This window comes from Bos mutus, chromosome 25, assembly GCF_027580195.1.
Source record: "Bos mutus isolate GX-2022 chromosome 25, NWIPB_WYAK_1.1, whole genome shotgun sequence".
Classification (NCBI taxonomy): Eukaryota; Metazoa; Chordata; class Mammalia; order Artiodactyla; family Bovidae; genus Bos; species Bos mutus.
The window spans coordinates 26113827-26690542 of record NC_091641.1 but is presented as its reverse complement, the minus strand read 5'-3'; the positions used below and the strand labels follow the sequence as shown (position 1 = coordinate 26690542).

The 576716-nt window shown below is 45.6% G+C and overlaps 1 protein-coding gene and 1 pseudogene across 1 annotated transcript; one reads left to right on the top strand and one right to left on the bottom strand.

Annotated features, from left to right (window-relative positions):
* Window positions 1-8551: 8551 nt before the first annotated feature.
* Window positions 8552-138741, bottom strand: LOC102280895 (small ribosomal subunit protein uS10-like; annotated as a pseudogene).
* Window positions 138742-215464: 76723 nt separating this feature from the next.
* On the top strand, window positions 215465-564724 carry XYLT1 (xylosyltransferase 1). Its single transcript, XM_070363107.1, is given in 13 exon segments — window positions 215465-215966; window positions 317173-317211; window positions 406168-406678; window positions 473350-473522; window positions 474690-474892; window positions 511630-511710; window positions 528361-528577; window positions 531754-531930; window positions 536294-536519; window positions 536522-536555; window positions 543567-543762; window positions 550253-550586; window positions 558180-564724. Coding segments are annotated over 13 exon segments (2877 nt in total). The 5' UTR covers window positions 215465-215603; the 3' UTR covers window positions 558503-564724.
* Window positions 564725-576716: the final 11992 nt, after the last annotated feature.

Sequence of the window (576716 nt, the reverse complement as noted above, 5' to 3'; positions counted from 1 at the left end):
GTTGGACATGACTGAAGTGACTTAGCATGCATGCCCATAAGTGATATTAAATGATATTTGTCTTTATCTATTTGACTTAATTCACCTGGGATGATAATCTCCAGGTCTATCCATGTTGCTGCAAATGGAATTTTTTTTCATTCTTTTTTGTGGCTGGATAATATTGCGTTGTGTGTGTGTGTGTGTGTGTGTGTAGGCTTCCCAGCTGGTAAACAATCTGCTTGCCAATGAAGGAGACCTAAGAGACATTGGTTGGATCCCTAGATCAGGAAGATCCCCTGGAGTAGGAAATGACAATCCACTATAGTACTCTTGCCAGAAAAATTCCATGGACAGAGGAGCCTGGCAGGCTACAGTCCATGGGGTCACACAGAGTCAGACACGACTGAGTGACTGAGCACCCATTTTATACACACACACACACACACACACACACACCCCACATCTTCTATATTCATTCATCTGCCAATGGATATTGAGGTTATCTTCATGTCTTGGTTATTATGAATAAATCTGTTATGAACATTGGAGCGCATTTATTTTTTCAAATTAGAGTTTTCTCCAAATGTGTGCTCAAGAATTTCAGCCCATTCTGCTCAGACCTCCTTGGGAGGGGAGATCTGCTGAAGGTTGAGTTCAGTCACATGGTCAATGACTTAATCAATTGCACCTAACTAATAAAACTGGACAAAAACTCTGACCAAGAAGACAGAGGTTCCCTGGTTGGTGACCTGTGGCTGCACAGGTAGGATGGTACATCCCCAGACTTCACAGATTCAGAACCTGCTGTTCTTGGGGTCTTCCCAAACTTTGTTATCTTATGAATCTCTTCATCTGGCCATACATTTTTATCCTTTATATTAAAATAATAATCACAAATGTGTACTCCCTGAGTTCTTTGAGTCCTTCTATTAATAGGTAATCATCACACCTGAAGGGGGATCATTATTGTTGCTGTTCCATTGCTAAGTCATGCCCAACTCTTTGTGACTTCGTGGACTGTAGCACACAGGCTTCCCTGCCCTTCACAGGGGATCATAGGGACCACCAAATTTATAGCCACGTTGGTCAGGGAGACATGTGGGTGGCTCTTGGGACTTGTGGCCGGCATCAGCAGTTTGAGCAAATTCCAAGCAGTTAGTATCAGACTTGAGCTGAATCATTGGGTACCCAGTTGCTGTCAGAGAATTGGTGTTGGAGTGTAGCCCTTGACTGGTTGGGTGGCCTTGGGCCTAGTTTTCCTCATCTAAGTGAAGAGATTAGTGGAGTTTATGACTTTGAGCAGCAAAATGTCTTTTTCTCTAGATAATATCTTATCCTGAAGCCCACATGCTAGCAAGGTAATGCTCAAAATCCTTCAAGCTAGGCTTCAATGGTACATGAATGGAGAAATTCCAAATGTATAAGCTAGATTTAGAAAAAGCAGAGGAACCAGAGATCAAATTGCTAACATCCATTGGATCATAGAAAAACCAAGAGAATTCCAGAAGAACATCTACTTCTGCTTCATTGACTAAACTAAAGCCTTTGACTATGTGGATCATGACAAACTGTGGAAAATTCTTAAAGAGATGGGAATACCAGACTACCTTACCTGCCTCTTGAGAGATTTGTATGCAGGTCAAGAAGCAACAGTTAGAACTAGGCATAGAACAATGGAGTGGTTCAAAACTGGAAAAGGAGTATGTAAAGACTGGATATTGTCACCCCGTTTCAGTTCAGTTAAGTCAGTCAATTGTGTCCAACTCTTTGCAACCCCATGGACTGCCACACACCAGGCTTCCCTATCCATCACCAACTACAGGAGCCTGCTCAAATTTATGTCCATTGAGTTGGTGATGCCATCCAGCCATCTCATCCTCTGTTGTCCCCTTCTCTTTCTGCCTTCAACCTTTCCCAGCATCAGAGTCTTTTCCAGTGAGTCAGTTCTTCACATCAGGTGGCCAAAGTATAGGACCTTCAAATACTGCATCAGCCCTTCCAATGAATATTCAGGACTGATTTCCTTTATGATTGACTGCTTTGATTTCCTTGTTGTCCAAGGGACTCTCAAGAGTCTTCTCCAACACCACAGTTCAAAAGCATCAATTCGTCAGTGCTCAGCCTGCTTTATGGTCCAACTCTCACATCCATACATGACTACTGAGAAAACCATAGCTTTGACTAGATGGACCTTTGTCAGCAAAGTAATGTCTCTGCTTTCTAATATGCTGTCTATGTTGGTCATAGCTTTTCTTCCAAGAAACAAACATCTTTTAATTTCATGGCTGCAGTCACCATTTACAGTGATTTTGGAGCCCAATAAAATAAAGTCTGTCACTGTTTCCCCATCTATTTGCCATGAAGTGATGGGACCAGATGCCATTATCTTTGTTTTTTGAATATTGAGTTTTAAGCCAACTTTTTCACTTTCATAAAGAGGTTCCTCAGTTCCTGTTCAGTTTCTGCCATAAGGGTGGTGTTATCTGCATATCTGAGGTTATTGATATTTCTCCTGGCAATCTTGATTCCAGCTTGTGCTTCATCCAGTCTGGCATTTCACATGATGTACTCTGCATATAAGTTAAAGAAGCAGGGTGACAATATACAGCATTGACGTACTCCTTTCCCAATTTGGAACCAGTCCATTGTTCCATATCTGGTTCTAAGTGTTGCTTCTTGACCTGCATAAAGATTTCTCAGGAGGGGGCTAAGGTGGTCTGGTATTCCCATCTCTTTCAGATTTTTCCACAGTTTGTTGTGATCCACATAGTCAAAGGCTTTGGCATAGTCTATAAAGCAGATGTTTTTTCTGGAACTCTCTTGCTTTTTATATGATCCAACAGATATTGGCGATTTGATCTCTGGTTCCTCTGCCTTTTCTAAATCCAGCTTAAACATCTGGAAGTTCACGATTCACATACTGTTGAAGCCTGGCTTGAAGAATTTTGAGCATTACTTTGCTAGTGTGTGAGATGAGTGCAATTGTGCAGTAGTTTGAACATTCTTTGGCATTGCCTTTCTTTGGGATTGGAATGAAAACTGACCTTTTCCAGTCCTGTGGCTACTGCTGAGTTTTCCAAATTTGCTGGCATATTGAGTGCAGCACTTTCATAGCATCATCTTTTAGGATTTGAAATGGCTCAGCAGGAATGCCATCACCTCCACTAGCTTTGTTTGTAGTGATGTTTCCTAATGCGCACTTAACTTTGGACTCCAGAATGTCTGGCTTTAGGTGAATGATCACACCATTGTGGTTATCTGGGTTATTAAGATCTTTTTTGTATAGTTCTTCCATGTATTCTTGCAACCTTTTCTTAATATCTTCCGCCTTTTTAGGTCCATACCATTTCTATCCTTTATTGTGCCCATTGTTGCATGGAATGTTCCCTTGGTATTTCTGATTTTCTTGACAAGATCTCCAGTCTTTCCCACTGTATTGTTTTCCTCTGTTTCTTTGCATTGATCACTGAGGAAGGCTTTCTTATCTCTCCTTGCTCTTCTTTGGAACTCTGCATTCAAATGGGTATTTCTTTCCTTTTGTCCTTTGCCTTTAGCTTCTCTTATTTTCTCAGCTGTCTGTAAGGCTTCCTCAGACAACCATTTTGCCTTTTTGCATTTGTTTTTCTTGGAGATGGTCTTCATCACTGCCTCCTCTACAGTGTCATGAACCTCTGTCCATAGTTCTTCAGACACTCTATCAGATCTAATTCAGATGAAGCATAAGCTGGAATCGAGATTGCAAGGGAGAAATATCAATAACTTCAGATATGCAGATGACACCACCCTTATGGCAAAAAGGGAACAGGAACTTAAGGGCCTCTTGTTGAAGGTTAAAGAGATGAGTGAAAAAGCTGGCTTAAAACTCAACATTCAAAAAGCAAAGATCATGACATCTGGTCCCATCACTTCATGGCAAATAGATGGGGAAACAATGGAAACAGTGACAGATTTTGTTTTCTTGGGCTCCAATATCACTGCGGACGGTGATTGCTGCCATGTAATTAAAAGACAGTTGCTCTTGGAGGGAAAGCTATGACAAACCTAGACAGTGTATTAAAAAGCAGTGACATTATTTGTCAACAAAGGTCCATATAGTTAAAACTATGGTTTTTCCAATAGTCATGTATGGATGTGAGAGTTGAACCATAAAGTAGGCTGAGTGCCAAAGAGTTGATGCTTTTGAACTGTGGTGTTGGAGAAGGCTCTTGAGAGTTCCTTGTACAGCAAAGAGATCAAAGCAGTCCATCGTAAAGGAAATCAGTCCTGAATATTCATTAGAAGGACTGGTGCTGAAGCTGAAACTCCAGTACTTTGGCCACCTGATGTGAAGAGCTGACTCATTGGGAAAGACCCTGATGCTGGGAAAGATTGAAGGCAGGAGGAAAAGGGGACGACAGAGGATAAGATAGTTAGATGGCATCACCGACTCAATGGACATGAGTTTGCCCAAACTCCAGGAGATGACAGAGGATAGAGAAGCCTGACATGCTACAGTCTGTGGGGTCATAAGGAGTTGGACACGACTGAGTGACTTAGAAACAAAGCCCAATATGTATACACCCAATCCTCAAACAAAGCAGGCCATAGAGGTGCTGACCCCCACACAGTCAAAAATCCACATACAGCTTTCTAGTCCACATACACCCATGGTTCCATGTCCACTGATTCAACCGAACACAGATCACATACTGTTTTAGAATTTATTTCCTGCAGGAAAAAAAACCCACATTTAAGTGCACCTGCGTGCCTTAAGCCTATGTTGCTCAAGGGTCAGCTGTATGTATAATAAATTAAAGCAAATTCCAGGCCCCAAGTGTCTTCCAAAGCTTCCTGCTCCTTATTCCTGAGATGCCTATGTGAAAACCTGGGGTCCTGGTGAGTAATTGGAGAGTCAGTGGCCTAGGTAATCTGAGATCCCCTTTGCTCTCAGGAAATCCTATTATATACTCTCCAAGTCTAATAAGCAGGAATGTGATTTCCCCGAGGCCTTGGATGCCGCTTCAGGGGACCCCTTCCTCTCTTAAGAGGCCCCCAGGGGAACTGATGACAGACGATGCCCGCCTCTCAACTGAGTTGGAAATGAGCCCTCACTCCTGCTCAAGTCCTCTGCCGGGGACCAAGGTCAAATCTATGTGGTCGCAGATCCCAACTCTTTATTATCAGAAATAAAGTAAATTCTACACTTCTCTCCTCCCCCATGCAAGGCAGCAGCAGGCTCTGGCCCTATCTCTGGTAATATCAGGTTTATAAGAACAGTTTCTCACTTTTATTCATTTGAGAATTGAATTAGCTTTCACATTTGCCTCCACAGCTTCAAAGAACATCTCCCAGCCATCATTTACCACACTATTAAATCGAGGAGCATCTTGTCGGCACATCTGATAATTTGATTCTGAGTGATGTTTGTGTTGTTGCAAAGGATTTTAGCCAGCAACAATAACGTTACGGATGTGTGGCTGGGCCTTTTAACTACTAACTCAAAAGAGATTTCGACAACTGGCTATAGCACTGGTAATGAAGAGACTAGATTAGTTTGAAAGTTATTATGTTTCAATAGGAGGAACTGGATTCAATTTAAAGATACTCCCAGGTCTGGCCACTGTAACATCTTCAGTTCCTTACACGAAACTAGGTAAAAAATCTGCTGTTGGAGCAGCGGGCGATCTTCAAGGCCCAGCATGCTAAGTAGGTTCGGGATTGTCACTGTCAAGTTCCCTGTTTAGTTCTTCCTTGTAGGTAAGACCTGCCAAGAGTTATAGGCTCAGTAGTAAGAGCAGAGGGTTTCAACCCAAAACTTCAGTGGTACTTGGGCAAATAACATATTTATCAGATTTCTCTTTAGTCTAATCAGGAAAATAATAATAATAATGCTGTCGATGGGATTCATTTAGATCAGAATTTCTCACCCTTGGCACTATTGACTTGGGGATGGACTCATTGTTGCGGGGGTTTGTCTGGCATATTACGGGATGTTTAGCAGGATCCCTGGCCTCTCCCACTACATACAAGCATTAAACCCCTCCAGAGTGACAATCAAAATTGTGTCCAGACCTTGCCCATCGTGCCTGGAAGCAAAGTCACTCTGAATAAGACCCACTGGTTTGATAATGTCAAGGCTCTTAGATGGTGCCAGACTCATAGCAGGGCTCAGTAACTGTTATTAAGATTTCTTTTTAAAAAGTATCTGAGCAGCCTGGACCCTTCTCATTAATAGTGGATTGAATGTGTGCTCATGGGTCTCTGCTATACCCGCTAGACCAGGATTGTCTGTGGATCCAGGTTAGGAGAACATCTAAGGAGATGTGAATTCTGGTGGCTTTTGTGTGACCCGACAGCCTAAATTTCCTAATCTGCACACTCACAATAGTCAGTGTAATCACACATCTTGCTCACAGCAGGATAAGATACTTTTGTGGACAAGTGAGGCTGACCAGCAGAGTATGTCTCATATCTCCCCATCCTTTTTTTAAATAAACATTTGCATGCATACTAAGTCACTTCAGTTGTGTCCGATTGTGTGCAACCCATGCATTACAGCCTTCTGGCTCCTCCATCCATGGGATTCTCCAGGCAAGAATACTAGGGTGTGTTGCCATGCCCTCCTCCAGGAGATCTTCCCCACCCAGGGATCAAACCCACATCTCTTAAGTCTCCTGCAGTGACAGGTGGGTTCTTTAAAACTAGTGCCAGCTGGGAAGCCCAATAAACATTTATTCAGTGTCTATTATATGCCAAGTTACGTCCTGGGCATTTGGGATACAATGGATAAGTGTTCGTCTTGGTCTTCTAGAAGTTACAGTGTGGCAGAAAATACACACAGAGAGAAAAAATGACTATGGCAGAGAATGATAGAAATAAAGAAGCAAAGAAAAAGATAGAAAGAAGAAAAGGAAGGAAGGAAGGAAAGGCCAGAGTAGAACTTGACCACCCAACACAACCTGGAATATCAGAAAGACTCCTTTGTGAGACTCAGAGTTTTGAAAATTTAGGACCTAGTTTTTCCTCTCCCAAAACTGGCTGTAAGGATCTATTTCATATTCAATCTTTTTACTTTTCAGACTAGAAAATTTGAGGACAAAGAGATAGTAACTCTTGTTCAAAGAAACCCAGTGAGTCGTCCCTGAGTTCAGAGTTTCTTTATGCTATAGGTCGTGTGTGTGTGTGTGTGTGTGTGTGTGTGTGTGTGTGTGTAGGTTAAGTCTCTTCAGTCATGTCCAACTCTTTGCGACCCTATGGACCGTAGCCTGCCAAGTTCCTCTGTCCATGGGATTCTCCAGGCAAGAATATTGGAGTGGTTTGCCATGCCTTCGTCCAGGCGATCTTCCCAACCCAAGAATCAAACCCATGTCTTTTGTCTCCTGCATTGGCAGGTGAGTTCTTTACCACTAGCGCCACCTGGGAAGCCTTTAGGCCTCCTATAGGAGGCAAATAAATCCAATAAACTGAATGTGGCTGACAAAATGCTCTATTCACCAGAGGAAAATACAGTGATTTCTCAGTTTCTAGTACTGCATCCTGGCCTCTGTGTGTGTTTATGTGTGTGTGTGTCTGTCTGTGTATATGTATGTGCGTCTATGTGACTATTGAGACATTGGCAATATCTGTTGTGATATTTGCCCATTGCTGGCTGTTTCAAAGAGAACAGACTGCTCGACAAGGGTAGTCATGGACTTGAAATGGTCTAGAAGCTGCCGTTCACTGGCAAGTGGGGTAAGAGTTTCTCTAGCAGAGACAGAAAAGTGTGAGGGGAATGTAGCCACAGTAGGAGCAGGAATCTTTCCTTTATTCTAAACCAAGAAAATGCTCATGACCTGACAGGTAGTGCTCTAACAAGTGTTTAGTGTTTGAATGAATTAATGCATAAGGGAAGAGAAGTAAATAAGTGAGTAAAACTTGAAGCAAGTGAGTTCTTCCTGTGTTTACTTCCAGAAGAGAAGGGTAAATTCCATCTTTGGTTTTGTCTGGCCAGCCTGCCTCTTTTTCTCCAAATTGTCCCTCCACCTACAACATCCATTTGTTTTCCTTTAGAGGGACCGTGTTCTCACATGACCCTGCATCTCCTGTCACTGGTAGCTGGTCCAGGAGCAGACATCTGATCCAGAATGGGCCCATCAGAGCATACTTCTCTGCACCGGAAGAACTGAGTGACCAAAGAAGGTGTCCCTGACCCCTGCTAAGCCAGTGAGTCCATTCATGAGGCCATTTAGACTAGCACTGAGGAAATGAGTTCAGTATCTCTAGAATGACTGACATCATAAGTAGAAAAATCAGGAGTTAGCAGGAGCCATTTTTTTAAACAACTGATTATCAATTTATTGGGGGCTTCTCTGGTGGCTCAGATGGTAAAAGAATCTGCCTGCAACATGGGAGACCTGGGTTTCATCCCTGGGTTGGGAAGATCCTTGGAGAAGGCAATGGCCACCCATTCCAGTATTCCTGCCTGGAGAATTCCATGGACAGAGGAGCGAGAGTGGCAGGCTACAGTGCACAGCATCAGGAAGAGCCAGACATAAGTGAGCGACTAACACTTTCACTTCTCACTTTCACTTTATCAGTTTATTAAAAAGGTTTAAGCATCTGCAATGGTGACTTCAACCTTGACTCCTGACTCAGTGATGATAGAAGTGATCTGTTTGACAATCTCAGAATGTGCAAGTCAATGTTGCTTGCGCATCCTTGCCTGGAAATAATTCCAAGTCTTAGAACAACCTTTTCCAAGTCCTCCTTGTATCCTTGTAGTTGTTCTCAGAGTCTCAGTAGGCATCTGAACCCATGCTTGCAGTTTGAGGTTCTTTTCCTTCACACCTCTGGTCAGCTCAGCACTAACCTTCTCCAAAGACTTCATGTTGCGGCTGAGGGTGATTCTAATCTGGTGAATCACCACCACTGGCTCCACGGAGTAGTGTGTGTGTGTGTGTGTGTGTGTTCAGTTGCTCAGTCATGTCCGACTCTTTATACCCCATGGGTTGTAGCCTGCCAGGCTCCTCTGTCCATGGAATTTTCCAGGCAAGAATACTGGAGTGGCTTGCCAATTCCTCCTCCAGGGTTCCTCCCAACCCAAGGATTGAACCTGTGTCTCCTTCATTGGCAGGCGGATTCCTTACCACTGCACCAACTTACAGTATCTTTAAAAGCCACAGGTAAGGTGAGGCTTCCTGACCAACTTGTTCCTGGGGAGAGTGAACAGTGGTGGGTCAGGAACAGAAGCAGGTGGCCTGGGGCTCCGCTGCAGCAGTGACCTGCATTTTCCTCAAAAAGCAGGAGCTGTGTTTTTTGCTGCGTAGCTACAAACCATGTACAATGAGAGAAAAGAAAAAAGGAAAAAACAAGCAGACAGATGCTATAGGAAATGGAAGAAGAATCTCAGTATGTCTGAATCTTGGTTTTATGGTTCCTGAGGTCTCCCTGCATTCCTGCCTTTTCCTGGGCTTGATTCATCCGTTCTTCACGAGATCCCTCCAGGTCCTTATAATTCCATTTTTCCTTAAACTATTTTGAGTTGTGTGTCTGTCAGTTGCAGTCAACAGAGTCCTGGCTGAACACACAGGCCAGGCATCAAGATAAGTTCATTCCCTTTGCCTGATTTGTCACTTCTGTGGATGGTATCAGGCAGGCGTACACCTCCACACTGTAAATCATCAACACAAGGCCCTTGGTCTGTAATAAAGCAGCATTCTCCTTCAAATGCATTCAATACACCTTCATAAGAGTAATAGCTCAGAAGTCGCTTTGTAACAAAGATGCCGATATTACAGAAACTCAAGATGGAGAATTTACTGGAGAGAGAAGAGCAGTCTATTGACCTGCTACAAATGTTCTGGCTCTGTCATTATTCAAATATTTCTATTGCCTGGACTCCTGAATTTTTTTCTCTGTCTTCTGAACATGAGGGAGTCTTTCTCCTAAGCCTTTCCTACCTGTATGACTTTGAATTAATGCTCCTCTGTGGAAAAGGCAGGCCATGGTGTAACAGTGTGTGGCAGCAAATAGCCCAAGCTGCCAATGAAACCACATAATCTGGAAGCCTCCATTCAGAGAGGAAGGAAAATCACCCTTTATCCACTGCTGACCACTTTTCTAGGCACTGTCCACTTGTTATTATCTGTCATAACATAGCAAATGTGATGCTCACAGACACACAGCAAGGACTGATACCGTATTTTAGAGGAAGCTGAGGCTCAGATTAGTTAAGGAAGTGGTCCAACTGATCAGCTATGGGGCAGGGCTTGAAATTTGGATTTTTCTGGTTTTTCTGTCTTTATAGCCCGTGTTCCCTCTTTGTTGAGATCTTTGAGGGACACAGAGAGACTGCCCAGGAGAAATTCCTGACTGCCCAGAGTGGAAGGAAGTCATGGCTCATTCAAACCAGGCTCTCCTTACTGAAACATGAGCGCCTGCAGTCTATAGGACCTACTGCACCCCAGGACACTTCCCTCTTTTTAACATGGAAACTCCATGTTGGAAACCTACCATTTTTGTACAATAACAGAAGAAAATGCTCAACTACCTTTTGTCCCGAAATTCTTGTTCCTGGCTTATTCTCCCCTCTGCTGCTAATATGGACATTCTCCTTTCCACTCAGCTGGGTCCAAAGCCTCGGAAATAGTTTGCTGACTGCTTTCTTTACCAAATTTCTATTTTGTACCCCGGAGCAAAAATGAGATCTGAGAAACTGTAAATCTGCCTGGTGTCCCTACGTTGCTTCTTGCGCTGTTGGTGGGAATGTAAATTGATACAGTCACTGTGGAGAATAGTATGGAGATTCCTTTAAAAAAGTAAACGTATGAGCTGGGGTGTCCACTTGGCCATTTTCCAGAAGGAGCTCTGGTCTGAAGAGCTGGGTGCAAGGCCTCTGCTTGAGCAAGTGAAACCAGACTAAGCATTAAAGGAAAAAAAAAAAAAGAGAGAGAGATCACGCCCTGAGCCTTTGGAGTGGGAGTACTGACACCAAGACCCTAGACTACCAGAAAACTATCCCTAGGGAGTATCAAATAGTGAGAACTCACACAAAGGAAACCACTTGAACACAAGACCCAGCATCGCCCAACCACCAGTAGCACCCTGTGCAGGATGCCTCATCTAAACAACAAACAAAACAAAAATATAAACCCAGTCACCAGCAGACAGGATTACCACCTCACTCAGCCTTGCCCTTCAGAGGAAAAACAAATATACAAAACACTCAGCACAAATCTCACCTTATACAAAGTTTACACAAACCACTGGACCAAGCTTAGGAGGCCAGAAACCAAAAGGAAGAAAGAATTCAACCTTGAAGCCTTTGGAAAGGAGACCTCAAACACAATAAGTTTAAAAAAATAATGAAAAGGCAGCGAAATATTACACAAATGAAGGAACAAATTAGAAACACAGAAGTCCAAATAAGTGAAGAGGAAGCAGGCAAACTACCTGGAAAAGAATTCAGAATGATGATAGTAAAGATGATCAGAAACCTTGAAAACAAAATAGAGAAAATGCAAGAATCAATTAACCAAGGCTTAGAAGAATTATAGGAACAACACAATTACTGAAATTAAAAATACTATGGAAGGAATCGGGCTTCCCTCATAGCTCAGTTGTTAAAGAATCCGCCTGCAATGCAGGAAACCCCAGTTTAATTCCTGGGTCAGGAAGATCCTCTGAGAAGGGATAGGCTACCCACTCCAGGATTCTTGGGCTTCCCTTGTGACTCAGCTGGTAAAGAATCCACCTGCAATGTGGGAGACCTGGGTTTGATCCCTGGGTTGGGAAGATCCCCTGTAGAAGGGAAAGGCTACCCACACCAGTATTCTGGCCTGGAGAATCCCATGGACTGTATAGTCCATGGGGTTGCAAAGAGTCGGACACAACTGAGTAACTTTCACTTTCTGGAAGGAATCAATAGCAGAATATCTGAAGCAGAAAAACGAATCAATGAGCTGGAAGATAAAATGGTGGAAATAAATTCTGAAGAGCAGAATAAAGTAAAAAGAATGAAAAGAACTGAGAATAGCCTCAAAAACCTCTGAAACAATACCAAACGCACCAACATTCAAATTATAGGGGTCCCAGAAGAAGAGAAAAAGAAAGGGTATAAGAAAAATTATAAATGCTGGAGGGAGTGTGGAGAAAAGGGAACCCTCTTACACTGTTGGTGGGAATGCAAACTAGTACAGCCACTATGGAGAACAGTGTGGAGATTCCTTAAAAAACTGGAAATAGAACTGCCTTATGACACAGCAATCCCACTGCTGGGCATACACACCAAGGAAACCAGAATTGAAAGAGACACGTGTACCCCAATGTTCATCACAGCACTGTTTATAATAGCCAGGGCATGGAAGCAACCTAGATGTCCATCAGCAGATGAATGGATAAGAAAGCTGTGGTACACATATACAATGGAGTATTACTCAGCCATTAAAAAGAATATGTTTGAACCAGTTCTAAGGAGGTGGATGAAACTGGAGCCTATTATACAGAGTGAAATAAGCCAGAAAGAAAAACACCAATACAGTATACTAATGCATATAGATGGAATTTAGAAAAATGGTAACAATAACCCTGTATACGAGACAGCAAAAGAGACACTGATATACAGAACAGTCTTTTGGACTCTGTGGGAGAGGGAGAGGGTGGGATGATTTGGGAGAATGGCATTAAGACATGTATAATATCATATATGAAACAAGTAGCCAGTCCGGGTTCGATACACGATTCTGGATGCTTGGAGCTGGTGCACTGGGATGACCCAGAGGGACGGTACAGGGAGAGAGGTGGGAGGAGGGTTCAGGATGGGGAAGACGTGTATACCTGTGGCAGATTCATGTTGATATATGGCAAAACCAATACAATATTGTAAAGTTAAAAATAAAATTAAATTTAAAAAAAAGAAAAATTTTAAACAGATTATAGTTGAAAATTCCCCCAACATGGAAAAGGAAATATTAAATCAAGTCCAAGAGGTGCAAAGAGTCCCATACAAGATAAACCCAACAAGAAACATGCCAAGACACATACAAATCAAACTAACAAAGACTAAATACAAAGAAAGAGTATTAAAAGCAGCAAGGGAAAAGCAACAAGTAACAAACAAGGGAAACTCTATACATTTAACAGTTGATCTTTCAGCAGAAACTCTGCAGGCCAGAAGAGAATGGCAGGATATATTCAAAGTACAGCGAGGAAAAAATCTACAACCAAAATTACTATACCTGGCAGGGATCTCATTCAAAATTGATGGAGAAATAAAAAACTTTTAAGACAAGCAAAAGCTAAGAGAATTCAGCACCACCAAACCAACTTTACAGCAAATATTAAATGGACATATATAGTCAAGAAACACAAGAGAAGGAAAAAGATCTACAAAATCAACCCCAAACAATTAAGAAAATGGCAATAGGAACATATATATCAGTAATTACTTTAAATGTAAATGGATTAAATGCTCCAACCAAAAGACACAGACTGGCTGAATGGATACAAAAACAAGACCCATATATATGCTGTCTACAAGAAACCCACTTCAGACCTAAAGGCACATATAGACTGAAAGTGAGAGGATGGAAAAATATATTCCATGCAAATGGGAAGCAAAAGAAAGCTGGAGTAGCAATCCTCATATCAGACAAAATAAACCTTAAAATAAAGAATATTACAAGAGATAAAGAAGGACACTATGCAATGTTCAAGGGATCAGTCCAAGAGGAAGACATAACAATTGTAAATATTGTTGGATGCATAGGCGCCCAACATAGGAGCACCTCAATACATAAGACAAACACTAACAGACATAAAAAGAGAAATTGGCAGCAACACAATAATAGCAGAAGACTTTGAAACCCCACTCACACCAATGGGCAGATCATCAAACCAGAACATTAATAAGGAAACACATTAAATACATTAAAATGTATCTTAAATGATACATTAGATGAGATGGATCTCATTGATATCTTCGGGACATTCCATCCAATTGCAGAAGAATACACCTTCTCAAGTGCACATGGAACATTCTCCAGGATAAACACCATCTTGGATCACAAATCAAACCTCAGTAAATTTAAGAAAGTTGAAATCATATCAAGCATCTTCTCTGACCACAATGTTATGAGACTAGATATCAATTACAAGAAAAAACTGTAAGAAACACAAACACACGGAGATTAAACAATACGTTTCTAAATAACCAACAGGTTACTGAAGAAATCAAAAGGGAACTCAAAAAATTTCTAGAAACAAATAACAATGAAAACACGACAACTCAAAAACCTATGGGATGCAGCAAAATCAGTTCTAAGGGGGGAGTTTATAGTAATACAATCCTACCTCGAGAAACAAGGAAAACATCAAATAGAGAACCTAACTTCACACCTAAAACAACTGGAAAAAGGGGAACAAATAAAACCCAAAATTAATAGAAGGAAAGAAATCATAAAGATCCAAGCAGAAATAAATGAAAAAGAAATGAATGAAACAATAGTAAAGATTAACAAAACTAAAAGCTGGTTCTTTGAGAAGATAAACAAATTTGACAAAACTTTCGACAGACTCATCAAGAAAAAAAGAGAGAAAAATCAAATAAACAAAATTAGAAATGAAAAAGGAGAGGTTACAACAGACAATGCAGAAATACAAAGGATCATAAGAGACTATTATGAACAACTATATGGATAAAATGGATAACCTGGAAGAAATAGACAGATTCTTAGAAAAGTTAAATCTTCCAAGACTGAACCAGGAAGAAATAGAAATTATGAACAATCCAATTACAAGTAATGAAATTGAAGCTGTGATCAAAAATCTCTCAGAAAACAAAAGCCCAGGACCAGATGTCTTCACAGGACACTTCTATCAAACATTTAGAGAAGAGCTAATGCCTGTCCTTCTAAAACTGTTTCAAAAATTTGCAGAGGAAGGAACACTTCCAAACTCATTCCATGAGGTCACCACCACCCTAATACCAAAACCAGACAAAGACAACACAAAAAAAGAAAACTACAGGCCAATATCACTGATGAACATAGATGCAAAAATCCTCAACAAAATTTTAGCAAACAGAATTCAACAACACATCAAAAAGCTGATCAAGTTGGGTTTATTCCAGGGATGCAAGGATTCTTCAGTATACCCAAATCAATCAATGTGATACATCATATTAACAAATTAAAAGATAAAAACCAAATGATAATCTCAATACTTTTGCCACCTGATGTGAAGAACTGACTCATTTGAAAAGACCCTGATGCTGGGAAAGATTGAAGGTGGGAGGAGAAGGGGACAACAGAGGATGAGATGGTTGGATGGCATCACCGACTTAATGGACATGAGTTTGAGTAAGCTTCGGGAGTTGGTGATGGACAGGGAAGCCTGGTGTGCTGCAGTCGATGGGGTCACAAAGAGTCAGATGTGACTGAGCAACTGAACTGATAATCTCAATAGATGCAGAAAAATACTTTGACAAAATTCATCACCCATTTGTGATTAAAACTCTTCAAAAAATGAGCATAGAAGGAACCTACCTCAACATAGTAAAGGCCATATATAATAAGCCTACAGCAAACATTAATCTCAATGGTGAAAAACCAAAAGCGTTGCCCTAAGATCAGGAACAAGACAAGAATGACCACTTTCCCCACTATTATTCAACATAATTCTGGAAGTCCTAGCTTCAGCAATCAGAGAAGAAAAAGAAATAAAAAGAATCCAGATCAGAAAAGAAGTAAAGTTCTCACTGTTTGCAGATGACATGAAACTGTACATAGAAAACCCTAAAGATAGTATTGGAAAATTACTAGAGCTAATCAGTGAATTTAGCAAAGTTGCAGGATACAAAACCAATTCATAGAAATCACTTGCATTTCTGTATACTAACAATGAAAAATCAGAAAGAGAAATTAAGGAATCAATCCTATTCACCATTGCAACAAAAAGAATTAAATGTCTAGGAATAAACTTACCTAAGAAGACAAAGGAACTGTACACAGAAAATTATAAGACACTAATGAAAGAAATCAAAGACAACATAAACAGATGGAGAGATATTCCATGTTCCTGGGTAGGAAGAATCAATATTGTGAAAATGACTATACTACCAAATGCAATCTACAGATTCAATACAATCCCTAGCAAATTACCAATGACATTTTTCACAGAACTAGAACAAAAAATTTAACAATTTATATGGAAACACAAAAGACCCTGAAAAGCCAAAGCAATCTTGAGAAAGAAGAATGGAGCTGGAAGAATCAACCTTCCTGACTTCAGATTATACTACAAAGCTACAGTCATCAAGACAGTATGGTACTGGCACAAAAACTGAAATATAAATCAATGGAACAAGATAGAAAGCCCAGAAAGAAACCCATGCACCTATGGGCACCTTATATTTGACAAAGGAGGCAAGAATATACAATGGGGCAAAAACAGCCTCTTCAATAAATGGTGCTGGGAAAACTGGACAGGTACATGTAAAAGAATTAAATTTGAACATTTCCTAACACTATACACAAAGATATACTAAAAATGGATTAAAGACCTAAATGTAAGACCAGAAACTATACAACTCTTAGAGGAAAACATAGGAAGAACACTCAATGACATAAATCAAAGTGAAATCCTCTATGACCCACCTCCTAGAGTAATGGAAATAAAAACAAAAGGAAACAAGTGGGACCTGATTAAACTTAAAAGCTTTTGCACAGCAAAGGAAACGGTAAGCATGGTGAAAAGACAACACTCAGAATCGGAGAAAATAATAGCAAATGAAACAAATGACAAAGGGTTAATTTCCAAAATATACAAGCAGCTCATACAACTCAGTACCAGGAAAACAAACAACCCAATCAAAAAGTGAGAAAAAGACCTAAACAGACATTTCTCCAAAGAAGACATACAGATGGCTAACAAACACATGAAAAGATGCTCAACATCACTCATTTTTCAGTTCAGTTCAGTTCAGTCGCTCAATCATGTCCGATTCTTTACGACCCCATGAATCGCAGCACGCCAGGCCTCCCTGTCCATCACCAACTCCTGGAGTTCACCCAGACTCACGTCCATTGAGTCAGTGATGCCATCCAGCCATCTCATCCTCTGTCGTCCCCTTCTCCTCCTGCCCCCAATCCCTCCCAGCATCAGAGTCTTTTCCAATGAGTCAACTCTTCACATGAGGTGGCCAAAGTACCAGAGTTTCAGCTTTAGCATCATTCCTTCCAAAGAAATCCCAGGGCTGATCTCCTTCAGAATGGACTGGTTGGATCTCCTTGCAGTCCAAGGGACTCCCAAGAGTCTTCTCCAACATCACAGTTCAAAAGCATCAATTCTTCAGCACTCAGCTTTCTTTATAGTCCAACTCTCATATCCATACATGACTACTGGAAAAATCATATCTTTGACTAGACAGAACTTTGTTGGCAAAGTGATGTCTCTGCTTTTTAATATGCTCTGAATGGTTGTCATAGCTTTTCTTCCAAGGAGCAAGTGTCTTTTAATTTCATGGCTGCAGTCACCATCTGCAGTGATTTTGGAGACCCCCCAAAATAAAGTCTGTCATTGTTTCCACTGTTTCCCCACCTGTTTGCCATGACGTGATGGGACCAGATGCCATGATCTTAGTTTTATGAATGTTGAGTTTTAAGCCAAACTTTTCACTCTCTTCTTTCACTTTCATCAAGAGTTTCTTCAGTTCTTCTTCACTTTCTGCCATAAGGGTGGTGTCATCTGCATATCTGAGGTTATTGATATTTCTCCTGGCAATCTGTGAGTAGCATGAGCTACAAACCACCCCATAGAACAACTTACCATTCTTAGTTCCAGTGCAATATTTATGTTCTGTGAATTATTTAAAGAAATATATAGAGATGGAGACAAAAGTGGAGGGTAGAAGGATGTGAGTTCAGTGCTTCTTATGAAAACATCAAACTCAAAACTAACTGCTGAATAACCATTGTCAAAAAATTCTGGAACCTACCAAAAAGATAACCTACATCAAAAGATAAAGAAAAAGCTACAGTGAGACTGTAGAGGGGGCAATCATGACAAAATAAAATTCTATACCTGCTGGGTGTGCAAACTAGAAAATAATTATACCCCAGAAGTTCTCCCACAGGAGTAGATGTTCTAAGTCTCATGTCAGGCTAACTAGCCTGGGTGTCTGGCAATGCGAAGAGGAGCCCTCAGAGAATCTGGCTTTAAAAGCCAGTGAGGTTTGATCACAAGAATTCCACAGGTCTTGTGTTCACTAAGACCCAGGGTAAAAAGCAGTGACCTCATGAGAGACTGGACAAGACTGTCTGATAGTATTGGGGGGTCACCTGCTGAGACAGGGGGAAGTAGTGGTGCACTGCAGGGTCAAAGACATTGTTGGTAGCAGTTCTGAGGAGTATGCATTGGTGTGAGCCCTGCTGGAGATTGTCATTTTCTTACCAAGATGTGGCCCCAACAACAGTCTGTAGGCACCAGTGCTGGGATGCCTCAGACCAAACAACCAATAGGAAGCAAAATAATCTCATCAGATAAGATTAGATCAGTCACTCAGTCGTGTCTGACTCTTTGCGACCCCATGAATCACAGCACGTCAGGCCTCCCTGTCCATCACCAACTCCCAGAGTTCACTCAGACTCACGTCCATCGAGTCAGTGATGCCATCCAGCCATCTCATCCTCTGTCGTCCCCTTCTCCTCCTGCCCCCTATCCCTCCCAGCATCAGAGTCTTTTCCAATGAGTCAACTCTTCATATGAGGTGGCCAAAGTACTGGAGTTTCAGCTTTAGCATCATTCTTTCCAAGGAAATCCCAGGGCTGATCTCCTTCAGAATGGACTGGTTGGATCTCCCTGCAGTCCAAGGGACCCTCAAGAGTCTTCTCCAACATACAGGGTGCTTAAATTCTTCTGAGACCATAACCCTCTGGACATGCCCCTTATCATGGCCTTGTGCTCCAGAGGGACAAGACCAAGCTCCAGCTAGCAGTGGGCAAGCCCTTCCCAGCAGGAAGCCTACACAAGCCTGTTAGACTCATAAATCGGTGGTAGACAGCCGAAGCAAGAAAAACAATAACCATGCAGCCTGCAGAATGGAAACCACCATCACAGAAAATTAGACAAAATGAAATTACAGAGGAATATGTCCCAGGTGAAAGAACAAAATAAAGTCCCAGAAGAACAGCTAAGTGAAGTGAAGATAGACTTCTCATTAAAGAATTCAGAGTAATGATAGTAAAGATGATCTAAGATCTTGGAAAAACAGTGAATAAAAACTACAATGAGCTGTCACCTCACACTGGTCAGAATGGCCATCATGAAAAAGTCTACAAACAATAAATGCTGGAGAGGGTGTGGAGAAAAGGGAATACTCTTGCAGTGTTGGTGGGAATGTAAATTGATACAGCCACTATGGAAGATGGTATGGAGATTCCCTAAATAACTAGGAATAAAACCACATTTGACCCAGCAACCCCACTGCTAGGCCTATACCCTGAGAAAACTAAACTTGAAAAAGACACATGTGTCCCATTGTTCATTGCAGCACTATTTACGATAGCTAGAACATGGAAGCAGTCTAGATATCCATTAACAGATGAATGGATAAAGAAGTTGTGGTACATATACACAATGGACTATTATTCAGCCGTAAAAAGGAATGCCTTTGAGTCAGTTCTAATGAGGTGGATGGACCTAGAACCTATTATACAGAGTGAAGTAAGTTAGAAAGAGAAAGATATATATCATATTCTAATACATATATACAGAGTCTATAAAAACGGTACTGAAGAATTTACTTACAGGGCAGCGGTAGAGAAACAGACATAGAGAATAGACTTACGGACATGGGGAGAGGGGAGGAGAGGGTGAGATGTATGGGGAGAGTAACATGGGAACTTACATCACCATATGTAAAATAGATAGCCAATGGGAATTTGCCGTATGGCTAAGAAACTCAAATAGGGGCTCTATATCAACCTGGGGGGTGGGATGGGGAGGGAGATGGAGGGAGTTTCAAAAGGGAGGGAGGGTATATATATATACACACACCTATGGTTGATTCATGTTGAGGTTTGACAGAAAACAGCAAAATTCTGTAAAGCAATTACCTTTCAATTAAAAAAAATAAACGTTTTTTTAAAAAAGTAAACATAGAACTACCACAGTCCATATGGTCACGAAGAGTTGAACATGACTTAGCAACTGAACAGTGACAACAAAAGAGCTACCATATGACCCAGCATTCCCACTACTGGGAATATACCCTGAGAAAACCATAATTCAAAAGTACAAATACACCCCAATGTTCATTGCAGCATTATTTACAATAGCCAGGACATGGAAACAATCTAAATGCTCAAGGACAAATAAATGGATAAAGAGGTTGTGGTACATATACACAATGGAATATTACCCAGTCTCTAAAAGGAATGGAATGAGGTCATTTGTAGATACATGGATGAACTTAGAGTCTGTCATACAGAGTGAAGTAAGCCAGAAAAACAAATATATATTAATGCAAAAATGTGGAATCTAGAAAAATGATACAGATGAACCTATTTCAAAGGCAGGAATAGAAATGCAGACAGAGAATGGATCTGTGGACACAGCTGGGGAATGGGAGAGTGGGACGAATTGGGAGATTTGGATTGACAGATACACACTAGCATGTGTGAAATAGATAGCTGATTGGAACCTGCTATAAAGCACAGGAAGCTTGGTGTTCTGTGAAGACCTTGAGGGGTGGGATGGAGGGAGTGGAAGGGAGGTCCAAGAGAAAGGGCATAGATGTATGGTTGATTGATTCTTTTGAACTGTAGTGCTGGAGAAGACTCTTAAGAGTCCATTGGACAGCAAGGAGATCAGACCAGTAGTCCTGAAGGAAATCAACCCTGAATATTCATTGGAAGGACTGATGCTGAAGCTGAAACTCCAATAATTCGGCCACTTGATTTGAAGAGCTGACTCATTGGAAAAGACTCTAACACTGGGAAAGATTGAAGGCAAAAGGAGAAAGGAGTGACAGAGGAAGAGATGGTTGGATGGCATGACTGACTCAGTGGACATAAGTTTGAGCAAACTCTGGGAGACATAGAAGGACAGGGAAGCCTGGAATGCTGCAGTCTATGGGGATGTAAAGAATTGGACTCGACTGAGTGACTGAACAACAATTGGTTGATTCACGTCATTGTACAGCAGATAGTAACACAACATTGTAAAGCAATTATATTCCAATAAAAAATAAAATAAATAAAAATTTAAGAAACACTTACCTCTATGGCTTATCCTGACCCTAAGAATAAAGTCTAAAATCCTGAGCCATGGTTTACAAAGCCCTCCAGGATCATCCACATCTTCTCTTGCCTCACCTGACACTACTAAGCTTTGCTCTTGCCCACCCCAACCCAGTTATATTTTCGTAATTCCCTTCCTTCTTACTCTCACTCATCCACCCCAATCCCCTTCACCCCAGAGATCTGAGCATCAAGGGCTTTCCTGCTGAGAAGTGTATTCTGATCCTTTAGACCAGATTAGGCACCTTCTCTGTGGTCAAGGGGCATCCTCTGCTTCCCTTTTTAACGTTACATTAGGACTGGTTTTCCATGTCCATCCTCCTCACTAGACTGCAGAATGATGGGCACATGGCTGTCATATTCTCAAATACAGCCCGATACTTGGCACCTATAATCATCTAATTCTTCTTCCTGTGGAGAACATCACCTTCCTTGGTGTTCTTTATTTCCTTTCCATTTATTATTATCCCAAATGTTTTAATACAACACAGTTGGTTCCTGGGTCTCCTCACTCCAGTTCCTCTTGTGTTGCATGGCCCATTCAACTTCTTAACACATTGCTTTGAACTTAAAGCGTCCTTGTTCTGAAATGTCTGTTGGCTTCCTATCACCTACACACCAAAACAACAAAATAATATTTGTAGCTCTTCACATACGGTCAAAATTAGATTTCCAGCCTCAATAAGCCCAATTTCTCTTGTGACCCCAATCTAACAAGAGTTTCTTTCCCTTTCCTTTCTTTTCTCTATTTCCTTTGCTTCTTCGCCTTGTATTCTTTTCATCTCTCCCCTTCTTCCCCTTCCCGTCTATTGCTTCCTCTCTTTTTTCATCCCTCCCTTCCATTCAGTAAGCAAAGATTTCAGCAATGGTCACCTGCTTCTGTGATTATCAACCCCAACTTCACAAGACATTCAGTTGGGAAGTTTTCTGTTTTTTTATGGATGCCCGGATCTCAATCCCTTCACCTCATCCCCTCAGAGATTCCTACTTACTTAGTACGGGTGTCAGATCATGCATCATATTAATAATTTTTAGAGCTCTCTAAGTGAAATGCTGGTATTGAAAACCAAATAGATACATTTACCAGGCATTGGATTGGTTCTTTCCTCATGGAGTCTATAGGACTAGACTGTACAGTGGCGGTTTTCAATGGGGGACTATTTTGGTCCTCACCCACCCAGGAGACCTGCAGTGATGTCTGGATATATTTTTGGTTGTTCCAACTAAAGTGGGAAGGGTGTGCTCCTGTCACCTAGGTTGTTTTTCAGTTGCCCAGTCATGTCTGACTTTTGCAACCCCATGGACTACAGCACGCCAGGCCTCCCTGTCCCTCACCATCTCCCAAAGTTTGCCCAAGTTCATGTCAATTGGGTTGGTGATGCCATCCAGCCATCTCATCCCCTGACACCCTCTTATCCTTTTACTTTCAATCTTTTCCAGCATCGGGGACTTTTCCAATGAGTTGGCTATTTGCATCAGATGACAAAAATACTGGAGTTTCAGCTTCAGCATCGGTCCTTCCAATGAGTATTCAAGGTTGAGGGATGCTGGCAGAAGCAGGGATGCTGCTGAAGATCCTGCAACACTCATGGCAGCCTCTTCCCCTGCACATAGCAAGGAATTATCTGGTCCAAAATGTCAATAGAACCAAGACTGAGAAACTTGCTGTAGAGTGCAGAGGCATTGAAAAAATAATCACTCAAATGAAGTTTTATTTACTAATTGAAATAAGGCCAATAATGATAAATACTCAGTGACATTGAGTGTGCATCACAGGGCAATCTGAATGGCTTGGCTCAAGTGGTCTTCCTTAGCTAGAAATCTGAAGGTAGGGTGTAAATTAATCACCACACAAAGAGTGGGGATGAAAGCATTTCCCCAACATGGTGGCCTCCCCAGCACATCTAAAGTTTTGGAGAATTCATATAACTCAGAGAACATGGTGGACTGGAGTGCAAGAGAGGAGGCAGGAGAAGAATTTTAGCCTAGAGCAATGGGAGACTTATTGGAAGGCAAGTAGGGTATGTCATCAACAGATGAAAAAGATCATTCTAGCAGACAAGTGGTGAAAGGCTTAGAATGGAGCAAAAGTGGTTGCCCCAGGAATCTGGTGAGACATTAGGCTAAGCGGGAGGTGGGAGAACTGAAGAGAAATAGATGTAAGAGATTTTTAGGAGATAAACTTGACCATCTCTCTTTACACCTTGTACTTGTCAGCCTCTAGGTGTTTGATGACACCATTGTCTTTAACGAGAAATACACCGTCTATTTGAAACCTTATGGTCTTCACTTAAACCCCAAGCCAAATAAATACCGTAAGGAACTTCCTGCTTATCTCAGGCGATATCACTGCCTTTGAAATTCTGGGGTTCTCTGTGCCTCTGGAATCAACTTTTACTTGTGATGTACAATTTGCATACACTGGGTTTTAACTTCCTTATAAAAAAAGATAAGGTCCTTGACAGCTGAAATCTGTCTTAATAATTTTTATTTCCCACAAATTTTTCTAGATATTTAGTCAAGGGCTGTTTGATGACAAGAAACAGAAACTTATTGGACTAACTTAAAATGGGTTTTTGGTTTTTTTTTTTTTTTTTTTTTGTAGGGAGACTAGGATATGGCAGAGGTTCCCTCTTTTTGCTGCCCAGAACCCATGTTCTGGAACAGCACCCTAATATCATTTTGAGTGGCATTCCTTTGCATTCTTTCCCTTAGTCCTCATGGTTTGTGTGGGTCTGATTCCACCTCATGGTGAGTTCTAAGGATGGGTTGATGAGTTAACATATAACTCAGTGTCAGTGTCTTGGTTTCCTGGTGGTTTTATGACCAAAACCATCCAATGGGCATCAGCTTCCCAGTTTTTCTAAACCTCCTGGGATGTGAGCAGTTCCTCCATTACCATTTCTCAGCCAGAACATCTGGGAGCTTTTGGTGAGCCCACCAGAGAATGAAGCCTACCTCAAGGAAAGCAGAGCTGAAAGCTGGGTAAGGAGGACCCTGATGACATCGACCTGGTAACCACAGCCCTCGTGCCTGGTCTTTGCAGCTCCGTAAGCTAATAGCCTCCTTGGATGCGTGAGTGAGTTTGAGTTGTGTTTCTGGCACTTGCAAGCAAAGCACCCCTGACTAGAATGGCAGGGCATCATTCAGGACTAAGAGCAGGAATTTCAGCCGTGTCTCCCAGGGGCCTGGAACTGGGACCAGGTACCTGTCTTTCCTGGATGGGGACCCAAGTTTCTCACCCTGCGTCTTTCTGCAGGCTTGTCTGCTTCATTCTTCTCCTTCTCTCTCTGGTAGCAGCTGTGTCTTTCTGAGGCAGGTTTCAGAATTGTGTGGCTCTTCATTCAAGTGAATGACAGCAACGATGCAGAGCTCCTGAGCCACATGCTTTTTTTTTTTTTTTAAATGAAATATAGTTGATTTACACTATTATATTAGTTTCAGGTGTACAGCAGAGTGATTCAATATTTTATAGATTACACTCAATTTAAAATTATTACAAAATAATAGTTGTATTTCCCTGTGCTGCACAATAGATTGTTATTGTTTATCTACTTTATACATAGTAGTTGGTATCTCTTAATCCCCTACTTTATCTTCCCCTTTCACTCCCCTACACTGGTACCACCAGTTTGTTTCCTGTATCTGTGAGTCTGTTTCTGTTTTGTTATGTACATTTGTTTGTTTTATTACTTAGACTGAGCTGCATTCTCAATCCCCAAGCGATGCTGCCATTATCCAAATTTAGACTTAGATTTACGTCTACACTTGGCCCAATCTGTAATCAAGGGGCAGGATGCAAGGGTCATTTTCCACTAGGCAGGCTGTATGGAAGCTCACAAAGAGATGGAGTTGGAGAGGTACAGCACACCGAGTGGTCAGCATTAAGTTTATATGAGTGACTCCAATTCACCATTAATAAGTACAGGTGGGAAGGAAATCACACAGAGTTGCACCAACTTCAACTCCAAACCTGACAGGTTGGAATATCAGGTGACCTTTCTAGCAAGAAAGAGGGCTGTATTCTGACATTTTTTGTGGCCCAAATGTTGAGTCCATGGCAAAATCCAATGATATCTTCCTTTTGTCTTATCTTGGGAAGGACCCAAAGTTCCTTCCCCATCTGTCCATTGAGATGTGTATAACAAGCAAAGCAGACAAGCAGGATTCCTAAAAACGGTGCTTTGACTGAGGTCTACACCCTGGTGTATCACTCATCTGTCCCCAGTGGAGATATGTGGGCTCCTGCTCAGCAGGGGTTCAGCAAACCTTGTCCTGTCTCAGCTTAACAACACTTCGCACAGTCTAATAGTCTCATCTGTTCCCTCGAGGGAAAAATAATTATGGCACTGTGACAGAAGCCCTTATAGCAGATTTTCCCAAGAGTCCCCCATAATAGTCCTCTAGAGCTGAGTGGGACCCCACTAGAGTCTGGGAAGGTTAAAGGCACAAAGCTCCAAGATGCTGCCCCCAATTCCAATTAGCAGCTCTGCTTTTATTTTGTCCATATAATCAAAGCTATGGTTTTCTCAGTAGTCATGTATGGTTGTGAGAGTTGGACCATAAAGAAGGGTGAGTACCGAAGAATTAATGTTTTCAAATTGTGGTGCTGGAGAAGACTCTTGAGAGTCCCTTGGACAGCAAGGAGATCAAACCAGTCAATCCTAAAGGAAATCAGTCCTGAATATTCATTGGAAGGACTGATGTTGAAGCTGAAGCTCCCATACTTTGGCCACCTGATGCCAACAGCTGACTCATTGGAAAAGATCCTGATGCTGGGAAAGATTGAGGGCAAGAGGAGGAGATGACAGAGGATGAGATTGTTGGATGGCATTGCTGACTCAATGGACATGAACCTGAGCAAATTCCTGGAGATAGGGAAGGACAGGGAAGCCTGACATGCTGCAGTTTGTGGGGGTCACAAAGAGTCAGATATGACTTATTGACTGGACAGCAACAACTTTTGTTTTGTAGATTGGGTTTTTGTTTTTTAATCTATAGAGACACAAAACAGATTAATGGATCCAGGGACTGGGAGTGGGGGATGGGCATGAGGTTTCCTTTGGGAGCGATGAAAATATTTTAAGCCCTATAGGAGTGACAGCTACACAACACTGTGAATGCACCAACTGCTGCTGGATGGACCCTGTGTGTGTTGTGCTTAGTCACCCATTCGTATTCGACTCTTTGCAACCCCATAGACTGTAGCCCACCATGCTCCTCTGTCCATGGGATTCTCCAGGCAAGAATACTGGAGTGGGTTGTCATGCCCTCCTCCAGGGGATCTTCCCAATGGTTAACAGTTAAGTTTATGTCATGCCAATTTTACCTCAATAAAAAGAGCTGGAAAACTGCTAGTTTAAATAATCTTGTTTAGAAGTCATTTGTTAGCCTGTGTGAATCTCTTTACCTCCCTCAGTCTCAGTTTCCTCATCTGAAAAAGGGGTTAATAATTGTGCCTATATCTTGGGTTGGATGTAAGATTGAAATGAGACAGTGATTTTGAAGGCCTTCATTAAACGTAAGCATCTCTCCCCTCTATACTTTTTGTCCTGATATTTCATGATTCCACTTGATCTGTAGATCACAGGGAATGTTGTTTGGATTTTAACAGGGACGAGATATGACACCAGTGTTTTGTCCTCCCTTTGCACTGAGCTGGAGAATTTTGCTTGCCCTCTTTCTGCCTGCTCCCAGAGTGTCTCTGGAGGTCCTGCCTGCAGAGGCCACATTTTTCTCTCCCAACTTGCTTCAGAGACTGTCAAAGAATGTTGATGGAGGGATGCAGAAGCAGGGATGAATTGCCAGGCTCTAAAGTCGATACCTGTTCAGAGCCTACCCTGAAAGTGAATGATTACGGGCAGGGAGAGTTTGCCGAAGTGGGCTGATGAATTGGGGCACATACAGTCTCAATAAAGATTGCGATGCTGTTAGGAGACCAGATTAGATTTTTCTGGGCTACAATAGGCTGCAATCATCTTGTTATGTCAGCTTGTTTATTGTTTTGGATCCTGACTTATTTTCGGAGTGCAAGGTATCTACAAAAGAACTCTGCTGTAAATACTCAAATAATTTGGGTAGCAGACATTTAATCCCACCAGTGTTCCCCATTAATTAGTAGAATGGGTTGCCCGCCCTAGGGGGACGGTGACCCTGTATTGTTCAGGAATGCTTTCTCATGATATAAATTTCACACCTAGTAAATTGCTAATGAATATGTCATTTTGCTGCTGAGTTTATCTGACATACTATTCCTCTTGCCATTGCTATTAGAGATAGAATTACTGTCAAATCGACTACAAAAAAACAGAATTGATTTTTGATTAGAGTTCCTAGAACTAAAGGTTAAAGATGGTTTAAAGAAATGGAGCTGTGACTTTCTCCTTACGTACCCCCAAGATTGCTTCCTTAGTTTGTTGAGAAGCCAGAGCCCTCACCTGCAGAGAGGATGCTCTATAGTTAACCCTTCATACTTTCACTGGAAACAGGAGCGTGAACAAATTCCTCTCCATCCCTGGCTCCAACCCTTTTGCAAGTCAGTGGTGTCAGAGTGTCTAAGGAGAACAGATTGCTTTAGTTTGTGTAACAAGGGTTGCTGAAATTGCAATCTTACCTTCGCAGACGATTCAGGGAAGGCTCCGATAACTTCATGCAGGCGTTTCATATACAAGCAATTATAGGGAGATAGATTAGAGTGTCCAGAAGAATCATAACTTCCCTTTGCCTGATTTATAAGCCATATCCTGATTTTTTACAACACCATTTATAATATCAACACCATCTAGACAGCTGTCTATGGGAGTTGGTTCCTCCAAAGCATATGCTGGTGCCTGGCTCACACAGGAGATGAGATCCTAGAGGCAAACTCCCTGGGAAACCCGATCTCATGGAGAAATCCTGAGCTCAGGTTCTGAGGTCGAGGCCAGATGTGAGCCTGAGCTCTGCCACTCATGAGCTGTGTGATGGTGGGCAAGTGGCTTAACCTCTGTGAGATTTGGTTTCCTCTTCTATAAATACAGGAAACAATAAATCTTACACAGTAGGATTGTTGTTTGCAATAAGTAAGCTGAATCTTATAAATGGATTAGCATAGTAACTGGCACAGAGTTGTTGTTCATTTCCTCAGTCATGTCCAACTCTTTGCGACTACATGAACTGCAGCACACCAGGCTCCCCTGCCTTTCACCATCTCCTGGAGCTCGCTCAAACTCATATCCATTGAGTCGATGATTCCATCCAACCATCTCATCCTCTGTTGCACCCTTCTCCTCCTGCCTTCAATCTTTCCCAGAGTCAGGGTCTTTTCCAATGAGTCAGCTCTTCAGATCAGATGACCAAAGTATGGGCGCTTCAGCTTCAGCATCAATCCTCCCAGTGAAGATTCAGGGTTGATTTCCTTTAGGATTGACTGGTTTGATCTCCTTGCAATCCAAGGGACTCTCAAGAGTCTTCTCTAGCACCAAAGTTCAAAAACATCAATAGTTAGACACATAGTTAGCATTCAATAAATATTAGCTACCATGAAGAGGGGGGAATACAGTGTTGGAAGTAAGACTTAAAACTGTGGGGAGCTCTGCTTGTAATTCATTCTCCCAAATAGCTGTTAGTTTGTATGATGTCACTGGACACCCTCTACTCGCACTAACTTCAGATAGTCTCAATTATTTTTGCTGTTGTAGGAAAAACCTCTTTACATGGCCTAGCCTCTCTTATTTTTCATGTTTTCCAGTTCTTTCCCTATGGCCAGGCTGAGTGCCCACTTGGCACATTATCACCAGTCTGCCTTTTTTCACCGTGATGCTCCATCCACGGGAAGCCTGGTCCCCAGGGACCCCCTTCCCTTAGTCCTCAGTCTGTGAAGCTGAGAATGAGTAATTGAAGAAGACAAAGGATCTCCACTGCCCCGAGCATTGCGATCGGAAGCCTGGATGCCCTGGAGCAGCAGAAATCCGGTTAGAGGCTCCACCTGCCCTTTGGCTAGCTTCCCATAGGAAGCCAAGACTCGCCTCTGCCTGATAAGTTCTTTATGCTTTAAACAAAAGACATTATTGGAAGGAAGGACACGAGTGTCTCAAAGTGGTATTTTGGTACTAAAGGATGTCTTAAAATAGCATGCTTACGCTTTCCACTGGGGCAGGAAGGACCTGAGGAGAGAGAACATTAAGTCTGGAAAAGCCAAAATGATTGCCAGGCATTATGGTCCCCTGATGGGTAAGAGGGCTCTCTGTGAGAAGTGGCAGTGTGCTTGGATGATGGGCTGCTGGGAGAGGAGAGGGCCCCGTGATTAAGTGGAGGCCAGACACGCCCTCTCAAAGGACAGTGCCAGGGAGACCCAGCAAGCTGGAGCCCACATAGGCAGTAGGAAGAAGAGAAAGGTGATGAGTCTGTGTCATTCCTTCCAAGCCTGATCGGAGACCCTGCAGACACTAAACAGGGAGGCTGTAAGTGACCAGATGACTGCTACCCTCTGGTACCCAAGCCTCCACTTCTGCATCCCCTATCTCTGTTTTCAGATGCATTCATTGAGTGCCCCCCACCCCTCCACCAAAGAACCCATAACTCACAAGTCTCAATGGCCAACACAATAAATCCCCTACATATGAACACTCAAGCTGTGAACTCTTAAAGATACAAACATGCCAGTCCCTGTGTGCCAGCTATTGTACCACACTAGTGTACTTCTGAAGGTATTGTAAGATTAAAACTGTTTTCTTTGTTTTTTGTGTTTGTTTTTAATGTATTATTTGTGTGCAAAGTATTAAAAACCTATTGTAGTACAGCACTATAAAGCTGATCGTGTTAGTTGGGCACCTGGGCTAACTTTATTGGACTTACTAAAAATTGGACTCACAGACATGCTGTTGGAGTGGGCCTTGTTCACATGTAAGGGGCTTACTGTACAGAAATAACACAGATTCCCTAGGGGACAGAGAGGGTGTTACACGGTACACCTATTGTAGACAACTTCAAAACCCATGATATATATGTCTACTCCCCAAATTCTGTCTCTGATGGAATCTTTCTCTCTCCTACATCAGGGATCAATAAGCTTCTTCTTCAATGACCATCCATAGTAAATAGGCTTTGCAAGCAAAGAGGTAAAATCGAAGCTATGTCATGGGTACTTATATAATCATTGAAATGTAACCATTAAAAAAATGCAAAACTCATTCATAGCTCCAGGTCATGAAAATAGAGCTGGATTTGGCCTGCGGACTAGTCTGCTGACCTCTGTCCTACATAATTCTCAAATTTCAGGCTCACTGATTTGCCTTAATAGTTCGGTAGCACTTCAGAGAAGGAAATGGCAACCCACTCCAGTGTTCTTGCCTGGAGAATCCCAGGGACGGGGGAGCCTGGTGGGCTGCCGTCTATAGGGTCGCACAGAGTCGGACAGGACTGAAGCGACTTAGCAGCGGCAGCAGCACTTCAGAGCCTCTCCCAGTTCATATCCTGAAGCCAAACCAAGTTTACAGAAACAAATCCAGTTTACAGACGCCACGACAGTTAATGGACTCTAAAGAGTTAACACGGAGCAGGAGCTGGCAACTCATTCAGTATTCTCGCCTGGGAAACCCCATGAAGAGAGATAGCTGGCTACAGGCCATGGGGGTCGCAAAAGAGTCAGACATGACTCAGCAACTAAACAAAGACTTAATAGGAACAAACTTGTTTGAAAATGATCAGGTTACGGGTAGATTGTTTTATTTTTTTTTCCCCTGTCATATGAGAAAAAATTGGGGACATTGGTGAAAAGGGACCAGAATCTCAGGATTTCTGCCCATGAGTCAGTGAAATTAGGTCGTGTTTCAAAGCGAGGGTAATGCCTCTTGGTCTGCTCGGAGGGGAACTGGCCCAGTGATTTGTGGAGAAGGAGCCTGCAATTGCTATATCCGTGTTTATGTCCAGCACAAACACAGGGTACATACATCCACTGGGCAAGATAAGACTCCTTAATACCAGACTTATTTTTCTTCAGAAGCCATCAAAGACAAATCACCCAGCTACCAAAGGACACAGATTTCTCCAGATGCAGCAGTCAAAAAAACTCAGCTGTCATCTATTCACTCACTTGTTCAACAAATATTTATTAAACACCTACCCTCTTCAGAGAAAAAAAAAAAAATGAAGCCAGTGACCATGTCAAGTCAAGGCAGGGGAGAGAATTACAGAAATGGATAAGTTGCAGCCCATTTAGTCCAGAAAAGTTGCAAAAGTACTGGGAGAAAGATCTGCCCAGACTAAAATGGGAGGGTACGGGGATATGTAGGCAGGGGTTTGGGGGGACACCTTCCCAGACCGGGAAGGACAGAAAAGGGTTTCAAAAAAGGGACAGTTGGTCCAGGGAATCCAGAAGGCAGAGATAGTGAGAGGTATCCAGGCCAAGCATATAAGAGCAAAAAAGAAACCAATGCATAAGAGAACTGAAAGTGTGGAAGGGGTAGAAGACAGAGGAGTGTCTGTGGGGGTGTGTGTGTGTGTGTGTGTGTGTGTGTGTGTTTATGTTCAGATGGGAACGATACTGCAACAGAGCGGCAGACGATGAGGCTGACTTGTTAGGAGAAAGAAAATGAAAGGCCCTCCCGGCTTTATTTAGTGTTTATCTTTTATGCTTAAAGCAAGGAGATGCCTTTGGGAGACAAACAGAAGAGTGTCCAGATTTGCGTTACCACAGATGAAAAATGCACAAGACCTGTGGCCCCAGTTGCCATCAGAAGGAAGGTCAGTGCCTAAGCATGCCTTTCAAGATCCTTTACAACCTGACTTCTCTCTGCCTTTCCAATTTATCTTCTTTGCCTTCTTTCCATCCCCCTCTGCTAGGCACCCCAAATACTAGACCATCTGGACCATCTCCTCCTTCCCTCAACATGTCATTGGTTTTGTATTAGTTAATTTTTGCCACATAGCAAATAGTCTAAAGCTTAGCAAAGCTTAAAACACAAACATATATTACCCCAGTGAATTTCCAAAGGTCGGGAATCCCGGGCTGACTTAGTTGGGTGAGTCTGGCCCAGGGTCTTTCAAGAGAGTGTTGTCAAGATGTCAGCTGAGGATTCAGTTACCTGAAGGCTTGACTGGGGCTGAAGGACCTAATTCCAAGATGGTTCACTCCAAAGCAATTAACTAGGTCCTCAACTCCTCACTAGCTGTAGGCTGCAGGTCCTATTCCTCACTGGCCATAGGGCTGCCTGTGTGTTCTCCTGACATAGCAGGCAACCTCCCCTAGAGCACGCACTTTCAGAGAAGAAAGAGGATCCTGAAGTGCCTTCTGTAACTAACCTCATATGTCCCTATGATGTCCACCATATTTCCGTTTCTGAGAAGCAAGTCACTAAGTTCTCCCCATTCTCAGGAGGGTAGGAATTAGGCTCCAACTCTTTAAAGGAAGAGCATGAAAGATCTGGGGAACATGTTAACATCTTAAGGCTTCACCTACTTTCATGTTGGTGTCCTTTTCTTTAAGTCCCCAGTTGGGAGACTTTTGCCAGGGGACATGTGTCAGTGTCTGGAAACGTTTTTGGTTGTCACAAGCGGAGGGGAGTGCGCTACTGGCAGGATGCTGTTAAACATACTACAGTGTAGAGGGCAGCCCCTCTCCACCACAAAGAATTCTCTAGCCCAAAGTATCAGTAGTACTGAGGCTAAGAAACCCTGGAATAAGCTGTTAGCAGCTGCGTGTCTGGGCTAATTAGTTGCTCATTCTAAGCCTTGATTTCCTCAGTGGTAAAATGGGGACACAGTGTAATCCACCTGGTGGAAAAATGAGATGATGCATCTTAAGCAGGGGTCCCCAGATTTCAGGCTGCGGACCAGCACCTGCTGTAAGGTCAGTGGTGACATTAGATTAGAAATAAAGTGCATGACAAATGTAATGCACATGAATTATCCCATAGCCATACCCCCAAGCCCCAGATCGTGGAAAAATTATGTTCCACAAAATCGGTCCCTGGCACCATAAGGTTGGGGACTGCTGCTCTAAAACACTTATGTAGTCAGTCAAAGGAGCACCTTCTCTGTGCTAGGACCCCAGGATAGTTCCAGGGAACTTGGAGATAAACTCGCCAGGCCTGGTCCCTGAGCCTAGCATTTTGTCTTTGAAGCCATAATCAATATGAGTCTGCGTTTTAGTATAATTTATCATGCAGAGGTCAATTTTTCCATTTTTTGTGAGAAAATCTTGGAGAAAGGAGTGGTCCTCTTTTCAGGTCCAGCCCACTCAGGTGCCTAGCAACATGCTTTGCACAGAAAAGATACTCAATCAATGCTTGTTGAATTGAATTCCACCTGCTTGCTTCATGAAACGACTACTCTTTGTTATGATTTTAAGGTGCTAAAGATTTTAAAATGTACAATCTATTTAATAACATCTTTCGATTTTGTTAGAAAGATTTGGGGAAAAAACCTCTATTAACTGTTTTTTTCCATTGTAAGATACATCCTGATTTGAAAAATGCTAAAATTTGAAAAAACAGGCATTGCAAAATTGAAGAAATACGGTAATATTTGTATGTTGTTGTTTAGTTGCTGAGTCGTGGCAGATTCCTTGCGACCCCATGGACCCTAGCCCGCCAGGCTCCTCTGTCCATGGGATTTCCCAGGCAAGAACACTGGAGTGGGTTGCCATTTCTTTCTCCAGAGGAATCTTCCCGACCCAGGGATGGAACCACGTCTCCTGCTTTGGCAGGCGGGTTCTTTAAGTACTGACCCACCAGGGACTAATCTACTAATTTTGAGTGAAAGGAGACTCTGTGCTCCTCTATTATTCTTCCTATGGACATGGTTTTAATGTCAGTGTACTAGTTTTCTACTGCTGCTGTGACAATACCCCCAGCTATAGACTTAGCAGGGCTTCCCTCGTAGCTCAGTTAGTAAAGAATCTGCTTGCAATGCGGAAGACCTGGTTTGATCCTTGAGTTGGGAAGATCCCCTGGAGAAGGAAAAGGCAACCCACTTCAATGTCTTCCATGGACAGAGGAGCCTGGCAGGCTACGGTCCATGGGGTTGTAAGAGTCTTACAAGTCTTACAAGACTTAGTGACTAAACCACCACCACCGCTACTACCACAGGCTTAACACAAATTTATGATCTTACAGTTCTGTAGGCTAAGAGCCCAGAAAACGTCATCAGGCTAAAAGGAAGGTATCTACAGGGCTGCCTTCCATTCTTTCAGGGAGATTCAATTTTCCTGGTCTTTTCCAGCTTATAGAGGCTGCCAGCATTCCATGGCTATGGTCCTCTTCCTCCTACTTCAAAGCCAGCAATGGAAGGTCAAGTTCTTTGCACAACACATTCACTCTGCCCTTCTTCATAATCACATCTCTCTCTGGCTCTGCTCCTTTGCCTGCCTTCTACTTTTAAGGACACTTGTGATTATATTGGGGCCATTTGGAGAATTCAGGATAATCTGTTGGTCATAAGGCCAGCTGATAAGCAACTTAATTCCTCTACAACCCTGATACCCTTTTGCCATGTTTCCTCACATAAATTTCATGCTTCCCTGGCAGCTCAGCTGGTAAAGAATCCACTTGCAATGCAGGAGACCCTAGTTCAATTCCTAGGTTGGGAAGATCCACTGGAGAAGGGATAGGCTACCCACTCCAGTATTCTTGGGCTTCCCTGTGGCTCAGCTGGTAAAAAATCTGCCTGCAATGTGAGAGACCTGGGTTCGACCCCTGGGTTGGGAAGATCCCCTGGAGAAAGGAAAGGCTACCCACTCCAGTATTCTGGCCTGGAGAATTCTTTGGGGTTGCAAAGAGTCAGACACGACTGAGTGACTTTCACTTCCACTTCCTCACATAATTACAGGTTCTAGCAATTAAAACTAGGGCATCTTTGGGAGGACTGTTACTCTGCCAACCAGAGTCAGTGATACCAAAGAAACCACAAAATCCTTCTAGACTTGTAAAGGTAACCCAAACCACATCTCATCATATAGGAAAGCTTGAACATGAGTTACATTTTCCAATTTGTTTGGAAAGATTCCAGCCACTGCTTTCAAATGCCAGGATCCAGAGAAATATTGCATTTCCATGCTCCTTGCCACTGGATGAAATGAGACTCAATCCTTTTCTACATAAACAAATGGAACCTATAAACCTCAATTTGGCTACTCCACTGTTCCAGCATAACATGGTTCAGTGTCATGAAATGTGACTCTTCAAAAATCTATTATGTGACAAGCCGGGTGGTTTATGATACAAATGTTGTATTTTGCACACTTCATTTGCAGTTAAATTATTGAACATCTGACAACACTGGCCATGTTCTGTTTCTTAGTGCAAATCCATTAGAAGGTATTTTTTTGGTTGTTGCTGTTAAATTAGGGCTTTAACATTTCCAGACATGAAGAGTGAATTTATTTTACAATGATTAAAAATCATTTTGTAATTAGATTTGAATGAACAGGGAGTTAGTGGGGAAGTTGAGCCTAGCATTCAGCTTCTAAAGGAACAATTCTGATGCTCATGCTTTGATGATACTTACTGTTGTATCACTTGGCTATTTTATAAAAGAGGAAATTAAGGCCAAAGAGAAAATGACCAGTAAGGGTTGAGACAAGGGAAGTAAGTCTCCAGGAAGATTTCCATTTTCGTGTTTTGAGATAGGTCAATCTTTGTTTTTTTTAAATCATGGACTACTTTATCTGCTCTATGATTAGATCATTTATTGCCTACATCATAACATCAAAGTCTATTACTGCTAAGGTGGTTAAAGAGAATAAGAAAAATATTACTGGTGCACTAGAGAAGAGTGAGGAATGTGGAAAATTGGAAAGTATATGTCCTGATAAATAAGTAGCTGCTACTCAGCTCTCACTGATTATTTCCAGAAGGGTATGGGAGATCAATCCTTCCAAATTTTCTAACTTTTTACAAGAAAATAAAATTCTGGATTATTGTGTAAAATCTGATTTCAAATATAGACCATTAATAAAAAAACATTTTAAAAAACTATTCAGGGTGAATAAAACATGTGTACAGTTCCCATAGAGCCCAGAGATCATTCGTTCTAGAATTCTGGATTCTACTGTGCCAGCTAGCCTATATGCAGGAACTGCTTCAAGGCTCAAACCCTGAAGTGAGCCATGTAAGGGCAGTATAATGAGATATTAAACAGCCTAATAATGGAATTGCTTGTTTCAGCCTAACCTAGCTCATGGTAATGACCTTGGGCAAATCACTTATTACCTCTGTCTCCATTTTGGTTTCTTGTTCATGTAAAATGGAAATAATATCCATCTCATAAGGTTCTTGTGAAGATTTAGGGTTAATGTCTGCTTAATGTCAGTAGTGACTGGATTGTAGGAAGTGCTTGTGTTCTGCTGCTCTTGTTACTGATAAGGACTCTGAGCAACTTATTTATGCTCAAGGTCACATAATAAGTATGACTCTGTGCATTGCCTCTTATGTGTTGCTACTGATGTAAATGTCAACAACTATCTCATAATTTGTTTAAAAGTGGGAAAAAATTAAGTCCATAATTTGGATGCTAAGATTCCCAAAGCCTGTTTCATTAACACTTGATAAATATACCACGTGAATACAAATAAATGCTCTGAGCCTCTGACTCAAGCTGAATGCCTTGTCCTCTTGTTGCTAGAGTTTGGACTGAAAACAGAATCATATCAATTATAATCCTTCAGTGATACTCTATGACCTTAAGATAAATCTCGATTATTTAGCATGGTTTCAGGGACCCTCCGGAGAAGGCAATGGCACCCCACTCCAGTACTCTTGCCTGGAAAATCCCATGGACAGAGGAGCCTGGTAGGCTGCAGTCCATGGGGTTACACAGAGTCGGACACGACTGAGTGACTTCCCTTTCATTTTTCACTTTCATGCATTGGAGAAGGAAATGGCAACCCACTCCAGTGTTCTTGCCTGGAGAATCCCAGGGACAGGGGAGCCTACTGGGCTGCCGTCTATGGGGTCGCACAGAGTCGGACACGACTGAAGCGACTTAGCAGCAGCAGCAAGGACCCTCAATAGTCTGATCTCTCCTTACAGTGTTTGTTCCAGCCTGACTGAACTCTTTTGTGTCCAGAATGCATCACATTCTCTTCCACCTCTGGAAACTGTACTTGTATTATTCTTGTTATTCTCTCTGCCTGCAACACTTTATTCCCATCCTTTTTTTCCCCCCTTTTATTGACTGATTGTTTGTTTATTGGATCCCAGGAGCACAGAGCTGAATTAATCATATTCTCTAGCCCATGGCACATTATCATACTTGGTCAATGGATGGCCCCTGTCTTATTGTATTATTCATTTATTTCTTCCCTTGCACACCTAGTCCCCAATATCATTTGCCTCTCTCATCTGTTTGATAGATATTGGTAAATATTCTAAAATATGCAGAGTTATTTTGATTGTGAATGTGTTTTTAATTAGCATAAATAGCATTGTGTTATAACCCATATCCTGAGGCTTTCTTCACTCAACACTGTTTTAAGATCTATCTGTATTGCTTTCTATATATTTAGCTTGAGAATTCCTTATGTTGTATGCTTTTTTTGTAACATGCATTTATCACATTTTATTTACCCAAACTCCTAATGATGGACACCTGGGTTCCCTCCAATTTCTTAATAGTACAAACAAACCTGATGCTATAAACTCATCCCTTTATGAATCTATGTGAGAACTCTCCCAGGGTGTACATATAGGAGAGAACCAGACAGCTTTGCTGAATGGTTTTGCCAGTTTACATCCCCACCAGGAAGGAAGGAGGGTTCCCAGCTCCATGCCCCTTGGCATTTGCCTCCTGTCTTACTGTGCTGCTGTTCTGATGGATAGGTGGCAGCTCACGGCTTCACTTTGCATTTCTTTGGATAGGAAAGTATCTGAGCTCTGCTTCCAATCACAGAGCTATTCAGGTTTCTCATTGTCTGAAGCCTCTGTTCATGGGCTTTATTTCTTTGTTTGCATCTTTCCATTGGGTTCCCTTTTGATTCTGATGTTGTCAGTGCCTCTCCAGGCCTCATGCTCACCTCCCTCTTCCTGGGGCTACCTGACTCCCGCTTTCCAGGATTCTCCAGGCTCAGCCTGGACATCCCTTCCTCCACGAGGCAGTGCCCAAGCTCCCTGGAATCCATGTTATCCATCTCGTGTTCACTCCTCCAGCCCCCTCTACTCTCCTGCTTCATGCCTATCACTCTATCCTAATTGCCTGTTTGAGTCCCAGTTACCCTACCGTGATGCTGGCTCCCTGAGGCTATAGGTCACGTCTTATTCCTTGAAGCATCTTCAGCTCCTATTTCAAGGGCTTAAGATGAAGAACCAGGACAAATATCTGTTGAATCAGTGAGAAACAAACTCGTTTGTGAAATACTTTCTGTACATCAAACCTTCGTCTATGAGTGTGGTAGGCAACGATCCATTAAACTATCCCAAAGTGAAGTGAAGCAAAAGAGTTAGTCACTCTGTCATGTCCGACTCTTTGTGACCCCATAGACTGTAGCGCGCCAGGCTCCTCTGTCCATGAAATTCTCCAGGCAAGAATACTGGAGTTGGTAGCCATTGCCTTCTCCAGGGGATCTTCCCAACCGAGAGATTGAACTCTGATCTCCCGCATTGTAGGCATATTCTTTACTGTTTGAACCACCAGGGAAGCCAATAACCCTGAAATGGAGGCTTTGTTATCCCCGTTTTACAGATGAGGAAACAGGTGATGTGTGGTAAGTATAGTAGGGAAGATGGATAACCACAGTATTTGCTATTTTCTACACTTATTGTGTATATACAATCCCATCACTCAAGCTGCCAAATTAGGGTTTCAAAAGTTCTTGCCCAAAGCCTAATTATTATTTGCCTTCAAATATTTCTTTTTTGCTCATGGTGGCTATGAGAATCTGATGGAGTCTGCCCCTGCCTCTTCTCTCCAACCTCATCTCTACCATCACCACCAATTTTTTCTCTCCAAGTTCTAGGAACACCCAACCTTCCTGGCAGTCCCTCAGATGCTGTTCATTCTCTTCAGAGAAGCACTTCTCAGCCTTCAGTGCAAATATAAATCACCTGGGGATCTTGTTAAAAACTTCAGATTCTTATTTACTGCCTCCAGAAAAGGGCTTGCGATTTTGCATTTCTAACCAATTCCCAGGTGATGCTGCTGGTCTGAAGACCACATTTGGAGTTGCCAGAATTTACAACACTGTTTACTCAGCTCTCCCTTCATCTCCTGACTATTCATGCTTCAGAGCTCAGCTTAAATATCACCGCCTCAAGGAATCCATCCCTAACCAGACTAGACCAGGAAACATCCCCATTGCTCTCTGTCCTTATATTTTGAAGCTCTTCACACCATCATATTCATGAGCCACCAGGTGAAACATTTAATGTCTGTGTCTCTAACTCACATGCAAGCTCCATAAAAGAGGGAGCATCAGTCTGATGCCCCATAATAGTCCTTTCACCTGACCTGGACTCCCCCATAGGAAGAATTAGTATCTGCTAAGGTAAAAAAGGACTGAATGGACGTGAATGTCCTAACATTTGATTGAGAGACCCCACAACAGTTGGTTTTTAACCTCTTAGGGACTACAGATCACCTTGAGAATTGGAGGAAATATAGCCCCAGGAAAAATCTCTCCTAAGAAATTGGAGCATACAAATGAACTTTTGCCTAACATTGTACTGCATTTCAGGAGGTGAAGAATTACTGTCCTATGTAAATATAATCATGGTACATCTCTTCCAAGGAGCACCAGGTGCCCACGGGATCTTTCCTCCTCTCCTCTCACTTCAATCTCACACTTGAGGGCATGGTGGGAACTCCTGGGATCCTTGCGGTATCTTCATTCCAAAGTCACTCCGCCACACAAGCAGTGGCAAAGGGCAGGTAAATATGGCCAGAAGAAGGCAGGTGTGTGTGTGTGTGCTGCTGGGGGAAGACCAGGCTTTGCCAAATGAACAAATGAATCAGCTAGATTCATTAACAATAATGAATAAACAAATGAGTTAACTGAGACACATCATGAGCTAGAAATTGCTTCACCCAGAAGTGGACTAATTTTTAATGCAGTTCAGTTCAGTCGTTCAGTCTTGTCCATCTCCTTGGGACCCCACGGACTGCAGCACGCCAGGCTTCCCTGTCCATCGCCAACCCCTGGAGCTTGCTCAAATTCATGTCCTTCGACTTGGTGATGCCATTCAGCCATCTCATCCTCAGTCCTCCCCTTCTCCTCCTGCCTTCAAACTTTTCCAGCATCAGGGTCTTTTCCAATGAGTCAGTTCTTTGCATCAGGTGGCCAAAGTATTGGAGCTTCAGCTTCAGCATCAGTCCTTCCAATGAATATTCAGGACTGATTTCCTTTAGGACTGACTGGCTTGATCTTGTTTCAGTCCAAGGGACTCAAGAATCTTCTCCAACACCACAGTTCAAAAGCATCGATTCTTTGGCGCTCAGTTTACTTTATAGCCCAAGTCTCACATTCATACATGACTACTGGAAAAACCATTGCTTTGACTGGACAGATTTAATCCAGGGACTGAAGCAAATGAACCTGATCCTAAAACATCTCAGAGACCTACCTGTCTCACCATCATTTCTGTGACTCTCTGTTTCCTGGAGATGAAAACACCTTTCTAGAGGACGAGTGACAGGCTTCAGTGACAGAGGCAACTGCTTTCACATCCTGCCTACCAGGGTGTATTGCTTTGGGGACCTGTTGGCAAAAGAGTTACCTTCCTTCTACCTCAGTTTCAACATCTGTGAAATGGGTGCCCTCAGAGTATCCTCAAAAGTCCTGACACATAGTTTCCAGGATTGAAACGCTGTCACCAGTGCTTTTAAACAGAAGCTTCCCCCTCTTTCCCACTGCTCCCCACCCCCGTACAAAAAGACAGCTTACAGGGGCTTGCTTTGCCCTCTCAGACTGATGATCTAATCTTTCTGCTCACTTCTTCCAGGCTTCTGGGGATAAAGCACATTAAAATCTCTTATTGGCACTGCTGTTTACTTGGAGCCAGGGACATTTCATCCTTTTCCAACTTGTACAAACCTGGGCTTGGCTTCCATCCACAGCCAGACCTAGAAATTATAATGCATTACCAGGTAGGTATTCATTTCCTGGTATTATTCTGAAAGACTTCTGGGGCTCAAGAGATTTTGAGCAGTGAATCTCAGGAAGACACCCTGTAGGTTGCAGTAAAAGCGTGTGAAGGTAATAGTTAGGATGTTTTTTTTAAGTTCTTTAATATTCTTTCAGAGGTTCAATTATTTACTGTGCTAGCTTCTGGTGGAGAGTAATTTGAATATCACTGTCAGGAGGAACTGAGGGTGGAGAGGGGAGCAGTTTGCAAATCACACAAGTCAGCCTGGGCTTTGGTGAAGATCACCAAGATGCAGAAATGAGGCTTGCACCATATCCCATGTTACAGTTTATTGATTTATTTTTAAATTACATTATTAAACACATCTCTGTCTTTAGGGGCGATATTCAGAATACACAACTATGATAGACAAGGGCTCAAAGCCTGAGACTGGAACAAGGATCTGGCAGACAAAGCAGTAACCCTTTCCCTGCTGGATCATGGGGAAGGCTGCAGGGAAAGAAAGGGCCCTGGATGGTCAGGATAGCAAGGACGTTCTTTCCTGACTGGTACAAAAATCAGTATTTTCTCAACTGCTATAGCCCAAAGGTTGCCTAACTGCTGAATATCAACTGTCTTAGTTGTAACATTTCAATAGTGAGACTATAGTGATAAAGTGATTCATCTTCCCCTTTAAATCTCATTTGTCCTAAATCTGGTACATTGCCCCTCATTCAAACACTAGGAACATCTATATCTATGGGTAGGTTTTTTTTTTTTCTTTTTAACTGCATCACAAAAAGTGGAGTTATGCGTCATGAATAATAACACCTAACAATTGTTAAAGCTTACTAGGTACCAGACACAGTTCTAAGCAATTTACATAATAAGTCTTCTAATCTCCCCAGTAGTTTTCCCAGCTGACAGAGGGAACCTAGGCACAGTGACGCTAATTACTTTACAAGCTAATAAATGACAAAGTGAAAGCGTTAGTTGCTCAGCCGTGTCCAACTCTTTGGTGACCTCATGGACTGAGCCCACCAGGCTCCTCTGTCCCTGGGATTCTCCAGGCAAAAATGCTGGAGTGGGTTGCCACTCCCTTCTCCAGGGAATCTTCCCAACCCAGGGATTGAACCCAGTCTCCTGCATTGCAGGCAGATTCTTTACCATCTGAGCCATCAATGCTGAAGGAGAGAAGCAAATCCAGGTGGGCTGGCTCCGAACCTCCATCTTCAGTATCAGGAACTAAGCTAAATAAATCGTTTCCTCTTTGCTTTTTGTTATAGTCTGACTCATTCTTCTAAATGACTACTATCATATTGTTTTGTAGGGTTTACTATATTTTATTAAGTCTTCTTCCTTTTGATAGGCATTCAGAATGATTCTCAGCCTCTCTCTGTCTCATTCTCTCATCTGCTTCTGTGTCCTTCTACAAATGAACCTTTGTACAACTTTTATTTCTGGAATAGGTACTTCCAGAAAAGAATTGCTGGCCCTAATGGTAAAAATATATTGAATTCTAATAAATATTGCTAGAATTATATTGCAAAAGACCTATGCAGTTTAAATCAGTTGTACATGTGCTATGCTTAGTCGCTCAGTTGTATCCGACTCTTGTGACCACGTGGACTGTAGCCCACCAGGTTCCTGTCCAGGGAGATTCTCCATGTAAGAATACTGGAGTGGGTTGCTGTGCCCTCCTTCAGGGGACCTTCCCAACCCAGGGATTGAACCTAGTCTCTCACAAGGCAGGTGGATTCTTTACCATCTGAGCCACCAGAGAAGCCCCCCGCTGCACATCAGTTCAGTTCAGTCACTCAGTTGTGTCCGACTCTTTGCGACCTGATGGACCGCAGCATGCCAGGTTTCCCTGTCCATCACCAACTCCTGGAGCTTACTCAAGCTCATGCCCATTGAGTCGGTGATATCATCCAACCATCTCATCCTCTGTCATTCCCCTTCTCCTCCCACCTTCAGTCTTTCCCAGCATCAGAGTCTTTTCCAATGAGTTGTACGTGGAGTTGTGTAATTGCATTCCTCCACACCCTTACCAGCTGGTGGCACAGTTGGTAAAGAATCCGCCTGCAATGCAGGAGACCTGGGTTCAATCCCTGGGTTGGGATGATCCCCTGGAGGAAGTGATGGCAACCCACTTCAGTATTCTTGCCTAGAGAATCCCCATGCACAGAGAAGCCTGGTGGGCTGCCGTCCATGGGGTTGCAAAAAGTCGGACATGACTGAGTGGCTAAACACGCACACACACCCTTACCAACACTGGCACATGACAATCTATCAATTATACCACAAATAGGAGAAGGGTGATGCCACATGGTTGTCTTAATTTACCTTTTTCTGATTATCAGTGGGATTGAGCCAATGTTCGTAGGTTTAATGGCCTCCTGCTCACAATTTGCTTGTTCCTGCTCATGTGTTTTGCCCAGTTTTAAACTGGGTTGTTTATTTCCTTTCTTATTGGGTTATAGAAGCCCTTTAGCTGTTAGGAATATTCACCTTTTGTCAGTCACATGTATTGCAAACGTGCAATTTGTCTCTAATATTGCCTTTTGTTTTCATGTGGTCTTTGGTTGAACAGGTTTAAAAAAATTGTAATCTGTTTTTCTATCATCTATTTTTCAGCTTCTGGACTTTCTGTCTAGCTTAAGAAGGTCTCTCCCATCACAAGTTTATACATATGGTCTCTTATTTTCTTTCTGATTTCTTTTATATATTTACATATTCAATTATTCAGAATTGATTTCTATATCTGATTTGATGTGTGAAGCAGTGTTTTCATCCAGATGGAGAACCAAATATACAGTTCCGTTGATTAAATTAACCATAACTTCCCCATCAATCGAAATGCCACAGCCGGCTCTGAGGACAGAATCACAGGCCTGGGTGGAAGCTTGGAGAAGCAGAGTCAACTATGACTCTTAATTCCTCACTCCTCTGATGGACCACATGCGCTAGACCTGGCTGGCTTCTCTTTGGAAAAACGCCTGCTACAACCATCTGCTCCTCTTTAAAAAGCAGGCAGTGTCTAGAGTGAGAACTAAGTGAAAGAGGGCCATGGAGTCTAAACCAAAGGACTGTCTCTCCCCACAACCCCCAGGTACACAGGATCTGGTCCAAGTCAGAAGGACTTGGCCCTCAAACCCATCACTGTTGAGAGCATCTGAAGGACTGCACCCCAAAGACCTATAAGCCTTGGAGTTGCCCAGCCTTGAATCTGAAGGAGGAGCCAGGAGACGGCAACAGAGACATGAACAGTTTATTGAACAAGTATTACATGTCTTACACATCTAAATCTTACATGTCAAAATCACAGTTCCTGGAGAGACACCTCACCATGCATGGCAGACAGCATAAGGACATGGCAGCAATCTTCACTACTGGGGAGAGAAGGAGGTTACCATTTATGGGGGAATCGATGTCTCATTGGTTCAATAGTTATTAGGAAAACCAATGTCTGGGACAGGGGACAAGCACATAGGCATTTACTGAATGTTGTTCAGTCACTAAGTCGTGTTCTACTCTTTGTGACCCCTTGGTCTGCAGCACATCAGACTTCCCTGTCCATCACCAACTCCCAGAGCTTGCTCAAATTTATGTCCATTAAGTCAGGGATGCCATCCAACCATCTCATCCTCTGTCAGGTCTCAACATACAGCAACCTACGAAGAAGTTAAAAGGCTAGAAGTGCTCAGCATTTGCCAACAAAACTGGAAAGCTAGTTTGGCCACCTTTTTCTTTCCTTATCCTTTTTGTTCTTTTCCCTCCTTAACCCCCACCTTCCCCCTCCTTTTTCCTTTTCTCTTTCCTGTCCACTTCCTTCTTTTCTTTCCTCCCTTTCTCTCTCTCTTCCTCTCTCTCCATCTCTCCCCTTTTGTGGGAAGATGCGATCCGGACAATCCCACTGAGGGCTCATCAACAAGACAGAACCAAGCAGCCTGCCCTGTGTCTGATCAACAGTTGATGTGGCTGCAAATACTCTCACTTCTCATTTAAATGTGTATTGATCTCCCAAATGGAAAACAGGCAACCAAAATAAATTATATCAGTATACATAGAGTTGATCAGGAAGGAGGCAGTGCACGAGAGGAACCCGGTTGCTAGAACCACCGATTGTGCTGATATGGAGACGCTGCAGGAATGAAATATAGATGCTTTGGAGAGAAGAAAATAAACAAAAGCTAGTCCCCGGAATAACTGAGAAGTGAACCAGAGTCTCCCAGAACAGACTTGCTCTGTGACTGGCAGTTCTAGAAGTGAAAGTACATGGATCATTAAGGACCACCGCCTCCTTGAGAAGAGGCTGCAGAAATCCTCTGTGGGGAAAGAAAGATCCACTTAAAAATAGGTATATGGGTTTCTTCAAATCAAGCCATTTTGAGCCAAACAACCCATGCCTCTAGGAAGAAAAAAACCAGCAGGAAGCCTGATAATATTGTTCTTTTCAGTTTGTGGCTTATAGAAAGTACCTGTAGCTTTTGTCTAATTTTTCCTGATTTGGACTTAGAGAATCATCTCAAGAGAAGTAGACCTGCAGCACAGGTTTAGCCAATCAGCTTTCATCCTCCCCACCCCCAGTGATTGGTTCAGAGATGGAGCCAATATCGTTAATATCGATGTTTTGTTTTGCTACAACTGTTTTGATTTGTTGGCTTGTTTAAATGTTTAGTTGCTGACATCTAAACAATGGATATATTTTATGTAAAATCGTGGATTGTTGGCTTCCACGTCCAGCCCATGTCATTCACTCACCCAATTCCTTCTTGACTTTGAGTTTCTAATTTAGCACTTATCTCATTTCACATCAAACGTCAAGAATAATAGAGACCTCAGACAATACCTGTTCTCAATTTTCTCCTTACAGATGGGCAACTTGGTGATAAGAAGGGAAGAAAGTTGTTTAAGGTCACACCACGAGTTGAGACATAAATGGGAAAAGGACCACGAACATTTTTATATTAGCTCTCAGGAGCAGACCATAGTTCCTACATTTCCTGCCAGGGAAGGTCTACTTGCCCAAGGAGGCCTCCGAAGGTAATATTCTATGGTGCAATCATTTAGGTGTTAATAGTGAGATTTCAGATCCAAAAGATGGTGGATATTTTTAGGCAGTGGGACTGGGAACTGAGTGTTCTCTCTCAAATAGCTTTTCACAGATGGGTGCCAACTCCTTTTATGACCAGAGTTGAAGGTTGGTTGTATAAGACTGTTCTTTTCCTGACCATTAAAAAAGATATGACAATATCCCTTAGTCTTTCTGAAGTGGGTGTAACTTATAAGCTTACAGATGAGAAAAAATATGTCTTTATTCATTTGTTCTTTTAATTGTTTGTCTATCCATCCTACATTTACTGAGCATGACATACACCATATATGATGCTAACTTTCAGAGACACAAAGATTGGCCCATGGAGTACTCAACTGAGCTATAAATTGTAAGGCAGACACAGAGAAACAATGGCTTCACTAAGGAGGCTCCCTGTTACTAACTTTCCATGACAAGGAAGAGTTTTGAGGAAGAGTCAAGGATCAACATCTGCGATCTATGCTTAGAGCCCCAATCCACTATGGTTGCCCCTCACCCCACCACAATCTTAAAAATAAATTAATAAGAAGTAGTTTCCCACATTTAAAAAATTGGAAGATTTCAAATAAAAATTCAGATTCCCAACTTCTCTTGAAAAACCGTGAATCTGAAAACACTGGGTCCACACCCCAGTGTGCTGCAGTTAGGTGTGGCAGAGTGGTAGCTGTGCCTTTTAGAAAGGGCAGGCATTCTCCAATTTGTTGCATGCCCCACCACTCCCTATCACCTTATGCATGGCCCCCATCATAACGTTATGTAATTTGCCTATCCTCTCTAGGGATTTGAATCGGTAGTCTTTGATCAAGCATCTCAAAGCATACATGATGGGCACAGGGCAGAGGTGGAGAAGAATGTGTAGGCAGAAACTTAGAGGTGGGAAACATGGAGTCCCTTCAAGGCACTGCATATCATTTCATGGCAGTGGCAGGCAGATGATGAAGTGAGACAGAGAGGAGGCAGACAAGAAGCTGGAGAACAGGTGAGGGCTGAATTACTCATGGAGGGCCCTGTGGGTCATGCAAAGGATTTTGTCCTGAATCCTGAAATCACTGGGGAAACTCTGGATTCTCAGCAGGGGATTGTGATGATGATACCTGTGTTTTTGAAAGACCACCGTGCAACCATGAAGAGAATAAAACTGGCAGAGTCATGAAGAGGCTGGGAGACCATTTGAGCAGCATTAGCACAGACCCAGATAGAGATGAGGGATCCAGTAATCTTTTTATTTTTTTTAATTAATTTATTTTTTATTGATGAATAATTGCTTTACAGAATTTTGCTGTTTTCTGTCAAACCTCAGCATGAATCAGCCATAGGTGTACATGCATCCCCTCCCTTTTGAAACTCTCTCCCATCCTCCTCCCCATCCCACCCCTCTAGGTTGATTCAGAGCCCCTGTTTGAGTTTCCTGAGACATACAGAGAGTTCCCATTGGCTATCTACTTTACATATGGTAATGCGAGTTTCCATGTTACTCTTCCCATACATCTCACCTCTCCTCCCCTCTCCCCATGCCCATAAGTCTATTCTCTATGTCTGTTTCTCCATTGTTGCCCTGTAAATAAATTCTTCAGTACCATTTTATCAGTAATCTTTAATCCATGCCTGGCATAGGCACTTGGCTAATAATTTTCAGTGATTGAGATGCATGATGAAGTCTCAGGGGTCACTTGCCCCTTTTATCAACCAAGGGTCACCATGACCACTCTCTAGGCTTCCTGTAGCCTAAGTTAAGCACACGGTCACAGGCAGGACAAATGAGTACTTTCTTGTCTGGAAAATGCTTTTTGGCAAAGTACACAGGAATTTAGACTTTCTTAGTAGTAATTACACTATCATGTCCCAGGGACCCCCAGGGTGTGCTCATAGAATCAATGGACCTACCAGTCTCATTTACTCCTTAGGGTCCTAGGGTCTCCTTCCACAAATGAGCATTCCCAGTGCACCAAATGGGACCCTGGAGGGCTGGAAGAGCGATTGCTTCTCACAGAGGTGAGCTGGAGGTGAACGTCAGCCCCTGGAGGATGCCTGTGGCCCATTGATGGGGAAATACTGCAGCGACCGAGGCAGAAGTTGCTCCAAACGCGAAGAACATTATTCCAAGCAGATGAGGGAACCCAGCAATTATTTCCACTCAAAAGTTGGTAATGAATAGGCACGTTATTTATTCATTCATTAAACGTAGGCAAACAAGCAACCAAAGAGGAAGCCGTCTGGCCATTCTTTTAATGAATCTGCCCCATTTCTGAGTGAAATGTGGGCTGTGTGGATGAAATGCTGAACTCCGGAAATATATTACCCACTCAGGAAGCCATCCCTCCAGCCTTAATTAAAGAAAATCAACAACTCCCACTTGCAATGGATGATGATGGAAATCAAACCGAGGAACTGAAATACAGGCTTGCCAGGCTGGCGGGGCTGGGCTTGGCTGGGCTCCCAGAAGCCTGGGAACCTCGTGAGTTGGTCTGAAAGATCGTGCCTTGGGTGTCCAGGCAGGCCAGAGCATCAGAGGGGCCAAGATGTTGTGGGAACTGACGTCATTACACGACACCTGGTCCTTTTGGCTGAAGCTGTTGCCGACTCATTCATTCCCTCAGTTTTTCATTCATCCACTCAGGAGACATTTATTGAGTACCTACTATGTGCCAGGTCTGCACCGCAGATATAAAATGATAAGCAAAACTAAACATCGTCTCAGTATTACTACAGTTATATTTTAGTGGAAAAGATGTTTATTAAGTAGATAATAATGTTATAAATTATGATCAGAACTCAGACGGAAAAACACAAAATACTCTGCAAACACATAAAAAGGATCTCTGAACAAGCCTGGGGAATCAAGGTAAATATCGGGGGCGGGGGTGGGGCAGTGGGCCTGGGATGGGATCCTAAGGAGGTCAGAGGAGGTCATATTGTTTCCTCTGAACAATCCAGGTAGGGCCAGCATGTGCCAATATTCAGAAATGCCCCTTGGGTATGATTTTGCCTCACTCTTATATACAAGTAATGGACTCTGTTTAAATGACTGAGAAATAATTGTGGCCTGGATACTGTCGTGAGAGCAGGAGGATTGGTTCAAGTGTCTTGGTTTAGATGCATAGACTAGTGAGAGCTGTGTTTTCACCCTATTAGCCTCTTAAAAGGAGGACTGAGCTTGCTTTCATGCAACAGTATGCATCTCCAGATCTCTCATCCTGGCAGCACTTCCTGGCAGGTGAGCTGTCCCCACCTTGGCTGAATCCAGAGCCCTAGAGACCTCTCAGTTCTCAGGAAGAGCCCCCATGCCCTTTTTCCACAAGGCTACCTATAGCTTGAACTCCAGAGACTAATCGTGTATGAGCTTCCCTGGTGGCTCAGCTGGTAAAGAATCCGCCTGCAATGCGGGAGACCTGGGTTCGATCCCTGGGTTGGGAAGATTCCCTGGAGAAGGGAAAGGCTACCCACTCTAGCATTCTGGCCTGGAGAATTCCATGGACTGTATAGTCTATGGGGTCGCAAAGATTGGGACACGACTGAGCGGCTTTCACTTCCTGCTTTTTATAAGTTCTGTAACCTTGACTGATTCACTTAACCTCACTGTGCCCCTGTTTTCTTATCTAAAAATTGGGCATAATGATAATGCCTACCCTAGAGTAGAGGGCTACTTGGAGGAGGGACTAGATGGGAGGCATGCGGCAGCGCCCGTCCTGTAGGAGGAGCAGCAAGAAGACCTATATGATTATCACTCAGAGGATCTTCCTCACTTCCATTTCAGGCAAAGGGATAAGAAGAAGCTTGCTGTTTAACATCAGGGTAGGTGGATGGATGTGTGTATGTGTGTTTCATGCTGCTATGCACAACTGAGAGGTAAATGTTCCCAAGACAAAGGTGTGAAAGGTGTGTGACTCGAGCAATTGTCTTTGGCCACATCTAGAGGGACTGCAAAGTCAGCATGGCTGGAGCTGACAGATCTTGAAGTATCAGGATTCTTCTGATGGTTTCTGGACATCAGCTTGGGACTGTCTGCCTTAAGACTGTGCTCCTGAAAGATGATAATACTCCTCAACTCTCCATCTCTTCAACACCCTCACCCACTTTTCAGGCTTAGCTAGTCATGGTGTGCTGAAATCGGAAGTGAGTATATTACCTCCATTTTATACCCAAGCTGCTCTTTCTGCTCTGAGAGCCCTTTTTCTCTTCTCTCCTCCTTTATCAACAGCCATCAGGGAAACCATTTACCTTCCAAGACTTAGCTTATGTGTCATGCCCCTCAAAATGTCTCCTAGACTCATCTTCCATCCCCACCCTCATAAAGTCAGTGATTTCCTTCTTCATTCCTAGGTGAAATATATATATATAAATAGCTGTCTTGGCATCTGTAACACTGTATTGTCTCATTAAATGTATGTCTATCTCCCCATGCAGACTCTAGAAAATCCCCTACAAGGTGGAGCCCTTTAGTGACTCTTGTATGCCCAGGATCTAGAACAATGCTAGGCATGCAGTTGATATTTCAAAAAATATTGGTGAATTAATAAACAAATGAAAGAACATGTGAAAGCCTAGCTTATTGCCTCTTGAATATAAAAGAATTCAATTAAGCCACTATGATTGTTTGGGAAAGAATGCTTATTCTCTTTTCAAAAGCTCTTTCGTGGAATGCTACTCAGCAATTAAAAGGAATGATTCTGACACATGTAATACTTTGGATGGCCCTCAAGAGAATTATGCTAAGTATAAAAACTGGTAGTCCAGTGGTTAAGGGGCTTCCTTCGTGGCTCAAAAGGTTAAGAGTCTGGCTGCAATGCAGGGGACTCGGGTTCAATTCCTGGGTTGGGAAGATCCCCTGGAGAAGGGAATGGCTACCGACTCCAATATTCTTGCCTGGAAAATTCCATGGACAGAGGAGCCTGGTGGCTACAGTCCATGGGGTCACTGAACAATAACAACCACCTGTGGTTAAGAATCCACCTTCTAATGCAGGGGACATGGGTTCAATCCCTGGTTGGGGAACTAAGAGCCCATGTGCTACGGGGCAACTAAGCCTACGTGTCGCAACCACTGAGCCCACACACTCTGGAGTCAGTGCACCGCAAATAGAGAAGAAACCTATGCGCTGCAACAAAAGATTCCAAATGCTGAAACTAAACCCCAATGCAGTCAAAAATAAATAAGTAAATACTTTTTTTAAATCTCAAAATGTTAGATACTGTATAACTCTATGTATATTGTTGTTCATTCTCTAAATCATGTCTGACTCTTTGTAACCCCATGGACTGCAGTACACCAGGCTCCTCTGTCCTTAACTGTGTCCCAGAGTTTGCTCAAACTCATGCCCCTTGAATTGATGCTGCCATCCAACCATCTCATCCTCTGTCATCCCCTTCTCCTCCTGCCTTCAATCTTTCCCAGCATCAGAGTCAGCTATTCGCATCAGGTGGCCAAAGTATTGGAGCTTCAGCTTCAGCATCAGTCCTTTCAATGAATATTCAGGGCTGACTTCCTTTAGGATTGACTGGTTTGCTCTCCTAGTCCAAGGGACTCTCTAGAGTCTTCTCCAACACCACAATTTGAAAGCATCAGTACTTCAGTGTTCAGCCTTCTTTGTGGTCAAACTCTCACATCCATACATGACTACTGGAAAAACCATAGCTTTGGCCATGTGGACCTTTGTGGGCAAAGTGATGTCTCTCATTTTTAATATACTATCTAGTCATAGCTCTCCTTCCAAGGAGCAAGTGTCTTTTAATTTCATGGTATATATAACATTCTTGAAATAGCAAATAAAGAGATGGAGACCAAATTAATGGTTGCAGAGGAGAGAGTGTGAGAAAGGGAGGGAGGCAGAGAGTGTGAGAAAGGGAGGGAGGCAGCAGTGGATATAAAAGGCAGCAGGAGAGACCCTTGTGATAGACTATTCTGTGTTCTGACTATGGTGATGCTCACTGAATCTACGCATATGGTAAAATTACATAAAACTAGACAACACACACACAGATAAGTACATGTAAAACTGATGGCATCTGACAAATGTATTGATGTAAAATTGTACCAGCATCAGTTTTCTGGCTGTGATATTGTGCTATTGTCACACAAATGTCACCACTGGGGGGAAATGAGTAAAGAATATGTGGGATCTCTGTATTCTTTCTTGCAACTGCAAGTGAATCTTCAATTTTCTCAAAATAAAAGAAACACACACACACACACACATGCATGCAATGAGATCCCACTACACACTTGCCAAAATGACTAAAATTAAAAAGACAGACAACATTAAGTGTTGACAAGGATACGGAGCAACTGGAATCACACTCTTGCTGGGTGTATGGATTGATATAAACACTCTGAAAATTTTTTGGTAGTTTCTACCTAGGCTGAAATATATGTAACCAGCATTTCCCTTCCTGGGGATATAATCCAAAAGAAAAACATACATATTAGATGATTTGAAGCAGTACATTTCATAATAGCTCCAAACTGGAAACTGCCTAGTGGATTGAGAGTGGAACAGATAGGTGAGTTGTGGTATATCCCCATGTCTCAGTGTGGGCTACGTTAACAAACCACCATAATCTGGGTGTCTTAATCAACAAGAATTTACCTCTCACAATTCTAGAGGCTGAGAAGTCCAAGATCAAGATGCAGATAGCTTTGGTGTCTGGTGAGGGCCTTCTTCCTGGTTTGCAGGCAGCCGTCTTCTCTTATATTTTCATATGGTCTTTCCTTGTTCAGGCTTGAGGCCTTTATATAAGACATTAGTCTCATCCTGAAGGCTCCACTCTCATTACCTCATCCAACCCTGATTACTTCCCAAAAGCCCCACCTTCAATTACCATAAAACTGGGGATTAGGGCTTCAACATATACAGTGGGGGCATAAACCACATATTGATTCCATAGCATCCATATAGGACATGCCATCACAGAATAAGCAAGTAGTAACTGCATACATCCATAGGAATGAATCTTAGAATCATAATGTTGAATGAAGGAAATCATAAAAGAAAACATACTCTATGATCCATTTATATAAAGTTCACAATAAGCAAAATGTATCTATGCTATTAGATGTCAAGATGGTGGTCATATCTGGAGAAAAACAATTAGAGAGGGACATAAAGGAGACTTCTGGGGTCACAGAACTCTTCTGTGTCTTGATTTGGGCTCTGGTTATGCAGGTGAATCAAAGTTTGTAGAAATTCATCTAACTGTACATTTAGGATGCATGCCTGTTTGAGTATGTACAATAGTATACTTCAATAAAACATTTTTAAAGAAAGTTTATTCATTTTGTTCTATAGTCAACATCTACTAGGAGCCAACTTTATTCTGGATGTGCTACTAAGCTCTGCATGCGTTTGTGCTCAGTCGTGTCTGAGTTTTACAACCCTATGGATTGTAGCCCGCCAGGCTCCTCTGTCCATGGAATTTCCAGGCAAGAATGCTGGAGTGGGTTGCCATTTCCTCCTACATACTAAGCTCTGGGGAGACCCATATAGCTGAAGGAACCCCTGGTCTTGGGGCTCCAAGTCTATGGAGAAGCTGCTGATTTTCTTCTTTCTCCTTCTTTTGCAAAGAGTTCTAAGTAACCCAATAAGATCAGGAGAAACTTTTCTGTTGGTGGTAGCTGTGATTTTAATTAGTTATCGAACTAAAAGGACTTGCATAAGAGAGATTTTCTTGTCTTTACAGCAGAGCAGAGAAATCTTTTTTATAAAGTACTTATTGAGTTCTAAATTGTGAGCCCCAGCATCCCTCAGATAATTCCTTTTAAGACATCCTCAAACTAATTTTCAATCTAAGGAAAAAAAAAAAAAACCCAAATGTAATTGCTATAAAAGAAAAGAAATCCCCTTATTAGGAAATCTATAAATGCCTTAAGAATTCAAAAATAAAAATTCTCAAGTGAAGGAATTGTTGCTTAGCTTTGCCTGGAAATATCTCAGCTGATAAGAAATTCTACATCTGTGTTTGTAGCCCTCGAGCTTTGGTGAAACAGACCACCCTCTGCCCCCTAAGACAGATTATTTCCCACCATTTAAATGAAGGGCAGTTCATGGTTTTCACTGTGATTTGGTGAAAACAGTACTTCTTGTCATTCTATTCATCATAATCTTGTAATTTGCAGAACACAGGGGGCATTAAAGCATGGATAGGATCATCTCCTGATGCCAAAGATGGAAAAGAGAATTAATGAGATCAATAAAGCTACTCTCGCAGGAAAAATAGAAACACAGATGGGAAATGGTACCGGAGTTGGCAAGCCTGGGAGAGAGCTGGGGAATCTGCTTATGGCCCTGTCTTAAAGCCAGAACTGTTACAAGGAACACGTGAGCTGGACCATCTCACTGCCACACCTCCAGCAGAGCCCCACCTTGGTAATACTCAGGGTTCTGGCCAGGATGAGAAATCAGTCAACATGGTCAGCGGGTATTGATGGAACACTGCCATATGCATGGCACCAGGTTATGCAAAGAATTATGAAATATTGCCCATGTATCAAGAAGCTTATGTTCTACTATGAAAGAAAGTCAAATGTCCTCATCTCTTCCACTATATGTGTGTGTGTGTGTGTGTGTGTGTGTGTGTGTGTTATATGTTAGTCACTCAGTCGTGTCCAACTCTTTGCAACCCAATGGATTGTAACTCACCAGACTTCTCTGTCCATGGAAATTTCCAGGCAAGAATACTGGAATGGGTTGCCATTCCCTTCTCCAGGAGATCTCCCTGACCCAGGGATTGAACTCCAGTCTCCAGTATTGCAGGTGAATTCTTTACCAAATGAGCCACCAGAAGTAAGCATGATATATGGAGAGAGACATTTGATCAATATTTATAATAAAAATTGTGTCAAAGTTTATCCAAGCTTCTCAAAGAATTGAACACAGAGGGTAGAGAGACAGAAGCTCCGATCAAGGCAATAAACATACAGCCTAATACATCCTTCAGGGCCTCAAAGCAACCCTTAGAAAGATAGATGTAATTACACCCTATGTACAGATGGAAAAACAGTGGCTTCAGAGAGAATATGAACTTTTCCCAAGGTCCCAAAGTGAAGCCAAATCTGATTGTGATGAGTTCAAAGCCCATGCCTTCTCATCCCAACTTTGTTTCCTATAGAGAGAGGCAAGTAGCACCTGGATGGGCATTTTAAGGCTGAGTCATCATGGGTTTATATTAATATTTATAAGAAAAAGTACACATGGTTAGTATAACAAAGCCTTGGTTTCAGATATTTTTGCTTCATGTGTGCGTGCTAAGTAGCTTCAGTCATGGTCGACTCTGTTGTGACCCTATGGGCTGTAGCATCCAGGCTCCTCTAGTTCATAGGATTCTCCAGGCAAGAATACTGGAGTGGGTTGCCATGCCCTCCTCCAGGGGATCTTCCTGACCCAGGGATCAAACCTACATCTCTTAGGTCTCCTCCATTGGCAAGTGGGTTCTTTACAACTAGCGCCAGCTAGGAAGCCCATTTTTACTTTAGATTAGCCTAAAATATTTAAATATTTTAAATACTGCCTCAGATGAGGCTACAGTATTTTAATACTCTAAAATATAATGCAATTTCTTAGAGCCATATTAATAAATCACCCTGTGGGTGATAAGTATTTGTAGCAAAAAGCATGAACAATTAAAGTTTTCATTACAGAAAGCAACTGTCTCTATCACGGGGAGACTTAAGAGTGTTTTATGGAGTCCTAGGTGAGGACTGAGGAATTCAGAGGTTACTAGGACACATAATCGGAGAAGGCAATGGCACCCCACTCCAGTACTCTTGCCTGGAAAATCCCATGGATGGAGGAGCCTGGTAGGCTGCAGTCCATGGGGTCGCTGAGGGTCAGACACGACTGAGCAACTTCACTTTCACTTTTCACTTTCATGCCTTGGAGGAGGAAATGGCAACCCACTCCAGTGTTCTTGCCTGGAGAATCCCAGGGACAGAGGAGCCTGGTGGGCTGCCGTCTCTGGGGTCGCACAGAGTCAGACAGGACTGAAGCGACTTAGCAGCAGCAGCAGCAGGACTCATAATTCCTGCCTGGGACAAAGGGAGTTAGTCTACAAGGAGTGGAGTCAGAGTGAGAAAGTCCAGAGTGGAGGGGACACCGCATCCAGAGGTCTAGGCTAATATAAACAAACTGAATGTCAATCACTATCAATTAGCATCAATATGAAAAACATAAGCTCATGCTTTTCTTTACCAAGTTGAAGAGACAAGGAAATACACATAATTTCTGAGAACTTGAAGTAAGGGACATCAGGAACCCAATCTCCTGGGACAGCCTGGTGACTTCTGTTCACCTTGGTGATCCTGGCAGCTGGTTTAAAGGGTAAAGTTTGGACAGATGATCAGACAGCAGCAGGCTAGGGAGGGCCTAAGGCACATTCTAATTTTCTCCTAGTTTGTCATTGGCTCTTAGGAATTATCACATCCAAGACAAAACATCCTCATCACCACCTCTGACTTCCATCTTCTCTTCACACTAATTTTCTTTTTGATATTTTAGTTTATTGCATTTCATTGGTCCCTCTTTCCCTTTAAGGCACTGTAATTAACGGGCAGTCTAATTTCCTTTTCGACAATGTTCTTAATTGCCGTAATTCTCACCTACATCTTTTAGGCATCCCTGTTGGCGGTGATTCATTTGCATTTGCATTCTCCAACTCTTCAATTATAAATACACTGTCGATACAGGCAGACAGTTTTCCTTCCATCCGATACAATGCTTCGTGGTGTGTGCGGGCTCTGGGGCTTCTGTCTACCTTTTAACATCTCATTTATAATTGAAAATCCTCTAAGTCTTGGAGTACGTTGGAATTTTTATGAACTTCTGTGAAGAGGTTGGATTGAGTTTCTTTTTGTTTTTGTTTGCTTTGGAAAGTCAGTCCTCTGTTTTAATTACTTTCTTGTTGCTGGATTTAAATTTGCTTCAGTTTTCTGTTCTTTTCCTTTTTAAACCAGTTTTTACAGAATATGGGCTAGGCACTTACTAGATTAGTTACCCTAAATGACTGAGAGAGAGAGAGGGAAAGAGGAATTGAGATTCTTATCTTTACCCAGGAAGTTCACACGGGTTTATCAGTATCAGCATAATTTTGACATTTTGAGAATGTCATATACATGGTGCCCTTATACTTTTTTTAATTGAAGTGTATTTGATTCACAGTTTTGTGTTAATTTCTGCAGTATAGCAAAGTGATTCAGTTGTACATGTATATATGTATATACATTCCTTTTTATATACATACACATATATACATTCATTTTTTAATATTCTTTTCCATTATAGTTGATCATAGGATATTGAATATATTTCCCTGTGCTCTACAGTAGGACCTTGTCATTTACCCCCAAACTCCCAGTTGCTTCCCTCCCCCATCCCCTCCCCCTTGGCAATCACAAGTCTGTTTTCTAGGTCCGTGAGTTTGTTTCTGTCTCATAAATAGGTTTATTTGTGTCACATTTTAGATTCCGATATGAGTGATATCACGTAGTATTTGTCTTTCTCTGTCTGACTTAGTTCACTTAGTATGATAATCTCTAGATCCACCCATTTGTTGCAAATGGTGGCTTGTACTTTGATGCTAGTTTTTGGTTATGCCTGTTTCCCAGTTATGTCTACTTATTTTTAAAGTACCCTTACACTTATCTTGACTCTGTAATATGTTATATTACTATGCAATCCATTATAATTACATTAATTAATACATTATATTTTCCTTTATTTTACTCTCCATTACATACAATGACACCCCTCTCCCTTTTAAGTGAAGTGAGCTCGCTCAGTCGTGTCTGACTCTTTGCGACCCCGTGGACTGTAGCTCACCAGGCTCCTCTGTCCATGGGATTCTCCAGGCAAGAATACTGGAGTGGGTTGCCATGAAGTAATGCACAAAAGAGTTGCAGGAAGCAAGACCCATAAAAAGGCTGAAATGCAAAAAGGCAACCATTTAGGTTTCTAATCCTTGTGGTCCGCCAGCCCTGCCTTCTAAGCTCATAAGCAAGGAGGAAGGAAAAAGGTTTGATCTCCATGAGAGTAAACTCAATGGTGTCAACGATAAACTGTATGACCTTGGGCAATGGATTTTGCTTCCCTGAACCTCAGTTATTCTACTTTTATTTATTTACTTATTTTTAATTTTATTTAACTTCACAATATTGTATTGGTTTTGCCATGTATCAAAATGAATCCGCCACAGGTATACATGTGTTCCCCATCCTAAACCCTCCTCCCTCCTCCCTCCCCATACCATCCCTCTGGGTCGTCCCAGTGCACCAGCCCCAAGCATCCAGTATCGTGCATTGAACCTGGACTGGCAACTCATTTCATATATGATATTATACATATTTCAATGCCATTCTCCCAAATCATCCCACCCTCTGCCTCTCCCACAGAGTCCAAAAGACTGTTCTATACATCAGTGTCTCTTTTGCTGTCTTGTACACAGGGTTATTGTTACCATCTTTCTAAATTCCATATATATGTGTTAGTATACTGTATTGGTGTTTTTCTTTCTGGCTTACTTCACTCTGTATAATAGGCTCCAGTTTCATCCACCTCATTAGAACTGATTCAAATGTATTCTTTTTAATGGCTGAGTAATACTCCATTGTGTATATTCTACTTTTAAAATGGGGATGATAGTACCTACTCTCAGGGGGTGATGGTGAGGATTAAATGAGTAGGAATGTGCAGTGTGCTTAGAACTATACCAGGCACACCTACACTGTTTCTGAATTTGCTGCTCTCATCAGTTTCATCCCCCTCATCATTTCAACAGTCAAGCACCGCAAAAAAGGAGTGAGAGCGTCCACCATATCTTTGATCCCAGTGCAAAACCAGTCCCTCAAAGATACTGGTATGCGGTGTAGGGAGTCAGCAAGCACCGGTGGTGCACACAGGGGTCCGGGAGAGAGTCCTGCAGCACCCCACTGTCTCCAACACCCACACTTTGGCTTAGGTGCTTATGCAAAATCTGAAGCCCTCTCCTTTCTGCTTCCTGTGCTGATTCTGCCCAAATCTGCCTCACGTTTCCAACAGGACCATGTGCTTCATCCCAGAAAGGTCCCACAGAACCACTCCCCCAGGCCTCACTTCCTGGGTGACTGCCCTATTGTGGCAATCCGCGGGTGGCATCTGGTGTCTGTGGCCACTCTGATGCCCACCAAGTCTGTCACTCGATAACCTAAGGTAATTTGTTTCCTTTCCATTGTGAACCACCCCATTCTGAGTCTGTGATCAAATCTACTGGAAACATTGAGAATTTACTTTATATTATATCTGATACTCACCTGTTACTGTTAAAAGGATAGTTTTAAGCTTTCTACTGCTATTGGAATTTTGTAACTTTTATCTTGAAACAATTTTCAATTCATAAGAAGCAGTAATATAGTAAAAAAGAGTTGCTGCGTACCCTTCACCAAGCTTCCCTGATGGTAACATCTCACATAAGCAGACTACACCATCCAAATCCGGAAAGTGACTCTGGTATAATACTGCCAACTAGACTGCAGGTATTATTTGATGTGGATTTTGTTCGACCGAGCAACTTCACTTTCACTTTTCACTTTCATGCATTGGAGGAGGAAATGGCAACCCACTCCAGTGTTCTTGCCTGGAGAATCCCAGGGACGGTGGGGCCTGGTGGGCTGCCGTCTATGGAGTCGCACAGAGTCGGACACGACTGAAGCGACTTAGCAGCAGCAGCAGCAGCGTCTTTATATGTTTTCATCCGTGTGTGTGTGTGTGTGTGTGTGTGTGTAGACCTATGAAATTTCATCAAGTGAATAAGTCCACATGACCACCACAAGCAGGGTACAGAACTGTTTCACTGGCACAAAGAAATTCCCTCACTACCCTTTCCAGCCACACCCTGAACCTTAATCACCTGTGACCATTGATTTGCTTTTCATCATAATAATTTTGACATTTTGAGAATGATACACAAACAGTGCCCTTATTTTTTTTTATTATTCTAGCTTGTGGTTATGCCTCCTTTCTACTGTTTTCAAAGTATCTAGAAATGTACTTTTATATTTTATTTTATTCCCCATCACCACCACCCCCCAGGTACAACATCATTCCCCAGCTTGAGTATTGTATAGAATAGTTGGTGGGGACTTCCCTGGTGATCCTGTGGTTAAGAATTTACCCACCAATGCAGGGGACATGGGGTCAATCCCTGGTCCAGAAAGATTCCACATGCCATGGGGCAACAAAGCCCATGCATCATAGCTACCGAAGCCCTAGTGCCCCAGAGCCAGTGCTCTGCAAAAAGAGAAGACACTGCAGTAAGAAACCTGAGCACTGCAACTAGAGAGTAGGTCCTGCTCGATGCAACTAGAGAAAGCTTGTGCACAGCAACGAAGACCAAGGAGCCAAAAATAAATATTTTTTTAACCAACCTCAAAAAAGAAAAAAAATACTTAGGATAAACAAAAAAATAGGCTAAAAACCAAACTGATAACCATTAAGCTTTCTAAACAGGATCTAGTCACGAGATTACCAACAGTAGCAGTGATAACAGCTCACATTTACCGAGCCCACACCTTGTGCCAGGCACTGCTATAGATACTTGATGAACATCATCTCACTTAATTTTTACAACCCCCATCATGGGGGAGATGTTGTTATCATCTTAATGGTGCTACAGGTATTTCATGTTTGAGGGAACTGAGGCCCAAGGAAGTTGTCTAAATTGCTCAAAGGTAATGCCACAAAGTCATGGAGCCAGGCTGGAACCCCAGGCAGGATTCACCCCGTCCCCTGAGTCCCACCACAAACAAGAATTCACTTGATTTCTTTCATTCCGTAGCCAGGACCCACCCACACTTTGTGAAAAAGCATAAACTCCTTAGGAGTGAGAGAGTCTCAGAACTGGAGGGGCATCTGAGACCACGTGATTTAGTTCCTTAATTTTACGCAGAGGAAATGGAAGTCTGATCACCTCTGGGGCTGGGACAAATGATAGAGAGGCACAGCCAGGATTAGAATCTTGGGCTACTTGTGTCTTTCATTTGTTAACAAATATTCCCTTTTTTCAGCTTTATTGAGGTGTAAGTGGCAAATGCAAATTGCATATAATTAAGGTGTACAATGTGATGATTTGATAAAGGTATATAATATGACATGGTTACTGCTACTGCTGCTGCTAAGTCACTTCAGTCGTGTCCGACTCTGTGCAACCCCATAGACGGCAGCTCACCAGGCTCCCCCGTCCCTGGGATTCTCCAGGCAAGAACACTGGAGTGGGTTGCCATTTCCTTCTCCAGTGCATGAAAGTGAAAAGTGAAAGTGAAGTCGCTCAGTTGTGTCCGACCCTCAGCAACCCCATGGACTGCAGCCTTCCAGGCTCCTCCGTCCATGGGATTTTCCAGGCAACAGTACTGGAGTGGGGTGCCATTGCCTTCTCCAGACATGGTTACGATGAAGCTAATTTATATATACACCACCTCACACTACTCAGCCTAGCATTCTTGCCTGGAGAATTCCATGGACAGAGGAATCTGGTGGGCTATACAGTCCATGGGGTCAAAAAGTTGGACATGACTGAGTGACTGATCATGTGACTTCACATAGTTACCCTTTTCTTGGTGAGAAAATTAAAATATAAAGTATATACAATGCAGTATTGTTAACTATAGTAACCATGCACTGCATTAGATTTCCAGAACTCGTTCATGCTGCATAACTCAGACTGCATAGATTTGAATACCTTCTTAGGGACTTTCAGAGTTTGGGTGAAAGTCAAGATGAGAAGGTAATGGCACCCCACTCCAGTACTCTTGCCTGGAAAATCCCATGGACAGAGGAGCCTGGTAGGCTGCAGTCCATGTTAAGGGTCAGACACGACTGAGCAACTTCACTTTCACTTTTCACTTTCATGCATTGGAGAAGGAAGTGGCAACCCACTCCAGTGTTCTTGCCTGGAGAATCCCAGGGACAGGGGAGCCTGGTGGGCTGCCGTCTATGGGGTCGCACAGAGTTGGACATGACTGAAGCGACTTAGCAGCAGCAGCAGCAGCAAGATGTGGAACCAGTTACCTTCTTTGGTTTTTACTTCACTTGTCTTGCTGCTGCTACTGCTCCTGCTTACTTGCTCAGTCATGTCGGACTCTGTGCGACTCTATGGACGGTAGCCCTCCAGGCTTCTCTGCCCGTGGCACTCTCCAGACAAGAATACTGGAGTGGGTTGCCATGCCCTCCTCCAGGGGATCTTCCCAATCCAGGCAACCAGGGTCTCCTGCATTGCAGACAGATTCTTGAAAACTGATCCACCAGGTAAGCCCCACTTGTCTTGCTATCCTCTCCCAAATACAGCATTTTTTGTGATCAGTATAACCTTGTCATCTTATGATTAGTCGCTGCTGCTGCTGCTGCTGCTAAGTTGCTTCAGTTGTATCCGACTCTGTGTGACCCCATAGACGGCAGCCCACCAGGCTCCCCCATCCCTGGGATTCTCCAGGCAAGAATATTGGAGTGGGTTGCCATTTCCTCCTCCAATGCATGAAAGTGAAAAGTCAAAGTGAAATCGCTCAGTTGTATCTGACTCTCAGCGACCCAAAAGTCAATTCATTTGTTCAATTCATATTAGCCAGGGTTCTCCAGAGAAATAGAACCAACAGCATGGTGATATATATACAGGAATTTGTTATAAGAAATTAGTTCATGCAGTTTCAGAGGCTGAGAAGTCTTAAGACTGGCAGTCAGCAAGCTGGAGATCACAAACACACACACACACACATACACACTTCTACTCTGTTACAGCCATTGTGATCTGGGGGCTTAGTTGTTACAGCAGCTAATATGACCTTAATCAATACACGGCACTGGGTCTGATTCATTTGAATCCAATTCACCCCAACAAGTCACTGAGCACTCATACACAGGGCAGTGGAGTCCCAGCCCCTAGAGCTCAGGTCTGATTCCAGGGGTCTGGTTCCCTGCTTCTGACCTCTCCCAGTGTTCCGTGCTTTGTCTACCACAACACTTCCCGTGTTTCATCATCAGCATCTGTTTACCAGTGCATCTTGTGAAAGGCGAGTTGCTTGAGCGTTAGGTAACTTGTCTTCATTGTGTTTCTAGCACTGTGGTACCAGAGACACAGTGCAGGTTGGTAAACATTTAATGCTCCACCTGCTGTTATCACATTTTGCCCCTTTAGCCCCAGTTAGTAGAGAAGGGCCATTCCAGGTCCTTTTTGGGTCTTACTGGCTTTTTTCAGAACCATATAGAGGTCTTTTGCCTCACAAGCGAGGCAACTTCATTGAATCCAAAGGGAGATTTTATGCCTCACTCCATGGCATCCCCCTCAATGAGAAAATAAAATATTTGACCATTTTCTCCATTGTCTTCCAACTTTGTTTTGAATTGGGCTGCATTTTGCGGTGTTTCTCCTGCTCAGAAATGATGAATACCCTTTAAACCAACACAGTGTTGTTTGCAAATGAACTTAAAGAGGAACAAAATTGCACAGGGCCAAAGTGGGCTTCAGCAGCAGCTTGGAAAAACGTATTTTTCAAGGTACCAACCAAAAGGAATTTATCCAATTTAATTTTCAGGTAGGTCTATAAAATTAATAAGTATTCTGACTGAAAAGCATAATTAAACCAACAGTGAATGTAAATGAGGAAGGGAAGTATCTTGCTATGACTGGAATGTCGTTTTGCAACCGAATGGCCCATACCAAGAAAACAAATTATTAATGCAGTCTTATTTCTGGAGAATATTCGGGGAAACAAGAAAGCTCTCGCTGTTCTGCATAATCATCTTCTTGGGGATGTATGAGCAAAGAACAGCAGGCTCAGCTGGAACAAGAGGTCGTTTCCACAGCACTGAAGCCAAGGGGGAGCTGCCATTTTTCATTTCCAGGTGAAGACAGTTTATATAAAACTGAAGCCCACCTCCCACCTTATGGCAGACATTGCTCAACGCTAGGCCTCCTAGTAACAGAATCTTGATTTTGTTGAAAGGAGGCATTCTGTAAGCTCCAGGGCATGAATCATGACTGGTCTAAGCCATTCAGGTACCCCTTTTTGCCTTTGCTGGGTGCCTGATTTCTCAGCTCACCTTGCAACTAGGAGTGATCATTAGGACACTGTCCTAGACACTGTTCTGGAGACATCAGCAGATATCTGCTGGGAAACTGGAAAATAGTCCCTCCTTAATAAAAAGAGAAAGAATGATCCTTTCTCAATACCCTGGCTCACCCATCTTCACCTCTTGTTCTTCTCTTGGAAGGCAGCCATAGTGCTTGGAGCTGTGGCAGCCATTTTGCAACAAACAGGAGCATAAAAAAACCATTAATCTAGAGACTGGAGTCCTTACTGGAAGAGATCTGGATCTTTAGGCATAATTGAGTTGCTGAAACAAACCAGGAGTGTCTGCCTCCAGCCTTCTTGTTAGTGAGATAAGGGATGTTTACATTGTTTAGGCAACTGTTGATTAGAATTCTATTACTTATAGCCAAACAGAATCCTAACTCTTTCAAATTCAATCCCCCTGTAATGTTCCCAGAAGCTATCTCTTCCTCACCAAACTCTGTTCCTTGCCACTTCAGACCTGCTTATCTTTCTCATCTGAGCTTTTGCTCCAGCCACTTAACCAGCCTCCCTGCCTCCATTCTCACCCAGACTATCTCCCACTCAGCAGCCTCTGTGATATAATGTTCCTTCCCAGTTTGTGCATCTGACAAATGCTTATTCATCCTTTAGGAGCATTTAGGGTCAAAAATCAATCGCCATGTCCTTTGAGAATCCATCTCAGTTTTCCTAGGAAAATTCACAGTTCCCTTTTCCTGTTCCACAGGTGGTACTATTTCCATATACATTTCAGAGTCTTCCTTCCTCCTTCTCTCCTTCCTCCTTCTCTCCTTCCTCCTTCTCTCCTTCCTTCCTCCTCTCCTTACTTCGTCAAATAGTCTATGTACCAGAAAGCACATCCAGTCTTGTCTCTTCCACTATGGTACCTGTATCTCAGTAGAGACCTGTTTGTCCAGGTAGCCTGTGGTCAGAGACTACTTCTTATTCCTTTTGTGAACTTAGCATCTAGCGCAGCCTTTGGCACCTCCTAAGAACTCCATAAATATTCATGGAAAAAACTCAGCCTTCGAGGCACAGGAGATAAAGTAGTGAACAAGACAGAATGGCCCCTTCTACGCTTCTGGTTTACCAACTCCAGCTCAAGAGACTCAGTAAACAAATGATTGCAGACATTTAGGCTCGGAAAGTGTGGGGGATGCTACAAAGGGAATTAGCAGATGCTGTGAGGAGTGTAACACAGGATCTAATTTAGACGGTGGAAGGAGAGGTCAGACTAGGGCTCCCTGAGGAAGACACTCATGTATATTAAAACCCTCAAGGCCACACAAGGGGAAGAAATTGAGTTTTTCCAAAGAGCTGTAAAGAGTCATTGGGGCTGCAACACAGTGAGGAAGGGGAGGAGGGATGGGAGAGGTTGCAGGGAGGTGACTAGGGGCCAGACCACAGGAGGCTTGGAAGACTGTGGGAAGGCTTTTTCTTTTTAATATAAAAAGTGAATTTTTTCATGTTAAAAATGTCCAATTGTGTCACACGTGGTGTATGTTTTAAATAAATTTAGTCCAATAATCCTGACATACAGAAAACTTTGATCATCAAATTATCAACTCAATAATACCTTTCCAGAATTTTTTAATAATGTGCACATGCTGCTGCTGCTGCTAAGTCGCTTCAGTCGTGTCCGACTCTGTGCGACCCCAGAGACAGCAGCCCACCAGGCTCCCCCGTCCCTGGGATTCTCCAGGCAAGAACACTGGAGTGGGTTGCCATTTCCTTCTCCAATGCATGGAAGTGAAAGTGAAAGGGAAGTCGCTCAGTCATGTCGGACTCTAAGCGACCCCATGGACTGCAGCCTACCAGGCTCCTCCATCCATGGGATTTTCCAGGCAAGAGTACTGGAGTGGGGTGCCATTGCCTTCTCCGATGTGCACACAGCTTATCTTATTATTGGAATGAATTAGCGTCTATTTCCCAGATGAACTAGAGCACACAAAACCTTGGTCGTTCATCTTAAATTTAAGTTTTAAAATAACGGGCTGTGGTGACATGTGCCTTGATTTTTTTAAAGTATTTTTATGGTAGACTTCCCTGGTGGTCCATGGGACCATGGTTAAGAATCCACCTTCCAATGCAGAGGACACAGGTTCAATCCCTTGTCCAGGAACCAAGATCCCGTATGCTGTGGGGCAGCTAAGCCCGTGTGCTACAACTACTGAGCCAGAGCGCCTAGAGCCATAAGAGAAGCTACTGCAACGAGAAGCCTGTGCACCACAACGAAAAGTAGACCCCGTTCACCGCATCTAGAGAAAGCCTGAGCGCAGCAGTGAAAACCCAGCATAGACATGAATAAATAAAGTATTTGATGGTGGGAAGACCACTTAAAGTGAGATCTGGCCTCTTAACACAACTGAATTGTACAACAGAGGATGATCAATCATAGGTGCCACATTGCACGGCAGGTCTCCAGAGCCGATCCATGTGACTTCACGGAAACCTCGAGCCGCTGATTAGCAACTTCCTGTTTCCTTCCCCACATACCTTGGAACCATCATGCCATTCCTTGAGTCTATGAATTTGCCTATTTTCGATGCCTCGTATAAATGGTCTTTCTGTGCGTCTTTCTGGGATGGGCTTATATTTTGCTTAGCACCATATCCTCAGGGGTCATTCATGTGATTGCAGAATTGCACAGTGTCCTGACTTACGGCTGAACAGTATAGTGATGTTTGCCTCTACCACATTTTCTTCGTTCATCTGTTGAGGGACATCTTGGTTGTTTCCACCTGCAAAGGATTTTTGATGTTTCTCTCAAGTGCAATGGGGAGTGACTGGATAGTTTCAGGAAGATGGAGTGACAGTGATCTAATTTACATTTAAGAGAGTCACTCTGCTGGCTCTGAGGAGAAGTTATTGGAAGGAAACAAGAGTGAAAGTTGAAGGTCAAGTTAGGAGTCTATTTCAGGGAAAGATGACAGCTTGAGTTGGGGAGACCGCAGTGGGCTAGGCAGATAGGAGGGAGGTTTGGGAGTCAAATTGACAGGACTTGGTGACAGGTTGGATGGGGAGCTTGGGGAGCAGGTGAGACAGTTTCAGACATGCAGTGCTGTCTCTACCTTCACCCTCCTGCTTGGCTGCCTCCTGACTTCTCTTGGGACACGGAGCCAGGGTCATCCGTCTCTGAGTGGCTGCCAGGCTCCTCCTTGCAAACAAACCTGTTTTGTGGGAACAAGGTCAAAGGGACACCTTTCCTTCTAGAAAAATCAATGAAACTCATAAACCAGAAGAAAAAATATTAAACCTGCCTGCCTTTCTTTCCACACATCTGTCTGTACAGAAAGATGCATGTGGCATTTCCTAGTAATTAAATCATACGGTTGAGAGGAAATGCAAGGGATCATTCAATTCTCCAAAGTCTGTTTCCCAGGGAAGATGCTTCTCCTCTGCCTCCCACCCCCACCCCCAGGAGCCAGGTTTGTGCAGAGCACCCCCAGCCTCCCTCTGCAAGCCCTGCTCCTCGTGGCTGTGGTTCCTCTGACCCAGCCTCAGTCAGGACTTCCTGGTGTGACCTCTCAGAGCCCCGTACACCTTCTAGCACTTATCACTCTGTATTTAAATAATTAATCGTGTAGGCAGTTGCGCAATGCCCCATTAGGGTGGGAGACATGGCTGGTGTGCTCAGGCTGCTTTCAGAGTTCAGACTTATCTAGCAGCGCTGAATTAACTCACTCCTGGGGCTCACCCAGACCCCTGACACCCCCTGAATCATCTCATGTCCTTGTGAAGGGCACTCTGAACCCCAGCCAGCACCCTCACGCACCAACTCAGAGGAAATTCTCCCATCTCAAGTCTCTGCTCTGATGCTTACAAGCTTGCTTAGCTGAGCTCTCCACTTCTCTGTTTCTTTTTTCTGCAGTGAGAACTGTACCACTCACCACAACGTAGAGGTTAAGACCCTGGAGTCAGTGTGGTTCAGGCTCAAATCCCAGCTCTGCCACTTCTCTGCTGTGTGACCTTGGGCAGGTCACTTAACCTCTCCGAATCTGCTCCTGCTTTTCTAAATTGAGCCTCAAGAATATCCATGACATAGGAATGCTGTGAAAATTAGATGAGGCTTTTTTTGGTTTAGATTGCCTCAAATTTGGCATTTATTTGACGCCCAATAACTGTTAACTGTTATCATGATTATGGCTTGTTTATCATCTCACATAACTGTTGCAAAAAAAGCACTTTAGTATGTGAAATAGATGCTTAAATGGCATCATTACCAACACCAGGGACAACAATGGCTGGCCCTTGTTGAGTGCTTACTAGATGCCAGACATATTCTCAGTGGTTTACTTACATAAACTCAGAAACCTTGAGCGGTGTTGATAATATCCCCATTTTAATATAGGGAAATTGGAACAACTCAACAAACATTAGATAATGGTACCATCAACAAACAGTCAACCAGCACCTGCTATCTGGCACATACTACAGTCAGCACTGAGAATACAAACATTCCCTTCTAAAAACTCACAGACCAGCAGAAGAGGTAAATAAACATGTAACTAACTTAAAGTGCTCTGCTCACAGTATGAATAAAATTGTATGCAAATACTGAGTTAATAAGCAATTTTTCTGAGACGCAGGAGAGAGGATTAAACTGAAAGTATAGAAGAGAACTGTGTAAATATGAATGCATGCACAAAAAAAGGAAAATCGTATCATTAGCAGTTGGCAATAGCTCCTCAGCTATCTGACCAGGTAAGAAAGAACATGCCTCAGGTCAAACGGTAAAGAATCTGCCTGCAATGCAGGAGAGCCAGTTTTGATCCCTGAGTCGGAAAGATCCCCTGGAGAAGGGAATGGCAACCGGCTCCAGCATCCTTGCCTGGAGAATCCCACGGACAGAGGAGCCTGGTGGGCTACGGTCCATGGGATCACAAAGAGTCGGATATGACTGAGCAGCATTAACATTTAATGGACTTGATGGTGATGGGTGCTAACAGAGGAAAATAGAGCAGGATAAGGTGGGAAAGATGAGTCTTGGGAGGGAGAGTGGAATTATTACATATATAGTATGTTGTATTCACAACAAAGCACCTCAGCCTGGGGATCCTAAACCACAGACATTTATTTCCCACAGTTCTAGAGGCCAGAAGTCCAAAATCAAGGTGTCGGCAAGGTTGCATTCTCCTGAGGCCTCTATCATTGGCTTGCAGATGGTGACCCTTTGCTGCCCCGTCACATGCCTCCTGGGGTCTCTTTTCGTGCCCTAATCTTTTCTTATAAGGACACCTGTCAGACTGGATTAGGCCCCACCCTAACAGCCTCATTCTAACTGCATTACCCATTTAAAGACTTCATCTCTAAACACAGTCACATGCTAAGGGAATGAGGGTTAGAATGTCAATCTACGGATCTGAAAGGAGGGGAATGGACGCCATGCAGTCTGTAACAGGTTATGGAAGGCTTCATTCATATGCTTACACATGATGGGAACTTGAGGGACTAGCGAGGAGTCACATGGACATTGGGAAGAGTCTTCCAGCAGAGTAACAGCAGGGTCGGCTTTGGGTAGGAAGTGACTGGGTGACTCTGAAGAACAACAGGAGACAAGAGCAACTTAAGCTGACTGATGCCATCAGAGAGACCACCAGGGAGGATGAGCCTTATAGTCTGTGCTTAAAACATGCATTTTATTCTTGGTGCAAGGGAAGGGATTTTGGAGAGTTTTGAACAAAGGGGTGATACAGATTGCATTGCTCTTGCTTTTAGATGATTACTCTGGTTGCCATGCTGAGAGTAGAATTCAGGGAGGCAAAGGAAGAGAAAGAGAACTGGTTATGAAGCTGTTGCCAGAATCTGGGCAAGGAATAAGGGTGCCTGAGTCCAGGTGTCAGTCCCGTAGTAGGTGGCAGGTAGCCAGGTAGAATAGGAAGGTTTTGAAAGTAGAGCTGAGAGGCCTTGCTGATTGGTTGGATGTGGGTCAAAGAAAAGGAGGAGACAAGGAGACCCACGTGTTTTGCTTGGACTGCCAGAAGGATGGAGCCCTGTTTTCTGAGATGGGAGAGGCTACAGTTGGACAGGTGGGAAGCAGGTAGATTGGAACCCATTGGACCATTTGGTGTGAGCTGCCAACAAGGCACCTGCAGAGCTACTGAAGGAGTTTCGGCAGAGACATCCAGATTTGGAAGCAGAAACTTGAGAACCATCAATGTATATACACTTTGGCCACCTGATGCAAAGAGCTGACTCATTGGAAAAGACCCTGACGCTTGGAAAGACTGAACGCAATAGGAGGAGATGACAGAGGATGAGATGGTTGGATGGCATCACCGACTCAATGGACCTGAGTGTGAGTGAATTCCATGAGATAATGAAGGATAGGGAAGCCTGGCATGCTGCAGTCCATGGAGATGCAAAGAGTTGGACATGACTTAGGACTTAGCAACTGAACAGCAACAATGTATAAACAAATACTCTGCAACCCTTGAGACTAGAAGATACCTTGGACCGAATGAAGACAGACAAAGAAGAAAAAGCTCTAAGGAATTGCTCCCTGGACCACTGCAATGCTAAAAGCAGAGGCTTCTAGCCAGGAAGGCCATGAACTCAGAAGGGGAAAATAAAATGCATCTTCATTTTCACCAACTCCTAACTGAAATTTGATATGTCCCTCAATTATGAATGAGGGAATAAAACACAGCAGCATGAAGTATTAGTGACCACATCACCAATAGGAATCACAGCTAATTATGTTACTAGTGTTACCAATATTTCAAAATATCATTTACACATCACTATTTAAAAATTAGGAAGTCTTTAGACTTGCCACTGAATCTTTTCCTTTAATGTGTTAATAAAGAAGCCCATATATTACCATTTCACACATTTGTTTCATTAAATATTTTGATAACTATTTTTAAATGAAATTAGTTTGTTTGCAAAGGCAATGCCTTTTATGGATTTTTTTTTTAATCATTATTCTGCAAAGATATCCACAAGCTTCGTCTGCCTGCCAAAGAGGTCCAAGCCGCCAAAAAACAAAAAAAAAGGCTCAGTTTTCTGGTTTAAGGGCTGAAGAATCAACAAAGAAAACTGAAGAGGAGCCAGGCCCAGACTGATTCTGCAAACCTGGTCCTTCTCCCTGCCTCCACCCTCCCTCCCTGATGACCACATCCTATTTATCTGGCCCTTGTGTTCAGTGAAACTTGGATTCTAAAATGAGCAAGCCAGAGCCTCTTCTCCCAATGACCCTGTTTTCCAGAAAGGGCACAAGTACCCAAACAGACATTATACTCATCAGACACTCTTGCAACTTACAAATGATACTCAGGTGCTCTGTGCAAGCTCCCGAGACTATACTTTATAGCTTTCAAATGCAGGATTTTACTGCCGGGGAGCAGAGAATTGACACTGTCATTGTATTCTTTTGTGGCTTACTTTCTTCTAGAAGTATTCAGCTCAAAGAGGAGATCTCTTTGGAGATGGTAGTCTTTCTGTGCTGATTTCATCACAGGAGTAAGTCGCTTAAAGAACACTTCTTGCCTCACCGGCCGCTCAGGGTAAAAAGCTCCTTTCCTCCGGTGACTCCTCTGTTTTCTCCTCACTCACTTATGTCCCTCCCCGGCCCAGGCTGGAGTTAGGGATGGGGGAGGGGACCAACAGCAAGAGCTATTTTCATTGTTCTTTTGCAGATTTTCTATCCAGAACCTCATGGGTGCCATTTACTCCGCTCCACCTCTGAAAATAGAAGCACCAGAATGTTCAGATCCACATTTTGGGCCCTGTAGCTTGAGGCCTTCTGTCTCACTGAAGCCATTTTTGGAGCTAACAAATGGCTGAGTAGATTTTCCTGGCTCACGCCCACTGTCTCGAAGCAGCAATCATGCGGGGAGGGACATCTCAGAGCATCAGCTGCACCACAAGAGGAAACCCAGAGCGTCAGAGAGCAACATCGTGGCAGTACGGCTAGGTGTGTGCTCAGTCGCTTCAGCTGTGTCTGACTCTGTGTGCGACTGTAGGCCACCAGGCTCCTCTGTCCATGATTCTCCAAGCAGGAATATTGGAGTGGGTTGCCATGCCCTCCTTCAGGGGATCTTCCTGACCCAAAAATGGAATCCATGTCTGTTCTGTCTCCTGCGTTGGCAGGCAGGTTCTTTATCAGTAGCACCACTTGGGAAGCCCTGTACTGCTGGGAGATGTCTTCATATCCCATTTCCATGGCTTGCAAAAGAAATATAGAAAAGAGTTTACTGCAATAAATAAATCAATATATATATGTCTATTAAGAATCTAGGGGACATACTGGGCCAGCTTCGATTTCTTCCATTGTTAAAATGGGGGAGATGGTCTCAACTGCACGAAAGAATGTATGTGTGGGGAGTGGGATGTATGAATTTGCCTTAGTTGGGAGAAGACTGTCTCATCTCAGAGAAGATATCTTGGTAAATATTTTAGATTTAAAGGGCAAGGGCAGAAGGCATGAGACTACAGAATCTCCAGTGATGGAAGACTTGGCTCAACTGTTTGGTTTAGAAATAGACAAGAAATAGAAAAGAATAGACATACTCTTTAATAAACAATGGGAACTTTCTTTTAACAACATACAATGGAGTGGGAAAGGCCTTTCTAACCATCTATCTATTCAACAAGCATCTTTAAGTGGCAGGCACTGCTCTAGGTGCAATGATCCGTGTTTCTATCTTCAGATGACTTTCCATGAATATAAATGAAGAAATAAGGTGTAAAAATAAGGCAGCAAGAGGGGCTTCCCTTGTGGCCCAGTGGTAAAAAATCTGCCTGCCAGTGCAGGAGATATAGGTTCAATCCCTGATCTGGGAAGAGTCCACATGCCACGGGGCAACTAAGCTCATGTGCCACAACTACTGAGTCTGTGCTCTCAGAGCCCTGGAGCCCCAAACTATTGAGCCCATGAGCCGCAGCTACTGAAGCCCACACACTTTAGAGACTGTGCTCTGCAGCAAGAGAAGCCACCACAATGAGAAGCCTGAGCACTGGAGCAAAGAGTAGCCCCCACTCGCTGCAACTAGAGAAAAGCCCAATTGCAGCAATAAAGAGCCAATGCAATGACAACAACAACAAAAAGCTGGTGGTATTAGTAAAACTGAGCCATTCTTTTCTCTGCTTCCCTAGAATAAGACAGGGTATTTTGATCATCTGTGGATGCGCAGTCAGTCATAATGCCTGGGGACAGTTTGTCACACCTGCTTGTGAGGTTTCTACCAGCATCTGATGGGTAGAGGCCAGGGGCACCATTAAATGTGTACAACAGCCCCCACAGCAGAGAACTATCTGGCTGAGACGTCAATAGTGTGGAATCTGAGAAGCCCTCCTGTGGAGGGAGTTGGCAATGTGTACTCCCGTGTCCACTCTTACTCACGCATGCATCCTTTAAACCAATATTTGTTGAAACCACACTACGTGTCCAACACTCTGCTGCATGACAGAAAGGAGCAGTGACCAAGAGATGAGCCTTACTCTTATGGAGAGTAGTTGTAAGCTGAGGAGAAAAAGTAACTCCACAAATACTGACTTAAGAGTTATGGTGCAGGACACCAAAGTACATGGTCCAGTGTGGGAGCCGGGAAGACTGCCCTGTGGATGTGGCATCTGAGCTGATGCTGGGAGGATCTGGTGGTGTTTAACCTATGACCTCAGTATTCTAATCATTGTGTGTTGGGCCACTGGGTTCAGCAGTTCCTTGGCATGATTATTTGTGAAATCAGAGACAGATGGAACAGCATGGCAGATAGGAACATGGATTCTGAAGCCAAACTGCCTTGGTTTGTAACCATCTTGGGTGACTTCTCTGCCTCAGTTTTCTCATCTGTAAAATGGGGATGAAAATAGCACCTACCTTGTTGGTTCCTGGCGAAGATCAAATGAGTGAAAAAAAAAAAAAATCACTGAATAATGGGAAACAGTCATACAGTAAACTCTACATAAGTACTGGTGATTATTAGCGTAAATACTGTTATTTGGAAGGATCAGGTCTTCTCCACTGAAATCTGTCCCACTTCTCTGGGAAATGGTAAGAAACCACGTGCCTCAAATGGGCTAACCACTCAAGTACTCACCTGCTCACATTTTCTATGTAATCTCATCATTTTGAAGTGAATTTGACCATCTCACTTTAATAGCAACAGCACCTGAGGCTGGGGATAGGACCTACATTCTTCTTAGAAAACTGGACAGTTAGTGTTTGACCTGCAGGGGACAGAATATCAAAGATGCAAAATCCACTTGCTCTCCACTGGTAGTATTTTTGACTCACTTTCATAATCTTGATTCTTTCAATCCCAAAGAATCCCAAATTCTTTGGATAAACACATCCAAATTTTCCCTTCTATGAAGCTTCTACTCCATAAAAAGGAGTGACATGTTATTTTTATAGCAGGTACTAAAATACTCTTTAGGGGATCCTATCTTTTTTGGAAAAACATTTTGATAAGCTTTAACTGTAGAAGGACAGTTTAAAATAAGAGAGATAGATGACCAGGCTTGTACCCCAGACATTTTGAGTTGGGAAAAGTGAGAGAGAGGAAATGGGAAAAGTCACAGAAGAAATCCTGAAAAGAGTCCAGGAATGGTCAATTAAAAAAAAAAAAAAAAAAAATCAGAAATAGGCCTAACTGAAAGATTTTTTAGATCACATGTGCCTGAGAGTCAATTTTCAAGTTGTGTGCTGGGTAGAAATCATCCATCACCTTAAACTTTCTTTTTAGATGGCTACACACCATATTAAAAAGCAGAGACATTACTTTGCCAACAAAGGTCCATACAGTCAAAGCTATGGTTTTCCCAGTGGTCATGTATAGATGTGAGAGTTAGACCGTAAAGAATGCTGAGTGCCAAAGAATTGATGCTTTTGATCTATGGTGTTGGAGAAGACTCTTGAGAGTCCCTTGGACTGCAAGGAGATCCAACCAGTCCATCCTAAAGGAGATCAGTCCTGAATATTCATTGGAAGGACTGGTGTTAAAGCTGAGACTCCAATACTTTGGTCACCTGATGAGAAGAGCTGACTCATTGGAAAAGACCCTGATGCTGGGAAAGATTGAGGGCAGGAGGAGAAGGGGACAATGAGATAAAATGGTTGGATGGGATCACCGACTCAATGGACATGGGTTTGGGTGGACTCCGGGAGTTGGTGATGGACAGTGAGGCCTGGTGTGCTGTGGTTCATGGGGTCACAAAGAGTTGGACATGACTGAGCAACTGAACTGAACTGAACTGAACATACCATATAGACATTTTTTGTGAATTCTGGGTGCATAAAATTAAGGAAAAGTTTCTGGTGTCCATATCTGCAGAGTCATCCTCAGAGTGAGACTGTGGTGAGATTAACAGGTAACTAGAGGTAGCTTCCCTAGTGGCTCAGATGGTAAGGAATCTGCCTGCAGTGGGGAGACCCAGGTTTGATTCCTGGGTCGGGAAGATCCCTTGGAATAGGGAATGGCTATCCTATTCTCCTCCAGTATTCTTGCCTGGAGAATCCCATGGACAGAGGAGCCTGGTGGGCCACAGTCCATGAGGTCACAAAGAGTCGGACACAACTGAGCAATTAACACTGTCACTCACTTTCAAAGATAACCTTAAGAATATATGACCCTGGAATCTGCAGAAATCTTGGAGCAGAGATTAAATTTTCCAGCTGAGTGTGGGATGGGATTGGAGATGGGGATGGGGGTTTGTCTCAGTAGTAAGAAAACAGGGCAGGATGTTCTCAGATGAATTGTGAGTCACATGCTCCTTTCTTTTGTAATGTTTAACACTGCAATACATGGATCACAGGAGGAAATAGATTATGGACCATTCTTAGGATTCTTTGGGACAGTCAGACATAGAAGACAATAGAAGAAGATGTTAGGTGCTCAAAACAAAGTAAGTGAACGCATAAAAATCTCAACCTAAAAACTTAGAGCCTAACTAGGTTAAAAAAAAATCTTGCTAACTGAAACAAAGAAATCAATAAAAAGGCAAGAATGCACTGGTTGTACTGATTTAAGACTCACAAGGTATTATTTATTTATTTTTAGCTTTATTTTTTGAATATTTATATATTTATATGGCTGTTCATTGAGAAGGCAATGGTACCCCACTCCAGTACTCTTGCCTGGAAAATCCCATGGATGGAGGAGCCTGGTGGACTGCTGTCTCTGGGGTCACCCACTCCAGTGTTCTTGCCTTGAGAACCCCTGGGACGGGGGAGCCTGGTGGGCTGCTGTCTGGGGTCACATGACACGCCTGAAGCAACTTAGCAGCATGGTTGTTCTGGGTCTTAGTTGCAGCATGCAGGATCTTTGGTTGCAGTACATGGGACCTAGTTCCCTGACCAGGGATCGAACCTGGGCCCCTTGCATTGGGAGCTCAGAGTCTTAGTCTCTGGGCTGCCAGGAAAGTTCCTAAAAAGATATATTTAGATTTTTATAAGAACTTAGTCTTATCTGAGGGTGTCTTGTTTTGCCTGGGCTCATCATCCTGTAGTTGACATCTTTCTGAGATGAGAAGAGATAGAAACAAGAAAAAGCTGCAGGTATCCCTTGTTTCCTTGAGCATCATTTTACCATGCTTCCCAGATGGTTTGTTTATTTGTTTTGTAAATTGAAGGTTTGTGGCAATCCTGCGTTGAGCAAGTCTATTGGCACCATTTGCTCAGCATTTGCTCACTTCACATCTCTGTGTCACAGGTTGGTAATTCTCAAAGTAGTTCAAGCTTTTTTTGTTATTATTATCTTTGTTATAGTGACCTGTGATCTGTGATGTTATTATGACTCACTGAAGGCTCAGGTAATGGTTAGCACTTTTTAGCAATAAAACATTTTTTAATTAAGGCATGTACGTGGGATTTTTTGGGAGAAGGAAATGGCAACCCACTCCAGTGTTCTTGCCTGGAGAATCCCAGGGATGAGGGAGCCTGGTGGGCTGCCGTCTATGGGTCACAGAGTCGGACATGACTGAAGAGACTTCGCAGCAGCAGCAACAGCATAGGACTTTTTTTAGACTTAATGCTTTCCCACACTTAATAGACTATAGTACAGCAGGAACATACTTTTGTATGTGCTGGGAAACCAAAAAATTCATGTGACTCAATTTATTGCAATATTCACTTTATTACATTTTTCTGGAACCACATCCACCATATCTCCGAGGTATGCCTGGATCCCAATTTAAAAATGAGGTGCTTTCAAGTGTTCAACATGATTCAATTCAACCAGAAAATTCTGGAATCAGCAAAACTGTATAGAAAGAGCGTGGATGATTCATTCTGGCAGTGCTGCGTTGGACTTCTGGTATTGGGTGGCCGCAGGCAAGCTGCTAACCTCTGGCTCCTGAGGACTCGGTGTCTCCCAAAATGGTGCCCACCTTACAGGCTACTGGGAACATCAAATGATACCAGCGGGGGGGTGGGGCATGTATGCATCTCCAGGTGATTCTCATTATTCGCAGGAGTCAGGTGCCATAAAGTTGTAAGAAAACCGATTCAGTGAACACTGAACCGTTGCTATTAGGGGAAATACAGATTAGGGTCCTGTGAGACTCTGGTCATGGCATTTTCATCAAACCATCAATGTATCACTTTGTTTTCAGTGTGTGTGTGTTTAAAACACTTGAATATTAATGGTGATCCAATAATGTTGCTCTCAGGGCTCGGCAGCACTGTGACCCCAGCATGTCATCCAGCCATTCTCTCTGTAAGGCACATCCACGCCCTCTTGCTCACCAGATAGCACCCCAGCTCGACACGTGGGGATCACTGTAAACAGTAAAATCCCCAATAAAAAGTGCAAAACTGCAAGCAGCAGTGGTGCTAAACAGGCTTCAAAAAGAGCACTTGTTTACAGCATAAGAATTGAAACAACAAAACCTGGCTGTTGGAATCAGCTGGAATATGCACATGGAGTGACTGGAATTCTTTGCAACTCTGTGCATGGTTGTGAAGGATCACCAAAGTATTGCACGTTTTGGTTTGGGGATGATGGGTACACTGTCTTGGACAAGATCAAACCAGTCAATCTTGAAGGAAATCAACCCTGAATATTCACTGGAAGGACTAATGTTGTGAAGCTCCAATCCTTTGGCCACCTGATGCTAAGAGACAGCTCATTGGAAAAGACCCTGATGCTGGGAAAGATTGAGGGCAAGAGGAGAAGAGGGCAACAGAGGATGAGGCGGTTGAATGGCATCACTGACTCAATGGATGTGTGTTTGAGCAAACTCCAAGAGATGGTGAAGGACAGGGAAGCCTGATGTGCTGCAGTTCATGTGGCTGCGAAGAGTCAAACATGACTTAGCCAGTGAACAACAAGTAAGTTGTAGCAAGTAGGCAAATTTGCAGATACACAATATGGAAATAATGAGATTGTGTTGAAATAGGTAGATCTGCGTGTGTGTACTCAGAACTGAATACATGCTTAGTTTCCCTCTTTCTCTTTTCTCAATAGTGTGCTAGATATGGCTGGGAAACCAAGGAAATTTGAGACAAGCATGTACAATCCCAGGTTGTCAACAGCGGAATAAAAAACAACAAACAAACACAAACAGCAGCTGAAAATTAATTAAGATGAGAATTATAAGCAGCCCCTCACAGCCTGAGGGGTGCCACAGGAAGTGGGTGATTAACGGCCACCTGCCTGATTCAGGCAGTAAGGACTACAGCTGGAATGCAGGCAGGTCTTAGCATAAGCCTTGCCTCCCTCCTCCGAGGAACGTGGTCCCAGACAAACAGAACGTCAGCAGTTCTTCTTACGGCTTCTAGAGTGGAATTTGTCTCAGTGGTCATAGGCAGAGCTCTCTCACCAGCTATGTGACCTTAGGCACGTGGCTTAATTTCTCTGAACCCTGGGAGCTATGTGTGTGAAAGTCGCTCAGTCGTGTTTGACTCTTTGCGACCTCGTGGTCTATACAGTCCATGGAATTCTCTAGGCCGGAATACTGGAGTGGGTAGCCTTTCCCTTCTCCAAGGAATCTTCCCAACCCAGGGATCAAACCCAGGTCTCCTTCATTGCAGGCAGATTCTTTACCAGCAGAGCCACCAGGGAAGCCCTGGGAGCTATAACTTATATGTTAAATTCCACTCTCCATCCAAAGGAATGCCCCATGATCTTTTGGAAAAGCACTGATGGATCAGGAGGGGAATCTTGTTTCCTGAGCATTGAAATCATCAGAGAAAGGATTTGGAAGAGATCTTGTGAATGGCTGTATCAGCAGTGGACACATGCGTGCTCTCTGTGACCAGCCCCTAACACATAGGTACTGTTCAGATCAGATCAGATCAGTCACTCAGTCATGTCCGACTCTTTGCGACCCCATAAATCGCAGCACGCCAGGCCTCCCTGTCCATCACCATCTCCCAGAGTTCACTGAGACTCACATCCATCGAGTCAGCGATGCCATCCAGCCATCTCATGCTCTGTCGTCCCCTTCTCCTCCTGCCCCCAATCCCTCCCAGCATCAGAGTATTTTCCAATGAGTCAACTCTTCGTATGAGGTGGCCAAAGTACTGGAGTTTCAGCTTTAGCATCATTCCTTCCAAAGAAATCCCAGGGCTGATCTCCTTCACAATGGACTGGTTGGATACTGAATATTGGTGTCCCCTCAAAATTCATAAGGTGACACCTAACCCCCAAGGTGATGGCATCAGGAGGTGAGGCTTTTGGGAGGTGATTGTGTTATGAGCATGGAGCCCCCATGAATAAGATTAGTGTCCTTATAATAAGGACCCCAGGGCTTTCCAGGGGGTGCTATGGTAAAGAATCCACCTGACAATACAGGAAATGTAAGAGATGTGGGTTCGATGATGCCCTGGAGTAACAAATGGCACCCCACTCCAGTATTCTTGTTTGGGAAATTCCATGGACAGAGGAGCCTGGTGGGCTACAGTCCGTGGGGCCGCAGAGTTGGACACGACTGAGCGACTGAGCACACTGAACATACGATAACGACCCCAGGGAGCTTCCTCCCTGTTACAGCAGCCTGGACAGACAGACAGGCACTTGGCTTCCTTCTCTGTGAAGCAGAGGTAATATTAAGGTCGACCGCAGGTCCTTTGTGGAGCTGTTGTCAGTCATTACATGGCAAGCACCGGAAACAAGGCTCTGGAGGATCTCAGCAAACACCAGTCACTAGCAATAGTCATAACCACAGTGGCAGTAAAAGCAATGTGAGAGTGTTGTTCCCTTCCTTCCCAAGCCTCAGCTCATGCCCCAGGTCTGGAAACAGCCACCTGTAGATGGCTAAACTCCAGAAAAAAGGTTCTAATTCCTGAGCCCCTTCTATGAGCCAGGAGCCAGGCAAGCTCTTTGCAAGCATGATCTCATAACATTTGCTCTTTTCATAACAAGGCTTTCTCAACTGCAGCCCTACTGACATCAGTGCCAAATATTTCTTTGCTGGGGACCTGTCCTGTGCACTAGGAAGCTGAGCAATATCTCTGGCCTCCAATCATTAGGTCCCAGGAGCATCCCATCCTCCCCAACTGCCATTGCAATCATAGATGTCTCCAGACCCTGCCACGTGTCCCCTAGGGGGCAAAGTCTCCCCGTATTGAGAATCTCTCTGCTTTACATCATTTTTGTTGTTGTTCAGTCACTCAGTCGTGTCTGACTCTTTGCGACCCCGTAGACTGCAGCATGCCAGGCTTCCCCATCCTTCACTATCTCCCTGAGCTTGCTCAAACTCATGTCCATCAAGTCGGTGATGCCATCCAACCATCTCATCCTCTGTCACCCCCTTCTCCTCCTGCCCTCAATCTTTCCCAGCATCAGGGTCTTTTCTGATGAGTCAGTTCTTCAAATTATCTTTACAAAGCTGTAATTCTCATGGCTACTTTTCAGATGAATAAATGACATTTAGAGAGTCAAGCAACCACCCCACCTGCTAGGAAGTGAATTTATGACCAGAACCTCTTTTGCATGCCCAGGGTGAGAATTTATGAGTTACTGATTTCCGTGCCTTTCTACTGAGCCTTTGATACTGTTGATTGTCACAGAACTCTGGGGCTGGCAACTTGTTTCTGAGAGATGGTGCCCTGTTTCACGAACCCTTCCAGGAGGCCAGATAGCCCTGCAGAGGGGCACGGCACCCCAAGGTCCTCCTGTCTCCCACCTCCTCTCTGGCCACAGTTTGCCCACCAAGATTTTTCAATGTCATTTAAGTCTGTTCTTACCCAGCCTGCAGTTCCTCCAGCTGCCGGAGCATCTGTGACTGGAGGCTTGACTTTCCTGTGTTTGAGGATTTCATCTAAAGGATTCAGACAGACAACAGACAACTGCCTTCTTTCCTCCTGTGTCTGGTTGACAGAATCTGTCCATTTCCTCCATAATGGATAGGACAGTGCTTTGAGACTCTGGACCAAGGACCGCCAGTTTTATCTAACCCAAAGGCCTTTGTTATAATAAGTAATATTAATGGACTCCTTACTGTCCCCAAATGAAACTCACACGTAATAGAGTCTATCCCTACTCATAACTATTAAAAATGTCATGTACATAAAAACAATCTATTAGACTCTGTATTTCGATGTGTAACTACTCAGACATGATTACAATTAGAAAGCTTAGGGAAATAATGAAATGTGTAAACCTGCACGGGCTTCCCACATGGCGTTAGTGGTAAAGAACCCACCTGCCAATGCATGAGACATCAGAGACACGGGCTCAGTCCCTGGGTCAGGAAGACTCCCTGGAGAAGGAGATGACAACCCACTCCAGTACTCTTGCCTGGAGAATCCCATGGACAGAGGAGCCTGGGGGGCTACAGTCCATAGGGTCGCAGAGTCAGACACTACTGAAACAACTCAGCATGCACAGACACACATAAGCCTGCATACACCAGCACCATGACTGTGACAACTGCAAACACAAGCGTCAGGGGGCTTGTATCTGGTGATTCAAATTCACGAGCAGTGTGGCCAGTGGTAACATGACTTTCTGAGATGGTGAATAACTCTTACTATGGTTCTGAACGTATAGAGTACACAGATGCCTTGATTTTCACAGTATCTTTAGAGTGTTTAACTTTCTGGAAAATTTGATACATATTAAAAGTGCAAAAGATACCATGTTTAAATTTAAAAGAACTCTCTTAGCAATAGACTTAGTAATAAATGGCTTTTTTGCCTTTACAAATTGCTGAACGTTGAGCAGGATGGCAGGATGGTCCCAGGCATCACTGGCGGTCTCGTTTCCTGGACTCTCCCTACCAAATATGACTAGGGCCCTTCCTTCACCATCAGGATAACAAAAAATGCTCCCCAAGTCCTCCAAATGTCCCCCAAGGGCCAAGGGGCAGTGCTACTCCTAGGAGCACCACTGGTCTTACCTGCAGGTAGCATTCTCCCAGCTTTCCATCAGCCTCAGTTCACCTCTTCTTTTCTGGTTCAGACCCCCAGGCCCAGTACTCATTTCCTGTAAGCAGGTCTCAATATCCACTTCCCAAGCACTGCCCTTACCTTCATCTCTGTCTTCATTTCTGGCCACTGGTGAGTTTCCTCTTGGGCTGTTAAGTTTGAGTGGGTATCCTCGTGTTTTCATGATGTGTTGTCCAGCCTAACTATGCATCTGTGGCAAGAATTTGCTGTCAGCCTCAGCTTCACCCGATAATTCACTGGAAATCACGTATGATTCCATTTTCTCCCTGTCTCACGACAGCTCCTGTCTTCATGGTGACGTTGTTCAAGTATGGCCATTGCAAGTCCACCCCACACATCTGCTGGTCATTGATCCCAACCACCCCAGACTGGGGTTTCTCAAGTCCAGCATTTATAGTCATCACACCCCTGTTAGGACAACACCTGTTCCAAGTTTTTCATGACCCGGGGCCTTGGTTCCTAACTCATCCCTGCAGTGTCAGGGCATCTGGTTCTAGAAAGGTCTCAGTCATGGCCTCATACTCGCCTGGAACCAACCTGCCGCCTGTGACAACCTGGTCTCAGCCCCTCCCCAGCCCAGCTTCTCCCCCTTCTGCAGTGAGTCTCCCAACTGCCCACCCCCAGGGCATCCCTCGGGATTTGTGGTGACATCAGGCAGGACCACACGAGTTAGGATTTCCCTGGTGGTCCAGTGGTTAAGAATCTGCCTTCCAAATACAGGGGACATGGGGGTTCAATCCTTGATCAGAGAACTAAGATCACATACACCATGGAACAACTAAGCCCACGTTACAACTACTGAGCCTGCGAGCCACAACTAGAGAGTCTGTGCACCACAGCAAAATAAATAAAATACTTTTAAAAAAACAACACATGAGTCAGCAGAGATACCCTATAACCTTGACCCTCAGGTACTCAGGGGTCAGAGTGTCAATTTCTTTCTCCCCAGAAGGGGTCTCAGCCCCCTGGGCAGCTGTGCCCTACCCCCTGTAACAACCCTCTGTATTAGTTTTCTGTTGCTTCTGTAACAGGTGGCCACACTCTGAGTGGCCTCAAACAAATGAATTCTCTATTGTTCTGGAGGTCAGACCTCTGAATTGAGTCCTGTAGGCTAAAGACGAGATGTCAACAGAGTTCATTTCTTCTGTTGGCGCCAAGGAAGAGTCTGTTTCCTTGCTGTTTTCAGCTTCTAGAAGCTTCCTCAATCCTTGGCTCATGGCCCTGCATCATATGGTCTTTTCTCCCTCTGCTTCCAACATCATCCCACCTGTTCCTCCTCTGACCTCCTTGCCTCCCTTCCATATGATTACATTTAGGGCCCACCTAGATAATCCAGGGTCACGCCGTCCCCAGCAAGATCCTTACCAGGGCTAAAGAGCTCCTCCTGCTAAATAAAGGAACATTCCCTGGATCCAGGAATTAGGACTTGGGTATCTTTGGGTGGGTGAAGGGGTATCTCAGTCAGCCCACCACACTCTCCACCACTTTATAAAAGAGAGTGGGAGTGCTGAGGTCATCAAACTAAAGAAGAAAAATGTTTACAAGCTGTTGCACACATCTAGGGTTTCCACAATGACTCAGCAGGTAAAGAATTCACCTGCAATGCAGGAGACACAGGAGATGTGGGTTCAATCTCTGGCTTGCGAAGATCCCCTGGAGGAGGAAATGGCAACCCACTCCAGTCTTCTTGCAGCCCTCTCCACCACTAGACAGAAAAGGAGCTAACAAGGTTTGCGTGGAAGTTTCTTGTCTTGTATCAGTAATCATTACAAGAATGGGTCTCACCTTACCATGAATCTTGCTGATAAGAAGTACAGAATTCTAACAACAAATAGAACACACTTTCTGTGCCAAGTCTATACGTGCTTCATCTCCTTTGAATTACCCTTGAAGGCCTACTAGTGGTACCTTTCCTATTTTCTGGACAAGGTAACCGAGGCACAGCTAAGTAGCTTGTCCAAGTTTTCCAAGTTAGTGAGAGGCAAATCCACGATTGGGAGCCACACACATTTGGACTCAAGAGCCTGCTTCTAACAAGCCTGCTGATCATTCTGCTGCCCAATTCTACCACCACATTGCTGTGTGACCTCAAGTCAGCCCCCTTCCCTCTCTGGGTGTTGATTAAAGCAGAAGTAATAAGCTAGGTCAGGATTTTTCAACCCTCGCTCTACTGACATTCCGGTGGCGGGGGCTGTCCAGAGCACCGTAGGATGTAGAGCAGCATTCCTGGCCTCCGCCCACTAGATGGCAGGAGCATCCCTCCTCTCACCCCCATCTCCATTGTGATAACCATAGATGTGGAGGACAGACTCTCCCCTGGTTAAGAAACACTGAGCAGTCACCCATCAGGACTTGCCAAACTTAAAATATTCTGAGATAATTTCTTTCATTCTTTCTTTAGCTTCAATTTAGGAATCGTTTTATATTCAGGAAGCTCTCTCAGCAGGCAAGAGTTCAAATGCAATGTGCAAGCTAACCAGTCTTATAAATTAGTACAAACATATGTCAGTGGTAATTAATTAAATACCTCCATCGAATCACTAATAGCACTGACTGAGGACAATATTACCATTCAGAGTATACTGTTACCCATTTCTCAGTTTCATATCACATGAGGTATAAGAGTAAACAGTTTGTTTAGAGGTTTAAACAAAAGCTGTTGCTTTTCATGTTGAAGGAAAGAGGAATCTACCCAAATAGAATCAGAGTCTGCTCACCCTCCAATCCTGCCACTTTCTGCAAGATCTTCTCAAGAAGTCAATTTACATACAGCAGAAAAAAAAAAAAAAAAAGACTGGCCCTCAGAGTCAGCTTATCTTTTTCCTTCTCCCTGTGGTCTCAGGATTGTGAGCATGCCTCTTAGCTTCAAGTTTTTCCACAACATTGTTATAGAAGCTCTCCAGCCCTACTTCTACCTGGCACATATATACTGTGTTCATATCATTTGACTTCATCTCCCATTTAAATCAGTTTGGGGTTCTTTGGGTACTGACTGAAGCAACGAAAAATACAGACAAATGTCCAATTTTGTATTCCAACTCTCCCACTAGTTGTGTGAGTCTGGGAAAGTGGTTTAATGTCTCAGCCTCTGTTTTATCATCTTTAAAATGGGAGTGGTACCACTTATCTCATGGGTTTCCATAAAGATTAAACTAAACTATTAAGCATCTAGATAGTGCCTGGCACATACTGGTGGCTCCCTTTTGCCAAAGTGATGAGTCAGTAAGCAGAGAAGTGGCTTTGGGCTTCTCGCTTAGCTTCTTGCTCTCACAATTGAAGAAAAGAGCTCATGTACAAGTCTCTCAGTCGTGTCTGACTCTTTGCGACCCCATGGACTGTAGCCTACCAGGCTCCTCTGTCCATGGGATTTTCCAGGTGATAGTACTGGAGTGGATTGCCATTTCCTTCTCCAGGAGATCTTCCTGACCCAGAGATCGAACCTGGGTCTCCCGCGTTGCAGACAGATGCTTTACCGTCTGAGCCACCAGGGAAGTCCTTATATTAAGAGAAGGAAAGAGGTAGAATAGTCAGTCTGTGAATAATGAACATCTGACTATGTATAATCACTTTGAGAAACACAGATCCTCTGAGTCCATGCTGGCTTTAAGCAGGATCAAGTGTCCAGCTCAGTCTGGGAAGCTTCACCACATACAATTCACATGCACATGTGGTCAGCCGGAAAAATCAGATCCACTGGGCTACCAAACTCCTGAATCAGAGGAAAGAACAGAAGCAATATTCCAAAGGAGTAAGTTTAAGTTTAGCATGAGAAACTAATCTGTGTGTGTGTGTGCTAAGTCGATTCAGTTGGATCCAACTCTTTGCAACCCTATGGATTGTAGCCCGGCAGGCTCCTCTGTCCATGGGATTCTCCAGGCAAGAATACTGGAGTGGATTGTCATGCCCTCCTCCAGGGGATCTTCCTTCTCCAGGCCTCTCTTAAAATAGCTATCAGCTCTTTGGCTAATGACCCCTTTCACCTCCTGTATCAGTAAGCTTTTACTAGGTTATGCTATGTAAAAGCAACCTATAAATCTCAGTGGCTTACAGCTTAACTTTATTTCACCATTTCTTTATATTCTTGGAGTCACAGATCTTCTTCAGCTCTATTCCATGTATATTCTCATTTCAGGATACAGGTTGAAGGAACAGCATCTGTCAAACAAAGCTTCATGACAATCATGGGGCAAAGGGAAAGAGAAAGAGATCTGACTGAAACACACAATTTTAAAACTGTTCTTTGAACATGCTTTGCATTACATCTACTCATATGCCATTGGGCAGAGCAAGTCATGTGGATAAATCTAACATCAATGGGTCAGACAACACAAAGAACTAGTAAATATGTAAGGATACATCTCCGAATTATGTGTGGGGTAGAGGTGGCTTATGCTCCAAGCATTTCCAAGCCTTCTCTGATTTCAAACAAATTTTCAATTTTGAGACGACAAACCAAGTGAAAGGCTTCTTATACACACAATGAGAAGGGGCACTCTCAAAGTTCCTCCTGAAGGTTCTTAAGGTCTATGGACTCCAACTAGGCTCTTTCTAACAGATTTCCAACAGATCCTGCAAATCTCTAAATTTATTTTGCTAGAGCAGGGAGGTATTCGTTTATGGGGACAATAACCCATGACAACATCTTTTTCAGGTATCTTTGTGGCTTTTAGGCGTTTCCAGCAGAGGACTATTACAATTTCTTTCTAGACTTGCTACGGCTATGAAAAGAATCTGCCTGTAATGCAGGAGACCCAGGTTCAATCTCTGAGTCAGGAAGATCCCCTGGAGAAGGGAATGGCAACCCACTGCAGTTTTGTTGCCTGGAGAATTCCATGGACAGAGGAGTTTGGCGAGCTATAGTCCATGGGGTCCCAAAGAGTCAGAAACAACTGAGTGGTTAACACTTTCACTTTCTTTCATGGCTATGGCAGACTTCACATTAGTAAAAGATGAAAGGACATATAGTGAATATGTATGCACCTTGGGAGCAGCGGGCCCCAAAGGAATATAGAAATGCTGTCACCAAATAATAAAAAGGAAGGTGAACAGCCAAAACTACAAGGATTGAGGAACACCAGTTCTGCCACTGGTTCCTGAAATTTCTTCCACATCTAAGATGCTTTAAGTCTAAGTTTAAAAATTAATTTCTCTACCCAGACTTCAAACCAACTGCAAAATCATTTTCTAAGTATGATACTTTCCTTTACACCACTCACTCTCCCCACTGCCACTAGGAAAGAAGCTCCCAAGCTGTCCCTCATTAACTATTTTATTCAAACAAAGGACCCTTTTCTTCCAATTCAGTAGCTCCACCACCACGCCAAATCCCATCACTCATCTTCCTGGTTTTCTGATTTCCCTCGTTTCCCCAATGACTTTCCTTGGAAAACTTTGCTGTCCTTGCAGGTCTAAGGCAGCATTCTGAACATTCTTGCAGCAGCAGTATGAATGTTCACATTGAATGTGTTATGTTCACTAAAGGATAAAAGCTCACTCATCTTTGTGATCACCAATAACTATCTATCATATTGGCTATTTATGGAGTCCCTGATAATGTTCTAGGCTCCGGGCTCCAGAGTTTTCGCTGATGAGAATTACCTCTGAGTATAGGAGAGAATATATTGTGACTCCAGGTGAAGAGGTGAATCAGATAGGGGCTCAGAAATGTGAACTGCCTGTCCAAGGTCGCAGAAGCTAGAAACTGGCAGAGCAGGCATTCAAACTCAGTTTTGCCTGATCTCAGTGTCCATGTCTTCCTTCTACATCATGCTTGCCTCCAACTAAATACTGAATGAAACAAGCATTATGAAGGGCACGCCACACTGGGCCGGAACAATGCCCATTAAGTGGAATTCACACCTACCTTGTACTTCCTGCACACTTCGATTCACTCAACAGACTGAGGAATGGAACAGGAGACACTTATTCCTCTCCAGACAATAAATCATTGGCTTTCTATCTGTCACCAGCTCGATTTTCCAAAGATTTGTTTTCGTCACTTTAATGAATTATTGGATCACCTGAAAATTGCTCAGAATTAACCTGTGGCTGACATTAATGGATCTGCAACACAAGTGTCAAGCTCTCTCTAACCAGTCCTATCCATCCTTTTACAAAGAGACCAGCTGCCTGGCACAAGGCGGTTCATTTATTCTGATGCTGCATCTGCCCGGGTCTGCTGTGGGGAGGTGAACAGGCGCCGGAAGAGCCTGCGGAGAATAAAATGGCGTCCTCTACCCCAGGGGCCCCTGGGCGCTGACTGCTGCTTCCGCCCTGCCATGCGGGTGGAATCACCATAATCCCATTATAACTTGTCACACCATCCTCAGTTCTTTGGAGAGCCTTAGCAAGCTTCCAGCTTCTTTACTAGAATCCACTCTGTATCTTAAACATCCTTGAGTCCTCTAAGCTTTTAACTCCAGATCTATCCCAAATTCAAACAGTTCTATCTCCGATACTTCCAGCCTTCTCAAGCTACCCCTACTTCACGCCTCAAGAGCTAGCACAAAGCAACTTCTTTGTTCTCCCTGCTCCCACTCTCAATCTTCAATATCCATTCACTACAGAGTGGCCAGAGTGATCACTTTAAATCAGATCATGCCAACTTCCACTAAGCTTAGAGTTCCCCGTGTCTTCCCACTCTACTTGACAGAAAATCCCCAAGAGCCTCCAAGACCTGGCTCTGTCCTCCACACCAACTCCTTATCTAGTACCTTGCTCCAAACTCTCCTTTGGCTCCCATCACTTGGGCCTTTGTCCCTCCCACATTTCACTCTCCTTTTTTGGTCTTGTTTTGCTAACAGTCCATCCGCAGCACTATGACAGAGCTAGGCACATAGCAAGTACTTACTGTGTTGACTTGATCAATTAATCGGTTATTTTCAGAGTCATAAGAAGATGGTGGAGAACAGGGAAATTGAGGGCCGCTGATCCCTTGTGAGTGGTTTTATGACAAAGCTCCACTCATGAGAAGCCCCATAGCTTACTGAGCTCCTCTGCCCCCTCCCTTTATGCTCTGGTGTTAATTTCCAGGGTGTCGGTGGAGTCTCTAGATGAGGAAGTGGTACACTTTTCCTGCAAAGGGCTGGATGGTAAACATTTGCCCCATTCAGTCGTTGTGGCAGAGAACCCATGCTGCCTTTTCCAGGAGGCCTTCAGTCTCTGTCACAACTACTCTATGCTGCCATTGTCATGCAAAAGGTCATAAACAACATGTAAAGGAACAGGCCTTGTATTGACAGTAAAACTTTATTGACCTGGAGCTGGTCCACTGGCTATAGTTTTCTAAATCCTGTTTAAACTACAAGTTTCAGGAGTAACCTTAATACAAGGCTGGCCACCACTCATTAAGGGCCCACTGAAGAAGGTCCAGTATGGTAGAGATGAGACTCTACCCACTGCTGTGGCAATCAAGAAAGCCCTCTCCATGGTCTTCCTTTTCTGAGAGAAGTCTTTCACATCATAAATGTTTGAATCAAGCCTTTCATCTATTACATCTTCCTCCACAGACAAGGTATGCAGCCATAAGTGTGTGTTAGTCACTCAGTTGCATCTGACTCTTTGTGACCCCATGGACTATGGCCCACCAGGCTCCTCTGTCCATGGGATTCTCCAGGCAAGAATACTGGAGTGGGTTGCCAGTCCCTTCTCCAGGGGATCTTCCTAACCCAGGGATCAAACCTGGGTCTCCCGCACTGCAGGCAGATTGTTTATCATCTGAGCTACCAGGGACAAGTTACCAAATTATTTCTCATAAAATGGAACAAAACCCCTTAGGGTTTTTTTTAAAGAGCTAAGGAGACAATGTTAAGTGATTCCAGGCGAAGTGAGAATCACCCAGCAAACATGTAAACACATGTGCAGGCACATGCCCTGCAAATACAGTTTTGATTGTCAGTGCTCAGCCAACAACCTGGCTTTTGTTCTCCCAAGTGATGTTTACAGTCTAGAGGCACAGCTGAATTGCTCAGGACAACAGATGACATTCTTTGTAATGCTTTAGGGAAAGAGGCGAGAGAAAGATGAAGCAACTGGCAAGAAGAGAAGATTTTGGTAAAAAAAAAAAATAAAAACAGGTATTTGAAAGGGATTTTCATGCTGTATGTGATATCTGATATAAAATCTCTCTCTTCACTACCCGTGAGACTTTCTTATTACTGCACTGGGGAGTTGGATCCATTTGTTTTTAGGGGGCTTTAAGGCATGAGCTGAGGACAAGTGATCCCTTGCCTGGCACATTCAAGGTTCAGTAAATGCTAGTTGGGCTTCCCTGATAGCTCAGACAGTAAAGAATCTTTCTGCAATGTGGGATACCTGGATTCGATCCCTGGGTCAGGAAGGGAATGGCAACCCACAGTTAGTTCCCTTCCCCTTCTACCTTCATCATTTTGCCTTTACCAAAAAAAAAAAAAAAAAAAAAATCTTAGTAATTCAGACTCAATACCAAAAATCAGTAAGTCTCAAGTATGGATGTTTGTTAAAGGACAAGAGTAATTCAAATGAGGCTTGCCTGATAGAGATTCCCTCAAGGACGCACAAAGATGGCAATAGAGATCCCTCAAGGACACATAAGAATGGTTTGCAATTAGCATACTCATTCTTAATATATAAATGGGTTATTCTAAAGTGCTGAAGTATGCTTAAAAGCAATTTGATTCTCAGTAGTTCAGGCATTCTCTTTGCAGCCTTTCCTCCATGCTGTTTACATTTCTCAAGAATGGGGAAACCAGAGACCAACCGTTTGCCTGAATTATAACAAATTACAAATTAATAATTATCCCAGCACTCCCTGGGAGAGAGAACTCAAATTTGAGCCCTGGGAAAGAGAACTCAACCGGGTTCCAATTGATATTTTCCCGTATGTGTTTGTTTGATCTTGAATAAATCACTTATTCTGTCTGGGTTTCAGTATCTTAACATATTCAAAAACATCTTATGTGTATTGATTGGAAAATTTAATACTGTTAAGATGTCAATATACTGAAAATGATCTATACATATTCTTGACATTGTCTAACATCTGAGCTGTGATTCATCTCCTGGGTGAGGTGCTCCAAAAAGCTATTATTTTTGTCATTTGTCCTCCCCTTGTCCTGGAAATATGTGTATGCATGCGCGCGCGCGCGCACACACACACACACACACACACACATACACACAATTTACCTCTTTTCTTGCTAATGTTTTTGGTATCATATTTAAGAATTTGGTGCTAAAGCTGAGATTGTGAAGTTTTACCTTTATGTTTTCTTCCAAGGGTTTTATGGTTTTAGTTCTTATATTTAGGTCTTTGATCCTTTTTGAGCTGAACTTTGTCTGTGGTGTGAGGTTGGGATCTAACCTCATTCTTTTGCACGTGAAATTCCAGTTGTCGCAGCACCAGCTGTTGAAGAGACAATTCTTTTTCCACTGAATAGACTTGGCACCCTTGTCAAAAATCAGTTGGCCATAGATTTATTTCTGGACTTTCAATTCTATTCCATTGGTCTATATGTCTATCCTATGTCAGAAGCACACTATTTTAATTGTTATAGCTTTGTAATAAGCTTTGGAATGGGGAAGTATGAGTTCACCAACATAATTATTTTTCAAGATTGTTTTGGCTACTCAGGCTCCTTGCAAATCCATATGAATCTGAGGAACAACTTTTTCATTCCTGCAAGAAAGTGAAGTGAAGTTGGTCAGTCATGTCTGACTCTTTGTGACCCCATGGACTATAGACTACCAGGCTTCTCTGTCCATGGAATTTTCCAGGCAAGAATACTGGAGTGGGTTGCCATTTCCTTCTCCAGGAGATCTTCCTGACCCAGGGATTGAACCCGGGTCTCCCACATTGTAGGCAGACGCTTTACCATCTGAGCCACCATGGAAAGGCCATTATAAAACTTATAGGCTATTGAATCTGTACATCACTTCTATATATTGACTTCTTAACAATATTAAGTTTTCCAATCCATGAACACAGGATGTATTTTTATTTATTTAGGTCTTCTTTAATTACTTTCAGTAGTTAAAATAATTACATTTTTGTAGTTTTCAAGACATAAATATTTACCTTGGTTAATTTTTTTCCTTTGATATTTTATTCTTTTAGATGCTATTATACAAGGGATTGGGCTTCCCAGGTGGCACTAGTGGTAAAGAATCCACCTAAAATGCAGGTGATACAGGACACTCAGCTTCAACCCTTGGGTCAGGAAGATCCCCTGGAGGGGGGCATGGCAACCCACTCCAATATTCTTTCCTAGAGAATCCCATGGACAGGGCTATAGTCCATAGTGTTGCAAAGAGTCAGACACGACTGAAGCAATTTAGCAGGCATGCATGCTTTCTTAATTTTCTTTTTGGATTGTTCATTGCAGGTGTATATATTCAATTTGTGTTAATTTTGTTCCCTGCAACTTTGATAAATTTTATGTTAGCTCATCAGTAGCTTCTTTGTAGACTCTGGGAATTTTCTGTGTATGAGGTCATGTTGTCTGTGAACAGAGATAATTTTCCATCTTCTTTTCCAATTTGAATGCTTTTCATTTCTTTTTCTTATCGAATTGCTCTGATGAGAATTTCCAGTACAATGTTGATTATCAGTGGTAAAAACAGGCATCCTCGTCTCATTCCTCATCTTAGAGAAAAAGTTTTCAGTCTTTCATCATTGAATGTGTTAACTGTAAGTTTTTCAGGAATGCCCTCTATTATGTTGAGGACGTTTCCTTTATTCTATGTTTTTTGAGATTTTTTTAACCATTAAAGGGTGTTGGATTTTATCAAATGCCTTTTCTTTATCATCTGAGATGATCGCATGTTTTTCTTCATTCTATCAATTTTGTGTTATATTGATTGACTTTCTTGCGTTGAGCCACCCTTGCATTCCTGGGATAAATCCCACTTGGCCATGATATATAACCTTTTTAATATGCTGTTAGATTCTATTTGGTAGTGTTTGTTGATTTAAAATAACATTTTTAATAAAAGTCAAATCCTCAAAAACCCACTGTAGCCATATTGTAATGAACAGGAGCTCTCTGTCTCCTGCCTACATATAACTAACTTATCCTCCTAGCAATTGCACTCGATTTTTACTTTGCAGTATACATGATAGCTTAAATAACTGATCTTTTATATTCTTAAACATATATATGTTCTTGCATGTGCCTGTGCCCATGTGTGCGCGCGCGCGTGTGTGTGTGTGTGTGTGTGTGTGTGTGTGTGTGTGTGTGTGTGTGTGTTTGAGGCAGTACAGCACAATAGTCTACTCCAGGTTTTGGGAGTAAAAATCTCCCAAAGTCAGAAAGATCTGCACTCAGCTCCCAGTTCTGTCACACACCATTTGTGAGAGCCTTATCAATGTCTTAGCTTCCCTGAGCTTCAGTTTCATCACAGGAATAGTTTCATCTCTAGCTCTCAGAGCTGTTGGGAAAAAAAAAAGAACAAATGAGAGTCTGTATGCAAAATACTTAGCACAGTGCCTAGCATAAGACAGAAAGTCTCAATAAAAAGAGCAATATGCTTATCAGAATAATTTAGATTTAACAAATTACAAGTGTGTTATGTTTATGCATTTTTTTTCTCCCTGGGAGGTTAGTTTTGTTGGGAAAAGCTGCTCGGTTTACACGAACTTGAAGTGGCGGCTGTGGTTACACCTACTCAGCGAGATGTGCCAATGAAATAATTCCATCGGGCATCCAGATATGTTCACAGAGAAGACTGACTGGAAGTATGGACATCTTACTCACATGCTGAGTGCAGTGATTCTGCTTTATCAGCATGGGAAGGGGGGCAGTGCTCAGCCTCATCCAGCCTGTTATTTCCCCCCTGATCTCCATTCTGGGCCAAGGGGAGGTGCATTCCATCACTAAGGTGGTGGGTGACTTCCCAGGAAGGAAGCATGGCTGAGTGGGTATCCTAGACTAGAAGCTGTTGGAATTAAAAAAAAAAAAAAATCAGGTATTTGAGCTGCAGTCTAAAGTCATGGCCTTGATTGCAGACTAACAGAAGAGAAACTGCTAATATCACTGCCTTGTTTCTTGGCTTTTTCTCAAGAATGGTACTCTGTTTAGGGTAGACTCACCTTTCTGCAACACCCCATATGAAAGAAAAAATTGCATCCAATTCCAGAAATGATGTAGTAATTGTAAAAGCTGAAGTATACGCAAAGAATCACTATGACAAAAGTTCAGCATTGGGGTGATTGTATGCTGGCTAAGAGCAAGGTCTCAGCCAATGGAGTGCCTCCCCTGAGGTCCAGAATGTTCCACCAGTGGCCTGTTAGCTGTGTGATCTTGGACAGGGCACTTCCTCTCTCTGCACCTTAGTTCTATCCTCTGTAAAATGGTATAATAATAAAAGCTCTTGGGGGAGGAGTAGATGAGACTATGTGTTAAGCTCTGAGAGCAGTGCCCAGCATGCCGTAAGTATTCAATACATAAGAGTGATGATTCATTTAGCTAACATTTATAAGAGTTCATGACAGTAACTCCCCAAAGTGTGGTTGTGAGAAACAAATGAGATTACACAGCTCAAGTGCTTGGAACAGAGTCAGCACTCAAATCAAGGTTTACTATCAGTATATTAAGGGGAAGAAGTTTACAAAATACTGATATACAGCATGATCTCATTTTTCAAATATGCAGAGGAGGGGGAACAGGTCCAAAGCTCCTTCTTCTCCTTCCCCTGAACCACTGGGTGCTGTTCCAGAAGACCTCACATAGCTAACAACACATTCTACCCTGGAGTGTTAGGAAGAGCATGTTGCAGGTGGTTGAGAAGCTTTCAATACCCAAAGGCAAGAGTTTCCTAATGGGATCTTGGGCACCTCCACCAGCTGTGCCAGATTCTGACCCTCATTTAAGACCCAGGTCTCCTGGAACAGGGGTCTTCACCCTGCAAGTCATGGACCCCTTTGCAGTCAGAAAGCCCATGACTCCTTCTTACAATGATGTGTTTAAATGCATAAGACAGACTACATGGGATTACAAAAGAAGCCTATAACTTGACATAAGCTATGATTTTTATAGGGCTTGTCTGATAGCTCAGTTGGTAAAGAATCTGCCTGCAGTGCAGGAGACCTGGGTTCGATCCGTGGTTTGGGAAGATCCCCTGGATAAGGGAAAGGCTACCCACTCCGGTATTCTGGCCTAGAGAATTCCATGGACTGTACAGGTCACAAAGAGTCGGACATGACTGAGCAACTTTCACTTGCTTCATGATTTTTATAAGTGAAAGTCACAGATACTACTAATACCATTATCATTTTTGTTCATATTCATAACTGATTGAAATGCTAATTTTTAGTGGAAGTTAGTTAAAACTGAAATGTAAAATTTCCTCTTTCAATGCACAGATTCCTGAATTTCATTCACAGATATCGTGGGTCAGTGGGCCAGAGGTGAGAACCCTTGCTGGGACAAATATCCACTAGGCCTACCCTCTTAGGCTTCCCTGGTGTCTCAGACAGTAAAGAATCTGCCTGCAATGCAGGAGATCTGGGTTCAATCCCTGGGTCAGGAAGATCCCATGGAGAAGGAAATGACAACCCACTCCAGTATTCTTGCCTGGGAAATCCCATGGACAGAGGAGCCTGGGGGGCTACAGTCTGCGGAGTTGTAAAGAATTCACGACTGAGAGACTAACATTCAGGTAGGCTGACTGAGTCGTTAAGATTTTGTAGTTTATTTCAGGAACAGCAGACGTTCCATTATGCTCCTTGAAATCTAAGTGAATTGATTCAGAACACATAGCTTATCACCTTCTTTTAATTATGAGATTGAGAAAAACTGCAAGTGCACCTTATGTTGAGGGAAAAATCCATCTAATTGGAATTGAATGGTATCAACAGCTAATTTTTTTTTTTTTAACACAGTGATTCTACATAGAGTAAATTGGTTTGGCTGATCAATGGAAAAGAATACTCTTTTAGGGCTTAATGAGAATAATTCCTTCTTTCCTTACAAAGTTCTCACAACTAGATGGATTTTCCTCTTATCAACAAGTTTGGAAGTGATGCTGCATTGCTTTTCATTACAAAAAAACAAAACACACAACCTTTTCTGAACCTTTTCAGCACCACAGATTTTATATGCACACACGTATGTGCACATGGATACGAGTACATTTTATCCCAGAGTTACGAAACTATGATAAATAATTCTGTACCTAACAGAGAAAGCCTTTTGAGATTGTTTCCAGCAAGAAACAGCTAGAAGAGGTGAAGGACATAAGAGACTAGAGAGAGTGAGAGGGCAAAGCGATTCTTGATTCCCCTGAAACAGACATATTTCCTTTTTTATCTTCCATTATCAGATCGGTTATGGTGACTTTGCTATCAGGGAAACCATCCTTAGAACATTTACCCCAGTTTCAAGGATCAAAAAAACAAAAAGTTTTACAGAATGTCCCTCTTTTGATTTTTCCCTGCCTATGATTATCAATTGCTTTTCAAAGCAGAATCCTGAATATAGTCATTTCCTACTGTATCTGCAGCGCATACCCAGTGCAAACACTTTTCCTTCATATATGCTATTTAACAATTTAGCTAAGTAAGGGCATATCAGAATAGCCTGGTATAGGTTGTGTGCATGTGTGCTAAGTCACTTCAGTCATGTCCAACTCTTTTCAACCCTATGGACTGTGTGGCCCACCAGGCTCCTCTCTGTCCATGGGATTCTCCAGACAAGAATACTAGAGTGTGTGTACATGGCAGTGCCCTCCTCCAGGGGATCTTCCCGACCCAAGGGTTGAACCCGCATCTCTTACATCTCCTGCTTTGGCAGGTGGGTTCTTTACTATATGCATCACCTGAGAAAGCCCCCTGGTATAGGTTGGGCTGTGGTTATTTCAACGCAAAACCAAGTCAAAAGTTCCATTTGGTCAATTCTAAGAAGATAAAAAGGAATAGAACTACCTATGAGGGTGAAGATTCTTACCACTTCTTATTAAGCATCAAGCTACTTAAATCATTCAATTTTATCTTCCAGGACAGTCTAAAGAAGGAATTGAAAGCCTACTTGAACTTAAGACCAAGAAATTCCATGTGTTTATGGATGTTTGCCTCGTATATGTCTATACTATGCATGTATTTACAATGATCGTGCCTGTATGTGTCTGATCCTCATGTCTATGTGTATGTCAGTGCTGATGTGCATTATGGGTTAAATGACCAGCTGATGTTGCCTTTGCCTGGTCTCCAAGATTATGTTTTGTGGGTTGCTTAAAAATGCCAGCAAAGAGAACTCAGCCATGCTTAGTATAGTCAAGAGCCCTAGATGTTGAGAATCTGAATCCCTGAATCAATGAGATACTGTGACACTGCATTTAGATGAGCAAAGGTGGAGAAGTTGAGTTACAAGTAGGAGTTTTGGCAGCAAAAATATCATTTTAATATTCTGCTGGCAACTCTTTACAATGGAGTTGAAAGCAACCCTAGGATGGATTTTTTTTTTTAAGATAAACCTTGAGACATTTTGTCTAGTGAATGAACATTAAATAGAAAAGTATAGGAGACACGGATGTAAAAGCTGATTGGTACCAGGCTGGGGAGGGCCCTGAATACCAGGTTGAAGCAAATGGCCTTGGAGAACCTGTCGGTGACTCTGGCCAAGCAAGGCATGGCACAATGGGGGGCAGATGTGCCATAACCAGGGAGGTTCTGGCATTGCCCACGGACCAGTGTGGGTGCATTATAACAGGTACACTGGGTGGGTCTTCATGGAAATGGAACTGAGTCAACATGAGTCCCAGTCCCCCACTGACTGCCCAGCTCCAGACTCTGCGGGGCTCTCAGCTTCTAGAATTGTCTAAACGCTCCTTCCCATTTATTCTTCCATTAGTTCATTTAACCCCTGTTCATTATGGGTCTACCATGCTTCAGGCTCTCTCATCAGCACTGGGGTTGATGGAAGCAGCAAATGGAAGCAAACCAAATACTTGTCCTTGTGGGGTGTTCATTCCTACTGGGAGGAGATAGAGACAAGACATACATTAAACCAATAAGTTATATACTATATGAGGCGAAAGTAAGTGCTTGGGAGAAATCTGATAACATAGACAAGGGAGTTGGGAAGAGATGGGCAGTTGAGAAGTTTAGATCAGGGAAGATCGTGATGTTCCAGGGAAATGCGAGGATGTAAGGAGCAAGCATGTGTCTGAAGAAAGAGAACTTTCAGCAGAGGAAACAGCAAGTTCAGAGGCCCTGAATTGGGAGCTTGTCTGCCACGCTCAAGAGATTATGAAGAGATCAGCGTGTCTGGAGTGAACGTGGGGGAGGTGAGGTCAGAGAGATGAAGGAGCTCACAGTAAAGGCATTGATTCTATCTGACTTCTAGAAAAAGTGAGCTACGGGAGGTTGGGAACAAAGCTCGCATTCTTCAAACCAGCATTAGGACCAACAGGACTAAAGGAAATTGCAGTTGCTGGCATGTTTGCTTGGAGCCCTACGTGGTTGGTAACAACATTGACAAGTTGTACGGTGAGCAGGGTTCCTTGTGTAGTTTCCAGATAGTCTGAATTTAGACCCCTGAAAAAGCAGAATCCAGTTGGTTGTAATCTCTGCTCACCTTAAAGGACCTGAGGTCTGTGGTCCAATATCTGCCAACTCTCTCTCCAGATGATGGACTCGTCATCCAGTTGGATTGATCCACTAGGCACTGAGGACCCAGGGCGGGGGCAACCCAAAATACCAAAAACCTGATTTTGAGGGAAACTGTGAGGCTGTGAGGCTCAGGCTCCCCTTCATTCTGCCCTGGTTCTGCCTTCTTTTCAAACACATCTGGATTTCAAAGGAAATTGAAGCCACGTGGCACCGGTAAGTCACAGATGTTGAACCCATCAGATAGATTTTACACAATCCATTTGCTACTTTTTTTTTTTTTTTTATCCTAATATCTCCTTCCTTTTCTTCCTTTTTCCTCCTCCTTCTTATAAATATTCTTCTTACATGCATAGATAGAAAGTGTTTTGGTTGTTTTACTTTTTGGCCAACCAGAGCCCTACCTAGGCTTCCCTGGTGGCTCACCTGGTGAAGAATTTGCTTGCAATGCAGGAGAACTGGGTTCCATCTCTGGGTTGAGAAGATCCCCTGGAGAAGGGAAAGGCTACCCAGTCCAGTATTTTGCCTGGTGAATTCCATGGACAGAGGAGCCTGGCGGGATACAGTCCATGAGGTCACAAAGAGTCAGACACAACTGAGTGACTAACATACACAGATAGGACCCTACTTTCCTCTTCCTGCTGATGCCACTTGGCACAACCTCCAAACTGGCTTCTTGTCCAATCAGTCCCCTTCCTCACCAGGAGGAAGACATCTCACTCCATCTTTCACCCTTCCAGTCCCACGTCTGCCAGACCCACAACAAACTGTAGGTGAGGGTCTTTGTGGTTCTTATGGGAGAAGCTATAATTTGGCAGATTTTGTAATTTGGGGATTTTTGTCTTTATTCTGTAAATTAGCTCAAAGGGGATGTCCCTTAAAGAGAAGCAGTGCATTAATAAGGCTGCACAGTGTGGAACAAGTCACCACTTGCCTGTGTGCTCAACTGCTCCTTGAAGAGAAATGCTTCTTGCTTGGAAAGTGTATTTTGGCAGGGTGTATAGTATACTAGACATTCAAAAAGCCTGATTTAATCCAGTTTGGCATTACTTGAGAGCAATCTGGCTTGAAAAGATTTGAGAGTAGCTATGAGTTTGGCCTTGTCCACCTTAAGAGTCCTTGGGCTTGGTGACACTTTGTGAGCATGTAAAGTTATCCTCACTAAAATATCTCCTTTCTCATCACAATAACACACTGATTCTCTCTGTTCCTCAGAGGGCCAATAAGTCCATATCTCATTTTTGTTTGCAGTTAAACACTTGCACATCTTTGCTCCACTTAGGACCAACCTCAGTGGTCCTAAAACTTAGGTAGCTTACCCAATCCAAATGGAGTCAAGCATCTTCGACAAGGAGCAGAGTATTGGAACCTCATTAGGCCATCGCTGTTGTTGTTGCAGCTACAAGATATCACTGTTGGAGATCAGTTCTGCACAGCTCTGAGATGCTCCACGTTGGAATGTAAACCCCAACAGAAGCTTCAGTGGTTCTTTGAGGAAAAACAATCCCACTTCTGTAAGTTTCAGCATAACCAATGGTGTTTTATGCTCAGTTGTTTTTTTAATATAAATTTATTTATTTTAATTGGAGGCTAATTACTTTACAATATTGTTTTGGTTTTGCCATACATCAACATGAATCCACCCAAACTGCATCTCTTTAACACTCCAGAAATCAGCCACTGGCCTCAGGAACAGAGCATGATATTAGGGTGTCTCAGTTGGTGGGAGCTTACTGCACCCACCAAGGCTATACCCAAAGTATCTCTTCTTTATAAAACCACAGGCTCTATTTTTGAGCTGAGCACTATAATGATCTCAGGGCTGTAATGCAGTTAGGACTTCCCCTTTCTTTAAAGTAATCTAATTTCAGCAGTCTTGTTCTCACCTGCCCATTTGACTTGGTCAGAGCCTCCTGTCAACCTGGTCAGATCTGCTTAACTGAGAGTGGAATAGCAGAGATGAGCTACCTGCTGAATAACACGCTTCAACAACACACACACACACACACACACCACACACACCTCTAATTTGCAGGAGGACCCTCGATCCAGGTGAAAAACTACATTTCCCAGCTTCCCTTGCAGGAAGGAGCAGCCAATGAGGAGGGAGTAGAGGCCATTGGGTGAGATTTAGAGGAAGACTCTTGATCTTTTCTCCTTGCTTCCATCTGGAGGCCAAACTTGTGAGGTGAACCGCACACCCCACCAAAGTTCTCTTGGATCATGAAGTGACCTTGAGGATAGAAACCATTAATTAGATAAGGATGTTAGAGTGAAAAAATAGGAAGACTTTGGGTCCCTGATGACCAGGAACTTCTGGAAGACCTCAGACTGCCTTTAATTCATCTTTTAGCTGGACTTCTCAAACTTTAATGTACATACTAGTCATATGCTAAAATGCAGACTCTGATTTGGGAGATCCAGGGAGGCATGAGATTCTGCAATTCTGACATGATTCTAGGTTAGGGTTCCCAGATAAAACACAGAAAAGTGAAAGTAAAAATCATTCAGTTGTGTCCGACTCTTTGAGACTCCATGGACTATACAGCCCTTGGAATTCTCCTGGCCAGAATACTGGAGTGGGTAGCTGTTCCCTTCTCCAGGGAATCTTCCCAACCCAGGGATTGAACCCAGGTCTGCCACACTGCAGGCAGATTCTTTACCAGCTGAGCCACCAGAGAAGCCCAAGAATACTGGAGTGAGTAGCTGTTCCCTTCTCCAGGGGATCTTCCCGACCCAGAAATTGAACCAGGGTCTTCTGCATTGCAGGTGGATTCTTTACCAGCTGAGCTATTAGGGAAGCCCTTAAAACACAGAGCACCCCATTACATATAAATTTCATATAAACAGGTAAGTTTTTAGTATAAATATGTTCTAAATATAGATGCATGAGATATACCTATGCTCAGAAAAAATTGTATAAGTATGACCCAAATATCACACAGTGAGTTAACAGGGGAACATCCTTTTAGGTACAGCAAAAAATGCATATCAGCTCTAAGGAACTGAGACTTCACAAGGTGGGTGGATTTCTAGTGTTTTTATTTTTATTTATTTTTTTTGTATTGATAGCAAAGAAAAAAAAGCACCCACTCTAAGTCAGATTTTTAAAACATCAGTGGAAAATGTACTTGGGAATCTCCTGGACTGCAAGATGAGATGTCCAGCAGGTCAGTATGAGCAGCAGCTGGGGCATCGGCAGTTTGAGGCCAGGGGACTCTCTGCCTGTCTCCCTGACGTTGGCTTTTGTCCCATTTGTGCCTCTGTCTACTCACTATGAACCAACTTCTCCTTTTTCCCACTGGTTCCTAATCCTTCTCTATTTTCACCTTGTCCAAATTTTCACCACGATGCCAGCCCCAGCCCCGGGTCTCCTGGAGTAAAAGAGGCACCATGACTCAGGGCATGGGCTCAGATTCACAGAGTGGTACTGTCACTGTTGCTGTTAATACAATGGTAGGGATGTTGTCATATTCTCTGTGCATCAGCTTCCTTGTCTGTAAAATAGGGAGACAGGGGTACCCACCGTGTAGGACTGTTGTGAGTTTGAAATAAGGTGAAATGTGCAGAAGGCCTTAGACCAGAAACTGACACAAAGTAAGCACTAAGTAAATCCATACTGGCTGCTATCACAGCATTGCCTTGACCTCAAATTCTCATTAGTTTTAAATCTCTGGGTGGGAGGAAGAGGATCTGGCTTCCTTGGCTCCCTGGGGCTGTGAGGAGGTTAATGGTGCCTCTGGGAAGGTGAGACCTTGGTGCTGTGGGAACCCAAAAGAAGAGCATCAGCCTTGCCTTATTTGGGAACAGCATCGCAGAGAGGTGAGACTGAGCATCTTGAAGACATGCAGGGGGTTTCCAGGAGGGAGAGGGCAAGAGCATTCCAGGCAGAAGTGTAGCAGAGCAGGATGAGCACAGCCCTTAGCACACAGCTATTTCTGTGCCTCATTACTCCACACTGCATTACTTGGCAACAGGTCTTGCTCAGCCATTGCTTGGTCTCTCAGTGGGCCCCGCCCACAAGCAACCACCTGTCAATGAGCGACCATTACTTGTCATGCTCAGCTATTGGTCAGTGCTGCAGTGGGCCCCGCCCACAAGCAACCACCTGTCAATCAGCGACCCTTAGTTGTCCTGCTCAGCTATTGGTCAGCGCTGCAGTGGGCCTTGCCTACCGGCAACTGTCAGTGAGGGACCACTGGGGGAAATGATTCAGTCAAGGGTCAGTGGTGTGGTGGTCATCAGGTGGAGAGTGAGGTTAGAGGCAGATTCAGGCCTGCTCCCAAGAGGCCCTACAGCTCACCCAGCCTTGGGCCAGTGGGTGAGCTGGAGGGCCCAGGAACAGACTGGGGAATACGTCCTGCAGGGATCCAGCGCCCTCACTAAGGCCCTCCACTAGCCTTGGCCCAGGCCTTGAGGCGGTGGTGAACCTCTCCCTCACTCCTGTCTCTGTGACCTAATAACAAAGGCCATCTGCCTGGGTCACAGTCTGCGAAACTGGTCTCCCCATTTAGGTGGCCTGAGGAGACTGAGGGCCAGTAGGATTGGGCGCCTGGCTCCCTCGGGGATGACAGCTGGGCAGGAGGTGGGAACCTGGCCCTGAAGGAGCTGCCAGCTGAGATCTGCCTGCACTTAACCAGGATTGGGACCTTGGAGGGTGAAAGCTGTGCCTTGGGACTTTGTCCTTTCTTGGTCAGAACAGAGAATAACACTTGTTTTGTAGAGATTTACAGGAAAATCATTACCTGACCATGACCTGACCTCAAGAACAAAGGTTCTGACACCAAAGAAGTTAGAAACAACTAACAGGAGTGAGACAGGAGGGAGGGAGAGGTTCACTGCTGCCTCAAGGCCTGGGCCAAGGCTCGTGGGGGCTTAGTGAGGGTTCTGGAGCCCTGTAGGATGTAGTCCCCAGTCTGTTCCAGCTCACCCACTGGCCCAGGGCTGTGTGAACTGGAGAGCCTCTGGGAGAAGGCCTGAATCTGCCACTAACATCACTATCCACCTGATGACCACCACACACTGACCCTTGACTGAATCACTTCTCCAGTGGTTCCTCATTGACAGTTGCCAGTAGTTGTACCCCCTCACCTTTTGCTTTTAAAAAGGTGCTTGCTGAAAGGTTCCAGTAACTTTGGGTTTCTTAGGCCATGAGCCACCCATCTCCTTGTATGCTGCTGCTGCTGCTAAGTCGCTTCAGTCGTGTCCGACTCTGTGCGACCCCATGGACTGCAGCCTGCCAGGCTTCTCTGTCCATGGGATTCTCCAGGAAAGAACACTGGAGTGGGTTGCCATTTCCTTCTCCAATGCATGAAAGTGAAAAGTGACAGTGAAATCACTCAGTCGTGTCCAACTCTTAGCAACCCCATGGACTGCAGCCTACCAGGCTCCTCCATCCATGGGATTTTCCAGGCAAGAGTACTGGAGTGGGGTGCCACTGCTTTCTCCCATCTCCTTGTATAAATCTGTAATAAACCTTTCTCTATTCCAGACGCTATTATGTTTTAGTTTTGATGGGCTTCACTGTGCATCAGACACATAGACTTGAGATTCAGTACCAGAAGGAAGACCTTTAAACAAAAGGAACAGAAAGTGTGGCAGAAAAAAAAAACAAAAACAAAAAAAAAAAAAAAAAAAAAAAAAAACAAAACAAAACAAAAAAAAAGAAAGTGTGGCAGAGCTTGATACCCTCTTGGAGTTTCACTAGCCCAGCAGTAAAGACATGTTATGAGATGGAACAGCAAGAGGTTAAGATGAGGTCAACAGGCAAGATAAAGAAGGCCCTTCATTGGCAAACTCAGGAGTCTGAACTTCATTCGACTAGTAATTGAACTAGTGATCCCAGCCTGGAGTCCAGGAACTCCTCAAGATCCCTTATGCTTGATCAGAGGTCTGTGAGTTCACTTTGAGAATTTTTCTTAGAAAACTTCTGGTGGGATAATTAGGGAAAAGTTAATGTCACCTTTCTGAGCCTCATTTCTCTCATCTGTAATATGACAATAATAATCACCATTGTTTGTTGTTCAGTCACTGAGTCATGTCTGAATCTTTGCAACTCCATGGACTGCAGCATGCCAGGCTTCCCTATCCTTCACTATGTCCTGGAGTTTGTTCAAAATCGTGTCCACTGAGTTAGTGATGCCATCCAACCATTTCATCCTCCATCCCCTTTTCCTTTTGCCATCAGTGTTTCCCAGCATCAGGGTCTTTTCCAGTGAGTCAGCACTTCCCATCAGGTGGCCAAAGTATTGGAGCTTCAGCTTCAGCATCAGTCAGTCCAATGAGTATTCAGGGCTGATTTTCTTTAGGATTGACCAGTTTGAGCTCCTTGCTGTCCAAAGAGATTCTCAAAAGTCTTCTCTAAGACCACAGTTTGAAAGAATCAATTCTTCGGCGCTCAGCCTGCTTTATGTCCAACATCTGTACATGAATGACTCCTGGAAAAACCATACAGTCCTTTGTTGGCAAAGTGTTGTCTTGCTTTTTAATATGCTGTCTAGGTTTCTTATAGCTTTTCTTCCAAGGAGCAAGCATCTTTTAATTTCATGGCTGCAGTCACTGTCCGCAGTGATTTTGGAGCCCAAGAAAATAAAATCTGTCACTCTTTCCATTTTTTCCCCATCTATTTGCCATGAAGTGATGGAACTGGATGCCATGATCTGAGTTTTTTGAATGCTGAGTTTTGAGCCAGTTTTTTCACTCTCCTCTTTTACCTTCATCAAGAGGCTCTTTAATTTCCCCTTCACTTTATGCCATTAGAGTAGTATCATCTGCATTATCTGAGGTTGTTGATATTTCTCCTGGAAATCTTGATTCCAGCTTGTGAAACATCCAGCCCCTCATTTGACTTGATGTACTCTGCATATAAGTTAAATAAGCAGGGTGACAATATATAGCCTTGATGTACTCCTTCCCCAATTTTGAACAAGTCTGTTGTTCCATGTCCAGTTTTAATTGTTGCTTCTTGACCTACATACAGGTTTCTCAGGGGGCAGGTAGTTGGTCTGGTATTTCCATCACTTTAAGAATTTTCCACAGTGTGTTGTGATCCACACAATAAAAGGCTTTAGTGTAGTCAATGAAGCAGAAGTAGATCTTTTTCTGGAATTCCCTTTTTTTTCTGTGGTCCAACAGATGTTGGCAATTTGATCTCTACCTTTTCTGAATCCAACTTGTACATCTGGAAGTTCTCAGTTTACATACTGTTGAAGTCTAGCTTGAAGGATTTTTGAGCATTACCTTGGTTGCATGTGAAATGAACACAATTATGTGGTAGTTTGAACATTCTTTGGCATTGCCCTTCTTTGGGATTGGAATGAAAATTGATCTCTTCCAGTCCTGTGGCCACTGTTGAATTTTCCAAATTTGCTAACTTATTGAGCACAGCACATTAACAGCATCATCTTTTAGGATTTGAATTAGCTCAGCTGGAATTCCATCATCTCCAATAGCTTTGTTCATAATAATGCTTCCTAAGGCCCACTTGACTTCACACTCTAGGATGTCTGGCTCTAGGTGAGTGACCACACCATCCTGGTTGTCTGGGCCATTAACACAATAATAATAGTGCCTGCCTTACTGGGTTTTAAGGATCAAATAAGTTACTATATGGCAAGTACTAACAACAGAGCTTGGCATATAACAGTTGCTTAATAAATTCGTTATTATTATTCTTATTAGTTCAGTGAAGTTTAAAAAATGAATCTGGGCACTTTTAGGTCATTTGGGTGGCCCACTTATAGCCTGGGACAACAATGGGATTATAATACCTGTGTTTTCATTAGTATTTGTGATCCCACTGGCACCACTTAGCATATCTTTCATCATTGTGGATTAATGGAGAAAGAACAAAGGTGGATTTTATCCATCAAGTGTGTTTTTTGTAGCAGGTGAGGTTCCAATAGTGTCAGGATATGGTGTTCAAAAAAGGTGCCCCATCTTGTTCATACAGAGGAAAGTAATGGGAGGACTGACTCAGGACCAGAGCACAAAGCAGAACCTCCACGAGAAGGAATCTACATCACTGCAGCCAGCAGGGTGTCATAATCTCTCTGCCAAGGGCACTTGAGTTTTGGCGCAACAACATCATCCATCCCATTAAATTAATGTTTTTAATTTAAATGTTATGGGTTTCATAGTCTTACATTTTTAAATTTATAAATTTTGCTTTTGTTGAATAAGAGCTATTAGCATACGGACTATATGCCAAGCTTTATGTTGGTACATATTTAAATAACAATATATTAGTAAACATAATTTAGGTCAATACTAGGAGTGTGCAATTTTTGTATTATCATTATTACTCACATTTGAGAATATTGTGGACAGCCGGGAGGGCGTTGAAGAGCTGAAGTCTGTGTTTCAGAAAATTCAGGAAGTGTAAGGTTCTGTTGTCTCAACAGCACAGGTTGCTATGAGAAACTAACAACCTTGTGGAAATAACACTACGTTTTCTTGTCTGGACTCCGCATCTGGAGTAGGTAACCAGCAGTCGTGGTTTGCTTGGGAGCAGGGCCAGTTTCATGAGCCAGCGACATGTGCAGGGTCCCACACTCAGAAGGAAACCACATTTCCTTTAATGCCCTGTTGTCACAGTCCTGAAATTCTTCATTCTGAACAAGGACCCTGGACTTTCGTTTTGCATCAGGCCCTGCAAAATTACATAGTCGGTTCTTCCTGGACGGAGGGGATTCCCTGAACATGGAGCATTCAGTGCTAAAATCAAGACCATCTCAGCAAACTGGGAGGGTTGGTCACCCCAACGGGCACCTGGTGGCTTTACTCCCAGTCTCCTGGCTGCTTCAAGGGGGCATCTGGCAGGGGATCCGTTGAGCCCTCAGGTCAGGAGGATGCACACACCAGGCTCAGCATTCAGTTTCCCAGGGAGCTGCTCACTGCAGAGCTGGCGGGTGACTGGAGATGGCTTCAGAAGCAGCTGGACCTCATTTGGCACTAGGAGTGAGTCAGTTGGGGAGGAGATGGCCTGGCTCCTTGTAAATTGTTGGGACACACCAAAGGAAACAATATCTGCACGTGTCTCCTGGCAGGCTTACTTTTTCCAAAGTTAACAGAAATCCCCTGACAACCTCAAGAAGTAAAAGATGCTGCTTCATCTGTAGCAAAATCCCCAGCAGGATAAGGGCCTGACTTATCCATAGCCAGCTTCCAGATCTAGCCCAGCTTTACAGTCTGCAGCTTAATCTCAGGTAATGGGTATTCAAGGAAGAAAAGAAAAAAAACAATTACTATTTTAGCTGTCAGGCCCCCCTCATCCAACTGAAGGAAGATTCAAGGAACAGAGAACAGAAATGCTAAGGTCATGGAGAGCCACAGAAGTAGAAGCCTCAGGCCAAATACTTCTCTGCCATTGCAGCAAAATGCCTTGCCTTTCCTCAGAAGGTACTCATGGCCATTCAGTGGGGACTAGAAAGAGTCATCCCTCTCTGGAGTTTAAGCCAGTCTTTAAACAGCATCAGGCCACATGATCCACTGGACTTCTGACTACAGCACGACAGGCTTCCCTGTCCATCACCAACTCCCGGAGCTTGCTCAAACTCATGTCCATTTAGTTGGTGATGCCATCCAACCATCTCATTCTCTGTCATCTGCTTCTCCTCCTGTCTTGAATCTTTCCCAACATCAGGGTCTTTTCCAATGAGTTAGTTCTTTGCGTCAGATGGCTAAAGTATTGGAGTTTCAGCTTCAGCACCAATCCTTCCAGTGAATGTTCAGGACTGATTTCTTTTAGGATTGACTGGTTGGATTTCCTTGCATTCCAAGTGACTCTCAAGAGTCTTCTCCAACACCACAGATCAAAAGCATCAATTCTTTGGCACTCAGCATTCTTTACGATCTAACTCTCACATGACTACTGGGAAAACCATAGCTTTGACGGTATGGACCTTTGTTGGCAAAGTAATGTCTCTGCTTTTGGCACCCCACTCCAGTACTCTTGCCTGGAAAATCCCATGGACGGAGGAGCCTGGTGGGCTGCAGTCCATGGAGTCGTTGGGAGTTGGACACGACTGAGCAACTTCGCTTTTACTTTTCACTTTCATGCATTGGAGGAGGAAATGGCAACCCACTCCAGTGTTCTTGCCTGGAGAATCCCAGGGACAGGGGAGCCTGGTGGGCTGCCATCTATGGGGTCGCACAGAGTCGGACACGACTGAAGCGACTTAGCAGCAGCAGCATGTTGGTCATAGCTTTTCTTTCAAGGAGCAAGCGTCTTAATTTCATGACTGTAGTCACCATCTGCAGTGATTTTGGAGCCTGTGTCTCATGCTTTTCAAGAGCTCTTTTTCATATGTGAATTGTTATTTGGAGAGTATAATATATATACTCTTTTTATATATATATATATATATATATATATATATATATATATAAAGTCCCTTCAGTAGTGTCCGATTCTGCGACCTCATAGACTGTAGCCTGCCAGGCTCCTCTGTCCATGGGATTCTCCTGGCAAGAATACTGGAGTGGGCTGCCATTTCCTTCTCCAAGGGATCTTCCTGACCCAGGGATCAAACCTGCATTTTTTTAAATTTTATTTTATTTTTAAACTTTACAATATTGTATTAGTTTTGCCAAATATCAAAATGAATCCATATATATATATATATATATATATATATATATATATATATGGCATGCCTGTCCACTTTTCTTTGAAGGAAGTGTCCATGATCAAACATATTTGAGGACTATTGGCTCAGATGTTTTAAGCCTTGAAAGTGAAAGAAGCTGTGAGTTTCCATTCAGGCTCTTTTCTCCTTCCCACCATTCAGTGGACTATGTGCACTGGTTGTGCAGATGACGTCACACAGATACAATGAAGAAAGGCACACAACTGATGTCCCCCTGGGATCAGCAGTTTGATGCAAGAGCCAGGGAGACACACAGAAGGGTTTAATCCATGTTGTTTAGTAAAAGACGGAGAGTGGGATTTAAACAATGGGTAAGGAGTTATTGGGTGAATACAGAGCAGAAGGATACTTTAGGCAAAAGAGAGAATTTGAGCAAAAATATGGAGAGAATAGTATTTAGTTTGTGGTTTAGAGAAGGATGCTAGTGGGGAGAGTGGAGAAGAATGTTCTTTGGCTGATAGTAGTGAGGACAGAGGAGGTGGAAGAGGACGAATGGGCTGTTGCCTACAACAGTGCTTGCAGCCTGGTAGTGAAAATGAAAGTCGCTCAGTTGCATCCTACTCTTTGCAACCCCAGGGACTGTATCCCTCCAGGCCCCTCTGTCCATGGAATTCTGCAGGCATGAATACTGGAGTGGGAATATAAGGGAATATTGGAGATGCCCTTCTCCAGGGGATCTTCCTGACCTAGGAATCAAAGCTGGATCTCCTGCATTGCAGGCATATTCTTTTCTGATAAGGGTTCAATAAATATTTTTGAGTGAATAAAGAAAGAAATGAATGAAAGACAACCTTGAATGGCAGGCTAAGGACACGAAATTTAACTGTAGGCAATGAGAAGTCACAATAATAATACTAATTAACATACATTATCTTCAGTAGTTTTGAGAACAGGAGGTGAGCTGCTCAGAGCATCACTTAGGGAAAAACAGGGCACAATATACAGCGTCACAGCATAGATTCTGGGTTGGATGGGAGATATTAACGTCCAACTTCTATGGGCTTCCCCGGTGGCTTAGCAGTAAAGAATTCACCTGCAATGCAGGAGACACGGGTAGATGCAGGTGCAATCCCTGGGTCGGGAAGATCCACTGGAGGAGGAAATGGCAACCTACTTCAGTGTTCTTGCCTGGAAAATCCCATGGACAGAGAATCCTGGTGGGCTACAGTCCTTGGAGTCACAAAGAGTTGGACGTGACTGAGCACAGTATACATTATATTGTATCTACCCTGATAGAGCTTAAATTAGTTGGTGGAAACTGAGGTTGTAGAAACGTCAATGCCAGAAAAACAAGGAATCGTAGAGCCAGGAAGGAAAAAGCAGGGTAGTGTGAAATACAACATGGGGGAAGGCTTCCGTAAAGAATTCCTACTTCAGGTGAGAATCGAAGGCAGTTCACCAGGCAAAGGGAGTAAAGCAAACATTTCAGGCAGAGGGACAGTTAATGCAAATGCCCTGAGCTAAGAAGGGCTTTGGTGAACCAGAGAAACAAGATGACAACAGTAGCAAAGCTGGCGGGACAGCAGCGTTGTGAGTCAAACTGAGACGTGTGGGCCATGACCAGGCCAGACACAGGCAGGGGCCAGTTTTAAGCCAGGCCTGGAAGACTTTGTTAAGGATTTCCATTCTCAACCAAAGAGCAAAAAAGGGCCATTACAGGGTCTAAGCAAAGGAGTGATGAGCTTCTATTTATGACTTTTAACAGATTACATTCAAGGGCATGAGTCCAGATGATTTGCCCCTGGATCAAAGACCTGCTTATCTTTCTTTCCTCAGGACAGTCAGATGACGTGCTTTTGTTTGCTAGTAGTATAACTCTGGAATAAAAGTGTATTAACCATATAGATTATGGTTAGGTGATTCCAGAGTTCACTCAGCAGCTCAACAATAGCTTCTCTATGATTCTTTATTCCTTTCCTCATTGTCCTAAGTTGGCTGCCACAGCTCCAAACATCACATCCTCACCTGAAAATATGCAAAACAGAGAGAGAGGAGAATGCCTTCTGCTCACATCTCTTCCCTTCTCTTTTATGAACCAAAGGTATATTTTCCAGAAACCCCTCTGCAAATTTCCTCTAGGGAGATTTGGTCACTGGCTACACCATCATGTCAAGGGGGATGGTGAGGCAGTGATCAGGGAAGGAAGGAGGAAAAGATAAGGATTACACAATGTTGCATTTCACCTCTTTCCCTCATTGCACAAGGGGGTGATTATCTGCTTTTGGACAGCTTTGCTGTGGGGGAAATTCAGGAGGCAGATATACTTGTCTATCTGCATACTTAGCCAGCTTGTTGACCTTAAATAAGGCATTGGGGAAAATAGTATAAAATAGTGTAATAAATACTCACCCAGCTTAAGGAAAACAACTCGGCAACCATGAGACCCCCGATTACTCTCTATAAAATCATCTCTATCCCTTCAACCACAATTTTGTATTTGAAGCTTATAATCCCTTGAATTTGAGCATGCCTATTACATGTTTATATCCTGAAAAGATGGGCCTTCCTGGTGGCTCAGCTAGTAAAGAATTTGCAATGCAGGAGACCCCCATTCAATTCCTGGGTTGGGAAGATCCCCTGGAGAAGGAATAGGCTACCCACTGCAGTATCCATGGGCTTCCCTGTGGCTCAGATGTTAAAGAATCCATCTACAATGCGGGAGACCTGGGTTCGATCCCTGGGTTGGGAAGATCCCCTGGAGGAGGTCATGGCAAACCACTCCAATATTCTTGCCTGGAGAATCCCCACGGACAGAGGAGCCTGGAGGGCTACAGTCCATGGAGTCACAAAGAATTGGACACGACTGAGTGACAAAGCACAGCTCAGCACATCCTTAAAAGACACATGGTAATCTTTGATATATTGTTGAAACCTGATATGAAATGATCCTATACTAATACACTCTTTGGCAGTTATTTTCATCCACACTGCTTCCTCCTCCACATTAAAGATGGTATGAATATCTCTAGTTCATTCAGTTTAACTGACATATACTCTTTCAATGTTTAAATATTTCAGTTTTTTTTTTTCATCCTTTCTCTCACTGATAGACATTTGGGATTGATACCATTTGTTTCCACTATTACAAATGGATATTTTTGTATATGTTTTTGTATATTCCTCTGTGTACATGAGTATGTTTCTCCAGGGCATATAATGGGAGAATCACTGTATGGAAAAAGCAAAAAACTGAGAGTCAAACCTGCTAAGACTGGATCATACCAGCAGTGCCACCTTCTCACCCCGCAGGTGAGACCTCCAACTGCTCTCCCCCAGGTTCTGCATCTATGAACCACGGGATAATGATGTCGTTATGAGAATCATTATGAAAATTAAATTAAATCATGTCCATTGAATACCTAACAGAGACCAGGCACAGAGTAGGTTTGTGTCCCCCTGCTACCTCCCTCAGCTATTTCCCTCAGTACTTCTGCTGCTTCATTATTTATAAAAAGGTGATTGTATTCCTCATCTTGCTAACTACCCAGAATCAAAGGGGATATGGTAGTAGGTAAAAATCTTATGAAATTGCTGCCTTTATAAGACAAAAATGTTCTAATAGCAGCAATCTGTCACACAATTCAGCATGCTATATTGAAGTGCTTTGAAAGTGAAACCCAGCGTTCATTCATTCATCAGATACTTTTTGAGATCTGCTTCAACACCAGGCACCGGGTCATCAAAGGCTGAACAGACCCAGAAACGGACTCCCAAATACATATAAAATATGCTAAGCGTAAGGAAAGAAAATAATAGCTAGTAGTAATAATAACAATGGCAAGTAATCTTGGCACTACCCGTCCTGCCCGGGAGCTAATGTAATTCTCACAACAACCCTGTGAGATTGATATTATTATTGGGTATAATATCAATTATTATATTGATATAATAATAATATAATGTCATTATTATAGCAGGAAGCAAATGGCCTAATCCAAGGAGCAACCGAGATGAGTGCAATGAAGGGGATATTGACCAAGGTGTGGGCAGGGCTGAAGGAAACCCACCAGGGCAGGGAGACTGCCAGGGGCTGGCAACATCAGGGAGCTGTGACCTCCTTGGTGCTAAGGGAGTATTGTTGGGGGCGGGGGGTGGGCACTTTCTAGAACTTAGTGCACAGCTGCCCATCAAGAGCCTGGAGAGGGAACAGAGCCAACACCTCGCAGGCAGGGAGCTGGCTGAGTAAACTGCATGATGTCATCTCCATCTGTCTTTCACTGACTAAATCCAGCCAGAGGACAGGGCAAACCATTGACCAGCCCAAGGGAGCACAGAGGAGAGCGAAAAGGGTGGCCAGACAGAGAACCTGCAGTACCAATCGTTATCCATATTAACAAATGACGGTGAGGCACAGGGAAAGGAAAAAACATGGTTGAGATCAAGGATAATCACAAGCAACCTTTTGCTGCTATGTGTGATCTGGGAGGGCTTCTCAGAGGAGTTGACCCACCCAGTGAGCAGGGACCAGCAGAAGAAAGAATGTCCAGAGAGGATGTACACTGGTAAAGATCCTAAGTGAGGGAAGTTCCAGTTGTGCTGGGCAAATGGAAAGAAGGTCAGCTCAGAGTGACTGCAGGGTTGGAGTCAGATGAATAGAGGCACGTCACTGAGTATTACTATTATTGCAAGCGGACTGGCTCAGGAGGAACATGGCTGAAAGGCCCCTTACCACTTTCCTCTCTAATCTGGATTCACAAAGGCCTGCTATGGACACCGGGCTAGTTTCTCCTCACTGGGTCACACCGCCAGTGCGTGGTCACCTAAGAGTGGCCAACTCCTCAGTGGGAGGTTCTTGGCAGGATGCCCAGGCCAGACCAGCTGAGCTTGGCTGGAGCCTGCAGGACCCTGCCACGGGGCCGTCAATCTGCTCAGCGACGAGCGCTGCCTAATGGCACGGAACGTGTTTAAAATGCAACCCAGGTGCCGGACCCTATTCTACATGCAGTACCATTAGGGAGGCTCCATCCTCGGCTGAACAGGACTCCCGTATCCACAAGGGCACCGCTTAGAGTGAGACTGGACTGAAATTGACTTTGGAGGAGGGTGACCTCCCTGAGTGAGGAGCAGAGGGAAGAGAAGCAGGGAGCATCTCTGCTCTGGGCACTGCCAGGCAGTCACTATGGGTCTCAGTTACCACTGGTTCCTCACTCTTGCCGGTGCCTGCAATGGACAAGGCACCCTTCAGAGGGGAAAACAAAGTCTTTCAGCTGTTAGCTTGTTGGAATCCAGGTGTGGGCCTTGTCTAATTTACATATTTGTCTTAATAATTTGTATGCATGTATATATCCACCCATCCACTCATCTATGTATGTATGCATGTATCTATCTATCTATCACAGAGAACCACAGGGCTCACATTTTTTTTTTATCACATATTCCATTCAAGGAATGGTTGTAATCACTTTAATTTATTTCTTCCTCATAAAACCCGTGTGAGCTAGGTACTATAATAGTTTCCATTTCATGATGGTAATATAGAGGCACAGAGTATTGATGTAGCTTGCCTAGAGGCATTCAACAGCTAGTAAATTAGAAAGTGGAGATTTGAACCCGAGAAATATGACTTCAGAGAAAGGCTAAAGGATCTGTAAGTGACCACATGCATATCCTCCACCTTAGATTTATAATCGTTGCTACATGGAAATTTCCGCGCTCTCTCCTTCCTCTTTGTCTCTTCCTCTTTCTCTCTCTCTACATACAATACAATGCTATATGTAATTGTATCTCAATGAAGCTAGGGAATAAACAGAGTTAGATGAGAATATATTGCTCACGGAAGATGCATGCTGAGACATTTGGGTTGAAGTTTCATGCTATATAGAATTTATTTGCAAGCAGTTCAGAAAAATATACAGAAGACAAAAAGATGGCCAACAATCACAAGAAAAGATGGTCAGCCTCACTAATTCTCAAAACCACAATGAGATATCACCTCACTCTGGTCTGAATGGCCATCATTAAAAAGTCTACAAGTAGTAAATACTGGAGAGGGTGTGGAGAAAAGGGAATCCTCCTACACTGTTGGTGGGCATGAAAATTGGTGCAACAACTATCGAAAACAGTATGGAGTTTCCTTAACTAACTAAAAATAGAACTACCATATAATCCAACAATCCTACTCCCGGGCAAATGTCCAGAAAAGGTGAAAACTCTAATTAAAAAAGCTACAGGCACCCCAGTGTTCACAGCAGCACTATTTACAGTAGCCAAAGTATGGAAGCAATGTAAATATCCAATAGATGAAATGATAAAGATGTGGTGTGTATCTATATCTATATATGTATATACATATATACATACTATGGTGTATATATATAATACATATGTACATATATACATATATTTAGATATATATATACACATATGAAAAGTGGAAGTGTTAGTCACTCAGTTGTGTCTGACTCTTTGTGACCCCACAGACAGTCCCAGGCAAGGGACTGTCTCCCTTGCAGTATGATACTGTATGATACTGGTATGATACAATCCAGTATGATACTGGAGTGCTTTGCCATTTCCTACTCCAAGGGATCTTCCTGACCCAGGGATCAAACCAGCATCTCCTGGATTGGCTGGTGGATTCTTTACTGTCTGAGCCACCAGGGAAGCATATATGATAATATTATTCAGCTACAAAAAAAGAATGGCTCATGAAAAGAATGAAATAATGCCTTTTGTAGCAATATGGATGGATCTAGAGATTATCATGCCAAGTCAGACAAAAACAAATAAATGAAATCACTTACATGTGGAATCTAAAAAAAAAAAAAAAAGATACAAATGAACTTGTTTACAAAACAGAAATAAACTCACAGACATCAAAAGCTAACTAATGGTTACCAAAGGGGAAAAGGGGAGAGGGATAAATTAGGAATTAAATTTGGGGTTAACAGATACACACTACTATATGTAAAATAGATAGACACCAGGGACCTACTGTATAACACAGGGAGCTATTTTCAATATCTGATAATAACCTGTAATGGAGAAGAATCTGAGAAAGAATTTTTATGGGAATCACTTGCTGTACACCTGAAATGAGGCAACTAAACGTCAATGAAAGAAAGACAAGCATGTGTGTCAGTGTGTGTGATGAAAGCTTTTAAGATCTGCTCTCTTGGCGACTTTCAGCTATACGCCATAGCACTGTGAACGACGGTCGCCACGCTGTGCACTGCACCCCCAGAACTCGCTCATTACACAGCCGAAAGACTGTGCCTTTGACCTCATTCCCCACAACCCCACCCCAGCCTCTGGCAACCGGTTCTTCGTTTCCATGAGTTCAGTTACTTTAGATTCCACATATAAGTGAAACCATTGGGTGTTTGTCTTTTCCTGACTTATTTCACTTACCGTGATGCCCTCAAGGTCCATCCTTGCAACAAACCACGAGATTTCTGTCTTTTTTATGACTGACTACTATGCCTTTGTGGATATGTACCACTTTTTCTTTATCTATTCATCCATCTGCAGACACACATCCATATCTTGACTGTTGTGAATAATACTTCAATGAACATGGGATAGTGATTTCATTGCCTGTGGATATTTACCCAGAAGTGGAATTACTGGATCATACTGTAGTTCTTAATTTTTTTGAGGAATATCCATATTGTCTTCCATAGTGGCTTACCAATTTTTATTGTCACCAACAGTGGACAAGGATTCTCTTTTCTCTCCATCCTCAGTAGCACTTATTTCTTTTCTTTTTGATGATGACCATCCTAACTTGTGTGCAATGATATCTCACTGTGGTTTTAATTTGCAATTCCCTGATGATTAGTGATATTGAACATCTTCTCCTGTATCTTTGGCCATTTGAATATCTTTTTTTTTTTGGAAAAATGTATATTCAGGTCCTTCCTCCATTTTTAATTGCATTAATTGGATTTTTTTTCCTTTTTACTGTTGAGTTACATGAGTTTGTATTCTCAAACCTTGCCAACTACAGGTGAACACACTGTCTTGTGATTTCCTTTCAGCTAGTAATCAGTTAAATCCTCAGGGAAGTGAGGGCTTTAAGTGGTTGTGGCCAATAAAAGAGACTCAGAAAATCTGAGCAAGAGAAAGTCCTTTGCAAGAGGCAAAAAGGAAGTAAAACCCAATTTCACTGAAGGTGAACTATCTTCAGCTGACTGGTTCTACACTTTTCACCCTGATTATTGAAACTTGCAATGCATGAAGGTAAATTTCAATCCCACCTTCCCTGTCTCTGCCTAAAAAATTCAGCTCACTCTTCCAGCTCGCCATCAAGATGTCCACAAATATCAGATAATTTTCTGCCTTAGTTGATTCGTCTAGAAATTTCTCTGCCACTGCTGCAAGGCCACTCAGATATGATCCTATTTCCTTCCCTTGGCATTTTTTTACATTTTCTCTAGCCATGAGTGGAATATTTTTCAAGTCCTGTCTGCTATTTGTTTTCTTTTTTTTTCCTGCCCCAAGCCCATCTTCTTGTTCCTGATAGGTGGCAGGAAAGCTGGTCTTTCTGACAGCTGGATAGGCTTAAATAGATCACAGCCCATAATGGGACCCTACAATAAATAGCTATATTGCTCTGAGCGATGGCCTTTCTCAGAATGAGTTATAAAGCTGGCTGATGTAAGTAGCATGGCACATTTGTACACCATAACTCCTGTTCAGTATGTTGTATTCCACGGGGAGCATCCAGAGACAAAATATGATATTTTGCAAAATCCTGCATGAACTATTTGTGCAGAGTTTTAACAAAAGTTCCTTCTTGAGCCTTGCATGGAGCAGGGGTTTGAAGATGATAATGCAGTAGCAATATTTATTGAGTTCTTACTGTACGCCAGGCACTGTGCTGTTTTGCACGCCTATATCTCACTTAATCCTTGCAACGTGTCTCTGAAATATAGGTACTGCTATCATTTTAATTTCACCAATGAAAAAATTGCGGGTTGGAAAGAGGAAGTCATCTGCCCCACCCCCAGAATTTCTAATTCAGTAGAAACTGAGATAGAGAATTTGCATTTCCAACAAGTCTCCAGGTGATGCTGCTGGCCTGGGCCATACTTGGAGAAGCACTGAGAGTTTTTTTGATGTTGCTTTTCATTTTTAATGTTTTTATTGGCCTATAGTTGATTTACAATGTCGTGTTCGTTATCACTGAACTTTTGATTAGCTCTTCTCCTGCCAGTGCTTTTTCACCTTTTCACCTAGGTGGACCCGCACCACAACTCAGACCAGAAGTTGCCTTCTCCCCATTTAAGATCTGAGATCCCCAACAGGGAAGTGGCTTACTCAGGAAGGACCAGATGTGGCTGACTTCAAGTTCACCCGTCTCTACACTAAAGTGCAGCTACCTTCTGAAGTAAGAAGCTCCCATGGACCTAGATGCACGGAGGGTTTCTGAAATAAACTTTGTTGGAAGATTCTTGACATGGATTTTAAAATCTGTGGTCAGGCAGAGAATCTTGGTTAGGATTTACCCATTGCTATCCTGGGATCAGGATGCTGTGTAGAGCATGAATAAAGCAGAGACATTTATAGTGCTTCTTAATCCAACCTGGATATTTTCCCACGTGGAGCTGGGGAGGAAGGTCGCAGACACTTGCTCCTCCCCGTGTATTTGAGGGTCCCTGACTCCACTGCCCCTGCCCAGAATTGAGAACCCTATTCCTTCTCAGCGCTGTGAATGGCCCTCTGGTGGACTGAAAGAGTTAATGCAATTTCTGAAAGGTTTAAGCCGGGAAGCACAGAGCAGTAGAACTTGTCTGCATGGGGAAAGCCTCAATCCTGGCTCTGCATCGGAATCACCTGAGGCAGGTGGGAAATGCCAACAGCCAGCCCTGACACCAGAACTGCTCATGAAAGTGAGCTGGGGGAATCTAGCGTCTCAGGCATCCCGGCTTTAAAAAGCGTTCCAAGCGAATTCTAAGATCAGTCTGGCAGGGGTAAGAACTGCTGAAGTGTGAATCAGAATCCCCTAGAGAGCTTGTTAAAACATAAATTTCAGGGCTCCACACCCAGAGACTTCAATTCCCTGGGTCTGGGGAGGAGGAAAATAATTTGCATGTCTCACCCACTACCAGGAGATGCTGACACCTGTCTCTTCGCCATACCCTGTGGCGCAGTCATGCTCATCCGTGTCAGTTTCAGAGAACTGAACTCAGAACACAGAACTGAGCACCTAACCAGTTACTGGCACATTCAAGATGAGAATTCAGGTCTTCTGACTTTCGCCTGAGGCATGCTTTGCTACTTTGCCCAGAGTCTTCATTCAGCCATTCAGCAAACGTTAATTAAGGACCAAATAAGTAGTAGGTGCTATTTCTAGATTCTGGAGGTTTAGGATGAGAAAGATAGACACACTTTCTGTCTTCCCAGAGCCTGTAGTCTAGTGAAGTGGTTCCAACCACAGGTGATTTCACGCCTGCCCCCATCTGGGACACTTGGCAACGTCTGGAGACATTTCTGGTTGTCACAATGGAGATGGAGTGGGGAGGATGCTACTAGTGTCTAGTGGGAGAGGCCAGGGAGGCGGCTAAACATCCTCTCTGCATAAGAGAGCCCCTACCACAGAGGGACCAAAATTTCAACAGTGCTGAGATTGAGGAGCCCTGAGATAGTGGGTAAGACAGACGCATAAACTGGCAACTAAAACACACGAGAGGTAGAGAGTAGGCAGAGTAGGAAGACACTGCACCACTTACCTACATACACCGAATTATAGCTACCTATGAGAATGATCTGAAGGCTAGCAGAAAATATTTTCCACAATTAAAGATATGAAGAAGGAACCACAATGAGATGGGTAGGAGGGACTCAGAAATGATATAGTCAGGACCCTTACCCCCAGATCAGCAACCCACAAACAGGAGGAACATCACAGTCCTAGGTGCCCTACCCAAGGAGCAAGGGGTCCAACCCCCACATTGGGCTCCCCAGCCTGGGGGTCCTGCACCAGGAAGGGCAGCCCCCAGAATGTCTGGCTTTGAAAACCAGTGGAGCTTGTATTTAGGAGAGCTGGAGGGCTATTGGAAACAGACTCCACTCTTAAAGGGCACACGCAAAATTCTCATCTGCTCTGAGTCTCAGTGTCAAGACAGGAGCTTGAAAGGAGCCTAGGTCATACACACTTGGCCATCTTGGAGAGCCGCCTGGAGAGACAGCAGGCACTGAGACTCCCCTTGGGGAGACAGACATGGCAGGCAGCCATTTGGGGGAGTTTTTCTACTGCAATAAGGCCAGCACTGGCAAACATCATTTAAAAATACTCCCTTTAGTGAATTAGCACCAGGGACCCGGCCCTACCCACCAGTGGACCCAGTCCCAGTGCTGAGTACCCCAGGCTGTACTAACAGCCATACAGGGACCTGACCATGCCCAGCAGTGAGCCAGAGCAGGCCCACGTCTCCCAGACCACACAGCCAGCCATGCAAGAAGCCTATCTGGCCTTCCAGTGAGCCCACAGTCCCTGAACAGGGCACAACCTCATAGCTTCCCAGGTGGGGGGCCTGCTCCTCAGAAATCAGCCCCACCACAACAGAAGGACACAAGCAGCCCACATAGGCACCACTAAAGCACACAGGTCTGAAGACCAGAGATGAGTGTGCTGCGGGGCCCCATAGAATGTCTCCTATGTACGGCTACTTCTTCAAGATTGGGAAACATAACTAACCTTCCTCGCACACAAAATAAACACAGAGAATTGGGCAAAGTGGAGGGACAGAGGAATGTGCTTTAAATGAAGGAATAAGACATATGTACCCAAAAAGAACTAAACAAAGTGTAGATAAGCAATCAACAATACATTAAAAGGATCATATACCATGATCACGTGGGATTTATCCTAGGAATGCAAGGAGGTTCAATTTTGTAAATCAATCAATGTAATATACCACCTTAACAAACTGAAAAATAAAGATCATATAACCATCTCAATATGCATAGACAAATCTTTTGACAAAATTCAACATCCATTTATGATGAAAATTGTCAACAAAATGGGTATATAGGGAACATACTCTCTAATAATAAACATAATAAAGGGCATACCTAACAAGCTCACAGCTAATATCACACTCAATGGTGAAAAGCTGAAAACTTTTCCTCTAAGATCAGGGACAAGACAAGGATGTCCACTCTCACCACTTTTGGTATTGGAAGTCCTTGCCACAGCAGTTAGACAAGAAAAAGAAATAAAAGAAATCCAAGTTGGAAAGGAAGAAATGAAAATGTCACTATTTGCAGATGACATGATACTATACACAGTAAATTCTGAAGACACTACCAAAAGCTATTAGAACTAATAAATGATTTCAGTTAAGCCTCAGGATATTAAAATGATACACAGAAATCTGTTGCATAGAAATACACTAGTAACTTAGAAAGAGAAACTAAGGAAAAAATCTCACTTACAATTACATCAAAAAGAATAAAATACCTAGGAATAAATTTGACCAAGAAGGTAAAAGATTTGTACTCTGAGAATTATAAGATGTTGACAAAAGCAATGAAAATGATTAAAACAAGTGGAAAGATACAGTATACCATGCTCATGTTTTGCAAGAATTAATATTGTTAAAATGACTGTATTACCCAAGACAATCTACAGATCAAAGTACAAAAAGCATTTTTCACAGAACACAAACAAGTCATTCTAAATTTGTGTGAAAATATAAAGACCCTGAATAGTCAAAACTATTTTGAAGCAAAGCTTGAAGTACCACACTCCCAAATTTCAAACTATACTACAGAGTTATAGTCATCAAAACAGTACATTACTGGCATAAAAACAGACACACAAATCAGTGGAACAGAATACAGAGTCCAGAAAAAAAGTCACACTTACATGATCAATTAATCTATGAAAGGGGGCTCCCCAGGTACCTCAGTGATAAAGAATCCACCTGCCAATGCAGGAGATGCAAGAGATCAGGGTTCAATCCTTGGGTTGGGGAGATCCCCTGGAGTAGGAAATAGCAATCCCCTCCAGTGTTCTTGCCTGGAAAATTCCATAGACTGGGATCCTACATAGTCCATGGGGTCTCAAAGAGTATGGCACAATTAAGCACGCGAGTGCACACACACACACACACACACACACACACACAAAGAAGGCAAGGATATACAATGTGGAAGAGACTGCCTCTCCAATAAATGATACTGGGAAAACATGCAAAAGAATCAAATTGGACTACTTTCTCATACAATATGTGAAAATAAACTCAAAATGGGTTAAATACTTAAATGTTAATACCTGAAACCATAAAACTCTTAGAAGAAAACATAGGCAGTATACTTTTTAACACTGATCTTAGCAATATTTTTTTGCGTCTCAGGCAAAAAACCAAAAATAAACAAGTAGAACAGCATCAAACTACAAAACTTTTGCACAACACAAGAAACTATCAGCAAAATGAAAAAGCAGCCTCCTGAATGGGAGGAGACTTTTGCAAGAAATGTATCTGCTAAGGGGTTAATATCCAAAATTTACAAGAACTAATACAGCTCAACATAAAAAAAAATTTTTTTAAATGGGCAGAGGACTCAAATAGACGTTTCTAAAGAAGACATAAGATGACCAACAAACATATGAAAAGATGCTTGATATCACTCATAATCAGAGAATCCAAACCAAGAGCACAATGAGATACTACCTCACACCTATCAGAATGACTTTCATCAAAAAACAGCAAACAGCAAATACTGGCGAAGATGTGAAGAAGAAGGGATCCTTGTGCACTGTTGGTGGAAATGTCAATTGGTGTATCCACTGTTTTCCAAAGAAGATTCCCCCCAAAATTAAAAATGGAGCTGCCATACAGTTCAGCAACTTCATTCTGGGTATTTACTGGAAGAAAACAAAAACACTGAAAAAAGACATATGCACACCAATGTTTATTGCAGCACTGTTTACAATAGCTGCACTATGGAAGCACCTTAATTGTCCATCGACTGATGAGTGGATAAAGAAGATGTGTGTGTGTATATGTGTGTGTGTGTGTGTGTGTATATATATATATATATATATATATATATGCGATGGAATGTTACTTGGCCATAAGAAAGAAATATTGCCAACTGTGACAACATGGATGGATCCAGAGGGTATTATATTATTTTACTACATGAAATAAGTCAGACAGAGAAAGACAAATACTGGGTGATCTCAATTATGCTTGTGTGCTCAGTTGCTTCAGGCATGTCCAACTCTTTGTGACCCCATAGACTGCAGCCCTCCAGGCTCCTCTGTCCATGGGGATTCTCCAGGCAAGAATACTGGAGTGGGTTGCTATGTCCTCCTCTAGGGGTCTTCCCAACCCAGGGATCAAACCTGTATCTCTTATGTCTCTTGTATTGGCAGGCGGGTTCTTTACCACTAGCACCACCCGGGAAGCCTAATCCCACTTATACATGGAGTCTACAAACAAAACAAAATACAAAGCAACAGTCTTATAGATACAGAGAACAATGGGTGGTTTCCAGACCAGAGGAGGATCGGGGTGGGAAACAGTGAAGGTGATAAAGAGTATAAACCTCTAGATATAAAATAAGTCATCCATGGGGATGTGACATACAGCATTAGAAACATGGTCAATAATGTTGTAATAACTTGTTATGGGAACAAAGGGTTACTTTGTCATTTCATAACGTATGCAAATGTCAAACCACAATGTAATACACCTGAAACATTACACTGTGTGTCAACTACATGTTTTTTTAAATGTGAATGTTTGCCAGCTGGAATTATCTCTCTCCAGAGGAATTTATTGTATTTTCAGGTAATTAAATATGTATCTGTCCCATTTAACTTTAATTGTCACATTATATTCTATGTAACACATGGCTGTAATTTTTGAAGCATTCCCAGCTGACGGGCACACACAATGTTTTCTCTCCTGTTTCTAATACAAACTGTAATATGGTACAATCTTTAAAAACTTTCTATGGATGTGTACTCATTTTTGCCATTAGAAATACCTTAATCTATGCAATAATTATTTGTGCTAACGGTAAAGTCATTTTTGAATTTTATGTATGCCAATGGGCAGGTCATTATGCAGTGGAAATCCTCTGAAAAAAGTCTTTACGAGTTTGCTCTCCAGCCTGGGATGCTGGCTTTTGCCAAGCCCCCTAGTTCTCAGTGCCCAGTCAGGAGACTGTGGAACTGGGGATAGAGCTGATGACATAGAGTGTGTTAGACTCATCTGTTCACTGAAAGTTTTCTGGCTTTTGTTTCCTTCTCCTGCTGATGAGTTTCACATTAGCCACAAACAACATAGATAGACTTCAACATCAGATCAGATCAGATCAGTCGCTCAGTCGTGTCCGACTCTTTGCAACCCCATGAATCGCAGCACGCCAGGCCTCCCTGTCCACCACCAACTCCCGGAGTTCACTCAGACTCATGTCCATCGAGTCAGTGATTCCATCCAACCATCTCATCCTCTGTCGTCCCCTTCTCCTCCTGCCCCCAATCCCTCCCAGCATCAGAGTCTTTTCCAATGAGTCAACTCTTCTCATGAGGTGGCCAAAGGACTGGAGTTTCAGCTTCAGCATCATTCCTTCCAAAGAAATCCCAGGGCTGATCTCCTTCACAATGGACTGGTTGGATCTCCTTGCAGTCCAAGGGACTCTCAAGAGTCTTCTCCAACACCACAGTTCAAAAGCATCAATTCTTCGGCGCTCAGCCTTCTTCACAGTCCAACTCTCACATCCATACATGACCACAGGAAAAACCATAGACTTGACTAGATGAACCTTTGTTGGCAAAGTAATGTCTCTGCTTTTGAATATGCTATCTAGGTTGGTCATAACTTTCCTTCCAAGGAGTAAGCGTCTTTTAATTTCATGGCTGCAGTCACCATCTGCAGTGATTTTGAAGCCCAGAAAAATAAAGTCTGACACTGTTTCCACTGTTTCCCCATCTATTTCCCATGAAGTGGTGGGACCGGATGTCATGATCTTCGTTTTCTGAATGTTGAGCTTTAAGCCAACTTTTTCACTCTCCACTTTCACTTTCATCAAGAGGCTTTTGAGTTCCTCTTCACTTTCTGCCATAAGGGTGGTGTCATCTGCCACTCAGTAACACGGGAATCATTGATCCAGGAAACAATGTGGATGAATCTCAGGAAGAGTTACCCTGAGTGAAAAACTTCAAACCCAGAGTGTTACATATTTGGTCATTCCACTCATGTGACACTTCAGAAATGGCACGTTTATAGAAATGGAGGACAGATGACAGCTGAATGGTTGCCAAATGTTAGGTGGTGGTGATAGCTGGAGGTAAGCAATCATGGCTATAACAAGGCAACCGGAAGGATAATTGTGATGATGGAAATGTGTACCTTGAACCATATCGAGTCGGTGTTCTAGTCTGTAGGGACGACAGTTTGACACTGGGGAAACCTGGGCGAAGGACACAGGGGACCTTTGTGTATTATTTTTTGCGGCAGTGTGTGAACATAAAATTATTTTGAAATAAACATTAAATAATACACTGGGCATGACACCTGTGATGGAAAAAGTTGAGAGTCCTCTTGGATCCAGAGAAAGACACTTAACCCACAGATATGGGATTTGGAAGGATTCCAGGGAGAGGAAACATCTCAACAGAAAACAAAAAGATGAGTCCACTGAGAGAATAAGGGATTGGGGCAGAAAGAGTGATTCAGACAAAGCAAATGGCATGTGCAAAGAAAAACAAAGCATAGTAGGGGAATAATACCTCCCACTTACCTTTTCTGAGCACACAGCATCCATCAACCCTTTTGTTGGAAGCACTGTATGGTCATCATGCATTTAAAACTGGTGGGAGAGGGGTTCAGGATTGGGAACACGTGTACACCTGTGGCGGATTCATGTTGATGTATGGCAAAACCAATACAATATTTAAAGTAATTAGCCTCTAATTAAAATAAATAAAATTTTAAAAATATACAAAAAAATCACCTTATACAGTAAACACTTCTATTATCCTCTTGTTAAAGACATGGCACCTGTGGCCCAGAAAGGTCAAATGACTTGCCCAAGGTCACACAGCTGATATGTATTGGAGCTAGAATTAGAATCAGACATCCTAGTTCCAAGACTACATAACTTTGATCACTCTTCTACATGGAGATGATGATTCACTATTTGAGAGCTTGAAGGTAAAGGGGTTGGGGGTATGGATAGGTAAGGGGAAGGTGGGGCCAGGATGTAGGGGACAGGCTGACATGGTCATGTGAGACACCTGAGCGGCAAAGGCACCAACTAACAGCAGTAGGAAGTCACTGAAGGGTTTAGCTGGAAAAAGGGATGTATTTAGATATTCAGGAAGTAGCATTGGTCAGGGAAGAACCAAGATTAAGAGTGAACTGAGGCTAAGAGTTGGGCACAACTGAGCGAATTCACTTTCACTTTTCACTTTCATGCATTGGAGAAGGCAATGGCAACCCACTCCAGTACTCTTGCCTGGAGAATCCCAGGGACAGAGCAGCCTAGTGGGCTGCCGTCTATGGGGTTACACAGAGTCAGACACGACTGAAGCGACTTAGCAGCAGCAGAGGCAGAGGAAGCTTTTAAATTCATGATCCTAGAGCAAATACTGGCACCCTTTGAATTCCAGGAAAAGATGTGCATTTCCAGGTTTCTTGAGACGTTTCATCTGTGCAGTATCTCTCCCCATGAGTGTCAGTAGATCACCTGTCAGCCTGTGACAAGATCAGAACAAAGTGGGGAACAGGCTTCATTGCTACATTTCAGAAGGAGTCTTCTCCGTGGCCAGCCCCCAAGTATCATTTAGCCCGCTCGCTAACTAGAAGCTTTAAAATAACAGAATTGTTTAGTAGTAGAAAAACACAGTTATTAGCTCTGATTATAGGGGAATCTGATGGGGCCATGAGCGTGCTCTGCCTGTCTTCTCCTAACTGGCAATTTCAAGCTGCCTCTTTTCCCCCAGATTTCAGAGAAGGAGGCACCCAAACCTTGCAAACAGCTCCGCATTGTTTATTTGTTATTTTTAAACAAATCAAATGGAAATTGATCTGCCTTCTTGGGAATGCGCAGTGGCTGCCAAATGGTCTGGCTCTCCGACAGGTTTTTGTGGCGAACACCATCCGTTAGCCATGATCGCTCCAGTTGTGAATAATCAGGGAACTAATTATGGGCCTTGTGGCATCGCCCTCACCAGCAGGTAACATAATTCACTACTAAGTGGGGTGAAAATGAGCTTCCCGTGCTTTGAAGGAAGCTGTCAGTTCCCATAACATTCCAACACTTCGCTACTGCAGGTTTCCCTCAAGGAAGATCTAGCGAGCCTCAGCTTCAGGGAGAACGCTGACCATCTGCCCGTCTGTCTGCCTGCCCATCCCTTCCTTCTCAACATGTATTTACTGAGTCTCTAAGTCAGGCAAGCCAATGGAGCTTGTACCCTACAGGCTAGCCAAGTAAGTAGGTAAAGGACATCACTGTTTAATGGTGATAAAGCCTGGAAAGAAAGGCAAACACACATTCCCATAGAATAGATTCCTTAGAAGGGAGGCGACTCCCAAGAGACAGCATTTCCCAGGGACCTGATGGATGAAAAGGATGTGGTCCTGCTAAGATCAAGGAGCAGAAGATTCCAGCAAATGCAGAGGCCTGAGGAAGGAGCAAGCTCGAGGTTCAAAGGCTGGAGTAGGTTGAAAGCAGACCAGGTTGAAAGCAGAGAATGTAGGGAACCAGGCAGGTCGTGTCTGCTGTGCAGCCATCACCAGGAGCTTGGGTATATTCTGAGGGCAGTGGGACACTGCTGGGGAGTGTCAAGAAACAGAAAGGCAGGGTGAGTGTAAGAACAAAGTGGAAGATGGGGAGCAGGACAGGAATCCCGGGCGTGTTCTGGAGGTGGAGCCCAGAGGCGCTGGTGATTTTGTTTGGATGATGAGCATCCTAGGTCCTTGGACACATCACTGCACTTCCTCTCTATAAAGCATCATGCCCCTCACCCTGTGTTTCTTAAGCATCTGCTGAGCATGTGGGTTGAAATTCTCCTTTTAGTGCTCTGTTTACTGCAATATTCAAAGGCAAGAGGTTGTTGTTTTTTTTTTTTTTGAAAATCATGGTGGTTTCCAGAAAGCCTGCCGTACAAGTAGGAAAAAATATGAATTGTTTTTGGTTTTAATTTATTTCCGGGTCACAAAGACCTCACAAATTCTCATGAGAAGTGATATGGACTGCCTTCCAGAGAAGCACATATGCTTATAAGATCTTCATATGGATATTTCTCTAAAGACAATCTGTGAACACTCTGGGGATCCGTGAGCCCCTGGTAAATATTCCTGCCTATCAGTTGACAGGACACTGAGCCCCTTAATCTGGCAAATCTTTAAGTAATATCCCTATTGTCAGCAGGCCTGGCCACCAAAAGTTCTTGCCTAAAGTAACAGAATCAAGGGCAATGCCTCAAGGGTATATATTATCTCATCCAGTTGAAAATGGAGATAAACTCTCACTGTTGAAACCAAATGTGGAAAAAAAAAAGTCAAGAGCTAGAGAAGGTGTCGGGTCTGTCTTGGCGCCGCACAGGACAGACTAGTGATCACAAGTGTCACCTGAGCATCAGGCAGCCGGGGCTCAAGACCAGCTCTGGGGCTTGCTAAGCTGCGTGAGCTTGAGTGAGGCAGTATGTCTTCTAAAGTTTCATTTGTCTCTGGAAGGGGGACGACCATAGCACTTCCTGTCCAGGTTTTGGGGGAAGATTAAATAAGATCATGTTGACAATGTGAACTTCCCACGGTGGTGTCATTATAAACTGAGCAGATTTGGGCGAGTCAAGACAGCTCGGAGCATCCTGTAACACCTCCCCTACTGGGCTGGGGTTTTTGGATAATCAAATAGGAGAATGTACACAGAAACCCCCTTTATATCCCTAACAGACAATACTCTAAGGAATCATCAAGACAGGCTTCTGAAGCTCCCCTGCTCATAAAAGGAAGGGTCTATGATTTAAAGCAAATAAACAAATTTTCCTTTTAGTCTGTTGCAACTGCCTTTGAGATCATTGATGACATCCTAAGCAACTGGGGCTGGAAATTTTTCGCCTACACTCATAAAGCAGGTTGAATAGAACGATTGTTGAATTCAGCTGAGGAGCTGATGAATCACAGCTTGCTGTTGGGTATGTTCCAATATGTGGCCACATCTGGATAAGCAGGATCTACATGGGGGAGACTCGGATCCGGAGACGTCTGGTCACGTGAGGTTTCCCCTTTGATTCTTGCCTTTGTGTTTAAAAGGCTTCTGGAAGAACTTGAGTCTACTGTCCTTCGTCGTCAGTGGGAGCAGGGGACAGTGGGAGCTTTGGTGAGTTCAGACCATGCCGGCATCACTGGTGTCAGGGTGACAGCCCCTGTCACTGCAGGGGCTGGACAAGGACAGGTCACAGGTTACATATTTAGTCTAAAGCAGGAATGATCTCTGAACATTTATATGCCCATAGGGAAGTTGCTCAGTCGTGTCCGACTCTTCGTGACCCCATGGACTGCAGCCTACCAGGCTCCTCCGTCCATGGGATTTTCCAGGCAAGAGTACTGGAGTGGAGTGCCATCGCCTTCTCCGTATATGCCCATAAGGAGAAGCTAAAGGCAAAGGAGAAAAGAAAAGATAGACCCATTTGAATGCAGAGTTCCAAAGAATAGCAAAGAGAGATAAGAAAGCCTTCCTCAGGGATCAATGTAAAGAAATAGAGGAAGACAATAGAATGGGAAAGACCAGCGATCTCTTCGGAGAAGGCAATGGCAACCCACTCCAGAATCCCATGGACAGAGGAGCCTGGTAGGCCGCAGTCCATGGGGTCTCGAAGAGGACTGAGTGACTTCACTTTCACTTTTCACTTTCATGCATTGGAGGAGGAAATGGCAACCCACTCCAGTGTTCTTGCCTGGAGAATCCCAGGGATGGAGGAGCCTGGTGAGCTGCCATCTACAGGGTCGCACAGAGTCGGACACAACTGAAGCAACTTAGCAGCAGCAGAGATCTCTTCAAGAAAATTAGAGCTACCAAGGGAACATTTCATGCAAAGATGGGCTCAATAAAGGACAGAAATGGTATGGACCTAACAGAAGCAGAAGATATTAAGAAGAGGTGGCAAGAATACAAGAACTATACAAAAAAGATCTTCATGACCCAGATAATCACAATGGTGTGATCACTGACCTAGAGCCAGACATCCTGGAATGCAAAGTCATTGGGCCTTAGGAAGCATCACTACAGACAAAGCTAGTGGAGGTGATGGAATTCCAGTTGAGCTATTTCAAATCCTGAACGATGATTGACTGTACAAGTGCTGCACTCAATATGCCAGCCAATTTGGAAAACTCAGCAGTGGCCACAGGACTGGAAAGGTCAGTTTTCATTCAAATCCCAAAGAAAGGCAATGCCAAAGAATGTTCAAACTACTGCACAATTGCACTCATCCCACACGCTAGCAAGGTAATACTCAAAATTCTCCAAGCCAGGCTTCAACAGTACATGAACTATGAACTTCCGTATGTTCAAGTTGGATTTAGAAAAGCCAGAGGAACCAGAGATCAAATTGCTAACATCTGTTGAATCATTGAAAAAGCAAGAGAATACCAGAAAAACATCTATTTCTGCTTTATTGACTATGCCAAAGCCTTTGACTGTGTGGATCACAACAAACTATAGAAAATTCTTAAAGAGATGGAAATACCAGATGACTTTACCTGCCTCCTGAGAAATCTGTATGCAGGTCAGGAAGCAACAGTTAGAACTGGACATGAAACAGCAGACTGGTTCCAAATTGGGAAAGGAGTACATCAAGGCTGTATATTGTCACTCTGCTTCTTTAACTTCTATGCAGTACATCATGAGAAACACTGGGCTGGAGGAAGTACAAGCTGAAATCAAGATTGCCAGGAGAAATATCAATAACCTCAGATATGCAGATGACACCATCCTTATGGCAGAAAGTGAAGAAGAACTAAAGAGCATCTTGATGAGAATGAAAGAGGAGAGTGAAAAAGTTGGCTTAAAACTCATTATTCAGAAAACTAAGATCATGGCATCCAGTCCCATCAGTTCATGGCAAATAGATGGGGATGGAAGCAGTGGCTGACTTTATGTTTTGGGGCTCCAAAATCACTGCAGATGGTGACTGCAGCCATGAAATTAAAGGACGCTTGCTCCTTAGAAGAACAGCTATAACCAACCTAGACAGCATATTGAAAAGCAGAGACATTAGTTTGCCAACAAAGGTCCATCTGGGCAAAGCTATGGTTTTTCCAGTAGTCATGTATGGATGTGAGAGTTGGACTATAAAGACAGCTGGGAGCTGAAGAATTGATGCTTTTGAATTGTGGTGTTGGAGAAGACTCTCGAGAGTCCCTTGGACTGCAAGGAGATCCAACCAGTTCATCCTAAAGGAAATCAGTCCTGAATATTTATTGGAAGGACAGATGCTGAAGCTGAAACTCCAATACTTTGGCCACCTGATACAAAGAACTGATTCACTTGAAAAGACCCTGATGCTGGGAAAGATTGAAGACAGGAGGAAAAGTGGACGACAGAGGATGAGATGGTTGGATGGCATCACCAACTCTATGGACATGTGTTTGAACAAGCCCCAGGAGTTGGTAATGGACAGGGAAGCCTGGCATGCTGCAGTCCATGGGGTCCAAAGAGTTGGACATGACTGAGTGACTGAACTGACTAAACTGAAAATAGAATATTTTCTCAATGTAGCCACTATGGAAAACAGTATGTGTGCACGCTCAGTTGCTCAGTCACGTCCAACTCCTCGAGACCCTATGGACTGTAGCCTTCCAGGTTGCTCTGTCTGTGGGATTTTCCTGGCAAGAAAACTGGAGTGGGTTGCCATTTCCTTCTTCAGGATATCTTCCCAACTCAAGGGATCGAACCCACATCTCTAGTGTCTCCTGTGTTGACAGGTGGATTCTTTACCACTGAGCCACCTGGGAAGCCCCAAAGAATAATATGGAGCTTCCTAGAGAAAACTAAAAATAGAGCTGCCATATGATCCAGCAATCCACTCCCGAGTATATACCTGGAGAAAACCATAGTTCAAAAAGATACATTCAACCCAATGTTCATAGAAGCACTATTTATGATAGGCCAGACATGGAAACAAGCTAAATATCCATCAACAGATGAACAGATAAAAAAGATGTCTATTATATATATATACATATATATCAATGCAGTATTACTCAGCCATAAAAAAGGATGAAATAATGCCTTTCATAACAACATAGATGAACCTAGAGATTACCATACAAAGTGAAGTAAATCAAAGACAAATATCATGTATCACTTATATGTGGAATTGAAAAAAACTGATGCAAAAGAACTTATTTACAAAACAGAAACAGACTCACAGACATAGAAAATAAACTTATGGTTACCAAAACGGAAAGGTGGAGAGGGGAGATAAATTAGGAGGTTGGGAGCAACATACACACACTGCTGCTGCTGCTAAGTCGCTTCAGTTGTGTCTGACTCTGTGTGACCCCATAGACGGCAGCCCACCAGGCTCCCCCGTCCCTGGGATTCTCCAGGCAAGAACACTGGAGTAGATTTCCATTTCCTTCTCCAATAATATACACACACTACTATATATAAAATAGATAAACAACAAGGATCTTCCATATAGTACAAGGAACTACAGTCAATATCTTCTGATAATTTATAAGGGAAAAGAATCTGAAAATATATATATATATATATCTATCTTTGTACTTTGCTGTACACCTGAAACAAATACAACATTTTAAGTCAACTATACTTCAATTTTAAAAACTCATATTATGAAACTATATTGAGGGCTCCCTTGGTGGCTCAGTGGTAAAGAATCCACCTGCCAGTGCAGGAGACATGGGTTCGTTCCCTGGTCCAAGAAGATCCCATGACTCGTGGCAACTAAGCTCCTGCGCCACCTCAAGTACTGAGGCCTGTGCATCCTAGAGTCTGTTCTCCACGAGAGGCCATCGCAGTGAGAAGCCCGTCACCGCAGCAAAGAGCACACCCTTTTCTCTGCAACTAGAGAGAGCCCGAGAGCACCAATGAAGACCCAGCACAGCAAATAAATGAATTAATTAAATTATTTAAAAAAACAATATTGAGTGGCAAGAGAAGCTATTATGAATTATGTTCCCTCCCCCCGTCAAAAGCCACATTGAAGTCATAATTCCCAGGACCTCAGAACATGACTTTGTTTGGACACAGGGTTGTTGCAGACCTCATAGTCAAGACGAGGTACATTAGAGTCAGGCCACGTGAAGACGCAGACACACAAGGAGAATGTCACACGATGACAAAGGCAGAGTGATGCAGCTGCCAAGCAAGGAACACTAACAATGGGCAGCCTCCGCCAGAAGCTAGAAAAAGGCAAGGAAGAATTCCCTGTAGGTTTCAGAGGGATCATGGCCCGGCAGGCACCTTGATCTCAGACTTCTAGCCGCCAGACTGTGAGACAATATATTTCTGTTGCTTTAATCCACCCAGGTTGTGGTACTTTGTTTCGACAGCCCTAGGAAATGAACGCAGGGAGCTGTTAATGCTATATTGCTAAGTGAAAAAGCAACTGATAAATCAGAGCACAGACTATGATCTCATTTATATAAAAATCATGGTTATGTAATTTTAAACAACAGGAAAGATATACAATAAAATACTAGCAGATTTATCACTAGGGGATGGAATAGCAGGTTTAAATTTTTATTTATTCTTCTAGTCTATATTTTGAAAATTTTCAAAACAAATAGATGATTAGTATAACAGGAGGAAAAGATTATTTTTTACAACAGAGATAAATTGCCCCTGGAAATATGCTCCTCACACATACACCTTATACCAACAAACAGCATATTGAATTTGCTTCCTAAGGTCTCAGCCTCTCTTGCCCACACATGCTCAGACTATGACTGTTCGCTGAGAGAGGAGCAGAAGGAGGAGGGTTTATCCCTCTTCCTCTTATAATCAGTGGCTCCCCAGTACCATCAGAGTACAAGCCAAGCAATATCTATCATTCCCAACTCCTGACAGCATCTCCACTCTCATTTCCTATTCACAACCACACTCTAATACTGATCAGCTTAAAACACACACACACAAACACACACACACATATCACTTGTACTTATCCGGGTAGTAATATTTAGCCTCCTTTCTTAACGAATCTTGTGTGTTGTTGTACAGTCACTTAGTCATATCTGACTCTTTGTGACCCCATGGACTGAAGCACACCAGGCTTCTCTGTCCTTCACTATCTCTAGGAGTTTGCTCAAACTCATGTTCATCAAATCAGTGATGCCATCCAACCATCTCATCCTCTGTCTTCCCCTTCTCCTTTTGCCTTCAATCTTTCCCAGCATCAGAGTCTTTTTCAGTGAGTTGGCTCTTCACACCAGGTGGCCAAAGTATTGAAGTTTCAGTTCAGCATCAGTCCTTTCAATGAATACTCATGACTGAGTTCCTTTAGGATTGACTTGTTTGATCTCCTTGCTGTCCAAGGGACTCTCCAGAGTCTTCTCCAGCACCACAGTTTGAATGCATCAATTCTTCAGCACTTGGCCTTCTTTATGAGCCAATTCTCACATCCATACATGACTACTGAAAAAAACCATAGCTTGGACTATATGGGCCTTTGGTGGCAAAGTGGTGTCTGTGCTTTTTAATCTGCTGTCTAGGTTTATCATAGCTTTTCTTCCAAGGAGCAAGCATCTTTTAATTTCATGGCTGCAGTCGCCATCTGCAGTGATTTTGGAGCCCCCCAAAATAAAGCCTGTCACTGTTTCCATTGCTTCCCCATCTATTTGCAATGAAGTGATGGGACTGGACGCCATGATCTTAGTTTTTCTAACATAAAACCATGCTCTGCCATACCTTAGTGCCTTTGTTCATCCTGTTTTCTTTGCCAAGTATGACCTCTCCAGCTAAGTTCCAGTCATCCTTAGATCCTCGACTTAAATACTAGTTTATCCAGGAAGCCCTCCTTGATGCCTCTGCCTCTTTAGGTTTTCTTGGGGTTCCTACCCTGTGTCATCACATCATCTGGATATCCTGATGCCCCATCTCTAGTCGTAATCCTCGCTTCCTTCTGTTTCTCCCACTGCAGCTTCAATTTCAGGAGGACAGGAAACAGTCCCTGATCATCTCTGTGCTCAGAGTGACTGGGCCTGGTACATAGTAGTAGCTCAGTAAATTCTTGTTAAACTGCGTAGAAGCCCAGACAGCTGAAGGCAATATGACTGTTGGACTGTGTTATCTAGAGACTGCATCTCCTTGCTCCTGCTTTGCCCCCTTCATCCCACCATCCACAAACCAAACATATCATTTTCACTTAAGTTTAGGCCACCCTACATGGGTCCCCATTACTCTTAGAATAAAATTCAAATTCCTTGTCATGGAAAATAAGGCCCTACAGGATTGCCTTCTGACAATGCCAGCCTCAGCTTATATGGCAGAGGTGCTATGAAATTTGCTGAATGATGAAATAGATGGTAGGTAGGTGGATAGATGAATGGATGGATGGAGGGATGGAGGGAGTATAAACTTACAGGAAGTACAACTTGAGTATTTATTTCTCTTCAAAGAAACCCTTTGAAAACATTCCATAGCAAGGGAAAAGTAGAAAGGGCATTCGATTTTTAGTTTTACCACTTACTATCACCTCTTTTTGCATGCATTTTGCCGCTCTGGGACTCAATGGTCTTGTCTTTTCACAGGGCATTAAGTTAGATGGTTCAACAAAGTTCTCTGGAGATGCTTCTCTGGCCAGGTCCCCGGGCATCCACAGGGTTTGCCTAATGATGCCTTCCTCATCTACTCTCATCTCTTTTTTCTCTCCTCCAATCCCACACTGGTGCCTCAGACAGTAAAGAATCTGCCTTTCATGCAGGAGACCCAGGTTTGATCCCTGGGTTGGGAAGATCCCCTGGAAAAGGGAATGGCTACCCACTCCAGTATTCTTACCTGGAGAATTCCATGGACAGAGTAATCTGGCAGGCTAAAGTCCATGCAGTCACAAACAGTCGGACATGACTGAGTGACTAACACAAACCCACACTAGGGAAAATTCTGGATAACCATTAAACTTTGCTTTAGTGGACTTTGCTTTTATTGACTGAGGACTACAGTGTCTCATTTCTTCCTCCCAGCTGCCCGTCAAGGTGTCTTTCTAAAAAAAAAAAAAAAAAGTTTCATTCCCAAGAGGAATTTTCAAGCCAGCCAGCAAGATAATGGAAATTTCCCTACAAAACAACATCCCTACCAATCACTGAGCAAAGAGAATGTCTGAAGAAATTTTCCATTGCAGGATTCAAATGTCCCTACTACATTTCACTTCAAAGTCAGATCATAGCTCCCTCATACAATTTTTTTCTCACAGCTAGAATTCCACCTGAAGTTTTCAATTGCAGGTCAGAGGTCCCCAGACACTCTAGAATCCATCCACTTTCCCTCACCTCATGTTCTGCTGATGAAATCTTGGCCAGAGTCACCTCCTCCCTGAACAAAGGGGATGACCTCCAAATTGGTCTCCATGCCTCTTCCACTTCCCCTCGAAGATATTTTGCCACACAACTGGCAACTCATTCTTTTTTTACTTAACAATGCAAATCAGGGGACTTCCCAGGTGGCCAGTGGTTAAGAATCTGCCTTCTAATGCAGAGGACACACCCTGGTGGGGAAACTAAAGTCTCACATGCCAAGGGGCAATTAAGCCTTGGTACCGCAACTGGTGAAAGCTGGCATACCACAACAAGGGGCCTGTGCAGCCAAAATAAAATAAGTAAATAAATATAAATATTTTAAAATAAAAATTAGCACATGAGAATATAAATTGAGCCGCCATTGTGGAAAATAATTTGTCTGTTCCTCCAAACAGGAACTATGCTCTATGTGCATTAGACATAGAATGCCCATGCTTCTCTGCATGCTAAGTCACTTTAGTCATGTCTGGCTCTTTTCAGAGAGATGGACGGTAGCCCGCCAGGCTCCTCTGTCCATGGGATTCTCCAGGCAAGAATACTGGAGTGGGTTGGCATGCCCTCCTCCAGGGAATCTTCTTGACCCAGGGATCGAATCTGCGTTTCTGATGTCTCCTGCATTGGCAAGTGAGTTCTTTACCATTAGTGCCATCTGGGAAGCCCAGAATATGCATATGACTCAGCAATTCCATTCCTAGGTAGAGATCTTCAAGAATTGAAAACAGGTATTCAGACAAAAACTTCTGCAAAATGTTCATAGTAGCACTATTCACAAAGTTGGAAACTATCCAAATATTCATCAACTAGTGACTGCACCAACAAAATGTGGTCTATCCTATAATGAATATCATTCAGCCATGAAAAGTATAGGTCACATATTGTTGGATCCCATTTCTATGAAACATCCAGAATAGGTAAATGAATAAGAGACAGAAAGCAGATTAGCAGTGAGCAGGGCTGGGAGAGTGATTACTTAATGTCTACAGCTTTCTTTGGGGTGATGCAAATGTTTTGTAACTAGAGATGGTAGTTACACAACATAGTGAATGTACTAAATGTCACACAACTGTGCACTTTAAAAATTAGTTAATTTTATGTTAGGCAAATTTTACCTGTATTTACAAAAAGTGCAGATCAGCCTATGTCACCAAATGACAACTCTTCAGTGGCTTCCCCTGAGAATCTGAGTCAAGCACATGCTTCTTCTCTTCAGGTGAGTTTCCAGGATCTGGTTCCTACCTACCTCACACTCCCAGTTTTTGTCTTCCCCCTTGTAACCACAGCCTCCAGCCATACCGGCACCCATGGGGTCCAGCTCCTTCCTTCCCCAGGGCCTTTGCTCTTACTCTTCCGACTGCCTGTAAAGTTATTTCCTGATCTGCAAAGTTCCCCCTCCAGGCAATTGCCTTAAACATTGTCCCTTTGTGGACACCCTCTTTGATGATTTCTCCTAATAATGCCTTACATTTCATCTCTGTTGACCTCATTATCCTGCTTTATTTTTCTATTAGCTCTTCTCATCTGAAATTATTGTATTTACATGTATTTTTTAATTAAGGTGAATACACATAACACAGGGCTTCCCGGTGTCTCAGGGGTAAGAATCTGCCTGCAATGCAGGAGATTCAGGAGATTCACATTTGACCCCTGGGTCAGGAAGATACCCTGCAGGAGGGCATGGCAACCCATTCCAATATTCTTGCCTGGAGAATCCCATGGACAGAGGAACCTGGCGGGCTACAGTCCATAGGCTCAAAAAGAGTCAGACACGACTGAAGCAACTTAAGATGCGTGCACACATAACATAAAATCAGCCCTTTGAAGTGTAGCACTGGCATTCGGCATTTTCACTGTATTGTACAACCACCACCTCTGTCTACTTCCACAATATTTTCTCCACCCCAAAAGGAAACCCCGTACCCATGAAGCAGTCACTCCCATCTCCCCTCTTTAGCCCATGCCTCTGACAGTCTATTCTCTGTCTCTATGGATTTGCCTATTCTGGATATTTCATATAAATGGAATCATACAATATGTGGCCTTTTGTGTCTGCCTTCTTTCACTGAACATAGCGTTTTCAAAGTTCATCTGTGTTGTAGCAAGTATCAGAACTTCATTCCTTTTTTAAAAAAAAACACTGGAGTGTAGTTGATTTAACAATGTTGTGTTGTTTTCAGATGTACAGTAAAGTGAATCTGTTATACACGTATAGATATCCATTATTTTTTAGATTCTTTTCTCATATAGGCCATTTCAGAGTTGGAGAAGGCAATAGCACCCCACTCCAGTACTCTTGCCTGGAGAATCCCATGGACAGAGGAGCCTGGTAGGCTGCAGTCCATGGGGTCGCTAAGAGTGGACATAACTGAGCGACTTCCCTTTCACTTTTCACTTTCATGCATTGGAGAAGGAAATGGCAACCCACTCCAGTGTTCTTGCCTGGAGAATCCCAGGGACGGAGGAGATTGGTGGGCTGCCGTCTATGGGGTCACACAGAGTCGGACACGACTGAAGTGACTTAGCAGCAGCAGCAGCATTACTGAGTATTGAATAGAGTTCCCTGTGGTACACAGTAGGTCCTTATAGTTATCTATTTTAGTATTTATATGTCAGTTCCAATCTCCCTATTTATCCCTCCCCCTCCTTACCTCCTGGTAGCCGTAAGTTTGTTTTCTACATCTGTAAATAAATTTCTATTTTGTAGATAAGTTTTTTGTAACTTTCTATTAGATTCCACATATAAGTGATATCATACAATATTTCTCTTTCTCTGTCTGACTTTCTTCACTCAGTATGACAGTTTCTAGACCCATCCATGTTGCTGCAAATGGTATTATTTCATTTCTTGTATAGCCAAGTAATATTCCATTGTGTATATGTGCCACATCTGCTTTATCCATTCCTCTGTCGACGGACATATAGGAAGGAGAAAAGGGTGGTCTTCAGTTCAAAGCAGCAGTGTCCTTTGCTACATTAGTGGCCCTTCAGTTGGGCTCCAGCTTAGGCAAAATTCTCCCCCAGGACTTTCTGAAAATAGCTCACTTCACTGAAGGAAATCCAGTGTGCAGGAAAATGTTTTGGAAAAACTGCGAGCTTCCAAGGAGCAGGAAAGAAGCTTGGAAAGAATGTGGATGCATCTTGCAAAAGAGTGGGATCCACATCGACCCTCACCCAGCTCCACGGAGCCCCCACAGCGCTTGGTGTCACCATCCCCCTACCCGGGGCAGAGAGAAAGGAAAGCTTTTTCCATCACAGCCTCAAAGCCACGCAATCAAGGATGTCGCCAAGATGATACACCCCCTCAGGATCTTAATCCCCGGGTGGATGAGAGCAGACTTAACGACTCCAGGACCAGAATTAGAGCCTGAGCTATTAAGTGCTTCATGACTCTGGTGAGGGAACAGATCGCTTAGTCCGAGTCTATTAAAATATGCAATAAATTACAGCAGCTGGTAATGGCTCCAATATGGCAACTTTAGCAAAAAAGAGAGAGAAGACATTTTACAGTTGGATATTGTCCTGTCTCTTTTTCTTTCTGTGTGCCTCCCTCCTCTGCCTACACATATGTATGTACATGTGTGTACATACAGATGCACAGACACATACACACCCTCACACAAACACATACATGCTCCTTTACTGGAACCCCATGACACGTTCCTCTGCAGAGATGCCATAGAAAGAACACTATAAAGTCAGACAGAATTGTGTTAGCATCCCATCTTTTCCACTAATCAGCTGTGTGAGCCCAAACAGCTTACTTCACCTCTCTGAACCACTATTTCTTTTCTTGTAAAACAGGAAGCTCAGTAATGCTTAGGCCAATCACCATGACAAGATGACACAGGGGCTGGATCAGGTGCACCCCTGCAGTTTGTAGGGCGAGTAAGCCTCCTTTTTCATCCCAAGGAGCCTAGATGTCAGGCGAAGCAAGGGGCCCAGGGCTCAGGATGCCATTTTTCAGAGTCACGGCAGCCATGTCCAGGGAAAGTCATCTCAAAAAGAAGGCCAATTGGAGGCATTTGGTGATAATTAGAAATCACAAAGAACAATGTGTAACCCAGCAATCTTTGAAATCCATTAGCACAAACCCTTAAGGAAAAAGCAAAGAGAGCCACAGCATCATTCAGCACTAGAATGCAGACTGACACGCTTTAATCCAGCTCTTACATTTTTAATTATATTAATCTAATTTTAGACAGTAATGAGATTGTGGTGCACAGCCTTTATTTCCATTTCAGGTTGTCTCCTTTCCTTCTCAATCACCCACCCTCTCCAACAGCGCCAGGCACTGGAGCCAGCCAGCTCCCTCTTCCCCGGAACACTGGTGATAGCTTCCCAATGCCTCTGCCTGGCAGCTCAAAGCATGGTCTGCCCAGCAGCAGCAGCAGCGTCACCTGAGAGCTTGTTAGAAATGCAGACTCTCACACACACTCACACAAAAAGAAATGCAGACTCTCAGGCCCTGCCCCGAATCAGAACCTGCAGTTTCAAAAAATCTGCCAGGAGTCCATTAAAGCATGAACTACTGCATTTGAGGACCCTCTAGACAACGGGTGATCTTTCTAAACACAGCTGGACCCTGGAGCCCCAGGGCCACGGTAGGCTGCAAATCTAACCAAAGCCAACTCCTCATGCTTCCTGAGTTTCTGTAGTTGTTCTTATTTTAATCAGGCATGGAGATGTGAGTAAGCACACCATCCTTTGGCAGCACAAGACTAGTTCTTTCCCTGTTGGCAGCTGCAGCCAAAGGGGCCCTGGTAAGAATAAATCTAGTGCACCTTTACTCTATGTTGACTGTGCCCGGTCTTGTTCTCAATGCTTTGAAAGTTAGTCACTCAGTCGTGCCCAACTCTTTGCAACACCATGTACTATACAGTCCATGGAATTCTCCAGGCCAGAATACTGGACTGGGTAGCCGTTCCCTTCTCCAGGGGATCTTCCCAACCCAGGGATCGAACCCAGGCCTCCCACATTGCAGGCAGATTCTTTACCAACTGAGCCACCAGGGAAGCTCAAGAATACTGGAGTGGGTAGCCTATCCCTTCTCCAGTGGATCTTCCTGACCCAGGAATTGAACCAGGATCTCCTGCAGTGCAGGTGGATTCTCTACCAGGGGAGCTACCAGGGAATTCTCAATGCTTTATTGGTAATGAAGTATCCCTTGCAGCATCCCTGGGAAGTGGGTGCCACTATTATCCCCATTTCACAGATGAGGAAACAGAGCCTAACCAAAGTAGGTGAATTTCCCAAGGTCACAGTCAGGCTTGGAACCCAAGAGTTTGATTTCAGAGCCTGAACCTTATCAATTGTGTGCCCCTACAGGGGCCTCAACCCATGTGAGACCCTGATTCCTTCACTCAGCAGAGATTTTCCGAGCCAGGAATGTGCCAATCACTGGGGGGAGGACTGTAAGTGAAGACAGAGATTTCACCTCAGGGATCTAGGTCTAGTAGAAAGAAGGACATTAACCAGATAATTACGCACACACACACAGTATGCATATGTGTCCTTACAAATGGAGAGGGTGTTAGATAGAAGAGGCACACAGTGCTCTAAGAATAACTAGCTAGGGGAAGTGCCCAGTGTGGGTGTCAGGCTGGGCCCCCACCCAGGAGACCTTTGAGCTCAGGGATGTTTGAGCACAGGGCTCATGGAAACATTAGCTAACAATGGGACATGAACAGTCCGAAAAGAAAAGATGTGAGGGTATAGGACGCAAAGGGGATGGAAAGAGGCCCCAGCAGGAATGCCTCAGGGACCATGCTAAGAACATCATTATCCCTGGCATCCTTTTCTTCACAATTTCCTCCCAGCACAAGTTTCCCTCTCCTGCCTCACCATACCCCTGCTTCCTTGCCCCTTCTCCAAGGGTTTCCCTTCCCTTCCTTCTCCTCCTTCTTGTTCCAGCCCTGCTCCATGTCGGCACTGATTTGTGGCTATAATCATCAGGTCAGGGCTAGTTACAGATGACAGGAGTCTAATTCCAACAGGCTTAAACCTGAATGGTTTAGCTTCAGGAGCAGTTGGATCCAGGTGCTCTACAATGGCATGGGGAATTCCTTCTCTCCATATTTGGACTCAGATTTCTTGAGTTGGCCTCATCTCCAATGAGTTTGACGGCCTCCTGCAGCTCCAAACCTAGATATCCCATTGGCTTGTTACCAGCCAATATTACAAGCTAATATTTTCCTGGCTTGGCAAATATCTCTCCTAATGGTTCTGTGACCTTTCCAAGGAGAAGTCCAGCGGCCCAGCTTGGATGACACATCTGTCCCTAAACCAGTCACTCTAGCCAGGATACATTAATGCTTTAGTTTGCCAAGCCAGGGGGCCATCCCTGGAGCCCAAGGTACCTAAAGGATCATAAGAAAGAATTTGAATAGCTGATATTTCAGGCATGATGACATGTGGGGAGGGGCTAGAGGAAAAAGAACCATGGCTATCTTCTGGGTGCCTTTCAATACTTTGCTTGCGATCATCTTTGACAGTTCCTAATAGCAGGGGCAACTGAATCATTCTTTCTTATTGGAATTTGCTTCAATTATAAAATGCCATTGGTTATTTTTATCAGTAAAATATAAAAAGTAGACTTTTATCAGAAAACACAGGCTTGCTTTAGAAATGTCAGCATGGTAAGGATAGCATCTTAAAATCAACAGGATGTTATCAAGTAAGCATGAGGTTTGGGGTGAGGTGCAGAGAATTAAATAAGTAAATCCTCATCTCATTTTCCCAGAGTTACCATGTTCTGCTTCCTAACCCCTAGCAAGGTTGGTTATGATAGCTGATAAGGCTATATTCATTATCTACTGAGGATAAAATTCTGTGTCTTGGTGGAGAGAAGAAGACAGACAGACAGAAATGGGGTTGATAGAGACAGATAGAAGAAGAGAACAAGAAACCAAAAATAAATACATAAAGATTGGGCTTACAATTTACAAGACAGTTTAAGGAGATGCCCCAAGTATAAGTGTGAAATTAGTCATGATTTCCTTGTAAGTGGGTATGATTCTTGGGCCAGAGGGCAGGAAGCATTTTGATCTCAAATATTCTAAAGAATTATGGACTGTTCCTGTTTCTGGGAGGGAAGAGAAAAAGAGAAGATCAGAGCATCTTCCTCTTTCCCAAGACAGAGGTGGCCAGAGGCCTCCGTCTCCAGGAGGAAGTGCCATGGCTCAGGCACGTGGCATCTGCAGCCAGTGCACACACATCCCCCCTCTACTGTTGTTGACAAGACGTTTACAAATTCAGGGAGAGAAAAATGTGGTCGTTTATACTGCCACGCTCTCAAGCTTGACATCGGTGGAGCTACTGGAGTCCATGAATCACCGAAGGAGGTAAAAATCCAAATGGATATAAATGTTCAATAATAGTGGCAAAGTTAAATAAATTACACTTCATCCATATCATGGAATAATATGAAGCCATTGTAAAAGTGAGCTAGACCTCCACCGAGTGCCACAAAAAGGTCTCCAAGAAATACTAAATTAAAATAGAAAAGCAAATTGCAGAACAATACATATAGTATGAGTCCATCTATTTATGCTAGGGAAAAAATAGTTATGCATGTAAGTGCATAGGTAAAGGATTTGTACCAAACAATACCAGTGACTATGTCCTAGGAGGAATTGGGCATAGTAGGATTGAGATTTCCATAATTTCTTTATCTATTTAGATTTAGACAAAGAAACATTTTTCTACTATTGGGCTCTTTTTCAAGGAAAAGCAATATCTGTATATCTATATTATATCATATACATGATATCATTGTACTTACCATATGAGAAATGACAATGAAAGTTAGCAATCTGGGGAAACAGAAAAAGTTAATTTATTTGCCTCCAGCCTCATTAACATCCCCTGCCCCTCTACTACCAAAACTACCTCTGGCCACACTGGCCACTGCAGTTCTCCTTTCCAGGCTGGAATACTCTCCATACCATCACTTTCCACATTTCTGCTCTGTCTACAGGGCTGTGCTCATACAAAAGCATTTTGTTCAAAAACATGTAGAATCAAGAGATAATACTATTACCACAATGACCACGGTGCTTTTGTCAGGATAGGCATGGTTATGCTGAAGTAACAAAGCAGCCCTAAATCTCAGTGCTTCAGAATGGCAGAGCTTTACTTCTTGCTCAGGTTTCATGTCAGATCTTGTCACAGATCAGAGCTGACTCTGCTTCAAATAGTCTTCAATTCTGGGGTAAAAGTTTAGCCTCTGGCACATCCTCTAGGACGTTGCTGGTTTCCTGTTAAAGGCAGAATGAGATCAGGGTGAACCACACAATGGTTCTTAAAACTTCTTCCTCGGAAGAGAAGAGGCCCATGTCACTTCTGCTCATATTTCAATGACTCAAGTCACGTGGCCAAGGCCAATACCAAAGGGTCAGAGAAGTGTGAGCCTCCTGGGGTAGGGACATATGATGGGAGGGAGGCAGCAGATATTTTCCAACAGTAATACATCCCCTCATGCATGATTTTCAAAGACTTGAACCACGGCAAATATTCCTGGAGTGCCTACTATATGCTAACTACTGTACCACTTGAGGGGATATGAAGACAACTCATAATGTTAAAATCTAGACATTGTTACGCCTTATGACAACAGGTACTATGCTAAACATGTTGCATGAATTAACTCATTTAATTCTTAAGTCAGCTATTATTGGGGATGAGCAAGCTGGGGCTGAGAAAAATCAAGGCACTTGCTCACATGCATACAATCCCTCTCCTCCAGGAGTCTAGTCTGCAGGTATCCTAGGGTGTGTCCCAGACTTGGAATATGAAGACTGCTCAAGACTTCATGCTCTTCAAGAATTTATTTATAGACTCAATCACCCACTACATATAAGGACTGAGCTGGGTTCTTAGGATGCTTTAGAAGAGAACTATCACCAGGACATTAGTTCTTCCTATTGCTCTATTAGCTATAGGACCCAGGGAGTTACTCAGCCTCTCTCAGCCTCCAGATCCTCATCTAGAACTGAGGATGAATGTGGAGCCTACTCTTAATTCAATGGGATATACACAGCACCTCCACTATGCCAGACAAAGTTCTAGGTATCAGTTCCACAGCAATGAGTGGCTCTCCCTCCACCCTTATTGGGGGCTGAGAGTCTAGTTGGGGAGAAAGAAATTAATCAATATATAACTTAATGATAATATAATAAGTTCTATAAAAAGTAGTAAGGCAGAAAAAGGAGTTTAGTGATGAGGGTGCTATTTTTTTTTTTTTTTGAGGGTGCTATTTTAGATGGAGTGGTCAGTAAAGACCTTACTGGTGAAGTGATACTTCAGCAGAGACCCAAATAAGGCAAGTGACGTACAGTCATGTGAGGTTCTAAAAGAGCACGTTTCCAATGGAGAAAATAGCAGATACAAAGCCCGTGAGGCCAGGCTGTGTCCCCCGTGTGTGGGGAGCAGAAGAGGCCAGCATGGAATGGCTGAAGCCAATAAGCAAGGAGGAGAACTCTAGTAGAGACAGAAAAGCGGGACCACATCATGAATGATCCCATGGGCCATGGAAAGGGGTTTCAGTTTCATCAACCATGAGGGTGAAATGAGATAATCCCTGGAAAAGTGCTTAGCAGTATGCCAAGTGTGTAGTGAGCCTTCAACAAATGAATGGATATCAGCAGTTCTTCGTATCATAAGTGCCTAAAGACTTATGCAAGGCTGATATGTGCTAGGCATTTCCCTGGAAGCTTGGGAATCACCAGTGCACACGGCACACAAAGATGCTCTCATGAAGTTTGATTTGAACGTGAGAGCCAGACAACAAAACAGATAACTGTAACAAATAAACAAGTAAATGGTGAGATGTGTTGGGAAAGTGGCAGGTGCTATGTGTAGTAGGTAAGGAAGGGGGTTCAGGCACAGAGCAAGGTGGTGTCATGCTGTGGTGTTAAGTCCTGTTGAATGGGTGAGAGGTGAGGACTTCAGGGAAGAAGATTTCTTGGGGAAGAGCATTTCAGGCAGAGGGAACAGCTGGAGCAAAGCCCTGGAGGCGGGGCTGTCAGTGGTGTATTCAGGGTACATCAGTGACGCCAGAGAGGAGCAGGGGATGAGGTCACAGGGGTGATAGGAGCCAGATCATGCAGGGCCATTGTAGAAACCTGGGCTTTTGCTCTGAGTGCTGAGGGTGCCACCAGAGGGCTCTGGGCAAAAGACGGGTATGATCCAAGGTAGGTTCTAACAGGGTGGCTCCAACTGCTGGTTGAACAGGTGGTTGGTTAGAAGCAGGAAGACCATTAGGAAACTGATGCAGGAATCCAGGTGGGAGATGCTGGTGGCTGTGGCCCAGCTGGTAGTGGTAAAGGTGATGAAAAAGAATAGGATTCTGAGTATATTTTGAGGTTAGAGCTCCCTCCCCAGGCCCCTATTCCTCTACCCCCAACCTCTATTATTCCCGCCATAAACAATCAAGGAGAGGGGAGGCCACCATCAGTGTCCCATGCCTAAGCTCTAAGCTCAGGACATTGCGTGCATCTCTATTCCCTGCTTTGCTGGAAAGCTCTCCATTTATTGATGGCAGCTGCTCCCACCTCTGATTGCATGGAATCAGTTCCATTAAGCCCAGATTGGCAATGTGAGGCTGGGCGAGAGAGGAGCACAAAATAAAGATGCCAGCAGCAGAAAGAAAGACAGCCCTTATATAAGAGGAATTTCCTGTCTCAGTCCTCTCCTGGTGTTATTTCTAGAAGCCCCCACCCCTTTAACCCTATATATACCCTCTTAAAGCCTTGAGAGAGTGATCTTCCCTGGTATCTTGTTATCAAGCAGACATGCATATTGGGTCTTTCTTTTTTAAAGAAATAACATATTCTTGGTTTCCCATGTCCCTTCATCTATTCATTTTGCAAATAATTTTTTTTTAGTGCCAAGCATTCTGATAAGTGGTAAAGTTAGAGTGGGCACAATCAATACAGCCCTTGACTGCACAGAGCATATAATTGAGTAGAGAGACAGATAATGAATAAGTAATCCAACCCGTAAACAATGGAACACTGTGGTCAAGAGGAAGCAGGGCTAAGGATGCAGGCTTTGGAGATAGCTGTTTGCTGGAAGATATCAGGAAAATGACCTAGCCACTCTGTGCCTCAGTTTCCTCCCTTGTGAAAGGAGGTATAATAAGACTGCCTACTTCCCAGATTTGTTGATGGATTGAATTCACATGTACAAAGCTCTTATGAAAATATCCAGCACATAGGAAACATTGTTTCAATGTTTGCCACTATTATTATAAGCATTTAATTCAGGTTACAATTATTCTGGGCTTCCCAATGGCTGAGTGGGTAAGTAATCCACTTGCAATGGAGGACATACAGGAGATGTGGGTTTGATCCTTAAGTCAGAAAGATCCCCTGAAGGAGAAAATGGCAACCCACTCCTTTATTCTTGTCTGAAAAATCCCATGGACAGAAGAACCTGGCAGGGTGCAGTCCAAAATGTCTCAGAGTTAGATGTGACTGAGCACAAGCACAAAACAATGATTATTCCTTGAAAGGACTGTGCAGCATATGTACAAAGGTGGAGAAGATCAAAAAGTGTGTGGAGGGCAGTCTCTCCATGGAGGCCCTGAAGGACAATGAGGAGGTACCTTTGCAAAACCGTGGGGGGAGGGGCCACAGGGCAAAGTGTTTGAGTAGAGAGAAGGGTGATGGACCAAGACTCTTGTTCAGGGAAGAGGATGGTTTGGCGGGGGCATTGCGGGTGGCTGGAGAGGGTGGTACAAGGCACATGAACCTGCAGAGTCGCCCAGTCATTTCCTCCAGCAGGAGGGCAGGTGTTGGGGGATTGACTGAAGTAGCCAATAGCAAGCTTATTGCCTCAGAAGATTTTGACATGGATCCTTGTCACGTGGTCTTGCCAAAGCCCAAGTCACTGTCAATTACTGCAGGTATTTGTCCTCCTTTCCTGCTTTGTCTAATGATGGTGTCTTTGAAGACCCATATCCAACACACACCCCAGCGACCCAGTATCTACCCCACCCCTTTGTAGCCTTGTTTCTGATGTGAGATTTTGACCCCGAGCATATATGACTGGATGAGAAGGCAAAAATGGGCCAATCAGATTCTCCTCTGGGAATTTTGCATTGTAGTACCTGATCATTTTTGCTTGCCAGTTACTGAGACTAGGCCTAAGAGATGCAGCACTACTTACAATAGCTCAGACACGGAAATAACCTAGATGTCCATTGGCAGATGAATTGATAAGGAAGTTGTGGTACATATACACAATGGAATATTACTCAGCTATAAAAATGGAATCCATTTGAGTCAATTCTAGTGAGGTGGATGAAACTCAAGCCTGTTATATGGAGAAAGAAAATGAAGAAAAAGTATGGTAGCCACCTTTGGGCTATGGGCAGGAGAAGCAGAAAAGCTACTCTGCACAGAAAGAATGGGGGGAAAAAAAGCAGATTGGTTGAGAGCAGCAGAGAGGAGGGAGAATGCAGCTCCAAGAAAATAGAGAGAATAGAGGAGCCTCAGACCCTGATATGTTCAGTTCCTGGATCTTGAGTCCATATGAGCTGTAAGAGGGACCCTTGTGCTGATCAAGCTTAGACTGATTTGAGTCAGCTTCTTTGACTTACAACCCAGCACCCCCGAGCACCTCCTTGACCATTCCACAAAATGCCAATTACATTGTTGGACTTCTAGGTCTAGGGAATGGGCCCAGTAAAGTTTATTGACACTCTGAAAAATCTTCCATGAGTATCTTATTTTATATTTGCTTTCTTGTTCTAGTCCAAGATTTCTTTTTTTATTGAAATCTTATTTACAATGTCATGTTTGTTTCAGGTATACAGAAGAGTGATTCAATTATACATATAAATACATATCTATTCTTTTTTAGACCATTTTCCATTATAGGTTATCATAAGATATTGCATTTAGTTCCCCATGCTACACTGTATTTGTTGGTTATCTATTTTATATATAGTAGTGGGTATATTTTAATCCAAACTCCTAATTTATCTCTCTGCCCCCTTTCTCCTTTGCAACCATAAGCTTGTTTTCCATGTCTGTGAGTCTATTTCATGAGCCTTTTGAAGTAGAAAATTCTCTATAACTAATACATATGAATTCCAACAACAACAAAAATCCAGCTCAACATGTAAGCTCTTTGTACATGGGTTATACTAAGAGCAATAGTTTTAGGTGGTTTATCCTAGAATTTCTACATATCTAGGCATTTCATTGACTGAAATATTTGAAGGAGCATAGATCATTTGGACATTGTACAAAGAGATCTATCTGCAGAGTAGCACACATAGATTTATTTTTTAAACTTTCTTTTCTTGATTAATTAGTTGTAGAATTAATACTAATAGTTAATATTTATCAATTAATTATATGTCAGATACTGCTTTGGGGGCTTGACATGAATTAACTTATTTCATTCCCATAGCAATCTTATGATATAGGTGCTATCATCCTCATTTAAGGGGGCTTCCCAGGCAGCACTAGTGGTAAAGAATCCACCTGCCAATGCAGGAGCCACAGGAGATTGGATCCCTGGGTTGGGAAGATCCCCTGGAGGAGGAAATGGCAACTCACTTTAGTATTCTTGCCTGGGAAATTCCATGGACAGAGGAGCCTGGTGGTGTATAGTCCATGGGGTTGCAGAGAATTGGGCATGACTGAGTGACTAAGAACAAACATCCCCATTTAAGATGGGAAAACGGAGGCACAAACGATGAAGAAACTTGCCCAAGAGCATCTGTTAATAAATGGCAAAACTGGAGTTAAAGCTCAGTTGTTGAGTTCCAGAGTCTAGGCTTTCAGCAATTACACTACTTTTGTCCTGTGCTCTCCATTTTATATCCATATAGCGGGTTCTATAGATTATTCTATAGCATTATCATATTTCTGAGAGTTACTATTTTATTTCTAACATCTCTGAGGTGTTAGAAGGGATTTTTCCCCATCTTTTATGCCACCACCTCACTCCCTTCATCCCCAAATGTTTGGTAGATGTAACCACAAGGCATTATTTGCAGATGAAACAGTAGAGCCACTAGGTAAATTTTTTTTTCCCCAAGGAAATGAAAATGATAGCATTTATTTAGTACTTAGAGTATGCCAGGTTTTGCCCATTGCAATCAATATTTCATTTAATTCTTAATTTTCCTTGTGAGGAAAATCATTTCCTCACCCTCACTTTGCAGGCAGTAAAACTCAGACTTGAAAAGATAATGTGACTTGGCCAAGGTCACAGAGCTAGTATATCATGGAGCCAATATTTAGACTCCTGTCATATGACACACATGTGCACACTCCACTTACCAAGATCCGTGGCCCCAGAACTGGAAGGAAGGACAAGATAGAACCCAACACGAGCCTTGTAATTCAGACCAGTCCCCCTTGAACCCTAGAGACTCATGCCTGAATGCTAAAAAGCACAGGCTACAGCAAAAGAGATCACAACCAAAAGGCAGTCCAGGGGCTAAGATTCCACCTTCCAGTGGGGGGAGTGCAGTTTGATTCCTAGTTGAGAAGCTAAGTCACTGCAGATGGTGACTGCAGCCATGAAATTAAAAGACACTTACTCCTTGGAAGGAAAGTTATGACCAACCTAAACAGCATATTAAAAAGCAGAGACATTAGTTTGCCAACAAAGGTCCGTCTAGTCAAGGCTATCATTTTTCCAGTGATCATGTATGGATGTGAGAGTTGGACTGCGAAGAAAGCTGAGTGCCGAAGAATTGATGCTTTTGAACTGTGGTGTTGGAGAAGACTCTTGAGAGTCCCTTGGACTGCAAGGAGATCCAACCAGTCCATCCTAAAGGAGATCAGTCCTGGGTGTTCATTGGAAGGACTGATGCTGAAGCTGAAACTCCAATATTTTAGCCACCTGATCCGAAGAGCTGATTCATTGGAAAAGACCCTGATGCTGGAAAAGATCGAGGGCCAGAGGAGAAGGGGACGACAGAGGATGAGATGGTTGGATGGCATCACCGACTCAATGGACATGGATTTGGGTGGACTCTGGGAGCTGGTGATAGACAGGGAGGCCTGGCATGCATGGCCTGGCATCATGGGGTCCCAAAGAGTCGGACACGACTGAGCAACTAAACTGAACTGAACTGAGAAGCTAAGATCCAGCAAGCCTCACAGCCAAAAAGCCAAAACATAAGAAACAAAAGCAATATTGTAACAAATTTAATTAAAGACTTAAAAAAAGGGGGTTGTTTTGGTGAAATTTCTGGGGACATTGATTACACCTAAGGTTAATAGTAGGCTCAGCAGTGTTTGTTTCAACAGGGACTTTTGGGTTGAGTTGACTTTGTGCTTCCAACACCATTTCATCACCCTTGGTGCTAATGGTGTTCTCACCCCTCACCCAGAGGGGACAGTGCAGAACAGAAAGAAAAAAACAGGCTTCATAGGATGGCCAAGCAAACTGTGCTTGTGAGAATAGGCCAGACATTCTCCCAGGGGCTCCCAGAAATGGTGAGGTTGCTGGTAACAACATATTGGGAGCTTCAGGTGGAGACTGGGGTTATCGCCACTGGAAGTAGAAATAAGGTTCCAAGGTATGTGTCCAAGATGATCAATCTATTCTTGTCACATTATGGTCCATCACACACAGACTGAACACCCATCAAAACAGCACAGCTTTATCACCCCAAATTCACAGAACACCTCTCGTGTGCTGGACACTGTGGGGTCAGCACTCACGACAGAAGAGGCAGTCCATCCACAGGTAACCAATCAAGGTGAGGCTATCAGATAAGGCGGTGACAATAGGGAAAACAATCGAAGGTGTTTTCACACATTCACATGTATACTAGGAACTTCATTGACTCCAATCCTCATAAAAGCAAAAACAAACAAACAATGACAATAAAAAGCAAGGTAGATCTTAATATTCTCCAAGGATGAGAAGACTGAAGCTCAGAGAGGTGAACAATATTCTCAAAGCCTCACATCCAGTAAGCAGTGTTACCAGGATTCAGGTTTCACTTGGCTCCTGAGCCCAAGTGTGTTGACATCTGGCTAATGTTTGTCTAGTTGTTTTTCTTCCTTAAAATGGGCTCCAGACATTCATGGAAGTTTTCCCTTGGAGAGACTCCACTCTCACCCCATGAGATGACAAAGGTTGATGCTTGAAGAACACAGAAAGGCGAGGAGACACCGCTGTCTCCCCAGAAGCATTCTAAGCGTGTGTACTTGTTCCATAAGTTTCTGTAGGTGAGTTTGATCTGGCTTTTACTTTTTAACAAAGCCCATAAATAGTTGATGTGGTGAGGCTGACCACCTAGCCATCCTTTCTGTGGTAGGGTCTGCCAGCTTCGTAAGGCTGGGAGACATGTTTTAGCCTAAAATAAAATGTCTCTAACACAGAGGTGCTGAAATAAGCATTTCCTCCCTTCATGGGGAGGCAGGAGGCAATGTGAGCAAATGGGAAGGCCAGGCATTGTCCATGCTTGCAGAGACCAGAGTCTCAGGCTTGGGACTCCAAGCAAGGCTGCGTGCCAGGCTCCTCTTCCCAGCTGGAGACATGGGATAGAAATGCAGGTAGGACAATGTCAGTGTCAGGTTTCTGATTTTCAAACAAAGGAATCAGTTCAGGATGGTGTGAGCTGAAAAAAATATATTAGAAGTGAATTGTGAACTCACAGGATCTTCAGGAGGTGGTACAGTGGATTGAATCCTGGCCTGAAAAAAAATATATCCATGTTATAATCCCTGAAATCTGTGGATGTGATCTTATTTGGGAAAGTCTCTGAAGATGTAATTAAAGTAAGGATCTTGAGATAAGAAGACATAATTCTGGATTATCCAGCTGGGTCCTAAATCCAATGACTTCTTTTGCTGTTTAGTCACTGAATTGTGTCCAACTCTTTGAGGCCTCATTGACTGTAGCCCACCAGGCTCCTCTGTTCATGGGATTTCCCAGGCAAGAATACCAGAGTGGGTTGCCAGCTTCTTCTCCAAGGGATCTTCCTGACCCAGGGGTGGAATCCACGTTTTTGCAGGTGGGTTCTCTACCACTGAGCCACCTGGAAGACCCACAAATCCTTACAAAGCAGAGATTTGACATAATTGGAAGTGAAGACATAGAGCAAAGGGGAGACCACGTGACCAACGAGGCAGACTGAAGTGATAGGGCTGTAAGTCAAGGCTTGCCAACAGCCACCAGAAGCTGGAAGAAGCAAAGACCCAATTCTCCCTACAGCCTCCAGAGCAAGCAAGGCCCTCTGTACCTTGATTTTGAACTCCTGACCTCCAGAAATATGGGGGAGTAAATTTTGTTGTTTAGACCCACCAAGATTGTGGTCATTTGTTACAACAGGAAACGAATGCCCATGAAGAGAATCAAGTTTTGAGGCTCTGCTTAGGATAATCCTTAAACTCACAGTGCAGAACTGGTGCAGCAGAGGCATCACCACCCCCCACGGGGGGCTCCATGGACCTTGCAATGCCAGCCCCTGGGATGCTCTACCAAGCCATTGGCCCCTGCTGCCCCTGGAAGCAAGCTGCTGCCATTATGGGTGAACCAGCTTTCAAGGCAATGTCTGTAACAAGTGATCTGATTGGTGGAAGCAGTCATACGCTTTCACTCTAGCTGCAAGGGAGACGGGAAAGGCTGCATCTGGCTTCTGTTGTAAATGGTGGGAACTTAGAGCAGGTAAATTCCCCAAACACAGGAAGGTGCTGGGCAGTCAAAAAGAGAGAAGAGTATTCTCTAAAGGTGACTTACCGAGCAAACCCCCATCCTATTCCCTGACTCCTCCCGTTCAGTATCTCCAGGTATTAGCAGCCTCAGAACCATCTTACTGAGTGAAGTGTGCTTCAGGTGTAATAAGGCATGGGTATAATAAACTGGAAACACATCCCAGGTGCCTCAGTGCTAAAGAATCAACCTGCCAATGCAGGAGATGCAGGTTCAATCCCTGGTTAGGGATGATCCCCTGGAGAAGGAAATAGTAACCCACTCCAGTATTCTTGCCTGGGAAATCCCATGGTCAGAGGAGCCTGGTGGGCTACAGTCCTTGGGGTTGCGAAAGAGTCAGACATGACTTAGCAACTACACAGCACGAGCATAAGAAACTGTCAGGCTTGCTTCCCCAATTTCATCATTGCAGCAGCTGGGTTTTGTTTTCACTTTTGTTTTTCAGTGTTCACATACCCTTTGTTGTTGATGTTTGCTTCCTATTGAAGGCTGTGAGGTTACAGGTCACATTGCATGGTCTGGCCCCAACACTCTCCTCACTGCTCCCTTGGCTGCAAGCCACACTGACCCCTCCACTGCTTCTTCTTCTGCCTCTTTGTTTTAAAGACACCATGTAATCTTTTTTATAATATTTATTTTATTTATTTGGCTGCATTGGGTCTTAGTTGCGACACTCCAGATCTTCACCGTGGCACGCAGGCTTCTCTCAAGTTGTGGCTCACGGGCTTATTTGCCCTGCAGTATGTGGGATCTTGGTTCCCCAAACAGAGATCAAACCCACATCCCCTACATTGGAAGGTGGATTCTTAAGCACTGGGCCACCAGGGAAGTCCCTCCTACACTTCTTGACTATGCCAGGGGCCATCTGACATGTTCCTGCCTGAAATGCACTTTCCTTGAAACTGACATGATTCACCACCTCACTTGGTTCAGCTTCAGTTCTTGGCCCAAGTGTCATCTCTTTTGGAAAACCTTTCCTCACCACCCAGTTTGAAATAGCAACCCCTACCCATCATCTCCATCTTTCCACCCTGCTTTATTAGTAAAAGCACTCATCTAACCAGTGTAAATTGCATTTATTTGCTTGTTTTTTTATGGCACCTTACCCTCCATAAATTCCACGGGAAAAGAATCTTTTGTTTTGTGTACTGCTGGGTCCCCACCGCCTAGGGATAATTCCTGGCATGTAGGTGGTGCTCAGTAATATTAGTTGAAAGCAGAAATCATATTATCACTAATAGTTTAAATATTTTCTCTCCCCCAGTAGGATTTAGCCATTTTTACAAAATGATTCAATCATATTATTCAGTATTCCCCTCGGAGCCTAGCAGAGTGCTGAGCTCATAGAGGACCCCAGGGAGTATTTGCAAGAAGAATAATTGAGTAGGCAAGCACATTCACACTCTTGTTAAACCCAAACACTTGTGTATATAAGCAAGATTCTCAAGTGGAGATTTCTCCTAATGGTATTTCCCAGCTTTAAGCTGGCATCCGGTATAATTAGACCTGCCTTTCTATAGCTCTGTTCTCACATACAGACAGCCAATGTGGTTTTGTACACATAGTATCTAATTCTAGTAAGGAGCAATAAGCATCCACCCAACTTGCATGTTTTTATTCATTAACAGAAGAGTTCTCTTTTCCCTCAAATATCCCCTGGAGGAGGGCATGACAACCCACTCCATTATTCTTGCCTAGAGAATCCCATAGACAGTGGAGCCTGGTGGGCTACAGTCTGTAGGGTTGCAAAGAGTCAGACATGACTGAAGTAACTTAGCCTGCACGCACAGGGCCATTATGAAAAGAGGTTTCTTAATATTTATGTACACATTATATTGATATTATGCATATATTACATAATTATATACATTATATTTATAGTATATATTATGTTTTAAAATAATATGTAATATTATAATATTCCCAGGTGGTGCTACTGGTAAAGAACCCGCCTGCAATTGCAGAAGACAAAAGAGATGTGAAATCTTACGGGTGAGGAAGATCCCCTGGAGGAGGGCAGGGCAACCCACTACAGTATTCTTGCCTGGAGAATCCCATGGACAGAGGAGCCTGGTGGGCTATAGTATGGGGTTGCAAGAGTCAGACAAGACTTAGCAACTAAGCCACCAGCACTAAACACTGTCTTCCTTTTACAGAGAAACAAAAGAGAGAACTATTTACAAACATGTTTGGCACCATCCTGAGATGTTCTCTATAACATTTTTTAGTAATTATCACTGGTATTTACGTTCACCAATCTACAGAATGCTAATATAAAGGAAAGTTCAAGGTTGCTTAAGGAAAGTAGGATGTGCAGTTTAGTAAAGGAGGTATGAGGAATGAAATTGCATTTTGTTAAGGGAAAATGAAATAGTTCTGACTTTTGAGTGTGTGTTTCTGAATGGGAAAATAAAGTTATGGATACAGAAATGGATGAGAAACGTTTGTAGAAAGTGGGCCCATAGAGAAGAGTTTCATACATGCTACAAGTTTCCTAGGGATGTTGAAATGCCTTTGGTAACAGATTTGAAGTTTCTTTACTTCTCAAGCAATCTCTTCTGTATCTGCCTTTGAAATGTTTTATTGTTACTTTGGTTAAGTGAATATTGTTTCACAATGGCCTATGATCTGATCTGAATGTGTGTTCAAAACCCTTTGATATTTTTGACAGAACTTCCTAAAATCAAATTCTAATTGCCAAGAGAACACACTGATCATAAAAAGCATCCTCTTCCAACAACACAAGAGAAGACTCTACACATGGACATCACCAGATGGTCAATACCGAAATCAGATTGATTATATTCTGATTATATTATATTTCTCCAAAGATGGAGAAACTCTATACAGTCATCAAAAACAAGACCAGGAGCTGACTGTGGCTCAGATCATGGAATCTTTATTGCCAAATTCAGACTTAAAATGGTTGTCTGAGGAGGCCTTACAAATAGCTATGAAAAGAAGAGAGGTGAAAGGCAAAGGAGAAAAGGGAATATATGCCCATTCGAATGCAGAGTTTCAAAGAATAGCAAGGAGAGATAAGAAAGCCTTCCTCGGTGATCAATGCAAAGAAATAGAGGAAAACAATATAATGGGAAAGACTAGAGATCTTCAAGAAAATCAGAGATACCAAGGGAACATTTCATGCAAAGATGGATACAATAAAGGACAGAAATGGTATGGACCTAACAGAAACAGAAGGTATTAAGAAGAGGTGGCAAGAATACACAAAAGAACTATACGCAAAAGATCATGACCCAGATGATCACGATGGTGTGATCACTCATCTAGAGCCAGACATTCTGGAATGCGAAGTCAAGTGGGCCTTAGGAAGCATCACTACGAACAAAGCTAGTAGAAGTGATGACATTCCAGTGGAGCTATTTCAAATCCTGAAAGATGATGCTGTGAAAGTGCTGCACTCAATATGCCAGCAAATTTGGAAAACTCAGCAGTGGCCACAGGACTGGAAAAGGTCAGTTTTCATTCCAATCACAAAGACAGGCAATGCCATAGAATGTTCAAACTACTGCACAATTGCACTCATCTCACACGCTAGCAAAGTAATGCTCAAAATCTCCAAGCCAGGCTTAAACAGTACATCTACTGTGAATTTCCATATGTTCAAGCTGGATTTAGAAAAGGCAGAGGAACCAGAGATCAAATTGCCAACATCTGTTGGATTATTGAAAAAGTGAGAGAGTTCCAGTAAAAAATCTACTTCTGTTTCATTGACTATGCCTAAGCTTTTGACTGTGTGGATCACAACAAACTGTGAAAAATCTTAAAGAGATGGGAATACCAGACCACCTGACCTACCTCCTGAGAAATCTGTATGCAGGTTAGGAAGCAACAGAATTGGCTATGAAACAACAGACTGGTTCCAAGTTGGTTAAAGAGTACATCAAGGCTGTATATTGTCACCCTGTTTATTTAACTTATATGCAGAGTTCATAATGAGAAATGCTGGACTGGATGAAACACAAGCTGGAATCAAGATTGCCAGAAGAAATATCAATAACCTCACATATGCAGATGACACCACCCTTCTGGCAGAAAGCAAAGAACTAAAGAGCCTCTTGATGAAAGTGAAAGAGGAGAGTGAAAAAGTTGGCTTAAAACTCAACATTCAGAAAACTAAGACCTGGTCCCATCAGTTCATGGCAAAAAATGGGGAAACAATGGAAACAGTGAGAGACTTTATTTTTGGGGGCTCCAAAATCACTGCAAATTGTGACTGCAGCCATGAAATTAAAAGACGCTTGCTCTTGGAAGGAAAGCTATGACCAACAGAGAGAGCATATTAAAAAGCAGAGACATTACTTTGCCAACAAAAGTCCATCTAGTGAAAGCTATAATTTTTCTAGTAGTCATGTATGGATGTGAGAGTTGGACTATAAAGAAAGTTGAGTGCCGAAGAACTGCTACTTTTGAACTGTGGTGTTGGAGAAGACTCTTGAGAGTCCCTTGGACTGCAAGGAGATCCAACCAGTCCATCCTAAAAGAAATAAGTCCTGAATATTCATTGGAAGGACTGATGCTGAAGCTGAAACTCCAATACTTTGGCCACCTGATACAAAGAACTGACTCATTTGAAAAGACCCAGAAGCTGGGAAAGATTGAAGGCAGGAAGAGAAGGGGATGACAGAGGATGAGATGGTTGAATGGTATCACCAACTCGATGCACATGAGGTTGAATAAACTCCAGGAGCTGGTGATGGACAGGGAAGCCTGGTGTGCTGCAGTCCACGGAGTCACAAAGGGTCGGACATGACTGAACGACTGGACTGAACTGAACCAAACTGAATGAAGTTCTTTTGACCTTTAGCTAACTTTGGGGTACTTCAGAGGGCCTTGAGGCATTTCTCAAGAGAGAAATTAATTAGGTTCATTTGGTATGGGATGTATTGTCAAAAAGTTACAAATATCAGGTTATATTGTATGATAAGTCTTACTAATGCAGAGATTCTAGAGATTATATAGAATTCATAAAGATATGATATGATATATCCTGATAAGCTGTTATAATTCATAATTCTAGTTATCATATGAAAGTGTTACATGTCACAGCCATGACCAGGTTTATTTTTCAGTTGCAAAATAAACAGATTTTAAATGTGTCTTAATTGTTTTTGTCATTATGGACTGGACAGCTATGATTTCACTCTGATGCCTTGGCAAAAAAAATACTACCACCTTTTCAAGATTTATAGGAAAGACATACTAAGATTAAATTAAAATTAACCAGATAAACAAATTCTGTTATTAACAGTAAGCTGTTCTCAGACTGGAATTTGGTTTTCTCTCTTTGCTAAGAGAACAAAGTTTTCTTGGTATGTGGCTTTCAATAACAGACTATGTGAATTTTTGCCTTTAAGTGATTTATATTTGTTTTTTAAATCTTTTGCTACTTTGGTAAAGTAAATAGATATTATTTAACAATGATCTATGAAGATTGTGGCACACATAGATAAAGCTCATTTTTGCTTTTTCAAAAAATTAACCCCCTCATTTTGCTATCCTGATGTCCTTAGGACATGGCAACAGTCTACTCCCAAATCAAGGAATTTAAAATGGGTTAAACCATAGCTGTAAATCAAACAGTCAGGGTTATGGGAAATCCAAGACAGCTGTGTGGCTTTTCCTGGTTCCCTGACCATCCACATTTTTAAAAAATTTATTTATTTTAATTGGAGGCTAATTACTTTACAATATTGTAGTGGGTTTGAGGGGATAAAGCCTTCCCTGGCTACAGGATTGTGCATGCACGCTAAGCTGCTTCAGTTGTATCCGACTCTTTGCAACCCTACGGACTGTAGCCCACCAGGTTCCTCTGCCCATGGGATTCTCCAGGCAAGAATACTGGAGTGGGTTGCCATGCCCTCCTCCAGGCAATCTTCCTGATCCAGGGATGGAACTCACATCTCTTACATCTCCTGCATTTGCTGGCATGTTCCTTACCACTAACACCACCTGGAAAGCTCAACTGCATGGTTAATGCCCTCACACACAAAAAAATTATGTATTTCACTGAACATTAAATTCTAGTTTTGTTACTTTGAAATCTATGTTGACTAAGACTTACTTCCCAGATATTTCCTTGCTGTTATCATATATTCTGTGAGGTACAAGGAAGGGACATAAAATAACATGTGTTTATCAATGAACTATATGCTAATTGAAGCTTATGGCAAAAACAGCAAGGCAAAAGAGTGCCTTTATGCTTCTGGGTTGGGCAATTTCCAGTGACTGGTAGAAATTACAGTACCTTTGAAAAACAGCTTTGACTTGTTTTGGGGCTTTGATTGATATGAAGCAATTGACTATAGATCACCCTGTAATATTAAGACCTCAAGTACCAATCATGCAATGGTTACTAATACAAAGTTCACCCAAAACCCACAGAATCGGGCAAGCCCAGGAGTCCAGCATAATAAAATGGAAGTGGTATATTCAGGACTGAGCCAAACCTGAGCACATGGAGTCACTGCCTTCCATGAAACGATGTCTTAAATTCCTACAGAAAGCCTTGAGCAAGAGGCTGTAATTAGACCTGAGATAACTGTCTTTTTTTCTTTTAAATTAATTTATTTTAGTTGGAGGAAAATCACTTTGCAATATTGTGATGGTTTTTGTCATACATCAACATGAATCAGCCTCCAGTGTACATGTGTCTCCCCCAAGCTGAATCCTCCTCCCCTCTTCTTCCCCACTCTATCCCTCTGGGTTGTCCCAGAGCACTGGCTTTGGGTGCTCTGCTTCATGCATCGAACTTACACTGTTCATCTATTTTACATATGGTAATGCATATGTTTCAATGCTATTCCATCAAATCATCCCACAATGGAACATTACTCAGCTATAAAAAGGAATGCATTTGAGATAACTGTTATTGCTGTTGTTTAGTCACTAAGTCATGTCTGACTCTTTTGTGACCCCATGGACTGCAGCCCATCAGGCTCCTCTCTCCATGGGATTTCTCAGGCAAGAATAGTGGTGTGAGTTGACATTTCCTTCTCTAGGGGATCTTCCTGACCCAGGGGTCAACCTGGATGTCCTGCATTGCAGGCAGATTCTTACTGCCTAAACCACCAGGGAGGTCCATTTCTTTAATTGTGAATCTCATTAAATCTGTTATTTTACACTATCGAATTTGTCAACATATTAAGCATGGAAGGTTGCCACAATTAATCAAGGTACAACTGGCACATTACAAGCTGCCTTGGCAAATATGAAAAATTGGTTATATTGGCTCATTAATTCAAGATAAAGGATGCCAATATAAGTGCATGGCTATGAACACATATTCTGGATGTTTAGTGGCCATTCCCTTTGGGAAATCCAATCAGACTAATACTATAACTTCATGAAGGAGTTATAGACCCAGACTACCAAAGAGAAATCTGAGTAATAGTGCAAAGTGAAGGAAAGAATGATCTATTTGTTAATAAACATAATCAATTTGCCAAATTGCTGATTCTTCCATATGTAATTGGCAAAGTACAAAAAAGAAGAACCTCCCATCTTATTCCACTCCAGTATTCCTACCTTGAGAATTCCGTGAACAGTGTGAAAAAGCAAAAAGATATGACACCAGAAATAAGCCCCCCAGGTTGGTAGGTGTCCAATATACTACTGAGGAAGAGCAGAAAAATAGCTCCAGAAAGAATGAAGAAGCTGGACCAAAGTGGAAATGACACTCAATTGTAGATGTGTCTGGTGGTGAAAGTAAAGTCTGATGCTGTACAGAACAATATTGCTAGGAACCTGGAATGTTAGGTCCATGAATCAAGGTAAATTGAACACAGTGAAGCAGAAGATGGCAAGAGTGAACATCGCTATTTTAGGAATTAGTGAACTAAAAGGGACAGGAATAGAAAGTGAAAGTGAAAGTGAAGTCACTCAGTCGTGTCTGACTCTTTGCGACCCCATGAACTGAGGCCTACCAGGATCCTCTGTCCATGGGATTTTCCAGGCAAGAGTACTGGAGTGGGGTGCCATTTCCTTTTCCAGGGGATCTTTCCAACCCAGGGATCGAACACAGGTCTCCCACATTGTAGGCAGATGCTTTACCATCTGAGCCACCAGGGGAGTCCAAAAGGGACGGGAATGGGTAAATTTAATTCAGATGACCATTATATCTACTATTGTGGGGAGAATCCCTTAGGAAGGTGGGAGTAGCCCTCATAGTCAAAAGAAGAGTATGAAATGCAGTATTTGGGTGCAATCTCAAACATGACAGAATGATCTTGGCTCATTTCCAGGCAAACCTTTCAACAGTACAGTAATCCAAGTCTATACCCCAACAACTCACACTGAAGAAGCTGAAGTTGAACAATTCAATGAATAACTCCAAAACCTTCTAGAACACCAAAAAAAAAAAAAAATGATGTGATTTTCATCATAGTGATTGGAAAGCAAAATCAGGAAATCAAGAGATACCTGGAGTAAAAAGCAAGTTTGAACTTGGAGTACAAAATGAAGCAGGACAAAGACTAACAGAGTTTTTCAACATACTGGTCATAGAAAACATCCTCTTCCAACAACACAAGAGATGACTCTACATGTGGACATCATCAGATGGTCAACACTGAAATCAGATTGATTGTATTCCTTGCAGCTGAAGGTGGAGAAGCTGTATACAGTTCAGCAAAACAAGACCTGGAGCTGACTGTGGCTCAGGTCATGGACTCCTTACTCCAAAACTCAGGATTAAATTGAAGAGAGTAGGAAAAACCACCAGGATACTTAGGGTGCTTATGTGTACTCAGTGACTCCAGTCATGTCCAACTCTCTTTGACACTGTAGAGTGTAGCTTTACAAGCTCCTCTGTCCATGGAATTCTCCAGGCTAGAATACTGGAGTGGGTTGCCATGCTGTCCTCCAGGGGATCTTCCCAGCCCAGGGATCAAACCCACACATCCAATGGCTCCTGCATTGCAGGAAGATTCTTTACTGTTGAGCCACAGTGTAAGCTCAGGCTATACAGGTATGAACTAAATCAAGTCCTTTCACTCCAATTACTCCAATCCAAAAAAGATTAAAGAAGCACCACCAGGAAAGAATGTTCAGTGAAAGTACTCTCTTTGACACTGCAGACAGTTGTGCTTATTTCACATGCTAGCAAGATAATGCTCAAAATCCTTCAAGCTAGGTTTCAACACTATGTCAACCAAGAGCTTCCAAAATACAAGCTGGATTTAGGAAAGGCAGAGGAACCAGAGATCAAATTACCAATATCTGTTGGATCATAGAAAAAGGGAATGCCAAAAAAATAAAAAATAAATAAAATCTACTTCTGCATCATTGATTGCTCTAAAGCCTTTGACTGTGTGGATCACAACAAACTGGAAAATTCTTAAAGAAATGGGAATACCAGACCATCTTACCTGTCTTCTGAGAAACCTGTATGCGGGACAAGAAGCAACAGTTGGAACCATACATGAAACAATGGACTAGTTCAAAACTGGGAAAGGAGTATGACAAGGCTGTATATTGTCATCCTTCTGATTTAACTTCTATGAGAGTACATCATGCGAAGTGCAGGACTCAGTGAATCACAAGCTGGAATCAAGATTGCCCAGAGAAATAACAACCTCAGATACACAGATGATATCACTCTAATGGCAGAAAGCAAAGAGGAACTAAAGAGCCTCTTAATCAATGTGAAGGAGGAGAGTTAAAAAGTTGGCTTAAAACTCAACAACCAAAAAACTCAAATCATAGCATTCAGTCACAGATGGGAGAAAAATGGAAACACTCTCAGATTTTATTTTTCTGGGCTCCAAAATCACTGTGGATGGTGACTACAGCCACAAAATTAAAAGATGCTTGCTCTTTGGAAGAAAAGCTATGACAAACGTAGACAGTGTATTCAAGGGCAGAGACATTACTTTTTCTGACAAAGATCCAGTAGTCATGTATGGATGTGAGAGTTGGACCTAAAGAATGTTGAATGCCAAGAATTGATTCTGTTGAACTGTGGTGCTTGAAAAGACTCTTGTGAGACCCTCAGACTGCAAGGAAATCAACCAGTCAATCCTAAAGGAAATGAACCCTGAATATTCATTGGAAGGACTGATGCTGAAGCTCCAATACTTTGGGCACCTGATGGGAAGACCTGACTCTGAAAAAAACCCTGCTGTTGGGAAGGGCTGGGGGCAGAGGAGAAGGGGGTGACAGAGGATGAGACAGTTGGAGTGCATCAGCAATTCAGTGGACATGAGTTTGAGCAAACTCTGGGAGATAGTGAAGGACAGAGAAGCCTGGCATGCTGCAGTCCATGTGGTCACAAAGAGCTGGACACAACTTAGTGACTGAACAACAGCAACCCACCTTATTTAACAATTAGAGGCGATGAAGGGTTTGGATCCACAAATGAAATACATGCAATTGGAGCTGAAGTCTGTGTGAAGGAAACTAACCACCTTCCCATATCTGCTGATGTGACTTCTCAGAGGAAGGATAATACTGTATTACTGATAATATCCAAGAGGAAACATGGAAATATGTGCCATTAACCCCTGTTATTCTCATAAATAGATTATTTTTGAAAGCCTAACTATAAAGTGGATTGTCATTCATGCCTCAACCGCAAGGGTATGCTACAATTAAAAGAAAAATATGTGTGTCACGGATGCATGTATACCTGTGGCCAATTCATGTTGATGTATGGCAAAAACCATCACAATATTGTAAAGTAATTATCCTCCAATTAAAATGAATTAATTAATTTACAAAATTTTTTAAAGAAAAATATGAAGAAAGCTCTTGGGTAGTCTTCAGCTAGAGAAACATGGGTTGCACCTCAACTCAGGATAACTTCACCTGTCCAACAAAAGGTCTGTCCTTTCTTAACTTTGATTTTCTAGGGACAAAATTTATCAATATGCTAGATTGCACATCACTGGTAAAGATATAGCTCAAGCCTTGAACACAAGTATTATGTGCCAATTTCATGTGTTACTTTAATAGTTGTACCCACTTACTGATAGACTGACAAAGCTACTGAGGGATTGCTATGTGGACCAAGGGAAGGGCCACCCACTCCAGTATTCTGGCCTGGAAATTCCATGGACTGTGGTCCATGGGGTTGCAAAGAGTCGGACACAACTGAGTGAATTTCACTTTCACTTTCATGTGGACCAAGGTCTCATGTTTGGGAATCCTGCTGATTGGAGAATTCCACCAACTTGTGAATGGACTATCTTCCCTAAATCCTTTAATATGTTTTTTAAATAGCCCTCAATTTGTATGTATTTTAACCAGTAGATGTAGATAGTACTTTGTGTATCAATTAGGAGCTCCTTTTTCCAGCAGCCTAACACATGTTGGAATGGAACCACCTATTACTTCCCTCCTCCCCAGGTGTGCATGCATATTCGGTCACTTCAGTCATGTCCAACTCTCTGCAACTCTATGGACTACAGCCTGCAAGGTTTCTCTGTCCATGGGATTCTCCAGGCAAGAATACTGGAGTGGGTTGCCATGCCCTCCTCCAGGGGATCTTCCTGACCCAGGGATTGACCCTGTATCTCCTGTATTGCAGGCAGATTCTTTACTGCTGAGCCACTGGGGAAGCCCCCCACCACCATGAGAATTCAAGTACTGCAGACTCAAATGTTATTCCCTACTCTTTCTTTTCCCAATATTAACTTCCCCTCAGAATCCTTACCTAAGATTTTGCAAGGAACCATTTGCAAAATTTCATAGCAAACTAATGGCACCTTGATAGAACGTTCTGTTGTTACTACTATTTTTGCCAATAAGTTAATGGATGTAGGAGTTGATGTACAAAAATACACTTCTCATTCATGTGGGGACGTTCTCTTTACTAAATGCCTTACTTCTCAAAAATTGTTGGCTGCATAATTTAACCCCTTCCTTGTTTCTCTGATCACTTTATTTCTATTGGCTATCTGAAATTGTTCTTTGACTTACAGAATTAAGAGGACAGCTTGTGGTATGTTGCCTTCTTCCTATACTCTTCAGCCTCAACTCTCCTGAGCCTGACTAGCAGGGAAAGTAAAATGGAGGCTTCAGAAGCAGGAGAGCAGGCCTCTGACCTGCTTCTGACCTGCCTGGACACTGCCTGGATTCCATGCCTGCCTGCAGGGAATCTCAGCAAGTCAGGCAGCACTTTGGATAAGAAAGCCCCTGAGGGTCTGGTCAATCTCCTCCGGGGTCTAACAAAATCCTAAGACTCACAAGGTGAAACAAACAGCATTGTTAAAAGGTTAAAGTAAAGCCAGAGCTGCATTTTTCTTACAAACTGATAATGATACCAGTTTGCAGCCTGGGATTATAGACAGGAACCCCGAAACTCCAGTTTGAAGTCTCACTCATGGAGTGGATGCACTGCCAGGGACCTTTTCCCAACTGGAACTCCAGATGGTGTTTTCTTGCAACTTCCCAGAACGCTGTTTTAAGTCTGGATGTTGGTCAGCCCAATTTGGTGGTGTATGTGCTGTTACTGTTCTCTGGTGTTTCTCTTTCTCTTTTCTTTTAATGACTGTATTGAAATTAAATTAAATGATCCTCAGTTAAATATTAAACTTTTTTATTTGTGTGTAATGAGTGGTTTCTTTTGTTAACAAATCCTTCAAACCTGGAAACTAAAGTAAAACTTTTGGCAAGACCCATCCATCAATCCACAATTCCTGGGGGCCTGCTCTGCACCAGGCAGTGTGCTGGGCGCTGGGGTTGCACAGTGAGAGTGACCACCAAGGCTAACCAGGCCAGCAGACTGTTCATAGCCTTCAGCCCCTGGCTGTGCCCTGGCTGAATGCCTTTGTACAGTGCATGGAAGTACAGCTCTGACCTTTATCTTCATGGAGCTAGTCATCAAAAGGTGGGGGAAAAAATACATGAGCATACTGAATACACCATTCATACAAGAGTGACAGGAAAGGCACAGGAATGCATGAAAAAGGAAACAGCCAAATCACGGGGAGCCAGGGAAATCTCTCCAGATACAATATTTGATCTGAGATGAGAGAGAGGAACAAGAGTAAATGATGCAGTGTGCGTGTGTGTAAGAGAAATAGGGGCAAAATCCGGAACGCAAGCTAAAGGAAAAACTTATAGGAAGAGGAAGCTTGATGCTCAAGGCCCTGCAGAAGTCCAGCATAACAGGTGCCCAGCAGGCAAAGGGAGGAGCAGTGTGCAACTCAGGTGAGACCAGGTGGCCTTCAGTTTAGTCTCAGCAACATAAAAGAAAGACAAACCTAAATCCCCAAGAGAAGCTGGGCAGAGTGATAGGTATCTTTCCTAAAGAATAGGAGCCATCAGCCCCCTCTCCTGAAATTCTCCATCAGCCATCTTTCCCAGGGCCCCAAGAACTCTTATGTGAAACCAAAAATGATGTTCTGCCTCTTAATCAAGGACAGAAGAAGAAGGGTGTCTAAGTGACTCTCCTCTCTCATCTTTGCGTTAGTTACATCTGAGTATGTCTTTTTTTTTTAAGTGGGACATTTATTGCTTTTTGAGAATCAATCTAGTAATGACCCTGACAGTCTCCACGTGTGAGATCCATTTACTATCACTTCATCTTCCCAGCCTCGCCTGCAAGTATGGCAACGACAGATTATTTTTAGCCATCCTTTCTCGACATTTTTCATTAACTTGACATTGATGAGGGGTTGCCCTGATCGGTGTCCCTTGCCTAAGTTCTGGCTTTTTCGTCCTTACTGTAGAAAATGAGAAAAATATTTACACAGGACCCTGCAGGCTGTATTATGTATTTTGGATTTTTTCCTAAAAATAATAGGAAGCCAGTGGAGGATTTTGAACAGAGGAGTGTGATGTGATTTGTGATCTGAAGTAAGAATAGTTTATCTTTCTTGACTCAGCATATAAGTTTTCCCAAGGCCAGAAGAGATAACCTTTTTCAAGTTGCCAACTTTACATCTCAAAACAAGGCAGTGTCTTGGGTCTGGCCCCTTGCTCTGGGGGGCAGTTTCTCAGCCCTGTGAACACCATGGGCCAGGTGATCCTATCCTGTGGGCAGCTGTGTGTGGTAGGATGCCTGCCAGCATCCCTGGCCACACCTCACTAGATGCTGGTAGTAACCCTTCAGGTCCAACCAAAAATGCCTTCATCTTATCAAGTGTCCTCTGGGAGGAAGGACAAAATCCCCCCATTAGGAAGCTCTGCTGTATGGCTTAGCACTTACACTTTTCTCGCCTCATCATGGGGTTATCACCTAAATGCCCTCTGCCCAAGATACATGGAAGGCTCAGTTTCTGTGGATATTGACATTTAAGCCCTCCGTTTAAGCTCCTGTGGATTTTATTCTTTCATCAATGAGACTTAAGGTGCTCACTGATCCTTCAACCACCTTCTGGGAACCTTTGTCAAGTCCCGTCCCATTCACCTGATTCGTATCCTCTTAGCTTGAATGGGCTCCCCTTTCTCAGTTCTGTGGGCCTCATCCAGAATGCAGGGGTCATATACAGACTTGGACAAAGAAGGCATTGGGTAGCCATGAGATAACAAATATATTTTCCTATACTTAGTAAAACTGCAAGGCTTTTTATGATTTACTAGGGATGTCTTCAGGCTCCTACATTGTTTGAAATTTTTTTAAAATGACCTTGAACATAAATGAGTTTTCACTAACAAGTGAGAGAATTCATATTTCTAAAGCAGGAAGCCATCCTAAATACTTTCCAAAAAGAGGTCTATTGTATTCACTAGGGAAAAGGAGGTTCAGACATATACCCATGACTGCCTATATTATCCAACCATTTCAGACTCCCTAAAAACACCCCGGGCTTGAGATTCTCTATTTCCAAGCTCCCTGTGCTCACTAATTTCTCTATAGAAGAGCAGGTGGCCCGGCTGCCACGAAGGACCTAGAGTTTGGTTTATTGGAAAAGAGACGACAGAATGTCAATTTCCCTCCTAACTGCGTGTCATCATCAGGAATCAAATAAGCAATTACACAAGGCTAAATCGAATTCATTTCAAATTCAGATGGGCAGCCTGCACCCAGGATGTCCCACCAAGGGGATACAGCCTTTCTGATTACGTATATAGTAACAGCAAGGCCACAGATGGTGGGTCTTTGAGACATGCTGCCTCTCCCCTGCTCAGGGTTGCCCTGAGATTGTCACTAAAACAGTGTCCCACCTGGACTTCCCATATCCACTCTCCTGATCTGTCATGCCCTAGCTACTCCTAGCCTAGAGCTGTGAAAAGTGGCAGTGAATGGCTTTAACGATGGAGTTTTTGGCAACAAGTGAAAGTGTGGGAATATGTCCATATAGGATCAGCCCTTTCGTGGCTCCTCCCGGAGCTTCTCTAGAGCATCCTTCCAACTGGTCCTGCCAGCTACCACGTAGTCTTTGAAGATGAGAAAAAGAGAAAGAGGTTGAAAGAAAGGCTCATTTTTTAAAATGTCAGTCATAGGATGGTACAAGATTAAATGAACTAATTCACTTTAGCTCATTTAATTCTTAACTCTCTAAAATAGGTATTGCTGCAAGTTTCTCCATTTTTACAAAATCTTAGTTGACAGAGACAATCTCACTGTATACTCACGTTCTCTACTATATCTCCCTGCTTTTGTTGGTATTTGTTTTGAACCACATAACTTATTATAATACCAAAGAAGTTCTCACACTGTGGTGAAATTTCCAGGCCCCACATCAAACTCCCCAAACTGGGGATCTAGCAAATGGATTGGGAATCTCCAGGGAATCTGACTTTGAAGGACAGTGGGATTTGATTAGCGAATTTCCATGGGACTGGGGGAGATAGAGGTTCTTGGAGGACACAAACAAAATCTTGTGCACACCAGGACCCAGGGGGAAGGAACAAGGACACCACAAGAGGCTGAGCCAGACCTGCCTGTGAGCATCTGAGGGTCTCCAGTGGAGGCGAGGCTGGCAGTGGCCTGCTGGGTGAGGACAGGGGCACTGGCAGCAGCTGTCGTAGGAGGCGCATGTTGGCCCAAGTCCTCTTGGAGGTCACCAGTAGCCCTACCAAAGAGCTTGTCAACTCCAGGACTGGGTCACCTCAGGCCAAACAACTAACAAGGAGGGAGCACAGCCACACCCATTAGCAGACAATTGGATTAAACATTTACTGAGCATGGCCCCAACCACCAGAGCAAGACCATTTTCCCAACAGCCAGTCCTTCCCATCAGGAAGCTTGCACAATCCTCTTATCCTCATCCATCAGAGGACAGGCAAAAGCAGCAAGAACTATAACCCCACAGCCTCCAGAATGAAAACCATAATCACGGAAAGCTAACCAAAATGATCACATGGATCACAGCCTTGTGTAACCTGATGTGAACTGGACGTGAATCAATGTACTGGTTCAAAATTGGGGAATGAGTACGGCAAGGCTGTTTGTTGTTCCTCTGCTTATTTAACTTATATGCAGAGTACATCGTGCAAAATGCAGGGCTAGATGATTCACAAGCTGGAATCAAGATTGTCAGGAGAACTATCAACAACTTCAGATACACAGATGATATCACTCTAATGGCAGAAAGAGAAGAGGAACTAAAGAGCCTCTTGAGGAGGGTGAAAGAAGAGAGTGAAAAATCTGGCTTAAAACTCAGCATTCAAAAAATGAAGATCATGGCATCCAGTCTCATCACTTCATGGCACATAGATGAGGAAACAATGGAAACAGTGGCAGATTTTATTTTCTTGGGCTCCAAAATCACAGTGGTTGGTGACTGCAGCCACAAAATTAAAAGATGCTCACTCTTTGAAAGAAAAGCTATGATAAACCTAGACAGCATATTAAAAAGCAGTACATTATTTTTACAACAAAGGTCTGTAGAGTCAAAGCTATGGTTTTTCCAGAAGTCATGTATGGATGTGAGAGTTGAAACATAAAGAAGACTGAGCACCAAAGAGCTGATGCTTTCAAATCCTGGTGTTGGAGAAGACTCTTGAGATTCCCTTGGACTGAAAGGAGATCAAACCAGTCAATCCTAAAGGAAATCAGTCCTGAATATTCATTGGAAGGACTGAGGCTGAAGATGAAGCTCCAATATTTTGGCAACCTGATGCAAAAAGCGGACTCATTGGAAAAGATCCTGATGCTGGGAAACATTGAGGCCAGGAGGAGAAGTGGGTGACAGAGAATGTGATGGTTGGATGGCATCACCGATTCACTGGCCATTAGTTTGAGCAAACTCTGGGAGATAGTGAAGGACAGGGAAATCTGGCATGCTGCAGTCCATGGAGTTGCAAAGAGTTGGACACAAGTTAGTGACTGAAAAACAACAACTTTTTATAGCTATTGGGCTGTAAGCAGGAGTGATCCACATCACTCTGGGCCAGTGTAGTTAAGAGGCCTCCTCCTTCCTTCTCTTCTCCTATTGCAACAAACATGGATACCATGTGGTCCAAATAGTGCAGTACCAAGATTGCAGAGGGCACTGTTAATTATGCTTATACACTCATGTTTTTAAAATTAATTTATCTATTTTAATTGGAGGATAATTACTTTACAATATTGTGATGGTTTTTGCCATACATCATCAGCATGAATTGGCTATAGGTGTATGTGTGTCCCCCCATATTTGAGAGAGTTTTTAAAAGGTTGATACTTCTCCCACATCCCAGCCAAGTTCCTTCCCTCTTCTTATACACTTTTGGTAACAAAGGTCTCACCACCTTCTGAGCTCCTTGTAAGTAATTCAGCTCTGTCTCCAATAATCCTTATTCTATCCTTGGGAGCCACACAGACCAATTATCCTTGCTCATAAGCAGAACATCTTTCTCAGTATTTGGGCAGAAGCACTCTGTCCTCTGTGAGTTTTCCTTTTCCCCAGCTTAGTCTTTTAAGCCGTTCCTTCCCTAGTGGCTCAGACGGTAAAGCGTCTGTCTACAGTGTGGGAGACCCGGGTTCGATCCCTGGGTCAGGAAGATCCACTGGAGAAGGAAATGGCAATCCACTCCAGTACTCTTGCCTGGAAAATCCCAGGGACAGAGGAGCCTGGTAGGCTACAGTCCATGGGGTCGCAAAGAGTCGGACACGACTGAGCTACTTCACTTACTTATTACTTACTTTTGCTTGGTGTTGAGTTCATTCACCTCTCATAGCTCAAGCAGAAAAACAGAAGCCCACAGAAGCAAGTAATGCATCAAAGTATAAATTAGTCCTTAATGACAGAATCTGGCATTGAATTGTGTAAGTTCCAGGAGGGAAAGGATTTGAGTCTGTTTGATTCACTCACTGTTGTGTCCTAGGACAGTGCTTGGCACATTGTAGGTACTCAGTTAACATTTATTGAGCAAATGAATGAACCCAAGAGTCCCAACTCCCAGTCATTTTTCTTCTTTTTCCTTTAAACAGTGTAAAGAAATCAACAGTCAATCATAAATTCCATGCTATACTCCTATCCAGGAACCCCTAAGCACAAAACACCATAACACATTTATAATCCAAATAGAACAAGTATCAAATAAGCTTGGGTTTATAAGGCATTTAAACTTGCCAAAGAAGATAGTGTGTGTCCATGTATATATAAAGATGATGGTGAACATATGGTTGACCACTCTGCCTTCCATCCCCATAGCCTTAATTTTGTTGGGTCTTTAGTAAAACTTTTCTCATGGAGAGTGTTCCAGATGCCCTGTATTCTAATTCTCTCCACCAGTATCATGATAATCACTAAAGTCTTATTAAGACACATGTATTTTGAGGCATATTTCAATAGTTTGGATAATAGCTTCATGCATTAGAGTTAAGCACAATAACAAAATGTACCTACTTTTTGACATTAAAATTGTTATTTACATTTTTTTTTTTTTTTTTTTTTGCTGCAACATGGCATTATAATGAGGGTAAACTTTTCTTTTGAAAAGATGAATACAATTCTGGAATGAAAATGAGCACTGGTTAATAAAACCACAGATAAGTACACCTTTACCACTATGCTGTTATGTTTAGTCAATAATTTAAATATGTTTGTCTTACTCCCCAGTGGATGAGGCAACATCTTTCTGGGAAAAATATGTTTGGGGGGTATGGGTGCAGATCCAAGCTCTGACGTGAGCTATTGTGATCCACCTTTTCATTATGTGTAAAGTGAGAATAAGATAAAATGCATTTAAAAAGCAGTTTTTGAACTCCCAAGATATGTCATGAACTGAAAGTTTGTTTTCTGTAGTAAAGGGAAGAACAGTCACCAAATAGCTAGTTATCTGAATGACTAAGTGGGTAGGTGGATGGATATATATGTAGGTGGATGGTCGAATGAATGGATGGATGGATGGATGAATAAATGGATGAAAGATGGATAGATGAACAGCAAGATAGATAGGAAGGATGGCAGAGAGCCTTTATTTGCATTTTCAGGAGTATGCCCTCTTATCCAATAATAGCAACCCAGTTCTCCTTAGGGAATCATTCTTCACCAGTCTCTGCCCATATATTTTGCATGGGTCTGGCCATAATTGTGACCAAAAGACCTATTTTGACCAATGAGACCACTGAGACTGATTCAAGGATAGGCAGAGCCCAAAAAAGCTCTAATTCCAGAAATAGGGCAGGTGTTATCTAGACAGAGGCAACTCTTTTCTACTGGACTTGTATTTGGGAGGCTTGGCTCTTGCTTGGTAGGCTGTGGGTGAGCACAGAGAGAGCTTACCTAGGAGTAAAATCATAAGAGAAGAAAGCAGTGGAGTGGGAAGTAAAAAGTGGAATACTGATTAAATGACTTGAGCATCTGATTTCTGCCATGCCTGATACTAACATCTAGGCTTTTGAACTCATGTGAGATTTTATATCTTCACCTTTTATGGCATAAGTTTTTCTTTTGGTTGTTTGCAATGAAAAGAGTTGTGTTTTTTTTTTAAAGAAAGAAACAGATACCTAACCCAGGAGAGGGCCCCAGCTATGGCACACTGCGTGGTGGAGGATGGATGCCGATCGTGGAGTTCCATTCACTACCTCTTGGATGAGTAACCACAGCCTGTGGGCCATATGCCCTGCCTAAACTCTGGGATATATAGTCTAACTTCAATGTCAACAGTTTGAAAGTCAACTCCACAGGGCTACTTCTCAAATACTGATATTTAATATTTAGTATATCAGATGTCCAAATATTTGCATTTCAGTGGCCAAAGAGAAAGGCCAAACCTTTTACTGATGGCCATCCATTCAATTGAGTAAGTAAACTCACAACTCCAAGTTGTGAGAATGTCTCCCTTCATGCCAAAGAACTTAATAAAACGATTCCATCTTGAGTTTGCTTTGAATGAACCAAAAGAATGTAGATGGTAAACATGTTTATTTTCCCTGAAGCAGTTCTTGTGTATAAAGTGTTGCCCAGCATTGTTTTTGATAGATGATATCCTCTCAGGATCTTTTCAGCTTTAAAATCCTGAGGTTACATGAAAAGAGCAGTGAGAAATTTCTCTTAGCAACATCATGTAAAATCCTCCCAGCTCAGCACAGTGCCCAGCACAGAGAAGATTCTCAGTAATTATTTGGTGAATAATTGATGAATAAATTTTGTCTCCTCCAGAATTCTCATCCTCTACCTGCTCAGTTAGGAGGACCCTGATAGATAAGGCTCACAAGAGGCAGTTAGATTCCAAAGAAACAGTTCCAGAGAGTAAAAAATGTCCCTTAAAACTCCTCTTAAGTTACCCATGCTGTAAAGAAGCAGATGTCTCAGTATGTCCAACTGAGTCCATTTTTTTGTCCATCTTGAACAGACTTGGGCTGAGCAAGTGATGAAAAGGCTGAGTTCTGTTTAAGCAAACCCCGCTGACTATAAACAGCAGCCTGGCCCTCAGCACGGGAAAACACTTGTACCATGAGATGCAAAGGAATGAGAGGAGGGATCTGTAGCATCAGATTTTCCATCTTCTGCTTTCTTGGACTGTGAGAGGGCTGGAGGTTGAAGTGATGTATGTGATTTAAAAGAGGTGGGGAGTTCAGGATGGGGAACACATGTACACCCGTGGCGGATTCATGTCAATGTATGGCAAAACCAATACAATATTGTAAAGTAATTAGCCTCCAATTAAAATAAATAAATTTATATTTTAAAAAAAGAAAAAAAGATTCTCTCTCCTCTTCCCTGGTCTCCTTCTCCTCCTCCCTCCCTCCCTCCCTCTCTCCCTTCCTTTCTGTCCCCTCTGTCTCTCAACTCTTGCCCTCCCCACTACCCAACCCCATATAGTATAATTTTGGATAACGAACATACACTTCTGATGCAGCTATATTGTACAACTATACTTTCACAGACCGATCAATGAATGTCCCCAGCAAAAGGCACAAAAAGGAGGTTTCACTCTGTCCCCTGATGCCCATCCCAATACAGAACCTTTCAGGGTTGACAGAAAGTATCAGAGAAGGTGATGGCACCCCACTCCACTACTCTCGCCTGGAAAATCCCATGGACGGAGGAGCCTGGTGGGCTGCGGCCCATGGGGTCGCGGGGAGTCAGACACGACTGAGCGACTTCCCTTTCACTTTTCAGTTTCATGCATTGGAGAGGGAAATGGCAACCTACTCCAGTATTCTTGCCTGGAGAATCCCATGGAGGTGGGAAGCCTGGTGGGCTGCCGTCTATAGGGTCACACAGAGTCGGACACGACTGAAGTGACTTAGCAGCAGAAAGTATCTTTCCTCCTTCCGTATTCTGGTGATCTTGAGGAAGCAGAAATATCAGAGGAAAATGCTTCAAGCAAGCTCTATATTAGACTCTGAAAACCATCATGGTTCATTCTTTTTCCATCCAAATAAAACCCCTGTCTTTACAGTAAATGCAATGAATAGAAACAGCATCCTTGGAGACTTATATACATCTTGCAGGCTTCCCCCTACCCCCACCCCTTTCTCTCTCTTCTTCCTCATCTTCTTTTCATTTTGCAGTGCAACAAAGTTTCACAAGGAAGGGTTTTATAGGAAATCCATGTCTGGGGATTTATTCAGGCTTTTATCATAAATTATGGCAACACAGAACCAGTCTCTTGCTATACAGTTCCAAATATTTCAACAAGGTGATTACAATGAAGTCCTCGGCTCTTCAGCTGGAGTAGAGCTTGTGAGTGTGCAGCTGTTCTTCCAGATATGAGTGAGACAAATGCAGTACAAAAGCTTCCTTTGATGAGAAGGCAAGGCTGAGTTTTGGAAGAGAAGGCAGTCTTTTTCCCCAAAGAATACTATGTTGAAATAGAAGTGTCTTTTTAAAACCCAGATCAGCATCAAATCTACAGGGCATGGAAATGACAGCACACAAGACGAAAAAGCCTCGCTGGATGAGAAATGACCTTGTCCCTTGATTCATCTTTGCAGTTAATATAATGACCTTTAAAATCGGGTTGCTGAGAATTGGACAAAGTTTTTAAAAAATCAAGCATGAAAGCCCTGAAAAGATGATAAGGGATTGTTTAAATGCCTGCTAATCGGGTGCCATGCCATCTGTGACCTACAACATAAACCAAGGGAGCAACTGAGCCATTTTCCTCACTGTTTTTGGATAAAAATCGAATGTGAGAATGAAGAAGTACTTCAAAGATCAATTTCCATTCTGAGTTAAATTTCTATGGTCCATCTAACCCTAGATGCAGCCTCTATGGAGGCCGTCAGGGATGGTCGGAGGTACAGCTGATCATCTCAGATAAGCAAGGTGGTCCCCTCCACCTATTAGATGATGCCATTGATTCATCTGAGCTTTCAGCAGGAACTTGTGAATCCTTTCCATTTCAACAGGTTGAGTTTTATCTGCAGAAGCCTGGATCTTCTTTGTCCTTCATTTCTCCACATCACTGCCACCTCCTCTAGACGTCCTCCCAGGCCACTTCACTGGAAGACTCTTCCCATACCTCAGTCACCGGCTACCATTCCCCATTTTATTTTCCTCGTGTATTTAATATCTATACTTTCTCATTAACATATTTATTTGCATATTGCCTCTCCCATAGAACCTAATTCCGAGAACCCTTGTCTGTCTTATTCACCATGGTGCTGGTACTGAGAATAATGCCTGGAACCCTGTAATGCTGAAAAATTAATTCTGAATAAAGAAATGGCTATCCTTTCCAACAATTTTTCCACGTGTACTTTACTTTGTGTAAGCCAAATATATTTTTAAATGATTTATAAGATTCTTCCAGTTAATAAAGAAAGTATGATATGTATATATGTATGTATGTGTGTGTGTGTGTGTATATATATATATATATATATATATATATATATATATATGGGCTTCCCTTGTGGCTTAGCTGGTAAAGAATCCACCTGCAGTGTAGGAGACCTGGGTTTGATCCCTGGGTTGGGAAGATCCCCTGGAGAAGGGAAAGGCTACCCACTCCAGTATTCTGGCCTAGAGAATTCCATGGACTGTATAGCCCATGGGGTTTCAAAGAGTTGGACACGACTGAGTGACTTTCACTTTACTTCACTTCATATATATATATATATATATATATATGGAATGGAATGGAATGGAATACTACTGTACTACTAATACAATGGAATACTACTCAGTCATCAAAAAAAGAATGAAATAATGTCATTTGCAGCAACCCGGAAGAACCTAGAGATAATCATACTAAGTGAAGTAAGCCAGAGAGGGAAAAACAAATACCATATGATATCACTTATATGTGGAATCTAAAATATGACACAAATGAAACTATCTAAGAAATAGACTCATAGACACTGAGAACAGACTTGTGGTTGCTAGGGTGTTGAGGGGAGAGATGGATTGGAAATTTAATCTTAGCTGGTGCAAGCTAGCATAAATAGACTGGACAAACAAGGTCCTACTGTACAGCATAAGGAACTATATTCAATATTCTGTAATAAACTATCATGAAAAAGAATATATATGTATAACTGAATCACTTTGCTATGCAGCAGAAATTAACACCTTGTACATCAACTGTAGTTCAATAAAAAAAAATTTAAAAAGGAGATTCTTCCACTTCAGATCAGATCAGATCAGATCAGTCGCTCAGTTGTGTCCAACTCTTTGCAACCCCATGAATCGCAGCACACCAGGCCTCCCTGTCCATCACCAACTCCCGGAATTCACTCAGACTCAGGTCCATCGAGTCAGCGATGCCATCCAGCCATCTCATCCTCTGTCGTCCCCTTCTCCTCCTGCCCCCAATCCCTCCCAGCATCAGAGTCTTTTCCAATGAGTCAACTCTTCGCATGAGGTGGCCAAAGGACTGGAGTTTCAGCTTTAGTATCATTCTTTCCAAAGAAATCCCAGGGCTGATCTCCTTCACAATGGACTGGTTGGATCTCCTTGCAGTCCAAGGGACTCTCAAGAGTCTTCTCCAACACCACAGTTCAAAAGCATCAATTCTTCGGTGCTCAGCCTTCTTCATAGTCCAACTCTCACATCCATACATGACCACAGGAAAAACCATAACCTTGACTAGATGAATCTTTGTTGGCAAAGTAATGTCTCTGCTTTTCAATATGCTATCTAGGTTGGTCATAACTTTCCTTCCAAGGAGTAAGCGTCTTTTAATTTCATGGCTGCAGTCACCATCTGTAGTGATTTTGGAGCCCAGAAAATAAAGTCTGACACTGTTTCCACTGTTTCCCCATCTATTTCCCATGAAGTGGTGGGACTGGATGCCATGATCTTCGTTTTCTGAATGTTGAGCTTTAAGCCAACTTTTTCACTCTCCATTTTCACTTTCATCAAGAGGCTTTTTAGTTCCTCTCCACAAAAGCATCCTTCAGCCAGCTCCACAAGGGCCTGAAGGGACAATTTCCCCCTCTCTCTTTCAGGAACACAGCAGACACAGTTGGAAACATGAATCCACCTTGCAAACTGCCAAGGCAGCTGTGGCAGGTCAGACCTTCTAGAACCAGATGTTGGCCTGGAGCCTGGGCTGCTGCTGCTGCTGCTAAGTCACTTCAGTCGTGTCTAACTCTGTGCGTCCCCATAGACGGCAGCCCATCAGGCTCCACCATCCCTGGGACTCTCCAGGCAAGAACACTGGAGTGGGTTGCCATTTCCTTCTCCAATGCATGAAAGTGAAAAGTGAAAGTGAAGTCGCTCAGTCGTGTCTGACTCTTAGCGACCCCATGGACTGCAGCCTTCCCGGCCCCTCCGTCCCTGGGATTCTCCAGGCAGGAGCACTGGGGTGGGGGCCAGTGCCTTCTCCAGGAGCCTGGGCCACAAGGTGTTTATTAGGAATCAACACCTGGGAAAGAAGCAGGTTGGAGACAGGGGTGGTAAGACATGGAATCACAATGCAGGCATGTCTTAGCTATGGAGCAAGTGCTGGGTGACATCAGAATGACCCCAATGAGATCTTAGGTCCTACCCCTGCTTCACTAAATCATAGTCTGTGGGCTGACCGGAGGCCTGAATCTCGAGCTGGGGCTGACCCAGAAAGAGCTGATAGCTGGAGATCATCTTCCAGTTACAGTCCCTAGAGCTGGGCAGGGAGTCCTTCTTCCAAGGACTGCCTGGTCAGGACACCTCCCTGACACTTCAATGTTGCAAACTTCAAAGTGCAAACCAGCCTTTCCAGAAGACTGGCTACTGGGAGTCCACTGACTTCCCACTGTCTTCAGAGATGAGCCGCAAATAGTCCAATTCTTAAATTAGAAGTCACGTCCTGTAAGTGCTTGCTGACTTGGCAGCAGCAACACTGACATAATTTCACAAATAATGATGTTATCTGAGGGAAAAGTTGCATTAGATCAATTACCACTCTATTTCGGTGCCATCTCAGTAGCTCTCAGTGTTTATTTCAGTTCACCTATTTTTAAACCAAAGCTCTCAGGCTTCTGAACCACAGCCATGAACATACCTTCCTTTTCTAGTCCTTGACAGCATCTTAGCATCTTGCTCACATTGTGAACTAAAGACGATGATTTGAATATCACCCACCCCAATCTTACTTCTCAGTTGCCTTTCTTTGTGTCCTTTAATCTGGGGGGAGGGGAGGTGGTTTTTCAGCTACAAGGAGAGTCAAAAGCTTAAGGCTCAAAAAAGAATGTAGAGAATATTGATATCTTAAAAGAATGAAAGGAGATGAATTTAAACTGTGACAAGAGAAGGTTTGGATTATATTAGGAATATTTGCCTACTGGAGAAGAATGTTGAAAACGGTTGGGCTGCCAAGAGAAATTGTTAGACCTCACACCAGTGTGGCTGGTGTTTGGGACTGAATTGTGTTGCCCCCAAATTCACATGTTAATGTCCTAACCCCCTCTCCGTACCTTAGAATGAGAACTTTTTTGGAAATAACTACAGAGGTTGAAGTGCAACCATTAGAGTAGACCCTAATCCAAAATGATTGGCATCTTTCTAAAAAGGGGAAATTTGGACATAGATATAGACGAAAGACAATGTGAAGAAACATGGGGAGGAGAGGGACATTGTTCTGAGATGACTGTTTGACTGTTTCTCCCTCCCTACCTCCCCACCCCACCACCATGGGTTTCTCCATTACTCTTACATGAATACAGCAATTACAGCACTTCTAACACCTGATGTGGGTGGGATTTCCCCCACCAAGCACTTTCTGCAACACCAGCTGGATGTTCCTCAATTTCACTTCATTCTCTACCTGGAGACGGCATCAGATCCTATAGGTGAAGAGCTCAGTCTCACAAGATTGCCTCAGCCTGCTTCAGATGCCAATCACAAGTTGTAGGTCTCCAGATGAGCCACAACTTCTGCCCAACGTGGCCACAAGTCAGAAATTCCCATAACCTCCTCCTGCTTGGACTGGATGATTTGCTAAAACTCAGGGAAACATACTTATCTGTTTACTAACGGTTGTGACAAAGGAGACAGACGTACAGCCAGATGAAGAGATAAATATATAGTGAGGTCTGTGAAGGTTCCAAGCTCAGGATCTTCTGTCCCTGTGGAGCTGGGATGAATTACCCTCCTGAATGGGCTTCCCGGGTGGCGATAGTGGTAAAGAACCTGCCTGCCAATGCAGAAGACATTAGAGGCCTGGGTTCTATCCCTGGGTGTGGAAGATCCCCTAGAAGAGGAACTGGCAACCCACTCCAGCATTCTTGCCTAGAGAATCCCCATGGACAGAGGAGCCTGGGGGTCTAGAGCCTGTAGAGTCGAAAAGAGTCCAATACAACTGAAGCAACTGAGTGTGCACACACATACCATCCTGAGTATTCACTGAAAGGACTGATGCTGAAGCTCCAATACTTTGGTCACCTGATGCGAAGAGCTGACTCATTGGTAAAGACACTGATACTGGGAAAGATTGAGGGCAGGAGGAGAAGGGGGTGACAGAGGATGAGACGGTTGGATGGCATCACCAACTCAATGGACATGAGTTTGAGCAAACTCTGGGAGATAGTGAAGGACAGGGAAGCCTGGTATGCTCCAATCCACACCAGACACAACTGAAATTGCAAAGAGTCAGACACAACTGAGCAACTGAACCACAGCAACCACCCTCCTGGTACATGGATGTGTTCGCCAATCTGGGTGCTCTCTGACCCCCATACTACTGGAATTTTATGGAGGTTTTCTCATGTGGCCATGGTCCATTATTAACTCCATTTCCAGCCCCTCTTCCCTCTCTGGATAATGGAGGCATGGGGCTGAAAATTCCAAGCTTCTAAATCATGGCTTTGGTCTTTCTGGGGACAAGTTTTCCATCCAGGAACCATTCAGGTGCCCATCCAGAGTCACCTCAATAGAACAAAAGATGTTCCCAAGGCTTTTAGGAGCTCTGGGCCAGGTACCCAGAACAGACATCAATTTATATGTTTTCTATTATCTCACACCCTAAAATTCTAGGTTGAAACCCCCATCCCCAATATGATGGTTTTTAGGGGTGAAACCTTTGTTTAAGCTCCTCAGTTTCTGCAAATTTGTTAAGGCAGCCTTAGCAAACTAACCCAGATGGATGGGATCAGGTTAAGGCTAGGTGATCCTTATGAACTGTCCTAGCTCCATGCTGAAGGACTCACTGAGTCTCAGAAAGCAGGGGGATTTAGCGGAGAGTCCTGCTGTCCATGGAATATGAGAAAATCATTTCCTATTTCCCTTTACCCTTCTCTTGACTTCTTTACCTTTTCATCCACTGCCCTTGGTCTCTTTCAGGCGTGTTGGTGTAAAACATGGGACTTCCTGCATTTCAGGGCTCTTGCATATCAAATAGGCATAAAAGATAATCAGTGTGCAGATGTTGTAGAGGGGAATGCATAGGACAATACAAATAAAGTACAGGCACATAGCAAGTGATCAGCAGACGGACACCATAACCATCACTATTGGGGTGAGCAAGAGCTTCACATTATACTTTATCCGCTGTAAGTAATGATAAGAAATTGTAATTAATGGGTGAATCATTATTAATATTGGTAAATCAAAGTACTCTTCTAATCTCTCTGTCATTCCTGGGATGTGTCATAAATCACACAAGCCTCAGTTCAAAGCCTAGATCTATAATTTACAAGTGACAAGACCCAGGTAAGGGGCTTAAGGCATTTGCAGAGAAAGATACGGAAGGGGGGCCCTGAAGGCACAGAAAAGAGGCTGCGGTGGGGGAGGCGGGGTAGATAGACCCATCCTGATGAAATAAGAGTTGAACAGGGAAAAGAGAGTGGAGAACATAGTAACTGGGTGGTTTTAAAACATCTGGGTAACTCTGGGGAAGAGGCAAGAGGAATGATTATTTTGTTTCTGACACCCCTCCATGCCCTGCTCTGGCTGGTTAGTATTGAAGGCAGAGCCCTTAGTCCTGAACACCAAACTCCTTACACCTTTTATCCTAAGTTTTTATTTTATATTGGAGTTTCAATATTTTCAATATTCAATATTTTATATTGAAACTAATACAACATTGATTAACAATGTAGTATTAGTTTCAAGCAAAGTGATTCAGTTATACATATACACGTTTCTGTTCTTTTTCAAATTCTTTTCTCATTTAGATTGTTATATAATATTGAGCAGAATTCCCTGTGCTATCCTATACATCCTTGTCAGTTATCGTTTTTTTTTTTTCAATAAAATGAGACTTTTATTGACATTTGATAAACAAAAAATTTGAAAAACTCCACAGTAAAATACAGTTTTTACTGTAAAAATGCTATTTCCTGGGTTAATATTTCACAGTATACATTTCTTAACAGAAGGAAACACAAATCACACTTAAAACCTTCTGTCTAATAAGGAACATGTGGAAACAGAGCTTTTTGATGGATTAATTTTAAGATATTAAAACTATTTGATAAGACATATGTAGTGCTGATAACAAAAGGAGTCTCCTATTTAGCATTTTTCTCCCCATCTTCCCAGAAAGTATCAAAAGATCAGATTCTATGGGTAATAGAAAAATGACAAATTTCAGATGTTACTATTCAAAAGTCTGAACCTTGGCAGTTGGAACCCAGATGGGGCCCAGAGAACTTCTGCTAGGGCTGCCATAACAAAGTATGTAGACTGGATGCTTACATTACGGGCACTTATTTTCTCACAGTTCCGGAGGCTGGAAGTTCAAGGTCCAGGGTGTTGGTTTCTTCCTAGTGCCCTCTCGCCAGTTGGCAGATGGCCGTCTTCTCCCTGTGTGTTTATACGGTGTTCCCTCTGTCCGTGTCTGTGTCCAAACTTCCTCTTCTCATAAGGAAATCCACCAGATTGGATGAAGGCAACTCCATTTTAACTCAATTACCTCTTAAAGACCGTATCTCCATATCGCATCCTGAGATTTTGGGGGTTAGGATTCCCAGGAGAGAAGGCAATGGCACCCCACTCCAGTACTCTTGCCTGGAGAGTCCCATGGATGGAGGAGTCTGGTAGGCTGCAGTCCATGAGGTCGCTAGGAGTCGGACATGACTGAGCGACTTCCCTTTCACTTCTCACTTTCATGCATTGAAGAAGGAAATGGCAACCCACTCCAGTGTTCTTGCCTGGAAAATCCCAGGGACCGGGGAGCCTCGTGGGCTGCCGTCTATGGGGTCACACAGAGTCGGGCGCAACTGAAGCGACTCAGCAGCAGGATTCCCAGATGTGACATTTCAGGGAACACAGTAAAGCCCAGAGAAACACCACCACCCCACCAAACGTGTGTTTCCTCACAGTTTGAAATGCATGCCATTGATAAAGTAGCATGGTTTCAGATATGACTTGGGCTGGTGTAACACCACTGAAGCAACTCTCTTTTCAGATCTCTTCCAAACACTCTAATCAGCTAGGGAGACTGTCTCAGCTAGGTGATGACTTTAACACTTCTCCAAACCTTACAGGTCTGTTCTTTTAACAAAGACAGCTATCAAGCGAACTAACTAGAATATGAAGCCTGGCTAATTTTCCATAGATTTGTTTTTCCAGTGACTTCCTCATCAAGGCCAGGAAAAACAGCCTTTCCTTTTAAAGAACTGATATGACATTTCCTTTTCAAATAAATGTACCTTTTAAAAAAAGAATGAGTCCATCTAAAGAAACAACACTAGTGAGGAAATCAGAGTCAGAATGGTTCACAGAAATGACAGTCCATGGAGGATTTCTGCAATGACTAAGTTTAGGAGACTTTTGTCTGTATTGTAGCCACGGGAATGACAGAAACAGAAAGAATCCATAAATCAAAGGCTGAGAAGAAAAAAAATTCCTAAAGGGATGCCACAGCTAGGGATGGTGGGGCAATTCTGTAGGGTCTCAGGCTAAGATTCTGGGGTCTTAAGTCGATGCTACAAAGCTGATTGACCATTTCACACCAGAGGAGTGGGTCCCTTCACTTGGGAATCCTTTCCTTTTCAGCCTTCAGCCTCTGAATCCCACCTCTTCTCCCATTTCTCCGTCCTGGACAGGACTAAGAGTGGGTCCGCATCAACAGAGCTTTTCTGAATTTACTGAAGCCATCCCACCAGCCAGGGTCAGGATGTCACCCTGGGTGGTTCGTCAGAACCCAGACATCTAACGTTGTCCTGGGCCTGCATCAGTCCAGGAGTTCTCTTCCATGGCCATAGTGACCTGAGCCAGACCTCAGCAAAGCCAGGGACAGGATACATGGGATCTTCTACCTTCTCTGCCTTCACCCAGCTTCCTATTCTGGGTACTTCCAAATCTTTCCCCACTTCCACCCAAGTTCACATTCTCAACTAGGTAGCTAAGGTCTGCCTGCCATATCAGTCAGTGTTTGCCAGAGAAACAGAATCAACGGGATGTGTGTATATATATGGAAAGAGGTTATTGTAAGGAATTGGCTTACAAAATTATGGAGTTATGGAAACTGGTAAGCCCAAACCTAGACTGGGGTTGGCTGGCTAGAGACCCATGAGTCAATGGGACAGTACCAATGTGAAGGCAGTCTGCTGGAGAATTCCCTTTTGCTCAGGGGAGCCCCATCTTTCTGTTCTATCCAGGCCTTCAACTGATTGGATGAGGCCCATCCACATAACTGAGGCAATTGTGCCATACATTCGCCATGTCTCTGGACTATTTCTGCCAGCTCAATGATGGTCACTTAAGCCTTGGCACATGCTCTGTATCCTGCTGCTTGAAGGAACCAAATTTCTATCCAAGTTAACATCTCTGGAGAAGCATTAACACAGGAGGCAAAAAGAGTGAGGGTGTCCCACATGAAGTCAGCATGCCTGGGTCAGGGCTTGGGGTTGGCCTTGTAGAGACAAGATTTCCCAGGTGGCTTAGATGCTAAAGACTCTGCCTGCAATGTGGGAGACCCCGTTTCAATCTCTGAGTTGGGAAGATCCCCTGGAGAAGGGAATGGTTACCCACTCCAGTATTCTTGCCTGGAGAATTCCAGGGACAGAGGAGCCTGGTGGGCTACAGTCCATGGGGTCACAAAGAGTCAAACATGACTGAGCAACTAACCCTTTCACTTTCACACTTGTGGAGACAGGAGAGGATGTCCGTCTCTCTCTGTTTCCACTCTGGGCCCCAGAACAGTTCCCCTGAAGCTGCTGGTGACACTTGTTCTACTCACCTGGCATTCCCCTCTAGTGGATCCCAGGATCCAGGTGCAGGGACAGATACCGGGGAGTCACACTGGGGTCACAGGCCCAAGACATAACTTCTAGCCCTGTGTTACCAACAACAAAGTGGATACTTTAACAGCTATTTGTTCCTGTGCCTATTTCTCAATCGGTTCATAATACAAAGGTGAACAAGTGATGTTTACAAATTGCATGTGACAGGGGACAACAGCCAAACTTCTACTTTGTGGGTTAGTCAAGAATTAACAAGTAGGAGCAGCTCAGAGAAAATGACCTTCAGCAGCGAAGTCAGAGTCTGCTTTGGGTGAGATGGTGTGGACCACGTCCCACATCCTAACCCATTGAGCTTATCAGACAGTTAGTTAGCTAGTTAGTTAAGTTGCTCAGTCGTGTCCGACTCTTTGCGACCCCATGGACTGTAGCCCACTAGGCTCCTCCAATGGGATTCTCCAGGTAAGAATACCGGAGTGGGTTGCCATTTAGTTGTAGGCTAATTCTGCCCCTCTGCATCGGGAATTGCCACCAGTTTACCCAACAGACACAGGGGATGCCAGGAGGTCTGCAGAATGCATACTGCGGTTGATCAGTTAGCCAGTCGTTCTGCTCATTTTTCCCTTCATCAAGTTTAGTTTAGTTTTGTTTCTAGGTAATTAATTTCTATAAAGACAGGGAGGAAACTATGAGGGAATTGGCAGGCCAGTAGGGAAACAAGATCTCTCCATACATCACTTCTAAAGACTGAATTCTTTGGCTCCCAAGACCAGCAGAAGTCATTTGATCTATTTAACAACATAGGATTCCCTGAGTCAGTCCCATTTATTTCAATGCTGAGGTTAGTGGGCTAATGGGCATCAAGGTCTCAGCCAACAGCTGTCTGGCTGCTAGTCTTTTGTGTTGAAAAGATACCTTGAAAATACATAGACTCAAAAGCTCATAGGAGCAAATGTATCCTGGGGAAGATGGAACTCTAGGCCAAGCATAGGGTGTCTCTTAATCACCTATTGTAATCATTGTAGTGTATTGCAATCATTGGTCACTTCATCTGGAATATCTCCCTCTCCCACACCAAAAAGTTACTTGCTAAGCTCTTGCCCATTGTTTTTTTTTTTTTTTTTTTACTTCCTATCTATACCCTGAACCATTTGGAGAGAGACTTTCTCGTTTACACAGAAAGTCATGTATTGTATGATCCCACTTAGGTAAAATAGTCACAAAAGGTAAATCCATGGAGACAGAAAGTAGATTAGTGCTTGACAGGAGCTGAGAATGGGAACAGAGATTAACTGTAAATGCGCATGTGGGTTCTTCTTGGGGTGATGAAAATGCTCTAAAGATAGATTATGGTGATGGTCATGCAACTCATTAAGTTTGCTAAAAATGATTATACAATTAAAATGGATAAATATTAGTCTATAACTTATACTTCAGTAAAGTTGCTTGTAAATAAAATGAGGAAGGAAGGGGACTCAGGGAGTTGCTGATGTTTGCTCCCATTCTCTAGGCCTCTTGGTTTCCATACAGTCTCTCTGGCTTCCACCTCCAGCTAAGATCTCTTGGCCTCAAGGCTTTTTCTGGCCACCAATACTCACTCTGCCCACCTGTGTGGCAGACTGAAGTGCCAAGGAATTCATGTCCTTTGAGAGCAGCCTTCAACCAATAACTGCTAAGAATTGGTGTATAAATACCTTACCAATATAAACGTAAAAAGCTCTCTACCCTAGAGGCACATTTTGCATGGTACTTCCCAGAGTTCTCCAAGTGGACCTGAAATTCCAGTCTCCCGCAGTAATGACTTGCTCCAGGAGATACGTTTTACAGGCTTCCTTCCTTCCCCTGCCTCAATTTCCCACTCCTGTTCTGGCATTTCATACCAAATTACTTCCATTTAAATCTTAGTCTCAGAGGCTGGTTTTAGGGTAACCCACTAAAGAAGATGTGTTGGAAATTGGAAAGAAGTAAAAGTCAGTTAAATCATTTAGACTGGAGTTGATCCCTAGACTTTGGAGTCAGATTGCCTAGGTTGGAGCCTCAGCCCTGCTTTACTACTCATGTGACTTTGAGTTTCTCTGCCCTAAAATCTCATATCACCTCTGTGTCTAAACAGGATAACTATACCATCTCGGTCACAGGGATGCTGTGAGGATGCAGTGATACAGCTGGAGCTCTTAGAAGAGGGACTGGCACATAGTAAATGTTTAATAAGATGTAATTATATGTGATTTTATGAGGCAATGACTGGTCTACCAAATAATAACAGACATTGGAACCAGACCGAAAAAGAGGGTAGGGGTGGGTTTTTCTGAGGCTCAGCCATAGAGGGTACATTTGTAGCCAAGATTGTAAAGCTTTGAGCTGGTTGCTTGGATGACCTGAGTGCCACCCTCACTAAACGACACCAGCCACTCTGGGGGTGGGCAGAAAATGGGACAGACAGGGCTTTATTTTGTCTTGATGACTAAACTGGATTACCTATTCCTCCAAAGGGATCCATTTTCCTAAGAGTAATTACCAAAAATTAATAGGATTAGCTTTATGACCTTCTGAAAAGCAAAGGACACCATCATATTTTATTTCGTTCCATGTTGAGCCCACATTGTTTGTTGGGTCATGTTTTATTTGGTTCCATGTTAAGCCCAGATTGTTCATTGGATCAACGAGCAATCCTGCTGTGACTGTGTTACTTTGAAAAGTTGTTTCCTTTCTCTTAGCCTCAGTTGTCATCTGTCAAAAGGCAATAAAAATACTCAACTTAAAGGGATACCCTGAGATGTTATGACTCATTGTGTGTAAAGAGACTTGTGTATAAGGTCTAGCATGGAGCAGATAGCCAACATCTACCCTCTTGTCCTCTCTGGTAATGCTTCTCCAGTGATGTTAACTTGGAGAGAAGTTGGGCTCTTCAACCTGTAGGAAATAGGGCATGTGTCAAAGCAGAGGTGATGATCATTAAATTGGCAGAAATAATCCAGCAGGTCCAGCAAATGTGTGGTACCTCCCCCCGCCACAATTCCCCTGTCCATGATAACAGCAGACATTACTAATCAATCATTGCTCTTTTTATTTGAGTTTGGATACAGTTCCAGAATCTTTTCCAGCGGAGCACTCAAGGCCACCACTACCAACTGATCAAATTTGGCATGCAAGATGAAAGTTATTTGCCAACCTCTAGCATAAGCTTAAAAATAGTGACATTTACCACAAGGTCTGGTACTCAATAAACACTTAATAAATAGATGACTAATGGATAAATACAGTGAGATTAGTTAATACTGCCATCACCTATGTCTTCATTAGCAATCTCATTCAATGATCGAGTCCAAATTCCTCCAACGTCCTCCTCCCATAATGTGAATCTTTCCTTGCGGTTGAAGGTTTTGGAGGAAACTTGGAATGCTCATAACTATAGGTTCAAAGGAGCCTCCTATGAAAACACATATATTAGTATTATCTCATCTTGGGAGATTAAAGCTCCTTTGAGTTACAGCATTTTTATCTAGCGCTGACTGCACAAAAACTTCTGAGATGTGTAAGTTTCTGAAGCAGCGCTTATTCTGGCAACAAAGGAGAAATCCTTAATTGGTAGAACATAGCCAACTATTTTCTGACCAGGAGGCACATCTCAAAACTGCGTGTCAGGAGGATACTACTGAGCTGAAATGCTGAAGCTGATGGTGATCTCCTTAGGAAACTGGTTTTAGCCATAGGAACGACTGCCCTTTTAAAACAAAAAGACCAGCATCTGACATCAAGTCTGTAATTCCAAACATCCCATGCTATTAGTCACAGCAAGGTTGATTCTTGGTCCAATGTTTGCTTTTTTTCCTATTATAAATTTAAAGGTATTAATTATATTTATACCATTATGAAATTTAAACATATTCATTATAAATGCAAAAAAAAATTGAAAGAAGAAAACAAAATTATCCACAGATCCACTACTCAAAGATAGTCAGTATTGGACTTCCCTGGCAGAGCAGTAGATAGGAATCCACCAGCTAATGCAGGGAACGTGGGTTCGATCCCTGGTCTGGGAGGATTCCAAATGCCAGTGAGACAACTAAGCCCATGTGCCACAACTGCTGAGTCCCTGCTCTAGAGCCAATGCTCTGTAACAAAAGAAGCCATCACAGCGAAACATCTGTGTTCCACGACTAGGGAGTGGCCCCCCTCACGGAAACTAGAGAAGCACACAGCAACGAAAACCTAGCCCAGCCAAAAATAAAATAAATACATAATTTAAAAATTAACTGTGAAATCTGACTTGCATCATTAATTTTAAAAAATAGATAGTATTAAAATATGGAGTATTTCCCCATCGTCATTTTTCTATGCATATTTTAGCATGTTTGTGTATTACACGACTGAAGCGACTTAGCAGCAGCAGTATTACATGTAAAGACTTTACATTCTACTTTTTTTTTTCCAATTTAACTTAACATTTCTCCATGTTTTTGCAAACTCTCCACACATATTTTAGTTGTTGTATAAACGTTCCAATAAGTGAATATGCCCTAATTTACTTAACCTTTAGATGATATTGTCCAACATTAGGTTGTTGCTGATGTTATTCCTATTGTCAAAACGCTCTGATGACTTATTTGCATATAAGGTTTTTTCTGTATATATGAATGTATGAGTGTTTCCTTGGAACACTTAGATTCCAACTCGCTCTTTGTCCTTCTCTCTCTCTCTCTCTCAGAGGTATAGAATACATAAAATGATAAAGTATGCACATTTTAAGTGTAGAGCTCAACTACTCTTTACATATGTACCCAGGCACCACTATCCAGGTCAAAGTGTAGTATTTTTCCAGTACACCAAAAAGTACCCATGAGTCCCTTCCATAGCATGATTTTTCAATAAAAATTTGTACGTAGCACCCTACAAAGAAACATGTCTCCTTCTTTGTCTTACAAAATTAACAGTTTCTTTTCTGACCCAGAAAAGTCAGAATCACTGTCACTGTGTTCGATTATAGTGATGTCTTCCTTTCCCATCGCTCTGGAACCTCGGTGTATGCTAGGTCCCTCTCAAAGCTGCTCAGAGGTTGCTTCCACCACCCTTAAAGGAACTCAGAGGCATGCTAGTCAAACTCTACAAATGGCCTTCAGTCCTCCTTCCCTCTGTCTTTGGCATGTTGTTTAGAAAGTTTAGAATACTACTTATTTTCTCTCCAATTTAATAAACGGCTTTGGGAGAAGCCAGTGATTTTCTCTCTAGCTGTTGTGGAACTTGATAAAATTAATTTGTGAGATGATAACTCACCAGGGATAATTGTATGAATGCCAAAATAAAATATCTATGTATACAAATAAATGAGTAAAAATTAGAATGAAGAAAAATAAACAAATATATTTCTCTAATTCTTTCCTTGATCTAATTCTAAATCACCACCACCCCATTATCATCATCACCATCATGTTTATTGAATACCTACTGTGCACCAGACATTACCTAAATTATTTATATACATTTAATTCATTTAATTCTCATTTTATGGATAAGGAAAGTGAGGCCATATGCCACACAGGAAGTAAGTATCGAGATTGGCATTTGAACCCCGTGTGGTTGCCTCTGAGACTAGCACATTTAGTTACCAAGCCATACCTCTGCTGAGGTAACGCACACATGAAGTTGTAGGTGATGGTGATTCACTGAGCTACCGTCTAGATTTCTGACAACTGACCTATTTGCAATGGTATATGCCAATTCTGGGCTTCCTAGGTGGTTCAGTTGTAAAGAATCCTCCTGCCAAACAGGAGATGCGAATTCGATCCATGGGTTGAGAAGTTCCCCTGGAGAAAGAAACAGCAACCCACTCTGATATTCTTGCCTGGGAAATCCCATGGACAAAGGAGCCTGTCCAGCTACAGCCCATGGGGTCGAAAACAGTCAGACACAGTTTAGCAAGGAAACAACAACATGCCAATTCTAAAATAAGGAAGCCTGCACTTTGTATCCTTGATAAAATAGGTTCCCTATGTTCTACACATGTTGTAAACCAACGTGGAAATGAGCTTTATTGTGGCTTAATTTACATACTGTAAAATTCACCTGTTTTGGCATATTTACAGTTATGCAGTCACTACCATAATCTAATTTTAGAACACATCGATCATCCCCCAAAGAAATCATGAACACATTGTAAGTTGCTTTCCATGTCCCCCTTTCCCCAGCCTCTGCCAACCACTAAGCTGTTTCCTGTCTCAATGGATTTGCCTCTTCTGGACGTTTCATAAAGTTGAAGTCACACAGCACGTGGACTTCAATGTCTGGCTTCCTTCCCGTCCATGTGGCGGCATGCATCTGCACTTCTTCCCTTTACGTTATCCAGCAGTTGTCCAGTGTGCCATCAATATTTCACCACACTAAACATCTTTCTCATTCTTTCCCAGTTTATAAGATTCAATTTGTTCAAAACTGTATTTTTCTCTCTCAGATCAAGCTCTGCCTGACCTCCACATCTTATTCTTAAAGAGTTGCTTTCTCCTTTTCTTTCTTTCTTTCTTTCTTTGTGTCTTCCGAATTTCTGTTGTTTTAGTTTGATTTACTTATATTCAAGACCTTAATACATCTGGAATTTTCTTGTATATATCAGTGCTCAACATTACTTTTTCCCAGAGGAAAATCTGTTGGGCCAGGAACTTACTTTACAAAGGTCATATGGGAGAATGGCATTGAAATATGTATAATATCATATATGAAACGAGTCGCCAGTCCAGGTTCAATGCATGATACTGGATGCTTGGGGCTGGTGCACTGGGATGACCCAGAGGGATGGTATGGGGAGGGAGGAAGGAGGAGGGTTCAGGATGGGGAACACATGTATACCTGTGGCAGATTCATTTTGATATATGGCAAAACCAATACAATATTGTAAAGTTAAATAAAATAAAATAAAATTAAAAAAAAATCATCTTTGTCATATAAAGTGTTTTCTGTAGGAGATCTAAATGATCTACCTACATTTTTCTATTTCGAAAGCAGCAATAACATATTTATTTGCTACATTTGACTTATATTCTGACGTAAGTTGAAGCAACTCTATCCTTGCCATCTATTTATTGGCTATTTTAGGGCATCTCCTTTTCCATTTATTTAATCCAGTTTCCTATATTCCCTCTCCTCACTACTAAAACCAAATTGTTAATATTATAATTGATTCTGGAATTTTAAGTTAATTTCATTAAATTTTACATCGCACTTCCCCATTCAAAAAATATGGCATTTATTTCCATTTGCGTGGATCTTATTTTATGACATTCAATGAGATTATGAAAATAATTTTCTAAAATAGTTTTCTTCATATAATTCCTGAGCTTCTCTTCTTAACTATACACCAGGTTATTTTATAGTTGGTGCTACTGTGATTGGGATTATTTCCCATCTACATTCTCCCCATATCCATTTCAAAGTCATTATTGTTAGTACAGAAAAAAGCTATTAATGTTTAAATAATTCTATTGTTTCTAGTCACCTTGCAAATACTGATGCTAGTATGATTATTGTCTTAATTTTTACAGAGATTTAATTTTAGGCAAAAGGAGAAAGGAGGTGGCAGAGGATGAGATTGTTAGAGGGCATCACTGACTCAATGTACATGAATCTGAGCAAACACCAGGAGTTAGTGAAGGACAGGGGAGCCTGGTGTGCTGCAGTCCAGGGGTGGCAAAGAGTCAGACATGACTCAGTGACTGAACAACAACAAATTGTTACTAGTTTCCTTAATACACAAGCAAACCATCAGTAAAAATAAAGAGTTTAAAATTTTCTTTCCAATGCTTACACTGATTATTTTATTTTCTTATTTTAAATCATTTGCAAGAATTTTGTAACTATTTAAGTAATTCACCATTTGGAATATGGTTTTTTATTCATTAACTTATATTTAGGCAATTTCCTTCTATTAGTGGTTTATTTGTTGATTTATTAGGAATGGCCACCTTTTCAAATGGCTTTTCAGCTTCACCTCTAATATTGATGTAATGAAAAGATTATGCTGATACCTTCCCTGATCCAAACCAACCTTGAATTCCTGGAATAAATCCTCCTTGGCCAGTATTCCCTTGGTGCCAGTAGTTTAGTGAAAATACTTGCCTTTATTCGTAAAAAAAAGTAAACTTATTTATAGTTTTATTTTTTGGTGCTACCCATTAGAACTGGGTTTTGAAGGAATTGAAACACTTCTAATTACTTTCTGTGGACAAGGTTATCAACCCTGGCTGAACATTAGAATCATCTGGAGAGCTACTGTTATATGCTCATGCCTGGTACAGCCCAGAGGTATTGACTAGGAAACTCTGGGGATGGGATTTGAACATCAGTAGTAAGCAACAGTTAAAACCAGATCTGGAACATTGGACTGGTTCCAAATTGGGAAAGGAGTTTGTCAAGGCTGTATATTGTCACCTTGCTTATTTAACTTATATGCAGCATACATCATACAAAATGCTGGACTGGATGAAGCACAAGCTGGAATCAATATTGCAGGAAAGAAATGTCAATAACCTCAGAAATGCAGATGACACCACCCTTATGGCAGAAAGTGAAGAGGAACTAAAGAGTCTTGATGAAAGTAAAAGAGGAGAGTGTAAAAGCTGGCTTAAAACTCAACATGCAAAAAACTAAGGTCATGGCATCCAGTCCCATCACTTTCTGGCAAATAGATGGAGAAACAATGGAAACAGTGAGAGACTTTATTTTCCTGGGCTCCAGAATCACTGCAGATAATAACTGCAGCCATGAAATTAAAAGACACTTGCTCCTTTAAAGGAAAACTATGACCAACCTAGATAGCATATTAAAAGTCAGAGACATTGCTTTGCTGACAAAGGTCTGTATAGTCAGAGCTATGATTTTTTTTCAGGACTCATGTACAGATGTAAGAGTTGGACCATAAAGAAAGCTGAGTGCCTAAGAACTGATGCTTTTGAACTGTGGTGTTGGAGAAGACTCTTGAGAGTCCTTTGGACTACAAGGAGATCAAACCAGCCCATCCTAAAGGAAATCAGTCCTGAATATTCATTGGAAGTACTGATACTGAAGATGAAGCTCTGATACTTTGGCCACCTGATACAAAGAACTGACTTATTAGAAAAGACCCTGATGCTGGGAAAGATTGAAGGCAGGAGGAGAAGGGGACGACAGAAGATGAGATGATTGTATGGCATCATTGACTCGATGGACATGAGTTTGAGCAATCTTTGGGAGTTGGTGATGGACAGGGAAGCCTGGCGTGCTGCAGTCCATGGGGTCACAAAGAGTTGGACCTGACTGAGTGACTGAACTGAACCCAACTGAACTGAGTTTTAAAAAAATACTCCAGGTGATTCTGTCATTTGGTCAAGTCTCAAAATCACTGTCTGTGATTTGCAATTATTTGAATAACATTGGAGCACCAGCAACTGGGCACCAGCCCCAGGCCCTCCTAGTCCCCCCAGCTAGCTGCTCTGGGAATCTGGCCTTGCAAACCAGTGGGTCAACACCAGCCCCAGACCCTCCCAGCCCTGTAGCCATCTGCCATTGGACACAGCCCTGTTCACGAGAATTCTGGCACCAGCACCAGCTGCTGTTGACCCCAAAGGCAGCTACCCTAGGGCCCAGTGCAACACAACAGCAGGTCAGCATCCTCTGTATGAGGCAGGATCTGACTACCAACTGGGCCAGGGGCCAGCCCCACCCACCAGTGTGCCAGCAGCAGTCAGCACTCACACAACGAAAGGGAACATTTCGCCTGTATAACGGGCAACCCTAGAATATATAGCTTTTGTGTCCAGAGGGGTGTATGCTGTTGGGACTCAGGATTAATCTTACATAAGGCCACTTCTCCAAAACCTGGAAATTTAACTAACCTACCTGTGGCATGTTAAATCTCTTAAATTGTATCTGACTCTTTGCAACCCTATGGACTATCACCTGCCAGGCTCTTCTGTCCATGGCATTCTCCAGGCAAGAATACTGGAGTGGGTTGCTATGCCCTCCTCCAGGGGATCTTCCCAACCCAGGAATCAAACCGGCATCTCTTATGTTTCCTGCATTGGCAGGGGGTTCTTTACCACTGAGCTATCTGGGAAGCCCTACCTACTATGTAGACATAAATACAATAAATTAGGCAAAACTAGGAGACAGAAGAATATGTTTCAAACAAAGAAAAAAAGACAGAACCCCAGAAGAAGAACTAAGGGAAGTATAAATAAACAGACTGACAAAGAGTTCAAGGTGATGATTAAAAAGATGCTCAATGAACTTAGGAAAAGAACTGATGAACATAATACGAAGTTTAAAAGAGTTAGAAAATATAGAGAAGACACAAACAGAGCTAAGGAATACAATAACTAAAATGATTTTTTAAAAAAGACAACACTAGACAAAATCAACAATAAAGTAGATGATACAGAAGAACAGATCAGTGAATTGGAAGACAGAGTAGTGGAAATCTGAAACCCAAGCTGAATAGAAAAAAAGAAAAAATTTTATAAAAAATGAGGACAGATTGAGAGACTTCTGTGATAACATCAAGCATATTGACATTTGAATTATAGGGGACCAAAAGGAGAAGAAAAATAGAGAGGGGGGAGATTTATTTGAAGAAATAAAAGCTGAAAAATCTCCCTAACCTGGGGGAAAAAAACAAGCATTCAGGTGCAGGAAGCACAGAAAATTCCATACAAGATGAATCCAAAGAGGTCTATGCCAAGATACATTATACTTAGGAAAAATTAAAAAATGAAAGGAGAATCTCAAAGGCAGCAAGAGAAAAACAACGAGTTAGATACAAGGGAATTCCCATAAGACTATGAGTTGACTTTTTAATAGAAATCTTGCAGGGTGAAAGGGAGAGGTACAAGATATTCAAAGTGATGAAAAGGAAAAAAACCTAAAACCAAGAATACTCTACCCAGCAAGGCTATCATTCAGATTTGAAGGAGAGATAAAGAGTGTTACAGACAAGCAAAAGCTTTCAGTTCAGCACCACCAACCTGGCTTTAAAGAATTGTTAAAGGGACTTCTCTAAAAGGAAAAGAAGGGACCATGACTAGAAATATGAAAATTACAAAAGGACAAATCTCAGTCACGATGGCAAGCCTAGAGTAAAGCTAGTGGACCAACTACTTATAAAGCTAGTAGGAAGGTTAAAAGAGAAGAGTAGTAAAGTCATTTATATTTACAATAAGTAGTTAAGGGATACACGAAACAAAAAGATGTAAAGTAGAATGTCAAAAACATTAAGCACTGAGTGGGGGAACAACAAGTCAGAGTTGTTAGAAGACGCTGAAACTTAAGAGATCATCAACTTCAAACAGCATACAGTTACATATAAACCTCATGGTAACCACAAGCCAAAAATCTGAAAAATAAATCCAAAACATAACATATAGAGGCAATCACTGAACCATGAGGGAAGAGACGAAAGAAGAAAGGAACAAAATTATGCTACAAAGCATCCTGAAAACAGTGAACAAAATGGCAATAAGTTCATGCTGCTGCTGCTGCTAAGTTGCTTCAGTCATACTGACCAATAATTACATTTTTTTTAAAATTACATAACATTTATTAAGTAGAATAATGCACTCATTCAATTAGGAGATGTGTCCAGTACCAATAATCTCCTTAAATATAAATGAACTAAATGCTTCGATCAAAAGACAAAGATTGGCTGAGTGGGTTTATAAAGAGATGTGCATATATATCATATAGATATATAGATATTTATGATGTCTACAAGAGACTCACTTCAGATATAAAGGCACAAACTGAAAGTGAGGAGATAGAAAAAGATATTCCATGTAAATGGGAGAAACAAGAAAGCTGGGGTAGCAAATAATACTTACATTATGCAAAATAAACTTTAAAACAAAGACTGTAACAGAGACAATTAAAGGCATTACATAATGATACAGAAAATCCATCAAAAAGATGTAACAGTTACAAATATATATGCCTCCAACACAAGTACATCTAAATAAATATCAAAAATATTAATATCAAAAAACATAACAGGAAAAACTGACAGTAATACAATAATACTAGGACACTTTAATACCCCATTTACACTAATGCACAGATCATCCAGATAAGAAATCAATGAAAAAACACTGGCCTCAAATGACATATTATACCTGATGAATTTAGTAGCTACATACAAAACATTCCAACCCAAAACAGCAGAATACACACTCTTTTCAAGTACACATGGAACATTCTCCAGAAAAGAACATATGCTAAGCCACAAAACAAGTTTCAATAAATTTAAAAATACTGATATCATATCAAGCATCTTATTCAAGCACAACAGTTATGAGATGAAATCAACTACAAGAAAAAAACCTCCAGAAAAATATGCAAACATGTGGAGGCTAAACTATATACTGCTAAACAACAAATGGGTCACTGAAGAAATCAAACAAGAAATCAGAAAATATATGGAGGCAAATGTTAATAGAAACAGAACACTCCAAAATCTATAAAACAGCTCAGGAAACAGGAAAAATATCAAATAAACAGTATAACCTTACACCTAAAGGAACTAGAAAAAAAGAACAGATGAAACCCAAAGTTAACTGAAGGAAATGTATAATAAAGATAAGAGCAGAAATCAAAGAAACAGAGGCTAAAAGAATACAATAGAAAAAAAAAAAAAACAATGAAACTAAGAAGTGGTTCTTTGAAGATTTTTTTTTTAATGGATAAATGTTTAGCCAGATTCATCAAGTAAAAAATAGAAGACCCAATTAAATAAAATCAGAAATAAAAGAGAAAAAGTTATAACCAATGCCACAGAAATTCAAAGGATCACAAGAGATTATTGTGAACAATTATATACCAGTAAAATGGACAACCTAAAATAAATGGATGAATTCCTAGAAACATATAATCTCCCTAGACTGAATCAGGAAGAAATAGAAAATATAAACAGATCAATTACTCAGAACGGAATCAAATCAGTAATTTTTAAAAAAATCTCCCAAAAAACAAAAGCCAGGACCGGATGTCTTCACAAGTAAACTTTACCAAACAGTAAAAGAAGAGCTAGAGAAGGCAATGGCACCCCACTCCAGTACTCTTGCCTGGAAAATCCATGGGTAGAGGAGCCTGGTAGGGTGCAGTCCATGGGGTCACGAAGAGTCGGACACGACTGAGCGACTTCACTTTCACTTTTCACTTTCATGCATTGGAGAAGGAAATGGCAACCCACTCCAGTGTTCCTGCCTGGAGAATCCCAGGGACGGGGAGCCTGGTGGGCGGCTGTCTATGGGATCACATAGAGTTGGACACGACTGAAGTGACTTAGCAGCAGTAGCAGCAGCAGCAAAAGAAGAGCTAATACCTGTCTGGGTATTTACCTGAAGAAAACAAAAACACTGATTCAGAAAGAAATGTGCACACCAATGTTTATCACAGCCTTATTTAGAATATCTAAGACATGGAAGCAACAGAAGTGTCCACTGATAGACAAAGAAGGAAAATTGCACGTGTATGTGTGTGTAGACACACAGACACACATACACACACACAATGGAATAACATTCTAACATAGAAAAGAATAAATTCTTGCCAATTGCAACATCCCGAATAGGTCTAGAGGGTAAACTGCCAAGTTAAATAAATCAAACAGAAAAAGGCGAACATTGTATGACTTCACTTACATGTGGAATTTTGAAAACAAAGCAAATGAACAAGCAGAACAAAGAACAAACAGATTCACAGATACGGAGAACAAATTGTTGGCTGCTGGTGCGAGGGGCAGGGGGGATGAGCAAAACAGAGGAGGAAGATAAAGAGTCACAAACTTCCAGTTAAAAAATAAATAAGCTACATGTAAAATAATGAAATTAGAACATTCTCTAACACCATACATGAAAGTAAATTCAAAATAGATTAAAGGCCTAACTGGAAGACCAGATACTATGAAACTCCTAGAGGAAAACATAAGCAGAACAGTCTGACATAAATCACAGCAATATCTTTTTGATCTGTCTCCTAGAGTAATGGAAATATAAAATATAAGCAAAAATAAATAAATGGAACCTAATTAAACTTAAAAACTTCTACACAGCCAAGGAAACCATAAACAAAATGAAAAGACAGCCTACAAAATGGGAGAAAATACTTGCAAATGATGTAACCGACAGGGGATTAATCTCCAAAACATATAAACAGATCATACAGCTCAATATTAAAAAAATTTTTTTAATGGGTAGAAGAGCTAAATAGATATTTCTCCAAATAAGACATACAGATGGTCAAAAGACAAAGATCCACATCTGTAATTATTAGAGAAAGGCAAATCAAAACTGCAACAAGATATCACTTCACGCCAGTCAGAATGGCCTTAACCAAAAGTTTACAAATAATAAATGCTGGAAAGGGTTTGAAGAAAAAGGAACATGCCTACACTGTTGGTGGGAATGTAAATTGGTATAGCCATTATGGAGAGCAGTCTGGGGGTTCCTTTAAAAACTAAAAATAGAGGTACCCTATGTCCCTGCAATCCCAACTCCTGAGCATGCATCTGGAGAAAATCATAATTTGAAAAGATATGTGCACGCCAGTGTTTACTGCAGCACGATTTACAATAGCCAAGACATGGAAGCAACTTAAATGTCTATTGACAGATGAATGAATATATTGGTACAATGGAATACTACTCACTCTAGAGATTATCATACTAAGTAAGTCAGATACAGAAAGATGAATATCATAGGATATTATTTATATGTGGAATCTTAAAAAAATGATACAAATGAACTTATATACAAACCAGAAATAGACTCACAGACATAGAAAACAAATTTGACATTACCAAAGGGAAAAAGGGAATGGGGAGAGATAAATTAGAAGTTTGGTATTAACATACACACACTACTACATATAAAATTTAAAGATGCATAACCAACAAAGACCTGCTAAATAGCACAGGGAGCGATACTCAATATTTGGGAAAAAGGAATCTGAAAAAATAAATATATATGTATGCATAACTGAATCATTTTACTGTATACCTGAAATTAACACAACATTGTAAATCAACTATACTTCAGTTAAAAAAATAAAATAAACTGAAAACAAACATGTAAATAAATAAGTCACAGGATAGAATGTACAGCACAAAAATGTAGTCAATATGTATGGTGACTGATATTAACTGGACTTACCATGATGATCACTCTGTAATGCATAAAACGTCAAGTCACTATCTCGTACACCTGAAACTAATATAATATTATAAGTCAGTTATACTTCAACAAAAGGAAATTGGAGCAGTTTGCTTTTCATATGACATTATATAGAACTCAGCTAAGAACCTCTCTGTTCTGCAGCTCTTTTAAAATGCTAAACCTTTCATCTCTTTTAAGTAATTGATTCCTTCAAATGTTGTACCTTTTCCAGAGTCATTTTTTTTTGTTTTCAAAAACGTAGCCATTTCATATGACCACACTTTCTTCCTGAGTCAGACTTATGTGGGGGTTTAATCTGATATTTTCATTTTTCCAATTTAAATTTTTAAATTGATATATAATTGATGTATAGCATTATATTAGTTTCAGGTGTACAACATAAGATTTGATATTTGTATATTGCAAAATGATCACTATGAGGCTAGTTATCATCCATCACCATCAGCCAGTTCAATTCAGTCGCTCAGTCCTGCCTGACTCATTGCAACCCCATGGACTGCAGCACACCAGGCTTCCCTGTCAATCACTAACTCCCAGTGTTTGCTCAAACTCACGTCCAGTGTTTTGGTGATGCCATCCAACCATCTCATCCTCTGTTATCCCCTTCTCCTGCCTTCAATCTTTCCCAGCATCAAGGTCTTTTCCAATGAGGCAGTTCTTTGCATCAGGTGGCCAAAGTTTTGGAGCTTCATCGTTAGCATCTGTCCTTTCAATGAATATTCAGAACTGATTTCCTTTAGGATGGACTGGTTGGATCTCCTTGCAGTCCAAGGGACTCTCAAGAGTCTTCTCTAACACTACAGTTCTAAAGCATAGATTCTTCGGTGCTCAGCTTTCTTTAAAGTCCAACTCTCACATCCATCCATCACCATGCTGCTGCTAAGTCACTTCAGTGTGTCTGACTCTGTGCGACCCCATAGATGACAGCCCACCAGGCTCCCCCATCCCTGGGATTCTCCAGGCAAGAACACTGGAGTGGGTTGCCATTTCCTTCTCCAATGCATGAAAGTGAAAAGTGAAAGTGAAGTCACTCAGTCAAGTCTGACTCTTAGCGACCCCATGGACTGCAGCTTACCAGGCTCCTCTGTCCATGGGATCCATCACCATACATAGTCATAATCGTTTTTTCTTCTGAATGAAGATTTTTAAGATCTGAATTTTTTAACAGCTTTCAAATATATAATACAGTATTATTTTTTTACTTTTTAAAAAATTTTATTTTATTTTTAAACTTTACAATATTGTATTAGTTTTGCCAAATATTGAAATGAATCCACCACAGGTATACCTGTGTTCCCCATCCTGAACCCTCCTCCCTCCTCCTTCCCCATACCCTCCCTCTGGGTCATCCCAGTGCACCAGCCCCAAGCATCCAGTATCGTGCATCGAACCTGGACTGGCAACTCGTTTCATACATGATATTATACATGTTTCAATGCCATTCTCCCAAATCTCCCCACCCTCTCCCTCTCCCACAGAGTCCATATAAAATAAATGACCCAATCAAAAAATGGGCCAAAGAACTAAATAGACATTTCTCCAAAGAAGACATACAGATGGCTAACAAACACATGAAAAGATGCTCAACATCACTCATTTTCTCAGATTATGAGTGATTATGAGCAAATCAAAACCACTATGAGGTACCATTTCACGCCAGTCAGAATGGCTGCGATCCAAAAGTCTACAAGCAATAAATGGTGGAAAGGGTGTGGAGAAAAGGGAACTCTCTTACACTGTTGGTGGGAATGCAAACTAGTACAGCCACTATGGAGAACAGTGTGGAGATTCCTTAAAAAACTGGAAATAGAACTGCTTTATGATCCAGCAATCCCACTGCTGGGCATACACACTGAGGAAACCAGAAGGGAAAGAGACACGTGTACCCCAATGTTCATCGCAGCACTGTTTATAATAGCCAGGACATGGAAGCAACCTAGATGCCCATCAGCAGATGAATGGATAAGAAAGCTGTGGTACATATACACAATGGAGTATTACTCAGCCATTAAAAAGAATACATTTGAATCAGTTCTAATGAGGTGGATGAAACTGGAGCCTATTATACAGAGTGAAGTAAGCCAGAAAGAAAAACACCAATACAGTATACTAACGCATATATATGGAATTTAGAAAGATGGTAACAATAACCCTGTGTACGAGACAGCAAAAGAGACACTGATGTATAATACAGTATTATTAATTATAGTCACCATGCTTCACAATACATTCCCCAGACTTATCTATTTTATAACTGGAAATTTGTACCTTTTGATTCCTTTCACCCAATATGGTATTTCAAAAATGAGCTTTTGAGCTTGTTTTCTTTTCTGCTGTTTGTGCCTTCTGTTCTATTACATCAGATTCTATAATTATTAATTTGCTGTTTGGAATGTTTTATTGTATTTTGTTCTTATTCTGGCATCTTGGGGTTTATAACAAGTTCTCTTATTGTTTTATTAGTTATTCTTTACAGTAAAGGCATTGAAGTTTATTAATTTTTCTCTGACTACAGCTTTTATTGTATTTCATAGACTGTTATAAACGGTTGCTTTATTTATTGCTTTAAAAAAGATTGAATTTTGTTGTCTAAGATCGTGTTTCTCAATTTTTAAGTTCTAAGAAATGAATTTCTAATATTATTGAATTATTATCAGAGAGAATTTGGCTTGAATAAAATCTCTTTATTTCATTTGTTGAGACTTTGTATTCAGATATCATGGGTACTAGAAAACAATACTTACTTTCGTTAATATAAGCCTGTTTCTGTACATATCTATTGAGTTTTTAGGTTGCACAATGCAATTTCTCCTGTCCTTATATATTTTTATTTCTATTGTTTTCTTTAATGGAAAATAAGAGCATTGATTTCTTCAAAAACATATGTATTCATTTTATCAAGTTCTCATTATTTTTCTAATAGTTTTCAGTTTTTGAACTTGGTGTTACTTTGTGTTTGGCAGGGGTTCAAGTGCGTTTTAACAGTAACTCATTCATTGAAACTCCAGGCAACCCTCGGAGGATGCTAAGAAGGATGTGAAACAACTTTGCACAGCTTCAGAGGTAAGATAAACGGAGCAGATTCAGGGTCCAAACTGGGATGGTTTGGATACAGTCTTGTCCTCAAACAATACCCTGCATCTGACATCTGTGGCATGGTTGACTTTCCACTCCTGCAAATGGTCCCCTCATTATACTAATGCAAGTTCTCCATCTTCTTAGGGGACCCTACTCTTGTAGCTAAATCCAGTGGGTCCCAGGTAGTGCCAGGCTCAAGCCAGGACTCAGCGCCCTTGTTGAGATGTTTTTGGATTATGTCTAAAAAAGTGATTAATTCACTGATCACTATGTGCCAAGGACTTAGTACTGGCAGTAGTGAACAAAACTGATAATACCTGCCCTCATGGGGCTTATAATCTATGGGGTGAGATGGTTATAAAGCACAAACTATAATAAATGATTTTTTATGTTTTATAAAATAATAGTTATTTATTTGGTTGCGGTATGTGAACTCTTAGTTGTAGCATGTGGGATCTAGTTCCCTGACCAGGGATTGAACCTGGGCCCCTGCGTTGGGAGCCTGGAGTCTTAGCCATTGGACCACTAGGGAAGTCCCATAAATGATTTTTATACAAAAGGAAATCAGTGCTACAGTAAAGGTGATCAGGAGTGTTGACTGCAGTTTCACTAGGATAGTCAAAAAAGGCATAAATGAGCTGGCATTGGTGCACAAGCTTGAACAGGGTGAAGGAGGGAGGTGTGCAGAGATCCTGGGAAGGGTTGTAACTGGTGAAGAATATTCTATACAGAATGAATAACCAGGGCAGTGTCCTGAGAAAGGCCTGACTGGTATGTTTCAGAGACAGCAAGGAAGCCAGGGTAATGGAGAAGCATGAGCCACAGGGAGGGGAGCTGCTGCTCAAGGTGAGAAATGATGGGCTTGAGAGCAGTTTCGTTGTGTGTGTAAAGCCCAGGGGGAGAACAGGGAGCAAGAACCTTGTTTAGGAGAAAATAGGGAAGTGCGTCGGAGAAGGCAATGGCACCCCACTCCAGTACTCTTGCCTGGAAAATCCCATGGACGGAGGAGCCTGGTATGCTGCAGTCCATGGGGTCACTAAGAGTCGGGCATGACTGAGCAACTTCACTTTCACTTTTCACTTTCATGCATTGGAGAAGGAAATGGCAACCCACTCCAGTGTTCTTGCCTGGAGAATCCCAGGGACAGGGGAGCCTAGTGGGCTGCCGTCTATGGGGTCGCACAGAGTCGGACACGACTGAAGTGACTTAGCAGCAGTAGCAGCAGCAAGGAAGTGCGTACTGGAGACAGGGAGTTAGGTAACTCTTCTGAGGACTTTTGCTGCAAAGGGAAGTGAAATACGAGGAAGCAGGACCAAGAGAGGACTTTGTTTTTGATCAGAGAAGTAGCAGTAAGTTTGAATCCTGGAAACCATGCTACTGTAGAGAGTGGGGAGGCAAGAGAGGGTCGTGGTGGAGTGATGTCCAAAAACCAAGAGAAACAGTGGGGTCTCATGGGCAAATGAGAGTGGGCTTCATGCAGGAGCCTGGCTAGCATGTCCACCAAAACACAGTCGATGCAATGAACACTGCAGTATGTGTCTTTTTGAATTATGTACCCCAGTGTGCACTGCAGCACTATTTACAATAGCCAGGATGTGGAAGCAACCTAGATGTCCACTGACAGATGAATGGATAGAGAAGATGCAGTACATATATACAAAGGGATATCACTCAGCCATAAAAAGCAATGAAATTGGGTCATTTGTAGAGATGTGGAGGGACCTAGAGTCTGTCATACAGAGTGCAGTGAGTCAGAAAGAGAAAAACAAATATTGCATATTTATGCATATATGTGAAGTGTTTAAAAAAAAAAGGTACAGATGAACCTATTTGCGGAGCAGGAATAGGAATGAAGACGTAGAGAACAGCATGTGGACATGGAGGGGAGGGGAAGGTGGGATGAATTGGGAAGTTAGGATTGACATACAGGCATTGCCACGTGTGAAACAGATAGCTAGTGGGGAACTGCAGGAGCTCAGCTCAGTGCTCTGATGACCCAGATGGGGGTGATGAGGGGGGTGGAACGGAGACCCAAGAGGGAGGGTTATATGTATACATATAGTTGATTTATTTAATTGTATAACAGAAACTAACACAATATTATAAGGCAATTACACCCCAACAAAAAATACCTTAGTCGATGCACGTGCAAGGGAGTGTGGCAATGAGGCAGAGGGAGCTTGTGGGAACCCCTTTCTGCTTGCTTTCTCCTTCCTCAGTGACGTATGAAGCAGGTCCTCAGGCAGGTGAGGGAGAGAGAGGGGTGTTAGAGACTGAAGGGCATGGGAGAGTAAATGGACTAGCAATACGTGGAGGGACAGAGCAGCCTCAAGGGCCCACCTGAGGCGCATGGTTGTAGAGGGACAACCTGTCCCTTTATGACGGCCGTGGGACGTGACACCCAAGAGCTGGGCAGCTGTGTTTCTTAAACATGGAGGGCATTGCTTCGCCATGAGAGAGAACTAACCAAGCTTTCGAAGAGCAGCAGAGACAGAAGATGTTCGGACAGACTTATGTGTTCGCATCTCTGGTTCCAGCTCTTCCCGAGGCATAGCTTTATCCGTAACCTTCTTTCAGTTAGGTTGCTCAATTCCATCCCATATCTCAGTGTACCAACTGTAGAAACAGAAGCCCAGTTTGAGTGGCTTCAACCACCTCATGTCTGAAACAAGGAGCAAGGGTGGGCCATATACAGTAGATCACAAAGGCATCAGGGACCTAGGCTGCTTCTCTCCTTCTGGCTCATTACTTCTGAGTAATGACTTCTATCCTCATGGTCATAAGATGGCTGCTGGAGTTCCAGCTATCCTTTTTACATTCTAGAAAGAACAGAAATAGCAAGGGACGAGAGGGCACTCACTAACGGGTTTAGCACCAAAGGCTATCTTGGAAGCTCCACAAAAACATCTATTGCTCTTTCTTTGATCACCTCAAACTACAAGGAAAGTTGGGGACCATTGTTTTCTGCTTGGGCATATCATCATCCTAAATAAATCAGGATTTTTTTTATCAAGCAAGAAGAGACGAACAGGTATCTGGCAGGCAGCTTTCAGACTCAAGCATATCCACTTTTCCCTTGAGTCTTTTTGAAATGGATTCCTGAGGTATACAAGCAAAAGGGACTTGAGCTACACTGAGGAATAACAACAGGTACAAGGTGAATTGAGATGAGGGTGCAAAACAGAGGCTGCAAACAGGACGGAAACGAGTTTGGGGTAGAAGGCTGAAGCTACAACTTAAAGACACATGGACTAGACAGAAACACTGGCAACACACTGAACTTCTGAAGGGGTGAGGGTAAAGTTAATAAAACAAAAGAGAATTTGGACAAGAAAATGTTGAGATAAAATACACCAGTTCAGTTCAGTTCAGTCGCTCAGTCGTGTCTGACTCTTTGCGACTGCGTGGACTGCAGCACACCAGGCCTCCCTGTCCATCACCAACTCCCAGAGCTTCTTCAAACTCATGTCCCTTGAGTCGGTGATGCCATCCAACTATCTCACCCTCAATCATCCCCTTCTCCTCCAGCCTTCAATCTTTCCCAGCATCAGGGTCTTTTCAAACGAGTTGTCTTCAAATCTTATTTTTTGGTAAGATGGTATCCCTTTGACTTTTTATTAATGGACTTTTTGCTAACTCATTCTATCTTCTCATCATACCCAAGAAAACTGTCACGTTTTCACTAATCATTGTTTGAAAAAATCCAAAATGACAAAAGAACTTCCATGAATTAGGTAGCATTTTTCACTTACATGGTACAAGAGCATATATACACATTTGATAAAAACAGATCTAACCTTTATTTATTCAGTCGACAGATGATGGAGCTTTAAAGAAATTGGACTTCCTAAAAGCTGGATTTCATGAGACAGTTCTTGAATCACTCCAGTGGAACCCTGTCAGTGAGGTCCTCTTGACCAGCCTGTTTAAACTTGCCCTATCCTGGTCATTCTAGCAGACGGCCCCTTAAACTTTTTTTCACTCTTTACTCCCTGCTAATACTTGTTCACATATTTATTTGCTCATTTTGGTTGCACATATAATCAAGGATCTAGAATTTAGAATGCAGTCTCCAGGAGGGCAGGGACCTTCCATGCTTTATTCATCCCTGAACGCCCCCTTCATGAGCACCATCCTGGGTATCATAGGTTCTTGATAAATATTTGGTGATTACTACTGTTAACACTCTCCACACAGGGCTTGGCACATAGTAAGTGCTCCGTACACTTCTAACTCTCACCATCACAGTCATCAGGATCATCACCCACCATCATCACGGCTGTGTCCTCCCACAATTCTAAGCCTATAGCCCCAGCGACCAGATCGTGCACCACTAATACACACAATGATGGAGAAGGAAAAGGAAATCCACTTCAGCATTCTTGTCTGGAGAGTCCACGGACAGAGGAGCCTGGAGGGTTACAGTCTGGGGGGGTTGCAAAGAACCAGATGTAACTGAAGCAACTTAGCACGCATGCAATACACATAGGAAACACTTATTTTGAAGAGAAGTCTGCCAAGCTAGTTTGAGACTTGGACCCTTTTCAATCATCACATAAATGAGAGGCTAGTATTGAACAAAGGCTGTGAGAAGACTGGGAGTGGATAAAAGAGGTGGTACAGAACAAGGTCAGATAATCCCCTAAGCAGTGGTGGTGGTGGTGGCTGATTGTCACACATCCTTTCCTCAGCTGGTGTCTCCTCTTCTCTCAGATCACTCTCCAATCCTGACCAACCCCGCCACCCCTACCCCCACGCTACCCTGGCAAATCGGCGGGGTTTTCTCCTACACAGACCCAGTTAGGACCCCCACTTAACTTATTCTAGTTGTCTCCTGCAAATCTTATCTGCAGGCAAGTACTACACGCTGTCAGAGGAAAGTTATTTGCTACCTAGAGCTCCCTCTGCTGATACAGCTGGCAGACAGTTCTCCGGAAAAGCCGCAGGTTTCAGAAGCACAGCTGGGCGTCTGGCGGGGCATGTCACCTGCGTCAGCCTGTGGTCTGATCAGAGGCCGTTTCCTTCTCTTGGGTGGGGTTGAGGGTGATGCGTGTCTATGTCCTTATGTGTTTTGGGGAGCCCTGGGGAGGGGCTTTCAGCATCCTGGCTCTTCTGACCTCCAAGCGCCCCAGGAACTCTGGTTCTTGCACTTGCTTGTTGGAGAGAGTCAGGAATTCCTGGGGGCGGGACGACGGATGGATGTTTCATGCATAACTCTCTCACTGACATTCAGGAACAGGTGACCCATGTTTATGATTTCTGTCTGAAGCAGAAGTGAAACCTAAGGGGAGGTTTTAAATTTTTTAAGAGCAAAGTCAGAGTCAATTTGTAGAGTTTGGGTAAACAAACTCTGCAATAAACCAAAAAGAAACAGGGACATGATTAAGATTTCAAAAAATAAAAATTGTGTATTTGTCTTAATTTATTATTCAGCTGAAGTTTATTTAAATTTAGAAGAAGGCATGTCAATCCCTAGTCTCAGGTACCTCCCGTCAGAACTACTGGAGAGAAAGGGAGGGCATCTTCATTATAGACCAGCCTGCTAACATTCCTTCAATTCTGCCAGTGGTCAGTACCAATATCTTATAGGGAATGCCTATAAGATATTATGCCACTCCGCTGCCTCTGCCCTCTAGTAGCCTTTGCGTGTGTGTGTGCTTAGTCATGTCCGATTCTTTGCAACCACTTGGACTATAGGGTGCCAGGCTCCTCTGTCCATAGGGTTTCCCAGGCAACAATACTGTAGTGGGTTTCCATTTCCTTCTCCAGGGGATCTTCCTGACCCAGGGATCAAACCCGAGTCTCTTGTGTCTCCTGCAATCCAGGCAGATTCTTTACCACTGTGCCACCCAGTAACCTTAAGACATGGGTATTATCAGTCTTCTTCACCTTTTACAGATGGAAATGCTGAGGCTTGGTAACGCTAAACAACTTGTTTAAACTCATACAACTAAAAAGTTGCTGTGATGGGCTCTGTGAACTTCAGGTACCAGGCTCCACTCAGCAGCTGTCTTGCTGCTGGAGGAACATCCCAGGCTCATTCCAGCAGCATGACTGTTATTGGTGTTCCTTGTTCAACCAAAGTTGACTCTACCCTGCACTATGGAAAGTGCCAGAGACAACAGAGATGAATGAGACCAGTTCCCTAACCTTGGGGTGCTTGGCAATCCTCCACCCAAATCAAGGACTAGGTTGAGTGCCACTTCTTCCAGGCTGCTTTCCCTGACTATTCTTTTTTCCCTCTGATATCTTTAGACACTGCCCTACTGTTCCAAATGAAATGAATAATATCTTACGTTTAACGAGCACTCACTGTGTGCCAATCTCTATAGAAAAAAATCTTTATATGCGTTATCTCATTTAATCCTTATAAGAAATCTATCAGCAAAGCCCTATTTTCATCCCACCCCATCCATTTCACAGAGCTTCCCAGGTAGTGTAGTGGCAAAGAATCCACCTGCCAACGCAGGAGACTCACATTTGATCCCTGGGTTGGGAAGATCCCCTGGAGTAGGAAATGGCAACCCACTCCAGCATTCTTGCCTGGAAAATTCAAGGGACAGAGGAACCTGGTACACTACAGTCCATGTGATCACAAAGAGTTGGACAGGACTGAGTGAACACAGATGCACCCATTTTACAGATGAAAAACTGAGGCATAAAGAAGCAAAACAACCGATGCTGAATGTCTCAGTTGAAAAGCGGCAGAGCTGGCAATCTGTTTGACAGCTCCTTGAGGGTAAAGACTCCCCCCACCCTGCCCCCTGGTTTCTGTCTTGTCCCCTAGCCTCGTGCTGGGCAAACCAGGATCTCAGAACTACTGATGCACTGATTTACTCTTCCCTCACTGAAAAGTGGTGATAAAACAAGATTCAGGGATGGGATAGGGGAAGGTATCCCACAAATCAGCTAGAACTTCTTCAGAGCTCTGGCTCTCAGTTAATGCAAGCGTAGGAAGCACACTTAAAAAGAAAAATTCCTTAGGGAATCTGCCGCATTTCTATATCACACTTGCCCAGCATGATGCCTAGCACATAACAGGGTCCAGGACATCTGTGTTGAATGACTGAATGAGCTTTTAAAATTCTCAAGAAACTTGCTGCTGTTGTGAAAGTCTGCTGCTGCCAGGTGCTTAGGCATTACCTGGGCCCCACAAAGATGCTTGAGGTACTGCTGTCTTGATCTGTCTCGGGGCAGGAAGATGGTCCCTAGGATCCCGCTTTCCCATTCCTCTATCTCAGGTGATTTTTCATCCCCAAAACCTCACATAAGCTGTTTATGGTATCCATAACCTGCCGGAGCTTTTAAACCTCTTTTCGGGGCGGCATTTTATGAGTCGAGATAAACAAACAACTCTCTCTTTCTCCAGGGACCCAGGGGGCTGGATCCTTAACCTCACTCCAGCCTGTGGCTCTCAAGGGAGCTGAACAAGAGTGTGGGCCCCAAAGGACTGTGGTTAAACAGTCCTTTGGTTAAACTGTGCCACGTGGAGGAAGCAGATAACATCACTGCTGCCTAGAGGAGAAATGCAGCAGAATCACTGAAGCAAAGATGCGCTAGAGGGCAGGGATGTCAAGTGTCTCCAGGGCAGTCCCAGCTGGGTTGGGAAGGTCTCTTTAGATACTAAGCAAGAGTTCTAGGGACATGACATGATGATCTTGGGGACCATCTCATTGAATTCTTCATTTGGCTTTAAAGAAACTGAAGTCCTGGGAAAGGAGTGGCCTGTCCAAGTCAGGTAAGCATCACGGTGACTTCATAGAGTACAAGCAACCTTCCCTGTACTTATTCCCACTTTCCTGTAAGACCTTGATCCCTATAGATTCTATAGGGTGGTTGGAGGGAATCTGGCTTTGCCCCAGTGCCAGAGGAGGTGTATGGGACCTTGGCCAAGCTGATGAGCACATTCTGTCTTTCTGGCCACAGTGCTTGGTTTAGGGGTGACCTGTGACCTGAAGCTGGCTTAATCAGAAAGAATATCTGGACCTTTGAGGAGAATGCTGGAAAATCCTGACCTTCCTTCTCTTAGGCTAGAAATGAACAAAAGATACAATTAGTCTGAGCAACTGATGCCAGGCTGTGACATGAAAAGAGAAACTCAGGATGAAGCTGGCCTCATGAAAGGCAGAGAGGAGAGATGGAAAGAAAAGCAGTCCCAGGACATAGTTCTGAGTTGCTGGATCAAACCTCACCTGATGTCTTTTCTCTGGAACATTTGGTTATATGATGAAGTAAACTCTAATTTTAAAGACATAATAAATGTTTTATTACTTGTAACCAAAATAGTCCCAGGTGATAAATAGATGGCCAAAGATTTGTGTGACCATAGGAGCTTGCCTCAGTTCTATCTCACTCCTGGTTAGATGGGCTGAGCCCAAGGCGGGCAGCCTCTATGCTTGGCTACATGCCCAACCAGGCCTGGATAGTCTGAAAGCTGAGCCTTTTCTGGAGTTTAGATCTCCTTAATTGGCATTTTACACGGCCAGTTCAGGGAAATGGGTTGGCTTATTATGTGGATCCAGAAAACACCTTCTTAGTGGCCACCCCCACTGCACCCTCATGAACCCAGAGCACTTCTTGCACGTCTCCAAAGCAACACTGACCTCACTGTTAGTGACCAACATGCACATCTGGCTCTTCGAGACTCCAGGCTTGCTGAAGGGGAGGTTAAGCCTCACTTACCTTTGGATTCCTGCACTCTACCTTGATGTTCACAGACTGTTGTTGAACAAGTGAAACAATCTCTTCCCTGCCTCCTTCTCATTATTCTTTCACTTTCTTCCCTTTAAAGCTAGGATCAGGTCGAAGAACACAGTGGATAAGATGCAAAGCCTTCACCCTGAGTCCCCAGTTCACAAGCTGGGGGTTTGATCTGCTACGGTTTTTGGATAGTGCTGAGTCTTATCTGGGACACCCACTCCTACTATGCACTCACCATGTGCTCAGGGCTGCTGGGCAAGAGGACACCAGAGGGAAAGACTGGAAAGACTGAGTCAGAGATGGCTGACGATGAAACTTGAGTCCACTGGGATCTGTGAGCCTAAAGCCTCATTGACAGAGGAGGACGCTCAGGCCCAGGGAGGAGTTCCTGGCTCAAGGTCACCAGGACAGTCCAGCCTTGATGGGAAAGAACTTGACTTTGTGATGTAAGACCCACTTGTTCTCTCAGGCAGTCAGAAAGGCGAGCTTCAGGGTGGATGAGAAGGACCTGGTGGAAGGCAGGGACCAGCCTTTGGGGCTTGCAGCCTGAGGCTTGAGGAACTCCACGGAGTCTCTCTCTCCCCAGGAAAGCACTTGCTCGCCAACTGGGTTTGGAAGTCTCCTGGCTTGTTGGTCCTTAGGGATCAGAGAAGTGACTCAATGAAGCCCTCAGTACATCTTTGGCACTAGGGGACCGGGTGTGATTCAGGAGTCACGCACATTCCGGTTTAGCCTCCTCCCCTCCCCTTCAAGCTAGGGATCCAGGGATCGGCCGCGTGAACCCCTTCCCTGGCTCAGACACCCCTGACACGTTTCTCGCGTCTCCACCTGCCAAGCAGTCTCTGCCCAGAGAAGACGCCTGGACCGCAAACTCCGGGCGGGGAGCTCGCTCCACTCAGCTGTTTCGGGCTTGCTTCCCACATGGAAGGCTGGATCTCAGGACCCCCGAGCCTCCCGACCTCCCCTAAATTCTGAGCGGGCCCGCCCTCACCCCAAGCTCCCTCTTCCTTTTATGCCTCCGGCCTCGTCTCCTCGGCCGCGGGCGGGGACTGTCCCCCTTCCCCCCACCCACTCCCGCCGGGGTCCGGGGGACCCGGGGCCCCCTCTGCTCGCCAACGCCCCCTTCCTCTCCCTCCTTCTTTTCCCTCCCTCGCCCCGCCCCCAGGCCCGCCCCTCTCCGCCCCGGCCCACGTCCCCCGGGCCCCGTGCCCCCAGCCCCCCGCGCCCCCGGGCCCGGGGCAGGGGCTGCGGGGCGGGGGAGCCCCGCGGGCGAGGCCCCCGCCCTCCCCGCGCGCCCCGCCCGAGCGCGCGCACCCGCCGCCCCCCTCCGCGGCCTCCGGCTCCCCGCCTCCCCGCCTTCCCCTCCTCCTGGTGACGTCCGGGTCCCTGCCCGTCTGAAAACTCCGCGCCGCGGCGGTGGAGGCGGCGGCGGCGGCAGCGGCGGCGGCGGCGGAGGAGGAGCAGCGGCTAGCCGAGGCGGCGGCGGCGGCCCGAGCGGGAGCCCAGGCGGCGGCGGCGGCGGCCGCGGGAGCCGCGGGGAGCGCGGGGGCGGCCCGGAGCGCCCCGGGTCCCCGCGCCCCGCTCGCCCGCCGTGCTCCGAAGATGGTGGCGGCGCCGTGCGCCCGGAGGCTGGCCCGGCGCTCGCACTCGGCGCTGCTCGCGGCGCTCACCGTGCTGCTGCTGCAGACGCTGGTCGTGTGGAATTTCAGCAGCCTCGACTCCGGGGCAGGGGAGCGCCGCGGGGGCGCAGCGGCCGGCGGTGCGGAGCAGCCGCCCCCGGCCCCGGCCCCGCGCCGCGAGCGCCGGGACCTGCCCGCCGAGCCGGCTGCAGCCCGAGGAGGAGGCGGCGGCGGCGGCGGCGGAGGAGGAGGACGGGGGCCCCCGGCGCGGGCTCGGGGAGGCGGCCCCAGAGCACCCCGCGCGCAGCAGCCGGCCAGCCGAGGGGCACTGGCCGCGCGGGCGCTGGTAAGATGCCCTTTCGGCTCGCGTCCTGAAGGGAGCAATGGAGGGAGGGAAACCGGAGGGCAGACGGCCGGACCCCACGCCCCCCCACCACCCCCAGCCCTTGAACCCCACTCATCAGATCGGGACTCCCCAAGCCTGCTGGCCCCACATCTCTTTCCCCTGGAAGCAGGGGCTGGGTCCCTGCCCCATCCCGAGTCTGAGGACTGCCCCCTGGGGGTCTGGGGAAGTTATCTCCAAGGAGGCGCTTTTAGGGGTTACCGGAGCCTGGCTGGGTGCCTATCCCCGTCACTCTAGCTAGGCGCCCCGACTTGCTCTGTGCTTGTGGGTGTTGCTGCCTCACTCCGGGTCTGAGACCCTGGACCGTGCCGGGATCCGCAGCCGCTGTTCCGGCGGTGGTGCTCAGCGCATCTCTGGTTTTTGCCTAGCTGGGTGCACACCACTCAGTCCTCCGTCTGCTGCCTCGTTGTCTTTGCCTGGCTTGAGAGGGGTCTGATCCCAAGTCCTCACCCGTGCCCCGGAGTCAAGACTCTGTCTCCAGTGCCCGGTCTTACTTTGAGTCTCCTGTTTTGCATCCCTGGATGCCTGAGACTCCTGTCTCTACCTTGTCCATGTCTAACCTTGCTCTCTCCTGGTTCCCTGTCTCCAGTATCAGGGCATGGCCCCTTCTCCTAGGCGTTTGTGTCCAGCTCTCTGTCGTAGTGTGTGGCTCGTTCCTGTCACCAGCTGTGTATCAGATCACAGCACCTCAACTTAGGCTTCTGTGGGTTTACTTTGCACCTCCTTGGGTGTGAACAATCCAGGCTCTGAAACTGTTCCCTCCGCAGATCTTCTGGGGCCATCTGGGTGTCTTCTACCCTGCCCACGACCTCTCCCGGGAGGCCCTTCACACCTTATTTGGCCCGCCTTGCTTAGCCCACTGAACTCAGAGCACACAGGAGAGGTCAGAGTCCCCACCTTTGAGCCAGGGTCTCAGCACCTGTGGGCGTGTCTGTCTTCAAGCTTAGGGATGTGTCTGTATCTGCCTGATGTGTCTGTATCTTCATCCCTGCTGCTTGCCCACAGAGCTTCTCCCAACCCTTGGGGACATTAGACACCAGGGGGTAATTTCAGGCTCTTAGGCACTGAATGCATGTCTCTGTCACCTGTCACTTTGGGAGCCTTCACTGAAGGCTGCCTTCAGACACAGCGTGATGCCCTTTGATCTGCCAAACTTCTTTGGAGGCAGAGAGGCGACCCTCTTTGCCAGAGTGCAGTTCTTTGTGTCTGTGGGCTGAGCCAGCCCAAGGCGTGATGCGATGGCATTTCACGTTGCTGGCTGGTCTGTGTGGGTAGCAGGGAGAAGTCTTTTCCCCGTTCCCAGGGAGGAGGATGGAGTGAGAGTCCCGGTGGGGAACCAGAATGTTCCGAATGCCTCTTATTTGTAGCAAAGGGTACTCTCAGACACTGCCTTTGAACTCCAGGAGTGGATAGTGATGTGTTTGGGCAGAAATGCAATTAGAAGTTCTTTGTGGAGTCGGAGCCCTTCAGGGAGGTGGGGTGGGAGGAGGTTCAGGACATGCACTGCTAGCCCAGTGTGGGAACATGTAGGATGGCCATGGAAGCGTGGGGCTAACTGTATCCTTTGCATCTGGGGTCCAGATGGGCGTCAGGAGGTGCTTTTCCCCATGCACATACCACCTGTTGAAACAAGTGGAGGGAGGGAAGCAAGCCTGGTTGGCTGATTCCTTCTTGGGTCTCTGACATTTTGGAGCCTACATCCACACCTGCTCTCTGGGTGTTCAGTTCTGCATCTTCTTCTCTCATCCTCCAGCTGGGCTGCGCTGAGGTTAGCAGTTGGGAAGGTAGGAGAGAGCGTGCCTCTTTTCCTTTTCTATTCCTGTTAGAATGCCGCTTCCAGCAGCTGAGGTGCTTTGCTTTTCTGAAACTCTGCTCTTGTCTGCAAGTTCAGTGACTGTCCCCCTACACACACCTCCCAGGCTCTCAGTTTCTTCCGATATAGACACACCTGTATTTTTTGTCCCCTTTTTTCTGTCCTCCCCCCTTCTTTGTGGCTGTCTACCATGCAATTGTTCACTGCCGTCTCACCTGGATTTGTACTGGATATTTAATCTGTTTGTCCATGTCCTTGCTCTTCCCTTCCCCGATGATGTCTACCCCCGTGCCCTGTCAGATCCTGAAATCACAGCGCAGACCTGCAGGGTGGAGCCGGGGGCCCATCCTCCTGTAGCTGTGCCCACCCAGCCCCTGCCCTTCCACGGAGCTCAAGGAGACCAGAAGGGGGCAGGCTGTTCCCAAAGTCTGGCTTTGCCTGAGCTTAAATTGCAGCCTAGGAGGAGAGGACCAGACCCTTTGGGCAGGCCACTGAGGCCCTCAGAACATGCGGTCTGTTTGCAGACCCCGCACTGGCTGCTGGTGCGTGATGCTTCGGAGGGAGATTGGGGAGTGGGACTTAAAAAAAAAAAAAATCCCCGTGATTTTCCAGAGCTAGTTAGGCGCATGCTCGGGAGATGATGCTTCATCTCTGTGCTCTGAAGAGGGTGGGGTGGGCAGTTGTGGTTTTGGGTGCAGAGAGACTCAGCACTGGTGGTGGTGGTGGTGGTGGGTATGTCTCAAAGAGTGTCAGGCCGACACTGTGTTCAGGTTATTTTCTAAACTAGACTTAGCTGCTTCCTTGTGCTCACCTTTCCAGAGCTTCTGCATTTGTACTTTTTCTGTTTGGGGAGCTGCATCCCAGTGGAAGGGCCTGATTGTCGTTTTGGTGCCTTTTGAGAAGCCAAGAAGAAACACCAAGTTTCTCAAGCAGACAGAGCCAGAGAGCTTGCGGGTGGTGGCGAGACGGGCATTTCCCTGAAAGATTTGCAGGCTTTGCCTCTCAGCCTCTCCCAAAGCTCTTACAGATTAGAATTGTTGGGCGGATGGCAGCTGAGTTCCGTGGCTGTGGCACTCATTCCTTCATGGGGTCTTCAGTACGCTCTGGGTTTTACTGTCATCTCAGAATGTAGGAAACAGATGGGCTCACTTATAAAGGGAGGGAAAACGTCGAGGAGAGTGTCAGAAAGATCACACTACAGGTTCTGAATCAGTTTGCGGGAGAATGAAAGGAGCTGTGTGTTAATGTAATGAATGTTTATTTTCTTTCCCCTTGCCTCCAGTGATCCTCTGAAGTCCTCACATTATTGCTTGAATCCTTAGATAAACTATTACTCAGTAAGTTTCATTTAAGAAACCTAATTTTTTATTGTCCTGACACACACAGACACAGGCACAGGCACACACACATACACACACTTAAAGTAGAATGGTCTTTCTGTGTTGTCTGACCCCTTTGAAATGTTGATTTTTCGGCAGAAATTCCTCATACTTCACATTACTCAGATAACTCAGGACTTTTTCAGACATTGGCAGTGACTTTGAAAAATTGGTTCACTGTATCCAGATCGCCTCTGGTTCTAACAGCCTCAGAGGCGTAGCTTTTCTTTCTATCCAAATGTTTTGAGACCAGAGAGAACAGAGGGTAGTTTATTGATGGTTCGTTTTTCTCACACTCTCAATGGAGTTTTATTTTGCTTGAGCAGTGCATTACACTTTGTATACAGAAATATGCATCATTGAACAATATTTATCTTGATGCAAATGCTGCCATCTGCTTAATCATATCCTGAAAAAATGTTAAATAAAATAGATAAATAAAAGTAGAAATTATTATCTGCATATATGTATATGTAATATTTACATTCACTTTCCTTCCAGTCTTCTTACACTTTAGACGTTCTCTCTAGTTCATCAGTTCTTTTTATTTTAACCTTCCAGAAGGTTGAGTGACAGATGCTTGCTGTTTTGCAAATAGGAGGCCAAACTGTAAGTTCCTATTTGCTGGGGATTGTCCAACTTTGATCCATCCTCTTAATAGAAAAGGAAATTATTTTGATCTCGACCAGATATCTGACATCATTGTGTGTGTGTGTGTGTGTGTATTTCCCCAGAAAACAACATATCCTTAAGCAAGTGTCTGTCCTCCCACCCAGAGCTATTTATGATCAACGGGGCATTAAATCTACATGCAGAAAGAGGAAAATGCACGGTGCCATCATAACTGGACTGCCCAGGGTCAGGGCTGTCCTGGTCTCTAGCTTGGTCAACTCCGCCCTAAGACTTGTCACTTAAGATAAATCCTCATTTTTTTCATTTGCATCTCCCACTTCTATTGCTTGCAGTCCCTATCTACCAGAACCAAAGAGAATGGTTTGAGGAAACCATTTGAGGAAAATGCAAAAGTAAATACAAACTCAACCTCATAAAACCCAAGCTCAAAGGAAGGGCTGTGGGAGCAGGTGAAAAGTCACAGGAAACCTGTGCCAGGCCCTAGTACAAGGGACAGAAAGGCGTTGGTTGCTAAATCATGTCTGACTCTTTGTGACCCCATGGACTGTAGCCTGCCAGACTTCTCTGTCCTTGTGATTCTCCAGGCAAGAGTACTGGAGTGGGTTGCCATTCCCTTCTCCAGGGGATCTTCCCAACCCAGGGACTGAACCCAGGTCTCCAACATCTCAGGCAGATTCTTTACCATTTGAACCACAGGGAGGGATACTCAGGGGACAAAGGCCTCTGTTAACTACCCTTGAGTCCGCTCCTGCCAGGTTCAGATCCTGGCTCTGTTCTGGGCCGTCCCTGGGATCTTTGGCAAGTTATTCTAACTTCATTCCTCTGAAAATCAGGGCCACCTCATGGGGTTATGTGAGGATGAAATGTAGAAAGACGTGTGAGCTAGTTTGTGCCTGGCACATAATAAATGCTCAGATGTGAGCCATTATTCTTAAAAAGAAACTCTTCGTATGTTTGAAAATAAGCAAATTTTTGCAATTACTCATTTTTCCAAGCCAAGTAGGGTTTGACTGTAATCCAAGGCAGTAGAATGCGTCCAACTCCTCTGTGTGTCAGCCTTGGAGCAGGATGGAATGTGGGGGAGAGGGGAGTACTAACATTTATGGAGTGACGACTGTATGCCAGGCATCCTCTAGGTGCTTTACATGCATGATGTTGTTCATTGCTCAGACACACAAAGTAATTCAGGATGAAAGAAAGGGTTGCATACAAAATTCAGACTACGGTCTCCTGGCTAGAAATCACCAGTTTTCTGGGTACAGTCTTCAACAGTATGTGAACTGAGAACTTCCAGATGTTCAAGCTGGATTTAGAAAAGGCAGAGGAACCAGAGGTCAAATGGCCAACATCCGTTGGATCTTAGAAAAAGCAAGAGAGTTCCAGAACATCTACTTCTGCTTTATTGACTACACCAAAGCCTTTGACAGTGGATCACAACAAACTGTGGAAAATGCTTAAAGAGATGGGAATACCAGACCACCTGACCTGCCTCTCGAGAAACCTGTATGCAGGTCAAGAAGCAATAGTTAGAACCAGACATGGAACAACAGACTGGTTCCAAATTGGGAAAGGAGGACGTCAAGCCTGTATATTGTCACCCTGCTTATTTAACTTATATGCAGAGTACATCATGCAAAATGCCAGGATGGATGAAGCACTAACTGGAATCAAGATTGCCGGGAGAAATACCAGTAACCTCAGATATGCAGATGGCACCACCTTTATGGCAGAAAGTGAAGAAGAACTGAAGAGCCTCTTGATGAAAGGGAAAGAGGAGAGTAAAAAAGTTGGCTTGAAACTCAACATTCAGAAAACTAAGATCATGGCATATGATCCCATCACTTCATGACAAATAGATAGGGAAACAATGGAAACAGTGAGAGACTTTATTTTCTTGGGCTCCAAAATCACTGCAGATAGTGACTGCAGCCATGAAATTAAAAGACACTTGCTCCTTGGAAGAAAAGCTATGACCAACCTAGGCAGCATATTAAGAAGCAGAGACATTACTTTGCCAACAAAGGTCTGTCTGGTCAAAGCTATGGTTTTTCAGTAGTCACGTTTGGATGTGAGAGTTGGACTAAAAGGAAAGCTGCTACTGCTAAGTCACTTCAGTCGTGTCTGACTCTGTGTGACCCCATAGACGGCAGCCCACCAAGCTTCCCCGTCCCTGGGATTCTCCAGGCAAGAACACTGGAGTGGGTCGCCATTTCCTTCTCCAATGCAGGAAAGTGAAAAGTGAAAGTGAAGTCGCTCAGTTGTGTCCGACTCTAGCGACCCCATGGACTGCAGCCTACCAGGCTCCTCCATCCATGGGATTTTCTAGGCAAAAGTACTGGAGTGGGGTGCCATTGCCTTCTCTGAAGGAAAGCTGAGTGCCAAATAATTGATGCTTTTGAACTGTGGTGTTGGAGAAGACTCTTGAGAGGCCCTTGGACTACAAGGAGAGCCAACCAGTCAATCCTAAAGGAAATCAGTCCTGAATATTCATTGGAAGGACTGATGCTGAAGCTGAAACTTCAATACTTCGGCCACCTGATGTGAAGAACTGACTCATTAGAAGAGACCCTGATGCAGGGAAAGATTGAAAGCAGGAGGAGAAGGGGACAACAGAGGATGAGATGGTTGGATGGCATCACCAACACGCTGGACATGAGTTTGAGCAAGCTCCGGGAGTTGGTGATAAACAGGGAAGCCTGGCGTGCTGCAGTCCAGGGGGTTGCAAAGAGTCGGACACAACTGAGCTCCTGAACTGAACTGGGTACCAGTTACATGGTGGGGATAATGAGGGCTCTGCAGATGTTACCTCACTGTCTCAATGAATCCTCTCAACTCTGTGGGATAGCACTGTTACTGTCCCTACTTGATGGGGAAAATGGGGCTCAGAGTGGAAAAGCAGCTTGATTGCTAAGATTGTGCTGAGGAGCAGCAGAACTGGAATCCAGACCTAGGACTGCCCCATTCCACTCAATGTCCAGATTTCAGAGTGCCTTGTCTGTAGAGGTCTTTGAAAAACCCTATATGCAGCTGGGTCTTTGCTGAAAATCTTCATGTCACTTTCCTTGTTGCAGATTCATAAAAATATGCCAGCCCTAGAAAACGAGCAGATGTGCAGCTTTTCTTGAATCAGACCCCTGAATAATGAGATGAGGTAGAAGGGCTTCCCTGGTGGCTCAGACAGTAAAGAATCTGCCTGCAGTGCAGGAGGCTGAGGTTCGATACCTGGGTCAGGAAGATCCCCTGGAGAAGGGAATGGCAACTCACTCCAGTATTCTTGCCTGGGAAATCCCATGGCCAGAGGAGTGTGGCGACCTACAGTCCATGGGGTGGCAAAGAATGGGGCACAGCTGGGTGACTGCCACTTTTCACTTTCAGGAGGGTAATCATAATAATAGCAGTGATGCTTCTGTAGCAGTTATGGCTTACCAGGAATTGTTTTAGTCCTCCTTATGTATTTTATTTCTTCAAAGAATGTACTATTATGTTTCAACAGCCAACAATCATGATGCTTAATAGAACCAGGCCCTGTCTGAGGTGTTTCACAAATATTAGCTCATTTAAACCTCACACTACAGTGAGGAAACTGAGATGTGGGGAGCTTAAAACAGTTTTCCCAAGGGTCACAGTACCAATGGCAGAGCTGGGATTTGAACCCTGGCAGTCTGTACTCTGAATCATTCTATTCCATAGCCTCCCTCTTCTAAGCATCTTAAGAAGGTCCCCAGCCTTGGAACCGCAGACTTCGTTTAAGGAGGCACATAGGTAATTGATTCGGTCACAGTTTGCCCAGTCCCAAGGACAGGATTTTATGGTCCAGAAAAAGAAGGCATCACCCATTAGTGAAGTATGCATCCTGCACCCTAGGGAATAATTGAACCTGAACTGCTGGAAGTGGAGTTGGTGGAAGAAGGTGTTTTGAATTCAGCTCCCCCTGCCAGGGGAGGAGGGGAAGAGGGTGCTACACAGGCTTCCTTGGCCAGAGGGACAGCCTTTTGTTCGTGGTCAGCGGGCCTCCTGCCACTCAGCTCACCCATGACTTGCCCCCAGGACCCTGGATGAAGCCGGAGGTGTCACTAGGAACACGCAGTCTGACTGTCTTTCGGGCACTTCCTTCCTTCTGCCTGCAACAGAAACTGTCCGTTTGCCCGCAGATACCGATCGAGTTCTGTCCTTCTGATCCCTGAGGTTAGGGTTGCCCCTTCCCCCATCAAAAGCCAGAGCCTTAACAAAGAAGGTGGCAGGGAGAGGGCAGGTGTGTGTGTGTCTGTGTGTGTGTGTCCCATAACCCCGTCAGTGCTGTCGTGAGCAGGGAGCTGGTGTGATTAGTATCAGAGTCTGGGAGTCCAGACACCCGACCTGATGGGCAAGGAGCAGGACCCCACGGGCATCTCCAGCCTTTGGGGAAGGGGGAGATCTCCCCGTCCAGGGGCCTCTGAGGGCAGCAAAATGGATTTGTTCTGTCTCAGCCCTGGTTTGTCCCAGGCAGGTGACTGCTGGCTTATCTGAGCATCTAATCCAGGCTGATGTGTCCAGGGATGTTAATGACAAGCGTTTCTCCTCCCAGGGGATCCTTTGCTGTAATCCTTGGCCACAAGTCACGTGGTTTAAGCCCAAAGGAGTTGACCTCATGGGGCAGAAAATTGATGCAAACGTCCCCTACCCAAGGGGTACAGACATCGTAACTGTGATCCTGATGACAAGAAGGACTTCTGTTTATTGAATGTTTGCCTTGCTCTCGACGGCTGTGGAGATACTAAGAAAACATGATCTTACTGAATCCCTGTCCTGCAAGTTAAGGACTACTAGTCTCATCTCTTGGAGAAGGAAATGGCAACCCACTCCAATGTTCTTGCCTGGAGAATCCCAGGGACAGGGGAGCCTGGTGGGCTGCTGTCTATGGGGTCTCACAGAGTCGGACACAACTGAAGTGACTTAGCAGCAGCAGTCTCATCTGTTTCACTGATTACAAATAAGGAAAGCAAAGCAATGAGTTGTATGAAAGTTAAAGAGCTGAGAGGCAGCCAGACTAGGAATTTAAGGTTGGTGGTGACTCCAAAGGTTCCTGGTCTCTACCCAGTTCAGAGTCAGTAAGTCCCTTGTTCTTCACACCTGCGCTCTCTCACTTCTCTCCTATCCATGTTTGCATGCATGCATGCATCCATCGACATGCCCACCCTTCCTCCCACCCTCCACTCCAACAATACCCAGCACGGGGACTGCCTTTGTGAAATAGGGCAGTTGTGCCCCTGCCCTCCCGGAGGGCCAGTCCAGCTGGCGAGGGTTGGGACCACGGCCTGTCAACAGAGAGGTTCCTCTCTGGTCCTAGCCCAGTTCACTCTACAGTGGCTTCTTTTGGACACAGAGAAAGGTGTCCTCCATTAGATGGGAGCCAGGAATAGTGTGTTTCAGGAGCCTGAAAGCCCTCAAGTCTCCTAATACCCACCCCCAAACTGCCAGACTTGAGGCTGGCCTGCCCCATCTGTGGAGTTCAAGCTCATTTTCTTCTAGTCGAATAGGGAGCCCAGAGGTAAGGTTTGTGGGGAGTGCAGATTGCTGGAAGTTGCAGGGTCTGGGAGGCGTGTCACGCAGTGTTAGGACAGAGGATCAGTGTGTCACGCACACGTCCCTTTGCCTCTCTGGGGCAGGGTTTCCTTGTCTGTAATGCAGGGACTTTCCTACCTGGAAGGGCCTGGTGATAGGGCACCGCCTCCCGGCTCATGGTCCCTGCTCCCACCGTCCCCGATGCAGCCTCACCACGAGGGATATTTGCAAGACGGGCCCTCGTGCTTTTGGCCTGTGGGTAGGTTTTATTTAACCCTTACTGTCTTAAAATAAAAAATGCATCAAAGTGTAAGGGTTAGGATAGAAGACGATGTGGTCGTTTGGAATGCCTTAAAAAGTCAGGAGACCTGACAGCCCGGGGCCACATTCTTCCCTGTTGTTCACTGGCCAAGTCAGGAGGGGCTTCCTGGGATCCTCCAGGTTCCTGAGACACCCCCCACCCAAGATCTCTTCCTTCACCTGTGACACCTGACTCGGCCCTTAGGGCTGAGAAGTTTGCAGCCTCTGCCTGGAAGATGTCTGTGTTCACTGTGCTGAGCTAAAAATAAGCGTCTGTGGTTCTTTTCAGTGATCCCCATGTGGTTTATTCACAGCACTTCTTCATCTCGACTGCGTTTACCTTCCCCTGTGTGATGGAGGTTTCCTTCCTTCTCTCCCTGCCGTTAGTTAGTGTACTCCCAGAATATGCAAATTCTTAATGAGCTTTAGGCATCAGGATGTGGTAAAAGAAGCGTCCTCCACAGGAACAGAACCATGCATTCTACAGTTTGGTCAGCCGGCTTCCCTTTTGCTGGGGGTGTAGGTCATGCACGGTTTTGAATCACTTGCCTTCCCTTCTCTGTGCTCCTCACCACCTTGTGCCCTCCTCCCCCAACAACACGTGTTGGGATGTTGTGAGTTGTCAGAGAGCTGGCCTGGGGGCTGGACGAGGGGGTAGAAGAGTGTAATATTCTGGAGCGTCTTGGCTCAAGTGCCGACTCTATCAAGGGGCAAACCCTGACTTTCACCTCTTTGTGTCTTTTTTGGCATTTCTGCCAGATGATGCTAATAAACCCTGCCCTTCGCTAGACTGGGTTTTGAGGATGCGATTTGATAAATAGATGAGAAAGTGTATTGAGGCTCAGAAACCCTGCATGAGTGTAAGGCGGTGCTCCCGTCTTCAGCCTTGAACAGAACGTGTGAGCAGTCAGACTAGTGGGCTATCAGTTTGTAATCCCTGGCGGAGCAAGAGAGAATGAGTAAAATCCATCAGAGGTTTCCCATTCAGTCCTCCATCTGTCCATTAATTCAACAGGTAGTGCTCGAGCGCCTGCTGTGTGTACTCTGCAAAGTATGAGGGGAGAGTCAGCTGTGCCTGCTCTCATGGGGTTTATGGTCTAGAGGCAGAACACACATTTTTAAAATGTGTGTTTTTAAAACCCCAAACACACACATTTTTAAAAATATCAAATTGTTCCAAATGCAGTGACTTACAGTTTGAGTGCTGAGAGAAGATAAGAGGCCACGTGTGAAGATTTATTCACGATGCAGTGTATTCATTTTACTTAGTTTTGCTTGAGGACTTATTTTGGGTGGATATCTTTTGCTAGAATGGCTCTAGACTGACCCCAGGAATCCCAAGTGTAGTATGCACGTGGATTCTGATTTATGTATGATTGAAGGTGCTCTGTGGGCACACAGTCTCTAGTATAGTAGCTTTTAATAAAGAGTTTGTATTCATAGGTGTGCAAAATTTATTTCCTAACTTTTGCCTATATTTTTAAATGCTTTTTTAACCAAAATATAAATACACAAAAGTGCACATTATTCTAAATGTACAGCTTGATGAATTTTCATGTACTGAATACACTCAGTAACCTCCACCAGTAAAAGCAGAGATATCACTTTGCCGACAAAGGTTCATCTAGTCAAAACTGTGGTTTTTCCAGTAGTCATGTATGGATGTGAGAGCTGGACCATAAAGAAGGCTGAGCGCCAAAGAACTGATGCTTTTGAACTGTGGTGCTGGGAAAGACTCTTTCCAGTCCCTTGGACAACAGGGAGATCCAACCAGTCAGTCCTAAAGGAAATCAAACCTGAATATTCACTGGAAGGACCAAAGCTGAAGCTGAAGCTCCAATCCCTTGGCCATCTAATGCAAAGAGCCAACTCATTGGAAAAGACCCTGATGCTGGGAAAGATAGAAGGCAGGAGAAGGGTACAACAGAGGATGAGACGGTTGGATGGCAACCATCACCAACTCAATGGACATGAGTTTGAGCAGGCTCTGGGAGGTTGTGATGGACAGGGAAGCCTGGAGTGCTACAGTCCATGGGATGACACAGATTCAGACACGACTGAGCGATAGAACAGCAATAACAACAACAACCCCCACCCAGACCAAGAAACAGGGCATCTGTGACCTCCCAAATGCACTCAGCCCTTGCTTCTTGGTGAACAGTTTTTGACACTTGTCATGGCTGTATATATCTTTAAATGTATATTAGAGAAAATAGGGAACTATAGCCAGTCAAGCAAAATGATCATGTCAGGGCTCTTACTGCCTAGCATGCAGGTTAAGTGACATTTAAGTAAAAATGTTGGTTGACATGCTGAAAACACCTAAATTATTGTATCTAAACATATTGTGCTAATGCTAATCCTGACCCACAATTTAGATGTATGATTGACGGGGGCAATGGAATGACCAAGGTTTGGTAAACATTGACTTAACCAGTTTGAAGATTCCCCGCACTTCTGGTAAACAGCTGCGTTGTTTTGTTCTCAAGTCCAAGTGGAAAGGATTTAAGCTAGACGTTAGGAGGAACTGTGCTCTGGGTCTGTTTAGGGGGGCGTCCCTGTCGTGGGCCCTCTCTGATGTTCTGGTCACTGCATCACTCCTGTAGTTACGGAACATCCCAAGCCTGTCTTCTGGACTCGAGTCTGGACCCTTCCTGGCGTCTCTTGGCTTCGCGCTGGGCCTCTGCTTCATACTGACTCTTTGTACTCTGGTCCCCCGTGTGTTGGACATGAATTAGGCGTGATGAATGGGTCCCCAATCGGGCCTGTAATGAGTACATTAACTTAACCCTGAACCAAGACTCTGTCTTCAGAACCAGGATAACAGAACCGCAGCACTAGAACAGCAATTCAAAAGGGCAATGGAGACAACTAATCATTTTATAATGAGCAAGAGAAGAAGCAATAAAGAGAGAGCCCAAGGACAGCATGGTAATTTCCCAAAGTCTTAGCACTCAACCAGACTCACGTTAATAAAATAAACAAATGTTTTTGGTAATGGAGAGCTAATGTATACATTATTTAAGGGGAGTATTAAAACCAGATTAGATAGATCAAGTCATACAGTGGTTACCTCATTAAGCCTCCTTTCTTTGGGGATCTGGAAAACTTGTCTCTCTTTTTTCCTTCTTTCCTTGTGAAATGGTGCTTTATTAATTAGAAATGTAATGGGACATCTTTTTTCTTTTCTTCCAAGACTGGTGGCTGTTTTCTATTTATTTTTTAATGTAGGACCATGCTTTGCAGATGTTCTCTTTGAAATAAAAGCCTATTCATTGTCTCTCTTCCTCTCTCTCTTTTATCCCCAGCTCAGAAGGGGCAGCTGTTATGAAAGCCACAAACAGAGAGCCCTGTTTGCTTGTCATCAGGCATTACGGAGGATTCCATTCCCCCATGTAAAATACTCCCCTTACCTGCTTTTTCTCGTCGTCCTGCTGAAGAATAGTTTTCAAATTGCTATATCTGATTCCCTCTTGTTTAGAAGAAGAGGTGATGACAGAGGACAGGGTGGAGATGACCTCAGCGTGGCTCTTATGAAATAAAAGCTGGCCTGTTTGCAAATGGGCATGGATGATTATTAACTCCTCTTAGGACAAGTGGTGACTGCTGTTTGACTTTCTTTTAGAGTGAAAAAAAAAGATCATGGGGCACAAACAAATGCTTTATTAGAGCGAGCAGGTGGTAGAAACCCCAACAAAAGTGGATGCTGGAAAATACAGGTGAAGGGGGCCAGGGCCTATGCGTTGGATCTGAGTTACAGGTGGAATAACAGCCGCAGCATAGAGCTGGCTTCCTTCTTTTTGCTTTCTCTTTTTTAAAGTTAAATTACTCTCCAACATTTTAAAATCAGTGATTTCGAATAGACATCTGATTTGAAGTTGCTGTTAAATTTTTTGAAATTCTGGCCTTTCTTCCCAAAGAGGTAATTTTAGGGAGCAGGGGAGTGTGGTTACCCTGCTTTCTAGTTGGCCGTGGCTCCCACCAGTCTACTTGACTTATGTGTGTTTCTTGCAGGACGATGTTAGGATTTGTTTATTACTCTCAAAATACTACTACTACTACTATTATCTATTAAATACTATGTGCGAGGCACTGTGCTAAGCAGCATATCATGAATTATCTCATCTGATCGTTACAACAGCCTTACTATATTATCCCCATTCACAGATGAGGAAACTGAGGCACAGAGCTGCTCAGAGTCACAGATAGTAGACTTGGAATCTAAACTCAGGCAGTGTAGCTGGGAAGCCTGTGTATCAGATCACATGCTTGAGCTGCACAAAATGTTTTAATAAAGCAATTCTGGTGATGAATTCTTCACTATACCTCCGCGAAAAGGTGGCACTGTTTGCCCATTGCGTGAATGGAACCGCTGAGACCCATCAAGTTCAAACCATGATGTAAAATGCAGATCATGACTCACCGTCTCTAAAGAGGGCATTAAAATGACCGAGGACTTGAGCACTGGTGAAGCTGGCAGTCTGGCCGTGGTAGAAGGACCCCAACCAGGGTCCCCGCCGTCCTCTCACGCAGAGTAGGATGGGGTAGTGGCCTCTACCCTGCATCCTTGCAGCAGCGAGGTAGCACCTACAGGGTAACATTTTGATAAGTTGCTGATCTGTAGTAAAATAATAATTACAGCAGTAATTACAAGCATGGATTTTGGTGAGACTCAGCTGCTGACCGCGAGGAAAAATAATTAATTGTGTATTCTCTCAGAATCACATGGAAGCCAGGCCTGGCCTTTTTCCTTTGTGTGGGTCCAGTGCAGGGTCTTTTGCAGGTTGAAGGCCACATGTTTTGCCAGATGCTGTTTACATTCACAGTATGGATGGCAGATCTCTGCACGAGGAGGAGCTGGTCATCGGGCTAACATCATAGCTTCCCATAAACACAGACAAAGGTGACCTGACGGGGATCCATGGGTGCACCATCCTTTAACTCATGAAATGCACCTCACCCTGGAAGCAAATGCAGGCACAGCTAGAAGGAAAGTGATCTAAATCTGCTTTTAATAAATGTTTTTAAATACTCTAGCATTGGCCACTATCTAACCATGGTGATAGACGTGTAGCTAATTTAACTGGATGGCTGTGGTTCTCTTTAAATGTCTGTTTTTGAAGCTGGTTGAATGGTCCTGCCTTGATTTTAACAACTTGCTAAATTTCGCTTGAAACAGAACATACGTACAGAAAAGGGCAGAAATTGTGAATGTATAGCTCAATCAAGTGGCCACATTTGAGTAACAAGGACTCGGATCAGAGCCCAGAGCATTACGGCTCCCTCCTCCCCAGGGTCCTTCTTATTTCCACTTCTAATCCCTACGTCTCCAAGGGTAACCTTTGTCATGACTTCTGACACCATAAGTTATTTTTGCTTCTTTTTAGAAATAGAATCACATGGTTTGCACTCCCTTTTGCCTGGTTTGTTTTGCTGAACATTACTTGTGATTACATTTGATGAGATCACATCAGTGGTTGGCAGACTACAGCCCATAGGCCAAATGCAGCCCGTTTGTTGTCTGTTTTCATAGGCTTATGAGCTAAGAATGGATTTCACATTTTGAAATACATGGGGGAAAAAATCAAAAGAAAGGTATTTTGTGATATGAGAAAAGCACTGAAATTTAAATGTCAGTGTATATCAATAAAGCTTTATTGGAATCTGGTCGTGTCCATTTATTACATACCAACTGTGGCTGCTTTTGCCCCCTAAAATGGCAAAGTTGAATAGACTAAACAAAGGCTGGAAGATTTACTATATGGCATTTTACAAAAAAGTTTCTGACCCTCTATCTGCATTGTTTTGATGCTTCTGCTGCTAAGTCGCTTCAGTCATGTCCAACTCTGTGTGGCCCCATAGACGGCAGCCCACCAGGCTCCCCCATCCCTGGGATTCTCCAGGAAAGAACACTGGAGTGGGTTGCCATTTCCTTCTCCAATGTATGAAAGTGAAAAGTGAAAGTGAAGATACTCAGTCGTGTCCAACTCTTAGCGACCCCATGGATTGCAGCCTTCCAGGCTCCTCTGTCCATGGGATTTCCCAGAGTACTGGAGTGGGGTGCATTGCCTTCTCCGCAGCATTGTTTTATGTATTTGTAATTGTCTGTTTACATGGCTCTATAATATCTCATTGTGGAACATACCGCAATTTACATATCTGTTCTGTTTATTGGGAAGATCCCAGTTTTTGGTCATTACAAAGAGCACTGCTATGTACATTCTTGTGCAGGTTTTTAGGTAAAAAAAAAAATGTTTCATAAGCGTTTCTATTGGGTATTTATGTAGGAGAGGAATTGATTTAACTGCTCTTCGTTTTTTTTTTTTTTTTAATGGGTTGACTTGACAAGTGTATTTAAAATTGGAAGTCTTACTTTCCCTACTAGGGAGTAAGGCTCGGTGATATTTTCATGTATGGAAGCTCTGAAACCAGGCTTACTTTAAAAAAGGTAATTAGTCTTGCAAAATTGAGCATCCATAGAGCCGCAATTCATTAGTGGATTACTGTTCTTCCACCTCGGTACCTTCAAGGATATTGGGAACATGCCTGATGTTAACTGCTTTAGTTGGTTCTGGGAATGGTACCATCATTGAATTTCTTATACTGAAGCTGTATTGTCCAAAGGCTGCTTATCTTTACGCAGCAAAACAGGTCTGCCAGAATTAGGAGAGTTTTTCTGATGTCACTTTCTGCTTTGATTGACTTCTGTTTATCTCTGACTATTCTGGTTTTCTTGCTGGACAGTAGATGAATATAGCTCTGCGTCCCCAATAAGATCTCTAGCCTTCAGTAGCATATGTCATTTTGCATTGAAACAGCGAGCTGAAATGTCCCTTCAGGGACTGCAGACGTTGTATGTGGCCACAGCAGTGGAGCTCAGAGATTCTCCCTAAGGAGCTGCCTTGCTGTGCATTGTCAGTATCGTTTAGCAGCGTCAGTCCTGCGTCAGTACTTGCAATGCTGGTCCTGTTCCATTTGCTGTCCTACTTTTGTAGGCAGAGGCACTGACAGAGTTGAGAGAAGAATGTCAGGATTCCCTGGGATCCACTTGTCTTTCAGGTTTGCTTGGCTCTGGCTGACAAATGGCTTAATACTCTTTCTGCTGCAGCTGCTAAGTCACTTCAGTCGTGTCCAACTCTGCGAGACCCCATAGACGGCAGCCCACCAGGCTCCCCCGTCCCTGGGATTCTCCAGGCAAGAACACTGGAGTGGGTTGCTGTTTCCTTCTCCAATGCATGAAAGTGAAAAGTGATGGTGAAGTCGCTCAGTCGTGTCCGACTCTTAGCGACCCCATGGACTGCAGCGTACCAGGCTCCTCCGTCCATTGGATTTTTCAGGCAAGAGTACTGGAGTGGGGTGCCATTGCCTTCTCCGAATACTCTTTCTGGGGCTCCTCAAAAAGTCATATCAGCTTCCTTTTTCAGACCAGCCCACTTTACAGGGGTAAAGTCTTGCTTGTTTTAATCTTGCCTTCTGTTTGTGCCTTGTGCAATTAACAGAATTCAGGAATGTCATCAGAGAAGATGCTCAGAGGATGTTTTGGTATTTCTCTGGAAAGACAGCTCAATTCTGTGGTGAAGGAGTTAGTGGAACTGAAATGCAGTCTCAGCGAAAATGTAATGGTACAGCTGGCTCGGTTTCAGCCTCAGTTTTTTAGTCTTTAAAATGGGTTTGTAGAGCAGTGCCATTACAGGTAAAGTTCCTAGGTGTTGAATTCTCGATAGGAGAACTTTAATCTTTAGATTCGGGTAGATCTTCCCCCACCTTAATAGTTTGTTTACTTTCTTTCTTTGGATTACTTTTGAAAAGATAAACCCTTTTTGGTAAGTATTCTATGAAACTGTTTACAAAGGTATATGTGTGTTTGTGTTCTAGGAGAAGCCTTTTCTTACTAAAGATTCTTTTCTAGATGTTCTATGATGCCTTAATTAAAATGGATGCTGCTGCTGCTGCTAAGTCGCTTCAGTCATGTCTGACTCTGTGCGACCCCATGGACTGCAGCTTACCAGGCTCCTCCATCCATGGGATTTTCCAGGCAACAGTACTGGAGTGGGGTGCCATTGCCTTCTCCCAATTAAAATGGATAATTTGTCTCAAAAGAAAGGTAATCGATTTCAAAAGTAGAGATAATCAAGGCTTGACTTATAAAACAATAAGACATATTAAAAATTAGCCTTCTAAAAGGGTATCACTTAGAAAATTTAACCAAAACAACAAGACTCTTCTATATAACTCTTTAAGGAGAAATCAAACTTGGAATTTCGGATTCTAGGGTGATGGATGAAAATGAGAATACATCATATCAAAACCCATGGGATGAGGCTAAAACTGTGCCCAGAGGAAAATTAATAGCCTATTATAAAAGCACTTTATTTATTTTTAATATAAATTTATTTATTTTAATTGGAGGCTAGTTAGTTTACAGTATTAAGTATTGCATTGGATTTCGACGTTAAATGCAAGAGATGAAAATGATGGTTTCCAATTTTTATTTAAAAATCATCGTTGAGAACCTGAAAGAGTATAGGACGGGGGCTAAATAGAAATAAAAGCAGGCATTCATGAAACAGGACACAAACATGGTAGTGGTCTTGAAGATCTTCTAACTATTAAGCACGCAGTATTGATCTAGTCCCTCTTAGGGTTCGAACCTGTGAATGGCTGAGTGTTCCTTACTTACATTGTTTGCTCTGTGCTTCTGTTCTGGCTGTTGAGTAAAGGAAGTGGTGGGGAGCAGGAGAAGTCTCTGAAGTTTCATGTTATTTGGGCGGAGTGGGTTAGGGGAAGTCATCGCTTCGCCTGCCCACATCAAGGCAGAGCCAGCCTTCTGCACTGTGTTCCTGTTGACCAACTTCCTCGTGCCTTTAAGAGTAAGAAGGCTGGCAAGGCATTGTGTTGTTTTGTAGACTACACTGACACTCTTGCAGGTTCCCAGAGAGCTTTGCCCCAGGTCTGATGCCTTCCTGGTCTTGTAAAGCCAGCATTCTTCTTGTCCTGCGGTTACTGTTGAGGTTGGGTGGGGCTTGGGGAATGGAACCGGGGGAGCCAGGCAAGAGGCTTCTGTCTGGCTACTTTCTGGGAGGAATGGGAGACCAACCTTGTGGGCTGGGCTTCGGTTTTGATGTCTTCCAAGCAGCATCCATTGATGATCTATTGTGTATCATGTGCTGGACATTCTATGTGCCTTATCTCGCATATAATTATCATGTATCTAGATTTCCCCAGGGTATTCACAGACCCTTAATCCTTCATTCATTAGCCGTATTACCAGGCACATGCTGACACATGCTGGGAGCAGTGGACAAAACAGGGTCCAGCCCGCCTGGAGCTCACATCCTGGTAGCAGGAACAGTGAGTAATGGAAGGGTCATCGGGGCAGGCTTCTCTGGCAAGATGACACTTCGAGTGAAATGAATACAAGGTGGTCAGGCAAGGATTGGGGGAACATGGGGACAGAGTGACCTTCATGAGCAAGGGCATAAACAGCAGGAAGAGACAGGAGCCAGGGCCTGCAGGGGCTTCGGGGCCACTGTGCTGCACTCTCTGATGTAAGGTTCCTCCTAGCCTTGTCAGTGTATCCATCAGCCCCATTTTCCTGAAACCTCAAAATTGTTGACTGGTTTAGACATGTGATTTGGAAGTGGTCCTTCAACAGAAGAAGGCTGAGTCCCGAAGAATTGATGCTTTCAAGTTGTGGTGCTGGAGAAGACTCTTGTGAGTCCCTTGGGCTGCAAGGAGATCAGACTAGGCTATCCTTATGGAAATCGATCCTGAGTATTCACTGGAAGGACTGAGGCTGAAGCTGAAGCTCCAGTACTTTGGCCACCTGATGCGAAGAGCCAACTCATTGGAAAGGACCCTGATGCTGGGAAAGATTGAGGGCAGGAAGAGAAGGGGGCGACAGAAGATGAGATGGTTGGATGGCATCACTGACCCAGTGGACATGAGTTTGAGCAAGCTCTGGGAGAGGGTGAAGGACAAGGAAGCCTGGCATGCTGCAGTCCATGGGGTCGTGAAGAGGTGGACACAACTTAGCCATTGAATAACAACAACTCGAACAGATCGAAAGGTTTACTGTTGGTTGTCCAAAACCATGCTGTCTCTGATGGTCTTTTCAGCACTTCTCTACCTTTCTAGCCACTCTGTCTCCAAGAGGAGACGTTCCTGCCTTCTCAGGGCCCTCTCATATTCCCACCTGCCCCTCCGGAATGATGTCCCCAACTCAGCAGATTTCTCTGCCTTCATCTCATATCAAAACTCACCCACCCATCCATGGTCCTGTTCTCAAGGGGCTTGTTTGGTACTGGCATCCCACACCAACTCTCGCTTAGTAGCATTGGCCCAGAGAAGTGGCAGCTAGGGGCCTGGCAGCTGTGTCTGGCTATGGCTGTGGTGGGCGCTGTGCTGTGCTGGGGTCACTTCTATATTTCACAAAGCGGATCTGGTATCTGACTCCCCGAAGAACAGATCCTCTGTCCATGGGATTCTCCAGGCAAGAATACTAGAGTGGGTTGCCATGCCCTCCTCCGGGGGATCTTCCTGACCCAGGGATCAAACCCATGTCTCCTACATTGGCAGGCAGATTCTTTACCACTAGCACCACCTGGGAAGCAGCTCCTGTGCAGAAATGCATCTTATTCCTCCCCGCCCCTCCACCTCCCAGGTCTACCCCTCTGCTTAATGATAAACTCCAGTGTCATGAGAGACCGTATTGGGAGTCTCCATCACCAGCACAGCTGATCTCTTCCCCCGCCCCTGTGCCCGTCAGAGCCTCCCCAAGGGCTAGAACAGTGAATGGCACACAGTAGATGCTCAGTAGGTGTTTTTGTTTATTTGTTTGTTTCCTTCAGTCATTGTGTGAAAGATCAGATTCTCTAAAATAAAGAGCTAGAGGGCCCTGTTTCCAAATGACATTTTACCATCCGGAGGCTAAGTGTTGCTAGAACTTGAATCGTGTGTAGTTTCGTTGGTTTCTCGTTGGCTCCCCAACCCTACTGACAACACCCTAGGGTTTACTGTGTGGTTTTAGTACCTGGTGCGGGGGCCTGTGGATGAAGACATTCATAATGTTACTGGATTATAATAATTAAATAATAATAATAGCAGGTGCTATTTATTAAGCACTACACATGCCAAGCAGTTTACTCTTAATGCTTCCAGAGCCCTGGGATGTGAGCATTGTGGAAGTCACTGTTTTGTGGACTGAGGAAGTAGGGCAAGAGAGGGGAAGTGACTCCCCCAGGGTCGCACAGCTGATAGGAGACGGATCTGCTTTCTCACCCAGGCAGGCTGGTGTGGAGCCCACGTTCTTAACCACCGTGGCACCTAATGCTAAGTCCTCTTCGTGTGACTGAGAATTGGCTGAACCTGGTTGGACCAGGGGAGGTCCCTTCTGCCAGCCCTGGCTCCGCCCCTTCCTTCCTGCCCGCGGGCCTGGCAGACCTCTGCTGCTTCTCCCCTCTTCGGGGACCCCCGCTTTCCAGGACTACAGGCAGGGCGAGTAAGAGGCTGGTCGCTGTGGCATCTTCAGCGGGGATGGGGCGGCACACATGGTCCTCTCTCCATTTCTGTGCTCGGCTGGCCCCATGCAGAAGCAGCCGCAGAGCAGGGAGGAGAGGCGCAGACTTGGCCAGGTCTTTCCCAAGGGGGAAAGAGGGAAGGGCTCTCCAGGTTCGGAGGAACTGTTCTGTTACTGTTCATCTCTGCAGGAAGAGGAGGAGAGGGGAGGAGAATAGCAAAGCGGGGAGAAGAGGAGGAGGAGGAAGAATTGGAAGCAGGGAGGGGTTGCCTGGATAACTCGGCTCCTCCTCTCCTTCCTCTGGATCCTGTTCCCAGCTCAGCCATGAATAACTGTGTGCCCTTCAGTCGGTCACGTGTCCTCTCTGTACCTGCTTTCTCACCTAAAATTAATACAGTGATTGTAATGATGGTAATAATTGAATTCATTTTAAGATGCATATTTTTACATTGAACAAATAGCATTTCTGACATCTGGCATGGGTTTTACAATTGATGTGTGTCTTTCTTTTATGCTTCCTCACGCAGCCTGTTGCCCTGGAACAAATCAACAGTGCATCTCAGAAGCAACAGGGTCTTAGAATTAAGAGGCCATGGTGTCTGTGTGGTACCAAACAAGATGGTACCTGAGTGCTTTCACATGAGCCGTTTTATTTACTACAAACTACAGCCCTGGGCGGGGTGGCAGGGGGGAGTGTCATTACTCTCCCATTTAACAGATGTGGGAACTGAGGCTCAGAGGAAAAGTAGCTTGCAGGCAAGGTCATGCCAGTTTAAGCAGCTGATCTAGTGCTCAAGCACTGATGAGTCTGATGCCAGAACCTGCAAGTCTTTCCCAGGGGTGTCTGGTAACTTCTCTCTCCTTCTGGCTGCTCAGGGATGTGAAAACTTGCTCCTGAAGAGAGCCTCACGTTTTTAGAGGAACAGTGTTAATGGTGGTCTTAATGGCTCATACGCCCCCGCCAAACACCAAAAGTTCTTGACCGTGAGCTTGAAAGGGCGATAGCATGCCTGTGAGACCCCCACGGGCCGTGCCTTCTGTAGAACACAGGGTTTTCTGAGCCTGAAGCTTTTTAGAAAATTAACGTGGGATCTATCCCAGAGCCTGGCAGAGGGTCTGGAATTCCTGAGCCCTGTTTTCCAGTTGGATTAAACTGAGGTCAGACTTTCTGCCCCAAAGCCTGAAGTGAGTCACGCAGGCTGGGAGCAGCCCCTGGCTATCTGAGCCCCTCCCAGGCTCTGGGCAGTGAGGGGCCTTCCCCACTTGTCTGTGTGCCCAGCATCAGGGTGGGTAGTGTTTGCTGGGCTTTGGGGGTCTTTGGGGAAGGGAGAAGACAAACAGGGGGCTGCCTGGCAGCCTGGAGCAGGGCTTTTGGGCAAAGTCCAGAAATTATCTTGCTAACAGTGACAGTCTGAGTCTGTGCGAAGTGGGGTCCTGAATAACTGATTGCCGCTAACTGAATTGTGAAAACCATTTTCAGAGATTCCAATCAACAGGCTGATGAGGGGGTAGACAGGATGAGGGCTTCCTTCTCCCTCGAGCCCAGGGGACCTTCTGAGGCTCCCTCTTGTCTACCCAGCGAGCTTGGCCATGGGCCCTGGACTTGGAGGTGGTTCTGGTTGCCCCATGCCCTCTGAGGAGACCAGCTTCAGGTCGGAAAGAGGGGTGGCCGTGGCTCTGCTGGGTGGGCTCTTCTCTCTCCCCTGAGGGTGGGCTGGGCCTCCCCCCTGAGGGGGGGCCCAGGTTGTCTCAAATGCAGAGCGGCTCCCCACATCCACAGAAGGGGGACACTGCAGTGCAGGCCCCAGGACACTTTGGGACTCGTTCAGCCCACTTTGTTTGTAGAAGAGAAGCATCTCCTCGTTGTCAGGAGCTGAGGGCCTGGGCTCGGATACTGGAGCCACCCCTAACTATTGGTCTGAGTTCAGATCAGTCACGTTACTCTTCTCTGCCTCAGTGTTCCACCTGTGCAATGGGGCTGACAGGGCTCCCTACTTTAAAAGATTGTTGTGGCAGTTAAGCTGGTATTTAAACACAAGGATAGATAAATACAAGTGCACGTAGAATAAAGCTGCAGTGGTTACGTCATTTGGTCCTCTTAACGGCCCGTGAGGAAGGCAGGGTGGGAAAGGACGGGCAGAGGAGACGACACGGGGAGCAGAGGAGGCAGAAGAGATCCCGTGTGAAAGCCGTACAGCTGGTTTAAGGAGGGCAGACAGCCTCTGGGTTTGTCGGAAACGAGGTTGTGAATAACTGACTGTTAACTGAGTTGTGAAAATCCTTGGAATTTCCAGTCTGGATTCAAAGCCGAGAGGCACCAAGGACCAGCTGTGAAACCCCGCTTGGTGTTGCTGGGCCCTTCAGAACCTCACTTGATCACGTGCCAAATGGGGTGATAATATCACCTCCCCTGTGGGGTGTGGGCTTCCCTGGTAGCTCAGCTGGTAAAGAATCCGTCTGCAATGCAGAAGACCCTGGTTCGATTCCTGGGTTGGGAAGATCCCGCTGGAGAAGGGATGGGCTACCCATTCCAGTATTCTTGGGCTTCCCTTGGTGGCTCAGATGGTAAAGAATCCACCTGCAATGAGGGAGACCTGGGTTGGGAGGATCCCCTAGAGAAGGGAATGGCTACGCACTCCAATATTCTTGCCTGGAGAATTCCATGGACAGAGGAGCCTGGCAGGCTATGGTCCATGGGGTTGCAAAGAGTTGGACACAACAGGGTGACTTTCACTTTCACTTGTGGGGTGATGTGCACACAGATGGCCCGCTCATTCATCCCCCCAGTAAACACTTACTGAGTGCTTAGTACCTGCCCGGGCACATCCAAAGAGTCTGAACTATATTTCTGAACAAAGTAGTGGCCCCTGCCTCGTGGAGTTACCATTCTAGAGGAGGAAGGCAGTTCATGTTAGTCACTCAGTCGTGTCTGACTCTTTGTGACCCCCTGGACTGTAGCCTGCCAGGCTCCTCTGTCCATGGGATTCTACAGTCGAGAATACTAGAGTGGGTAGCCGTTCCCTTCTCCAGGGGATCTTCCTGACCCAGGGATCAAACCCAGGTCTCCTGCATTGCAGGCAGATTGTTTACCATCTTAGCCACCAGGGAAACCTTAGAGGGGAAGCCAGATAATAAATAATAAACATTTTTATAATTGGAGGAAAATTGCTTTACAATGTGGTATTGGTTTCTGCTGTATATCAACACAAATCAGCCATAATTATACATATATCCCCTCCCTTTTGAGCCTCCCTCCCCTCCCCATCCCACCCCTCTAGGTCATCGCAGAGCCCCAGGCTGGTCCCTGTGTTATACAGCAGCTCCTCACCAGCTATCTGTTTTGCACATGGTAGTGTATAAATATCAATGCTATTTAATAAATACAATAAGCATTTTATAGAAAGGATTGGCTAACATTGTAAAGGACCAGATAGTAAATATTTTAGGCTTCATGGGCCATAAGGTCCCTGTTAGTGTAATTGGCTCAGTCGTGTCCAACTCTTTGCAACCCCTTAGACTGTACAGCCCTCCAAGCTTCTCTGTCCATGGAATTTTCCAGGCAAGAATACTGGAGTGGGTTGCCATTTCCTTCTCCAGGGGATCTTCCTGACCTAGGGATTGAATCTGGGTCTCCTTCATTGTAGGCAGATTCTTTACCATCTGAGCCACCGGGGAAGCCCTGAGATCCCTGTTATGACTACTCAACTCAGCCTGGGAATTTGGGAGGGAATGGATACACACATATGTATGGCTGAGTCCCTTTGCTGTTCACCTGAAACTATCACAATATTGTTAATACCCCAACAGAAAATAAAAAGTTTAAATTAAGGGAAAAAAAAAAAAACAGTTAAGGCAACCCTGGACAGTATGAATGAATGAGTGTGGCTGTGTTGCAATAAAACTTTATTTACCAACTTAGGCAGTGGGCTGGATTCAACCCACAGGTTATCATTTGCCAACCCCTGTTCTAGAAAAGAGAATCAGAAGGTCATAAGTGCTCTAAGAAAGAAAAAAAAAAGGCCTACTCCAGGGTGAGTCAGATACGCAGGTGTGAGGGATAGTGTGTGTTGGATTTTGAACACATGCAGATACTCGTGTAGCCTAGTGAGGCTTCTCAGGACTGGAGGGTTCAGGGCCGGGTACAAGGCGCTCTCTCAGCAGGGAGTGGAGCAAGCTTGGTGACACAGCGTAGATGGAGCTGTGTCTCAGGGCCCATCCTTTCCCTCTGACACCCTGCTGGGCACAGAAGGGAGGCTGAGGGGACCCAGGACCGCCCACCCCACCCCCACCAGGGTGAGATTAGTGACTGGTGGTCGTTAGCATCATGAGAGATGCTCAGAAGTGGTCTCTGCTTGCCGGTCTAGCAAGCATGGTGGCCGTCGACATGTCTCACCAGGAACCTCCCTAGCCACTGTGGCCTCTGTCTGGAACAGGGAGATGTTTTTCTTGCAACTCCAGAGCCCAGAGGTGAAAGCTACTTTCTGGAGTGTGTTTGAACTTGTGCACTTAGTGCCAACCTTGGACCAGATCTTTTTTACCCTTCTACCTCCATAGACCTTTTCTTCTTTCTCCCACTTCCTTACCTCAGCCTGCCTGTGGTCCCTCTGGGTCCCTGACCCCATGTGTCTTGTCCATATATGAACTTCTTCCTTGTGTTCCATTGTTGAGGGAATCAGGGGCTCATAGCCCGCAGTCAGATGATCTAAGACCCCATAGAAAGTTTCTGACACTTCTCTTCCTTCTCTGCCTTGTGAGAGGGCTTTGCTTAACTCTACATTGTAGCTGAACCTGTGGGAAAGCTTGAATGCGGAGGAAGTTGGTGCTTTTTAGCCTTCCTGTCAGGTAGGTGATAGGGGACGAACCTGATGAAAGGAGAAAAGAGGTTCCGGGCCAGGGGGAGCCCTGGGTGGGGAAGGAACGGGGGCCTTCATTCTTTCTTCCTGTGGGTTTCAGACCGGAGCTGGTGAACACTGGGTGCTTATAGGCTGGTGCCTGATGCCATTATGGAGTTAGAGAAAAGTGCCCACGCTGGGGAGGGAACATGGCTTGGCCAGAAAGCAATGCTTGTGCAGAGAAAAGATGCCCCTTCCTGTGAGCACTGCAGTCTTGGACAGTGGAATGGGGCTAGATTTCCCCCTCACCAGGCCCTGTGTGCAGTGCCCAACCTGCACAGCTGTGCACGGCGGCTCTGTGTGGAATGCCACCGTGATTAGTAGCGGGTGGTTATTTTCCCTGGGTACCTTATTTTCTCAATTCCAAGCCTGAAGAGCTATTCCAGGCTTCGTACCTGCTGGTGCTCACCCAAGTCCACTGTTAGGCAGACCCCCATGGCCCGTGCCTAAATTTTCCACTGGGAGTTGGACTCTCAGCTTTCCCTCGAGAGGCTGACGTTGTCTAAGATGTTGCCCTAAGGCCTGCGGCCTCCCAGCAAGGTGTCTTCTGCTTGTGTCCAGACTTCCTGAGGGCCCTCCCCACTCTTTATCTTGTTAAAAATAAACACCGTTTTCTTCGCTCCCTTCAGCTGCTGAGTTGTGCCCTGGAGAACAAGAGTTTGTGTTTCTTCAAAAAGGCTCCTAAAGGAAGACAAATAAACTGTAAACAGCTGTTTCTTCTCTGGTGACAGGATTCAGACAATAGACCGTCTGAGGGTGTTAATCAGAGGCCTTTTCTGTGGCAACTTTGCATCGCGGGCCGCGAGGAGCCTCCATGCTGGGGTGGCGGTGTCTGGGACTTCCTGAATGGGCAGGGGGCCGTCATCGCATGCAGGCCCGGTGACGGCCGCCACCTCCGTGCAGCTGCGGGGCCTGCTGCTCGTCCCAAACAGATGTCCCGGCAGCTGGTGCAAGGCTCCCAACATTCCTCACTGGCAGCCTCTTGAGAGAGAGCCTTGGTTAGAAAAGTGGCCCCAGCTGACTTACTCCCCCTGGTCACCTCTTTCTTTGAAAATAGATGGCATTCACTCAAATACCAGTCATCCAACAAATATTGAGCACCTGCTGCATACCAGGTACCATGCTAGCTTCTTGGGATAAATCAGTGACCAATATTTAGTTCAAGAAGTATTTATTCAGCACCTACTATACACAGGTGTTGTACTAATTTCTTGGGACGTGTGTGAACGTTTGAAAACAGATACTCCCTCTTCGTCTATTCATTCCTTCAACCGCATGTCAACAGATATTTACTGAGTACCTACTCTGTGCCAGGTACTGTTCTACGTACTTACTATGAATTGATGAACAAGATAGGCATTGCACCTACATTCCAACTGGGGAATAGACCATCAACCTCAAATATATAAATAGGATCAGTCCAGGTGACAACGAGTGTGCTCATGAAGGGGAGAGAGGGTGGTTGTGACAGGGTGAGGCTGGCTTAGCTGGGGTGGCAAGGGGAGGCCACTTAGCAGGTGACAGTCACAAAAAGGACATACAGCTTTCCAGGCAGGAGGTTCAGCAAAGGCAGAGCCTGGACTGAGTTTGGGATTCAAAGAAGTGACCAGAGGCTCCTGGGCGCAGGCACCACTGTGAGTGAGGGTCGTGTGGGTGAGACAGGAGGGGTGTCTGCAGGGCTAAAGTATGTGGGTCTTGGAGACTAGAGCCAGGAGCTCCAGTTTTATTCAAACCGTGCGGGAACTCATTGAGTTTAAAGCAGGAAAACGATTTGCATTGAGCTTTTAAAAGAAATCCTTCTGGTCTAGACGTGATGACAAAATGCAGTGTGGTTTTCTGGATTGGATCCTGGAACAGAAAAAGAAAAGGTCATTAGTGGAAAAATCGGTGAAATCTGTATGAAGTCTGCAATTTCGTGTTGTAATGAATAGTGTTGCACCAATGTAGATTTCTTGGTTTTGATGAATGAACCATGGGCAGGGCAAGATTATTAGGGGAAGCTGGGAGAAGGGTACACAGCAACCCTGTGCAGTGTCTTTGCAATTTTCATCTCTACAAATCTAAAGTTATCTGAGAATAAAAGCATGACGTTAAAGATCCCTCTGGGTAACAGGTATTAGGGGAAACATTGAAAAAAGGTGAGGGAGGAGGCAGGGAGAACAGCTAGAGGGCTTTTGAGGTCAGCCAGATGGGGGATCATGGCAGGAAAATCACAGTGGGGATTCCGAACTAGGAGAGTCAGCCTCCTTAGTTGAGTGGTGGGTCTGAAGAGCTTTCTGTCACTGATCTAAGTCAGCCCGTGCATGCGTGTGTGTGTGCTGTCACTTCTGTTGTGTCTGACCCTTTGTGACCCCATGGACTGTAACCTACCAGGCTCCTCTATCCCTGGGGATTCTCCATGCAAAAGTAGGTTGCCATGCCCTCCTCCAGGAGATCTTCCCAATTCAGGGATCGAACATGCGTCTCTTATGTCTCCTGCATTGACAGGCGGGTTCTAACTCCAATTCAGCTAGTGCTTTTTTGAGAATGTTCTAGGTGCTGAGTGCCGTGCTGGGGATCAGAGTTAATGGAGTAAGTGGATACTCACTCCACTTCTGGTCAGTATGGCCTCTTATTTCTACCTGCCTCATTCTCTTGTTGCAAATTACCAGATCACCTTTGGTAGTGATTTGAAGTTAGTGAGAAAGAGAAAGAGATTAACAGTGATAGAGAGACAGACACTGAGAATGAGATTGTGTGTGTATGTGTGTGTAATGCCTGACACAGGCTAAGACACATGGAGTGGGGGTTAATGTTATTACTGGTATATAGCAAGCACTCAATAAATACTATAATTATATAAATATGTTACTATATGTACATAGAGTGAATATGTAAATATTATAAAACAACAGTGACAGTAGCAATTAATTAGCATTTGCTGTTTGCCAAGCACATGTTAAGCCCTTCACTTGAATTTTAATCCATGCAGCCCTATGAGGTAATGACTATTTCTGTGCTTATTTTACAAAAGGGTTTCAGATTGTTGCTCAAGGTCGCAGAGCAGAGCCAGGATTTGCATCCAGGCAGTCTGGTTCCAGTGCCCCCAGTCTCTAAGCATTGAGCTCCATGCCTGCTGTAGAATGAATGCAGAATGAATTGGTAACTTTTATTATCTTTGCTGATTAAAGAGACACATAGTTCTTTGAGGAAAATTTAGGAAACCAAGACGAATGTGTGAAGAAGAAAATCCGAATTTCCCACACCACCACTCTCGGTTTACTCCGGCAGGATGGGAATAAGTGGTTGTGTTTTCTTTTCTCCCGAGAGCGACAAAGGATGTGGAGAGTTGGGCTCAGGAGGAAATGGGGGAAGCAGGAAGAGAGCTGCAAAGACTTATGGGAGCATGCTTTGCACATCTTCCCAGCATTCCCTGGGGTTGTCCCTGCCCCGTTCCTCGGCAGGAGAATCCATCAAGCTCACTGAGACCCAGAGTCGAGGAACTTTCTGAAGCTAAAAAGATACTCCAGTCAACCCGTGGCAGCTGATAATCCTCTAGGTAGTTGAGCCTCCTCAGCTTCCCTCTTCAAGGGAAGAGGCAGAGTTTCCCATGATTCTTTGCTTCTGATTCTCCATCAGTTGTAAGCTTTGTACCATTGGTTTGATAACGTTTTGTTTTGTTTTGTTTTCTTATTGAAAAGGGGGTTGTATTAGGTTTCTCCAGAGTAACAGAACCAACAGGATGTATATGAGGAGAGAAATAGACTTATTATAAGGAATTGGCTCACACTCTGGTGGAGGCAGGGAAGTCTGCAATCTGCAGATCTAAGAGAGCTGAGAGTGTGATTTCAGTCTAAGTCCGAAGGCCTAAAAGCCCGAGAAGACCGATACAAGTTTCAGCTTGAAGGCCAGGCAGGCTGTTTCAGATTGTATCTAAAGGCAGGAAACAAAAAACCTCCTCCCAGTTTGAAGGCTGTCAGTCAGGAGGGGTTCTCCTTACTTGGAAGAGGCTCAGCCTTTCTCTTCTCTTCAGACTTTTGACTGATTTGGTGAGGCCTACCCATGTTACCCTGGAGAAGGAAAGGGCAACCCATTCTAGTATCCTTGCCTGGAGAATCCCATGGACAGAGGAGCCTGGCAGGCTACTGTCCATGGGGGTCGCAAGAGTCGGACATGACTTAGCAACTACATTACAAAACTACTACCCGTGTCAAGGAGGACAGATGTGCTTTAAACAGCCTACCAATTCAAACATGAATCCCCTCCAGAAGCACCCTCACAGACACACCCAGAATAATGTTTGACTAAAGATCTGGGCAGCTGGTGACCCTGTCAAATGGACATAAAATTAACCATCACTGGATTGGCAGTGGGGGATGGATGGAATTTTGATACTTAAGCTCTGGCAGCTCGTTTTTGGGTCATGCGCAGAGGGTTGTTGCAGAGAGCTGGATCTTTATCCTTCTGATCTGACTCTATCTTTATCCTCAGCCATTATCTGGCACTTACTGTTGCTGAGGATTTCCTTAGGGAAGACTTAATCTTATTCATTATCTATTCTTGCCATTGCTACTTAGAGTACTTGATATTAAAAATAAAGTCTTAGTGGAGGCAAATCTTTAAGGAATTAAAGCAAGGGTCAAAAACCCAAATGTCCTTAAGGCTAGGCAGTTCTGTGGGACGTATGTGGGGCGATAGGGAGTGATGAGGACAGTGGTGAACAGAAGAGCAAGTACCACCTTCCATGGATGGTGGCTTCTTGGCTGTAGTTGCCTATAACTTTGAGAGAATCAGGCCCAAGGTTATCTGCTCTTTCGAGTTTTATGAGTAACCAGAAATTTAGATTTTTCACTGTGATCTCATATATATTGACAACTAATTCAGATTTTGTCATTTATCTATTTTAGTAACATCTTGTGTGAAGCAAACAAAACATTTCATGGACTGGATTTGTCCCATAGACCTCTGTGTAACCAATTGAATTAAATTATGACTTAAATAGTCAGAGTGAGAATAAGAATAATAAATGATTTTAACAAAATAGCTACCGTTTATTTAACATCCGTTGCATGCCTGGCACTACTCCAAGTCCTTAATTACCTTGTTTCCCTCAGTCATCAGAACAGAGGTGGGTGCTGGTATTATGCTCATTTTACAGACAAGGCAAAGTGAGGTGCTCACAGACACACCGTTAGTAAGTGTTGGAATTTGATGTTTCTAGATCAGCTGCCTTTGCTTTAAATTCCTGGATGATGATGACTCCCACATCCACTGGAGATTTTCATCCTGGGTTTTCACAGACCACAGCAGAGAGCCCGGGAAGAGCTTACACAAGGAAGCTTGTATTTTATTGGGCAACTGTGCCATAGACCACACTAAGCACTTTCAAATATAGACACAACAAACCTTTGCGTTGCTGCAGTGATGTGGATTTTTTCCCCTTATTGCAGATGAGATCATAAAACTCTGTTTCTGTCTTCCCGAGGTCACATAGCTAGTGAGGGCAGAGGTGGGCCTTGGAACTCAGATCATTGCAACCCTAAGGCCCATGGTCTTGCTACTCCCCTGTATAATCAAGGTCAAAGAATTGAAAAAGAGCTGGTACAAGTCACTGACCAAGAATATAGTTGCACTGACTATAGCTAGATATGAGTATGGATATGGATCCTTGTTCAGACAGTCATTCTGATTTATTCTTTTTGCTTACCTGTGTGAGCGAGCACATCTCCATAAATTGTTAAAATGGTAAAGGTTTGACATCCATTTGTGTTTCCATGTTGAAAATGGTTCTCAGGAAAGTTTTTGTCCTTTGCCTTTTCATTGGTCCAGTGATGGTGTCTGTTCATTTCTGTCTTCACAAAATAAGTGCAGATTCATCTAAAGCCTTCTGATTGGTGCCCTAGTTTTTGCTGTAGAATCTCCAAAGGTTCTGGCACTCACCTTTGCCTTTATAGTACAAAGAAATTTATCATTTATACTTTTAGCCCCTTATGTCCCATAGCATGAAATGTGTTTCATCAGTGATATTCAAATTGATCCTATGTGGCACTGTATTAATTACCTATCGTGCACAAATTATACCTAAAGCTTAGTGGTTTTAAACAGCAGACATTTATCATCTCAGTCTCTGTGGGTCAGGGATCTGTGATATAAACAGCTTAGCTGAGTGTTTTTGTTCATAATCTCTCTTGAATCTGAATCTCATTTTCTTAATTTTTCTCAATAAACATATATTATTTATTAGAAAAGATAACTAAAGTTATTCATTCATTCTGCATTTGAACTGGTGGCTATAGCTGTGGTCTCATCTGAAGGCTCAACTGGGGAGGCGGGGAGATCTGCTTCCCAGCTCACTCACACGGCTGTCAGCAGGCGGTGGCTTCTCATAGCCTCTTGGTGGACTGGGGCCTTCGGTTCATTGCTGGTGGTTATCTGGATGTCTTTTTCAGTTCTTCATCATAGGGCAGCTCACAGCAGAGCAGGTGGATTCCCCTAGAGCCAGTGATCCAAGAAGAGAACCATAGGAAAGAGAGCTGCAGTTCTTATATAACTGAACCTTGGACATGACATATTATCGCTTCTGCCATATTCTGTTCCTGAAACATGAGGCACTAAACCTCAGCTCTCCCTCTAGGGGAGGGATTTGCAGAAGAGAGTGAATGGTCCGCCCAGAATGGCTGTGTACACCAAGTGGCATCCAGGATTAAGCCTCTCTGCTACAAGTATTGTGAAACACGATTTGGCTCTGGGGAAATGGTACTGGAATCCAGGAAGGTGAATCTCACTCTCTTTTAAAAACTAGCCAGATTTATGTTTCTTCATACTTCTGAAAGGTCCCCCGCCCCCAAGAACAATTTTCTGTAAACTGGTGCATGGAGAGAGGTATTTCAAAGGAGTGCTCTGATCCCACTTTCCCTCTGCTCTCTTTATCTAGAGAACTGCTCCATAAAAAGTAGGCTGTTGATCTTGTTGGATCTGGTGACACTTTTCCAGGGCGACACTCCAAGAGAGACATCATTCCAAGTGCTACAATGTGGACACGAGTGCATGCCAAGCAGATGTGGGTGACATTGTGCACGTTGGCTTAACATGGGACCATTTCCTGGAGTGAGCCCAATAAACATTTGGTACAGATAAAGATCACTTGTCCCCAGATGCCTTCTTGGTTGTGGTGGAGCCAAATATGAGTGGAGGCAGAGGATGCTGGGCTTGAAAAGTGCTCTTCTGTGGCCACGTGTGGGAGTTTAGTCCAGGGAAATGCCAGTAAAGTGGGAAGCAGGCAGCTTGTATCCGACACAGGCCCAGATGGCCCTGGCCTTCTTGCCTTCCTGTCTGAGATGTTGGGATTTTGGCAAGCTTTTTTTTTTTCCTTTGACATAATCTTCAGTGTTATTTGCAGCAGTATTGCAAATGTGAGTTAAAGACTGAGTCACATGACTCTCAGTCCCGTGACCTGTGTTCTGAGCCTGGCTTTAGTCAGTTTACCTTTCTGTAAAAGGGGAGCCGTGATGTTTGCCTGTTGTAGAAGGGTCTTCACGAGGATTAAATGGAATGGTGCATTTAGGTCATTTAGCATGGGTCTAGCAACCAGGAAGTACACAAGGAGGGTCAGTTATTATTATTGTTGTTATTACCATGATTGGCCACCTCATCTGGATGGCCTTCTGCACTGTTCTCTCTGGGAAGCACAAGTGTTGAAAAGTGAGTGGAATAAGTCTTTATTTCCCTGTGTGACCCAAGCAGTTATATAAAACCCTCTGCTCCTATATTATGAGCTTAACAGAAATGCTAATTTTACAAAAAGGAAAGTGCCAGTGGAGACTTAAATTGTTTTTCTGAGCTGTTATGTAATTCTTCAGCACATCTCATTTAATCATCCTATATTGAGGCCATGTCTTAGCTCTGTGGTCATTTGAATAGATTCCTTTCTGGATTCCTACCTTTAACTCCAAGAAATTCCTTAGGGTAAACTTCTGCTTTCCATTTTTATAAAATGACCTTGTTCCTGGCCCATAGCTTCAAAGCTGAGAGTGACTGCAGTTGCTTTAAATAAGATGATCAAATTTAATTTAGCAGACATTGGCTGAGCCCTACTATGTGCCACCCACCATATCTGGAGCCACAGCAAACTTCCTTGAAAAATGAGGGGGCATCATGCTTGCAAGCAGGGATTCAAGCCAGGCAGCCTTCAGTCACATCGCTCCACCTCCTCCTGTCTGTGTGACTTTAGGGAAATCACTTCACCTCTCTGAGCCTCGATTTCCTCAGCTCTAAGATGGAGACATAATAGTACCTGGGCATCTAATTTAGTTGGACATAAATGAACCAGTAGTCACGTATGGATGTGAGAGTTGGACTATAAAGAAAGCTGAGGGCCGAAAAATTGATGCTTCTGAAGTGTGGTGTTGGAGAAGACTCTAGAGAGTCCCTGAGACTGCAAGGAGATCCAATCAGTCCATCCTAAAGGAGATCAGTCCTGAGTGTTCATTGGAAGGACTGATGTTGAAGCTAAAACTCCAATACTTTGGCCACCTGATGCGAAGAGCTGACTCACTTGAAAAGACCCTGATACTGGGGAAGATTGATGACAGGAGGAGAAGGGGACGACAGAGGATGAGATGGCTGGATGGCATCACTGACTCGATGGACATGAGTCTGAGTGAACTCCGGGAGTTGATGATGGACAGGGAGGCCTGGCATGCTGTGATTCATGGGGGTCGCAAAGAGTCGGGCACGACTGAGCGACTGAACTGAACTGAACTGAAATGAAGTCATATGTTTCATGCCTCCTGTAGTACCCAAGCATTGTGCACAGCATCTGTCCCCAGCCACACTCAGGCAAGTGGGACAGGAAGAAAATAAAGCAGATGAGACTCTTTAGAAGATTAAGGGGACTTCCCTGGTGGCTGAGACTCCACGCTTCCAATGCAGGCGGCCCGGGCTCAATCCCTGGACTAGATCCCGCATGCCACAAGACCCAGTGCAGCCAAATAAGCAAATCAGAATAAATATTTAAGAAAAGAAGACTAAGCCTTGGAAAGAGGGTACTGGGTTTTCAGTGCTCACCATCCTCTTTGGCCACCTGTTGGTCTTGTTGGGAGGAGCCATGCTGTCTCAACCATGTCACTGGCCCCATATCTGCTGCTCCCTGCATGTCCCTTCCTGGACTGTCATCTCCTGTGGGCAGGCCCCACTGGATGCCAGCCCCTTGCCTGGAGCCTGGCACGTGGCAGGAGCTTTGTAAACCTTGGCTGAAGGAGTCGATGACATCACCAGACATGCTCTTTCTCGTCAGGCACCGTGTACCCCCACAAGCTCTGAGGCCAAACTTAGATGTAACCAAAGCTGCAGCTGCTATCCGCCAGTGACAGAGCCTGAAATAGCCCTGGAGCCCCTCGTCATGTGCATTTCTTCACTACTGCAGCTGCTGGGGCTTTTTTAAAAAAGCTCGCTTGTGCGCTAGGACAAAGTGGCTAGATGCTGGATTGCCTCTCAGGCAGTTTGCCAGACAGGTCCCACAGGGCTTGGTGGCAGCCCTCCGGTTTCACCTGGCTTTCTGAGGTGGACCGCTGCCGACTGCTTGTCTTTCTGCTCTTGAGTCAGCGATGTGAAAAGTTGGTGATTGGAGAGCTCTGTGTGACCTTCCAGCACAGGTCCCAGTAGGATGGAAACTTCCAGCCTGGTGACTCCCTGCCTCTCCAGTGTGGCACTCACCACGGTGGACCCCTGAGCTACTTACCCCAAGGGCATCTTTAGCCGCATTCCTGCCTGGCTGCCTGCAATGTAAATGGCCCATCCATCCCTGCTGCGAGAGAATGAGTGAGAAATGGAAAACTAAGATGAGTGTGGCGAATGCAGGGACCAGGCAGCCAGGTTATCTGTGCCCTCATTACCTTCTCACGCATCCCTCCTTTCATCTCTACAGCTACAGGCACACTTGTGGTTGGGGCTACTAATCCATTTATTTCCATGGCTAATCTCAGGGTTAAAGAGAGGAGCTGGCTTGCTAAGGCTTCCTAACCCAGATCTTTTGCTTCCCCAGTTTTTTTCCTATAGCTCACTTTTCCTAATAATTTTTCCCCCAGAAATTACAGGTAATGCACTTTTCTTGTTAGAAACTGAAGACATACAGAATAAACACTGTATTGTTAACAAACCTATGGCCAGAAGAAAGAGGGATGTGGGGTGAAGTGATTCCTGGACCGGAACCCCGTATGTAAGTCACTGGAGGGTGAGGATGCTCGGTCAGCGAGGCTGAGACGTGGCTCGTTCCGGGCTGTGCCAGAACGACTGCTCCTAAAACATCGCTTGACATTGATGATGATGGAGATAATCTGCAAAGATTGGATCCAGAGGGAGAGGAGAGTTTCTGAGCCAGAGTGGCTCATTCCGGGGCTGTCCACTTAAATAAAGCCCTGGCTTAGAAAACCCCAAACACGCTAAAGTGGATACTGTAATGGGATTTATGCAATACTCTGTTAAGGGCAAACCCAGCCCCATAAATACATGTCCGAAATTCAATCTGCTAAATGAAATGTTAAAGGCGCCAAATGGATTTCTTGAAAGGATCAGAGCTAAGATGTAGTTTGCCTGCACTTGATAAGCTTATCCAGCCTTGCCACTGGGAAAGAAAAAGAGAGAGAGAGAAAGAGAGGAAATGGAGTTACGGATTTTACTGTATTCTCCAGTATCTTAGATACTTTCTTTTTCAATGGGAAGGGAGAAAGAGATTATCAGACCTCTGGCTGTGAAACCAGTGTTCCTGATCCAAACACCTTCTGGGCTACAGAGAGAGAGCTATTAATTCACGAACTGGAGCCCCAGTTCCATTCTCCCAGCCCCAAAGCCTCCTGTACAGGACTCCTCCTGTACCTGGTTGGCTCAGCTGCCTGGGTCCGGCCCCCAGGTGACCGAGGTCATGGCTGGCTTGTGTGTCAGCTCGAGTCCCAGTGCCCATCCCCAAGTTCCGCCTTTGACTTTGGCTGCTGCCGTCCAGTATGGTTGTGAGTGATGAAGTGAGTTAGGAGAGGAAAGCTGTGTGTAGACACTAGGGATCACCCTACACGCTTCCTCTGGCTTCCTCCCTCTTATGTTTCGTGATTTTCCATCAGCTAGGACTATATCATCTCCTGCAAGTGATTTGGATTGTTCTGTTTTGTTTTTGTTTTTTCTTCTCCCCGGAGAAGGAGATAGCATGCACGTGTGCTTGCTCAATCATTTCAGTTGTGTCCGACTCTGTGACCTATAGACTGTAGCCCGCCAGGCTCCTCTGTCCATGGGGTTCTCCAGGCGAGAATACTGGAGTGGGTTGTCATTCCTTCTCCAGGGGATCATCTCAACCCACGGATTGAACCCAAGTCTCCTGCAGCTCCTGCATTGCAGGCGGATTCTTTACCGCTGAGCCACCCAGAAGCCCAGGAGATAGCATAATAGCTTGGAATTTCAAAAGATGTTTTTGGTACCATTTGAGGGCAAGCCAAAGCTATACCGCCAGGGAGACGTTTTTACTTTCTTCCAAGCATAGAAGTTGCTTCTGGCATTGGAACGTGACCCCAGAGAGTCGCTTTCAGTCGCTTTCAGTGATATCATGCATCAAAGAACATGCTGTCTTGTTAGGTGAGTGAGTTTGTGGGTGCATTTGGAGGGTTGGTGAATTGGCTCTCAGCATACCAAGTTTCCTTTTTTCTCTTCCGTTTCCAGCTGATGGTCTAGGTCTTCACCACAGCTGCCATCACTTCTGACTCCCCTTGGGCTGAGGTCTTTGTGAGCCTGGTGGGCTCGGGTTGGGTTGGAGGCTCGAAGCTGTGGGTGGAGGAGCCATCTCCAGAGGCACCATCCTGATGGGCTAGGTGACGATGCTCCAACCACAGGTGAATTCCGTGCTTGCTGGCACATCAAGGACTCTTCCATGCCTGTTTATTTCCCTCCTTTGGCAAGTCAACAGCTTTAGGGTGTTTGCCTGAGTCAAAGTTCTGGCTTCCCTAGTGGCTCAAATGGTAGAATCTGCCTGCAATGTGGGAGACCCAGGTTCAGTGCCTGGGTAGGGACGATTCCCAGGAGAAGGGAATGGCTACCCACTCCAGTATTCTTGCCTGGAAAATTCTATGGACAGAGGAACCTGGTGGGCTATAGTCCTTGAGGTCACAGAGTCGGACACGACCGAGCGACTGACACTTCAGCCTCAGCTGGAATAAACAAAGGGTCTTCTGGGTCTGTTGCAGTGTATGGGATTCCTAAGTATTTTAAGAACTAGAGAGTGACACAGGAAAGGGAGCATTTAATTTTTAAAACAACTTTATTGAGGTACAATTTATGTACCATAAAATTTACACATTTTAATGTGTACCCAGTGATTTTAATGTAATGTCTCTCCAGTGATTTTTTAGTAAATTCACCAAGCTGTGTAACCATCACCATGCATGCATGTGTGCTAAGTCACTTCAGTCATGTCTGACTCTGAGCAGCCCTATGGACTGTACTCCTCCAGGTTTCTCTGTCCATGGAATTCTCCAGGCAAGAATACTGGAGTGGGTTGCCACACGCTCCTCCAGGGGATCTTCCCGACCCAAGGATCGAACCCACATTTCTGTTGTCTCCTGCATTGCCAGGCAGGTTCTTTACCACTAGCGCCACCCGGGAAGCCCAACCATCACCATAGTCTAGTTTTAAAACATTTCCATTGTGCCAATATTAAATTCTTCAGGCCAGTCTGTAGTCACTCCCCAGGCATCTGCTCTTGTACTTTCTGCCTCTATAGATTTGCTCATTCTGGGCCTTTCACAGAAAGGGGCTAAGACCATATGTGGTCTTTTGTATCTGGCTTTTCTCACTTTGCATAATGTCATTGAGGTCTAAACTTGTGGCATGCTGCTGAGTGGTGTTCCACTGGATCATGGCCATTTTCTTTATCCATTCATCAGTTGATGGCTACTTAGGCTGCTGTGAATGGGGCTGCTGTGAACATTTCTGCCCAAGTCTGCATGTGAACATGCTTTTTCATTTCTCTTGGGTAGACTCCCAGGAGTGGAATTCTGGGTCATATGATAAATTTATATTTAACTTTTTCAGGAATTGCCAGACTGTTTTCCACAGGTTTCCCAAGCTGCATCATTCTACATTCTCACCGACAATGCATGATCAAAACCATTCATTTCTGCTCTTACTGTGAGCTGTACAGTGGAGTTGTTTACTAGAGACCATTGTAGGTGAAATACAAAAATTGCCCCCTGCGTGTGGAGAGCAGGCCCTCAGTGGGATCTCGACAACACACCAGAAGGGTCTCGACCCCAATTTCCACATACGTGTCACCAGCAGATGTCAGAGCTTCCAGCCCAGAGGGGCCCCTGTCCTTCACTCCCACTCCCCTCCCCCACTCCAGCTTTGCTGGCTCCAGCTTCCCTGTAACCCTTCTCATTCCAAAGAGGATTCACTCTTATAAAAAGTTCTGCATCGCACTGACGCTAATTTAGTGACTTTATTGAACAATGTGATTTACCATCCATGGCCGCCTTCGAATGGATTCATTTACCTGCATTGATTGGTATATGCCACTGTTAACTGTCACCAGAAAATCACAGCAGTCCTTAAAAACTGTGTAGCATTTTGCTTCTGATAATGGTAGTTAACTCCGTCCTTGATCGCCAGTGACATGGTAGTCCTCTCTTGGAGATGGACTTAAATTGCATAGCTCTATTCCTCAATGATGAGAAAATAAATTACTTTTTGATGCTGTGTTCTGCTAAGCATTTCATAAATTTGGGTTCTTTGGTAGGTGTTTCTCTTTTTTTTTGAGAGGGGGGGTGGTGTACTCCCTTTGCTACTCAAAGTGCAGTCTTGGACTACCAGCATTGGCATCCTCTGGGATCCTTTTGGAAATGCAGAGTCTCCGACCCCACCTGCAATTTCCAGAATCAGAATCTCTTTTTAACTCGATCCCCAGGTCCTGTTCATGCACTTTGAAGCTTGCAAAGTGCTGCTCTAAATCTGGAATCAGCAAAATAGGCCCTTGGAGTAAATCTGGCCAGATGCTTGTTTTCATTAAAAAAAAAATTTTTTTTTAATTAGAACATAGCCACACCCATTCGTTCTGTATTATCTGTGGCTCCTTGGGACTCAAACTGCAGAATTAAGAGCTGCCTTATGGCTGGCAGAACTGAAAATGTTTACTTTCCAGACCTGTGCAGAAACAGTTGCTGACATTTGATCTGGAGATGGTTTTATTCTTACTTGGTTTTTATTATATAACATTAATTAGTTGTAATTTACTTATTTTTAGTTACTTAATAAAATGTGTTGCTGCTGCTGCTGCTGCTAAGTCACTTCAGTCATGTCCGACTTTGTGCGACCCGAGACGACAGCCCACCAGGCTCCCGAGTCCCTGGGGTTCTCCAGGCAAGAACACTGGAGTGGGTTGCCACAGCCTTCTCCAATGCATGAAAGTGAAAAGGGAAAGGGAAGTTGCTCAGTCGTGTTCGACTCTTCCCGACCCCATGGACTGCAGCCTTCCAGGCTCCTCCACCCATGGGATTTTCCAGGCAAGAGGACTGGAGTGGGGTGCCATTGCCTTCTCCAATAAAATGTGTTAGCTTTTCTTATTTGACTTTTTGCATCTTCCATTTATTATAAGCTTTGGGTCATGACGCTTCTTTTTCTCTTTTTGATTTCTTTAAAATTGGAGGATAATTCTGTTGGTTTCTGCCATACATCAACATGAATCAGCCCCATGTATACATATACCCCCTCCCTCCCATCGCCCCCATCCCACCTCTGTGTTATGAGTGCCGTCCATCCCCAGATTCTCTTTGGAGCCTGCCTCTTAGGATAAAGTGACTGAACTTTGATGAAGTTTAGGGTTTGGGTTTCTTAGCCACAAACTGAAAAACTCAGAGGAGCTCTGATTTCTTAGATGCCACCCAACTCTATTTGAAGAGTGCTCTGGGTGAGCGTTGTTTTATGTCATTTTATTCTTTGCAAGAGAGGATATTCATTATTTGTGAAACTGGAAGGCCATATTTGTTATTATTTGTAAAGGCTTAAAATGGAGACATTCACAAGTAGAAGAAAGCAGAAAAGAATTCCTTGTCAAATCACAGGGTGGGGTGAGAGTGAGAAAATCTCATGAGAGTAACCACAGGAGGCACCCAGAGTGGGAAGCAAGCAGAATTGGCTTCCTGGGTGTGCCCGATGCCCTGGGTTCCCTGCTCAGGAGGACACACCCTGCTCGTTTCATGCTCAGTTGTCACCACCTTGGAATTCTTAATAACTTTGAAAACAGATGCCCTCACTTTTTTTTTTTTTGCATCAGGCCCTACAACGTAGGTAGCCAATACTCGAAGCCAGTGATGGGATGTGAAGACCCATCCGGTGCCCGTTCCTGGGGGAGCTGAGAACTGTGTGTGTGACATCCCATTAGCCAGCGGCTATGTTATCCTGGGCCAGTGATGGTATCACAGCCGTGTGTCACCACCCACCCTTCGTGTGTCTGGCTGACTTCCTCTGCCTTACTGTGTGCCATGAGAAGAAACAACACTTTGAATGATTTCTTAAATTAAGCGGTTAGAGAGGTGAATCTGCTCGTGCAGAGGCATCTCCAAGTGAAGTTCAGATTATCCCCAGTCAAGGTCAGTATTTGAGCCTCACAACTCGGATGTGATTGCTTTCAGGGCTTGTATGTTGCACTTTCCCCTGCGGCGTCAGTGAGGGATGCCGCTTTTCTGACAAGGGTGCTCCTTAAAGAAATTGGGCTCCCACCTGGCTTAGGTTGAGGTCTGTGGGGACATCTTAACAGTCGGAACTTGAGGCCACAGGTCACTGGTGGAAGACTCCCAAGGGAGCCACTTCCTCCTGGTCCCTGTGGGGAGGAATTGCTTCCAGTGACCCTGCAGGTAGCTGATTGAGGCTGAAATAGCAGCTTCCCAACCCAGCAGGGACCAGAGCAAGGAACATTGCTGTAATCGCTTTCCTCCTCCCCTCTGAACGATTGTTCATCAGGAGTCTTGTGGAAACAAAAAAATGAAAGGGAAGCAAGAAACAGGAGGCCTAGTTTGGTGAACCCGATGGAAAATTACTGTTCTACCAAGAGGTCCCCAAAGGGCGGTGAGTGAGCCAGGCACTAGGGATGTTGCAGAAGCTTAGACATGCTGGTGACAAGATGCTGTTAACAGTTTTTGAGAGACTAAAGGACATTTGATGATCATAATGATAACTCTAGGAGATTATGTATTAGTCATCCCAGCTTGGTCATTTATGGAGCATCTACTGTCTGTCACGGCCTGGGCCAACTCTTGCATATCTCTTAATTCTTGCCCTGTGTACAGCCCAGCTGTCTCTTACAGATGAGAATTCTGAGGCTCTCAAGGTTTGACTTGGCCCAGAGCACACAGCTGGTCACTGATAGGATCAGATTTAAGCTCTGTCTGACTCCAGAGCATGGGCCACTTTCCCTAAGGTGCCCTCTGACCTCACCACTCCTTCTGATACTACTACAGCCCTCCCTCCACAAAATCATGTCAGGAGCTGGTTGGTCATGGGTTGCACTAAATGGGGTTCTGGCACATCTAAATGTCAGCTATTTTTTCCCAAAGTGTAGCTCAGGTGAATTTAGGGTAGACAGGTGAATATTTTTCCTTAAAATACAATGTATTTATTATATTTTAAGGAAAAAGTATATTTTTACTGGTATATTAAACCTGTGATTTTTAGAGTGAACAGTTCCTTTTAAAACATGAATGTAAGTAAAGAAACAGCCTTTTAAATAAAATTAGTGTCTGTGAGATACATGTACAGCCCGCTGGTTCAGCCGTTCTAGAAGCATCTTACCTGAGCAGTTGGACAACCTTGGAGGCAGTGTCAATGGTGAGGGGTGGGAGCGTGGTCAGGCAGAGCTGGGTGCCTAGACAGGGAGACTTTGTTCTTGGTGGGAAAGACGTCTTGAGCAAGGTTGTCATCATTTTAGTCTTTTTTTATTCATGCTGATGGCCATCACCTCCTCTTCTATGGTGACAATCTCACCACTTGTTGGTCAGAAACAAGAGAACTGACTGCGCTGTCTTTTGAAATTATTCACGGATATTAACACGAGCCCTTCATGGCCTGGGAGGGTCTGCATCCCCTGTGTTTTACCTGCCATGGTCTGGTCTTGTGCCGTTCTCCACTACAGTATGCCACACCAGCTTCCTTTCTGTCTCTAGGATAAGACAAGCCTAAACCTACTGTGGAAAATTCTTCAAGAGATGGGAATACCAGACCCCCTCACCTGCCTCTTGAGAAACCTATATGCAGGTCAGGAAGCAACAGTTAGAACTGGACATGGAACAACAGACTGATTCCAAATAGGAAAAGGAGTACGTCAAGGCTGTATATTGTCACCCTGCTTATTTAACTTATATGCAGAGTACATCATGAGAAATGCTGGGCTGGAAGAAGCACAAGCTGCAATCAAGATTGCCAGGAGAAATATCAATAACTTCAGATATGCAGATGACACCACCCTTATGGCAGAAAGTGAAGAGGAACTCAAAAGCCTCTTGATGAAGGTGAAAGAGGAGAGTGAAAAAGTTGGCTTAAAGCTCAACATTCAGAAAACTAAGATCATGGCATCTAGTCCTGTCACTTCATGGTAAATAGATGGGGAAATAGTGGAAACAGTGTCAGGCTTTATTTGTTTGGGCTCCAAAATCACTGCAGATGGTGACTGCAGCCATGAAATTAAAAGACGCTTACTCCTTGGAAGGAAAGTTATGACCAACGTAGATAGCATATCAAAAGCAGAGACATTACTATGCCAACAAAAGGTCCGTCTAGTCAAGGCTATGGTTTTTCCTGTGGTCATGTATGGATGTGAGAGTTGGACTGTGAAGAAGGCTGAGCGCCGAAGAATTGATGCTTTTGAACTGTGGTGTTGGAGAAGACTCTTGAGAGTCCCTTGGACTGCAAGGAGATCCAACCAGTCCATTCTCAAGGAGATCAGTCCTGGGTGTTCTTTGGAAGGAATGATGCTAAAGCTGAAACTCCAATACTTTGGCCACCTGATGCGAAGAGTTGGCTCATTGGAAAAGACTCTGATGCTGGGAGGGGTTGGGGGCAGGAGGAGAAGGGGATGATAGAGGATGAGATGGCTGGATGGCATCACCGCCTCGATGGACATGAGTTTGGGTGAACTCCGGGAGTTGGTGATGGACAGGGAGGTCTGGCATGCTGCAATTCATGGGGTCTCAAAGAGTCCGACATGACTGAGAGACTGAACTGAACTGAACTGAACTGAAACCTACCCCAGGGCCTTTTCACTTGCTGTTCTTTCTGCCTGGAACCCTTTCCCCTAGACATTTGCATGGCGGATTCCTTCTTATCCTCCTGGTCTTAGGACTCCACTGTCCACCCACTTTAAGTCCCCCTTTTCCTGCAATCACTCTCTATGTCAGGGATCTCTTCTGTAAAAGACCAGATAGGGATGTTTTGGGCTTGTGGGCCATGTGGTCCATGGTGTACCAATTCAACTCTGCCATTGTTGTGAGAAAGAAGTCAGAAACAAGATGTAGATAAATGGATATTGCTGTGTTTCAGTCACTTTACTTATAGAAACAGTAGCAGGCTGGATTTATAAAATAATAGCCTAGAGCAGGGCTGGGGAAACCACTGGCTGTAGTTGGCCCATCCCTGCTCTTATTTTATTATTGTCATAATGTTTATCACTATCTGAAATACTCTTGTTTGTTTTTAGCATTGTCTCCTTGTATCTAGATGTGAACCCCATGCTGGCAGGAGTGTGCCCTTCCTAGTTTAGTGAGATATCCTGATGCTTAGCTCCCTACATGTGGTGTGTGCTCGATGAAGATTTGTTAGATGAATGGACAGTGTCCCTCATCAGATTTGTATTCATTCATTCCCTGAGCATACATGGCTCACTTCCTTTGCTGCTTGCCTCATGTGGAACATTCGAGGCAGAGCTCTCGGTCAATACATGCACAGGTTTGGAAGCAGCTACGGTACAACACAAAGCTCAACCAGGGAGGTTCAGAAGTAGCTCAGCACAGCAGGGCATTGACTCTGAGGAAGTCAGAGGTGGCTTCTTGGAGGGAGTGGCATCTTAGCTGAATCAGAAGGGTGTCTTTGAGCTCCCTGGGCAGATACTAGAAGGATGTCCACACTCAAGGAACAGCCTGAAGCAGGGACATGGCCGCAGGGACCAGCTATGTCATAGGAAGGAAAAGCAGCTCAGGTGAATGGAGTTAGTACAGGGCATGTGTAGCCACAGGTGCCATGAACAGCAGCCGATGAAAGTTGGGGGAGTTCTTGGGAACAGTTAACAAAGTGCCTTTCCTGAAATGTGGACTTGGATCCTGCACATTTAATGTGGGATTTCTACAAATTGAAAGGTTGTATCGCTCCATAGACATTTAAGAATTCTTAGTCCATGGACCTGATTAATGCTGATACACCTTTTCAGTTGATTTGGCCTCAGCTATCTAATGGAGAACGCGATGGCACCCCACTCCAGGACTCTTGCCTGGAAAATCCCATGGACAGAGGAGCCTGGAAGGCTGCAGTCCATCGGGTCGCTGGGAGTCGGACACGACTGAGTGACTTCACTTTCACTTTTCACTTTCATGCATTGGAGAAGGAAATGGCAACCCACTCCAGTGTTCTTGCCTGGAGAATCCCAGGGACAGGGGAGCCTGGGGGGCTGCCGTCTATGGGGTCGCACAGTGTCGGACACGACTGAAGTGACTTAGCAGCAGCAGCAACAGCTATCTAAAGGTGGCCATTGGGAGGGGAGCTACTCGACATCCTATATAATTGGTAGGTCCAAAAAAATAGGTTTTTGGCTTTTAAAATCTATAGACAGTGCTAATGAGCTGCCTTCCCTGGCTCTCACCCTGCCCTATCCACGCATCTAAGTCTCATCAGTTGTCGGCAGGGAGTTAAACACACAGAAAAAGGGCAGCATATGGTGTGAAAGAGTGGAGAATGGCAAGCCCCAAATAAAATTTTATGGAGGTGGGCCAGCCCTGCTGTTTACGAGGCGCTTAAAGGGAAATCATGACCTGCAAAGCTGAGGGCTGTTCCTGCTCGTCCCCCTGGCGGCCTGGAAAAATCCCCAAGATTCTGCCTCCAACTTTCTAAGCCTTAGCCAAGCCCTAATGAGCCTGGAGCCAAGGGCAGGGGTGGAGGCTAATGCTGTCACAGGCCTTGGGGCTGCACTGACAGGAGGACGATGGGAAAGGGAGGCAGACAGTGATACAGCACCTACTATGCGCTAGGCAGTGTCTATACCGTACCTACTGTGCATGTGTGGGGAGGGGGAGGGTGTCCATGTTCAACATTGTCTCCATGACACTTTCCCCAGCAGGTATATATATATAATCTACTCACTTTTTACTTATTGTCAAACTTACCCTATACTGTCCATAAAGTTATGGTATTAACAAGGCCTATTTAATTATAGAATGTGCTATGGCTCAGTCATGTCCTACTCTTCACTACTCCCTGGACGGTAGCCCGCCAGGCTCCTCTGTCGATGGGGATTTTCCAGGCAAGAATATTGGAGTGGGTTGCCATGCCCTCTTCCAGGGGATCTTCCCTACCCAGGGATTGAACCCAGGTTTCCCACATTGCAGGCAGATTCTTTACCATCTGAGCCACCAGGGAAGCCCAAGAATACTGGAGTGGGTAGCCTATCCCTTCTCCAGGGGATTTCCTGACCCAGGAATCGAACTGTCTGTATTGCAGGCAGATTCTTTACCAGCTGAGCTACCAGGGAAACCCTTATAGGATACATCAGTGTAAATGCAAAACTACTGAAATTTTTCAGAAAGGTTTGTTCACAAACCACATAGGATAACTTGTCTGCCACTGTTTCTAGTATTATGATAACTCTGGTGCTTCCATTTTATAGCTGAGGAAATAGAGATCCAGAGAGATTTAGCAGTGCAGCCCAAACTCACAGAGCTAGGAAGTGTCTGGATTTGAACACAGATCTTTCTGGTTCTAAAGTTCAGGTAATATGCACCATCTTCTCAGAGGGAGAAATTGGGAAAGGATGTCCATACCCCCCGTTGGACGGACAAAGCTCTCAGGACAGGCACAGAGGGTAAGACTGAGGGCTGATCAGACTTCCTGCTCTTTCTTAGGAGGCAAAGACATCTTTGGCCTCTGACATCTCTGTTCCCATGGGTTTTGGCTACAGGACATACTTAGACTAAGATTTGTTCTTGGGGCTTTGCCATCATGGCATGGTGAGTCTTTAAGCATCTCCTCAAATAACAGTGATTAGTATTGACTTCTGCACAGGAGGGTGAGGTGGGGGAGGAATGGTTCATAGGATGGCCCTCACAACTCCACTGCCCAGCCCCCAGGGTGGCGGGAGACCTTCTTTGTACCAGAGGCTCATTAGTATTCAGTCCTCATTGAGGGACCTTGCAGGGAAAAAAATCATCTTGATGGGCTCTGAACAAGTCCAACTGGCAGCTGTTCCTTGGTGGCCACAGGGAGCAGACCTGGCCACCCTTGTCCTTGAGGCCAGGCAGTGACTGCCATTTCACATGGCATCAGTGAGCAGGTACCAGCGCTGAGCGAGCAGACCCGCTGGGCAGGGAGGGCTTCAGCCACATATGGAGTTTGCAGCTTAGGGATAGAAGGAAGCAGGCCTGGATTCCACTGGCAAGCCCAGCGAGGTGGCCAGGAGGGCAGCAGGAAGAGTAACCGTAGTCAGCCACGGTCATCACATTGTTCCTTAAAACTCGTAAGTGTCCAGGGGTCAAGGTCTCCAATCTGGACATCTGGGCTTGGGGGCAGTGCTGGTCTATACGGGGCTTTTGCTGGGAGGATAAAGGCACTTTTTTGATGGAGGACTGGGGAGAGTGTCCAGCTGGGTGAGGGCCATCCTCCCTGGGCGCAGCTTGGTGAGGGGCATTGGCTGGGTTTCAGCCCCGCGTTTGCAGTCTGCACACTAGATGGCCATTCACAGTGGCCTCAAATGAACTTATTTACAAAACAGAAATAGACTCACAGACATAGAAAACAAACTTATGGTCACCAAAGGGGATAGCGGGGGATGGGGGGAGATAAATTAGGAGTCTGGGATTAATATATAGTTCCCTGTCCTACTGCATAGCACAGGGGGCTATATATTCAGTATCTTGCATGCATGCATGCTAAGGTGCTTCACTTGTGTCCGACTCTTTGCAACCCCATAGACCGTAGCTTGCCAGGCTCCTCTGTCCATGGGATTCTCCAGGCAAGAATACTGGAGTGGGTTGCCACACCCTCCTTCAGGGGATCTTCCTGACCCAGGGATTGAACCTGCATCTCTTACTTCTCCTGAATTGAGAGGTGGGTTCTTTGCCATTAGTACCACCTAGGAAGCCCACTCAATATCTTATAATAACCTATAATGGAAAAGAACCTGAAAAAGAATATATATATATATAATCTATAGTGGAATCATTTTGCTGTGTACTTGAAACTAACTCAACATTGTAAATAACTATAAAAAACACTAAATATTAAAAATACTACATGTACTAGCTCTCTAGTATATAACAAGCTCTTTGTAAACCTAGTGAATTGAAACAACCATCTTTTCTTCTTCATGGTTTTGTGGGTGAGGGATGCAGGAAGGGCTCTGTCGGGCAGTGTGTTTCTGCAGCGGGGGCTGGAGGACCCAGTTCTAGGATGACCTTTTCATTCATATGTCTGGTGTCTTGTTCCTCCTCAGCTCCCTCTCTGTCCATGTGGCATCTTGTCTGCCAGCGCCTCTGGTGTAACTTGATTTGCTCACAGTGTGATGGTCTCAGAGGAGTGAGGCTGCTTCTGTGGCCGCTGGCCTCCAGGAGGCAGGAAGTGGAGGTTGCCAGAAAGCACAGCATCACCCTGGCCAGTTCTGTTGCTCAGAGCAGTCCAAGGGCCCGCCTGGATTCTAGGGCTAGGAAAATAGACCCACCTCATGTTGGGATGCGGAGAGGGAATATGCGTGGCAAGGTCACCTTGCAGAAAAGTGTATGGGATGGGCGACATAATTGCAGCCATTTTTGGAAATAAAGTCCGCCACTCCTTAATTGGCACAGATTTCTCAGGGACTTCACAATGATTCTTCTATCTTGGACTCACCTCAGCCTCCCATAAAAAGAACAATGAGCAAAGCCCTGGCGTATTCTTTTAAGATCAAAGTATATGTCTAACTATTAATTTTGTTAACAGAGTCCAGTTTGATCTGAAAGGTGATGCTAATAAGGTGAACCAACTTGCAAAGCAAAAAGAATCCCAGCATGAGCATAGCTGTAGGAAAGAGACACCAGTGCTTGCCTCTGGTGGTTCAAGAGCCCCGCGGCAAAAGCCGCTTGCTTAGGTTTGGTGAGATCCCAAAGGTGGGGCCATCTGGCTTGGACCAACTCACCATCTGCCCTGGTGTTTAAATTCAAAGTGCATTTTATTTATTGAGTCAATTAAGAAAGATTCAGTTGTTGAGATGGAGGCAAATTCAGACAGTAAATTCATGTTTTCAGTTGAAACTTGCTTACAAGCCAAGCCCTTGGGTCATTATTGGCCATTTGCCTCCCTTTAAAGATATGATGTGACACATAATATGCACGCCCATTCAATTGAACATTTGGACCCTTAAAAAAAAAAAAAAAAAAATCTGATAATTAGGAACATTTTTGGATGTTGCTAAACTTTGCAGAGAACAATGGAAAGAGATATTGCATATTAATTATAACTGGAGAGGAGTTATCCTGTTCTCTCGAGCTGTTGCATGTGCAAGGGGCTGGGGCTGAAAGGGGTGGTTTGCAGCCACTTCTCTACCACTTATGAATTGTGACCTCAGGACTGTCATGGGCATTTGTCATGAACTTCACTCTCTCTACCTATAAAATGAAAACAGTTATACCTACTCCATCCACTCCTGGGTCTGACTAAGAATAAAATGATGCCATACTTTTTTTTTTTTTTTAACTGCTTTGTGAGTTTAGAAATCCTTTGTATATTGAGCCATTATTGCTGATAACAATTAGCATAGCAAGTTTCTGTTGCCTGAGAATGAACACAAACATGCCTTTGTGACTCATTTAAACATTAATATATCGAGCCTATAATTAAAAGGCGCTTACTCCTTGGAAGGAAAGTTATGACCAACCTAGATAGCATATTCAAAAGCAGAGATGTTACTTTGCCAACAAAGGTCCGTCTAGTCAAGGCTATGGTTTTCCCAGTGGTCATGTATGGATGTGAGAGTTGGACTGTGAAGAAGGCTGAGCGCCGAAGAATTGATGCTTTTGAACTGTGGTGTTGGAGAAGACTCTTGAGAGTCCCTTGGACTGCAAGGAGATCCAACCAGTCCATTCTGAAGGAGATCAGCCCTGGGATTTCTTTGGAAGGAATGATGCTAAAGCTGAAACTCCAGTACTTTGGCCACCTGATGCGAAGAGTTGACTCATTGGAAAAGACTCTGATGCTGGGAGGGATTGGGGGCAGGAGGAGAAGGGGACGCCAGAGGATGAGATGGCTGGATGGCATCACTGACTCGGTGGACGTGAGTCTGGGTGAACTCCGGGAGTTGGTGATGGACAGGGAGGCCTGGCGTGCTGCGATTCATGGGGTCGCAAAGAGTGAGACATGACTGAGCGACTGATCTGATAATTATTTTAAAATACACAGATTAAGAAATTAACTGTATAATTCTGACATCTAGAGTTTGGGTGCAACTCATAATTTATGCACAATGCCTTATATATACATAAGTTCAGTTATTTTGCCAGTTTTGGCTAACCTAGATCATACTTTCTGAAAGTGAAGGCTTCCGTAATGACAAAAGAGTAAGGAAGCCATTTGACAATGTTTTGCTGCTTTGAATAAACTTCACATAGTAGAGCTTTATTGTTGAATGGGCTAATAGTAATAAGTGGATTACTCTCATTCTAATAGACACAGATTCAGTTATTTGTCAAAAAATAATTTATTGAGGGCTTCTGAGGGGAAGTTCTCTTTGCTGTGAGCTGCCTTGGTATTTTCCAAATATCCCTCTCATGGAATGTTGCTCTCGTGAGCCCCCCAAATGTTAGGCATGTCTGACTCTGAGATTTCATGGGCTGTAACTCGTCTGTCCATGGGATTCTCTAGGCAAGAATACCAGAGTGGGTTGCCATTTACTTCTCCAAGGGATCTTTCTGACCCAGGGATCAAACTTACATCTCCTGCTTGGTGGGTGGATTATTTACCACTGAACCACCTGGGAAGCCCCTCGCCCCAATTTATAGACAAAGAGGTCAGTGGATGATATTTTGCTTCATATTAAATTTTTTTACATTAATTTCTTTTACTGTATCTTTTTCTTACATCTTTGGCACCTGAACCTACTTGTCCATGCTCAAATATAGTAAAAATTGTCATCTACAATGAAGTATTGAGTACTGAAATCATTTCCATCAGAGGCATTGTCTGTTTCATGGGTTCTCCAAACATGGCCTCTCCCCAATTTAAAGATGATTGGATGACACTCCGTATCAGGGATGGGCAGATCTGGCCTGCTGTCAGTTTTGTAAATAAAGTTTTATTGGAACACAGCTGCAGTCATTCATTATGTGTCATCATGGCAGCTTTTACCCTAGGGTAGAATTGAATAGTTGCCTTATGGTCTGCAAAGCTGAAAATATTTACTGTGTGGCATTTTACAGAAAAAGTGTGTCAGCTACTACGCAGTACCATGGTGAGGACTAACAACACAAGAACAAGCTGTCTTTAACCCTGAACTTCCCCTGGAATAGACAGCTGCTGAGGCTACCATTGTGTTGTGACAAGACTCGACTTCCTCCCAAGCATGTAGCAAATATAATAGGCAGGAAAAAAAAAAAAAGATGTTTTCCTTTTAAGGGAACATGTGGTTATTATGGTTAAAAAGAAAAGGAAGAAGAATTTGGAGAGCTATAAACTGATTTCGGGGGTTCCCCAGTGGCTCAGCAGTAAAGAATCTGCCTGCAATGCAGGAGACCTGGGTTCGATCCCTGGGTCAGGAAGATCCCCTGGAGGAGGGCATGGCAACCCACGCCAGTATTCTTGCCTGAAGAATCCCTGGACAGAGAAGCCTGACGGGCTACAGTCCATAAGGTTGCAAAGAGTTGGACACGACTGAAGGGAGTTATCATGCATGCTTGCAAACTGGTTCAAATCCAGCCTTCACCATTAATTAATTCACATATTAAATTCTTCATTTAATCCATAGATAATATGTTGGAGAAGGAAATGGCAAACCACTCCAGTATTCTTGCCTGGAGAATTTCACAGATAGACTGACCAGCTACAGTCCGTGGGGTCGCACAGAGAGCCGGCCAGGACTGAGCTACTAACACTTAAACAACATGCTTACTAGGCACCTAGACACAGTTGCTGCCTCGAGAATGTACGTGATCCTGGATCCTGTGGGTACCTGGCTATCTACTGCTGTGTAACAAACTGTGCCAAACTTAGTGGCTTAGACAGTGATTTTTTACTATCTCTCCAAGTTTTGTGGGTTAACTGGGCTTTGAGCAGGATGTTTCTCCTTTGGGTTTTCCAATGTGTTACAGTCCAATGTAGGGCCTCCCTGGTAGCCCAGCTGGTAAAGAATCCACCTGCAGTGCAGGAGACCCCAGTTTGATTCCTGGGTTGGGAAGATCCTATGGAAAAGGGATAAGCTACCCGCTCCAGTATTCTTGGGCTTCCCTGATGGCTCAGCTGGTAAAAAATCCGCCTGCTATGTGGGAGATTTGGGTTTGATCTCTGGGTTAGGAAGATCCTCTGAAGAAGGAAATGGCTACCCGCTCCAGTATTCTGGCCTGGAGAATCCCATGGACTGTATAGTCCATGGGGTTGCAAAGAGTCAGACACAACTGAGCAACTTTCACTTTTACAGTCAGATATGGGCTGGTGCTGCCTTTACAGGTTTGGCCAGGATGGAGCCCAGCACATCTCGTTCACTGGACTGGCTGTTGGCCGGGAGCTCAGCTGGAGCTGTCGACTGGAGCACGTGTGGCTTGGGCTTCTTCAAGCAGAGTGGCTGGGTGCCAGGAAGATGCTTCTCAAGAGTGAATGTTCCAGGAGTCCCAGCAGGAGCTGCTTAATAGCCTAAGCTCAGAGCTCCCAGAACATTACTTCCACCACATTATTGGTCAGACAAGTCACTAAGTCTAACCCAGTTTCAAAGGGAATACAATCCCACCTTTCCTTCAGGGAAACATCAGAGAGTTTGTGGCCTCTTGAATCTGACACATAGACCTGCAGTGGGGAGCCTGCACACAATGGCCCTTTTGTTAAATTGCAACATTAACAAGTTCTGATGCAGAAAACGAAGCCCTGTTGATAAGAGAGCTTTTAATAGGGTGGTTTTGTCTGGAAAAAAGCCAGAGAAGGCTTCTTGGGAGATAGATAAACTGAGATGTGAAGGTCAAGTGGAGTTAACCAGAATGAAGAAGGGAGGACAGAAAGTGACCTGTGCAAATGTCCTGGGGCAGGACTGCAAGAAGGCCATTGTAGCTAGAGCTGAGAGTGTGAGGGGATTGTGTAAGAGTTAAGTTTACTGGCTTGGTGATGACTGTCAGTTCCTTCTCTCTCTAAGCTTTGAAAATAGGGTAATATTTACCACATGAGGCTGTTGTGAGGATAAATTAAGAATGAGTCAGTAAAGCCTTGCCCACTGAAATTTTCTTTCTTCTTAGAAATGGTTGTTAGCAAATGAAAAAAGCATCCACCTGGCCCTCTTCTGCATCCCCTTCTCACTCATCAGATCCACTCTTCAGGGTAGAAGTGAGCTTGCAGCACATGGCTTTAGAGTTGCAAGCTCTCCATAAAGTCTTACCTAAACTGTGAAGTGCTCTCCTGGGACTTGTGAACAGTCCCAGGGAACTTAAATCACTGCCTGGCTATTGTTTTGAAGCGACACCAACCCCGAACTGTAGCACGGGTGGCTGTTGCACAAGGGTTACATTTCTTTGCCTGCCCTCAGTGCTGATTTGCATGACTTTTCCCCCAACCATCATCACCCCGACCCCACCTGACCAGCTGATGTTAACACATGAATTCACTTATAGCACATGGGACGGGCCCTGACGAAAAAGAATGTTCTGGTTCAAAATGTGAGGTGTGCTGAGTCTGAGAGACTCCTTCTACTCCCATCATATATGGCTTTCCTTCTGTTATTAAGTTGCCATCACTCTGGATTCCAGATAGTTCCATAAACATTTCAAACCCCATCTTATTTCAGGGCCCTCACGCCTGCCTTTCTTCTGCCTAGAACGTTCTTCACCAAAGAGGCCTTCCCCAGTCTCTAGGTTTCTTTCAACCCCACAGCAACCTCTGCTTCCCCTTCACAGCTCTGATCTCCGTCTGCATGGCTCCACTTACTGCTGCCACCAGCCTCTATGACCTTCCCCCAAACGATCCTGTAAGAGTCATAAAGACTTGGTGCCCTCAGCTCCCAGCCTGGAGCCTGGCACCGAGCTCAGCATATATTCATTGAAGTTGGGGGACAAGAAATGAGGGAGGTTGAAAGTGCAGAGAGGAGAGGAGAGCTTTTAGAATCAGAAATCCTGGTTGCATGCACCAATTCCTAGCTTGGTGCTTTGGGGACTACTTACCAACCTCCTGAGCCTCAGTTTTCTCATCTGTATAATGGGGATGATAATCATCCCCACCCGGTTGGCTTGCAGTGTGAAGATGGTTTTCAGTGTTTGTACCGTATGTGTGTTAAGTGCTGAACCAAGATCACTGGGATGATCTTTCCTCCCACAGGGCTGGCTGCTCTGATGCCCTTGGTGCCTGATTTGAAATGGTAGCAGTTAACACCCAGACGGCACCCTCTATGCCGAGCACTTTCCCTTATTAATGCGCTTTCATCCTCACCTCATTTCTGGGTGTCACAGGTCCCACTGAAGAAGGGCAGTTCAGGGTGGGAACAGCTGAGCCAGGTGAGTAGGTGGCAGGGAAGGATTCACACACACCCAGGCTGTCTGGCTCCAGAGTCTTAACCAGGACTCTGAGCAACCCATCTAGGATTTGTTTTTCACCTCCCTTTGCAGAAATGTTCTTTTTCTCATTTCTCATTGTATGTGTCAAGGCTTCCTGTGGTTGCAGTCGAGACACACTGATTAGTGTAGTGGAGTTGAGGCTGGAGGTGGGGAGGACAGGATGCTCACAAGGAGACCCACCCATGAGCCACCCCATTCTGTGCCCTGGTCTTAGTTCATTAAGGTGACTGAATGATGACCTGGAGAGGCCAGGGCCATGGAGAGAAAAAATTAATGTGACTTACGGTTTCCCTGGAAATGAGATGGAGGAAGTGGAAGACGGGAGGGAGGGGACCGTCTGGGCCAGAGCCCTTATTGGGGTTTCTGAGGGCAGGCAAGCAAGGTAAGGCAGAGTGAACAGCTTAGGGTTGGCTGGTCGGATCATTCTGAGGGGCTCTGGGCTCTAGGAGTAGCCTCTGGTTGCCTGAAACGTAGCCCTAGCAGGACTGTTGGCTCATCACGGTGGTCCTTAGGGGGTTGCCGACTAGGGATCGGTTGGCTTGTATATGGACCCAGTGCTGTCTCCCAGAGCTGGCTCACCCTGGGGTGGGGGACAGGGGTCTATTTCCCCTTGGGTCTATATGGTCCTCACATGCCAGAGCATCAAGAATCCAGAAAGCAGGAAAATACAGTTAATGTAACTGGCTCTGTAATCGGGATAGAACTAGACAAAGGAAACACAGAGCATCCTCCTTCCTTGCTAAAGTGTGGACACCAGGAGTGACTGCTGTGGAGTCCAGCCTGAGCCCCCCAAAATGCAGTGTTGATTCATCTTGTCATCAGAAATGCCGCCTCTTTTCTGAATAAAGTATCCGCTCCCGGAGGCACAGGTAGGCCAGCTGTTGCCTTGCCTCTGCAGGCTGCATGCATTGAGTATCTGAGTGTCAGGCTCAGGGCAAGGCACTGCGGTACAATGGTGAGCAGTTAGGCTCATTCCCTGACCTCCCGACACTTCCAGTCTAGTGGAAGAGACTGAGGTTAGTGAAACGGGGCAGTAGGGAGGTCAGTCCTGGAGATCATGGAAGTCTTCTTGGAGGAAGTGACATTGTAGCTGAGTTTGGAAAGGTGTTTTGAGAATGTTTGGTGGGAGCTGGAAGAATGAGAAAATGGGATGTAGTAAGCCCAAAATACACTTTTCTTCCAGCGTTGAAGGAACTGTGAACATCTGTGCTAAAACCAGGCCCAGTACCTCCTTTAGGGGTTCAAATCTGATCCTTTGTGAAGGTGGGGTTGCTTTGTGAGGTGCTTTGCCTCATGGCTTGTGCAGTAATGAGTTGCAGGGAAGAGGGGAGGTGTCGATGCATTCACCTTCTGGGCACACTCAGCCTGTATAGTTACTGGAGTAAGTGACTGAACAGATATTAAATATGGGCTGGATTGCAGATCCAGGGTAGGATTTGACAAGTTATATACCCTTCCTTGGGGTTTTCCTCGTGGCTCAGTGATAAAGAATCCACCTGCAATGCAGGACACCCAGGTTCCATCCCTGGGTCGGGAAGCTCTGCTGGAGGAGGGCATGGCAATCCACTCCAGTATTCTTGCCTGGAGAATCCCATGGACAGAGGAGCCTGGCAGGCTGCAGATCATAGGATCACAAAGAGTCGGGCAGACAGAAGTGATTTAGCACGCACATACCCTTCCTTGGGCTTCCCAGCTGGTGCTAGTGGTAAAGAACCCATCTGACGATGCAGGAGATGTAAGGGATGCATGTTTGATCCCTGGGTTGGGAAGATTCCCTGGAGGAGGGCATGGCAACCCACTCCAGTATTCTTGCCTGGAGAATCCCTTGGACAGAGGAGCCTCGTGACTACAGTCTATAGGGTCACAAAGAATCGGACACCACTGAAGTGACTTAGCACACACGCACACATGGCACGCACACATACCCCTCCTTGCTTCTCCTGGCAGTGGAAGCATCAGGAAAAGCCACATTACATCTGTAGACACAGCCCGTCCAGGTGTTTCTTGTCTGGGAACCAAATATGATTAGATCTCCTTGGAGCTCCATCACTTGGGTCAGCTTCCAAAATGGTGGACGGTACTTGACTGGGAGATCCAAAGTTTGAGACCACCCCATTTCCATGAGGGTCAGAGAGAGATTTTGATTATTTAGATTCCTGAGAACCTTTCTGCCTTGTCCCTTCCGTATTCCCCTGAGAATTGCTAATCTCCACGTGAGTCTTTTTCTCCCCCAATCCTTGGTATTCGTGAAATTGGAATTTGGTTGTCATGGCATTTAATCTGTTTACATAGGTTTTATTCTGCCCGCTAAGTACACTGTGGGTAGTGTGGTTGAGTCCAAGCAGGGTTAAGCCTGGGGTTCTGGAATCCTTGGGAAGGGGGTGTATGTGCGTGAGTGCTCACGCATGTGTGCTAGGAGCACCTCACATGGTGTGACAGTCATGCCCTCCACGTCAGGTGCTATTCACACAGTTTCTCATGTGAGTGATTCCCTTAGACTCAGGTCAAACTGTAGCCATGAGAACGCAAATCCTACCTCATCAGCATATGGACCCTCACCTCCAGGATCTGTGCACAGCATTTGGGGGGGGGATTTGGGGACACAGAGAAGCAATCTTGCATGTATTTCTCACACATGCCCTTCAAGCCAAGTTGTTGTGAGCTAAGACACTCTGGTTGCTGTGCATTAAAAATGTGATTATATTACAGTGGGGGCAACTTTTATTCCCCTTCTGGATTCCCCTCCACCAAGAAGTTGGAAGGATTTTCTAAAAATCAGGCACCAGTAGAAAGAAAGCATCCTTTTCCCAAAAGCCTCCTTGCCACCTACTGTTGAGAGCCAGGCTGAGTGTCAGAGTAGATTCCATGATTTAAACAACTGGATCAATTGTGTCCATCTAAGCCTGCAATGCGGGAGACCTGGGTTCAGTCCCTGGGTTGGGAAGATCCCCTGGAGGAGGGCATGGCAACCCACTCCAGTATTCTTGCCTGGAGAATCCCCATGGACAGAGGAGCCTTGTGGGCTACAGTCCATGGGGCCGCAAAGAGTCGGACACGACTGAGCGACTAAGCACAGCACAGCACAAACCAGAGACAGGCCTTTAGGCAACAGGGCTCTCTTCTTGGACGGTCTATGGAGTCCCTGCCTATGTTTTACAGCCAGGTAAGCAGTTGGTCACGAACCTCAGTCCATAGTTCATCAGGCACTCTATGTATCAGATCTAGTCCCTTAAATCTATTTCTCACTTCCACTGTATAATCATAAAGGATTTGATTTAGGTCATACCTGAATGGCCTAGTGGTTTTCCCTACTTTCTTCAATTTAAGTCTGAATTTGGCAAGGAATGATGCTAAAGCTGAAACTCCAGTACTTTGGCCACCTCATGTGAAGAGTTGACTCATTGGAAAAGACTCTGATGGTGGGAGGGATTGGGGGCAGGAGGAAAAGGGGACGACAGAGGATGAGATGGCTGAATGGCATCACTGACTCGATGGACGTGAGTTTGAGTGAACTCCGGGAGATGGTGATGGACAGGGAGGCCTGGCGTGCTGCAATTCGTGGGGTCACAAAGAGTCAGACACGACTGAGCGACTGAACTGAACTGAACTGAACTAAGCCGTTGGTTGTTCTCACAGGACAAAGCTGAAGCAGGATGTACTATAGTTACACTGTTTGACCCAGAGCTGTTAGAGATAGGGGGGTCTTGGAAAAGTCACCCCCTTGAGCAGTGACCATCCAACCCAGAGCCAACTAGTCAGTGTTTTCATTTGCAGTTTTTCTCAATTCACTGTCATGAGGCCTTGTGGTCAAAAGACTTCTTCAAAAATCAATAAACTTTCCTTTCATCAAGTGAAATGACAGGGATGCCTTCTAAGCAGTTTCATGGTGGCAGGGCATTTTTAACAGCCCGAGGTGATACTGCTAGCATTCCTCTGAGAGTGAGACAATATAATTCAATTTGGATATATTATAATTAATTAATTGCATTAAGTAGATAGCTCTTGGCTTTAATGGTACTCAAGAAACTAGCACTGCGAAGGGGGTTGTAATGTTATTATTTTAATTTTTATTATCAGTATCAATAATAGCAACTCCAACTAATACTTTTGCACAAATTTATGTTCAGGCACCATGTTGAGTGCTTGGCTTAAATTAGCTTGGATCTGGTGACTCAGATGTTAAAGAATCCACCTGTAATGCAGGAGACCCGGGTTTGATCCCTGGGTTGGGAAGATCCCCTGGAGAAGGGAATGGCTACCCACTCTCGTATTCTTGTCTGGAGAATTCCATGGACAGAGGGACCTGGTGGGCTACAGTCCATAGCGTTGCAAACAGCTAGACATGACTGAGCAACTAACACTTCTACTAAGCCTCACAGCTAGCCTGTGACAGACGTGCTGTTGTGATTTACATTCTGCACTGGAGGTTGAGTCATTGCCCGAAGTCCTTTAGGTCATAAGGGCTGGATTGCAAGGTTCAGACCCAGACAGATCAGTTCCAGCCCATAGGTACTTTACTGCCAAGCAGATAACCTGCCATCTTTATTCGAATATTTACATCAGTGTCTGGAATATGCAAGAAGCCTTGTGCAAGGTGATGATGGTCAGCAACAGAGAACCAAAGTGGAGTGGATCCAGTGGCCTGGGAATGTTCAGGTTTTCTCCCTACACACTTAGGGCTGTAGTGCGCATTTTGTATCAGCATTTCTGGATTTCACGTGGAAGCCGATGGAATGAGGAAGCTAGGCTAGCTCTCTGGTGTGAAGGGCAGCAATTCAGGTGTTGGCTCTGGGGCAGCCAGTGTGTTGAGGATTGGGTTCTGCACCCGTCACAGGCAGTGTAAACTTGGAAGTAACCATGACAGGGTATATGCAAGTCAGTCCCAATGTGGTTGGGTCATCATCTGCCCCGGCAGAACCTCCAAGCTTGACTCCTGTTATCCCAAAGGCCTTGCAGGTCACCTAATATCATTTAGTGCATTCCTTTTGAGTTTGTTGTTTGCAACTCAAACTTCATCTTACACACACCCTTCAGATATCAATACTGCAAAAACAGTTGCGTAACGTTAGCAAGCATTCTTAACCCCTGACAACCCATCTCATCTGCTTGCTAGAGGAGCCAGGACCATAAGTGTGATTCAGAGTGAAGGGCATGCGCATCGTTGTTCAAAGGCTGTGCACGAGGAGGGCTTTGAGGGGCTGCTGTGATATGGGGAACACAAGCTGTTGGGATTTTTTAATTCTTCAGTCCTAATATGTGTTTCAGTTTCTTCCTTGTCTTCAAACTACAGCCTCTTGCAAATCCCATTCTTATTTTCTGCTTTCCAGTAAACTTCAAAATAGAATTAAATTGCAAGTTGGAACTTGACCTGTTACTCTTTCTAGCTCTGAAGGAGGAGATCCGGGTTCACTTTGGCAGCTTCCTGCTCTTTCCATTCACTTTTAGTAGGTGGTTCGGAAGAAGGTCTTTGTAATTTTCATCTTTTTTCCCCTGGACTAAGGCTTTCTCCGGTTTTAATATGTGTTATTATGGGCAGATCCTTTGGCCCAGTTTCTAGAGCCCAATTTGGGTCCTGAGTACTGTCTAAATCTGGCATCTGAACCCAGAACAGGCTGGGGGATGTCGCTGGAGTGTATCCAGTGTCCCTCCCCCAAAACATCTGACACGTTATTCTTTCAGCAGCTAGAAACATATCAAGTAAGGCTATTATGGTCCCATCTACTGAGTTTTGAATAAGCTGGAGGAGTGTTTCTTTTTGAGGCTAGCAATTGGGTACCTGGTCAGGAAATTTCTGGGTGACCTGTTATAATCACTCAGATGTGAAACAGGGGTGAGTGGGAACTACAGCTGAGACTGACTCCGCAAGAGCAGTGCTGTGACCTTCCTGAGGCTTTGGTTCTGAAGACTTCATGAGAATTTGTGATATATTTGTGTATACCTTTTAGCCGGGCTTCCCTGGTAGCTTAGCAGGTTAAAGAGTCTGCCTGCAATGCAGGAGACTCTGGTTCGATTCCTGGGTTGGGAAGATCCCCTGGAGGAGGGCGTGGCAATCCACTCCAGTATTCTTGCCTGGAGAATCCCCATGGACTGTAGCCCGCCAGGCTCCTCTGTCCATGGGGTTGCAAAGAGTCAGACATGACTGAGCAACTAAGCACAACACACCATTTAGTAAGTGCTTACCAGGCACATGCCACTGGACCCAGTAAAACCTTTTAAAAGCAAGATCCCCTTTTTTCCTTAAAAAGAAATCTGTATGATTTTGTTTTGCAGGAGTGGTAACTGAGGCTCTGAGAGGCTAAGTAACTTGCTCAGGGTCACACAGCCTGTAATGACGGGATTAGAATGCAGATCTGCCTGATTCCCAGGGCCGTGGGAATTGACCTTCCATAGCAGGAGCCCCACAGACGGGTGGTGAGCAGACGAATGAATGGATGAATGAATGTGGCAGAGGAGTTCAAATGAAGAGGGTGACTTTGAAAGACTGTGTGAAAAAAAAAAAAAAAAGAAAGAAAGACTGTGTGACACTTGCAAGAAGAGACACTCTCTGTTCTTTTCTTTTCTTTTCCTTTTGCGTTCCCACACCCAGCCTAGTGTCTAGCATATTCTAAACACACCATATAGTTCATTAAATGAACGCTGAATTCACAAAGGAATAGAAAAGGCCATTTTTTTTTTCTTTTCCCTTGAATTAATGATTTAGCTGTTCAGCATCTTCCTCCTTATCCTAAAGGGCCTTGGGGTCCCTTTTGACCCCTACTTTCTAAGGGCTGTTGGACAAGGTTGGCATGAACACAGCTTCTCTTCCCCAGGGCCTCCTTCTCCCCATCTGCTTTCCAGATGAGCAAATGACTCATCAGCTCCCTGCAGCCTTCCCAGACCTGCTTTTTGTCTTCTCCCCTCTCTTTCCTAGTCTCCTGAGCACAACTCTTTTGGCCGCAAGTGATGGAAACCAGCTCAGTGTTGTTCAGACCCCATGGGATCTCCCAGATGGTGGTTCACAGAATCCTAAGAGAGACTTCACCGAAGCACAGAGAGGGGCAGTGGTGTGCTCCAGGTCACACAGCTATTAACTGGAGGGAAGCCTGGGGAGAGCTTGAGGATTTTGAGAATAAACTGCATGAGGGTGGAGACTGTTTTATTCACCTCTGTGTGTGCTTAGAACAGTAACACCCAGCACAGAGTACTGCTCAGTAAGTACTGTAGATGGGATGAAAGAGTGAATGAATAGATGGAGTCTTAGTCTTAGAACTGCCCTCCTTCCCATGGTATACCTTCCTAGATGGCTCAGTGGTAGAGAATCCGCCTGCCAATGCAGGAAATGGCAAGAGATTCAAGTTCAATCCCTGGGTCGGGAAGATCCCTGGAAGAGGAAATGGCAATCCACTCCTGTATTCTTGCCTGGAAAATCCCATGGACAGAGGAGCCTGGTGGGCTACAGTCCGTGGGGTTTGCAGAGTCGGACATGACTGAGTATACTTCATACCTCCCCATGGTGGGTAGGAGGCAGGGGTAACTGAGATCGGGGAGGAGATTCAGTAGGGCCCTTTCTAGCCCCTCCGCTGCCTCCTTTCATCACAGGAGGCCCTGCCGCTGGCTTCTGCTGGCTCCTGGCCCCAGGTTCTCTCTCTGCCTTGAGTCTGTCTCAGCCCCACAGGTAATGCATGGCCTGCTCCGCTTAGTCCCTGCTGGAGTGTCTCCAGGCTCCCCAGCGCCTCAGGGTGAATGAATGGGTTTTCAGTCTTTTTATCAGCCTGTCTTGGCTGTGACCACAGCAAGCTGTGGCCCCGAGGAAGATGCCAGAAGCAGGGTCTACTGCCAAAGCGCTCTCTGATGCCATCCCCGGGAATTCCGACTCCCTGGGGCTCCCAGCGGGTGAGAACAAGCGCCTGCTGTGCCGGAGCTCCCCGTCTTTGGGTGGGGCGCGCGCTGAATGGAAAGTCAGCCGCTCGGGCCGCGTGGCTTGGCCTCTGCAAGCAGGGATGCCTCATAAAGTGACTTTTCAAGGCCGTGTCCTTCCACCGGGCCTTGGCAGCCACGCCGACTCTGCAGAACTGAGCGGGCCTTGTATCTGTTGTGAAGAAGATGTGAAAATGCAGGCTGGAACAGACGCAGGGCTCAGATTCCAGGGGAAACAGGGTACCGTCGTGCCGCCGCCTGAGGCAGAGGAGACAAGCAGCACATTCATTCCTGGACAGGAGGCCCTCCCTGGGTGCTGTCCCCCTGCACCGTCACCGTGGGGACAGCAGTGTCACCATGCGAAAAGGTGACGGGGCCGCCAGGAGCCCTCGATCCTGGATTCTCATCTGAGTCACCCTCCAGAAAACTCTGTGATTATATTTAGTTTGTGCTCTGTGTGAATGGCACCCCCTGGAGGTGTGCAGAGGGGTGGCCCTGGTGTGGAGATGGGGGTGCAGATGTTCATATAGGCGCACCTAACTTTATGGCAGTCTCCCTTATTGCCCTTCGCAGGCATTGTGTAATTTTTTTTGTTATTAACTGAAGGTTTGTGGCAACCTTTTTGATGCAGGCAAGTCTGTCCGTATCACTTTCCCGACAGCGTTTGCTCACTTTTTGTCTCTGTGTCACATTTTGGTAATGCTCGCAATATTTCACATTTTTCATGATTATTACGTTTGTTAATGTGGTCTGTGGTCAGTGATCTGTGATGTTACTGCTCTGACTCACTGGAGGCTCAGGTGATGGTTACCAGTTTTAACAATAGAGTCTTTTTATTTTTTTATTTACATTTATTTATTTTTAATTGGAGAATAATCGCTATACAATATTGTGTTGGTCTCTGCCATATATCATCGCGAATCAGCCATAGGTGTGCATATGCACACTCCCTGTTGAGTCTCCCTCCCACCTCCCATCCCATTCCACCCCTCTAGGTTGTCACCAGCACCAGTTTTGAGCTCCGTAAAGTCTTTTTAAATTTAGGCACGTGCATAGCTTTTTGGACATAATGCTATTACACACTTACTAGACGAAAGTATAGGGTAAATACAACTTTTAATACACACTGGAAAGCCAAACAAATTCATGTGACTCGCTTTATTGTGATTTTGCTGTCATCGTGATGGTCTGGAGCTGAACCTGAAGTGTTGCTGAGGAAGCCCGTGTTTATGCCTGTTTCTTGTGTGTGGACACAAGTCTGGATCTTGTATGTGTGCACAGTGCTGTGTGCACGAGTGTGGCTGCCTGGATTCAAATCACGACACAGGGCCTTGACAGAGCAACTTAAAAGCCAGTGACCCTGGCTTTTCTCACCTTTACAAAGAAGGTGGTGATTGTTCTCACCTCTCAGGATGGTCGTGGAGGGTAGATGAGGCAGCCCTGCGGGAGTGATAAATTAATGTTACTTCCTGCCGTTCTTCCTGTGTCTTGACCATGTGTATATGTGTGTGTGTGTGTGGCTCATTTCACATCATCAGCTTTGATAGGAATTGTGTCAGCTTTGTCTCTTGCTTTCTGAGCTAAAGATACAGCACTTTGAGTTCTGAAGGGGAGGTGCCAGCCTCAGAGACTTTGGGTCTCACTGGACCTGCCCAGTCTGTTCTGCCTCACTGGGTGGGGGAGAGGTGTCTGTCCTTCAGTGCCCTGTGTCCCGCTCAGCTCACTCATGCTTGTCACCCTCCCTGCGAGCCCCTCTACACACACACACACACACACACACACAGGATCTTTTTGACGTCACTGCGGTTTCTAGGGGCCCTTAAATAATTCTTCATGGCTGTGGTCTGCGCTGCAGAGACAATGTCTTTGTCCTGATGCATAGGGCGGACTTGTCTTACGCAGACTCTGGCTCCTAAGGGCAGCCCTGGTGTTTCGGGCAGCCCGTCTGCCCCCAGAGCTTGAGGTCTGGGAGGGCAGCTCTCAATCAAGACCTTGTGTCTGAAATAGAGACGAGGCTGAGCTATTCTGGGCTGGGCCTCCAGGAGAGGGGCCTCTCACATCCTCTGGCTGTGAGCAGCCTTCCTGGCTGTTCGTCTGAGATGGATAGATTGGTTGGTTGGTTGGTTGTCTCCCCTCCTAGACTGTAGACTTGAAGAGCGCAGTAGGCACCAGAGCTGTGTTATTCTCCGAGGTACCTAACACAGTGAGATGTACCCAGTTAGTTGACTGAATGCTTGATATAACTCCTGTCCTTACCATCCACGTGGCCGTAGACTAAAACTGTGAGCATTAGGAGAGAGTTTGATTTCCTTGTTGCATAATGAATATGAACCCCAGAGAGGACCAGTTAATTCGATGGCAGCCACTGGGGAAATTTGTCGGCTAGGTCCTTGGTGCTTATATTTAGAATACAGTGGTTCTGGGTTTTTTTTTTCCTTCCCAGAGAAATATTTGCTTTATCTCTGACAGTGTGTATTTTATTGGAATAGAGCAGGAGGATGTCGACCTGCAACATGAAAACATAGCTTCCAAAGAGACTCTGTCAATGGCTTAAAATTAATAAAGGCTCAGCAGTGGGTGGTGGGGACAAAAGGGGGGGCAGGGAGGTGTTGATTAAAGTGCTGCCATTTTGCTGTGGGGACACGGTGCTTTTCTTTTAAAGGTAGGTTAAAAGGATGAAAATCTGAATTGGCATATCTATAAAGAAGTTATTACTTTAGCTGTGAGATAATTTGTTGAGAAAATGCCATTATTTTCCCAATCTAGGGCCCTGGGAGCGTGTGGCAGGTCAGGCTGCTGATGCTGCTCCTGCATGTAGATGCTGAGAAGTCGCGAAGCAGGAGATTGAACTTCGGGTTAAAGCCTATCTGTTCTCAAATAAATGGAGTTTTCGTTTTTCCACCCTGTAATGAAGGGAGAGAAGGGCTCGCCTGGCTGCTTTTCGTGCCAGGGCCAGAGTTGTCCATCCCCTCCCTCAACTCTGAGGGTCCTTCCAGCAGCATCGGAACCTCAGGCAACCCTGGTTCTGCCCAGAAAGACCCAAGGGAACCCAGGTCCTTGTTCTTCACAAGGAAGGGGTTCAGAAAGGGTTCTGAAACTCTCAGCTCCTGACCCTATCCTTTCCTGCCACCGTGAGGGAATCACGTCTCATGGGTTGAATTGAGTCCCTCCCCAAAATGCATGTTGAAATCCTAACCCGAGGTACCCTGGAATGTGGCCTTATTGCAAAGAGGGCCATTGCAGATGTAGTTAGTAAAGATGAGATCATTCTGGAGTAGGGTGGTCCGCTAATCCAATGTGATTGGTGCCCTAATCCAATGTGATTGGTGCCCTTATCGAAAGAGGAAATCAGGGCACGGACATGCACACCAGGCGACTCAGATGAATGTGAAGGCAGATATCGGGATGATGCTTTTATAAGCCACAGAACCCTGAACTCAGAGAGAGGCATGGAACAGATTTTCCTTATTGCAGGCAGAAGAAACCTACGCTGCTGACACTGTGACCACAGACCTCCAGCCTCCAGAACTGTGCAACAGTACATTCCCATTGTTTAAGCTGCCTGTCTGCGGCTGTCTGTGACGGTTTCCATAGAAGTGAAGATAACATCCAGGCTCTGCTGACCGATCACCCACCACCTAAAAACCACTCATAACCACTCAGATCTATGTCTCTGCCCTGTTCCCTGGGGGGAGGCCCTTAACTACTGCTTGTCTACCTAGATTTCAGCCCGGGATGCCCTTTGCCCTTTCCAGAAACAGTCCGCCTTGTATTGTTCCTGTGCAGGTCCTGGCCTCCCTGTGGGATTGTGAGCCCCAGAAGCCAACCAGTCTCTCTCTGACCTGCTTCCAGCAGGTGCCTAATCAGTGCTGGTCAGATTCGTTAGATTGTTGACTCTAACCTCTGAGACCTGTACACTTGTCCTTATTTTTCTATAGTTTTAACCTCTTGCCTCATTAATCCCTTGGTGATCATATGCTCCTGAATCTTCATGCAAACTATGTGAATTCAAGACACTCTGTTATCTTCAAGGCCTTGACTATGTGAAAGAGCACTCTAAACTTAAGTGTTAGTTGTTCAGTCGTGTCTGACTCTTTGCAACCCCATGGACTGTAGCCCACCAGGCTTCTCTGTTCATGGTATTTCCCAGGCCAGAATACTGGAGTGGGTAGCCATTCCCTTCTGCAGGGGATCTTCCTGACCCAGGGATTGAACCAGGGCTTCCGCATTGCTGGCAGATTCTTCACCATCTGATCCACCAGGGAAGCCCAGACTGTAAAGTGCCCTAGAAAAATCACAGCGGTGGCCGATTCTTTTGTTGGGATGCCTGAAGAGGGGTAGCGAGCCTGAGTCAGAGGTCCTGGCTTCTCTCCCACTTTAGCATTTCCCAGTTGGGTGTCCTTAAGGAAGGCACTTAACCTCTCTGAAGCTCCATTTTCCCATCTGTAAAGTGATAATTATTGGCTTGCTTACCTCCTGGATTAGCAGGGAACTAAAGAGTTTGTATGGAAGTCCTTTGACAGCAGTGGAGAGGAGGCCATAGACACAGATCAGTATCAAATGGGGACAGGAAGTTGGTCTGGTGGGGACCATGGAGTGCTGGAGAGGGCTGTGGGAGGGCAGGCCCAGTGTGATAGATACTCAGAATTTCACAATAGAAGCCAGAAAGCCATATTATCATGATACAGTCCAGTCTTCCAGCACCATCTCAAGTCTTTTAAAGTCATATGAAACAGGTTCTGGTCCCATGAACTGTAGAATTTAATATACATAGGAGTTGGTGGCAGGGCTTGCTTCCTTTCTTTTACCTAAACTCTGTGAAAAACAAAACTTAATACTGGCCAAGGAAAAGGTAGGCTGTCACCTCCTCCAGGAAGCCTTCCCTGATCTCATTTCTACCAATTTGAATTGGATGAGAAAGGACCAGATAATAAATATTATAAGACACTGAGGACCATTCAGTCTTCTTGGTGACTAGTCAACTCTGACTCTGCAATGTGAAAGCAGCCATACATAAATGAATGGGCATGGCTTTGTTCCAATAAAACTTTATTTATAAAAACAAGCCACTGACTGGATTTGACTCGTGGACTGTAGTAGCTTGCTGACCCTTGAGTTTGATGCTTCTTTTATACGTTGTCCTAACACTGTGAACTTAGCCCCTTACAAGCAGTCTACTATTACAATTAAGAATAAAAAATTTAATTGAGCACTTACTGTGTGCCAGGAGCTGTTCTCAGGCTGTCATTTGCAATGACTCAATTCTCACAAGTCTTTGTGGAAGGCTTGACTGCTATGTCCATTTTACAGATGAGGAGACTGAGTTTCCAAGAGGTTTAGCAAATCGCCCAGAGTCACCCAGCTCAGAAAGAGCTTTCACAGTGTATTAAAGTGAACTCTGCTTCTCTGGCTCACCCAGAAGACTGTTTCCCTTCTTCTTTGGGTCTCCTTGGTGCCTAGCACAGGGACCAGCTCCAAGGATGTCACTCACGAGGGAATGGCAGGCATTGTTTCCAGTTTTGCAGGCCGGTCCAGGAGGGGAATAAAAATGCTACTTTGCAGTCGTTTCCAGATAGACTGCAGCAGGAACCTGCCCCCAGACTTTTCCAAGCAGGCCTCTTTGCCTCCCTGGCACCAGGAATGTGGTAGCGACTGCTGGGGGTGGAAACTGGTTTGGGCTTGCATGGGCCTGATCGTGAACATCTGGTTCTCTGAACGGCCCTAAAATCAGGCAGACCAATGACAACATTGATCTCTCTGCTTCATTGCCTTCAGAACTTTCACAGCCTCTCTCAGCTGATTAGAGGGACTCGTGAGTGGAATCTCCGCTAACCTATCGGCAGATGGGCGTGACAGAGAAGACATACGAGGTCTGGGTGGGTCCCTGAAGAATTCCATGTCAATGTGGCAAATTGATTCTATTTGAAAAGCTCTTCAGATATGTCACTATATTCAAATAAGTCTTCTATGGGAATCCTCTGGGCTATGAATGCTCTCCTGGTAATTTCCCTGCTTTAGGAGTTTGGCTTTGGTTTAACTGGGGCACCTCTATTGTCCTGTATTCCTGTTAGCAGAGCTCAGAGTGTCCTAAGGAGTAATGATAATGATTACGATGATTTTTATGGAGACCTACTGGTCAGGCACCGTGCCAACTGTTCATTTGACCCTCTCAACTCCTCTCTAGGTTATGGGCTGGCCTTTTACATGTGGGTAAACTGAGGCACGGGGGTTAAATAACGTGCCCAAGGACACATGCAATTGGTAAACAGCCCAAACAGACCAGCTGCAGGGCCTGGGCTCTACCGCCTACTGTACTATTCCCTGTGCATGGCCTCGTTTACTTCCAGAAATGATGCCCTTCTCCGTGGTCAGACATGGAGGCTCAGGCCTGACACGCGCAGGCCAAGGTCCTGGCAGAAGTCGGTGAGGTGGAGCTGTCGCCTCCTGCCTCCAGAGCTGGTCTCCCCAACACCTGCCTCCCTGATGGAGCGATGGTTACTCCTGGGGTTGTCACCACCTGTGTCACGCAGCACTGTGTGGCTGTGAGCCCTTGAGGTACAGGTAGTGTGATGAGAATTTTAATTTTAGTTGATTTTAATTAATTTAAATTAAAAACCTAACTCCAGTACTTTGGCCACCTCATGTGAAGAGTTGACTCATTGGAAAAGACTCTGATGCTGGGAGGGATTGGGGGCAGGAGGAGAAGGGGACAGAGGATGAGATGGCTGGATGGCATCACTGACTCGATGGACATGAGTCTGAGTGAATTCCGGGAGTTGGTGATGGACAGGGAGGCTTGGAGTGCTGCGATTCATGGGGTCGCAAGGAGTCGGACACGACTGAGCGACTGAACTGAACTGAATACAGTTATTGGAAACCTTCTAAATGTCTGGAACAACTTGAGCCTGAGAATTTAATTTTTCCCTTTGACACTTTTATGAACCAAAAGTGAAAATTTAGCATCTCGATTGAGATATACTATAATGTGAAACACACCACGCCCTCCGAATTCACCAATTTCCTCTCCTGATGTGGTTCAGCCACGTTTTCTTCCAGTGGATGTTGAGTCATCAGACAGCTTTCTTGAGCATCAGCTATGGACACATTTTCTGGGCATGCAGAGGATGCAGCAGTGAACAAAATGAGGGATCAAAAAAGAAGAAGAAAAAAATCAAGCGATAAGTGTTGTACATGGAATTAAAGTGTGATGATATGAGGGAGAGGCTGGTCACCAGAGGGCCCTTTGAGGAGGTGACGTTTGACCTGACATCTGAATGGCCAGAGAAGCCATGTGAAAACCTGGAGGAAAAGCATTCAGGGCAGAGGGAAGAGACCTTTGGGTGTCAGAGAAAATGGAATGTTTGGGGAGCAGACAGCAGACCGTCAGCACTGGGGCACAGGCCGAGGGTGAGTGGGGTGAGACAAGCCTGAGAAACAGGCAGGACGAAGCTCCTGCAGGGCTCTGCAGGCCAGAGTGAAGGGGCTGGATTTTATTCCCAGGGAGATGGGAACGTTGGATGGATGAGTCGCTATTTTGTACGTCATTTAATTTATAATTTTACAAAGGTCCATCCAGCGGCTGGGTGGAGATGGGACCCCCGGCCGGGAACAAGTGTTGATCTGCAATGACCCGGACTTGGACTAGCATGGTGCTAGCTGAGACCAGCTGTGGACAGCTCTGGACACATTTCGGTGGTAGGTTCTGTGGACTTGCCAGTGGATTAGAGATGGGTTGGCAATGGGGGCGTGAAGGAAAGAAGAATCAAGGTGACTATTTGGCCTGAATTGCCAGGGTTGGTGGTTCACCCATCCACTGAGGGTCCTTCATGTTGCTTCCAGCCCACAGTATTGTTTTGATTTCCTTCCTGCTCTATATGCTGAGGTCTTTCTGGCAACTGATCAATGTATATATATAGCCTCAACTTTTTGGGATACATCTCTTGTGAATGGAGAAAGCTGGACTTGGCTTGGTTCAGGGCTCTGCATCCCCCCACCCCTTTCTAAGTCTGTTCCTGCTGATGGAAATGACGTTGGTACTAAGAAGAGACCTCTTAAACCTGGCGTTGATGTTCCCGGTGTTTCTCCCTCTGTGGGGAGATGCTAAAGATGCCAAAGAAGTGGGGGGTGAAGTGATTATTTAATTGTGTGCAAATGAGAAGCGGTGAGGAAGGCAGACAAAGGGCACGGCAGGAATTCTGTAAGAGCAACCTGACACAATCCCATTTCCTGACTTTAGGGTCTAAATGAATTTCTACTTGACTAAAAATACCTCAAGAGCTAGGTGGCAGCTTAAAAAGCTATTGGTAAATTTAAAACAGGTTGACATGCCACTGATTTTAGCGGAACATAAAAAGTTAGGAGAGATTGTCGGCTGCACATTTTAACTCCTGCTTCTCCATCCTGTCTTGTGTCTGATCCATTCTGATTCACTGGGGATTTGGGATGGCAGGTTGCATGTATTAACTTTTTTTTTTTTTTTCCTTTTCACTTGTTGATGGCCAGGGACTCCACCAAATGTATTTTAGGCTTAAGTTCCAACTTGCTTAAGAGATGATGAGATGCAAATGTTCTGGGGCTGAGTCCAGGCCAAGTTCAGTATAAATCAGTCACGGGTGGCTTGCTGGGTAAATGCTCTCAGGCTACATACTTATCTGCAAGATAGCTCTAGAATGTCTCCACCTCATTTTCTATCTTCTAGGTCTAGTAGCCATCCTTCTAGATTATCATTAACCAATATGCAAGAGTCGGACATGACTGAGGGACTGAACTGAACCGAACTGAACCAGTATGAAAGCAGCTAGTGCTGATGGGATTTGTTTTAAACACTTTCTGTGTGTTGTCACATTGAATCCACACAACAGTCCTCCTGAGTGTTGACAGGGTTGAATTTTACCTGAGCCCTGTGCTCCTGGAAAAGAGCAGAGTCATCTGCCTAGCTTCTTGTGTTTTGGAAAATTACTGACTGCAAGAGCCACTCTTCTCTGTTTGCTGTATACAATGCACAAATGCCCCCTTGTTCACCGATGAGAAAGTCAGGCATACCCTCTGCATTCCCATTCTTTCCCTCATAAATGATTAAACTGAAATGCTCGCCACCTCTGATCACCTAGAACAAAATGCTTGTTAACCAAACTTTGCTTAAGCTTCTGTCCTTCCACCAACCTCAGCCTGAGCCAGCAGATGGCCCCTCCTGAGAACAGGCTGGCTTCAGGGTAAAGCATTGTCTAATCTGTGGGATCCCTGTACTCTTTCATCTGACTTTCCCACACCCAGTTCTTTCTGGTCTCTTTTACTCCCGTCTGTAAAGGAAAACCCCCAACCTTTGAGATGCTTGCAGATCTTATAGTCAAAACAGCCTCCTTATGCAAGCATCCCCGTCCCCTTTTTCCAGAAGCTCTAAGCATTGCAATTAACCTTTCAAATAAAGTCTGTCCTTACCAAGTCCAGATTTGTTTTCTTTTAGACAGCATCTATTTTGAAGATCCCCATTTTGCAGAGGAGGACATTGGGGTTCAGGAAGGTGGTAAGAAGCAGAATGGGAGCTCTGGTCTCTCTGAACCCAGATTCATTGCCTCTGCCATTAATGCCTTCGTTGTCATTTAGTCTTGTGTCTGACTCTTTGCGATCCTGTGGACTATATAGCCCGCCAGGGTCATGGGATTCTCCAGGCAAGAATACTGGAGTGGGTTGCCATATTGAGTCTCTGTTTGATGGATTTTGGACTTTATCTGAACTCCATCTGGTCCTCAATGTGAAAATTATTATTATAGTTGGAAAATGAACACAGTGAGTTCATGTAGCAACTTTATTTTATAGCTCTGGGAAGAAAGAAGCTCATGCATGATCCTGACTTTATGTGTCTCCCATCCCATATATCTGTACATCTCATATACCTGTACTGATACCAGCGAAGGGAAATAGTGGGATCAGCAACAGACACAGGCACTCTGGTTGTGGAGCATGGGTGCTGGGGAGATACGTGGCCCTGGAGGACGGGTATGACGTGGTGATGTGGGTGTCCAGGCTCTCCCGGATTATTGGACATGAATGTGTGAGGTTGAGAAGGAGGATGAGGAGCAGGGCAGCAGCAGGACGGGTGGCCTCGCCTGCCAGGCTGCCAACCGCACCTTCTCGGGGCAGAGGGGAGCCACGGCAGGCCTTTAAGCAGGTGAGTGTTGTGATGAAAATGACAGTCACGATGATCGTGCTGATGATAGCCTGTTCCTCTGAGTTTTTATAGCTGCTCTCCCAAGGTGCCCTTCTCCACCAAGTGGGGCGTGCTTCACAGATGTTATCTAATTAATCACCAGCACATCCCTGCCAGGGGAGGTTGTGGGGAGCTCATGTCCCCATTTTTCAAGGGAGGAAGATGAGACATGAGCAGCCCTCAGGTAGCCTCATAAGGTGGTGCCAGCCCTGGGGGAGCCCCTGCCACAAGTTCCTCATGCTCCCTTCACCACGCCCCACAGGACTCCTGCCCACCTTGGGGGAGTCGAGGCCCCTACGAGAGACTGATCTGGCTCAGAGAGGTTCTAATGACAGAATCCCTGGCATTAAGGATGGAGGAGAGGGGTCTGGGCATTGAGTGTTTAGGGGTGCTGGAGTGTGGGTAATCGGGGGGGTCACACGTGGCTTTGGGCACACCCTGGACCCTGGCGTCTCCTTCCTCTGTTCCCACAAAAGTCTCTTATAGGGCGTTTATCATCTTTCTGTGTATCTGCTGACCTCCTTGGCTGATCTTCTGTGTCCTCCTGGAGGCAAGGATCCTACCTTTGATAATCTAACCTCAATGCTTGGTTCCTGGACTTTGTCTTGGGTATCCACTCAGCCTGTCCACTGGCTCTAGAAGAACTGTGTCCCCTCTCTTAGCCTCCGTTTCCTCGATCACACAATGAAGGTAACACCGTCTGCACTGGATCGCTTTGCTAGTTAGATGAAATAATGCATGTTATGTGGTCCACAGCACCTGGTACATTACAAGTGCTTATGACATTCAGTCAGTTATCCATGTTCTTATGGTAGGGGCTTAAAATAAACATGCTGGATCACTGCTCTGAACTGGCTCATGGATACAAGTGCATCTTCTTTAATGCAATTGATGTGCCACCAAAATATTGGGTAGGAATAGGATCCTTTGAAATGGAATAGTTTTCTGTTGTTGAAATCCATCATGATTTTAAAGAAAGCATGCACACTTTTTAATTTCTGGTTGGGCCTAACTAATCACGCTTTTGCTTCAAGTTCCTAGGCCCCCTCTACCTCTCCATCAAGTATTTAGTAATCCATAAACAAGGCTTAAGCTGCTATTTAAAGCAACTCTGCTGTTAATCCTTTTGTAAGAGCAAATCCTTTTGGAATGTGAATAACCTTCTCTCCCCCGCCCCCCAGCTCCTCCCTTTGGCTCTCATTGTGTAGAGTCAGGTTTTCCAATTTTATTTCTTTTAAGGTAGGATCATTCATGGATTGAGAGTTTGAAATTCTGAGCTGGAGGGTGGATGGAATTTTAAGAGTGGCTAACCCAGAATTCTCATTTAAAGTATGGGAGGGTGGGGGCCTGGGGAATGAGGGCTCTACCCATCTGGATATTGGCAAAGCAGAGGCTCAGCCTGTGTCTCCATAAGTATTTTTTAATTGCTACATCAGTGACATTTTTTTTCTTTCAATTTTCATTAATTATTTTAATATGGCAAATGATACTGGTTTTTTTTTCCTATAAAGATGCTAATACAAATAGTAATCAATGTGCTTACTGTGTGCCAAGCAATTTTCTAAGCACTTGCTGCGAATTAACATTACATGTTTTAGTTCATTTACTCCTAACATCTGTTTTACAGATGGGCAAGTTGAGGAAAGAGGTTCACTCCCTTTTCCAAGGTCACACAGCTAACAAAGCGATGGTCAGCTTCCGATCAAGCTCATCAATCACAGGTGCCTCTTGGTTACCCAACTATACTGCCAGAAAGTTTTATTTCTAAAATAGATGTACTTCAATAAGAAATGAGACTTGGTGGAAGAAAATATTCAGACGTACGAGAGGCTAGAGAATCGTGAAACAGTTGTGTCAGCTTTGGAAGTGTGGACTTGTTTACAGGCACCATCCATGGTGTCAGACAGGCCCTTAGCAGGTTTTCAGTAGGGACTTGTGTTTGGTGCCAAGTAGAGCAGGAGGCTCCAGAAACACAGCTGCTTGGAAACGGACCAAGTCTGTTTCCTGCCGTCATGGAGCATAAAATCTAGTGGACCAGAGACAGTGCGCAAGACAAGCAAGATAGTGCAGCTTGGAGGGGGTAGTATTACAGATTACAGTGCTGGGGGAAATCAGACAGAGGGGTGTGTGTGTGTGTGTGTGTTCAGCTTGGAAGCTTGGAGGGGGTAGTTTTGTTGTAGGAAGGAGGACCCCTTCAGGGGCCCAAAACTGGGCTCTTGTCTAACACTCGGAAATGAATTGTCCGAGGAGACACATGTGCTGACAAAGCAAGAGATTTTATTGGGAAAGGGTACCCAGGCCGAGAGCAGCAGGGTAAGGGAACCCAGGAGAACAGCTCTGCCGCGTGGCTCGCGGTCTTGGGTTTTATGGGGATGGGGATTAGTTTCCGGGTGGTCTTCAGCCAATCATTCTGACTCAGAGTCCTTCCTGGTGGTGCATGCCTTGTTCAGCCAAGATGGATGCCAGAGAGAAGGATTCTAGGAGATTGTCGGACATGTGGTGTCTCATTTTGACCTTTCCCGAACTCTTCCGGTTGGTGGAGGCTTATTAGTTCCGTGTTCCTTACCAGGACCTCCAGTCATAAACCAACTCATGCAAATGGTTACTACGGTGCCTGGCCAGGGCGGGCGGTTTCAGTCAGTGTGCTTTCCCTAATAGTATTGCAGTGTTGCGGGAAAACAGACAGAGGTGTGTGTGTGTGTGTGTGTGTGTGTGTTACGCAGACAGGGGCAGAAAGCAGGGGCCTACCTTTACCAGGATCATCTGTCTGTCACCTCTAGGAAGAGGTGACACTTCAGAGGACAGGAAAGTGACATGAACACGTTTGTCTCTTCACCTGCTTGTATCTCCTGTCCCATCATTGCCTCTCTGAACTGGGAATAAATGCAGAGAACTTTCAGGCCCGGGTCTCTTGGCCGCTCCCGTGGCCCTCAAGGACTCTGCAGTCATCTGCAACCAGGAGTCCTTCCAGGCCTGAGGTTGGAAAAGGACGCCACCACCCGACACCCCTCCATCAGGTGGAGATTGATACGCTGTGCCACGGGTGATTTATTTTTAGCTTCCTCTGTGAGAGAGGCAGTGAAGGCATGGTTAGTTTATTATTAAACAGAACCATTTATTCATCTGTGTCTTTACATATTGGTGATGTCAAAGAGAAGTCAGGTGGGTTTGGAATACAGAGTTGTACTCAGACTCAGAGCTGCTCCCTGCCTCCAGCTCTATCAGCAGCGGGAGGCCTATTTCTAGCCCAGTCTCTTCTCTTGGCAGGACTAAGTGGGATGCCTTCTGAGCAGCGCAGGTGGTAAGAACCAGGGTGGTGGTCACAAGGGGGCTGAAAGTGCCCACATGCCATCGGAGGTTAATTCTTAGCTCCAGCTGGTTGGGAATGGGGACCAAACAGGACCAGGTTTTCTCATTTTTCAAGCAAGTTCAGCCACCCAGAATTTAAATGCATGGTCTTCCTGAAATTTGGATATGGGCAGCCAACTGAAAAATTTTTTTAAAGGCTTCATAGACCAAAACCAAAATCAATCTGAGACTGAAAATATATCTGGCTACTTGGTGCCTTTTGTCTGAGGAACCCTCAAAAAGCAGCTGAGAAAGCCAGCTGGGTGTAGTATTCCAAGACTTGGTAAGAAGTAAAGAGGAAGACATTGGCAAATCACCTGTTTTCCTGGGACTGACTGTCTAGTCTAGTTCCTTCTGTCTCATCTGCTTTCATTCTGAGATGTTGGGCCCAGGGCTGGCTGGCTTTTGGGGTTCCCCTGAATGAGCTTCAATGCCTCAGCCATTTTTAAGGTGACTTGCCAGTGATCCAGGACATTTAGGGAGCCCCTTGTCTGAGCTGAGGCTCCATGCCAAGTGCTTTCCATACAGTGTCAGCTCACATTATCCCCTGCAGGTGGGTCCTCATGGCATCCCACTTATGAATCGAAAGTGTGGGGCTTCTGGAAACCAAGACCCTTTGCTTAGGATCACATGGCTAGAATGCAGCTGAGCTGGAAAACTCACCTTGGTCCGTCTCCAGGGCCTGAGATGTTGAAACACACAACTCTCTCTTTGACATAGCCACTTCTTAATTCAACTCCTACAATGTAAATCTTCCTTTTGTTAAAGCCATTCATCTAATCATTGCCATTCGGAGTCAACATTTGCTGTACAGGGACCATATATCAGGCACCCTCTTTGGCTCTGGGAGATTGCATGGATGCATGCGTACTCTGTTCTGTCCAACTCTTTGTGACTCCATGGACTGTAACCCTCCAGGCTCCTCTGTCCATGGGGTTGCCCAGGCAAGACTACTCTGGAGTAGATTGCCATTTCCCGCTCCAGGGGATCTTCCCGACCCAGGGAGCAAACCTGTGTCTCCTGCTTGGTACATGTTTAAAGGGTACCGTTTGATGAGCTTGGATGCATGTGCTCACCTGTGATGCTCTCCCTGCAACTGGATGATGAACATCGTGGTCTGAAATTTCCTTATGACTCTTTGGAATGCCCATCCCCCACCCTTAACCCATTCCAAGGTGACCACTGGTCTGCTTTCTGTCACTATAGATTAGTTTCCTTTTCTAGAGTTTTGTATAAATGGAACGATAGAATATGAACTCTTTTTTTTGTCTGCCTTCTTTTACTCAACATGGTTATTTTGAGATTCATTCATATCAATAGTTCATTTCTTTTTATTGCCAAGTAGGATTCCACTCTGTAGATGTTACTGCAATTTGCTTATTCTTTCATATTTGGAAATTTGGGTGGTTACTTAACATAGAAAGTTTACAGGAGAAAGAAAAAGTTATTTATAATTCCTCAGTACGAATAATGCCTAATGCATTTGCTTTTTAACAATTTTTGTTTTGTATCTGGATAATACTTCTGCATGCGTGCTAAGTCACTTCAGTTATATTTGACTCTTTGCAACCCCATGGACTGTAGCCTGCCAGGCCTCTCTGTCCGTGGGATTCTCCAGGCAAGAATACTGGAGTGGGTTGCCATGCCCTCCTCCAGGATAAAACCTCTACCTGATTCTAAAGTTCAAATCTGCAAAACAAGAAATATTTGGAGAAGTCCTTCTTTTTACCACTAAGTACCAATTTTTACTAGTTTTTATCTTATCCTTTAATTTTTTTCTTTCATGTATTTTTATGGGTATTATATGTATAATATAAACCTTGCCAGCTTAACCATTTTTTTTCAGCTTAACCATTTCAAGTGTACAGTTCAGTGACATTATGTTCATATGTTATGTTTATTATGTTCATCCATATATTCCCATTGTTGCAAACCGTCACCACCATCCATCTCCAGAACGTTTTTCATCTTCTGCAAACCCAACTGAAACTCCATAAGCACTAAGCAACGATTCTGCATTCCACCCTCTCCAGCCCCTGGCATCCACTTTTCCACTTTCTGTCTCTATGAATTTGACTGCACTCAAAACCTCGTAGCAGTGGAATCATACAGTATTTGTCCTTTTGTGCCTGACATTTCTCTTAGCGAAATGTCCTCAAGGCTCATCCGTGTTGCAGCATGTGTGAGAATTTCCTTCCTTCTTAAGTCTGAGTAAGAGTCCGTTTTGTATATACCACGTTTTGTTTATCCATTCATCCCTCTGTGGATACTTCGGTTGTTTCCAGATTTGGCTATTGTAAATAATGCCATTTAGACGAGGGCATGCATCTGTTTGAGTCTCTGCTTTTAATTCTTTTGGATACATACCCAGAAGTGGAATTGTTAGGCTCTATGGTAATTCTGTGTTTCATTTTTTTTTTTGAGGAACCACCATATTATCCTTTCAGCTTTAAGTGGCATATGCTTTTTAAATAAAAGGAGTTACAAACATGTGACAAAAATAAATAAATAAATGACACCCATGAGAGAAAGAGGCAAATAAAGTAGAATTCTCTCTCCCCCATTTCTTCCAGTCTCTCTTAAAAGACATCATTGCTAACAAATTATTGTGTATCCTCCTGGGGGAAATACCAACATTTTCAAGTGTGTCTTGAGAGAGAGAGAGTGTGTGTGTGTGTATGTGTAACTGAGTCATATCCCTTATTTCAAGGATGGGGAAACCGAGAGGCCTCACTTGGCTTCTCGCCAGTCCTGAGGATGACATGAGCTGCAGAGAAGGCTTGGAGATCACTGCAGCTCCTGGCACACGGATTACGTGTCCTCTGCCTCCCCTACCCCCAGCCGGTCACCCGAAGACCTGCACACCCACAGCCCTGGTGTGGCCCCCTCCAGCCCTCACCCACCGTACCCAGTCTGATTTCACTCCAGCGCTCTCCATGGGATAAGGTCTCATTTTCTTGCGGTAATAGTTTGCTCAGAAGCCCTGGGGCATCACTGCCGGGACAGACTGTGCTAACCCACAGGGGGTTTCCGTCTCTCAGCCGGCCTTTCTGATTTAAAGATGCCTGTCAGATGCTGAGATTATGGTAGAAATAAGCTGTTTGGGCTGAATTTTGGAGAAGAGGCTGCCAGATGGGAACTCTGGAGTGTTTCCTTCTATATTTAGCCTTTATGGTGAGCTGACTGAAGTGAGCACAGTTTATTTTAGGAGGTAACTCCTTGGAGCAGGCATGGTGGATTGGGCTGCTCGCCCAGGGAGTGTTTGAAAGATCGTGAAGACTGACATGGAGGATGTGGCCTCTGACAGTTCGGGGAGAGAAGAAGATGCGCTTTTAGCTGCACTCACTTCAGTGGCTGGCAACAGTCCTGAGGGGCGGTTGAGAACTGCAGCCACTTAACAGGTGAAGCAGTTGAGACTCAGTGACTTTGTCATGTGCCAACGATTGCAAAGTGGTTGTAATAGAGCTGAGATAGGACAGAGGTTTTCCAGTTCCTTGTATCATATCCTTTTGGTACAAATTAAGTTCCTTGGGGTGTTCTTTACATGGAAGAATACTGAGGAGAAAGTAGAGGGTGGAATGGGCTTTAATCTGAGGTTGACAGGAACTTGTATAAAGAGCTGGGACTTCAGAGTAAAACTCTGGTTCAGTCAGCCTCTTCCTAGCTCTGAGACACTGGAGCGATTATTTTGTTGTCTTTTAGCCTCAGTTTTCTCAGCTGTGAACTGGGAATATCTCCTTAGAGTGTCATCATGAAAGTGAGAATCCAAAGGAGTGAAGGCCCATCGTGTACCTGGCACCTAATAGATGCTTAATAAAGAGCAGTCCTTACTTTTATCGAAAGGAAAGCAAGGTTTTAGCGTTATCGTCTGAAAAAATACTTCAATTAGAAGGTGACATCTTCGATAGAATATTAATGAAGATTTTAGGTTAAATTACACAGGCATGTATTTAGAGGGTCATCTTTTGGAAAATGGCCATTACCAGTTATCTGGCAGACGGATATTTCCATCAGAATTTCCTGCAAGGGCCTGGCCTCTTTGAACAAATCTAGTAGACATAATCAAAATCACATATTGTTTACAAGGTGGTTATAATAAAATGAATTTTTAGTAAAAATAATAATAACGTCTTGGAGCAAGTGAACACCCATTTGGTATGGGGACTGCAGTGTCTCTGTCTGTCTCTTTCATACACAAACACACACACACACACACATACACTCAGACATATTGTCCCAGAATAGTGTGTCTACTAAATGCTGAGCATTCACTGAACATTTATAGAATACCAGTTGTATGCCATACCTAGAGTGGTGAAAACTCCGAACAGTTGAGTAGATGTGTTTGACCTGCCCTAATTCAACTGTGGAGAAGACGAAAAGGAGAACAAGAACAATGCAAGACGTCTGACCATCATCTTTGTTCTTCTAAGCCTCAGTATTTCTGTCTGTACAATGACCACAGCTGGAGATAACCATCTCTGGATTCTTTGTAGCTCTTTGCTTCTAGAACTTGGTCAAGGTCAGGAATTTCTTTTCCTTGATCTGTACCCCAGCAGGCTGATTCAGAACTGCAGGTTCAGCCTCCCTTTTCTAGGTGAGGCGGTTCCAGCATGAGTGTTCAAATGCTCAAAGCTTTCAGTCATCACATGGCCAAGCCAAAAGTAGAAAGTAAGTCATGCCTGGGCTTTGAGGACTTCCTGATCATTCTGGTTATCTTTCGAAAGGGAGGTATGGAGAGTGGATTGATTGCTGTAATCTTAGCTTTCATGCCACAGAAGGCATGGTTGTTCAGCTTTCTTGATTAGGATGTGTGTGTCAGTGGGATCTTAAAGGATGTGGTGAGGGAACAGTGAGCCAACTGAATGGTTTTCAAAGTCCTTCCTCAGGAGATAGAGCATGCTGGCTGTCTTGCACACTGGATTTAAGCCTTGGCCCCACTCATTACCTGCTGTGTGATGTTAGTAACTATCTTTACCTCTCTGAGCCTGTGTTTTCCTTATATTAATACCTGTGGTTATTGTGGATTGAGCAACCAATTTATCCTAGTTTGAGACTTTCACGATTTGAGTATTGAACACCCAGGTAAACTGGGATGGTGACCACATTAGTTACAAGGTTGAAATAAGCCAGAGCACAGGGCACATAGAGGATGTTAGGAAATAGAAAAGTGAAAGTTGTTCAGTCGTGTCTGACTCTTTGCGACCCCATGGACTGTAGCCCACCAGGCTCCTCTGCCCATCGAATTCTCCAGGCCAGCATACTGGAGCGGGTAGCCATTCCCTTCTCCAGAGGGTCTTTGCAACCCAGGGATCAAACCCAGGTCTCCCGCCTGGCAGGTGGATTCTTTACTGTCTGAGCCACCAGGGAAGCCCCAGGAATTAGTATGTACAGCTTGGATTTGTGTATATGTTGGGGGGATGTTTTTGCTATTCATTTCTTTTAGCCTGTAAATGCCTCTGGCATTTTCCTAAGCCACAGAACTCCAAGTTGCAAATTGACATTTGTATAACCTAGATCGATTTCTTTTGTCTTTCTTTGTTGTAGACAGAAGAAAGATATTCTGTATACTGTGACAAAGTGACACCACTTTCTTCATCATCTATAGCAATAATGAGAATTGGTTAACTTGCAAAGTTAGTAGGTCCTAGCCACCTGTGGCTTAAACTGTGGGCTGTGTTATGATCGCTAAAAATGGGAAATAGAAATGACTTGAAACTCATCTTGAATCTTCAGCGTATCGGTTCACTGAGTTGGTTTTCAGAAGCACCTGTGGATCCAATATGGAAAGCCAAGTAGATATGATCTGGAGGGTAGCACTGAAGCAGGTTTCTAACGAAGACACACGTCACTCGGCACTAACCTTGTCAGTGACTCCTGAGACCCAGACCCCTTCCTGGGAGACCCCGCCACCCAGGCGCTACACCAGGCTTCCCCCCCTTGTTGCCTGCCACCCTCCCCCCACCCCACCCATTCTAAGCTCAGACCTCCTTTCTTCGTTTCTTAAAAGTTATGGGTTCTCAGAGTTATAGAACAAACTTAGGTTGCCAGTGGGGAGGGATAGGTAGGGACTTTGGGATGGGCACATACACACTGCTATATTTAAAATGAATAGCCAACAAGGATGTATTGTACAGCAAATAGGACTCTGCTCAATGTTATGTGGCAGCCTGGATGGGAGGGGAGTTTGGGGAAGAATGGAAACATGTATATTTATGGCTGAGTCTCTTTGCTGATCATCTGAAACTATCACAACATTGTTAATCAGCTATACCCCAATATAAAATAAAAAGTTCAAAAGGCAAAAAAAAAGGATATGTGTTCTTTCCTACCGCAGAGCCTTTGTTAATGCTGTTCCCTCTGCCTAAAATGCTTATCCTTTCTCCCATCTCAGACCAGCTGCTCTTTCTCTGAAGCCCAGTTTAAGTTTCACTTCCTAAAAGAATCTTCCTGTCCCCCACCCTGGTTGAAGTTCCTCCGTTTTGTGGCCTTCCTACATCATCTTCTTTGGCAGCGCTTATCACAAACTTAACTAAACCACCGATGTGGTCATCAGTTGTTTGATAAATGATAATTGACTCAATCAATCCCTACTCTGTTTCTTTATGTATTTATCGACAAGGTGACAGTTGTTGAATTTTACAACCATAATGAGAAGCTATGGGGGCTCCCTAGGTGGCTCTAGTGGTAAAGAACCTGCCTGCCGATGCAGGAGATGTAAGAGGCATGGATTCTATCCTTGCTTTGAGAAGATCCCCTGGAGAAGGGCATGGCAACCCACTCCAGTATTCTCGCTTGGAGAATCCCATGGACAGGGGAGCCTGGTGGGCTATAGTCCATAGAGTTGCACATAGTCAGACACGACTGACATGACAGCACGCATGTACGCCTGAGAAACTATAGATCAGAGTGCCCAGGAACAAGGGGTCTGGAGCCAGAACTCCCGAATTTGGTCTAATTCTGACTCCAACACTTTGCCGCTGTGTGACTTTGGGCATGTTGCATAGCTTCTCTGAGCCCAGTCCCCTCATCTGTAAAATGGGGGCTAGTACCAGCCCCACCCTTATGGGGTAGTTGTGAGGATTGAGTGAGTTAATGCATAAAGTGGCTTAGGAGAATGCCTGGCACCTTGCATGTGTTGGCTGGTGGTTGATGCCACCGTTAGTTCTACTGCTAGTAGCAGTAACTGTCTTGAGAAATGTAACTTAGGAAAATGTTGAAAGGAGAGAATGTTAGTTGTTTGCACCACATGATGATTTTGTTTTATTGGCAAGCTGTGTCATCATAGAAGAGTTGTTTAAAGCCTCAGTCTCCTCATCTGTAAATGGGATCGGTGCAACCTACTCAGCATCACCTACTCACAGGGTTAGTGTGAGTTCAGAAAGATTCATCGGACAAGTGGGCCCACGGCAGGTGCTGGGTGACACTTAGTGGTCCAGGCACCGTGAGAAACTCATTAACGGCTCCGCAGAGGCCACAGCTGGGGATGCCTGAAATGCACTTGGGCTCCAGGAGCCGGACCGTAAATCCAGGCTCCACGCAACAGGCCTTCTCTGTGATTTAAAACAAAACAAAACAAAAAATAATGATGGATGATCCAAGGTGCTGGTTTTATATGGCAGCTAACGAGATAGCAGAGCAAGTAATTGGAGAAGGTATTGCTAACAGACACAATAAATATAGCTGCGATTACATATTAGCAGTTCTCAAATGGCTCGTAATGCGGTGAGTATGCATGAGGTCAAGAAGGTGTTAGAAAACAGATGTTTAAGTGTGTTACAGCTTTATGATAGAACTCGCGCTTTGTAAAAGAAATAGTTATTGGATGATTATTATGAACCAGACATTATCAATGTGCTTTAGACATTTTTAAAAAACTGTTTATTTTGTTTTGGGTATAGCCAATTAACAATGTTGTGATAGTTTCAGATGAACAGCAAAGGGACTCAGCCATACAGATACATGTATCCATTTTCCCCCAAACAACAGCCCCCCATCCAAGTCGCTACATAACATTGAGCAGAGTTCCTTGCGCTCTACAGTAGATCCTTGTTGGTTATCCATTTAAAATTGAGTGCTTTACAGGTGTTGATTCAACTACTCCTGACAACGGGCCTGGCAGGTAGGCATTATTAATATCCCTATTTCACATATGAGGAAACTGAGGAACCAAGAAAGTGAGTAACTTGTTCAAGGTGGAACAGAGCAATTGACGGACCCAGCATCTGGGCAGAGGTCATCTGACGTAAGAGTCTGTGTGCTCTGCTGAAGCACGTGGAAGGGTATGATGATTGGAAGTAGATAATTGAATGCAAAATACCCACTTTCTCCTTGCGTGGGACAGACCAGCTGTCCTTGGTCCTGATATCCAGGCCTTTCCATTGATGAAACTTGTCTAGTGGATTCTGGAATATTAGCGTTGGGAGAACGTTGGTGCTCAAATCAGTGGAAGCTATATAATTTCTTCTCTGTACCTTTGACACTCTGCCCGCCCTTCCTTCATGCCCTCTCCTGAAGCTGTTTTTCTTTGAATCAGTTAAAATGTGTGAGTAGTTTACCCTACCTGCTGAAAGCAGGGTCTTAATTAGCCTTAATTTTTGAAGTCGGCAGCTGTAAACTGTGTTGAAAAGATTGAAAAGATTAGTGCACTAGTAATAAGATAATTGTCCCTGAGAAATGCTGTTAGCATGTAAACACAGTTAGTGTGTGAAATCAGAACAACTGTAATATTTCCCCCATTTGGTGTTTAAAGATGCTCTTGCATGAATAATTATAACTAAATGCAAAGTGCAGAAGGGAAATTCTGCATGCTTTTATTCTTTCTCGTTCATGTCACAGTCCTGAAATAAAAGTCTGCTCAGTGGAATCTCTCCTGTTGCTGCTTCCCTGCCCCCAGCGTCCACTTGAAATTAGAACCAGGAGTGGGGTAACTCAGGGAAATCCCCCAAAATGAGGGATGCTAAGCAAACGAAATCCACAGATCCCACTGCAGCTTTTTAGCAAGGCTTTGGGTAGGAAATACCACATATGTGTGCATGTGAATGTTCTCAAATGGTTGCCTATGTGCACACACATATATGCACACACACATACACTCGTACACACACACACACACTCATATGCAAAGCTGGAAAATAGTCTCAGCTACATACAACAGAAGCCGAGGCAGTAAACCTCAGTCTGCCTTTTTAGACCTAGAAGAGCTGCAAGAGACTATACTGCACCTGCCTGGACTCTGGAAGCTACTCTCATGAACTTTTGGTCCTTGGATACATTGGCAACTTACTTTCATTTTACCACGTCAGCACGTCATGTCTTCCCAACAGACCTCATGCTACATAGCATGAATCTCAAATATGCTGTGTCGCCTATAAAGTTGGGCGTTGCCTATAAAGTTGACCCTCTCTGCTTCCTCTTCTCAGACATCAGCCAACCAGTAGGTTGAGCACATCTACTTCTGTTCAGTCTTCCATTCCCAAGGGACTTGTCTTGACTTGCAGTTGGGAAAACATCCTGCAACTGTTAAGTGAGCTGCATTCTGAGCATGGTTCTCTTAGGGTCCATCCCAACATTGCTTGAGCTTCGGTTGATTTTGGTTCAACAAGAATTTGCCCAGTGCTCTCTGTGTGGCAGGCCCAGAATTTTGGTAAATATAAGCACAAAGAAGATCATCTTGGAAAATGGGACCAGTAGCTAAAAGACAGAGAAGGCGATGGCACCCCACTCCAGTACTCTTGCCTGGAAAATCCCATGGATGGAGGAGCCTAGTAGGCTGCAGTCCACGGGGTCGCTCAGAGTTGGACAGGACTGAGGTACTTCGCTTTCACTTTTCACCTTCATGCATTGGAGAAGGAAATGGCAACCCACTCCAGTGTTCTTGCCTGGAGAATCCCAGGGACGGAGGAGCGTGGTGGGCTGCCATCTATGGGGTCACTCAGAGTCAGACACGACTGAAGTGACTTAGCAGCAGCAGCAGCAGCTAAAAGAGTTGTTCAAATAGCAGGGAAGAAGGAGAGCAGAGAACCATCCCCAAAACTTGTGGACTCTGCTCCCGACCACGTGTTCCTGGTTGTATGTTTGTATACATTTCTTGAGTCCAGTTTTGGATTTTGTAGCCAATTGAATTTTATAGCCAGGTTTGCTCTACAACAAGTCCATATCCCAGCCTTCTCTCCCATCCCAGGGCCTCTGCTGAGAGCTCTGGGACTTGATATACAAGAGGCTACAAACCCCAGTGCCCACAGTAGCTACATGGGGCCCTAGTGAGGGGGTCAGGCATGTGTCCTTAGCTGGAGTGCGGGCACATGCCCCATCTAAGAGAGACAGCCTTTTCCCAGATCAGCAGCCAGGGCCTTATGAAATTGATGGATTCCTGTTTCCAGGTCTCCTCATTTTCCAAGAAATGACAGAGCTTTGTAGTTTTGCATGAAACCTCCTGAACTGTAAGTGTTGGCCTCACATGTAGCATTTTTCTTTTGGAAACGTGGCACGGGCTGAACAAAACCCATCTGAGGCTATTACTGCCTGTAGGCCCCACTTTGCTGTTTGCTCTGTGGGCAGGAAACTCTCCAAGATGCTGTTTTCAAGGAGCCTGTAAAACAGACACTGCTGCTGGGTGGTCAGCGATGAGCCCCACCGCCTTATGGATTTGGTCAATTTGAGACGGAAGACTTGAACTTGCATCCTGCTTCTCCGGGCTCATCCTTTCTCATCCTGCCCCCTCCTGCCCCCTCTGTTTGCACAGATGTCTCAATGAAGTTCGTGGGAAAAGAACACTTACTATCCTGAATAGATCCTACAGTTATGCCAAACGTCACGCGTGTGAGTCTGGGTCCCCTGCCCCCGCCCTCCTGGGCAGGAAAGCCCAGAAATCAAAGGAGATCATTGTAGACGTGGGTCAGCCGAGCCGCCCTGGGCACCGTGGTCGTCTCCTGGGGGCTGATTATCAGCTTGCTTGAGGATCTCAGGCTCTTGCCTGACCTTGGCACAGGGTCTGGCGAGTTTGGCTTTCTGGGTGGAGAATGGGTTGTTTCAGAAACAAAGCCATTGAGACTGAGTCGAGGAGAGAACTCTATTCACTGGTGAAAGGAGCTCATTGTACAGACTCGGTGGGCCCGGCAGGACCCCCTTCCTCTGGCCTCCCCCTCCTCCCTTTTCCCCAGCTGGGGCTTTGTCCGCGAGCCCTTCACGATGCTTTCTCCCGGGCTGCGCTTTCTTCCCCCTTTTCCTGTCTCAGCAGCTTTGGGACTGCCCTGTACAGGAGGAGAGTCGGGCTCGCAGCCCCCGCACACGTTCTCGGCTCCTTGGGCCAACTCTGTCGTTGTGGGTGATGAGAGCGCTTCCTTCCGGGAGAGCTGGGAACAAACAGCCAGTTCACAGGCAGCTGCACTCGGTGGAAGTGCAGGAAGCAAGAGAACAGTGGGCGCTAACAACCTCTTCCTGTGCCACGCTCTTCACCGAAGCCTTCCCACTGGGCAACCCCCAGCCTGATGCCCAGTGCTGCCGCCTGCCCCACCCCCTGAAAGTCAGGACCATTGGGCCCCAGGTAGAGGCTTGTCATTGAGTGAACTGCAGTGCTCCGTTTCCCTGTGCTTTATTAGAGCTTTTCTTTCTTCCCTCAAGTCCCAGCATCCTGAACTTTTCTTCCTTGGGACTAGGGCTGACCGTGGAATCATGTTGATTGAACAAATCATCTGGCGGGTAGAATGGTACTGTCCCTTGTGAAGAGCAGTAAAATATGGTCATTGAGAGATGGGAGATCAGGGGGGCTTCCCTGGTGGTCCAGTGGTTAAAAATCTGCCTTACAATGCAGGAGATGCGGGTTCAACCTCTAGTCTGGGAACTAAGATCCCACATGCCATGAGGCAACTAAGCCTGTGCACCTCAACTGCTGAGCCACAACTGGAGAATCTGAATGTCTCAACAAGAGATCACGCATGACACAATGACGATTCCCCCATACAGCAATGATGTAGCCTAGTAAATAAATAGATATTTTTAAAAAGAGATGGGAGGTCACAAACTCCCCAGCCCTGCAGGTGGGGTGCGGGCTGTGGCCAAGAGGAGGATGTGTGCCCATCTTAAGTAGGTGGCAGCTACTCAGCTCCAGCTGTAGCCATGCCAGCCCACATCCCCATTTGGCCAGATCTTCTGACATTTAAGAAAAGCCAGAAATCTGGGTATGGTGAAATCACCCACTTTTTAAATGTTGGCAACTGGCTTAAAAAAAAAAAAAGTATTGTGCACTATGCATGTCAAACCATACCACCTCTGCACACTTTGGTTAACTTCTTAAGAGATATGAAGGTTAAATGAGCCTGGCCCTGCTTTTTGGGCAAGTCTTTCTGAGATTCTGTTTCCTCCTCTATAAATTAAGAATACTGTAGGAGATCCATAGTCTAGAAACAGGTGAATATACAAATAATGTCATCAAGAGCACTGCCCAGTGAGACGAGAAAAAAATAAAATCATCTATGTTTCCAGACTTTATGGCCATCTTGTAGTAACTGCCCCAGGAGGATGGAATGAGCATTTACTGAAATGCACAGAAATGAACAGAGTGTTTCATAAGGACTTAAATGAAAGCTGTCATAATGGCCATTGTCTGTTGGCTCAGTCACCTTCATCCTCAGCACCCTCATCAGCATTAAGACATGCAGGAGAAAGCCAGGGAGGCAGGAAGGAGCACTGAGTCTCCCCGGGACCCAGCCCTTTGAAACCTCAAGACCATGACTCTGACTCTCTTTGTACCAGGCCTCTGCCCACGTGTCTCCTGCAGATCCACTTGCCGACCATCTCTCTTCTAGCCTAGGAAGGAGGCTCCCCCGCTCCCAGGCACAGCCAAGAGCTGGGGATACGCCCCCTGCATCCGCTGTGAAGCTCTCCGCTCCGTTGCCGTGTGCCCGCATCCTGGGATCTAATCCCCCCGTGGCTTGAATCAGCAGTTCTGTGTGTGGCCTCTTGGAGACATTCCAGACTTGCAGCACTGCTGAATCATAGTTTCTCCAGAGCTGGGATATGCTGTCTTTTGGACAAAAGTTATCCTGGCTAGAGGCTCTGGTGAGGATCTGAAGAAGAGGAAATGAAGAAAAGGAGTGTGGGAAGGACTCACATAAACACTGATTTTGGCAAAAAAAGGATGAACCCAGGATTTTGTATCAAGAAACTTGGATTCTAGGCTGGGTTTTGCTCTAAATGGTGTGTGCCCTTAGGAAACTACTTCCCATTCTGGATTGCATATGCTGCTGTTGCTCTTTAATCACTAAGTCGTGTCCAACTCTTTGCAACCCCATGGACTGTAGCCTGCCAGGCTCCTCTGTCCATAGAATTCTCCAGGCAAGAATGCCTGGAGTTAGTTCCCATTTCCTTCTCCAGGCTATCTTCCGGACCCAGGGATCGAACCTGGGTCTCCTGCTTGGCATATGGATTCTTTACCACTGAGCCACCTGGGAAGCCCCGGGTCTCATATGCCATAACAGAAAATGATGGGTTTGATCTAGGTCAGGGCAGGAAATGCATTTCATCTCACTGGAAAATAGGAATGTACCAATAGTGTCTGTTCACAAGCCGTGCTAAGAATTTGAGGCCAAGTAATTGCCTGGTAATATCCACCTTGGACATCCCATAGGGAAGCTGCTGCTCACCTACCCCGTATCTCTTCAGTGTCTTTCTGGTATTCACAGTTTTGGATTCTTGGGCTCAAATCTTTAAACTAGATCTTTGTGGAACAGAAAACCTACCTTGCAGTCCCAGAAGCTATAGAACAGAGCGTTGTGTTTCTGGACAGTGTCTCCAGGACACATTGTTTCCACTTGGGCCATCTGCCATCTTGGTGACCACAGCAGATGGGTGTCAAATTGGTATGTGTTGCCTGGCCTGTGCCTGGGAAAAGTTAATTATTGGGCTAGGCTGGAGATGCAGCTTGTATTCTGAGCTTAGGAAGACTTGTGTCCCAGCAGAGTCCGGTGACCAGCTTCAGAAGGACTGCAAGCCGGGATGGTCTACCAGCGCATCTTGTCTGGCTGTGTTGGGTGGAGGTTGCGTTGCTCAGTTTTTTCTTGGCATGCTGCAGGCATGTCTCGTTTCTGGTCTGAAATGCCTTCAAGCTGTGAAAAACACATCCCATAAAGTGACAGTAATTGTCCTCCAAGAGGAACTAACATTTGTGGCTTGCCTACTTGCCACCAGGGCTGAGCGAGGTTCTGATACTCCATCTCTGTCAGTCTTTACAGTAACCACTGAGAGAGTTATTACTCTTGTTCTTGTTGTGATTAGTATTCTTAAAGGTTACGTAATTAGCCAAAGATCCAGAGCAACCAAATGGGACAATCTGGTATTTCCTAATACGATGTGATCCAGTTCCCTGCTCCATAAGGCTTCCTAGTGCCAACAACTCACAGAACCATGAACCGTGGTTAAGTGATTCTGATTTACAGTGTGGTCGTACCCCTGGGAAACAGCATAGTCTAGTGGTCAAAAGTGCAGCCTCAGGGCTTGGGCTGTATGTGTGTGTGTGTGTGTGTGTTAGTCGCTCAGTTGTGGTCGACTCTTTGTGACGCTGTGGCCTGTAGCTTCTGGGCTCCTCTGTCCATGTAGTTCTCCCTGCAAGAATACTGGAGTAGTTGCCTTGCCTTCCTCCAAGGGATCTTCCTGACCCAGGGATTGAACCTGGGTTTCCTGCATTGCAGGCAGATTCTTTACATCTGACTCACCAGGGAAGCCCTCAGGAGTTGGGCTGTCCTGATCCAAACCTTGTCTCTGCGATTTACTAATGAGTGCCTTTGAGCCTCGGTTATACCATCCTGTAAAATGGAGCTGTTAGTACTAATAATACGTATGAATAATCTGAGCTGTTGTGAGTTTTTAATGAGAGTTCTTACAGCCCACTTATTATAATGTCTTGCTTCACTGTGAGCCCAGTGTTGGGCTGCTTTTCTGATTATCATCAGTATTGATCAGCCACGTGACCCAGGATCACTGCATAAATAAGGGGGAGGTGACAGTTGTGCGCAGTAGCCAGGCAGCAGCCATACAGCTAGAAGCCATACTTTCTGGCAGAAAAGCGCATCCAGGGCCTCAGGCAGGTGTATTCAAAGCGTAGTTCCAAGAACTGTAGTTCTGTGCACTTTGTAAAGGATTACAAAACCTCCGGAGGCCCACGCAGCACGAAGTGTTCTGTATAACAGTTTAGATTTTTAGTGACTGTTTGTGCTCAGAGATACACACGCGGAGCTGAGAAACACTAAAGCCATTGCCGAGTTTCCATGCATCTGTGGTTTCTCCTCTCTTTCCAGGATGGGGATGGTCAACTACTGATCCAAGGGCTTCAGGCTTCATTTAGCAGTTCTTTGAGGTTCTCTTGGTCCTTCCTGAGGTCTGGACTTAAATATGTGGAGGGAATGCAGAAGAAGATCTGAAAGGTCTCTGAACTTTTTGAACTTTCAAGACCAAAAAGAGACAGACAGAGCAAGGGAATTCCACCCCGTTTTCAGGGCCCAGTCACATCTGTCACCATCTCTCTGATGCAGGGAGAGGCCCCTTGCCCTCTCCACGGGGTTTCTGCTTTCTCCCCTGAGTCCTCTTTGAAGGTGACTTTGCATTTTCCAACAAGGTGAGTCTGTGTGGTGCCGGCCTGTGCTCACGTTCCAAGAGCAGCCTTTCTCAGAGAACAAGGGCGTTCTGTGTCCATCATGTGCCTCCCTCATCGCCCGGAGCCGCCTGGCCGGCACGTGTCCCGCCTTCATCTCGGGAGCCCCTGCCGTGTAAGATAAGCGCGCCGTGGAATCCCACAGAAAGCGCTATTGTGTGAGCACCCTGATGGCTGTGACCAGGCCTAGAGAAAGAATTAAGACGGGGTCACACGCCCCGGTGCGGGGGGTGCTGAAGGGAAGGGAGTGGTGACCGGGTTTCTGGGGCAAGAGGGATACCTTCACTATTTACGTGGGGAGAAAAGAAGGGGCCAAAACCACCCTGCACCTTGCTGTGGACTGAATGTATGGTGGTGGTTTTAGTCACTAAGTCCTGTCTGACTCTTTATGACCCCATGGACTGATGCCCGCCAGGCTCCTCTGTCCATGGAATTCTCTAGGCAAGAATACTGGGGTGGGTTGCCTTGCCCTCCTCCAGGGGATCTTCCCAACCCAGGATTGAACCCAAGTCTCCTGCATTGCAGGCAGATTCTATACTACTGAGCCAGCAGGGAAACCCAGATGGAATATATGTGTCCCTCTAAAAATTCATATGTTGAAATTCTAATATCCCGTGGGATGGCGTTAAGAGGTGGGGTCTTCGGGAGGTGATTAGGTCATGAGGGAGGAGCCCCCATGAATGAGATTAGTGCCCTTATAAAAGAGACCCTGAAAAACTCCCCTGAATCTTCTGCCACGTGAGGTCACAGCAAAAAGACAGCTATCTATGAATCAGGAAGCTCTCGCCAGACACCAAGTCTGCCAGCACCTTGACCTTGGACTCATAGACTCCAGAACTGTGAGAAATAAATTTCTGCTGTTTATAACCCACTCAGTCTGTGCTATTCTCTTAGAGTACCCAGGGGAGGCCAGGACACACCCATCATGAAATTTCTTGGAGGCACAAAGCCTGAGCACCAGAGTCCCAAGCATGCATCAGACACTTGGTGGCTAGCTGGTGTCAGAGGTTGGAGTCCTAAGCAAGATTTTTGGTTTTTCACTGGCTGTCTTTCTCACCTCGGATGCCTTTAGTCTTATACTATTCGGAATATAATACAAGAGTTCTCAGGCTTCAGTCTGCCTGACTTGCCCAAGAGTGTCTAATAAAAATGCAGATTCTTTGGATCCTTGCCCAGAGAGCCTGATTCAGTAAGTTCACACTATTGGAAACACCAGGATATTGGTTAAAGGACCAGTTTCTGGCAGTGTACAGACCTGAGCACCAGACCTGGCCCCATCCCTTATCAAATCTATGTTCTCGAGCAAATTGTCTTGCTGGAGCGTTAGTTATCTGATCTGTAAAATGGGCAGTTTGAGACTTCCCTTGCCAGGGTTACAAGGAGTTCACGTGCTTGACACAAGTAAGCTTTCAAAATGAAGTAGGTAACTTTACCCACTCACTGCTGTCCACTTAGGTACAATAGTCTTCTTTGATGGCTCAGTGGGAAAGAATCTGCCTGCAAGGCAAGAGATACAGGGGACGTGGGTTCGATCTCTGGGTTGGGAAGATCCTCTGGAGGAAGAAATGGCAACCCACTTCGGTATTCTTGCCTGAAAAACCTCAGGGACAGAGGAGCCTGGCAGGCTACAGTCCATGGGGCCACAAGATTCGGATAAGACTGAGCAACTAAGCATGCATGCACCCAGTTATGTACAATAATTCTCAGTCCAGAAGAATTATGATCGAGTAGGGTTGGGTGTGGAGGGTTATGTCTTCGCCTTCACAAGCCTGGAAGAAGAAAACAAAGGGACGATTATCTTTGAGTTTCTAGCCAGAGACCAAACATTTGAAATATCTGGTTTTAGTTAATGTTCACAACAGCCTGTGATATGATATCCTGTTTTCAAGACAGGAGGTGACTGTGCATCTGAGTTGGTGTGAGACGGTCCAGGTTCACACCTGTTAAGCTGGTGTGATTGTTACCAATGCTCGTTTTCACTTACAGAGTTTGCCAGACAATACAGTCTATGCTTTGCTGTCTTGCAGTAGCTCTGTAGGAGAAATATAGACCCTCCTGTTAACATCATGTAAATGAGAAAGTAAAGCTCACAGATGCTATGAGGTTTGGCTGAGGTCACTGGTCTAAGTGGTTGTCATCTGCTGACTCACACAGTTCTTGGGAGCAAAGCCTTTAAAGAAGTGATTCAGTTAAAATGTGGCTTTTAGAAGGGATTTCTAATCTAGTCTGAGGGTTTCCCAGATGGCTCAGGGGTAGAGAATCTGCCTGCCAATGCCAGAGATGTGTGTTCGATCCCTGGGCCAGGAAGATACCCTGGAGAAGGAAATGGTAACCCACTCCAATAGTCTTGCCTGGAAAATCTCATGGACACAGGAGGCTGATGGGCTACAATTCATGGGGTCACAAAAAGAGTTGGACACGACTGAGTGACTTAAAAACAACAGTCCGGTCTGACTGGTATCTTTATGAGAAGAGGAACTTTGGGCACACAGAGACACCCAGAGGCTCCTGTATGGAGTAAAAAGACTATGTGAGTACACAGTGAGAAGGCAGCCATCTAAGCAGAGAGGCCTTCAAAGAAAAAAAACCCTGCTGGTGCATTGACCTTGGACTTCTAGCTCCCAGAATTGTGAGAAAATAAGTTTCTCTTGTGTAAGCCACTCAGCCTGTGGTACTTTGTTATGGCAGCCTGAGCAAGACTAGAACTGGGCTTGTGCATGATCTGAACCCAGGGCTGACCCCTAACCTGTATTCTTTTCCCACAAATGATCCTTCTTTACCCTGTGCCCAGCCTGCAGTACAAGTGACCACATCCAGTTAGGCCTCTGGCCTGGCATCCATGCTCAGCTTCCTCTGGGTGCTCTCACCAGGGAGTGTTTCTCCAGCAGGCAGCGGTGCTGAGTTTTTGATCCCATGAAGAGCTCGTTGCATTTCCCAAGGTGCCTGCTATTGAACAGTGATGAGATTAGATCCAGTCTCCGGATGGTGGAAGCTCCCTCCTATGGCGAATCAGAGGACTCCCTGGGCGAGTGCCATCAGCCTTCTGCAGCTTCGTCCTGGGTGTGTCTGTGCTGAGTCTTACTGGGGACCCATTGTCTATCTGCTGACTTGATGGGCCTCAGGGGGGACCTGACTCAGGAAGCCTGAGTCACATGTTTGTCACCTATTTCCCAAAGACTTTGCTTAATGCCCAAGAACAAGCACTATCTTATGATATCTCATATCATATGAGATATACATATGATGTCTTATCAAAGACAGGGAGGAGAAAGCCCCTTCCAACTTGTAATCAGGCTCCCGCCTCATTTAAACAGTTAGCTTTGGGATAGAAGGGCACACAGGATCCCTTTAAACTCAGTTCTGTCTCCCTCATGGTGCCTGCCAGGCAGAGTGCTAGCTGCTGAGTTGGAGCATAGTAAACTTGTCCAAGTGTGTGTGAACGAGGCTTACCCGGGGCTCAGCATGACCAGGAAAGCCAGAAACGTTTGATGCAAGCCTGAAATGAAAATGAACAAATTCCTCCTCTTCTCTCTGCATTCTTTATAAAAGCTTAATTGCTTGTTAAGATTAGGCCCGTGGCCCTGATGGGCTCAGAAGTATCTGAGCCTGGTTTCCCTGGTCATACAAGCAAGACTGTTGAGGAGCAAACAAGTTTGATTTCTCCAGGACCTGTAATCAGGCTCCCGCCTCATTTATACAGTTAGCTTTGGGATAGAAGGGCGCACAGGGTCCCTTTAAACTCAGTTCTGTCTCCCTCATGGTGCCCGCCAGGCAGAGTGCTGGCTGCTGAGTTGGAGCCTAGTAAACGTGTGTGAACGAGTTTGGCTAACTCTGCATGGTTCATGCTGTGGCACAGTGACTGCATTTTGTTTTTAGTTTTGACATGTGTGCTAATTTCTATCAACCGTGTCCACTACCTTTTTTAAAAATACAGATGCTCAAAAACGATGCCAGTCGTTAAGGTGGTACTTAACCTTTTACTTCCTGTATTCTTCCTTTTGATAAACATTATCTAGGTTGCAGGATTACTTTGTCTAAGGTAGGACTGTATTGTCTGATAGAGCTACTCTAAAATACCCCAGGTTTCTTGAATACAGGGCATTGGGACTGAATCCAGGCTTCAACAATATCTGTGTAAACTTGGACAAGTTGTTCAATCTCTGTGGTCATCAGTTTCCCCATCTCTATAATGGGAATAGTAGTAGTGCCTACCATAAAGGTGTTACAAGGGGTAAATGGAATGATGTGTGTATAGAGGTTAAGCCACGGCCTGAAACATGGTATGACGTTAACAAATTATTAGCTGTTACTTAACAAGTAACTTAGTAAGTTACTACTAGTATTCATGACTATTCTGAATCTTGGTCAAATAATATGCCCATGGAATAAAGTTTAGAATAAACCAAAGGAATGGGAAATGTCTTTCTCAGAGCAAGGAGGTTCTGAGTGATGACCCCCTTTAATGTTATCGTGCAGCTGAAAGTGTTGGTCGCTTAGTCGTGTCTGACTCTTTGTGACCCCTTGGGTGTAGCCTGCCAGACTCCTCTGTCCGTGGAATTCTCCAGGCAAGAATACTGGAGTGGGTAGCCACTCCCTTCTCCAGGGGATCTTCCTGACCCAGGGATCAAACCTGGGTCTCCTTCATTGCAAGTGGACTCTTTACCAGCTGAGCCACCAGGGAAGCCCCAATATGTTGTAATGGCGCCGAAACAAATTCAGAGGAACTGGTATATTTAGTGCAGAGGGCTGAAGGCTGACTCAGAGGTAGTACCAAATACTGATGGTGAATGTTTCTTTGCTTGGTGTAAGGTCCATCTCGAATGGAGCCTGGTACATAGTAGGGTCTCAGTAAATGATAGCTATTAGCTGTAGTTATTGCAGGTTCCTGGATGTATTTGCAGACTTAGGGAGAATATGTATCTTTTCGTTTCCAAGGCTGGACTGTATACAATACATTTTAGTTCTATCAAGGTCTACCTTGGAGAGTATATTCACCACAATGGCGCTGTGTAACAAGTCAACCTGAAATGGCTTGAGACAACAGGCACATATTCTGTCTGTGAGTGAGGTGGGCTCGGGTTTGGCTAATCGAGGCTGGACTTAGCTTCAAGCTGCAGATTGGATCGGGTCTGCCCCGAGTGCCTCTAATCCCCCTTGGACCAGCAGGCTACCTGGGGTGTATTCTCCTGAGCTGACCGGCAAAAGCACAAGAGGTCATGCTCAATCATGCACACACATTTCAAGCTTCCACGATGTCTTAACTGCTAATGGGCAAGCCCAAGTTCAGGGAGGAGGAAGCTTGCTCTGCAAAGAAATGCACGATCACATGACCAGAGGGTGTGGATCGAGGGAGTGGTGAAAATGAGGGCCACTGATTCCATCTACCCAGTTCCCCACTTGGCTTCCCCACTTTGTCATTGCAGTAGATGATATGAAAGGGCTTTCCTTGCTTTAGGTGGTTCCCTGGTTCTCGGTCCCCCCATTAAGATTCTAAAAGCTCTCCACTGTAGCATCCGAGCACGTTGCGAATTCCCCGTTGGTCTCCGAGAGCCTTTCCTCTGACAGACAGGAATTTACTCTACTGTAAACCAAAGAGTCCCAGTTTAGACAGACGCGATGGATTAGGCAGACAGCATCATTGACCCAGTTCCACTTCGTTAGCCTTTCCAATTAAGGAGGATGTTACTGAAAGTGAAACCTCACAGAGATACCGTCATACCTTGAATCCTCTGGTCTGAGCCTCTGTAGGCAGAGTCTTATATCTCAAATGTGCACAGAGGGAGGGGAGTGAGTTTGTTGGCCAGTGAATCTTAAGTGTTAATGACATGGCCGTTTGTGAGTTACTTTGTCTGTCTTCTTGGCTAAATAATTAACATGCTAAATAGATAGCATTTTTGCTTTTGTTTTTCCAGAAGCTTTTTAATGAATATTAATCCTCTGACCCTGCACCCAGAGGATCTCTGATCATGGAACACCAGATAGTTGGTGCAGCATTGTACCCATGGATCAGGCTCTGGGTTTTGTCAACACGGATGTCAGAGGTTTCCTGTGGCTTCCTGGGAAAGTCTTTTTCAGTGAAGTTGTTCATGGGGTTCAGGATGGCATTCTCCCCTCTCCCCCGCCTCCCCCATGGGATTCTGAGCAGTGAAGCGTAAGCCCCAAACAACAGCCAAATGTGCTGTGAAGTACAGCTTAATTAATCTGGGCATGCACCCAACACCCCATCCAATGCTTTGCAAGGACCTGGCCTTAAAAAATGAAGCTAATGTCTGAGAAGCAGCTTCTTATCTTCCAGTCAAAATCTGGATGCTGGGATCGGAATAAAGAGAGGGACAGACAGACACACAGAGGCTGACTTGAGCTGAAGCACAGACTTGCGTGCTGTCTCCCATTAAACAGTGTGAGTCTGACCCATGCTGCCCAACATGGACCATGGCCTTGCCTCCCGGACTAGAATGGGCCCTGCACAGTGTACTTGGCCTGACCCTGGGAGCCTGGGAGCACAGGGTTCACTCTCTCTGCAGACAAGTGATACAGGAGCTGGCTGGGGGTGCTCCGAAGGATGCTAAAATAATGAGCCTCACTTGAATAAAGAGTGGTTCGGCGAAGGTTCTCCCCCGCTGTAGTGGCTACCTCTTCCCCCTTGACAAGGAGCTGGTAAGGGTTTGAAGACAGAGGGTTGCAGTATTTCTTACAAGACTTCTTAGGTTGTTGTTGTTGTTGTTTTAATATTTGTTTGTGTGGCTGTGTTGGGTCTTAGTTGGGGCACGTAGGATCTTCCTTGTATCTTGTAGGCTCTTTAGCACATGGACTCTCTAGTGTTGATCTTGGTTCCCCCAGCAGGGATCGAACCCTCATCCCCCTGTGTTGCAAGGTGGATTCTTAACCGCTGGACCATCAGGGAAGTCTTTCTCCAAGTTTCTTTGTGGGCCAAGGCTGCAGTGTGGGAAGAGGGGGAAAAATGCCCCTCAGTATCTTCTTGGGGATGAGGAATGTTCAGGGCCAGGGTGGAGTGTGAAAATGAGAGTGAGATGTCCTCTTGGCATCAACCTCTGAGCTGCACCATTGAAGAGACGCTGGGAATTAGAACTGAAATTGGGAGAGAAGAGTCCCTTGTCTTGAAGGAAAGGTCAGAACAGACCAGAAAGCAAAGCATTCCTGGGGTTAGGTATCTGACCCTCATCAGAACAAGGCATCGTTATCAAGATGCCACAGGGGAGCAGTGATCAAGAAAGTGAGTGACAGTTACTTAGGATGGTGAGGGGTTTAGATGTTCCAGTCTCTCTACACTTTCTTTCTTTTTTAATTATGGAAAGAACACCTAACATGAGGTCTGTCCTCTGACCGAAATTTTCAGTGTACAGTGCCATGTTGCTAACTCTAGGCTCTATGCCATACAGCAGATCTCTGGAGCTTATTTGGCTAGTGGGACTGAAACTTCATACTCGATACATAGCATCTCCCCACTTTCCCGCTCCTTCCAGCCCCTGCCAACCACCCTTCTACTCTCTGCTTCTCTGAGAGTTTATTTTAGTTGCCTCATAAAAGTGGAACTATGAGATCTGCACCCCCATGATCCTGGAAGCCAAATTCTTAATAGCCAAAACATGGAAACAACCGGTATGTCCATTGACAGGTGAATAAAGAAAATATGCTGTATATATATGTGCTGCCTGCGTGCGCAGTCGTGTCTGACTGAGTGACCGACTCTTTGTGGTCACTCAAAGGTCACTCCCATGGACTGTGGCCTGCCAGTCTCCTCTGTCCATGGGATTTTCCAGGCAAGAATACTGGAATGGGTTGCCATTTCCCCCTCCAGGGGATCTTCCGACCCAGGGATGGATCAAACCTAAGTCTCCTGCGGCTCCTGCAATAGCAGGCAGATTCTTTACCACTGAGTCACCTGGGAAGCCCCATATATATACACACAGTGGAATATCATTCAGCCTTCAAACAAGAAGGAAATCCTGCCATTTGTAACAACACGGGTGAACCTTGAGGACATTGTGCTAAGTAAAATAAGCCCATCACAGAAAGACGAATAAGGCGTGATATCTACATTTCCTTCTTGTTCACAGCAGAGGGCAGGGGCTGGGGCGAATTTGCATGCTTTCTGGAAGCCTGTGTTGGAAAATCTGCTTAGATAAAGCTTCCAATTGAGTTTGCCCTTTGGGGCTCTAAAATCATGCCCATTCTCAGGCAGAGGCAGCTTGAGGTTACTTTCCCAGAATCATGAATCCAAGATGATTAAGTGCAGGGCCAACATAGTCGAGACAAAAATAGCCTTTATGTGCTGAGTTTCCTGTTTTCTTTGGAATCCACTCGCTGAAAACCGCTACCTCCTCTCCAGGCGTCCCTTCCTCCTGTGTACCCACCCTGCCCCCACCCCGGAGTTCACGTTTAATGACCCGAGAGAATTTACCACCGAGCATTTCCAGTCAATTGGCTTTTGTCGAAAGTGAATGAATGGGACTTTCTCTGGCCTTCTCCCTCCTGAAAGGAATCTTCCCCAGCCCATTGGAATGTGCCCCACAGACCGGGAATTAAGCTCCTTCTTGTCCCTCTGTCTTGTTCCTTCCCTCATTCTTTCCCAGATCAGACACAAAGTGGTGGCCTTGCCCCTCATCGGGACTTTATATTCTTTCAGGTTTATTTCTAATCCTCTTGTGGACCCATCTTCTCCCTCCCGTCGATGCTTTGAGCACACTTTGAGATGCTCTGCGAGGGGGCTTTGTTTGTTCTTTCTTTACACTTGCACTTCATCTTCTTGCGTGATCTCCTGCGGGTGTCCCTGCAACCTCCTAGTGAAAAGTTTTATCCTCCTTCCTCATGTGGGTGTGGGAGGAGGTGGAGAATGTCGCATGGAATGGGGGCGACAGAATGGGGACACCCTCCCCGTGTGGTTGCTTGAGCACTGCAGAAGTACAGCTTTGTTTTAAAGTGGTGCCAGGGTAGTAGGTTACATTTCCCCCCCATTCACAGGCATTTTCTCCTTTTTTCCCACAGGAGCCACAACCAAGCCCAGTGATCACCCTGGAGACCCAGGTGAGTACCTCCCCATGGTCTCTGTCACCTTCTCTGCCCTGATGCTCAGAACCACCTCTCCAGGGAGCGTTTATCAGCACCCTCTTGGCTCCAGGACTCAGAAAAATGGGACAGACACATAACGGCTGTCTTGCTGCCCTGTTGAGACACTGTGTGTGCACCCGGGTTCTGAAAGCACTGTGGGAAGAATCAGACCTGTTTTTCTGAGTTTTCCTCCACCCAGTGGTCACCAGGAGGTGAACGCAGAGAGCAGAGGCAGGGAGGGGTCATGCGGGGAGGGGTGGCTGCTCATTCACGCCTTGGGTTTGGAGAACTCTCTCCCTTGGGCAGTTAGTTGCATCCTTGTATCTGCTTGTGCATTGGGCCATTCTGAGGCCTCTGAATCACAGTGGCGTTCCTGTGTGGGGTGGGTGACCAGTGGATCTTGTAAGGAGGGCCCTTACTGTCTTCTTCTGCTTTCCTGGGCAGCTGTGAGTCCAGCAGACTCAGGTGGAGTCCTGGAGCTGTGTCTTCTGGCCTTAAGGGGCTCTGACCCACTCAGCCTCCGTCTCCCCATCTGCAATGTAGTTACCACAGGAATAGCCCTGCAGGGCTGTGATGAAGATGGCAGGGCACGGTGTCTGTAAAGTCATCAGTACACGCTAAGTGCTTGTGAGTGTTAGCTTTTTAAACCAGTGGAGTGCTTCCCTTTCTGATGGGACTTGCAGGAGGTGTATCTTTGTTTTTGTTTTTCTTTTAAACTTCTTATCTTACATTGGGGGGTAGCTGGTTATCCAAAAATGTGATAGTTTCAGGTGAATAGTGAAGGGACTCGGCCATACGGATCCATGTATCCATTCTCCCCTAGACTCCCCTCCCATCCAGGCTGCCACATAACATTGAGCAGAGTTCCATGTGCTCTACAGTAGGTCCCTGTTGGTTATCCATTTTAAATACAGCAGTGTGATATGTCCATCCCAAACTCCCTAACTGTCCCTTCCCACTGGCAACTGCAAGTTCGTTTTCTAAGTCTGTGAATCTAAGGAGGTGTATCTTTGGATTGATCATTTCCTTAGCCCTGTGGATTGGTCAGATACTAAAGAGAGAAGACAGGGTGCCTCCCAGCCAGCACCCCACAGCTAACAGTGTGAGATAGGCGAACAAACGTAGCTGAACTTCTCAAGGCTCTTCAGTGACTACTGCAGCTCCAGGGACCGCCTGCCTCCAACTCTTTACCCTCATCACGAGCATCTCTGCACTGTCTTCCCCAGGGGAGTGAGAAGCAAGCCCACCCTACTCCTCCTTCCTTCATGGAAGGCCAGAAGTTGTGAGGAAAGTAGATTCTCGGGGTTCCTTTGGGCTCTTTTGTCCTCTCCCCACATCCATTTACTTAGTTGGCTTCAGAAGTTTTAGTTGCTCGGTTGTGTCCAACTCTTTACGACCCCATGGACTGTAGCCCACCAGGCTCCTCTGTCCATGGAATTCTCCAGGAAAGAACACTGGAGTGGGTTGCCATTCCTTTCTCCAGGGGATCTTCCCAACCCAGGGATCGAACCTAGGTCTCCCTCATTGCAGGCAGATTCTTCACCATCTGAGCTGCCAGGGAAGCCCAGTCGACTTCAGGGATAGCCAGAAAACAGAGCAAGCATGAAGGAGCAGTGGTGGGATTTTAAGGGGATAAATACCCAGTTTTAGCTCCTCTTTGACCATCTTCTCGTCTGCTTTTTCCCAAACTCCTGCCAGTCAGGAGGTGATGTGGCTGTCAGCTCAGCCACATTTGCCATATGTGAATTGTGTAGTTTGTTTATCCTAAGTCACCTACAGTACATTTTCCCTGACATTAACTTGTTTTACTTTAAGAAGTAGACTTACCCTAAACTGATGATTCCCAATCAGGAGTGTCTTTGACCTTCAGAGGATGTTTGGCAATGTCTGAAGACATTTTTGGTTATCTCACCTTGGAGGGGGTTCACTACTGGCATCTAGTGGGTAGCGACCAGAGAGGCTGCTAAATATCCTACGAGGCGCAAGACACCCCCACAGGAAAAATTATCTTGCCTGAAATGTCGGTAGGGCTGAGGTTGAGAAATGCTATCTCAGGGAATAATATTGGTGAAATTACAAGTTTGAGGAGCCAGTTATGTTTTGTTTTTTTTTTTTTGCAGAACTTTTAATTTTGAATTAATAAAATTAAAAAGCTCCTTTGGGTGCCCTTTAAACTCATCACAGCATCCTCTCAGATTTATGTGCATTGCGCTTTGGGAAATGTGTCTCTCCCCGGCCTACCCCATGGATTATGAGATGCTGGCCCTTCTCTATCAGTCCTTCCCCAGAGAGAAAATTTATGACTCAGAAAACCCCTGGGCACATAGTCTGCACCCAGAATTCTGGAAGCCAATCTGGGATGCAGTAGCCTAGATGGTTCTAGATGGTTCTGGATGGTTCTGTCCTTGCCCCAGCTGCATCTTTTACTATGGAAATTGCCCCACCAGTTCTGCAAAACCTCCATGGGCAGGAACAGTCTGCGTGCCCTGGCTCTGGCTAGTATGTTGTGCGTAACAGTTCCCCCACCTACACAGTGACCTCTCCCACAGTTACATCCATGGGCCCCAGGTACCTGAGCCCTGGTTTGCCAGGTAAGCCAGCTGTGGCACGCGGCTGGCTTTCTGCACTGGTGCCATGCTGCTGGGGAAATGACTCAATTTGTCTCCAGACAACAGTCCATCAGTCTCATCTGGTGCTCGGTCTTTGGGGAGCCATAGGATACTGTTGTCTTTCCCTGAGTTCTGATCTCGGATGTTAAAGAGATGTTGGAACCCAACCAAAGTGCAAATGTGTTCTTTGTAACTGTTGGCATAAGCCCGTGCTCCACTTTGACTCTGTGCTGGGCCTCAGCCCATTGTGGGACTCACGAGGGGATCTTCTTCAGCTGCCTGCAGGCAGGGCAGATGAGAGGGGCAGAGGAGAGGTTTTCTGGCAGAATGTGGTGCCCCAAATATCTCCCATATGGCCTGAGCGAGATGGCAGATGTGGCCGAGTGTGGAAGAGCCAGCCAGGCAGAGGTGAGTGGAGGATATCCTCTAAGCCCTGGGTCAGCGCCCCCTGCCCACCCCACTTCTCCCCGCCCCAGTCCCCTTTGCTCCCAAGAAAGGCATCACCTGCTCCGTCCTGGAACCCAGGTGCCACAGGTGGGCCTGACTTCGAGATTTCATTGTGAGCTCTGTCCGTTCAGGCCACAGTGGCATGGTTTGCCCAGGGCTCAGCCTGCATTGGGACGTTGGGCCAGCTGGGGGCCCGTCCCTCCACGCATCCTCTGTCTCCCTGGTACTCACGGCCTCGGCTCCCACCCAGTGTTCCCAGGCAGCTGTACCCAATTGGGGGAGATGCTTTGATTGGCTGCCGAGGCCTCTTCTGCTCTCTGCAGTCAGCACAGCCAAACTTCGCATCTGTTGGCATCAGCAGGACTTTCTCTGCTTAACAGCCAGATTAATGAATGAGGAAGTCGAATAATCCCTTGGGTCAGTTTTCTCTCGGCAGGCTGTCCCTGGGGGTATGGAGGACTCCCTGACTTGCAGTTGTGAATGCATTTCTGGTCTCCAGATGGTGGTTACCCGGGAACCAAGTGATCTAGAGATGCAAAAAGAATGTCTGATAGGAGTGTGGATTTGGTTAGCAGCGCTGGTGTGAGGCCCACTCTTACTGACCTTTGCCATTTGCCAAGAACTGATTTCCCCCACCAAATCCTCAAATGCCATTATTCCATGGGTCTTTTCATGATATCCAGCTTCCAGATGAGGACCCTAAGGGTCAGAGAGGTTAAGTTAACTCGCCCAAAGACACGTAGGACCTAGCATTGGTGAGTATCAGACTTGGGGCCATATGACATTGGAATCTATCTTCTCAACCTCTCTCCTATTTTTCCACAAAAAAAAAAAAAAAAAAAAATTGCTTTGGCGTCGACAGAGGATGGGATGGTTGGATGCCATCGCTGACTCAATGGACATGAGTTTGAGCAAGCTTAGGGAGTTGGTAATGGACAGGGAAGTCTGGCATGCTGCAGTCCATGGGATCACAAAGAGTTGGGCACGACTGAGCGATTGAACTGAACTGAACCAGTAGAGAGACTTGCTAATGCTCAGAAAAGCTGGAGGGATAAGCTTGATGTATGCGCCCCAAGGTTGGTATAGATAGATTGTGCTTTGTACAGTTTTCTGCAGATGTACTTAGGTAAGTAGGTACAGGAATGACTGATAGATGGTAGGTGGGTAGATGTATAAATAAATAGAGATAATGCTTCCTGTGATGCCTACTTCTTTGACAGGTTGCCACTAGGCTTGTGAGTAAAAGGGTTTAAACAATGGACCCAACAGAAAATTTATTTTAAAAACAACAAAAATTAAACATCTTCCTGTGCAGCAATAGTGTTTTGGTGAATTTGAGTGCTTATTATTAACTTTTCCTAGGCGGCACAGTGGTGAAGAATCTGCCTGACAATGAAGGAGACATGGGTTTGATCCCTGGGTTGGGAAGATCCCATGGAGTAGGAAATGAATGCTCATTGATTCTCTCTTTCTCATTGATCCCCTAGATAGTTCATCATTTCTGAGCCCACTCCTGTTGGCAAGGTCTCTCATCATTTAATTTTAGTGTCTCTGCTTGCCTTCCTGTCACCCCCCCTCCCCAGCATCATCACTGTCAATTAGTTCGTGGCCTCAGCGCCAACACTGAGATCCCCTGGGAGTGGTAGTAAAGGAACTCTTCCGTAGAGTGAAGATATATCAATCTGCGTCTCTGTGAGATTGGCTCTCCTTGGAGGGGAGCAAACCTTCCTTTACTCTGAGATTCCTCTCCGGGTCTGAAGATCAAGGGCATCAGGAGGAAAGCTCCTGACTGCTCAGCCTTCAACAACCTACCTGGTCCTTGAATTTCTTTGGTCAGCCAACAGAAGGTACAAGGGCAGGGAGTTACAGTCACAGTATTTAAAGATAGTGCCAGGGTCACTGCGGATGTGAACAAAGCTCCCGAAGAAAACGAGCAGTGGGTGGAAGGAAATCCGTCCAGGAGAAATTCATCCATTTATCCAGGTGGTTAGGAGAAGGCAATGGCACCCCACTCCAGTACTCTTGCCTGGAAAATCCCATGGACGGAGGAGCCTGGTAGGCTGCAGTCCATGGGGTCGCTAAGAGTCGGACACGACTGAGCGACTTCACTTTCACTTTTCACTTTCATGCATTGGAGAAGGAGATGGCAACCCACTCCAGTGTTCTTGCCTGGAGAATCCCAGGGAGTGGGGAGCCTGGTGGGCTGCCGTCTATGGGACTGCAGAGTCGGACACGACTGAAGCGACTTAGCAGCAGCAGCAGCAGCATCCAGGTGGTTACCCAGCAAATAGTTCGGGGTCCAAGAGGAGGCTCGGCCTTGATGCTAAAGACACAGCAGTGAACAGGACAGAAGGAGCCTTGCCCACGGACCCCCATGCTGCCTGGGGGAGTTAGTGAGTTTAGGAACAAGTAAATATGCCCATACTTTCAAGGAGTATTGAGTAAACAAAAACACCACCAGTGTGTCTGTAAGCGGGAGTGACCAGATACCGAAAGGGGGAAGGTGCTCACGGAAGTCACTTTCTAGAGGTGAGTTTCAAGCTCAGGAGGTGACCGCTGAGCTGAGAGCTTACAGTGGTCAGAGTTAACCAGGCAAAGAGGTGGCCCTAATCCTGTTTGGAGACTTTTTCACATTACATCTGAAATGAAGTGGAAGTTGCTCAGTCGTGCTCAACTCTTTGTGACCCCCATGGACTATACAGTCCATGCAATTCTCCACGCCACAATACTGGAGTGGGTAGCCTTTCCTTTCTCCAGGGGATCTTCCCAACCCAGGGATCGAACCCAGGTCTCCCACATTGCAGGCGGATTCTTTCCCATCACATCTGGGTTCCTGTAAAAATGGTGCCAGTTTTCCTTAGAATCAAGTGTTAGCTCCTTGGAGCTCTTTCAATGCCTTTGTGGCATTAGAACGTCAGGATGAATAAGGAATTACCTTTCTCAGGCAAGGGTGAAGGGCAAGAGCTGAGGTGGGACCCAGGGAGAGGGGCTTAAATTGGGGGCTGTCAGGTCAGACTAATGTCTGGAACAAGCATTTTGACAGGGAACTCCTGATCCGAGCAGTGCTGATCATGGGACTTCCATGAAAAATCAGCTAATCGTCATCATCAGCTAATCAGCTGGCTTGAGTTCAGCTGAATTGAAGTCTGAGTCTAAACTAGTGGTTCACAACTTAGGGGCAGTTTCACTACCTTCACGCCTGGGGACATTTGTTGACGTCTGGAGACATGCTTGATTGTTATAACTTGGGGACTGGGGAGAGTTACTGGCATCTTGTGGGTAGAGGCCAGGGATGGTGGTAAACACCCCACCATGTATGTAGTCGAGAATGTCAGTAGTGCCAAGCGTGAGAAGGGCTGGTGTAACCTCAGTTGCTATGTGGACAGCTTAGTTTACAAAGACAGCCCCGGCCACGTAATTGTGACCATGTAGAGGGCATAATTTGTTCCTTCCTTGGTGTTGTCTTTGTTTGTGTTTAAACATCACCCTCTCTGGTTAATATCAGACCTCCGCCTCCAGCTCTTGGCCATGACACATCCACGCCACAAAGCCTCTAGGTCTGAGTTGCCAGAGAGTGACTGCACGCATGGTAATGACTCACGGTGCTTATGAGCGTGTGCACCATGAGTGGAAAAGGGAAAACACCTCTCAGAGATGGTTTCCTGAGAGATCCGAGGGCCCAGCAGTGCAGAAAATATACAGCATTTTTTTTTTTTTTTTGAGTTAAAATGCCTAGCTATTTGGCTGGATTTGGAGAGGGTTGGGCCAAGGCTTTTGGACCAATGGAGCAAGACTTGTGAAAAACTCAGCTTTAAGGCCCAGTTCCTCTTTCAGAGGCAGACCACAGCCTCCTCTGTGCAAACTTCTTTCTCCCAAAGCTGTTCCCCGATTCCCAGGATTAAAGCAATTGCTGTCTTCTCGCCTGGCTTCCAGCTCTGGGCTTCGATTAACCTTTCCCTCCGTGGAGAGTGGTTTGGGGAGTAATCAGGAGCCTCTGAATGGCTCTTACCTGAATCTCCAGCCCATTAATTCTTATGGTACCCGGCATCTGTTGAGAAGACAGTGAGAGCAAATTGCTTTGCAGCCCATCTGCTTTCCTCCTGCCAGCCTCCTTGGGGGAGCAGGACCTCTCTGGAGCAGACAGGGCTGGTTTTGGGACCAGACAAATCCTTCCACCACAGTCTTTTCCTCTGGTTCTGATTTGCCGGGTCTTTAATTAGCCTTGGTGGGAGGGGTGGGACAGGGAGGTGACCAGTTGGGCCCCTGCCCAGGCTGGGACTTGGCTCACCAGGCAGGGAGGCTGGACTGGGCAGGAGAAACATTCTCAGAGAGGGTTTGCGGTCCTATGGCCATGGTGCTGCCCTAGACTGCATGACTCAGGGCACATGAATTGATGCAACATTCCACAAATAGCCAGCAAGTTCCCCAAAGGGTAGCTACATGCACAGTTTTGAAAAATAGATTGTGTTGAGGTCATTATTCTTCCGTTCTTGGTGGGAGATGACTTCTTCCAAGACATTGAAAGTTTGAATTTTAGCCCTTGACTGAGAACACTTCAAACTGTAGCTCTTGTCAATAATGACCAGTGTATTGACACAGCAACTGTATGTTCACTCTGAGCTGAGAACGACCCATATAATTGTGTATTTAGTACTTTTAGCCAGCATTCTCTAAGCACTGTGAACATGGCTGGGCAGTTTTCTAAGTAAGCTCTTTACGTGGATTCACAGCTGTCTCCTGGGGAGATACTACTGTCATCCCCATTTTACAGACGAGAAACTGAGGCATAACCAGTCAGGCTGCTTGTCCAATAGCTAACGCGTGGAGCAGCCGGGATTTGGACCTGGCAGTCTGACTTTCATTTATCCGGAAATAGGTGGCGCTTGTGGTAAAGAACCCACCTGCAGTGCAGGAGACATAAGAGATGAGGGTTCAATCCCTGGATCGGGAAGATCCCCTGGAAGGGGGCATGGCAACCCTCTCCAGTATTTTTTGCCTGGAGAATCCCAGGGACGGGGGAGCCTGGTGGGCTGCCGTCTATGGGGTCGCACAGAGTCGGACACGACTGAAGTGACTTAGAAGCAGCAGCAGCAAAGGTGATTTAAGGCATATGAGAGGGAAGGTGTGTCTAAGTTATATGCAAACACTGTGCCATTTTATTTAAGGGACTTGAGACGCTATGGATTTTGGTCTCTGTGGGGAGGCCTGGGACCAGTTCCCCCAGAGATACTGAGGGAAGATTGTATACACAGAATACATATAAGTGTGTGTGCATGTTAAGTCAGTTCAGTCGTGTCTGACTCTTTGCGACCATAGCCCACCAGGCTCCTCTGTCCGTGGGTTACATTATAGTAATAATATGTTATTATATTAGATGTCATATGTTATGTATTAAAAAATATAATTCTGTTTCTGTATTTAATTTATATCTATCTAATTCATGTACCTATCTAATCATTATCTCACATGTATCTATATCTAATGTATATGTGCATTATATTGCATACATTATAATGTGCATGTGTGTAGTGTGTACAATATAACATACATATGTTCCATATAGATTAGATAGCTATAGATAGATGGATAGATGAGATAGCTATCTCCCTCCCTGTATCAGGCAGGGAGATACAGATTAGATATAGAATACATGTATTAACAAATATGGTATAGCTGTGGGCTTCCTTTGGTAGCTCAGCTGGTAAAGAATCTGCCTCCAATGCAGAAGACCCCGGTTCAATTCCTGGGTCAGGAAGATCCCCTGGAGAATGGATAGGCTACCCACTGCAGCATTCTCGGACTTACCTAGTGGCTCAGATGGTAAAGAATCCACCTGCAATGTGGGAGATCTGAGTTCAGTCCCTGAGTTGGGAAGATCCCCTGGAGGAGGGCATGGTAACCTACTCCATTATTCTTGCCTCGAGAATCCCCATGGACAGAGGAGCCTGGCGGGCTATAGTCCATGGGGCAGCAAAGAGTTGGACGTGACTGAGTGACTGAGTACACAGCACAGTCTGTAAGTAAACAGGCCTCATTAATACCTCAACTTTACGGACAGTATAGGGTAAGGTTGACAGTAAGTAAAAGTAAAAGACATGACCGAGCGACTAAGCACAGCACGGCATGGAATAGCTATAAATGTAGATAGAGACCTAGAATAGACATAGCTATAACTACAGATAGAGTTATAGGAGGGGCTTCCCTGGTGGCTCAGATGGTAACGAATCTGTCTGCAATGCAGGAGACCTGGATTCTAGGTATAGTTATAGATATAGTTGTAAGTAGAGATGGAGAAAGAGGTAGTGATCTCTCGCTTGGCAGTCCCCAGCAGTCAGGTTTGGAAATATCTGGCTATACAGAGTGAATTCCAGGTGTGCAGCTGAGGCTCCGTGCAGTGGGAGGTCCCCCTGCAGAGAATGAGCAGAGTGGTCACACCGTGAGGAGGAGACACATTTCCTGTCCAGCAGATACATCATCTCAAAGAGCCCCCTACTTCCAGCTCAGAGGGGAAGCCCACAGTGCGCCCAGCTGAGCAGCAAGGAGCACCGCCAGATTTGCTTTGAATTACACACTGGAGGTTTGATGAGGAGGGACTGCTGCCGATTGGCACACAGAGCACACATGTGCACGCTCAGTCACTTCAGTCATGTCCCACCCTTTGCAACCCCATGGACTGTAGCCCTCCCGGCTCCTCTGTCCATGGGATTCTCCAGGCCAGAATACTGGAGTGGGTTGCCATGCCCTCCTCCAGGGGATCTTCCAGACCCAAGGATCAAACCCGTATCTCCTGTGGCTCCTGCACTAGCAGGCAGGTTTTTTTTACCACCAGCATCACCTGGGAAGCCTCATGAGTTTTGAGGCTTAGTCTGTCTTCTCCATGGAGTCTTTGGGTAAGGCAATGTGATCCCGGGAGCTTGAAAAGAAAAGGTTCCAGGGCTAGAATGTTCAGGCTGGGTTTGAAGATTCTAGTTATCGGGGTAATTTGGCCAAGAAAATTGCTTTCGCATAAAACAGCAGCATGACGTGGGTCCCGGTGGAGGATGGACATTCAACTCCCAGGGCCCAGACTTGGAGGATTTAGGAATGCAGAGCATCTGAATGCTGTTTCTGCAACATCGCTCGCATGTTTTCTCCATGCTAGGACATTGCTAAGTGCTCTTTATGTGTCACCTTATGTAATCGTGACCTGGGGAAGGGACGTGTTCCTCTCCCTTGCAAGTGAAGACACTGAGACACTGACAGGTTAAGTCCTTGGTCCAAGACCACTGCCTCCTAAGTGGCAGAGGAAGGACCAGGGCCAGGCCTCCGTTTCCTGCAGCATTGGCTGTGCCCCCTGCCCCTCGGGGCTCACCAGGGTCCATCTTTGTGTGTTACACGTGGGAAAACCTGGAGTGGCCTCTCAGCTTTTGCGGTCACCCAGCATGTTAGTGGTAGACTTGCATTCAGGTGACACTTTGCTGTTGCCAGTCAGGTAAGCCACGCACGGCTCCTGGCCACGGGAAGTTCACACTCATCTCGGACAGTCAACAGCCCCACGCCTCCCTCACGCACCCTCTTGCTGACCCCACCACGGGCACTAGGTCTCAACACCCTGAAATGTGTTGGGCGTCTCCCGTCCCCAGCCCCATTAGGTCCATTCCCCATCCATCCACGCTTTTCTGGGTCCCAGAGGTTGACCTTGATGGGTTTCATCAGTGTGGACTTCTCGCTGCTTTGGCCAAGGGGAGGCACTGGCAGGAGACAGGAGGGGAGGGGGGCCATGGATGGGGTCATTTCCTACGGGTTGGCTGAGTCGCCTGAGTGGGGCTCAGCTCCCGTAGGGCTGACCTGTCCCGTAGCTACAGCGGCTCGCCCCAGAACCTGATGGCACGGACTCCCGGAAGTGACAGCTTCCCCCTGTGGCCAGCACCGCTCTGTCAATTTCTCTTATAGAAAATATCCCTTCGTAAAGTGTCCTCAGCTGTCCCCCAGGAGAGTGGCATCTCCTCGGGGCCTGGACATTGAGCCGGCCTCTCGCCCCTTCCGAACATAGCACTCCCAGCTGGGCTTCCCGGGGTGAATCACTATCCTTTATGGTCCTGCTGTGTGGTAGAGGAGGGGGTCCTCAAACCAGAGGAAGGCCCAAGGATGGGTGGGAGGGAACAGTGACTCTCTTGTGGGTGTCTGAGCATTTTTCTGGGCAGAAGATCAGAGCTGTTAATTCTATTTGGGACAGCCTCCACCCCCTCCCCACCCCCAACCAAACTGAGGAGCAAACAGTCTCAGCATCGCTGTGCTAAATAAAGCATGAGAGGAGCCCACGTGTGTGGGAAAGATGCCCCAGGCAGGGACCAGGCTGCTCTGAATCTTGTCACTCAGGGTGTGTCTTGTCACTCACACCCTTGTGCCCATCTTGGCTCCAAGGCAGTGAAGGGCGCCTTCACCTGGAAGGGACTAAGATCTAGGCTGACAAGGAGAGAAAGGCAGGGCTTCGGCTCCTCCCTGTTAGCCCAGAGCAGACAGGCAGAGAGAGATGTCAGGGTATTTCTGCTAGCAAGGCCTTTGCAAACTCTCCTTTTCTCATTCTGTCACACCTCTAGGAAATATAACCGTCTTAGCATTTGAATCTGATTTCTCAGAAGTGCCACCCTGTCTCCTCTGCCTCTGAGCACCCCTGGGAGGTCTAGCACGTGGCCAGTACTCCAGCCCCAGTGGTCCTGGCTGGGGGGCTGGGAGGTCTTCTCTCAGCAGGATGGAGAGGTGGGGCCCCGGCTCCAACCTCCTTGCTGGGTTCCAGTGCCTTTCTGAAAAGGAACGTCTTGTTAATAACCCCTTCTAATTTTCTTCTGGGAACTGCAGCTCTTATTTTTCCATAGAAAGGGAAGGGACTGAATGGAAAAACTCAAGTTAGCCGTGGTACAGCCGCCAGATGGGTGGGGCTGAGGACTGTGGGGCAGCTTTATTGTCCTGAGAAGGAAAAGCCCAGCCAGCTCAATGCTTAGAAGAAAGAAACTCCGGCTACACAAGGGGCTCAAGAGACTTCTTTGCCAGTGGCTCGCCTGCCCCAATTATAGCTGGTACAGATGTAGAGGGGCCAGAGCTAACTTTCTCAGGACATCCTAGACCCAGAGTCATACACAGGCTTCCTGGGGGCATCTCCAGCTGACACACAGGGTTTTTATTTGTTTGTTTGGTGTGGAGAGGAGGTTTGGAGGATTTGTGGTAAATTGGAAGGTAAAACCACATTGAGCCTTGAGACATCAGCTAGTGGCAAGGACCAGCTGCCCCCGTTGGATGGGGCCCAGGGTCACCCTCGTGATCTGTTCCACTCACTCTCCTCGCTGGCAGGCCCCTGGAGCACTGTGTGTGTGGTACCCTCTGTGCAGACAGGATTCTGCATCCCACTGGGGTTCAGGTGCAGAGTAGTTCAGGGCAGCCCAGCCATGCCACACAGCCCCTTGATGGGGCAGGAAAGGGCCTTGTAGACTTTGCAGCAGACTGCCTGGCTCACTGCTGACCTGCCGTGAGACCTTCCATATGCCAGCTGATGTTGTACCTCAATTTCTTTAGAAAATATGACGGTACCAGCAGTAGCTATATCCCAGGCAGTTGGGATGGTCACATGGGCTGATATGCATGAAGCAGAAGGTGAAAGAGGAGAATGAAAAAGCTGGCTTAAAATTCAACATTCAAAAAAATAAAGATCATGGTATCCAGTCCCATCACTTCATGGCAAGTAGAGGGGGAAAAAGTGGAACCAGTGTCAGATTTCATTTTCTCGGGCTTCAAATGCAGACAGTGACTGCAGCCATGAAATTAACAGAAGCTTGCTCCTTGGAAGAAAAGCTATGACAAACCTAGACAGTGTATTGAAAAGCAAAGACATCACTTTGCCAACAAAAGTCCATATAATCAAAGCTATGGTTTTTCCAGTAGTCACGTGTGGATGTGAGAGTTGGACCATACAGAAAGGTGAGCGCCAAAGAATTGATGCTTTCAAACTGTGGTGATGAAGAAGACTCTTAAGAGTACCTTGAACAGCAGCAAGGAAATCAACCCAGTCAATCCTAAAGGAAATCCACCCTGAATATTCATTGGAAGGAGTGATGTTGAAGCTGAAGCTCCAATACTTTGACCACCTGATGCCAAGAGCCGATTGACTGGAAAGGAAACCATGATTCTGAGAAGGATTGAAGGCAAGAGGAGAAGGGGTTGACAGAGGGTGAGATGGCTGGATGGCATCACTGACTCAATGGACATGAATTTGAGCAAGCTTGGGGAGAGAGTGAAGGACAGGGAAGCCTGGTGTGCTGAAGTGTATGGGGTCTCGAAGAGTTGGACATGACTTAGCAACTAATCAACTACAATGAGAACCATGCCTGGCAGGGAGTACACATTTAGGATCCCTCTTACAGTCCTGGCTTCAAATCCCGGCCTCTTCTCTTACTGAATGCATCACCTTCGAGAAGGTTTTCAACTTCCTGAGTCTCAGTTTCCCTACTGGTTAAAGCAGCCATGACACCTACCTCCCTGGGCTCTTTAGAGGATGGGGTGAGTGTGCCCTGTTATCACTTATAAACACTGACCCCACCCCGCTTTCTCTCCTGTGTAAGGAGCAGGCACCTAGAGTGAAGGCTCTTCAGCCTCCTTACATTGTCTTCCCAGCCTGTGCCCTGGCCAGGATGAGGACACTGGTATTCTCTCCTTGCCAGGATTTTTTTTTTCTTCCTTCTTTATTTGGATGGCTGGTTCCCTCTTTGCAGAGAGGGGACTAACATTCATTAAAATACTAGGATGTTTCTGATCGCTGAGCCAGGTACTTGTGTCCTATGAATGGGGTGGGACGTTTGCCTACGCACAGGGCAGGAGAAGGCTGTGTTGTCACAGTGTAAGAAAAGCCCGGGTCTGCCTGGACTCCGAGCGGTCCACTGAACAACACAGGCAGGCACAGTTCTTCTAATGAAAGAGCATCTTCTTGAGGTGAGGTGAGGTGAGAGGTTCCCTCTAGCCCGGGCAGTGGAGCTGCCCCTGGTCAAGAGCCCCACAGCTTCCTTAGCCAGCTGGCTGTCGACCATCTCAGTAACCCCCAGACAGAGGATGGGAAGAGTCTGATCAACTCTTTTGCCTCCGACCTGCCCATCACTTAAGGGTCCCCCTTCCCCAGGGCTGCCTCACTGTTCCCCCTGCTCATACACCAAGCTTGCTCAGCCGAGGCAGTCCTGGACTTTTGGACTGGATGGCTCTTCATCGTGGGCACTGTCCTGGGCAGCAGAGCTGGGACCTACCCACTAGGTGCTGGTGGCACCCCCTCCTCAGTTGCTGCAACCCACAATATCTCCAGACATGGCCAAATGTCCCCTAGGGGCCAAGTGGACCCCAGCTGAGAACCACTGGCCTGAGTATGGTTTTTGCAGTGACTATGTCATAAAACAGTGCTGGGAAGGGTTAGGTGAAATCCACGGGGTTGGACACCCCCGTATAAATGTCATTGGATTTTAAGTCTTTGCTCTAAAGTGACTTTGTAGGGGTGGAGCGAGAGGGTAGAGTTTAAACAAATCAGCACATGCCCAGCCTTTCGGGGCTGGTGAGATGAGATACAAAGGAAAACGCAAATGTTCCAGCCAAAGATAAAAGGGCCCTGGTGTGCTCCTGGGGTCTGGAGACCCTAACCCAGCTCTGAACCCCAATCTAGTCGCTTTTAGGCCGAGTGCCTGGAGAGGTGAGGGCTGAGTTCCAGGCGGGGCTCCTGAAACCTGCAGGCGTCAGGGTTGGCAGATTTGCTGTGGTTTCGTTCTCGCAGGAGGGTGTGGGCTTGCCTGACACCCGGAAATAGTCTGTGGCTTTGGGATTGACTCTGTAACGTGTTCAAACTGGTTGGTTTTAGTCCCTGGTTACTAGGCTCTCACTGTGCTGTATTCATACCAGCAGGTCTTTACACCCTGGACTCTGTGAAAGGGTCCTATGTGCGGAGCATCAACTCAGAACAACCAGACCACTGTGTGCCGTGCCAGAGGTTACTTGTTTATGTGTCAGTTTGTCCTTGAGCGTTTCTCCACCCTGTTCTCTGTGGCTAGAAATGGGTTTGCTTTTAATCTTTATTCATTTATTTATTTTTAAATTTTCCTTTTGGGACTTGAGATCTTTTTCTGGTTTTGCTTTTTTAATTGTTGCTATGCTCAGTAATGGACTTCCCAGGTGATGCTAGTGGTAAAGAACCTGCCTGCCAATGCAGGAGACATGAGATGTGGGTTCAATCCCTCAGTTGGGAAGATCCCTAGAGGAGCGCACGGCAACCCACTCTAGTATTCTTGCCTGGAGGATCCCGTGGACAGAGGAGCCTGGTGGGTTATAGTCCATAGCGTTGCAAGGAGTCAGACATGACTGAAGGGACTTGGCACACACGATCAATAATATATTATATTCTCCTTTCATATTATATTTTCAATTAGTTCATTCATAGAATATTTATTAAGTGCCTGCTTTGTGCCAGACACTGCTTTAGGGGCTGGAGAGACAAGCAAACAAGACAGAAGTCTGTGCTCTCACATGCTCTCATTCTAGATGGATGGTGTGTGTTTTGATGTTACGTCAGATGGTTACAGTTGCTAAGGAGGAAATGCGTAGAGGAGGGATGGACCAGGCCAAATCAGTTGAGACTTTGACTTTGGTGGAACTGGGGTGGGCAGCATGGAAACGAGGCAGTGTTTGAACAGAGACCTGAAGAGCACAGTGGGTGAGGAACAGAGAGCAGCCAGTGCAAAGGCCCTGGGGAGGGTGGTGCTTGGCATTGCTGTTGCACCGCAGAAGCCAGCGTGGCTAAAGCAAGAATGAGCAAGGGAAAGAGGGGAGGAGGTGGGGCCAGGTCTTTAAAATCGTGTTGAACTTAGAAAGGACTTTGCTTATGCTCCACCCTGGGGAGCCCCAGGAGGAATTTGAGCAGAGGAGTGACATGGCCTGACTTTTAAAAATGGGGTTGGTTACGCCCTGCTGAAAATGCGTGGTCGTCAGCCAAGAGCAGGCCCAGGGAGACTGGCGAGGGAGGAGGCTGTTAAATATCCAGAGCCGTGCAGTGGTCGTGTGGACCAGCTCCCAGTGGAGGCCATGAGAAGTGGTTTCATTCTGGACACTGGACCTTCTGTGCGTTCAACACATATAAAGCAGTACAATCACACACTAATGAATAAATACAATCAAACAATACAAAAGAGTGTGAAGTGAAAAGTGAATCCTTATACCCCCTTTTTTCTGGTCTTCAGAGGTAACTGCTATTATTTTCTTATTTCTCCTTCCAGGTATTTCCTTTGCATATTAATGTGGGTGTGGTGAGGGGGTTGCATAGGCAGGAATTTTTATTTCCTTGAAACAGAATCTAAAGAAAGATATTTTATAATAACTGTCTGTTTTTCTCTCTATATGTTAGATGTCAGTTTATAACAGCATCCATCACTCTTCATTGTTTTTAGCTGCCTTCTATTTTCTGCAGTTATCCCCAGCACCCAGCATGGTGTCTGGTATGTAGAAACTGTTCAGTAAATATTAGTTGAACGAATGAAACATCCCATCATCTATTTAACTGATTTCTTGTTGGTGGACATTTAGATTGTTTCTCTCTCTCTCTCTTTTTCCTGTCTTCATGTTGACGTTCTCGTACACACACCTCTCCACAATTAAGTGTGTACATCTGTAGGGTGAATGCCTATATCTGGGGTGGCTGGTTCAAAGGGTATGTACCCTTTAGGTTTTGGCAGGCCTAGTGGAACTGTCTTTTGCAGAGGTTCCTTCAAAACACCTATCAAAGCGATTTCCTGTTTCTTCCCTCAAAAGCACTGGTGATTATCAATCTGTATAATCTGTGTCAAAACAAAGAGTAAAAACAGTACTTACTGTTTTGATTTGCATTTTAGATATGAGTGGGTTGGAGCATTTTTAAAAAGTCGTATCTGTTGGTGAATCCGTTAGCTCCATTTTCCTGGGTACCGGATGGCAGAGCTCTCATCCTTGGCCTCCTTGAGATGCACTGGGTGATACCCGAGACTTGCCAGGCACTTACTGTGCCAGCACGGTGCTCAGTGCTACATGTGTGCTAACTCACGTGCTGATGCGCCATCCATGAACGCTGTGAAGAGGTATGGTCAGAGTCCTCACTTTTAGATAATGAAACTGAGGCTCAGGGACGAGTTAAGTAAGTCTTCAGAGGTCACCCAGAGAAGGCAATGGCACCCCACTCCAGTACTCCTGCCTGGAAAATCCTGTGGATGGAGGAGCCTGGTGGGCTGCAGTCCATGGGGTCGCTGAGGGTCAGACATGACTGAGCGACTTCACTTTCACTTTTCACTTCCATGCATTGGAGAAGGAAATGGCAACCCACTCCAGTGTTCTTGCCTGGAGAATCCCAGGGACAGGGAGCCTGGTGGGCTGCGGTCTGTGGGGTCACACAGAGTCGGACACGACTGAAGTGACTTAGCAGCAGTAGCAGCAGAGGTCACCTGTCATGTGAAGTGTACGTGGGGAGCTTGCAGACTTTGTTTTATTGCACTTTGCAGATATAGTTAAGCCCTCTACATACGAGCAAGTTCCATTCTGAGAGCGCATTCCTAAGTCCAATTTGTTTGTAAGTCCAACAAAGTTAGCCTAGGTACCCAATTAACACAATTGGCTATATAATACTGTACTGCAATAGGTTTATAATACTTTTCATACAAAAAATACATAAAAAACAAACACAAAAAATGAAGAAGACATTTTTAGTCTTACACTAGTGTCTTGAAAAGTACAGTGGTACAGTATGACACCTGGCATTCATGGCCTGGCACACACATTCATATCTCTGCAAGCTCACAACTGGAAGGTTTATATGTGGGGACTTACTGTACTATTTTTTTTTTTTTGCAAGTTGAAGTCTTGGGGCAACCATGCTTTGAGCAAATCTGTTGGCATCGTTTTCCCAATAACATTGGCTCACTTTTTGTCTGTGTCATATTTTGGTAATTCTTAACCATATTTCAAAATTTTCATTTGTTATGGTAATCTTCAACCAGTGATCTTTGATATTACTATTGTAATTGTTTGGGTATATTTTAGCAATAAAATTTTTAAATTAAGATATGTACCTCGTTTTCTTTTTTTTTTTTTTCTCGTACCTCGTTTTCTTAGACGTGTTTTTGCACACTTAAGAGGCAACAGGATGGTGCAAACAAGTTTTACATGCGCTTGGAAAACAAAAAAATCATGTGACATGTTTTATTGTAATAGTTGCTTTACTGTATGGTCTAGAATCAAGCCCACAACATCTCCGAGGGGTGTCTGCATTGGAACTTGGCAGAATTCTTACCTACTGTGCCAGACAGGTTCTTGGATTTGGTAATGGCCATGATCCCTCAACTCCCACCTCCTTTAAGACTTGACCTGATATTTGGAAAACAAGCCAGAGCATGTCCGGGCTTTAGGGAGTAAATGGACCAGACCTGGCATGTGGCTACACGTAGACCTGGGGCCCAGCCTGTGGTGTGAGAGCTGGAGACACAGCTCTGAGCCAGGCGCACTTTGCCCAAGGCCACACCAGAGTCCGGGTCACCTTTCCCCCACTGAACACATCTCCTCCTGGAACTGGATCTGGGGGCTGACTGCAGAAGTGTCTGTAGTTAGAACCGTGGCTCAGATCAGATAGATGGAAAGATGGAGAGAAGATGACGGACTGATGGAAAGAAGGAAGGATGGAAGGAGGGGAAGGAGGAGAAAGGGAAGAGGGAAGGATAGATTAATAGAAATAAAATCTTGGTTCATATTAAAAAATTCCTACTGTACCCTGGGGGTTCCCTAGTGGTTCAGAGGCTTCCCTGGTGGTTCATTGCATCTCCAATGTAGGAGACACAAGTTCAGACCCTGGGTCGGTAAGATCCCCTGGAGAAGGAAATGGCAACCCACTCCAGTATTCTTGCCTGGGAAATCCCATGGACAGAGGAGCCTGATGGGCTACAGTCCATGGGGTCACAAAAGAGTCAGACACGACTTAGCCCCTAAACAGTAACAACTACAACAACAGCTGTACACCGACCACTGCTTCCTGAACCAGGGATTGGAAGATTACAGACCCAGTGCGCTGCGCCCAGGGAGCTCACATCCACAGCACGGCATTTAAACCTTTCGTGTCATGGACTTCTTTGGCATCTGCCAAACATATGTCCTCCTTCTCTGAATCTTCTTAAATGCAAAAAAAAGAGACTGCATAGGATTACAAAGGAAAGCAGTTATATTGAAACACAACTATCAAAATATATATAAAAATAACAAATACATGGAGTTATAACACATTTGCATCTTTATTAACACATTAAGTAACTAGATTTGGCGGCAGGTCTAATAACTACCGTAATTATGAAGTAGTGACAAGTGTGAATAATATTTTGAGACATCTGCTACTAAAGCAGTGTGATGTGAAAAACTGTAATTTCTGTTGGAGTCAGTCTCAGGTCTTGCTAATACCTCTGCTGTCTGATGCCTACATTCATAACTGAAGGGCATGCTAAATTTCAGTTAGAGTTAGTGACAGTAAATAAAAATGTATACATTCAAGACCCCCAGAATTCTCTCCACAGAACCCCATGTCCATGGACAAGGACCCCTGGGCTAGATGAAGAGGTGAGTCATCAGGAGATGGTATATATTCATTTTACAAGTGCAGTGGTGGTCAGGGTCACGTGTATTATTTAAATAAGTTGTCTTGCTGTCTCTTTCTCTCTGTCCTTTTGTGTTTTCCCCAATCATTTATAATTGAAATTGTTGTGGGATAAATGAACTTTTGATATTTCTCCCTCTTGGAGTGCAGTCAGTTCAGTTCAGTGACTCAATCGTGTTCGACTCTTTGCGACCCCATGGACTGCAGCACGCCAGGCTTCCCTGTCCATCACCAACTCCCAGAGTTTATTCAAACTCATGTCCTTTGAGTTGGTGATGCCATCCAGCCATCTCATCCTCTGACGTCCCCTTCTCCTGCTGCCTTCAGCCTTTCCCAGCATCAGGGTCTTTTCCAGTGAGTCAGTTCTTCACCCAGGTGGCCAAAGTGTTGGAGTGCTGTCGGGTCTGTGATAATCTGGGAGCACCCAGTACAACCCAGAGCACTCCTGGAAGGCTCCCTGGAGGAGCTGTTGCCCACACCATTGCCCTAAGGTAAGTGAGGGTGGCCAGGAGAGTCAGGGATCAGGGGCATACAGGCCATTCCCAACATAGAGAACAGAGATGAAGTGATGGCTTCTATCAGGAAATCACAAGACATATGATATTAATGGTGATCAGCAAGAGAAGCAGAGAATGGCGAGAGATGGGCCTGGTGAGGTGGGCGCAGGCCCAAATGATAATTCAGGGAGCATGCGATTTATCAGGTGGGCAACCGGGAGCTATCAAAAGTGTTTGAGCAAGAGAGTAACATGTTCTAAGGCCCGCGTGAGAAGATCATTCTGGCTGCCGCTTGGGGAATAGATTGGAAAGGGGGGCCTGGAGGCAGGGGGGGCCAGAAAAGGGGCATTCAGTCCAGAAGAGCTATGAGGAATGCATGAAGTGGGCAGGGAAAGAGTGGAGGGGTCAGATTTCAGGGTCATTAATATGTAGAATAGACGGGGCAGGATTTTGGCAAGTAGAGGGAGTGTAGGGAAGGGCGCAGAAAATAATTCAGGTAAGAATGTGTGAATAAAGGACCAGTTGGAGGGGAGAAGAAATCTACGGACACGAGTTTGTGCAAAATTGTGTGAGGTCGTCAAGGAGCAAATGGAATGGAAAAGATCTTAAGGAGCCTCCTATCCCCGTTTGTCCAGAAGGCCAGCCCTTGGCAGGGGGCCTTCCCAGGACTTAGAAATATGGAAACTTGGGTGGAATTGGAGTGTTGCAAGTTTAACGCAGGCCACTGTCTCCCAGGAATGAAGCGGGGCAAAGGGTAGGAAGAACTAAACCACGTTTTAAAAGAAAAACCTGTACTTTGCAGGGATTTATATGCCTTTCTGGGGCTGAATAATAAATTTTTTTATAGCTACAGCTGGCATTATATATGACCTTATAAAATGCCATGATAACATCTAACGAATATTGTATTGCAGAAGATATGACTTTCTTTTCCAAGGGCTTTTTAGAGCACCGTCTCTGGCTTGGGCAGGCAGAAAAACCACAATGCACTTCATCTGAGAGGGCAGCGAGCATCTTGCCTGGACTGCTTGCCACTGTCAAGGTTTCCAGGCCCCGAGGAGACAGCCACTGGCGGGGGGGCTGATCTGACGCACGTGCAGAGGCCCCATGTTTGGGGGATGTCAGCTCAACTGGATCAAAGGTCAGACTGGCTCTTCCCCGGGGCATTCAGTCTGGCTAGACTTGCTCTGACCAATTTAGAAGTTGACCTTTCGCGAGGTATGAGTGTCTTTTTGATGGTCTGGAGTGGCCCTGGGAGAATTCACACACACACACAGACACTCACACAGACAGACATAAACAGACACACACAGACACATACACAGACACACACAGAGACGCACACAGACATACACACACACACACACACACACAGACATACACACACAGACATATACACACACACAGACATACATACAGACATACACACACACAGACATACACACAGACACACACACAGACAGACATAAACAGACACACACAGACACACACACAGACACACACACAGATAGACATAAATAGACACACACCAGACATACACAGACACACACAGAGACACACACAGAGAGACACACACAGACAGACACACAGAGAGACACACACAGACAGACACATACACAGACACACACAGAGATGCACACAGACACACACAGAGACGCACTGAGACACACACACAGACACACACAGACAGACATATACAGACACACAGAGAGACACACAGACACACACAGACAAACATACACACAGACACACAGAGAGACACACAGACACACACAGACAAACATACACACAGACACACAGAGAGACACACACAGACACACAGACACACACAGACACAGACACACACAGAGAGACACACAGACACACACACACACAGACATAAACAGACACACACCAGACATACACAGACACACACAGAGACCCACACAGACAGACACATACACAGACACACACAGAGACACACACAGACAGACATACACACAGACACACACAGACAGACACATACACAGACACACACAGAGACACACACAGACACAGACAGACATACACACAGACACACACCGAGACACACACAGACACACACAGAGACAGACATAAACAGACACACACACACAGACACACACACACACACTGGTGGGGAATGGGGTTCCAGTGTCAGCATCATCTCATTGACCTTTGACTGCCCTCCTCTTTCTCTGTTCCCATCCCCCTCACCCTGGCCTTGGGCATCTGCATTCAGAAATCGCCATCCTCCAGAAGACAGGATTTTTCCCTGCCAGAGAGGTGCGATCAGACAGCAGTTTCTAGAAGCGCAGAGGGGCAGCAGAGGGGCCTTGGGTTAATTGTTTTCTGGTTAACTGGGGGTTGTAAGAACACTTGTTTCAACCCTTACTTTTGAGGTATTCCCAGAGTGTGTCAGTCCGTATTCCCAGGGCGGTAAGTCTGTTACGGGTAACTGAACGTGTTTGTAGTGATTGAATCACGCAGGTGTCAGTTTCTTCTCTGCATTGCATGCCCCCACGCTCCATGCGCATCCACCTCTGCACCTTTCTCTAGGCTGTGTGGGTGGCTGGGGTGGCTTTCCTCCCTCTCCTCCTACACAAAGCCTTCCCAGCCAGCCAGGCAATGCCAGGTTTCAACTTCTGATAGCAGCCTTTTCCAAAGTGTCGTGTAAACAGGCGGAGCACAAGATCATTCCCAGCAGTGCATGAACAAACTTTAAAGAAATTAATTGCTGTCTGTTGATATTTCTAGTTACATTCTATTTATGGCAAAAATTATAGCGTTTTTTCTTTGGTTTGTGGGTAACATTTCCTTTGTAAATTAGTTCATTAAAGAAGAAGATAGATGAGCTGGTTTAAAGAGCACTGGTAAATAAAGAAAACAAAAGATGCTACATGGATCAGTCAAAATCCAAAATGTTAGCAGATGAATGATTAAAATTTGGGAGGAGGCGACTGTTTCTTGCTGTCCTCTTCCTCCTGGGATTCCCAGTGGAGACAGTGGGTAATTCTTTCATTTTTCTGATCTCGGTTTTGTCATCATGGTACCTGTTTTGTATGTTGGCCAGCCCTCATTTCAGGCAGCCAGCAGCCAGTTTTTATTGGACCCATGATTAAGTGATTTTTTTCTCATGTGTGATTTGTCACTGCCCTGCTAGACTGCAGGCTCCTTTGGGGAAAGTTTTGTAAGCACCATCAAACTCTGCACATTCCTGGGTGGTCAGTAGGATAAAGGCCTCTTTAGAGAAGCATTTACTTTTTTTGGCTCTGAAGTGTGAAGTTCGTTTAAAGTGAAAGACGGGGCAAATACTCTCGTAGTCCGAGTCTGAGAAAGAGGCAGATGGTTCAGTGGAGGCCAGATGGTTCAGTCAGCAGCGTCTCCCAAAGCCACCATTCTGCTGGGAAGGGCCCTGGCTGTAGAGAAAGTCCTTGGCAGCCCCTCCTACAGGTCCTAGGAGACCCGTGTGTGCATGCTCAGTCGCTTCATTCGTGTCCAACTCTTTGCGGCCCCATGACTGTAGCCCACCAGGCTCCTCAGTCCATGGGATTCTCCAGGCAAGAATACTGGAGTGGGTTGCCATGCCCTCCTCCAGGGGATCTTCCCAACCCCAGGATTGAACATGCATCTCTTATGTCTCCTGCATTGACGGCCGGGTTCTTTACCACTAGCGCCTCCTGGGAAGTCCCCTAGTAGACCCACTAGAGCTCAAATACTACTTGTCTTATTATGACACACCATTGGGAGGAGATACTTAAAGGCGATTGTTGACTGATGCTCAATTAGTTGTAAACATCCTGAACCAGCATTATCAGCTGTCACTTCAGACGTCAACTCCAGAGTTGCCCTGTCCAGGATGCTGGCCACCAGTGTGGGGGCTGCCAAGCACTTGCCATAAGCCTGGTTCAAGGTGAGCTGTGCTCTAGCTGAACCAGTATCAGGGTATCACATCCATACTTTTTCATCTTGATTGCACAGTGAAATGATAATATTTTGGATATAATAAGTAAAATAGATGGTTCAAATCAATCTCTCCCATTTCTTTTTCTTTTTAAAACCTGTGGACAATTTCAAGTTACATTTGTGGTACACACAATGATGAAGGGAATTGGGCTGGATCTGAGCCGAACCTTAGAAAACAATTTTTATTTTTCTAAATTAAAAAAGATTTTTTTTTTTTTTGACCACGCAGCTTGTGGGATCTTAGTTCCCTGATCAGGGATCAAACCCAGAGCCCCAGAAGTGAGAATGCCAAGTCCTAAACATGGGACTTCCAGGAAATTCCCCACTTTTTAAATTGTGATGTTCCTAAGCTCAGGGTCTCCTGAGAGGAGGCAAAAAGATTTCAGCTAATTGATGGTTCTGGTTAGTTGAGTTCACTCAATCAGGGCTTTGCCTCTAATTGCGTTTACTGTCGTGTCTCCCGGGTATAGGGCACACCACTCGTTATCAATTGCTCCCGAGTTCTCCTGGCTCCTGCCTGGGCTCCACGTGGAAAGGTGCGGGTTGCAAAAGTCAGGGTCCTGCCCGCAGACACGCAGTAGGGTGACGGTGGAATGTTGAAAGAAGAGGGACTTCTGGGCTCTGCCGCTGCTCAGTCTGAGGATGAATCAAGTTCCAGTTATCTGAATGCCAGAGCCCCCGGCCCCCTCTCTGCTGACATCTGCCAGGAGGCACTTGGCAAGGTGACCTCTTGAGGGAGCTGAGCAACAATATATTTTATCAGTGTCCTAACAGGCCTCCCTTTTCAGGAAGCTGTTTGGTGTGTCCAGCAGAGATTCCTTTCCAGGGTCCTGGGGATGGCTGAACACACGACCCCCAGTTCCGACAGGTGAGATGGGCAGCAGTTTATTAATCCCAGATACTCACAGCCCCAGAGAGGAGAATGCCGCATGTCGTGAAGGGCCACACTGGAACTTGAACTCAAGGACAGAGTGACCATCCAGGGCCCGTGGGAGGCAGACTTTGTACTTGGTGCCCCAAGAGGGTGAGGTGACCTCTGGTTCCCACATGAGGATGTGATTGTCTTGTTTTGAGTAACTGTGAGAACTCACAGGGAACTGAAGCAAAGGTGAGCAGGAACTATGCCTGGTTCCTGTAATAAGGAGGGTTGTTTGGCTCAGGGACCTTATCCTGGGGAGCAGAGAGGGCAGGGGAATTACAGTCAGGCCATTCCAGGCCCTCCTGGTTTTCCCCAGATGTCATGGCAACACATAATATTAATTGTAGCCCTTGTGCCACAGCATGGTGGAGGGGGGGTGGAAAATGGATGGTGGAATTCTCATATCTGGGTTTGAATCTTGGCTGTGTTACTTGTTAGCATTTCAGCTCATGGTCTTCCGTGTGCCCATTTGTAGAATGGGGACGTTAGCATTTTCCGTGGGTGTGCATCTGCTCGTCTAGACAGCTACTATTCATCTATCAGTACATATATACACGCACACACACACTTCTACATAACAGAAGGGTGGTTTTCTCTTTACCACCACCTTTAAACACCAACAGCATAACCGTAGCCAAATCAAAAAACATCGTTTAATGAAAAGCAGATGTGTCCGTTGAGCAAACCGAGCTCTTCCATCCAAAGGCTGCGTCTGGCCCTCCATGTACTGTTTCCACTGACTTACTGAGGCTTTGGTTTTGTCATGGCCAGAGGCAGACATTGGCTCATTCTGATTCCAGGCCAAGGAGCCAAGCTGTTCGTTTATGTAATGCTAAGAGGACAGAGCCTCCACCCTAGTGGAGACAAGGAAGTCCAAGTTCCATGGGCTTTCCTTGGCGTAGTGAAGGCAGCTGCCTGGGAGCCAGGCGCCCCGCGGCACGACCACCCTGTGCGATGCAGCCCCTCCAGAGGTGAGCCATCGTCTTCCTGGCTTAGAGGCAGCCTTAGCTCCACAGGCACCCAGGGGACTGGCTGAGACCTGGTTGAGCAGAAACACTCCCTGCATGCAGAACAGTGAGGTGTCTGTTGGCTTCTTCCCTCCAGATACACACACTGTCTTTTTTCAAAGACAGAACCTCATCCCAGCAGTTCAAGGGACCACCCTCGCGAGCCTCCTTAGCTGTTCCTGCTCCAGCTGACTTGCGTGTAGGGGATTTTCCTGCTCCTTGTTCATCCCTCACCTTCTCGTCGGTCACCGCCTGGGATCCTGGAGTCACATCTGGGCTGAGCAGCTCAGGGGACTGCGCTGGTCTGGTTCTTTGAGCAGTGTGGGTGGTGGTCTTTTGGGGACCTGCACACGGCCAGCAAAATTTCATAATCACATGCCTGGGCCAGCCCATTCCTCAGCTCCTTCCAGGGGATGAATGGATATGGATGGACCTTGGGTAGCCTAACCCAGCCATCAGCTGTTTACAATTGTCTGTTTACATTCATGAGTGTTTGTTCATAAGCGAGCAAACAGACAGTTCTTCAACAAGCCTGTGCTTTGTGTCAGATATAGTTCTTGTCCTAGTGGAGTTCACAGCCATGTGTGCGTTTGCTTTCCTAGGTGTGTAAGTGTGTATAGACCTGTCACCAATAAAGCAATGATCATTGATAGCGTGTTCCTTGAATGTCAGGAACTGGGGCTGAGAATACTGTTTTCATTTAATCCTCACAACCTCATTCAACAGAGGTTAAATGTTTACTATGTGTGAGGCATTACACTAAGCTTAGCATTTCAAGGTAGAACCTTCTACAACCTACCCTATTATTAGCCCTGTTTCACAAATAAAGAGACCCAAGCTGAATAGTCAAGTGCCTTACCTGGTAAAGAATCCACCTGCAATGTAGGAGACCCCAGTTCAATTCCTGGGTCAGGAAGATCCCCTAGAGAAGGGATAGGCTACCCACTCCAGTATTCTTGGGCTTCCCTGATGGCTCAGATGGTAAAAATCTGCCTGGAATGCGGGAGACCTGGATTCACTCCCTGGATTGGAAAGATCCTCTGGAGAAGGGATAGGCTACCCACTCCAGTATTCTTCCCTGGAGAATTCCAGGGACAGAGGACCCTGGGAGGCTACAGTCCATGGGGTTGCAAAGAGTTGGACACAACTGAGCAACTTTCACTTTCACTTCACTTTCACACAACCCCAGGTGTTATACATCCAGTAAGTGGGCAAGCTGGATCTCATATGTCATGCTCCTAACCATCACGTTTCTTCTCTATCCATGGATAGATTTCTCAGTGGGTGTGTCTACAGATTCATGTGTTTCCATGTTTGTATGACCAGCAGATCCAAAGCCAGGGGTTACTGGGTTTGACAGTATACTTTATCCCTCTGGCTAAAGTATGCTTTATCCTTCTGGCCATGAGCCCTGTTTCCTTATCAAGGAATCAGTGGATGGTGTCTCTCTATCAGCCTTGCAGAATATGAGCAGGAGGAGGGTGAGATAATGTTCAAGAAACGCCATTTGTCTGAAAATAATGGTATGGATAAAGAACTAAGAAAAGTATCTCACGGAAAGAATGGCTATTAGGTGAAGAAAATTAATTTTTATCAGTTCTGTGCCAGTTTTCCATCTGATGCTCAGCAGAGAGGGTATTATTATCCCCCATATTATGAGAGTGGAATATGCAGTCTGGGGTAATGAAATGATGGAGACAGAATTCAAGTCCAGGTCTGGCCTTGTCTGTAGCCCGTGTTCTTTGCTCTAGACCAGTGGTTGGTAAACTATGGCTCATGGGCTCAATACGGCCAGCTGTCTATTTCAGTCAGTGGAGTTTTATTAGGAACACAGCCACGCCCGTTCCATAGATACTGTCCATGGCTGCTTTGAGCTACAATGGCAGAGCTGAGCCATTGTGACAGAGACCATATGGCCTGCAGAGCTGGAAGTCTTTGCTCTGTGAGCTTTTACTGAAAAAGTTTGCAAACTCCTGTTCTAGACTCTAATATAAGACCCGTGGTACAGATGATTTTTTTTTTAAACTAGGTTAAAAGAAATGCTAAGCAATGTGAAAATGCATATATACTGTATATGCTGCACATGTTCAGAAAAAACTCCAGCAGTCTGAAGCCTTCGGGACATAAAGACAGTCCTGATTTTCTCAAGAGTTACGTTTTACCAAAAGGAATATTTCTGAATTATATCTCCCAATCTCCTACTTTCTGAGGCGGAGGATGCTGGACCTGGGTTAAACTTCTTTGAAGAAATCTCAGCATCATTTCGAGCACTAGGTTTCAGATTCTCCTGAAAGCACTAATGACTCCGAATGGCATGGAGAAGGATGTAGCTCTTCACTCAATGGTTCCAGAGTCCTTTTTAAAAAAATCTTTCTGTCTGCTTTTCAGTCATTTTTCCTGCTCTTACATTTCTTGTCCACCGGTATTTCTCACTGCTTTCAATGTGGCTGATTGTAACCCTAGACCGGCTGTGCTTCTCAGCTCCAGAAATCACCACACTCATTAGAAATGTACAAAGAGTGAATTGGTTGCATTTGAGAACCAGGCACCTGTGTATCCGTCCTGTCCTTGGCTGCTCTGTGTGGCTGAGCTCCGTGGAAGCAAGGCCATGCCATATGTGTTGGTTTCCTCCTGGCATCCAAAGGCAGGAAGTGGTCTGAGTTGCCTCTCTATGATGGCCCTGGTGTCCCTGGGTTCAGATTGACAGTAGCCAAGGAAACAGCAAGCCCCGGAAACAGATGTGAGTGTGTCTGGCGCCACACACTTCACAAAATACCAAATCTTATCAGCTTTGAGCTTCAATGACCAGGGCTGACCGAGAGTTACTTTCATCTTCATCACAGATGTTAGCAGGAATAAGGCTCAATGTGGTGGAATTTAAGACTTGGGAAAACTCAGAGTTGCCTTTGAAATCCAAGCACAATTTCATAGTTAGAGATGTGTCTTTAAAATAGAAACTGTAATCAAGTATGAAAAGGCAATTGTTCATTTTTAATCACCCAACCCCAAGTGTGGTTACTTATTTTTGTTGACAGATGTGAGTAATGCTTATTGAAAATAAGAATTGTAATTCGTTCTTATTGGAATGGACATGCTTGGTCTGCCAAACACTTATTAATAAATCTGCTTTTGTTTTGGTGGCTGGTTGTTGGTAAACAGAAACAGCTAGAGATGAGGGCAGGGTTAGACGGGGCGCGTGTCCTGTGTTCAGTGGGACCACGCACTTGGTTGAATGCTCTGTTGTCACTACCTTGAAATTCTTAGGAAGTTTTTAACGAGAGGCCCTGAATTTTTCTTTTACACTTGGTCCCACAATCTATGTCGTGGGTTCTGGCCATTGTGAGTAGGATCATGGAATATCACAGCTGAAGGAACTTCAAGATCAGACTTTTAAAATCCCTCATTTTATTAATTTTTAAATTAATTTTTATTGAAGTATAGTTGATTTACAGTGTTTTGTTCCTTTTATACAGCAAGTGATTCCGTTATACATATATATATTATATAGTATATATGTATACTATTCTTTTCCATTCTGATTTATCACAGGCCATTGAGTATAGTTCCCCATGCTACACAGTAGGACCTTGTTTATCCATCCTGTATATACTAGGTCACATCTACTAACCCCAGACTCTCAGTCCATCCCTCCCTTACCCCGCTCCCCCTTGTCAATCACAAGTCTGTTTTCTATCTGAGTCTGTTTCTGTTTCCTGGATAGGTTCATTTATGTTGTATTTTAGATTCCACGTCTAAGTGATACCATATAAAACCCCTCATCTTAAAAAAGGGAGAAACTGAGGGCAAAGCAAAAATGGAAGTGACTTGCCCAAAGAAACAGGACAAAGGATGGCAGCTTCAGACCCGTGGGACCCCCGATCTTCAGGTCCCTCGTGATTACAGCCTCTTCCTCCTACACAGAGACGGTGCTTCCTGCCCGGTTCATGATCATGATTTTGAATGGAATGATGAACGAATTTAACAATAATCTAGCAGTTAATACTGATGAATTTAAATTTACCATTTATCCCCCTTTTCCCAACACACATGCACAAAGAGTAAGTAACCTGCTTTGTCGGTAACATTTGAAAGTGGTATTTACTATAACAGAATTCTTATTGATGTTATAAAAATTAGGACAAAACTAAAAAATGTTAGCAATTTCCCTGAATTAAAAATTTGAATGTCATTTTCTTTCCATTTTACAAAAGTCATACATGTGAAATTGCTGTTTTTGTAGATCAAAAAATGTTGAATATTGACAATTTGATGTTCAACCAAATTGCAAAAGCATTTCCTTAAACCATAGAGTATTCTTTGTAAATGTCATATTTATTGGCTGTATAAAATTCCATCATGTGTCTGCATACAGTTATATAACTTTATTGAATAGAACTTTATTGAATGTATAATAATTAGCATACTTATTATAGCATCATATGTAAATAATTATATACAAATAACTGCATGTCTTCTTATGATAAAGCACCTTGCTCCTTTGCTTTCATAGATGGAATAGTCTTTTAAAAATCACTTTGATTTCTTTTTTATGCTAAAAAGTGGTATTTTATTTAAAAACTTTGAGAAAGGTGGAAATAAAATGAGAAGTAAAATCATCATCCTGAAATATAATCTTCGGGGCACTTCTTTCTGGTCTTGGTTTCCTACATTTATACGCATTTGAAAGCCTGCATTTTTTTGTCACCGAACAACATGTGGTGCACATTACATGGGATATTATGAATCTGATTAAGTGCATTCCCAGTGACTGTGGGAAAGGAACTCCTCAAAGTGAGGTCCATGGATCGGGGCCAGTCACAAAGCATTTGTTTGTCACCATCTGCACTGAGACAGCTTCAGAAATTGAGAGCAAGCTTTTAGAAACTTTTATAGTAATTGGGCATTGCTCGGCACCCAAGCATGGACAAGCATCTCAAGTTTTTTCTTTTTTTTCTTTTGATACTTCAATTTTTTGTTTCATTTTACAAATCTATCAGTCTGAGAGAGAGAGGAGGAAAAAGACCTTTCATCCCAGCGGGATGGAAAGGCATTGCTACAGATCCCAGCTAATGCCTGGGCTCCCATGCCGGGAGGGTGGGCGCCCCTCTCTGATGTACCCACATGTGCGCTGCGGGGCTTTTAAAATTCCTGGGGCAGCTCTCTTGCTGTCTGTTTAGTCTTTTTCTGTCTTCTTTTGCTACTTGCAATGAGCATCTTTCACTTTCTCTGTTCCTGCCTTTTCCTCTTCTTTTCCCTTTTTCTTCTCATTTCTTCTCCCTCTTATCTCCTGGTAACAGGCAGGAGAAAGCTGGCAAGCCCCAGATATAGGATGAGTTGGGAAGTGTGTCTGAACTGGGGTCTCAGAGTGGCTCCATCTAAATTAAACATGCTTTCGCATCCAGATGTTGTTAAATGTTTTCCTGCAGCCGGAGAATAAGGCTTTTCCTTACTTGAAACAGTACTGGTTCCGTTTTAGGTCCGAAGTTGGCCGCCTTTGAATAACTTCGATATGTTCTGCAGTTAAACATTTTTCCACGTTAGCCACACTTTGTCACCTTCTCTCTCTCTCTGCCTTCCTTGATGGAGAGTTGAGAGCTAACTTGGCATTTTAGGGGACACGGGCAGTACCTGATCTTTGGATCTGGGATCCAAAGCCCAGAGAATACAGCTGCATCATATGGTTGGTGGTGTCTTGTTGCCAGCAAGCAGGAGCGAGTGGCATCATGCTTTGGAGTGTGGGTCCTCAGAGTCCATCAGCCTGATGTCCCGTGTGCGGCATGCACAAGTCCAATGCTGGCGATAAAGAAAACCGCAATGACGAAGTAACTGGCTTTAGTTAAATAATTTGCTGTTTACGGCTTCTCTGTTTATGAATCAGTTAAAAACCCTTTTAAGTGAAATTGGATAGACTACAAAGTGTTGGTTTCATGTGTTTTATTTGCAGTTTAATCAGCGTGATCCAGCTGCTGGAGTGGGGAGAGTTGAGCCGGGGTTTTAATTATCCCTGCTTTGCCCGAGTTAGGAATTCCCGATGGTGCCGTCTGCGTGAAGATGCCAAAAACTGCATTGTTCTTTAATTAGCTGTTGTAATTGTTTTAGTCTAATCTCCGTGATTAGCAGCAGCATTAAATACAGCAGGAAGAAAAGGCCTGTCCTCTATGCACTGCCCCAGTAAACAGAGCCTTTCTCCCTTCTGGAGAGGGATATCAGAGAGAATCAATTAGAACTCAACCAGCGTTGATTGGAAAATGACAAAGAGCAGCCACCATGAAGAAGAAATGGCTCTGGGACGTGGGTTTATGGTCCCCACTGCCAACTGGCCTGGTGTGTTCTGCTGCCCTGCCCTGTCCTGGAGGCATTTGGACAGGCCCCACTGGATGGCTCTGTTCCTCTCTGGGGCTGGGGAAATGGACTGGTCAGTCACCAGCTCTTGTTTTGGCTTCTGGTCCTTTGCTTCATGCATTCAACCACAAGCTTTTCTTAAGCATCTCTTTTGTGCCAGGCATCATACCAGGCGTCCGGGCTTTAGCTTGGATCAAGGCAGGCACAGTCCCTGTCTGCACAAAGTCTGTCGTTTAGAGAAGGAAACTGACATTAACGGAACACTTGCATGAGTTCATTGTAAACCGTGAAATGCTGTGAAGGAGACTGGGTTTAACAGAGGTAACTCGCCTGATCTGAAGGTCAGGGTGGGTGTCCCAGAGAAGTGAAGTATATAAGCTGAGAGCCAGTGGGGAAAAAAGTTGGCTGGACAGAGAAGCCAGACGAAGGGAGTTTTAGCCAGAGGGAACCGCTTGTGCAAATATCCTATGGCAGGGAGAAGTTCAATCCTTCCTTTTCATCATTTTCTTAGAGGCAGTAGAGTGTGATGGGCATGATCCGATTTCTGGATAGTCTCCCTGGGTGCAAATTCCCCCTCTGCTATTCATGAGCTGTGTGAAATTCTTCAAGTGGCTTTGCCCTACTCTGCCTCAGTGTTTTCAGGCTGCAAAATGGGGATGATGATGATAACCATAGTGGTATCTAGTTCACAGAGTTGTTGTGAAGATGAAGTTCCTACATGGTAAGCATTCAGAACATTGCCTGGCATATGGCGAGAGTCAGGAAATGTGAGCTGGGACAGCCTTGACTTTGGGATCAGAAAAAGGAGCTAAAATCTAGATCTGGTATGTGCAAACTTTGTGACCTTAGCTTGGTTACCTACCCTTGCTGTCCCTGCTTTCTTATGGGTGAAGTGGGGACATTGCCTGGTGCTTAAGTAAGATACATCAGGGAGTTAGTCTTCTTGTAGTCCTTTGAAGATACTCAGAGACTAGCAGCTATTGTCATTATTCATGAGAATCTGCTTGGCACATGGCTAGAGGTTGATATTCAGTAATGACAAATTCCCCTGATTTTTTCTTCTTTCTTCTCATTTTCTGTTGTCCTCCCCACACCCACAGAAAAGATGTCTCTATGGCAAGTTTTCCAACCTCGGTGCTATTGCTATCTGAGGCTGGATAAGTCTTTTCTGTAGTCCTGTGACTGTAAGGGGTTGAGCATCCCTGTGCCTACCCACGAGAGGCCAGTAGTATTCTCTCTCCCACGTGGTGATATCCAGAGTGTCTCCAGACATTGCCAAATACCCATGTGGGACAAAATTGCCCCCTGTTGAGGACCACTGTTCTAGGGAGAAATAGGCCAGCTGTTTCATTAGGAATGATCATAGGATAGTAGGATGAAAACGTAAAAATCTACTGGCAAGGGGAGAATACAGCAGAGAGCTTTGAGGCCCTTTGAGCCTGAGGAATTTACAGTGGGTCTCGATTTCAGTGCTGCCCTGGAATTACCTAGGGAGGATAAAACAGATGCCTGTGTTCCCTACTATAGCGGCTGATGTTCAGGTGACCCTTGAACAACTAGAGGCTTAGATGTGCCTCCCTGCTTACAATTGAAAATCTGCATACAATTTAGAGTCGACCCTAGGTATCTGTGCTGCCTGGTATCCACAATTCCTGGTACGCAAGGGTCCTTATCCTCAGATTCAACCATCTTTGGAGTGTAGTACGACAGCATTTACTATTGAAAAAAATCTACATTTATGTGGACCCTTGAAATTCAAACCCATGTTACTTGAGAGTCAACTCTAATTGAGCTGAATGTCGCCTAGGCGTGAGGATAACGTTGAGCTTCCCAAGTGATTCTGATGGGCTGCCTGGGTTGAGAACCACTGTCTGGTTGCAGAGCAGACATACTGTGAAAGGGAAGATACCTGGGTGGACCTTGGGTTTCTGTGCCACAGAAGAGTAGTGACAGGAGTATTATTACTGCTGCTGCTGCTACTACTGGACGCTGCTTATTCACATGGTTGTTCAGTCATTCAGTCATGTCTTATGAACTTATGGACTGCAGCATGCCAGACTTCCCTTTCACCATCTCCCGGAGTTTGGCTCAAACTCATGTCCACTGAGTCCATGATGCCATCGAACCGTCTCATCTGGTATATTTATTCACATACCAGACCTAATTCTCAGCGCATTACATATGTTAACTCATTTAATGCTGAAAACAAGTCTGTAAGGTAGGTACTGTTATCAGTGAAAAAAAGTGAAAATGTTAGTTGCTCAGTTGTGTCTGACTCTTTGTGACTCATGGACTAGAGCCCACCAGGCTCCTCTGTTGGTGGGATTCTCCAGGCAAGAATACTGGAGTCGGTTGTCATTCCCTTCTCCACGGGATCTTCCTGACCCACGGCTTGAACCCAGGTCTTCTGCATTGTAGGCAGATTCTTTACCAGCTGAGCCACCAGGGAAGCCCCCCTGTTTTAATGGTAAGGACTCTAAGGCAGAGCTTACAATGTGCTAAGTCACGTTAGTTGTGTCCGACTCTTTGCAGCCCCATGGTTTGCCTGCCTGGTTCCTCTGTCCATGGGGTTCTCTAGGCAAGAATACTACAGTGGGTTGCCATTTCCTTCTCCAGAGGATCTTTCCTACTCAGGAATCGAACCCATGTCTCTTACATCTCCTGCATTGGCAGGCAGATTCTTTACCGCTAACACCACCTGGGAAGTGCCAGATCTTATAAAGGGGCCACTTTAGCCAAGACAGAGCCAGAAGGAAGGCTGTTCCAGGCAGAGGGAAGAGCAGACACAGACTCGCAAAGACTCAGACTGAAGATATGAAGAAGTCCAATGGGGAGAGGGTGTGATGAGTGGGCTTGGCAGGGGGTTAGGACATGAGGTTAAAGAGGTGGGCAGCAGCCAGTGACACAGCCGTTATCCCACCCGATGACTGAGGAAAGGGCGTGGAGCTGCATCCTTTCACCAAGGTCACAGAGCTGCTGTCAGAGCTGATTCCAAACCCAGGCTATGCGACCTGGACACGACATGGCCCAGAACGGCTCTTGTTTCCTGCTCTGCCCCTCGGTCACCCTGTGTGTTCTGAGATGGGGTTTGGGAAAAGCAATGGAGACAGCACTCTTCCTGTTGTTCTTCTAGGATCTAAGAGGCAGAGAGGAACTCCGACAGGTTCCCAGTTGACTTGAATACGGCAGGCATTTAACACATCTTTTGTGACCACTTATTAGCTGCTTGTGAAGTGCCAGGCTCTGTAATAGATATTTTCCATGTATTTCTGGACACGGCATTGAAAGTAGGCCCTTTACGATAGATGGACAGCCATTGTTCCCATTTTATTTATGTGAAAACCAAGGCCTAGAAAGTGGAGGCAGCTCTTAGCCCAGCCTACTTGTCAGAAGCCGCGCTTTCCTCCCCTGTGCTTTTCTGACTCGTCTCTGCATTGTCTGTGACACCTGGGAGTTCGTTATATACATTGGCAGCATCAGTTGTTGAATTCAAGGGCCAGGTTCTGAGCTACAGTTGCTGTTGGGAATCTGCATCATTGATGCCTAATGCTGGATTTTGCTGGGGCTCCAACTTGATTCTAGCATGCAGGAAACAGACTTCTAGCTAGTGAGAGAAGCAGGCCGGGACACCTGACCCTGTACCTTAGAGATGTCCTGTGCTGAGGCAGTGTGGATTAGCGGTTAAGAACCCAGGCTTTGGACTGATGTCAGAGGCAAACCCTGGTTCCAGTTTCCCTCTCATTTCTTCTTCGAGTATTTATGCAGGACCTACTGTGTGCCGGTACCACTCCAGACATTGAGTGTGCTAGGAGTCCAGGGTCCCTGATTTCATGGAGCTCCGTAAGCAGAAACAGACTATGAACACCTAAGCAAATGCATAAATAAGAAGCTTCAAGGACGTGGAAAGCTGCTATAGAAAAATTAAACAGGGTGATGAGATGGATTCATGGTTTGTGTGGGGGTAGGTGGTATTGGAGCCCAACTTTGAATGATGAGAGTCAGTCAGACAGATATTCAGGGCTGCAGGGGAGTACTCCAGGCACAAGAGTGGGGTGTGTAAATTCCTGAGGCAGGAATGAGCCTGGCTTGGTGCTTGAAACATAGTAATGAGTGAGGGGAGGAGGAAGGAGCTGATGGAGGTGGGCAGTCACCAGATCGTCTCACAGGCCATGAGAAGGAGCTTGGGTTTTTATTATTTTATTTATTTAGTTTAAAAGATCCTAAGTGACCATGCATCATATCATAGTTTATTGTTTTTTTTTTTCCCCACTTCTTAATTTTTGACAGTATGTGGGATCTCATTTCTCCAACCAGAGATCAAACCTGCATCACCCTGCATCAAAAGTGTGAAGTGTTAACTACTGGGCTGCCAGGAAAGTCCCTGAATTTCATTTCAATTACAAAAGAACACGTGAGGGTCATGGGATACTGCATGTAAATATCTGTACAGTGCCTGGCACGGTGTGCTAGTCCCTTAAATGTTAGCTGTTGGTGTTATGTATTTATGGTTACTTTGTATTTGGACATTCATTCCCCAGACCTCTGGTGTATCTGCCATGAATCGCAAAGGTTGCCTTTTTTCTCCGCTCGTAAATGACCTGAGGAGAAGTTACAGCTCAAGGAACCATGAAGAGATGGCACGAGGCAAACCGCTAAAAATGGATTCACATCGCAATTCATCGCTGCCGATGACAAGAGGCCCCTTAAATCTGGCTGCAGCTTAAAATACCAGCTTCAGATACTAGGTTCTGTGAAAAATTAGCTTTAATCCCAAATCCGTCCACTCTCCAAATCAGCCAAATAGAGGTAAAAGAGGGCCTCAGGAGAAGGGGCCCCCTGACTCGGAAATCTGCATGGAGTTGGGAAGGAAGCAAGGCAACTGTGCTGCCTCCCCCAACCCTCAACTGTCATTCAAAACTCAGTAAATGCTGCTGCTGCTGCTGCTGAGTCGCTTCAGTCATGTCCGACTCTGTGCGACCCCATAGACGGCAGCCCACCAGGCCCCACCGTCCCTGGGATTCTCCAGGCAAGAACACTGGAGTGGGTTGCCATTTCCTCCTCCAATGCATGAAAGTGAAAAGTGAAAGTGAAGTCGCTCAGTCGTGTCCGACTCTTAGCGACCCCATGGACTGCAGCCTACCAGGCTCCTCCATCCATGGGATTTTCCAGGCAAGAGTACTGGACTGGGGTGCCATTGCCTTCTCCGAAACTCAGTAAATACTGGCTGCCAAAAATCTCCAGTCCCCTAGGCCCAGATGATGTGTGTAAATATCTCTTCTCCATGTCATATCCAAAGACGGAGTCAATACGCTTAATTTCCTGTGGATTCCACTGTTGGTTGCTACAACCTAGAAAATTGATAAGATAAAGGCTGTGTACTGAAGGGAGGACAGTTTGTGTTGTGAGTCGTGGAAGATGGCAGCAGTAAGGCCAGCCAGCCAGGTGGGATCCTGCTTAATCTCGCTTTGCTCTCGCTCTCTGCTGGGGCCTGACTCACGTCCGGCTGCAGCTTCCTAACCCTCTTCTCTGAGTTTTGCAGGTTGTCATCACATTCTTGTTGGCCCCATATCAAAGCCCAGAGACCTTGATTTAATTCAGTGGTAAGAATCTTGCAGAGTAATCTGCTGTATTTAAAATGAATAACATCATGCATAAGTTTGGTTGAGTCCCTTCGCTCTTCATCTGAAACTACCACAACATTGTTAATCAGCCATACCCCAATATAAAATGTTTTTGATGTTAAAAAAAATTAAAATGAATAGCCAGCAAGGACTGTATGGTACGTGGAACTCTCCTCAACGTTATGTGGAAGCCTGGATGGGAGCTTCGAGGAGAAGGGATCCATGTCTATGTATGGCTGAGTCCCTCTTCACCGTTCACCTGAAGCTATCACAATATTTTTAATCAGATATGCCCCAATACAAACTAAAAAGTTTAAAATTAAAAGAAAAATCTTGCAGAGAAAGATCCAGGCTAGATATTCTGATTTGAGTTTAGAGCAATTGGATATAAAAGTCAAGGGCACTGGCCTCAGAGGCAGACCAGGGATCCACCCAACAGGTTGGTGACCTTGTGAGCTTCCATCTCCTAACCTAGGAATCGTTCTGTGTCTGCCTCAGAGGGTTCAGAATTTATTAAGCGCCTGTTATGTGTCAGATCCTGGGCTGTGGTGCTGGAGGAGATGCAGTGGAAGGCATGTCTCGGTCTTCATGAGATGACCAAGATGGTGGAGAGATGGGCCAGAATCAACCCACTAAAACGTGCACCAACACTGCAACAATGACCCGCTGTGACTGGGTACTGGGAAGGAGAGAACGCTTAAAGGATGAGGGGTGCAGATGCCCAGAGTGACAAACACACAGGGCACACAGAGCGAGAAATGGATGGAGACCAATGTAGCTGAAGGGAGAAGATGGAAGGAAAGAGGCCTGGGCTGGGACTGAATGGAGGGATGAGTTCAGAGTGTGCCAAGCCTGGTAGGTAGTACTCTGGTGTTATTCTAAGGCTGTGCACCATCTCTGGCCTGGCACTTTGCTTTAGCCTCCACATCTGCTTGCTTCTTCTCCCTCCCCTTCTCTGACTCCCACCCCTCAGCAGATATTCTCAGCTCAGCTTCGGAGAGCTGTTCTTTTAAATCACGAGTTGGATGAGGTCATGTCTCTGCACTCAGCCTTCCACTGGCTTTCATGCCACTTGAAGTGTGAGCCAAAAGCCCTTCCTTGGCAAAGCTCCCACTGACCTCTGGACTTGATTGCCCACTGGCTCCTCCCTCCCTCACCCCTTTCAAGCACATCGCCCCAGGACTGAGTTTTTCTTGTTTCTTTGAGCTTCTGGGTATCGGATTGTGAGTCATGTAACTGAAGGCATCCCTTTTTGCTTAGGCCACCAGGAAACTCAGAGCCTTGTCTAATATCAGTTGTGATCATTCTGTAAGCTTTGGTTGATAAAATTTCCCCTCCCTCACAGTAGGTATTGATCCTCTAGCTCTAGTTCAGTGGTTTTCTGGCTTTTCTGTCTTTCGTGGCAGGCTTACCATTTATGGGTGGGGGGGTGGTATAAACTGCAGTTTGGTTTCACATGCTGCTCTAAACTAATTGTGTGTCTGTCTCCTCTCCCCTAAAGTAAGAGCAGACACATTAATGCCATTCGTGGAGAAACAATTCATAGTGGTGGGGGTTGGGGGTGGTGTTGAGAGAGGAACCTCTGGTGCTCTGAGGGAAACCTGCAATACATATTCTGGGATATAGAATCTAGTAGTTTCTAGGGGGCTTTAAAAGTGACTTTGACTCAGCCAGTGTGCAACTGGGGTGGGCTGACTGCACACTCCCTCCTCTGTAGCGCCCAAGGTGCTGGTGTGTGAGCGATGGATGGGAGGCTCAGTCAGAGCCCCATCAGGCTCCTTGCCAGGGAGTGGGGAGCTGGTGGACACTCGGGGACCATGGTTCATTACCTCGGGGCCTGTCACTACAGAGCGTTCTGTCTCCTGATCCAAGGATTACAGAGAGCTCCTGAAATGACTCCTGGACAAAGTCTGCTTAGAAGTCAAAACTAGCAAGTAGTAAATCAAGCAGTTTGCTCTGGCCTGTAGAACATTTTTAGACAATTGGGTTTTCATCTTCTCTGGGCTGGACAAGCCCTGTCCAGTGCTCCTAGATCAACGACTGTGACTCAGTGACTCGCCCTGCTGGGCCAGCGTTTGGAATCTCTGGACAGAATAGAAGAGACCCCCCCCCCTTAACCCCTCAATCTCACCCTTTCCCATACAGAGCTCTGTGGGTTAGCCATCTGGGGTAGATCCTTCCAGTCTAATTTTCACTTTCCAGTTGGGGAAACTGAGGCTTGGAGAGGTTAAGAGACGAGCTTACTGATGGATCTCTGACAATAGTTGCTCCACATGGAGGCAGAATTGTTCCCAATACCATAGCGGATTTTTTAAAACATTTTTCCCCCTATGGTTTGAGTTGTTTTTCCCTTAATGAAAGGAAACCTTTTTTACCTAACTATACCAGCAGCATTACAGCAATATGAACAAAGTGCCACATTGAAGAAGGAAAGAATTTACCCACAGCCCCACCTCTCTGGCTAGAAATCAAGCAACGTCTGTGGGTCTGGGTAGTCCCTGTCTGCACACACAGATCATCCTTACAGAGTTATAAGCACAAGGAACGTTCCCTTCCAAGAAGCCCCACATGCCATAAAAGTAGCGGCAAAGAGGAGCCTTGTCTGGTGGGTGGCTGCCCACGAGGAGGCGTCTGGAGGCCCTGCTGGAGAGGGAGGCCTTGTTCCGTGCTGTAAGGCCTCACTGTGTGCCCCCCTCTCCCCGCCCCTGCCCACCCCCACCCTAGTCCCAATAGCCAGAGGCCAAGATTTTGGCCAAGCAGACCAGGCTCCTGCTTCCTGCCCTCACAAGCAGGCCTCTGTGGGGTTGCCAGGCGCCAGGGAAGGGGCTGAGATGTGGAACAGCAGATTTCTGTCTGGTCCTGATGCTGGCAGACAGCCCAGGGCAGCCTTGTGAACATCACCAGACCAGGTACCGGGGGCAGACCTGGCAGACAGGAACACCTTTGAGCCAGAGTGAGACCGCTTCAGACCCACCGGGGCAGGGCATCTGTGGCCATGGCCCTCTCCTCCAGCTTCTCTGCTCGACTTCGGCCACTGGGCCCTTTCCCAAAAAACCTGGTCCCTTAGGACAGGCCTGGAGTTTCCATGTGGCACCCAGCAGTCCTTCTCAGATATGAATACCCCTGGGAACATCCCTGATCCGTGAGAACTTGCGTAAATACCAGAACTTGCCAGAGAAGCAATAAGGAGCATCAACTTTAGACTTCAGGAATTTATTTCTGCATCCTGCCTTCCTTGTGCAAGTTTTAGTCTCTCTGTACCTCTGTTTCCTCATCTGCAAAATGAGATCTTATAGGGTTGTGGTGAGGAATCAATACTAAACAACACACACACACACACACACACACACACACAAATGAGTGCAAGGAAAATCTGAAACCTAACTAAGGCCTGTGGTCTGATTAGCAGTACTGGGCTGATGTTCATTGTCGGACTCTGACACAGCACTGCATTTACATATGATGTCACTATGCGGGATGCTGGGCCAAGGATCATGGCCCTCCCTGGAATATCTTGGTGAGTTTCTGTGAGTTTGTAACTTGTTTTAATTTTTCTTTATTTTTGGCTGGGCTGGGTCTTTGTTGCTGTGCAGGCTTTCCTCTAGTTGTGGCAAGCAGAGGCTACTCTCTAGTTGCTGGGCACGAGCTTCTCAGTGTGGCGGCTTCTTTTACGGAACGTGGACTCTGGGGCACATGGGCTTCAGTCATTGTGGCTCTCGGGGTCTAGATCACAGGAGTAGCTGTGGCTCTCGGGGTCTGGATCACAGGCCCAGCAGCTGTGGCTCTCGGGGTCTAGATCACAGGCTCAGTAGTTGTGTCCCACAGCTTAGTTGCTCCATGGCATGTGGGATCTTCCCAAATCAGGAATCAAACCTGTGTCTCCTGCATTGACTGGCAGATTCTTTACCACTGAGTCACCAGGGAAGGCTTACATAAATCTTTGTTTCTTTAAAAATAAATAATTATTTACTTTTAAAAGTTGAAAAAGAAAGAAAAATGTGTTAAGGCATGTAAGGCCTCAGGACAAGGCTTGGGGCGTGGCTAGAACCCCGTGAGTGTTGGGTGAGCTGATGGTGACACGGTGATCACTGAGTATGCTTCAGTCCATCCTCCACGGGGCTGGACCACGACAGATTCTGCAGACCGAGGGGAAGCAGAGTTTCTGTGGCCTCCAGGTCCCCTCTGCTTCTCTCCCGTCCCCTTGCCTCCCCCATCTCCCCCCACCCAGCTGATGAAGGACATTCCCTGAGCACACCTTGCTTTTTCATGCTACTGAGTCTTGCCCCTGCGGCGCCCTCTGTCTGGATTACCCCTCAAACCCTTCTTGTCAGGTGAGCTTCAGCTCACACTTGTCTTCCTGGGATCCCCCCTGACCTCTTCCTGGACCCCTACAAGGCTGCAAAGCTGTTGTTCTCAAAACATGGTCCTGCGTGGACAGGCAGCATCAGTACCACGTGGGTACCTGAGACAAATGCAGGTTTTCCTGCCACGCCCCTGGCCTCCTGCATCAGAAAGTGGGGGTGCGGGAGGGAGAGCCACAGTCTAACAGCCCCCACCCGCTGTGGCTCTGAGGAGCCCACTCTGTTGTTGGTTAGTCGCTCTGTCGTGTCTGACTCTTTGTGACCCCATAGACTGTAGCCCACTGGGCTCCTCTGTCCATGGGATTTCCCAGGAGCCCAGGCCTTCTCAGACTTTAACACCAATCCCCACCCCACCCCATCCCCCCAGGCTCTTGTTCAGGTGCAGATTTTGATTCAGCAGGTCCAGGGTGGGGCCTGGGAGTCTGCATTTCCAGCCAGCCCCCAGGTGATGCAGATGCTGCTGGGTTCCTGGAGGTCACAGTCCACATCGCCTTTCCATTGCCCAGGCAGTAGGGACCTGACAATTTGTTGTTGTTGATGAGACAGTGGGTGGATTTGCAGGGGCTGGTTATCCTGGACTGAGGGGTGGTTCTTCTCATGGAGGGCTGGGGGCCAGGAGCCAGGATCCATCTTCATGTGACCACGGCTGGAAGAGGGGCAGCTTGTAAGGTGGGGAGGGAAGGGTCAGCTATAGTCTGTGCAGGCAGGCAGATACCATGCTCTGCCTGGCCCCATTTCTACCCTAACGGTGTCTGGGAGTGGAGCCGTGGGATGTGACCCCTGGAAGGGACACTTTGCCCACACTTGGAGCAAGCCTGTCTCTTCCTCCCCCGTTTAAACATTTATTTATTCTGTAAACGTGCACTGAAACTGTGTAGAGCAAAGTCACATTAGTGGGCAAAACAGATTCCCTCTCTGCCTCAGACAGTGTCACTGTCTGTTTTGGAGACAGATGTCAATCCTTGAGCGAGGCACTGATAAGTGTGGTGAAGTGAGGCTGAGCGTCCTGAGGGTTTCCACTATGAAGCCTGACCAGGGAGGGGTGGCAGAGTGTCCCTGGGAAAGTGACATTTAAGCTGAAGCAAGGACGTGGAGACTGGAAGCAGCACGTGCAAAGGTCCTGGGCTCAGTAGGAATTCATTGCCACTCATAATGACTAGAGAGAAAGCCAAGAAGCAGGAGAGAGTGGAGAGGGGCCGAGGAGGAGGGCAGGGGCTGTGTCTTACAAGGCTCTGCAGGCTGCAGTCAGAATTCTGTCTTTATCTTCAGAAAAATAGGGAGAATTGGAATGATTTTAAGTGAAGGAGTAGCATCTGATTTGTCTTTTCAAAGGATCTCTTTGGCTGCCAGTGGGAGAAGGGATGGATGGGCAGGTAAAGTTTGTGACGAGGCTCAGTCAGACATCTGCAGTTCTCCTCCGGTTGCAAGTAATGGAGGAGCTGGAGAGAAGTGGATGGAGCCAAGGGAGATCTAGAGCGGGGTGGGGGATTGGAATTGGGACGAGAGGAAGACGAAGTATCCAGTAATTCAGTTCAGTTGCAGCTCATCTAATCCTATCATCATAGAGGTGATAAGTTCCTGCCACCAGCCTCCAACCCAGCTGCCTTTGAGCTCACATCACATTTCTCCCTGCTACTCCTTTTTCCCTGGGGTCCCTCCACCCATATATATACCTGTGAACCTATGCATTTTGCTTTCTCTCTCCGTAACCTCCCTAAGCATCCTCTAAGGGTTATGTTCAGATGCTAAAGAGAAGCATGGGTTTTGCCAACTCTAAGCCCAAACCACAAACCCACAGCTTAACTCCATACCTCTTCATCTTCTCGACTGCAGTGGCTCATCCACAAAATAGGGAGATTAAACCATTTGGAATGAGAAGGATCCCTTTGGAAGGAGAGGGACAAGAGGCAGGTTGAGTGGGAGGGTATTTACTGCGGTCTCCACATGAAATCTTCAGGGCTGGAAAAATAGTTTCTCAGAAAAGCTGCCGTCTTCACAAGGCAGAGCACAAATGATGCACTGTCCAATGGTTTCAGAGAAACAGCTGGTGTCTTCCCTGGACAACCTCTCTCCACTCATTCATCATGAGTGAGAGCCGGGCTGCAGCAGCGAAGGCAGGCGGGGGTGGCTCAGTCCCATGCCCTCGAGCCTCAGCCCTTGCCAGCAGGTAGTTGTTGAGTGAGGGCCCGCTGTGTGTCAGGCACTTCTCAACCGGGGGTCATGGTGCCCCCAGAGGATGCTTGGCAGAGTCCAGAGACAGTTTTGGCTGTCATAGCTGGGATGCAGAGTGAGAGATGCTCCTGACATCTGGTGGGTGGAGGCCAGGGATGCTGTTCAACATCCTACAGTACGTAGACAGCTCCCCAACCACAGAAAGTCATCTGCCCCCAAACGCCAGTAATACTGAGGCTGAGAAACCCTGGTGTAGACCCCTTGTGCTTCCCTGAGCCTCCCTGAGCCTCCACTGGGAAAATACCTTTAGAGCTCTCCTTCATGCTGGGCTCTGAGTGGACCTTTGCTTTTCCATGAACCTTCATTTCTTGTTGTCCTTCATGTTTGCATCCCTCTGTCCCCATCCACCCAGATTCACTGGCACCAGCCGTGGCAGGAGGCACCGTGCTGACCACGTTTCCTGTTTTACCTGTAATCCTCACGGCTGTTAGAGGAAATAGGCATTATTTTCCCTGCAGAAAATAATGAATTCCATTTACTGAGCCTCTCCTGTGTTCCAGGCACTGGGAGGGATGCTGATTTCTACAACTCACAGCACCTCAGGCTTGAATTAGGTTCTATAATTCCATTTATCACAAAGTTGGTGCTTGGATGAGAGAAGGCTCTCCTTCAAATCCACGTGCCTGGGAAGTGGGAAGGAAGCTAGGGATTGAGGGCGTCTTTGGGTTGGTTTGCGGGAACAAGGGCAGGTGTCTTAAGACTAAACCAGCCTGTGAGGAAGCGGATGGAGCTTCATTCTTCTCTGCACCCCAGCCACCTTAGAGGAGCCGGGGGGAGCAGTGGTGGGTATCGTGGAGCCCTCCCCCACCTCGTAGGCGGTGGGTGGGGAGCAGGTCAAGGGCAGGAGCTCTGTAGGGAGAAGGGCCTGCCCCTTCTGGGCTGTGCCCCACTTTTCATAGTCCAGGGATGGCACATAGCAGCTTTTGAGGCATGTTTTGTCAACTCTGACACACTGCTGACATACTGATCTGGGTCTTTGTTGTGTGGGGCAAGAGGGCTGTGTGCATTTTAGGATGTTTAGCAACATGGCCTCTTCCTGCTAGAAGGCAGCACCACCCGACCCTTCCTCCCTGAGTTGCGGAAATCAAAAATGTCTCCTGGTATTTCCAATGTCCCCTGGGAGGCAAAATTGCCCTGCTCCCCCAAGTCAAAGACCACTCCCCTAAAATAAGCAGCCCCAGTTTTGTAGGAAACAAGAGCACGGCCCAGAGGGAGAAGTTGATGACTCAAAGGATGATAGTGAGTAGCAGCGTCTAAGACTGAATTCTGGCCTCCTGGTCTCCCAGCCAACGGAGCGCCCAGGACGTAGGCAGCCATTTTGGGAGGTTGGAGTCGTGGACATGTCTGGAGGAATGGGCCACCCTTCTCAACCCCCGACACCCCTTCGCCCTGTTACAGAGCCTTTGTGCTCTCCCAGTCCTCACGGCCCGCTGTGGACTCTTAAGTGATGCCAACAGACTGGCTGATGGACGTGCTGAGGCTCCATTACACCGACCCTGCGTTAGATATCACCCAGTGGGGCAGTGCATCTGCCGTGTCTAACGCCCAATGGCAAGCCTTCCCTGTCATCCCTTGTGAGCCTCTTTATTTTAGAGACTTCCAGGCATCAACCCCTCTGCAGACCCGGCAGACGAAGGCTGAGCATGATCTGCCCATCACTGCTCACTCTTCAGAGGCCATCCTCACCCCTGCTGGGCACTCCCTCCAGGAGCAACTGCCCAATTGAATCCCACTTATAGACTCAACCTCCTAGGGTGCAGGAAGGCCCCTGGGCATGGAAGCCATCCAAGCCCCGATCAATCCCTTCTTTTATTCAGGGCAGAATTACAAATGGGCCACAGTCATTGGAAAGATTTTCCACCTCACTGTGCAGAGCAACCCTTTTGAAAGATGTATTGATGGATCCCGTTGTACCAGGATGTTGCTGGTCTCAGAAAGGCAGGAAATAAGTATCTTCTGGCTCTCATTCTGCCACAGAAACCCTCTTTCAGGTCAAATTTTCCTCTGTGCCCAAGCACATTTGATTTAAATCATTTTGCTGCAAAATATAAATAAAATAGGGATGACTGCTGTAATGAAAAAGAGAAACACCCCAGTGATGTAGTTTTGACATCCAAAAAATAGGACGTTAAAACTACAGGCTCATATAACTAACGGATTCCCAGGCCCCAGGCACTGGCCCACTTATTTCAGGCAGCACAAGTGAGTAACTATCCGGACATGTAGCACCAAAGAGATCAGACTCTCAGCTTCAAGACTCAGCTGTGACTCACTTCATCCGTGTGACCTCGGTCAATCCCTGCCTCTCTGGGCCTTAGACTCTTCCTCTGTATAATGAGGAGGCTGGAGTACATGCCTCTAATATCCTTTGGCTTCATGAAAGTAAGAACATTTATGAGTTGGAAACTCAGGGGCTAAGAGGATACATTTTAAAGACTGGGGACTGATGTTCCATTTCCCCAAAGGATCATTGTCCTTGTGAATGGTTTGGAGATATTGTTGTAGACTAAACGCCTGTAACCCCTGCCTCCTTGCAAATTCATATGTTGAAGCCCTAATATGCAATGGGATGGTATTTGGAAATGGAGTATTGGGGAGGTGATTATGGTTCAGCGAAGTCGTGAGAGTGGATTCCTTGTGTTGGGATTACTGTCCTTATAAGTAAAGGAAGCTCTCTGTCCACGGTGTGAGGACATAGCAAGAAGGCAGCCGTCTGCAAGCCAGGAAGTGGCTCTCACCAGCACTGCCATGCTGGCACCCTGATCTCAGACTCACCCACCTCCACAACTGGGAAATAAGTGTCTGTTGTTGAAGACACCCAGTCTGTGGTTTTTTCTTGCAGCAGCACAAATGGACCAAGGCAGAGGGATACCTGCAAGTTGTGAGCTTTCAAAGGTGTATACAAAAGGGACTTTTAAAAAATTCTGTTCATAGCCAGTGTTTCAGAAGTGCCTGTACTGCATAAAGTGAAACACACACGTCTGGAGGCATTGTATTCTACTTGGAGTTTAGTTTTAAAAGTCAGTAAAAATCCTGTGTGGTCTGGATGTTTGTTCTCTCGAGTGTTCTCTCTCCTCCGTCATTCTTCCTCTCCACTTCTCACGTTTTCCCCCCATTCTTTCACTCTTTTCCCCTCCTCAATGACCTCCATTTGAATTCTCTTCATTCACATGCACCTATGATCTACCCCCACCTGTCTGAGCTTGGGCTGTTCCAACAGAGACTGAGTGGCTTATGAACAGCAGACATTTTATCTCTCACGGTTGTGAAGTCTGAAAGTCCGAGTTCAGGAGGCAACACAGTTTCTTTATCTTTGGCCTCAGACTTTGCATTGTGTTCTCACATGCCAGGAAGAAGGCAGGAGCTCCCATGGGGTCCCTTGTATAAAAGGCACTAATGCTATTCATGGGGGCCCCACCCTCATGACCTAATCACCTCCCAAAGCCCTCCCATTGTGGGGATTAGGATTGTAACATGAATTTGGGTGGGAAACAAATGTTCAGCCCCTAAAACCACCACATGTTTTCTCCTAACAGGAGGATGCACTTGGTAAGTTCTCTGGAGAGACACCTACATGGAAGGGAGAGGGAAGAGCTTTCATTTGCCCTTTGGCTCTCAAAACCCCTCTGGACTGACTTTATAATTGTCCCCTGTCTCAGGTGTACTTCCATCTTTGTGTGTCGGGGAAGGGGCTTAACACAGCAATTTTCCCTGGCCAGAGAGGGCACCCCCTCCCCACCCTCCACCACCACAGCTAGCCTTATCCAAGGCCCGAGGAGTGACGGGTGAGCATAGCCAGGTTCGAAGCAATGAGTAAGCACCCCTACCTGGCTCCCCATGGCTGCCTGAGTATCTGTAGGAAGAGGGTTGGCACACAGGACTGACTGTTTCTCACATGTGTGGTTTCCAGATCTGGCTATTTTCATCTGGAAATAAAAGTTCTCAGGAAGCCAGAGCCTATCATGTTAGTTATGAATGCTTTAGTAGAGCAACACTTCACCTGTTCAGCAAAAAAGGCATTCTGTTTTATAAATAAATGTCCCAGGAAACAAAAGCTGACCCCTGTAAGATACAGACACACACACACACATACACACATATACACATTCTCATCTGCCGTCATCAAGAATCCAGAAGGACGTTGTTTTCGGGAATCAGAGAAAGTGAATAGATTAGCGACCACAGATTTATACTCACATTGGACATGTGAGCTTGAACCCCAGTCTGAGAAATGAGTTGCACCCCTGTCCCAGATGGTCCTGATGCCAGGAAATGGATGAGCTTCGGAGTCAGTCATGTACGATGGGGGAGCACACAGGGTGACTGGGTGTACCTGCCGATGACACTGAAAAGTGTGACTGAAAGTGCATGTGGGCTTGGGATCAAGACCTCGTAGCCACCCAGACGCCGTGACCCTGCCTTTTCTGGATTTGTGGCTCTGTTCTGGGTGAGTTTGCCAGGAATCCCTGCGGAAGAAGGTCAGAGCCACGACCTCATGACCCTGTCCTCTCCTCTCCTCTGCAAAGTTAGGGGACATGTACACACTTCGGTTTACTTTTCTCTGAGTGCTCTGTGAACACTCGGTGGAAACAGACACTTCCTCACTCAGTTTTACTGGCCAGGTGCAGAGAAGGAACTGGGACTTGCTTAACTGGTCCTACAACTTCAATGACAACCCATCCAGTTCCCAGGACTTTTGGGAGAGAAAAAAAAAAACCTTAACCTGCGGATTTACTAGGTTTTGGCAGATGATGCATTTGGACGTAGGTTTACAGCAGGTTTAGGGCCAAGAGCACATGTCAGCTAGTTTCAAAGGAGCTGAGAGCAGGAGTCAGCTGAAATGAAACGTGTTACGGTCACTGAGCGCTTTCCCCTTCCCGGTCCAAATCCGGGGTCCATTATTTCACACCACACCTGTGCTACCCACACGGGGCTTCTGTAACCCATCCGCGGAGAACAAGCCCTTAGTAACGGCTTTAGTGAGGGGAGAGGGGAAAAAGACATACAGCTAAGGATGTGCATCTCTGCCTCTGAGCCTACATCTGCCATTTCCTCTGCCTGGAGCCCTGCGCGCCAAGTTCCGGGAGGCTCACTCCCTCCCCTGGTTCAGATGACCTCCTGGGGGAACCCATCCCCACAGCACCACTTGTAAACTACAGGCTTCCACTGTTCTCTGTCCCTCCTCTCTGCTTTGTTCTTCTGTGTGGCTGTTATTAGCAACTGACCTACTGTGTGCTGGCGCTGTCTGCCTCCCCCATTCCCATGTAAACTCCATGCAAACCTGACAGTATGTCTTTTGGACTGTATGTATAGGCATACCCCGCAATGCAGGAGACCTGGGTTCGATCCCAGGATTGGGGACATCCCCTGGAGGAGGGCATGGCTACCCACTTCAGTATTCTTGCCTGGAGAATCCCATGAACAGAGGAGCCTGATGCGTACAGTCCACAGGGTTGCAAAGAGTCGGACAAAACTGAGCAACTAAGCACAATACATATTTGTACACATTCTTATTGTTCGGTTGCTAAGCCGAGTCCAACTCTTTGTGACCCCATGGACTGCGGCATGCCAGGCTTCCCTGTCTTTCACTATCTCCCAGAGTTTGTTCAAACTCATGTCCATTGAATCAGTGATGCCATCCAACCATCTCATTCTCTGTCACCCGCATCCCCTCCTGCCCTCAATCTTTCCAAGCATCAGGGTCTTTTCCAATGAGTCGGCTTTTTGCATTCAGGTGGCCAAAGCATTTTTACACATATATTTATATATATGTATAGTTCACATAGATGGTTTGTTCTTATATCCTGAATGTCTGCTACATCACTGATCCTCAACAAATATGAATTAACAAATCATATGTACACAGTGACTTTAAGATAAACCTCAATTTCAGAAATGTTAAAATAATGAGAAAAAAATACGTTCATCTTAAAATCAAGAACAGAGTGAAATATCCTGGAAAAATGCCTCTATTACGTAGATCAACTAGTCATACTGATTCCTGGAATCAGAATGAAGAGGCTGAACGTATTTTAAAGACGTGTTGGAGTGAAATTGTTCCTCTTCTTACTCCCAGCCTTGGTAGTTATCAGTAATAAGGAGAATAAACAAGTATGGTGGGTGCCTGTGTTCTAGGCTTATTTCTGAGAGCTTCTATGCATTCTCCCATTGAATCCCTGCAATGGCATGCTTATTGTGCCAATTTAATAGAAGAGAATACTGGGGTCTCAAGAGGGCATCAGAATTTCATTTTCATTGGTTTAAGCATTTTTAAGTACTCACAAATAAAATGTGGGCTGGGCAGACTTTCTGTAAGGAGCCAGATAGTCAATATTTGGGGCTTTGTGGGCCAGATGGCCTCGGCCACAACTCCTCAGTGCTGCTGTGTCGCTCTCCAGCAGTTGTGGACGACATGTAAATGAACAGGTGCGCCTGGGTTCCAATGAAACTTCACACAAAGCAGCTGGCAGGCCAGACTGGGCCCAGCAGGTAGAGTTGCTGATTTCTGAATGAAGTATAATCTTCATGAGGGCAAAGGACCCCGTCATTTTTTAGTTCATCATTGTATCTTGTGCAGGGGACACAGTGCTTTGCGATGGTAGGTCTTGAATGAATGAATGAAGAAACCAGGGTGCTGTGGGCTATCAGTCTATTGAGACCCTGTGGCTAATGCTCCCTTTTCCTCTCCATACATACACTTCCCTACTCTTCCTTGACCTTCTCTGCACCCTGCCTCTCCTCCTGACCACTCCAAGGCCAAGGGCCAGCCCCCCGTCTTCCCAGCCTCCCTCAGAAGGCTCCAGGGAGTTGGGCGACATGGTCCCACGAGTTCTTCTGCCAGCGGTGGCTTTTTCTGGAGCCTCTTGGAGTTCTATGTGTGCTGACTGATCTCTTCACACCCCTGCCTGTTCTAGGGAGGGTGTAGCAGTTGATAAAACAAGGGAAGATTGTGTGGATTAAAATGAGGCCAAAGGAAGGAAATACGAAGCTGGGGCCTTAACTTGGAGTCAGAACTGATGGTGAAACTCAGGCCATGAAGACCTCGTTTGTAGGGGAACCGGAGATTTGGCTCCAGGCTTTCTAGCAGCTGGCAGGAAAAGCAAACGTACTCCCTTCTACCACTCTTGTCCAAACAACTGGTGCAGATCATGGCTCATGGCAGGAGGAGCTGTTCTCAGTGCTCAGGTCAGTAGGAAATGTCTGCTGGGACTCACAAGAGGCCAGTGTGTGGGCAAAGGAACAGCAGCTCTAAGCCTTCCTCATGGTGGACATGCTGGGAGTTCCTGGCCATCTGCTACCCCGATCCCTGGACTGGACTCACCATCTTGCACTGATGCTCGATGGAGGGAACACATCTGGGTGTCCAGGCATGGGTGGACCAGGCAACCCCAGACTGAGATTTCAGGGCAGCTTCATGAACACCTGAACCCCGTGGTCTCTGAGCCCCACTAGGGCACTGAGTGGGAGCTCTGAGTCAGGGAGACCAGGTAAACACCCCTGGCTCTGCTCTTGACCTTTGGCCTACTCCCGTCACTTCTTTGGACCTCACACTTGTCATCTGAGAAATGGGCATTGATATTAGTATTCAGCATCTGGATGAAAAGACAGCCCGGTATGGCCTCTGCAGCTCACACTTCGTTCAAGCCTCACAGCAACGTTGCAAGGTAAATGTCATTCCCATTTGCCTCATGCTGCTGAGTACTTTAGATCAGGGCTCCTCAACCTTTTTTTTCATTAGCACCCTCCCAGGAAGAAAAATTTAATTTAATTTAAATTCTCCCTAGTGAGAGCAATTAAATAATAAGGGATAAGATTGATCAGGTAGGGCTGAGCCTTGGAGGACCACACACTGTTGTCATAGCTAAGATTTTTTTCACCACCTCATCCTCTGAGTTAGCGTTTGCCCATTGGCAGGGTGGGGGGAATAATATCACCCCTTGAGCATGCGTGTTTTAGATATATTGCTACTTATCAATAGTCCAGGTGATGAAGGAAGAAACTGAGGCCCAGAGAGGTACAGTAACCTGCCCCAAGTCCCACAGCTGGAGAGAGAGAACTGGAATTCAATCTTAGAGAGTTAGTCAGGCTCGAGCCACGGCTAGAGTGCCTTGAGCCAAGCACCAAGTAACTGCAGCTCTGTTCTGTGTCTTGCTTTTTTCACTGATCTGTGTACCTTGTCACTCTCCTGTTTCAGTTCCTATAGAGTCACCTCATTCTTTCTATTGCCACATGGTGTTCCAGTTGCATCAGCATAGCCCAAGTTACTTATCCAGGCCACAGCTGATGAGGGCTGGGGTTATTTCCAGCCTCTTGCAATTACAAACTCGGCTGTAACAATCCTCCCCGCATGTGTGACATTTTACTTAAGTGCAAGCAACCCTGAAGGTTAAATTCCTAGACATGGAATCACTACACACTTGCGCAAAGATAGCATTTTGGTTGGGAGTGTGGAAACAGCTCCACTGAAATTCTTACCGAGCCATCCAAGGTCAATTGGACCACTTTCTTAGCTTCTAAGCTACTGTTTTGACCCCCACATCCTGCCTGACCTGGTTATTGATTTAGACGTGGGCTCCCCACCCCTTCTATGCATTTGGTCACCGGATTGTCCTTGTGTCATCTGGTATTTCCCTACGAGGCTTTGCACAGTTATTTTTGAACTTCACCTCTCATCTCATTAAAAGAAAGCCTGGGCAGCCAGCTTTCATTCCTGCTGCCTAGGTACGTGCTTTGAAGAAGGCTTGGAAAGAGGCGACACATGGCTTCTCCCGGGTCTTGGTGCCTCACGGGTTGTGGGGAGAGCAACATCCTTGCCGTGCTGCTGGTCCTTTTGAAGCTTTCTCTAAGAGCTGCATCTCTGTCTGCAGACTTCCCTTTTCATAAGGGATAGGGCTGTGCTTTGGCAGTCAGGGAGATCCAGCAAGAATGGTCCTGCTTCCATGTCTGCAGGGGGAAAATTACAGCCACTTCCCCTAGACCTTAGTGGTAGAGTTGCCGTGGCTGAGTCAAGACTAAATCGAACTTAGATACCATGATCTCAAGTTAGAAAACCATGGGAAGGGGGCTGGAAGCTCGTGGAAGTTGCCTTCAGCCTCTCTCTGCAGCGGTGTGGCCTGTGGTTAAAGTCTGCTGCACTGTTAAAATCACCTGAGTAATTAAACCCAATGGTGTTTGGCAGTGGTTTGTTCTGTATGTTCCTTGAGGAAGAGCTGGTTCACAGGGTGGAGAGGCATGAATGGTATTTGGTGCACATAGAATCCTCTAGCCTATTTCGGTTGTGCAGTCTGGCTGTTGCTTTACTGTGGCCCCACTCCCACTCTGTCTACTGTCTTCTCCAACTCACTTGGGCTCATTAAACATGGCGGCCAGGCTGCCAATTGCATGTAGCTGGATTCCACTGTGGTGGTGGGGTTAACCGTGCTTTCTCACTCTGGAGCACTTGAGGTGCATAGGCAACAAATGTTTACCCGATTCCTGTTAGGTACTAGGGAGTGTTTATAGAACACAAGCAATAAAGTAGCCTGCATTCTAGTTGGAGGACACAGCTACTAAGCAAATATACAGCATCCGGGATATAAATGGCACAGGAAGGAACATAATAATAGGGATAGGAAATGCCTATTGTTGACTGAGGGGAGGTTCTTGGAGATGTCTTCTGAGCAGTTTCCTGAAGAGTAAACCATGAGGATATCTAGGGGGAGATTGTTTCCAGGTGTTGAGAGCAGCAAGTGCAAAGGCCCTGAGGTCAGTTACAGCATTTACCTTGAGAAGCACCACTTTAAGGTCTGCAAAGGGCATCACAGGGGGTCAGAGCTGAGGGATATTCTGTCAAGCCTGTACTCTATAGGATGAAGACTGAGGCCAGAGCAGGTGGGGCTGACTCCCCAAATCAGACAGTTGCTAACAGAATAATTTTTCAGGACAACTGACTCCTGTCTTCACATTTTGAGGGGCCTCCAGGGTCATGTCAGTCAAGCTGGTTCAACTTCTAACATCTCCATTTACCAGCTGTATGGCTTAAATTACTTTACCTCCCTGAACCTCAGCTGCCTCATCTATGAAATGGGAATAATTAGCTCACTTACTTTCAGACTCGTTGTGAGGGTTAAGTAACACACGGACTCAATGTGTGATGTGCAATGGCTTAGTCTGTAGTGAACCTCAGGGCCCCAAACTTCTTGGTACTGACCTGGACACAGTGTACCCCCACCCACTCCCTCACCCCCAGATAAGACACCATCTTTCCTTAGGAGGCTGTCGTGTGACCCAAAACACATTTTGCATTTGTTTGAATTTTTCTTCGGGGGCTCTGTTTTCCTGATGGAGATTTTGGGCAGTGATGGATATGCTTCTGTTTCCTCCTCTGTGAAACAGAGCAGCAAGGCTCATAGCTGGCTCTCAGGTGTGTTGTGAGGACCTGGCCTGGTAGCACACGTGGGAAGTTCCATGTTCTCTGTATGTGGTGGTGTCACTAACAGAACATGGAGAAAAGAGGATTCCACTCCCTGGCTGAGAGGTGGTTTCATCCCTCTAAATTGCAGCATTCTCTTATTAAAATGAGACACCCGAGACTTCCCTGGTGGTCCAGTGACTAAGACTCTGAGCTCCCAGTGCAGGGGCCCAGGTTTGATTCCTGGTCAGGGAACTAGATCCCACATGCCACATGTAAGAGTTTGCATGGCACAACTAAAAAGATCCCGCATGCCTCAACTAAGACCGGCATACCTATGGCCGATTCATGTTGATGTATGGCAAAAACCATCACAATATTGTAATTATCCTCCAATTAAAAAAAAAAGACCTGGCACAGCCAAATACATATTTTTAATGGGACACCCTATACCACATTGGGTTGTTATGAGAATTCAACAAGATAATAAGTCTAAACATTTAGTCCAGCGTCCAGCACCCTGGAATCAGTATGATTCTGTCTTCTCCATTCCTTCCCTTCCCAGTCAAAGTGATTTCCAAGAGTAATTCCCAGTTATTGCTGTTTGGTTCCATTTCACAGATGAGGAAAATGAGTCTCAAGAGGTTAGACTATTTAACACAGTCAGGAAGCGAAGGAGCCAGGGTTTGAACCCTGGTGGTTTGACTCCAGCCTGGGGAGCCTTCCTCTGCCTTCCCCATCTCAAAGTCCCCTCTGGATTTTTACTGCCTTGATGTGATTGATCCATGAGCTGACCGAGGAAGGCCGGACCTCGGCCACTCATCTGTCCTTTTCCGTCTTTGGTGTGAGCTAAAGGGTCAGCCCAGCCCTGGAAAAATCCACCCCCATTTGGCTCCAGGCTCTGGGCTCCTGGCCCCAGCTGACCTCATCCCCAGTGATCCCCGCTGACATTCATGTCAGATCCACTGCACAGTTTTATTTTCAGAGCCTCTTAGATGTCTTGCACGTCTAATTCCTCATCCCATGGGGCTGTGGCTAATTAGCCTTTGATTATTCACAAACACAGAGGCAGGAATGGGGCCTCGAGTCCTCCATGCTTTAATCACTCACATGAAACCAAGGCAAGACTGTCAGTTTTTGGAAGTGGTTTGGCCAGGATTTGAAGATCAGAGATGAAAACATTCAAGAAATCACTAGTGAGGCCCCTGCCCTCAGTCTTCTCGTGGGGAAAAGCAAATGCTGAGCTGGTCTCCTCCGGCCCCCCCATCACACCCCCAGGTCCTGGCAAGCATGTTTTTAATTGTTGATTTTTGCTTTGTTTCACTTGGGAAGATCTTGGCCACCTCCATGTCACTGCAGCCAGCTTTCCAAGAAGTTCCTTCTGTTGTCACCAGGCCAGAGACAGCTGGCCTCCTTTTAGGTTGCACATAAAGCAGGACATTTCCTAGCCAGGAGTTCCACTGTGTGCTTTTGGCAGGAAGAAAGTTCCCCTTTCTTTCATTCTGACTCTATTTATAAGATAAAGGGTTCTAAAGGAGACGAAACACCTTCCGACTTAGGATTTGTGTTATCATCGGTGCAGGCGTGGGGTTGCTCATTCATTTAACAAATAATCTCAAGTCACTCAGGACTAAAAACAAAGTCCTTCCAATGATCTAGATTTGCACTCAGTGACGTACTGGGTTGGATAGTATCTGCTGGGCCATCCTGTGCAGAGTTGGGGGGTCTTTCCTTGTGGCTCCAAGGAAAACTCTGCCTTCAATGAGGGAGACCCAGAGTTTGATCTCTGGGTTGGGAAGACCCCCTGGAGGAAGGAATGGCTGCCCACTTTGGTATTCTTGCTTGAAGAACCCCATGGACAGAGGAGCCTGGTGGGCTACAGCCCATGGGATCGCAGAGTTGCTGAATGACTAACACTTCCACTTATTTTTTCTGGGCAGTCTGTAGGAGGTTAGCAACTTCCCTGACCTCTACCCACTAGATGCCAGGACCCGCCACCCCCAGCTATGTCAACTGAAGATATCTCCAGACATGCAGGATGTCCCTTGAGGGGTGACACTGCCCCATTGAGAACCAGGGTTCTTGAAGGCGTTTTGGGGTCTAACCCCCATCCCCTTTTCCGAGAGAGTCTTCTGCTTTTCCTTCTTTTACTTCCTCCATTCCGTCCACACTGGTCTTCTTGTTGGTCCCCACTGGCAAAGTGAGCCACCCCAGGCACACCGTCACCGCAGGGCCTTTGCACTGCAGCTCCATCTTCCTGAAATGTTTTTCCCCTAAGTATCCACACAGCCTGCTCCCTCACCTCCTTTAAGCCTCTGCATAAATCCTACCCTCTCTGTTGAAAGTCTGCCTTGAACATTCTTTCAAAAGTTGCCCCCCTCCCAGCCTCCTAATGCCTCTTTAAGCATGTTCTTTTATGGTTGATTTTTGCTTTTTTCACTTGGGAAGATCCTGGCCACCTCCATGTCACTGTAGCCAGCTTTCCAAGAAGTTCCTCTCTCTCTTGTTCTCCTGCTGTCTCCCCCACTCATTATTTGTGTGTATTACTATTATTGTTATTATTTACTGTTCTCTTGATGTTCGAACAAAGTTCCATGAAGGCAAGAGTTTTGTCTGCTTTGTTCACGGATGCCTCGCAAGCCCTTGGATAAGTCCTTCTTTTGTGATGTAGTTCTCCAGTGCCTGCTGTATACACACACCATTATGTGGACACCAGGAAGAGAAGGGTGAATGCATAGATCAGGATCCTGCCCTAAAAGAGTTCAGAACTGTCATCATGAAGATTGGACTTGCCCAGAGCTAGAGGATCATGTTCCCCGTGCCACAGAAATAAGGAACGTGGGCTGGGCAGATAGAAGTCAGGGCCCTCCCCCAGGGCAGCAGGAGACAGGGCTGAGTTTGGGGCTTTTCTCCCTGCCCCTTCCCCAGGCCTCCCCATGTGACTGTGGCCGTGGCCAGGCCATGTCCCCTGGAAGCCCCCGCAGCCAACCTCCTGTGGGCCTCATTGATATTCAGGCTGCCCCTCGCTCTGAATAAACATTTCCCTGCCATCCTCCCTTAGGCAGCAGCTTTTGTCTGTGGCCTGAGAGTGTCGGAAAGGCGATAAAAATAGTGTTTAGTTACCCACACTCTGCTTATTTTGTACTTTCCAGCAGTAACACATCTTCTGACATGTCAGGTCGACCAGCAAGCTCATCATTTCTACCCAGCATAGCATGGCCTTGAGACAGCCTCCTCTGAGGTGTCTGTCATCCGACCAGCACCTTCAACTGTCAGGGACACCAGCCAGGCTGGCCCAGCCCAGCCACCTCCCCTTTCCAGAAACCTCCCCTTCTGTCTCCTATCTTTGTCAGCAACGCATAAAGAATGGGACAGAAGCAAGTGTAGGCAGAAGAACCCATGCTCAGGGACCACCCTGACCCTGGTAGAGGCTCTTGCATCCAACCGCAAGATTCCTCTGGGGACTCCTAATGACATTGGCTGGAACATTTTCTTTCTGCTAATTTTCTCCATCAGTTGATGGCTATCTTTGTCCCCATATTGCAAATGAGTAGAGTGAGGAGCAGAGAGATGAAGTGACCAGCTCAAGATCACCCCCGGCTTGAGCAGTAGGAGGTGGAGCCAGGGTCCCAAGCCCCTCCTGTCGGAGCTGTGCTGGGAGCAGGGCCCCATCCTGGCCCATCCTGCCATCTCCCCCCACCCACGCTGAGGTCTCCAGGGTGTCTTGCCTGCAGCTGCCTTATGATGGCCTTTCTGAATAGCAAACAATGGTCACTAATATTGACTCTTAACAGAGAGATTCTTTTTGCACTTAAAATCTTTAAGAACCCTCCAGCTTCTGGTTTGGGAGTAAATACATAGCTTTCCACCTCTCAAGTGTCACATTACTTAATTGGTACAACTATCCTAAGGGAACCACGGTGGCTTCACTAAGTGGTGGTTACATTAGGGGGATGCTCGAAGGTCAGGGGAACGAGAGATTAAAGAGCAGTTGTTGGGTATTAAACAGAGGTTTCTGGAGCTGTCTGAAGGCATTTAAGTCAGGATGGCAGATCCCTGTTCTGCCCACCCCTCCTTGCTCCTGTTTTCCCAGGATCTCCGGACATGAGCTAGAGAGCAGACAGGGAACCCGCTTCCCCATGTCCTAGGGCAGCGTTCTCCTAAAAGGGCTGCTCTGCCACTAAGGGCTTGGGGCAGACATGCATTCTCTGCTCCCCTTTGCACACAGCTGCAGATCTGAACCTTGGCCCTGGAATGCTCCCTTGTGGTCTGGGAGCCCGACTCAGTTTACAGCTCCATCGCATTGAGCCAGCGGAGCAGTGAGCACCAGAGGCTGGTCCCTGCCTCTCACACACAGTGCCCCGCGTGGCCCTCTCTGTGCTTAGGGCTAAGGTCAGTTGGACACGCCTTACATCCTTTCCCCAGAGGGATGAGATAGGGCATGGAGAGACGAGATAGGGCATGGAGAGAAGTAGAGAGTGGGTTACGTTATCCCCAGCTGCCTCACTTTGTACAGAAAAGGGTTTCAGAAAATTTGTGTGGCCCAGTGGAGATGATATCAGCCCAGACACGCGTTTTCTCATTCGCTTCTACTTTAAAGTCAGCGATTTCTCTGCTTCACTTCTGATTGCTATTCTGGTGGCACAGTCTCCTCCCGGAGAGATTTTAGACTTCTCCTTCATCTCCAGTCTGCTCATGTGATGCTCAGTAAATAAACACTTGACTGTACCAGGGATGCAGGCATGCAAACCAGCCAACTCGTCTGATTTCAGAAGCTTTTCTGCAGAGCCCTGCAGCAGGTCATTCCAAATCAGCTCAGCAGATGTTAAGACAAAACTAACACACGGAAGGAGAAGGCAGTGGCACCCCACTCCAGTACTCTTGCCTGGAAAATCCCATGGATGGAGGAGCCTGGTAGGCTGCAGTCCATGGGGCCGCTAAGAGTCAGACATGACTGAGCAACTTCACTTTCACTTTTCACTTTTCATGCATTGGAGAAGGAAGTGGCAACCCACTCCAGTGTTCTTGCCTAGAGAATCCCAGGGACGGGGGAGCCTGGTGGGCTGCCGTCTATGGGGTCACACAGAGTCGGACACGACTGAAACGACTTAGCAGCAGCAGCAGCAACACATGGAAAACACAACACAATCAGAGTCAATAACACTGAAAAATGAGGGGTGACAATCTTTCTTTTTTGCAAAAATGAGGAACCCTGTCTTTGACATGGAAGCAAATAACTAGCTTTGTTTCCCTCTTTGCAGTGTCTGCTAGGAAGCTCAAAGACAGAATTCATACCTCTCACAAGTGTCCAGGACTTGTAATTTTCTGGTTGCTTACCAAGTTCCTATTGGCAAGTTAAATTTCCTATTTCTTGATTCCCTTCCTTACTTACCTATGCCCCCTCTGTTTTGTCTGTGTAATTTTTGGTCAGTGGAGCAGTATGTTTTGCTTAAGCTTTTTGTACCATGAAAGAGCAGGGATAATTAGCTATTGAGATTAAAATACAGTTTGCAGCTGTGCCTTTTGTGTGTACTTGCCTTCTATTTAAGCATGTTTTGTCCCCTGCGCCTCTTCGCAGTGTACTCCAAGTGTGAGCACTCACAAGCTTATTGTGGTCTTCAGAATCTAGGAAATGACAGCTCAGAGGTCTCACGGGATTCCTGGCCTTGAAATGTGTAGAGTCTGTACAAGGTGGGCACCGAACCCCCAACCCTGAGCCAAATCCACACCCATTTATCGACTCTGGGCAGAAAGTCCTGGATGTGTGGTCCTTGCTTGACCGTGTCACTAAGGGACTGGTGACTGTGGGCAGGGCTTTTCCCTTCCCTGAGCCTCAGTTTCCACGTCTCAATAATATAATGGGAAACAATTACCCCTACCTGCTGACCTCATAGGCCGCATGTCTTACATGCCATACATCAAATGAAACTCCTTTTTAAAACAAGGCAGTTGGCAGGTGGCCCAAGGATGGCTGGGATTTAGTGACAGATCCAGAGGTGCTGACAAACACGTGGACATCGTCACCACCCACACAAATATGACCATTCGCTAGGTCAGTTATTTCCTCTTGATTAAGAGAAGACTCTGAACTGAAACAATATGGCCGTGAATCTCAGCCCTGTCACTTGCCAGCAGTCGACCTTGGGCACTGGTCTTCATTTCTCCATCTGTATAATGGAGATAATTATGTTAGAAGTGGTTAACACAGCTTCTCTCAGAGATCAAGCATATGTCGTGAGGAGCCATTGACAAGCGCATGCTTGTGGCCAGATTTGGGCTCTTCATTAGGTGGATCAGGCTAATTGCGGTGTTCCAATTACAGAAGGGGGCTCTGGACATGGAGTGCATGCACAGCTCCACGCAGTCAAGGACTCTGTCCTGTGAGGCACAGCTTTCCTCTTCGCTCTTGGCCATCGTGGTAATGGTGGCTGCAGAAACAGCTCACTCATTGCCAGGTCCTGGGACTAAGGCCGGCTGTTCTTGAAAACTGAATTTAACCATAATGAAAAGTGAGATGGGTTTTCCTCTGCCTTCCTAGCTTTAAGACTTTAAAACTGAAGTCAGTCCAGATAGACATCTTTATTTTTACTTAGAAGGTTGTTAAAAATTATGGAAAGTTTGACACTAACCCTGACTAACCTTGGATGAAATTTTCAAGACGTGGCTCTCAGCTTCTAAATTGGATGAGCTCCTTTGTTAAACTCTCAAGTCTACTTTTTTTTTTTTCCAATGTGGGGGAAAAGCCAAGCTCGGAGTTCAGTTTAATTGCCAACAAGATTCTGTATTCTAAGTAGGGCAAGTAAGAAGGGAAAAGGGCAAGAAAGAAGTGGAAAAGCTGAAATCTATTATCACATTTTATTTTCTGGATGAGATGTACATTCATAAAACTGAAAATCACTGGGGTTTCATGTGTTCCAACCCCAATTTTCATTCTCTGTAAGAAGTCACCATCACATCCTTGCCTACTTCTTAGAGAGAGATTGCCCCAGAGACCGGGTATGTGGAGTGATGAAAAAGCTCTCAGAATTACTTCTGTATCACTCTGGATTTTTTTTGCGGGGACTGGGAGAAGGCTTTTTTTTTTTTTTTTTTTGAGAGTGAGTCAAATTTCCACAGCTACAGAACTGAAACTTTTTCTTTAAATGTTCTGAACAGGAGTAATTTGCATTCCCAACTGTCACAGCGATGATGTTGGGTCTTGGATTTAGAATATAATCATAAATTTTTAAAGTTCCCATACCTGGGGAATCCAGAGAGCTATCAACCTAACATTAGGAAAACATATCAGTCAAACTGATTTTTGGCAATGACAGAGATTTGCAAAATTAGGGAGTGGAGTTACACTCATGCTGGGAAAACAAAGCCACTGAGTGTAGAGTTAGTTGTCACATGCCGTGGAGCAGAGTATCAAAATGGCGGAATGTAGTGAGAGGTTTTACATGGAAATCCTAGAGAAAGAAAAAAGTGAGACCACAGAGAAAGGGAAGGGGAGAAAGGCTGGTACAGACAGTGATGGTGTAGGAAAGTGATCTACAGGTCATGGGCCAAATCTTCCCTCTTTTTTTGTGAATAAAGTTCTATTGGAACACGGTCATGCCCAGCTGTTTATGTATAGACTGTGATTGCTTTGGCTCTACAGTGGCAGAGCTGAATAGTTGCCACAGAAGCTATATGGCTACAAAGCCTAAAATAGTTATTAGCTGGCCCTTCACAGAAATAGTTTGTTGACTCCTTGTTTAGATCATCATGGATGAAAATGCCAGCAATCAGGCAGAATCCCTGCTCCTCACTTATTAAGTCTTCCCTGGTGGCTCAGATGGTAAAGCGTCTGCCTGCAACGCAGGAGACCCGGGTTCAATTCCTGGGTCGGGAAGACCCCCTGGAGAAGGAAATGGCAACCCACTCCAGTACTCTTGTCTGGAAAATCCCTTGGACAGAGGAGCCTGGTAAGTTACGGTCCATGGGGTCACAAAGAGTTGAACAGGACTGAGAGACTTCACTTCACTTCACTCACTTATTAGCTGTGTGACTTTAGAAAGTAACATCATGTCTCCAAGTCTGTTTCTTTGTATAACACTTATTATATCATTGGGGTGATTTAATAAAGCAACCCAAACTCAGTACTGTAAAGCAGTGTTTTTGTTATTAGTTTTGCTTCCAGGTCTTTGGGTCAGTGGGATGGTTCTTCTGGTCTCAGCTGTGGCTCCTCTGATCTTGGTGGGCTCTCACGTCTAGGGATCGGCTGGCCACGGACTGCTTTATGACTGACTCAGCAGCCACATGTGGACTCTATTCCACATGGTCTCTCATCCCACAGCAGAGGAGCCTGTCCACGTGGCAGTTACAGGGTTCCAAGAGAGAGAGTGGAAGTATGCAGGGCTTCCTGAAGCCAGACTTACAACTGCATTGCAGTCACTTCCACCACATTCATTTGGCCAAAGCACATCACATTACCAGGCAGCCCATATTCAAAATGTGGGGAAGCTGAGTCCGCCTGTGACAGAAGAGATGCAAAAGCACATTGCCCAGGGCGGGGATATGGCAGACCATGGCTCATGGCCGTCGGTTCAGTGGGTCTACTCTACACCTAATCAGACAAGCCCCGTTGGGAACAAAAGAATCATGACCATGACTGGCACGTAGGAGGCAGGTAGGAAATCCCAACTGCTACATAAGTGAGGCTGCACCCCTAGGGTTGTACTCCGAGGAGTGTAGTTGTGATCAGTGTATCTCATGGCCCCTCTGCTTGGGCAGAGCATCAGCTTATCTTGGGGAGGGGCAGGTAACTACTGCAGGACCACCACTGAACAAGTGTTCTGGGTACAGCGCTCAGCACCTGTTAAAGTCTCACTCCGTGTTCATCTTTGCGACTCTGGTTGATAAACACGAGCTCTTATTATTGTGTCTACCATGAGCCTCTCCCTTCCAGACAGAGTTGCTGTCTGTTTTTCTTCCTCAGATGCCCAGTGTCTCTCTCCCCACCCCTTTTCCCCCTCCCCCTCTTATTCCTCTTTTTCTCTCTCTTATCCTCTCCCTCTTCCTCATTTGGCTTCTCTCTTGGAGACATTTAGCAGAGAGCCCAGCCCAGTGAGCCTTTAATGCAAAGTGACATCTGCTCGGAGTCGAGGGCCCTGGAAGTGCTCCCCAGCAGCAAGCGCCTTTGGCTGCAGAAGCCTTGAGCATAGCGGAGTTCTGGGAATGGCTAAATTGCAGCCTGACAGTGTGGATCAGGAAGGGTCACTGTGCAGAGTGGCTGCCTGATTGGGATGGGGAGAGAGTGCCACCACGGTGCTGCCAGGATTCTCAACAGTTGTCCCACAGTGGAACATCACCATTTGTGAGCCCAGAGTCTCTCTGAGGCTGTGATGAAGGATCACAACCGTTGTGGGTAAAAGGGGTCTGTTCTGGAAGGACCTGTCCCGACCACTACACCTTGACTGAGCTTTTGCCCATTTAGGGGTATGGACTGGGCATTTTCTGAGCAGCCTTAGATGAAACTGAATCTAGAACTGGGTTAGAAAAGAAGGGTGTGATGTCTGAGGTGGGAGATGGAGCATCTATAGTGGTTAAAAGCCAAATGCAAGTTGGACCTGGGTTGGAATCTCAGGTCTTCCTTGTACCTGCTGGGTTAGTGCTTCTCTGTATAGTTGTCCAGGATGTACACTGCACAAGGGAGCGAGTCGGAGCCAAAACTCAGATTTCTCTTCAGTCAGCAAGGCATGCACATAAACTCAGCACTCCAATTGCCCCGAATAAGAGACAAGTCCAGTTCGTAATTTTCACAAGGCGTCAGTTTGAGCAAGCGGTGACGTGGGCTGGGTGACACTGGAAGAGTTCTACCTCTCTGCATCTCAGTTCCCTCATCTATAAAACGAGGTGAAAATAGTACCAGAATTACTAGTTTGTTTTTTACATCAAATGTTTGTAAAATACTTAGAATAGTAGAAAGGCCCAATCAATAATGGTTACCCCTAGTGGCTAAACGGAGAAGGCAATGGCACCCCACTCCAGTACTCTTGCCTGGAAAATCCCATGGATGGAGGAGCCTGGTAGGCTGCAGTCCATGGGGTCGCTAAGAGTCAGGCACGACTGAGCAAATTCACTTTCACTTTTCACTTTCATGCATTGGAGAAGGAAATGGAAACCCACTCCGGTGTTCTTGCCTGGAGAATCCCAGGGATGGGGGAGCCTGGTGGGCTGCCGTCTATGGGGTCACACAGAGTCGGACATGACTGAAGTGACTTAGCACAGCATAGCATAGTGGCTAAAAGGACAGATGACCCGAGTTCAAATTCTGTTCTGTCACTTGCTAACTGTACAACCTTGGGCAAGTTATTTAAACAGTCTCAGTTTATTCATCTTTTAAAATGAGGTGATAATAATAATAATACCTTCCCGTGGGTCATGCTGAGGATTAAATGAGTTAATATATTTAAAGTGCTGGTTTAGTACACACATACATATCAGCCTGATAAGCCAGTTTTAATGCTGTTATGTCCACGTAGATGACAGATCAGTCTGAACTAGTGAATTTGCCTTGAATAAGGAGCTGTGGATATCGAGGGTGAGTGGTCTGTATGATGGCAAGCCGACACGCATTTCCACTGTTCTGCCAAGACTAGGAAGAGATTCTTTGAAATAGTAGTTCTGTCTTTCCACCTGCCATCCTCTTTCCTGGTGATCTAGCCAGTACCACCCACTACTACCCACTTATTACCCGCTCTCTGTTCACCCTTTCAAGTAAGGGTGGTGCTGAAGGGGCTCAATTTACAGGCTTCAGTGAACCTGGCTCATTTCCCCAGTCCTACCAAATACTAGCTGTGTGACCTTAGGCAAGTTTCTTAGCCATCTTAAGCCTCAGTTTCTTTGTCTATAAAATGGGAATAATAAGTTGCAGGTTTACTGTTAGGGCAAGTCAAGTGTCTAGCGTGCATGAAGAGGCACGCTACAGCTTCAAACATTAGCTGCTGCTGGTGTTATTCTTGGCATAACTGGTATACATGTGTGCAGGTACACACACACACACACACACACACCAGATTTGTAGCTAGACTCTTGGGAGTTATAAAGGTGAGTGAGTTCTGCTCCTCAGAAGGATGTATTTGGATAGAGGTTATACCCATGCTGGGCTTCCTAGGTGGCTTAATGGTAAAGAATCCACCTGCCTGTATAGGAGATGTAAGAGATGCAGGTTCGATCCCTGGGTCAGGAAGATCCCCTGGAGGAGGGCATGACAACCCACTCCAGTATTCTTGCCTGGAGCCTACTATGGACCGAGGAGCCTGGCAAGCTACAGTCCATGGGGTCACAAAGAGTCAGACAGGACTGAAGCAACTGAGCACGCACGCACATCCTTGCTAAACAGTAACCCAAGTGCAGTGTGGAGGTAAGAACAGAGTTCTGTAGGTGCAGAGGGAGAGGAGCACGTCTACTGCGTTCAAGGCCATAAAACAGAAGGGAGACAGAAAGCAGGAGTCCTTCAAATGGTAGCTTGTGGGTGAACCACATTCTCAGCTCAGGCAGCTGCAGAGAGCCACCCTTCCAGGCAGTGGGGAAACGTGCAGCTGGACTTGAATGCTGACTCTTACTTCTGGACATGAACACAGAGTGCCTACTGCATTCCAACAGGTGGGCACCTCCTACTCTGAGACCACTGTGGGGCAGGGGCTGCCCAAGGTCACCAGGGATCAGAGCCCCAGAACTGGGGTGAAACACCTAAGGTATTAATTCTGCTGCTGAGTCACCAGAAGGATGTCCCCAGGGACCTCCTGAGAGCAGATCAGATGCACTCGCTCCAGGACAGGTAGTCAGGGCTTCTGGAGGGCTTCAAGTTAATCAGCTCTACCCTGGTACTTGAGGCTCACTAAAATTGATATTTAGACCCATTTACTGGCAGGAGATCACACTGGGGTGCTGGGTGATTATGGTCACCCAAGCTTGCAGCTGAAGACTATTAAATAAATTCCCATCACTTCCGGTTTTACTTGTACCTATCCCCAGCCATTCCTGACAACATCCTGGAGAAATGTGTTCTCATCATCGTGGACTTGGTGAGGGGTACCTCTGTCCTCCTTCCCCCATTCTCTGCCTGCATCTGTGGGTGGTGAAAGGGCCCCTCCACACACACCAGCCAGAGGAATCTTTGTGAAACAGAAGGTCTGATCACAGCACACTCTCCTGCTTCAAAACCTCCCCTAGTGTGTTTCCAAGGCCTTAGAATGAGATCTGGGTGGACAGTAAGGCCCAGCCCCATCGGACCCCTGCCTTCCTCTGTTGTCATGCCTTGGACCCCGTTTCCACATCACGGTCCCACCTCCTCCTTTCTGCTGCCCATGTAGGCCAAACTCCTTTCTGCCCCAGAAACTTTGCTCTTCTGTTCCTGCTGCCTGCTGCTCTCACCCAGAATCTTCCTATGTTGTCTCCTTCTCGCCATGAGGCCCAAATGCCACCTCTTCAGAAACGTCTTCTCTGACGCTCATCTGAAACATCACCCCTCACCTCTCTCCTGTTCTGTCTTCCTTTAAATGACTCGGCTCCCATATTATGTCATATTTCACAACCATTTGTTGCTCTGTTGCCTCTCTGACTGTGGAATGTAAGTTCCATGGATCTATTTCATTCATTACCCAGCACCCATGACAATAGGTTTTGCCTGAAGGTGCTCCTGTATTGGAGGGATGAATGAATGAATAAGAAGTAGCAGTAACAATGGATAGAACACAAACAATAATAATAGGAACAATAAATACCCTCTACTCTTTGAGTGCCTGCCATGTTCCTGTCGCCAGGTTAACTGCTTCACCTTCGTTTTCTCATCGGATCTTCACAACAAGCCTATTGAGGTCAGTGCTATTTCCTCCCATTTTACAGATGAGGAAACTGAGACTTGGAGATTTTAGGAGTAACCCACCTAAGATCGCCATCCTGTAAGGGGTGATGCTGAGATTCAGATCAGGTCTTAACCCACACTCTGTGTTGATCTGGAATTGCAAAGACAGGAGGCCATTCCCTCTGTACTCCTTCTTTGGCTGAAGAGTGCAGGGAGTCTTCTTGCTGTTGACAGAATCACAGCTGGCTCCTTCAAAGACAGTGGAGTTGGTGAGACTCTGTCTGAAAGTCAAAGTGACTGTCAAATGGTAACATCAGTGGAAAAATGCTGGCCAGAGGCGCCACCATTGAACCGCACCCGCCTTGGGATGGTGGAGATGGGGCTGTGTGTCTGACCCTGAGAAAGGCCAGAAGACAGACTTTCCTTGCTTTACTTAATTCAGAAGATGAGCTGTGGTTGCTTTGAAAGTCCCAAGTGGATACGTGGCTTGAGCCATTTACATCTTTTCAAACTGGAACCTTTTTTTTTTTTCCAAAGGGAAAATCTGAAACTGAACTTGAATCTCACTGCTGAGTATGAAGGACATTGACATGGACTTTCACAGATTCTAGAAAGTCCACTGAGAACCTGGCTGTCAGGGAAAGCCAGCAGCGTGCATGTGTGTGTGTGTGTGTGTGAATACACAGCCTGGACCACACAGTATGTGGCCTCTTCCTTGATGCTCTCGTCCTTCTCTGATGTGAGGGGACGGCCCCGCAGCTTCCTTTGTGTCTTGAGTGACTGTGACTGCCACTGGCCTTCAGAGTTTAAGCTCCTGACAGATATTAAAGAACAATTCACTTATTACAGCTAAACAGAAAAGCATATGGAAAAAGCAAACTGCATTAACATCTGCCGCCCGGGTTCCATCTGCTCCCGTTGGCTTGGCTTTGCCTCCAGACGTGCCAGCCTGTTAGTTCTCCGCGGCCGCTCCTCTTTCCTTCCAGGTCAGGACGGGAGATCGTGCCCGTTCACTTCGATTCACTCACACAGGACCAGGCACATCCTGGGTGTTTTGGAAATGTGGAGAAATGCATGAAAGGCAAGAAGTTGGGAGACAGTGGGCTCTGGAGTTCATACTGTAGATCAGCTGCTTGTTAGCTGCATGGCCCTGGGCAGGTGACATGCCATGTCTATACCTGTTTCCTTGTCAGTCAGATGGGCTTAGCAATAGTGGTAGCTACATGTGAGGATCATTGTGAGGGTGAAATGACATAATGACCTAAATCTCTTGCAATGGGGCAGAGGGTAGGGGCATAGAGTAAGTGGGTGCATGCCCAGGCACTCAGTCGTGTCCAACTTTGCAACCCCACGGACTGCAGCCTGCCAGTCTTCTCTGTCCATGAAACTTTCCAGGCAGGAATACTGGAGTGGGATTCCATTTCCTTCTCCAGGGGATCTTCCTGACCCAGGGATCAAACCCAAGTCTCCTGCACTGACAGGTGGATTCTTCACCACTGAGCCACCTGGGAAGCCCCACAGTAAAGTGTGCTGTAAATCCTAATTCTTGCTTTCAATAAGAATGTTATGCCCACCCCCACCTGTGTTACTCATCCCTTTTTCTACAATTTTACAACTTGACTTTAAAAGGGTCGCCTACAGCATGGTCTTTCAGCCCCGTGGGAGTTTCCACTGTGACACGGACACCCTTAAGGATGCAGTGCCTTCTCCCCCGCCATCTGCCTTGGAGAGCTCCAAGCTGGAGGTTCACAGAGCATCGTTCCGCTGGGGAATGAGAGGTGCTCATGCCCCTCGCAGAGCTGGGCCCACTCAGAGCCAGGCAGTCTCTTCTGTGCTTGGCCTGCAGCTGCCTCCTCCCACCTGAGCTGATTTTTGCCTCCAGCTAGCAAGACAAACCAAATGTTGTTATTTTAGTATCTGGTCGCCTGTCGGAAATAATTTCTAAAAACGTTTTTCCTCTTTCTCTCCCCTGGCTCCCTTGAAGCAGCCACAGCTGTAGAGGGATTAAGACAGGACAGCGGGGAGCCCCTGGCCCTTAGGGGAGGGGCTGCAGTGTGGTGATCAGTTGCTACTTACAGGCTGGGGTGAGTCTTCAGCAAGCCACTTCACCTCCCTGTGCCTCCGTTTCATGGCCTAGAAAATGGGAATGCTGACTATGCTGGCCTCCAAGGGCTGCTGTGAGTTAGTCCATGCAAGGTGCTTACAAGGACTCCTGGCAGGTGGTAAGCGCTGCTCATTGCTGCTGTTGTTCCTGGGAAATAGAAAGTGACCTCAAACAGCTGTGCGCAGGGGGACAGCCTGATTAGGGAGGAGGAGTTATTGCAGCCAGTCCTAGGTCTCCTGATCCATCCCTACACTTGGCAGGGGGTGGTGGGGGGAACTTCACTCCCTTTCCTAAGATCTCTGGTAGGACCCATAGACCTGTAGAATCCTAGAGCATCCGTGTGATAAGGAACTGACTACGGGATAAATGGTTTCAGTCGTGTCCAACTCTTTGCAACCCTATGGGCTGTAGGCTCCCCTGTCCATGGGGATTCTCCAGGCAAGAATACTGCAGTGGGTTGCCGTACCTTTCTCCAGAGGGGTCTTCTCGACCCAGGAATCTAATCCACATCTCTTACATCTCCTGCATTGGCAGGTGGGTTCTTTACCACTAGCGCCACCTAGGAAACCCTAAGGAACTGACTGGTCCCATGTTTTTCCAAAAGAGGTGTGTCCTTTCAGGATGATTTGGGAAACTCCATGGGCTTAAACAACCTTGATTCATCCAGGGAGAAAGTGAATGCCTTTTCCACAGTCCTTAAGTCTGTTTGATGACACCAAGGAGAACGTCTCAGCTTGGTGATAGCATGATTTTAGCACCTAACCTTTGCACACCTCCCTTTACAACAGAGTGAGCCTTCGGCTCCTAGCCTTAAGCAGTCAACTTGATCTAGCCTGGGGTGGGATACCATTGTTTCCTTTTCCTTGTGTTCAGATTTTTAGGAACTCCCTCATAGCTCAGTTGGTAAAGAATCCGCCTGCAATGCAAGAAACCCCAGTTCAATTCCTGGGTCGGGAAGATCGGCTGGAGAAGGGATAGGCTACCCCCTCCAGTATTCTTGGGCTTCCCTGTGGCTCAGCTGGTAAAGAATCTGCCTGCAATATGGGAGACCTGGGTTTGATCCCTGGGTTGGGAAGAACCCCTGGAGAAGGGAAAGGCTACCCACTCCAGTACTCTGGCCTGGAGAATTTCATGGACTGTATAGTCCATGGGGTCCCAAAGAGATGAACACGACTGAGCGTTCACTTTCACTTTTTCTGGTGATCAACTTTTCACAGTATATGTGTAGACATTTAAATGGTAGCCAATTAAAATCAATAAGTAAATGGGGAAGGTGTTAGAACATACTGTCCTAGCCCAGCACCCCCAGTTTGCAGAATGATGGTGAACAGGATCCAGAGAGTGCCAGGTCGCCTGATTCACAACACGACCTGAGGCTGGAGGGGACTGAGTTGGGCGTTAGCACCTCTGGCTACACATCGGGATCACCTGGAAGCTTTGAAAAGTTCTGGTCCTCTGGCTTCAGCTCATACCAACTCAGTCAGTATCTCCCTGGTGGATGAAACTGGACACTGCCAGGAAGTGACCCCTTGAGCCGTTTTCTGCATGGAGAGTGAGCCTGGGTGGATCTGAAATTGCAGGCATGGCAGCCCTTGGAGAAACTGCCAGCTCTTTTTCTGTCTCTGCTTAGTTGCTCAGTTGTGTCCGACTTTCCGTGACCCCATGGACTGTAGCCCGCCAGGCTCCTCTGTCCATGGGATTCTCCAGGCAAGAATACTGGAGTGGGTTGCCATGCCCTCCTCCAGGGGATCTTCCTGACCCAGGAATCGAACCCTCATTGGCAGGTGGGTTCATCCAGGAAGCTACCCAGTGGCAGGCACTGTGGTTTAACTCCTCAGTCTGTGTGGCCATGAACAAGTGTTTATACCTCTCTGAGCCTCTGTTTACTCATTTGTCAAAAAGGATATCCTCCGACTAACAGGAGTGTTATTTCTAGTGATGATCTGTGTTTTCAGCTGTGTCCTATGGACTTTCCCAGCAATGACTTGTTTCATCCTCATACCAATTCTGTGAGTGGTTACAGCTGGGAAGCCTGCCCCAAATCGCAGCATTTTGAAATGGTGCAGAGACCCAAGTAGTCTGCTTGAGTGCTTGAGGCCCTGGCCTCGAGTACAGCGGGGCAGCACTGCCTGCTGTGTGGCTGTTGTTGTTGTTTAGTTGCTCAGTCGTGTCCAACACTTTGTGACCCCATAGACTAAAGCCCCAGGCTCCTCTATATGGGATTCTCCAGGCAAGAATACTGGAGTGGGTTGCCATTCCTTTCTCCATGTAAAACTGTTGGGAACATTCAATAGGAGACGGCATAAAAAATGCTGCCCAAGCAGCAGTGATGAAAGGTGCATTGCGGGGGAAGGGGCTGCATCATAAAAGCCTGAACACCCCATGTCAGCTTGGATTCTCCCGCTCTCAACTGTGGGAGTGTGGGTTCAACAGGCAATATTCTGTTCTCTTCCTGAGATCCAGCCAGGAGGGGAAAGTTCACGGTTGGCCTGGTCCAAGTTCGGGCACTTAGGGTGCTTGAGAGATAAGGCTGGGAGGTTAAGAGCACAAGCATTGGAATCAGACCAACCTGGGTTTGATCCCTTCCTGCCCCTGTGACACTGGGTGAGTCACGTGACCTCCTCTCTGGGCCTCAGTTTGCTCTTAGGTCACGTGTGGATGCTAAGGTCTCAGAGACCAATGTAGGGACTGCCCTGGGGGTCTGGTGGTTAGCTTCCACTACAGGGGGCATGGATTTAACCCCTGGTCGGGGATCTTAATCCCCCATGCCACGAGGTGCAACCAAAAAAGAAAAAAAAAAAATCAGCGCGAAGATTAACTGAGGGGTAAGGTGTAGGCGGCAGTCCATGGGATTGCTAAGAGTCGGACACGACTGAGCAACTTCACTCTCACTTTTCACTTTCATGCATTGGAGAAGGAAATGGCAACCCACTCCAGTGTTCTTGCCTGGAGAATCCCAGGGACTTGGGAGCCTGGTGGGCTGCCGTCTATGGGGTTTCACAGAGTCGGACACGACCGAAGCGACTTAGCAGCAGCAGCAAGGTGTAGGCGATCTCCCAGGTAGCGAGTGACAGCTGGGAGGGGACGAAGCAGGTGGTAGGATGGAGCAGGACACTGGGAGGTGAGCAGGGCCTGCTTTATTGGGGGAGTTGCAATGATCGGGCATCTGGCCAGGATTTAGTAGTCAGCATGGAAGTCCCTGTCTTGCTGCCTCAAACTCTTCTTGTGTGAAAAAAATCCTAATGGGTATAATGCCTGAGGGAAAGGAAAGTGACCTGCTCTGGGGCAATAAGGAGCCAGGAGACTGGAGGAGACCCTGGAGGGCCCCCCAGAAGCTGAAGACTGAGAAAAACTTCTTAGAGACCCATCCAGAGAGAAGGCAGCCTGTCTTCAGAACCTTGGTGCAGCTAGTAGCTTGCACTCTGTAAAGTTCACGGAAAGAGCCATCTAGTGGCCTGAATGACTGTGGTCCATCGGGTCTCCCAGAACCACCTTCTGCTGGGTCTGTTTCATGGATCGTTTGAGGATAAAGGGGAGCTCCTTTGTCTAGAAGTCAGGACACATCTGCCAGGGAAGGTCCACTGAGCAGCCCCTTGAATAAGGAACTTGTCCAGTAGCAGACTGTCTTTCCCATCTGGATGGCACGTGTTCTGGGGAGGCGTGTCATCTCTAAAACAGGAGGGGCAAGGGGAGGCAGAAACAGCCCTCTCCCCTGTCAACCGGGCACCCAGCCCTGCTCCAGTTCCCCTTCTCACTTTCCCAGCTCTCTGGGGCTGGACTGGCCCGGCCCTTCAGCCTACTTAGAGAACCTCTTCCAGCTTCAGTTCCCTCATCTTTGAAATGGGTGAATATGTATAACTGAATCACTCTGCTGTACACCTGAAACTAACACAGCATTGTAAATCAACTATACTCCATTATAAAATTTAAAAATTTAAAAATAATAAAATGTCTAATCAAAAATTAAATAAAATGGGTGGATAAAGCATAATCAATACTTGACATTGTATCCGTAACACATCCTATCTGTTTTTCTCTTTTTATTGAGTCGTTGGTCAGTTGCTTATCTATTTCGTTCTCTTAGAATGTGTGTTTCATAAGAGCAGGTGTCTCCAGATCTTAGTGATAGACACAGCACTTCTGCCAAGGGACAGTGGCTGGCACATACTTGGCACTCAGTAAATACACATGAATGGATACACCACAGAAGGTTACTATAGAAGTTGGGATGAAATGACGCTGGTAATGTTTACCTTCCATTCTCTGTGCTTTGACCTGTGCCTTTGCACTAAGCTGATATATCTTCTCATTGACTTTATGAGGTTTGGATATTATTATACCTGTTTTACATAGGAAGGACCAAGGCTCAGAGAGGTTTGCTAACTTTCCCAAGGTCGCACAGCTAGCAAGTGGCAGGGCCAAGTTTCAGATTCAGAAGAGTGACCTCAGAGCATGCTCCTGTAACCCGTCAGCATGTCCCAGGGGCCATGATTGCCCATTGCCCCCTTTTGGCTCAGCACAGTGTGAGAGATGAACAGCAGACACATCCCCTCTGAAGGGAGGGACCAGAACTCTCCTTTCAGGGGAGAGTAGGACACTCAAAAGTTGGTTATGAGGAGGTTTTCTGCCCTGAAGCCCTACAGAGAATGTCAGGGGCTTGTGAGAAGCATGCTTACGAACAGCACATGCCACCCATGAAGGTCAGCCCCCTCAGGCCAGGAGGCAGAGGTCATTCTCCAAAGGTGTTAAAGAGGGCTCACCTCCATCCACGGCCCCCAGCGGAGGTGGCCATTCTTTGTCTGCCTGCGTGCTCAGTCGTGTCTGACTCTTTGTGACCCCAAGGACTATAGCCCGCCAGGCTCCTCTCTTCATGGGATTCTCCAGCCAAGAACACTGAAGTGGATTGCCATGCCTCCATCCAGGGGATCTTCCTGACCCAGGGATCGAACCCATGTCTCCTGCATTGCAGGTGGATTCTTTACAGCTGAGCCACCTGGACCATTCTGCACAGCATGCCAAACCCTCACATGAACAGGAAGTGTCAGTGGGGCTTCTCCACTTTGCCGACAGTTAGGCCTGTAAACAGGCAACCTTCTTCAGGAACTTAGACCATAAAACTGCGTGGAGGCCCCGTCCCTGGGAGGGTGGGCCAAGGCAAGCACAGGCTTATAAAGGAGATTTAAGGAGACGACAGCAGCATATTCATTTGTGCCTCTGCATAGTAAAGATAATTTATTGGCGGCTGCTGGGACGCTCAGCCCTGAAATCACATGGATGGGAATATTAGGTGCCTTTCCGTTGCTCCCTCTCCCCACCCCAAATGGCTCTGACTTTCAGATGGTGTAAATTAATTGGGTTTGTGTGTGTGTATAAGTGCATATATATTTATTTATTTACAAGCATCTTTCCTTATTTATCTCACTGGCTCTGTGAGCATTTACATTTCTTCAGAGACTCTGCAGTAATGAGCTTACAAGTGGGTCATTCATTACCCACTTGCGGCAGGAGGTGGGGGGAGGGCATGGGAGACCTGGCAGATGCAAAGGATGAGTTTGATTCATCAGCAGGAGGCCCATTTGTCTCCTCAAGGGCCCCTTCCCCAGAGGACCAGGATGGGAGAAGAGCACAAACAGGAGATGCCGAAACAAGGAGTGCTTCCCAGGAGCTGGGACAAGAGACTCAGGGAAGTTGTGTAGGGAAATAAAACCATGACAAATAGCATGTTGGGGTTGGGGGAGTACAGAACTGAGTTAGCCTCAAGTTATGGAGACAAAGAATTGATGTTTTTGAACTGTGGTGCTGGAGAAGACTTTAAGAGTCCCTTGGACTGCAAGGAGATCAAACCAGTCAATCCTAAAGGAGATCAGTCCTGAATATTCATTAGAAGGACTGATGCTGAAGCTGAAACTCCAGTACTTTGGCCACCTGATGCAAAGAGTTGACTCACTGGAAAAGACCCCGATGTTGGCAAAGATTGAAGGCAGGAGGAGAAGGGGATGACAGGATGAGATGATTAGATGGCACCACCAACTCAATGGACATGAATTTAGGCAAGCTCCCAGAGATGGTTAAGGACTGGAAAGCCTGGTGTGCTGCAGTCCATGGGGTCGCAAAAACTGAGTGACCGAACAACGAGGGAGACAAAGCAGAAAGGCAAGAGGAGTTTACACCAAGGACTCAAGTTATTCAAGTAACCCTCTGCCTGCTGACCCCCTCTCTTCTTTAAAGATTTCAGCCCACTTAATGATTGCTTTCTTTTAGGGTCTTTGCTGGAGGTGGTGTCACCCGCTAGGGGTTGTTTTGGGTATCCATGGGACACTCCACCAAGGCTGGTTGTTAACAGCCCTAGGGAGTAGAGTGTAGGTTTTCTACCCATGTTGTGTGATTTGGAGTGTATTACTTTACCTATCTGTGCCTCCATACTTTCACTTGTCAAATGTTAGTTGTTGTTGTTCAGCCGCTAAGTTGTCTCTGACTCCTTGTGACCCCATGGACTGCAGCACGCCAGGCTCCTCTGTCCTCCACTGTCTCCAACAGTTTGCTCAAATTCATGTCCGTTTCTTCTGTGATGCTATCTAACCACCTTTTGTCAGACATCTTCATTATGACCTGTTCATCTTGGGTGGCTCTGCACGGTGGCTCATAGCTTCATTGCAAGCTTCAGAGCAAGCCCCTTCCCCATGACAAGGATGCTAACAGTACCTACCCCAAAAAGTTGTTCTGGGACTTTTTGTCAGCTGTATTGTTGTTCAGTTGCCAAGTCGTGTCCGACTCTTTGCAACCCCGTGAATTGCAGCATGCCAGGAGTTCCTATCCTTCACTATCTCCCAGAGTTTGCTCAAACTCCTGTCCATTGAGTCGATGATGCCATCCAACCATCTCATCTTCTGTCGTCCCCTTCTCCTCCCGCCTTCAATCTTTCCCTGCATCAGGGTCTTTTCCAATGAGTCAGTTCTTCACATCAGGTGGCCAAAGTATTGGAGCTTCAGCTTCAGCATCAGTCCTTCCAATGAATATTCAGGACTGATTTCCTTTAGGATTGACTGGTTGGATCTCCTTGCAGTCCAAGGAACTCTTAAGAGTCTTCTCCAACACCACAGTTCAGAAGCATCAGTTCTTTTGTACTCAGCTTTCTTTATAGTCCAACTCTCACACTCATACATGACTACTGGAAAAACCATAGCTTCGACTAGACAGACCTTCGTCAGCAAAGTAATGTCTCTGCTTTTTAATATGCCGTCTAGGTTTGTCATTGCTTTTCTTCAAGGAGCATGTGTCTTTTAATTAGGTATAATTAAAAAGCATCTTTTAATTAGGTATGTATATTGAGGTCTAATTGACAAAATTGTAAGATATTTAAAGTGTTCAATGTGCAGATTTGATAGAGAGATACATTTCCCCACTGAGTTCATTAACACATTGTTCTGGAATTTTTAAGGATAATCAAGTGTCAAGTGTGAGTGCAGTGCTTAGAATTAATGTTCTATAAGTGTTAGCTACTATCGTTGTTATTACTGAGTTTGAGTTTTGCTGGGCTTGCTTGCCCATGATTCCCTGTCTGCCTGTTAAACATGCTCTTTCCTCTGAAGTTTGGGCAGGAAAGCTGCTTTCTTTGTGAAAACCTCCTCTGCTCTCCTTGGACTTGGATTCTTGATGAAACCCTTGGCACACATTCATCGCCACTCTGCCTCCCTTTGCTCTCATCCTGAAACACTGTATGTCCACTCCCACTTCCCTCTCGTGTGTCAGAACCCCAACAACAACAGGAAGTGTGTCTTAAGTCCCCTTCCTCTCCTCTGCCTCCTCCACGCCTGGCAGGGAGTAGGCACCCAGTTAAAGTATGTAGGGTGAATAAACCAGTCATTCTCAACCCTGTCGGACCAGCCCCTCTTCATGCAATAAATCTTTTAAAATAATTCCTTTTATCTGTTGTGAAATGAAATCCATACTTGTTACAACCTACTTATACTCACAGCTCTGAAACAGATCAATACACTGCCTTGATAATAATATAACAAATGTGTTCAAAGTAATTTGAAATAAAAATAATGTGTATTTTGTTCTGTAAATGATCAGGCATAACACCTCCAGACAAGCGCTTCCCAAACTGTAAAGTGCGGACAAACCCCCATGGCATCTTGTTCAAATGCAGATTCAGTGGTCCAGGTGGGAGCCTGAGAACCTCCATTTCTAACAGACTCCCAAGGATGCTGATGTTGCCAGCTGTCAGGCCTCCCTTTGTGTCAAGGGGCTAGAAGACACATGAAAAGATCAGGTGCCGGATGTTGACTCACCAAGAATTACAATTACAAATATAGGTGGAGAACAGGTGTGTTTGTTGGTAACTTACAGGCATAGCTTGTGTGGCTGTTGATGACAGGATTTTAAAAAAATCATGCTAAAATTCTGAATGATGTAAGATCTCCCCTTGAGTTAAAGATAGTTACTTTCCTGGAAAATTCAGTTCTATTAAAAGCACTCAAAAGTACTCTGTCATATGTAAATTTGTATGAGGTTCCTGACCTGCATAATTAAAAACAAGTTGTTCGCCCACATGACAGGTAGAGACATTCAGAAGTCCTGCAGGATGTGGGATTGTTCTTCATTGCTTTGGAAATATGCATTGTTAGGGATCTGGTGTCCCCCGTCGCTCTCTGCCAGGAACATCCCACAGTCTTTGTGGCAACCGAAATGGCAAACATGTTTTCAGAACACCCCTCGAGGGGCAGTCCCACTTCTATGGAAAACCCTGGAATAAAAGGATTCCTTAAGGACTCTTGAGATCTTTGAGGCAAGGCTCTGAAGTTGAGTTCCTTGAGAATCCTGGGTCCTTGGTTTCGAGCAGGCTCACAACGTGCAGTGGGTGAGGGGACCTGCGCCACGTTGGACAAGAGCTGTGATGATCTGTAGAGCAGCCGCCCCTTCTCAATACTGCCAGCCACTGCTCAGTCCCACACGGTCATTACACGCAGAATCCCAGCCCACTGCTGTCAGGCCTGCTGGTGCTTCAGGAGAGGGTGGAAATCCAAATTTTAAGATGGAATCTCTAGACCTTGAAATGTTGCCTGGGACTATAAACCAAGACATGAGTACCCCGTACAAAGCAAACCAACCCCTTGATACAACCATGAAGTCCCAGTTAGGACCTCTGGTTTAAATTTGGGGGGCTTCCCTGGTGGTTCAATGGTAAAGAATCCACCTGCCATTATTGGAGACACAGGTTCCATCCCTGAGTCAGGAAGATCCCCTGGAGAAGGAAATGGCCACCCACTCCAGTATTCTTGCCTGAAAAATCCCATGAACAGAGGAGCCTGGCAGGCTATATAGTCCATGGGGTTGCAAAGAGATGAACACGACTTAGCAACTAAACAACAACTTAAATTACGGATCTTGGGGATCCCTAGTCCCCAAGTGCCAGCATCTTGGGGACTAGCCACTTGCTTGAATGAATGCCCCCTCCTCAGAGTGACCCTGTTTCCAGTGGGGGAGTCTAACCCTCCTCCCACGTCCCCCCTTTGCAGGCACAGTTTCTCCCCATCTCCTCCAGATCCTCCCTGCTCCCTCCAGCACGCCTTTCCTTAGTTAACTTGGGCCCTTTCTGCGGCCATCTCTTTCTCCCTGGCCTAGCTCTCCTGTTCTGTCCACTTGGACTGGTCACTTGGGGCTGTTGTTGTCACACGGGAGCAGGGCTTGAGCCACTGAGGCTGCCAACAGGGGTCTCTGGAGCACATGCCCGTGGAGCCGTGCTTCCCCACCAGGGGTGATTTTTGGCCCCTAGGATATGTCTGGCAATATCTAGAGACATTTTTGGTTTTCACACGAGTGTTACCGTCATCTAATAGGGAGAGATCACGGGTGCTGCTAAACACTCTAGAATGCACGGGACAGCCTCCACAGAGACATGACCTGCCCCCAGATGTCCCTAACGTCACAGTTGAGAAAGTCTGTCTTGGAGAAATCCAGAAGGCTTTGTTACTGAAGCTAGACTGGGTTGTTCATTGTGATTGTCACACCCTCCTGGTGGGGCTAGAAGGACATTCTGGGTCCAGTCTGGACTCCTGTGCTGGCCCCAAGGACACAGCAATATGGAGTTGAGGTCCAGGCCACATGGCCTTGGGCAGTGTCAGGGATAAACAGGCCGTAAGGACAGATATCAACGGGTGAGATCTTGTTGCACTAGGGGAACGGGTCCAGTGTGAACCGAACGCCACTGAGACTTGTACAGAGAGACTGGTCTCTTAAAGGGAGCGTGAGGGCATAGTGAGGGGGTGAGCAGGGCTTGAGCAGAGTCAGGGCAGTGAGAAAGGACAGAAAGCAGGAAGGGGGTGGGGGGCCCTGTCCCCATGAAACTCATCTGGGTTTGCCAGCTGGCGCTTCTCCAAGCTAGTCCTCTCCTTTGCATAGGGGCTGGAAGGGACGCTGGGGCCCCGTCTTAGGGGGTTAGCTGAAGCAAACTCGATTCTGTTGGCAGCCTTCTGTTTTCTCAGGCAGGCGCTAGAAGGGGACTAGAATCATCCAAGGGCTGTGTCCTTGAGCTGTCAGAAATGATGTTAGTGTTTTCTCCAGTCTTTACAGGCCAAGGTTGAGGCCATGTTGAGAAGGGGCTCAGAGGGGCTTGGCTAGAGTTTGGTCAAAGGGAGCAGCTTTGCCAGCAGGTCAGTCTTCCTCCCAGAGGGTGTCCCAGGGCTTTAGGGTTCTGCCTCTTTCTATAAAACTATTTATCATCACTCCATTTCCAGTTGACCTAGATTTCCACCCGTGTGTGTATTTATCGTGTATGCAAGTAAAATAAAAACCCGCAGGCCTGCTGTATAGAGAAAAACCCAACATAAAAAGGTCCTCAACTTTTATTTCCTCCATGAGTAGGTATTTCGGATGATAAGTCTGTATTATGTCAGCAATTCTCAAACTTGTTGGTCTCCATGGACCCCCTTCTATTTTCAAATATTGTTTCGGACCCCCAAGGAGCTTTTCTTTATGTAGGTTATATCTATCAATTATTTGTTATATGTTGAAATTTAAACTAGGGCATTCTCAACATTGGTTATTTATTGATTTACTTAACATAATCATAACTCATTACGTGTCTGTATAAGTAAAACCTTTTATGAAAAATATGTGTGTTTTACACAACCAAAACAAATTTCATGAGAAGAGATTGTTCTGCATTTTTGCAAATCTTTGTAATATCTGGCTTAATAGAAGACAGCTGGATTCTCACATTTGTTTCTGCTTTCAATCTGTTGCGATTTCACACATCATGGATCCTCTGCAAAACTCCACTGTGTGCTTTTGTGAAAGATGAGTGAATAACGGAAAATAACGTCTTCAAAGTATGATGAAAGTAGTGACCTTAAAGATCACCTGAAAGGGTTCCCCCAGGGGTTCCCAGAGCACACTTTGAGAACCGCTTCATTAGATCATCACTATAAGCATTAATTCCAATTTAATCCATTGTAGCTAACATTTATTCAGGTCTAGGCTTTATCCTGAGTGCTGTACACATGTTAACTCTCTGAACTCTCGTAAAAGTGCCATTAGGCAGGGACTAGTTATTATGCCCATTTACAGAGAGGAAGACTGAGGCTCTCAATGTTAGATATTGTGCCCTGGGTCACACAGTGAGCAAGTGGCAGAGGCCTGATGGACTTGATTGCACTTCACCTCCCCACCCTGCCCTTCCAAATGGCTTAAGTCTACTCACTGGGTGATGGGGCACCGGCTAAAAATGTCACCTAGGTGCTGAGTATGTATAAGCCTCATGCTAAGTGTTCTGTTGTTCACTAGAATTAAATATAGGTGTGCCCTATTTAATCTCTCCCTCACCTTTGCAAAGTAGGTCTTCCGACCCCTTCTTTTTTGGTAGATGAGAAAATTGAGGCCCTGAGAGGCTAAGCTCCTTTCCCCGTATCTCAGAGTTAAGGGGCAGAGGCTGGATTCCAAGTCAAGCCAGTGCTACCCATGCAGCTCCCTCCCTCCTCACCCAAAGCTGCGCATCCCGTTAACATGACTAAATCTGCTAAATTACACCAGGCTTATTATTGAGGGTTTTATTAAAGCCTGGCCTGCCCGTGCCCAGCGAGGCCCCCGAGTTTCTAAGTGCTGGCCAGCCCTGCCACTCTTTGTGCATACAAATGAGCCTATGAGGGGCCTCTGTGAGGTCTGTTTGCATTGGCAGCTGGGGTAATTGCATGTCCTAATTGGGTGCAGCTATGCACACTGCGACTGCCCTGGCACAGCCGTCCTTTTGGAAGCAGGTGCAGGCTTCTCCCCCAAGTGTCCCTCTCAATGGCCCTGGTCACCTTGGTGATGGGAATGAAGCCTCAGACACTGAGTTCACCAGCGAACAACTACTCAGCTGGCCGTGCGTCCACACACCATGAAAGGAAGCCATAAGCGGGTGGTGATGAGTGAGCAGGTGGGATGGGCGCCCTCACGCCTGCACGGTGCACCTGGCCGGGGCTCCCCTCTGGCACCCTCCCTGGTCCTCAGACCTGCCGAGAGGCGGGCAGCATCGGTGGGTGTGGCCTCTAGACCTCAACTGCCTGGGTTCCAATCCTGGCTCCTCCACTTCCTAGAGCTGGATTTAGTCCCTTAACTTCTCTGAACCTCCGTACTCCCATCCAAAACATGGGAAGAATAACAGCATTTCTTTCATAGGATCCTCATGAGAATCAGATGAGTGAGTCGGTACAGAAGGGTTGGAAACAAAGCCTGGGGCAGAGTCAGCACTGTGCACGTATTTTCTAACGGGAGCATGTTTCGTTAGCACCTTGCGTGTGTCAGTCACTGTGCTTCATCGGTTCTCAGCTATGGGGAGGGAGGTGCCAGCCTGGGATGGATGAGGAATTTGGAGATGAAATCGTCTATCCCAGGTCAAAGAGCTACTGGAGAAGACGATCACAGGATGATGCAGGGAGGAGACCACACACTTAGGAGCACCCATCTACCCCTCCATCCCTGGTCTCTTAAAATCCATCAGCTATTCCTCAACGATTTGAAATTGCAGAACTTTGTTAGTCAATGGTATTGCTTAATGGTCGACTCAGAGAATGTTCAGCAGCATCGCACAGGACCTTTTATCTTATAGATGAAAAAATCTGACAATCGCTAAAGCAAGACAGATCCCTGGGTCTCCTCCTTTCCTGTTTGGTGTCCTTTCTACACAAAAATAAGAGCAAAGGTTTATCAATGAGTGGAGTATTTAGAACCCACCTCCACTCCGAAACAGGACTGGGGTGTGGTGGGGGGGATTCAATTGATCAAGCAAGGAAAAATCCATCCTGAAGTCTGAACCATAGAGAACTAGGAAGGACAGAAGCAGATCCAGGTGTCTCCAGCACAGCAGCCTGGGTCACGTAACCCACCTCTCGAAGCCATCTTGTGCTTGGCATATTTCTACCTGATTGAAATTGGCTCTAAACATGCCCAAGGTTGAATGGGAGTGGAGGACATTATTGCATTTAATTATTTCTCCAGAATAAAAATGGATTCTAGCAGCAGCTTAGAAGTAAGGCAACAGCAGAGCAATTAAGAGTTTTGGAGCTCGCATGTGAACATTTGAATGTGCAATCATTGTAATAAGTACATTAAAATAAAATAAGTCAAAGGGTTGCATTTACATAAATAACCCAAGGTGAGAGTGTTGGATTGCTTAAGAATAAAAGGGACACAGCTAGGAGATCATCATAAAGAAATAATCATCGATCTGTCATCCAGGTGGAGACCATAATGGGTGAGACAGTGGAGGTCCAGTGTTAATTGGTGGGGAAGCGTCTTTGCTTTTTCTTCTTCCTGCTTTGGGTGTGGCAGACACATTCCAGAAGTTTTATATACATTCATCATCACCAAACCCCCATGAGGCCTTATTTTCGAATCCCTATTTTCCATATGAGGAAACTGAGGCATGCAGAGCTTGGATCACATCATTTCCAGCATCACTTTCATTTCTTGGTGAGGTTACTTCACTTCCCTGTGCTGTAGTCTCCTCCCCTTCATTAGGACTCATGCTGCGGCTTCCCTGGGTGCTCGAGGGGATTAGGGACACAAAGTGCATGAAGGGCCAGAGTTTAAGGGGACATGGGTGCTAAAGGTATGATGATTATCTCACATGTGTTTTCCTGGAAACCTCCCACAGTTGGTTTGTACAGGGAAGGGAACCTGGGCTTGGATGTCTGGATCTTGATTCTCCAAGGGAAGGAGAGAAAAACTGAGGCCATTAGCCTCTTGGCGAGCAGGTGAAGAGTTAAGGGGAAAGTGAGTGATACTTCTCCAAGGTATAGAAGGGTTGAGGGATAAATGGATAGAGCAAATGTAGTGTATTCATACAATGGGATATTATTCAGTCGAGAAAAAGAAGGAAATCCTGCCATATGTGACAACATGGATGAACCTCAAGGATGCTGGTATGAAAGAGGGATGAAAGTGAAAGTCACTCAGTCATGTCCCTATGGACTGTATAGCCCAGCAGGCTCCTCTGTCCATGGAATTCTCCAGGCAAGAATACTGGAGTGGGTAGCCATTCACTTCTCCAGGGGAACTTTCTGACCTAGGGATCGAACTCGGGTCTTCTGCATTGCAGGGGGATTACTTATCATCTGAGCCACCAGGGAAGCCCAGAGGATGTTAATACTGAGTGCAATAAGCTGGACACAGAAAGACAAATGCTGTTTGATCCACTTACATGAGAACCTAAAATAGCCAAATTCAAGACTTTCCTGGTGGTCCAGTGGTTAAGACTCTGTGCTTCCAGATCAGAGGGTGAAGATTCAATCCCTGGTTGGGGAACTAAGTAAGATCTCATATGCTATGTGGCATGCCCCCTCCCCCGCCCCAAAAGAGTTTGCCTTCGATTTTAAATAAATAAATAAAACAATCAAACTCAGAGAATCAGAGAGTAGGATGGTGGTGGCCAGTGGCTGGGGGAGGGGAAAATGAGAAATCTCTAATCAACGGGCATAAAGTCTTGGTGGTGTAGGGTGAATACATTCAAGAGATCTGCTGTACAGCCTTGTGTCTGTAGGTAGCAAGACTGTATGGGGCATTTAAAACGTTTGCCGAGAGGGTAGATCTCCTGTTACGTGTTCTCACCACAGTAAAATAAAGTGTACAAAAAAGAAGAAAGAAAACTGCTGGGGGAAGGTGTTGGAGAACTCATCAACTGCTGTAGAAAACAGCTTTGACTCAGAGTGACCGAGATCTTAGGCTCCTGAGCGATGCCTGATTCTCACTGACTATGCCTCAGTGACTTTTCTGGAAGCTATCGAATACCTACCTGTGAGCTCTTCGTGCCAGAAGAGAAAATATTTCCCTTTCCTCTTACACTCAAATCTTTTGGTTTCCCTTGACAGCTGAGTAGCACCTGGGGCCAGGGGGAAGGCCATGGGGTCACGCAGAGCTGACAGTCCCTGTTGTGTGGGTGTCTCTGAGTGGACAACCCTTATTAATCTCGAGTCCTATTAGAACTGCTGCTGGCCCCTGGTCCTGATGTCACAAATTAACCAGAGGAACCAGCCGTTTTCTGATGGTCAGATTAGCTTCATTGATTGCAGCGTTTCCTGTGTCTGGTGTTACTTAGAGAAGTTCTGCCAGAAAGTGGTCGAGAATGTGAGCTTTTGAAATTTTGATGGAGGTTTTCTGCTCAGGGGATAAACTGGTGATTGTCAGTTAATGAGGAAAGAGACCAACCCAGGAACTGTACTTAGGACTTTTTTGATGAGAGTGGATACATGTGGCTGTGGGGGTTTCTGCTCACTCTCTACCTTCTTGTTAACTTCTAGAAAATGGGCTTAGGGACAGAATTTAAACTCATATTCTTGGACAGCAAGTGTCATCAAACTGATTTTTTGGCTGTTAGAGGCAAAAAGCAATATGAAATTGGGTCTTGTATCTGAGGTCAGCTAAGAGGAAGAAAGCAGATAGTTGTCTTCTGTATTAATCAGGATGAGTTAGACCGTGCTGCAGTAACGAAGATCCCCAAACCTCAGGGACAGAAATCCGCAGAGGTTTACTCTGCCCATGGAGGGTTGGTGGAGTTGCAGGGCCTTTACCATCAGGAGTGTGGCTGGATGCTACCAGGGAAGAAGGGACAAGGCAAAATGTGCCTGGCCCCAGTCACTTGTCTTGGCCACCGCAAGTTGCTTGGCTGTGTCTCATTTGCAGGGGATGGGAAGTGCAATTGTATCGTGTGCCTAGAAGGAAGAGAACTGGAATATTTGTCAAGAGCTTTATTGAATACCATCCCCCCATCCAGTCCATTCCAACCTAGGCTAATGTATGCAAAGAGCCCATCCACTCTGTCACAGAGAAGGGGACACTAAATGCTCTGCCCTTGACCTGTCAGCTGAACAGAAGAGGCACAAAACTACCACAAGTTTTAGAATTAGACAAGTGCAAAGTCACAGCCTTCCCTAAATGACGTCAGACAAATCATTGAATATCCCCAAGCTTTTTTCCCCTCTTTTGTAAGATGAGGGAATGGTAGTATCTGCCTCTGTTACTTCAGAATTTACTTGTGAAGGTTAAATGATTTATCACATGGATAGGCTTAGCACACTGCCTGGCACCTGATAACATGCCCAAGTGGGTGGAAGCAACAAGCAAGCCTTGGCTCCTCTTTCTGTAAAATAGTGAGGGGATACCCCTTAGGGGGCGATTTTCAGCATGCAGTAAGTAATACCTGTGAATCAGCGGCATATGGTGACTGGCTCACAGGGACAGCTCAGAGAATTCATCTGAGAGGCTGCTTGGGATTTTTCAAGGGTCTCTGGACAGAAAGAAGGAAAAGAGGAATAGCAGTGAAGTTTGTTTAGGTTTCAACAACAGAGGCATGGCCCCCACTTGAGGGGGATTTCTTACAAGATGCATGCGGGAGGTAAGAAAAGCCAGAAATAGGTGTTAGAACCGGAATTTCCCCTTTACAGACCAGCATGTAAGGTCGGCTCCCATGGATGACCAGCAGCTTCTCTGTGACAGAACACAGGCTGCACTGTCTCTCGGCATCTCCTTGTTTCAGTCTTTCTATCCATTGCCTCCAGCCGCTGCCACCCGGGTGCTCTGCGGCCCCTCCTTACTGTCCTCTCCCTCTTCTGTGACTTCCTGACACCTGATGGCCACTGGCCAGCCTAGAGACGGCTCTTTGGAGAAGACATGCCTGTCCCAGATCCATTTAGCTGGGTGAGAGTGGATGGGAGGGGAGTCAGGCTGCTGTGCTTAAGGGGACAGAGTGAGTGGGATCAGAAGGGCTCTGCAGCTCCCTGGAAGTGGCTGGTGGATCTGATGGCCCAGGGCAGAAGTCATCGACCTATCTGCTTTGAATCCCAGCTTCACGACCAACCGCCTGGGTCACCTTGATGAGTCACTGATGCCAGTACCTGCAAAATGAGAATAAAAGTAACATCAACTTACAGAATGGCCACGAGGTATCTTAGTGTTGCTTTCATTCCTATGGACTCTGAAATTGGTACTTGATGCTAGGGGAGATGAAACAAAGGTAAGAAGTGAGTAGACACATTGCTGGACCAAACGGGGACATTGGAGACAAGGGCAAGCAAACCAAGCCCAGAGAAGGGGAACCTTCTAAACTCACAATCCTGGAGAACTGGGGTCTGCATAGTGTTTTTTAAAGGGCCAGAGAGTATTTTAAGCTTTGCAGGCCAGATAGTCTCTATGGCAACCACTCACCTCTGCTGTTGTAGCAGGAAAGTGACCATAGACAATCCATAAATGAATAGGCACGGCTGTGTTTCAATAAAACTTTATTTACAAAAACAAATGGCATGGAGGATTTGGCTCAGGGCAGGCAATAGCTTGCAGGACTGCTAAAGGAGGAGATGCACTTAGTGTCAGCTGAACGGCAGCCCCTCCTGGGCACCGGCACCGCCTCCACAGCTCTGTTCCTCCAACGCCCTCCTTGAGAACCTTCAATGGTCACATTTAGGAAAATGAATGAGGATGCCTGCCCTCAGGATTGCTACTCATTGCCAGTGCGTTACTATAGCAATGGATTTAAAGAGTCAATTAGCCTCAATTCTCCATGGCCTCTGTGTCCCCTCTGACTGACTGGCTTTGGCCCATGGATTCTCTTTGAGGTTAAGGCCTTCGTAATGGGCTCTAAACAGAAGCACTGTGTTTTGGAAGTGATGAAGGACATTAGTTGACCAGTGCATTTGATCCAAGCTCAAAATGGCCAGGGCCCACATACCGTGGAGAAGCTGAGTTCCAGGTGCCCCTCTTCCTGGAAAGACTCATTGTCTCAAAAATGACTCTTGCCTTTTCTCTTGACCCAACCCATCCTGGATGACTTAATCAGTTCTGCTCCAGATACAAGCATCAAGAGTCAAAGCTCAAACACAAAACTGTCACCAAGTCTTGGATTCATTGCAAGGATTGTCCTGTAAAGGACACATTCCTGCCGAGATAGCTGGTGATGTCTCCCCTCCAGAATTAACTGTGGCATGGTCTCATTCCTCTTATGGGCATAGATCTAGGAGCATGTCTTAAAGGCAATGGAAAGTAAATACTATCCTACCAATGTTTTCTCCCCTTATAGCTTTATTATGGCTTTGCTAACCATTAACCATCACAGCGCTCTCTGCTGGAATTTAAACAGGAAACTCAAAACAAACTGTCTCAATTCCAGTAGCAGAAACACTCAAGGAGACTTACATGAAAAGGGAGTGTGGTTAATAACAAGCATTGAGGATCATAGTCCAAGCATGTTAGAGGTTGCAAAAGTTTTATTTTCTAGTTGAAATGTCTTGTATTTCCAGGTTGAGAAACTGAGTTCAAAGAGAAAGATCTAACATGAAGTCTAAGGTGAAGCTCATAGGAAAGGCAGGGCGTGTGACACCAGGGCTCAAACCTCCAAACCTACCTGCCCCATCCTCCAGAGCCCACCTGCTTAGCTTGATGGCTCAGTCAAGATTCTCTTCTGTGTTTTGTCCCTGTCTTCTTTAGGACGGCTACTTCTCTCACCGGCCGAAAGAGAAAGTGCGGACAGACAGCAACAATGAGAACTCAGTGCCCAAGGATTTTGAAAACGTGGACAACAGCAACTTTGCACCCAGAACTCAAAAGCAGAAGCACCAGCCCGAGCTGACGAAGAAGCCCCCTAGAGGACAGAAGGAGCTTCTGAAGAGGAAGCGGGAGCAGGAGGAGAAAGGGAGGGGGCGTCCGTCCCCGGGAAAAGGTCCCAACGAGGTGCTGCCTCCCGGCGAGAGGGTCGCGGTGAACGGCAGCCGCGGCAAGGACGCCCCCCGACCGCCCCACGCCCGCAAGAGCGGGGGCAACTCCCCCGAGGCCAAGCCTGACCAGCCCCTCAGGTGTGATATCTCGGGCAAGGAGGCCATCTCCGCACTGTCCCGCTCCAAGTCCAAGCACTGCCGCCAGGAGATCGGGGAGACCTACTGCCGCCACAAGCTGGGGCTGCTGATGCCCGAGAAGGTGACTCGGCTCTGCCCCCTCGAAGGTAAGCCCCAGCCCCGCTCTGCTCACGTCTGCAGACCTTCTCCGAGCGACTGCCCTATTTTTCAAACCCCAAATCAAGACACGAGGTCATTTGTTTTGGACTTTCCTGTGAATTCCAAAATCTTGGGTGGGAAGTTTCCCCACATCAAATTACCTTTTGTTGCAGCGTTAACCAGGTGCCTTTGTGACAAAGGATAAAATGCAGTGCAGTCAGGGCTAATGTGGAAGGTGTAGGTGGCGATGGTATTGATACGGATTGTTTTCTCTCTCAGCAGAATATGGGGATTAAAATTGACATGACTATTACTGTAATTGAATAGGATCTGAAAGGATCTATTGGTTGCATTGAGATTGGGGGCTCTGAAAAAACATCTTTCTCATTTTCCTCCATCTACAATTTCTTCCTTCCTTATTTCCTTCCCTCTTCTGCCCCCCACCCCCCACCAGCCTCCCTCCTGCCCCACACTGGGCCCCCTTCTCCATGCTGATGATAAATCAGACCTCTTGCTGCCATGCGGTATGAGGTCAGAGCTGTAAGAGTGACATTCATAAGTGCAGGTGAGGGTCCTCAGAAATGGGACTGGGGGGATGGCTCTGCATAGGTGAAGTATTACAGTGTGTGTATCTCTGCATCTCGCCTCTCACCACTGACACGTGTTCCTTGCTGGTTCATTTCACCTTTTCCGGTGCCTACAGAAGGGGAGTAATAACAGGTACTGAGCGCTCGCTGTGTCCTGGGCACGGCACAGGCAATTTGCATTCAATCAGCTCGTCTCATCTGTGGCCCAGTGAGGTTGGCACTGTTATCAGGAGCATATCATTTTTCATTTGAGTGACATAAAATAACTTCCCCAGGTCTTACGGCTTGTAGGAGGCCTCACAAGCCTACAGGTGGAGACATCCTGAGACAGAGATCCACCGTCCTGGGTGAGGTTGTATTTTCTCAAGATCAAAAATAAATAAATAAATAAATACACATTATGGCAGAAAATTTCAAACCCACCTTGGACAAGGGAGACCCTTCATGTTCCCACCATCCAGCTACAGGTAACACGTGGGGGTCAGTGCTCTTTCACCCACATCCACATGTCCGTCCCACCTCCCGCGGCCACACACACAAGCTCACTGCAGGTCAGCAGATATTCTTTTTCTTATAGAAGACCTTACATCCCAAATAGTTTGTGAATTAGTCCGCCCCATGGCTTTTCCATGCAGACGGCGTCCAAAAGGCTTCTCTAAAAAGAAGAGAGCGCCGATATCACTGGGAGCAAACAGAGAGCAATGCATTGGAAATGGAGTGATGTGTGTTCTAGTTCAAGTTTCCCCAGGAACTCACAGGGAAAGTGCCTTTGGCTCTCTGGTTCCAGCTTCCTTATCTGTTCAGGGAGCACCCTGTATTAAGTACTCGAAGGGTCTTCCCACTCAGCCCTCCCTGGGGGTCCACTTGCAATTTGCTCTTGGTCATCCCTTGTTCTCATTGGCCACAGTCAATGCCAGGGGTACTCCGCTGTCCCTCACTCAGCAACCAAGGTTTCCAAATATTAATACCTCCTTGTTGCTTCTAAATTCAAATACCAACGAATGCTCATTGTGTGGAGGATACATGGGGAGACCTGGGTGGGGCAGGGGTCCATGAGTGGAAGAGAAGCTGGCCCACGAGGTGCTAGGTCTATCTTGGTGTCCAGACAGAAGGTCAGAGCCTCAGGAAAGCCGACTGCAGAGCTGGGCTGGGTGGCAGGGTGGGAGAAGAGGGCTCTCAGTTCCCCAAGCGTCAGAGAATTTGGAGGCCAGGCAAGTAGATGCCCAATGTCTCATCAATCCCGTATCCCTCTTGATGCAGGAGGTGCGAGGTGAGAACGGCTCCCAGGGAAAAGGGGACTGGGTCACCTCTAGAGAAATCCTGATTCCATCTCTCCACTGGACAGATAAGAAACAAGGCCCAGAGAGGAGGAGGCTTACAGTCAAGGTCACCCAAACAGAGGCTGAACTTGAGCTGAAATTCAGCTCCTCATCCCTCACACGTGCTTCTCTGTTGACCCCTGGTCACAGGATGGAGGGTATGGATCAGGTCAGGGGTGGCCATGTGGGTGAGTGGGTAGAGAGGCCTGGAAGGGTCCATGGCAAACCCTTTATGGGACCCCCTCTGGGCAGGGTGCAGTAGGGACAGCTTCAACTCTTACCTCAAATTCATCTGTTCAGATGGAAATGTGTATCTCCACTATACTCTCCAATAGAAAGGTTTAAAAAGAAAAGGTTCATGTCTCCCTTGCACAGGGACTCTTGTCTAAGCACTCCCGGGGTTCCCATTATGTTGTTGACTTGGCAGATAGTGGTACAGATGTTTAAATTAATAAGCAGAGATGTTTCCAAAATCTTTTCCTTACCTAGCACGTGGCCTGGCAGAGGCCTGAGCTGCCTATCTTTCCTTGAGAATAGCAGGGGGCACTCGCTGGGTACCAAGGGTTGTCACACTTTTTCTATAAAGGGCCAGAGAGTAAATATTTGAAGCTTCGTGAGCCTTGCAGTCTCCATCACAACATCTCAACTCTGTTGTTGTATCACAAAAGCAGCCGGGACAATACATACACAAGTGCACTTGGTTATTCCCGAAAAAACTCGATTTACAAAAGCAGGTGGCGGGTAAGATGTGGCCCATGGGGCCATGGTTTGCTGATCCCTGCTAGGTACCAAGTCTGTGTGGTGGTACCTCCAACACTTGCCTTCCGCCCCATTGAATCCTCATACCAGCCCTGTGAGGTCGGTCTCTTTATCAACCCATTTAATGGGTGAGGAAATGGAGGCTCAAAGAGGTTTAGTCCGTGGGCAGAGGGGCACAACTAACAGGCGGTGGGGCTGGTGTTAGTTCTCAGGCGCCAGAGCCCGCAAGCACCCCAGATCCTTCCCCTCCTCAGGAGGTAGGCAGTTTGACCGTAGTCCACATTCTCAGACCTTGGGGATGTCTGAACCTGCTGGCTGTGTCTCTCCGCCGTCTGTAGTTGGAGAAGGACCTCCTCCCAGCATGTTTGTAGGGAGCAAGAGGGCTGTTGTGGCCAGTGGAGGAAGGGGTCCCCACACCTATCGGGGTCCCTCTGAGACACCCCCAGTGAGGCTGTGCGGCACAGGGCATCCCCCGTGGTCTCAGCTGCATCGGCCAAGGTGTCACACCCTTTGGGGGCCTGGGAGCTGGTTGATAAGATTGGCGTGTAAGGGCCTTGGCACACCCAGCCCCAACAGGGACTTCATTCACTGCACCACAGCCTCCCCCTTTTGCAATAAATTTACTGTGAATAGACTAATTGCAAAATAACCCTAATTGGGTAGTTATCAATGAACAACTTCCCGTGGAACAAAACGACTTACAATTAATAGCATTTAAGCCATAAACTATTCTTCTGCAGAAAGCTAAGATGTAATTACACCCCATATGGAGATGGTGTTCCCTTTTTGGAAACCATGGCACCCGGATTTCCCTCCGCTCAGGAGGGATTTGAGCTCTGGCTCCGTGGTCCTTTTCTGCCCTGTTCAGTGAGGAAGCCAGTGCGGAGGAGAGGGAAGTCAGCATGTGTGTAAACATACGCAGACATACACGTCCACACGCAGACGTGGGCACTGTTTGTCAACTTGCCAAGCTCAGCACCATCCAACAGGATGCCGGAAGTTGAATATAATTAAGGAAACAATTCCTCGTGGCTGGAAGTCTGAAAAATTCCGAGACAGGGAATAGGTGTTAAATGTCAGCTGGTGTTAAGGGCTGCCGTTGCTACCACCCCCATGCCTCCAGTCCCCGCACCCCAGCAGCGTTCAGGGGAAAAGAAGCGTCTAGAACCCCAGAGTGGTGTGCTCTGTGCGGACACCTTCCTTGCCTTTGTGACCCAACAGCTCCACTCTCTGCCTCCTGGAGGAAGCAGCTGGGATGCTGACACGTTTTCATGAGGAAATGACCAATCTGTAGACCATCCACTCAGAGCCATGAGGAGTGAGATGCGATGTGTCCCATCAGACCCCAAGCCTGGCCTCAGAGAGACTTATTTCTAATCCCGCAGCGGCCCCTTATTGCTCCCAGAGCCCCCGTGCTCCATGTCACCAGTCCCTACCCCCTCCCATATTCCTGGTCCCAGTGGCCCTGACCCCACTGCCCTCACCTCACCCCTGCAGTTGCCTAGGCCTCAGATTCCTTCCTTGGGCTCCAGAATCTCCAGGGCCTCCAGGCACTCCCAGGAGGATTTCCTCAAGTTTCATGGAAATTGAACCATGTTGTATGGAGGGCCCAGGGTGGCGTGGACTGGAAAAACGGTTTTCCATCCAAAGATCTGCAGACATTGGGTTTTGCATCCTGGTTCTGTCCTTACTAGCTGTGTGACTCTGACATCCTGTGCCTCAGCTTTCTCATCTGTAAAATGGACACAGATCGTTGTGCCGTGTCCTCATAGGGTTGTTGGCTGAAATGGGATCATGCGTGTGAAATGCCTGGTGCATAGGTACAGAGAATGGGTTTGACTGTCAGCTGCAGCGAGGCAGTGGTGGTGTAATAAGTGAAGAGGGTATTGAAGAGTGGACGGCCTGCTCCGTGGTGACTGCCGCTTGCCCAGCTGCAGTTCTCTCGTTCTGATCTTCAGACAAGGCCCCGTGTGCTTCGGTTATTCTCTCATGCTCATCCACGCCACCTCCATTGTTGCCTCTACTGCCCACTACCCCCCATCTGGTGTGGCTCTCACCTCTTCCCTCTCCAGATCTCAGCCTAAATGCCACCTCCTCAGGGAAGCCTTCCTGGACCACACCTTCCCTGGAGAACCCTGGCTACAAGGGACATACCAACCCTGGTGAGGGGCAGACATGTCTTTCCCAGTGAAGACCATTTGACCTGAAAGAGGTATTTTAGGCAGGCAATGCCTCATTATATTCGGAACAATTAAATGTCGGCTTACCTGGTAGCTCAGTTCAGTCGCTCAGTCGTGTCCTACTCTTTGCGACCCCATGAACCGCAGCACGCCAGGCCTCTCTGTCCATCACCAACTCCTGGAGTCCACCAAACCCGTGTCCATCGAGTCGGTGATGCCATCCAACCAGCTCATCCTCTGTCATCCCCTTCACCTCCTGCCCTCAATCTTTCCCAGCATCAGGGTCTTTTCAAATGAGTCAGCTCTTTGCAGCAGGTAGCCAAAGTATTGGAGTTTCAGCTTTAGCATCAGTCCTTCCAATGAACACCTAGGATTGATCTCCTTTAGGATGGACTGGTTGGATCTCCTTACAGTCCAAGGGACTCTTAAGAGTCTTCTCCAACACCATAGTTCAAAAGCATCAAATCTTCAGTGCTCAGCTTTCTTTATAGTCCAACTCTCACATCCATACATGACCACCAGAAAAACCATAGCCTTAACTAGACGGACCTTTGTTGGCAAAGTAATGTCTCTGCTTTTGAATATGCTGTCTAGGTTGGTCATAACTTTTCTTCCAAGGAATAAGCATCTTTTAATTTCATAGCTCAGCTGGTAAAAAAAAAAATCTGCCTGCAAAGAAGGAGGCCCCAGTTCAATTCCTGGGTTGGGAAGTTCCCCTGAGGAGGGATAGGCTACCCACTCCAGTATTCTTGGGCTTCCCTGGTGGCTCAGCTGATAAAGAAGTTGCCTGCAATTCAGGAGACCTGGGTTTGATCCCTGGGTTGGGAATATCCCCTAGAGAAGGGAAAGGCTACCCACTCCAGTACTCTGGCCTGGAGAATTCTATGGACTGTATAGTCTACAGGGTCACAGAGTCAGACACGACTGAATGACGTTCACTTTTCACTTTCAAATGTTGAGATGCTGTCTCCAATAGCCCTCATGGGCCACCAGCCTCCTTCTACCTTGAGTTAAAATGCCTCAAAGAGAAAAAAAAAACATTTCAAGAGAGGCCCCACCCGTTACCCCAGTTCCTCTGGCACCTCCTCACCCTTTGCTCTACCAGGTAAAGCCAGTGTCCAGGTGAAGAATGAGAAATAAAAACAGAAGTTCCAGGGAAAGCAGTCACTGGGAGCGGCTTGGGCTTTACGGGGACTCTGGACCCAAGTGGCTGATGGTTCCCTGATGAGTGATGAGTGAGGACTCTCTCTTTTGAGTCAGCCGACCAGCTGCAAAGTTACAAGCATGTGTATGTGGCTGGGGCAGCAGCTCCAGTATTGGGGTGAGGATGGACAGGAAGGAGGTTTCTGATGACAAGGCAACTGTCCCTGGATGCAGCAACCCATCTACCCATCAGGCTTTGCAGAACACCAAAGGCTCCCGACAAATGTGCTTCTGGCCGGAGGTGGCCAGGGCTGGGGGTGTGGGGAGGCTGTTGTCTGTGACAGAAAGAGCCTGGCAGATGGCACCGCCAGCTGCAGTAGGGCTGGCTCCTGGACACCTCCACACCCTGAGGGCAGTGGAGCGACTACACAGCATGAATAGTGTGGAAGGATGGCTGGCAGCCTGGCAGGGAGGAAAAGGGAGACGTGGATGTCAGCTCCACTGCACCAGGGACTTGGGTGGGACTCCTGCCTCAGTGCCCCCATCAGTCAGGCAGGGATAGTGCTGCTGCTGCTGCTAAGTCGCTTCAGTCGTGTCCAACTCTGTGCGACCCCAGAGACAGCAGCCCACCAGGCTTCCCCATCCCTGGGATTCTCCAGGCAAGAACACCGGAGTGGGTTGCCATTTCCTTCTCCAATGCATGAAAGTGAAAAGTGAAATCGCTCAGTCGCTCAGTTGTGTCCGACTCTCAGCCACCTCATGGACTGCAGCCCACCAGGCTCCTCCATCCATAGGATTTTCCAGGCAAGAGTACTGGAGTGGGTTGCCATTGCTTTCTCCTAAGCATCTTGGCTGCATTGCTCAGATGAGACAAAGAGGGAACAGCCACGGACAGCTCATGGATAGCAGTGGCATGATGAAGTCAGATAACCCTCCTGCAGCCCGGCCAACTGGATGGGGCCAACTTGCCAAAAGGCAAGGCTTATAGAGGACCCATTTTCATCTTCTGCTGAGGAGGGTGCAAACCCAGTAACAAGGAGGGTTCCAGTCACAGTTCATTGTGGTTGAAAGAAAATCCCAAAGGTCTTCCTTGGGCTTTTAAGGAAAGGGTGGGACTCTGACCATGATGAGTCTAGAAAAAAATCATCGAACCCCATTCACTGGACACCTGGTAAGTGCCAGGTGACGTCCCAGCCCAGTGCTCCCCAAATGTGTTCTGTGAAAGGCTAGATAGTAAGTATGGGCCTTGCAGGCTGCGTGGTCTCTGTCGCAACTACTCCACTGACAAGAAAGCAGCCGCAAGAAGTACATAAATAAACGACCAGCGTGGCTGTGTTTGTGTTCCAATAAAGCTTTATTTACAGTCAGCAGAATGTGAACTTCACATAATTTTCATGTGTTATGAAAGGTTGTCCGTTTGAGACTTTTTTCCGATTATTTAAAAATGTGAAAACTGCTCTTAGCTTGCAGGCCACACCCAAACAGGCAGCAGCAGGCTGCACTTTGCTGACCCTTGCTCTAGGATCCGGAGACAGAACAGTGAACAAAAGCACAGGATGCCTTGTCTCTGCAGGGCATCTGCTCGGGGCACAGGGTCTGCTGACATGAGCTGGAAGGTGGTTCTGGGAGGCGTGCAACCCGATGGCCCCACCTTTGTGGAGCTTCTGCCCTAATAGGAGAGGCCAGAGGTGACTGGTGAACCAGTAGACCTACGATCTCCCACCTGTGTGATGAAAACTCGTAGACCAGCACGGCAGGTGAGAAGATGGGGGTGGGGTGGACACTGTAGGTTAGGTGGCCACAGAAGGCCTCTCCGAGGATCCTTGATGTCAGTGTCACTGGGAAGAGGAGACCGTCCTAGCAAATGGCCTGGCATGTTCTGGAAGCATCCACAAGGTGAGTATGGCTGAAGTTAAGGGAGCAGTGTGGGAAGTCAGAGGAGGAAGCGGTATGGCCAGGCTGCGGCCAGGTGAATTGGTATCAATGAAATGTGAGCTGGAGGAACTGAACAGTTTAAACATGATCTGATTTTGATATTTTAAAAACTTTATGCTGCTTTTAAATTTTTCGTCTTATTTTATTTTGATAAGAACACTTAACATCAGATCTGCTCTCTGAACCGATTTTAAGTGCCGAGTAGTATCTTTTCACTTATAGGCACAATACTGTAATCGCTCGAACTTACCCGTCTTACTCAGCTGAAACCTTGTACCCACTGAACCTCATTCCCCTTCCCCCACTTCTGGCAGTCACCATTCTGCTCTTTGCTTCTAAGTCTGACTGTTATATATTCCTCATATAAGAAGAATCATTCAGCAGTTATCCTTCTGTGTCTGACTTATTTCACTCAGCATAATGTCCTCCAGACTCATCCATGCTGTTACAAATTGCAGGAGTCCTTTTCTAAAGCTGAGTAATATTCCATTGTGAGTGTATACCAAATTTTTTAATCCTTTTATTTGTCAGTGGTCATTTATGTTGTTTCCACATCTTGGCTTTCATTAAAAAAAAAAAGTGCTGCCGTGAACGTGGGCATGCTCGTATCTCTTTGAGATGCTGATTTTAATTCTTTTGGATAAATACCCAATGAGATATCACCTCATACATGTTAGAATGACTGTTATCAAAAAAGCACAATAAGTGTTGGTGAGGATAACAAATTTTCATTTTTGTTCACTGTTGGTGGGAACGTAGAATGGTGCAGGCGCTGTGGAAAATAGCTTGGTGGTTCCTGAAAAAAATTAAAAATAGAACTACCATATAATCCACCAATCCCACTGCGGACCTGATTTAGTTTTAAAGAAGGAGTGGAAACAGGGAAGTCGTGGGAAGGTCCTTGCAGCAGCCCCTGTGAGAGGATATGGTAGAGAGGAAAATACTGTTGGAATTGTCTGATGGACTGGATGGTTGACCACAGTTGGTGGTCTGGGCTCCAGGGGTTTCTTTGGGGCACAAAGACCACTTAAGCCTAACCTTGGGCAAACGTTTATTGAGCTCTGCTGTGTGCCAGGTCATGAGGCAAACAGTCCTCCAAGGCCCCTCATTGGAAGGGGGTTCCCTGTAAACCAATTCAGATTGCCTTCGCCTTCTAAATGGGGCTTCCCTGGTGGCTCAGATGGTAAAGACTCTGCCTGCAGTGCAGGAGACCCAGGTTCGACCCCTGGTTCAGGAAGATCCCCTGGAGAAGGGAATGACAACCCACTCCGGTATTCTTGCCTGGAAAATCCCATGGACAGAGAAACACCGTGGTGTTTTCCCCACTCCCCGTCTTGGAATAGTGAAATTCAGCTGCCAGCCATGAGGCTTTTGAGAAAGCTAAATATGCAGTTATGGGAAATATCATAAATGTGCCCCTGCACCTCCCCTTCCTCCTCCAGGAATGGTCTTCCAGCTGTGTGGCTCTGTCCTTCACTCTGAAACTTATCTTTAGGGTGTGTTTGTTCCCTAACTGCCATGCCTGAAAGGCAAAGCTAAAAGGTTTAGGCAAGGAAAGAAGATCAAAACAGCAGCTCCTGAAAGAGTGGGATTGATGCCCTTCCTGGCCTCATCTGGGCACACTCATTCATTCAGAAACTTCAGGCATACATTTCCCAAGCCTTACATAGTGCATTTGAGACAAGGGGATCATGGTTAGATGGATTTCTTTTTCCCCCTTCTCATGTGCTCACAATGACACCTAGAGTCTAGGGGACTGGGAGCTCATTGATTACCCTGTGTTTGTGGACTGCTACTTACAGCAGCTTGGCAGAGACCCCAGCTAATCTGGGGCTTTGCAGGCCAGTAGGAATTTTGTCCTTATCTGAGCAACTTGGGGGAACTGCTAGAGGGATCTGAGCAGGACTGGGGAGTGGGGGTGCTGACCCAATATGTTTAACACAATCCCCTGGCTGTGTGTTGACAGTAGACTGTAGGGGAAGCTGGGAGAGCTGTTGGGAGTTGGCTGGTATATTTCAGGCTGCTAACAAAGGCAGAAATGAGCAGGCAGATCTGATGTCTGCAGAGCCAACAACATTTGCTCTTAGAAAGCGCCCCCTACTGTCTACCTGTCTCTGCCTCAGACCCGCCCTCCACATGTCAGGGACTCTGTCTTACTCATCTGTGAATAGCCACTGCTTGGCACATCACAGGCTGCAGTCTTATCCTCACTGGGTAAGAACACAATACAGTTGTTTTGAGTTTCCATGGCTCAACCTGCCCCTCCCAGGAGCTCTGCAGAGACTGTGTGCACAGGACGAAGTGATGTGAATGGAATGGTTAGAAGTCCATGAATGGCAGCCACCAACTGGGGACTGAGAATGTCCTCAGCTCCCTTTAGCATCTGCTCATTCAGCAGTTATCCAGTGAGCATCTGCCCTGTATGCTGGGCCCCAGATTTGGGGGCTTTGTTTGGGAGGAAAACAGACAGAATCCCCATCCTTGTGGAGTTTGCAGCCTGTTAAACATGAGAGGAGAGACACAGGAGTCCAGAGAGCACAAACATAAGTGCAAGATTGCCATAGCACCACCAATTCTGTGGAGACATGCGGTTGAGGTTTAGTGGGACTGAGATGAAGAGTGGGGAGTTAACTAGGAAAAGGGCAGGTGGCGGGGGTGATATTCTCAGACAAGGCTACGTCATGTGCAAAGGCCCTGGGGTGGTAGGACTGTGTAGGGAAGTTGAAGAATTAACAAGACCACTAGGGGACCTCTGAGTATGAGGGGTCAATCCCTCATCACCTCAGCAGGGGGGTCAATCCATCATCTTCCCAGCCAGATTTTAATTCCAGTGGATTTAGATGATCTATGTCTTTGTCTTGAGTGAGAAGAATGGAGCAGAGGCATCTGGTAGGCATCTGGTAGCATCAGTTTGGTAGGACCAAATTGAAGTCTCCAGAGAGTCAAGGGAAGATCAACCTCAAAGATGGGCAAGGTTCTGACACACTGGACCTGGGAACAGCTCCCCTCCAGTGAACCATGCTCCGTGTACCTTTGGGCCCTGATACCTTTGAACCCCCACCCCAGCCTGGGCTCGAGTTGCCCACTCCTGGGGGCCTCACCTCCTGCGGCATCTTTGTTTCCCAGGACCTTCAAGCAGCAGAGGGAAACCCTCAATGCCTCCAGTGATCAAGCAGACTTTTGCAGGTGCTAGGCCCTGGGCAGTCAGTCTGGCTATTGCTGAGCTCAGGCAGGCTTAGGGGAAGGTCTGAACCAGGTTCTCCTGGGAAGCCTAGAGGTCCCCTCTGCCACTGAGTGAGCTGCCAGACCCTCAGACAAGGCACTTGTTTTCTCTGAGCCTCACTTCTTACCTATGAAATGTCTAATGCCCCTCCTGCCTCCTCAGCTTGCTGCCTGAATTACTGTGTTTGAGAATATTTAACTTTTTCCCTCTACTCAGCTGGTGAATATTTACAAGCACCTGTTAAAAGTCAGCAGTAGATTATTATGGTTTGGAAGCCAGCCTCCACAGGGGCATGTGGGCCTGCTTCTCCAGCCGGGCAGTTTATGATGCTTTTCTCAGCTTCCATGTGTCTCACCCAGAACCTGCTCTAGGACCAGGCAGAAAATGGCAAGCCACCAGGACAGTTTCTTTTGCTCTGAGCCATTCCTTCCTTTGGGAGAAGCTGGTGATGTGTTAGCCATTTAGGGCTGGGAAATCAGAGACCTCATACAGAAAAAGAGCCCAGGCATGGCCCTCGTAGTGGCCTGTGGACGACAGTCGGTCCAAGCTTGTCCTTCCTCTTTGCACAAACCAACGAACATGTGCTCAGTCACTAAATCGTGTCTGACTCTTGGTGACCCCATGGAGTGTAGCCCGCCAGGCTCCTCTGTCCATGGGATTCTCCAGGCAAGAATACTGGAGTGGGTTGCCATTTCCTTCTCCAAGGGATCTTCCTGACCCAGGGATGGAACCTGCATCTCCTGCATCAAGAGGTAGATTTTTTTTTAACCTTTGAGCCCCCTGACAAAGCAACAAAACCAGCTTGCTTTTTCTCCTCTCATTTGTCGGTTAGAGCTTAGCAGTTCATTTTAACATCACTTCCTTCTGGAAGTCTTCTGGGACTCTCTCCCTACATCTCCATGAGGAACCCAGACTGTGTACCCCCCACATCAGCATACCTGCTCCCCGCTGGAACACACATCACATTATCCTGGAGGGGCCAGAGTCATCTGCAGCCCCCACATAGCCATGAGGCCAAGTCTCACCTGTCTGTGTTCCAGGTTGTATCACCAGACCCTGCTAAGCAAAGTGTGTTCACTAACCCATGTTACACATGGGGAAACTGAGGCTTGGTGAGGTTGAGTAGCTTGCCCGGAGTCACCCTTGCGTGACTCCATGTGGGGAGAACTTTACAGCTTTAGATTCAGTTCTGTCCGCCTGACTTCAAAACCCAAGTTTTCAGCCTCTCTGCTCAGCGGTGCCTTTAGTAAACCCACCTTCGAAATGTGTTGAATGACTAATCCAGTTTCTCCAAAGACAAAAGGGAAACGCAGAGGCAATGTTAACACCTAGCTGTTCATTACTCTCCTTCCCTGCAGTTAAAAAGAGCAGGGCGCTGAGGTCTCTGTGTGAACCCATGCTTAAATAATAATGCTTAACTTTGACCTGGGAATTGCTGCATGCCAGGGACTCTCTCGACCTGGGAATTGCTAAATGCCAGGGACTATGTCTTGACCTGGGAATTGCTGAATGCTGGGGACCATGTCCTAAGTGTTTTAGCTGTATGATTTAATAGATCATTTATTCTTCTAACGACTCTGTATTCCAGGAAACTGACATACAGAGAGGGAGGAAACTTACCGGAAATCACACATTTGCTCAGTGGCAGAGCCAGGCTCTGAGCTCAGAGGCTTTGGTGCCAGAGGCGAAATGTTGCTTCTCCTCTCTGCTTCTCTGCCTGCAGCAGTGGCTGCCTTGAAGCTGCAGTTTAACTTCCTCCTGGAGCTCTATCCGTCTGTTGCAAAGAGAGCCATGCAGTCAGATAACTCACCTGGGGCTGCAGGGGAGCTCATCCCACCTGAGACCTTCAGGACTCACCTGCAAAGCTGTGTGAGTGAAAAATAGCCAGCAGCAGTGGCTTTCCATTTTTTTCTGCCGGTTTCTAGTTGCCATGGTATATTTGTGTTAGTGTAAAAATGACAAAGCAATAATTTTTCATTGTATCCTTCAGTCACCCATGAGAGATTGGATTTAGGTCACAATTTATTACCCCATGGAATTGAATCCAATTTTTAACACCATGTCAGCCATTCCAGTATTAGAGCCTTTTAATGGCTGTGAAATTTATACAATGATAAAGTAATTTAAAACATATGTAGGAAGAGCATCAGGCAAATTGATGTATAGAGAACCCCGTGGTAAAAATTGAATAGGAGATAAACATGGAAAATGGTGATTGATTAAAGGACAGTTGAAATAGGGCTCGCTTTGATAAACTCCTAATGGCGAAATTAGTAAATTAATTTATTCCTCGGAATTTCGAGGAGGGTTTATGTTGCCCTAAATCAGAATGGAGGATGAGGCACAAAGTGCAAGTTAATAGCTTACTTGGAAAAAAAAAAAAAAATAGCTTACCTCGGAGCGTGGCACGGTTTGACCAGGAAGCCCCGGCTGAGTTAACAGGGAGGCTGCCAGGAGCCCGGCCCTGGTGGTGTTTCCAGCGGCCAGAGTGAAAGGATGGAGAGAATACAGGGTAGCAAGAAGGGAAGCAGAAAATATGTATATATTTTTTTTAATTTTTAAAGCTTGCTCAAATACTACAGAAAGCAAGCTTGTTATAATATGTTTTTTCAAGTGGGACCATATGCATCCTCATTATTTCAAAAACCTGGAAAACACAGCAAATACTTGGAAAATCTTTATAAACATGGGACAGGGAACCACAGCAAATACATTTTCAGTTTTGTTTAGATCTTTAAAATCAATACTTGCAAAAATGTTGGTTTTGGAATGGAGGGTTCATAAATGATAAGAATCTGGAGCCTACAAGAATATAGAACCTGGTTTGGGACATGGGAAAATTCAAAAATCATATGCAGTTGATATCTGGTTCTGGAACTTGCTTTTTGCTTTTTTCATTTGAACACGTATCTGGGTCTGAGACCTGAATCCCTCTTAGGAGATGGTTGTTGTTCAGTCGGTAAGTCATGTCCGACTCTTTGTGACCCCACAAACTGCAGCACGCCAGACTTCCCTGTCCTCCACTATCTCCCTGAGTTTGCTCAAACTCAGGTCCATTGAGTCAGTGATACCATCCAACCATCTTATCCTCTGTCACCCCCTTCTCCTCTTGCCCCCATCTTTTCCCAGCATAATGTTTATTTACGCAATCTCTTTTATTGTCTGTTTAATTCTTTGTCATGGCTGACTATGACTCTGGAGTATGGCTTCACTGCAGTTTAACCATTCCCCTACTGATGGGCATTTAGGTTGTTGCCAGGTTTTTGCTTTACTGGGTGGGTCTTTTCTCAACTCTGCCAAAGGTAGTACATAATCTGTACCATTCTAGGTACAGGGGAGTAAAGCTAACTTGCTGCTTATTAGGAGAAGGCGATGGCACCCCACTCCAGTGTTCTTGCCTGGAGAATCCCAGGGACGGCAGAGCCTGGTGGGCTGCCCTCTATGGGGTCACACAGAGTTGGACACGACTGAAGCAACTTAGCAGCAGCAGCAGCAGCTGCTTATGATGAAAGTCTTAAGACACCAGAGCTTAATTCTCTTGGGGACTGACTGCTCAGAACATCTGAGAAATAGAATTGGCAGGTCCAAAGGCTTCTCTGTTTTCAATTTCAATATATGCCATCAGACTACATGCTATACTAGTTGTGGCAGCCCATTCGATCTGGTGTTAGTCATGTACAGGATGTTGGAAACTTCTAAAACATCCTCATCCTCCTAAAGGGATCTGCTTTCTTCCCAGGAGCCCTAGTCAGGTTTCAGATTACTAAAGACCCTACATCCCAACCTTCTGAGATCCCAGCAAGTCTCTTGTATGCCCCACAGATAGTGGTTTGTACATTGAGCTCCTTAACACATGGGCTTCTGTACCCACCACCCCACCCCAGAGATGCTGTTCCAGATCTAGAATGGACCTAAGAAATTACATTTCTAATAGACGCTGCAGCTGCTACACACTTGGAGAAGCAAGTGAGTCGTCCCCTCCAGTTCTGCCCTTCCTCCCAGTTCCTGGTTCCGGATGGGGCAGTTGGGCCCCCAAGGGACATCTGGCTATATCTGGAAATATTTTTGGTGTCACAACCTGATGGGGGGCTCATGGTGCTACTTGCAGCTGCTAGGTGGCTACCAGGGGTGCCAATAAACCTCCTCCTGTACACAGAACAGCCCCACAATAATTTTCTGTTCCAAAATGTCAATAGTGCCTTGGTTGAGGAGCCCGGCTGTGGTCCTGTTGGGATGGTGTGTCTGAGACAGGACCATCTGCCTCCCTCCGGGGGCCTTCATCTCCTCCGATGACTAGTTCACATTCGGCATGGATGTGTTGCATCCCACCCTCTTTCTCCTTCTCAGCCCTTGCTGCTCCTTTCCCCCAAAGACCCCCCTCCCTTCCTAGTCTGAAGAACCACTAACAATTAGACACCATGGACTGATGGCTGACTTTTGCCAGGCTGTGTGCTGTGTATGTGAAATTGTGGTTAACAGTGAGAGCTTTAGTCGCTCAGCCTGGGTTTGAATTCTGACTATGCCACTCACTGGCTGTGTGACCATGACCGTCACCTCTCTGTGCCTCATTCTTTCACCTGTAAAATGGGGATGATGACTGACTTTCTAATTTACTCCCACACAGTCTTGATTTGTGCCTGTTGTCCCAGGATAATTGTTACTAGTGCCTCTTCCTCCTCTCAGGAGTTTTCCAGTGTGGGCAATGAATTCTGCGGTCCCTCTCATGATAATAAGAGTCTCACCTGCAAGGCTATTGTGAGGCTGAGTGAGGTGATCTAGTGGAGTGTTCATGCAGAGGGTGTGCTAGAAATTGCTTGATAAGAGTCAGCTCTTCTCTTCTGGGTCTGTACGCGAAAGAACTGAAAGCAGGGTCTCAATGAGAGATCTGAACACCTGTGTTCATAGATGCCTTAGTTACAAGAGCCTAAAGATGGAAACAGCCCAAGTGTCCATCAACAGATGAATGATAAACAAAATGTGGTCTGTCCCTACAATGAAGTGTTATTCAGCCTTAAAAAAGAAGGAAGTTCTGGCACATGCTATAACATGGTCAACCTGGCAGACATTATGCTGAGTGAAGTCAGATAGGCATAAAAAAGGCAAATACCATGTAATTTCACTTATATGAGGTCCCTAGAGTAGTCAGATTCATAGAAATAGAAAATAGCATGGTGGTTGGTTGCCAGGGGCTGGGAGAGGGGAAAGTGGAGAGTTGTTTCTTAATGGGTAGCTTCCATTTTAAGATCCAGAGAGTTCTAGAGATTGGTTGGTGAACAGTGTAAATGCACGTAATACTACCAAACTGTACTTAAACTCAAAACATACAAATGGTTAAGATGGTGAATTTTATGTTCTGTGTATTCTATGCTCAGTTGCTCGGTCGTGTCCGACTCTTTGCGTCCCCATAGACAGTAGCCCGCCAGGCTCCTCTGTCCATGGGATTTTCCAGGCAAGGATACTGGAGCGGATTGCCATTTCTTCCTGTCAAGGACCTTCCTGACCCAGGAATTGAACCCACGTTTCTTGCATCTCTTGCATTGGCAGGTGGGTTCTTTACCACTGCGCCACCCGGGAAGCCCCTGTGTATTCTGCCACAATTAAAAATAAAGTTAGTTCTTCTTCAGACATTGCCTCACATCAGCCTCATTCGGACTCACCGAGGCAAGCTTCATCCTCTTCACTTTACAGACAAGGATCCTGAGACTAAGCGAGGCTGGGTGATTTGTCTACACACAGAGCCAAGTCACAGAGAGAGGACAGGATATTAGACTGGGCCCCAGTTAGAAGGCTGCTGAGTTCTGGATGAGGCCTTTCACCTAGGGTAGTGAGGAGCCATTGATCAGTTTTCACAGGAACAGTGGCGTGATCTGACTTATGCTTTATAGCATGAATTGGCAAACTTTCCATCAAAGGCCAGATAGCCATGTAGGGCATAAACAAGGTCTTTGCAGGACATAGAAAAGTCTCTGTCTTAACTTCTCCACTCAGTATGCAAACAGTATGGAAATCAACACAGGCTGGATCTGACCCAAGGAAGGCCAGATTACAGACCCCTGCTTCATTATGAACTGACCCCTCTACCCTCTCAGCTGTGTTGGGTTGGGAAGAGAGTTGTAGGAGGCATGATTCTTCATGCCTCTTTCCAACCATACTCCCAAGAGAGTCCCCCACGTCATGACATGGAACTTGTTTAGGAGCCTCCCAAGGAAGCAGTAAGTCCCCGCTGGTGGCCCATAGGTCCCAGCCTAGATGCAGCCTCCACTCCCCCTAATTCTGTTGAAAGCCCCTGCGAGGGAGGACCCTGAGAAGATGACATAGAGGCCCTGTGAAGCCACAGCAGCCAGGACAGGCATGAAGGCCCTGTAGTCTGCACCCCAGAAGCTGGCTTGACAGTGTTTTTTTTTTTTCAAGACTTTATTAGCATTGCAGCCGGGGACCCAGAGAATTTAGAGGTGCTGTTGCCATTGCTTTCTCAGCCTAGACCTTAAGGGGCAATTAACCTGGTAATCCAGGCCTCCTTCCTCCCCTTGTTTATTGCTGTGAATACAGGAAATGCACTGTAAAGGTGCATGAAACGCTATCAAGGAATTTAACTATAATTTAAAAGGTTCCGTGGGGAGGACCCCAGTGGCTGATTAATAATACATTTGCCGAGCAATAAAAACTCCAGCAGATCAGTGGAGCTCAGCCTCCAGACTTCATTTATGCAGCTGGGATCCTATGAGCATCCTCTCCTGGGAGTTGTCTACACTGGGGTTTCCTGGCTCACATTACGCTGGGCCAGACCCTTGCAGGAGTAAGAATTGCAAGAACGGAACCCCCGAAATGGTGGACAAGGACTTGGGATTCGATACTTGGGATTCTGGAAGTGAACCCTGGAGAGACAGGGCTAGCTATAGAACCTTGTGTGGGTTGTTTAAACATCTCTGTGCCTCATTTTTCCCATCTGTAACATGGGACTAAAGAAGGTATCTAACTTGTAGCTTCCGTTAAATGAGATGATGGGTGTAAAGCACAGAACACGGTACATGGCACATTCAGAGCAGGTGCTCTCTCAGTAAGAACTTTCTTATTTCCATCACTCTCATTTGGATTAGTATTCCCTTCTGAGGAGCTCAGGTACTGAGGCTGGCTCAGGCTTGTTTCCGACAAGATTTACAAAGTCAGTTTTTATTTTCACATATCACTCAGCACTGAGAGTGTTCATTTCTGCCTCTTGAATGTTACTCAGTGGTCCATGTTTCTCTGTTTCCTCTGCATCCTCTCTGGAGAAGTCGCCAGTGTGTGACTTGTGCCAATCCTTTCGAACTCATCTTTTTATGTCTACTCTGCTGCGCCCCCACCCTCCCAGCCCCATGCCAAATGACTCTCCAGTTTGCATCCAGAGCATTCTTAAGGTGGATGTTGTTGCTTATCTGCCAAAAACCTGCCAAAGGCTGCCTATGGCACCTAGGGCAGATCTCCTCAGGGTGGTCTTCGGAACCCCATGTGATCACTCCATCTCTCTCTCCAGCTTCATCTCCCGTCATTCTCACCCCTCTTTCCCCCCAGCTCTCAATTCCATGGCCTATTAGAATCCTGTATTTCCCAGAAAAAGCAGACTTCAGCCTCAGCCTTTCCTACATGCCGGTCCCCCTGTCCAGACCCTGTTTGCATGTCTCTCCTGATATGATCAGGCCTTGGATCTGAGCTTAAATCAAGTTATGCTTTCTCAAGGGAACCTTCTCTTTTATAGCACTTATTTTGGTTTGTCACATACATGTATTTTTGTGGTGATTTGTTTTAATTAGACTCAAATATCCAGGAAGGTTGGTTCTACATTTTTATTCACTACTTACCCCACCTGGTACAAAATAAGTACTCAGGAAGGATGGATGAGTGGATGGATGGATATGTTGATAGATCAAAAGATGAGTGGGTGTGTGAATGGATGGCTGAAAGGATGAGTGGATTAAATGGATGAATGGACAGACAGATGAATGAATAGGTGGGTGGGTGGGTTAGAGGAGTCAAACTCAGCTGGCAGAGTCCAATAGGCATGCTTTGGGGATAGTCCAGGTGAGAAATGACCATGAGTCCAATTAAGAAAGAGGAGAGGTTGTATTTGAGAACAATTCAGAAGGCAAATTTGTTAGAACTTGTCCGTTGGTTGGCTATAGAGATGAAGGATGCAGAGGAGTCAAAGGAGCACCTGGGTTGTTCATAGAGTGACCGGCTGGTGTTGGGAAAACCAGCTGAGGTGGAGAATGTACATTCACTGTGTCTGGAAAAGGAAGCTGATGGTAGCATACTCATCACTGTTGTGAAAGTAAATAAGGTAACATGAACTCCTTGGCTATTTTGCAAAAGCTGATGGAAGTGGGAAAACTTTCCAGGTTTCTGGACTAAACTGGAGTCTAGTTCAGGAGAAACTTTTGAAATAAGAACAGGTGTGCAAAATCTTAAAACAGCCAAGCATTTGGCAGGATTGAGAATAGGCGGGGGCAGGTGGGGGGGGTGGGTAGTAAGGGACAGGGTGTCCAGTGGGTCATGAAGATAAAGAGGAAAGCAGGGGTCTGGTCAGGCAGGGTCTTGTAGGCCATGACAAGGGATTTGGAATTTTTCTTTAGTGAGATCCAATGACATCAGAAAAAACACACCTGATTTCTTAAAGACAGGAGTCAGTCCTGGCATGGGCTGGCAGCCTGCTTCTGTAAAATCCTGAGCGCACCCATTCATACACATATTGTCTGTAGCTGGTTCCCAGACTCAAGCACAGAACGAAGTAGTTGCATCAGAGACTAAATGGCTCCCGGAGCCTAAACTCTTCACAGTTTCTCCTTTACAGAAAAAGCTTGCTGGCCCCTGTTCTGAGATAAAAGCTCCCTCTTGCTATGTCCTGTGTCTATTTCAACATTTTACAGACTTGCTGTTACCTTCAAAACTGATTAATGGGAATAAATTACAAATGTAACACGCAATGACTACAACTTTTCAGCAGGGTTTCAGTTGGTTTTGGGGGCTGGACGGATGGAAAAGTCAAAGGAAAAATGCTTTGATTCCAGTTCATTATTAAAAAAAAAACAAAAAAAAAACTTCCATCCTGTGTCCCAGATACACCTACAGTCACTGGAGAGATGCTGCAGGAAGATTGGGTGCCTGACACACAACAGATGCTCAGCAGATGTTTGTTGAATGACTAATGGACGAATAATGACTTTCAGAGGGGTTTGGAGCTGGCCTCTCACCTGGAGTGCTTTAATACTGACTTGGAAATAGGTCCAAGACTTACCAGCCCACGGCTGCCTGTACCTGGGTTACCAGTTAGCTTTCCAGAACAGGCTAAATACCGTGTTCACCCCAGTGGTAACAGAGGAGCCCCTGGATGTTGCCAGCAGAGAGCGTGGATACCGCAGTGGCCTCACCAGGAGCAGAACTGGGCCCAGATGAATAATGGGATCATCATTTTTGAATGCTGGTGAGAAATGCTGATGATTACCGTCTCCGGATTCTAATTACACCGCCGCATCTCTCAGGAAGGAAGAGACCTTTTGCCACAGGCACACTTGCAGCTCGTCTGAAACCCATCGCAGGCTCTGGTTAATTACACATGTGCTTCCTGAAACCATGAGAAAGGTCCTGACAAATGAATTCACTGCCCGCCAGGACAAAGGCCACTGATCTTAAATCTTAAACATCACCAGCATCTTCAGTCAAGACATGGTGCTGTGCCCAGCAGGGAAGGTGAGGGCAGGAGCTACTCTGAGGCACCCCAGCTTGCGGGGGAGAAAATTCCATTTGGAAAAAAACAGTGAATAATCTCTCCGATATTTCATTGAGCTTCTTTCCAAACTGAGAATGGGGCAAAAATACTGATAAACACAGATCTGACTCTGGAGACCTTTTAAATGGCAGTAGTAGTAACAATGATGGTGATGATGATAATAATAATATTGTTTATTGATTACCATTATTCCTACTTCTAGACATTGAAGTCTGAGAAGTACCAAAGCTTTACTACTAAGCAGTTATAACATGCTTACACCTTTAATTTTTTAAATCCCTGAATGAGATTCACCTGAAGGTTGTTCTTTATCTTACTTGCTTATTGAACATCTTACCTGCTTACTTATTGAACAGTGAGCATTCTATCTTGGTGAGTCCCAAATCAGGCCTCTTTTCAGTTACAGAATCCTACACTCAATTGCTAAGCAGATATTAATGGTTGCATTGTTTCCCCCAAAAGATGTTGAGGTCCTAACCCCTAGTACCTGTCATGTGACCTTATTTGGAAATAGGATCTTTGCAGATGATTGAGTTAGGATGAGGCCATTGGGATGGGCCCCTAATCTAATATTAATATGATTGGGGTCCCTATAAGAGGAGGAATTTGGACATAGAGATGGACACAAATAGGAAGTGATGTGAAATGTAAAAGCGGAGCTTTTGGTTATGCCTTGGTGAAGCCAAGGAATACCAAGGGCTTAGTCGCTCAGTCGTGTCTGACTCTTTGTGACGCCATGGACTGTGGCCCTCCAGGCTTCTCTGTCCATGGGGATTCTGCAGGCAAGAATACTGGAGTGGGTTGCCGTGCTCTCCTTCCCAACCCAGGGATCGAACCCAGGTCTCCTGCATTCCAGGCAGATTCTTAACCATCTGCACCACCAGGGAATGCCAGGGTTGCCAATAAACCATCAGAAGCCTGGAGAGAGGGATGAAACAGTATCTCCCTCACAGCCCTCAGATCTCCACTTCCAGCCTCCAAAACTGAGACAGTCCATCTGTTGTTTAAGGGCCCCATCCATGGTACTCTGGTAGGGCAACCCCAGGAAAGTAACAGAGTAGACGTCACCACACAGAGGTCCCGCTGGCGTCTCAAACTCACATCAGTTGCTCAACCCCGCCCCCTCCACCACATCTAGCCTTCTTGTATTCTCTGTTTCAATCAGTCACTCTAGCAAACAACCCAGATATTTCCTTTGCTTCCTAATAGCTGTTTAAGCTCAAAACAGAGACATTTAGACCCCACACCCTTTGACTGTTGCTCAGCCTTGGTGCTAGGGCTGGTCAGCTGGCAGTTCTGGGCTAGATGTTAAATTTTATGAATCAATTGCTAATAATTGAAATTGAAAATCCTCATTTAAATTTCCAGATATGCATTGAAATTAATGGGAAGTTCTGGCAGCCCTAAGCCTGCAGTGCCCCATTTGCAACATTTGTCTGTTTCTGAGAAGTAACATCTTTTGGTGTAACATAGATTCTCTCCTTCGCAGTCCCCGCTACTCAGTCTGGTCTCCCTGCTCGGCCCCCCTCTCTCATCAGGTTACCTGCTTGGCCTCTGGCTGCAGCAGTTGACAGGATGACAGGGACCAATTCCAGCACAAGAGAGGGTAAGAGAGGATAAGCTTCCAGAATTTCCAGTGGAGGAAAAATTAAACCATCCCATCAGCCAATGAGATCCCAGTTTCTGCTGAATCTCTCCCACCACTTAGTGATTTTGGTCCTTCATTCTCCCCATCATTTTAGCCTCAGATAAAATGATGTGCATGCATGTGTGTGCTCAGTCAGGTCCAACTTTTTGCAATCCCATGGACTATAGCCCGCCAGGCTCTTCTGTCCATGGAATTTTCCAGGCAAGAATACTGGAGTGGGTTGCCATTTCCCACTTCAAGTGATCTGCCAACCCAGGGATCGAACCTGCATCTCCTGCATTGGCAGATGGATTCTTTCCCACTGAGCCACCTGGGAAGCCTCTAATGGAGTATGAAGTATGTGGTTAAAAATATAGGGATGATGACACCTAGGAACTGGCTTTGGACAGAAGCTGTTTCTCGGAGGATGCTCAAGGTGCATTTACCAACACCTCAGGTTTTCTGTAAATAGCTGTAGGCACCAGGCAAATGTGTTTCCAGCCTGAAAGCTCCATGATCAAGAGAGACACAGTCCTTAAAGGAACGCTCTGAAAGCACTCTATCTCAAATACGTAATTCCTACCCTGACTCAGTGCATCTCTGGGGAGTGAGAAGTAAACAGTTCCTCTCATGTGTATGAGGACATTAAGAATCCCGAGCCTACTGCTGCCACTTCTAGCTGTATGACTTTCAATAGGCCACTGACCTCTCTGAGCCCTTTGTAAATGAGGATACTGGTACCTTCCTTTGCAGATTCTGTGGGAGGACCAGGAAGAAGGCCTACAGATCACTCTGACTGTGCTTAGCACTTAGTAGTCAAAGTGAAAGTGTTAGTCGCTCAGTCGTGTCCCACTCTTTGCAACTCCATGGACTGTAGTACACCAGGCTCCTCTGTCTGTGGAATTCTCCAGGCCAGGATACTGGAGTGGGTTGCCATGCCCTTCTCCAGGGAATCTTCCCAATCCAGGGATCAAACCTGGGTCTCCCACAATGCAAGCAGATTCCTTATTATCTGAGCCACCAGGGAAGCCCTCAGCACATAGTTAGTCCTCAAAACAAAACAAAACCACATGATATTAAGGATGGAAACTTGCCTCTCAACTCCAGGCCACTTTCAACACACAATCTTATGTGCAATTTGAATGGCTTTGTCTTGATATTTCTAGAATCAGGAAGTTTTTCTTTCTGAAATCCAGAACTTCATTTAATTAAGCATCAAGAACCTTTATTTTCAAACTGAATTGGAGTGAGCTCTATTTCCACACTAAAACAAAGTGATGAACAAATGAAGCGATACGACTCTACTTTTTCTTTCAGGGAGTTTCCCTATTTTCTCATAATGAGAGATCATTAAAATAACTAGAAGACAAACGGCACAAAATTAATAAAAATGTAGATCAAATGATCCTCTGTTACCTATTTTTGCTCAATTGCAGTTGAGGAATGCATTGATTAAGCTGCCAGCAAACCATTATGGTCGTTTTCATTACCAGAGTGTAATCTATTTTATTATGATAGGATAATAACTAACATAGTCTTGCAGACAGACATTTCTCTGTGGGCTCAGTCATCATTTACAATGAATCTGCACCAAAGAACACTGGGTTCATTTTGCTCATGGTGGAATGGAGCCTTCAAGTTGGGAAGGGAGCCTTCAAGTTTCATCTGGGAGAAGATGGCTTATTTTCCTTGTATCTATCACATAGCTCAGTTTGCTGGTTTCCCAGGTGGAGGGCACTTGGAGTATTGCTGTGAAATCTATAATGATCCAAGAGAGATTTCAGAAATTTCAGAAAAAGGTGGTAAATGAACTGATTTTAGTACTTTTTCGTTGTTTTTATCTACTCTGTACCCCGTAGTGGATGTGACTGATTTCTCATGTGCTTATTTATTCATTAAGCTTATTTACTCATTAAGCATTGATTCATTATTCATTAGGCAACTACATGATAGGGCATGGCTGAGTGCCCATCTTGGCCATGCAGAGATCAGTATCACAAGACTTCCAGTTGCTCACAGCCTAGCAGGAGAGGCAGGGGTGCAGCTGAACAGAGAGGGAGGGATAGAGGCAGGCACAGAGACTGCTGTTGCTGTTTAGTTGCTAAGTCGTGTCCAACTCTTTTGTGACCCCCATGAACTGTAGCCCACCAGGCTCCCCTGTCCTTTGAATTTCCATAGACAAGAATACTGGAGTGGGTTTCCATTTCCTTCTCCAGGGAATCTTCCCAACCCAGGGATCAAACCCACGTCTCCTGCATTGGCAGGTAGATTCTTTATCCCTGAGTCACCTGGGAAGCCCTATGCACAGAGATTACTCACAGCAAAACCAGAAAGATGACTTTGCCACTGCATGCAGGCAGCCTCAGAAGCGTAGCCCCTAGAGTAGCCATGATGATGAACTTGGATGCAAGAGCCATGTAGGTGGTCTGCATTTGAACCCAGACTCCATCCCTCACATGCTAGGAGTTCCTGGGCCAATCTCTTACTCCTCCAATCCTGAGTTTCTCCTCTGCAAGATATGGGTGATAACAGGACTCCCCACACCATTGTTTCAGTCTATGAAGGAACACTTTGCATTCCCTGTGTATCATCTTGTGAATACTTCAGTGTGGAGGAACCACGGCCATGGCATTCTTGATTTACCCATGAAGAAACTTAGCATTTAGAGAAAGTAAGCACCTTGCCTGAGTTCACTAAGCCAGCCAGAGGCCGAACCAGGATAGGAAGGCAAATCTCCTATCCTCCCAAACACATGCTCCTAACCAGTATGAAGTGAGCATTTTCATATATCCATGTTGTTTATTGCAGGGTCACAGAATACCCCGAGGGGCCAGGCAGGATGTGAATGCCTGGAGCAGGCAGGCAGGGATGTGACGGACTGAATAATATCACGGGTTCATCTAAAGCCCCAGATCATTCTTGCCTTGTGGGTTACAGGCGCAGACTTGCTCACTCTTCTAATGTTTTCTGAAAATAAAAAACCTGAATTTTTGTCCAAAATCTCTTGATTTAACTGACAATTATTTTAATTTTTAAGCAGAGTAAGAGCCCAACACAACCTGTGTGTGGGCTGGGCAGGCCTGGGGGCTGCCAGCCTGCAAGCTCTGCTTTGAAGGAAGACCTCTCTGCAGGCCACTTCGTGCCCTAAAAGCCTCCTGCACTCTCCTCCCTACGTCAGTCTCTGCTTGGAGGACCCTGGCTGGGCTCTGGGCAGTGAGAAATCTCTGGCACAGGCTGGCAGCAGGGTGCCCAACTGCTTCTTTTCCAGACCTTTTTTCTGCTGGGCTCAGCCCCAGCACCCATGATTCACTGTTCTTAAGAAGGACCGTCAGGGTCCATCCTGTACGGAAGCTTGTCTCCTGGGGCTGCCCCCACTGTGAGTGATTTGAATGAAGCTGGGGAGGGGCCTGCCTTGGGGGCAGGGGTGCAAGATTCTCTTGAGTTGTTTCTGTTCTCATTGTTTCCTTGGGTTGGGAGAGACAAATTGGAAAGCTGGGGTACCTCAGTAATCCACCCGGTTCAGTGTTAGCCCATGTTTATTAAATAGCCATTCTTTGCAAGGGCCAGTTGAGGGGAGGGGTACCCTGCACAGCAGGAGAGACATGTTGTGTTAGAATCCCAGTTGCATATGGCGGGTATGGTCAAAGTCTTAACAAAAATGCTACAGAACACCCATGAGGAAGAATTATGCCCAAAGGAGGCAATCAGTGAAAAGCGTTATAGTCTTTGAGCTACACTGTAAGTGTGGATATAATTCAGCAGTTCAGGAGAGAAGAGGAAGGACAATTCAGCCAGAGAGAACACTACCACCCTCACCAGCACCACCGTCATTCAACACCATCATCAACCACTAAATATCACCACCATACATTCATCATCACCGCCACCACCACCATTTTCACCATCATCAGAATCAATAGTTGAATCAGTAGTCAACATTACTGAGAGCTACAATAAAGCTGTTTATGTGTTTTACCTAATTTGAGCCTCACAGCCCTGTGACATGAGTACTAAACATATTCTCATTTAAAGATGAAGAAATTGAGGCTTAGAGAAATGAGGGGATTTGCCTCCCCACAGCTCATTAGTGTGACTCCAGATTCAAGCCAACAACTTGACTCCAGACCCTGCACTCAACCCCCTTACCTCACTGCCAGTCATATGCCAGTGTCTAAAGGGGACAAAGGCTTCAGAGTGCATGCAAAGGGCTTAGGATGCTGCTGGTGCATAGTAAGTACTCAGTAAGTGTTGTTCAGTTGTTAAGTCATGTCCAACTCTTTGTGACCCCAAGAACTGCAGCACGCCAGACTTCCCTGTCCTTCACTATCTCCTGGAGTTTGCTCAAATTCATGTCCATTGAGTTAGTGATGCCATCCAACCATCTCATCCTCTGTTGCCCCCTTCTCCTCTTGCCCTCAATAAGTGATAGATACTATACATTCTTGCAGAAGAACGTCCGTGGCTAATTGTCTAATCAAAGGGCTTCTATAGTCATATAGATTTAGGAAGTAGTAGATCAAAGTGAAGCAACTTTTTATTTGGCTGCTAGACTCATCAGACAGAGAAAGCAATGGCTACCCACTCCAGTGTTCTTGCCTGAAGAATCCCAGGGATGGCGGAGCCTGGTGGGCTGCCATCTATGGGGTCGCACAGAGTAAGACACGACTGAAGCGACTTAGCAGCAGCAGCAGCAGACTCATCAGAGCCTTCCAAGTGTGAACACACATTGACAGTCTTCAACACAGGAAACTTTCCCTCCTGAGAGTATATTCAAGATGAGGTTTCCTTCCCTCCTACACTGTTGGTGGGAATGTAAATTGATGCAACCACTATGGAAAACAGTACAGTGGTTCCTTAAAAAATTAAAACTAGAACTGTTGTTGTTCAGTTGCTTAATCGTGTCCAACGCTTTGTGACTCCATGGACTGTAGGACACCAAGCTCCTCTGTCTTCCATTGTCTCCCAGAGTTTGCTCAAATTCATGTCCATTGAGTCAGTGATACTATCCAACAATCTCATCCTCTGCTAGCCCCCTTTCCCTTTTGCCTTCAGTCTTTCCCAGCATCAGGGTCTTTTCCAATGAGTCACTGCAATGACTCAGCAATCCCACTCCTGGGCATATACTCAGAGAAAACTCTGGTTTGAAAAGATACATGAACTCTATTGTTCACAGCAGCACTAATTACAAAAGTCAGGACATGTAAACAATCTAAATGTCCCTAACAGATGAATGGATATAGATGCGATATACGTATATCTCAGTATATAACTGTATCTCTGGAATACTGCTCAGTCGTAAAGATAGAATGAAATAATGCCATTTGCACAACATGGATGGACCTAGATTACCTAGAGACCATAAAGAAGACTAAGTGCCAAAGAACTGATGCTTTCAAACTGTGGTGTTAGAGAAGACTCTTGAGAGTCCCTTGGACTGCAAGGAAATCAAACCAGTCAATCCTAAAGGAAATCAACCCTGATTATTCATTGGAAGGACTGATGCTGAAGCTGAAGCTCCAACACTTTAGCCACCTGATGTGAAAAATTGACTCATTGGAAAAGATCCTGATGCTGGGAAAGATTGAAGGCAGGAGGAGAAGGGGATGACAGAGGATGAGATGGTTGGATGGGATCACCGACTCAATGGACATGAGTTTGAGCAAACTCCAGGAGATAGTGAAGGACAGGGAAGCCTGGCGTGCTGCAGTCCATGGGGTTGCAAAGAGTCAGACATGAATGAGTGACTGAACAGCAACAAGAAATTATCATCCTAAATGAAGTAAACCAGACAGAGGAAAAACAAATATATAGTATCACTTATATGTGGAATCTGAAATATGATAAAATGAACTTATTAACAAAACAGAAATGGACTCACAGGCATAGAAAATGAACTTATAGTTAGCAAAAGGGAAGCAGGGGAGATAAATTAGGAATTTGAGGTTAGCAGAGTTTGTATGTATGTAATCCCACGACAGAGAAGCCTGGTGGGCTACAGTTCACAGGGTCACAAAGAGTCGGACACAGCACAGCTGCTGAACAAGAACAACTAATCCAGCTGACCTCATTTTTTTCCCCTTTGTAACAGGCTTTTATTTTTGCTTTATTTCTATTACAGTGTTTGAAACCCAAAGAAATACATTTTCTCTTCAAATTTGGGTGTGTGTATAAATATCATTTGTCTAGACTTAGCACACTCAATGCCATGGTTTCTTGGCTTGTGTCTGCTCTGAAATCATTAAGCTTTGTCTGTCTACCCAGGGTCCCTGAGAACACAGAATACAATAGCCAGAGTTTATAGCTCTTAAAAGCAAATTTAAAAAGAATAACCACTGCGGGAAAAGGTTTGATTCCCCTCCCTATGGTCAGTAGCTGTTTTTGAGGGACATCTGGTCTGCTGGTCTGTCTTGGGTAGCTGGGAGCTCATGCCCCTTTGTTCCTTTAGTGGTTCAATCAAAGACAGTTCCCACAAAAGCTGGCTAACAGAGCCAGTACTCAACTCCAGGGCTTGAACTTTCTCGCCATGGCAGAGTTTCATCTTCCCAGACCCAGAGGCCGAACATCTGACTTACTTAGGGAAGCAGGGCTAGAGTTTAGCAGAGGGGTCCCCAGCTGACCTCACTTTAATCTAGCTAATGGCATCCACAAAGACCCTGGACCCAAATACAGTCAAAGTGGACGTGAATTTGGAGGAGACAGCTGTTCCACCTGGTGGATCAGGAAGATCCCCTGGAGAAGGGAATGGCTACCCACTCCAGTATTCTTGCCTGGAGAATTCCATGGACAGGGGAGCCTGGCAGGCTGCAGTCCATGGGGTCACAAAGAGATGGATGCACTTAGCACTGTTTTTCACTGACATACAGATTTTTTTTTTTTTTTAACAAATTTGACTTCATAACCATTTTTAAAAAATTGGGATATGGAGCATAAGGATCAGCACTTCTGGAATCTTCTGAAAAGCCAGAGGCTTTAACAACACTAGCCAGTACCCCTGATGGTAAGAACAGTTGGTGCTGACAAGTACTCGCCCAGGACAGGGCAAGCAGGCTCATTCCAATCTGCAACAACCTGCACCCAGAGGCCTTCCTCATTGACCTGACCTGGGTAGACCTGGATGGGCTGGAGTTTGAGCTGCCTGGCAAAAGCCCTTGCTCCCTAGGCCTAGCTCAGTGCTGGGAGCAGACGCCCCACTTTCTAAGCTCCTGATGGTCTGATGGAGGAGATCAGCTGTCACTTTCCCTGATGTGCTTTCTGATCCTGGGTTTAACCACAGTCATGTTCACCCATCCAGCTTAAAGCACACAGCTGGGATTACACAGGCAGAACCCCCCACTCGGCCCTCCTGGGGTGTTGGACTGGCACTAGCTAGGTCTGCTAGTGTTTCTCTGGTTAAAGTTCAGGAAGCCCATTGTCCATGATGGTGCTTCTGGACTCCCACTTTTGAAAGGCATGGTGCCTTCTTTAGAAATCAAACAGTTCTGCCTTTGAGTTCTAGCTTCTGTTCCAGATAGTTATGAAAGTGAAAGTCGCTCAGCTGTGTTCAACTCTTTGCAACTCCGTGGACTATGCAGTCCATGGAATTCTCCAGGCCAGAATACTGGAGTGGGTAGCCATTCCCTTCTTCAGGGGATCTTCCCAACCCAGGGATCCAACCCAGGTCTTCCACATTGCAGGCAGATTCTTTACCAGCTGAGTCACCAGGGAAGTCTAAGAATACTGGAGTGGGTAGTCTATCCCTTCTCAAGCGGATCTTCCCAACTCAGGAATCGAACTGGGGTCTCCTGCATTGCAGGTGGATTTTTTACCAGCTGAGCTGCCAGGTTCTAGCTTCAGGTCCAAGTAGCTCTATGGCTTTAGAACAAGCATACCATCTGCTCAGCCTGAGGATTTTGTGAGAATAGGAAATAATGTATATAAAGTGACTCAGATGGTCCCAGGTTTGAATTGGTCACTCAATAAATGCAACCATGAAAAATTATTACAAGTCTTATTGTTGGATGAGTTCCAGGTCACCAGACAGATGGCAGGCACGTTGCATTCACAGGTCAGTGAGAGCAAAGTGGATGGAGAGGAAGGAAGACAAAGCCTCCCCCAGTCACAAGCTTCAGTAAGGAGGATGGCAGGATTCTACGTCACCCATTGGCTGTTTGAAACACGAAGTCTTATAAGCAGCAGCCATGCATCTCTTCTCCCCTACCTCCACCTGCGTTCTGTGCTCATTTCATATGCTCCATCCAGTGTTAAGGTGACACCTTATTAAACAAGGTCTGCCTGTGACCCAGCAAGTCACAGTGAAGACAGGAATTAAGATATAGCTTCCTGCAATGCCTAATTGGATTACAAGGATCATGGGAATGTCGTGTTGACTATGAAATGTGCAGGGGATTATTCAGTAATGACTTTCTTCTGTCGTCCTTCACTAATCCTGTCAATCGGGAATAGCTTTAGATTAGGTCAGAATCCCAGTGGAAGAAGAGCTGTTTTCCTCATTTACATTTGTGCATCCCTGGACGTGAAGGGAGCAGAGTGATTGTAGGTAGTTGATTGCCCAGTGATGACGGCTGCCGTGTGTAAGCCCCCGACCCCGGTCCTTATCACTCATCTGGATTCCTGACCAACCACTCAACAGTCAATGGGTGTTTCTACTCTGGGGTCTCCCCAGAAACCCAGGAGAGTCTGTGTTTACTTTTATTCCCTTAAATCGGTGAGGTCACTCTCGATGTAAAGTCCTAAACATTTCTTGTGTCCATATCTTCCTCTGCAGCCATGTTCTTCTCATTAGGCCTGTATGAGCTCTCTCTCATGGTATTCCTGTGACTTCCCGACTCTTTCTCTTGCCTCTGTGCCTCTTCAGTTAAAAGAGCAACAACAACAAAAAGAACAAAAAGCATGGCTTCCAGATTGAGCTTTCAAAACGTCCTTTTGTGGAACTTCTCTGGCAGTCCAGTGGTTAAGATTCTACCTTCTAATGCAGGGGGCATGGGTTCCATTCCTGTTCAGGGAACTAATATCCCGCATGCTGTGCAGTGTGGTTAAAAAATATTAATAATAAATAAAAATGTCTTCCTGTTCATATTCACTCCCCTGGTGAACATCTTCCCATCACAAAACCAGTAAATACATTGCATATTTGGGTCTCCTCTTCCTGCTGGGGCCCAGGCAGACATTACTAATCAGTCACTGTTTCCTGCTTAGCAGGAATTGAATGGAGCTTTGCTATGAGCTTATTGTTATAATTATTATTATGCCAACAAAGGTCCATCTAGTCAAGGCTATGGTTTTTCCAGTAGTCATGAATGGATGTGAGAGTTGGACTATAAAGAAGGCTGAGCACTGAAGAATTGATGCTTTTGAACTGTGATGTTGGAGAAAACTCTTAAGATTCCCTTGGAATGCAAGGAGATCCAGCCAGTCGATCCTAAAGGAAATCAGTCCTGAATATTCATTGAAAGGACTGATGTTGAAGCTGAAACTCCAATACTTTGGCCACCTGATGTGAAGAGCTGACTCATTGGAAAAGACTCTGATGTAGGGAAAGATTGAAGGCAAGAGGAGAAGGGGATGACAGAGCATGAGATGGCTGGATGGCATCACCAACTCAATGGACATGAGTTTGAATAAACTCCAGGAGTTGGTGATGGACAGGGAGGCCTGGCGTGCTGCAGTCCAAGGGGTCACAAAGAGTCAGACACGACTGAGTGACTGAATGCAACTGAACTGATGAGCTTATTGGCGCTGAAATTTCAGAGTTCTTCATCATCTGCCTTCTGCCTTCCTGCCTTGTTTGCCTCTTGCTAGTTCCTCTCTCTCCCCACCTTTGCTGTGGGATTAGCCTCCCAACAATCCTGAGCTCTGGGTAGTTACACTAATAGGCCTTTGCATGCACAGTTTCTTCTGCCTCAAATGTCTGCCTGGAAAACTCCGCCTTCACTCAGATGTCATCTCAATGAATCCCCAAGATGTGGGCATTTTTCTTTAAGCCCCCATTGCCTGTGCCTCCTTTTCAGCAAGTGTCCCATTGCACGGAAGTGGTTGGTTTCATGTCCAGCCGCCCACTAGATTTTCTCCACTGTTACAGAGGGGACAGGGACAATGGCTTATGCATCACTGCATCCCCAGCACCTATCATGGCTTCACTGTGGTCAGTAGCTGACCACAGGAAGTGATTGCTTAAGTAGCATCTTTTATTGAACGCTTCATGTCAGACTCTAAGTTAAGCACTCCACGTGCATCCTCCTTCTCCATTCTGTGAGGTAGTTAGTGGTTTTTGTTCTTTTTTCCATTTTGCATGAGAAAAAAACAGGCTGAGAGAGATGAAGGCACTTACGGGCTCAAGGCCACACTGTGAAGGACCCAGTTCTGTGCAAATTACTGTGCGCCCAGGGTTTGGCTATATCTGGACACATAGTTGGTTGTTGCAGCTGAGTGGAGGGTGCTTCTGGCATCTAGTGGGTAGAATCTAGAGATGCTGCTGAACATCCCACAATGCACAGGACAGGCCCCCAGTAACAGAGGATTGTTCATCCCCAGTGTCAATATGCCAAGGGTGGGAAACCCTGCCCATAACTCTTTGCACATAATCATAGCCTCCCTCTAGTGTGTGTTTGACTTAGCGTTTTTATTGGTTTCGGTTGCTAGGGCTCACAAATTACATAAATATATTTAGAAGGAGCTGCCCTCTCTTTGGTTACATCAAGATTGGGTGGGGCACACATCCAGGTGTGTGTTCTAAATCTTGGGACTTCAGAAGAGACCTTAAACTGTGGAAACCCCCAAGGATGAGAAGTCTCAGCATAAACCGTCTCCGTTGGGTCACCTCCAAACCCACCGCCTTATGCAGATTTCCAGCAGCTGAAATAAATACTTGCAGATTTGGTGGGGAGGGAGCAGATGCTCTTAAGAGCAAGGTAAATAAGTAATTTAGATAAATCCAGAGAACCCACGATCCACATCTGCTTATGCCCTGTGAAGTCAGCAGAGGGTTAACGGAACCCAATCCATTTTCATCAAGAAATTTGAACTTTGGTCCCAGTATGCAACTTAGCTGCGAATGCTACATTATTTATTATTCATGGGGCATTGTAACTTACCACAGTCTCTGAGTAATCTTTTTAAGCCTGCCAAAAGAACCGGTGTTAATTGCTTACACTGGAACATATTTGCTGTTGGAAATGTCACACCATAATTATATCCCATTTCTCTGTCTGACAAGTAATATACTAAAAGAAAATTGGGTTTTTTTTTTCCCCTCTTCTTCCTGTGATGTGTAAAACCATTACCAAGACCCTTCAGGCAGCAGGCAGGTAGAAGCTTTCTTTACTTGTCAAGAAAGAAAACTTTCAGGGCTGGGTGATCATGATACAGATGAGCTGGGCTGGTTTCGTGGAAAGACGTGCCAGCTGGGCAGTTGAGCACATTTGACTTAAAGCTCTGCTTTCACTCTCTTGAAACTTTTTATCATTTTTGAACGAGGACCCACATTTTTCATTTTTGCTGGGCTGTGAAAATGATGGAACCCAATCTGCAAAAGGTGAAGGAACGGGGCAGTGACATGACCCATGGAGGTGTGGTCAAAGGTGAGATGAGAGTTGATGTGAAAGGAAATGGTGAGAATTTCTGGGACACAGACCAGCTATAAACTGGAAAATACATGTGTATCTGTATGCGTGTGTTTATGTTTTATAAGAATTGGTGGCTTGTGAGGTCAGGCAGGGCAGACTGATCAGATGGCTCTTTCTGGAAGGCAGGTGACTATATTTGGGTGGTTGAGCTTCTCCGAAACCCAGGCTTGGTCAGATATAGCACACAGCCCACTCCTGTTAAGTCAGGTTTTTCTGGGATGCAGCCACATGTATTCTGTTAGGCATTGTCTGAGGCTGCTTTCTCATACCAGGACAGAGTTGAGCAATTGCGGTAGAGCCCATATAACCCACAAAGCCCAACATGTTTACTCTCTGAAATTCCAAGTGTTAGTCGCTCAGTTGTGTCCAACTCTTTGCAACCCCATGGGCTGTAGCCCTTCAGGCTCCTCTGTCCATGGGATTCTCCAGGCAGGAATACTGGAGTGAGTTGTCATGCCCCCCTCCAAGGGATCTTCCCAACCCAGGGATCAAACCCAGGTCTCCCACATTACAGGCAGATTCTTTACCATCTGAGCCATCAGGGAAGCCCTCTCTGGCCCCCTACAAAAGAAGTTTACTGCTGCTGCTGCTGCTAAGTCGCTTCAGTCGTGTCCGACTCTGTGTTACCCCATAGACGGCAGCCCACCAGGCTTCCCGTCCCTGGGATTCTCCAGGCAAGAACACTGGAGTGGGTTGCCATTTCCTCCTCCAATGCATGAAAGTGAAAAGTGAAAGCGAAGTCACTCAGTCGTGTCCAACTCTTAGTGACCCCATGGACTGCAGCCTACCAGGCTCCTCCGTCCATGGGATTTTCCAGGCAAGAGTACTGGAGTGGGGTGCCATTGCCTTCTGTCTAAACCATAGGGGGAGCTTCATCCACCTGGCTGCATGGGGGACTCAGAGGTCATGGTCAGGCAGCCACGTTCCCGTCTGTAGAAGAGAGGGGAGGATGGATTTTGCTGAGTGTTTAGCTGTCTCTGCCACACAACCTACTTTACAGATTCGGAAGCAGAGGTGACTTCAAGAGATCGAGCTGTTTGCTTACAGAGAGAGGCCTGCCTGACTTGAAAGTATTAAAGTGCATGTTCTATTTTTTTAAGCTGATATAAAGACATGTACCTGTTGCTTCCCCATTTCTCCAACATCCTTGTCTTTTCCTCTCTTCAGTAAACAAATATGCATAGTTTCTCTTTTGTCAGTCTAATTCCAGGAGCTGACACCATGGTTTTTGAGGGATGTAGAATAAGAAATGAAGTCTGCTTGTGTCAAAAAGGTATACAAATTTATTCTATAAATACTGAATCAGGGTACTATATGCCAGGCCGTGGGCTAAGTCCTTGGGACACAATATTGAATAAGTTGTCTAGGCATCAGTAATAAAGGTCCATGTTTTCTAAATTGTAGTAACTTACCTGTCTCAGGTCACAAGCAGACATGAATAGGGCACCCCGCTCAGACTGGGAAAGGAAAGTAGCTGAGGGACTTCCCTAGTGGTCTAGTGGTTAAGACTTCATCTTCTAATGCAGGGAATGTGGACTTCTAAGACTTCCACTCCCTGATTGGAGAGCTAAGATCCCTCATGACTATGGGCCAAAGAACCAAAATACAAAACAGGAGCAATATTGAAACAAATTAAATATATATTTTTTAAAAAGAGAGAGGGAGAGAAAGAAAACTAGCTGAGTCACAGTGGATCTTGTCCTGGAAGCAAGATGAAGCATGAACACACTTGATCATCACATAGAAGGTGATGTTGCTAAAGGTATTTGTTCATTCAAGCAATGTACAGAAAGTTTAGGCTAACTAAATGCCTACACCTGTGCCTAGCTCCTGCCCTCCCCTCATGCCCCTGACGGGTTACCCACAGACTGACACTGAGAGTGTATGTATGTAAGAGCTTCCAGTTACCAGATGGTTACTCTGTGTCACACCCTTTAATTAAAACACATAGGTTAATCCTCCCAAGTATACTATTTCCATGACATCTGAGGAAATTAGGCTCAGAGAGGTTCTTGTAGCTTCTCCAAATCACACTGCTAGTAGGTTCTGGCTCTAGACTTTTCTACTTTCAGAGCCCAATGTGCAATTGGTATATTTCTTAGGGCAACATTTGCTGCTGTAGGAGACACACCCAGTAACGTGGCGGTGGTGGTTGAGTCACTAAGTTGTTTCAGACTCTTGCGGCCCCAGGGACTGCAGGCTCCTCTGTCCATGGGATTTCTCAGGCAAGGATACTGGAGTGGATTGCTGTTTCCTTCTCCAGGGGATCGTCCTGACCTAGGGATCGAACCTGCGTCTCCTGCATTGCAGGCGGTCTCCCTCATTGCTGGCGAATTCTTTACTGACTGAGCCACCAGGGAAGCCCGCCCTGTAACATGCGATGCCTCAAACATGAAGGAGGCTCAGCTCTCCACCCTGTGCCCTCCAAAATGGATGTTCCTGAATCGGCTCCCCTCCAAGTGGTGATCCAGAGACCCAGGCCCCTTCAGTCCTGTGGCTCCACCAGCCTTCATGTCCAGATCACCGCACTCTTCTCTGTCCAGAAGTGCAGAGGGGAAAGTGTGGAGGAGGGTGCGGGGACATTCTTGTGGGTCAAGCCAGAAACGTGTGCTTGTCACTTGCACTGGCATTTTATCAGCTAGAGTGCAGCCATTTGGGCAGATGTAACTGCAGAGGATGGCAGGAAGTCAGGACTAATGAGGGGTAAGGAAAAGGCAGACACAGGTTTGCTGAAGAGCCTCCACCCCTCTGCTTACTCCACTGCTCTGGTCTTGCTTCCCTCAGCTTTGGGTTATTTCTAGCCAAGGCCAGGTCCCCTGGCCCCTCTGAGGTCTCTGACCACGTGGCCCTTTTCCGGCACAGGGGTCACCTTCCCTGATGCTGGAGACGCATCTCCAGGAAACATTTTCGCGTTAATGTGGCTGCGCGTCTGACAGGGATACGGGGCATGGGGGAAGGCAAGGTTAGTAATTTAGTTGTCATCTGCTGACAGGTTAGTCTTAGAATATGTTCCCTGAAATTCAAGGCTTGCGAGAGAGAGAGATGGCGAGAGGCACTTAACAAATGTCAGCTTTTTTCCCCTGGCACCACGGCTGTCTCACACTGACCCTGACACGCTCAGGGAGGGAGTGTCTCAGCATTGTTCAATCAGCGCCTCCTCGCCTCAATCTTGGTGATGTTGTCTCGTTTTTCCAGCAAGTTTCCCCTGCCTGGGGTCCACACGTACAGGTCATCGCAATCACCAGAGGGCCCTGTGAAAACTGCCCGGAAAGTGAGCTCCAGGGAGGAACCCAGGAATCTGCATTTTTAATAAGTGGCCCAGTGGATCTTTTGCAGATCAGTGGTTTCATGCAGTTTCTCAAGCTCAGCACTTGATACTTTGAATCCAATGAACCCCTTGTTCATGGTAGGATGTTTAGCAGCATCCCTGGCCTCTACCCTCTTGATCCAAGCAGCACCCTCTCCCCCAAGAGTGATAACTAAAAATGTCTTCTGAAAAACTGCTAATTGTTGCCAGGGATGGGGGAGTGCAGAATTGCCCCTGGTTGGCTTAGAGCACGACTCACCATGTGCCTGTGCCATAAACTGTGAATGTTCCCCCAGGGACCCATGTTCTCCTCTCTGCTGCCCACTCCCATGCTTCTGGCTGGGGTCCCAGGGCTGGGTCTCCCTAATAGGGACGTGAGTGGAAGTGATGGCTCACTTCCTGGCCACGGCAGTTAAGAGTGGATGTGAACCCCACCCTGACCCTTGACCCCTCTGTATGCAACAAGAGGACTCTGGAGTGAGATGGTGGAGTTGAAGTGGAAACAGAGTGGGTCCTCAAGTCACCTCTTGGACGACGGACATTGGGGGAACTGCCAGAGCCGCACGTGAGTGAGAAATAAACGTTGGTTGTGTCCAGCGGCTGAGATGTGAGGGCAGACAGGTTACTGCAGCAGAGCCTTGTGTAGCCCTGCCTAACACAGGTTCCCAGTGCTCAGAGGCTTCCGAGTGACGACCTGTCCCCTTCTTTCCCTCCCCTGCCACCTGAAATGGGTTCGCAACACATTTAAAGCAAAAGCAAGGCAGGAGCTCTAAAATCAGATTAGCCTTGGTTCAGGTCCCAGCTCTGCCATGAGCCCTGTGACCCTGGCCTCTCTCAGTCTCGGTGTTTCCCTCCTCTGTAAAGTTAGGATAATGACGGTATCTGCTTCACAGTGTTTCGTGAGGATTCAATTGGAGAAAAGTTCAACAGAACAGAGAATCAGAAACACACTTGACACTCTGCCTGGCATCTCGTGAGTGCTCAATAAAATGTGAGCTGTTTCTTGGGTCAGCCTCTTTGGCAGGGTCCTGTGTCTTTCCAGTTGATCAGTTCCCCATAGATTTATTAACCAAAGGAAGTATTGTTAGTCCTTCAGTCATGTCCAACTCCTTGGGACCCCATGAAGCTCCTGTGTCCATAGAATTCTCCAGGCAAGAATACAAGAATGAGTTGCCATTTCCTTCTCCAACCAAAGAAAGAGTCTCTGTGAATATCAAAAAGGAGTGATGGCAAGTGGATGAGAACAATGTCCCCCAAACCAGTATACGTCAGAAGAATAGTGGGATTGGAGGTGATTATTGCCAATGGATCAATGATGACACCCAGTGCAAAGCTGTCGTGGTGGGAGTCAGGCAGAGGAATGTTTGTATGATTCATGTAGCCCACGTTTATTGCCTGATTGCCTACTATGTGCCAGGAGACAGAGATATAAAGGAAAGCCCACCTTTTCACATGCCTTAAATCTTGTGTCATCTTCGACTTTAAAGAAAGGAAAGGCAGTCAACAAGCAAAGGCATATTTTCTGCCCTGGGTGAGATTCCAGTCATAGCCAAAAAGAGAAGCAGAAGATTGTGTCTGCCCAGAAGCAAACAGGAGGGCATCAAAAGTCAACAGGTGCAACTAGAAATTATCATATGAAGTGAAGTAAGTCAGAAAAAGACAAATACCATACAGTGCTGGAGAAAACTCTTGAGAATCCCTTGAACTGAAAGCAGATCAAACCCTAAAGAAAATCAACCCTGACCATTCACTGGAAGGACTGTTGCTGGAGCTGAAACTCCAATACTTTGGCCACCTGATGCAAAGAACTGACTCATTAGAAAAGACCCTGATGCTGGGAAAGATGAAAGGCAAAAAGAGAAGGGGGCAGCAGAGGATGAGATGGTTGGATGGCATTACCAACTCGATGGACATGAATTTGAGCAAACTCCAGGAGACAGTGAAGGACAGGGAAGCCTGGCATGCTTCAGTCCATGGGGTTGCAAAGAATCAGACATGACTTAGTGACTGAACAACAACAAAATCATTTTTACATGTGAAATCTAAACTATGGCAGGAATGAACCTGTCTTTAAAACAAACAGAATCACAGACGTAGAGAACAGACGGGTGGTTGCAAACAGGGAGGGGGTGAAGAGGGGTGGACTGGAAGTTTGGGATTAGCAGATGCAAACTAGTATGTCTAGAATGGATAAACAACAAGGTCCTACAATATAGCACAGGGAATTATAATTAGTATCCTGGTATAAACCATAATCGAAAAGAATATGAAAACGAATTGTGTCTAACTGATTCACTTTGCTGTACAGCAGATATTAACACAATGCTATAAACCAAGTATACTTCAACAAAAAAATTTAGTAAAGCAAAATAAAGAACAAGGACCCACTGTATATAAGCATAGGAAACTATGCTCAGTATTTTGTAATAACCTATATGGGGAAAAAAAATCTGAAAAAAATAATATATATATATATACACACACATACATATATTATATATAATTAATTCAATTTGCTCTACATCTGAAACTAATACAACATAACAAATCAACTACTTCAATTTTTAAAAAATGAAGAGTTAACAGGGACATTGGCTGGAATACCCTTAATTTGTCCAGTGTGAGCTGCCTCTGCTTCTCTTGAGCACATTGTACTAAGAAAGCTTAGGTGCCCTGGCTTGGGTAACAGCTTGCTCAACTTTCAGTTTTGCTCATATATTTTTTTTAATGACAGTTTCAACAAATTCTGCCCACTGATGCATTATTTAACCAACTGTCATTTCTCTGCCATTCTCATTTAAGCATCATCTGTTAGGTTTACACATTGGTACACCCATGAAATTAACATTACACGTGTTTCCTTTTGGAGCTGACTGCATTTAATTTAATTTAAATTGTTGTCACTGTCAATGGCCTTCCAAAATTGCTGTAGTGTGGGTCCTGCCCCCTCAAAGGCTTATCTTAACCCCAGCCTGTCTCAAGAACTACAACCATGCTTTCCCCTGGAGCTCTCTGGTCTAATGCAAGTCTACACATAAGATGACCTTAGTCTACCAGTTCATTTATAAGGGTTCTTATTTACAAAAAGATATCCTCAGAAACCCCGTGGCTTAAACAAAGCTTCCAAACCGAGGTTGAGAAATCAGGATCTTTTGGGTCTTCTAAGCTAGCCAGACATCCTGGAGTGCAAAGTCAAGTGGGCCTTAGGAAGCATCACTATAAAAAAAGCTAGTGGAGGTGATGGAATTTCAGCCAAGCTATTTCAAATCCTAAAAGATGATGCTGTGAAAGTGCTGCACTCAATATGCCAGCAAATTTGGAAAATGCAGCAGTGGGCACAGGACTGGAAAAGGTCAGTTTTCATTCCAATTCCAAAGAAATGCAATGCCAAAGAATGTTCAATCTACTGCGCAATTGCACTCATCCTACACTCTAGCAAAGTAATGCTCAAAATTCTCCAAGCCAAGCTTCAACAGTACATGAACCAAGAACTTCCAGAAATTCAAGCTGGATTTAGAAAAGGGAAACAAACCAGAGATCAAACTGCCAACATCTGTTGGATCATAGAAAAAGCAAGAGAATTCCAGAAAAACATCTACTTCACTTCGTTGACTACGCTAAAGCCCTTGACTGTGTGGATCACAACAAACAGTGGAAAACTCCTAAAGAGAGAGGAATACCAGACATCCTTTCCTGCTTCCTGTGAATCCTGTATGCAGGTAAAGAAGCAACAGTTAGAACCAGACATGGAACAATGGACTGCTTCCAAATTGGGAAAGGAATACGTGAAGGCTATATATTGTCACCCTGATTATTTAACTTATATGCAGAGTACATCATGTGAAATGCCAGGCTGGATGAAGCACAAGTTGGAATCAAGATTGCCGGGAGAAATATCAATAACCTCAGATATGCAATGTTCTTGCCTGGAGAATTCCAGGGATGGGGGAGCCTGGTGGGCTGCCATCTAGGGGGTCACACAGAGTCGGACATGACTGAGGTGACTTAGCAGCAGCATGCAGATGACACCACCCTTATGGCAAAAAGTGAAGAGGAACTAAAAAGCTCTTCAGAGGACAGTGAAAAAGCTGGCTTAAAACTCAACATTCAAAAAACTAAGATTATGGCATCACTTCGTGGCAAATAGATGGGGAAACAATGGAAACAGTGAGAGACTTTATCTTCTTGGGCTCCAAAATCAGTGCAGATGGTGACTGCAGCCATGAAATTAAAAGATACTTGCTCCTTGTAAGAAAAGCTATGACAAACTTAAACAGCATATTAAAAAGCAGAGACTTTACTTTGCCAACAAAGCTGTATATAGTCAAATCTATGATTTTTCCTGTAGTCATGTATGGATGTGAGAGTTGGACCATAAAGAAAACTGAGCACCGAAGAATTGATGCTTTTGAACTGTGGTGTTGGAGAAGACTCTTAAAAGTCCCTTGGACTGCAAGGAGATCAAACCAGTCAATCCTAAAAGAAATCAGACCTGAATATTCATTGGAAGGACTGATGCTAAAGCTGAAGCTCCAATACTTTGGCCACCTGATGCGAAGAACTGACTCACTGGAAAAGACCCTGATTCTGGGAAAGATTGCAGGCAGGAGAAGGGGATGACAGAGGATGAGATGGTTGGATGGCATCACCGACTCAGTGGACATGAGTTTGAGTAAGCTCCGGGAGTTGGTAATGGACAGGGAAGCCTGGGGTGCTGCAGTCCATGGGGTCGCAAAGAGTCTTACACGACTGAACTGAACTAAAGCTCATCAAGGAAGGATGGAAAGTCAACTGAGATAAGAAGTCCCAAACCAAAATGTTAAGGGACTTGATTAATACAAATACAATGGTGGCAGGCAATGGTTATCCCACCATGATCCTCTAATGGTAAAAAACAAGATGTAGTGTTTGTTCATTCCACATTCATCTAGAGACTCCCTAGGAATGGGACTGTGCCCATCTGCTCTATGCCAGACCCCTCAGCGTGTCACCTGTAGCAAGTATCTGATGCACGTGTGTGTGCTCAGATGTTTGAGTCATATCTGACTCTCTGCGACCCTATGGACTGTAGCCCTTGCCAGGCTGCTCTGCCCATGGGATTCTCCAGGCAAGAATACTGGACTGGGAGGTCATGCCCTCCTCCAGGGGATCTTCCCGACCCAGGGATAGAATCTGAGGGTCCTGCCTCTCCTGCATTGCGAGCGGATTCTTTACCGACTGAGCCACCAAAGAAGCCCCAAGTATCTGATGATTATTTCTCAAATAAGTGATCTGCAGTCATACCTTGGAGGTATTCTAGGTTTGATTCCAGACCACTGCAATAAAGCAAGTCACACAAATTTTTTTGGCTTCCCAATGCATGTTAAATTTATGTTTACACTATACTGTTGTCTATTAAGTGTGCAATAGCGTTATGTCTGAAAAAAACAATGCACATGCCTTAATTTAAAAATTCTTTACTGCTAAAAAATTGCTAACCAGCATCTCAGCCTTTAGTGAGTCATAGCAGTGATATCAAGGATCACTGATAACACATCTCCATAAAAAGTATAATAATAATGAAACAGTTTGAAATATTGAGGGAATTACTAATATATGACACAGAGACATAAAGTGAACAAATGCTGTTGGGGAAATGGCACCAACAGACTTGCCTAAGGCAGGGTTACCAGCAGCCTTCAGTTTGTAAGAACACAAGGTCTGCAAAGCATGGTAAAGCAAAGAGGGGTAAAACAAGTTGTGTCTGTACCCGCCCTGCTGTGCGCTGCCCCCACCCCAGGCCTTAGCTCTCACAGGCATTTATAATCATGTATCAGGTGAATGAATGAATTGTTGTCACAAGCTTAGGGGACTTTGAAAAGATTTTTTTTTTTACAGTGAATCTTAGGCTGTGCTCATGCTGAGATGTCAGCCATAGGCTGATGGCATCTATTCACTCTCGGAAAGGATCATGACAAAGGGGACAAGCACGTAGGAGTGCGCACCTGGCGCAAACGGAAGTCAGCTCGGGTGCACACTTGGCCTGGAGGTGAAGGGCGGGGGAGGGGGGCGGGGGAACTGCATAATAATTTTCAAGTGCTAGAGAGGCTGGTCTACAGCAGGAGCCGCCGTGCTATCTTTGAAGGTAAAATCAGGACCAATGCCTCAAACCTTCTGGCATGTGTATTCTGGAAAAAAGAAAATAACAGCTTATGAGCACTGTCCACAAGTGCGGCTGGCTGCTGTGTAAGGCAATGATGTTCCCATCTTTGGAAGCATTCAAGAAAGAACTGATTGGCCTTTAATTATGTTTTCACAGTGTTTTTGTTATTGTTGTTCAGTCCCTAAGTTGTGTCCAAATCATTGAGAACCCATGAATTACAGCATGCCAGGCTTCCCTGTCCTTCACCACCTCCCCAAGTTTTCTCAAACCCATTGAGTCGGTGATGCCATCCAACCATCTCATCCTCTGCTACCCCCTTCTCTTCTTGCCCTCAATCTTTCCCAGCATCAGGGTCTTTACCAATGAGTCAGTTCTTTGCATCACGTAGCCAAATTACTGGAGCTTCAGCTTCAGCATCAGTCCTTCCAATGAGTATTTAGGGTTGATTTCCTTTGTCATTACACTACAGAAATTTCAAAGACACAGAAAAAGATTGTAAAGACAAAAAAGCAAACAAAGCCCCCGTCCTTTTAAAAAATTCTTCAAATTACAATTTCTACCTCTTTGAGACCTTGACACAAGGCCTTTCTTTTGCCTGAAATGACACCTCCTTTCCCAGCTCCCTCTTCCTCATGTTTCAGATCTGGGCTTCTCTATTGAATATGCCAAGGGCATATTGCTGAAAAGAGAATGCATATGACACAGCAGAATGTACGTGATGATATATAATGTGTATGCATAAAAATATTTGAAAAATGTTCACTGAAATGTTACCAATACTGATATCCAGATGCTCTACTATTCGAGTTTTTTTCTTTTTCCCCCCTTTCTTTATATGTTCTGTATGCTTGAATTTCCTACAATGAATACATATTTTCTGCATAGAGAAACCAAAGAAACCATCCAGAACTGATGAAGGAGTGCAGACAGACTCCTTGTTGGTTTAATCCTGGATCTGCAGCTCCCAAGTGCCATGCTCTCTGGCCTGAGCATCTGTCCCTATGCCTGGGTCTCAGAGGTGCAGGAAGATAAATCTGTCATGGTCCCAAGTTCACCTGGGATGCTCTGTTCCCCACCACCACGCACTCTCTTGCATGTGTGTTTTGGTATCTATTTCTTCCTTCCCCAGGAATGCATTCAGGTGTCCCAGCTGCTCCTAGAATTGTCACTGGACATTTGACTGGGTCCCAGGGAGGCAGAAAATTACATAATCCCTGCCCTGTAGGAGCAACACCTAATGTTGTATTGGCCTGACTGTGAGTTTGCTGCTACTGAGATTGACTAGAAAGCCCATTAGCCCTGGGGGTGGCTAAGAGGATACCCCTGGTGCTTATTTCTCAGGAAGCAGGATGGCAGAGGATTCTGGAATCGGCTCCATTATTTCCTAGCTGTTTGACCCTGGGCATATCCCCTCTAGGCTTCCCTGATGGCTCAGTTGGTAAAGAATCTGCCTTCAATACAGGAGACTCAGGTTCAATCCTTGGGTCAAGAAGATCCCCTGGAAAAGTAGATGGCAACCCACTCCAGTACTCTTGCCTGAAGAATTCCATGGACAGAGGAGCTTGGCAGGCTGCAGTCCACAGGGTCACAAAGTTGCGCAACTGTGCAACTAACTTTCACTTTTTCACGTCCCCTCTGTGGCTCAGTTTCGTCATCTGGGAAGTGGGGATGAGAGTGGCATTCACCTCAAAGTTTGCCTCAATGACTAAATGAGATAATTCAGGGACAAGCCTTGACCCAAAGACCAGCAAGGAGTAAACGGTGCACAAACGTGAACCAGGTAATTACTCCCGTCTGCTCTCCGTGACATGACAGCATTAACGTGACAGATGGGTAACAATTGGAGGAAATGTCCCTTTTTAAACAGAAGGCACCTGCAGAACATATTTATGCTTTATGATCAGGAGGCAGCGTTAATGGCCCTTAATGTGATTACTATAAGGGTTTTTATTAGGAAAATTCCAACCAATTTGGCGTTAATTAATGTACTGTTACTTTGGAGTGTTACTCTTCTGGTCTTTGGAGAGTTGGAGAAAATAAACCTGTTATATTCTCAAACCCTTTCCTGAGAAGTAAATAAGAGTTGTTCCCTCCTCCAGCAGCTCCATTTGTAATAAAAACAGATGAGTCCCTGTGCTTTTCCGGGGCAGGATTTATGGAGCCTGCGAGTACCTTCAGGAGAGGAGAAAGGAGGACAGAGATGAAAGTGTCGGGCGACAGGAAGGCTCTTGGGAGAACCTGCAAAAGGCAGCTCAGGCTCCAAAGGCAGGGAGCGTGGAGGGAGCAGGTCGTCTCAACAGCCCAAGCCTGCGGGAGGGCCCGGGGCTCCACGCTGCACCCTGAAGCCCCCCTGCGCTTCCACCTACCATGCACTCCGTAGGTGAGCATAGCAAGCCGGTTGTGATGCTTTCTCACTGTCCTCCACTGCAGCCCTTACAATGGAGCCCTGCATGGGGCCCCTGCTGTCTTCCCAGCCCCACCTTACCCTGTGCTCTTTGCGGCCTCTGTGCACCAGCCACACCGGCCCTCCTGCGTGTCGCTCGTTCACCACGCTCTCTCATCCCAGGGCCTTTGCATGTGCTGTTCCCTACGCCTGGGGACAATCTCCCCTCCCCTCTTTTACCTAATAACTTCTTATTCAACCTGTAGATCTTAGTCCAAGGAATGCATCCCTTGACCTCCTTAAAGTAACATATTAGTCTGCATGGGCTGGGCTGCCATAACCAAATACCACAGACTGGATGCCTACAGCAACAGAATCCTACTTTTCACAATTTTAGAGCCTAGATGTCCAAGGTCAGGGTGCCAACTGCTTGGGTTCTGGTGAGAGCTGTCTTCCTGGCTGGCAGGCTGTCTTCTCCCTGTGCCCTGGAGTAGCACAGAGACAGCAAGCTCTCTGGTGTCTCTTCTTCTAAGGGTACTAATCCCATCAGATCAGGGCTCTCCCCTCCTGACCTCATTTAACTTTCATTACCTCCCAAAAGGCCCATCTCCAACACAATCACGAGGCTGAGCCTTCAACACAGGAATTTTGGTGCAAGACACAATTCAGTTCATAGCAAGTCGTTTCTTTGAAAAAGGCTCAGAACAATTAGGAACAGAAGCTGGTCTGATAATGTTCAACTGCATCGCAACTTCCCCGAAAGGGAACCTGGGTGAGTGCAGCTGAACATGAGCTGGAACAGGAAGAAGGGAAATAGAATGCGGTCACTTGCATGTCACTATTCAAAGTAATAGTCATGACAGCTGCTGCTTAATTTTCTTCATGCCTTGGAAATTATCTGGGAAATGTTGATGTATTTATTCTGTCTTCCCTTCAGAAAGGGCTGCTCCTCGGAAGGCCAGGCTCTCTGTGGCATGTGCTTTGCTCTGTTCCCCTCCTAGAATGCTGGCTGCCTGGCATGTCATTGGTGCCTGTTCCACTTACTTTTTCTGAGTGAATAACCACCCCAGACTTAGTGGGATAGAACACTGCCCATACATTCTGTGAATCTGGAATTTGGAAAGAGTACCCAGGAGATGGGTGGTGGCATGGACAAAATTGCCCAGCTTAAGAACCACCACTCTATAGGAGACAGTTTTCTGAGTTCATGACTCTGTGGGTCCCTGCTATGAGGCAGGAGTTGGTATTTACCCTTTTTGTACTGAGGATGGCCTGGGATCTTAGAGGTGATATAACTTGCCCAACCTCACAGAGCCAGTGAGTAAAGAGCTGTGGTTTGAATCCAGATCTTTCTGATTGCAAAGCCAAAATTCTTTTCACCTGCCACACTGCCTTTCCAGAGAGACTGCCCATGTTGCTGATAATGCAGTAGGCCATCTTGGCAGGGAACCTTCTACCTCCCATAAGATGAGCAGTTCTCAAGCAACAACCATATTGACCCCTGGGGGGCTTTGGGAGGTATAAAGGGGAAGAGGCTGTTTGGAGATGGGATATTAAGTGTCCTGTAATACATGGGACAAGCCCAACCCAACAAAGAATTGTCTCTCCCCAAACGCCATTGGTCTCAGTAGAGAAACACTGAGAAGGTGCAGGAGGCAGGGGGACGTATGAGAAATTAATCTGTATCAAAACCATCTGAAATGTTGTTTGCAGCAGAGGCTGTTGTTTCCTTGCATGGTTTAGTTTAGGACCTGTCTTTGTACCTTGTGCACGAAGTCCCTTAGTCGTTAAGTCATGTCCGACTCTTTGCAACCCCATCTGTGGCATATTCCAGGTTAGAATACTGGAGTAGGTTGCCGTTTCCTCCTCCTGGGCATCTTCCCAGACCGGAGATCGAACACGCATCTCTTGCGTCTCCTGCATTGACAGGCGGATTCTTTACCACTGCGCCACCTGGAAATAACCTTCGTCCCTTAGGGGCTTCTGTAACAATGTACTGCAGACTGAATGGCTCATGATCAACAGAAGTTTGTTTCTTATGCTTCTGGAGGCTGGGAAGTCCAAGTGCCAGCAGATCTGGTGTCTGGTGAGGACTATTTCTGGTTCATAGACAGCTGTCTTCTCCCTGTGTCCTCACTTGGCAGACACATACAGGAGCTCTCTGGGGTCTCTGTTATAAGGTCACTAAACCTCATCCATAAGAGCTGCGCCCTCAGGACCTGATCACCTTTCAAAGGTCCCACCTTCTAATTACCATCACCTTGGGGATTAGGTTTTCAGCATATGATTCTGGGGGACACACTAACATTCACACCATCACAGGAGTTGAAAGATCTCATTTTAGTGGCCGACAAATGGAGATTTGAATCCCAGTTCCACAGTGTATTAGCTGGCCCCAGCTCAGGTAACCACTCTGAGCCTTAACTTTCTTATCTGTAAAATGGGAGTAACTGCCTTCATAAGTCTGCTGTGAGAAGTAAATGAGATATTGTCTGTTTAAAAACACCACACCTGGGCTTGGCACACAGGCTGTTTATCATAATAGCCCCCTCGTCTTTGTTGTATGGGGAAAGTAACATGAGCAGAATGGACAGGAGCTTGCGGGGCTCAGCAGAGCGCTTTCACAGGTGCTGGGGAACAGGCAGAGCGACTGAGGCCCAGTGAATTGCAGCTGAATGCATCATCCACCATCAATATCCATCCCACCAGTTTCCATTTATTGAGCAGTCCATCATTAGAATATCCCAGGGCTTGCGACAATAAAATCAATAAGACGGTTCAGCCATGGGCTGTGGTTTAATAACTCCAGACTTGAATGAGAGGAGAAAAAAAAAAAAAAATCAGTGAGCAGGAAAATTTCCTGAATGCTTGATCAGGGGTGGAGGGAAACATTTCTCAGAGCAGGAGAGAAATAACAAGTGAGCCAGCCTTGGGTCTCCAGCAGAGCAGGAGGCCGTGAGCATGTGAGGTGGCACCCAGAGATGTATGTGGGTAAAAACTCTTTCCACCTTGAGAGATGCAGGTTTTAATATTTATTTCTGTATTTGGCTGTGCCAGGTCTTAGCTGTGGCATGTGAACTCTTAGTAGCAGCGTGTAGGATCTAGCTTCCCCACCAGGGATTGATCCCAGACCCCCTTTATTGGGAACTCAGAGTCTTAGCCACTGGATCATCAGGGAAATCCAAGAGATGTAATTTGTAAAAGGAGGTTGAGGGCTTCCCTGGTAACTCAGTGGTAAAGAATCCACCTGCCACTGCAGGAGACAGGGGTTTCATTCCTGGCCTGGGAAGATTCCCACATGCGTCGGAGCATCTAAGCCCATGAGCCACAACTATTGAGCCTGTCCTCTACCGCTGGGCACCACAGCTCCTGAGCCCATGCACCTTAGGACCCGAGCTCCAGAACAGGAGAAGCCAACACAGTGAGCAGCCTGCGCACTGCAACTAGAGAGTAGCCCCCACTTGCTGCAACTAGAGAAAAGCCCACACAAAGACCCAGCACAGCCAAATATAAATAAATAAGGAGTGTGAAAGGAAAAGAAGGTACAAAATGTGACCCCCAACCCTAACAGCATGTGGGATCATCTGGGGAGCTCCAAAACCCTGCCAATACTGGTACCCACCGAAGTAATTAAATGATTATTTCTTAGGGTGGGGCCAAGGCATGGGTTTTGTTTTCTGTTTTGTTTCGGAAGGATGTTCAGGTGATTCTAACATGCAACCAGAGGTGAACATCACTAGCCTGGGCCGGTGGTTTCAAACATCAGCTTGCATCAGTATAGCCTGGGGGGCTTGTTAAAACAGGTTGCTGGTCCCCACCCCGAGAGTTCCTGATTCACAGGGAGTAGGGTGGGCCTGAGATTCTGCATTTCTAACAAGATCCCAGATGCTGCTGATGCTGCTGGTCAGAGACCGCGTTCTGAGAACTTCTGTTCTAGAGTAGTACGTTTAACCAAGAGTGAGTTTGCCCCTCCTCCCTGGGGACTGTAGTCAATGAATGGAGACTTTTTTGCTTTTGCACAAACGGGAGGATACTGCTGGTATCTAGTGGGTAAATGCCAGGGATGTGACTTAGACATCTTACAGTGCATAGCATGGCACTCATCTCCCACAGCAAAGAATTATCTGGCACTAAATAGCAACCATGCCTAAGCTGCAGAGCCCCAGTCTAAATTAGACAGTGATTTAGAAGCCACTCACTCATTTGGGCAGGTGGTAGTAATGGTAAAGCCCCCACCTGCTAATGCAGGAGACGTAAGAGACCAGGGTTCAATCCCTGGGTCATGAAGATCCGCTAGAGAAGGAAATAGCAACCCACTCCAGTCTTCCCGCCTGGAGAATTCCATGGACAGAAGAGCCTGGTGGGCTACAATCTATAGGTCACAAAGAGTTGGACACAACTGAAGCGACTGGAAATATGATGCTTTGGGCCCAGATGAACTTGGCATTGGGAGCCTGGGTGGAAACGGAGATGCCCAGATCTTGCTAAGAGCACTCATGGTGCATGGTGTCTGAAGTCAGGTCAGTTTGTTTCTCTTTCTTAATCTCTGGTCTACCTTCTGGCTCTGTGACCAGTTCCCTACCCTCTCTGAGCCTGGGCCAATTATCTATAAATGAGGATAATTTCCATATACAGCATTGCTGTGAGAGGTAAAAAGTCTGTGCAAAAAAAAACTTTATAAATGTTAAATACTCAACAAATTGGAGTGCAAATCCAGTGTTTCTCAATAGACCCCTGTGTCTCTGTCTCTCTGTGTGGTCTCCCAGAGGCTACACCAGAAAACTCCCAACAAAATCCTCCTGGGCCCCTGAAGCCTGGAAAGTAAATATGCTCTGGACCTACAAGTCCTTCCATGAAATATGAAGCTGCTTGGACATTAGTCTGTACCTGGCCTTCACCCTCATTTGTTTAACAAGCTCAGCACCTCCGAGTCAGGCAGCGAGCTTGTGGAGTCTAATTGATATTCTCTAAGCTTCCTTCGCACTCCCTTCTTTTATGATTTTGCCACATCCACCTTCCACCTGTCCTATTACTCACATAGGTTTTTCACTGCAATAGACTCGCTTTCAGTTTTACTTAAGTCAATTTTATTTTGAAAGTCATTTTGCATCGCTGCCAGAAGTGGAAATCTTGCTCTCCTTTCTGTAGAGACAGCAGCCATGCAGAGGAATCAGTGAAATGACAGCGTGCTCAGTTGCTTCAGTTGTGTCCGACTCTTTGCGACCCCATGGACTTAGCCTGCCAGGCTCCTCTGTCCATTGGATTCTCCAGGCAAGAATACTGGAGTGGGTTGCCATGCCCTCCTTCAGGGGATCTTCCTCATGCAGGGATTGAATCTGGGTCTCTTGTGTCTCCTGCATTGGCAGGTGGGTTTTTTTTACCATTAGTGCCACCTGGGAAGCCCCCCAAATCACAACAGTGGTCTTCAGTGCCAGTGGTTGCTTCTCTTTCCTGCCAGAGATGCCAGCCCTACGGGCAGATCTCTCTTTGTTGAGAGAGGAAGCTCACTCCCCTTCAGTTCTGTTCAGTCGCTCAGTCGTGTCCGACTCTTTGCGACCCCATGGACTGCAGCACCCCAGGCTTCCCTGTCCATCACCAACTCCCAGAGTTTACTCAAACTCATGTCCATCGAGTCGGTGATGCCATCCAACCATCTCATCCTCTGTCATCCCCTTCTCCTCCCGCCTTCAGTCTTTCCCAGCATCAGGGTCTTTTCCAGTGAGTCAGTTCTTCACATGAGGTGGCCAAAGTACTGGAGTTTCAGCTTTAGCATCATTCCTTCCAATGAACACCCAGGACTGAGCTCCTTTAGAATGGACTGGTTGGATCTCCTTGCAGTCCAAGGGACTCTCAAGAGTCTTCTCCAACACCACAGTTCAAAAGCAGCAATTCTTCAGTGCTCAGCTTTCTTTATGGTCCAACTCTCACATCCATACATGACTACTGGAAAAACCATAGCTTTGACTAGATGGACCTTTGTTGGCAAAGTAATGTCTCTGCTTCTTAATATGCTGCCTAGGTTGGTCATAGCTTTTCTTCCAAGGAGCAAGCATCTTTTAACTTGCGTCACTCCCCTTACTGTTAAGGAAATGTTTGCATTGATCTGAGACTCCCTCGGTGGGCTGGCTATAATCAGAAGGGCTGGATGAAAATTGAAAAGGGAATCCCTTACCCACTCTGACTTAGTGTCGTTTGGTGTCCTGTGTGGGGACCCTGTCAGCCTTCCCTTGGGAGGAACTCCAGCTCTGAAGTCTTCAGTGTCAGGTCAAGGTCAGGTCCTGCCCCTCCTCCACAGATTCCCTCCACCCGCACCCCCGTCGGGTGAACAATTACAGGCTTCAGTGCATCGGGCAGGGCTCCAGAGTCACCCCACACACGTGCAGCTGGCTTCTCCACTGTCAAGCTGTATGACCATCTTTTGCCTGAGTTGGAGTTTTTAGTCCTTTCAGCATCCCTCGGAGGTGAGCACTCATTGATAGATGAGGAAACAGAGGCAGGGAGCAGTCAAATAACCTGTGAGTAAGTGGTGGGTTCAGGTTGAGAGCCCTTGCATGGAATGAGCGGGTTCAGTCCTGCAGGATGAGTTACTCGAAAAATAAGTTCTTAAAAATAAGGTTATCATTAGAGTGCAACTGACTTGGAGTTCGCAGTGGCCAGTGGGAAAAGGAGCTAGCCCAACTACTTGGGAGAGAAATCAAGCCAGCCCAAGCTGAGTGTGTAATCAGTTCTTTAATATTAAGACAAAGAAATGGGAATGAGGAGGAAGCAAGCAAAGAGAAAAGCCCGGGCTCAAAAGGTGGGTCTTCAGGAGTAGCAGGACTTGAGAAACAAAGCTACCCGCCAAGTTACATTCAGTGGCCATGTGTCCAAAATGCCCGGCAGCTCATTTGCTGACCAGGTGTGCATCGTCGCTCAGTTCTGCCCTGCTCTTTGCAGCCTATGGACTGCAACAGGCCGCCAGGCTCCTCTGTCCATGGGGATTCTCTAGGCGAAGTACTGGAGTGGGTTGCCATGCCCTCCTCCAGGGGATCTTCCCAACCCAGGGATCAAACTCAAGTCTCCCTCATTGCAGGCAGATTATTTACCATCTGAGCCCAACCAGAAAACACTTTTATTAAACCATGGGGTCATGGGAATTTGAACAAAATTAAACTGAAAAAAAGAAAAAGAAAGCTACCATGGGACTTCCCTGGCAGTCCCGTGGTTAAGACTATGCTCTCCCAATTCAAGACTGTACAGGTTCAAACCCTGGTTGGGGGACTAAAGAGCCTACATGCCTCATGGTGTGGCCAAAAAATAAACTTTGAAAAATTAAGCTACGATATGATCCAGCAATTCCACTTCTGGGTCTGTACCCAAAAGAATTGAAAACATGGTCTCAGAGAGGTAACTAAACACTTGTGTTCATAGCAGCTTTATTCACAAGAGCCGAAAATTGGAAGCAACCCAGCTGTCTACTGACAGATGAACGAATGAACAAAATGTGAAACACATACAGGGTGGAGTATCATTCAGCCTTAAAGAGGAAGGAAATTCTGCCACATGCTGCAACATTTTGCTACATGAAAGAAGCCAATTGTAAAAAGAACAAATATATGATTCCACTGAGATGAGGCACCTTGAGGTGTCAGATTCATAGAGACAGAAAGTACAATGGTGGGTACTGGAGGTTGTGCTCTGTGCAGTCGCTCCAGTCCTGTCTGACTTTTTGTGACCCCATGGATTGCAGCACACCAGGCTTCCCTGTTCATGGGAGTCTCCAGGCATGAATACAGAAGTGGGTTGCCATGCCCTCCTCCAGGGGATCCTCCCAACCCAGTGATTGAACCCACATTTCTTATGCCTCCTGCACTGGCAGACAGGGTTTTTACCACTAGCGGCATCTGGTAAGCCCTACTAGAGGCTAAGAGAGGGGATGGGAAGTTAGTGTTCAGCGGGTATAAGTTTCAGTGTTGCAGGATGGAAAAGGGGGCTCTGATGGTTGCCCAATAATGTGAAAGTACTTAACACTATTGGACTGTATGTGCAAAAATGATTAAAGTGGTGAATTTTATTATTATTTTTTTAAATAAAAAGAAATGCAAGGTGCTTGGTGGGCCTGAGGGAAGGGCGTGTGAAGACGGGATGGGGGAGGGGTCAGGGATGGCTTCTCCTGATCTCCAAAGGGCGTGGCCTGGCCAGCTTTATGCTTGGACTTGTGCTTTCAGCTTCCCAACTCTGCGATCCTTGCTCAGTATCTCCTCCCTCACTTCCCATCAGGTCAGGCAGCCCCAGTGTTGGAGGGATGGTCAGGCACTTGCCCAGCTCCTCCCAGGGACGCTTGGGGCTCCTGAGCAAGGAGAAGTGGAGCCCAGCCCCCAGCCAGTTCAGTTGAGTGGAGACCTTCATGTGCAACAGCTCAAGCATGAGTCTTCCACTTCAGCTCCCCCCAGGCCCTGAACGGACGGAGCTGTCCGGCTTAATCCATCAGTCTAAATCATTCATTCACAGAGGGCTTCTCCCCTGAGCTTAGCTCTGTGCCAGGACAAGGAGGCTAGGAGATAACCTTGACCTTAGCTCGTGGGGAACTGCCAGCTATCAAGAAAGCCAACTTGATGTGGCGTATACAAGGGAGATGATTCAGCCTCGAGAGAAGGAAACCATTGTGACGGCATGGTTGGAACTTGAGGACCTTGTGCTGAGTGATACAAACCAGCCAGGCACATTACATGGTACCACTTATACATGGAATCCTTTCATGAAAGTTAAACTTTGGGAAACAGAGAGTAGGAAAGTGGTCATGGGGGACTGGGTGGGTAGAGGGAAGAGAACAGATTGTCAAAAAATACACACTTGCAGCAATAAAATGAGTAAGATCTGAGACTACAGCTGGCAACACTGTATTTTACAAGGGAAAGTCACTGAGAGAGTAGAAGGTAAATGTTTTCACCCTCTAAATAAGTGAGGTGATGATATGCTAATTAACTAGATGGGGGGAATCATTTCACAGTGTATATGTATATCGAATCACCCCAGGTGTACACTTTAAATATCTTACAATTTTATATGTCAATTATGCTTCAATAAAGCTGAACAATGAAGGAAGATTGGGAGAAAGGACCAACAACCAGCCCTGTCTCAAGAGAGTTATGGTTGTTTAGTCACTCTGTCATGTCCAACTCTTTGTGACCTCGTAGACTGCAGCACACCAACCTTCCCTGTCCCTCACTATCTCCCAGAGTTTGCTCAAATTCATGTCCATTGAGTCATGGACATGGTGATGCCATCTAACCATCTCATCCTCTGTCTCTCCCTTCTCCTCCTGCTCTCAATCTTTCCCAGCACCAGGGTCTTTTCCAATGAGTTGCATGTTCACATCAGGTGGCCAAAATACTAGAGCTTCAGCTTCAACATCAGTCCTTCCAATGAATATTCAGGGTTGATTGCCGGTAGGATTGGTTTGATCTCCTTGCTGTCCAAGGGACTCTCAAGAGTTTTCTCCAGCACCACAGTTCAAAATCATCAATACTTCAGCATTCAGCCTTCTTTATGGTCCAACTCTCACATCCATACATTACTAACGGAAAAACCATAGTTTTGACTAGATGGACCGTTGTTGGCAAAGTGTCATCTCTGCTTTTTAATACTCTCTCTAAGTTTGTCATAGCTTTGCTTCCAAAGAGCAAGCGTCTTTTAATTTCATGGCTGTAGCCACTGTGTGCAGTGATTTTGGAGGCCAAGAAAATAAAGTCTGTCACTTTGTTTACTATTCAGTGATGCTAATTCTGTGCTCAGGCTAGAGTTCCAGACTATGGGAATGTTACCCCCTCATCTGCTAGAATAAAGCATGGATTTGTCTCCGATCCAGCCCTCTGCAGAGAGGGTAACTCGTCATCAGTTATTCAGTGCCTTGCAGCCTCAGAACCACCCCCCATGGTGAGATGGGGGTAATAATCATGGTTTCTGTCTCCTGGACCTCAGGGAAATTAAGTAATGAGATCATGTGTGCATAGTGCTTAGGGCTCAGTATGCCTCAGATGTCATTATTGTTCTGGAAGAGTCTTGGGGACCAAGGAAGGGAAATGACTGGCCCATGGCTCCACGGCTGGTTCACAGCAGTAGCAAGATTTGGATCCAGACACGTGGCCCTGTGGCCTTTTCAAAATCCCTTGAGAGCAGAGGGCTTCTCTCAAGGTCTAATCACCAGAACTTGGCATTGAAACTTCCCAGTGAGAAAAAAGAAAAGCCCCTTGGCCCAAGTCTGAGAAAGCACCTAGAACCTGCCAGGCTTTCTCCTCCAAAGCCCTGACTCCTGCTCAGTACAGCAGCCTGGTGTGCAAACGTGCCCCGCCCACGAGCACCACCCAGTGGGGTCAGGGGCAGATTGGTCATCCTCTCTGCTTTTAAAAAATGTATTGTGTTTTGGTAAGAACACTTAACGTGAGATCTACCCACTCTACACAGTTTAAGCACACAATCCAGGATTGTTGGCTATAGATGCAGCATTGTACTCAGATCTTTAGCACTTGTTCATTGGGTTCATCTGAAACTCTGTGCCCATGGGTGGTAATTCCCTGCTTCCCGAACCCTCAGCCCCTGGCCACCGCATTTCCCCTCTTTGATTGTATGAGTTAGACATGTGAGGTCACTCATACAAGTAGAATCACGCCGGATTTGTCTTTCTGGGACCGGTTTATTCAGCTCACTGCGTGTCCTCAACCTTCATCCTGGTGGGAGTGCAAAATGCTGTAGCCGCAACGGAAAGCAGTATGGATGCTTCTCAAAAAATTAAAAATAGAGCTCCCTGTGACTAACCCACTTTACAGAGGAAGAACTGATGATCAGAGAGGTGTCTTTTCGTAGTCCTTGCCCTGAAGAGACAGAGCTGGAAGTGGTTCTGAGCCGCGGAGCCCGCCCCCTCCCCAGGGCAGGGGCCTGGGTGCGCTCCTGACCCAAATCCTATTTGTAACACAGTCTTGTCTCCACTTCTCCCCAAGATCCAGCCACCCCTATAATTTGGAACCAAGTCAGAAAGCTCCCCTTGCAGCAGCTCAAAGAGGCCCCTTCAGAGCATGAATAGAATTGCAGGCTTTGTTGGTGGAGTGACTATTCCAGTCAAGAGGCTCCTTCGTTTTGCATTTGTTATTAGTTGCGATCAGAGGCAGACAGACGCTGCAGAGGGAGGCTCTGGGTGTGGGTGTTTATTTGCAGCAGTGAGCTCCCAGGTATACACAGCCCCTAGAGGCCATGTGGCCTTAAGGTAGAGCGCTAGAGCTGAGTCCAGTGGTTACAACAAACTTGATCCCGAACAGCCAAATTGAAATGGTGACAGTAACCCTGGCAGTGTTGATAGCTATTCTAACGGACGCAGACATCCACATGAGACAGACTCTGTGATGATAATGTACCTGTTTTACAGATGAGACAACTGAAGCCTAGAGAGGTGGTTTAACTGCTCCAAGGTCACACAGATCTGCCTGACCAGAGGCCACGCTCTTAACCACTGTAGCTCACTGTCTCCTCCCAGATCGTATCCCTAAAGGGAACCACAAGCATAATCATTGCCAACATGTCGACATTTGCACAACACATCGGTCCTTGCAGAGTACCTTAGTCTTCACCAGCTCTTTAAAGCCCAAGGGTTGCATAGCCCTTATCTGACCCATGGCAATAAAAACAGAGCTTGGGTAACAGGCCGAAGCTGGCACAGCTAGCTACTGGGCAGAGCCCTCCGTGAACGTTTGTCCTTGGCCTCCCCACCTGCATGGCAAAAATATACTTGATATGCCTCCCACAACTCTGGCTTTTTAACATTTGTCTGAAGTCAGCTTCTCCTGCTGCCTCTAATCACTCTGATTCTTCCACTTATTTTCTGTTTTATGCCACAGGAATCTGATTACATTGTTAAATTCATAGCTTTTTTTAGGAACCGGGCAACGTTTGGGTTTCAGTCTGTAAAGACACACGTAGCTTTGACCACATGTGATTGTTATCTGTCCTGCGGCTGAAAAAAGCCAACTGATAGGCTTCTAGGAAGAGATTTTCATCTTTTGGAAATGAGGACAATTTGACGGAGCATAGTGGCAATAATAGGGCTTCGGTAAAACAGACCGGCTCCATTTCTAGCTCAAACAACTCCTAACCGGGACGTCTCTGAACTTCAGCTTCCTTCGCCATATCAGAGGAAGATAATAACCCTTTTCTCATAGAAGTTTGGATGGAAGTAAAAAAAAATTGCGCACAGAAATGGCTTAATACATAGCTGGCATGTTCAGTAAACAGTTAATATTAGAAGTTTCAGTAAGCATCGCCTTTTAGGAGAAGGCAATGGCAACCCCCTCCAGTACTCTTGCCTGGAAAATCCCATGGGTGGAGGAGCCTGGTAGGCTGCAGTCCATGGGGTCATGAAGAGTTGGACACGACTGAGTGACTTCACTTTCATGCATTGCAGAAGGAGATGGCAACCCACTCCAGTGTTCTTGCCTGGAGAATCTCAGGGACAGGGGAGCCTGGTGGGCTGCTGTCTATGGGGTCGGACACAACTGAAACGACTTAGCAACAGCATCAGCAAGCATCGCCTTTATTGTTAGTTTGGCTGATAAAAGTTATTCATCTTACAAAATGTAGTTAAAACAGAAAAGTACAAGGAAGAAATGAAAACTGTCATGCCACCATCTGATCTTCTGTTAATATTTGGGGGCAGGTCTTTTCATTGTTATGGATTGCATTGAAGGACTTCTGTTTTGCATAATATATTATAGATAATGTTCTGTATCAACAAGTATTACTATGACCTTTGGGTCGATTCCTATTTTGGACCATTATAAACACCATGGAGATGGAGGCCTCGGGACCTTTGCATTTGCTATGCCAGCTGCCCAGAATCCTCCTCCATCCGTGATAATTAAATGACTCACCCCCTCAGTTCACTCTGAGTTTGTTCAAGTGTATCCACTTCACATCAGCCTACATTTGGCCACCATAGCCAAATAATCCGCCCCTTTAACATGCTTACATTGTTTTCTTCATAGTCTATATCACTATGTTTGCAATTGTATTCTCTGTTTGCTTGCTTTTTTAAAAATTAGGGTTTTGTTGCTTTACAGGTTTCCTGGGTGGTACTAGTGGTAAAGAACCCACCTGCTCATGCAGGAGATGTAAAAACCCATCCCTGGGTTGGGAAGATCCCCTGGAGGAGGGTAAAGCAACCCACTCCAGTATTCTTGTCTGGAGAATCCCTTGGACAGAGGAGCCTGGCGGGCTGCAGTCCGTAGGGTCGCACAGAGCGGGACATGGCTTAAGTGCCTTAGCACACACTCACATAGTTGCTTTACAATATTGTGTTGGCTTCTGCTGTACAATAAAGTAAACCAGCTATAAGTATACATAAAACCCCTCCCTCTTGGATCTCCCTCATCCGCCATGCGGGTCAGCACAGAGCTGAGCTCCCTACACTGTGCTGCAGGTTCCGGCTGGCTGTCTGTTTCACACGTGGTGGTGTATATACGTCAGTGCCACTCTCTCAGTTCATCCCACCGTCCTTCTCCCTGCTGTGTCTACACGCCCATTCTCTGTCTGTGTCTCTATTCCCAGGCTGAAGCTAGGTTCACCTGTACCATTTTTCTAGATGCCACATATATGCGTTAATATGTGATATTTGTTTTTCTCTTTCTGACTTACTTCACTCTGTATATTTGCTTCCTTTTGTATTGGCTTTCTACTCCACTCACCTAATCAGCATTCAGGAAAGGACTCTGTTGTGTCCAGTGAGCACAGAGGAGGTGCTGAATGGGTGACTAAATGAACAAAGAGCACCCTATACATGGACATGTGTGCGTGCTCAGCCATGCCTGACTCTTTGTGACCCCATGATCTGTAGCCCCCAAGCAGGAATACTGGGGTGGGTTACTATTTCGTTCTCCAAGAGTTTCCCAGTCCAGGAATGGAACCTGAGTCTCCTGCATCTCCTGGATTGGCAGGCAGATTCTTTACCACTAGCGCCACCTGGGAAACCCTCTATTCATGGAAAGAAAGAAAGTGAAGTTGCTCAGTCATGTCTGACTCTTTGCGACCCCACGGACTGTAACCTACCAGGATCCTCTGTCCATGGGATTTTCCAGGCAAGAGTACTGGAGTGGGTTGCCATATACATGGAGACACGCATATTTGCCTTCTTCCCCCAGGATAGATTCTTAGGAGCGAAATTACTGGGGCGAGGGACCTGCATGTGTAACACTATAATACTTGTTGCCACATCACCTCTGGCCAGACTCTGCCAGCTCCTACTCCCTCCAGTGGGTGGGAGAGAGCCCCTCCCCCATTCCTGCCCTTCTGGGAAGCTCACCACAGCCCACTGACGATCCCACTCCTGGTGGTGGAGGCCGGCAGCTTTCCAGGACCGCAGTTCCGGAAACGGTGACCAGAGTTGAGGAGGCCCACTCTGCCTGGTCTCTAGGGTGGTTTCCTGTCTCCTCAGCAACGCTGTGTCCGAGCAGCTTGCTGGAAAGGTCGATGCAGGAGCCAGGGCTGTGGAACAAAAATAAGAAGCTGGTGACTGGCAACTGTCCCAGAGTGCCATGAACCTCAGCCCCTTTGAATGCCCTCCTTACCCCCCGCTGCAACACAGGGCAGAAAACTCGCCCATTCACGCTCTCTTGTTTATTCGACAAAATGCATCAGGGTCCTCCCCTGTACCAACGTGGGGATCATTGCCATTGTGGTCGTGGAGCAAGCCTGTGAATGTCGCACCACTTTCAGTGGGTCCCTGGGCCTCACGCTCTTCCTTCATCTCTGGGCTCACGAGAGTACAGGGCTGGTCAGGGGACAGACGAGGGGAAAGTGTGGAAAGAATGGAAGTAGTCTGGGGGGAAGGGACCAGGCAATGTCTCCAGGCTGGGAGCATTTTTTGATTCTGAAATTCTGGAACTTTCGTTGGCCTTTGCTTTTAAGGCTAGCTGCATCACTCTGGGGCCAAGTGGATCCAGCTTTTCCAGTGGAGAAGCTCCCCCCTTCCCCCTGCCTCCGTGTTTATGTCTGGTTGGGTATGTTTGTCTCTGTTTTTGTCTGTGTGTCTCTGTCTGTGCCCGTGATTCTTCGTGTGTCTCTCTGTGTATTTCTTTCCCATATATGTGGGAGGAGGAGGTCCTCCCGTCTCTCTCTGCTTTTCCCTGGATTTGTGTGTGCCTGCCTCCACCTCTCATCCCCATTGCCATCTCTCTGTCTCTTTTCTGTGGATATTTTTGTCTTTCCCACCCACCCTTAAGGCCCAGAATAGCTGGCTTTCCTGGTGCCTCAAATGATAAAGAATCTGCCTGCACTGTGGGAGACCCTGGTTCCTGCTTCAGGAAGATCCCCTGGAGGAGGGCACGGCAACCCATTCCAGTATTCTTGCTGGAGAACTCCATGGACAGAGGAGCCTGGCAGGCTACAGTCCATGGGGTATCAAGGAGTTGGACATAAATGAAGTGACTTAGCATGCATGCATGCAGAGCTCTGGGGTTTTGTTCCCCCTTCTCTTCGCTCCTCTGCAGACCGACTGTCTGACCCAAGGATGACTTTAGACTGTTTACACCCAGGAGGCTCTGCAGCCAGTGTTTGAGTCCCCAGGTCTTCTTCCCCTTCTCCAGAAAGGAAGCACAGTTGATTGTGTCTGTCTGTGAATCCGCTCTGCTTTCTAAAAACCCCCAAAGAAAAATTACAAAAGGCTTTTCTCAACATCAACACTCATGTCCCTTTAGAGACCAGGGGTCTGCACACTCTTCCTCCCATAACCTGCTCATCAGTACAGCAGAGGGTGGGTGGAAGGAGCAGGGCTGGAGTTGGGTTCACACTCCCGCCTCTGTCCTCCCTTACTGTGTGACCTGAGAAACGCGCTGACCTCTCTGAGTCTCGAGTATGACAGTGTTTTCCTCCGAGAGCCAAGTAATGACCCACACATAGCCCCTGGCACCAGCAGTCAGGAGACATCAGCTCCTCTGGCCCAGAGCAGCCTGCCTCCAGAATGGATTCACTCGCTTACTCATTCAACATCAGGGCAAGAGACATCCCTGGCTGGAGAGCATGGCTGTTCACAAAGGCCCCAGGAGCCTCCCTTGCTAGGAGCTCCAGGTCATTGTTACCCAGAAACCTTGGGGCAGAGATGAGCAGTATTATCTGAGTGCCAGCAGGAACCCCTACAGAGTGGAATTCCTATGAAACATAGTGTCAGACCACATTTAAACCTTTGAAACATCATTCAAAGAAATCCAGGTAGAAAAAAGTGACATGAGTAGCCATTGTTTTTAACCTCCCTCCCTTTGTTGGTAAAGAGTCTCTGAGGGGGGTGAAGAGAGGTTACAGCCGGCCCTGCCATGACCTGTGCACTGCCTATGGGCTGCAGTTGCAGGAAAGCAAATATAAGCTTTTCTCTTATGTTATTATCTTTTTACTTTGGATTCTCACATTCATTAATCCATTCATAATCTATGTGTGAAGACAGGCTCATGTCCCATATGTTTTTGTGCTCGAAGTTTTGTCCTAGACTGGCAAGTGGGAGGGTTGAAGGGTTCTGGGTGGTTGGATGGATGGATGGATGGGTGAATGAATGGATGGGTGGATGGATGAATGAATGCATAGGTTATTGTGTGAGTGTTTAAAGGGACGTGATTCTTCCAGGCACACTTCTCCTGTACAACCATGAGGAAAACCTAAGTGTATTTGCAAGTGGTTTAGAAAGAAAATTAGAGGGAGGTTAGGATAACCTTGTGGTTGCTGCCTAGCTTGTCTTCAACCAGAGCCAAGATAGTAATTATCCCCAGGATCGAATTTCCTGATTGAACAGTCAGGAACCAAAGAGGGTAGGACATCAGGAGAGCATGGGGAAATGGGTTCAGAAGCTAAACTCTCTGAGATCTCCTCAGTCTCTGTGGGCAAACTATTCATTACTTCCCCACCCTCAAAGGGCACACATCTTTCATAAAGCAATTGAGCATTGTCTTCCTTGTCTCCTAGTTGGCTGAGAGCTCCTCAAGGGAAGAGTTTTTCCTCCAATTTTATTTTTCTAGTACCTAGCATAGTATGTGAATGTGTGTGTACTTAGTCGCTTCAGTCATGTCCAACTCTGTGTGACGCTATGGACTGCCACCTACCAAACTCCTCTGTCCATGGGATTCTCCAGGCAAGAATACTGGAGTGGGTTGCCGTTCTCTCTTCCAGTTTGGAATGTTTATAACAATTCTGCTTAGTTAATGAGATACCTTGTGAATTAGTTGTTGTAGGTAGATAGGCGTGCACTGGAGGACTGTCAGAGACATTGCAGAGAAGATGCCTGTATCATGTGGGAGGCTTACTTTAAGTGGCCAATAAGGATACATCTTCTCATCTATCCATCCATCCACTCACCCATCATCCTCCAAGCAAATTATCCATGCTTGCACTCTTCCAACCATCTAATGATCAACTCTCTGATCCATGCAATATTAATGCAGTATAGGCTAAGTTAATATTGCGTGGATCAGAAAGTTGATCATTAGATGGTTGGAAGAGTGCATGCAGGGATGGTTTGCTTGGATGATGGGTGAGTTGATGCATGCATGGATGGATGGATGGATGGATGGTTTTTTGAGGGGATGATAGGCATTGAATGTTTTGCTAGGTGGATAGTTAACTGGTTTGTTGGATGAGTGGTTGAATTTGAATGGATGGATAAATGAATGGATGGATGGATGGTTGAATTAAAAGATGTCACCTTATTGGCTACCTAGAGTCCACCTCCCACATGACACAGGAATCCTCTCTGCAATACTTCTGACAGTCTTCAAGTGCATGCCTATCTACCTGCAATAACTAATTTACAGGCTATTTCATTAAGCAGAATTGTTCTTAATATTTATAAATTCTGGGCGTGGTAATGTAGTATATATTACTGGTTAAGGGCATAAGCTTTGGAAACAGACCTGGGTTTGAATCTCAGCTTAATTAAAGCAGTGGGACCTTGAACAAATAAATCCCTTGGCCTCTCTAAGCTGTGGTTTCTTCATTTGCAAATCAGAGATAATGGCCCTACCTTGCAGGGTTGTTATGAGGATTAAATGAAATAATTAATGGTAAGGACTGCTCAATGCTCAAGAAGAGGTAATTGTTACAGTACTAAAATGTATCCTCCTGTAACTTTTGTTTTCACCAAAAACCAGCTATGTGCCAGATATTGTTAATAATGTGTATTCAGTGACAAATATTCTTAAATAGTCCCTCATCTTTTGGAGTTTAGTTCTAGTTGGGGATCCAGACAATAAAAAATATATATGTAATTCCAGACAGTGTTAAATGCAATGCAGAAAATTGAAATAGGTCGAGATAAAAGACAGAGATGTGGTTGGTGGCCTGATTGTGACCTGTGAACTAGTGGCAAGAAGAAGTACACAAAGATCTAGGGAGAGGGTGTCCCCGGGGGCAGGAATGGCCATGGAAAGGTTCTGAGGCAAAGACAGGCTTGCTCAAGGAAAAGACAAAAGGTCAGGGGTCAAGGTCAATGGTGGGGGAGTCAGGGTGCAGGGATCTGCAGTCCTAACTGCGGGAGGCAGGGCTACGGGCTGTGGAGTCTGTACCACGTGATGAGGACACAGCCCACGCTCATCTCATCCCCATCCCGTCCTCTGGGACAACACAGAAGGAGCCGCACTTATGTGGTGGCCATTCAGCTTCCCAGTGACAGCCGAGAGGCTCCCCGTCTCCTGACCTCCAGGCTGAACAGTCCGAGTTCTCAGCTTTCCCAGTTGGTATTCAGAGACACCTGCAGCTGCTGTGTGCTGAGTCCCATAAACCTGAAACCTGTAAGAAATCAGGTTAGATCCAAAGGAAATTCGGCTCAGGAAAGCCAGGAGATTTCTGGTTGGGATTATAATGAACTGAACCAGTAAGCCATGTTCCTCCCTGAAACCTTGCCCCTGGGGCATTTACAAGGGAAAGAAGGATAAAAGGCATCTTTGAGGCTGCTTCCAGGATAAAGGGGGCTTCCCCAATGGCTCAGTAGTAAAGAATTTGCCTGCAATGCAAGAGACACAGGTTCCATCCCTGAGTGGCGAAGATCCCTTGGAGAAGGGCATGGCAACCCACTCCAGTATTCTTGTCTGGAGAAACCCATGGACAGAGGAGCCCGGTGGGCTGCAGTCCATTGGATAGCAAAGAGTTGGACATGACTGAAGCAACTGAGCACACACACACCAGGATAAAAGACGTCTGGAACCACTTATCTAGGAGCATCTGGTGTAGGATCTGGGCTTTTAAAAAAAGATAAGCAATGACGGTGGCTGATCTCCTCCCAGGCTGATCTGGGAGCTCAAGCGGGGTCACGAGGATCTATTCCTCCCCCTCACTCAGCAGTGTTTTCCCTTTCCTCTCCATGGGGGGATAAAATGGCTCTTAGGATCTTCAAGTTTCATGGACTTTGAGGCTCTTATCTAGTTCCAACAACAGTCTGGAATTCTGTCTTCTTGGCTAAATAGCTTAGTTAACTCTGAACCTTACCTATTGTGTCCTTACTGGCCAAGCCTAAGTCCTGTGACCACCCCTGAAACTGATACTAGATAGAGACCCTCTCCTTCCACACAGAGAATGGGGGAGGTTGACGCCCTTCAAATTATTGGGTGATAAATTTCTCATTAGGCACGATGGATAAGTTCCAGAGATCTGCCATGCAACATTGTGCTTATGAGAGTCAATTCCCTAGTAAGTTGATAAGAAATCTGGGGTCCCCGAGGAGGAGAAAGGAGTCTGGGCTCTCAAGGAGAGAGAAGTGTCTGAGGCTCTCAAGGAAGAGAAAAAGGACATTTTTTTTTTTTTCTACATTGCTTTGTCTTAGTCAATATAACAGTGTTTCTTGCTTGAGGACACGTTTCTCAACCTTCTGACTAATCTTGTTCTCTTAAAACTTGTATACTGTGGGAGTGGGTCTGGTAAGACCCTTCTATTGTTAGTTCTAATCTTGTTAATTTCAGATGTATGTTGTGGGAGTGGGTCTGATGAAACTATATAAGGCCTTGCTAAGACTAGTGAGAGGGGCACTCTCCGTCCCCCTTCTGATGTCTATGTCAGAAGCTTTCTCTGTCCTTTGTTCGCTTTAATAAAACTCTGCTGCACAAAAGCTCTTGAGTGATCAAGCCTGGTCCCTGGTCCCAAAGCTAAATTTTCTTTGGAGATCACAAATCTGACACTGTTCACCATAAGCTATTACTTATCATCCACACTGCCATCCTGAACACTTAAAAATGTGTTAAGGGGGTAGCTCTCAGGTTATCTGTTCTTTCCACAATTTAAAAACAAAACAAAATAGATGCTGTTCGGAGGAGAAATGAGAGTGGATTCTGGACAAACAAAGACAGCACGTATATCTTAACATTTTCCAAATTGAAATTAACTGCTCCTTCCTCTGTGGTTCAGAAATGTACCTCTTACGTGGCTCATCTCCTCTGGCTTTAATATGTGTACACGTGTCTCCATCAGTGCTGTTTGGCTCCCTGGGGATGGAAACCATGTCTTTAGCTCCTCTGGGGCCCCCACTCCTGTTTACCAGGAAAGAGTAAGGGTCCAGGACTTGCTTGGTTACGTTGAAACCAGTTTCAGGGACCAAAATGACCACTGTGCCCCTCAAATAGTCCCGGGAAGAAGCATCAGAGAAACACCCCCTGAGGACAGCCAAACTCACCCCACCTCTGTGATCTCCCTGGTTTTCCCAGGCAAAGCCAACAAGAACGTTCAGTGGGACGAGGATTCAGTGGAGTACATGCTGGCCAACCCGGTCAGAATCGCCTTCGTCCTGGTGGTCCACGGCCGCGCCTCCCGGCAGCTGCAGCGCATGTTCAAGGCCATCTACCACAAGGACCACTTTTACTACATCCACGTGGACAAGGTGAGGCCGGCCCTCTGATTGCCCCCTGCTGGCACTTCTCTGGGGGTGTGTCTGCCCCTCCCTTCCAGGGGAGCCTTGCAGGCTGAGCAGCTGCCTCCCCCAGACCGTTTGGCCTTGAAGTGCTGTGTAGGTGTGTTGTGTGTGTGTGTGTGTGTGTGTGTGTGTGTGTGCACATGCATGGGTGTCAGTTTCAAAGCTCGAAACTATGACTTTAGACTCCCTTCAATGACAATGAACATTGTCAGTCATACCTCTTTTGCTCATGGCCCTGCCCAATGCAATGCCCGCCACGCTATAAGGATAGCTAACCCAGGGGTGGGCCCACTTTTCCCATCAAGGGCCAGAGGGCAAGTATTTCAGGCTTTGTGGGCTATACACTCTGTCACAGCTAATCAGCTCTGGCATTGTAGCCTGAAAGCAGCCATGAAAACATACACAAATGAATGTGTGTGACTGTTTCAATAAAACTTTATTTACCAAAAAAAAAAAAATCATGGAGCCAGCTTGTTGACCCCTAAGCATCTTGTTCCAGAGGTTTCTGTTGGTCTGCTGATGTGACATGATTGTGTCTTTGGTCAAGAAGACAAAGGGGATGCCTATTCAGAAGTCTGATTCTAGCAGGCCTGCCAGAGGGTAGTGGAGAAAGTCTACCTTTCAAAATACTCATCAGGTTTAAATGCAAGTGTTAGTCACTCTGTCATATCCAACTCTTTGTGACCCCATGGACTTTAGCCTGCCAGACTCCTCTCTGTCCATGGAATTCTCCAGGCAAGAATGCTGGAGTGGGTTGCCATTCTCTTCTCCAGGGGATCTTCCTGAACCAGGGATGCAATCATATTAGATGAAACCATATTACTTAGCTTGTTATCCTCAGACCATATGTATCAGTCTTAGAGAAAAATGCAGATTCCCAGGCACCAGCCTATACCTGGGGAACCAGTAATACAGAGGCAGGACCAGGGAATCTGCATCTCAAATTGCTAAAGTAATACTTTAAAAATAATGAAGTTTGTGTAATGATGCAGAAAGACACCCCAGGTCTGAATCAGTTACTTGGCAAAGTTCAGAAGCCCTGTCACCTAGAAGGGAAGGGACAGAGAGGGGGTAAGGGGCAGGGCTGGGGTGTTTTCCACGCTGCTGAATGTCACCCTTCCTCTCCTGTGAAAGCGCTCCAATTACCTGCATCGCCAAGTGCTTCAGTTCGCCAGGCAGTACAGCAACGTCCGTGTCACGCCCTGGAGGATGGCCACCATCTGGGGGGGAGCCAGCCTCCTGTCCACATACCTGCAGAGCATGCGGGACCTCCTGGAGATGACCGACTGGCCCTGGGACTTCTTCATCAACCTCAGCGCAGCTGACTACCCCATCAGGTAAGGCGGCCCTGGCCAGCCTGCTTTGAGGTCCTGCTTCCCCTGTTATATCTGGGAAGCCAGAGGCAGAAGCAGCCTGCCTCCTGTCTGGAGAAGCCTTCCTGCCTCAGAGATGCTTACTCACTGTCTCTGTAAGGTCTCTCTACATGAGGGCCACGTTGTGCTTGAGAATCATGTGAGCATTCACTCATTCATTCATTCAACAGAGATTTCTTGAGTACATGGTTTTCCCAGCTCTTTTTGAGAACATACTTCAAAGGCTGAAACCCCTGGCCATGAGGTACTTCCATTCAAATGGGGGAAACAGACAACATGCAAACTAAGTATTTAAAATGGTACATCAGAAAAATAAGGCAGAGAGCAGCAGGAGCAGGTTGGAGGCGGAACTGTAATGAGAGTGGCCAGGAACATCCTTCCGGAGAAGAAAGGAAGATGGTGATGGAGTGAGCTGCCCAGACAGGGAAAATGGTCCAGCAGAGAGCAGCACAGGTGCTGAGCCCCGAGGGTGCCTGATGTGTTCCAGGAACAGCGGGGCTCAGTGTGGCTGGAAGAGAGGGTGAAGTCCTAAGAAACTGAAGCCAGAGAGAAAACTGAGGTGAGATCATGGAGGGTCTAGAATTTGTCCATTAGTCAAAGGAAGATGGGAACCGCACGCCGTGTTTGGAGCAGAGGAAGGTCAAGGTCTGACTTAGGTGTTAAACTGAAAAGGACAAAGTGGAAGAAGGGAGCGGGGTGTGACAGCCTGGGCAGAATCAGACAGGCGTCTCTGGGCTGTTGGAATCCCATGGGTGGGTTTGTTTGGCTCCTATCCAATTTTAACACATGAATTGATTGCCCACATTCTACGGCTGGTAGATTTCAACTGAAACTGCAGATCTCTAGTTTCTCCTGAGGTCTCCCCAGGGCCTGTAGGCTACTTAGCCACAATTATGAGTGGGTGGTGGAGCAACCAGCAGCCCTGGGCGGTGAGAAATTCAGATGCCACTCTGTCCCTTTGCACAAACATTGATCTACTCTTTAAAAGAGGTGTAAGCAAAGAAAACCCCTGGAGATCTCTTTAAACGGAGGAAAAAGGCAACAAAGTGAACTATATTTCCTATCAAGAAAGCACCTCTCTGCTTGACTGTGTCTTCCATCTCGCTTATTGAAAGGCCAAAAAGGAGAAGTGGACGGGGTGAAGGAGAGGGCCTTCCTTTCTCTGAAGGAGTCTTATAAAAGGTGTTTTATCAAGGCAATTCTCAAACATGCACAAGAATACAAGACTAGTAAATGACCCCTGCATCACCCAGTTTCAACTATAATCAATTCATCTGTATCCATACCAATAAAGACCTTGACCCTCTTCCACCAGCCCTGGTGAAGCATTTCTAAGAGGTCATATAATTGTATCTGTAAATATTTCAGTGTGTGCGTGTGTGCTCAGTTGGTCAGTGATGCCCAGCTCTTTGCGACCCTATGGACTATAGCCTGCCAGGCTCCTCTGTCCTTTGGACCCTTCAGGGAAGAATACTGGAGTGGGTTGCCATTTCCTTCTCCAGGGAATCTTCCCAACTCAGGGATCGAACCCACGTCTCCTGCAACTCCTGCATCGGCAGGTGGGTTCTTTACCACTGAGCCACCTGGGAAGCCCCAAATATTTCAGTAAACATATCTAAAAGATAAAGTCTGTCTTGGAATTTAATGTCAATATGATTGCATGAGTGCTAAGTCACTTCAGTGGTGTCCAGTTCTGTAACACTATGGACTATAGCCCACCAGCTCCTCTGTGGTCCATGGGGATTCTTCAGGCAAGAATACTGCAGTGGGTTGCCATGTCCTCCTCCAGGGGATCTTCCCAACCCAGGGATCGATCCCACATCTGTTCTGTCTCCTGCATTGGCAAGTGGGTTCTTTACCACTCGTGCCACCTGGGAAGCCCATCTATATGACCTGGGGCTAGATCATTCTCTGCCATGAGGCTTCCCTGCTCACTCCTGGTATTTGGAAGCACCCCTGGCCTCTACCCATTAGATGCCAGTAGTGGTTCCTGTTTCCAACCACTTGTGGCAACCACAAATATCTCCAGGTGCTGTGTTTCTGGAGGAGCAAAACTGCCTCCAGCTGAGAACTCTCCAGTTCCTGAGAGAGAGAACAGCCTGGACTTGGGTCAGAGATGAACTACTTGCCTTTGAGAAATTTAAACATGCCTGGAACCTAATAAACAAAACGAGGAGGAGAGATGAGTATAGGGAAGTACAAGGCAAGGGTGAGCTGGAGCCTTCTCCCTCTCCCTTCCAAAGAAGCAGTGTGTTCAGAAATACCCCAGAATGCCGAGTACAGCTGCTGGCGTGGCAGACGCTCCCTTCAAAGGTCAAGATTCCCACTCCCCCGGCTCCAGACCTCCCATGGAGGCCTCAGAAGTCATGTCAGCCTCAGTCAGGAGGTGACACTTGACCAGGACCTCTCAAAGGCAGGGGGCCAGCCTATGACCTTTCCCAGAATTGTATCAAGCCTCAACGCTGCCCCCTATAGGCCCTGTGTTGATTTGCAAGTTGCAGTTGTAACAGCAGTCACTTAGCCAGGTCAGCTGGGCCAGGAGATCAGCATTCCTAGCATTTCAGTATCCAAGAAGATGAGTGCTCAGACTCCCATATGATGGCTTAAGGCTAGACTCTGAGTTCTGCCACCTCACTCGCAGGTGACCCTTGGCAAGTAAACACAACTTCTGTGAAATCAGATTGTAGTCATGGAACCTAGAGAGTTTGGGCACTTAGCTCAGTACCTATCAGCTCTGAATCCTCAAGCTGGATCCAAGGCTGAGCCTCCTGATCTCTGAGAAAGGTCCAGAAATCCTTTCTCAGACCATGTGCCCCACCCATTTGGGGGTTCGGAGAAGGGAGTCATCCTGTTTTTAGTTTTGATGCTCCGGTTGTCTAGCCGGGCCTGTCGACCTGTCTCTCCTCCACCTCCCACGGCCCTCATTTCCGTGTCCACCCCGCTGCCAGTTCTTCCACCCACTCGCGTTGCCAGCATCATGGCTGGAGGCACTTCACGCGTCAGGCACTGCTGGTTCCTCTTGCTGTTGTTTTCGTGAAGTCGCCCCACACAAAAACATATGAATTTTGCAGATGAATGGTTTTATCCTGGGCAACTCTGATAGGCTTTCACTTCCCATCTGCCACTCCATCTGTAGCTTCCAAAACCACGACTTTTCCCCTCCCAGGAAGGATGAGCAAACTTAGGAGCCTTCTAGAAGGGGCGGGAGTGCCCAAGTCAGAAGCTTCTATGAGACTCTGAAAACCTGGGTGGATATCCAAGGGCAGTGTTCACCCATCCTGGCTGCTCTGAGCTGTCTGTGATTTGACATCGCCTGTCCAGGTGAGCTGTCTGGCTCTAACTGCCAGCCAGATTCACTGGTCTCTACTGGCCAGTAGCCTCCATGAGACCCTGGATGCAGACAGCCTGGCTGCAGATTCTGCCACCACCGATGGCCCATTTGAATTGGCACATGTTGCCTCAGCTTTCTGCATCTGAGTGTATGCACCTAAAAGGGACCCAGTATTGGGACCTATTTCATAGGGCAGTTAGGAGGATTAGAGGAAACATTGCAAGTCAAGGCCTTAACACAGCGCCTGACACAGAAAGTGCTCCCAAAATGCAGGCAGTAGTTATCATAGTTGTATAACAGTGCTGGTCCCACAGGCTGGACTTCATCATCAACTGAGTTGCTTTCCTTTTTCCCTTCACTCATGAAAAGAGCAGAAAAATAGTTCTTGAACTCACATCCCTTTCAAAAGTGGGAAATGCAAAGTGAGACTCAAAGACTGAATGTTTCAAGAGAATCAGGCGAGAACCAACTCGTCTGTGAACAGAAAGACGTTCTTGTGTTTGGAATATGCAACCGAAGTTATGTTTAAAGAATCTAGGCCTTCCCACTTCACTGCTGACATGACCGCCTGGCCCACGTAAGCTCTGGTTGGAGCTTTTTATGCATCCAGTGTGTGAATGAAAATGGATATTTCCAACCATCGAAACCCTGCTAGGTTTGGAATCATCAAAGAACATGATGCTTTTATTCAATATACTCTGTTTACTGAGTGAGGCTGGAAACTGCACTGGCATTCTTCAGTCAGATGGATCACAGACAGGGATGAAACCAAAAGCATTGTGCAGTTGGTTTGCGAGGTTTGGGCCAGTGGTAACAGACCCCACACCGTCTGTTACTGGGCCCTGTGTCCTGGAGCAAACCAGACGCAAAGGCTGAAAGTGTCCATGGCCCCTCCAGGGCTCACATTCTGTCTGTGGTGTGTGTGTGTGTGTGCATATTGTGTGTGTGCAAGCATCAAGCAAAACCCAGAATCTACTAATTCTGCCTCTTAGGGATTCACAGCAACAAGGTCTAACCCAATGGGGCCCACCATGTGGACATTTAAGCCACCCTTAACCATTGACCCAAACCTCTCTCTTGAGATACCACCAGGGACTCAGGGCAGGAGCACAAGAGCTTTTCTGCAGCTTCTCAGCCAGAAAGACCAGCTCAAACAGAGAGGAAGCAGGTGTCTGGGCTTCTCTGCAACATCCCCAAGATCAGTGTCTCCATGGCACTGATCAAGCAGGACGAATGCCCAGATCCAGCAGATGTTTCCTGTGTGCCTACTGTGTGTCAGGCCCTCTACCAGGGCCTTTAACGTGTGTGCTGTTTTATCCTCATCCCTTAAACCATAGCTTCTGGTGTGTAAGAATGTTTAAAGAGGTTAGTATTAGAACTTCTGGTGAATTTTGCAGGGAAGTTAACCCCTTGATAATACCCAGGCACAGAGTCTAGTCACCCTGGGATCTGCCAAAGGACTGTGCATCTGTGCGTAGTCAGTCCCCTACTTTTCATTCCTCTAGTCAGGCCACTGATTCTCGAGTGGGTCAAGGAATTCCTGTTGTGAATAGCAAATCATAACCACAGCAAAATGCACTTACAGCACCTAGGACATCCCTGGCATGGTTTTTTTTTAAGTGCTGTCCATAGTCCTGACATGGTCCTCCACACATACTTTGGGGAGGCCATTTTTCAGATGAAAAAACTGAGGCACAGAGATATTGAGGAACTTGACCACAAGGATACAGCCAGTGGTCTCTTTTTTCTTTTTTTAAAAATTGAGGTTAAATTCCCTTAACACTAAATGAACCATTTTGAAGGGTTCTATCCAGTGGCATTTAGTACATGCCCAATGTCATGGGCTTTCCCCGTGGTGCTAATGACAAAGAATCCTCTTGCCAATGTGGGAGATGCAGGTTCAATCCCTGGGTCAGGAAGATCCCCTAGGGAAGGAAATGGCAACCCATTTCAGTGTTCTTGCCTGGAAAATCCCATGGAGGGAGGAGTCTGGAGGGCTACAGTCCATGGAGGTACAAAGAGCTGGACATGACTGAGCACACACACACAGTGTTGTGCAACCAGAACCTTTCTCTAGTTGCAAAACACGTTCATTACCCCAAGAGGAAACCCTGCCCCTCCCCATTCACATCCCACCATGAGCCCCTGTCAATCACTAATCTGTCTCTATGGATTTGCCTACTTTGGATGTTTCGTATGTATGGAATCATACAGTGTGTGATGTTTTGTGGTTGGCTTCTTTCACTTAGGATAACATGTTCATGCTTTACCCACACTGTAGCCTATGCCAGTGCTTCATCCTTTTTATGGCTGTCTACTATTCCATTGTGTGGCTGTGCCATAATTTGTTTACCCACTTATCAGGTGGTAGAAACAGGATTCTTAAGAGCTCCTTGAAAGCTCCATCTCTTGGCCAGCTTGGCTTGTGCTGTACAACCTAAGGTGAGGACCTCATCTGGTTTAAGAAGATGCAACTCCATCACGTGGGCCTCTGCACAGCATTGATACTAGGGCTTTTACTGCCTGAGCTCTGATGATGCCAGGGTCAGGGTAGGGGTGCTGATCTGTGCACCCTCGTCCACAGAAGCCTGGTGATCTTCCCCGTTCAGCCTGGCAGTCCTCCGCCTGGTTCCATTAGAGAAGTTTCCAGTGATTCTGGCTGGTTGAGACAGATTTGGGGTTGAAGATGGAAAGATGAAGGCTTAGGGACAGAGGTCTCAGTTTCCCTTTTTCCCTCCTTCCTTCTTTCACCATCCAAGCCCCTCTGAAAGCAACCCAAGGGTGTCTTGGGGAGGAAAGAGCTCAGGCTTGCCTGAGAGGCCAGCTGAAAATGGTCCCACAGGTAAGATCAGAAGATGGGGCTTCTCTGACTTCACTCATTCATGCAGCAGATACTTACTGACCACCTACTATGTGCCAGACACTATGCTGGCTACTGGGTATTCAAAGGGAAAGAGAAATATGGTCAGTCTCTGCCCTCATCCTAGTGGTTTGAATCACCTGGGTTTGAATCCCAGCTCTTCTGTTTACTAGCTATGTGAACATGGACTTGAGAATATCACTTAATGTCTCCGGGCCTCAGCTGCCTCATCTGTAGAATGGGTACAACAACAACACCGCTGCATATGGTTGCTTAGAGAGAGAAATGAATTAATGTATGGACCATGCTTAGCACCCAGCGGGCATTGTCTGTGCAACAGCCCTCGTTATTGATAGAGGGAGTGGGAAACTAACCAGAAAGATCACACGAGTGAACATGTGATCACAAAGTGAGGCAAGCATTCTGAAAGGAAGGGCAGATGAAAGAGCATTCAGCAAGTGAAGCTCATCTGCATGTTGGGGTGACCTCTCTGAGGAGGCAGCACGTGAACTGAGGTGTGTGAGAGGGGTAGGGCTTAGCTAGCAGTGTGTTCCAGGTAAGGGGATGGCATAAGCAAAGGCCCAGGTGTCAGAGGACCCCTGACAGGCTTGAGGAGTTAAAAGAAGGCTGATGTGGCTGAAACACAACCAGCCAGAATGCCTTACCACCAAGGAGGATGGTCCAGCCAGGTCCTGTAGGGATTTCTGATCCCTTGTCCGGTGGTTGAATCCTTAGCCCAGGAGCTGTGCAGTTTTAATGAGAAGCTCCTGGAGAAGGGAATGGCAACCCATTCCAGTATCCTTGCCTGGAGAATTCCATGGACAGAGGAGCCTGACAGGCTACAGTTCATGGGCTCGCAGAGTCAGACACAACTGAGCGACTAACACTTCAAAGCTTCAGCGTTATTTGCAATGTGGAGAGATCACTTTGGCTGCTGTGAGATAACAGTGGTGAGGGGACTGGGCCGGTGGGGGAGGCCTGTGAGGAAGGAGGTGATTGCTGCTGCTGCCGTTGCTGGTGTAGAACCACATTCAGGGAACCCTCCTCCCAAACCTCAGCCAGAGGCAGGGGTCTCAGAAGCCATCGTGAGCTTCCTGAATCCAAGCAGTGTCTTAGCCTTTTAGACACAGAGCCAGGCAGCTGCTCGTGTAGGGCCCAGGCCCCCCATCTGCACAAAACAGCCTCGTTCTCAGGAGACCTGCGGAGCATAGCTGGCACAAAGGATCCAAAACGGGGCCTGAGGCCAGAGTTTTAGAAGAGGACTGACCTTGAGATAGGAGGGGACAGCTAAGGACTGTGAAAGAAAGTGCTAGAGACTCCTCTTTGTTCTTTCGGCTTTAACTGTGATAAAATGTGCATAACTTAAAACCTACCATCTTAACCGTTTTTAAGTGGTTAAGCACATTCACACTATTAGACCACCAAGCTCCAGAACTCTTTTCATTTTCAAAACTGAAACTCCATACCCGTTAAACAACTCCCCATCTCCCCTTCCCCAGGCCCTGGCAACCAGCATTCTATTTTCTGTTTCTATGAATTTCACCACTTTAGGGACCTCCTGGAAGTGGAATTAGACAGTATTTTTCTTTTTGTGACTGGTTAATTTCACTTAGCAGAATGCCCTCAAGGTTCATTGACGTCATAGCAGGTGTCACAATTCCCTTCCTTTCTGGGAAAGAATAAATCTCCCTTGTCTGGAGAGACTACGTTTTGCTTGTCCACTCATCCATCACTGATGGACACTTGGGTGGCTTCTACCTTATAGCTGTGGTAAATAATGCTGCTGAGAACATGGGTGAATGAACATCTCATCATCTCCCTGTTTTCCGTTCTTTTAGTTATGCCCAGAAGTAGAATTACTGATCATATGGTAATTCTATTTTTAGTTTTTGAGGAACCTCCATACTGTTTTTCATAGCGACTACCAATTTACACCACCAGCAGTGCTCAGGGTTCTGATTTCCCTATCTCCTTGCTCACGTATATTTCTTTTTGATAGTAGTGCAAGGTGTTTCTTATTCTTTTTAAGGAGCATAAATTCCCAAAAACAAGGGCCCTGGAACCCTTGGAAGTTTTGAGTAGCAGACATAGCTCTCAGTAGACCCATGAGGTTAGCTCCAGGAAATTGTCTCCCTATAGGATCATGGCCCTCAAATGATTGTTCTAGAACTGCTTCCCAATCCACATCAGCTCCCCCTTCCAATTCCCCATCCTCTGAATAGGACCACCTGTTCACCAGCAGCTGGAAATCTGTGTGGCCTCCGTCTCACTGTTCCAAGGAGGCCTGCGTATTCTCATTCTCACCCTGACACTGTTCCCATGTCCATTCTCACCTGTGATTCCTCCATCTCAGCCCAAGTCAGACCATCATTGCTTTACACCTGGATCTTCAGAGTCCCCCAAGAAGACATAGTCTGAGCCAGACTCTGGAAATGAGCTACAGCCTCTCCAGGGCCATAGGGAAAGGCCAGAAGCCACCACCCTCTCTGGGAGCAGCTTACAAAATATAATCATCGATTCAAACAGGTGTGCAGTTCACTTCCTGGCTGGGTGCTGAGCCAGGCTGAATGCTAGGGAGTGGGAGATGCGGCAGAGGAACGGATCTGCTCGTTCACTGAGGGCATTTACAGCCTATGAGAGAAATGGAGAGCATGTTGATCGAATAATGTCAGGGTGCCGTGATGGGAGACAAGGAGGAGGCCCCACTTTAAGAAGCATGGTCAGGGGAGATGAGGTGCTTTATTATTTTTTTTTTGAGGGATAATTGCTTTACAGAATTTTGTTGTCTTCTATCAAACCTCAACATGAGTCAGCCGTAGGTATACATATATCCCCTCCCTTTGGAGCCTCCCTCCCATCTCCCACCCCATCCCACCCCTCTAGACATAGAGAACAGACTATGGACATGGAGAGAGGGGAGGAGAGGGTAAGATGTATCGAAAGAGTAACATGGAAACTTACATTACCATATATAAAACAGATAGCCAACAGGAATTTGCTGTATGGCTCAGGAAACTCAAACAGGGACTCTTCTATCAGCCTAGATGAGGTGCTTTTAAACAGTGAGGTTTAAAACCAAGTCCTGAAGTGAGGCCCACTGTGCAAAAGAGGGGGTGGAGGTATGGCAGAGGGGAATAGCAGATCACTGATTTGGGGGAGACACAGATATTCATCCCCTAATTACAGTAATCAATAGCAAGGTGAGTGTTGGGTGGAAAATATGTTAGCCTCAGTACTTCATAGGAGGTCATATTTGGGAGCCCAGCACCAGATCTTTGGGTTCAACCATCTCTCCCACTGACCACGTTCTCAACATCCAGCCGCTTTTATTCTTTGGATGTTCAGAAATGCACACCCTCTTTCCTGAGACCCCAAAGCCCCGGTGGACACCATCCAGGGAAAGCTCCACCCAGATAATGTGCAAGTTGGAAAGAGTGTATCTGTTGGTCACAAGGCAGCTGGAAAAACATGCCTGTAATTATGCCGTTAACCGTTGTGTTTTCATCTAATAGCAAAATAATCATTTCCTCGGCCCTGTTATTTTTTTAGCCCAACAGAGTTCACTCCTGCCTCCAGAAACACAGTTTGCTTTCCCCTTGCTGGCTGTCCTGGGTTTCCTGAGCTGTATTTTTGGCTGGACAGCTCTACAAGCTTTCTGGAGGCGAGGACCAACCCAGAGCATCCCCTGGACAGAGCGAGGCTGGAGTCCTGATGGGGCACAGATGAGAAGCACCGACTCCTCAGAAAGTTGGGGTGGAACACTGTGTTGGCTCAAGTGGATAAGGAAGGACATCCCTGGGAGAATGTAGGGAGTTCACATAATCAGTGCAGAAGGTGGCAGAACTCAAGGCAAGAATGACATGACTTTTCTCACTCAGAGGATGCCCTGTGGCTTAAATACTTTTCAGTCATAATGTCTGTTCTCTGGCTGGCTGTTTTCTCTCCTTTCATTACTGAAAAATGCTGAGTGCTGGGGAAAGGAAGTGGATGGTTTTATCTTGAGTCATGTGGCCTGGCTTTGGCCAGCCCTTCAGTCCTTCCTTCATCCGTCACATACTTACTGAGATCCTACTGGATTCCAGGCAATGCTGTAGGCCCACACTGTCCAGTAGAACTCACTGTGCTGATGTCTAGCTCAGCAGACACCAGACACATGTGGCTATTGAGAGCTTGAAATGTGCTTTATGGAACCAAGGAACCAAGTTGTAAATGTGGTTTGATTTTAATTTAAATGTAATCAAGTAGTATATTAAGCAGCACGATCCTTGTTGCTCAGCTTGGAGTAGTGAACACAATGATGAAAAGAAAACTCCTGTCCTGGTGGACCTTGTCGTGGGGCAGGAATGCTTCCACTGGGAGAATTACACTGCTCTCTGAGCAAAATAAGAGAGTGGATGCTGCCAGTTCAGAGACAAATATGATCTCCAGCCTCTGCCAGTTTAATTGTCTGATGCATCCCACGTTGACCATGCATTGAATTTGGTAAGGTGTTTTCTTCCTAATGCCTCGCTCCTCAGATCTCATAGTTCTTCCTCTTGGCAGAAACTGTCTACATGTCCATAGACAGGATATTTCCAGCCATGGGCGTCTTCCTATCCAGTGCATTGAGCATGTTTGCTTCTCAGCAAAGCATCATTGATGTGCTTTGTCCACCAGAGGCCAAGAGCAGGGATGCTGTGCACTCTGGGATGCTAGAGCACATCCAAGTGTATCCTGGGAATTTGAATGTGAGCCCAAGTGGCCCACAGTGTGGGTGATCAGCCCTGCAGAGCCTCTTATCTTCCCCTGCCTCCCTCTCACACGTAACTACAGGTAAAGATTAGTCTCAAGGGCTTTCTAGTGAAACAGCATGTCTTATAAGTCAAATGGGATAAAGGAGGGGAGTTTCTACCCCTTTTATTGATGACAGCAGGGATTTGGATGAGCATGGGCCCAACAGACAGGGTTAAGGTCCAATCTTGGGGTGGCTAGGTGAAAACTCTGTGTGTTTTGTTATCTTCATTATTCATCATCATCATTCATTTCCTTCCTTCCACTTGCTGCCATCTGAGTCATTGACCAGCCCAGAAAATGGTCAGTAGTGGACTCTCAAAGGAGATGCTTGGGGAAGCCCTTCAAGATTCTCCAGACTCCCGTAGATGATATCAGCTAGAATTTCGTGAGTCCGGTCGGTCTTTGTATCCATAGTTCACATCCAGGTCGGTTGGATCTGGAACCCACAGATGTGGAGGGCTGACTGTAAGATACTTGGGCATCCTGGGATTTTGGTACACGTGCAGTGGGTTCTAGATCTGCAGGGGTGCAGATCCCGAGGGGCGGCTGTATTTACAGTATTCAGGATCCTGGGCCAAATGAGTTCCATATGTTATCTAAAGTCACAGAAACCCCAGAATGTAGATGCTGTGGCTGCATCCCATTTTACAGATGTGGAAACTGAGGCTGAGAGAAGTTAAGGAATTGACTCTGTGTCTCACAACTGGGATTGACATCCATGCTTCTTTCATCATTAGAGGAAGAAGAAACCTGAGTTCTTCACCTGCAGATTGTATTGCACCCACTGGCAGGTCTGGACCGAAGCTGTTCCCTTCATTCTCCCCCTTCTAAATCCTCTTCCTCTTCATCTGCAAGAGAAGCCAGGAGGCAGAAGTGCCCAATAACCAAGAGAGGCGTGGTGCCCATCAGTACCTGACTCCAGAGCCACCGGCATTTACTAGCTGCTGAGAGGTCATCACTTTCTGCTTTGGTCCTCAAAGCATCCTCAGAGGGTTGGCATTGAGAAGGGCCCTGAGGCTGAGTGGGTGTGAGTGACTTGCCCAACCAAAGTCACACAGCTTGGCAGGGGCCAAACCTGTGTTTGAAGGCAGGTGCAGCTGACTCCCAAGTGCAACGTCTTTCTACTCTGCCCAACTGCCTCACTCAGAGGCTGGCTGGCATTGGACCCGCCCCACCCAGGGAAAAAGCCAATCACAAGAGCACAACCCTACCATGCGACCATGACAGTAAGTGTGGTCCCATTTCCAGATGGGCTTTCCCCTCTGGCTGATGGAAGATTGGGCTTTACCAGTTGTGTTTGCTCTGAGCATGGAGGGAGGAACCAGCTGTCCTTCCTTAGCTGGGAACGCCTTGCTTTCAAATTCCTTTATACTCCTGTCCCTTTGGATCTCAGATTCTCCAAACCCCTCCCCCAAACTGCCAAACTGTGGTGCTAATGGAATTCTCACTCATTTAAACCTTAGCCTCAAGCAGCGTAATTAAGACCGAATGGCTGCCGTCCCTCCAAATGTGCACAGTTGTTCCACTGCAGAATGGAAATGATGCCTGTGTGTTCTGAGCCATTGCTCTCTCCATAAGGGCACATGAGCAATCATGCCACGTCATCCTGCCCTGGGTTTGAATCTTTTCTGCATCTTCCACTAGCTGCACGATCCCAGGACAGGTGGATCCAACCATCCTGAATCTCGATTTTCTCACGTGTAAGAGGGAGACGATATGTTACTAGCAGCCGGGTGAGAATCCAAGCTCTGCCTCAGGTCCAGCTCTGCAGGCTGATACCCAGCTGCATGTGGACACAGAGGCTCAGGCCTGGCATCCACGTGCATCCTCACATTCATCCCTCCCACCATCTAAACGTTGGGCCCAAGATGCTCAGCCGTGGTGGTGGCATTGAGAAGAGAGAGGTGGTCAGGGAGCCAGGGAGCCCTTAGCTTCCTGCATCCGCCTAGTTGCATGAACGGAAGAGACAAGAAAAAATATGATGGATTCTGGCCCCAAGTGGTCAGGTGCAGCCTGGATTTGAAGCAAGAAACATGAGAAAAAAGTAGTGGAGGGCTTCCCCGGTGGCTGAGTGGTAAAGCATCTGCCTGCCAATGCAGGAGACATGGGTTCAATCCCTGACTGAGGAAGATCCCACAGGCTGCGGAGCAACTAAGCCTGTGTGCCACAACCACTGAACCTGTGCTCTAGAGGCTGGGAAGTGAAAGTACTGAGCCCACATGCCGCAACTACTGAAGTTCACGCGCCCTAGAGCCCGTACGCCACAACACGAGTTGCCACCGCGATGAGAAGCCTCGCACTGCAACTAGAGAGTGGCCGCCACTCACCACAACTGGAGAAAAGCCAGCACAACAACAAAGACCCAGCAGAGCCATCAATCAATCAATCAATAAAATTATATATATACACACACACATATATGTATAGTGGAATCCAGCTGGGCGTTTTCACCAGACAGCAAGCCAGCCCACTAATAATCATGCCCAGCACTGAGTAATCACACTTTCAATCCTTCTTCCCTTTGGGTGAACCTAAGGAGATGGGCAGAAGGGGGCCTGATATGGAAACAAGGCCGGAGCCCTCTCCCCACAGAACTTTCCTCCAGGATCATTATAATCAGGGATAATAAAACACAGGGCCCGGTGCAGAGCTGAGCATTTGTTACACATGACCAGAAAATGGGTCTCGTTATTATTATATAACAAAAATTCCTGGGCAGTTATTAATTCTGGACCAAAAACATGGTCACTTCCTTCTCTCCTATAACTTATGACTCCACAGTGTTAGTCACTTAGTCATGTCTGACTCTGTTATGACCCTATGGACTACAGCCCGCCAGGCTCCTCTGTCCATGGAATTCTCCAGGCAAGAATACTGGAGTGGGTTGCCATTTCCTTCTCTAGGGGATCTTCCTGGCCCAAAGAGCAAATCCAGGTCTCCAGCACTGTAGGTAGATTCTTTACTGTCTGAGCCACCCGGGAAGACCCTGGTGGCTTCTGTACCATTGTACTAAATAGAAATGTGACTCACAAGAGAGCAGGCACCCACACACCTTTGAGGCAAACTGCTCTCTATAGAGTCAAGAGCTGAGAGCTCTTCGCTGGTGCTGAGCCATGTCTGGATGCACGGGAAGGTGAGCAGCCCTGGGCCCCATCATCCCTCCCTGCTGCACGGCTCTTTGAAAAGAGCCTTGGTGTTGATCAGCCTTCTCAACCGCAGTGGGCTGAAGTAACACTCTTGAGTCACTGTGGCTGCAATCTCCTGAAGGTTCAAGGTGGGAACTTCCTCCAAAGTTCTACCTATGGATCGCCTCTTCAACCTCACCTCTCCCATCCCATCCCCAGGCTCAAATAGTATGCCCTGACCAACCTGGTGGCCACGACAAGCCTCCCAGACAGGGTCAAAAGCTGTCAGATGCCAGCTATGGCATCTAGATGGGTTCACAGCCTGGGGGATTGTCACAGAGTAGAAGCCAAGGCCGAGAGCAAAGTCCCCTGCCTTCTGCTTACTCCTGTCCATCTGAAGTGAAGCAGCCCTAGCGAGTCCAGACTGAGCATCTGGAGCCCACATTCTGGCCTTAAACCAGTGCCCATAATGCTGCTTAGTTAGAAAGGGAAGAGTGGGAAAGAAGAGTCCATTGGGTGGTGCCAGCCAGCCTTCCTGGGACAGGGCCTCAGTGGGATCCCACATCAGTGTCCTGTTCCCTTGTAGAGGAGGAATGGGAAATTGTGTCCCCAAGAGCCTCCGGCTGTCTCCTGTGTCCTCCAGAGAAAGTGTCTCCTTGGTGCAATTTAATTGTGTTCATCAGTCAACATTACTTGGCAAGCCCAGCCAGGGGCACAAACATCGCCACCCCTTTCTGAGTGTAATTGTGCTCTTTGAGATGCGGGAATGTGGTTTAAGGCCAAGCAGTTTTTGATTACAGAGTCAATCTTTGTTTAAAAGTTTGCCGCTCTGGGGAAGTTTCTAACAAGTTACTTTAAACAATGCATTCTCTGGACACCTACAGCTAAATGGTCCCATTAATCCAAATTGCTTTGCTGGATTCGGTGCAGCCATTCAGCAACAGGGCAGTGTCCGAGGCTGGCTTCATTGAGAGGGATGACTGCAAAACCAAGCCATGGCTGCTTGTCATGAATCGACCTGCCGGGTGATGCCCACTCCCCCCAGGTGTCCCTGCCTCTATTCATCCTGCCCCGAGCATGCACAGGGTGCTGTGCTAAGTGCTTCGATGGTCTCCTGTAGTCTCACCAGCCATCTGGTGAGGTAGGACCTCATCCTCCCCATTTGAGAGACAAGGGTCATGAGGACTCTTCCAAGCTCACTCATCTACTGAAAAATGGAGCTCAGACATAGACCTTCCTGTCCTTGACCACAAGCCAGGGCTTCCTAAGTCTGAGCCACAGTGAGACAGATGGTTTAGAGTATTATGCAGACAAGGTTTTGAAATGGCAATATTTATCTGTAATAGTACATATAAGGAAAAAGTAACGTACCCCAGATCTCCAAAGTTGATGTTTTCTTTTTTTAAAAAGTTGATCTAAATAAGAAAATGTTAGCAAAACAGAATACAAGGAGTGAATGGCTCTTCAATCATTCAAAAATATTTATTGAGTGTCTACTCTACAGGGCTTCCCAGGTGGCTCAGTGGTAAAGAACCCACCTGCCAATGCAAGAGATGCGGGTTCAGCCTCTGGGTTGGGAAGGAATGGCATTTCCTCCCGTGGAGGTCACAAAGAGTCAGACACAACTTCGTGACTGAGCACACACACATGTACGTCTGCTATACACATCAGGCACTTTTCTGGGTTCTGGGATATAGCAGTAAGTAAAGAATATTGCTGGTGTGCCCCACCCCCATGCTGATGAGAGAAAGAAACAATAGATAAGCAAATGGGTAATGTGTGAGTTGGAAATGTGTCTGAGGAAAACTACAGCATTGGAAGGAGAAGGGTGGGCCAGAAAGATACTTTGATAAGGTAGATATGGAAAACAGTTGACAGGAAAATGTATGTATGACCAAAAAAGAAGAACTGCATTAATGGTAGGAGTTGACAAAACCTTTTTATAAAAGGCCAAATAGCAAATAAAAAATTTGTTAATTTCAGGTTAGGTTTTGCAAGCCAGATGGTCTCTATCACAGTAGCACAGTTCTGCCACTATAGCAATAGGGCAGGCATAGGCAGTATGTAAACAAATGAGCATGGTGGTATTCCAATAAAACTTTATTTATAAAAACATGTGTTGAGCCATAGTTCACAGATCCCTGCACTAGACCATTCTGCTGAATCTCCCACATTTCAGATAATGGCCTTGCCCAGATCTGTCTCAGCCTTTGCAAATTTAGTTCCCCATGCACCTACACATCTTCCCAGGCACAACCTTTCCTGCATTGTCTCAGAGGAGTCTGTCACCCAGGCGCCAGCTTTGATGGACTTTTTGCTTCAGCTTTCAGGACCCTGGATAGAGAAAGTGTGGGTGAGATTCCCAAGGCCTTCTGGTCAACCTCCAGCCTGGCCTGGACTCCAACCCAGCCATGGGTAGCTGAATTTGACATAAAACAACAGTCTCCTTTTACTTTATTTTTCTCCAACCTGCCTGGCTTTACTTGAGCTAGGAAGCAACATGTAAAATGCATCTCACCCGTAAAATGCATCTCAGCCAGAGACACGGCAGTTTGTTCACAGAGGCTTGCATTACTGTAGGTCTATCTGGCCCCCTAGTATGTATCAACCAGAGCAGACTGCATGTTCTTATCACTCAGCCTTCTCTGCATAAACCCATCAGAAATGCCTGGTGCCCCTTAGCACTGTAATTCACCCTGTGCCACCTTCTTCAATCTGAATCAAAAAGGTTAATGTCCTTGAGCCCTGAGACTCTCTGATTTCAGTACTTACCCCAGCTTCCTTCTCCCTCTCAAAGCACAAGACTCGTTTATCTTTCCTTGGCTGATCAGGCAAACTGCTGACTAATGCCCTAATGCCAGCTAATTCTTGAAGATTTCCCAGAGTGTCTGGACACATGTTCTGTTATACCTTCTGTAAATCTGGTTAATCTTGTGTGTCTGGTTACCCATCATCCTTCTGCCTAGATGTATCTGGGCTCCCTGTCTATAATTTGTCCCATGAGACTGCCACATGTTGCATTGTTGATTTGGGAAGAGAGAGAGAAATTTTCAACCAATACAATGACCACAAAATCCTTTCTAATGAAATATCAGTTTTAGTTCCTTACTCTTTATTGAAGTATAGTTGATTTACAACATTGTATTAGTTTCAAGTATACAATAAAATTATTTCAGTTATACACACACACACACATATATATACATACACACACACACATACACACACATATATGGATCCCTCATGATTGATCCATTCATATAGTCAATCTGTTGACTGACTAGTCAGCACATGCTTAGTGGTCACGTAGAATGTGCCAGAAATTTGCAAGGATATGCAGTTACAGCCACCAATAAGTTAGTTAACATTCCTATCCTCATAGATTAAGCCATCTAATAATTACATCCTTATGACATTGTTAGGCCAGAAGATCATATGTATGTAATACAGAAAACCAACATGCAGCCTTTTTTCTTCAAGGAACTCAGGGAAAGCTCCCCTGGAGAAGTGTCCTTGGACTGAGAGTTAGAAGAAGAGAAGGAACCAACTGGGTGAAAAAAAAAATAAGGGACAAGTGTTTTAGGCAGAGAGGGCTGCATGTACAAAAGCCCTGAGGCATGAGGGAACGTGGTTCATGCAGTAAGTCAAGAGAGTGTTAGGTGGAAAGGGTGTGGTAAGGGGATAAAGCAACAGAATAAGGTTGGAGAAGCAGGCTGGCCTAGATGCTGTGGGACCATAAAAGGCATGTTAAGAAGCCCTGAAAGGGAAAGGGAAAGTTGCTCAGTTCTGTCTGACTCTTTGTGACCCCACGAACTATACAATACATGGAATTCTCCAGACTAGAATACTGGAGTAGGTAGCTTTTCCCTTCTCCAGGGGATCTTACCAACCCAGGGATCGAACCCAGGTCTCCCACATTACAGGCAGATTCTTTACCAGCTGAGCCAGGAAAGTCCAAGAATACTGGAGTGGGTAGCTTATGCTTTCTCCAGCAGCTCTTCCTGGCCCAGGAATTGAACTGGGGTCTCCTTCATTGCAGGCAGATCCTTTACCACCCGAGCTACTAGGGAAGCCCCTAGTTTATACTAAAAGCAACAGGTTACCTGTGAAAAGCTTTTTATTGGAAAGTGCCATGATGAGATTGCTTTCAGTTCAGTTCAGTTCAGTCGCTCAGTTGTGTCCGACTCTTTGTGACCCCATGAATCGCAGCATGCCAGGCCTCCCTGTCCATCACCAACTCCCGGAGTTCACTCAGACTCACATCCATCAAGTCAGTGATGCCATCCAGCCATCTCATCCTCTGTCGTCCCCTTCTCCTGCCCCCAATCCCTCCCAGCATCAGAGTCTTTTCCAATGAGTCAACTCTTCGCATGAGGTGGCCAAAGTACTGGAGTTTCAGCTTTAGCATCATTCCCTCCAAAGAAATCCCAGGGCTGATCTCCTTCAGAATGGACTGGTTGGATCTCCTTGCAGTCCAAGGGACTCTCAAGAGTCTTCTCCAACACCACAGTTCAAAAGCATCAATTCTTCGGTGCTCAGCCTTCTTCACAGTCCAACTCTCACATCCATACATGACCACTGGAAAAACCATAGCCTTGACTAGACGCACCTTTGTTGGCAAAGTAATGTCTCTGCTTTTGAATATGCTATCTAGGTTGGTCATAACTTTCCTTCCAAGTCTTTTAACTTCATGGCTGCAGTCACCATCTGCAGTGATTTTGGAGCCCAGAAAAATAAAGTCTGACTCTGTTTCCACTGTTTCCCCATCTATTTCCCACGAAGTGATGGGACCGGATGCCATGATCTTCGTTTTCTGAATGTTGAGCTTTAAGCCAACTTTTTCACTCTCCACTTTCACTTTCATCAAGAGGCTTTTTAGTTCCTCTTCACTTTCTGCCATAAAGGTGGTGTCATCTGCATATCTGAGGTTATTGATATTTCTCCCGGCAATCTTGATTCCAGCTTGTGTTTCTTCCAGTCCAGCGTTTCTCATGATGTACTCTGCATATAAGTTAAATAAGCAGGGTGACAATATACAGCCTTGATGCACTCCTTTTCCTATTTGGAAACAGTCTGTTGTTCCATGTCCAGTTCTAATTGTTGCTTCCTGACCTGCATACAAATTTCTCAAGAGGCAGATCAGGTGGTCTGGTATTCCCATGTCTTTCAGAATTTTCCACAGTTGATTGTGATCCACACAGTCAAAGGCTTTGGCATAGTCAATAAAGCAGAAATCGATGTTTTTCTGGAACTCTCTTGCTTTTTCCATGATCCAGCGGATGTTGGCAATTTGATCTCTGGTTCCTCTGCCTTTTCTAAAACCAGCTTGAACATCAGGAAGTTCACGGTTCACATATTGCTGAAGGCTGGCTTGGAGAATTTTGAGCATTACTTCACTAGCGTGTGAGATGAGTGCAATTGTGCGGTAGTTTGAGATTGCTTTAGCTCCTAATCAGTTGCTTGGCAGTGGGGGAAAAAAGAAAGAATAATAAAAGTCAAGAGCTATACCAAACTGCTGGAGGAGGGGAAATACAGTAGCTAACTTTTCTGCTAGTGGATATGTACATTACAACTCAAGTAATTACTTTCTATCAGGCTGGTCCCCCCTGTTGCTTCATTACAGTTATTTTTTCTCTCTGCTGTGCTTTTCCACCACACAATGGTTTTCTTAGTCTCCAAGCCACTGGGTTTCCTAGAGAGACACTGTAACCTGGAGTTGGACCCAAAAATCCTCTTCCTCGTCTCTATTTGGCAGAAATATTCTGGGACTGAGGCCATGGAAGGATTAGAGGGTGCATTGGGGAAGTCAGCTGACTCTGAATCCAGTCTGTCCCATTTACTGGTTGTGACAAGTTGCCTATCCTTCCTGTCCTCATCTGTCAAGTGGGAACCATCACGGTCACCTACCTCACATCACAGTCACAGCCTCTGCCATGAAGATGAAGCTGTGAACCGTGGAGTGCCTTGTCTGGCACAGAGAAAGTGCTCAGCCTGTAAATGTGATGATAGGATGACAGTAGTGTAAATCCACTAGTTTGACAGTTTTGTGAAGTGCAGAAACAACATCTGTTTCAACTAGGTTGTGTCTTCAGGTCCAGGTGCATTGCCTGGCACATAGCAGGAGCTCAGCAAGTCCTTTGCTGAAGTAAGAGATCAGGGAGCAAATGGGTGGTAACATGTAACACCACTGGACACAGCGCCTGATGCCGTTTATTCCCAAGTGGTGAAAGAATCACTGATTCTTTATTGCTTGTTTTTCACTTCCATGATTATTACAAGCATCTCTGGGTTTTTTTCCTGGATTGAGGACCAGTGGGAAGGTTTGTATCTTTACTTATTTATTTTGGCTAAGGGCATTTTCAGATCGCTCCACCTTGAAAATAGAAAACATCCCAGTGTCAGAGAGTCAGTGTCAGAAGAATGAGCTGTGGTGGGTTCTTCTAAGTCCTGAAGTTGGCTTAGCCACTTCTCCCCTTAACTAGGGGCGGGGGTGGCCAGCACGGGTACAGAGGAGTCCCACCTAGGGGGCTCAGCAGGCCAGCATGTCACACCCGTCCAGCCACATGCCAGCTCCCTTGCAGCCAGGAGAGGACTGAATGTCATGTGTGATCCCCTGATGTCGTAAGGCGGGTATCTAAGCTGTCCCCACGTCCACGAGAGGGGGCTGGGAGGCAGACACTGCAGCTGGCCACTTTCCCTCCAGTTTCCGTGACCAAGCCCTGTATCCTCCTTTGGTGAAGCCCTTGGAGACTGAGGTCAGGTGGCCAGTTACAAGTTCCTTCTCCTGTTAAATGAAGACAGTGTAACCTGCATGAATAATTTAACCTCTCTGTACTTCATCTGTAACATATGTGATGGTAACAGCACCCACTGTATGCAGTTGTTGGGAGGACAAAATAAGAGTCAATCTATATCAGTCACCTAGAACACAGGATTTATATCCTCAAGAGTTGTCATCTTCATTATCATTATCATCACTGTTATTAGATAAGTTTACCCAAGGTTTGGGGAAGACCTGGTAGCTCAGCAGTAAAGAAGTCGCCTGCAATGCAGGAGTCACAGGTTCAATCCCCAGGTTGGGAAGATCCCCTGGAGAAGAAAATGGCAGCCCATTTCAGTATTCTTGTCGGGAAAATCCCATGGACAGAGGAGCAAGGTAGGCTGCAGTATAAGCGGTAAAAAAGAGTTGGACACAACTGAACGACTGACACACACACACACACACACACACACACACTCAAGCTTTGAGAAGCTCAGTTTTTGCTGCTGCTGCTGCTGCTGCTAAGTCGCTTCAGTTGTGTCCGACTCTGTTAGACCCCATAGATGGCAGCCCACCAGGCTTCCCGTCCCTGGGATTCTCCAGACAAGAACACTGGAGTGGGTTGCCATTTCCTTCTCCAATGCATGAAAGTGAAAAGTGAAAGTGAAGTTGCTCAGTCGTGTCCGACTCTTCGCGACCCCATGGACTGCAGCCTACCAGGCTCCTCCGTCCATGGGATTTTCCAGGCAAGAGTACTGGAGTGGGGTGCCATTGCCTTCTCTGAAGCTCAGTTTGCTCCATTGTAAAATAGCTCTTGCTGCCTACCTTCTGGAGTGGTTCAAGGATCGAGTGAGTAGTATATATTAAATATTTATAATATAACATACCAAGCACAATTCTTATTGTAGCTGTAACAACTTGGTTTTTAGTGTGAAGTTTGGCGCTTTCACTGGTCCTTCTTTATTGTCATAAAATGCATCTATCGTAAGATTTACCCATAGTGGAGTTTAGCACATTCACAGTGTCTTGCCGCCACCATCACTGCCCAGTTGCAAACATTTTAATCATCCCAAAAGAAGACTCTGTCCCACTAAGCAGTCACTCTCCATTTCCCCTTCTCCTCAGTTCTGGCAGTTGCCAATCTGCTCGGTCTATAGATTTACCTAGTCTGTACATTTCACGTGAATGGACTTGTACAGTGTATGATCTTTTTTGTCTGGTTTCTTTCACTGACCTTCATGATTACAATGTCCATCCATGTCAGAGCGCGTGTCAATGTCTTGCTCTATTTTGTGGCTGAGTAATATTCCATTGTGTGGATAGACCACATTTGCTTTACCCGTTCTTCTATCAGTGGACATTTGAGTTATTTTCTCTTTTTACCTACTGTGACTAGTGATGCTATGAATATTCATCTACAGGTTTTGTTTGAACACCTGTTCTCAATTCTTCTGGGTTTTATTGTGACTTTTAACATATGTGGTTCAATTACTAAGACAGAAAAGGAAGAAACAGCAAGAAGATAAAGTAAGAAAAGACAGATTTCAGCTTCTGCATCTGGGTTTCCTTTTTCAACTAACCTCAGTTCTTTGGGAACCAACCACAAAGAGTTTTGTTGCCACTTTGTTCTTGAACTCTTGGGTCTTGTAAATAGCCCAAGGGCCATGGGTCCCCCTGGGGAAAGCCCTGATGATTGTAACTGGTGTGCCTGGGAAAGCCAGCCAGCCATCCTTCCCCTCTTTCAGAGGGAATAAGCAACAGGAGCTCTGAGACAACCAAACACCTACTGTGTGCCAGGCACTGGGCTGAGCCTTTTACACAGATGATCTCATGAAGTCTTTGCCCAAGTCATTCAAGGAAACTGAGGTGCAGAGAGGTAAAGTAACTTACAAGGTCACACAGCAAGGAGGCAAAGAGGCAAGCTTTAAACCAGTCACCCGACAGAGTGATGTCCCTGCAGGACCATGGTGCATCAGGCTGCCACTCAGCTGGACTCATCTCAGCTGGAAACCTGCCCAGGTGTCTGCCTTCATGAGCTTGGCAATTCCATTTCAGAGACCTGGCACAGCCTCAGGGATTTCATTCATCCTTTGACCCCGTGTATAGTAAGTGACTTTTATGTGCTAGACATTGTGCCAGCCCAACCTTTCTCAGCTGGGATTCCTGATCTGAACCTCAGAACAGAGAAGTTGATCAGAGTGACTATGTTCTCGATTCTTACAAGGCTGGAACATAACTAGAACCATTCCTGGTGCACAGAGGGAAGCTAATCCAGGACATACAGTGGATACCCTGGGTACCAGGGATCAGTTTGTACAGGGATGTGGTCTCAAACCATCGCTGTGTGTCTCAGCATCTAGAACAGTACCCAACACACAGCAGGTCTAACATCAATATCTGCTGAATGGATGAGTGGGGATATAGTGATGTGAACAAAATAGACGCGAGACCTCCTCTCATGGAGCACACATTCCTGTTTTACAATTTGGTCCTTTTCCATAATCCAAACCATTTCAATATTCAAGAACCTAGCACTGAAAATAGTTCATCAATGATCAATGAACTTGTGCTAGACATTTCCAGCATAGCCATGTGTGAACAGATCTTTGGAACAGCCCCAGATCTATTACTTTTTTAAGTCACACTGTATCGGTCACTATAAGAACCAAAGGGAAGTGGGACTAAGGCATTAACCCCTAGTAAACATGTCAGGGGTAGCTGTAAATGAATAAGTTTTATCCAACAAGTGGAACGCATGAGTTCACAAATAGTTAAATAAAACCAGGGCTTACGTCATCCCCATTGAAATGGAACCATACAACTCAAAGTGATACCAGTGGTTTGAAAAAGCTGAATTCCTGGCTAAAGTTAGAACTCAACACAGTTCCGAGCACAGAGGAAATGTTCAGCACATGTTGAAGGAAAAGGAGAAAGGAAAGAAAGGACGGAGGGAGAGACAGAACAAGGGAAGAAAAGAGGAAATGTGATTACATTCCCAGTAATAACTCAGCTAATGCTTATGAAGTGTCTCCTGTGTACCGCGCACCCAGGCTAAGCACTTAGCCTAAATGCATCGGCCCGTTTATTCTCAGAGCAACTCTAGGAAACACGTCCTACAGTGAGTCCGTTGTTCAGAAGACAAGAGAGCAGCTCAGAGCACTGTATCTGCACGAGGTCTGATGGTCAGTGAGGGCAGAGCCCAGTCAGTCCTACTACTGAGGTTTAGTCAGATCCTCTAATCTGCCCACCTCCTTCCCACCAAAAAGACAAATGCAATCTGAACTGGCTATGTTCCTTAATGATGTTTGAACATTTCTTTTTAAGCTACTACATCTTCTTTTCTCAACTAAACTTCACTCAAAACCCCAACACAGCTCTCTGAAGAACCTCGAGTGAGGCCCCACCGGCCCAGCAGAGCCCAGGGCTGAGCCAGATGCAGCTTGAGAACCACTGATCTACACGATGACATCTCTTTTAAAACATTTCCGAAGTTTTCTGTCTCCAAGAATTGCCAAATGTCTACACAGAGCCTATCTCCTCTGTTCAGACAGCCTGATTTCTTTCTTACATTCTCATCAGCCCCCTGAAATAACGCAGACAGCCTTGGAAGTCTGTGGGTAAAGAATACACTGGGTAGGAGTGATGTGTATGACTCTTGGGCCAGGTCATGTTCGTGAGTCTGAAGATGTGGGTGCAGAGTCATTAGAGGATTAGAGGTTTATTTAAATCAACTTCAAGGATGGAAGCAGAACAGATAGTGCTGGGCGTGGAATTCACATCTGCTCACTGCTTAAACAATGGTCTTTCAATGTGGGCCTATAGGAGCGTGATATGATAGGATATGATTAATGCGTGCGTGCGTAGTTCATTGACCAGAACAAGTCACCCATTTGCTTGGGTAGGTGGCACATAACAGGCTCCGCATAACCAGCCTTTTAAAAGATTAAATGAAAACAAATTAGAGTAGTTTCTCAGAAATGAGTTGGTTTTTTTTAGATGGGAGAATTATCAGATATAAACTTTGAAATGCATATTTTGGTAAAATTCAGTAAGGATATTTAAGTATATTTTGTGATTTTACTTAGCATTATATTTCTTATTTAAATTAAACTTTGCTTTGAGCAGAGAAAACAAATGAATACACTGGGTGCAGCATTTCCTGATCCTTCAGAATCTTTCATGAGCCAAGAATCTATGCTTAAAATTTGCAGGAGTGACCACAGCATTTGTCTTTCCATGGAGGAGTACGTGGCTTCTCTTCTGTGTTGCATCCTGACTTTGTTCCAATACAGACAGCCTAGTGAGCCTGGCAGGCTGCCAACGTGCTAAGGGACAGTCGTCTGTTCTCTGAGCTAAGTCTCACCCCAGGGCTGAAATCTGAACTGACCGAGCCCTGAAATTCTGAGAGGTGGAGATGCTTTTTGTATTCCACCCCCAGCAGAACAGACTTTAGTCCTAGAGAAGTAATAATAACAACAACAACAATAATGATAGCTAACATTTTAGCCTTCTGGGGACTAAGCTACCCAGCCTCGAGGGATCCCTGTTGCTTTCCCCTGTCCACCAGTCATCACCCCACTTCTGAAACCAGTTTCTGTATCATCCAGGATTGTTCAGTGGCAAGCAACAGTGTATGCTCTCTGGTTTCATTTACTCTTCATGGCCACCCTATGTATAACAATGGACATGCATTGTACAATCACATACATTGTGTATATAATTACATACATTGTACATATAATTACATACATTGTACATATACTTACATACACTGTACAATGTAGCCATTGTTGTCATCCTCAGTTTTAAAGATGAGGAAACTGAGCTTGAAATAGATGAAATGACCTGCCAAAGGCCACACAGCTTGTAACTGGTGTAACCAGAGCTTAACCCTACGTCTGTCTGCATTATTTTAACCACTTCAAATCCTGATGTGTTCATGTTGGTGCACTGGGGACAATTGTCCACTGAATTGAAATGGATCAATTACTACCATAGGTCATTGACCATCATTTGCACCCAGGAGAATGTGAAATGGTATAAAATACCTGTTCTTAGCCATACACACAGAGGGAAAGTTGAACTTACCAATAGAGTTTAATTAGACTTCCCTGGAGCTCAAACGATAAAGAATCTGCCGACAATGCAGGAGACCAGGGTTTGATCCCTGGGTCGGGAAGATCCTCTAGCTAGAGGGAATGGCGATCCACTGTAGTATTCTTGCCCGGAAAATCCCACAGACAGAGGAGCCTGGTGGGCTATAGTCCGTGGGGTTGCAAAATGTTGGACGTGACTGAGCAACCAATACACAGGGATCTAAGTCCAAATTGAGCTTAATTTGGTTTAATACTAATTAATGCTCTCTTATCTTTATCTTATACTTGCATGTTCAGTCGTGTCCGACTCTTTGCAACCCCATGGACTGTAGCCCACCAGGCTCCTCTGTCCATTGGATTCTCCTGGCAAGAACACTGGAGTAGGTTGCCATTTCCAACTCCTAGGGATCTTCCTGACCCAGGGATCCAACCTGCATCTCCTGCATTGGCAGGCAGATTCTTTACCACTGCGCCACCAAACCCTTCAATTTATACTCTAGTCCTTGCCGCTTGAACTGACACTGAGCTGATTCTTCCAAAAGTAGGCATGAGTTGACCAGGCAAAGATGTAAGAAGGGTGTCCCTAGCATAGGCACAGTGTGGATGGGCCCTCATTCTGGAATGCAGCACGTGTGTGGAGCAGTCTGCAACAGGCATGAGGACCCAAAGAGAAAGAGGCATGTGGCTGCTAGAACCTGCCCTGTTTCAGGTCTGTGCAAGACACTGATGAAATAGAGATGAATCAGACGAGGTTCATGTCCTCAGCTAGCATACTATCAAGGAACCAGAACATACATCACTTATATTACTGATAGGAATAAAAGCAGGTAAGATTTAAAAGGTCACATTTTGGTGGAAGATTGATAAGGAGTGGGAATATCTTTCCTCCAGCATTTCTAAGCCAAGGATATAGGGACTTCCTTCTGAAAACTTCCATTCATTGAACAGTCCTGTGGGCCAGGCACTAGGGGCATCATACCCCCAACACAAAGGCAACTCAGAGACCATTGTCATGCCCATTTTGCAGATTAGAAAACTAAGACTCAGGGAACCTACTTAAAATCCAATGGCAAGAAAGTGCCAAACATCAGAGAGAAATTTCTACCAATGCTTTTCCAAAAACAGATTTCACTGAAGCCAAGTTTTGGCTTTCCCACTTACATGACCTTTATTTTTAAGATTCAATCTTTTGATGTCCTCCCAAGGAGGCCTTGTCTTGTCCCCCTCAAAACCAAATCAAATAACTGGCTGCAATCAGTCGTTATAAAGGGATGCAGAATTTAGTTAAGCAAATGTTCTGCTCATTTGAGATGTCTCGTGGCATATGAGGAAAACCAGATTTCAGAGAGTTGAGATACAATCAAATAGACTTCACACACACACAGGGCTGAATGGCTATTCACTTCTTTGTGATTCCAGCAGCGTTCTTGGATCAGGCTTGGCCTCTAGGTGCTGATTCTTGTCAGTTACCTTTCCATTACAGCCATCTGGAGAAAGAGTTGATGTGTTAAGAGTTCCCACTGATAGAATGTCAGATAAACTGCCTGTTAGAATGGCTGATGTGTGCTTAAAATGAAAAATGTGTGTCTTAGAAATGTTCTGTGAAAGTGTTTAAGGAATGGCTTGCCAGTTCCTGCAAATGCAATGAGCATGTTTTAATTCTGCATGGTTTTCGCCAGTAACAAAGATAAAGCCAATTAAAGGCAATTGGGTTTTATTGTCCAGGTGGTTATCTAGTTTGCCGTCTGCCTGTGTAGAGAAGAGTTGTCCCCTGGTGCCTTTGTGATTTAGTCCACCTAGTATCTTCCCGCATCCCAAGAATCTCCGTTTGTCGACATCCCCTGCTGTCCCTACTAGACGACAGGGACTGTGGCCATCTGACCCAGTGCAGTTCCAGGGGTCTGGCATCTGACCTGCCGAAGTGGGGCATTGTGTTTCCCAGGAGAGCAAACAGAACTTGCAAAGTCTTGGAGTCACGAAAGAGCACTGAACGATTCTAGAACTTCAAGTCATCCCGAAGACTGAAAGGACAGGGCCAGCCCATGACCCACTTTGCAGCCTCGCTGAGGAGCTGGGACACTGTCCTGCAGGAGATGGAGCACCACGGAGGATATTAAGTTGAAGAAGGGGTGCAATAGGCTTATGTTTTACATCTTACGACTCCTTCCCCGAGGATGGATTAGAGAGGAGTTTGGAAGCTGGGGCGGCATTTCATCCAGTTCACTTGTCCTCAGGTGCCCAACTGTGGCTATAATTATGCCCATGGGATCTAGAAAGAGTCCAGCATCTAGCTTTGCCTGTATCCTTGGGTCTTTTTAAAATTTTTTTCTTTAATTTTTAAAATTTATTTATTTTTGTTTGCACTGGGTCTTTGTCACTACACTCGGGCTTTCTCTAGTTATGAGAGCAGGGGCTCCTCTGTAGTTGTGGTGTGTGGGCTACTTGTTGTGGTGGCTTCTCTTGTTGCGGGGCACAAGGTCTGGGTACAGCAGTGTTGTCTTCATAGCGTTGGATTGTGGGCTCTAAAGCACGGGCTCAGTAGTTGTAACACACAGGCTTAGTTGCTCTGCAGCACGTGGGATCTTCCCAGACCAAGGATCGAACCTATGTCCCTTACAGGGGCAAGAGGATTCTTATCCACTGTACCCCCAGGGAAGTCCAGTACTCATGTTTTTGCAGTGGAAATCCACTGCAATCAAATCAGGGGTTGCCTTCTCTTATCTCCAGCTGCCTTTTCCCTTGCCTCTTCAGAGAACCCTGAACTTGGCCTTTCCTCTAGTTGTTCTGGAGTTCTGGCCTTCCTGAGAGATTTCCTAGCAGGCAAGAAGACTTCAGGAAGGTTCAAGCATGCACCATCTGGAAAGTCGAGGAAAGTGATGGCAGTATCTCTCCTCCATCCTCAAAGAAATAAGCCTTATGGATCAGTTCAGTTCAGTCGCTCAGTCATGTCCGACTCTACGACGCCATGGATCGCCAGGCCTCCCTGTCCATCACCAACTCCCGGAGCCCACCCAAACTCATGTGCATGGAGTCGGTGATGCTATCCAGCCATCTTATCCTCTGTCATCCCCTTCTCCTGCCCTCAATCCCTCCCAGCATCAGGGTCTTTTCAAATGAGTCAGCTCTTTGCATCAGGTGGCCAGTCTTGGAGTTTCAGCTTCAACATCAGTCCTTCCAATGAACACCCAGGACTGATCTCCTTTAGGATGGACTGGTTGGATCTCCTGGCAGTCCTAGGGACTCTTAAGAGTCTTCTCCAATACCACAGGTCAAAAACCTTATGGATAAAATGGTCTAAATCCATTCCTGAGATAGGGTGCAGTGAGAAGGATCAAAGTGGCTGGGCTCAGATTGTAGATAAGAGCCTCAGAAAGGCCCACACCCTGGACAGAAGGCTTTATCTGTGCCAATTCCTGATGTGCAATGTATGCATGACAGAGGTCCCCTTGGAATGAAGTAGGGGGCTTCAGAAGGTGGCTGTGGTTTCCTGGCTCTTTATAAAGAAATGGAGCACATTTCTGCAGCCTATTTACCGCAGGAAAATGGGATTGAAAACAGTCTGCCCTCTGAACTTGGGTGATGAGATCTGAACTTCTGCTTCACCTCTTTTAAGACTTTGGCCAAACTGTTAAATCTGTGTGTCCCACTTCATTCACATATAAGCTAGTACCCACTTGATAGGGTTACTGTGGAAAGGAGGAGGAAGAGGAGCACTTAGCACATTGCAGACAACAAAAGGCATGTTTTCTGCATTGTTATGAAGTGTTTTCTCACTGCCCAGCATCTCCCGCAGATCAGAGACATAGGGAACAGCATTCCTGGCAGAGGGAACAGAACAGGCAAAGGCACAAAGTGGACGTCGTGCTGTCTGCCTCTGTGGGCGAAGCCCTGTCTGGGGGGCGGGCACTCTGCTGGGCTCGGCAGCTGCATCTGTGAGCCACGATGGCTGGTGCTCGCCTCGGGTGCTTGTTAAACGTGCTAGTGAATAACTGTTGAGTACTTACTGTGTGTCAGGTCCTGGAGGAAGAGAACAGAATTAGACCCAGTGCCTGCTGTCCTCATGACTCTAGCCAGACTCCTGAAAAGCACTGTTCAAGGTGCCCAGTTGAAAATAGCAGGCATGGGATTTTCTGCACCCTCCCCACCCCCACCCCTTGCTACTTGACAAAAGGTTCATTTGGGTCGCACTGGTTGTTGGTACCTTGGGGAAACCCAGCTGGCCTGCTGAAGAAGCCGGCCAGCCTCCCCTGCTCTATCTCATTCACAGTTTCCTTCTTCCTCCACATCCTGGTGGCAGCTGGCTCGGGTCCTATGTAATGATGTGAGCGCCAGCCATGCCCTCATGAACAGTTCCACATCTGGGAATTTAATCCTACAGAATCTTACCCACAAGTGGAAAGATAAATGTGTGATGATGTTCATAGGAGCAATACCCGTATGGGGGGAGGTGGGTGAGAAAGCAACCTAAATGTCCATCACTAGGGGATTGGCCATGCCCGTTCCATAGGCGTCTGTGCAACCACTGAGAGAATGAAGTCTTCCTGTGTGTCCTGATCAGACAGAAAATGATACATCATTACATCAAAAGTCACGTGCGTGCATGTTCCCATCTCTGTAATTAAAAATACATGTAAACACTACAGCATCTACTTCATAGGGTCATCATGAGCCATAAGTGGGTTAATAGGTGCAAAGTGCTTAGAACAGCATCTGATCCACACAGTAAGCACTCAAGTGTTAGATCCTGGAGGAGGGCATGGCAACCCACTGCAGTATTCTTGCCTTAGAGAATCCCATGGACAGAGGAGCCTGGCGGGCTACAGTCCACGGGATTGCAAAAGGGTCGGACACGACTGAGTGACTAAGCACAAGTGTTAGATACTATTTTTACCTCTGCTCTTATTTCATTCTCTATCTTGCTGTAGCCTAAGTTTCATAGTTATAATTTTAAAAGCACAGGAAATGGTTACAATTAACCTTCCCACTACCGTGGTTTTCTGTACTCTTGGGTTCCTCATAGAAGGATGGAAGGTGACATTTCTCCTAGCGTCACACAGCCCTCGGCAGATCCATGTGGCTGGGGTCACAAACTTGTCTTGATTTGCCCAGAACTGTCTGATTTTAAAATGAAAAATTCTGTGTCCTGGGCACCCCCTCAGTTTTGGGCACCCCAGGACAGATGACCATTCTCCATATGCCTTTGGTGGCCCAGTTGCTTTAGGAAGAATACAGACAAGGCATCATTATTGCTTTTCATATATTAGGAGAAAACATAAAAATAATACATCCGAATGGAATATTATTTAGCCTTATAAAGGATGGAGATTCTGACCCATTTAACCACATGGATGAACCTTGAGGACACTGTGCTATGTGAAAGAAGTCAGTCACAAAAAGATAAACACTGTATGATCCCATTTATGTGAGGTCTTAGAGTCTGACTACTCTGAATATTCAAAGAGACAGAAAGAAAGATGGTGGCCAGGGGCAGAGGGGGAAGTGGGGAGTTGTTTAATGGATTCGGTTTCAGTTCTGCAAGATGAAAAGAGTTCTGGAGATGGATGGTGGCGATGTGTGCACAGCAGCTTGAAAGTTCTTAAGACAACCAAGCTGTACAAACTGAAAATGGTTAAGACGGCAAATCTTATGTTACATGTGTTTTGCCACAATTTAAAATTTAAAATAAATTTAAAATATAAAATACATGTTAAATATTTTAAATAGTAAAATAAAAAGGTACATCCACTACCACGAATACGGTTGCATACAGTAATGCTAAGGTGGTATTTAAATTGAACAGCCATAGCAAATAACGGCACAGATGATACCCTCGTGGAAGAAGTTGGGGAAATAATGTAATATATTCTGAGCTCAGACTGAAGGCACCTCAGTCCTCAGCTTGTGCTGTTCCACAGGCCCCCATCTGCTGCCCCCAACCACATTTCTGCTCCACAAATGGCCCACCCATTGCAAACAGGAGGGCTAAATCCAGTGCCCTCTGGGGTCTGGGGATGCCTGGCAGCATCAGTGGTTTGAAATCCTGAGTCCTGACATTCACGATGCTCTGCGCTGAGCTTGGCCTTAGCACCGTCAACCTCACCAGCAGCCATGAGTACCTGGTGATAGGGCCTTAGCGTCTGTTATCAGGAGAGTGGTGTTGGGCACAGCGCGGTGGGTAGGAGGGACCCGGAGGAGGGCAGTTAGCTTGGTGTTGGGCTCCTTCTAAGTGAGGCGGGGCAGGCCCACCCTCTTCACCCTGCCACACGCTGCCAGCAGACAGGCTGGCCTGGGCCTGGGCTGGGTGCCCGTGGACCTGAGAGCTATACCCCTCCCTCCTGTGTGTCCTCACGCCCAGAACCATATGCACATCAGACACAGGGGACAATGCGGTGACCTCTGGGAGCCAGTTCTAACTCTGCCACCAGCTGGGAGACTGTAGACAAGTTCCCTCCTGGGGGGCATTTCCCAAACCATGCTCTGCAGAACATTCATGGGTGTGATGCTCAGAAAGCCTTCCAGGTTCAATTCAGGTTGGGTCTTCTACTGCTATCCCCAGTTCAAAATGTCTTAAGCTTCTGATGCTCACGATGGCAGTAATAATACTATTAAACAGCAGTTAACCTTTATCAAAAGGCTTATATGGGCTGGATGCTACCGCATGCATCTTAACACACTTTATTTTATTTAATACTCCCAACACCTGAGGCTTATGGAGATGAAAGTAACTTGCCTGAAATCTGGGCTCTCAAGAAGAGGCCATGGGGAGAAGATGAAGGAAAGAGGAAGAGAATTAACTACCAATATTCATGCTCGGCTTAAAAGCAGCGCTTCCTAAACTTTAAAGGGCACACACATCACCTGGGAGTCTTGTTAAAAGGCACGTTTTAACTCAGTAGGTCTTGGGTGGAGCTGAGGTAGGGCATGTCTAACAGCAGTGGGCTGACGCTGCTGGTCCCAAGACCAGGCTCTGAATGAGGAAGCTTTGGAACACTTGAGTTTTCTCTTATGCCTGAGATGAGATTCATTCCCTCATTCATGCACTAATTCATTCATTCATCCATCCATCCATGTGTAGATGCCATCTAGTAGCAAAGAACTGGAACTTTGCATTTGGAACCAGGTTCTAATCCCAGTTCTGCTCTGTTCAGTAAATGAGCGTTTTCTTTGAGCCTCAATTGCCCATCTATAAATGGGAATGGAACACATTTTAGAGATTCTTCTGTGACCATTAAACGTAATAAATTGTAGCAAAAGTCTGCCTTGGGGGCCCAGGTCATGGTGGACATTCCATAAATGGTGGTGCTTCAGGAGCTTATTTTACTATTCATGTGTTTATTTAACCCTTTCAAGTGAGGTTTCTAGATGGTTCCAATAGATTTGTTTACATTAAAACAAATGTATTTATTAAAATTATTTGTCATATATATTTACTTACATATTTCCATAAAGATGTCCCAGTAGCTCCAAAAGCTATAGTGATGGGCCCCAGGGTCCCCACCATGAATGCGAGACGTGTCTTCCAAAAGGTGGAAAGAAATTGAGGAGGAGACAGCCACACATTGATGAGCTGCACACACCACTTGGCAAATGACTCCACCAGAAAGGAGGAGTGAGAAATGCTTGTGAAGGGGAGAGAGCCAAAGACTGGGTAAAATGACAGCCAATCCCAAGCTGTTAATTATCCAGAGGGAACTAAATATTACGTAGGCAATTATCAACAGGCTTCTGAAAGCCACAATAGGGAAACCTGGTCCCCAGCCTAGTCCCTGCAGAAGGGCTCAGGCCACGGGTTTTATTTAGCATGCAGGGCAGGCTCTTCACCCAAGGAGGGGGCGGTGGCTGGGTCACCTTCGTGTCCAGCCAAGCCAGGACCCAGCGCTGTGCTTTGAAAATCGGCTTTACCCACAAGCTCTGGACCTGGAAGCCGCAGCCCCCTCCCCACCGGCCCTCCCTCCCCGAAGATGTCATCTTTTGAGATGATTTCATGTGGAAGCATCGCTAAGTAAATTCGCTAAATGCCTATTCATCCCTGTCAGATGGGGACGCGGTGAAGCGGTAAATGTGAAAATGGCCCCAGCTCGGGGCCCTGAAAGGCACTTTCTGGGGCTGCCAAATGAAGCCGCAGCCGATGACCCTGGGAGGCCTGAGGCTTCGCGAGAGGGGGTGCGGGAGCCCCGGCCCGGCCCCTCCAATCCTCCCACTGAGGCCGCTGAGAGGCCCCTGTTTATTATTCCTGCTGCCAGGGACCCATTCAGAGGTTAACTTGTCCCTGTATTCATCGGGAGGACAATAATGAACTGTCGCAGAGAGTGGCGAAGGGGTTGGTAAAGAGGCACCTCTAAGCCATGGAGCTGGAACAGGCCTCTGTGATTTGGAAAGAGAGGTTGCTTAATTTCCTTTCCAGGCTGGTTTAGTTTCCACCTCTCCAGGACCTTCAAGAAGCCCTTTGCCCACCGCTCTCCATCACTGGGCGTGAGGCACGCCTGGGCTTCACCCTGCCCGCCTGCGGAGATGCTCCACGTGGGCGCGGACATGTGGGCTTGGCTTTCTGTCTGCGTCCCCAGGCTGCACCCTTGCGCATATCCGCAGGGCTAAGCTGTCTGCGTTTGTGCCCCTGTGGATTTACCTTGTTGCAGACATGCGGGGTTTTTCTGGCATTTGCCAGCCACTAGAACGGCCGGTTTTGAAGTGGTTGATTTCCACACTAGGACCGGCTGTCGGCAGTGCTGGGTTCTGCTGCAGCATCTCCTAACTGCTCTGTCCCCCCTCCGCTGGAATTATGAGTTGGTCAACAAGAGTTGGCCAATCAGAGAGCAGGGGCTTGGCGTGGCGCGACTTCGGGTGATGCAGGGAAAAGAGAGAGGGAGGGATGGCTGGGAGCGGCCCCTATAGGCTGGTGAGAGGCCAAGAGCAGAGCACCTTACATTTATTGTGCACCTACTGTATGCCCTCATGTACCCAGTTATCCATCAGCGTGTATATCTACTTTGTGCAGGGCAGCCAGGTGAAGGCTGTCACTCAGAGGTTGAATGACTTACCCTAGGACACACAACAGGGTCGGGAATGGAGCTGAGATCTATCTCCAGCCCCTTCTGCTTCCAGAGTGCAGGCATCGCTTTCTGAGGCACCCACCTGCCCCCCCCCACCCCCCACAAAGTTCTAGCCTCCTTTCTCTTCCCAGAGATGCACCTTCACCTGTTCTCCCAATTTGAAAGGATGGTTAACCCTTTCCTTCTAAGTAAACCCCCCCTACCCCCAGCAGAGAAGCTGATGATAAAGGAGCTGTCACTTCAGCACCATTTACCTGTTTGGGTTTATTCAGCGTAAGAGGCGACTGCGTTTCTGGCAGATGGAGACCCATGTGACTGCCTTTTAAAATACTGTCACAGCTGTATGCACAAGCTGATTAGCTGTGACTACACTGCTAGTGCTGAGATTGATGGCGATAAATTTGGGATAACAATGCTGGGAACGATGTCACCTGTTTGTATTGCACTTCATATTTCTTAAAGCTCTCTCAATCAGTAGCCCAGGGGCTAGGGAGGATTTAGCATTCATTCATTCATCGATGCATTCGTTTCTCAAAGTGCATTTGAAGGCGTCACTTTAAACTCATCTCACCATTAGTCATCCACTCATCCAGCAAGCATTGCTGTACCTCCTACTATGATTACTGTACCTCCTACTATGTGCCAGTGATGAGCGAGTTTGATTAGGTTCTGTCCTCATGGAGCTTACATCCTAATGTAAGCAAATTTAGCCCTTTCAGATGGTGATGAGATCATATGTAAATAGAGTGATATGTTAAGTGAAGGGGAGCGGGTGCTGCTTTAGGTTGGGGACCTAAAAACAGCCTTTTTCATGAGGTGACATTTGAAAAGAAATCTGGATGACAAGAGCAGACATAGAAAGATATGGGGCAGAATTTCCCAGGCACAGTTCAGTTCAGTTCAGTTCAGTCGCTCAGTCGTGTCTGACTCTTTGCAACCGCATGGACTGCAGCATGCCAGGCCTCCCTGTCCATCACCAGTAAACTCCTGGTGTTTACTCAAACACATGTCCACTGGGTCAGTGATGCCATCCAACCATCTCATCCTCTGTCATCCCCTTCTCCTCCTGCCTTCAATCTTTCCCAGCATCAGAGTCTTTTCCAGTGAGTCAGCTCTTCCAATCAGGTGGCCAAAATATTGGAGTTTCAGCTTCAGCATCAGTCCTTCCAATGAATAATCAAGGTTGATCTCCTTTAGGATGGACTGGTTGGATCTCCTTGCAGTCCAAGGGACTCTCAAGAGTCTTCTCCAACACCACAGTTCAAAAGCATCAATTCTTCAGTGCTCGGCTTTCTTTATAGTCCAACTTTCACATCCATACGTGACTACTGGAAAAACCACAGCCAGGCACAGTGAGAGCAAAGGCCCTGAGGTTACTTTGTATCTGCCACCGAGATATTCACTGATGTCCTATTCTTTGCCAATCCCAGTGCTGGGTCCTGGGGATTCCAAAACAAGTAAGACACTACACTAATTCTCAAGGAGTTCACAGCATATGGGAGTGTGTAGGACACAAACATACAAACAGTCCATTTTAGCATACTTTGGTAAACTTGGTGATGGAGGTACATGAAAGAAGATGCCTCATGCACCTTGCAAGGTATAAATGAAGGAGGGGATGTGGTTGCTGTGACAAAGAAGGGAGCCAGTCACAAGTGTCCATGGTCTCTGGAGGCTCTGACTTTCCTCTTGGTTTGCTTCCACAGGACAAATGACCAGCTGGTGGCATTTCTCTCCCGATACCGAGACATGAATTTCTTGAAGTCGCATGGCCGGGACAATGCAAGGTAGTATATCTTCCCTCTACCCTTGTGCAAAAGAGAAATGAAATCTGAGTCATCATTTGGGGGCTTCCTTCTAGACTGGTTTGATGCAACCAGAAATAAGTTGAGGACGGGAGAGAGGCATGGCACGGCTGGGCCTTGGCCCTTCCTGTGCAGAATCTGAAGTGGTCTCTCCTGCCAGCCAGAAACAGAGAGAACAGCAAATGTGTCTCATCATGTCATATAAGCATTTTCATGAGCCCGTGTTCTCATGGCAGTCCTCTGAGGAAAGTAGGGTAATCATTTTATACTCATTTTATTGGGAGGAAGACCGAGGCCCATAGTTCAAGTTCATGATGCCCCATGAACATACATTCAGTTTGCCAGTCATTCAGCAAATATTCACATGGGGCCAAACGTGTGCCAGGCACCCTTCTAGAGGTGAATGAGACAAAATCCTCACTCTCATGGAATTTACTTTCAAGTAGGAAATTGAAAGTCTTACACCAGAAGGGAGTTGGAGTCAAGGAAACCAACTTTCCACCCTGTGCCTTCACCATTGCCTCACTCTTGCTGTCTAAGTTGTGGGCAGGGATTTGAGGCAGCAGAATCCTTTGTGCCTCTCTCACTTAAAACTGAGCGAAGCAAACAGCATCACTACAGACCCCCTCGTTGTTGTTGTTGTTCAGTCGCTCAGGCATGTCCTACTCTTTGCGACCCCATCGACTGCAGCACGCCAGGCCTCCCTGTCCATCACCAACTCCCAGAGCTTACTCAAACTCATGTCCATTGAGGCGGTGATGCCATCCAACCATCTCATCCTTTGTCGTCCCCTTCTCCTCCTGCCTTCAATCCTTCCAGCATCAGGGTCTTTTCCAATGAGTCAGTTCTTTGCATCAGGTGGCAGAAGTATTGGAGGGTCAGCTTCAGCACCAGTCCTTCCAATGAACATTCAGGGTTGATTTCCCTTTGAGTTGAGTCTAAATCTCTGTGGCCCTCTGCTAGAAGGGCTACAGTCTTGAGCGCCCTCTGTAGGAGAGATCACATGATCCGCTTCACCATCTAGAAAGAAAAAACCATTACAAACCCACTCAGGATCACTCTGCCAGCTTTTTAAAAAGGCTTATTTATTTTTAATTGGAGGATAATTGCATTACAATGTTATGTTTGTTTCTGACATACATCAACATGAATCAACCATAGGGCTCTGCCATCTTAGAACATTTTTCTAGCGTTGAACTCAGAACTTAATCTGACAGTTCACAGGATAATTTTAGCATGTTAACGTGTTCTGTTTGGCCTTGGGTCTGGTTTTGTTCTGTTTAATTCAGGTGCTTCATCTGAAGATTAATAGCCCCATTTAAAAAAATAGCAATGTTTCCAGCTCATCTTAAAAGATCCACTTAAATGTCCACTTACTCTGTGCCTGAATTTTCTCATGAAGGTTGTATTGTCTTAGACAAAGCCTGTGTTCTACAGGACCCTGCAGTTCTTGCTGCCTTCTCCCCTACCTGGTCCCAATGCCCTTCAGTTTGCCCATCTCTGCTGTTGGTGTTCTCCACCTCTGCTGCTGGAGGTGTCTTTCTGGCTGGCTCTGTGATCCACTTTGCCCAGATATCCACAGCAGGGAGAGACAGAGGCAAGCAGTGGGCTCCATTTCCCAAGTTTTCAAGAAGTAATCCCCAAATCCTTGGGTTGCATCACTTTCCTTAATTTTGACTTTGACTTCATCCAACTGTCTGTTGGATCCATCTTGTCCAACTGACAGTCTGCATTCTTTACATTTAATAGCAACCCCCAGACTTGAGGATGCTCTGTAAATTAGCACAGATTAGTATAGCATGTTTTGGCCACTAAGCTGGACAAACCTGGGTGGATAAAGAAGATGTACACTGTAATACACTATAGCCATATAGTGTATTGTGTTCCTGCTAAGTGCCTATCACTCTGCTGGCCCCTTTTCACACAGGATCCAGCTTTATTTTTATAGTCACTCAGATTCCATGGAGGTGGTAAGTTATCAGAACTAGCCCAGATTTTGGTTCCCCACCCTTAGATAGAGAATGAAGACCCTTATTATTTATAATACATGGTTTGTGCAAAGTTACATCATGAGAACAAAAAATCCACTGTAAGTTGATAAACTTGTGTCTAAATTACATCCACCCTAGTATTGTTGTTCTAGCCTACTCAGTATTTATTCTCTGTCTGCTATTTCCAGGCACTGTGCTAAGAACTGGGTATGGCACAGAGGTTAAGATTGTGAATTTTGGGAGTCATATCTCCTGGGTTGAAGCCCTGATCTACCATGTCCTGGCTGTGTTGCATTGGACTGGTGACTTAACCTCTCTGAGCCTCTTCCCTTATCTGTACGATGGACATATTAATGGACTTATACTCATGAGATCATTGGAAGGATTGAATGAGATGCTGTGTATAAAGCATTTGGCACATCATAAATCCCTGTGATGGTGATGGTGGGGTGGTGGTGGTGATGGTGGTGGTGATGATGGTGATGGTGGTGGTGGTGTCATTGATGATAAACATCAGACTGAAATACTGCAGGCGGGAGAAATAAATAGTCGATGTACAGGCCAGGGTTGTGCCTTTGAGTTTTGTGAGTACGTCTTGTCCAGTTGATGTGCCTCCGGAGTTGACAGGTGTTACCCAAATGGCACAGCAGGATACAGAGCAGGGTAAAGACTCAGGCTCAGGAGATATCGCTTGCACCTCCCTCTAAAACCCTAAAACCCAAGGCTCTCTGGACAGAAGAGCTCACAAGTTCCAACACTCATGCATGAGTCCTCAGCCAGGATTCACTCACTTAGATGAATTGAGGGTTTAATAGTAAAATGAGCCATCAGCCGCCACTGTCTCCTCTTTGGCAGCTGAGGGCTCCCTGCTGTGGGAACAAGCCTAACCATGCACATCTTCCCTTGTGTCACCCACAGGGGCACCCTGGGCGAGGTTTGGCTCTGGTTCTGCACTGATTGTATGTTAGGAAAAACTCTTTTTTTTTTTTGGTGGGAAATGACAGAAACTCAGCTTAAACTTGATTAAAGGGTAAAGGAAGTTATTGGATGATTCAACTAAAACACTAGTATCTGACTTTGGGCATTGCTGAATCAAGCAGTTCAAATGATATCGTCAAGCCCAGACTCTGTTAGTTCTTTTGAAAATTATTTCTTATTGGTCTGGAGAGGGTTAAAATAAAGCAAACACAGCACATCAAGTAGTCAGGTAGTTCACTAGCAGAAATATTTTTTTTTAATTGAGGTATAACTGACATATTAGTGTCAGGTATGAAGGTGAATGTGTTCGTTGCTCGGTTGTGTCCAACTCTTTCTGATCCCATGGACTGTAGCCCACCAGGCTCCTCTGTCCATGGAATTCTCCAGGCAAGAATACTGAACTGGGTTGCCATTTCCTTCTCCAGGGGAGCTTCCCAACCCAGGGATTAAAACTGGGTCTCCTGCATTGCAGGCAGATTCTTTATTGTCTGAGCCATAGCATTCAATATATGCATATATTATAAAATCACCACCACAATATGTCTAGTTAATATCCATCACCACGTATAGTTAGTTTTTTCTCATGATAAGAACTTTTAAGATCATAGCAACTTTCAAATATGCAATATGGTATTATTAACTGTGGTCACCATGTTATACATTACAGCCCTCGACCGTATTTATTTTATAACTGGAAGTTTGTTCCTTTTGACCACCCTTACCCTTTAACTTAACTTCCATTAGTTCTCTTTCCCTTTGTGTGGGTTTAATTTTCTGGCTTCAGATGGTGACCCTTCTCAACATATTAGCCTCATTTTACTGATGAGGACACTGAGACTCAGAGAAGTGAAGTGACTTGCTTATGCTCACACAGCAAGGGCAGGGCTAGGACTCAGGCCTAGAGGAATGTGTCCCCAGAGCCCAGACTCAGAAGCCTGCATGATGCAGCCCATCTGTGCTTGGGTCCTGCTTTCTTCCAATATGCTGGGTGGCTTCGGAGCAGCCACTCTGCTTCTCTGGGCTTCACTGTGTTGGACAGATGCAGTGGTTGAATGAGATGATCTCCAAATGCCCTCGCATTCTGATGTTCCATGCTTCAGGACCAGCCCTTGCAAAGACAATGTGACAGAGGCAGAGAGTATAAAAGACGGGAAGATGGAGAGAGACAGAAGCAAGCAGTGAGATACAAAATAGGCCACAGGGTGCCTCCGTTTTTAATCCCACGTGGTTTCTAATAGCAGTTTTGACCTTCTGTCCCTAACTCGTCTTTAGCAGTCAATTTGGACTTCCAGCTCCCGCTGCTAAGAGATGGCATAAAGGCAAACTAGTATTTTAATAGCTGCCCAATTGGTCCTGACTGTTCCTATAATTAAATGAAGGAGAGTGTAGTGTTCACTCTATTTCCTTGTATTCCTCCAAAAATCAAGTGGCTAGACATATTGAAAGACATGCAGCGCAGTTATCATTTTCCCAGATAATCTCTGCAGGGCTAGCAGAAGCAGGTGCCCTGAATAAGCAGGTCTTGGCAAACATCCCCAGAACTCCTGGTTTCTGCTCAGAGAGCATCAGAGAAGTTCCCCCAGATCTTGGTAGACTGATCAAATCTCAGAGTATGGGACCTCTTACAGGGAGATGGAAAGAAAAACTTATTTCCCTTAGCCAGAATAGTTTCTGAGACTTTCTGGCCTTGGTTGGTGTCAGTGCCCAAATAATTTAAGGTCACCAGGATCCCAGGGCTCAGTCTTGGGGCATAGTGTGGAGTATTGGTAACAGCATGGGCCCTGGAGTCCAGACACCTGTGTCAAAATGCCAGCTCAGCTTGTGATAGCCAGGGCACTCTGACAAACGGCTTCGATTCTCCATGCCTTCATGTCCTCCTCTTTATAAGATCCAGACATGGGGGGATTGTCTGGATCACATAAGATCCAGTGATGTAGGGATTGTGGAGGACTGAGTAGCCTCACAGACCACAGGAAGCATCTAGCCAGGTGCTTTTCAGTGTGTTATCCCATTTCAGAGATGAGTACAACTGAGGCTTGCAAAGTTGCTTTAACTTGCTCCAGGTTCCACACAGCTGGTATTGGAGCCTGGTTTGGTCTGACTGTTATCACCGCATTTTAGTGACTACATCTGAGAGGACCTGTTACTTTGAGTTCTTAGGGTGTGCAGCTGAAAGAGCAAAATTCTACTGATTTTAAGCAGAATTATTTTTTAAATGAACAAGGGAGGAAAATCAGCCCATCCCCTACTTTCTAGAGTCAGCCTCTCCTAAATTGTGTTCATGATCCACACATGAGATTATTTGGGGGAGTTCATGAAGGAGTGTCATGGGAGAATTTGTATTGAGTTTATGTGCATCAACAAAAATTTATATAATTAATCCAGTACTTCACAGATATTATGCTTAGAATAAGATTAAGTTAAAAAAAAAAAAAGAACAGTTGAAGCTATCTAAAGTTGGTTTAGAAAAAAAAATATTGAGGGCAGTCCCATACAGAGTTCGTAAAGCCTATAGCATAGCTGTTAAGAATCTAGGTTCTGGAACCAGACTGCCAGGGTTCACATGCTAAGCACTCATCAGGTGTGTGGCCCTGGGTAAGTTAAATCAATCACTTGTGCTTCAGATTCTTTATCTGCAAAATGGGAAGAATGATAATAAAGCCACCCTCCTAGAACTGCTGCAAGAATTAAAGCAGGGGATATGTGGATAAGCTCTTGGAATAGTTAGGTGTGCATATTAAGTTGATGATGGTGGTGATGATGGTGGTGGCGATGGGGACAGGGCTGAAAAACCTTGAAGATGGTGTGTATCCACATGATTAACATTTTAGAAACACTTTTTACAGTTCTTAGAGAAAGATCTAGTATTTCAAATGTAAAAAGCCTAGACCAGAAGGAAGCTAGGAAGGGTCCCAGCTCTCAGGTCACAAGTGGCATAAACAAGTTTCTTCCTGTTCCCAGGTCTGGGATCCACCTGCTAGACGTGGTGGTGCCCCGCTGGCATCAGAATGGCAGCTAAGCAGATTCGCCAGCTCTTCTCTCTGACATTGAACTAATCTTCGGGCCCAAAGCTCCCTTGATGTATAAACAGGCAACTGTTTAACCAAAAATTGGCAAATCCATCGAGAGCCTGGCCAGGAACCTCCTCCAAGCAAATCTGCTTTCAGGAGGCCCGTTGGTGCCAGCTTGCTTATCAGGAGAACTCTCTCCCCATCTGTCTTGTAGCACCATGATTGATGGGAGGAGATAATTAATATCTCATCTCCAATGGGGAAAGCAGATTGCATTCCCCTCTCTCTTTCCTTAAACCCAACTGGTGAGTTTATCGCTGTTTGCATGTTCACTTTGTTTAATCCAGTTATGGCAGCCATGTCAAAATAAAGCTTAGCATCACACAGGCACCCGCGCAAAGCTGTGTACACAGCTCTGTGGGCCTCCTCATGAGTTTTGAAGTCAACTTTAGAACTTTTCTGTTTTCGAAACAATACATGTTGAAGTTAGACCAAAGACTAGAAGAAAAGTTTGTGCACTGTCATCTCTGAGATAAAGAGTATGTTTTTTCATTTCCTTTTTTGCCTTATCTTTGTGTTCCATGCCTAGGGAGGCCTACATTACTTTCTTAATTAGAATGTAATGCAGTAGATATTGTTTTTAAATTTGTGTGAAATTTAAAATAGGGAAAATCAATTAGTCCTCAGTGGGCCTTTAGACTCTCAGAGGCACAAGCTGATTCAGGCCCTGAGTACTATAAAGAGCATGGGTCACCCAACCTGGGGTTCTTGGTTCCAGGATTTGGGCCCTGAGTCTGCATTTCTGCTTAGAATGGTTTTTCTTTCATTCCTGAATGTGAAACTCAAGTCAACTTTCTTCACCCGGAGTGTATGTAATATAGGGTTTACTGTGTGCAGATACTGTCCTAAATGCCTTATAGATATTAATTCTTTCAATTCTCACAACAATCCCATGATATAAGTACAGTTAGTATCATGCCCATTTTCTACATGGGAACATCGAGGCTAGAGAGATTAAACAACATACAGTTTGGGAATGGGGAAACAGACTTGAACGCAGGTGGTCTGGTTCCGGGGTCTAGACTCCAGGCCACTGTGCTACACTGATTCCCTGAGTATGTTCATCGTGGAGTTTCCTGCCACGTTCAAACCACATGTTCTTATGGAGGACATGCTCCTTCCACCAGTCAGGTCAGACCTGCCTCTCCTGTGGCTGGTCTCCTCTTACGTGAGGTGGTGAAGCTGAGCTTCTCCCTGTAGCCCTCACTCCCACCACTTTAGCTTCTCTTCACTTATTCGGGCTCCTGCACACACTATTTCTGCCTCCTATAAAGCTCTTCCCCACAACTCTTCAGATGACTGGTTCCTTCTCATCCTTCTTGTCAGGGTCGCCTCCTCAGCAAAATCTTCCCCAACAATCTTCACTAATTAAGTCCCTGTCTCTTTATTTTCTGACACTGCACTCTGTTTTCCTGTATAACACTTATCACAAATGTCTAATTATATGTTCATGTATTTTGTAGCTCTTTATGACTACTTACTTATTTATTAGAACAGTTTTACAGCCTTGTGGTAAAGAGTGTGGAATCCAGAGCCTGACTGCTAGGTTTGAATCCCTCCCTTACCACTGACCAGGTGTGTAGCCTTGGGAAAATTACTTAACCTCTCTGTATCTTTGTTCTTGTAAAACGAGCTCTCATAGGATTGTGATGAAGACTAAATGAGAGAATATACTTTAAGTGCAAGGAATAGGACTTAGAAAGTAGTAAGTGCTCAATAAATGATAAATATTACTGATTTACCTCTCATTCTAGAAGAGACAGAAGGACAGGGCTCATGTCCATCTCCTTTACAACCATATTCTCAGCACATAGACTTGGAGAGCTGCTGAATGAGCAAATGACTCTTTTGGTCTTCCAACTACTGCAGAGTAGGGACTGACAGATGACTCCAGCCCAGGTCAGGAAAGGGCATAACCCATACTGGCATGTGAGAAATGGCCAGTGGACCCCTTATGGAGCTGCAAATTTAGGAACTTAATGACCTGAATCCTCACTGACTTGTGCCTTGGAAAGATGGGAGGGTTTCATATTTGTGGTTCTCAGACAGAATCAGGGTGCATGTGAAACTTGTCACATCTGCCACCACAACCAAGGGCATCACAGGAGACTCACTGTGGAGGCACTGGGTTTCTGTCCTTGGTGCTGAAATGAAATTGCTTTTCAGAACATAAAGGGTTTCTCCTTAGCCCTGACGTGCCCTACACATGCCTGTCTACAAAGTCCTAGAATACAGAAGAGGAGCGATTGAAGTTTTAATTTTACAGCTTGATGATGGAAAATGTTAAGTATCTTCATTCAGTTGTGTCCAATTCTTTGCGACCCCATGGACTGCAGCATGCCAGGCTTCCTTGTCCATCAGCAACTACTGGAGCTTACTCAGGCTCATGCCCATTGAGTTGGTGATGCCATCCAACCATTTGATCCTCTCCCGTCCCCTTCTCCACCTTCCTTCAAGCTTTTCCAGCATCAGGGTCTTTTCCAATGAGTCGGTTCTTTGCATCAGGTGGCCAAATTATTGGAGCTTCAGCTTCAGCATCAGTCCTTCCAATGAATATTCAGGACTGATTTCCTTTAGGATTGACTGGTTTGAACTTCTTGCAGTCCAAGGGACTCTCAAGAGTCTTCTTCAACACCACAGTTCAGAAGCATCAATTCTTTAGTGCTCAATTTTCTTTATAGTCCAACTCTCACATCCATACATGACTGCTGGAAAAGCCATAGCTTTGACTAGATGGACCAAGCACTTGCTAAATGCTGAGTACTACACTAAGCCCTCTCCATATAAAATATAATCGCATTTAAACTCTGTGAGACAGGTATTATGATGATCACTGTTTCCCATAAGAAGCTGAGGTGTCTTGTATTCAGGTTGCCCAAGGTTAATGGCAGATCCAGGACTTGTACCAAATATTCTGGCTCCAGAGCCCCAAGTTCGGCCCCTGTGTCCCATGGCTGTTTTGTGTGGGCCCTTCACTAGCTGGCTGACTTCATACACTGTGTTTTCATGCTTTGCTTCATGATTTTATGTTTAAACTGAAATGCTTAGGTTGTACTTATACTAAAGAGTAATCTGGGTTCAGTGACATATCACTGGACAAGAAAAGAAAAGAAGTATTTTTATAGGCTGTGTGACTTTGGATGACCTTGGCTCATACATCCTCTCTGGGCCTCAGTGTGTTGGGGATTTTTATCTATAGATAGTTATATTAACTAATTGCTGAGATTTCTTCTTGCTCAAACATGCTGTAAAATCTGAGGGGCAGAGTTCTTCCTTTCAGAATTCATTATACGACAAGACAGTTCTGGAATAATTCCACACTTCATGAATATGCCGAGATTGTAGCCAGGGAATTAACTGAATTGAGAGATTTCTTTAGCGTCTGTCTTCCTGGGGCCATTTTCAAAGGCTACAGATTACTTTCTTAGCTAACTTTTTCTCCCCTGGGGGAGATTCAGAACCCCTCGCTACCCTCCATCTGATTAACTCTGATACTCACCTGGTCCTTGTGACGTCCCAGCAGAATCACATTTAGCTATGACTTTGTCCCATATTGTGGCAGTAGAGACAAATCTCAGGAAGACAAACCATTCCTGAGAGCCCAGGAGATAAAATCAAATGCAAACTATCCCATGTTTGCCCTCAAGTACCCTGAAGACAGAAGTTCCTTGTAAGGTCTGGAAAGAAGCCTCTTCCAACCAGCAATGAGCCATTTTCTCTTGGTTCACTAATTTCTGGGCTCTGTCTCTTTGAGGAAGAACAAGTTCTCAGATCCTTCATTTGAGTCCTTTTGGAGGGACCCCAGCGACTTGGGATGAAGAATGGGAAAGTAGTAAAGCATTGGCACTGGATTCATTCAGACCCGAATTCAAGTCCTAACCTGATCGCTATGTGACTTTGGAGAAATTACTTAACTTTCCTGTGATTCAGTTCCTTCACCTGTCAAATGTGTGTTAGAAAATTTTGATACCTGGTTAACCAACAGCAGCTACGTCCTGACTGCCTGACAGATATCGATGTTATCCTTCCCTTTTTTCATTCACTCAACATATTTATTGGGCACACGCTGTATGCTAGGCACTGTGCTAGACACTGTTCTAGGCACTAGGGATACCACAGTGATCAAAAAGAGACAAAAATGGGGAAAGAATAGTGAGGGAGTGTGGGATGGACATGTACACACTGCTTAGTGTTATGTGTCCTATGGGAGGGGAGCTTGGGGGAGAATGGGTACATGCATGTGTGTGGCTGAACCTCTTCACTGTTCACCTGAAACTTCACAACATGGTTAATAAGCTATACCCCCAAAGAAAATAAAAAGTTCAGAAAAAAAAAGACAAATATTTCTGCCCTCTTGGGCCTTATGTCCAGTAGTAGAAAAGGCAATAAATGAAATAGATACCTTGTGCATTGTATTAGAAAGTGAAGTGTTATGGAGAAAAATAAAACACCAAAGGAGGATTGGGGAGGGGTGTCATGTCTATGAAAAAAGGAACTGATGATTGGGTCGGCCCATTGTTTGGGTTGAGTCTTACTAAACACTTTGCAAGGAATTTTGTAAATATCATGCATCACACTTTTGCAGCTGCTTTGGGAGCTTGTCAGAACAGGTGTCATGGGCTCATCCTACAGGTGAGGCAACTGGCATTCAGAGAGGGTAAATCAGCCCCACACCTCAGTGAGTGCAGAGACAGCATTGGTACCAGACCCTCTTCGTGTCTGTTCTTCTAGGATATCTCCTGTTGACCCTAGGTTTCCCAGGTAACTAGGTCATAAGCAAAACTAAAGAGCGGACAGCATCACTGGCCATCTTCTGTGTAATGGGCCTGTTGCTGCACAGCTTCCCTCCATCCCTCAGGTGGGAGAGCCATGCGCCTTTTCCTGGTGAGCCAACATTGATGAAAGATTCACCCAGATGTTCACAAACTTACTTCGGTTTCCAGCCTTTATCTTTTCAAATTATGGTAAATCCACATGGGGGGGTAAACAGCAAAATCACTGCCTAAACAGCTTGATTGTTTTTGCCTGATAGATTCCCACACTCTGGGCCTCTTCCATCTTCTCTCAGTCCAGACCTAAGTTCCTGGTAGCCCCTTTCAACCCAGGAACTTTTCCGAGACCTGGGAAATCTGTGATCTCTATTTACTCATAATTAACTGAAGCATGCTTTTGCAGCTTATCGGTTTTGAAGGCAGTAAGTACAGCAGTCAATCTCCCAAACCCCGTAAATATTTTATTTTGGAGATTACTGCATAAATATTGTATTTGGATATTGCAGTCTGGGACATCACATTAAAATTGCAAGATGATGCTGTTATCCAATCTAATGGAACATGAAATTAAAAAGCTGGTCCATGGAAAGAAAAATTTTGCATGTCATCCCACCTGTATTTCTTCTCTCTCTCTCCCTCAGTTGTCTTGATTACCATGAAAGTTTTGATAAAGTATCTAAAATTTAAAGGTTTAAGCACAGTTAAGTGTACCCACCGGACATTATCATCTAATTGGCACCCGCCAGAGTCGAGATAGGATTTTCTTTTCCTTCCCTCAGTGTCTTCCTTCAGTGAATCAGTTATAGCCAAGTTTGGTGTCAGTAAGTGCCATTGTGGGTATATTGAAAACCTTTTACCAGGTCGCTCCCCAGAGAGAACATGGCTTTGCTAAGGATAGTGAATTTTACACTTGGAAAGAAAATGTTAGGGAAAGGTCAGGACCAGGGACATTGGAAACCTGGGTCTTCTGGTTGGCTTCTGCCCTGTGTGTCTTCAGAAAAGTTCTCAGCCTCCTCTGGGATCCCATGCATCCATCTAGTGCTTGCCCCACACCCTCTTCCTTGGTATAAGAGTGACTTAAGAATGTCACAGCTAAGTCCCTTGTTGTTGTTGAGTCGCTAAGTTGTGTCCAACTCTTTGCAATCCCGTGAACTGCAGCATGCCAGGCTTGCCTGTCCATCACCGACTCCCGGGGCTTGCTCAAACTCATGTCCATCAAGTCGGTTATGCCATCAAACCATCTTATCCTCTGTCACCCCCTTCTTCTATTGCCCTTGATCTTTTCCAGCATCAGGTGGCCAAAGTATTGGAGCTTCAGCATCAGTCATTCCAATGAATATTCAGGGTTGATTTCCTTTAGGATTGATTGTTTTTCCTTTAGGATTGATCTCCTTGCTATCCAAGGGACTCTCAAGAGTCTTCTCCAGTGCCACATTTTGAAAGCATTAATTCTTTAGCACTCAGCTTTCCTTATGGTACAACTCTCTCATCTGTAGATGACTACTGGAAAAACCATAGCTTTGACTGTAGGGAACTTTGTCAGCAAGTGATGTCTCTGTTTTTCAACATGTTATCTAGGTTTGTTATAGCTTTCCGTCCAAGGAGCAAGAGTCAGCAATGATTTTGGAGCTCAAGAAAAGAAAATCTGTCACTGTTTCCACTTTTTCCCAATCTGTTTGCCATAAAGTGATGGGACTAGATACCATGATCTTGGTTTATTGAAAGTTGAATTTTAAGCCAGCTTTTTCACTCTCTTCTTTCACCTTCAACAAGAAGCCCTTTAGTTCCTCTTCATTTATGCCATTAGGGTGGTATCATCTGCATAACTGAGGTTGTTCATATTTCTCCTGGAAATCTTGATTCTAGCTTGTGAATCATCCAGCCTAAACAGTACCTTAGAGACTACCTAACTCATCATTATTACAACTGGTGGTCTGTGGGCTGGATTCAGCCTAGGGGTATGTCTTATTTATCAGAATTTTTTTTAAGGGATTTGAAATTCTTTTAGAAAATGCATTCTCTACATCTTTGCTGATTCTACCTACACTGTTATCGTATACTCAGCCTACCTCACACACTTACATTATTTGTCTGATCCCTGTAGGCATTTAATTTTACAACCTAGACCTAGCCCAACTTTGTCAGCTTCCCATGGGGGACATTAGTCAAGGTCATTATTTTACAAACTCACCCAGCTGGTTACTGGTAGAGTCACGTTATGATGAGATGCAAAGCACATTTTAACAGAATTAAGTCTCTTCACCACCAGCATCATTGTAATCACCATTTTTATCACACTAGCATCAAGTTTTCCTAAGAATTAAATCTATTACACCATTGTGCTCAGTGAGTGACCAGTGTCTGGGGGCAGGTCCTCTATTTGTGCAGAAGAAAGTGCTATGGGTGTGGGTTTATTAGTGAGGTTTCAGGCAGTTCCCTCTGGCGGATTTGTGGGAGGCTCAGTGGGAGAGATTCTTTCTAGAATTGAGCGTGGCCAGCAGGGTGGAGCCATCTCCAGATACTATACTCTGCAGCTGCCTTGCAGTGTTCCAGTACCTGTAAGGTAGGCAGAAAGGAGGAAGTTTGGGTCAGTTCTAGTGCAGCATCTGTCTCGCAGGAGACAGGTAACTCTAATGTGAAGACAGAGGTGAGATCTCTCATGGAGACACAAAAACCTGTAGACATGCAATGGGGGATGCAGCCCAGCCTAGTGGAAAAGTGGCCCTAAAGTGCCACATCCATGGCTACCTACTCTACCTGGAGGCTAAGAACATTTGCACCCATCACAGTAGTGATAAAGGTGAAATCGTTAAGGAATGTACTAGTCCAGACTTTTTCCATTGCAAATGACAGAACCCTATTCCAAAATGCCTTAAGCACATTACTGACAAGTCTGGCGGTGAGTCAGGGACAGCAAGATCCAGGGTCTCAAGCAAAGTCATTGAAGCTTTGTCTGTGTCTATCTCCTCTCTTGGAGAAGGCAATGGCACCCCACTCCAGTACTCTTGCCTGGAAAATCCCATGGATGGAGGAGCCTGGTGGGCTGCAGTCCATGGGGTCATGAAGAGTTGGACACAGCTGAGCGACTTCACTTTCACTTTTCACTTTCATGCATTGGAGAAGGAAATGGCAACCCACTCCAGTGTTCTTGCCTGGAGAATCCCAGGGACGGGGGAGCCTGGTGGGCTGCCGTCTATGGGGTTGCGCAGAGTCGGACATGACTGAAGTGACTTAGCATCAGCAGCCACAGAAGCACCTCCTCTCTCTCTCTTTTCTCTCTTTGTTTTTGTGATACCTTCATGGTCAGACAACCTCTATCCACATGGTGACAAGATGGCTGCCTGCAACCCTCAGCTTACATTCTTCCAGACAAAAATCCCCAAGAAAAGCCTTCCTTCCTAGTTTTTTCAGCAAAAATCCAGAACCCAGTCTCAGACTCAGCTTGACTTATTCTCCCATCCCTGAAGCAATTATGGCAGCCAAGCAGGTGGTATACTCTGGTTGATCAAGCCAAGTCATGTCCCCACCCCTGGTGCTGGGGCTGAGGCAAACCAAGTGAACTGAGAGTTGAGGGTGAATGTCCAAAATAAAATCAAGGTGCGGTTCCCACAAAAGCAAGGAATGGATGCCAGGCAGACAGACAGAAGGAGATGAAGTACCAATATGTGCTGCAATGTGGAGGAACCTTGAAAACACGATGATAGCTGGAAGAGGGCACACCTTGTGTGATTCCATCTCTATGAAATATACAGACTAGGTAAATCCATAGATGGATGGCCAGGATCTGGAGGGAAGCAGAGTAGGAAGTAACTGCTGATGAGGATGGGGGTTTCCTTTAAGGGTGATGAACTATTTTGAAACCAGGTAAAGATGACGATTGCAGATGAACTAATGCTGTTGAATTATATGCTTTTAAATGGTTGATTTTATGTTGTATGATCTGAAAGAGCAACAAGATCAGAAAACTTGTAAATTATAAACTCCCAAGGAGACAACCAGCTCCTGAGGAGCAGGGATCATCTTTGCTTCTCCTTGCCTTCCACCAGGGCCAGCCCGTGCCTGGCACATAGTAGGTGTGAAATTAATGCTAAGTGAAAATGAACTGAGAGTTTGGGCCAGAAGTCTTGGCCCTAGCTCTGTCCACTCTCCCAACAGCCCTATGCACCTTACAAGCTCTTTGACCTTTGATTTCTGTGTCTGTAAATTAGGGAATGGTGAATTTGCCTTGTCTGCCTCGAAGAATCCTGTGTGTGTGCACACGTGTGTGTGTGTGTGTGTGTGTGTCCTAGAGGAGGAGTTATTAATCTGAGGTTCATGGATAGAATTTAGGGGTCTGTGACTTTGAATAGGAAGAAAATTATTATTTTTTTTTTTTTTACTGTGCTGGGTCCTTGTTGCTCCGTGGGCTTTTCTCTAGTTTCAGTGAGTGGGGGCTACTCTCTAATTTGCAGTGCCCAGGAGTCAGTAGTTGCAGCTCGTGGGCTCAGTAGCTGTGGCTCCCAGGCTCTAGAGCACAAGCTCAGTAGTTGTGGTACAGAGTCTTAGTTGCTCCATGACATGTGGGATCTTCCCAGATCAGGGATTGAACCGTGTCTCCTCTATTGGCAGGCAGATTCTTTACCACTGGACCATCAGGGAAGCCCAAGAAGAAAAGGATCTTAATTTTCACTAAATGCTAATTGAGATCCAGCTAAATATAGGATAACAAACCATTATAGTATTAGCAGTTGCTGTTGGAATCATATATTTCCTTTTTTTGTCCATTCTTCCTGTCGTGTCCCCAACAAGTGATTGAACTCGTGACCCTTGCATTGTAAGTTCAGAGTCTTAACCACTGGACTGCAGATAAGTCCCAAATCACATTATAGTTGATGCATCCATGTCTAAATATCATTTATGCTCACCTCTTCTTCAAAATTACAATAGTGTTTAGACCTACTACAAGATCTTATTATTAAATGTGTTAAAAAGAAAACACATGTAATTATCATAAATTTGGTGTTTTTAAAAATATTTTGCAATCCTCTATATAGTGTATGAATCAAGAATCATGTGAATTACTATGCCATCACTTTGGTATTTATGGAAATATTTTGTAACTGTGTATTTTTGTTGTATTTAAAAGCATTATTCTGCAATGGGATAAATTTAGGAGTATAGGATTAACAGATAGTTATAAGTAAAACAGATGATCAACAAACCAAAGATTTACTGTATAGCACAGGAAACTATATTCAATATCTTTCAGTAGCCTGTAAATCAAAAGAATCTGAAATATGTGTGTGTGTGTGTGTGTGTGTGTATATAAAACTAAATCACTTTGCTATATGCCTGAAACTAACACTGTATTGTAAATAAATATAGTTTACTGATTAATTAATTTTTAAAAATAAATTTAAAAATAAAAGCACTGTTCTGAGATGAGGGTCTAGAGCTGTATTCACCAAATTCCAATGCATCTGTGGCATGAAAAGGTGATTTCAGAAGTCCTCTAAAGTGGAAGCAGATGTAGCAGATGATCGTTGCCATCTAACTGTGCTGGGCAGGCAAATGTCCTAAGTGCTCTAAGCCTCAGTGTCTTCATCTGTAAAATGGGCATAATAATAGTACCTGCCTCATAGGGTTACAGAGACCAGCCTCACTTGTGAAGGTCAAATGAGAAACTACACACAGACCCCCTAGCTCAGCACTGAGCGTGTAGTAGTGCTCAAAAAATGGCTTTATGGCCAAGACCTTCCCTGAGAGACAGTAGTTTTGACCATTTCTTTTGGACTCTGGGTTGAGCTCTTTCATGGCTAAGCATGACTTTGTCTTGTCCAGGTTCATCCGGAAACAGGGCCTGGACAGGCTCTTCCTGGAGTGTGATGCCCACATGTGGCGCCTGGGGGACCGGCGGATCCCAGAGGGCATTGCTGTAGATGGCGGCTCAGACTGGTTCCTGCTAAACCGGAAGTTTGTAGAGTATGTGACGTTCTCCACTGACGATCTGGTGACCAAAATGAAGCAATTCTACTCCTATACTCTGCTTCCTGCCGAGGTGAGTATCTGGGGAAAAGTCCCTGAGAAAGGTAGGGGCTGGCTCTAGCCCTTGGAGCAAAGTGGATGCTGAATTTTGGGTGAAGCTACATGGCATTATCCTCCAAACATCCAGAGGAAGATGGGGAACTGTGCCAGCTACCAGGAACCTTACTCTTACCGTAGGACCCCTGGTCCCGTCCAGTCCGGAGGGAGGTCATTTTATGGAGGAGATGCACAAGGCTGCCACCAGCAATCTATACAGTGTCTTTAAAAGTGTAAAGTAAAAAAAGGTAGTTCTTCCTCAAGATGCTTGGCTCCCATCAGTCATAAAATCATCACAATATACTAATTTTGTTAGAACAACTTTATTGCCATTTTTTAGAAAATTGCTATTGAAAAAAATACAAAGTTCTCATACCTACAATGTCAATGGTACCCACAGGGTTGTGCAGAGCATAACCTGCACAATTGTATATGCTGGCTTCTTTAGAGACACCCGTATCAACTTTTGACAGCCCCTCTTTTCCAGTAGTTTTGGCCCCATCAGTCACATCAGAAGTTCTGGTGATCGCCAAACCAGGGCTATTGTTGGGTTTGCTCTGCCTCCTGCATTGACAGCCATTGTGGCCAAAGGCTTAGGACCCACTATTTCTTGTTAGCTTTTACAGCTATTTGAAAAGGTCTCAGAAGTCTGCCACCACTTTTCAGACCTCAGGATGGGAAACTATCTTAGTTCAGAGTGCCAAAACAGGATACAATGGAATGAAGGTACTTCTTATAGTTTTGGAGGCTAGGAGTTGTAGGTCAAGGTGCCAGTGTGGTCAGGTGCTTTCTCTCTTTTTGGTTGCAGACTGCCTACTGACAGTTCTCATTGTGTTCTCACATGGCCTAAGGGGTGAGGGAAGGACACTAATCCCATTTGTGTGGATCCCACCCTCATTACAATCACTTTCCAAAGGCCCTACCTCCTGACACCATCACCTGAGGGTTAGGGTTTCAACCTATAAATTTTGCGGGGATGCAAACATTCAGTCCATTTCAGAAAGTCCTGTGTGTAAGATTGCAGGCTATTCTGAAACAGCCCCAGCCCCATCTGGAAATGGGTAGGGACTCAGTGCTACAGTGTTGCTCCTGACAACAGCCAGCAGCCTTCTTATCAGACCTGGGCAGACAGATTCTAGATTAGTTCCCTGACCTCTAGTTCACTTTCACCCTAATCTCTAACTTCAGAAAACTCCAGTGCTGGCTGTTTCTATTAAGCCTGTGACACCTCCCATGAATGGCCCACCATTCCTGGCTGTGCCACATCTCAGGGCCACTCAGGTTCTGTGTTTCCAGGCCAAACAAGACAATGCATCTCATTTGATGGTTTCCACATCCCTCACCAACATCTGGGGCAGGGCCAAGCTCTGAGTAGGGCTGACTGCTGACATAACTCCTAAGGGATGATGGGCTTGTCATCACTGGGTCAGGTTTTGCTATTCTGTATACATGTTAAGTCATCAGCTTTTAATCATGTTTCAGCAAAACCCACTTTCTCTCTCAATTCCAATAACCTCCTCATCCATTATCTTTTCTGCATCATTACAAAAGGACACAAGACAATTGATAATCGGGTACCTACCCCACTGCTTGATGGAGAATATGTGCCTGTTTGGGCTTTTAGACAATTCAAGCTTAAAATGCAGGTTCACAGACATGTCATTTAGCATCACAAGAGGGTCAGCTGGGTGATGTGGATAGAGCCTCATTTTATCCACTCAGCCATTGAGAAGAGACTGTTTGGGACTTTGTTTGATTTAATCAAGGTGTGCATCCCAATGCTGGCTCTCTCTGTCCCACCCACCCCACCCTCTACCCCACAGAGCACCCAGGCACTTTACATTCCAGCGTCTCTATTAGATCCCACCTCCTCCATCCCAGCATTTCTGCCCTGCCCTTTTCCCAAACCACCTCTAAGGGATGAACTTAGAAGAAATCTGAAGGCTGTGCCATGAGTTTGCAACAGGTGGACACGTATTCCCCAATAGCTTCCCCTAGGAAGCAGAGAGCAGGGGAAAGCATATCACCTTGGTATCTGAGGTTGTTATAAAACAGTGTCCAAATAGAAGTCAGTGTGTGTGTGTCTTTCTCTCCCCATCTCTCTCTTTCAGCAGCTCCAACCATATGTCTCTGCTCTGGTCTCTCTTTTCACTCTCAACATTGCCTTTTTCTCAGATTCCTAGGAGAGGTTGGCCAACAGTCTCAGGAATAGGGGGAAATGATGGTGTCTGTTTCAGCACCATGGACAGCGGGAAGCCCCAGCACACCCCACCTTTCCTCCCTGTGTTGTAGTCCCTCCTCCTGTGACTGGGGCAGGAGGGCGTCCATGATTCTGGCGTCCCTCTCCCAGGAGTGAAATTCCAGGGCTTCAGTCTTTGTTCCAAAATATCTCAGACTGAATCCCTTTGGTTTCAGGTCTAGCTGTTTGTAAAATCAAGAGTCCTTTGGTCCAGGGTTTTTTAGAAAATTGTCCCAATGTTTTCCTCTGGTCCTCATGTGTTGACATACCTTGTGCTGTGCTTAGTCACTCAGTTGTGTCTGACTCTTTGCGACCCTGCGGACTGTAGACGCAAGGCCCCTCTGTCCATGGGGATTCTCCAGGCAAGAATACTAGAGTTGGTTGCCATGCCGTCCTCCAGGGGATCTTCCCAACCCAGGGATCGAACCCAGGTCTCCTGCATTGCAGGCAGATTCTTTACCATCTGAGCCACCAGGGAAGCCCAAGAATACTGGAGTAGGTAGCCTATCCCTTCTCCAGTGGATCTTCCCAACCCAGAAATTGAACCAGGTCTCCTGCATTGCAGGTGGATTCTATACCAGCTGAGCTTCCAGGGAAGCCCTGAAGGGACTTTTTCTCTCTGCTGAACGGATGTACTGGGTCATAAGAGATGTCTTGAAATCAGTTTCTAGGCTGCTGAGAAGAGACATCTTAGAGAAACAGAGCAGTAACTGCTAAGCAGAATGCCACTCTGGGCAAAACTTCCAGGGTGCTCTGGCTAGGCCTGCATGGGACTAATTCCATTTGCAGAGAGAACAGCTGGGTCTGCAAGAGAGTCTCTTCAGTGTCAGGTGGTCCCTGGGAAGGACCCCCACCCCAGCCCAGTCGAAGAAGACTGGGCGAGGTCTCAAGCCAGGCCCTTCTCTCCCCCTCAGTCCTTCTTCCACACGGTCCTGGAGAACAGCCCGCACTGCGACACCATGGTGGACAACAATCTGCGCATCACCAACTGGAACCGCAAGCTGGGCTGTAAGTGCCAGTACAAGCACATCGTGGACTGGTGCGGCTGCTCCCCCAATGACTTCAAGCCGCAGGATTTCCACCGCTTCCAGGTGAGCTGCCCACCCAGCCCACCTGCCTGTGCCTTCCAGCCAGCATCTGCAGGTGTCCAAGACAGCCCTGCAGCTCATCACATCCCACACACTCCCACCCCAGCTGTTGATGATAACCATAACAACATCCACAATAGCCAACACTTACTGATCACTAACACCACGCAAGGGACCATCTAACCGCTTGGCCTGTGTCGACTCATTTACTCCACAACAGCCTCAGAAGACAGATAGACACAGAGATAGATTATTTTAGAGATAGGGAAACTGAGGTAGAGAGAGATCAAAAACTTTATGCAAGGTCACACAGCCCAACATATCTGTTTTCAAAGGCTGTACTTGCATCCATTTCTCTATGCTGCCTTTTGATCAGAATCTCCCCAAATATTTGTTTAAAATACATTTCTGGGTACAAACTTGGTTAGAGTGCAGAGTTTCTCAACCTCAGCACTCTTAACATTGTGGCTGAATAATTCTGTGTTAGGGTGGAGGGATGTAGGATGTTTAAGCAGCATCCCTGGCCTCCGCCCGCTAGATTCCAGAAGCACCCCACCCTCCACTGTGACAACCAGGATGTCACTGTTTAATGTCCCCATGGGGATCCAGTAGCACCCTGCAGACATGACAGCCAGGAATGTCTTCAGATATCACCAGATATTCACCGGGGGCAAACACATCCCCAGTCAAGAGCTTCTGATCTCCAGTGAGGCTCAGGAATTTTTATTTTTAATGTAGCAGACTTAGGGAAGTTCTGATGAGCAGCCAGGTTTACAAACCACCGTGCTCTGTGAACTTAAAGGAGTAACAAGAAGAAAATTGCTTGCCATCGCAGGTATCTCTGCAGGGCCCAGCAGTTCATGCTCTGGGGAGAGGAGAGGCAGAAGGGTGGCCAGTGTCCATCTGCTTCCCATGAGCCCCAAGGGTGCCTTGGACCCAGACCTATTCAGGATGGCAACCTCTTTCCATCCCACGTGAGCACGCCTCCTGCTCCCTCCAGGCCAGCACCCTGAATTCTTCCTCTTCTCCTCCTCCCCATGCCCAGCCTCAGCTGCCCAGAGCATACATTCACAGGCCACTCTGAGGTCACTAGAGCTACCACGTGGAGATGATATGCTGCTCCCCAAACCGCTAACTTGGAGTGATGGAGGGTGTTGGGGGCAGGGACAAGAATGCCAGGCTGATTACCCAATCCAAAGTGTCCCTACTGCCTCACTCTGGCACATAACTGAACCACGAGAGGACCGAAACTGCCCCCATGGAGCTTCCAGCCTCTTAGCCCAGCTCCTCAGAGTGTGGTCTGTAGAACAGCAGCATCAGCATCACCAGGGAGCTTGTTAGAGATGCAGAATCTCTGCTGCTCCAGGCCTGCTGAGTCAGAATCTGCATTTTAACAAGATCCCCAGGCAACAGGGAGGCTGTTCTGTTTGAGAAGCATGGGGTTGGGGTCTTCTGTGTTCCAGGCTATGTGCCAGGTTCTCTGCAGGCATTGTCTTCACTGGGTAGAAATCATCTCCATTGTGCAGGTGGGGAAACCAAGGCACAAGAGGGGACTTACTTGTCCATGGACATGCAGTAGTGGAGTGGTAGGGTGGGAGGTCCCACACGGGTGTTTCCAGGTCCAGGCCTGAGCTTTTTCCACCAGACCCTGCTGCCAACCTGATTCCATGCCTGGTGGAATGTAGAATACACAGTGGGTTTTGTCCCATCATTCATATTCCCTCAAGGTTCCCACCTAACGCCTTTCACCATGTAAGCAGTTACTGCAATGAGTATTCTTTAGGCCTGTTTTTGGTGGAAGACTGAAAGCTACCCAGGGGCCTCCTCAAACCCATGTTAATTGAGGTTGGGTGAACTTGGGTGACATTTTAGCTCCATTGTCTGTGCATAAACGGTCTGCTGAGCAGAAAGGGGTGGCAAGGGGAATATTTGACCTGTTCAAAGGGGGACAAAAGAAACAGAACAATTCCCTCTTTTGTAGAGGATCAGCTTTCACCCTCATTGCAAAGGACCTTCATCATTTAGAGCAAGGAGATAGGGCAATTCTTGAGTGCACTGCCCCTCCTGGGCCACTCCAGAGCAGCAGCAGTTGTATTCCAGTCCCAGCATCCTGGGGACATTGTGGTCCCTGATAAAGATGAGCTAACATAGAGACCGAGTCACATGCTCACAGCTCTTCAATTCACGGCAAACAAAGATCAAGAATATTTCTCAACGTCTAGACTCAAGAAACTGCTGCCTGTAAGGAACTCTGAGTTCTTACGGAAATAACTCCAAGGACGAGAACTATAAACATAGAAACGTGCTTTTTAGGAGCTCCAGGTATGATCAGAGATTCTTAGGAGGAAAAAGGAGGCTGCCCTGCCATTTACTCTGGTGCTCTGCCTCCAGAAAGTGAAGACTTAGAAGTCCCTGTAGTAGACTTAAAGGCATAGTGATAACAGTCTCATAATAGCTGCTAACACTGTGTGTCAGATTCTATGCTAAGTACCTATATTATTATTATACCCATTTTAAGGACTGGAAAAACTGAGGCCCTGGATAACTTCCCCAAAGACATATATAGCTAGAGAGACATAGAGTGGGAATTTGAACCCACATGTTCTGGCTCTTTTTAATGCTCCTATAAGGGAACTGAGCTAACCCCTTGACTGCAGAGAAAGGGTAGGGGTGGGTGTCCCAGGTGTCTGTGAAGCAGAGAGCAGATGGGATATTCCAAAACATTAACAAGAGTTTTTGTTATTGGGGCTTCAGATTCACTTGACTAGCAGTGTGATCCTAAGATGATATAGTCAATAGAATTTGGGTTTTAGAGTCATCTGGGTTTGAATCTTATGACTGTGTGTTTGTACATTATCCCTTCCCTTCTCTAAGTTGAGTTTCCTCATCTGTAAAATAGGAATCATAGCACCCGCTTTGCAGAGTTATTGGGAGGATTAGAGATAATGACAAAATGCAATGCTCTACGTATAGTATATGCTCAGTTTTTATTGTCATTATTGTTGCTCTTAATGCATTGAAGTGAGAACAATGCTAGACTTAAATGAAGGTCAAAATTTGCACAAGATCACAGGCCCCTCAAAGGAAGGGTCTGTGGTTTAGTTGTTTCCATAGCCCTAGACTAGAGGTCAGCAAGCTACAGCCCCTGGGCTGCTCCAGCCCGCTCCCTGTTTTTGTAAATGACTTGTTTCTGGAGCACAGCCACAGACCCATTCATTTTCCAGTTTGTCTATGGCTGCTTTCACACTCTGACAGCAGAGCTGAGTAGGTGCAAAGCTGGAAATATTTATTATCTGCCATTTTGCTGAAAAGGTTTATTGATCTTGCCCCAGACCATGGTTTAAAACCTGGTAGATAACAAGTGCTCAGTACTTCACTTCTCTAACCCATGACCCTGGATCTGAATCCTGGCTCTCGCATTACCTTACTGTGTGACCTTAGATCAGTCCCTTTCCCTCTTACGCATTCAGCCCCTTTGAAAATTTTGTTTACATAAGTAGCCCTCAAACATGTAGCATAATCACCTGGGAGCCTTTTTTTTTTTTTCTATACAGATTCCTAAACCTCATCTTCAGAGATATTGACTCAGTCGGTCTGGAGAAGGACTCCAGAATCTGAATATTTTAAGGCTGTTTAGGCGACTGATCTGCAGCCAGCTCAGATGTCATTTGCCTTGTCCTCACACCCTAGTGAGCAAACGAATCACCTTCGAAGCCTGTTAAGTGTACAGATTTCTAAGCCTCACTTCCAGGGATTCTGATCAGTAAATCCAGGGTGTTCCCTCTGAGTCTGTAAGTCAATTATAACGCCCAGGAGACAGTAGGGAGTGGTAGGGGTTGTGGTGAGCCACAAGGCCCATACCCATCTAAAGGGACAGCCGCTATTCAGTTTTAACTATGTGTTACGATGCAGGAACGTAGTCCTACCGTTGCCAGATCATTTCTTTTTCAAGACAAGCCAAAAGTTTCCATGAACTCTTCCACTTATAAAATGTTGCCAGTTAATTCAATTTTAAAACATTCTTCCGGACAACTAAAATACTTCTGTAGGCGGTATTTGCCCTAGACCTCCAGCTAAATGATTTCTGAGATCCCTCCCAACTATAATCATCTAAGATGTAATTATTTCACAGACATTTAAATGAAGCTGACTTCCGTGTCCCTCATTGCTTTCAATGCTTTACAAATATTAACTCGTTCAATCCTAAAACCCTTTTGACAGATGAGGAAACTGAGAACAGAGAGGGCAGTAGGTGTCTGAATGGTGATGTGGATCCAGACAGGCTGGGACCGCAGAGCTCGCCTCCTCCATCCCCACCTCCCCCATCCCACTGGTTGACTCAGCTCTCTTTATCCCACGAGCACAGCAGACAGCCCGGCCCACCTTCTTTGCCCGCAAGTTTGAAGCTGTGGTGAATCAGGAAATCATCGGGCAGCTGGACTATTACCTGTATGGGAACTACCCCGCGGGCACCCCGGGCCTCCGCTCCTACTGGGAGAACGTCTACGACGAGCCCGACGGGATCCACAGCCTGAGTGACGTCACGCTGACTTTGTACCACTCCTTCTCCCGCCTGGGCCTCCGTCGGGCAGAGGCGCGCTGCGCGCCCCCGGGGAGAGCAGCTGCAGGTGAGCCGGGAGGGGCGGGGTGACCAGGGACGAGGGACAGCCCTCCTCTGCGGGGGCTGCGGCTGCACCCCACGCTTCTCCCTAACAGTCAGCCACGCGGACTTCCCAGCGTTCAGAGCATTTCCTGTCTAAGCCCTCATAACCCTTTTACCTTCTCAGAATAGCAGATCTAATATTTACCTACTTATTTCCTTTCTGTGGACTCATTCTTTAAAAAAAAAAAAATTATTTGGCTATACCGGGTGTTAGTTGCAGGCATGCATTATCTTTCAATTGTGGCATGTGGGATCTGGGCTTCCCTGGTGGCTCAGACAGTAAAGAATCTGCCTTCAGTGCAGACTCCATCCCTGGGTCGGGAAGATCCCCTGGAGAAGGGACTGGCTACCCACTCCAGTATTCTTGCCTGGAGAATTCCATGGATAGAGGAGCCTGGTGGTGTACAGTACATGGGGTCACAAAGAGTTGGACACGACTGAGCAACTCACACACACGCACACACACACACACACACACACACACACACACGCACACACACGCAGGATCTAGTTCCACCAGGAATCAAACCCAAGCCCCCTGCATTGGGAGCATGGAATCTTAACCACTGGACCACCAGGGAAGTCCTACCTTTCTGTGGACTCATTCTTTAGGCTAAATATACATATTTTAGAAGAAAGCTTTATGCACCATATTAGATAGTTCTGTTTGTTTTAAATGGAAAGTAATCATGAAAATACCGAACATTTTTGTTTTATTTTTTGTTTTAGAAAATGTCAGATATATACCAAATGGAGAGAAAAATGAAATCCCATCTCCCATCGTCAGCTCTAGTGATTACCGACTCCCAGCCAGTGCAGTTTCATCTCTGCCTTCACCCACCTTCCCCCTCCTCCCAGATCAGTTTGATTGAAGCAAATCCCATAAACATTTCATGTGTCTCTGAAAATTGACTCCTTCCTAAAACACAACCATACTATCTTTGTCAGACCTGAGAACATAACCAGTAACATCATGGAAGGCAGAACCATTATTTAAAACGTTCATGTAACCTTTAGACGGAGAAGGCAATGGCACCCCACTCCAGTACTCTTGCCTGGAAAATCCCATGGACGGAGGAGCCTGGTAGGCTGCGGTCCATGGGGTCGCTAAGAGTCGGACACGACTGAGCGACTTCGCTTTCACTTTTCACTTTCATGCATTGGAGAAGGAAATGGCAAGCCACTCCAGTGTTCTTGCCTGGAGAATCCCAGGGACGGGAGCCTAGTGGGCTGCCGTCTATGGGGTCGCACAGAGTCGGACACGACTGAAGCGACTTAGCAGCAGCAGTAGCAGCAACCTTTAGAATCATCTCATCTACCACTGGTGGGTACTAGTTGATACTTCAGGAAAGAATGTTCTAGAATATTTGGAAAGAAGAGGGAAGGTGGGGAAAGGATTCAACATCACCCCCACCTCCCCTGCGTTTCCCTAAGCCTACCAAACCCTTTTAATTTGGGGCTGCTTCTCTTCCTCTTCAGCAATATGCATTGCAGATATTTCATAATTGCAAGGATTACGTGTCCTGTTTCTTTCGCTCAGCATTGTAATATTAGCCCCTCCTCTCCTTGCTCCTCTGCAGCTTTCCATAATGATAATGACCCTTTTTAATGCCGCTGGTATTCCATTGAGTAGAAATTCCAGAGTTTGCTTAATCCAGCCCTTTCCTGTTGCCATTGTTCTGATGAATATCTTTTTGCAGAAAGCCTTTTTTTTTTCCATTCTCCTTTCTGATTATTTTCTGAGGATGGACTCCCAGAAGTGCCTCCAATCAACTCTCCTTCTCTTTCTTGTTCTGCCTCTGCCTCCTCCTCTCACCTTCCTCTTTAACCAACAAAGAAAAAATTATTAGCATCAGTCTTTCTCCTCTGAGCCTTCTACGTGTCCCTCCTTGCCCTGCTCTTCCTTCCTCTCAAGAACGGAAGGGGGACAGGAAAGGAACTATTTTGTTCTACAAAACTCTGAAAACATGGAAGGTTTTCCTGACTGGGACCCCATGCAGATCAGCTGGGTTTCCACATGCCTGCAACAATTTTCTCCTCAGCCTTCTCTCTCCTCTACCTGCAGGTCCTGATTTAGTTTAAAAGAAGACCAGAATGGGTTAGAAACCCAGAACCTGCCATTTGAACTCCACTCTTACTAGCTATTGGCCTTGGACAAGTCTTGAACCTCCCTAAGCCTCAGTTTCCTCATCTGTAAAATGGGAATAATAATAAGCCTTACAGCATAAGGTGTTGTTAGGTTTAAAGGGGATAATCCTCTAAAACTACTTTATTAGTCATGTATTATTATTATCATTATCCCCATTTTAACAGTATTTTATATCTGAAGTGCTTTAGTAAATGCTTATGCCATTGTTGATATCTTAGTTTCCAGTATTCTTAAGATGCAGCTGTGTGAGCTACTTGCTCCATCACTGGTCATATGAACTGTCTATCAGTTCCTCTGTGCTGTCCTTTGTTGACTGTCCCCACTCAATCCACCTTTTCCGAGGCTTCCAGGGTCATCTCAGGTGCCATTTCCTCTGTGAAGCTGGCTAAGAGCTTCCCCAGTAGCCCACCCCTCACCTTTCCTCATTTGAAAGCAGATTTTCCTTTAACACTCCCATTGCTAGTAACAGCAGGGCCTCAGGTCAAGGTCATCAGTGAGGATCAAGGTCATCAGTGAATGTCTTTCCCTCCCTGCTAGTCCAGGGGCAGAATCCCTGTCCCAGGAGCCACAGTATATGGCCCCAGGAGATGACACACAGCCTGGTGCTTGGAAAGCAAATATCGTTTCAAGAGTAGTTTTAATCCCAGGTTTCATAGCATTTGTAAGGTAAATAATCTTAGATGAAATTTTGAAAGACACCTCCAAGTGATTTATGATTGCTGAAGTTTTCTTCTGCTATTTGTTTTGGGATTAAGCAAGCCATCACGTTGCCTCAGGCCTGGAATCCTTTGGCTTCTACTTCATTTTTTATTATAATGGAACCCCTGTGCCTTGCTGTGGGCAAAGCCAATATATTTATTAATACAAGCCTAAAAATAAATCAGGACAAAGGACCCTTATCCCAAAAGGCAAAAGACAGTAAATTCCTACCCCAGAGCTATCTGGGGAAAAAAGTAGAAACTTTATTTCAAAAATCTCATTTTCTCTGGACATTTCATGCAGATTGTGGCTTTCTAGTCTATAGTATACACTTTTATAAAAAAAAATGTTTATTGATTTTTTTTGTCATTAGAAGATAACATTTATTCATTGCAGAAAATTTCAAAATGGCAGATGGAGGGAACAAGAAAATGAAAGTTTGCTTGAGAGTCCCTTTCAGAGATAAGGATGTCAGTGTTTTATTACAGGTCCTCAAATTCAAATGTGATCTAGGGCCAGGAGGGAAGCATGTGTCCTTAGCTAAGGATGGACTGATCCTATGGACCAGGGGCCCCCAGGGTCCCGGTGCTGAATTGCAGCACATCCTTGCCCTGTGGGAATGTACACTTGGAGCTGCCAATCACATCTCCTGATTTTTTCAGACAAATTAGAAATCCACATTTTTGTGTGAGCTTCCCAAATTTTTTAATGCCCACCTCATTTAAGTAAGAAATAAAAACACCTTTGGGCCAAGCAAATGCACCAGAGGCATGGTTTAGGTTCTATTGTGTTGCATCTGGCATCTTCTATTGCATCTAGTTACAACTCTCCTCTCAGTTTTAGTTACTTAATTACCATATACAGTCTAGAGTCGGTACCAAGGGACTTTGTGTTCAGTTCTGGTTTCCGGTTCCCTAGATGTATCTTAGAAGCAAAGGGTTCAAGAGAATATCCTTCTAGAATCTTCACTCAAACCTTAAGTATCGATTGAGCATCTACCATGTGGCAGGCTGTGTGTTAGGCACTGGGCACTCAGCCATGACCCAGACAGACCAGGCCCCAAGCTCAAGGTCCTCCCATTCTAGTGTGAAGACAAGCAGTACCCCAGCTCACAGCAATAAGAACAAAAGTCTCTAAAGATAAATGCTCTGCAGTGAGGATAAGCTCAAGTAACAGCAGTGAGTTGGTGACTTAAGAGTCAGCAGTCAAGGAAGATCTCTCTGAGATGGTAACATTTAGCCAAAAAGATAAGACAGAGCCCACCATGCAATCAGTAGAGGAAAAGAGTATCCCCAGCAGAGAGAATGTCCCGTGCAAAGGCCCTGGGCTAGAAGTGAGCTTAGGGTGTTCAGGACTTCAAAATAAGGTCCACGTGGCTAGAAGGTGGTGAATTGGGACAAAGGTAAACAAAATGAGGCTAGAGAAAGAGGCAGGACCTTGTAGACCAGCTAAGGAGGTTGGGTTTTATCCAAGCATAAGCAGAGCCCCTTGTGGTATTTAAGGAAGGGATGACTGATATGGCTACTCTGAGAATCCATTACAGCAGACAAAAGAAGGAGGAAGTTAAGTAAGGCAGCTCCAGCAAAAGTCCAGATAAGACATGATGGTGGCTTGGACCAGGATGCTGGCCATGCATAGGACAGTAGAGAATGGATTCAGGTGGAGAAAACAGGATTTCTTGGAAGAAGGAACAGGGGCAATGCAAGGTTAACTCCTGGATTTCTTGACCATCACTTATTTACCTGACCCCTTAGCAGCATCCCATACAACTGACTGCCCCCTTCTGGAAACACTTGCTTCTTTTGACTTCCATGGTAATAATTTCTCCTGCTTTTCTTCAACTTTCACTAGTCCACCCACCTTCCAGAACGAGCCCTGACAGTGTATTATTTATCCATTGTAATAATGTCACATAACAAACTAGCCCCAAGTCGGTGTTTTGAAACAATAAGCATTTACAGAGCCTTTAAGGTTGCACATGAGCTGAGCAGTATTCCTAGGCTCTGCTGGCATCTCTTCCGCTTCTGTAGCCAGGGGCAGGTCAGAAGGGAGGCTCTGTTGCCCTTGGCTGGGAGTTGTTGGTGGGTCTAGGAAGGCTTCGTCTGGGATACCTGGGGTGGCTCAGCTCTGCTCCAAACATCTCACCTTCCCACGTGTTAGCCCACCTGTGCTCTCACAGTGATCACAGAGGAGCAAGAGAGGGGATGGAAAATGTGCAAGCCTACCTGGGATCCGGGCTCAGAACTGGCACCATACCTCATCTCCTGCTGGCCAAGCAGGTTTGAGAAGGGGGAAATAGACTCACCTCACTGGTGCAAGGAAACCCACCAAGTCACGTGGGAAAGAGACAGAAGAAGTGACAGTTTGGGGACATCAATGCAGGCAACCCCAGGACACCTTCACAGCACCATCTATGCTGTCTCCACAAGGAGACATTTAAGTTTGAATGAACTCAAATTTAAAGTGCGGTCCCTCAACCACACCAGCCATACGTCATGAGCTCTGTCGTCAGCAGTGGTTAGGGTTACTGGGCTGAATGGTGCAGATGTAGAACATTCCATCATGGCAGCAAGTTCTGCAGCACAGGGAGGGTTTTCTGCTTCCAAAGTCCAGACCCAAGTGGACCTGCGAGGGCCGGGAATGTGCGGTGAGCAGTCTGAAGACGGGGCAGGTCTTTTTGCTCAGAGCCCCGGAGGCACCTGATAACAAGGCAGTGATTTCAGGAGATGCATAACATAGGAAGGCAGCTTCCCTGTTATAATCAGAGGTAAAGACTTAAACTCCAGGGCAGGACCAGAGGGAAGGCAGTGAGCGGGACAGTGATTTGTGGAATGCTGGAACCAGAAGCATCCTGTAAGTGCCCTGCACCTCACACAGTGCAGAAGCCGGCAGCTTTTCATTTTACAGCTGGGAAGGACAGAGACCTAGGCTTGTCCACGCTCGTCCTTCCTTCTCTGTCTGTTCTCCCCCCTCCTCCTCTGGGCATCTGTTTAGCTTCCCTGCCCCTTTCAGCCCCTTTGTGGATCAAAGACCTGCATCTTAAAACATGCTATTTGTCTATGTATGTATTTATCTCAGATTGGCAATACTTTTTAAGCATCATACCCAGTGCATTGGTGAAAAGGACGGTGAGAGTGTAAATCGGAACAACCTTTCTGATAAACTTACACAGCAGACATCAAGAGCCTCTTGGAGATTAGAGAGGGAGAAAGATGTTTCCCAAAACATTTTTGCTCAAGGATGCTTACCGCAGCATTGTTTAGAATGGCAAAAAAAAATTAGAAACAAGTTGAACACTCAATGATGGGGAACTTTCCCTGTTTATAAAACCATATTTTGGTATTATAGTTCCATGTCACGGTATTACATACACTGGAATAATGTATACACACACAAAAAAATCGTGCTTTCAGAGACTATTCAAAGACATGATAATGATCAGGAAATACGATGAAGCAAAACCAGGATAGAGCCAGTGTGTATATTATGATCCCAGCTATAGAGAATTTATGTAAATATGTGCATAGAAAATAAGACTGAAAGGAAATATGTCATGATGACATTGTTGGCACACCATTGTCGCTTCTCAGTACCCAGCACTGGAGGATCACTGAATATATCTGTGAATTGACATCATCTATCCCTGATGCTGGGAAAGATTGAAGGCAAAAGGACAATGGGGCAGCAGAGGATGAGACAGTTAGATAACATCAATGGACCCAATGGACGTGAACTTGAGCAAACTCTGGGAGGTAGAGGAGGACAGGGAAGCCTGGCATGCTGCAGTCCCTGGGGTCGCGCAGAGTTGGACACAACTTGTTAGTCAGCTGTTGTTAGCAACTGAAGGACAGCAACGTGGAAGAAGCATCCAAAGTAGACATTTTATTTTCATAATTGTGCTTTCATACAGTCAGTATGTTTTACATGTATGATCAGCAGAAAAGTTATTGTTAATAGTTATTGAGATCCTAGAAACACGGGAACAGCCTTCAGGAATGCAGTGAGCTTTGTATGAAGTGGGGGTTATCTTAGGAACAAGATCGGCATGATGGGTGAGGAGCCCCATCGTGACCGACTCACACCCAGTCCTGACCCGTGAGCTCGCGTGAGCCTGTGCGTGTTTTTCAGGTACTATCCAATGGGCCACCCAGCCTCTGTCCACCTCTACTTCCTTGCTGACCGTTTCCAGGGCTTTCTGATCAAGCATCATGCTACAAACCTGGCCGTGAGCAAACTCGAGACCCTGGAGACATGGGTGATGCCGAAGAAAGTCTTCAAGATCGCCAGCCCACCCAGCGACTTTGGGAGACTTCAGTTTTCTGAGGTAGGAGGCCAAAGACTCTCTCACAACATTGCCTCTGGCCGCACCATTGCTGGGTTCTATTCCTGCTCTGACACTTTTAGTTGGAAATGGAGGAGAAGGTGCCTTGAAGGACCCCAAAGATAAGCTCGCCCTGTGCCTGGAGAAGGTCCAGGGTGGTGCATATCAGTGCACCAACCAACCTGGAGCCTTGGTATTTCTTTACAGTAGAACTTCTATTCCTTTTCATTTTTTACCCTAATTAGTGATTCCTTCTAATCCTGTGTTAGTAATAAACCAATAACAAGCCAGTTTCCTAATAAAGTTGTGGCATTAGTCCCATCTTACAGATTGGAGAACTGAGGCCTATGGAGAGTCAATCATTTTCTGGATCATAGCTAGGAAGCAGAAGAGCCCAACACTGAATCCAGGTCACTTAGGCCACAAATCCTATGCTTAATTGTGCTTTTGCCTCCCCAGTTCCTAGAATAGGGTTTAACTCAGAGTCATCACCAGATCAGTCATTGAATGGATGAGTGTTGGATGTATGCATGCGTAGAGGATTGGACAGAGGTGTCAATAGATGGACAGATGGTCTGATGCGTGGATGCATGGATCCGTGGAACGCAGTTTCTACCTCCCAGGACTGCATCGGCTTTGAGTTATTTTTCTGCCTTGGGAGATGGATTCATCTAGCACCTCTCTTGTAACATCAACACCATCTTCAGACCTGAAAGGCACTACATAATCTGGCCTCTGTCTGCTTCTCTGGTCTCACCCAGGACCCACTCTTTTTCCCACTCACACTTCTTGCATCTTTATCCATATTCCAAGTTCTTTCCTGCCTCAAGCTTGTCACACCACATCCTCCTGCCCAGAATACTTTCCTCCAGGTTTTCACCTTTTTCCTGTGGTCATTCTGATCTTAAATCAAATGGTGCACCTTCAGAGAAGCCTTCCATGCCAACCCACTTTTATCACAATTTTTCATCCAGGACACCCCTATTTTATGTTTCTTAGCGTTTATCATCTCAAATGACCTTGTTGATTTCTCTGATCACTTGGTGATTGTCTGCAAGAGAGCAGAGACTAAAGCACTTGCTCATTGCTGTATCCTCAGCACACAGAAGAGGACACAGCCTTTGTAGATGCAAATAGGATTTCTGAATGAGTGAGTGTCTGTGCTTGGGTAGTGATGCTGGTGGGAAGGGGAGGCATGACCAAGCTTGGTGAGTGTTACCCACATGAAACTCCAGCACCTTATCTCTGCTTTCTGCATGTCAGCAAGTACCTAAAGAGGTGGTCCATCCCCGGACTTCAGCATTCCCAGTGAATCTGGCTGCTGGGTTAGGGGTAAAGAGTCTGACCATAGAATATGGAGAATCTTGGGGGCCAGGAGTGGGGTGGGAGGAAGCATCTGACCTGCTTACATTTTTCAGCCCCTGTGGCCCTGCCTGGGCAACCTAGGCCTGACTGGATGGGCACCACACAGGCAGGGGTAGAAATTTCTTATTAAGTCACGGTTTCCTTTCTTTTAAAAGATTCATGTGTTTATTTAGCGGTAGTGGGTCTTTTTGTTGCAGTGTTCAGGCTTCTCATTGCGGTGGCTTGTCTTGTTGCAGAGCAGGGGCTCTAGAGCACATGGGCTTCAGTAGTTGAGGCACAGGGGCTCTAGAGCACCAGCTCAGTAGTGGAGGCTCACGGGCTTCGTTGCTCCATTGCAATGTGGGATCTTCCAGGCGAGGTATCAAACAGGTGCCCCTTGCATTGCAAGGCAGCTTCTTAACCACTGGGCCGCCAGGGAAACCCCAGGCCACCATTTTCAATGAAGGCTCCAAATGGATTGGCTGGATCCGAGCTCCATGGGAGCCCACTTCGTAAATCACTGGTGTCAAGGAGCAATTAGATGCTGCCCCAGTTGGATTCTGTGCTGGGGGCCCAAGCAGCCGATTGAAGACATTAATGTCCCATTAAGGAGATGGATGCCTGGTCACTGGGCTCTCCCTGTTTATCAGCCTGCTGGTGGGTAACTGGGCACTTCTGGCAGTGACAGATGTTGGCCAATCCATGACTAGTGATTAGTTAGGGCTTGTGCTATATAGCTCTGGTACCCTGGGTGTGGGAACCACCCAGATCTCTGGCAGAGGAACAGCGTGGGGTGCAGGGAGCCCTGAAACTTGTGTCATGAATTTTTTTTCTTGGTTTTAAGGTAAATGGTGTAAAATTGGACTAGAAGGAGGGAATGAAGTACAGGGCCACTTTGTGGGCTGTTGAGAATCTCCATCGGGTCACACAGTCCTGGGGCTTTGCATAGGGCCTGGTTCACACACTCCATCCCTGGGAGTCCCATGCTGATAGCATAGAGGAAGGATGCTCCTTCCGTCAGCAGGCAGTCCCCGAGTGCCTGTGATGTGTGAGGGTGGGAGGGGCCGTGGTGAACTGAACAGACCAGATCCTTGTTGTCTTGGGATTGCTGTTTACTAGGGCAGCCAGCCAGTGATTGAGCAAATAAGTGAACCAAAGTATTCCAGTTAATGATAAGGATTATAAAGAAAATAAGACTTCATCCATGTTTTCTGAGGGTTTGACAGGCTGGTGGGACAGCTTTCTGTTACCAAAACAAACTTGGGTCCACTCGCCCAGCACTCAGTAAAGCTTAGTCTATTGACATAGGGTTGTGGTGAAGGAAAAGTGTGGTGTTTATGTTTATTGCAGGTGCCAAGCAAGGAGACCAGGCAGCTAGTGTTCAAAAGGTCCAAACAGGGTGAGGGAGGGCACTTGTGGGGTGCATGACCGGCTCGTGGATGTTCTTCTGATTGGTTGGTGGTGAGGTAATCAGGAGTCAACATCATCAACCTTATGGTTCCAATGGTTCCGGGCTCTCTGTGCTTGTGGGCAGCATACAGTTAACTTCTTCCACCTGCTGGGGATTTCAGTATCTGCAAAAAGGCTCAAGGTTATGGCTCAGAATATTATCTATTGTCCTTGAGGAGGAACTAAAAGATCCTCGACTTCATTTAATGGCTAAATTATTATTATTTTGTCTCACTTGACTTGTTTTCCTTTCTTTCTGCATTTTCTCACACCTCTGATTAAATTCATTGTTTAGAATTTGAAGAAGGCCTTGGAGGGTAAAGTTTTTATTACAGACAAGAGGCAGGTGAAGGACCTGGGGGATCTGTCCTGAGGAGGCCCCATAGGGTCTTGCTGGGTTACACGTTGATGGAGCAAGTCATTCAGGAAGGCATTTCTAATGAGATAACTTCAGAGTTGAAACCTGTAAAGGAGTCAGCAGTGGGGAGACCTGGAACACTCTGGGATCTTCCAAAAGAAGAGCATGTGCAAAGGTCCTGAGGCCCCAGGACGGAGCTTGGCATGGCCAGTGAGCAGGAGGAAGGACTTGGGAGGACAGGGAACAGATCATGAGGGGTTTCACAGGCCCTGGAAAGAAGTTTGACTTGCATTTTAGGTGCAGTGGGAAAGAAGTCATGGTGGGCTTGAAGCTGGGGAGCAATATATTGAGCTTGATCCTCAATACATACTTAAATCTGAGTAATTGATCACTTGATGGTGAATGGCAGTGAACTTCCACAGTGAGGTCAGGTGAGATCTTGAGCCACAGACATGTGATAGCAATGGGACCCCTCTTGGGCAGCCCCACCTCTCCTTGTGCTGAAGACGGCAGCTGCCTTCCTCCTTCTCCTGTCCTAGATTTAGGACAAATTCAAGTTTCCCACTGTCAGCTGCTCTACAACTCTTCCACCTGGGTTACTTGGTTATAAAACTCAAACTTAGAGAATTATTCACCCCCATTTCTTTGGGGGATATTCCCCTAATTGGTTATAAATCCCTCTGTTAAGTAGGACCCCAAAGGAGTTTTGTGATCATTAATCTATTTGCCCATATGCTCAGCCCCTAATCATTCATGATGTAGATAGATGATGGATGGTTTGACAGAGAGAGATTGAGTGTGCTTGAGTGAGTACCGTGTGCTGAGCATTGTTTTAGACACTAGTGATATTTTGGTGAACAAGCCAGATGTGGTCCCTACCTTCATGCAGTCGACAGTTTTGAGCCATGAAGAGAGGCATGCCAATTAGAATGTGATACTGCACTAAATAACTACATAAATAAAAAGCTAAGCTTAGACAAGAATGTCAGGGATGCCTGTAAGCAAGGCAGGCTTCTCAGGAGTGGTGACACCTGGGCTGAGAGCTGGATAATGAGCTGGCCAGGAGGAGAGTGAGGAAAGAGAGAAGAGCCAGCCCGAGAGAGAGCCAGGCACAGACACAAGATCAGGGGGTGAGAGAGCCCTTCTGGCAGAGGTGCTGAGAGTGTTCCAGGGTGGCCTGGACAGGGTGGAATGGAGGAGGAGAGAGGGATGTAGATGAGGCTGGAGTTGGGTGAAAAAGGACCAGACTTTGCAGGTCAGGACAGGAGGAGAGACTGGACTAATGAACAACAAGAAGGAACTGGAAAGGATTGTATGGAGGGAAGTTGCAGAATGGGACATCTCTAGAAAAATCTCTGTGATGTTGGGGCCTGGCTTGCATCGTGCTCGCTCATTCATTTATTCCCTCAATATACAGTGTTGTTCTCACTCCTCCTGTGTTCCAGCCACTGTGCTGGCTCCAGGGTCCTCAGGAGGAGCAGTCCCTGCTCGTCCTCTGAGAGATCAGCTGCTACTATCCATGACTCCCTCTGCTGTCCTGAGGACAGCTCCTCAAGGTCAGTCTTGGCCCAAAGGTGGAAACTTGAGGCAGGCTGTGGGCCCGTGATTGTGTATTACAACCACCCCTGGTAGGCAGTAGTTGCCCGACACATTTGTGTTGGACAAATGAATGAATGAATGAATGAGTGGGTGAGTAAATAGGAGGCGATACACAGAAGAGTGAGTAAGAGCCCAGCCCCTGGGTCCAGACTTCCTGGGTCCCTCTTACTGACCAGAGCAAGTCATCTGACTGCTCTGAACCTCAGAGCATTTCCTCCTGTGTGAAGTGACAATAAGATCAAGGGTGCTCTCTCAATGGAGGTGGGAATGTTAGCTGAATCAATGCACCTATGCCCTTAGCAGTAGGCCTGGAACACCAGAAACTCTGGATAAATATTAGCCATGGAGCCCTGTGTCTTAGGGATGGGTATAGTAACTCATGGCAGAAACAATGAAAACATAAACCAGCTCGTGTTTGCACTGCACGTGTGAAGTCTGCTCAAGGTGTAGACATGTTTACTCACACCTGCACCACCTCCTCACCCCCCCCACACACACCAGAGATACTGCTCGTGGAAGGACCACAGAAGCAGTACAGGCCTTGTAGTATGCTCATCGCCTGCTAGCATGTGCTCACACACTGCGTCTTCAGAACATTATACTAAACCTCCTGGGGGAGAGAAGACCCCTGATTTCATCTGACTTGAAATAGTAACAGAGCTCAGTATCAGGGATCTATGTCATTAGTTCATTTTTTTGCCAAGTTATTCATGCATGCATTCACTAGGTGACTGATGGAGCATTGACTGTGTACCAAGCAGTGCTAGACACCAGAATTCAGCAGAGGCGCAGTCACAGGGATTTGAGCAGTGAGAGGCCGTTTCACTAGGTTGTTCTGGATACTGGGTGGAGAATAAATTGGAGTCCCCAAAAGGGGAAAGATGGAAGCCAAGAGCAGATTTCTGGGGTCAGAGCCATACACACACACCCCACTGACTGGCAGGAAGGATGGATCATACAACCATCACTCCCCATAGGGTCCAGCTCAGGATGCTTTGGGGAAGCCAAAACTGTCTCTTCCTTGGAAAGCCATCTGAAATCCTGCATATGATAGGCGATGCTGAGGGACCCTCCTTTTCCCTAGCTTATGACAGGGCAGCTCCAAATCCTGAGCTCCACTCTTGTTCAAAGTGATTGCTCTAAAAAGAGGCACGTGATCTGGAAAGCCAATGACCAAAGTGGAAATCAGCTGACTTGTTGAGTGGCAGGAGTTATGTTTCCTCGGGATGGCCTGCAAGTGGGCATTCATTCATTCCTCATGCACACCATGAACCAGACACAGGAGGCCCAAAGGAAATGGACCATAGCCCCATAATCCTTCAGACCAGATCCAAATCCCAGATCTCCTGCCAACTGCCTGTCCAGCCTTAAATTACTGAGCAAGTAACTTAATTGTAGCCTCAGTTTCCTCATCTGTAAAATGGGTAAATGAAGCCCAGTAAGCAGAATCCTGGGCTTCCCTCGTGGCCCTCTGGTAGAGAATCCACATGCCGAGGCAGGAAACATGGGTTTGATCCCTAGTTCAGGAAGATCCCTGGAGGAGGAAATGGCAACCCACTCCAGTATTCTTGCCTGGGAAATTCCATGGACAGAGGAGCCTAATGGGCTATGGTCCATAGGTTCACAAAAGAGCTGGACTCAACTTAGTGCCTAAACAACAACCAAAGCAGGATCCTAGGCCTTTCTGGGATGGAGCACTCACATTCAGGCCCAATGATCTCAAGACTCGCTCCTGTGTTTCAGGTCGGCACTGACTGGGATGCCAAGGAGCGGCTCTTCCGCAACTTTGGGGGTCTCCTGGGGCCCATGGACGAGCCGGTAGGCATGCAGAAATGGGGGAAGGGCCCCAACGTGACCGTGACTGTCATCTGGGTGGATCCCGTCAACATCATCGCAGCTACCTATGACATCCTGATTGAGTCCACTGCCGAGTTCACCCACTACAAGCCCCCTTTGAACTTGCCCCTGAGGCCTGGGGTCTGGACGGTGAAAATTCTCCACCACTGGGTGCCAGTTGCAGAAACCAAATTCCTTGTTGCACCTCTGACCTTCTCAAACAGGCAGCCCATCAAACCAGGTGAGTACCTCCAGTATGTCTGTGGGGTAAGTATTCCAATACAAAGGGCCTCCCAGGTCCTCCACCTGGGCAGGCGATGCTGCTCAGATGTGGAGCACGTGGGCTGCCTTTGAGAGTAGTACTCGCCTCTCAGGATTTTTCCTGCTCATTTGTCATACCAAACCTTCTAATTTTCTGCCTGTCTCTGCACACAGAGGTGATGTCGTCTGTCTGTATTAGACACCTATTTATTAGATGTTGTCCTGCTGGACTTACAGAAGGCCCTAATCATATTTGAAACAGATGGGAAATAAACCCAGGCTGATATTGAGTTTCAGCAAATCTTGTTCACGGTTTAAAATAAAAATAATTAAAAGAGGAGTTTCTGTTCATCAAAAACATGATACACAGGGTGAAGAGACATATCACATACTAGAGGAAAATATTTGCCACACATTTAAAAAAGTACTCACATCTGAATATACAAAAAGTACTCAAATTCAGAAATTCCCTGAGTCAGAGCGAACTATAAGCCACAGGCCAAATCCAGCCCACTCCCTGTTTTTGTAAATAAAGTTTTATTGGAACACAGTCACACTCATTTACATGCTGATTATGATTGCTTTGGGGCCACAATGCCATTATTGAGTGGTTGCCCACAGAGCCAAAAGTATTTGCTATCTGGCCCTTTAGAGAAAGGGCCAATCTCGGATATAAAAGAAATAAAAAAGAGAGAGAAAATATATATGCACACATATAAAAAGGTGTTCAGCCTCATGAGTAATGAGAGAAATGCAAATTCAAATCAAAAAGAGATTCCACTTCACAACCACTATGTTAGGACATGTTTGAAGTTGAGACAACATTATTTGATGGTCAAGTTGGAGAATGATAACCATCTATGCATGTCCTGAAAGCCACCAGCTTCCCAGGTGATGCAGTTGGTAAAGAACCCACCTGCCAAGGCAGGAGACACAAGAGATGCGGGTTCGATCCTTGGGTCAGGAAGATCCCCTGGAGGAGTAAATGGCAACCCACTCCAATATTCTTGCCTGGAAAATTCCATGGACAGAGGGGCTCACAAAGCGTCAGGCACAACTGAGCTCACACACAATGAAGAATGATGTATGTCCTGGTGGGAGAGCCACATAATGAGTTTGGAAAATGCTTTAGCATTTGCTGGTAAAGTTGAACATAGATACTTACCACACAGACATTCCACCCGAGGTAGAGGCTTGTGCAGAAATACAGCAGAGTTGTTCATAATAGCAGCAAACCAGAACCAATCCAGATGTCTGACATCTGATGGGCCATCAGTGTGGTCTGTTCTGACAGCGAAAGTCTACGCAGCAGGGAACCCAGTGCAGGAACACTCCACATGCTGATCTGGACAAGTGTCTAGAACATAACTTTGGGGGGTGGTAAATATAATAATTACAGTGCATGTATTTAAAGTTCAAAAACTGGCCAAGCCAACAATATGTTATTTCAATACTCATGTATCAGTAGAAAGCTATGAAGAAATGATGGGAATTATTAACAGGAAATTCAGGATGAGTAGGTCTGGGAGAGGGATATCAGACTCCTAGTGTGTCTGCCTTTTTTCTTTTTTTCCCAAAAATATTTCTTTTATTTTCCTATTTCCCCTCCTTTCCTCTTTCTTTTATCATGGAGACCATCTTCCTTAATCCCCCAGTGACCCAGCAGTAAAGAATTCACCTGTAGTGTAGGAGACATGAGTTCAACCCCTGGGTTGGGAAGATCCCCTGGAGGAGGGCATGGCAACCCACTCGAGTATTCTTGCTTGGAGAATCCTATGGACAGAGGAGCTTGGTGGGCTACAGTCCATGGGGTCACACAGAGTCGGACACAACTGAAGCTACTTAGCATGCACGGAGGCCCTCACAACATCTTCCTCCCTGCTCAGTTCCACCCCCTGGAGTGGCCACTGCCAAGAGTCCAGTGTGCATCCTTCTAGACGTTTCTCAGTGTTGGTAGCTCAGCTAGTAAAGAATCCACCTGCAATGCAGGAGACCCTGGTTCAGTTCCTGAGTCAGAAAGATCCCCTGGAGAAGGGAAATACTACCCACTCCAGTATTCTGGCCTAGAGAATTCCATGGACTGTGTAGTCCATGGGGTCACAAAAAGTCAGACATGACTGAGTGGCTTTCACTTTCAAATACAAAATAAATCACAATTATCATTTTTTGAAAAGTGGAATGATCCACTTTGTAGTGAAACTTGCTTTTTTTCACTTTCAAGTCAATATATGTAAAACTACCAGCTGCCTAGTATTCCTTTGAGTTTAGGATCCACAGTCTGTCCCCCACCTTAGTGGACACATACCTTCTTTTATTGTTGTTGTTACAGATAACACCACAAAGAAGATTCTTGAACCTAAAACAGTATATGCCCATGAAAATTCTTCCATAACACAGATTCCTAGAAACAGGATTTCTAGGTCTCTGGGTGTTTGAAATTGTCCATCTCCATCTAACAGATCAGAAACCCAGAAGCAAGGAACGCTTCATAGTCTCTGTTAGCTAAAGAGAGTTCTGGGCTGGGTGTCATTTAGCTACTGACACAAGGAGAGAGGGACATAGACATGGGGAAGGGCACTTGGAGTCCTAAAAAGGGAGTATTAATGTGAAGTCTGTCAATTTCTGCCAGGTTTCTGTGCTAACAAGCGGAAAGATTTGGACCTCATGTTTTCAGGAGAGGGACGTCTGCTTCTCCTCTGCCCCATGAAACAGGCAAAAGACAGTCCCTCCAGAACTAGCTGGGCCAGAGCCCACCCACTTAGGGTCCTTGAGTGTCACCCTGAAGAGGCTCACATTTTTAGCACTACTAAGGGTTCCCAAAGCCAGATGTAGAGGAGAGGCATGGAAGTGACCATCTCCTCTCAGCTTTCAATACATCTAGAACAAGAATGGCCCTGAATCCATCCTACCTCAGTAAAATGGCCCAGGGCCATGCACAGGGTCCCGATTTTTCCTCTTTTTCTCCTGGAGTTTCTAAAGACAACAAGCTCTTCCCACCCATGCCCAGGGTGAGCCAGGGGTCATTTTATCCCACTGGGAGCAGCCCCCCTGTTGTCGGTAATTGTATTTGTTAATGATGTTCCAGTGACAGGGAACAAGAAGGTGGGAGCAATGCAATTTGTAAAATGATTCATCAAGAGTAATTTGCTATTGATGCATCCCTGGTAATCTCAAGAAATCTGATGAGGTGGAATTGAGGGAAATTTAATTAGAGAGGCGAGCATCGTGGGCTGATGCTGTAATAGCATTTCCCACATTAACCTCATTTTTCATAAGGGTTTTCTGCACCAACCACAATATTTGATTCCCAGTATTCAAATGTTTGTTAATTGCTCTTTCCACTTTGCAAGTCCTGCCTTTTCTCAGTTCAGGTGTCTCCCCGATCTCCAGCTTCTCATCTTTGCAATCTCTGCTGAGATGGGGGCAGGAGCTGCCCACCCTGTGGTGGGTATCAGGGAGAAATGGGAGAGAGCCAGACTTATTAATGAACTTGAAAAAGAGAGCCTCTGCTAAATACAGCAAGACAGGACATGCTTGCTTTCCTGCTTTCTCCCACCTGTCTGCCTCCTAACCACAGAGTCCAGCCCCCCCGCTTCCTGGGGCATTGGGAACTGAAGGAATGACTTTCTTGTATAGTTGTTTTTTTTTTTTTTTTTTTTACTGGAGTATAATTGCTTTCAATGTTGTGTTAGTTTCTGCTGTACAGTGAAGTGAATCAGCTATAAGTATACCTGTATCCCCTCCTTCTTGGACCTCCCTCCCACCCACCACCCCCACATCCCACCTCTCTAGGTCATCACAAAGGACCAACCTGAACTCCCTGTGCTTTAGAGCAGGTTCCTACTAGCTATTTATTTTACATATGGTAATGTATATATGTCAATCATCATCTCCCAGTTGGTCCCACCTTTAAATGCCACGGACGGAAGAGCGTGGTAGGCTACAGTCCTTGGGGTCGAGGAGTCGGACAGGACTGAGCGACTTCACTTTCGCTTTATCTTTCCCACCCTCCTGGTGTCTGCGTGTCCATTCTCTATGCCTGCATCTCTATTTCTGTCCTGGAGATAGGTTCATCTGTACCCTTTTTCTAGATTCCACATATATGCATTAATATACAGTATTTGTTTTTCTCTTTCTGACTTCCTTCGCTCTGTATAACAGACTCTAGGTCCATCTACATCTTTACAAATGACCCCCATTTTTTTTCTTTTTGTAGCTGAGTTCTCTCTCTATATATATATACACCACATCTTCTTTATCCGTTCATCTGTCATTAGACATTTAGGTTGTTCCCACGTCATGGCTGTTGTGAATACTGCTGCAATAAACACTGGGCACATGCATCCTTTCGAATTATGGTTTTCTCAGGGGATATGTCAAGGCATTTTTTTTTTTTTCCTTTCTTTTTTCAAAATGTACTTTGAATTGAAGGATAACTGCTTTACAATACTGTGTGGGTTTCTGCCATACAGCAACATGAATCAGCCATAAGTATGCATGCGACCCCTCCCTCTGGAGCCTCCCTCCCGCCTCCCACGCTGTCCCACCCCTTTGGGTTGTCACAGAGCCCTGGCTGGAGCTCCCGGAGTCATACGGCAGATCCCCACTGGCTCTGTGTTTTACAAATGGTAGCGTGCATGTGTGCATGCTACTCTCTCCATTCGTCCCACCCTCTGTGCCCAGAAGTCTGTTCTCTGTCTGCACCTCTACTGCTGCCCTACAAACAAGCTCATCAGGATCATGTTTCTAGATTCCATATATTTGTGTTAATATACGATATTCTTCTCTTTTGACTTACTTCACTCTGTATGATCGGCTCCAAGGTTCATCCACCTCATTAGAACTAACTCAAATGTGTTCCTTTTTATGGCTAATATTCCATTGTATATATATACCACAGCTTCTTTATCCATTCATCTGTCGATGAACGTCTAGGTTGCTTCCATGTCTTAAGTGAGTCAAGTGAAAGTGAAGTCGCTCAGTCGTGTCCGCTTCTTTGCAACCCCGTGGACTGTGGCCTACCAGGCTCCTCCATCCATGGGATTCTCCAGGCAAGAGTACTGGAGTGGGTTGCCATTTATTGTTAATTGTGCTGCAATGAAAATTGGGGTCCATGAGTCTTTGTCAATTATGGAATCCTCAGGGTAAGGCATATTTTTAATTCAACTAAGTTTCTCATTGTTTTTGAAGTGCAGGCATATATACACTGTCTTTTTTCCTCACTCAGGACTGCACATATTAGAAAATAACCTTCGGATTATCCAGGTTGTCCTGATTGTCTCCAAGAGTGACAGCCACTTTCAAGTAAAGAGGAGGCATTGTCATCTTAATGCTGCATTGTCTTAGAAAGAGGTTTCTTCTAATCTCAGTGAGCTCGGCTATAGCAAAACCTGATTTGGTAAAACATGACCTACCAGAATCGTGATCTAGTCTTTCTTTAAAATATATTCTTGTAATTAGCAATGAAATAAGCCATGAGTGGGAGCTTCCTCAAAACAGAGATGTCTAGCTTCTTTTTGTCAGCCCAAATATCTATATTTTCTGCTTCCCCATCTTTAAGCCCTGGGAAACAGTTAGTGTCTCTCTTGTACATATGTTACTTTACAAAGCACATGGGCTTTTCCCCGAGCCTCGTGCCAGTCTTGTGAGTCTAATTGCTGGAACAGTAAGTATCCCCATTTTGCAGTCAGGGAACCGACTCTGCAAAAGACTAGCCCCCAGATGGAAAAATAAAATAAAAATGAAAAGCGCTGTTTTAACGTCCTGTGGGTGTATGGGCTTGTTTACCATGTTTACTAACACAGTGTATGAATGACATGCTTTGGCTCTGGAGTCAGCCAGCCCTGGATTTAACTCCAGATCTAAACTATAGCTGCTTCTGTTTCCTCATCCGTAAAATGGGGATGATAAAAACCAGCCCTGTAGTTGTGTGTGTGTGTGTCTGTTGTGTACTAATAATGCCAATAATAATAGTCCTAGCTAAACTTTCCTGAATACTTCGAATATGCTGGGCGGCATTTTAAGCACCTCACATGAGTCAGCGTACTTAATCATCACAAACAAAGCTACGAGGCAGGTAATAGAGGCAGGTAATAGTTCTCTACCCATTTTTACTGATGAGGAAGAAGTCAGATGCCTAGTGTGTGGGACGTGGAGATTCAAACCAGGCAGCCTTACTGTGGTCCCCGTGCTCTGGCCTAAGACCCTGGTGCTCAGCAAGGCAGAGCTGTTTCAGAAGCCAGTTGGACCTCCCACCTACCCAACTCTGGTCCAAGTTTTGGGCTCCCCAGGACTCCCTGCTGTGGTCTATTCATGCACTACACCTTGGACCAAAGGAGAAATCCCTGTCTTACAGAAAGCTCACAGTGGGCATTCAGCAGCCAAGTGTAGGACTCCTGTCCAGGCTTTGAAATCCACAGACCCTGGTTCAAACCCTGGCTCCAACTCTCATTACCTGTATGATTTCGGGAAAGGTGCTCCGTGAGGCTGAATACTTTCTGTTCCCAAAACCTGGAGTTCTCTTCTCCAGAATCTGTGTGTAGCTTCTTCCTTCATGTGAATCAGCACTCAGATCAGATGTCACCACCTCGGAGAGGTCTTCCCTGCCCATCCCATCTAAAATAAACACTTGGTCACTCTCTAACCCAGGAATCAGCAAGTTTTTACTGTAAAGGGCTAGATAGTAAATTTTTCAGCTTTGTGGGCCGTGTACAATTTCTATCACAACTACTCAGCTGTGCTGTGGTAACAGCCATAGACAATATGTGTCCAAATGGGCATAGCCATGTTCCAGTAAAATTTATTTGCAACAACAGGTGGTGGCCAAATTTGGCCCAGGGGCCTTAGTTTATCAAGCCCCTGCTCTGACTCCACACACCCCATTAATTCCTTTCATGACACTTATCAGTTTGGGGAATGACCTTATTTATTTGTTTGTTTCTTTATCGACATCATTCTTCCTTCATTGTCTGGTTTGCTCTACCACAGAACAGAGCCTGGCACTTAATGTATCTGCATCAAATAAATGAATAAATGAATGCCTTGCAGGTAGCAGATGTTTAGTAAATATGTGTTGAATGAATTACTGTCTGGACTATAGTAGAAGGAAAGCGAAATTGCTCAGTTGTGTCTGACTCTTTGTGACCCCATGGACTGTAGCCTACCAGGTTCCTCCTCCCATGGGATTTTCCAGGCATAAGTACTGGAGTGGTTTGCCCTTTCCTTCTCCAGGGGATCATCCTGACCCAGGAATTGAACCCGGGCCTCCTGCATTGCAGGCAGGCACTTTACCATCTGAGCCATCAGGGACTATAATAGGGGCTCCATAAATACATGCTGAATGGATAAATGAATGGACCATGCTCTACACAAAGTTGGTTCACGCCTCTTGAAGGAATGTCCTCGTGGGCTCAATTTCTTTGCCTGTGCAATGGGATTTCTAAAAGGACTTCCTCATGAGATTGTCCCATGAACTGGACAGTGCTATGCAGTGCCCAGCATGGTGCCAGGACGCAGTAGTAGGTGACTGCTCCGTGGCTAGTCTACTGATGTCATTCTTCCCTTTGGCTTTCAGAGGAGGCGTTGAGGCTGCACAACGGGCCCCTCCGCAGCGCCTACATGGAGCAGAGCTTCCAGAGCCTGAACCCTGTCCTCAGCCTGCCCATCAACCCCGCCCAGGTGGAGCAGGCTCGGAGGAACGCGGCCTCCGCCGGCGCCACGCTGGAGCGCTGGCTGGACTCGCTGGTGGGCGGGATGTGGACTGCCATGGACATCTGTGCCACAGGCCCCAGCGCCTGCCCAGTCATGCAGACCTGCAGCCAGACAGCCTGGAGCTCCTTCAGCCCCGACCCCAAGTCGGAGCTGGGGGCAGTCAAACCCGACGGCCGGCTCAGGTAGCACTGGGCATGTGGGGACCCCAGCGGATCTCAAAGGGAAAGCAGCCAGATGGCCAGTGGGACCCAGACCCTGACCTCCCACCCCTGGGGCTGCCTTTTGTGAGAGGAGCTCTCCTGGCCATAGGATGTTGAAGAAGGAAGGTTTGGACGCCAAAGCAGGTTCTGCCAACCACATGCACCCTGCATGCTGGCTACTGGGGACAGCAATGGCTTGGTCCCAGCACCGTGGTGGTCTTACCTCTTCTGGTTGATCCTCGAGTCCTACAGGTTCCTTGTATTCCCCCTCAATGACATGACCCCCCCAACCCACCCAGACAAGTGATTCCCAAACTTTTCTTTTGAGCAGCAAAGTATTTGTTTTACCGAGTCGTAGGTGGAGGTTCAAGCTACGGATAAAATCCAGGCTGCTTGGGTGGAAGCTGAGAGTGTGAGGTTCTATGTCAAAGCTCAGCCCACTGGGCAGTCCCTTTGCCAAGGGCATCTCCTAAGGTACCTCTTCAGAACCCAGGGGCTCTGCAGAAGCTAGTTTGGAAAGCAATGCCCAGAGGGTGGGTTTGATCTCCAGCCCTGCCCTTCAGCTCATCTTCCTGCTCCTCTGGTCCAGGAAACCCTTGTGCCAGCCTTGAAGTGACAGAACATGAAAGTCACATTCGTGGGCTCATTCCCAGGGAGGTAGTAGTCTTGGCGGGAGTTGAGGGGGTGGCTTTGAGCCTCCCACCAACCCTTCTTGGGTTCAGCCATCCTCCTTGGTAACTAGATGAGCAGGAGAGCCTTGTGACGTGACTTGGCCAAAGTCCAACCAAAGTGTCACTGCCAGACATCCTGGGCTCCAGGCCACCCACTCTTGAGGCAGAAACGGGGTGATGCTCATGAGTCTGAGGCTAGCATCAAGCCCCCCAGCCATTCATGGGCCAGCAGACCAAGGCCATGACCCCTCTGGTCTTTGACAGTGAGAACTTTGAGGGACCGTGGCCATGAACCTCATAGAGATCGCTGGGAGCAAAATTCCTGAGCTGGTCAGCACAGCAATACCCCTCACCTGCCTGAGCCCTTCTTTCTGAAGTCGGGCGCTCGGAACTTTGTGAAATGTGTCTTTGGTGCTGCTGGGAGCAACCAAACCACATGGAACAGACTTTACACGGCGAGGAAAAAGCATTTCAGATTCGGTTTTTAAATTCATGGCCTTTCTTGTCCGAGGTGCCACCCGGCCCCGCCTGACATGCAATGTGAAAGTGGGAAGCTCTGAGTATCTGGTTGTTTAAAACCTAAAGAGTAGGATTAGTCAAATTGCTTGAGTTACTAGAAACCCAAAGGGTTTCCTTGCCATGTGCCCATTGGAGGGTTGCCCTGCTCATCCAGCGATCCCTCCCTGAGAACCCCCTCCTCCACTGATCCCACCTCTAAAGGTTCCCTCGGAAAAGTCCCAGCCCTGGGTGCACTGTCCTTTCCCAGGAGAGCCAGTGCACGTTGGGTTTCTCTCCAGTGTGGCTTTGAAGGTACTGCCGATTGCTCCCAGTGAACTGTCAGCTGTCGCCCCCGACTCGCCCCACCCCACCCCTGCAAGGCAGGATGTCCTGTGGGCCATGGAGGATACAGAGAAGGGACACTTTAGATATTTATTATTTATATGTTTTAGTCAATGACTAATTAGTAGGTGCTGTTTTTGCAGCTTGTCAATTATGTTATCTTACTAACTGAAGCTGCCTTTATTCACAAAAGGCCCCCTCCTCCTGCCCTTCTAGTTCCCCCAGCCCCTCCTGTCTGCCTCCCTCCTGCTTTCTCTATGTATCCATCTATCTATCTACCTATGTCTGCCTCTCTGTGTCTGCCTTCCATCCTCCATGTCCTCAGTGGAAAGCAAGGGAGTTGGACACCATGAGGGAAATGCTTCAACCAGCAATGTCCATGGGCTGAAAGTGGGGTGCCCTTGGGAACATCGGTGCCTCACTTTTCTTCACACAGGGTGGAGGACCGCCTGGTTGGCCCTCCAGCTCTGGGGGTGTTGGAATTCCTGAGCCGTCCCCGCCAGCAGCCCCCAGCACGGGGATGCAACAGACCTACCACTTGTGGAGGTAGACCATCCAGCTGCAGAGCTTGGGCCGTCCATGCGTCTCCATCACCACCCTCCCACAGCCAGTTTAACCATGGGCCTCCCTGTGACCAGAGGACAGAGGGAAAGCAAGCTCCTTGCATGCCCAGGAGCAGAAGAGATCTATTTTAGGAAAAGGGTGGTGGGGGTGGCCAGACAGGCCAGGAGAACCCAAGGGCAGGGGCCTGGCATGGCTTTCTCAGAAAGCCCACATGATTGCCACGTGATTCTACAAGCTCACCGGGAGCCCAGAGGCCCATGGCACATCCTCTCTCTGCCCTCAGCCTCTGCTTCTGTCCAAGGACTCTTTGAGCCTGTGGAAGCTGACCAGGAAGCCAGCCTTGCTCCTCTTGGCCAGGCCTCTAGGACTCTGTATGTCACTTATGGTGGCTTATGGTCACTTGTGGTGGCTATGGGAGCCCTGCCCTGGTACATCCCTGCACGCAGCATGAGCCTGCAGACTCCTCAACGAGGCCCCTCCCGCACCCTGACATTGCTGACTCCTGTTCTATTGGGAAGACGTGGAGAAACGGCAGAGCTGGCTTATTACTCTGGCGATGGTCCCCTCCTGTCCCCTCACTCCCTGCTGACTACCAGGAAATTGGGAAGCTGAGCAGTCACACAGGATGTTCCTCAACATCTTCTGTTCTTGAACCAGAGAATCACTTTGAAGATGTTACATTTTGCTTCAAGGGAAAAAGAGAGAATTTCAAGCAAAGCCCAGGATGATTTGAGCCAAGGTGATGTTTTCCCAGGGGAGATAGTTTAACTCATTTTTATTGTCTACCTGAGAATGATTTATTAGTTCAAGGCCATTGGTCAGGCAGCCTTGAGCTGCGGCTGCCTGAGGTTTCAAAACCTGAGAATGTGGTCCCCTGGAAATTGTTTTAGAATTTAGAAGAGCGTGACTGAGTCTCTGACCAGGTCCCTGGACTTTAGGGGGCTTGAGAGGTGGGATGTGGGTTTGGGGGAGAAGGATGCATCCAATAAGCTGTGATACTTTGTCCGGTTGCCTACTCACCCCTGTATTGGTCAGGCAGAAGCCACACCCAGGAGGCAGACAACTCTGAGCCCTGCTTCCCAGGCCCAGCGCAAAACGGTCTGTCTCCAAGGAGGGCAGAGTGGTTGCTAGGATCCTCACATTCTAAGAAGTGTGTGTGCTCCTCCCTTTGGAAAAAGGCCCTTCTGATCTGACCAGGAGTCACTCTGCCTTCATTTGCCATTGTTGAACTTTCAAAATGCCAGTGGAGCTGAGGTTTCAGTCAATTCCCCAAAAAAAGGAAATGACAGCTGCTTTGGGCACAGGCCAGGATTGGGGGGACTGTGCTTCCTTCTGGTTCTCCAGTTTGCAGGTGCAAGGGGAACCCTGGCTGGAACCTTGATCTCTTTGCCAAGAGAGTCCCGAAGAGAGGAGAGCGGTAGCAGCTGGGTGTGGGGGCCTGAGCAAAGACCCCTTTCATAGTCCAGTTCACTGGGGTTGCAGGACCCAAGCTCCCTCCGCAGCACCCAAGGGGGATATACTAGAAACAGCTGTTGGCAAAGGCCTGCCAGGTCAAAGCCACACCCTCTGGCAGGGGTCGCCCGCGGCTATGCAGTCCAGGACACTAGCACAGACGAATGAAGCGGCTGGTGTCAGACAAGAGGGAATGGCGGGGACTGTGGTCAGCAAGTGGGCGCCTGACACAGACAAAAAATACAGCTGCGTCTCAGCTCCAGTCTGAAGTTGCGAGTGAGAATACAGGCACGGTGCAGCAAAATCATCTAATTTGGTAAGAGAAGCCAAAAATCCATATTTTTATAGGAAATCTGATTTTCAAACATTGGCAAGTTTTGTTTTTACCAGAGTGTAGGGAAAGGGATCAGTCCAAGTTCAGCCTGTGTGCTGCCCGCTCTATGGAGAGGTGTTTAAAAGGAGGTTAGGTGGTGTCCTGGTGGAGGGGGAAAAGCCAGCATTGGGAAGGGGCAAAAATAACAGCATATGTGGAACTCTGAAGGGAACGAGGGCCTCTTACTAGTCGTTCCCATCCCGAAGAAATGGTCCCTCAGAGAAGTGTCCCATGAGAACTGGCTTGTTCAGCTCTCCTGATCTCAAGACAGTTTATACTGAAGGGGAGATGAAACAGGATTTGCTGACCTCGAGAGCTGCCCCTTGGACATCAAGGAGGTCCACACTGGCCCAGTCCCCACCTTCCAGAATTCCATCACACCAAGTGGAGATGTCCAGGAGATTGTTCATGGGGAGAAGTTGGCGTGTCAAATAGCCCGGCTCGCTCCAGATCCTGGGTTGTAGCGGCCGCCTTGCCATGTGTCCAGAAGCATCTTTGGGAGCCGTGCTCACGGGAGGTCCTCTCTGCTTTTCGCCTCACCTACCTTACTTTGCCCATGGATCAACCACAGGCGCTACCTCATGTGTCTGCTGAGAAGTTTACCTTGGGGGAGGAGGGAGAGGAATAAAGGTGTCCAAAATCTGCTGGAGCTTGAATGTATAATCTATGCAAATTCTCTCTCTGCGTCTCTCCCTCTCTCTGTCTGTGTCTCTCTCTCAGAAGTAGTAGTATTTTTTTTAATCTGGCAAACAAGATACTGTACAGACCCCTCTTAAGACTGAGGAGGGCTTCCGCGTGCCACCTGTGTCTACCCCTCACGTTGTCGTTGGTTCTGTCCTTGCCAAGCCCCAGGCAGGGAGATGGAAGCCCTCTCTCTTCCCCTTCCCTTGGCTGGGAATACTCCATCCACCTCTGCCTACAGGCCCCACGGGAAAGCAGGTTCTGCGTCTTGCCACCTCCATTCCTAACTCCATCCTCTCCATTCCTCATTTGCTCCCTTCTCTCCTTTCTCCACGCCACCTCCCCCCCCTCAAAAGCCTTAGGTTTCTCCGTTTTTAAATGTGGCCTTAAAATTATTTTTGGAAAGCTGACCACCCTGTCTCTCCCATTTCTACCAACATCCAAGAGAAAAGAGCATCTTGAAGCTTTCGGAGCAACCTCCTAAGCCAGGGGCTGCCAATCTGTAGCTTGCAGATGTGGTAGAAATGGCTTCTATGTGTCGTCTTGAAGAAAAATATCCTTCTATTTTTCCTATGGGTAAAATGAAGGCTTGGGTGCTCGTCTAAACCTCAGCCGACTCCCGAAGCACTCTCTTGGAGCATAACGCCGCTGTCAATAGGCTGGTTTAATTACCGGCAGGATGCCAACATGGGCTTTCCAATCCTCCCCCTCCCCCGAAGACTTGGTGACTTTATGTACTTCATTCAAGGGTAAATCAGCAGAGGTTCTCAATTTATCTCTTCGTCCTTCCTGCCTGGAAAGTGATAGAATTTAATATTCCCAGTGGATGGTCATGTTCTCAAAGGGATCACACTCTCCCTACTTTCAGAGTCCCTCCTTTTTCCCTGCCGTTGCTCCAGGGCTGATGGAGGCCAAAGACAACCCCAGGGTTTTCATAGGAAATTCACTGGAATTGAGCTCAATCGTCTTTGTCGTCCTTTGTCTCTTTTTTTGGTATTACTATATTGTCAATAGCATTTGGGTATTTTTTTAGAGGCCTCACAATAAGTTATTACCGTCCCTTTCATTGTTTTTCAAAGACATGTGGTGATATAGTTTTTAAAAATAACTATTTTGTTATAGATCATAATATGCATAAAACTGTACAGAAATATTTTGTAATGTATTGATTTTAAAAAAAGAGAGACTCTGTAAATAAAGTTTTAAAAAAAAAGAGTGAATTCAAATGGCACACACTGAAAGATGTAGATATTTTGCTATTTATTTAAAGGAGTATTTTAAGAGATATTGAACTATCTGAAATTGACCAGTAATCAAATTCCAATCATCCGAATGCTTTTCCTCACGGTAGAATGTGATTCTCGGAAACAATTGCACTACCCGTCCATTTTTGCACCTTTTCTGTCTTTTCATTTAGCAGAAAAATAACAACAAAATTGTGCCTTAGCTGTATTTTTTTGTCTAGGGGAGTTTGTTTCTGTCTGACAAAGCAAAATCTTTTGCAGAAAACAGTGGATGTATTGAATACTGTATCATACCAAAAACACTGCAGGTGTATATAGATGCTTTCTGTCATACTGTGTTTTCAGATGCAGAATTTTAAAATTAAAAAAAAAATACTGTCTTTATGGAACAGTAGGTGTGTGACTTTTCAGTGATATCTCGCATCTATCTCCATGCCATGCTGTGTTCTCCCCTCTCCCCTGCACCGCCCTCATGCTGAGACCACCTCTCCTGGGAAATCCTGACGTGTGCACACACTCCCTGATCAAGCCCGCTGTCATCTCTCAACATAGATGACAGTGAGGAAGACTGCCATCTAAAGGGGCAAATGTTTTCTATAGCCAACTGGCCGGTTGTGTAGCAAACCTGTTTTCCTTTCCTCTTCTCTACACAGCTAGACTACATTTCCCCCCAAAATTGTGCATTAAATCCATTATATACAAAGACTTGGGGTCCAGCAGTTAGGACTCCGTGCTTCCACTGCAGGGGACACAGCTTCCGTCCCTGGTCAGGAACAAGAATCCTGTGTGCCATGTGCCCCAAAAAAGGGGGAACACTGGAGCCGGCAGAGGAGAACACTGGTTGCCGGAAGGAAGAGGGTAGGGGGTGGGTGAAATAGGTGGAGGGGACTAAGAGATATAACCCTCCAGTTATATAGTAAATAAGTCACAGGGATGTAATATACAGCTTAAGAAAGTGAAAGTGGTTGCTCAGTTGTGTCTGACTCTGATCCCATGGACTATAGCCCACCAGGCTCCTCTATCCATGGAATTTTCCAGGCAAGAATACTGGAGTGGGTAGCCCTTCCCTTCTCCAGGCGATCTTTCTGACCCAAGGATCAAAGCCAGGTCTCCCACATTGCAGGCAGATTCTTTACCATCTCAGCCACCAGGGAAGCCCTGGATCATTAGGAATGCGGTCAGTAATGTACCCACTTTTGATGGGGACAGATGGTTAGTAGAATTAGCATGGTGGTCACTTCATAATGTATGCAAATGTCAAATCACTCTGTAGTACACCTGAAACTAACATACATCAACTCAATATTTCAGTTTAAAACAATAGAATAAAGTGAAAGTAACTGGGTGCTTGGGGGGCTGCTCCAGTTGAAGTGGGAGCAGAAGTAGTCTTTTTAGTGTCTCCCTCTCTCCCACTCCATCAGTCCCTTTGGTGGCTCCAAGGGGGTATGTAGCCAACAGGCCTTAAAACTCTCACCTCTCACGGAAGCAGCTGGGCCTTTGGTAAAACTGACTGGAGGCCTGGCTGCCAGGTGCTGAGAGTTGTGTTCTAGGCTGAGTCTCTGAGAATGAGACCAGACAGAATCATTCACCCCTTACCTAAGGTGGAATCGAAAGAGTGGAAAATTAGAATTGGTACCCAAAGGAGGTAGGTCAAGTGTTGAAGACTCTTGAGCCCGTGCCTCCATATTTAGTTGATTTGGTCTGCTGGGAAACTGCCTGCTGCCCAGCTTCTTACAAGAAAATGCTCTCAAAATATGATTTTTGATGTTCCTACCTGTGTTAGAGTTCTTTCACTTGGAACCAACAGTAGCCTAACTCAAGGTTAATCAGATGAGGAAACTGTTGGCTCCTGAAATTGCAGAAGGAAACAGTTAAAATGCAAAGGGCAAGGATGAGAGATTCTCCAGGAGACTCAAGACTGGGAACTAGAACCTTGACACTCTTTGTCCCCTTTTGCTCCATTTCTGCTGCTCCCAGTTTGATTCTGTTCCCCTCTACAGACAGCCACACCATGTGATAGAGACAGGAGGCCTTAGAAGTCACTCCTTAGTCTTCAAGCAGCACAGCAGAAAAACATCTATGTCCTTTGTTCTCATTGCCAAAAGAAGTGGCTCCAACAAATCACTGGGGCCAGGCAAACAAGGCACTATCATTGGCTGAGTCTGGATCATGTATCTACCCCTGTGGCCAGGTGATTGGGCAAGAAACCGTGATTGGCAGCCCCATCCCAATCACATGGTCAGAATGGAAGAGGAGCATTTTCCCCAAGGATGTGCTGAATGGACAAAAACATCAGATGTCCATCCACTGGCCACAGAAACTCCAGGCTCAGGTGGATTCTCAGCTTGCCAGTCCAGTTCATTCCTGCTCTTCAAATGCCCAAATTGTCTCCACCCATCTCCTAGCTATCTCCCCAAGGAGAAGGATTCTGGGTAGGTCTTGAGCAAATCATTTTAAATAAATATCACATAGATGGTTCAGATTTCATCCTCACTTAATTAGTCATGAGACAATATGATGAATCTCTCCTTTTCTCCTTGGAGCCTGGGCACAGGACTCATTTAAAAGACCCAAGTAACTGCCCTTTGCTAATTATGGTGGATGATTCTTACTTGTATCAAAAAGCAGAGTCTGTGTGCCGGCAAAGAAGAACTACATTTTCTCCAAGTTTGTGTAACATCGACCTGCTGGGATCCCAGTCTCTCCTCTGCCCCCGCAGCAGGGACCCAGATCCCCCATGGTAGCAAACTCATCCATAATAAGGTGATGAAACCTTGCTGAATTGGTGTCAATATTCTAAAAATGGGGATGAGGTGGACAGCAATGGTTCACCCAGTGAAAAGCACTGAAAGCAGATAGACTGATGGGCATTATGGCAGACTGGGTAGGACTCAGGACAAATATGGGGAGTACTTTTCAAATCACACTATCGAGCCTGAATGCCTACCAATTTTCCCATGCCCCTGACCAAAATAAGGACCCTTCCTCCCAATTTGGAGTCAGATAATCCTGTGTCCAAACACAGATTTCATTATGGATTAGTTGAGTCAGATTTGGGTCAAGGTCCCTAACATCTCTGAGCTTCAGTTTACCTATCTATATGGGGATAATAGTTACTTACTCATAAAGCTGTTGGGAGAATTTTAGAAAGACAGTGCATGTGAAATACAAAGCCCACTGTCTACACATAGGAGGAGCTTAAAAAATGTCAGCTCCTCTTGCCTTCACAACCAAAAGGTAAAGCTCCTTGAGGGCAAGGGATGATGTCTATATTTTCAGCATGCATTGAGGGGCTTGACACACAAAATGATGTCCCAGTGTGTGATGAAAGAATAAATGATCAGGACTGCTACTACTTCCATAATCTCTTTAGGGACATTTCATTTTGTCTGTCACAACAATCGTTCTCTATTTGAGACTTGACGTCTTCTATTCATAAGATGGTATCACCTTGACTTCAAAGATTCAAGTGATATTTTTCAAACGCCCTGAACAAGGGAACCACAGCATTGCCCCCAATCTCTTTGGAGATTCTTGGGGACCCTCAAGTTCAGCTACCACCTGGGTTCTAATTCCACTAAATTGGTTCATTTGACAAATCATTTCTCTATTCTGTGGATTCTTTATTTCAGTTCTAGGTACTTCTTCTGTAAGCATCTTTGCCATAAACATCTTTGCTGCAAAACATTTTTGCCTCACACCTAATTGGCCATAAGGCAATCGTGCTGTGAAAGGTAACCAGTTGACAGTTTGGTTCTAAGTGGTTGACAGTTTTGGTTTCATTTCTCCATTGACATAGGACTTCCATTTTTGCATTTCATCAATCTTAGCCCTCATGAGAGTCTGTGCAGTGATGAGTAGATGTGGCGCTCTTAAAATAGTGGGCCGTAATTATGTATATGGACTTGATAGAAAATACTATGATAAAACTTACTGGACATGTGAATGAGAGAATGTAAAGTCAGGGCACAGGCTGTGCTAGAAAATGATACTGTCCTTTGCAAATCCTCCAGTGACTTAAAGGTGCAGAGTTGAATCCACACCTTCCATAGAACTTTGGAACGTCTATCAGTGGACATGTGACAATCTGCCAAGAACAAAGAGCTTTCTCAACAGGATTCAAAGCTTGGATGCAAATATGCATCCTAGAATTTGGAAGCTGATGCCCCTGTTAATGAAGAATTTTATCAAAATAGAAAAGTGTGATGCCAAGTGAGGAGACACATCAACGAGCCAAAAAAAAGTATAAAATTCTATGAATGAAAAACTTGGAAGACAAGTGCTTAGATATAAGAGGCAAAATAAATCAGTTATTTGCACAGTATTGCCATGAATCTAAACACATTTCAAATGGATTCAAATACATTTCAATAAAGCCTTTTTAATTTTTTTACTCATTTTTCATGTTTCATTATGTCCTTTTTAATGCCCTTCTTTTATATTTCCTTATTTTCTCTTTTACAACAAAATTGCCTTATGGTCAATTAGTTACACAGCAAAAATGTTTGTGGCTAAAAAGCTTACAGCAAAAATACCAGACATACATTTTCTTGTCTATGCACTATATCACCCCCTAATAAACACCCCAAGCCATCACTACCCCAAAATACTACTGCCAGGCTATGTAAACAGAAGAATTTGCCAAAGCTTTCAGGTAAGAAATTGCCTGAGAGTATTTCAAATGATTTAGAATTTAATATCAGATGCTCCCATTCACAAAAGCCCCAAATCCCTGATCAGCCACCTTCCCACACAACCGCCAGCATCCAGGCATGTGGGGGCCTCCTTCTCTTCCTCTGACTGCCTTCAGGCAACCCTCCCATAAATGCTCTATTATCTCTTGTCCCGCCGCCTCTTTGCAGACCAGTCTTTCAGGCCCTCACACTCCACATCTACAGAAAACTCTAAAGGTAAGACTCTCCTCGATTCTAGACAGACAGTTTTCTCCTAAGAGGAATGAGCTCTGGAAGCAGCTTCAACAACAATTACTCCAAAGCACTTTTCTCTCTTGGTTGTTCTGATTTAACACACTCCCTGGCTGCCAAGTGGTATTTGAGCACTTTGGCTCCATTCTTTAGCTAATGCTTTTTCTTTTTCTTTTTGTAAAACCTTTGGGATCTCCCTCACCATCACGGTAATCTTTTCAGCATGCCTAGATCACATCATGACCATCTGCTGATTTCACTGGGACTGGATGGTGGGCAGGTAAAATGCAAGGGGCCAAAGGAGAACTTGGATGAACTCCAGGATCAAGAATCAGTCCAAAGTAAGAACACTGATGTTCTTGGTTTGGTTCCAGTAAAGTATAGTCCTTCCTACCAACTTTTATTTTCTGACCTAGACTATTCATGGCCTGCATCCACAGATTCTGACATTGAGCTTGTCATCAAGGACTCTAGGGTTTGTTCATCTAATATGGGTATTGACCCAAACTTAGCTTCAAAGACTGGCAACAGAAGAGGAAGGAACATCAGGGGTGTAAGGGACATGGAACCCTCACTAACTGCCCCCTAACTCAAAGTCAGATCTTTATCCAGAAACCTAATTGTTCTGTCCCTCAGTGTCAGTGTTCTCCAATAGGAGTTATTATTAGAATATAAGATTTACTATTATAAATAAGATTTATTATTATAAGGAATTGGTTCCCATGATTATAGAGGCTAAGTCTGCAGATCAGCAGTCAGCCAGCCGAAAACCCAGGAGAACTAATAATGTAAGTTGCAGTCCATGTCCAAAGGCCTGAGAAGCAGGAGAGTCGATGGTGCAGCTGCAGGTCCACAGGCTGGTAACTCGAAACCCGAGAAGAGCTAATGTCTCAGTACTGGACTGAAGAAAGGAAAAGACCAATATCCCAGCTCAAAGGATTCAAGCAGGAGGCTTTCCCCCATACGGGCAGGAGGGTCTGTCTTTTTATTCTACTCAGACCTTCAACTGATTGAATGAGGTCCACCCACATTAGGGTGAGTGCTTTATTCACTCAATTGAAATATTGATCTTATTCAAGATGCACTCAGAACAATGTTTAATCGTGTAACCAAGACCCTTTGGCCCTGTCAAGTGGAAATAAAATCAACCATCACACTCAGCTTCTCTTTCTTTGTAATGGGCATAATACTGGCCATCTGGAGGCAACACTGATGCAAATTGAAAAAGCACAAACGGCTAACATGGGTTTGAGTTCTGACCCTCCTGATTATCGGTTGCGTGACTTTGAGTTAGTCACTTGACTTTGTGACAGAGCTTTTTAATTTCAAGAAAGAAAGGAAAAGTGAAGTGAAAGTCGCTCAGTCGTATCCGACTCTTTGCAACCCTATGGGTTATAGAGTCCATGGAATTCTCCAGGCCAGAATACAGGAGTGGGTAGCCTTTCCCTTTTCTAGGGGATCTTCCCAACCCAAAGAAAGGAAGAAAGGAAGGAAAAGAAGGGGAGAAAGAAAAGAAAACAGAGGTAGGGAGAAAGAGAGAGAGATGGAAAGTGGGAGAGAGAAAAGGAGAAGAGGATAATCTTATCTGCCTCACCTACTAGTTAGGCTTTTACGTAAGGTTAGTTCAGTGCCTCTCAACAATGGCCACACAATGGAATTACCTGGGGAGGGTTTTTTAATGCTGCTCGGGTCACATTCTAGACCAATTAAATCAGAAGATGGGACCTAAGCATCAGTAATCAGTAAAGCTCCCTGGTGATTCTAATGTGCAGTCAAGGTTGAGAACCTCTAGATTAAATCTGTGAAACTTTTCCCCAAATGTTGGGAATTATCATTATCACCCTATGCTTATGTCAGCCCTTCATGTAGTAAGAAGAAATCTCCCATTTTGAGACTTTACACGTATATACCAGTGCCCCACGTTGTTCAAATCAGAGACATAAGGATAAAAGTGAGGTTTAAGGTATTAACTACATTTGATCTTAACCAAAAGGCCGAGAAGCAACCCTAAAGGAAATCAGTCCTGGTTGTTCATTGGAAGGACTGATGTTGAAGCTGAAACTCCAATATTTTGGCCACCTGATGCAAAGAGCTGACTCATTTGAAAAGACCCTGATGTTGGGAAAGATTGAAGGCAGGAGGAGAAGGGGACGACAGAGGATGAGATGGTTAGATGGCATCACGGACTCAATAGACATGAATTTGGGTAAACTCCAGGAGTTGGTGATGGACAGGGAGGCCTGGCGTGCTGCGGTTCATGGGGTCGCAAAGAGTCGCACACGACTGAGCAACTGAACTGAACTGATACCTTATTTTATTCTGCTTCGCTTTATTGCACTTTACAGATACTGAATAGTTTTAAAATTGAAAGTTTGAAGCAACCGTCCATCAAATAAGGCCACCAAACCATTTTTCCCACAGCATTTGCTCACTTCGTGTCTTTGTGTCACATCTTGGTAATTCTCATGATATTTCAAGATTTTTCATTATTATTATATTTGTGATGATGACCTGTGATCAGTGATCTTTGATGTTACTGGTACAACTCACTGAAGGCTCAGATAATATTAGGTATTTTTAGCAATAAAATATATTTTAATTAGGATATACACATTATTTTTTAAGCATAGTGCTATTATTGCTCACTTAATAGACTACTACTGCTGCTTCTGCTGCTAAGTCGCTTCAGTCATGTCCAGCTCTGTGACCCCATAGACGGCAGCCCACCAGGCTCCCCCGTCCCTGGGATTCTCCAGGCAAGAACATTGGAGTGGGTTGCCATTTCCTTCTCCAACGCATGAAAGTGAAAAGCGAAAGTGAATTCGTTCAGTCGTGTCCGACTCCTAGCAACCCCATGGACTGCAGCCTACCATGCTCCTCTGTCCATGGGATTTGCCAGGCAAGAGTACTGGAGTAGGATGCCATTGCCTTCTCCAATAGACTACATGATAATATAAACATAACTTTTTATGCACTGAGAAACCAAAAGTTTATATGACTTATTTATTATAATATTCACTTTATTGCAGTAGCTTGGAGCTGAACCTGCAATATCTCTGAGGCATTCCTCTGTCAGGCCAGCACCCCATACCATTCCCCAGAATGAAAGCAATGGAAATTTGGATCCTGGAGAAAGTTGCAAGGCAAACTTTTCAAGAGGAAGAGGTCCAAGAAGCCTCACTTTAGGAGGTGGAGATAATAAGAGACCTTTCCATGTCCCCCTCACTCTCAAAAGATGACTTTTTCTTCTGACAGAATATTCAAATCTAGGGAGACAGGAAATATATTAGTTGCTGCCCAGGGCTGCCCAGGACGTATGGGCTGGGTTAGAAGATGGTGATACCTAAAGGTTACCATTTCTTTTTGAGGTGATGGAAGTGTTCTAAAATGGACTGTGGTGAGGATTTTTACACATGAGTGAATACACTAAACCCACTGAATGGTTGAGTTCTATAGTGTGTGACTTATATCTAGCTCAGCTGGTAAAGAATCTGCCTGCAATGTGGAAGACCTGGGTTTGATCCATGGGTCGGGAAGATCCCCTAGAGAAGGGAATGGTTACCCACTCCAGTATTCTGGCCTGGAGAATTCCATGGACTGTATAGTCCATGGGATCGCGAAGAGTCAGACACGATTGAGCAGCTTTCACTATCACTTATATCTCATGCTGTTTCTTTTTTTAAAGATGAACTTTTTTCATATTAGTAGAGAATGCAGGGCAGTGCTTCCCAGGTGGCTTGGGCTTCCCAGGTGGCTCAGCAGTAAAGAATCTGCAGTGCAGGAGACACAGATTTGATCCCTGAGTCAGGAAATTCCTGGAGAAGGAAATGGCAATCCACACCAATATTATTGCCTAGGAAATTCCATGGACAGAGGAGCCTGGCAGGCTGCAGTCCATGGGGTCACAAAAGAGTTGGACACAACTTCATGACTAAGCAACAACAACAATGGAGAATATAGAAGCATCAGATGGAAATGCTGCTTGATGTTAAATCATGTATTCATTTGATAATTGTTTACTGACCTCAGAACATAAGCTTCATGAGGACAGAAACTTTGTTTTATTCACCAGTAGTTCTCCAGAGTCCTAAACAGAGCCTGACACATAGCAGATGCTTGGAAAAGATTTGATGAATGAATGAATGAATGAACATCTTGACCAAGCCTACCAGTCTCTGAAGCAAATCTTCTCCTTGTTCTAATGGAATAAGTGTCCTTCCTCCTTTCAAAGGTCTCTGGGGTGACACTGTCTTCCATAAGAGTAACTGGAGGAGGGTTCCCAAATAACCCGTGCCATTGGCATCATGCAGAACCCTGATTCCCAGAAGGCCCAGATCCAACCATCACACCAGGATGGTCCTCTTCCATTTGACACTATCCATTTTAAACCAGCTAAGTCAGCACCAATTAACACTCATTAATCTAATTTTCATGAGATTGGACAAGCAGACCCAGAAGTTCACACTGCAGAACAAATTACTGGAAACCAGAGTGAAATACCTCTTCTGGCTTAGTAGCCTGCTAAGATGTAAAGGGCCCTTCCAGTGGGAATTGGAAAGCAGGTACGGTTCAAGGTCACCTTGCATGCAGATTGCTGCCTTACCATCATCAGAGGCTTGAGAAATGAAAGGTCTTGTAATAGAAGCCCTTTCAGTCTCGTTGGAACTGGAGCATAGTGAATCAATCACAGCACCCTTTCTGGCTGGTAATTCCTGGTGCCTGTCTGTACGTATATGTCCTTTCACCCAACCTTGAGATTTGAGGAAGAATGGAATCTTCCATCTGATGAGTGAGAACATGAAGGCAAAGGAGATCAGCTTATGACTCGTTTATGGACCCAGAATCAGTAAAGGAGTCCTTGCAGTAAAATAGCTAAGCCCGTGAATTTTGAAGTCATCCCCAAGTTTGAGTACTAACTTTGCCAATCTCTCTCTGACCTTAGGCCGTCTATTGATCTCTAAGCCTCAGTTCTCTCATCTACAAATTAAGTAGCAACTACAAATTGCCTTCCCAGTGCTAAATAAGATAACACGTATAAACATTTATCACAGAGCCCAGCAAAAAGTATATTCTCAATAAATGTTAGCTTAAAAAGAAACCATGCAGGCTCTTTCTATCCTACGTTTTGTGAAAAACTTCAATATACCATGTTCTGATCAATAATCATCCCAAGCCTTCACTTCCCTAATTCCTCCTGAATGAACCTCAGCTCAGATAATAAGATGGGCATTAAATCCATGATGCATACAAACCTTCATCTGACATTTTCTGAAGGGTGAATAGATGGATGGATGATTGAGAATCAGTCATTGAATTACTGAACGAATGGGGAGGCAAATGGATGAGTGGCTAACAAAACTAAGGAATTAATGAATATACAATCTCTGTGTACCATATAAAGGCCCCTACTTGGATTTTATTTCAGGTCTGCTCAATTGTCACATTCCCAGTATTTTCCGTGATATTTTTATGTCATATATATATATATATATATACATGTGACTTTTATATTTTTATTGCCTGTCTCCTCCTACTAGAGTGTAATCTTCAAGAAGGCAGGGATTTTTGTCTATTTTATTTACTTTGGTGCCTTCAGCACCAAGCATAGTGTCTAACAAATAGAAAAACCTAACCCTGGATTTGGAGAAGGACACAGCAATCCACTCCAGGATTCTTGCCTGGAGAATCCCATGGACAGAGGAGCCTGGTGGGCTATAGTCCATGAGGTCACGAAGAGTCAGACATGACTGAAGTGACTTAGCACACATGCACGCAACCCTGGATAAATATTTGTTAAAGGTATGATGGTGACTGCAGCCATGAAATTAAAAGACGCTTACTCCTTGGAAGAAAAGTTATGACCAACCTAGATAGCATATTGAAAAGTAGAGACATTACTTAGCCAACAAAGGTCCATCTAGTCAAGGCTATGGTTTTTCCAGTGGTCATGTATGGATGTGAGAGTTGGACTGTGAAGAAAGCTGAGCACAGAAGAATTGATGCTTTTGAACTGTGGTGTTGGAGAAGACTCTTGAGAGTCCCTTGGACTGCAAGGAGATCCAACCAGTCCATTCTGAAGGAGTTCAGTCCTGGGATTTCTTTGGAAGGAATGATGCTAAGGCTGAAACTCCAGTACTTTGGCCACCTCATGCGAAGAGTTGACTCACTGGAAAAGACTCTGATGCTGGGAGGGATTGGGGGCAGGAGGAGAAGGGGACGTCAGAGGATATGATGGCTGGATGGCATCACTGACTCGATGGACATGAGTCTGAGTGAACTCCGGGAGTTGATGATGGACAGAGAGGCCTGGCGTGCTGCGATTCATGGGGTCGCAAAGAGTCGGAAACGACTGATTGACTGAACTGAACTGAAAGGTACAATGTACCTTGATGCTCTCAGCCAACCAATGAGGAAGGTATAATTTTTGTTCTTGTATGACTAATGAAAACACTGAAGCCCAAAAATATAATTTGCCCAAGGACATACAGCTAATTAGTGACAGAGCACAGATTCCTACTAAACCTAAAGAGCACTCTTGACTTTTGTCAAAAAGGAACAACAGACCCAAATGAAATCACTTGTGCTAAGCTCACATCACCAAACCAGGGCTTCATACCTAACCTAATTACTCTTTCAACCTCTCCCAGGAATGTAGTCTTAGCCAGTCAATTTGGAACTTTCTGGATAGCTTCAAAGAGGTAATCTGCCACACAGACCCTTCCCATCCCCCAGAGAAAGATGAGGTTAATCAGCCAGTTCCTTGTCCCTTCCCGCTTCTGCCCATAAAAACCTTCCATTCTGTACACCTCCTCAGAGCACCTTTCTGCTTGCTGGATGGGATGCTGCCCAGTTCATGAATTGTTCAATAAAGCCAATTAGACCTTCAGGATTTACTTGGTTGAATTTTTCTTTAACACTATCAGGCAGTATTACCGCATTTTAGAATGAATGACTGCAGGTCAACTCTTCTAAAGACTTTCCTGGCTTCAGTTGAATTTCTGATAACGGAACACAGCTGGTCCCTAAGCAATCTTTCTCCTTCCCAGGTGGAACAATGATTGAATGAGGATTGCAGGGCTCTGGCTGACAAGACAGGGGGCATATCCCCCAACCTAGCACTCCTAGAGGCAGGCCAGACTCAGAGGAATGTGCTCAGGGAGTGCTGGACTCAAGTCTCTTTGTTTCAGCTTACAAACTTCAATTGGTTGCTAAGAGACTGTACAAAGGGAGGCCCATTAGAGGCCCTCAGAACCCACACACAGTTACATAATACCAGGCCCTTCCTTCATAGAAATGCAAATAATACAAGTCCAAGACCAGCCTGCAATCTGTACTGCCTGTGATAAGGGGATTTCTGTTTGGGGCCCCAAAGAAACCCCCTCTCAAGGGGGATGGGCTGTGGAGGAACCAAAGAATCCGGGAGGGGTGTCACTTCCAAAAGGACTTAAAT